Below are 576,716 nucleotides of genomic sequence, written 5' to 3' on the forward strand. Positions count from 1 at the left end.
CCTGTGTGGCAGGCCACTCGGCCCGGGATAGGGGCAGAATACGTTGGGTCCTACGCTGCAGGTACGCATCATCATAATCATGGGCGAAGCTACTGCGCATGTGCGAACGCTCTACTGCGCATGCGGACAGCTGCCGGCACTCTTTTAGACGCAGGGCCCTAGCTCCGCCCTCCAATGGACTCGCCACACCACGCCAAGCCCAGGAAGAGTCAGCAGAGGGACCAGAATCCCAGGACGTCTTTTTGGTGCCGTTTGAATCGTAGGAAGTCGGTGCATCTCACGTGAGTGCGCCAAAAAAATGGGTGTGCCAAATTTGGGAGCTATGTTTCTATGACAGGTGACTAACATGGTGGATAGGAAAATGCAGGGGGATGTGGTGTACATGCATTGTCAGAACATCTTTGACAAGGTACAACACAGGAGACTATTGGAGAGATGAAGGGATATGGAATTGGAGTGATGGTTCTCAATTAGATTGAAAACTGGTTGGAAGGGAGAAAACAGGAGTTCGTCAGTGGTTGTCAGTGGCAACCACTCCATCTAGCCCTATATTAATGTACAATGAACAGATGCAGTTTCAGTACAGGGTTCTAATTTGGGACCATTTCTGTTCACTCCATATATCAATAGTTTGCATATAGACCTAGGAGATTGCATCGGAATTTACAGATATTACTAAAATAAGAGGCAAAGTTAATAATGCTGAGGACCAATGAAGGCATCAAGAGGGTCTAATTACGATGGTGGAATGGGCAAAAAATTACTTTATCATTTCATTGCTTTTTGTGCGATCATTCTATGTGCAAAGTGGCTGTTATTTGCCCGTATAGCACCAGTGCCTACACTTTAAAAGTATTTCATAGCACTTTGGGAATCTGAGAGACATGGGACATGGGTGTTACTAAAATGAAAGCTAATTTCCTTAAGCATGACGTTCTTCCCTAATGACCTTACTCATCAAAATATTTCAAAAAGTAAAGACAAGGGTATCAGAAGGACAAAATCTTGAAGCAGTTGGGGCTAATTAGCCAATATCTGATTTATAATTACACATAAATATAACATTCCATAATTACAATTTTACAACTTCACAAACGGTAGCCAACACAACTCTATTCCCTGCTGTTACTTGAAGACAGGATGTCGGTTTTACATGGCACAATGTGTGGTCTGGAAGTGAAAGGATACCTTCAGGAATCATCATTGGTACTGCACATCACGTCCACAGGAAGTAAACTGAATCTCTCACATACTGACAAGCGCTGCATCATTACCAGCTCAGCCTCGCATCTAAATGCTTTGAGAAATCGCACAGTAATTTGCAGTTATTATACATTGAATGCAAAAATTTACCTATTTCTCAGTGCGTATAATTTATCTCCAACAGATTACTTTTTATGTTTTTTTTCATTGTTAATTAAAAGGATTCAACTTGCAGCAATTTATTTCAAAGACAAGTCACCAATTTAATGATTTTATTTTCTTCCCCAAGAATCCAAGTCTCATGTCACCTTCAGTAGAGTTGTGAGAGGCCTGTACTTTAATAATGGGACACAAGTGAGCCCTGAATGGAATACATTTCTGCTGTTAATCTCCTAAAGTTATGTTGAAGCTTATTAATTGTTCATCATTATGGCAGAGAAACATAAATCTTTTAATAATTTGCCCATTGTTTCCAAGTGTATCGTAATGTTACTCATAATTAGCAAATCCTATAAGGGATTCTCGACACAAAATGGAGACCCAAAGCTTCACATGTTCTTTCAATTAATTTATTTAAGAAAAGGCACTTAGAAAACTCTCCTTTCTGCTGTGGTAAATATCCCCACATTATTTGAGCAGGATTTTAAATGTTTGAATTAGTAATGTCAGAGAGAGAATGACACCATTGCAAGCAAGATAGTGGCAGCAATATCTGTCAATATGAATTCTGCTTTGATAAATGTCAATTGGTACAAAAGCAAAACACGGTGGATGCTGGAATCTGAAATAAAAACAGAAAATGCTGGAAATGCTCAGCAGGTCAGGCAGCATTTGTGGAGAGAGAAACAGAGTTAACGTTTCAGGTCAATAACCCTTCGTCAGAACTGGAAAAAGTTAGAGATGGAACAGGTTTTTAAGCAAGTGTAGGATAGGGAAAGATTGAGGGGAGGAAAAAACAAAAGGGAAGATCTGTGATAGGGTGGAAGGCAGAATAGATTAAGAGACAAAAGGGATGATGGTGCAAGCCAAAAGGAGATGGTAATGGGACAAGTTAAGAAACAAAAGATGAGTCTAGATAGGGTGTAAATGGAGATGGCAAAATCTGCCATGGGAAAGAGAAAAAAATAAGAAAAAAAAGGGGAGAGATTATGGTTTGAAATTGTTGAACTCGAAGTTGAGTCCAGAAGGCTGTAAAGTGCCTAAACGAAAGAGGAGGTGCTGTTTCTCGAGCTGAATCGGTGCTTGAGCAATGTATTAAAAGAAGAAAAACCTTGCCTTCATATAGCACTTTTTTGATCTTGGGTTGTACAAAAGTACTTTTGAAGTATAGTCACTATAGGAAACGCAGCAGCCAAATTGCACACAGCGAACTCCCACAAACAGCAATAAGACAATTCACCAGATAATCTGTTTTTGGGGATGTTGGTGGAAGAAATCCACATTGACCAGAGAAACTCCCCTTATCTTCTTTAAATCCTCTTATATCTGCAGCTAAGAATGATATGTGTCACAAGCTAACTGTGTATATAGCTGTGTCAGCTGTGGCTCAGTGGGTAGCACAATTGCCTCTGAGTCAGAAGGTTGTGGGTTTGGACACCCACTCCAGGGACTTGAGCACATGAAAAAATCTGCGCTGACACTCCACTGCAGTGCTGAGGGAGTGCTGCTCTGTCGGAGGTGCCGTCTTTCAGATGAGATGTTAAACCGAGGCCCCCTCTGCTCTCTCAGGTGGACGTAAAAGATCCCATAGCACTATTTTGAAGAAGAGCAGGGGAGGTATCCCCGGTGTTCTGACCAATATTTATCCCTCAATCAACATAACAAAAAAAGCAGATTATCTGATCGTTATCACATTTGCTGTGTGTGGGAGCTTGCTTGTGTGCAAGTTGGCTGCTGCGTTTCCAACATTACAACAGTGAATACACTCCAAAAGTACTGAATTGGCTGTAAAGTGCTTTGAGACGTCCGGTGGTCATGAAAGGCACTATCTAAATGCAAGTCTTCCTTTCTTTCTTTTTAATGGCCCACATTTTCCCGTCAAAATACCAGTTAGGCTAATGCCACTTGCCGTTATTCATGCACAAGTGTTACAGCAACCTCAGGTGAGGGGCTCACCATTGAAATGCATTGAATGGCATGAAGTTGCTCTATTTGGGCGGTAGATATGAGCTAAACGAACTAACAACCTTCTGCCTCAGAGGTGACACTGCTACCACTGAGCCAAGTATTGCACCATTGAGCTTATAAAACAAACTGTGCAAAAGTTTTAATGCTTAATCTGAATAAACTAGTTCTAGTTGTTTCCAGTAGCAAGCCAAAGCAATGTAAACTTTCAGTGATTTGACTGTAGTTTGACACTGCAGTATAATTTGATATTACTCACAGATTCACTCTGTAGCAATGTTCCTTCCAGCAACATTAATCTATTGCCTGTTTTATGTTCTAGCTGTCAAACCTTGTATTTCTATACTTAACCCACTCCAATCTCCCCACCACAAGTTACCTGAGGTAACAGTAAAAGAAAACAGATTGAATCATTTCAACAAAATATCAATTTCTAATATTTCTACCATGGCCGCTCGAGCCGGAGCAAATGAGATTGTATAGTATTGTTAAAATGGATGGGAGTGAATGGGCAGCTTATTTATGACACATGGATTACACATCCATTTATCTGAGTTAACAGTAATAGACAAATGCAGCGCATCGAAGAAAGCTTAAGATGTTCCACTTGACTGAAGAATCTCTCTTTTTTTCTGTGTGCTGGAGTCTGCACATTTTGAGTGAACCAATTTCAGTGCCTAGACCTGAGCCAGCACAGAAACCGAGGCAGCAAGTGGTCCTTTCCATGGTTTATTTCACAAATGTATTCTTCATTTAGCAGAGACGAGGAAGTGTAGGCTGTAAATGACTTGGTGTGACATGAGTATCTGAGTGAAATATTATTTGTCCGGATCTTGCTGGAGTGGCCCATCTCACGGTGTACATTGTTCGTTTGACTTTTTCCTGCAACCTTCAGCTCAAAAAAAATGTTTGCACCGTAACTTGCTGGAGGTGTGAGCTGATAATGGTGGAATGAGGGCACCTAGTGAATGAATGGGCCAACAGTGTATCTCCTTAACCAATGAGATTTAAGGATTGAGAAATAAACAGAGTAGTGAATGAGAAGGAATTAGAATAGATTAGAGTCAAGTAAGATGCAGAAGGAGAGGAAAAGAAAGAAGAGAGAAAAAAAGAGAAAGGAAAAAACATTGCAATGAGACTCCAGAGTTTCAATCGTTCCCCTTATGGACCAAAGAGGTTGATTGTCATAAACAATTATCATGTTGTGCTATTAATTACTAGACTTAACTTTCTGTGGTGCGTTTCATAGGCAAGTAATGTGCAAATCCAGCAAGTTCTTAAAGATAACAGAGAGGCTAAGGGCCCGATGCCATTTGTGCAAAGTTAACGGCAAAGTGACATAATTCGACCATCAAGCTCACCTTAATCCCCTGAACTTGTTGACCAATTTGCACATTAATATCGGCATGCATCATCAAGACGCCATTAATTGTCCAGCAAGATATGGCCCATTATACATTTGCAGGCTCGAGTATTTGAACAGTTACATGAATGCAAGACCAATGCCATGAACTACAGAAATCCTGGAGCAGGAAGTTAAACTGCCAGGAGTGCACTAGCATATCAACACATTGGCAAGAAATGTGTTGTTCTTGCATATACGACAACAGTTAATATTTATCCAATGCAGTGGGTATTGTAGTGCAGTGGCTATGGCACTGGGATAGTAACCCAGACGTTTTGCATTTAAATCCTATGATTTCAAGTAAATTCAAACTGGATATTTTTGTGTACTGGCTCCAACAAAAAATGACCATGTGAGATGCTTAATTACTGTAAAACCCAACTGCTGTCCTCAAAGGAAAGGAATATGCCTATCTACCGACCCCTTCACCCCACCCAGTCTGATCTATACAACACTCCAGTACAAATTAGGTTGTTGATTCTTGCATCAAGATATTTGACATGGCCAGCCTGGCACCAATCCTGCGAACTAGTCAAAATAAAACACACTTTTGCTTTACATTTGAAAGTGACCACCTTCACATCTTCGAATGAATAATTTCTTCATTAATAACTAACTTCCTGTAAGCATTAATATTTTAAATATTTGTTCATGGGATGTGAGCGTCACTGGCAAGGCCAGCATTTATTGCCCATCTCTAATTGCTTTGAGCCGCCTTCTTGAACTGCTGCCGTCCATATGGTGAAGGTACTTCCACAGTGCTGTTAGGGAGGGAGTTCCAGAGTTCTGACCCAGCGACAATGAAGGAATGGCGATATATTTCCCAGAGTGAATGGTGTTTGACTTGGAGGAGAACTTTCAGGTGGTGCTAGTCTCATGCGCCTGTTGCCCTTGTCCTTCTAGGCGGTAGAGGTTGCGAGTTTTGGAGGTGCTGCTGAAGAAGCCTTGGCGAGTTGCTGCAGAACATCTTGTAGATGGTACACACTGCAGCCACGGTATGCCGGTGGTGGAGCAAGTGAATGTTTAAGGTGGTGGATGGGTGCCAATCAAGCAGGCAGCTTTGTCCTGGATGGTGTCGAGCTTTTTGAGTGTTGTTGGAGCTGCACTCATCCAGATAAGTGAAAAGTATTCCATCACGCTCCTGACCAATTTTCTTGCATTAATTTTTTAAAAATTTGTTCATGGGATGTGGGTGTCGCTGGCAACGCCAGCATTTATTGCCCATCCCTAATCGCCCTTGAGAAGATGGTGATGAGCCACCTTCTTGAACCACTGCAGTACGCGTGGTGAAGGTTCTGCCACAGTGCTATTAGGGAGGGACTTCCAGGAGTTTGTCCCAGCGACGATGAAGGAATGGCGATATAGATAGTGGAACAGCTTTAGGGAATCAAGAGGTGAGAGATTCGCTGCAGAATACACAGCCTCTGGCCTACCCTATGGCTGGTACAGTTAAATGGGTTCGAAGTACTAGTTCTGCGATCCTGAGCTTCCAGTGGGGAAGCAATGCTTGTTGAGAGCATGGGTCAGAGATCAGGCTGGAAACCTATAGGCCTGATTCTCCAACTTACACTCCTTGCGAGTGTGCCTTCCCACATGAAGAGAGCAGAATGAAGCCTTCAATATTCTACAATATCTTATGATCAGTGTATTGTTGCAGGGCCTCTGGGCACCTCAGCATCAGACAGCAACTTACAGTAACCGCACATGCACAATTAAACAGGGAAATCAGGAAGCTGCTGTCCGAGTTGCCCTGCTCCTCCAGGCTAGATGCTGTTCTCTCCAAATGGATATGAAAACAAATGATATAAATGCGTGAAAAAAAGAACAGCATGTCAAGTCATGATTTGAAAGAGAAAGACAGACTAACATTCCAGGTTGGATCCTTCATCAATACTTCATGGAGGAGTTACAGCCCAAACTGTAACCTATCTCATCCTTCCAGAGACTGCCTGTGTGTTCCTGCGCTTCCTTTTCCTATCAGATGTTTCCAGTATTCACCAGTTTTGATGTGTCGCTAGCTGATACTGACATATTTACTTGTAAAAGATCCACTTACACAGAATTGAAGATTTCAATAGGATAGTTACCAACCGTTCCTTTTCTTTGAAAGGATATTGCCAGATCTGCACCACTACATTCAAGGGAGTAGACTCTCTTAACAGAATAAATGTTGTCTTTCATGATTTGTGAAGATTTGACAGTTGACATCAGATTTATGATTTATGACTGTAATGAATTAGACCTCATTTTACCTTGAGGTTTCCTGTTTGCTTGCTGGTGTGCCTCACTGTAATTTCGCCCTGCTGTACACTATGTGACTTGAATTACAAGTACAGTTAATGAAATCCATTATGGCATGTGCAGACGTTTCAGCTTCAGCATCTCGGCTTGCTTCGAGTGCGTTCAGCTATTACGGCATTGGAAGGAGCTCATTCAGCTTTCAACATGGCCCTTACCAGTTTGTACACAACACTATAAACTGGTTCAGGTGAGCAGATCAAAGATTTGATAAATGTCAACCTTTTCTGGAAAAAAAGATGCACAGTTGTGCACGCTTTTGTTGATAGATAGTTGTTGTAACTAATAGATACCATTAACAATCTGCTGCAATATGCAATTCTTCTTGTAATCTTTTTCACACTACAGCAAACAACTAAAATGCAAAACCATTCTATGTGACTACTGCTGCGCAAAGTCGAGAAGCAGTGCAGACTGGGGCTATGTGTGGACCTGTATCATCGAGCTGGCTTCATTTTGAATGAAGCCGCAGGACTTTACTCCTTGACTGCCCCAATGCTGAGATATCCTAATGGCCTGGATTTTGCGATAAAAATAACAGCCGGGCTGTCAGCGCTCGCCGTTATTACAGAGTAAATTGGACGGCATCTTACGGTATCCGCACACACGCAGTTAAACGGAGAAATTAAGGGGAGGAGGCACTGCCGCTGCCGCCATGCATTTTTTTGGGCCGACTGCCATGTCGGACTGACAATTATGCCCCCGGGTTCTGCCGGGCCACCAACAGGCAGCCTGGCACCCCCTCTTTGTGCCAGGCCACTGGCCCGGCTAAAACCCTCCCTGGTGGCCCAGTGGACCAAACTTTAAAAATCGCGCAGGCTCTCCCCTTCAAGTGAAGGGAAGAGCCGTGGTGATGTGGCGCCATGATGACATCATCAGTGCCAGCAGTGGCCACTCCACACTGCCCCCAACTTCTGCCCCTCAAGTGGGCTCACCGCCGCATATCCACCCCCATTATGAGCGATAAAAAACAAAGAGCGGAATTTCGCTCACGAGGCCACCTCATCCACCGCAGCGGCGAAAACATTGGAAATGTGGTGCATGCGCCCGTTTCCAGCGGTGGGCAATTTTGGCCCGTCTGTCTCTTTTATCTCTCTCTCTCTCTTAATCCCACCTTTCTTTCCTTCTCTTTATTTTGCTTTTTTCACATGATATGGCATTGAATTAACTATTCTAACCTATTCTTTCTGGTTCAGACTTTGTGTGCCTCACTAATGATTCTTCAATTTAATTGGTTAAGAAGGTACACCAGGCCATGATCTGCAGCTCTCAATGATTAGTGCGATATCTGGACACTTACAGATCTTCCCTCCAGCAGCAATGCCTGGATATGATTTGTTTACAAATTTCTCCAGTCGTGCCAGTAATGACTAGTCATTTAATTATTTTATTTTTGATGGATTTCCAGTGCAGGGAAATAGAATTTTCTACCTTTTCACACCTAGTATCATCATTAAATATTCCCACTTCAAACACATCATAGGTTAGATTTGAAGATAAACTGTTTAGTTTTCCCTCACAATCTGTCTTCAGCCTACTCCCAGAAGATTGCACCAGTGCGACATTTTTATCTCCCACATCACTCATCTATGTATTCTCTGAGTCAAATTAACAGTTCAGTACCAATTGTGGCCACTTTTATGCTGTGGGCTCAAACCAATTGTAAATATAGATTCAATTTGCCCAAACTAATTTATTTAGGACCCTTAAAATGCCCTAAAGAGGGGGGATAGCAAGGCGATCAGCCCAAGTTAGATTTAAACCGAGGTCCCAGAGGGGAAAGGATTATGTGTTCAGTGATTATAGCAGCAAATTTTCTTTTTTCTCCATCTCAAAATGTTTTATTTTTAACTCCAAGAGCCATTATTAATATAAGTTGATACAATGAGTTAAACATTAAAGCAGAGCGGATGCCAAAATAGCAATACAATAGCTTCTAGTCAATAACAGAAATTGGAGAAATAAAATGCACACTTTAAAAATAATTATGAGTGAAAGTGTTTCAGGTATCAGTACAGTCCTATTGCTCGAAAATGATTGAACTAATTCAGTGAAATCTGTGACCAGTTATTTGAGATGCCTAGCAATGTTAAAGAAAGCATTCAGACGGTTTTAGAAACCACTTTATTAGAATAAAACATTGTATAGTTCCTTTTGTTTAACGACTTAACTGATATCTGTGTCATAACCAACAATTTTGCAATCATCACTATTTTTGGCACATTTATGGGGTCAAGACCTGTTCTTATCCCAATCTCCTTAGTATCGACATATTCCCCACACTGCCAGCCATTCAGTGTGTTCACACTTTGCTAAACACTCTATTGATTTTCCAGGGCGAGATTTTACTGCCCTTGGTTGACATCCAGTTAAGAGCATGTCCTGGAAATATATAAACAATTCATTCCACTGCAGCAGGGCCATCTGCTTTCCATGCTTCGAAACATTTATATCTGTTAAAGTGACTTCACAGGGATCAACGCCCCATTTGCACTCATACCCTTATTAACAAACCTGCTGGAGTGGGTGAGATGGATTAAGGGATTGTGCCTCACAAACTGCAGCCAGCTCATAAACAACTTGAGACGCACACGTCCTCCAAAACTCCTGGAACATGTGCAGCTATGCACGCCTGTTGCAAGGTCAGAATAACTTTGCCACATAGCTGTTACTTAAAATGAGAGAGAACTTACAACAACAAAACTGGCCATTTGGCCCAACTAGTCTCTGCTGGAGTTTATGCTCCACACGAGCCTCCTCCCACCCTACTTCATCCAACCTCATCTAATCAGTGTTACCAACTGGCACAGCATTTAATGACTGAGCAGGTCAATTCTAAACTGGAGATGGGTGTAGAGTGGCTCAATAGAATCATGGCACCATAAGCTGCTTTAGATTCTTGGGCATTCCATCAACAGACGGACAATTGTGTAGGGTGTGAGCCATACTTGCTGACCTCAGCAACCAAATTCCTGATAGATAGCCCTGGTCTGCAAAGCTCTGCCCTTTCACCATTATATTATAACATTTACATTTACTTATATCAAAATCTTCCATCTCACTGAGACCCTCACATTCCAAGCATATTAAAATGTGAGAGATTGGGAAATGTTGATATTCAGCGGGACCTGGGTGCCCTTGTACACACATCACAAAAAATTAACGTACAGGTACAGCAAACAATTAGGAAAGCAAATGGTATCTTAGCCTTTATTTTAATGGGATTGGAGTATAACAGTAAAGAAGTCTTGCTGCAATTATATAGGGCCTTGGTGAGGCCACACCAGGAGTACTATGTACAGTTTTGGACTCCTTACCTAAGGAAGTATATACTTGCCTCCAAGGGAGTGCAACAAAGGTTCGCTGGACTGATTCTTGGGATTGGGGGATTGTCCTATGAGGAAAGATTGAGTAGACTAGGCCTAAAGTACCTAGGGCTGGAAATTCACCAACCTTGCGCCCGTTTTTTCAGTGATTATTCACCGTTTTTGGTGAAAAACGATGATCCACTAGTTTCACCAAAATCTCGCGCCAGCGATTTTGAAATACCGCTGAAAAGCGGACCGCCGGCGTGCAAGACTGGAAATATCGCTATTGCCGTAGTTTGGACTTTTGACGCACTCGTATTCTGGGCAAAACAAACTGCCCGAGAATAATCTGCGTTGTAGCCCCAAAAACAGCGGTAGGTATGAAGACCTGCAAAAGTAAGTTAAAGTTTTTATTTTAAATTTTTTTTGCAGCGATTACTTAGTTAAGGATCTTGTAAATGTTTTGTGACTTTTTATTTTCTGTTTTTTGCTACTTTTTTTGTGTTTTCCTCCCTCCCAGGGACAGTTTTTTAGTGGGTAATCGGCCTTGGACTAAAGTTGGCTTGGACCACAGTTTCCACCGCGAATCCTCGTGCAACACCGATTTTTGCCGCTGGGTGCATTTTTTAATAAAACTTAGGCCTTTAAAAAATGGTGGTGTGATTAGTGGTATTTTTGGCAATAAATGCCGAAAAAATACCACTATGGCCAAAAGACGAATTTCTAGCCCAATTAGGGTTTAGAAGAATGAGAGGTGATCTTATTGAAACATAAAATTCTCAAGGGGATTGACAGGGTAGATGCTGGGAAGATATTTCCCCTGGCTGGGTAGTCTAGAACCAGTGGTCACAGTCTCAGAATAAGTGATAGCCATTTAGGACTGAGATGAGAAGAAATTTCTTCACTCAAAGGGTCATGAATCTTTGGAATTCTCTACCCCAAAGAGCTGTGGAGGCTCAGTTGTTGAGTATATTCGAGACAGAGATTGATAGGTTTTTGGATAATGTGGGAATCAAGAGATATGTGGCTTGGGCGGGTAAGTGTTGAGCTGGAAGATCAGCGATGATCTTATTGCATGGCAAAGCAGTTCAGAAGGGCCAAATGGCCTACTTCTGCTCCTATTTCTTATGTCCTTATGTTTTAGATATCACACTTTGTTAGAGAGAGAAAACAATATAAATAAAAATTAATCACTGGCCTGGGGCCTAAAATTTACAACAGTTACATAAATCCTCTATTTGATCCCAGGAATAAGTTTGCAAGTGGCTACAATTAACTAGAATTGCTTATTTGGACCACTTCCTCATAGCAGTTTACCATCAGTGTTTGTAAAGGAACAGATTATCTCGGGACCGAAACCTCATAACTGTGATTCAGACACTAAAATACGTGTGGTTTACGCCATATAAAATCTGCACATCGAGGTATAAAGAGGGTGGGATCAATTTTTAACTTGCCACATTATGAATTGGCCACCCGATACAGAAACTGCCTGATTTTAATTTCCATTGATTTCAGTAGAAGTGAAAATTAGGTGGTTTATTTGGCGGCTGGTTTGCAATATCAGTTGTATACCCGGGCAACAAGTTGAAAATTTACCCCAGTATATAAATCCCACAAAACATGAGCTGATCCCAGTGAAACTTCCTTCTCCCTTTCTATGCTGCATCTTTTTTTAAATTGTAGAGATGCTAGATTTTGCAGAGACACCTCGGATTTACCTTACTCCATGCCATTTTGCTTCACCAGTTATCACACTGTATTCCTCAAAATGACATCCAGCTCAACCATTTTGATGTTGACCTTTTTCTCAGCCATGTGACTCTACCAGCATCAGCTGTGGCTCAGTGGGTAGCACTCTCTCGGTGGGAGGGGCTAGGAGTGAGCAGGTGCTGCTGATTACTGCAGGAGTTAGAGGGAGTTTGTAAAAAGTTGTTGTTTTTTTTTCAAATTTTAGGGCCTTTTTGGCCCATAAACATCAGCCAGATGGCTGCTGAGGGGCCTGAAGTGCCGAGCCCCTCAGAGGACAATGCTCCCAGAATTAATTTAACCAGGGAGAGAATGTCTTGACAAAAAAAACCATTATGAACAACAAACAGCAACAACAACATCAACAACAGTATAAACAACACTAAAAACACCTCTGCACCCTCCGACAATTCTGCCTGCAGCCATCTTTCCCAATGTCTTTCCTCCCCAATCCCTCCCCGACCCTTGGCCCTGACCCTCTCCTCCTCCTCCCGCTATCAATACCCCTGGCCCAGCCCACGTCGGGAAAAGTACGTCATGCACCAGCCCGGGACCTTGTGCGTGTGTGCTGAGGGAGCGACAATGGCAGCGCTATGTGTGGGGGCTTTGGAGAAGATGGAGGTGCAGAGGACCCATCTTCAAAGTCAGAAGAAACTGGTTCCTCCCAACAATCAGGTGCTGTCACCATTGGTGGTATGGCATCTTGGGGTGCAGTGCCATATCCCACGACCATCGACTGCCACATAGCATTAGCATTGGCGGTCTGGGTGTTCTCCCTCACCACGACAATCAGCTTCGTCATGTCCTCCAATTGACGGGCTGCTAAAGCCGTGATGTTTTCGGAAAACCCAGCATTGGCCTGGAGGAGCTCTCAAATCAAGTCGATGCTCATCCTGGACAGTCGCGCCATATCCAGGCTTGCATCTGCCTGTTGCGCAGCATTCCCACTTTGGCAGATCAGCCGCCGCGGATTCACCATGGGAGTCAGTGTGTGTCGTTGCCTTCCGCTTGATCCCACTTCCTCGGGCCGGAAGTTTAACTCCAACGGTGGCCGCCGGTAGAAAGGACCCTTCAAGTCCCACCACCCCTCCATCCTCCTGTACCACCACTGTTACAACGCTTTGAGGAGTGTTCTCCTCCTGCTCCTGCAGCACCATCTCCTCCATCTCCTTCCCGACCAGCTCTTCATTTGGTCTTCCATACAATGACTCCTCTCTGGGAGGGGCAGGCGGCCCCACCTGTGCAACTGTAAAAACATAACATTAATGTTGGCGGGAGGGGAGGGGTCAGAGGTAACATCAGAGCAATTCACTTTGCACAGGCTTATGTGGAGAATAAACATTTATTACCGAGAATCATTATATGAAACTATCATACACAAAGTATAGAGAAAGTACATGACATAACAAAACTTGAGTCTCAAACAGTTTGCTTTCCAAGAGGCCGAGTGTGATCAACCAATAAATCATGTCACAACTAACAACATGTCTTGCTCCCAGCATTACATTACATTCTACATTATATTGCCATAAGATTGATTTACATGACCGCAGTACAGTCCAGGGATTATGCAGACTTACCCTCCGGGAGAACTGGTTCAGCATCAACACACGTAGCGGTGCAATCATATGCTCCCGTCAGTGCTGCAGCGCGTTCCTCCAGGTCCATCAGAGGAATAGTCTTCGACCGACCACCGCCTGTTTTGCAGAGCTCCGCCCTATTGCCAGCTAATTTTTTCTGCAAAGGTGACAAAAAATGTGTGTGAACTAATTTGACAGCTATTAATACAGAACACACACATACATACATACATACATACACAATATACAGGTACACATCCCCAATTTACCATCCCCTAGTATTTTTGTCAACGAGTGCATGATTTAAGTTTTGTTAGCACGCAAATGTTGCATGATGAACACATGAAAATACAGAGGACTAACACAGTGAGATCGATGATGGGAAATAAAAATGACACCAAGCTTTACAACATCATAAAAAATGTTAAGTTCTGAGGTGATGGAGATTTATTATAAAAAAGTCCTTTAGGGGTATGGATTTTAAACAATCATTACCTGAAAGAAATTGCTTTTAAAGAAGGGATTTTAAATATAATAAAGAATGCTCAGAAGGAACCTTTATTCCTGAAAGTAAAAAGTGTTTGGTGGGACAATTTCAAATATGAGGTCAACGTTTTTTCAGTACGTTGTGGGAAAGAAAGAGCAACAGATAACCGGCGTCAAAGAAGAGAATATAAACAGAAGGTTTACAGATACCTGTAAAGCAGTTGTCGGAGGGAATATGGGAGCAGAGCCTAAATGGAACGTTTTAAAGGAAGAGTGGGAATTATTGCAAGCTGAAAAATGCAATGGGGCAATTCTCCACGCAAAAGCTAAATTGGAGGGAGAAAGATGCACTAGATATTTTCTCGAGCAAGAGAAGTTGCGACAACGGTTATCATTAATTGGAAATTGAAGATTGGGGAAAAGATCATTAATGAAAGTGGGGAGATTATGGAGGCAGCTAGTAGCTTTTATCAAGAGTTATATACAAAAAGAAGACATTTCTAAATTGGCAATGGAGAAGGTTAATGCTTTTATTGAAGAGGGTTTAAAGGAGGATGAAAGAAGCATGTGTGACAAAGAAGTAGGATTGGCGGAAATAAAAGTAGCAATAAGTGGAATGAAGGGGGGGAAGTCCAGGTGCTGATGGACTAAGTGCAAAATTTTTTAAAGAATTTTCAGAGATTTTGGGGCCAAGTTTCCTCAGGAGTTGCTCCTATTTTTTGGAGGCAATTATTTTTTTTTGGAGTGTCTTAAAAATTGCAATTCTCCACATTTAGTTTGCTCAAGTTTCAGTGAGTTAGTTCAGTTTCTTTTTAGTTCAGTTTTTTTTTTCAAAAGGGGGCCTTACCAGCCTTTTAGGCCTATTTTGGCCATTTAAGCAAGTTTAGACAGCCAATAGTTACTCCAAACTAATTTATGCCAGTGTATGTGTCCACTTTTGTACGCTCAGAAAAACCTTGCGGACACTTTAGAAATCAGGCGCAGGTAGCCAGAGATGGAGGGGGGAAGGGAAGTTAGAGGATTTTCCAAAGCACTAAACACCTTCACAACAACATTAAAGAAGCATAAGTACATTTAAAGCACTAAGCACTAAACAAAACACAAAAATAAGCATTCAATAACAAATACAAAATACAAGGAAAGCACCAAGACTGACAAAGCACTAAACAAAGCACAAAAAGTAATAAGCAATTAATTAACAAATAAAAAAATAGAAGGAACCCTGCACCTAAAGCACCAAGACCAAAGTAATAAGCAATCAATCAATCAATAAAATAGAAGCCCTACCTTTATGTGAAGGGAAGGCAGCGAGCCGTCGATGAGGGAGAGGGGAGGAGGGGAGAGGGGAGGAGGAGGGGGGGCGAGGCAGAAGGAGGGGAGGAGGGGGCAGAGGAGGGGGGAGAGAGGAGGGGGAAAGAGGAGGGGGAGAGAGGAGGGGGGAGAATTGATGGGGAAGAGGAGGGGGAGAGAGGAGGGGGAAGAGACGAAGGGGGGAGGAGGAGGAGGGGGGAGAGAGGTGAGGGGAGGAGGAGGGGGGAGATGGGGGAGGAGAGGAGGGGAGGGAGAGGGGGAAGAAGGGGGAGAGAGGAGGATGGAGAGAGGAGGGGGGAGAGAGGAGGGGGAAAGAGGAGGGGGAAAGAGGAGGGGGAGAGAGGAGGGGGGAGAATGGATGGGGAAGAGGAGGGGGAGAGAGGAGGGGGAAGAGACGAAGGGGGGAGGAGGAGGAGGGGGGAGAGAGGTGAGGGGAGGAGGAGGGGGGAGATGGGGGAGGAGAGGAGGGGAGGGAGAGGGGGGAGAAGGGGAAGAGAGGAGGATGGAGAGAGGAGGATGGAGAGAGGAGGGGGGAGAGAGGAGGGGGGGAGGGTGGGGGACAACATTAAACATACGAGCCTGTCCAGGTCCCATTCTACTCACGTCTTGCCCCCAATCCCTTTGCTTTTCTGCCACCCCCACCCCGCCGAACATCTCTGAGACAGTCCCAAGGAACACTCGATGGTCTCAGTCATCTTCCTTCTTGATGGTCACTTTTGCCAGCTCCTTCTCCCTTTCTTGTTTGGCTTTCTGTTCCCGGGATCTCCTGTCTCCGATGACGGACATTGCCATCTGTTCCCTCGCAGGTCGCGGTGGGGAGCACATTCGGCCAGGGCGAGGGGCAGCGTGCACACAGAATCGTGTGGCGAGGAGCTACTGCACATGCGTTCACACTCTAGCGCACATGTGCATAGGTCCCGGCACTGTTCTGGTTCTGCTGGTTCTGCTGTGCTCCGCCGAGTACGAAGGAAGCCTAATGAGCGTGGAGAATACCCTGGTAAGGATTAGGTGTGCTTTTTGTTCCAGAAAGTCGGCGGACCTCATGTAGGTGTGCCGTTCTAAGGGTCGGTGGAAACTTGGCCCCTTTAAATCCATTGGTCTTAGAGGTTTTTAAGGAGATTTAAGCTGAGGAAAGCCTGGCCACATCTATGAGGAGAGGTATCGTAAGCTTAGCTTATAAAAATAAAAGGGATAGAAGGGATCTGAAAAATTGGAGGCCCATCACGTTATTAAATGTAGATTATAAGATTTTGACGAGGGTTATAGCAAATCGTATGAAGGAGGTGATGCCACAGATAATTTCACCCTCTCAGTCCTATGGAATCATAGGCTGGGACATCGCTGACTGTATTCTCAATCCAAGATGCAATAGAACTCATGGAAGCAAATGGGAGGGAAGCTTAGGTGCTAAAGATGGATCAAGAGAAAGCTTTTGATAGAGTCTCTCATGAGTTTTTATTGATGGTTTTGGAAGCATTTGGTTTGGCGGAAAATGTCATTGAGTGGATAAGGATTTTTTATTCAAAATCATTTAGCTGTGTTAAATGTAATGGTTTTTTTATCCAAGTATTTTCCAATACAGAGATTAGTGAGAAAGGGTTGTCCTATGTCCCCATTGTTGTACAGATTGGTAGCAGAACCATTAGGTTACATGATGTGAAAAGATCAAGACATAGTCGGGATTGCGGTTCCCAGTTCCGGGCAGCTGTCGGTGATACACCAATATGCAGATGACATGACCTTAATGTTGAGAGATGGGGAGTCAGTGAGGAAAGCTATGGGAGTAGTGGAGGGGTATTGTAGAGCTTCAGGAGCCAGAGTAAATTACTAAGTCCCAATGTCTGGTTGTGGGAAGGAGTAGGGGAGAGTGGTTGGGGGAAAGCCCTTTTAAGGTGGTGGAGGTTTTAGAAGTTCTGGGGGTGTGCATATGAGGTGCAAGAAGGATAGGGATGAGTTGGATCAATTAAATTGGGAACCGAAGGTTATGAAAATTAAAAAGATTTTGAGAAGATGGGAAAGAAGGTGGTTGACAGTGCAAGGAAGAGTGTCAGTGGTGGCAGCTCCCCTGCCATCTAAACTATGATAGTTATTGACGGTGGAGGATATTCCTGAGTGGGTAGAAAAGTTTATCCGAGATGCTTGTGTAAAATTATTATGGGCAGGGAAACCGGCCTTGGTTGCTTACACCATCATTGGACAGTGAAATCAGGGAGGACTCAAATTCCCAGATATTGATTTGAAGAAAAAATCCTTTGGAATTAAATAGGTGAAAAGATTTCTTCAGAAGTGAAATACAAGTTTTTGGAAGAGTTGCTTCCAGCATTTTTTTAAATAAAGTGGGATAGGAGGACAGGGAATATTTTACATGGAATACAACAATATGTTTTTGAAATCAATTAAACCTCTCCCTAGGTTTTATAAGGGGGTTGTAGACACTTGGGCCCAGTTTTTTAAAATTGTGCAGTTTATGCCCAAAGGTGCTGAGGAATTTTGAAGAGGTGGATCAACATTGAAGGATAGTTATTATTTAATCAAGCTTTATAAAAGCTGGTATTATGGGCCCAAGTTTCGGGCCGCGCTTAGAACGGCGCAGCCCCGACCTGGATGCCCATTTTTGGCGCCACAAAGTACGCCTAAAAAAAACTTACAGATTCTCCAGCTCCCTGCTGGTCCTCTGGAGCTGGGCGCGGTGCAGCACGAGCTGTAGGGGGTGGAGCCAGGTCCCTGCGCTGAAAACAATGCTGGGACCTCTGCACATGCACGCTATTGTGAGCGTGCATGTGCTGTAGCTCCAGGCGCCCAAAACTGTGTGGGAGGGGCCCGAAGCACGCAGCCCCTAGCCCTGGCCGAATGGCCTCACTGGGGCTGTGTGCATAAGGCTGCCTCCCACGCCCAGCTCCTACTTCCTCCCGACCCGACTCGACTCCCGCTTCCGCCCCCCCACCCGCCCCCGGACTGGACCCGACCCCGACACCGACCCGACTCCCCCTTCCCCCCGCCCCCCCCGCCCCAGGAGCAGACCGGACCCGCGCTTCCCCCCCACCCCCCGACCCGAACCGAACCGACCCGACCCGCGCTCCCTCCCTCCCCGAACCAACCCGACCTCCCTCCTCCCCCCCCGACCCAACCCGACCTCCCTCCGCCCCCCCTACCCTGACCCGCGCTCCCGACCCTGACCCGCGCTCCCCCCAAACCGACCCGCGCTCCCGACCCCGGACCCTGGACCCGACCCGACCCAACGCCACCTACCTGTAAATCTGGTGCTGGGGACGGGCCCTGCCCGAAGTCTTGGGCCCAGCCGGGTCCGGCCCGTTCAGCCTCCCTCCCCCTTCTCCTTTACCCCCTGCCTTCTCTCTCCCCCCTTCTCCTCCTTTCCCCCCTCTTCTCCTTTCCCCCTTCTCCTTTCTCCCCCACCTTCTCCTTTACTTTCCCCCCCTTCTCCTTCCCCTTCTCCCCCCTTCTCTTTCCCCTTCTCCTCCCCCCCTTTCCCCTTCTCCTCTCCCCCCCCTTTCCCCTTCTCCCCTCCCCTTTCCCCTTCTCCTCCCCCCTTCCCCTTCTCCTCATGCCCTTCCCCTTCTCCTCCCCTCTTCCCCTTCTCCTCCTCCCCCCCCTTTCCTCTACCCCCCCTCCTCCCCCTCCCCTCGCTGTCAGAAACACAGACACTGACAGACAGAGAGTGAGAGACACACACAGACAGACAGAGAGAGAGATAGAGACACTGACAGAGACACACTGGGGGGGGGGGGGGGGGGTATCCCAGCATGCTGTTGGAGGGCTCCCGGTGCTGCAGTCGGTAAGTAGAAAATGTTTTATTTATTGATTTTTAAAAAAATTATTTCTTATTCATTTTTTTGATTGATTTATTGGTTGATTTATTGATGTTTTTATCATTTATTATTGATGATGGCTCTTTATTTGTAAAACTGAAGTGTTTAATGTTTGTAAACTTCCCTTTAAACCCCCCCATCCTCCTATTCCCGATGCCTGATTTGTAACCTATGCCTGATTTTCTAAAGTGTAGACAAGGTTTTTTCGAGCCTACAAAAATCTTCACTTACTCCATTCTAATTTAGTTTGGAGTAAGCTTTCACTGCCGAAACTTTGAAAACAGGCGTAAGTGGCCGGACACACACCCTTTTGAAAAAGAAATACTGATCCAAAGTGAAACTGTTCTAACTGACAAGAACTGGAGCAAACTAAATGCCGAGAATTTGAATTTCTAAGATACTCCGTTCTACACCAGTTGCTCCAAAAAATCAGGAGCAACTGAGGCCGAAACTTGGGCCCGACATATGTGAAAGATGCATTATATGAGGTAATTCTAGGTTAGTTGCTGGAAGCAGTAGTGAGGGACATGGTTTGAGAGGAGGATCAGGAGGTAGAGGAAAAGGCAATCATGTATGAGAAGATTGTGAGGGCAATGCCATAGGATTGTATGGAAGAAATTTTTACGCAAATCTCCAAAGGAGGTATAATGCGTCCTGCTTTTCCAAGCTTTCTGCTGGAGAGAAGGGAGGAGTTGGTCCAATTTGACAACATTAATACTCGAGATTTCTATCGGGTATTTAGAGAAGGAGATTTAAGACACTGCTGGTCAGGAGTTTTGGCAGAATATATACCCAGAGCAGGACTTCAATAGGATTTGGAAGGAAGTGTGGGCGAATGTTAGATGTCCAGAGTGGATTTCAAATTGGCTCATAACCGTATTTTTACCATGATAGTCGTATGTAAGATTGGGCGAGTAGAGGTGGCAACTTGCCCAGTGTGTGGGACGTGGGATGAGACTCTGTCCCATTTGCTGGTGTTATGTCCGCAGTTAAAGGGTTCTAAGTACTATGTTCAACAGTTGTTTGAGGTTTTCTTGCTGGGTGAGGACCGAAGAGCAAGAATGGGAATCCCATGGGACTCAGTTTTGGGATGGGGATTGCAAAAGAGTCTGCCCAAGTCTAGCAGAGCGGCAATTAATTTAATGTTCAGTTTGGCTAGATTTGTGATTGTGCAAAGAAGGAATGCTCTATTTTTTAATGGGAGGAGAATAAACCTAAAAGAGTATTTTAAATATAAACTAAAAGATCATTATAAGGCTCTGAGGATGTTTTATTCAGAAAATAATTTAAAGATAGTATTTTATGATCAATTTGTAAAGTACAATAAATTATTATATGTTGCAGGAGTCAAATTAAACTTCAGGTTTTGATGTTAATATGTGTTGGAGGAACGGCTGTGCAGACGGGCGGAATGGATTTGTATGATACAATAGAATGATCATGATGTTGTAAATGTTCTTAATGTTCAATAAATATATTTTTTTAAGTGGGTAGCACTGTCGCCTCTGAGCCAGAAGGTTGTGGGTTCAAGTCCCACTCCAGAGGCTTGAGCACAAACATCTAGGCTGCCACTCCAGTGCAGTGCTGAGGGAGGGCTGCACTGTCGGAGGTGTTGTCTTTTAGATGACTGCTCTCTCAGGTGGACATAAAAGATCCCACAGCAATATTTTGAAGAGGAGGGGAGTTATCCTCGGTGTCCTGGCCAATATTTATCTCTCAATCAACATAACGAAAACAACTGGTCATTATCACATTGCTGTTTGTGGGAGCTTGCTGTGTGCAAATTGGCTGCCGTGTTTTCTACATTACAACAGAGACTGCGCTCCAAAAATTACTTCATTGGCTCTAAAGCGCTTTGGGACATCCAGTGGTCATGAAAAGTGCTATATAAATGCAAATCTTTCTGTCTTTATTTCTCTCTTTCTTTCTCTCTTTCTTTCCTTTTTTCTTTCTTCCCTTCCTTCCTTCCTTCCTTTAAAATTCACAACCGATATCAAAAAAAGTCAGAAATCAGAATCCACATATATGTGCCACAAAGTTTTTATCTTTCATTATTCAATTTCCCTTCTATTAAATTCTCGTCATCTTTTCTTGCAAGGTTGTTTTAGCAATGGAGGGCAATAAATATATTGATATAAAATATGGATCTTCGCATTGGGTTTCATACCACATTCTCACCAGTCTTAATGCTCCAGATCTGTGAAGCCAATATTACATTCTCACCAGTCTAGTGTTGCCATAGTAATGGAGATATTGCTGATAACAAAAGCTGTTTTCATTGATGGCCACACATCACCATTCAGAGTTATCCTGTTGCGACTATAGTGCAAATAAATTTCCAACCAGTTAATAATTATGACTCAAGTACTGAACCTGGATCAGGATCAGATCTTCATTTCCTTTTAGATTGCACAATGTTTCCTGTAATTTACCACGTTAAGCCTACAAGAGTAGAAATGCTCCAACAGAATATTTTTCTTCAATTTTTGGAAACAACAACTTGCATTTAATGGTGCCTTTAATGTAGAAAAATATCCCAAGGCATTTCACAGATGCATAAGGAAAGAGAGGATGCCAAGCCAAAGAAGAAGCTATTAAGAGCAGTGAGCAAAGCTCGATCAAAGAGGTAGATTTAATGAAGGTTGCTTAAAGGGCAAGAGTTCGGGGGAGAAACCAAAGCATTTAGGGAGGAAATTGCAAAATGTAGGGCCGAGTCAGCTGAAGGTATGGCTGCCAATGGTCGGGTGAAAGGAAGTCAGTAAGTACAAAAGGCCAAAAGACAGAAGAATTGAGAGTTCAGCAGGTCTCAGTGGAGATAACGAGGGGCAAGGCTATGAGGAACATTAAACATATGGATGAGAATTTTAAATATAAGGTTTTGTGGGACTAGGAAACACTGTATGTCAGGGAGGACAGAGGTGATGGGCAAGCAGGACTTAGTGTGGTATAGGATACATGCAACATAGTTTTGGGTGAGCTTATGTTTTCATAGAAACATAGAAAATAGGTGAAGGAGCAGGCCATTCGGCCCTTCGAGCCTGCACCACTATTCAATACGATCATGGCTGATCATGCAACTTCAGTACCCCATTCCTGCTTTATCTCCATACCCCTTGATTCCTTTAGCCATAAGGGCCACAAAAACTCCCTTTTGAATATATCTAACAAACTGGTATCAACAACTTTCTGTGGCAGAGAATTCCACAGGTTCACAATTCTCTGAGTGAAGAAGTTTCTCCTCATCTCAGTCCTAAATGGCTAACCCCTTATCTTTCGACTGTGACCCCTGGTTCTGGACTTCCCCATCTAACCTGCCCAATCCCGTCAGAATTTTATATGTTTCTATGAGATCCCCTCTCATTCTTCTAAATTCCAGTGAACATAAGCCTAGTCGATCCTTTCTTCATATGTCAGTCCTGCTATCCTGGGAGTCAGCCTGGTGAACCTTTGCTGCACTTCCTCAATAGCAAGAATATCCTTCCTCAGATGAGGAGACCAAAATTGTACACAATATTCAAGGTGTGGCCTCACCAAGGCCCTGTACAATTACAGTAAGACTGCCCTGCTCCTATACTCAAATCCTCTCACTATGAAGGCCAACGTGCCATTTGCTTTCTTCACCGCCTGCTGTACCTGCATGCCAACTTTACAGAGGTTGCAGGATAGGAGCCTGGCTAGGATAATATTATGGGAGTCGAGTCTGGAGGTGACAAAAGGTATGGATAAGGGTTTCAGCTGCATGTGGGCTAAAATAGGGTGAAGACAGGCAATGTTACAGAGGTGGGAGTTTCTGGTCTATGTTATGGAGAGAATATGGGAACAGAAGCTCAGTTTAGGATTCAATTGGTTGGTGAAGTTGCAAACAGTCTCTTTTGGTCTGTGTCTGGAACCAGGGAAGGAAATGGAATTGATGGTTGAAGTTCGGAATTCTGGTGGAGTCTGAAGATGTTGGCGTTGATTACACCAATGTCTAGCCGGAGGAAATTGCAGTTCATTCATGATTGACTGTTGGACTGGAGATTGGGCAGGTTAGAGGCAGTGGAAGGGTCAAGAAAGATGGTGGCAAGGCAGAGCTGAGTGTCATGGGGTTCATGTGGAATGTGATCTCATGTTGGCAAATAATGTCACCAAATGGAAGAAGCTGGATGAGAGATCAGGCATAGATCACTGGGGGAACTCCTGAGGTAATGGTGCAGGGATGGATAGAGAAGCCACTGGTAAAGAGGCTCTGGCTATGATTGAATAGTTAAGAAAAGAACTAAATGAGGGCAGTCCCACTGAGTTGGACAACAGAGGAAAGGAATTAGAGGAGGATGGTGTAGTTGACCAAGTGAAAGCCTGCAGACAGTTAAGGAGGATGAGGATAGATGATGTACCACTATCACAGTCATAGAAAATGGGAAACCCACATGAAGGATGGACTCATAGTCCATGAAAGCACCAAGGTTGTAAATAATAGGGAAAAAAAATAAATGGTGCTTTTCTGAAAACTTGGACGGGTACAGGGAACACATTGTTATGAGCGTATTGACACACTTAGTGCATGCAAGGTTAATTTGAGGGGATAGGGACAATTAAAGAAGTGTCATAAAAGCGGGATTATGATTCGGAAGCCATTGGAGAGCTTTTCCAAACTTTAAGGGCAGTAAATTAAGAAATTTCAGGCAAATATATGTGAAAAAATATCCTCAACTATTTTAATATAAATGTTATTGTCAACAGCACGATGTAATTCTTTGAGTTGTGCATCATCTTCAAATGTGAAGACTGATGCAAAGTACTCAGTCAGTATCTTTGTTATATCCTGACAGTCATCTCTAACCTGTTCTTGAACATCTTTCAATGGCTCTACACAGTCTTTGATGACCTTCTGGCTATTAATATAGCTGAAAAATCTTTTGCCACTGCAATCGGAGTTGTCCATGAATCACATTTTCATTAACTTTTTAGCTCTGCAAATAGCAGCCTTCATTATTGTTTAAATGTTCTCAGGTTAGGGTTAGAGTTAGGGTTTGTTTTGTTGTGTGCTTTTTAATTGATGAAAACATTTTGCTTACATCTTACTTGTCTTTGTACATGACCAGACAGCCATCTTGGCTTTTTCTTACCACGGGCCCTTCTTTTAACCTTCTTTTAACATGGCTTCCAGCTGTTTAATTTTGTTCTCAAAAGATTGCCATTTATATTCTGCATCGGTATCATCCTCACTCAGTAAGATTGACCAATGAACCTGCTTCAAATCCTCTGCTGTTTCAGTAAAGTTAGCCCTTCTGAAATCGGAATTAATTGCAGATTTTCGGTCCCTTTGTTTCTACCAGCCAATTGAAACCTTATAATGTTGTGGTCACTCTTTCCCAGGTGTTTTCCCACATTGGCAGCCCGTGTCCTAACGCACACCAATTGCCGCTCACCCATCACCCCTGTGCTCGCTGACCGACATTGGCTCCCGGTTAAGCAACACCTTGATTTCAAAATTCTTATTCATGTTTTCAAATCCCTCCATGGCCTCGCCCCTCCCTATCTCTGTAATCACCTCCAGTCCCATAATCCCCCGAGATGTCTGCACTCCTCTAATTCTGCCCTCTTGATCATCCCTGATTATAATCACTCAACCATTGGTGACCGTGCCTTCTGTTGCCTCGGCCCCAAGCTCTGGAACTCTCTGCCTAAACCTCTACGCCTCTCTACCTCTCTTTCCTCCTTCAAGACGCAGCTTAAGACCTACCTCTTTGACCATGCTTTTTGTCACCTGCCCTAATTTTTCCTTGTCCATCTTTCGGATGAGACGATAAACCGAGGCCTCGTCTGCTCTATCAGGTGGATGTAGAAGATCCCATGGCACTATTTTGAAGAACAGCAGGGGAGTTATCCCCGGTGTCCTGGCCAATATTTATCTCTCAATCAACATAACAAAAAACAGATTATCTGGTCATTATCACATTGTTGTTTGTGGGAATTTGCTGTGCACAAGTTGGCTGTCGCGTTACCCACATTACAAGAGTGACTACACTCCAAAGACACTTAATTGATTGTAAAGCGCATTGAGACATCCGGTGGTCGTGAATGGCGCTATATAAATGCAAGTCTTTTTTTATGAGGCTCGGTGTCAAATATTTTATTCTCAATACTCCAATGAAGCACCTTGGTCCTTCACCACATTAAAGGCTCTATATAAATACAAGTTGTTGTTACTGAGATCTGATACCAGGTTAGGCTGATGACTAAATTTGATCCAATTTAAGATTATCCCTCGTTTCCTCTCTGACATGCTGAGTCAGGAAAGACTGTTGTATAATTTCAAGAAATCTTTCCGACACTAAAATTGGTCCCAGTAACTCAAGAAGTAGCTGACACCAGGCTTCGTGAAGGTCTTTTTTTCATATGTTTGCTAATGCACGGTAACAATTGCACATGACTGAGGCTGGCATAGCTAATTAACCTGCAAGTGCCATTTCTGTAATGTGCCCCAAGCATTATAAATTCATCATCATAGGCAGTCCCTCGAATCGAGGATGACTTGCTTCCATGTCAAAAGCTCACAGATGTTTCAATGAAGGATCTAAAATTCCAGGTCCCGAACTAAATCTTGAAGGGTGGAAGATGCCTGTGCGTGGATTTTTTTTTAAGGTGTGGTGACCGTTGCACACCAGCCACCACATTATAAATTATTGGTTTGGTGATGCTCCGTTACACCCTCCTGCATCGCACGCTTATCTTGTCTATTTCAGGCATCAAACAATATCCTAGTTTTAAACTAACTCCAACCGGCTAACAGGATAATTTTTCTTTCTTTAAGCAGGCAATGGAATGGTGGTCAAGCACTCCCACATTCTTGATTACTTCCCAAAGCAATCATACTTCAATGTATGTCTCTCTCGCACCCACTCTTTCCTTGAGACACGCAGGGTTAGATCTGAAGTTCGGACGGGCTTCGGGCAGGGTGTGGGATGAGTACAAAATCCACCGCTATCTGACCCGCAGCCTCATCAACATTTCAATTGTGGGTTTGTCTCCTGATCACACTGGGAACAGAAAGCCTGTCCACTTTCCTGGCACAATTTGCAGTGGGCCTGTAGAGGCCAGTTTAAAATAGGAATGCACGTCTTAAAAAGGAGGCTGCAATAACTTCTGGAAGGCTGCTGCAAGAAGTTTATTTTTGGAGACATGAGTCAGAAGCAAGCTACCAAACTCCTGGAGACACTGGTCATAGAGGTAAAGGCAAGAAGGGATGTTCCGTTTCTCATGAGTTGAAGACAGATTCTGAAGTCTGACGTCCACCAAACCTGGAGTGAGCTGGCTGGGACTGTGAGCTCCAGGAGCATCACTCCTGAAAACCTGGATCCAGTGCAGGAAATGGTTCTATGATGTCACAAGAGTAGCGAGGGTTCTTCATTTCCCTCAATGTCACCTGGCAACAGTCCTTCCCAACTCCTCCCCCAGCTCTGTGAACAATTCCGTCTGCTGCAGTACATTCTTTACCGTTTATCACAAGGGCACACGAAAACCACATCTCGTTCTCAATCACACACACCCACCCTCCCTTGCTCCCTTCACGGCAGCCACTAGCAACATTCACTTCTTACTAAGTAGCCTTTGCAGAATCAGCAGCCCACTCTCGTTTCACACTCCAGCCATTCAAGTCGCTCAACCGCCTTTTATCTAGCTTCTTCTCACTCGACCAGCATAAGCCCCAAGCATGTGCACTCATCTTTTCAGTGGACATTCACTAACTCTCGTCATCTCCGAGCTGGAGTGGCATGCTCTGGAGATCACTGGCTTCTCCAGAGCTGTGCGAATTGGACATTTGAAGACTGGAACCTTATCTGAACAGGGTCTCTGACTATTACTTGTACACCTTCAGGTACCTCAGAAGATCGTTCATTCCGCCAGCTTGACAACATTGTGAGGCCTGTCGTTTGCTGCAGTCCAGCCTGTCACAGCTATGCTAACTCTTGTTGTTTTTCTCTTTCCTCTAGGTCTTTCTTAGTAGCAATCCCTGAAGAGAAAGACACCTCATAGGAGGACAATCCTCCTGAGGATACATCATTACGCAGCCCATCCCTCCCAAACATCAGCATAGAGATTATCGAGTGGGATAGAGAGTTAGTTACAAAGCTCGGCATATGGTCAAGTGCATAACATGAAGGAGCAGGAGTAGGTGTAATGTATGCGCCGGTGAGTATGCTCACAGGTTTGTACAGCTGTTGAGTTGGGAGTGGCTTAGTCAGTCATGTGATGTTCACAAGACTGAATAAAACCCCAGCCAGTTGGATTCAGGAGATCCACGATGAGGCAGGTGGTTGTGAGCCTGATGGATGAACTAGTAATGTGTAGTGTGATTGTTAAACCTTTGCTAATAAGCCAACTATTTCTTACTAGCAATGTGTTGCTATGATTTCTTAAGCAAAGAACCCATGAAGGAAATATATTACAGTAGGTACATACCAGGAGATTGCCTCCCTATGCTGCTGAAGAGAACAGAGATGCAAACATCTGGGGTTCCCGCTTGAAAAGAAAAATGGAAACCTCACACAAGCAGTGAAATAATGTGCTAAAAGGCCTGCCAAGGAGTTTCAGCAACATGACTGAAAGTATGGAGGAATCCTCTTCAAGCTTGTGACATCATCTTGCACGACATCACCACACTGCAGACTACCTTGGGGTGCGTGGCCTCCTTCAGGGATGCTGCAGCCAGTTCCTCCCAGCAGGAGCTTTGCTTAGAACCCAAACCCTGGGCTCCACCTTGGAGAGGCTGGTGGACCAAATAGATAACATAAGAACATAAGAAATAGGAGCAGGAGTAGGCCATTTGGCCTCTCGAGACTGCTCCGCCATTCAATAAGATCATGGCTGATCTGATCTTGGCCTCAGCTCTCTGAGGCAGCGAATTCCATAGATTTACAACCCTCTGAGAGAAGAAATTCCTCCTCATCTCAGTTTTAAATGGGCGGCTCCTTATTCTGAAACTATGTCCTCTAGTTTTAATTTCCCCTATGAGTGGAAAAATCCTCTCTGCATCCACCTTATTATCTTATAAGTTTCAATAAGATCACCTCTCATTCTTCTGAACTCCAATGTGTATAGGACCAACCTACTCAACCTATCTTCATAAGTCAACCCCCTCATCTCCGGAACCTTCTCTGAACAGCCTACAATGCAAGTATATCCTTTCTTAAATACGGAGACCAAAACTGTCTGCAGCACTCCAGGTGTGGCCTCACCAATACCCTGTACAGTTGTAGCAGGACTTCTCTGCTTTTATATTCTATCGCCCTTGCAATAAAGGCCAACATTTGCCTTCCTGATTACTTGCTGTACCTACATACTAACTTTTTGTGTTTTATGCAGAAGGGCCCCCAGGTCTCTCTGTACTGCAGCACTTTGCTTTTTTTCTCCATTTAAATTATAATTTGCTTTTCTATTATTTCTGCCAAAGTAGATAACCTCACATTTTCCCACAATTTACTCCATCTGCCAAATTTTTGCCCACTCACTTAGCCTGTCTATATCCCTTTGCAGATTATTGTGTCTTCCACACAATTTGCTTTCCCACCCATCTTTGTATCAGCAGCAAACTTAGCTACATTACATCCAAGTCATTACTAAAGATTGTAAATAGTTGAGTACACAACACCGATCCCTGCGGCAACCCACTAGTCACTGTTTGCCAACTGGAAAATGATCCATTTACCCCGACTCTCTGTTTTCTGTTAGTTAGCCAATCCTCTATCCATGCTAATATATTATCCCAACCCCGTGAGCTCTTATCTTGCGCAGTAACCTCTTATGTGGCACCTTAGCGAATGCCTTCTGGATAGGAACATTCAAGGCCTTGCTGCAGTCTGCTCTCCCACAAGAGTTACAAGCCATTGCCTCATGGAAGCAGCACATGCTTCCCTGTCTCGGGATTTCAGCAGTTCTGCTGTCCCCACCACCCCCTCAACCAATAGCAGTCCTGGTGTCAAAAAGCCAGCTGCACTAGACTGCCCTGGCAGCTGCCAAGCAGCAGTCTGCAGTCAAGCCCTTATAGGCTCGAGCAACCAGAAGTTACAGGCCAGGAGCACCTCAAGGATTCTAATATGAGCATCAGTTGAATCCACTGTATGAGTACTTCATAGCAGCAGTCGAGTCAGTAAAACCACCCCCCACTGGCCTCACCCCCACCCGATCTAATTTTTTTTTCTCTCTGTTTCCCATGGCTGGTAATTATTCCTTCATTCACACCTATCGAGACTCATCTTTTTCTAACTTCTGCCATTACCATCTCAAGTTGGCCCATTATCCCTTTTGTCTCTCAAATCTCTCCTGCCTTCCACCCTTTCACAAACTTTCCCTCCTGTTCTTTCCTCCCCTCCCCTTTTCAGTGCTCCTTAAAAATCTGTTAATTTTGAGCTTTTGCTAGTTCTGACGAAGGGTCATCGACCTGAACTGTTAACTCTGTTTCTCTCCACAGCTGCTGCCTGACCCGCTAAGATTTCCAGCATTTTCTGTTTTTATTTCAGATTCCAGCATTCGCAGGATTTTGCTTTTGAGTGAGTAACTCTTCTTCTGAGAAAATCACCGCGGGTTGTGCAGAGAGCAAAATTCACCAGAACCCTCTCTGTGTTTCAGCTCATTCGAAAGGAAATTTAATTTGGGACTATCTACTGAAAAGTTTGAAACTCTAAAGTGCTTATGGAAGAAACTACGAACTTAAATAGAATTATGAACTTTTACAAGACAAATTCAAGCCTGTGGGCAGACCTCGGGAACAAAAGAAGCCCACTTGATTATTGTAACTGTTTGGGTGTGAGGACCGAGTTAAACTGTCTGGAAGAATGAGTATTTGGAAATCTTCCTCCACAAGAGACATTACCATCACAAAATCACCTAGAGATGGCTCCCCATCAACATGGGTCTGGACAAACCATTTCAGCATATGCATCACAAAGAGGCCCAATCCAACCTGTATGCGAAAGACTAAGCACAAAAGGACATTGCAATTACCAAACTAATATTTCCATCAGGAAACAGTTTTCAAACATCAACCCACCCAAGACATATCAACTTTAATGAGCACGACAAAATATTACAAAGAAGAACCAAGCCCGCCAAAATTATACAAAGGATTGTGAACAGATTGGGCGGCAAGATTAGAACACTGAAATCGTATAACTGGCCACTGTTTTCAACAGAGGTTAGAGAGAGGAGAGAGTGAGAGAAGAGAGAGAGGAGAGAGAGAGAGGAGCGAGGGAGAGAAGAGAGAGAGGTGAGAGAGAGAGAGAGAAAGAGAGGGGAGAGAGGTGGTTGTTACTACCTCATCAAGACAAGGAGAGAAACCAACGGGACAGTTGCAAACTAACTTCTCTAGCCTCGAAGTCATAAAGCCCTGAAGGAAGGAAGAACATCACCATCTACCATTAATTATCAAAAGGATTGGTAAGCATAAGTCCCTGCCTGCCCTGGAGTCTAACTGAGCTAGAATTATGTATTGGAAGGTGGGAGGTATAATTTTACTGCAACCCCCTTTGAATGTGTAGTGTATGGTACTTTATTAGAGTGATTTTAAGTTTGACCTTGTACCTTTCCTTGTATTGTTCTTTATTAGAGTGATTGTAAATTTGGCCGTGTATTTTCTGACTAGAGTAATAAGCCTGTATTACCTTGACTAATAAAACCAAAGTTCTTTGCATCAAACCAGCATCCTCTGCACTTTTGACAGCCTCCCCAAATAAATCCAGAGTACAGAACCCAAGGGAGGGGGAGCGATTCGAAACCGCTCAAGTTGGTCAGAAGGGAACCTGACCCCCTCATAGAGACCTACACATCCCCACCCCCAGCCCCCGCCGCCTTACAAAATGGCGACCATGGCACGACTCTGGTACACTGGGTGTGATGTAGAGATTGCTGGTTTGGGGCAAAGAACCAAAATGGAAGAGAGGATTTCCTCCTATGTGTATAAGAAAGTGAATGTAACGAAGGAATGGGTGCTTAGTCTATTGCGCACTGAGCATCCGGCTGACGCTGCAGCCCAGCGGACAGCAAGTAAAGATCACAAAGAAGCAGTAGAGAAAGCAATTTGGTTGGTCTGTCTACAGTGACAGGTCCAATTGCTAGGCAGAATGAATGAAACATTACAGGCAGAGATATGGGAATGCGCAGAGAACTATAGGAAAGGGTTATGTCAGAAGAAAGATTATCAGGAGAACTCCGTAAGCTAAAACAGGAAAGGACCCAAATAATGGAAAGGTTTAAAAACAGTCAGGACTATTTTCAATGTCAGGTTACCGAGGCCAAAAGTAATGAAAAGTCACTGAGGGAGGAAAGCACTCACCTCACCCTACAAGTAAAAGAGCTCCAGGAAAAATTAAAAAATGTGCAAACAGCGTATAAAGTAGCGAGCACTAATGGGTTTGAATTGGGAGACCACGGTCCCTGCCAGGATTAAAACATGAAACCTTGCTCTGTCCAAGGAAAAAGGCATGGTATGCCTAATAAGCCCGGGTACGCCCCAGCTAAACCTGGAAGAGAAGGAAGAAACTACCTGGCCACTACCTGTGGCACCGGTGACTACATCGGTTTAGTCCTGTCCACCCCAGCAAATCAGTTGCGGGGCGGACAGGACTAGTGAACCACCACCACCTGCAGCACCGAGTTTCAGCTCGGCTTGGCCGCAGGGAGGAGAGGGAGTCGAGCCAGAACAGGGAGAGCCAGAACCAGGGCCAATGTGCCTGGTCCGGCAACAGAAGTTTGGCATGCCCACCCTTAACGGGTCTCCAGGACCCCTGGAAAGTCAGTTTCTGATCCCCCACACTCCCCACCAGCTTAGGGCTACGATAAGCCACCTGGGAAAGCTAACTCCAAAGGGAGACCCCTCGGTTCACTTTGTGGAGATGGAACAGGCAACAGATATTAATGGGTGCGATGATGCAGAAATGGCAAAGATGCTTCTCCTATCTCTAGACAGAAAACTGTACCAGTCCCTCTCTACTGAGAGCAAAAGAGGACAGAAAACACTTGCTGTCGTCCAAAAGGACATTTTAGAAGCTATGGGCTGCAATGACAGGAGTCCCTTCTCTTGAGTATAGAAAACGGTGCAGCTTACAGGAGAAACCTCACAGGCTTTCGCAGACCGACTGTGGCCGGTGTACAAAAGCGCCTGTAGTGGGGACATAGACAGGGATCACTTAAACCCGGACGAATTAGCGCACTGGCTCCGAAGCCTAGTAGCTAACAGTTTACCCAGAATAAGAACTAAGGCTGAGGCCTGGTTCGACCCCAGAGATCCCCAAGCCACAGAACAGGGAGTGCTTCGGCAACTGACCCTAGCTTACAGAAATGGCAGAGGGACAGAAGAGCACTCACAAAAGGGAAGGGTTCACGAAATCCGACCTAGCTAAGATAAGAGGGAATGGCACCACGAGGGGGGTAACCCCTCCGATACAAAATGTACCAGCTTTGTGTATGGAAAGAGTGGGCACTGGAGAAGGGATTGTAAAAATCTTTGGAAGAATAGCACAGGAAAGACTTCTCCAGCCCCTGCACAAAAGACCAAGACAGATAAGCCAGTCCCTCCCTGTCATGTATGTAACCACAATGTAACACCACTGTATTACTGTATACACTCAACCTATATGCACATCTTGACCACAAGGGGTGAACTTGTGTGAGACACTCCATACCTGATCACACAGGTATAAAAAGGGAGGTCCCATGCAGGGTCATCGTCTTTGGAGTCCTGTGAATGAAGAGTTAAGGTCACAGAGTGACCTTGTCCCCAGAATGTGCCTCATGTGGTTTCATACTGTAGGGTAAGGACTTTACATTGGCGACGAGAAACGGGAATTCACGACCCATGAGAATGGCTACCGGTAGCACCGAGGAACGGTACTGTGTTGGGGAAGACTGGGACGATTTTGTCGAGAGGCTTCAGCAAAGCTTCGTTATGAAAGAATGGCTGGGGATGCAGCAGCCGACAAGCGAAGGGCTCATCTTTTGATCAGCTGCGGACCAAAGACTTACGCGCTCATGAAGGACTTACTAGCACCCGAAAAGCCGGCGGACAAAACCTTTGAAGAACTTAGCAAATTGATCGGGGAGCACCTCAAACCGGCGAGTAGCATACATATGGCCCAACACAGATTCTACATCCACCGACATCGTGAAGGACAGAGCATACCGGACTTCGTAGCGGACCTCCGACGTTTGGCCAGCCTCTGTAAGTTCACAGACGCCTGCAGGGGGGAGATGCTAAGGGACTTCTTTATCGAGGGCATCGGTCATGCGGAAATTTTCCGCAAATTAATTGAGACCAAGGATTTGACCGTGGGAGCAGCGGCGTTGATAGCTCAAACTTTCATGGCGGGGGAGAAAGAGACGAAAATAATATATGCGCGCAATTCTGCCTCTAACGCGGCGATGGATCAGGGAGTCAACGTCATTAATGCGACTCAGAGCCCCGCAGGCAGGCAGGGGCAGTCCGACACTCCCCAGGCAGCAATAGACCCCAGAGTAGGACTTCAACAGAGACAATGGCAGGCTGAACGGACATTCACGCCATCACAGTGGACTATGCGGCCCGGGATGGGGCCATTGACACCCACTAATAGGGTACTTAAGAGCAGTCAAAGGGACAGTCAGTGCGGAATGCCTGGCCATAGTCCCTTTGTTCCCAACAATGGAAACTTTAACTCATGCTGGAGGTGTGGGGAAAAACACTCAGCTAGATCTTGCAGATTTCAACAGTTTGTCTGCAGGATCTGCAATCTCAGTGGCCACTTAGCTCAAATGTGCAGGAAGTCTGCAACCAGACTAATATATGAGGCGGATGGACCAGAAGAGGGTTCTTTGAGGCAGGATGACTTTTGGGGCAAATCGATGGACGCTGAGGTTCAGCGGGTCCATGTGGCGAATATTCACAGTTCATACACCAAAACGCCACCAATGATGATGAGGGTTTTATCAAACGGTATCCCAGTACGCATGGAACTGGACACTGGGGCCAGCAATGGGCGTTCAGCAATTTGAGAAGCTATGGCTACTTAAAGCCAGTGGACCCAAATTGCACGTATTGAGACACAATTACGGAATTACACTCAAGAAATCATTCCGGTGCTAGGCAGTGCAATGTTGGCTGTCACACACAATGGGTTAGTGAATTGGCTACCGCTCTGGATTGTCCCGGGCAATGGTCCCGCACTGTTGGGGAGGAGCTGGTTAGCTGAGATGAACTGGAAATGGGGGGATGTTCACACAATGTCATCTGTGGAGCGAAGTTCGTGCTCACAAGTCCTACAACAATTCGATTCACTATTCCAACCTGGCATCGGGACTTTCAAAGGCACTAAAGTAGTGATACACATCACCCCGGACGCCAGGCCAGTGCACCACAAAGCCAGAGCAGTGCCGTATGTGATGCGGGAAAAGATCGAGAGTGAATTGGACCGGCTGTTGAGAGAGGGCACCATCTCGCCTGTTGAATTCAGCGACTGGGCGAGCCCCATCGTTCCCGTCCGAAAAGCGGATGGCTCTGTCAGGATCTGTGGCGACTACAAGGCCACCATCAATTGGGTGTCCCTACAAGATCAATACCCGCTCCTGAGAGCAAAGGACCTCTTTGCTATGCTGGCAGGCGGCAAGCTGTTCACCAAGTTGGACCTCACTTCAGCCTATATGACCCAGGAACTGGCCGACGAATCTAAACTACTGACCACCATCACCACGCACAAGGGACTGTTCATTTATAAAAAGGTGCCCATTTGGTATTCGATCAGCAGCCGCGATTTTTCAATGAAACATGGAAAGCTTGCTTAAATCCATTCCTGGAACGATCGTATTCCAGGACGACATCCTTATCACGGGTCGAGACACCGAGGAACACCTCCACAACCTGGAGGAGGTGCTATGCCGACTGGACCGGGTAGGCCTGCGACTCAAGAAGTCTAAATGTGTGTTCTTAGCTCCTGAGGTTGAGTTTCTGGGCAGAATGGTTGCTGCAGATGGGATTCGGCCCACCGACTCCAAAACAGAGGCAATTCGACGAGCACCCAGGCCCTGCAACACATCGGAGTTGCGTTCATTCCTGGGACTGTTGAAGTATTTCGGGAACTTTCTGCCGAACTTGAGCACGTTGTTGGAGCCGCTACACGTGCTCCTGCGTAAGGGTTGCGATTGGTTTTGGGGGGACTGTCAGGAACGGGCTTTTGATCGGGCGCGAAACCTACTTTGTTCAAACAAGTTGTTGACCCTGTATGACCCCTGTAAAAAATTGGTTCTGACATGTGATGCATCGTCCTATGGGGTTGGTTTCGTGTTGCAGCAGGGCAATGCTGAGGATTAACTACAACCTATGGCTTATGCCTCCAGGTCGCTCTCTGACGCAGAACGGGGATATGGATGGTCGAGAAGGAAGCGCTTGAAAGTGTCTATGGTGTAAAAAAAATGCATCAGTATCTTTTTGGTAGGTAGTTTGAATTAGAGATGGACCACAAGCCATTAACATCCCTGTTGTCAGGCAGCAAGGCTATCAATGCCAAAGCATCAGCTCGTATACAGCGATGGGCTCTCATGCTGGCTGCTTATGACTACTCCATCTGGCACCGGCCCGGCACTGTAAATTGCGCTGACGCGCTCAGCAGACTTTCACTGGCCACCACTGAGGGGGCAGTGGAGCAAAGCGCCGAGATGGTCATGGCTGCCGATGCCTTTGACAGCACAGGCTCCCCCATCACAGCCCGCCAGATCAAAATCTGGACAAATGAGATACTCTCCTACCCCTGATTAAGAAATGTGTCCTGACTGGGGATTGGGCGCCTGCACACGGAGCATGCCCTGAGGAGGTCAGATCATTCCACATATGGATGGATGAGCTCTCCATCCAAGCCGACTGCCTACTATGGGGCAGCTGGGTAGTTATGCCCCAGAAGGGCAGGGAGGCATTCATCAGGGAACTCCACAGCTAGCACTCAGGCATTGTGCTGATGAAAGCCATTGCCCGGTCACACGTTTGATGGCCTGGAATTGATTCAGACCTGGAACATTGTGTTCGCAGGTGCATGACGTGTGCCCAGCTGGGTAATGCCTCCAGGGAGGCCCCGCTCAGCCCCTAGCCCTGGCCCACCAGGCCATGGTCATGCATTCATGTTGACTACACGGGCCCATTCATGGGAAAGATGTTCCTTATTGTGGTAGATGCGTACTCAAAATGGATCGAGTGCATCGTTCTGAATTCATGCACGTCATCCACCACCGTGGATAGCCTACGTGCGATCTTTGCAACCCATGGCTTGCCGGACATCCTGGTTAGTGATAATGGCCCATGTTTCACAAGCTACGAATTCCGAGAGTTTATGTCGGGCAATGGCATCAACCACGTCAGGACTGCGCTGTTCAAGCCGGCCTCCAATGGCCAGGTGGAACGTGCGGTCCAAATCATTAAGCAAGGTTTCAAGGACCCTCCCTACAATGCCTCCTATCGCGTCTCCTGCTGGCCTATAGATCCTGACTGCACTCACTCACGGCGGTCCCGCCCGCAGAGTTACTAATGAAACCGACACTCAAAACTCGGTTGTCCCTCATTCACCCAGTCCTGACCGACACAGTTGAGGGCAAACGCAAGTCACAAAACGAGTACCATGACCATAATTCAAGGGGGAGATGTATAGAAATAAATGATCCTCTATTCGTCCTCAATCACCATAGGGCCCAAATGGAGGGCACTGTAATTGACAAAAAGGGGAATAGGGTCATCGTGGTAACACTCAACAATGGTCAGATATGCCATAAGCATCTGGTCCAAGTGAAAAAAGGTTCAGCATCGACACAGAGGAACCTGAAGAAGACATGAGATGGAGCTCACAACACTGCCAGTGAACGAGCAACAGGAGCAATCAGAAGAATGCACAGTTCCTGCGGTCAGCCCAGACAAGCCGGAATCACCACAGGTGACAGACACTCACGTCAGTGTCCAACAACCAGAGCCCCAACTGCGGCACTCCACGAGGGAGCATAGACCACCTGAAAGACTAAACCTATGATCCCAATAAGACTTTGGGGGGAGGGGAGGTGATGTCATGTATGTAACTACAATGTAACACCACTGTATTACTGGCACATTCAACCAAGATGCACACCTTGACCACAAGGGGTGAACTTGTGAGAGACACTCCTTACCTGATCACACAGATATAACAAGGGAGGTCCCACGCAGGGTCATCGTCTTTGGAGTCCTGTGAATAAAGAGTTAAGGTCACAGAGTGACCTTGTCCCCAGAATGTGCCTTGTGTGGTTTCATACTGTAGGGTAAGAACTTTACACTCCCCACTTATTTGAGACCTTTTTAACTGCGCTCCGAGCCATGTTAGATGGCCCAGGGAGGGTAGCCACCACCACCGGTACCGAGATCCCATCTGTCCCCTCCCAACCAAAATTGTGACGAGGACAGGCACAGCCTGTCCACCTGTGTGTCCTCGAGTATGATGCGTGGGGGACACTGACCGTACAGATGGAAGTGGAAAAGGTGAAAGGGACTTACCTGCTGGACCGGTGCCTCAAGCACCCTTGCCTATGCAGCAAACCCCGCCACCTCACCTTTGTCTAACGGGGTCCCCTACAGCTTGGTGGCTTGCACAGGCACTGAACAGACTGGCTCATTCTCCGTTCCGCTCTCCGTTCATTTAGGTATACTCTACACGAAGTGGACTTGTGTCCTGATGAAGTGGGAGCAGGAAGGGAGAGGGATCCTGGGGGCTGACTTCATCCTAGGCCATGGGATCCTAGTGGATTTAAGAAACCACCGTCTTTGGGGGTCAGTCTGTACCGGGACAGGAGAGTGAGGTGATGGTTATCCTGGGAAAACAGGGAAAAGGGACGGTGTGCACCATGAAACCAAAGGAGGGTTATGACCTTGAATCACTGGTCAGTAACATTCCAATAGAATACCAAGAATATGTGAAGAAAAACCTTGCAGCTTTTGCCACTCACAAACACGACTGTGGAAGAATAAGTGACGTCGAGGTTAGCATAGATGGGGACCCCATGACCCGACCACAGAAACAGTACAACTTCCCCAGGGAGGCGGAGGCAGACATGGAAACAGCCTTGGGTTCTTTAGTTAAACAGGGGGTATTGAGAACAATAACTACCCATGTGAACTCTCCATTGTGGCCGGTTAAGAAACCGGACAACTCCTGGAGAGCCACGGTGGACTACCGAGTACTCAGCCATAACACCCCCGCCTGTGCACCCACTGTTGCTGCTGTCGCCGACCTCATTGGAAGTATCCCAGCCTCCACCACCTTCACGGTGCTGGATATTTTCAAAGGGGTTCTGGTCCATACCTTTAAGAAGGGAAGATCAGTACAAGTTTGCTTTTACCTTTAAAGGACAGCAATATACTTGGAACTGTCTCCCTTAGGACTTCCACAATAGCCCCCAGTATTTTCCATTAGTGTATGGCCAACTGTTTAAAGAGTTTCAGCAGACCCCAGACCCCAGCAATTAGTACAGTATGTAGATGACCTGCTCCTGTTCACCGATGAGGAGGAGGAGCATGGCCCAATGCTGGCTGAGCTGCTGGAGCAGCTGAAAGAAGAGGGATTAAAGTAAACCCCAAGAAGGCACAGATCGGTCTGAAGGAAGTAAAATTCCTGGGACTGGCTGTGCGCGCTGGGGAGAGAGCCATTGACAAAGCTAGAAGGGAAGCAGTGCAGAAGTTATCCACCCTCAACACAGTAACAGGAGTAAGATCTTTTCTAGGCCTAACCGGGTACTGCAGAGATTTAATTGAGGATTATGCAGCCACTGCAGCCCCTCTGCTCCGACTCCTACACAAGGGAGTAGAGTGGGAATGGGACGAAGGTTACGAGGCAGCATTTATCCAACTCAAGAAAGACCTGCAGACTGCGCCAGCTCTGGGGGCCATAGATGGGGGTAAAGAGTTTTTCCTGAAGGTACCAGCGAGTAGGGACAGCCTGAGCGCAGTACTGCTCCAAGAGCGGCAGGGTCAGCTGAGACCAGTGGTCTACTCCTCCAGGATACTCATGGATGTGGAGAAGGGACATTCCAACTTTGAGCGGCACCTCCTAGCCACTCACTGATCTTCACAGGGGGGTCTCCGATCACACTCCTTACCCACCATAAGCCCACCCAAATGCTCCTGGACGGGAGAATTAAGGACGGGACAGTGAGCAGTGCCCGCATTGCTCTTCGGACCCTGCTCCTCTCCCAAATGGACCGAAGGGTAAAGGGTCTCTGCGAGCCAAGACTCGCAGCCAACATGATTTATCCAGGGACAGCCCACCAGTGTTTCGCAGAAGGGGTATGGGAAATTAACATAGGCTTTCGGGTTGGGTTACACCCCACAGGTCGAGAGATCTATGTGGACGGTTCAAGCACGGTATCTGTGGGTGAATGACTAACAGGCTGCGGAGTTTATGACCCCGAGGCAGGCATTGCCCTGGCGATTAAACTCCCCAGTACTATGAGCGCCCAGCACGCTGAACTGTCTGCGGTGTTGTATGTAGTCACACACCCTGAAGAATTCCCTACCCCATACACGATTTGCTCGGACAATATGTTCACATGCAATTTGTCATGTATTCAACCAGCATTGTAACCCATGTATAAACTGACCTAAATTGTACACCATGAGAACACTGACCACTAGGTGGGAGACACTCCTAACCTGGACCTTCAAGTATAAAAGGGGAAGCTCCACCCATCTTCATCACTTGAGTGCTAAGGAATAAAGGCCAGGTCACAGACTGACCTTCTCTCAAGCATGGGCCTCGTGTGCATTTATACTGTGTAGTAAGGATGTATCAATGGCGACGAGAAACTGGGATTTAAACCACGCGAGCATGGCCACTAGCAGAACAGACGAGAGGTACTGTGTTAAGGAATGGTTGGGACAGAGATTCAACATTGTTAAAGCAGCACACAGTTCTCCAGGCAGACAAGGGCAGTCAGGCATGCCCCAACATGTAGTCGAACCCAGAGGGGGAGTTCGACAGAGACAATGGCAAGCTGAACAGCGATTCACGCCATTGCAAGGGACAATGCGGCCAGTAATGGGGCCATCAACACCTGTTAATGGTGCACTCAAGGACAATAACAGGGGCAGTCAGGGACGATCGACTGGCAAGGGACCTTTTGTTTCAAACTGCTGGAGGCGTGGAGGCACACATTCAGCCAGAGTTTGCAGAGATGAGCAAAATACCTGCAGAAATTGCAGAAATGGACACTGGGGGAAATTGCTGGAAGCTGAAGTTCAGCGAGTTTATGTGGAGCACGTATACAGTTCATACACCAGGACGCCACCGATAATGATGAAAGTGCTCCTCAATGGCATCCCAGTGTCAATGGAGTTAGACCCGGGTGCCAGCCATTCCCTGATGGGTATCAAACAATTTGAAAAGTTGTGGGCATCCAAGGCCAGGAGGCCAAAATTATCGCCGATTGACGCACAGCTACGGACTTACACAAAGCAGATCATTCCGGTGCTAGGCAGCGCCACGGTAGTCGTGACCCACAAAGATTCGGAGAACAGGTTGCCACTCTGGATTGTCCCAGGGGACGGTCCCGCACTACTGGGGAGGAGTTGGCTTGCTGTCATGAACTGGAAATGGGGCGATGTCAATGCAATTTCCTCTGTGGAGCGAGTATCATGCTCACAGGTCCTGGACAAATTTGACTCATTATTTCAACCCGGCATTGGCACATTCATGGGGGCCAAGGTAGTCATTCACATAAACCCGGACGCCAGACCAATACACCACAAGGCCAGAGCGGTGCCGTTTGTGATGCGGGAAAAGATAAAAGGCGAATTGGACCGCCTGTTGAGGGAAGGCATCATCTCGCCAGTCGAATTCAGTGACTGGGCGAGCCCGATTGTGCTGGTGCTCAAGGCGGATGGGTCGGTCAGGATATGTGGCGATTACAAGGCCACCATCAATCGGGTGTCACTCCAAGACTAGTACCCGCTACCGAGAGCGGAGGACCTCTTTGCGACGCTATCCGGTGGCAAACTTTTTTCAAAATTGGACCTGACCTCAGCTTACATGACCCAGGAGCTGGCGAGTGAGTCGAAGAAGCTGACCACCATCACGACACACAAGGGGTTGCTTGAGTACAACAGATGTCCGTTCGGGATTCGCTCGGCCACCGCGATCTTCCAACGAAATATGGAAAGCCTCCTCAAGTCGATTCCAGGGACGGTGGTTTTTCAGGACGACATCCTCATTACGGGTTACGATACTGAAGAACACCTCCACAACCTGGAGGAGGTGCTACGCAGACTGGACCGGGTAGGTCTGCGACTGAAAAAGGCGAAGTGCGTCTTCCTAGCTCCAGAGGTAGAATTCCTGGGGATGAGGGTAGCAGCAGACGGGATCAGCCCTACTGCATCCAAGACGGAAGCGATCCAGAGAGCACCCAGACCCCGTAACACGACGGAGCTACGTTCGTTCCTGGGGCTCCTGAACTATTTTGGTAACTTTCTTCCCAAATTGAGCACGCTGCTAGAGCCGCTACAAATGCTCCTACGCAAAGGTCGTGAATGGGTCTGGGGGGACAGCCAGGAAAGGGCTTTTAATTTGTTATGTTCCAACAATCTGTTAACACTATATGACCCATGTAAGAAACTTGTGTTAACGTGCGATGCGTCGTCCTATGGTGTCGGGTGTGTGTTGCAGCATGTCAATACCAAGAGCCGGTAGCTTATGCCTCCAGGAGTCTGTCCGAAAGGGGCTACGGGATGGTAGAAAAGGAGGCGCTCGCATGTGCATATGCGGTAAAGAAAATGCACCAGTTCCTGTTTGGCAGGAAATTTGAGCTGGAGACAGATCACAAACCCCTAACGTCCCTTTTGGCCGACAACAAGGCCATAAATGCAAACGCATCGACCCGCATACAGAGGTGGGCACTCACGTTAGCTGCCTATGACTACACAATTCGACACAGACCGGGCACCGAAAACTGCACCGATGCACTCAGCAGGCTCCCACTAGTGACCACTGAGGGGGCTACCGAGCATGGTGCTGAGATGGTCATGGCTGTTGGAAGCTTTCGGAAGCGAAGGCTCACCCGTGACAGCCCGTCAGATTAAAGTCTGGACAAATAGAGACCCGCTATTGTCTCTAGTCAAGAAATGTGTCCTGAATGGGGACTGGGCAGCCACGTACAGGGCATGCCCTGAGAAATTTAAACCATTTCACAGGCGCAAGGATGAACTATCGATTCAGGCCGATTGCCTACTGTGGGGAAACTGCGTAGTCATGCCCCAGGTGGGCAGAGAGGTGTTCATCAGAGAACTCCACCATGGGCACCCGGGCATTGTCACGATGAAGGCAATTGCCAAGTCACACGTTTGGTGGCCAGGGATAGATGCAGATCTGGAACTTTGTGTTCGCAGGTGCAACACGTGTGCCCAGCTGGGCCATGCGCCCAGGGAAGCCCCCCTTAGCCCCTGGCCATGACCCGCCAAGCCTTGGACACACATCCATGTGGACTATGCAGGTCCTTTCATGGGGAAAATGTTTTTGGTTGTAGTAGACGCCTACTCCAAATGGATCGAGTGTGACATTTTAAATTCAAGCACATCCTCTGCCACGGTAGAAAGTCTACGGGCAATGTTCGCCGCCCACGGTCTACCGGACATCTTGGTCAGCGACAATGGCCCGTGCTTCACAAGCACTGAATTTCAGGACTTCATGGCAGGCAATGGAATTAACCATGTCAGAACGGCACCGTTCAAGCCAGCCTCAAATGGCCAGGCAGAACAAGCAGTGCAGATAATCAAACAGGGGATGCTGAGATTCCAAGGGGGTTCCCTACAAACCCGCTTATCACGCCTCCTGTTGGCCTATAGATCCCGACCACACTCACTCACAGGGGTTCCACCCGCAGAGCTACTAATGAAAAGGACGCTCAAAACCCGATTATCCCTTATACACCCCACCATGAAAGAAATTGTCGAGAACAGGCGCCAGTCACAATATCACTACCATGACAGGAATGCGAGGGCGCGATGTATTGATGTAAATGATCCTGTTTTTGTCCTCAACTACGCTGCAGGGCCCAAATGGCTCGCAGGCACTGTGGTTGCCAAAGAGGGAAATAGGATTCTGGTAGTTAAACTTACCAGTGGATAAATCTGCCGCAAACATGTGGATCACACAAAAAGGAGGTTCAGCAACCCCATAGAAGAAGCAGAGGAAGAACACGATATAGAGTTCACTCCACCACAGGTGACCGAACACCGGAACCAAAGGGAGGAGAGCCCAGTCACTGTGGGCAGTCTGAACAGGCCTGAGGCACTGCAAACAGCAGACACTCAGGCCAGCGCCCAACAACCGGAGCCCCAACTCAGGCGCTCTACAAGGGAGCGTAAACCACCAGAGAGACTCAACCTGTGATCCCAATAAGACTTTGGGAGGGGAGGTGATGTCATGTATTCAACCAGCATTGTAATCCATGTATAAACTGACCTAAGTTGTACACCGTGAGAACACTGACCACTAGGTGGGAGACATTCCTAACCTGGACCTTCAGGTATAAAAGGGGAAGCTCCACCCACCTTCATCACTTGAGTGCTAAGGAATAAAGGACAGGTCACAGACTGACCTTCTCTCAAGCATGGACCTCGTGTGCATTTATACTGTGTAGTAAGGACGTATCACAATTCGTGTACGGAGTACCTGGCTATCTAGTCCCGCCGCGGATACACATCTGCAGACGGGAGACCCCTGGCAATTAAGCCCCGACTGGAAAAGATCATGAAAGCCGTAGGGGAGGAAGGGAATATCTACATACATAAGGTGAAGGCACATTCCACCACTGAACCCCGTAGCGAGGGAAACCAGCAGGCTGACATGTTAGCCAAGCAGGGGGCCCGCACGGGCAAGCTCTGGGATCGGTACAACTCAGGACCCATAGCAGCAGTCAGGGGCAGGATGGGGACGGCAGGGAAGGCAGGGATAGCTTTGCCCCCAGACCTAAAAATGGTCCAGATCAAAGACCCCATCCTCAAAACTGTCCTGAACACGCCAGCTAAAGGGGAAAGGATAGACGGCCCGTACGGCACCGCAGCAATTGCCATTAAAGAAGGCATGCTGTTCAGGGGGGGAGCAACAACACTGGAGAGATTCCTCCAGCTGGCCCACGAGGGCCCAGGAGCAGGACACCCGGACCTGAGGCCACTTGGCAATGAGTGGAACAGGCAAGGTAGTGGCCAGGACTCAGGGAAGACATCTGCGAGTTCTATGCTAGCTGTCTGGTGTGCGCGGCCAACAACCCCGACCCCCAGAAAAGAAAGGTGGCTATGAGACATATCAAGAGGGTAGAGGGACCCTGGCAGTCGATCCAAATCGATTACATCGGGCCGCTACCCACTGTCCAGGGAGGTTACAAGTACTGCCTAGTATTAGTGGATGTATTCACCAAATGGGTGGAAGCATTCCGATGCTGAACAGCCACTGCCCTGGGAACAGTTAGGATCCTGGTCAGAGAAGTGTTCTCTCGATGGGGACTACCACAATACGTCGAGTCCGACCAAGGGAGTCACCTCACCGGGCAGGTGATGCAGCAGACCCTTAAGGTACTTGGCATCAAAGGAAAATGGCATGTCACCTAAAACCCGCAGTCATCCGGGCCTGTGGAGCATTTAAACCGTACCATCAAAGTAAGGCTGCGCAAAAGACAGGGGACTCATCCAAAGGGTGGTTAGAGGTCCTATAACTGGTCTTCTTGGGGATCCAGGCCAGCCAGTCAAAGAGCACAGGGTACTCCCCGTACGAGCTCATGACCGGCAGAGCCATTCGACCCCCCACCCTTGTGTTAGTCCCGGTACTCACGGGAGGTCAGCTTAGGGAAGTGAACTGGGACAGCTTTATCAGGAATCTGTTTGAACACCTTAAATGGATTCACTGGCAGGCTGCTAACAACATGGGAAAACAGCATCCGAACAACTGACTGTTGCTAGAGTCCCGCAAACACCACGAGTGGGAGATAGGGGACCAGGTTATGGTGGGAAACTACGCTAGAGTAGGGGTCTTTGAGGCACTGTACACGGGACCGTACCGCATTGTCGACAAGGCAAGCCCCATGGTCTATGCCATAAAATTGCCCCGCCGAACAAAGTGGTTCCACATAAATCAGTGCAAACTTTTCAATCCAGGGGCAGCAGCAAAACGTAAGGGACAGCCAAAAACTGTAAACCGTGCTAAAGACAGGGACCCCCAGCCAACAACCCCTGACTGTGGAAATCCCATAGGGGACGTGGCAGACCCACAGACTGTACCGAGAGGAGCGGTGGACTGTGTTACCGGAGGAGCCGCCGCCCCCCGCCCCCCCCGCAATCATTTGGGACTCGGACGCACCCCCAGCAGCTGGAGCCTTAAGGAGGACTCCCTGCACACCACGGCCAAAGAAACCGTGGTCACCAGCGTTCCAATTTGAATGGTTCAGACCCAGGAGTGGGACCAGCCGCAAAAGGACACCTAAGGTCAGAGACCAGCCCACGAGCAGGGACACCAAGCCGGTAGCCTCGGGCGACAAGGGACCCCCAGAAGAGACAGCGGTGGACCAGCCACCAAGTGGGAGTCCCTAGCCCGTAGCCCTCAGCCAGGCAGACCCCCCAGGGGAAGAGATGAACCAGGCAGCCATCCTCAGAGGAGTGGTGTGCTGCAGCACCGGAGGGGACGTTTCCCCGATAGTGTGGGACTCAAACCCACGTCCGGTCAGGGTACTTAGGATCCGGCAGTGCAGACCGACATGTTACCTACCTCACTGGACACCCAGCGGGAGAAGAAGAAAGAGAGAAGGCAGGAATTAAACTGGAGACGGGTGGCAGATGTACATATAGAGCGATGTGAATTTAAGGATGTTTAGCAATATGAATTTAAGTATGTTTCGTGAATAACTTTAGAATAGTGTAAGATTTATCTGTGTAATGATAAGTATATATGTATTAGTTAACTGGGGTAAGGAAAAGAAGCTACCTGTGCAGCTGTTAAAAGAAGCACAGCCCGGGTAACACCCGGGAGTAAGAAGAATCTACTGGTATGGTTATTAAGGTAAGATATCAAGCAGAATGACTGTGAGATAAAGTTAAAAGCAGGAATCAATCCACAAGGAACTGAATAAGACAGCCAGTCAATTAAAGACTATGAGCCCAACTTGGAACTCAGTCACCTTTGTCAAGCCAGAGAGCTTTCTCAGGGCTAGACAATCTGTTTTATGTGTCCCTACAGGAAAATGAGCACCATGAGAAGGATCCTGTTCCTGCTCGCCCTGATAAGGATGAGCAGCGGCGACCGAGGAGACGTGGAAGAATCCCTCATTTACGGGTGTTCACGAGGGAGAGCACCGATCGTAACCGCCGGTGGTGGCCTCCGAGACGTGGAAGAACTTGCCGTTTACGCCCACGAGGAAAGATGGCCAGGGTAGCTGGGATTTAATTCTACCCGCTACTCCAGCCAGGAAGGTTCTACCTACGGGGAGGCCTCACTTCCATGCCCTCTGATGCGGATCATCGCTGCCCGAGGCAGTGTTACAGAGGGAAAACGTGTATGTTTGACTTGCAAAGGGAACATTCCCCTGGGAAGATGGCGGTGGCTCAGAAAACTCAGCAAGGACGCATGGGACCAGGAATCGGACTGGGAAAGACTCGGTAATGATACGTACCGCACCATCACAGGGACAGGGGAGGAGTAAAAGTGAGTTGGAACAAATGGTGGGAATCCGAACAAGGAATTTATGTTTGCATGTAGGGATCAGAGAGTATTTGTCCCGCAGGCATATCAATCGCCTTCATCAGGCAATGGCAAGATGAAGGGGAAGGGATGGGGTGGGATTCTAGCCTACACGGGTGCGCGGTCCCACACTCCCCACTCCCAATTAATGCCACCGAACTAAGAGGACACATTAAGAAATTCCTGCCCACAACCCTGCCAATACGCACAGTAATAGAAAGGTGTCTTACCACCACCAAGGGACCTGGGAACGGATTAGTATTGGTACCGACCGAAAAGGGGTCATACCAGGGGATACATTCAATAGCTTCAGTAATATTAAACCTTACCGAGGTACACCTGCCTGCATGGTGTCCGAAGGAAACAGAGCTGCTATACCAGGCCCTACTCAGGGGCATGTTCAAGAAATGTTAAGAGTTAGATTTTGGAAATGTAGAAAAGCAGACCTATACACCCTAAACGCTAGGGACTCAGGGAGACCTAGAAGGGGAATCATAAACGACGTTTTCACTACCTACCATACAGCATCCTCTGCACTAAATAGCCTAGATAACATAGAGCTGCAAACACAGATAAACAGTTGAAAGACCCAATCGAGAAAAATCCTGAAACAGGAGAATACCATAGTCGGATCAGAACTACACAAGGACCAGGCTATGACTGTCCATTTAAAAGAAATAGTGGCTGAGCTGGAAAAACATGCACAGACAGTGAATGCACTTATACGGGAGGATAGAAACGCTTCTGACCAGGCTGCACAGAACGAGGTGTGCGTATTGTATGGGACATGGTTGTTGGGCGAGGACCGCAACAACCTGGAGGATTTAAGACAAGGTATAGTCCCCTCTTGGATCAGTAACAAGCACCTCGCAGCCCTCCACCTGTACAGCAATTCACTAAGCCCATGCCAGCTCCGCCTAGCCTCTGAAGCCTATCCTGTCCCAGTAGACTGTGGAAAATCTAACCACACTGTTATGGGGCTAGTATGAAGGATGCCGGTCATGGGTGGGACAGCCCGACCTACACGAGTATATTGGGTGGAAAACATTGGAGTTATTCAGGGAGGTGCACACATTCATTTCGCATCGGTCCCACCCTATTTCATAAAGTGGGAGCACGCTGTAACAGGTACTGACCTCTCCGGGTGCCGAAGCCGGGATGTACACGTGATACTGTGTTCCCAGTGCTTAAGTGCCAGTGTGGGTTTAAAGCTGCTGGTGCACAGCCTATTAACTGTACCATGGAAGTACTGGCACAAGACCATGTCCCTTCACAGGTAACATACATTGAGGGGTGGGACATATTGTGTCATCACCAGTGGGCCCCACTACCAACATGGACACTTCTGGTGTCCGGTAAGTGACAGCACTTTTTGCTTCAAACCTGAGGCATCAGTTCAAGTGACCCAGGAACGGATTGTCCCCATTCCTGAACCCTCCACTGTCCACCTCACTGTGAAGGAAAACATTACAAACCTGCAGGTTTATGTTGTACATGTCATGTATCTCACACTACTGTACATAACTGTATCTTACCATGCTATACATGACTGTAACCAGAGATGACCTGTAACCACAAGCTTATCTTACCATCAGGGGTGCACTTGCAGGAGACACTGGATACCTGTCCCACACAGGTATATAAGGACAAGTCTCAGGCAAGTGTGGCATTCGAGAGCTGTGTAATAAAGGTGCAGGTCCTGAGTGACCTTGACTTCAGTATGTGCCTCGTGTGAATCTGTACTGCAGGGACAGGACTTTACAGTGGCGACGGGATTACAGAATCCACAGACTGGCGACCAACAGCTCAGAAGAAAAATACAATGCTGGAGATAATTGGGATGGCTTTATAGAAAGGCTCCAGCAAAGCTTTGTAACCAAAGACTGGTTAGGCGACGACAAGGCAAACAAGAGAAGAGCCCATCTCTTGACCAGCTGTGGCTCGAAAACATACGCCTTAATGAAGGACCTGCTGGCACCTGAGAAACCAGCAAGCAAGTCGTTTGAAGAGTTGAGCACACTGGTAAGGGATCACCTGAAGCCAGCGAGCAGCCTACACATGGCCAGACACAGGTTCTACAACTACAGACGCTGTGTGGGCCAGAGCATACCTGACTTCGTGGGGAACTTCGGAGGTTATGTGAGCTATGTGAGTTCTCCGATGAACTAAGGAGAGAAGTACTAAGTGACTTTTTTATTGAAGGAATAGGCCACGCAGGCATATTCTGAAAGCTCACAGAGACCAAGAACCTGACCCTAGAGGCAGCAGCACTGGTTGCACATACATTCCTGGCAGGAGAAGAAGAGACGAGTTTGATCTACACTGCGGGTACGACAACTAACGAAACATCGGAACAAGGGGTTCACAGCGTGAAACAAGCCGCTACCCCGACACACAGACAAAGGCAGGAGAGCAGGTCCTCAACAGCAGGCAGTGGCGCTAGAAGCCATCAAGGGCCACATGGACGGCCGTTCACACCTCATCAACCCACAATGTGAGCAATCAACTACAAACTGAGAGAAGCTCAAGAGAGATTTTCCAGACGCAGCTCATCCTTTGGAACAATGGAAGCGGTCTGTGCTGGAGATGTGGGGGAAGGCACTCATCAAGGGGGTGTTGATTTCAGCATGCTGTTTGCAGAAACTGCGACTAGAAAGGGCATCTGGCCCGCATGTGCAGAAAAACGGCAGCCCGGCTGGTATACAAATCGGAAGGGTCGGAAAGCGGACCAGAAGACGGTGGGGACAGTACCCGGGACACCGATGTACAGCAGGTCAACACGATCAATGGCCACTGCTCCTACAACAAGATGCCTCCAATAATGATGAGGGTTCTACTCAACGGGATACCCGTCAATATGGAGCTGGATACAGGAGCGAGTCAATCTCTCATGAGCGCTCAACAATTTGAACAGCTGTGGCCACATAAAAGAGACAGACCAAAGCTTACAAGGGTCGACACCAGACTAAGGACCTATACCAAAGAAATCGTCCCAGTCCTCGGCAGCGCCATGCTCTCAGTCACACACAAAGGGACAGTGAACCGACTTCCCTGTGGATTGTCCCCAGAGATCTCCCAGCACTGCTGGGGAGAAGCTGGCTGGCAAAACTAAACTGGAAATGGGATGATGTTCACGCCATGTTGTCAGAGGAATGGGCCTCCTGCTCAACAGTTCTAACTCGATTTGAACATCTCTTTCAGCCAGGTGTGGGCACCTTCAAAGGAGCTAAAGTCAAAATCTACATCACAGAGGATGCTAGACCGGTCCATCACAAGGCTAGAGCTGTGCCCTATGTAATGAGGGAAAAGATTGAACATGAACTGGACAGGCTTCTGCGGGAAGGCATTATCTCATCCATGGAATTTAGCGACTGGGCAAGTCCCATCGTCCCAGTCATGAAGCCTGATGGATCCATACGAATCTGTGGGGACTACAAATCTACTATAAACAGAGTCTCCCTACAGGACCAATACCCGCTGCCCAGAGTGGAGAACTTATCTGCCACATTGGCTGGAGGAAAACTTTTCTCAAAACTAGACCTCACATCTGCGTATATGACGCAAGAATTAACCAACGAGTCTAAGCTACTCACCACCATCAACATACATCAAGGCCTTTTCATGTACAATCGATGCCCATTTGGCATCAGTTCGGCAGCTGCTATATTCCAGTGCAACATGGAAAGTCTGCTCAAGTCCATCCCGGAGACTGTTGTATTTCAAGATGACATACTTATCACGGGCATGGACACCGACTCCCACCTACGCAATTGGAGGAAGTACTAAAGCGGTTGGATCGAGGAGGCCGAAGATTTAGGAAATCCAAGTGCCTGTTTCTCGCGTCTAAGGTTGAATTTTTGGACAGAAGGATTGCCGCTGATGGAATCCACCCAACAGAGTCCAAAATCGACGCAATTCGCCTGGCACCCAGGCCCCGGAATGCCTCAGAACTGCGCGCCTTTCTTGAGTTACTCAATTACTTTGGGAACTTTATGCAGAACTTAAGCACGCTGCTGGAGCCTCTCCATGTGCTACTCAGAAAGGGGTGTGATTGGTTTTGGGGGGACACCCAGGAACGCGCCTTCAATAAGGCACGCAACCTTCTGTGTTCCAACAGTGTTTTGGCTTTCTTTGATCCAGGTAAAAAGCTAGTTCTTACATGTGAAGCGTGAGCATTCGGGATCGGGTGCATTTTACAACATGTCAATAGTGCGGGTAAATTACAACCTATAGCTTATGTCTCCAGGTCACTTTCGCGGGTGGAGCGTCGGTACGGAATGGTGGAGAAGGAGGCGCTCGGGTGCGTGTACGGTGTCAAAAAGATGCTCCAATACCTTTTCGTGGCCAAGTTCGCATTAGAAACCAACCACAAGCCCCTCAAGTCCCTACTATCCGAGAGCAAGGCAATAAACGCCAATGCCTCGGCGCGTATTCAATGGTGGGCACTCATGCTGGCGTCTTACGATTACATCATAAGGCACAGACCAGGCACAGACAACTGTGCCAACGTGCTTAGCAGGCTACCCCCGGCGACCACTGAAGGGTCTGACGAACAGGACTGTGAGCTAGTCATGGCAATCAATGCCTTTGAGTCCACAAGTTCGCCCATGATGGCTCGCCAAATCAGAGCCTGGACGAACAGCGACCCCACGTTATCCCTCGTAAAAAGATGTGTCTTAACTGGTGACTGGGCAGAGGCTTGCGATGCCTGCCCCAAGGAGATCAAACCTTTCCATTAGACTGCCTGATGTGGGGCAGCCGAGTACTTATGCCTCTGTGAGGCAGAGAGGCATTTGTCTGGGAGTACTACCGCGAGCACCCGGGGATCATTCTCATGAAGACCATAGCCAGATCCCACGTCTGGTGGCCTGGCATTGACGCGGACTTGGAGCTCTGTGTCCGATGGTGCACCATTTGTGCCCAACTCAGTAATGCCCCGAGGGAGGCCCCCCTGAGCCCCTGGCCCTGGCCCACCAAACCGTGGTCGCGGGTGCACGTAGACTATGTGGGCCCATTCATGGGCAAAATGTTCCTCGTAGTTGTAGATGCATTTTCTAAGTGGATCGAATGCACCATTTTAAACTCAAGAACCACCTCCACCACTGTGGAGAGCCTTGGAACCATGTTCGCAACGCACGGCATTCCTGACATATTGGTCAGTGATAATGGTCCGAGCTTCACCAGCGCAGAATTCCAAGATTTTATAAGTGACCACGGCATAAATCACGTTAAGACGGCTCCATTCAAGCCAGCCTCCAATGGCCAGGTGGAGCGAGCAGTGCAGATCATTAAACAAGGCATGCTCAAAATCCAAGGTCCCACGCTGCAGGGCCGCCTGTCGCATCTGCTGCTGGCATACAGATCTCGTCCGCATTCATTGACTGGAGTTCCCCCCACGCAACTATTGATGAAATGGACCTTAAAGACAAGGCTCTCATTAATCCTCCCAGACATGCATGAAATCGTTGAGGCAAAGCGCCGCAAGCTAACCGAGTACCATGACCGAAATTCGAGGGGGAGGTGGAATGAAATAGGGGACAAAGTGTTTGTGCTAAATATGGCAGGGGTCCCAAATGGCTTGCAGGGACAGTAACAGGCAAGGAAGGAAACAGGCTACTGGTGGTACAAATGGACAATGGCCAAACCTGCCGGAGGCATGTAGACCAAGTCAAAAGTAGATTTACCAACAACACTGCTGAACCAGAGGCAGACTACAATGTGGAACTCACACCACACCTGGTTGACAGATAGAGGGAACAACCTGAGGAAAGGGCAATCACAAAAGACAGCCCAGGCGAGACACCAACAATCATACTGAATGAAACAAACAGCCCAGGCGAGATACCAGCAATCACACCGAAAGAAAAACAGGCGCCAAGGCAAACAACTGAACCACAACTAAGACGCTCCACGCGAGAGCGTAGACCACCTGAGAGACTGAACCTAAAAGACAATAAGACCTTGGGGGAGGGTGATGTCATGTATCTCACACGACTGTACATAACTGTATCTTACCATGCTATGTATGACTGTAACCAGAGATGACCTGTAACCACAAGCTTACCTTACCACCAGGGGTGCACTTGCAGGAGACACTGGATACCTGTCCCAGACAGGTATATAAGGACAGGTCTCAGGCAAGTGTGGCATTCGAGAGCTGTGTAATAAAGGTGCAGGTCCTGAGTGACCTTGACTTCAGTATGTGCCTCGTGTGAATCTGTACTGCAGGGACAGAATGTTACAATACATTTTGGCTGTGCAATTCCCCCTCTACCCGAACATCTTACCGCTCTGCTAAAAGCTGTAATTATCTCACAAAAACACTTCTATACTTGAGAACAGAAAACTATTGAGATAGGGAAAAAATTCTCAAGATCACCATTCCGCCTTGGTGGGATCTTTTCAGAAATATAGAATTCCCAGTCTGGATCCGAATCGCTTCCCATACTTTAGTTTTTTGTCAACTCGCGATTATACTTTACTTATGGTGTCTCACTTGCCGAGTGAAACGCAGAGGCCGTCAGGTCAGGCACCAATGGGTGCTATACGCTCCTTGACCGAACTTGGGAATTGCGCAGGGAGGGGTGACACCATACTACCATGTTTAATTTATGTTTGATTTTGCCTACTGTAAACCGCAACATCGCGAGTGTTGTAAGAGTGTTACTTAAATGTGTGGACTATGTACCTTTATTTTACTGAACTTAAAACATGTTTGACTATGGACCTTTTATGCGATTTCAGAATGTGTTACTATGTGTTTTTATTTTACTTTACTTAAAGTTGTGTATGACTGTATACCGTCATTTTACTGTGAAAACCGAGTAAAACAGGGACATCATTCCCTCTCTATGCTATAACCAAATTGTAATGACTGCATTCGCCTGTATATTGCATTGCATTTCAACGGGGGATGCAGTATAATGTTTAGCTAGTATAAATGGAGGGAAGGTTGACTCCCGGGAGCAGGAATTTTGCTTACCGTGATTGACACTCAAAAGTGTAGAGTTTCAACAGGGGGGACTGCAGACAGCAAAATTCACCAGAACCACCCGGCCCCCCCCCTCCCCACCCCGTGTTTGGGCTCATTCGAAAGGAAATTTAATTTGGAACTATCTACCGAAAAGCTTGGAACTCTAAAGTGCTTATGGAAGAAACTACAATCTTTAATAGAATTATGAACTTTTACAAGACAAATTCAAGCCTGTGGGCGGACCTAGGGAACAAAAGACGCCCACTTGATTATTGCAACTGTCTGGGTGTGAGGACCGAGTTAACCTGTCTGGAAGAATGAGTATTTGGAAATCTTCCTCCACAAGAGACATTACCATCAAAAATCACCCAGAGGTGGCTCCCCATCAACATGGGTCTGGACAAACCATTTCAGCATATACATCACAAAGAGGCCCAATCCAGCCTGTATGCGAAAGACTAAGCACAAAAAGACATTGCAATTACCAAACTAATATTTCCATCAGGAAACAGTTTTTGAACATCAACCCACCCAAGACATATCAGCTTTAACGAGCCTGACAAAATATTACAAAGAAGAACCAAGCCCGTCAAAATTATATAAAGGATTGTGAACAGAATGGGCGGCAAGATTAGAACACTGAAATCGTATAACTGGCCACTGTTTTCAACAGAGGTTAGAGAGAAGAGACAGAAAGAAGAGAGAGAGGAGAGAGGGAGAGAAGAGAGAGAGAGAGAGGGGAGAGAGGTGGTTGTTACTACCTCATCAAGACAAGGATAGAAACCAACGGGTCAGTTGTAAACTAATTTCTCCAGCCTCGAAGTCTTGAAGTCCTGAAGGAAGGAAGAACATCACCATCCACCACTTAACTATCAAAAAAGCATTGGTAAGCATAAGTCCCTGCCTGCCCTGGAGTCTAACCGAGCTAGAATTAGGTGTTGGGAGGTGGGAGGTATAATTTTACTGCAACCCCCTTTGAATGTGTGGTGTATGGTACTTTATTAGAGTGATTATAAGTTTGACCTTGTACCTTTCCTTGTATTGTTCTTTATTTGAGTGATTGTAAATTTGGCCATGTATTTTCATACTAGAGTAATAAGCCTGTATTACCTTGACTAATAAAACCAAAGTTATTTGCATCAAACCAGTGTCCTCTGCACTTTTGACACCCCCCCCAAGTAAATCCAGAGGGAGGGGGAGCAATTCGAAACCGCTCAAGTTGGTCAGAAGGGAACCTGACAGCCTCATAGAGACCTACATATCCCCGCCCCCCCCCCCCCCCCCACCCTTACAATTGTCATTTGGATATGAACTGAATTCAAGTGAATTTTGCATTACATTAATCACCTTGGATTATGTTTGGCATGTTGGTCTGCAAAGCCTCTCCATTGCAGCATCTGAGCTTGCATTGTTAGATTGTGATTGATATTGAAGTTGGCTGAATGGAGGATTAAGGGAGTGGTGAAGGGGAAACAAGGACAGTTAGTCCAGAGGAGCTTTGTGTAACCTTTCAGTGAAGGGGAATGAGGAGGTCTCTGAAAGCAGTATTCAGTCAACTGATCCTTGCCCTCTCGGACGGCAATGTGTTGAGCTGATCATCTTACTTCTGCTTCTCCCTAACCTTCACTAATTGCTTCCTCATCGGATGATGATTCTTCTTGTTGCTCTCTCTTCCAACAGCAATCCTCTCTGTATTTCCAGTTTGTGCAACATACAAGGAAGGAGCCCGAGCTAAATACTTTAAGGCTGGTGGTGACATTGACAACCAATGGCTAAGTATGGGCATCTGGGCCAGCAGGCAGCAGGTCCTATTGATGGATGTAGCCTAGATTAGCAGCAGCCTCCTGAAGCAGTGCTCCTCAATGATATCTGGGAAAGTAACTCTTGGCCTATAGACCCTGTGGGCTGGGCAAGGCCTTCTTCGGGCAGCCCCCGGCACTTGCTGCTTCCCCACAGGCCCAAATACCACATGTTCTGGTTGGTGAGGCTGTCGCTGCTGTGGATCTTTGTCCAACTCTTCTTCCATCCAAAACAGTGAAGCAAAAATGGCACCCAGGATAAGCCATGCAAGGTTAATTAGGGTGAACTAGGCAACAACAAAAAAACCCAGAAGCAATCTCCAAGCTAAAAAAATCCTTGGAATTACATTGTGCACAACAGCACACAGATCCCAATGATCGGAATGTCCCTTTAAGATGCATTTACAGTCACTCAGTCAGTCAGTGTCTGAAGCCAATCCTGCAAGGTTTTACTCAACGGGTTGGAAGCCTGGCAAGATTTAGCCCAGTTAAAATAGCGTAGGTGTCCTAATGACATCACAGGACCTGGAGTAGCATGCATTTCTGCTTCAAGCAGCACATGGGGCACCAAAATGGAGTCAGGAGTTAAAATGGCAGCCAGCGCGATTACTGTAGAAAGGGAGGGATAGGTTGAAATGATTGATTTTTAACACCCTCAACCCATTCCTGTTGGGTGGGGTAGGTTAAATCAACCTTATCGAAGTTGATTTCTATACCCATATGTGCTTTCTCAGTTTCACATTCGCTGTCTCAGCCTGTCTGACCCGTTCTCTTTTTTTGTCTCTCTCGCTCTCTCTCACCCCTGTAGATTACCTTGCTGTGGATTTCTACCTGTATCTGAATCCAGATGGCTTCTCCTTTAAGGTACAAGAATGCCTTTAGCTGTAAGAGCAGTGCTGGTGTAAGTAATCCAGCCCGGCATTGTGTAAGATCATTCAAAAGTAAGCTGTATGAGCAGCTCACATTCTGCATTGTGACAATGTCTATTTAAAGGCAACCTATGCTGCCCCTGTTCACATGAATCTATTAAGAAATGGCAGAAATTTTCCGTCTTTCAGCTTCATCAGGGAGACGGGCGAAATTATTGTGAAAGCTGGAAACAGTTTAAAAGGCATTGTGAAATAAAAGCAGATTGAGAAAAGACCTCCTGTCTGTCAACTGTGAAATCATCATCATCATCATAGGCAGTCCCTCGGAATCGATGAAGACTTGCTTCCACTCTTGAAGTGAGTTCTTTGGTGGCTGAACAGTCCAATACGAGAGCCACAGACTCTGTCACAGGTGGGACAGATAGTCGTTGAGGGAAGGGGTGGGTGGGACTGGTTTGCCACACGCTCTTTCCGCTGCCTGCGCTTGATTTCTACATGTTCTCGGCATTGAGACTCGAGGTGCTCAGCGCCCTTTTGGATGCACTTCCTCCACTTAGGGCCGTCTTGGGCCAGGGACTCCCAGGTGTCAATGGGGATGTCGCACTTTATCAGGGAGGCTTTGAAGGTGTTCTTGTAGCATTTCCGCTGCCCACCTTTGGCTCATTTGCCGTGAAGGAGCTCCGAGTAGAGCGCTTGCTTTGGGAGTCTCGTGTCTGGCATGCGAACTATGTGGCCTGCCCAGTGGAGCTGATCGAGTGTGGTCAGTGCTTCAATGCTGGGGATGTTAGCCTGGATGAGGACGCTGATGTTGGTGTGCCTGTCCTCCCAGGGGATTTGAAGGATCTTGTGGAGACATCGTTGGTGATATTTCTTCAACAACCTGAGGTGTCTACGGGTACATGGTCCACATCTCTGAGTCATACAGGAGGGCAGGTATTACTACAGCCCTGTAGACCATGAGCTTGGTTGCAGTTTTGAAGGCCTGGTCTGCAAACACTCTTTTCCTCAGGCAGCCGAAGGCTGCACCGGCGCACTGGAAGCGGTGTTGGATCTTGTCGTCGATTTCTGCTCTTGTTTGTCATAGGCTCCCGAGGTATGGGAAATGGTCCAGGTTGTCCAGGGCCGCGCCGTGGATCTTGATGACAGGGGACAGTGCTATGTGGTGAGGACAGGCTGGTGGAGGACCGTTGGCTTACGGATGTTTAGCATAAGGCCCATGCTTTCGTATGCCTCAGTAAATACGTCGACTATGCCCTGGAGTTCAGCTTCTGTATGTGTGCAGACACAGGTACGTCCGCATACTATAGCTCGACGACAGAGGTTGGGTGGTCTTTGACTTGGCCTGGAGACGGCGCAGGTTCCCACTGGTTCCCTCTGGTTCTGTAGTTTAGTTCCACTCCAACGGGGAGCTTGTTGACTGTGAGGTGGAACATGGTGGCGAGAAAGATTGAGAAGAGGGTTGGGGCAATGACGCTGCCCTGTTTGAACCCGGTCCGGACATGGATTGGGTCTGTAGTGGATCTATTGGTAAGGATCACGGCCTGCATGGCGTCGTGGAGCAGGCGGAGAATGGTGGCGAACTTTTGGGGCCATCCGATGACTATTAACTGGAATATTGCAAAGACCAAATGCAGAGATTCAGGTGGAGTAACATTGTGCTTAAAATATTGAAGAAATTTATTTTTGCTGACTATGCACAGACTACACTATCCATCAGAGAAGGTTCAGATGTGATCTTCAGCTAAATGGAAAAGACTGAATCTGGCTGAAAGCTGTCAGGTAAGTGAAGCAGGCTGTAAATTATCATCGGAACCAGCAGAGATTACACATGCTTTTAGCCCTTCTGTGAAGTTGTTGTTCATAACAAAAGTCATGTTCTCCTTTGAGGTGTGACCTTATCCTGCATTAATACTGAATGATACTGCCATAATTCAGAGCATTTTGGCTCAGATATAGGGTGGGTTATCTCCTTAATTAGACACAGAAATGCTCAGACTTCGGTAAATTCCACATATAATTAATTGCACTCAAATATTGTTGCGAATTCCAAGTAATTATTCATGAATTGGAGCAACACCTCCATTAGCTTCAACTTTATAATTAAAGCAAACCTGTTCAGGCACATAAAACAAAGTGGACCCGAGAGAGACTGATCATGACTGTACTTTTTCTTATTTCTTCTCACTTCTTTCTGGCTTTGCAGTCCCAACTCTATCTTCATGCACAATTTATTTTCCAAATTTGGAATCTGTCTTGGTGCCAGATCACAAATCACCAGCATTGTCATGATCTCACCACATCATTTTTTGTGGCTTCTATATTCCAGTATTATTGTAGGTCAAGAAAAAAAGGCTTGCATTGCGATAGCACCTTTCAGGGCCTCAGGATGTCCTAAAGCACTTTATAGCCTATGAAATAAAAACATAAAATGCTGGAAATACTCAGCAGGTCAGGCAGCAACTGTGGAGAGAGAAACAGAGTTAACGTTTCAGGTTGATGACCCTTCGTCAGAACGTTCTGTAACGTTAACTCTGTTTCACTCTCCACAGTTGCTGCCTGACCCGCTGAGATTACCAGCATTTTCTGTTTTTAATTTGAGATTCCAGCATCTGCAACATTTTGCTTTTGTATTTGGTACAGCCTATGAAGTAGTTTTGAAGTGTAGTCACTATTGTAACATCAGTGACTGAGAAGCACTAAATCAATACAATAATTTAATTTGCACTCTCTACACTGAGCTAAATTTCAAAGTCCGACCTTTACTTTGAGCTCAAGTGATTTGAAAACATAGAGGTAATTCGAAAGTAAGCCGTTGTGAGCAGTTCCCATTTTGCATTGTGCCTAGCTCGATTTAAAGGCAACCTATGCTGCCCTAGCACACATGAACCTACTAAGAAATGTCCTGTCTTTTAGTTTCATCAGGGAGATTCTGTGATCATGTGCTCTCAATGAGGAGTGGTCCAGGGAGTGCGGGATGGTGGGATCACCATCATTGCATTCTGATGGAGATTAACCTCCCACTTCCTTCTTAGAAGCTGACCAACCCACTGTGTACTTTCGCGAATTTCTATTTTTATTTCAAATTATTATTGCAGAGACAATGACAGATGGATTATAATAAATGAATGACTAGTCTTTTCTGTTTACAACTTTGGCCAGAGCTATATGAGAACCTGTAATGTATTTGCTTCATGGGTTCTTTGCTTAAGAATTCATAGCAACACATTGCTATTAAGAACTAGTTGGTTTATTAACAAAGGTTTAACAATCACACTACACATTACCAGTTCATCCATTAGATGCACAACTGTATACCTCATCGTGGATGACCTAGACTCAACTGACTGGGGTTTTATTGAGTCTTGTGAACATCATGTGACCGGCTAAAACATTCACAATGCATAGGTTCTACAAACCTTTGAGCATACTCACAGGTGCATACATTACAGAACATATAAATATTTTAAGTTAGTATATCTCAGTGTGGTGCATTGACAAATCAAATGTGCCTTGCACCATTTTATCTGATACTGCTCCACCCCCGAAACCATGCAGTAACCCACTGAAGATTAATTATCTGCCTCTGGAGTCCATGTGGTACAAGTTAGCACCAATTGAGAATGTTGATAATAAGAACATTCTTAGAGGAATAGGAACAGGAGTAGGCCATACGGCCCCTCGAGCCTGCTCCGCCATTCAATAAGATCATGGCTGATCTGATCATGGACTCAGCTCCACTTCCCTGCCCGCTCCCCATAACCCCTTATCCCCTTATCGTTTAAGAAATTGTCTATTTCTGTCTTAAATTTATTCAATGTCCCAGCTTCCACAGCTCTCTGAGGCAGCGAATTCCACAGATTTACAATCCTCTGAGAGAAGAAATTTCTCCTCATCTCTGTTTTAAATGGGCAGACCCTTATTCTAAGATCATGCCCTCTAGATCTAGTCTCCCCCGTCAGTAGAAACATCCTCTCTGCATCGACCTTGTCAAGCCGTCATAATCTTATATGTTTCGATAAGATCACCTCTCATTCTTCTGAATTCCAATGAGTAGAGGCCCAACCTACTCAACCTTTACTCATAAGTCAATCCTCTCATCCCCGGAATCAACCTCGTGAACCTTCTCTGAACTACCTCCAAAGCAAGTATATCCTTTCGTAAATATGGAAATCAAAACTGCACGCAATATTCCAGGTGTGGCCTCACCAATACCTTATATAGCTGTAGCAAGGCTTCCCTACTTTTATACTCCATCCCCTTTGCAATAAAGGCCAAGATAACATTCGCCTTGCTGATCACTTGCTGTACCTGCATTCTATCCTTTTGTGTTTCATGCACAAGTACCCCCAGGTCCCACTGTACTGCGGCACTTTGCAATCTTTCTCCATTTAAATAATAACTTGCTCTTTGATTTTTTTCTGCCAAAGTGCATGACCTCACACTTTCCAACGTTATACTCAATCTGCCAAGTTTTTTCCCACTCACTTAGCCTGTTTATGTCCTTTTGCAGATTTTTTGTGTTCTCCTCACACATTGCTTTTCCTCCCATCTTTGTATCGTCGGCAAACTTGGCTACTTTACATTCAGTCCCTTCTTCGAAGTCGTTAATATAGATTGGAAATAGTTGGGGTCCCAACACTGATCCCTGCGGTACTCCACTAGTTACTGGTTGCCAACCAGAGAATGAACCATTTATCCTGACTCTCTATCCTCTGTTAATTAGTCAATCCTCTATCCATGCTAATATATTATCCCCAACCCTGTGAACTTTTATCTTGTGCAGTAACCTTTTTTGTGGCACATTGTCAAATGCCTTCTGGAAGTCCAAATACACCACATCCACTGGTTCCCCTTTATCCACCCTGTTCGTTACATCCTCAAAGAACGCCAGCAGATTTGTCAAACATGACTTCCTCTTTATAAATCCATGCTGACTCTGCCTGACTGAATTATGTTTTTCCAAATGTCCTGCTACTGCTTCTTTAATAATGGACTCTAACATTTTCCCAACCACAGATGTTAGGCTAACTGGTCTATAGTTTCCTACTTTTTGTCTGCCTCCTTTTTTAAATAAGGGCATTACATTTGCAGTTTTCCAATCTGCTGGGACCGCCCCAGAATCCAGGGAATTTTGGTAAATTACAACCAATGAATCCACAATCCCTGCCGTTACTTCTCTTAAGACCCTAGGATGCAAGCCATCAGGTCCAGGGGATTTATCTGCCTTTAGTCCCATTATTTTACTGAGTACTACCTCCTTAGTGATTGTGATTGTGTTAATTTCCTCCCCACTATAGCCCCGAGACTATCCACTGTCGGAATATTGTTAGTGTCCTCGACCGTAAAGACTGATACAAAATATTGATTTCCCAAATCACTGGAGTTCATCTGAAATGCCTCCTCCCAGCATTTCCAAGTTTAGGTCATTTTGTTAGGTCAAACATTCCCCAGTGCAGCACCAGTCCTGTCTGAGCCTTGCATCTGAAACCAAGAGAGGAAAGTCATCACCTTCATCTCTGACTATGTATGGTAAAAAAGCTTCTGAGAGATGAGTGTGAGAGCTGCCCAGAGTGGCACCCTTTATGACTTCAATCTTTTCTTTAAAATGAAGTACTTAGCTACCATCTGCCAGCTGCCTTTGTCAACACAGCTTAGATCAAGAACTGAGAGGCCGAATTTGATGGACTCACCGCCCACTGCCGCCCACTGCCGCCAACATTCCTCTTCGGGAGCGCCCAGTGCCACTTTCGATTTGGCCTGGAGCGGGCGGGAGAGGAGAACCACCGCTGACGTCAGCGGACGGCCGAGTGGTGTAAGTGGACTCCCGCCCACCAAGATGCCATATTGATGCGGGCGGGAGTCGGAGAGAGTCGGCGCCAGAATGTAGGTGGACCACTGCAAGGAGGCTGGTCAACCTCGACGGTAGGTCTGAAGAGCTGAAAAAAAGGTGAGTAAACATTTTTTAAATATTTTTTTCACAGCGACTTACCTGATTGGGGTCCCCTGAAAGTGTTCCGCTGGTGTTTTGGTTTTTTTCCGATAATTTTTCTTTGCAGGTCTTCGACCTTCTCTGGGCCCGACTCCATCCTCGGCGGCACTTGGCCGGCAAGCACCTTTGCCATTGAGAATGAGAGCTCGCACCAGCTGCCGCTTACATTGGCGGCGTAAGTCCCTCATTTGCCGCCCGCTGACCTTTGGGGGATCTTTTTGATGAAAACCCCGCCCAGAGTACCGTTAGGTACCTCGGCGGCCATTGGAGGTCCTTTGGGCAGCACTTGGGTGGGCGAAGGCCTTCAGCAAATTCGGGCCCTGAATGTGTGGTACAAGCCATGGTCAGCAAAGCACACTGATATATCACTCCATTTGGTCACCAGCCTGCCTTCTTTTATTACAAGGTTCTCATTATCTGCTCACCCATAAAGTGTTTGTTCCTGGTAATCCATTCAACAATGGCATTTCTTTACCACTCCCATTGAGTAGCATTGTTTGAGTGGAACAGTGATGTGTTACATCATCGGGACAGTGAGCTAGAACTTGAAGAAAAACGTACTTTTATATTGCACCTTTCACGACCACAAGATGTTCCAAAGTCCTTTACCACCAATGAAATGCTTAATGTAGTGTTATAACTGTTGTGATGCAGGAAACCCAGCAGACAATTTGCATGCAGTAAGCTCCCAGAAACAGCAATGTGAAAATGACCAGATAATCTGTTATAGTGATGTCAGTCTAGATTTTATGCACATGTCTCTCATGGGACTTGATCCCACAACCTTCTGACCGAGAGGCGCGATTGCTACAACTGAGCCATAGCTGATAACTTAACAGTTATATGGTCCCACACGTAAAGACAGTTGAATTGATTCATCCTGAAATGCCATTCTGTTTCTTTACATTGGAAAAAGACAAGTATGGTCCCAACAGAACCATCTGTTTTTCATGGAGTATATATATATAAAAAGGGACAAGGGTCCTTAATTTGTGGTCAGTACTCTCAGAGTACGCCGTCATACCGCCTTTGAAATTGACCGCAAGTTTTGGATTTCCGCTTGCATTTGTGCACGCGCTAAATCTCGAAATTACGATCTGTCAAGTTCAGCATAGACAGATGATCTGCTGAGACTTTCAAATCCTCATTGCTGGTGAAAGGTTGGACTAATTGCCCACCTACTGTGCATCAATGATGCTGGAAAATTTTACGGCTGGTGCAAACAGGCACAGGAGCATGTTTACACAGTGTAAGGGAGTTGGGGAGAGGGGGGGGCGGTGGAGGGGGGGGGAGCAATGCGAACAGTGTATAATAATTAAAACCAAATATGTAAAAGAACTTACCAGGCAGCTGTAACGGATTGGTTTGAGGGATGAGATCCTTTTGCGATAAGGGAATAAAGGGTTATGGGGAACGGGCAGAGAAGTGGAGCTGAGTCCATGATCAGATCAGCCACGATCTTATTAAATGACAGAGCAGGCTCGAGGGGTCAAGTGGCCTACTCCTGCTCCTATTTCTTATGTTCTTATGTTCTTATGTTTTAATTTTTTTTTAATCTTGTAAAGTCTTCTAGTAAATAACTGTACTTAACTTCAAATTATTCCCTGTGCTTTTTAAAGCAAGTAGTATATTGCCAAATAAATATCATTAGTTTCACACCGCTTAATTTACAGGTTCTTTGAAGTTGAGTTGAAATGTTTTTTAATTGGTTAGTGAAAGCAACACTGCCCCATGTGATCCCAGGAACACAAAATGGTGCACCCTGGGATCTGTGGGCTGCTACACTGCACACAACTCCGCAGCAAGTTTTCGCTTGGTGCCTTGCATGAAGTAATTGCGGATTACGTTCAGTGGTCGGTGGCGTACTCCTTAGCTACTCCATTGACCGCAATTTCAGTGCCAAAGTCTTTTGCATAAGCATTCTAAGAACAAGAAAAGACCAGCTGATCCAATGAAGCCTGCTCCTTTTGAATATATATCTGAACCTTTTCTACCTTCTCATCATATCCTTCTGTCCCTTCTCTCTGCAGGAACTCATTTAATTATCTCGATCCCATTCATAGTGACTACTTCAATGGTCTTCCTTTGTAATTTATTCTACAAATCTATTTACCTTTGGGTGAAAATATTTTGCCTGATTTCCCTTACTCTCAACTTTAAGCTTATGTCACCTGCTATCCCATTACTTCACCATGAACAATCTGCCCAAATCAACTTTCTCAGCCAAGTAAACCTTTTGTACAAATATGCTCTTACAAACCATTGAAGCACTTGAACTGCACTTTGTGATGTTATTGCACAAAAGGCCACCATCGGCAGAACCACTTCAACTGAGTGCTTCTGACTGTACAGAGACATTACTGGCCTCCGATTAGCTTAAGCTCCTTTCACTTACGACCCTGACTGGAAAAGCAGATTTTAGACCTGTTGGACCTGGTTGGCTTCAAGCTCAAGCCCCAAAAGTGACAGAATGTCTGAACCTACTCCAGACACTTCATCTAGGTTGACACCTCAGAACAATACTTGTCGAGAAAAAATGACTTTCCTATTTTTGACTTCCATCTGCTTACAGCCTGTTACTTGTTCCATCCGCTGAGGTGCAAACCCTAAGGCCCACTTCCTATGAATGAGTCTCTGTTGGGTGTCCACCAGTCAGAGACCAGGAAAATGATGGAATGGGGGCATCGCCCTTGACACATTTCTACATGATTTCAATGCTTGTATTGGCTAATATGCTGATGTCCTCTCCACTGCATGTTCACAGTGCAGCATAAAGGATGTGAAGACCCAGCATCATGGGTCTCCACCCCAATATCCCCTGCTTTCTGGCCAGGAAATAAGTATTCCTGATATGGATAGCAGACGAAAATTGGTGAAAGCCAATGCACGAATAAGTCATTTTCTTTTGTTACTATCCTCAATTTTTCCCTTCTTTCCCTGAAGATCCTGACTTAAGTTAATTTATGGTTTCATAAGTATCTGATATCTTGTCCACGAGGTTGTTCTTAATTCTATGTCAGCATGCCATTCCTTCACGGGGGTGGGGCGCGTGGGGGTGAGAGAGGGGACATCACAGTCAAGAACAATTTTGCTCTCCCTTAATGATCACATATGCAAATTGTCCATCAATGTTCACTGAGTAGCGATCAGGAGTTGGAAGTGTGGCTGAGTATTTCCCCCATAGCCAATTGGAGCATACTCTTTATCCTCCCAGCAAATCAATTATGTCAGCTCAGATTGGGGATAACAATTGGGAGCTTCCTGATCTGTACCACACTGCATTCATCAAACGAACCATTAGTAGGAATCTGATGATGCCGCCTTTCATAGGGGCACTTTATGGCATGTACTGCTTAATTGGTCAATTGATTATGTTTGTTCATCAATGTTATACCACACGCAACATTCCCCTTTGACAGGTGATCATTGGCACTTCAAATACAATATGTATACACATACATCTGAGCCTCCTACTGAAGTTTAGTAGGGTTACTGTGATCCTGAGACTGAATGTTGTGTACGGGCAAATTTCAGGCTCTTCCCAATATTTACATGAGAGCTTTGACTGGCTTTGTTTAACACCTACTTTGTATTCAAATTGTGGTATTCATTGATTCTGAAAGAGGTCATTCGATTGCACTGAAAAATAGTTTTAATCTTCCATTAGATATTCTGGTGACCAGTGTTTTGCTTTATCTGTCGGTCTGTTTTCAATTTCGAAACATAAATTACGTATAAATATTTAATGTTTGTTAAAAAAAATCATTGAGTTTGGCCTGTGACTGATTCTATATCTTCAGTCAGCTGTTGAAAGTCTATTTAACAATTGTAAATCATGTCCATGCTTTGTTTGCATGCCTGTTTGAAAAGCTAAATGTGATTTATATCTTGCATATATTTATCAGAGGCGCCACTGCGTATAAACTGTTGGCAGTTCTTCAGTGGCATTTTGGAGCAGAGAGAGTTGGTGAGTGGGGAGCAGGTTTCAGGTACTCTACCCTGACCTCCCCCCAACAACCGCCCTCCCCTCAACAACTGCTCTCCCCACACTGGTTATTTCTGAGACTGAGCCCAGTTTGATCCATAAAATAAATGAAAATACTGAAATTGGGTTGCATGACAGGAAACAATGGCGCACACACGTGATCACCTGGGCCTTGGTGTTTCCTCAATGTAGGGAAGAGTCAAGAGAAGGCTGTGCACTGAGCGGGTGTGGGGCAGGGGAGTATTAAAGGGAAAAGCAATACTCGCTGCTTTCCTGGAGCTCGATAGTGATCGGGACCCAGGCACTTGTCCTTGTTGGACGGAAGAAAGCGAGGCTCTCCACCAGAAGTATTCACTGAACAAGAACCCAGCTACAGCCACTGCAATGGTGGAGACCTTGAACTCGGCGAGACGTGAATGGTGGAGGAGCCTTATGGAGAAGTCTAACTTCACTCACTCCAGCAGGAAAGCATGGGCTTTGCTCCGTCAACTTGGCGGAGTAAACCCTGCCTATAAACACAGACGACCATCAGAGTGGACACCATTGCATCCCACTTGATAAAACATCAAAGGATCTGGTGGACCAAGAATTTTGACGTCAGGTGAAATGGCAGCTTTTGATAAACTTGATGGCGGCACCAATTATGTCTGATCCAATCACCTTGGGTGAACTAAACGGTGCCCTGTCAATAACCAAATCTGGAAAAGCTGCTGGTGCAGATGGAATTTACCCAGAATTCTTCAAAGCACTGGGACCTAAAGTGAAGAGATGGTTGACCTCTAATACTGCGGATGCTGGAATCTGAAATAAAAACAGAAAATGTTGGCAATCTCAACGGATCAGGCAGCACCTGTGGAGAGAAAAACAGAGTTAACGTTTTGGGTCGACGACCGTTCGTCAGAACTGGCAAATGTTCGAAAAGAACAGATTCTTAAGAAGTACTGAAGTGGGAGGGGAAGAAAGAACAAAAGAGAAGGCCTGTGATAGGGTGGAAGGCAGGAGAGATTAGAGAGACAAAAGGGATGATGGGCCGAATTGAAATGGTAATGGCCGGAGTGAGAAAAGGATTAGTTAGATCGGGTGTGAATGGCAGAATAATAACCAACTGCCTTTGGAGCCAAAGAGAGAAAAAATATAAACTCGAGGGGGTGGGAGGGTGGGAGGGGTAAGGGAGCCAAAGATGGGCAGAGGTTATGTTTTGAAATTGTTGAACTCGATGTTGAGTCCAGAAAGCTCATGTTTGACCTCCTTCAGCTCTGAGGTACTGACGACCGGTAAAATTCCATCTATTTTGGAGGGAGACTAAAATAATTGTCCTCCTGAAGCAGGGGAAGAATTCTTGTGAAGCCTTCAGCTACCACCTGATCTCCTTACTTTGCACTTGTTATAAAATGCTGCAGAGGCTACTACTCCACAGACTATCCACATCATTGAGCCAACCATCCCTAAGGACAAGCGGGCTTCCGTTGCGGCTATAATTGTTGCAACCAAGTAGTAGTTTAAACAACACACATTAAAGCAAGATTTCAGTGCCAGCTCAAGGCCGCCATAGCAGTCGTGGATCTGTCAGCAGCGTATAAAACAGAATGGAAGCATGGACTGTTTTTCAAGCTCTCCACCATTTTACCATGCAGAACAACGATCCACCTCCTCAACTCCATGCTTAGCAACCAATGCTTCCGAATGTACTCTGGCACCCAGAAGAGCAGATATAAGACATTGAACAATGGACTCCCACAGGGTTCTGATCTGGCACCCATATTATTCAATGTTTACAGCAGTGACTTGCCCGAAACAGAGTATCGCAAGTTCATATACACTGATAACATCACTGAGGAGACCCTGACCTCATGATTTACAAAGCATGACCTATGATTTACAGTCAATGTTGACTTTGGCCTAACCCACAAAAAACCGTCACCTCAACATTCCACCTCAATGCATATCAAGCAAACCAAGCTTTGTAAGTCTCCTTTTGCATCGCAGAGGTAAACCATGGCAGAAAAAGCAATCATTTCGGAATCACGGTCGATCGCACCCTGTCGTATAGATAGCGGGCCCGAAATTCAGTACCGCTGGAAAGCTGGTGCTCCCCCCACCTTTTTGTGGCCATTAGCACCAAAAGATTTGAGTGGCTGGGCCACGCCATATTCAGCTCCAAAAGTGAACAAATGGGTTCCAGCGCGAATGAACCCTTCCAAAGTGGATTTTTCAGTGGTGTGGCTGTCTTAATTTGAGCATTATCATCACTGAGAAATTCAGCATGCAGGTAAGGGTTTCTAATGAGCAAGCTGCTCCCTGGCCTTTTTTAAGACCAGAGATTGCAGCAAGGCCTTGAGAGGGGAAGGAGTTTGGAAGGAGACTGGTGTAAGAGGTGCAAGGAGAGCCAACAGGTTCACTGATATGGAGCTGGAGACACTGATGGACGGTGTGGAGGACAGAAGCAGAATACTGTTTCCTGACGTGGGGAGACCTGGCAGACAGACAGTACATAATGCATAAAGGGAGATTGCAGGGGAGGTGTCAGGCACCTCCATATATGTGAGGACGCACCCTCCCTGGTGGGTGCTGGCTAGTCTGCACCCGGCCCTTCCAGGGTGGTGATGGGTCGATGCCTCCTAGCTCTGGGGTGACGGGGATACTGCTCCTGTGCCTCCTTCTCCTCCTCAGGTGGTACTGCTGGCTCGACCTCCAGCGGCTGTCCCCTCATTATGGCCAGGTTGTGCAACATGCAGCAGGCCACGACGATGATGGAGACCTGTTGAGGAGAGTACCGCAAGGTGCCACCAGAGCGGTCCAGGCACCGGAATCTCTGCTTAAGGATGTCTATGCACTGCTCGATGATGCACTTGGTGGCACAATGAGCGTCATTGTATGCATGCTCTGCCGCTGTCCTGGGGTTCCGCAGAGAAGTGAGCAGCCAATTGGACAGGGGATATCCCTTATCCCCATGCAGCCAACCGCAATCCTGATTCGGGCCGGTGAAGACAGCGGGCACACTGGTCTGGCGCAAAATGAACGAATCATGGCCGCAGACTCCCTTGCCCGCTGCCTGTCTGCACGGTGCTGACGGCAATGCCTTCTCCGGCATGCCACCTTGTTTCTGACCAGGTGTACCAGGTATCACCCTCCCAATACTCCTCCCATCCTCAGGGTGAACCCTGACAAGCAGATCTCTGCAGCCCACAGGCCTCCACTAAAGAGTCAAACCTGAAAGTTATACAAAAGTACCGAGGTATGTGCAAACCTCTGAGCAGCACTCAACAGGTTTAATGGAGCCAAAACAATTAATAAAACTATATGAAAAGTTAAATACTGCGGATGCTGGAAAATGAAATAAAAACACTAATAAGTCATAAAACAATTTACCTACCAAAGGGCCCCAGCAGTGTCGCATTCAATCACCGCATCGAAAACCTTTCCTCGGTGAATTTCGCTGCCCTGGTGGCTTTTCAGCGGCCCACACGCTGCTTCCCTCGCCACTGGAAACTCACCTTTACCGTGGCTTCACCGTACAGTTTGTGGCAGAAGTGAACACCGCTCAAATCCTCCCCGAGCTGAATATGGCTCCAGGGAGGGGAAAAGTACCCGATTGCGGTGGCCGATCGATTTTTTCAAACATGTTTAAATATGTCAAACAAGACACCTTTAATTCCATGGCACAAAAATAAACAACTATCAATGGTCAAGGACCAAAAAACAATGGAATATACTAAACCCAGTGTAATTATTTAAGTGACTAAGAGGGTAACAGTATAACATGTTGATCCATTTCCGTCTTCATTCCCTTCCTCATGATCAATTTCTGTGCGACAAGTATCTCACCTTCAGTCTGTTTGAGTCGCATATTTGGAATACAAATGAAGCCCTCCCTCTCACCTCGATTAGTCTGTGTCAGTGACACTTGAATTGAATCAGAGGTCTACATGGGACAAAAGCTCAGTGGCCAGACAGTAGCACTTGAGCAAACTCAAAAGGGTCACAGAGGAAGCCCACAGCATTCACTGAGGATGAAGGCCCTGCCTACTTGGCCAATACAACATTTTGCCACGCTGACTATGGATGGAAGGCCAACTCCAGTCTTTAATTAGATGAGAATGTGATGACGACAAGGATAAACATAATAGGCCTGAAATTACGGCCACGTCGGGTGACCCGGCGATGCCCCGCAAAAGCCGGTTTTCGGCACACGATGCACATGCGCCTAAAATCGGCTTTTCCGATCTGTCAAGTTTTAGCTTGACAGATCCTCCACATCCCCGCAGCCAGAACATTCGCATGGGCAAGATTGTGCTGTTTTGCCCATCGAATGTCCTTAAAACTCTTGTACCTGGTAAAAGCAAGTGCATATCCTACTTTTGCCAGCGTAAGAGTTTTAAAAATATAAAAAACATATAAAAATAAAATTTTAAATCACATTTTTACGTTAAAAACCCTGTCCACTAAGGTAAGTTTATTTTAAACCCTAATTACAACACTTTAAAAAAACAGAAAAATATATTTTTTTACGAACACATTTCATTAACTTTAATTTAGATTAATATAAATATGAGGTGTTTTTTTTATTTTTTATTTGGGTTTGTGTGTTTGGGGAGGGGGTTTCTCATTCATAATAATGAGAGCTCCTACTTACGGAGTTCCCATTATTATGAATAAGAATAGTGTACCTTCATTGGCTGTCCAGTGCCACATGACACCAGCTTCTCTCTCCGCATCTCCAAGATTTGAACACAGGAAGAGGAGGCCTCCAACTGGGATCGCTGGAGCAAAAGGTAGGTACGGATCTTTTGCCTTATTTTCAGGCGAGCGCCCCCGGGAAGCCCAGAACCGGGATTTTAGGCCCATTATGAAATTGAGAAAGACTTGTAGAAATGGTATGGGGCATTACCAAGCATGTCAGAGCATCCCATAGCCATCAGTGTACTTCATTTGAATTATTTTTAATGGCAATGACAATGCATTAGCAGCTGAGTCTGAATGTTTACTATGATTATAGTACAGAGTAAAAACTCCCATCTGTTGCTGTTGTATAAGTACTTGGCTACCCAGCAGGAGATTCCTATCAGGCTGCTACACTATCAATGGCTGATGCCTTATCCCTGCAGTTTTCCACAGGGAAAAGGAACTCAAATACATGTGTTGGGGCGGAAATTTAACACCACCCATGGAGACCACATTCACATCAAGTCATTGTGAAGTCTTTGATGTAGGGTGCAGTATAAGGTGAAGGCCTCTTGTGAACAAAACTATGTCCAATGTATAAAAGTGTTTTTATTGCTTGGCTTCACTGTGTGTGTCAGTGCAAGCTTCACCAATTAATCCAAATATGTCAGGGAGTCGTGATTTCTTATCATGAGATGTAAGGTATCTGAGATTTCCTACCGTGACAGGTTAGGATTTTGTGATGATTTCTCTTAAAAAGAGCTGAAGACAGGGTCTGTGAATGTCTCTGAGAAGAAATAAGAAAGGCCCTTATTAAAAATAGCACAAGCACATCTTCAATCATCGAGTTCAATGCCATAGCATTATAGAATGATACAGCACAGCAGGGGGCCATTGGGCGCATCGTACCTGTGCCGGCTCTCAGAAAGAGCTATCTAATTTGTCATGCCCCTCTGCCACGGTGTTAACTATATATACATTTTGTGTGATATATTTTATGCGGTAGGTGATCAAAGTTTAACCGGATTACCAGATAGCACAGTTAAAGCCTGAGTACTGGAATCAAGTTGGGCATTGTCATGAGAAGGTAGTGGAATTGGTATTTGATGAAACGATTTTAACGGGCTATCATGTTTTTTAAGGGGACCAGAAACATTTTGCAATATATATGTATAAAATAGTGTTTTTAGTTAATGATATTTCTCTTTGAAAGTTATGTTTTAGAATTACAATAATTATATGTTAAAAATAAAATTTTTCCAATTGAAAAACAACTAACTTTGTATTCTCATTGATAAATAATGAAATGCTCAACTTGGTTCAGGGGATGGTTGTCTTTTCTCTCAATTAGAAGGTCATAGGTTCAAGCACCACTCCAGGACTTGAGCGCATTATCTAACCTAACATTCCAGTGAAGTACTGTGTTGTTGGTGGTGCTTGTTAAAATTCAGGTGCACTCCAGATACTCATGCCAATGTAAAAGCCTGCTACCAATTGAGCAGAAATGTGATTTTATTGACCCAGTAATGTGGGATTACGAGCCACAGGCAAGCAATAAATGCTTTCACCAGGCACACAATGGGAATATTAGGGGGTATCACTATACATTCCAGGTCTGCCCGACTGTCCGAAAATAACAGTGACAGATTTAGACTGAAGACCGAAGCAAATTTATTGATGAGAAAGATTAAAAATAGCTTAATTACAGCACTTAATTGAACTCAATGGAGGCGAAATTGGGTGCTGTAGAGCCCTTTGTTTGGGCACTTCAAGGCCTCTTAAACCACCAAAATGGCGGCCAGGACATACGTGTGAATTTCCAACGAGAAGTGCACTAGACGCTATCTTTGGAAAGGGGTTTGCGCGCGCACATCTAACAATCTCCAGCAGGATACAGAGCAGGCAGATCATGATGTGCATCAGCGAGTAACACTACCATTTTGGAGCTCCATGCTCCAGCCTCCACCCTCTATAAACACAGCTGAGCACAATGTTAAACAGCAGGAAGGACCCCCCACCAGTACTATTAAAGAGATCATGAACTAATTAGTTGTTGGATTACTTCTTCAGGTTCTTGCTGCAATTCTACACATTTTGGGTGCTTTTCTACACTTGTTAAAAGTTTCAGTTGTCTACAGGGAGTGGTTTGGCTGGTGCTGACGTACGAGTTTAGTGACTGAAATGCTGGTGCATAAACCAGTTCTTCCAAACCTGGGTTGCCTTGTGGGGCTTGCTCTTGGCATTGAACATGACTGCGAAAATGAGCAGAGGCCATGCAGAACGGGACAAGCTGCGAGAAGAGGGAAGAGGAGAATGGAAGAAGAGCTCTCAGCAGGTGGCCATATCCGCCGAAGTTCTTTAGGAAGCAATTCTTTTACCTGAACTTCAATGACGGACAATGCTTGAGATGGCTACGCTTCACAAAAGAGGTTGCAACTGAAATCTATCAACTGCAGCAGCCACAACTCCAAACTCAGAGCAGGGCAAGGACCACATTACCTGTGGCTGTCGAGGCAACTGTGGCTCTGAACTTTTATGCATCTGGCTCCTTCCAGGCTGCTGGAGATATAAGCACCACCTGTCGGGTTGCAGAGCACTGCTGCATAAGGGAGGTCACTGATGCTCTCTGGACACAGAGAGACAGCTTCATCTCACTCCCTCTTGCCAGAGACAAGGGTTTGCACAGATTGCAGGCTTCCCCATGGTGCAGGGTACCACTGACTGCACCACATTGCCTTGCGTGCGCCCCAGGTGAACTTGGCCATTTTCATGAACCAAAAAAGATAGCACTCCCTCAATGTGTAGCAGTGCATCATGCAGGCCAATACCTGGTATCCTGGTAACAGTCAGGTTTCATTCATTCTGCGGCAGTCCCTTGCGCCAGCTGTATTTCAACCACCATGGCAAACCAAAGGGTGGCTACTGGCTAACGAGGGTTTTTCACTCATGACATGGCTCATGTCTCCGGTGCGGATCCCATGCACACATGCACAACAGGCATACAATGAGAGCCATATTGCCACAATGAATCTGATAGAGCAGACCATTAGCACCCTGAGGCAGTAACTCCGCTGCCTGGACTGCTCTGGAGGGCTCCTGCAGTGCTCAGCTGAGCGGGTCTCAAGAATTATCGTGACATGCTGCATACTGCACAAACTCGCCATCATGAAGAAACAGCCCTTGCCACCATCTATCAAGTGAGAGTTTGAGGAGCAGGAGCACAGAGAGGAGTTGGAGGAGGAGGAAGTGGAGTTGGAAGAGGAGGAGGCAGGAGAGGGGAAGAGGAAAGGAGGATACAAACTAGACAGTCACTTTCAGCATGGATTGTATGTAAATTAATAATTAATGAGCGATACCAGTAACCTTAACTCCAATTCATCATTCGTCAGCAGTCCCACACTCCTTACCTTCCATCTGTCGCTGACCATCACATCATCCTCCTCCCCACAATGCAAAAATAAATGCCACCACACAATACACATTCCATCCAAATTTATAAATTAAATCAAAACATAATCCATTCAAAAATAAACTAATCAAAAATAAACTTGTGCATTCCTCTAGTGCCTCTTCCGTGTGTCTTTGCCTGTCCTAGTGTTCCTACGAGATGCATCCCCAAGCTACAGCTGGACTGATGGAAGGCTGCTGACCTTCAATTGTGGAAAGTGCAGGAAGCCTTGGAGAGTTACCTTGAGTTGTTCTGGGCCTAGAAGGCCTGGCTGCAGACTGCACCATCGCGGCCCGGGCTGCAGCAATCTGGGCTGGAGGGCTGACAGGCAACAGCAAAGGGCAACGGCGGAGTGGCAGGGATGGGAGCAGGAATATTGTCATGCAGAGAGCGGACAGCAGGTTTGTACTCCATGGAACCACTGCCGTTGTCCCAGGCCAGCGCCTCAGCAATCCCAGCACTCTGTTGGTGAGCAGATTGCTGGAGTGCTGTGATGCCCAAGAAGCTGCCTTGCACACCGGTGTCCAGAGCCATGATGGCAGCAGTCTGAGTTTCCATGTCAGCAAGCTGAGATTGTACGACAGCAGACTGAGCTTCCACTGCAGCATTCAGACTCTTGGGGAAGCTGCTTGTGCTGCAATGGAAGCTGAGACATCGGCCATCAGATGCTGCTGCACATGCTTGGTTCTACTGGTGTGTTGATGGAGGCGGGCACCCATTCTACTTTGCAAGGAAAGGGCTCCAAGCTCTATGCAAAACCCTGAGCCAAATTGGTTCTGGACTCCTCCATGCTCCTCGACATTGAACACAGGCTTTCTGGCAAACTTCCCAGGACACCAACCATTTGGGTGTGAACACCATCAGCCTTCTTCTGCAGCCTGGCCCATCGAGATCCTCATCTGAGTCCTGAGCAGCAAAACTAGTGTGCAACCTTGCCCTCCGGTGAGCTGGCACCTACACGATCCTTTGCCCCTGCCCTGATGCAGGGCATTTGTGCCCACTGTCTCACCACATGCAGATTCTGCCTCTATGCTAACCTCTAAATAATGTGCCATGTCAGTATCTGAGCTGTTGACTGCGACTGTGAAATCGAGTGACGGTGTCCCTTCATCTTCATTTCTTGCTCTTCCTCCACTGCCTGGGCAGCTTCCAGTTGTTGAGTAGCTGAAATGGCAAAAGTATTTCAGCTGACCCAGTTGAGGTTCGAAGATTATGAAGGAAATTGATTGGACTGAGCCTGGCAAATTGCTCATTGTGGGGAAGAGTGACCATAATATGGTGGAATTCTGCATTAGGATGGAGAATGAAACAGTTAATTCAGAGACCATGGTCCAGAACTTAAAGAAGGGTAACTTTGAAGGTATGAGGTGTGAATTGGCTAGGATAGATTGGCGAATGATACTTAAGGGGTTGACTGTGGATGGGCAATGGCAGACATTTAGAGACCGCATGGATGAATTACAACAATTGTACATTCCTGTCTGGCGTAAAAATAAAAAAGGGAAGGTGGCTCAACCGTGGCTATCTAGGGAAATCAGGGATAGTATTAAAGCCAAGGAAGTGGCATACAAATTGGTCAGAAATAGCAGCGAACCTGGGGACTGGGAGAAATTTAGAACTCAGCAGAGGAGGACAAAGGGTTTGATTAGGGCAGGGAAAATGGAGTACGAGAAGAAGCTTGCAGGGAACATTAAGGCGGATTGCAAAAGTTTCTATAGGTAAAGAGAAAAAGGTTAGTAAAGACAAACGTAGGTCCCCTGCAGTCAGAATCAGGAGAAGTCATAACGGGGAACAAAGAAATGGCAGACCAATTGAACAAGTACTTTGGTTCGGTATTCACTAAGGAGGACACAAACAACCTTTCGGATATAAAAGGGGTCAGAGGGTGGAGTAAGGAGAGGAACTGAGGGAAATCTTTATTAGTCGGGAAATTGTGTTGGGGAAATTGATGGGATTGAAGGCCGATAAATCCCCAGGGCCTAATGGACTGCATCCCAGAGTACTTAAGGAGGTGGCCTTGGAAATAGCGGATGCATTGACAGTCATTTTCCAACATTCCATTGACTCTGGATCAGTTCCTATCGAGTGGAGGGTAGCCAATGTAACCCCACTTTTTAAAAAAGGAGGGAGAGAGAAAACAGGGAATTATAGACCGGTCAGCCTGACCTCAGTAATGGGTAAAATGATGGAATCAATTATTAAGGATGTCATAGCAGTGCATTTGGAAAATGGTGACATGATAGGTCCAAGTCAGCATGGATTTGTGAAAGGGAAATCATGCTTGACAAATCTTCTGGAATTTTTTGAGGATGTTTCCAGTAAAGTGACAAAGGAGAACCAGTTGATGTGGTATATTTGGACTTCCAGAAGGCTTTCGACAAGGTCCCACACAAGAGATTAATGTGCAAAGTTAAAGCACATGGGATTGGGGGGAGTGTGCTGACGTGGATTGAGAACTGGTGGTCAGACAGGAAGCAAAGAGTAGGAGTAAATGGGTACTTTTCAGAATGGCAGGCAGTGACTAGTTGGGTACCGCAAGGTTCTGTGCTGGGGCCCCAGCTGTTTACATTGTACATTAATGATTTAGACGAGGGGATTAAATGTAGTATCTCCAAATTTGCGGATGACACTAAGTTGGGTGGCAGTGTGAGCTGCGAGGAGGATGCTATGAGGCTGCAGAGTGACTTGGATAGGTTAGGTGAGTGGGCAAATGCATGGCAGATGAAGTATAATGTGGATAAATGTGAGGTTATCCACTTTGGTGGTAAAAACAGAGAGACAGACTATTATCTGAATGGTGACAGATTAGGAAAAGGGAAGGTGCAACGAGATCTGGGTGTCATGGTACATCAGTCATTGAAGGTTGGCATGCAGGTACAGCAGGAATGGGGTACTGAAGTTTCATGTTCAGCCATGAACTCATTGAATGGCGGTGCAGGCTAGAAGGGCTGAATGGCCTACTCCTGCACCTATTTTCTATGTTTCTATGTTTTCCAGTGCCAGTGGCACAAGTTAAAAATGCACAATTTGGGAGTAAAAAGAGACATCGGGAGGAATCTTTTCAATTAGTAGATTTTTGATGTAGATTTTTTGGGCCTAGATTTGATGCTATAGAGGCACAGCATGCCCAAAACATGAGGCCTGAGGAGTACCAGGAATTGGTCCTTGGCCCTCATCTACATATTCATGATGAGCGGCCAGCATCCAAAATAACTGCCCATTGAGTCAGATACTTCCTCAGATAAGATGATACTGTCCCTGATTGTCAGCTTTCAGTGCAGATAGTAATGTAATGTCCAAATGGACAAAGTTCACACACAAAAAGAGGGAGTATTATTCATCTATGATAGCAATGGTCAAAGATATCCCAAATGTCAATGATAGGCTATTACTTGTCAGCAATAAAGCATACTAACATAGAAACATAGAAACATAGAAAATAGGTGCAGGATTAGGCCATTCAGCCCTTCGAGCCTGCACAGCCATTCAATGAGTTCATGGCTGAACATGCAACTTCAGTACCCCATTCCTGCTTTCTCGCCATATCCTTTGATCCCCCTAGTAGTAAGGACTATATCTAACTCTTTTTTGAATATATTTAGTGAATTGGCCTCAACAACTTTCTGTTGTAGAGAATTCCACAGGCTCACCACTCTCTGGGTGAAGAAGTTTCTCCTCATCTCAGTCCTCAATGGCTTACCCCTTATCCTTAGACTGTGACCCCTGGTTCTGGACTTCCCCAACATTGGGAACATTCTTCCTGCATCTAACCTGTCTAAACCCGTCAGAATTTTAAACGTTTCTATGAGATCCCCTCTCATTCTTCTGAACTCCAGTGAATACAAGCCCAGTTGATCCAGTCTTTCTTGATATGTCAGTCCCGCCATCCCGGGAATCAGTCTGGTGAACCTTCGCTGCACTCCCTCAATAGCAAGAATGTCCTTGCTCAAGTTAGGAGATCAAAACTGTACACAATACTCCAGGTGTGGCCTCACCAAGGCCCCGTACAACTGTAGCAATACCTCCCTGCCCCTGTACTCAAAGCCTGTACGAACATAATCAATTACTAGCCTGGCTCGCAGGCAATGGTTGTAGGTTAAAGTGCAAAGCTTTGCTGCCATATAAGCTTGGGAGCATGAACATTTACTTTATTCAGCTCGGAGGTGATCTAATGGACGAGAACACTGTTGGAGTTCATAAGGATCATAAAGCACTTGAGATCTGCTTTTGAAGTTAATAGTGGCATCTAACTTGCTCTAAACTGCTGTCAAATCTGCTGTAAAGTTAGCACCTCAGTATTATTAATAAGGTATTATTGTACTGTTGACATTTCGCTTAATTCTGCCTGTTGAAATTGAGAGACTTTTAGTGTTAAGCATGCAATTAAGATTCAGCACAGCTCCAGAGGTGGAAGAAAAAAATGTGGTTGGTAAAAGCTGCTGGAAGAGATCGAAGTGCTCAAACTCGGTGACTCTGAATAGCACCACATGGCTGCAAAATGAAATGGAAGATTGCAATTCAGAACACATTCTTCCAACAATCAGCAAAATGAAATCCAGCATTTTTGCTTCTCATATCAGATGAGTCGAACGTTTCCCCCAGTCTGGTATGGCACCCGACCATCCAGAACAGCCAAAGGCTCTACATTATCATCATCTTAGGCAGTCCCTCGAAATCGAGGAAGACTTGCTTCCACTCTAAGAGTGAGTTCTCAGGTGACTGTACAGTCCAATACGGGAATTACAGTCTGTCATGTATCTCACACTACTGTACATAACTGTATCTTAGCATGCTATACATGACTGTAACTAGAGATGACCTGTAACCACAAGCTTACCTTACCACCAGGGGTGCACTTGCAGGAGACACTGGATACCTGGCCCAGACAGGTATATAAGGACAGGCCTCAGGCAAGTGTGGCATTCGAGAGCTGCGTAATAAAGGTGCAGGTCCTGAGTGATCTTGACTTCAGTATGTGCCTCGTGTGATTCTGTACTGCAGGGACAAGACTTTGCAGTGGCGACGAGTTATCGGATTACAGAATCCACAGAATGGCGAACAACGGCTCAGATGAAAAATACAATGCTGGAGATAATTGGAACGACTTTATAGAAAGGCTCCAGCAAAGCTTTGTAACCAAAGACTGGTTAGGCGACGACAAGGCAGACAAGAGAAGAGCCCATCTCTTGACCTTCTGTAGCTCGAAAACATACGCCTTAATAAAGGACCGGCTGGCACCTGAGAAACCAGCAAGCAAGTCGTTTGAAGAGTTGAGCACACTGGTAAGAGACCACCTGATGCCAGCGAGCAACCTATACATGGCCACACACAGGTTCTACAACTACAGACGCTGTGTGGGCCAGAGCATACCCGACTTCGTGGCGGAACTTCGGAGGTTGGCTAGCTTATGTGAGTTCTCCAATGAACTAAGGAGAGAAGTACTGAGAGACATTTTTTATTGAAGGAATAAGCCACGCAGGCATATTCCGAAAGCTCATCGAAACCAAGAACTTGACCCTAGAGACAGCAGCACTGGTTGCAAAGACATTCTTGGCAGGAGAAGAAGAAACAAGGTTGATCTTCACTGCGGATACGACAACTAACGAAACATCGGAACAAGGGGTTCACAGAGTGAAACAAGCTGCTACCCCGACACACAGACAAAGGCAGGAGAGCAGGCCCCCAACAGCAGGCAGTGGCACCAGAAGCCATCAAGGGCCACATGAACGGCCGTTCACACCTCATCAACCCACAATGCGAGCAATCAACTACAAACTGGGAAAGCTCAAGAGAGATCAGCCAGACGCAGCTCATTCTTTGGAAAAAATGGAAGCGGTCTGTGCTGGAGATGTAGGGGAAGTCTCTCATCAAGGGGGAGTCGATTTCAGCATGCTGTTTCCAGAAACTGCGACAATACAGGGCATCTGGCCCGCTTGTGCAGAAAACGGCTGCTCGGCTGGTATACGAATCGGAAGGGTCGGAAAGCAGACCAGAAGACGGTGGGGACAATACCCGGGACACCGATGTACAGCGGGTCAACGCGATCAATGGCCACTGCTCCTACAACAAGATGCCTCCAATAATGATGAGGGTCCTACTCAACGGGATACCCGTCAACATGGAACTGGATACAGGAGCGAGTCAATCTCTCATGAGTGCTCAACAATTTGAACAGCTGTGGCCGCACAAAAGAGACAGACCAAAAATCACAAGGGTCGACACCAAACTAAGGACCTATACCAAAGAAATCGTCCCAGTCCTCGGCAGCGCCATGCTCTCTGTCACACACAAAGGGACAGTGAACCGACTTCCCTGTGGATTGTCCCCAGAGATCTCCCAGCACTGCTGGGGAGAAGCTGGCTGGCAAAACTAAACTGGAAATGGGATGATGTTCATGCCATGTCGTCAGAGGAATGGACCTCCTGCTCAACAGTTCTAACTCGATTTGAACATCTCTTTCAGCCAGGTGTGGGCACCTTCAAAGGAGCTAAAGTCAAAATCTACATCACACAGGATGCCAGACCGGTCCATCACAAGGCTAGAGCTGTGCCCTATGTAATGAAGGAAAAGATTGAACATGAACTGGACAGGCTTCTGCGGGAAGGCATTATCTCATCCGTGGAATTTAGCGACTGGGCAAGTCCCATCGTCCCAGTCATGAAGCCTGATGGATCCATACGAATCTGTGGGGACTACAAATCTACCATAAACAGAGTCTCCCTACAGGACCAATACCCGCTGCCCAGAGCGGAGAACTTATCTGCCACATTGGCTGGAGGAAAACTTTTCTCAAAACTAGACCTCACATCTGCGTATATGACGCAAGAATTTACCAACGAGTCCAAGCTACTCACCACCATCAACACACATCGAGGCCTTTTCATGTACAATCGATGCCCATTTGGCATCAGTTCGGCAGCTGCTATATTCCAGTGCAACATGGAAAGTCTGCTCAAGTCCATCCCGGAGACGGTTGAATTTCAAGATGACATACTTATCACGGGCATGGACACCGACTCCCACCTACGCAATTGGAGGAAGTACTAAATCGGTTGGATCGAGGAGGCCTAAGATTTAGGAAATCCAAGTGCCTGTTTCTCGCGTCTAAGGTTGAATTTTTGGACAGAAGGATTGCCGCTGATGGAATCCACCCAACAGAGACCAAAATCGACGCAATTCGCCTGGCACCCAGGCCCCGGAATGTCTCAGAACTGCGCGCCTTTCTTGAGTTACTCAATTACTTTGGGAACTTTATGCAGAACTTAAGCACGCTGCTGGGGCCTCTCCACATGCTACTCAGAAAGGGGTGCAATTGGTTTTGGGCGGACATACAGGAACGTGCCTTCAATAAGGCACGCAACCTTCTGTGTTCCAACAGTGTTTTGGCTTTCTTTGATCCAGGTAAAAAGCTAGTTCTTACATGTAATGCGTGAGCGTACGGGGTCGGGTGCGTTTTACAATATGTCAATAGTGCGGGTAAATTACAACCATAGCTTATGCCTCCAGGTCACTTTCGCGGGCGGAGCGCGGGTACAGAATGGTGGAGAAGAAGGCACTCGCGTGCATGTACGGTGTCAAAAAAATGCACCAATACCTATATGTGGCCAAGTTCGCGTTAGAAACCGACCACAAGCCCCTCACGTCCCTACTGTCCGAAAGCAAGACAATAAGTGGTAACGCCTCGGCGCGCATTCAACGGTGGGCACTCATGCTGTTGTCTTACGATTACACCATAAGGCACAGACCAGGCACAGACAACTGTGCCGACGCACTTAGCAGCCTACCCCTGGCGACCACGGAAGGGTCTGATGAACAGGACTGTGAGATAATCATGGCAATCAATGACTTTGAGTCCACATGTTCGTCCATGACGGCTCGCCAAATCAGAGCCTGGATGACCAGCGACCCCACGTTATCCCTAGTAAAAAGATGTGTCCTAACCGGTGACTGGGCAGAGGCTCGCGATGCCTGCCCCGAGGAGATCAAACCTTTCCATAGGCGCATGCAAGAGCTGTCACGACAAAAAAACTGCCTGATGTGGGGCAGCCGAGTAGTTATGCCTCGGCAAGGCAGAGAGGCATTTGTCCGGGAGCTCCACTGCGAGCATCTGGGGATCATTCTCATGAAGGCCATAGCCAGATCCCACGTCTGGTGGCCTGCATTGACGCGGACTTAGAGCTCTGCGTCTGATGGTGCACCATTTGTGCCCAGCTCAGTAATGCCCCCAGGGAGGCCCCCCTGTGCCCCTGGCCCTGGCCCACCAAACCGTGGTCGCGGGTGCACGTAGACTATGCAGGCCCATTCATGGGAAAAATGTTCCTCGTAGTTGTAAATGCATTTTCTAAGTGGATCGAGTGCACCATTTTAAACTCAAGCACCACCTCCACCACTGTGGAGATTTGGAACCATATTCGCAATGCACGGCATTCCTGACATATTGGTCAGTGATAATGGTCCGTGCTTCACCATCGCAGAATTCCAAGATTTTATAAGTGACCACGGCATAAATCACGTTAAGACGGCTCCATTCAAGCCAGCCTTCAACAGCCAGGTGGAGCGAGCAGTGCAGATCATTAAACAAGGCATGCTCAAAATCCAAGGTCCCACGCTGCAGGGCCACCTGTCGCGACTGCTGCTGGCATACAGATCTCGTCCGCATTCATTGACTGGAGTTCCCCCCGCGCAACTATTAATGAAACGGACCTTAAAGACAAGGCTCTCATTAATCCTCCCACACATGCATGAAATCGTTGAGGCAAAGCGCCGTCAGCTAACCGAGTACCATGACCGAAATTTGAGGGGGAGGTGAAATGAGATAGGGGAAAAAGTGTTTGTGCTAAACTATGGCAGGGGTTCCAAATGGCTTGCAGGGATAGTAACAGGCCAAGAAGGAAACAGGCTACTGGTGGTACAAATGGACAATGGCCAAACCTGCTGGAGGCATGTAGACCAAGTCAAGAGTAGATTTACCAACAACACTGCTGAACCAGAGGCAGACTACAATGTGGAACTCACACCACACCTGGTGGACAGACAGAGGGAACAACCTGAGGAAAGGGCAACCCCAACAGACAGCCCAGGCGAGACACCAACAATCATACTGAACGAAACAGACAGCCCAGGTGAGATACCAGCAATCACACCGAAAGAACAACAGGCACCAAGGCAAACAACTGCACCACAACTAAGACGCTCCACACGAGAGCGTTGACCACCTGAGAGACTGAACCTATAAAGACAATAAGACCTTGGGGGAGGGTAATGTCATGTATCTCACACTACTGTCCATAACTGTATCTTACCATGTTATACATGACTGTAACTCGAGATGACCTGTAACCACAAACTTATCTTACCACCAGGGGTGCACTTGCAGGAGACACTGGATGCCTGTCCCAGACAGGTATATAAGGACAGGTCTCAGGCAAGTGTGGCATTCGAGAGCTGTGTAATAAAGGTGCAAGTCCTGAGTGACCTTGACTTCAGTATGTGCCTCGTGTGAATCTGTACTGTCAAAGGTGGGACAGACAGTCATTGAAGGAAAGGGGTCAGGTTTGCCGCACGCTCTTTCCGCTGCTTGCGCTTGATTTCTGCATGCTCTCGCCGACGAGACTGGAGATGCTCAGCACCCTCCCGGACGCTCTTAGAAACATAGAAACATAGAAAATAGGTGCAGGAGTAGGCATTTCGAGCCTGCACCACCATTCAATAAGATCATTGCTGATCATTCATCTCAGTACCTCTTTCCTGCTTTCTCTCCATACCCTTTGATCTCTTTAGCCGTAAGGGCCATATCCAACTCCCTCTTGAATATATCTAACGAATTGGCATCAACAACTCTCTGCGAAAGGGAATTCCACAGGTTAACAACTCTCTGAGTGAAGAAGTTTCTCCTCAATCCCGGTCGTAAATGGCTTACCCCTTATCCTTAGACTGTGACTCCTCGTTCTGGACTCCCCAACATCAGGAACATTCTTCCTGCATCTAACCTGTCTAGTCCCGTCAGAATTTTATATGTTTCTATGAGATCCACTCTCATTATTCTAAACTTCAGTGAATATAGGCCCAGTCGATCCAATCCCTCCTCATATGTCAGTCCTGCCATCCCGGGAATCAGTCTGGTGAACCTTCGCTGCACTCCCTCAATAGCAAGAATGTCCTTCCTCAGATTAGGAGACGAAAACTGAACACAATATTCCAGGTGAGGCCTCACCATGGCCCTGTACAGCTGTAGCAAGACCTCCCTGCTCCTATACTCAAATCCCCGAGCTATGAAGGCCAACATGTAATTTGCCTTCTTCACCGTCTGCTGCACCCGCATGCCAACCTTCAATGACTGATGTACCATGACACCCTGGTCTCGTTGCACCTCCCCTTTTCCTAATCTGCCGCCATTCAGATAATAGTCTGCCTTCCTGTTTTTGCCACCAAAGTGGATAACCTCACATTTATTCACATTATACTGCATCTGCCATGCATTTGCCCACTCACCTAACCTGTCCAAGTCACCCTGCAGCCTCTTAGCATCCTCCTCACAGCTCACAGCACCACCCAGCTGAGTGTCATCTGCAAACTTGGAGATATTACTCTCAATTCCTTCATCTAAATCATTGATGTATATTGTTAATAGTTGGGGTCAGGCACTGAGCCCTGCGGCACCCCACTAGTCACTGCGTGCCATTTTGAAAATAACCCATTTATCCAGACTCTCTGCTTCCTGTCTGCCAACCAGTTCTCTATCCACCTCAATACATTAATCCCAATACCATGTGCTTTAATTTTGCACACCAATCTCTTGTGTAGGACCTTGTCAAAAGCCTTTTGAAAATCCAAATATACCACATCCACTGGTTCTCCCTTGTCCACTCTACTAGTTACATCCTCAAAAAATTCTAGAAGATTTGTCAAGCATGATTTCCCTTTCATAAATCTATGCTGACTTGGACTGATCCTGTCACTGCTTTCCAAATGTGCTGCTATTTCATCTTTAATAATTGATTCCAACATTTTCCCCACTACTGATATCAGGCTATAATTCCCTGTTTTCTCTCTCCCTCCTTTTTTAAAAAGTGGTGTTCCATTAGCTACCCTCCAGTCCATAGGAACTGATCCAGAGTCAATAAACGGTTGGAAAATGACTACCAATGCATCCACTATTTCTAGGGCCACTTCCTTAAGTACTCTGGGATGCAGATTATCTGACCCTGGGGATTTATCAGCCTTCAATCCCATCAATTTCCCTAACACAATTTCCTGACTAATAAGGATTACCTTCAGTTCCTCCTTCTTGCTAGACCCTCGGTCCTCGAGTATTTCCGGAACGTTACTTGTGTCTTCCTTGATGAAAACAAAACCAAAGTATTTATTCAATTGGTCTGCCATTTCTTTGTTCCCCATTATAAATTCACCTGATTCTGACTGCAAGAGACCTATGTTTGTCTTCACTTATCTTTTTCTCTTCACATATCTAAAGAAGCTTTTGCAGTCAGTTTTTATGTTCCCAGCAAACTTCCTCTCATATTCTTCCTCCACTTAGGGCACTCTTTGGCCAAGGATTCCCAGGTGTTGGTGAGGATGTTGCACTTTATCAAAGAGGCTTTGAGGGTGTCCTTGAACTGTTTCCTCTGCCCACCTGGGGATCGCCTGCCATGTAGGAGTTCCAAGTAGAGCGTTTGCTTTGGGAATCATGTGTCGGGCATGCAGACAATGTGGCCCACCCAATGAAACTGGTCGAGTGTGATCAGTGCTTCGATGCTGGGGATGCTGACCTGATTGAGAACATTGACATTGGTGTGTCCATCCTCCCAGGGGATTTGCAGGATCTTGCAGAGACATCGTAGGTGGTATTACTCCAGTGATTTGAGGTGTCTACCGTATATGGTTCACGTCTCTGAGTCATACATGAGGGCTGGTATCACTGCAGCCCTGTAGACCATAAGCTTGGTGCCAGATTTGAGGGCCTGATTTTCGAATACTCTCAGGCGACCGAAGGCTGCACTGGCGCACTGGAAGCGGTGTTGGACTTGGTCGTCGATGTCTGCCCTTGCTGATAGTCGGCTCCCGAGGTATGGAAAATAGTCCACATTGTCCAAGGCCGTGACGTGGATTTTGAAGACCTTATATGGATAGTGTGGTAACATATCTCAGGGTTGTGATTATCTTTACAAAGCCTTGACCTTTACTCTCAATGTTTATGCCACTTCAGCACATGCGTGTATTGCAGCCATGTATCATGTCATGTCATAGGCAGTCCCTCGGAATCGAGGAAGACTTGCTTCCACTCCTGAAGTGAGTTCTTTGGTGGCTGAACAGTCCAATGAAAGAACCACAGACTCTGTCACAGGTGGAACAGACAGCCGTTGAGGGAAGGGGTGGGTGGGACTGGTTTGCCGCTGCTTGCGCTTGAGCTCTGCATGCTCTTGGCGTCAAGACTCAAAGTGCTCAACATCCTCCCGGATGCACTTTGCACTTTCTCCACTTAGGGCGGTCTTCGGCCAGGTACTCCCAGGTGTCAGTGGTGGTGTAGCATTTTATAAGGCAGGCTTTGAGGATATCCTTGTAACGTTTCCGCGGCCCACCTTTGGCTCGTTTGCCTTGAGGGAGCTCCGCGTAGGGCACTTGCTTTGGGAGTCTCGTGTCTGGCATGTGAACTATGTGGCCTGCCCAGCGAAACTGATTGAGTGTGGTCAGTGCTTCAATGCTGGGGATGTTAGCCTGGATGAGGACACTGATTTGGTGCACCTTTCCTCCCAAGGGATTTGCAGGATCTTGCGGAGACATTGTTGGTGATATATCTCCAGCGACTTGAGGTGTCTTCTGTACATCGTCCATTCCTCTGAGCCATACAGCAGGGCGCATATTACTGGAGCCCCATAGACAATGAGCTTGGTTGTAGATTTGAGGGCCTGGTCTTCGAACACTCTTTTCCTCAGGTGGCCGAATGCTGCACTGACGCACTGGAGGGCATGTATTGCAAATATATGGTATAAATTTTTAAAAATGGAATGTCTGCTGCAGGCTGCAACATAGCCTCAGGCAGCTATTAATCTAGATTTCTTCATTTGATGAAAGCCACTTGTCTTATTTTGTTCATTGTTTACTGTGGTGTATGTCGCATAGTAATGTAAGATATCAATCACGTCAGTAAGTATGCGTTGAGATGATTAACTGCTCGAAGAGTGTTCAGTGGTGGGTAAATGGTCCTATTGCCAGAACCATGCTCGTGCCAGCTTTGATTACAGGTTTAACTTTGGAGACCCTTTGAAGCCTAGCGCACTCACTGGATGGCTCACTGCAGGAATGCCACATCCCAGGAAGGCAAGAGGGCTGTCCACAGACACAAGAGAGCAGGCCTCAACTCAAGTTGAACTGCAGTCAATATGTAGAAGCAATCGAGATCTTTGTTCACAATTAAGAACGATTAACTCAATGACTGCACCTCACCTCAGGAAGGATACCTTGGGGTTAGAGAGGGTACAGCACAGATGTACCGAAATGATAAGGAGTACGAGTACAGATTGTATCAATGGTGGCTTACATTCCCTTAAGTTTACATGGTTAAGTGATTGTTATATGTACCTTGTTTAACCACCAGAGGGCTCATCCCCTGGAGTCCCAAGGGATCCCACAATCCCTTGGGAGCACCTGTACATATGGAGGCCTCACAGGCTTGGGAGGCACTCTGGAGACCTGTAATAAAGGACTACGGTCACACCTTACTTTGAGGTCACAGTATCTGGTCAGACTCTTTATTCAATACATAACAACGAGATACAGATGACGAACCCCATCTCAGCGATGCAGAAAACAGTGGACATCCTGGAGAAATTTTCATGGAGCGACTCGACCAATACTTCATGGCCAACGAGCTGGAAGGAGAAGCGAACGCTGCCAAACGAAGGGCAATCCTCCTCACCGTTTGCGGGGCACCAACGTATGATGAAAAATCTGCTCGCTCCAGCGAAACCCACAGAGAAATCATATAATGATTTGTGCACACTGGTCCGGGAGCATCTTAACCCGAAGGAAAGCGTTCTGATGGCGAGGTACCGATTCTACACGTACAAGAGGTCTGAAGGCCAGGAAGTGGCGAGCTATGTCGCCGAGCTCAGACCCCTTGCAGGACATAGCGAATTTGAAGGACATTTGGAGCACATGCTCAGGGACTTCTTTTTAATTGGCATTGGACATGAAGTAATACTTCGCAAACTTTTAACTGTAGAGACCCCAACCTTGAGTAAAGCCATTGCGATAGCCCAGGCGTTCAGCGCCACCAGTGACAATACCAAACAAATCTCTCAGCACACGAGTGCTGCTGCAAGTACTGTGAACAAAGTAATGTACAGGGCAGGCCTCACGTGCCTGCAGCTGCACATCTGCAGATGTCTCAGAGTCCACCATCAAGGGTGGTGAATGCAAGGCCATTAACACCCTGTTGGCGCTGCGGGGTTGATCATCATTTCCATTCATGCCGCTTCAAAGGATACGTTTGCAAGGGCTGTGGAAAAATGGGACACCTCCAACATATGTGCAGGCGAGCTGAAAACCCTGATAATCCTGCAAACCACCATGTTGCAGAGGAGGATAGTTCCACAGTGGATCACGACAAACCAGAGCCACAGACTGAGAAGGCAGAGGTATATGGGGTGCACACATTTACCACAAAGTGTCTCCCGATAATGCTGAAGGTTGAATTAAATGGACTCCCGGTGTCAATGGATCTGGACACTGGCGCGAGCCAGTCCATAATGAGCAAAATGACTTTCGAGAAATTGTGGTGCAGCAAGGCTTCAAGGCCAGGCCTGACTCCCATTCGTACTAAACTGAGAATGTACACAAAGGAACTGATTCCTGCAATCGGCAGTGCTACTGTAAAGATCTCCTACGATGGAGTGGTGCACAAGTTACCACTCTGTGTGATACCGGGCGATGGCCTCACACTGCTCGGCAGGAGCTGGTTGGGGAAGATACGCTGGAACTGGAACGACATCCGAGCGCTCTCGTCTGTCGATGACACTTCATGTGCCCAGGTCCTAAACAAGTTCCCCTCACTGTTCGAACCAGGATTCAGGAAGTTCCCAGGAGCAAAAGAGCAGATCCACCTGATTCCGGGGGCACGATCCATCCATCACAAGATGAGAGCAGTACCGTACAGGATGAGAGAGCTTGTGGAGATCGAGCTGGACCGACTGCAACAAGAGGGCATCATTTCGTTGACCGAATTCAACGAGTGGGCAGTTCGATTGTTCCAATCCTCAAGGGAGATGGCACCGTCAAAATCTGTGGTGATTACAAAGTAACTATTAATCGTTTCTCCCTGCAGGATCAATACCCACTACCAAAGGCAGACGACCTATTTGTGATGCTGGCAGGAGGAAAAACTTTCACGAAGCTGGACTTGACCTCAGCCTACATGACGCAAGAGCTGGAGGAATCATCAAAGGGCCTCACCTGCATCAACACGCACAAAGATCTTTTCATTTACAGCAGATGCCCATTTGGAATTCAATCAGCTGCGGCGATATTCCAGGGGAACATGGAAAGCTTACTGAAGTAGGTCCCACGCACGGTGGTCTTCCATCTTGGTTAGAGGTCGGGACACTGTCGAGCATCTGCAGAACTTGGAGGAGGCTCTTAATCGGTTTAATTACATGGGGCTCAGGTTAAAACGCTCGAAGTGCATTTTCCTGGCGCCTGAAGTGGAGTTGCTGGGGAGAAGAATCGCAGCGGACGGCATCAGGTCCACCGATTTGAAGACGGAGGCAATCGAGAATGCACCAAGACCACAGAATGTGATGGAGCTGTGGTTGTTTCTCGGACTCCTGAACTACTTTTGTAACTTCTTACCGGGTCTAAGCACACTGTTAGAACCACTGCACTCTTTACTGTGTAAAGGAGATGAATGGGTATGGGGTAAAAGCCAAGAAAATGCTCTTGTAAAAGCAAGCAAACTGTTATGCTCAAACAAATTGCTTGTGCTGTATGATCCATGTAAGCATTTGGTACTAGCATGCTTAGTCGTCATACGGTGTCGGGTGTGTATTGCAACAAGCTAATGAATCTGGGAAATTGCAACTAGTTGCTTATGCATCCAGAAGTCTGTCTAAGGCTGAAAGGGCCTACAGCATGATCAAAAAAGAAGCGTTAGTGTGTGTTTATGGGGTAAAGAAAATGCATCAATATCTGTTTGGGCTCAAATTTGAATTGGAAACCTACCATAAGCCACTATATCCCTCGTTTCTGAAAGTAAGGTGATAAATACGAATGTCCGCATCCAGAGATGGGCGCTCACATTGTCCGCATACAACTGCGCCATCCGCCACAGGCCAGTCACAGAAAACTGTGCCGATGCTCTCAGTAGGCTGCCATTGCCCACCACAGGGGTGGAGGTGGCACAGCCCGCAGATTTAGTTATGGTAATGGAAGCATTCAAGAGTGAGCAATCACCTGTTACCGTCCGACAGATTAGAACCTGGACAAGCCAGGACCCCTTACTGTCCCTAGTAAAAAACTACTGTCCTGTTAGAAATGCAGGAAGAAATAAAGCTGTACCAGCAGCGCAAAGATGAAATGTCTATACAGGCAGACTGCCTTCTATGGGGTAATCGGGTAGTGGTAACAAAAAAGGGCAGGGACATCTTTATTAGTGATCTCCACAGTATCCATCCAGTCATTATGATGATGAAAGCGATAGCTAGACCCCACGTGTGATGTCCCGGTATCGATGCAGACTTAGAGTCCTGCGTGCACAAATATAACACATGTTCACAGTTAAGCAATGCACCCAGGGAGGCGCCATTAAATTTATGGTCTTGGCCCTCCAAACCATGGTCGAGAGTCCATGTTGACTATGCAGGTCTGATCTTGGGAAAAATGTTCCTAGTGGTTGTAGATGCGTACTCCAAATGGATTGAATATGAGATAATGTCGGCAAGCACGTCCGCTGCCTCCATTGAAAGCCTGCGGGCCATGTTTGCCACGCACGACCTGCCTGACATCCTTGTGAGTGATAATGGGCCATGCTTCACCAGTGCCGTGTTCAAAGATTTCATGACCCGTAATGGGATCAAGCATGTCACATCTGCCCCATTTAAACCAGCGTCCAATGGTCAGGCAGAGAGAGAAGTGCAAACAATCAAGCAGAGCTTGAAGGGGGTAACCGAAGGCTCACTGCAGACTCGCTTATCCCGAGTCCTGCTTACTTACCGCACAAGACCCCACTCGCTCACTGGAGATCCCCCCGCTGAACTACTCATGAAAAGGGCACTTAAGACAAGGCTCTCGTTAGTCCACCCTGATCTACACGAACAGGTAGAGAGCAGGCGGCTTCAACAGAACACGTATCATGATCGCGCAAATGTGTCACGCGAAATCGAGATTAATGATCCTGTATTTGTGTTGAACTATGGACAAGGTCCAAAGTGGCTTCCCGGCACTGTCGTGGCCAAAGAGTGGAGTAGGGTGTTTCTGATCAAACTTTCAAAATTGTCTCACTTACAGGAAACACTTGGACCAAACCAAACTCAGATTCACGGACTATCCAGAGCAACCCATACTAGACTCTACCTTTTTTGACCCTCCAAGATACACACCAGTGGCAACCGACCCAGCGGTTGATTATGAAGCAGAACCCATCACCCGCAGCAGCCCAACAGGACTCCCAATGCCAGGCAGCCCAACAAGGCCAGCTGCACAGCAGCCCAGCGAGGGCCCAACAAACGACTCACCAAAACCAGCATTTGCACTGAGACGATCAACCAGAGAAAGGAAGGCCCCAGATCGACTCACATTGTAAATAGTTACACTATTGACTTTGGGGGGGGAGTGTTGTTATATATGTAAACCTGTAAATACCTTGTTTAACCACCAGAGGGCTCATGCCCTGGAGTCCCAAGGGATCCCACAATCCCTTGGCAGCAGCTGTACATAAGGAGTCTACACAGGCTGGAGAAGCACTCTGGAGACCTGTAATAAAGGACTACGGTCACACCTTACTTTGAGCTCACAGTATCTGGTCAGGCTCTTTATTCAGTACATAACAGTGGTGATCTAATTGAGATCTTTATAATGAGAATAGGTTTGGGGAAATAGATAGAGAGAGGCCGGAATTGCGCTGTTAGTGACTCCTGCTAGCTCCTCTGGCAGAAGCCATCAGGGAACCGGCAAAATGCGCAGCAGCTCTCCCCTTTAGGAGAAGGGGAGGGGCATTGAAACGTGACATTGCTACGCAGATCAGCCACGCAGTGCTGACCAACGCGCCCGAGTAGTGCCACAGAACCCACCCCAAGAGAAAGTGGAGCGTGCAAGATTACGCTCCACTTCCTGTGAGGGGTGGTAACTGCGATTTCGCGACCGGGGCGGGACTTCCGTGCCAGGCACAGGAATTCCCGGGCTCCAAGGGTTAAAGTTATGAGGAGAGATTACACAAGTTGGGTTTGTATTCCCTAGTTTTAGATGGTTTACCGCCCCAATCGGGGCGCTGGGGAATTTTGTCCCGAGAGAAGCGAATTGCTCTGTTTGGAGAATTCCAGAACAATGGTGCACAAGCTTAAAATAAGCACTTAGCCATTCAACGGTAAAGTCAGAAAGCAATTTTCCACCCGAAGGCTAATAATGCTGGAATGCCCTGGATGCTGGATCAATTGACATTTTTAAGACTGAGATTGCCAGATTTTTGCAAGCTAAAGGTATCAAGGGATAAGGAGCAAAGGCGGATAAATGGAGTTGAGTACAGACCAACCCTGAGCTAATTAAATGACACAAAAGGCTCAAGGCCTGAATGGTCTACTGCTGTACTTATGTTTCTATGAACTGATTTGATACTGTGCAATATTGAAATTCCTCGGTCTTTTATTTTAAGGAGACTGTTAACCCAGTTAAAATAAATAAGTTACTACCTCATTTAAAGTAGCAGACAAAGTATTACATACAAGTTTGTTGATGCCTTGATATGCTCATTGTACAGCACAACAATTTGGTGGCTGCTTGGAAAAAACAGAATCTTAATGAGGGATGGGGAGCGATCAGGAGAATGGGATGAGACTGGGTGATTCGTGGAGAAAACATCCGGCCAGACTTGATGGGCTCAACATAGGAACATAGGAACAGGAGTAGGCTATTTAGCCCCTCGAGCCTGTTCCGCCATTCAATGAGATCATGGCTGATCTGCGATCTAACTACATATACCTGCCTTTGTCCCATATCCCTTGATGCCTTTGGTTAACAAAAAGCTATCAATGTACGATTTAAAATTAAAAATTGATCTAGCATCAATTGCCATTTGCGAAAGAGAGTTCCAAACTTCTACCTCCATTTGTGTGTCGAAGTGTTTCCTAATTTCACTCCTGACAGGTCTGGCTCTAAATTTTAGACTGTGCTCCCTAGTCCTAGAATCCCCATCAAGCGGAAATAGTTGCTCTCTGTCCCTTAACATCCTGAAAACTTCAATCAGATCACCCCTTAAATTCTAGGGAATACAAACCCAATTTGTGTAATCTCTCCTCATAACTTAACCCTTGGAGTCTGAGTATCAAGACTTGGTTTTTGTCTTGTAACATTTTATGACCCTATGTGACTGCTTTACTATCTTCTGCTTGATGACATAAAGCTCTAGCATAGGCCAAAATAGTAACATGTGAAGGGATCCCTCTATTAACAAGAGAATCTGGGGAAGCATTTATCCTAAAGAGAGGGAAACAGCAGATCAATGTTGCCCACCCTTCCAGATCTCTTACAACCTGGACTGGGCCTGTATTCACTGGAGTTTAGAAGAATGAGCGGGGATCTCATAGAAACATATAAAATTCTGAAGGGACTGGACAGGTTAGATGCAGGAAGAATGTTCCCGATGTTGGGGAAGTCCAGAATCAGGGGTCACAGTCAAAGGAAAAGGGGTAAGCCATTTAGGACCGAGATGAGGAGAAACTTCTTCACTCAGAGAGTTGTTAACCTATGGAATTCCCTACCACAGAGAGCTATTGATCCAGTTCATTAGATATATTCAAGAGGGAGATAGATATGGCCCTTATGGCTCAAGGGATCAAAGGGTATGGAGGGAAAGCAGGAAAGGGGTACTGAGGTGAATGATCAGGCATGATCTTATTGAAAGGTGGTGCAGGCTCAAAGGGCCAAATGGCCTATTCCTGCACCTATTTTCTCTGTTTCTATGTTTCTATGGAATAACGACCTGGGCGAAGGTCCCATCTTATATGCTGCAGATAGATCCATAGCACAAGTGGGAGTGAGAGAGGTGGAGGAAAACATATTTAACGTCAAATAAAAATATAATTAAGAAGACATTTTTATCGAACATCATACTGTAATGCGAGCTATATTAAATCATTTTCAAATCACAATTTCTCATCGAGTTACAAGGTTATTCATTGTGTTTTGAAGAATTGTTATTCTTCAGCGAATAGCAGCAAAGATACAAAATCTGAACTAAGTACAGTTCACAGCGGAAGCCACTTATTCAGTCGGCAGACTCCTGCTATCCTGGAGTCTGCATTAATTATCTGCCGCTGTGATAATTAATCTGAACCCTGCAAATCTAATCATAAAGCCATATCATTGACACAATTAACTATCTAACCACTTCAAAAAGAAATCCAACATTTCTCGAAGCTGATAACTGGCTCTGATTATTTACTGTGATGTTGTAGCTTGTCATTCGGCAGGATTAGATGCAGTGCTATTATCAATTTACAATTAACTTCTTTCCTGCCGAATAAACAGAAAGGTTAAGTCGTTGCTTCAGTAAGTACAGCGGTCAGTGCACTATGAGTTAAAATAGCCATCAGTGGGAACATTTGATTTAATTTTTAACTCCCGCTAATTATTTCCTCTGGTAATTTACTGCAATGAAATTAAGCGTGATCATTCATGTCATTTGAATTATCAGTTAACAGCAACACATTCCAAACTGAACCATAAAATCAAATCAGCAAGCCTGTTAGCAATCTGCACAAAATACAGCAGGTGCCCTTGATAGCACAGCCTTATGGAGCCATGGAAAAGCACGCCATAAAGGGGTCGCTCATTATGGGTTTTCATTGAAGAGGCAAGTCAACGAATGTTCTATCAGAAGTTGTGCTATCTCGAAGAATCTTGAGCTTTCGTGCTGCTTTCAAAATGTGGGCACTGTTGAGATAATGCTGGGCTACCTTCTTGAACCACTGCAGTCCCAGGTCTCCAGTCGTCTTGGTTAATCCTTGCCACTGGACCAAGACCTAGCTCTTTCAAGCCCGTGGGGTGGCTGGTGTGCAACGGCCACCCCACGTTAAAAATATTCACGCACAGACATCTTCCACCCTTCAGCATGTAGTTCAGGACCTGGAATTTTAGTTCCTTCATTGGAACACCTGTGAACTTATCCTTTTTTGGCGTGGAAGCAAGTCATCCTCGTTTCGAGGGACTGCCTATGATGATGGGTGCTCCCATGATACTACTTCATTATCGTCTGTTGGAGGGAGGCTATCATGTATTCTATTAACAAAGTTTGTCATCAGGGAAAAGCATTGAAGCAGTGAGAATAAATGGGAGCAAGAGGAAATTATGGGTATTCTTGAAGTGAGACGCAATTGAGAGAAAAGACTTGAGATGAAAAAAAGGGCTTTGGAGCCGAAATTGCCCCTTTCATTAAGGCCTGTTACCACCGGAAATCGGTGGCCCCACTGCAGAGTGCAATGGCCGCTGATTTTTCGTGAAATGGTCGCCATTATTAAAATTCCACTCCTGCGGTATCCCAGCGATGACCTGCTCCCCCCCACCACAACGCTGTTGCCAATCCATTCCAGGTGCGTCATCAGAGCGCGCACTGCCGATGTTCCCCCCCCCATGACGAAATCCCGCTGAGAAAATCTTCCTCACGCCAGACGGTGCTAAAACTTGCTTTTTTGAGACAGTGCACCAGCCTGTGGCCCTCTAATGGTGGTGTGGCTCCCATTAAAGAGGAGTACGCACTGCCGCTGCCTCCATGTTTGTTTTAGTCTGCCGACTGCCATGTCGGGACAATAATTATGCCCCCGGCTTTTGGTCGGGCTGCCAACAGGCAGCCTCACACCTCCTCTTGGGTGCCAGGCTACTGGCCCAGCCGAAGCCCTCCCTGGTGGCCCAGTGGATCGAACTTTTCAAATCGCATAGTCCCCTCCCCTTTAAGTGATCGGGAGAGCCGTGGTGACGGGGCGCCATGATGACATCATCAGCGCTACGCTGATGACTGACAGCGGCGGAGAATACACACCCTCCAGAACTTTTGCCTCTCTATCATCCCCACTATTAGCAACTTCCAGTCTGCCTGAAAAAAAAAGGCAAAGAGTGGAATTTCGCTCAAGAGCCCACCTCATCCACCGTGGCAGTGAAAACAACAGAAATGGGGTGCATGTGCCCCGTTTCGAGCAGGGGGAAATTTCGTCCCCTTTGGCTGTTCCTGCAATCACTTTCTTCCTCCATTAACCAAAATTATCAAAAAACAGATTTTCTGAAGCAGTTGTATCCGATCTGTGGATGAAAACCATGGAGGTTTATAGTACAGGAGGGAAACTATTCAGTCCATGATGTCTTTGCCAGTTCTTTGCCGGAGCAATAAAAACTAAACCTCCGCACTCCCTCCGTATCATTGTATCTTCCTCTGCTTCAAGTATTAATTCAATTTCCCTTGAAAGAAATTCAATGGCCTTTGCCTCAACCGTTTTCCTGTGGCAAAGCATTCCATTCATGAAGACATTTCCACTCACTACCCTCGTCATTCTCTGAGTGACAATTTTAGATTAATAAGGCACAATATAAATGTAAGTTCTCCCTTTGAAATAACTTCAACCCATCAAACATCTCAGAGGTAAACCGTTGACATTGGCAAACTAAACCCAGTTGTTTAAATCTTAGGGGCGGATTTCCAATCTTTTGTGCTTCATTTTTTGCCCCAGAGGGGCGGCAATGGCGGCGGTGAGCTTTTCTGGGTGGGCGGTCAGCCTCCATCGCCCCGCGAGGGTTTTCAGAGGCGGTTTAGCGCTGGCGTGGAGCATTACCGCCCAGAAGAGTTGAGCCGGTGTGCAACGCCCCTGGTTGTGACACCAGCTCGCTTTTTGAGTCTCACCCGACCCGTACGCCCCACAGCATGCCCTGGGCGGTCCGACCTATACCGGCTGCAGTGAGGTAAGTAATGTCTACCTTAGGTAGGTGTGATCGTTTTTTCATTTTTTTCTATTTGCGATTTATGTTGTGGTGGCATGGGCTATGTATTGGGAATGTTTTTGTGGGTTTTTTCAGATTATTTATTTTCTCCTCAGGCCTCTCTCAAGGCGCTTTCGGGCCAGCTGTTTAGCTCGGGATTTCCGCTTGCTCAGCCGGCCTAGTGCCCGAAGTGAGGTGCACAACACCTCCCTTACCGCTCCCTCCCACAGTCAGGGCCCAGCTGCCCAATTTTGATGATTGAGGCGCAAACTGTTCCCGGGAGCAAACTTTACTGTCCCGCCGCCATTACCGCCCTGAAATCAGCGAAGCCGAAAATCCAGCCCCATATGATGTTTTGAACTGATTTATCGCAAATATCAAATGAGTTAACTAAAGCCCAGTTGCAGCCCTGTCTACATGATCGTTTTTTGGTGAAGCCTTGTTAATAGTCAGGCGAGGACTATCAGTGCTTAGGAATAGAACACATTTCATTGTTAACATCAATGATCAGGGAATGTATGGAAGAGTATAGCTTCCTTAACACAGCTCCAGCAATGGGATCCATATTCCTGTTACTTTCCACCAAAAATGGGCGAAAAGACAAGCCAACAATATCATCGTAATGTATTTTCTTGTAATGTACAATTCCTCAGAACATAATTTTGTCGGTGACAATGAAAAATAACACAATGCACCTGCAATGGTGATCCTTTAATAATTCTCGAACAAGTAATGATTCACTTAGCCTCTATAAATAATGCAACGTCCATTAATGCAAATGTGGAGTCCACAATGGTATTAGAAACTGTCTCGAAGCCAGCCAAACCAAATCACATTAGCAACCAGGCCCTTTACATCCTCCACAATAAAATAGCACAAGGGCATTTCTGGTGTAACAAGGTGGCCTTTACTCCTGCAAACCTCTCCACTCCTACATCCCGGCTTGTGGCCTTCAGTTTGCTCTGAGGTATCTGAGCTACTATGCATCGCTCCTGCCTCTCTGCTTCCCCATCGATGGCAGAGCTATCTTGGTCTTGCACTTTGGAATTCTTCTCCTTCGAACCTTCCTCTTCAAAGTTGGTTCCCTAACACTGCTGCTTTTGTGTTTGAGTTCCCCCACCCTGGCTGTGAAGCATTTTTCTATGTTAAAGGCACTCATCATTGCAACTTATTTTTCTGGCACCTTCATGAAAACACCAATGGGAGACATATGATCTGATCTGTTGCCATTGGCTGATCTTTAGCTCCACCTCTTGGTGTAAAATGTGGGCTACTGACTCATCTTACAGCCAGTTAGTATTTTAGATTCCCCTTATTTCATACATTAATGTGATTCTGTTCAACTGTCTCCATCCTTCTGATTTAAATTCTTCTCATCCATGCCTTTGCTACCTCTAGACTTGACTATTCTAACACACTCCTGGCTGGCCTCCCACATTCCACCCTATGTAAACTAGAGGTGATCCAAAACTCAGCTGCCCGTGCCACTCGTACCAAGTCCCGCTCACCCATCACCCATGTGCTCGCTGACCTACACTGGCTTCCAGTTAAGCAATGCCTCGATTTGAAAATTCTCATCCTTGTTTTCAAGTCTCTTCATGGCCTCGTCCCTCCCTAATCTCTGTAATCTCCTCCAGCCCCACAACCCCTCCGAGATGTCTGCACTCTTCTCAGTCTGCTCTCCTGAGCATCCCTGATTATAATTGCTGAACCATTGGTGGCCGTGCCTTCTGTTACCTAGGCCCCAAGCTCTGGAACTCCCTGGGTAAACCTCTATACCTCTCTTTCCTCCTTCAAGAAGCTCCTTAAAACATACCTCTTTGTCCAAGCTTTTGGTCACCTGCGCTAATTTCTACTTATGTTGCTCGGTGTCAAATTTTTATTGTGTAACACTCCTGTGAAGCGCCTTGGGACGTTTCACTATGTTAAAGGCGCTATATAAACACAAGTTTTGCTGTTAAATTCTTCTTGAGCACATCACTTCTCTGCAGAAAAACCTTCAGTAATGGCTGCTATTGCTGCCCTGCAAGGCAGCTTCCATGACCAGTTATTCAAGTTCTTCGATCAAAGGATGGATATTCCCGACAGGAATCCAGCCTGACTGAGCTGTAATCATCTCCAGTTTAAGTCATTGGGGTCATTTATGCAAGCAAAATAGTAGTTGGAAGATGGAAGCTTCTGGAAGAAAGAAGAAAGCCTGACATTTTATCATCAAGACAGAGCTGCAGTGATTACTGCTTTCAGCTATAATTAATCAAGGCCACGAGTTAAATTCTGGGTGATTAATTGCAACGCTGTAGCTCGGAGTGTAGCTCCATGTGCAGATACCTTGGCTTCAGAATTCTTTAATTATAGAGTGAGAATGTTTCCCCTCCACCTCCCCCATCTCCGAATAGTAATGAAGAATTTAGCAGCCTTGTGATTAGAGGTCACCCTTAGAAGAAAGAGGACCACAGTGCAGCTCCTTGACAATGGCTTTGATTAATTGGAAGGTTTTCTCTGTGTATCCTTATATTTTGGAGGGACACTATGGCCCTATGGTTTGTAGGAGGAGAAGTGTAACAGGACGAGAGCTTGAAGACAGATGGAAACGTTGTTTTGGATGTCAAATGATGGTCAAAATGAATCGGTGGAAGAAAAGGTGAATATTGCTTGCGAATAATAACTCGGACTTCTCACATTGTAATTGTTATGTATCTAACTATGTAATACCTGCCACCAGAGGCTGTTGGAGTTCTAATGGTCACCTGCACACACGTACAGGGCCAGTATAAAAGGTTGGCTGCCATGTTGTTTAGGCACCCTGGAGCTGTAATAAAGAAGACTAAGGTCACACTAAGTTTAGCTCACAGTACTCAGCCTCATGGAGTTCTTCTACACATAACAATTGGCGACGAGTAACAGAATATAAACCTTCACGCAACCATGGCTGCCATTGGAATATTAGAGATTCGTAGAGGGTGATGATTGGGAAGCCTTCGTCGAGCATCTCGACCAGTACTTCGTGGCCAACGAGCTGGAAGGAGTCACTAACGTGGTCAAGCGAGGAGCGATTCTCCTCACTGTGGGCCTAAAATATACGGCCTCATCAAGAATCTGCTCACACCAACAAAACCAATGGAGAAGGAGTTTACAGGGCCCAAGTTTCGGCCTCAGTTGCTCCTGATTTTTTGGAGCAACTGGTGTAGAACGGAGTATCTTAGAAATTCAAATTCTCGGCATTTAGTTTGCTCCAGTTCTAGTCAGTTGGAACAGTTTCACTTTGGAACAGAATTTTTTTTTCAAAAGGGGGCGTGTCCGGCAACTTACGCCTGTTTTCAAAGTTTCGGCAGTGAAAACTTACTCCAAACTAACTTAGAATGGAGTAAGTGAAGATTTTTGTACGCTCGAAAAAACCTTGTCTGCACTTTAGAAAATCAGGCGTAGGTTACAAATCAGGCGTAGGGAATGGGGGGGGGGGGGGGGGTTTAAAGGGAAGTTTACAAACATTAAACACTTCAGTTTTACAAATAAAGAGCCATCATCAATAATAAACATCAATAAATCAACCAAAAAAAATTTATAAGAAATAATGTTTTTTTTTAAATCAAGAAATAAAACATTTTCTACTTACTGACTGCAGCACCGGGAGACCTCCAACAGCGTGCTGGGATGCCCCCCCCCCCCCCCAATGTTTCTCTGTCAGTGTCTCTATCTCTCTGTCTGTCTGTCTGTGTGTGTCTCTCACTCTCTGTCTGTCAGTGTCTGTGTTTCTGACAGCGAGGGGAGGGGGGGCAGCGGGAGGGGAGGGAGGGAGGCAGAGGGGAAGGGAAGGGGGAGGGATGGGGGAGAAGGGGGAGAGAAGGGGGGAGGAGGAGAAGGGGAAGGGGGGGAGAGGAGGAGAAGGGGAAGGGGGGGAGAGGAGAAGGGGAAGGGGGGGAGGAGGAGAAGGGGAAGGGGGGGAGGAGGAGAAGGGGAAGGGGGAGGAGGAGAAGGGGAAGGGAGGGAGAGGAGAAGGGGAAAGAGAAGGGGGAGGAGAAGGGGAAGGAGAAGGGGGAGGAGAAGGGGAAGGGGAAGGGGGGGGAGAAGGGGAAGGAGAGGGGGGAAAGAAAAGGAGAAAGGGGGGAAAGGGGAAGGGGAAGGGGAAGGGGGGGGGAGAAGGGGAAGGAGAGGGGGGGAAAGAAAAGGAGAAAGGGGGGAAAGGAGAAGGGGGGAGAAAGGAGAAGGGGGGAAAGGAGAAGGGGGGGAAAGGAGAAGGGGGAAAGGAGAATGGGGGGAAAGGAGAAGGGGGTGGAGGGAAAGCAGAAGGGGGAAGGGAAAGGAGATGGGGGGAGGGAAAGGAGAAGGGGGGGGATGGAGAAGGGGGGGGAAAGGAGAAGAGGGAGGGAGGCTGAACGGGCCGGGCCCGGCCGGGCCCAAGACTTCGGGCAGGGCCCGTCCCCAGCACCAGATTTATAGGTAGGTGGCATTGGGTCAGGTCGGGTCCAGGGTCCTGAGTTTGGGGTCTGGAGCGCGGGTCAGGTCGAGGGGAGCGCGGGTCGGGTCGGGTCCGGTCCGGGGTGTGGGCGGGGGGCGGCGGCGGTCGGGAGCACGGGTTGGGTCGGTGGGGGGGGAGGAGGGAGGTCGGGTTGTTTCGGGTAGGGAGGGAGGGAGCGCAGGTCGGTTCGGTTCGGGTCGGGGGGGGGGGGGCAGAGGGAGGTCGGGTCGGGTCCGGTCCGGGTGGGGGGGCGGGGGTCGGGAGCGCAGGTCGGGTCCAGTCCGGGGGGTCGGGTCGGGTCCGGTCTGGGGGCGGGGGGGGGGGGGAAGCGGGAGTCGAGTCGGGTTGGGAGGAAGCAGGAGCTGGGCGTGGGAGGAGCCTTAAGCACGCAGCCCCAGTGCGGCCATTCAGCCAGGGCTAGGGGCTGCGTGCTTCGGGCCCCTCCCACACAGTTTTGGGCGCCTGGAGCTACTGCACATGCGGGCCCACTGTAGCTTGCATGTGCAGAGGTCCCGGCACTCTTTTCAGTGCAGGGACCTGGCTCCGCCCCCTACAGATCGTGCTGTGCCGCGCCCGACTCCAGAGGACCAGCAGGTAGCCGGAGAATCTGTAAGTTTCTTTTAGGCGCGAAAAATGGGCGTCCAGGTCAGGGTTGCGCTGTTCTAGCCGCGGCCCGAAACTTGGGTCCATCGAATTGTGCACGGTGGTTCGGGACCACCTCAAGCCGAAGGAGAGTATTCTAATGGCCTGGCATCGTTTTTACATGCACCATTGCTCTGGGGGCCAGAACATGGTGGATTATGTTGCCGACCTGAGATGCCTCGCGGGACCTTGCGATTTTGGAGCTGCGTTGGGGGAAATGCTGCGGGACTTTTTCGTGCTTGGCATCAGCCACGAGGTCATTCTTCGAAAGCTGCTGGCTGCCGAAACCCTAGACCTGGGCAGGGCCATCGCGATCGCCCAGGCATGCGTGGCCACGGATGATAACACCAAACAGATATCTTCTCAACATCGAAGTACTGTGCATAAAATGACATCGTTAGCAGGCCGAACTGCATAGGGCAGGGCCTATACGTCTGTGGCTGCAAGACCTGTGATGAATCTGCAATCGGGGATGAATGTGAATCCATTAGCACCATGTTGGCGCTGTGGGGGTAATCATCGGGCCCATCAATGTCGATTCAAGCACTACATGTGCAAAGGCTGCGCAACAATGGGGCACCTCCAGCGAATGTGCAAACGTGCTGCGACACACCACGTGGCAGAGGATGATTGCTCCAGCGTGGATCACGCAGCACAGGCAACTCAACCTGAGGAAGAAGAGCATGGGCGGATTCCCATGTAATGATCGAATTTGAGTAACACTGTTAGAGGAGCCGAGTCAGATTATGATCAGCTGTTCTGCTCTTATCCAATTGCCCGCTTCATCCTGGTTTCGAATTTAATCTAGAGAGGTTAAAACCCTTTCAATCTACTCCAAAAGTGGCATGTTCACTTGCTCACATGCTTCGTCCTGGGAATGCACCAGAGTCCAAGTCAAGAAGAGATGTTCACGTAATGTAATGAAACAGGACACACACATTTTAGTTTTGTTTTCTTTCCTCAATATGTTTCTCTACTCTTCTGAACACACCAATGCTTGTCTTCAGGGCACTAACTGAACCGAGTTTGGCAGAGTGTTTGATTACAAAGCACATCACTGCCATGGCAGATCCTGTCCTTGTTAAGGGGTAGATTTTCATAAAGCCCTATTCCATTGGGTGGGTGGCAGATGATGCAGGAAATGGAGATCTTGTGAGGCCTGACCAATTTCTATGGTTGGTTCGAATCTGAATAATTTCAGTGAGCTCCGGGAGCTGTACGAGCACTGACGGGCTGTTATTCAGTCAAGGGGTGGGAATGGGGGCGAGGGGGGGTCTGTGAAATCTGGCAGACCCTCCGCAGAACTGAGCCAGAAATTGCGACCTAAATGCATGGCCATCGCATCCCATGGGAGCACAGAGTATGCTGCAGCAGGTGGAGAATATTTTTCTGGGGCCGAGAGGGACATTCACGCTCCTGCTGGACACAAAACCTCAATTGTCACTGCAATTTTTCTGCGCTATTTCTGAGCTGCCTGCAGCCCTGAGCCCAGTGGTACAACAACATTGTTCCAGGTTCCTACAGATGGTGTAGGATCCTGATTTTCATATTTACAAACAAACGGAAAATGGCAGACAGGTACAGACCATCTGGTCTATCAAGCCTGCCCCACACAATTGCGATACCTTGTGTATCACAACATATACACTACACCCCACCCGAATCCATGTGATCTCCTGGGAGAGGCAAAAGAACAGATAAAAACCCAGGCCAATCTGGGGGAAACAAATCTGGAAAATTCCTCTCCGACCCATCTAGGTGATCAAAACTAATCGAGGAGATCAATCTGGCCATTAAATTCCCGACAGTACCAACCTTCTGTAAGAGGTGATCTCGGCTGCAGCCAGAAATAAATCCAGCTTTTGCTTGAAGGAATTCAGTGAGTCTGCATCCATCACATGAAACGGCAGCTTGTTACCTTCTGACATCTAACCTAGATCTAACCTTATAAGAATATAAAAACATAAGACATAGGAGCAGGTGTAGGCTATTTGGCCTCTTGAGCCTGCTCCGCCATTCAATAAGATCCTTGCTGATCTGATTATGGACTCAGCTCCACTTCCCTGCTCGCTTCCCACAATCCTTTATTCCCTTAACAATCAAAAATCTGTCGATCTCCACCTTAAATATATTCAATGACCCAGCCTCCACAGCTCTCTGGGGCAGAGAATTCCACAGATTTACAACCCTCAGAGAAAAAATTTCTCCTCATCTCAGTTTTAAATGAGTGGCTCCTTATTCTGAGACTATGCCCCCTAGTTTTAATTTCCCCTATAAAAGTGGAAATATCCTCTCTGTATCCACCTTTTAGCGCCCCCTCATTATCTTATACATTTCGATAAGATCACCTCTTATACTTCTTATTGTGTTCCTAACACAGATGAGACTGCACACAGGGAGGTTAAAGTAACAGTGACCTCAGTCTTTATTAAGACACTCCAGAGTGAGGAACAGGCCTTAGGGTCCGGCTTATATACAGTGCTCCTAAGGGATGCTGGGATCCCTTGGGACTTCAGAGGATGCACTCCGTGATGGCGGAACATGGCAGTGCATGCTTTACAGATACACAACATCACTCCCCCCCAAACTCAAAGTGAAAACTATTTACAAGGTGAGGCGGTCGGGAGCCTTTCTTTCCCTGGTGGGCCGCCTCGGTACAAATGTCTGTTCTGGTGTGTTGGCTGTGCCCTCGCTGGGCTGGTGTGTTGTTGGCCCTGCAGGGCTGCTGGGTGAGCATGGCCTTGCTGGGCTGTTGGGCGCAATGGGTTCAATTGCCTGGTCCGGGGTGGTGTCGTTGATCCTTTGGGTGTGTGTTGTGGGCTTGAAAAAGTTGGTGTCTGCTGTGGGTTATTCAGGGCAGTCTGTGAACCGCAGCCTCGTTTCATCCAGGTGCTTTCTGCAAATTTGTCCATTGTCTAATTTGACTACAAACACCCTACTCCCTTCTTTAGCTATCACCATGCCTGCGATCCACTTGGGACCATGTCCATAGTTTAGCACATACACAGGCCGTTCAGATCAATTTCCCGTGACACAGTAGCACGACCATCATTTACATTTTGTTGCTGCTGCCTGCTCTCTACCTGATCATGCAGATTGGGGTGAACCAGCGGGAGTCTGGTTTTAAGTGTTCTTTTCATGAGTAGCTCGGCCGGGGCACCCCTGTGAGCGAGTGGGGTCTCGTGCGGTAGCTGAGCAGTACTTGGGACAGGCGGGTTTGGAGTGAGCCTTCTGTGACTCATTTAAGGCTCTGTTTGATTGTTTGTACTGCCCGTTCTGCCTGCACATTGGAGGCTGGTTTAAACGGGGCCGAGGTGACATGTTTGATCCCATTGCGGTTCATGAATTTTTTTAATTCAGCACTGGTGAAACTTGGCCCGTTGTCACTGACCAGTATGTCAGGCAGGCTGTGGGTGGCAAACATGGCCCTCAGGCTTTCAATGGTGGCGGTGGCGGTGCTTCCCGACATTATTTCACATTCAATTCATTTTGAAAAAGCATCCACCACCACCAGGAACATTTTACCGAGAAATGGGCCTGCATAGTCAACATGGATCCTTGACCATGGTCTGGAGGGCCAGGATCACAAACTTAGCGGTGCCTCTCTGGGCGCGTTGCTCAACTGAACACACACGCTGCATTGCCATACACAGGACTCTAATCAGTGTCAATACCGGCCACCACACGTGGGATCTGGCTATCGCTTTCATCATTACTATACCCGGGTGTGTGCTGTGGAGGTCTGAGATGAACGTCTCCCTGCCCCTTTTTGGGTAGCACTATGCGGTTACCCCACAACAGGCAGTCTGCCTGAATGGACAGCTCGTCCTTTCGCCGCTGGAATGGCTTGATTAGCTCTTGCATTTCAACAGGGATACTGGCCCAGCTCCAATGCAGTACACAGTTTTTTACTCGGGACAGCAGAGGATCTTGGCTGGTCCAAGTCCTAATCTGGCGGGCCATGACAGGTGATTTATCATTTTCAAATGCTTTCATGACCATCAACAAGTCTGCGGGCTGTGCCACCACCAACAAGTTTGGCCATTTCCACCCCTGTGGTGGGCAATGGTAGCTGACTGAGAGCTTCCGCACAGTTCTCAGTGCCTGGCCTGTGGCGGATGTTATAGTTATACGCTGATAGCGCGAGTGCCCACCATTGTGTGCGGGCTGAGGCATTATCCCCTTGTTTTCAGCGAACTGGGATATGAGGGGCTTATGATCGGTTTCCAGCTCAAGTTTGAGGCCAAACAGATACTGATGCATTTTCTTTACACCGAACACACACGCTAATGCCTCTTTCTCAATCATGCTGTAGGCCCTTTCAGCCTTAGACAAGCTCCTGGAGGCATAGGCGAAAGGTTGAAACTTCACCACAACTTTAGCTTGTTATAATACAGACCCGACTCGGTACGACGATGCATCACAAGTCTGTTACAGGGGTTATACAATACAAGCAGCTTGTTGGACCATAAAATGTTTCTGGCTTTCTCAAAAGCAATTACTTGGTTTTTTCCCCATACCCAGTTCTCATCTTTACGCAATAAAACATGAAGAGGGTGCTTAACCCTGGTAGGAAGTTACCAAAATAGTTGAGGAGTCCCAGGAACGACCGCAGCTCTATGATGTTCTGTGGCCTGCGTACGTTCCAGATAGCCTTTGTCTTGGCGTCTGTGGGCCGAATGCTGTCCGCCGCGATCTTTCTCCCAAAAACTCCACTTCTGTTGCCATGAAGACGCATTTTGACCTCTTCAGCTGCAGCCTATGCGATCCAGTCGCTGGAGGACCTCCTCCAGGTATTGTAGGAGCTCAACGGTGTGCCGACCAGTGACCAAAATGTTGTCCTGAAAAACCACCGTGCGTGGTACCGACTTGAGCAGGCTTTCCATGTTTCTCTGGAAGATCGCTGCAGCCGACCGAATTCCAAACGGGCATCTGTTGTAGATGAACAGTCCCTTGTGCATATTGATCCAGGTGAGGCCCTTCGAAGACTCCTCCAGCTCCTGCGTCATGTAGGCTAAAGTCAAGTCGAGCTTGGTGAATGTCTTGCCTCCGCCAGCGTCGCAAATAGGTCGTCTGCCTTAGGTAGCGGGTGTTGGTCCTGTAGCGAGAAACGATTAATAGTTACTTTATAATCGCTGAAAATCCTGACCGTGCCATCACTTTTGAGTACCGGAACAATTGGGCTGTCCCACCCGTTGAATTCCACTGGGGAGATGATGCCCTCGCGTTGCAGCCTGTCCAACTCGATTTCCACTCTCTCCCTTATCATGTGAGGTACCACTCGCACCTTGTGGTGAATGGGTCGTGCCTCTGGGACCAAGTGGATCTGCACCTTTGCCCCGGAAAAGTTTCCAATACCTGGCTCAAAAAGGGAAGGAAATTTGTTGAGAGCCTGGGTACATGAGGCCTCATCGACCTGTGATAGCCCTCGGATGTCATCCCAGTTCCAACGGATTTTGCCCAGCCAGCTCCTTCCAAGCAGTGTGGGGCCATCGCCTGGGACAATCCAGAGTGGAAGTTCGTGCACCGTGCCCTCGTAGGTGACCTTGACCATGGTGCTGCCCAGGACAGCGATAATCACTTTGGTGTACGTTCTCAGTTTCGTGTGGATGGGGCTCAGGGCTGGTCTGAGTGCCTTGTTGCACCACAGTCTCTCTAACATATTTTTACTCATGGTGGATTGGCTAGCGCCAGTGTCCAATTCCATGTCTATGGGTAAGCCATTCAATTTTACATTTAGCATTATAGGTGGACATTTAGTCAAAAATGTGTGCACCCCGTGTACTTCAGCATCTGCCTTCTCTCTCTGAGGCGTGAAATTTCTTTGATCCACCATGGACCGATCTTCCTCTGCCACGTGGTGCTTAGCAGGTTTTGCAGAGCTTGCAGCTCGTCTGAGGTGCCCCATTTTTCCACAGGTCTTGCAAACATAACCTTTGAAGCAGCATGAATAGGCTGAATGGAATCCTCCACAATGCCAACAAGGTGTGAATTGCCTTGCATTCATCCTTTGTTGCGGACTCTGAATCATCTGGGTCACCTGAAGCCTGCTGGCAGTTACAGACTCGTGGTTTCTGCCCTGTACCTTTCTGCTCGCAGACACAGTTCCAGTTAATTTATGAACTTGTGTGCTGAGAGATTTATTGGTGTTATCACTGGTGGACATAAACGAATGTGCTATTGCAATGGCTTTTCTGAGGGTCGGTATCTCTACAGTCAAAAGTTTTTGTAGGATGGTCTCGTGGCCAATGCCCAATACAAAAAAGTCTCTGAGCATTTGCTCTAGGTAGCCATCAAACTCAAATTGTCCTGCAAGTCGCCTTAGCTCGGCGACGTAGTTCGCCACTTCCTGATCTTCAGATCGCTGGCACGTGTAGAACTGTTACCTCGCCATCAGCACGCTTCCCCTCGGGTTAAGATGCTCCCGAACCAGTGTACACAGCTTCTCATACGACTTACCTGTGCGTTTCACCGGAGCCAGAAGATTCTTCATGAGGCTGTAGGTCGGTGCCCCGCAGACCGTGAGGAGGACCGCTCTCCTTTTTGCAGCGCTTCCTTCTCTGTCCAGCTCATTGGCTACAAAGTACTGGTCTAGCCATTCGACATAGGCTTCCCAGTCCTCACTCTCCAAGAACTTCTCCAGGATGCCCACAGTTTGTTGCATCTTTGCGTTGGATTCGTATACTCGTCGCCAGTTATTGTGTTCCTAACACAGATGAGACTGCACACAGGGAAATTAAAGTAACAGTGACCTCAGTCTTTATTAAGACACTCCAGAGTGAGGAACAGGCCTTAGGGGCCGGCTTATATAGATTGCTCCAAAGGGATGCTGAGATCCCTTGGGACTTCAGGGGATGCACTCCCTGGTGGCGGAACATGGGAGTGCATGCTTTATAGATACACAACACTTCTGAACTCCAATGAGTATAGGCCCAACCTACTCAACCTATCTTCATAAGTCAATCCCTTCATCTCCGGAATCAACCGAGTGAACCTTCTCTGAACAGCCTTTAATGCATGTTAATCCTTCCTTAAATACGGAGACCAAAACTGCACACAGTATTCCAGGTGTGGCCTCACCAATACCTTGTACAATTGTAGCAGGACTTCTCTGTTTTTCTACAACTTAAATTTGTGCCCCCTGGTCCTGCCTAACCTATTTAATTGAAATAAACTGTCAGCTGGAACATTGTCTATTCATTATCGTATAAACCTCAATCATATCCCCCCTAAGTCTACACTGCTCTAAGGTAAAGAATCCCAACTCTTTTAACCTATCTTGATAACTAAGATGCTTTAGACTTGGAATTAGTCGCTTGGCCCTTTCCAGAGCCTTAAATATCACCCACCATGTGAGGAGACCAAAATTGGACACACTATTCCAAGTGCGGCCTGACTAAGATCTTGTACAAGGACAAGACAGTACGTCTCGTCTTATAGTCAGCTAAGTCGGCTTCCACCTGCTTTGTACACGAATGCCACTTGTCTGGCCATTCCAAAATCATGCAGGTCGGACGTCCTCGAGAAAAGGATGATAAGTGTTGCCTTCAGACCTATTACCATCTCGATCCCACCTGAATATGGGGACAAGACCAGCCTCCAGATGTCGACTTTCCATCTGTCATTGTGGCTGATAATTTTCTTTCTCTCGCCCAATGTTTGAGGTCAGTTGTAGCCTCCCACTTGCTACCCTGGCTGAGATAAAAACACTCAGATAAGAGCAGGCATGGAACCTGGGACCTTCCAGATCCTTACTGCTCCAAATCACTGTGATTGGTTCCGTCAATTAAGTCTTTTCTTTTCACCTCAAATTATTCTCTTCAGTGTTTTCTGGTCGGCAGAATAGGCACAATATTAAACTATTGTGAGTTAATTTTCTGAGTAATGTAGACATTAATTAATACCTATGTGACAGCTATGTGCTGTATGATGGCCATTGCCAGCACAACATAGATTTATAATTCCTTCTGCCTGGAATCTCTCGTTCCACTTGTCAAATTGCTTTGAAAAGTGAAGAACATTGACTGTTCTATGGAGGTGGATGCTTCCTATCATCTGCATTGCTGTGTTGACAGTGATTAGAAATTGGGAAAGGTGAAAGTATCAATTCGGCATGAAAAGGATTGGCTTCGATTCATTATTGAGATTTGATTCTTTAAGTCAAATTGTAAATTATGTTAGCTGCAGGGCAGATCGTACATTGCAAATTTAGATGATATTTGACACCGTTTCATGTCAAGGCTTCCTGCACACATGGATTTTTCGGTGCACTTAACCAGGGAAGGATGTAACGAACAGGGTGGATAAAGGGCAACCGATGGATCTGTTGTATTTGGACTTCCAGAAGGCATTTGACAAGGTGCCACACAAAAGGTTACTGCACAAGATAAAAGTTCACGGGGTTGGGGGTAATATATTAGCATGGATAGAAGATTGACAGACAAACAGAAAACAGAGAGTCGGGCTAAATGGTTCATTCTCTGGTTGTCGATCAGTAACGAGTAGGGTGCCGCAGGGATCAGTGCTGGGATCCCAACTATTTACAGTCTATATTAACGACTTGGAAGAGGGGACTGGGTGTAATGTAGCCAAGTTTGCTGACGATACAAAGATGGGAGGAAGGGCAATATGTGAGGAGGACATAAAAAGGCTGCAGGAGGACATAGACCAGCTAAGTGAGGGCAAGAATTTGGCAGATGGAGTATAATGTTGGAAAATGTGAAGTTATGCACTTTGGCAGAAAAAATTAAAGAGCAAGTTATTATTTAAATGGAGAAAAATTGCAAAGTGCTGCAGTACTGCGGGACCTGGGGGTACTTGTGCATGAAACACAAAAGGATAGTATGCAGGTACAGCAAGTGATCAGGAAGGCCAATGAAATCTTGGCCTTTATTGCAAAAGGGATGGAGTATAAAAGCAGGGAAGTCTTGTTACAGCTGTACAGGGTATTGGTGAGGCCACACCTGGAATACTGCGTGCAGTTTTGATTTCTATATTTACGAAAGGATATACTTGCTGTGGAGGCAGTTCAGAGAAGTTTCACTCGGTTGATCCCGGGGATAAGTGGGTTGATTTATGAGGAAAGGTTGAGTACTCATTAAAATTCAGAAGAATGAGAGGTGATCTGACAGAAACGTATAAGATTATGAGGGGGCTTGACAAGATGGATGCAGAGAGGATGTATCCACTCGTGGGGGAGACTAGAACTAGAGGGCATGATCTTAGGATAAGGGGCCGCCCATTTAGAACAGAGATGAGGAGAAATTTCTTCTGAGGGTTGTGAATCTGTGGAATTCGCTGCCTCAGAGAGCTGTGGAAGCTGGGACATTAAATAAATTCAAGACAGAAATAGACAGTTTCTTAAATGATAAGGGAATGAGGGGTTATGGGGAGCGGGCAGGGAAGTGGAGCGGAGTCCATGATCAGATCAGCCATGGTCTTATTGAATGGTGGAACAGGCTCGAGGGGCCTTATGGCCTACTCCTGTTCCTATTTCTTATGTTCTTATGTTCTTATGAATATTAGGGCCTTTTAAATCTTACTGAGGAAAGTCGTGGCATTTGTCTTTTTTTCTCTTGGCAATTTTCTTCCCTCAGCTTTAACTCCTTCTTAGGATATAATCTGCCTGCTATCTTCCAACACAACAAGTGGCCATTCTTCATGAGTCAGCTGAGACATTGAGGCCCCAAAATTGAGCTCTAATTTAGTGTCCATTTTTGTGACTGATTTTTGGTGCAATTGAGAACCGCAATGCCTGTCTTGTGCCTGTAGTGCGCTGCCCGAGTATGCAGGTACAGCAAGTGATCAGGAAGGCCAATGAAATCTTGGCCTTTATGTGACCTTCGAATTTCACATTCCCTGAAATCGGCTTTTCCAGTTTAGCTGTACAGTATTGTGATGAAGGTAAAATGATGCCACAGATCCCTGTCCTCACGAACCATTGCATGGTGGTTATTTTAATGAAATAGTAATCCAGAGCACTGGACTAATAATCTAACGAATGTGAGTTCAAATTCCGCCATCGCAATTGGTTAAATTGAATTCAGTTTAAAAACAAACACAAATAAATAAATCTGGAATAAAACTTGGTGTCAGTAAATGTGTCCATGATGTTTTCAGATTGTCATAAAAACCCAACTGGTTCACTAATGTCCTTTAGGGAAGGAAATCTACCGTCCTTATCCGTGATTTCTACATGTGATTCCAATCCCACACCAACGTGGTTGATGCTTAACTATCTGCTGAAATGCCTAGCAAGCCACTCAGTTGTATCAAACCACTGCATAAAATATAAGAAGAATAAAACAAGATGGACCACTTGACTACTACCTAGGCACGGATTTCAGAAACGAAAATGGCACACCCAGCCCAGTCGACCCGGCAAAGTCATCCTCACTAACATCTGCGAACTGGTGCCAAAGTTCATCGGCTGAGTGCTTGTTTTCCATGCCTTACCTGAGCAGCCTACCCAAATAGCCAGTGAATTTTTCCATTGCCTTGCTTTGGGAACTTCTGGACAGATTTCCAGCAGTTGTTCATGCTCTGAAAGCATTTCTTAAGAAGCTCGACCCCAGAGATTTAGATTTCCAGCATCAGCAGCATGGGCAAGTGGCAACCTCACCTGTCCTCGAGGACCCTTTCCTCTGGCTCCAGTATTATCTGTGCTCACTGTCATGTGCGTATGCTTGGGGTTACTAGCCACCAGGTGGCGCCACTGTCGGAGGTCATTGGCTGTACGCACATTTGTGCGTCCCAGGTATAAAAGGCAAGCCGTCATGTAATGTAATCACTTTGGGCCCTAATAAAGCAGAGCTAGGTTTGTACTTGTGTTAGTTTACAGTATTCAGTCTATCAAGTTATTACATACATAACACTCACTACATCACCCAGGATGCCCACCAATATTCTAACTAAATCTCACTGAATGGATGGCACCAAGGTAATGCCTGGCTGGGTAAGATGCAGTGACATTGTGCTTGATGAGATGTTGATGGGATCCTCTCAGAGTAGCCTTGATCCAGCTTCTGATGGAACACCGAAGGAAACAGAAAGAACTTGGGGCTGGATTTTCGGGTCTGCTCATTTTGGGCAGTAATGTCGGTGGGGAGGTAACGTTTGCACCCGGGAACAGTTTGCACCTCAGTCATCAAAATTCGTCTCGGCCCTGAGTGTGGGGCGGGACGGTAAGGGAGGCGTTAAACACCTCTTTTACGGCACAAGGCTGCTGAACAACTAAAAATCCTTGCCTAAAGAGTCTTGGAGTGCCCTAAGAGAGAATTATGTGGCAAAAAAAACAATATACACCTAAAAACAGAAAAAAAACCCACAATAAGCTACATCACAAAGATAAAATTTAAACTAAACAATCAAACTTACCTCATTCACCAATTCCATCACACACCGCTGCCAGGACAGCTCTGACTGCCTCATTTTCCAGTGCGGTCCCACCACGGCGCGCTACGGGGTGCTATAGGGTGAGCACACGACAAATTTCACTGCACAGTCGAAACCAGGGGCATTGCACACCGGCTTGACGATCCCGGGAGATGCTGCTCAGCACCCCCGCAAAACCGGTAACTAATTTCCCGGCAGGGCGCTGGGAGCTGGCCGCCTGCCTGGAAACCATCCCCACCGTCATTACCGCCCCTCCGGGGCGCAAACAGAGGCGGCAACATAGTGAAAATACAGCCCTTTGAAAGTGTTTCAGAAATGACCTCTCAGCTGATTACAGCCTTTGTCAAGCAGTTGGCCTGATAGGGCTGATGTATGGCAGCTTGGGTGCCTTGCTGTGGGGCTATGTAGGACAGAGCATTATAGAAGGACTACTGTGGTGCAAACCCCTGAGCTGGGACATGCCACCTTCTTCCCCACCTTCCTCAAAATCCCATCCCTGGATCTGCAGCTCACATTCTGTGTGACTGTTCCCCAGCAAGTAGCCCTCCACTCCCTTCTGTTGTTCTCAGCTTTCTCCTACACAGTAGTTGGAAATCTCTGCCTGGACTCCACCTATACCCTTGTGTAAAGGTGCACTCTATAGGATTAGCTGAAGATAGAAAGCGCAGCATTAAATTGCCAGTTGATTAGTACGTGGGTCTTGTGCAGGAGGAACTCAGGAGTAGACAAGGGAGACAGCGGCAAGAGCACAGTTGAGCTTCGTGGCAATGACTGAAAGGTGTGGAGAAAGGGAGCCAATGTACAAATTGGAGGTGCAAAAACAGTTCAGAAATAGTTGATGCACAAAGAGCAGGTGAAATTGCCTCTGCCTACTTTGGCCCTACTGGGCAGGAGATTTAATTTATTTATGGCACTGTGGCCAGGCCTTCTGAATTATACAGGAGCCATGCACCCTGTCAGCTACATTCTGCAAAGGTCATCATCCCACTGATTTTCCAACCCTGCAGCCATGGCAGGGGAGCAGAACATCTGTCCCACATTCTCCAGCAACTCCGAGGACCCGTGCTTCTTCCTCCTATGCTGCTCGCCATCCTTCTGATGAGATAGACTATGCCAGCTCCCGAGTTCAATCAATGGCAAGAATTCTGTTGCCACCTTTCTGCTAACAAAACAACCCCCAATTGGCCAGAGAGATTAAAGACCCCCAGAGAGGGAGCATCTTTCTTACCTTTCGGATGAAAAATTGAAAAAGGACGTCCAAACTCACCACTGTGGTGATGGGGCAGCTCAGGGTTTTCAGCGCGAGCGGAGATTTGTGATACATTTTGCTGTTAAACTTCACGATCGCCCTCAAAATTTTTCTTGGAACTGTAGTTACAAGCAAGCCCTTGGCAATTCGTGCTTTTGAGGCATTTAAAAGAAAAGTACAGGGTCAATGCAAAGAATGGCTTGTTTGAATCGAATCAGTGGGCAGGATTGAGTTGCTCTGCTGGGATGGAGTAAATAAAATTAATCAAACATAGTGTGCAAGCCTGCAAATTCCTCTTGCCAATATTGGAGGACGAACAGTGAACACGTTGAAATGGCGTTCTTCTGCTGACTATTGCAGCCGGGGTATGAACCGATTTGTTTTCAATGGGTTAACACCTGCATTAAAACAGTGTCCAGAGGAATGTTTTGCAACATTCATTCACTAATATCTGTAGCAGTCCTTTCAAGGCTGCAATTCTTTCACTGCATTTCGAAGTAGAAGATTTCTTCATTGTGATCAGTGAAGGACGTTAGTTCCTCAGCTGATATTTCATTGTGCACTCTCCTATCAGCTAGTGCTACACAGTTGGTTTGTTCTGCAGCGACTGATGTTGCAGTTGTTTGGACAGCTCGTCCACGGATCTGTTATGAAATCAATAATGTTCCAGTGCTATACGTTCCCATTATTAATCAGCAGTACTAGTCATCAGTATATTAATGTGCACATTAAAAGCACTGGGGCCGCATTATTTTGCGGTGTAAGGGGCGGTAATGATCTGGCAGATCAGTGCAAGACTAGCTGCTGCAGTGTGAAGTAATCATTGTAAGGCCAAGCTGACTCGAGAGGGACACTGAAGAATTAAGTAAGGGGTTAAAGGCTTGAACTTGAGCCGTGTTGTGGTGTCAGTTGGGAGGGAAAGCCCCCCCAACGACTCTATGGCCTGAGACCCAGGCCATTTTAACGAGCGACCCTCATTTTCATTTCTCTGCACTGTCTCCCTCCTGAATCCGGCAGGAATGACATAAGAGCCGACACTCTGGTGGGAGGCCGACTCCTCCTGGGAGTCTGGGGAACAGTCCGCAGTAAAGTAAGTGAGGAGGGTGGGGTGTTCGGGCAGAGTATGACTGGAGAAAGAGGACGGGAGGGAATGCCTAGGGAGAGGAGGCCCAAGGTTTCTTTGTTGGGCCAGGAGAAGCACTCCGGCTCCTCCTGGGCAAAAGCAACCTTCAGAGAAGTTTTAAAGAAAACAACTTACCTGGGCCGATGCTGTTTGCTGGCAGCTTTTGCTGTTGTGTTTGGAGCTGTGCGGACCTCCTGATCCCAGGAGTTAAAATGGTGCACGTGTCCCGATGACATCATCAGGACGTGACTCTACCAATTAAATTAGGCCCCCGCCCCTCTGGGCCAGGCGGCCTTCTTTCAGGTAAATTAAGATGGTGGAGGGGCAGGAACGCAATGGGAATGCAACACGAACACCCACTCTCCGCCATCTTAACCCTCCACCCTCGCCACTCCCAAAGGTTGTGGAGAGGGTTAAAATGCCCATTTAGTTTTATTCACATTCTCAAGTGAAGAAATTCTCTCCTCGGAATTACAGTAAAATAATTAAACAAAATAATAAAATGGAATGAAAAGAAGGAGGCCACTATTTGTCTCATCTTACTTGTTGGGTGGTTTCCAATGGGTGAGAGGGAGGACTCCTGCGCATTCATTACATTAACTTTATTGGTTCATATCCTGCCTCAAATAGATGACAGAATAATGTCGTATCAATGTGTTAATGGTTTGTCCAGTAAATCTAGTCGTTGAGATTTTCACTAAAATGAACATCATGTTATAATCAAGATAGTTATTTTTCCCCAACAAGTTCGCTATGGGGGGGGCTATATTAATATTGAAACTCTTAACTGTGTAATACGGACATTAATTGTTGCCTGTGTCTCACTAATGCACTTCAGGATAGCTGATGCCAGCAGAATAAAAAATCATTACTGCTTCATCATGAAATCTCTGTTGTGTTTTGAATTGGCTTCAGAATGGGTGAACAGTTGGCTGTTCTGTGGAACTGAACACCTTCCATCATCTTTATTTAGATTTACCCGCCAAGAAATAAGATCAGGAATTGTGGAAGGCTGATACATCAACTCAGGGTGAAGAACATATGTTTTAATTCTCTTCTGAGGCTAAGTTCTCTAGATTAAATTATATTCAGCTGTGAGTTGAATAGCACAATGCAAATGTGGACGATTCTTGACATCATTTCATGTCTACATCTCCTATATATATGCATTTCTAGTGCATTTCCATACATTACCGGGGCGAGAACACAAGGCAGTTTTCTGTGTCAGCTGTGGCTCAGTGTGCAGCATGCTTGCCTGTGAGATTGAAGGTTGTGGGTTCAAGTCCGACTCCAGGGACGTGAGTATGTAAATCTAGGTTGACACCCCAGTGCAGTGATGAGGGAGTGCTGCACTATTGGAGGAGCTATCTTTTGGATGAGATTTTAAACCGAGGCCCCGTCTGATCTCTCAGGTGGATGTAAATGTTCCCATGGCACTATTTCAAAGAGCAGGAGAGTTCTTCCAAGCGTCCTGGCTAATATTTATCCCTCAATCCACATAACAAAAACAGATTATCTGGTCATTATCACATTGCTGTTTGCAGGAGTACTTCATTGGCTGTAAAGCGCTTTGAGACGTCCGGTGGTCGTTAAAGAGGCAATGTAAATGCAAGTCTTTCTTTTTTATAATTGTTCTATGGAAAGTAGAGGCATTTGAAAATCAAAACCTACAGTTGATTTTTCCCCATCTTTACCTCAGAGATTCGGAGGTTAATTATACCACTCCCCGCTGCTAACCCTAAGTGAGATCAGCAATTCCTGCAACAGACAGGAATCAAGCCACGGGACTGTTCCTGATCTGTGTAACTCAGTGTGATGCCTTTTCTGTCTGAGGAGATCTGAAATTAAGCTCTCCATCAGTTCTGTTCATCACTGTGTGGGAAAATAGCTGGAATGGTCTTCAATTCGTGCACAGCTTATTGTTTCCCATTGCATTTTATATCATGTCATGTCAGCTCCTTTTGCTGCTGTGTGTCCCCAGCGCAATAAGTAGAGATTTGTAATGATTCATTAACTAGGAGCGATAATCCATTATTGCGAAATTTACATCGACTCTTCAGCAACCTCGCAATCTGATTGACTGAGAAATCTTATTAGCTTACAATTTGAACACTGCAGTGCCGTCCTGCTGTGGTGGGTGTGGGCAGTTAGGTTTTCAGAAATCATTTGTCTCTCTACACAGGTTGCATTTGGAAATGGAAAGCTGCACAGCATTGCTCTTATTGAAACAAACAAAACCTACCAGTGCAGAGCGGCCTCCACACCATGAATTTCTGAAGTATTTTCACTCCATCTGGCCAAGCCTTTCCATTCAACCAAATCCCTGCTTATGCTCATGGGCACCGTGTAATGCGTGTTCCTGTTACAATATGACTTTTCCTCATTAGTTAAATAGTGCACACAGCTGCAATTACCTGACTTCTGGATCATACAAACCACCAGGTTTAAATACTGTGGTATCTCCGATGTTCAAACTTTTTAAAATAAGGGACCACTGATTAATCTGAACTTTTAATAAACAAGTAACTTTAACGGCAGGACCTGATTACCATTTTTTAATCGCCATCTCCTGGACACGGCCTCCAATCTTCCCACCCCTGTTATGTATTAATGCTTGGGGGTCACCAGACACCAGAGGGCACCGCGGTCAGAGGTCATCGGGCTGTACATATGTGGCATGTGTGCTTGGTCACCTGTATATAAGCCGGGTGTCTTTGTCACGCAGGCACTCTTGGGCTGGAATAAAGGTGGATCATGTTATACCTGAGTGAGTTTATAGTAACCAGACTCTTGAGTCATTACAATTGGCAACGAGGTAATTTAAGAACCTTCGCATGCACAATGGGCACTGTTGGAATCCTGGAGAGATTCGTGGAGGGCGAGGATTGGACGGATTTTGTCGACTGCCTGGATCAGTATTTTGTGGCCAACAGCATGGAGGCAGAGGCCTACGCAGTTAAGCGCGGGGAAGTTCTCCTCACCAATTGTGGTCCGAAAATTTACGGCCTCATGAAGAATCTTCTCTCGCTTATACATCCGGTGGAAAAAGGGTAAGAGGAATTGTGTACGTTGGTGGGTAACCATCTGAAGCCAAAAGAGGGGATCATCATATCACGCTACGGTTTCTACACGCATGTTCGTGCTGAGGGCCAGATCGTGTCGGGATTTGTCGCTGACCTGCGACGTCTTGCTGAGCCGTGTAAGTTCGGGAACATGCTGGAAGATTAGGAAGGGGGAAGGTGCAGCGAGATCTGGGTGTCATGGTACATCAGTCATTGAAGGTTGGCATGCAGGTACAGCAGGCGGTTAAGAAAGCAAATGGCATGTTGGCCTTCATAGCGAGGGGATTTGAGTACAGGGGCAGGGAGGTGTTGCTACAGGTGTATAGGGCCTTGGTGAGGCCACACCTGGAGTATTGTGTACAGTTTTGGTCTCCTAACTTGAGGAAGGACGTTCTTGCTATTGAAGGAGTGCAGCGAAGATTCACCAGACTGATTCCCGGGATGGTGGGACTGACCTATCAAGAAAGACTGGATCAACTGGGCTTGTATTCACTGGAGTTCAGAAGAGTGAGAGGGGACCTCATAGAAACGTTTAAAATTCTGACGGGTTTGGACAGGTTGGATGCAGGAAGAATGTTGGGGAAGTCCAGAACCAGGGGTCACAGTCTAAGGATAAGGGGTAAGCCATTTAGGACCGAGATGAGGAGAAACTTCTTCACCCAGAGAGTGGTGAACCTGTGGAATTCTCTACCACAGAAAGTAGTTGAGGCCAATTCACTAAATATATTCAAAAGGGAGTTAGATGAAGTCCTTACTACTCGGGGGATCAAGGGGTATGGTGAGAAAGCAGGAAGGGGGTACTGAAGTTTCATGTTCAGCCATGAACTCATTGAATGGCGGTGCAGGCTAGAAGGGCTGAATGGCCTGCTCCTGCACCTATTTTCTATGTTTCTATGTTTCTATGCTGCGTGATGTCTTTGTGATAGGCATCAGCCATGATGCGATCCTTAGGAAGCTATTGGCTGCAGAGACGCTGGATTTGAAAAAGGCCATCATGATTGCCCGGGCATGCATGATGATGGGTGATAATTTGAGGCAGATATCATCGACGAGTCGGAGTTCCACGGCAAGTACTGCAAACAAGATGGTGTCATCTTTGGGCAGAGCTGCTTATGCGAAACCTGGCGCTGCTCAGAGCCTGCCAACTGGTTCGAACCAGATTTCACCCTGTTGGTGTTGTGGGGGCAATCTTCAGCCTTATCAGTGTCATTTTAGACAATACTCATACAATGGATGTTAAAAGTGGGGCATCTTCAAAGGATGTGTCCACAATGGAGCAAGCATGGTGCAACTCACCATGTGGTTGATGAGGACCAGTTCAGTGATGGCCCAGATACGCAACCCGAGGAGGAATTGAATGGACTGTATTCGTTCCTGAGCAAGAGCCAGCTGATAGTCATTAATGTGAAGCTGAATGGCGTGCCTGTATCAATGGAGCTGGACACAGGTGCGAGCCAGTTAATAATAAGCCAAAGGACATTCGACAAGCTATGGGACACTAAGGCTGCGAAACCGAAGCTGAGTCCAGTCAATGCCAGGTTGCGTACTTACACTAAGGAACTCACACCGGTGCTTGGCAGTGCAGCAATCAAGGTGTCATATGACAGTGTGGTTCACGAGCTATCATTATGGATTGTCCCAGATAATGGTCCAACACTGTTCAGCAGGACTTGGCTTGAGAAAATCAAGCTGAACTGGAATGATATCAAGATGTTGTCCTCGTTGGATGATACTTCGTGTGCTCAAGTATTGAAACAGTTTCCTTTTTTGTTTGAACCGGGCATTAGTAATTTTATGGGATCCAAGGTGCAGATTCACCTGGACTCCAATGCAAGACCTGTCTATCACAAAGCTCGGTCTGTTCCATACATGATGAGGGAGAAGGTTGAAATTGAGCTTGACAGACTGCAGCGTGAAGGGATCATATCAACAGTTGGGTTTAATGAGTGGGCTAGTCCCATTGTTCCTGTGTTGAACAGTGATGGCACTGTCAGGATTTGTGGAGACTACAAGGTTACGATTAACAGATTTTTGAAACAGGATCAGTATCTGTTACCGAGGACTGATGACCTGTTCACCATGCTAGCTGGTGGAAAGTCATTCACGAAACTGGATCTGACATTAACCTATATGACTCAGGAGCTTGTCAACACTTCTAAGAAACTCACCTGTATCAACACCCATAAAGGACTGTTCGTCTACAACAGGTGTCCTTTTGGGATTAGTTCAGCTGCAGCCATATTTCAGAGGAATATGGAGAGTTTACTGAAGTCTATTCCTAGGACTGTCGTGTTTCAAGATGACATTCTGATGCAGCAGAGTAGGTCTGCAGTCGTCTTGGTTAACCCTTTCCACTGGACCAAGACCTAGCTCTGTCAAGCCTGTGTGGTGGCTGGTGTACAATGGCCACCACACGTTAAAAAAAATCCATGCACAGGCATCTTCCACCCTTCAAGATTTAGTTCGGGACCTGGAATCTTAGGTCCTTCATTGAAACACCTGTGAACTTTTAGGCATGGAAGCAGGTCATCCTTGACTCGAGGGACTGCTTATGATGATGACAGGGAAGGGAAATCGGAGGGAAAGGCTCTGCAGGTCAGCTTTGAGAGCCAGCTCAAGAATGGGATTAGCAGAGAACAGAAGATGAGGAAGTAGGGTGGTGGGGGGGGGGGGGGTAAATTCAAAATGAATCTGCAGAATAAAATATTTCAGTGAGCAAGTGGTCAATCAATGCAACAGACTCTCTCGGGAGACAGTGGAAGCAGTCAGTTATTCAAATGCAAATTAGATAGATTTGTTTCAGAACATTTGAAATACAGTATATGAGTAATTTGAGACATGACATGTGGTAAGTGAAGCATGCTTGCGAAGAATAAGGTGACTTTGGCCCTAGGGTTCCCAAAGCTCTCCACCACTGGTGTTTTCCTTGCGTCAAGTCTAGGTCTGTCGTAGAATAGTTGATGGAGATGAATTGCTATGATTAGTCAACAGTTCCATTATTGTTATATCATGACAGAAGGTGAACTAAATGGACCTTGGTCTTTTTTCATCCAGCAATCCCTATGTTCCTATCACCAGATACAGCAATTGGCCAGCATACCATCCTTTCACCTCTATAACATGGAAGGACATACAACCAAGACTAAAGAGCTAATGGCATCCTTTCTCTCTCACCTACAAACAACTTATGTTAAATAAGTTTGGGCTGTCTCAAGTCAGAGGGTACAGAAGGGCCAAATGTTAGTATTAATTGACACTAAATTAACATCCTCACAAAGACCTGATGTGGCAAATAATGCTAATCTACACTTTTGTAAGTGGGCTTTTACTCTGAGATGTGGTAAAGGAGGTATTATTGGGGCAGATCAAAATGTGACCATGCTGAGCTAAGAGCTCTGGAAACTGACATGATATGTCAAAAGTGGAAGAACATTCAACTTCTCAATACTGATATTGTTCAGCTCAATAACAACACAAATTCACCAGAAAATATTCACTTCATTTTAAAAAAAAAAGAAAGTTGCAAGAGGCATTAATTGAGTCAGCTTGTGTGGTTACATAATTGCACAGGGGTCTGCAGCAAGAAAAAACACAATTCTGTCAATCCAAATTAATTAGATATCTTTGGAAAAGTTCAGATGAGTCCAAAAGTATTCTGCATTAAAATGATCTGTTAAATGCTGTGACACAATATGGATTCCTCTGCTAGAGAAGTAAAAGAAGTATATTACATGTTCAACCTGAACAGCATTAGTATAGATTACTTACTTCAACAGCCAGTGCTTTGCATGTTGAATTTAAAGGAGCAGTCTAATTATACCCTTGTGTAGATAGGTACCAATCTATGTCTAGTATCTCTGTTAAACTGAGGTACGAGACAGCCTGTGTCTACAAGCTAATCAACTGTGGGGTCATCGCAACTGAACCCGAAGCTCTTCGAAAAGAATGTACATTTTACCATCTAGAAGGTAATTAAAATATATCGGACAGGATCTTGCTGGAATGAGTTAGTTAGTTAGACTTGTTTTTGTACCTTTAGGCTTTAAATTTTTATGCGCCACAAATTGCTGGAAGTGCGAGCTGATAAAGGCGCAGCGAGGACATTTACTACATGCAGGAATGAGATTGAACATTTTAAATTGTTCTTTTTCTGGGCCAGAGAGGTTGATTGGCATTGAATTAACAATCATAATATGGTAAAAAAGGTACCTACACTTTTAATTACCAGATTACCAATGTTAATTTGAAAATCCAGCAAGTTTTTTAAAGTGGCTCAACCGTGGCTAACAAGGGAAATTAAGGATAGTGTTAGATCCAAGGAAGAGGCATATGAATTGGCCAGAAAAAGCAGCAAACCAGAGGACGAGGAGAAATTTAGAATTCAGCAGATTAGGAGGGGGAAAATAGAGTACAAGAGGAAGCTTGCCGGGAACATAAAAACTGACTGCAAAAGCTTCTATAGATATGTGAAGAGAAAAAGAGTAGTGAAGACAAAGGTAGGTCCCTTGCAGTTGGACTCGGGTGAATTTATAATGGGGTACAAAGGAGTGGCAGACCAATTGAACAAATACTTTGGTTCTGTCTTCACGAAGGAAGACACAAATAACCTTCCGGATGTACTAGCGGACCGAGGGTCTAGTGAGAAGGAGGAATTGAAGGATATCCTAATTAGGCAGGAAATTGTGTTGGGGAAATTGATGGGATTGAAGGCCGATAAATCCCCGGGGCCTGATTGTCTGCATCCCAGAGTACTTAAGGAATTGGCCCTAGAAATAGTGGATGCATTGGTGATCATTTTCCAATAGTCTATTGACTCTGGATCAGTTCCTATGGACTGAAGGGTAGCTAATGTAACACCACTTTTTAAAAAAGGAGGGAGAGAGAAAATGGGTAATTAGCCTGACATCAGTAGTGGGGAAAATGTTGGAATCAATTATTAAGGATGAAATAGCAGCGCATTTGGAAAGCAGTGACAGGATCGGCCCAAGTCAGCATGGATTTATGAAAGGGAAATCCTGCTTGACACATCTTCTGGAATTTTTTGAGGATGTAACTAGTGGAGTGGACAAGGGAGAACCAGTGGATGTGGTGTATTTGGACTTTCAAAAGGCCTTTGACAAGGTCCCACATAAGAGATTGGTGTGCAAAATCAAAGCATATGGTATTGGGGGTAATGTACTGGCGTGGATAGAAAATTGGTTGGCAGACAGGAAGCAGAGAGTCGGGATAAATGTGTCCTTTTCGGAATAGGAGGCAGTGACTAGTGGAGTGTCGCAGGGCTCAGTGCTGGGACCCCAGCTCTTTACAATATACATCAATGATTTGGATGAAGGAATTGATTGTAATATCTCCAAGTTTGCAGATGACACTAAACTGGATGCTGGTGTGAGCTGTGAGGAGGATGCTAAGAGGCTGCAGGGTGATTTTGACAGGTTAGATGAGTGGGCAAATGCATGGCAGATTCAGTATAATGTGGATAAATGTGAGGTTATCCACTTTGGTGACAAAAACACAAAGGCAGAATATTATCTGAATGGCGGCAGATTAGGAAAAGGGGAGGTGCAACGAGACCTGGGTGTCATGGTTCATCAGTCGTTGAAAGTTGGCATGCAGGTACAGCAGGTGGTGAAGAAGGCAAATGGCATGTTGGCCTTCATAGCTAGAGGATTTGAGTATAGGAGCAGGGAGGTCTTACTGCAATTGTACAGGGCCTTTGTGAGGCCTCACCTGGAATATTGTGTTCAATTTTGGTCTCCTAATCTGAGGAAGGTCATTCTTGCTATTGAGGGAGTGCAGCGAAGGTTCACCAGACTGATTCCCGGGACGGCTGGACTGACATATGAGGAGAGACTGGATCAACAGAACCTTTATACACTGGAGTTTAGAAAGATGAGAGGGGATCTCGTAGAAACGTATAAGATTCTGACGGGATGGGACAGGTTAGATGCGGGAAGAATGTTCCCGATGTTGGGGAAGTCCAGAACCAGGGGACACAGTCTTCGGATAAGGGGTAGGCCATTTAGGACTGAGATGAGGAGAAACTTCTTCACTCAGAGAGTTGTTAACCTGTGGAATTCCCTGCCGCAGAGAGTTGTTGATGCCAGTTCATTGGATGTATTCAAGAGGGAGTTAGATATGGCCCTTATGGCTAAAGGGATCAAGGGGTGTGAAGAGAAAGCGGGAAAGGGATACTAAGGTGAAGGATCAGCATGATCTTATTGAATGGTGGTGCAGGCTCGAAGGGCCAAATGGCCTACTCCTGCACCTATTTTCTATGTTTCTATGTAACGGGGAGGCTATGTGCGAGATGTCGTTTGTGCAAAGCAAAGAGCAGACCAGCGTAAACCAACCATCAAGTTATGGAGATTTGTTACCTACAGCGTGTGTCTTAATCCCCTGAACTTGCTATACAGTTATACCAGCATGTGTCGTTAACATGCCACTACTTTTCCAGCAAGATTCGACCTATTAAGAGTTACTCTACTGCATCACTGATCTGCCGATTCCATTTTCCTTCTGATCGCTGGCCAGCGGACATGATAGTGAGCTCAATATGTCTGCCATTGCTCTACATAAAAAAGACTGCATCCCTGAGGAATGGCAGATGGAATCTAATCTAGAGATGTGTGAAGTTATCCACTTTGGTAAGTGATATGTCCTTACTATAGAGTACAAATGCACACGAGGCCCATACTTGAAAGAAGGTCTCTCTGTGACCAGTTGCCTTTATTACCAAGATCTCAAGAGGCAGACGGTGGGTGGAGATTCCCCTTTTATACCGAAAAGTCCAGGTGAGGAGTGGCTCCCACAAGTTCGTCCCCTGTGGTGTGTGTTCTCAGGGTGTACAACTTAGGTCGGCTAACACATGGGTTACAATGACAGTTGAATACATGACATCACCGCCCCCCCAAAGTCTTATTGGGATCACAGATTAAGTCTCTCTGGTGGTTTATGCTCCCTTGTAGAAACATAGAAACATAGAAACATAGAAAATAAGTGCAGGAGTAGGCCATTCGGCCCTTCTAGCCTGCACCGCCATTCAATGAGTTCATGGCTGAACATTCAACTTCAGTACCCCATTCCTGCTTTATCGCCATACCCCTTGATCCCCCTAGTAGTAAGGACCTCATCTAACTCCTTTTTGAATATATTTAGTGAATTGGCCTCAACAACTTTCTGTGGTAGAGAATTCCACAGGTTCACCACTCTCTGGGTGAAGAAGTTCCTCCGCATCTCGGTCCTAAATGGCTTACCCCTTATCCTTAGACTGTGACCTCTGGTTCTGGACTTCCCCAACATTGGGAACATTCTTCCTGCATCTAACCTGTCTAACCCCGTCAGAATTTTAAATGTTTCTATGAGGTCCCCTCTCATTCTTCTGAACTCCAGTGAATACAAGCCCAGTTGATCCAGTCTTTCTTGATAGATCAGTCCCGCCATCCCGGGAATCAGTCTGGTGAACCTTCGCTGCACTCCCTCAATAGCAAGAATGTCCTTCCTCAGGTTAGGAGACCAAAACTGTACACAATACTCCAGGTGTGGCCTCACCAATGCCCTGTACAACTGTAGCAACACCTCCCTGCCCCTGTACTCAAATCCCCTCGCTATGAAGGCCAACATGCCATTTGCTTTCTTAACCGCCTGCTGCACCTGCATGCCAACCTTCAATGACTGATGTACCATGACACCCAGGTCTCTTTGCACCTCCCCTTTTCCTAATCTGTCACCATTCAGATAATAGTCTGTCTCTCTGTTTTTACCACCAAAGTGGATAACCTCACATTTATCCACATTATACTTCATCTGCCATGCATTTGCCCACTCACCTAACCTATCCAAGTCGCTCTGCAGCCTCACAGCATCCTCCTCGCAGCTCACACTGCCACCCAACTTAGTGTCATCCGCAAATTTGGAGATACTACATTTAATCCCCTCATCTAAATCATTAATGTACAGTGTAAACAGCTGGGGCCCCAGCACAGAACCTTGCGGTACCCCACTAGTCACTGCCTGCCATTCTGAAAAGTACCCATTTACTCCTACTCTTTGCTTCCTGTCTGACAACCAGTTCTCAATCCATGTCAGTACACTACCCCCAATCCCATGTGCTCTAACTTTGCACATCAATCTCTTGTATGGGACCTTGTCGAACGCCTTCCGAAAGTCCAAATATACCACATCAACTGGTTCTCCCTTATCCACTCTACTGGAAACATCCTCAAAAAATTCCAGAAGATTTGTCAAGCATGATTTCCCTTTCACAAATCCATGCTGACTTGGACCTATCATGTCACCTCTTTCCAAATGCACTGCTATGACATCCTTAATAATTGATTCCATCATTTTACCCACTACCGATGTCAGGCTGACCGGTCTATAATTCCCTGTTTTCTCTCTCCCTCCTTTTTTAAAAAGTGGGGTTACATTGGCTACCCTCCACTCCATAGGAACTGATCCAGAGTCAATGGAATGTTGGAAAATGACTGTCAACGCATCCACTATTTCCAAGGCCACCTCCTTAAGTACTCTGGGATGCAGTCCATCAGGCCCTGGGGATTTATCGGCCTTCAATCCCATCAATTTCCCCAACACAATTTCCCGGCTAATAAGGATTTCCCTCAGTTCCTCCTCTTTACTAGACCCCCCGACCCCTTTTATAACCGGAAGGTTGTTCGTGTCCTCCTTCGTGAATACCGAACCAAAGTACTTGTTCAATTGGTCCGCCATTTCTTTGTTCCCCGTTATGACTTCCCCTGATTCTGACTGCAGGGGACCTACGTTTGTCTTTACTAACCTTTTTATCTTTACATATCTATAGAAACTTTTGCAATCCATCTTAATGTTCCCGGCAAGCTTCTTCTCATACTCCATTTTCCCTGCCCTAATCAAACCCTTTGTCCTCTTCTGCTGAGTTCTAAATTTCTCCCAGTCCCCAGGTTCGCTGCTATTTCTGGCCAATTTGTATGCCACTTCCTTGGCTTTAATACTATCCCTGATTTCCCTTGATAGCCAAGGTTGAGCCACCTTCCCTTTTTTATTTCTATGCCAGACAGGAATGTACAATTGTTGTAGTTCATCCATGCGGTCTCTAAATGTCTGCCATTGCCCATCCACAGTCAACCCCTTAAGTATCATTCGCCAATCCATCCCAGCCAATTCGTGCCTCATACCTTCAAAGTTAGCCTTCTTTAAGTTCTGGACCATGGCCTCTGAATTAACTGTTTCATTCTCCATCCCAATGCAGAATTCCACCATATTATGCCTGAGTTGGGGCTCCGATTGGTGGGCGCTGGCCTGAGTGTCTGCTGTTTGCGGTGCCTCAGGTCTGTCCGGACTGCCCACAGTGACTGGGCTCTCCTCCACTTGGTTCCGGTGTTCGGTCACCTGTGGTGGAGTAAACTCTCCATCGTGTTCATCCTCTGCTTCTTCTATGGGGTTGCTGAACCTCCTTTTAGTTTGATCCACGTGTTTGCGGCAGATTTGTCCATTGGTAAGTTTAACTACCAAAACCCTGTTCCCCTCTTCAGCAATCACAGTGCCTGCAAGCCATTTAGGCCCTGCAGCGTAATTAAGGACAGAAAGGGTCATTGATATCAATACATCGCGCCCTCACATTCCTGTCATGGTAGTCACATTGTGATTGATGCCTGCTCTCAACAATTTCTTTCATAGTAGGGTGTATCAGTGATAACCTGGTTTTGAGCATCCTTTTCATTTCTGCGGGTGGAACCCCTGTGAGCGAGTGTGGTCGGGATCTATTGGCCAACAGAGGTGTGATAAGCGGCTTTGTAGGGAACCCCCTTGGATTCTGAGCATCCCCTGTTTGATTATCTGCACTGCTCGTTCCGCCTGGCCGTTTGAGGCCGGCTTGAACGGTGCCTTTATGACATGGTTGATTCCATTCCTGCCATGAAGTCCTGGAATTCAGTGCTTGTGAAGCACGGGCCATTGTCGCTGACCAAGACGTCCGGGAGACCATGGGCAGCAAACATTGCCCGTAGACTTTCTACCGTGGCAGAGGATGTGCTTGAATTTAAAATGGCACACTCAATCCATTTGGAGTAGGCATCTACTACAACCAAAAACATTTTTCCTATGAAAGGACCTGCGTAGTCCACATGGATGCGTGGCTATGGCTTGGCGGGCCAGGACCAGGGCTAAGGGAAGCTTCCCTGGGTGCGTTGCCCAACTGAGCACACATGTTGCATCTGTGAACACAAAGTTCCAGGTCTGCATCTATCCCTGGCCTCCAAACGTGTGACCTGGCAATTGCCATCATCATGACAATGCCCAGGTGCTCATTGTGAAGTTATCTGATAAACATCTCTCTGCCCTTCTGGGGCATGACTACTCGGTTTCCCCACAGTAGGCAATCAGCCTGAATCGAGAGTTCATCCTTGCGCCTATGAAATGGTTTAAACTCCTCAGGGCATGCCCCATACGTGGCTGCCCAGTCCCCATTCAGGACACATTTCTTAACTAAAGACAGTAGCGGGTCTTTATTTGCCCAGACTTTAATCTGACGGGCTGTCAAAGGTGAGCCTTCGCTTTCGAAAGCTTCAACAGCCATGACCATCTCAGCATCATGCTCAGCTGCCCCCTCAGTGGTGGCTAGTTTTCAGTGCCCAGTCTGTGCCGAATTGTGTAGTCATAGGTGGCTAACGTAAATGCCCACCTCTGTATGTGGATCGATGCATTCGCATTTATAGCCTTGTTGTCGGGCAAAAGGGACGTTAGGAGTTTGTGATCCGTCTCCAGCTCAAATTTTCTGCCAAACAAGTACTGGTGCATTTTTTTTACTGCATATACACATGCTAGCGCTTCCTTTGCTATCATCCCGTAGCACCTTTCTGCCTGGGACAGACTTTTGGAGGCATAAGCTACCAGCTGTAACTGACCATTGGCATTCACCTGCTGCAACACACACCCGACACATCGCACGTTAAAAGTAGTTTCTTACACGGGTCATATAAAATTAACAGTTTGTTGGAGCAAAACAAATTGCATGCTCTATCAAAAGCCCTTTCCTGGCTGTCCCCCAGACCCAATCGCGACCTTTGCGTAGGAGCAGGTGTAGCAGCTCTAACAGTGTGCTCAATTTGGGAAGAAAGTTTTCAAAATAGTTCAGGAGCCCCAGGAATGAACACAGCTCCGTTGTGTTATGGGGTCTGGGTGCTCTCTGGATCACTTCCGTTTTGGACACAGTAGGTCTGATCCCGTCTGCTGCTACCCTCCTCCCCAGGAATTCTACATCTGGAGCTAAGAAGACGCACTTCGCCTTTTTCAGTCGCAGCCCTACCCGGTCCAGTCTGCGTAGCACCTCCTCCAGGTTGTGGAGGTGTTCTTCAGTATCGTAATCCATGATGAGGATGTCGTCTTGAAAAACCACCGTCCTTGGAATCGACTTGAGGCGGCTTTCCATATTTCGCTGAAAGATCGCGGCGGCCGAACGAATCCTGAATGGACATCTGTTATACTCAAACAACCCCTTGTGTGTCATGATGGTGGTCAGCTTCTTCGACTCACTCGTCAGCTCCTGGGTCATGTAAGCTCCTGAGGTCAGGTCCAATTTTGAAAAAGGTTTGCCACCGGATAGTTTCACAAAGAGGTCCTCCGCTCTCGGCAGCGGGTACTGGTCTTGGAGTGACACCCGATTGATGGTGGCCTTGTAATCACCACATATCCTGACTGACCCATCCGCCTTGAGCACCGGCACGATCGGACTCGCCCAGTCACTGAATTCGACTGGCGAGACGATGCCTTCCCTCAGCAGGCGGTCCAATTCACATTCTATCTTTTCCCGCATCATGTACGGCACTGCTCTGGCCTTATTGTGCACTGGCCTGGCGTCCAGGTTTCTGTTAATTACTACCTTGGTCCCCAAAAAAGTGCCGATGCTGGGTTGAAATAATGAGTCAAATTTGTCCTGGACCTGTGAGCATGATACTCGCTCCACAGAAGAAATTGCATTGACATCGCCCCATTTCTAGTTCATGACAGCAAGCCAACTCTTCCCCAGTAGTGCGGGACCATCCCTCGGGACAATCCAAAGTGGCAACCTGTTCTCCGAATCTTTGTGGGTCACGACTACCGTGGCGCTGCCTAGCACCGGAATGATCTCCTTTGTATATGTCCGTAGCAGTGCGTCAATCGGCAATAATTTTGCATCCTGGCCTTGGACACCCACAACCTTTTGAACTGTTTGATTCTCTTCAGGTACTGGCTGGCCCCCGTGTTCAGCTCCATTAATAATGGGATGCCATTGAGGAGCACTTTCATCATTATCAGTGTCGTTCTGGTATATGAACTGTATATGTGCTCCACATGAACTCGCTGAACTTCAGCTTCCAGTGATTTCCCCCAGTATTCATTTGGCCTCGTAGGGCTTACATCGGGCCCGTCCTCCTCGTACATAAACCTGGTTGCAGGCTTTCTGCACAGATGCGCCAAGTGACTGCTGACGTTGCAGTTTCTGCAGGTATAATGCTGATACCTACAAGCTCTGGCTGGGTGTTTGCCTCCACACCTCCAGCATGAGCTGGAGGCCCCGTTGTTGGAAACAAAAGGTCCATTACAGTCGATTGTCTCTGATTGCCTCTGTAACTGTCCTTAAGCGCACCATTAACAGGTGTTGATGGCCCCATTACTGGCCGCATTTCCATTGCGATGGCATGAATCGCCATTCAGCTAGCCATTATGCTAGGGCATGTCCAATTGCCCTTGTCTGCCAAGAGAACTGTGTGCCGCGTTAACAATGTTGACTCCCTGGTCGTTTGTGGCATTTGAGCCAAGATTTTTGCCATAAATCATTCTGGTCTCTTCCTCCCCTGAGATAATTGTCTGGGCTATCAGAGCCGCCGCTTCCAAGTTCAAGTCTTTGGCCTCAATCAATTTCCTGAAAACCCCAGCGTGCCCGATCCCCTCAATAAAAAAAGTCTCACAGCATCTCCGCTCTGCATGCATCTGGGAACTTACATAGGCTCGCCAGTCGCCGGAGATCTGCCATGAAGTCTGGAATGCTTTCACCTTCTCGCCGCCGGTGCGTGTAAAACCGCTGTCTCGCCATGTGCATGCTGCTCGCCGCTTTAAATTGTTCCCCGATCAACTTACTGAGCTCTTCGAACGTCTTGTCTTATCCATCGGCTTCTCTGGTGCTCGAAGATCCTTCATCGGGGAATACGTTCTGGATCCACAAACCGTCAGGAGATGAGGCCTGCATTTGTTGGCCGAATCCTGTTCCAGCCATTCCTTAGTGATAAAACTTTGCTGTAGTCTCTCAATAAAGTCGTCCCAATCATCACCAACACGTACCTCTCTTCTGTGCTGCTAGTGGCCATGCTTGCGTGGTTTGAATCTCAGTTTCTCGTCGCCAATGATATGTCCTTACTATACAGTACAAATGCGCACGAGGCCCATACTTGAGAGAAGGTCTCTCTGTGACCAGTTACCTTTATTACCAAGATCTCAAGAGACAGACGGTGGTTGGAACTTCCCCTTTTATACCGGAAAGTCCAGGTTAGGAGTGTCTCCCACAAGTTCGCCCCCTGTGGTTAGCGTTCTCAAGATGTACAACTGATGTCAGTTTATACATGGGTTACAATGACAGTTGAATACATGAAAGTAAGAAAAATAAAAAAGCAGCATATTTTGTTTTAAGTGGTGAGAGATTGGGAAATGTTGGCATTCAGAGGGACCTGGGTGTCCTTGTACACACATCACTCAAAGTTGACATGCAAGTACAGCAAGCAATTGGGAAAGCAAATGTTACGTTAGCCCTTATTACAAATGGATTAGAGTATATGTCTTGCTACAATTATATAGGGTCTTTGTGAGATCACAAAGTACTTGAGTACTGTGTACAGTTTTGTTCTCCTTACCTAAGGAAGGAAATACCTGCCTTAGAAAGAGTGTAACGTAGATTTACTAGACTGATTCCAGGGATGAGGGGATTGTTCTGTGAGGAGAGTTTGAGTAGACTAGGCCTATATTCTCTAGAGTTTAGAAGAATGTGAGGTGATCTCATTGAAACATTAAAAATTCTTAAGGGGCTTTGCAAGGTAGATGTTGTGAGGATATTTCCCCTGGCTGGGGAGTCTAGAACTACAGATTACAGTCTCAGAAGAAGGGGTTGGTCCTTTAGGACTGAGATGAGGAGAAATGTCTTCACTCAAAAGGTTGTGAATCTTTGGAATTCTCTATCCCAGCGAGCTGTGGATGCTTAGTCATTGAGTATATTCAAGATAGAGAAATATAGATTTTTAGATATTAGGGAAATCAAAGGATATGGAAAAGTTTGGGGAAGGTGGAGTTGAGAGAGATCAGCCGTAATCTTATTGAATGGCGGAGCAGGCTTGAAGGGCAGTATGCCTGCTCTTTTTCCTTCTGTTCTTATGAATAGATTGTGTGGTAACTTACTGAACCAGATAGGTTCAGGGAGGGCCCTGAGCTTCAAACCACTGAGTTAGCAGATCTCCACCAGGGCAGTAGAATGCTTCAGTATGCCTGGGACAAAGAGAGCAACGAACTAGCCAGGATCCCCATCTCTATCCATGAGCCCCTGCCGCAAAGTCAAGATGTGAACATCAGGTGAAGACAGGACTGGGCTTGTTTGTGATGGGGGTCACAGTTGAACAGCTTGGCAAAAATCATTTGCTCTTATGAAGGGTGATAAACTGGAGGTCCCCAGACAATTGTACTTGGGTGTGAATCATCACCTACTGAAAATGGGACAGGGGAAGGGATCAGGGTGCCACTGAATGGGACACAGCAGATTCAGCCCATTCACTTTAAAAATGATGACCCTGCATGAGGAAGAAGGGAATAGAGTGATACAGAGATAAGAGGTCAGTAGAATGGGAGCAAGCTTGTGTGTATTTTAAGCACTAGCATAGACCAGTTGGGCTGAATGACCTGTTTCTCTGCAAAAGATTCTATGTAATTCTTTGTAACCAATTTAGTTTAAAATTGAAACTTCCTCTTCCTTGCCCCTCCATTCACTATTATATCTTTGCTGCTGTGGACATACTTAATTGTTCCCTTGTTCCTTCCTATTCGCTCACCCTCTCATATCCCTGTACTCTACTTCAATACAGTTCCCAACTTCAAACCCTCAAGTCAGAAGGCCACTCTCTTTGGTCAACACTGTCTTCTCCTCGAGACTCATCCTGAAGGACCAAGATAGCCTAAAGCTCCATTTCTCCACAGTGCATCTTCAAACTCATGTTCCTTGCATCCTCCATCTTCACCTCCATCGCCGAATGCAAAGACCTCATGGATTCCATCTTCTCCACCCATGAAGCTGTTCCTACCACAAACTCTCCTTTCTCTTTCACCCCACTGTAGCTGTAATTCTTTTGTCACAATGCAGTACCTCTTGAATCCCCCCAAACTCTCTGCTCACTCATTTCCTCCTTGATTCTCTCACTCGCAACTTCTGATCACTCAGCTTGCCTTCCTGGGTCCTGTAATGTCAGACATTCTTAATGATTAAGTTTCCTTAGATACTATCCCTCTCCCTTTCAAAACTGCTGTATCGCCCCTCTTCAAAAATCTACTCTTGACCCATCTGACATCTTTAATGACTGCCCCAGCTGTAACCTCTTTTTCCTCTTTAAGATTCCTGATTGCATTGTCTTCTCTCACCTTGTGTCCATTGCTCTCAAGATTTGCCAGTAGTATCCCTCCATTCTGTTTTGTTCTCTGCTCATAGCAACAAAGGTGGTCCTGGCCAAAGTCACAAACAATATCCTGTGTTTCTGTGACCATAGTGCACTATCACTCCTTCTCCTTCTCAATGTTTTGAGCATTTGATGCGGTAGACTATGCGATCCTCATCATCAATCTCTGTTGTCCAACTTCACAGGACTGCAGTTGCGTGATTCCAATTCTAACTACCTGAAGACAGCTAGTGCATCTCAACAATATATTCTCCTTCTGCCTCAACACTTCCAGCTCCAGATTCCTCCAAGGAGCTGTCCTCACCCAACATCTTCCTCATCTACATTTTGCCCTCATTACCATCATCTACAGGCCTAAGGTCAGCTAGTGTGTATATACTAATGACACTCATCTCTACTCTCCATGACCTCTCGACCCAATGACCACCAATGACCATAGTGATAGGGGATTCAATTGTGAGGGGAATAGATAGGCGTTTCTGCGGCCGCAACCGAGACTCCAGGATGGTATGTTGCCTCCCTGGTGCAAGGGTCAAGGATGTCTCGGAGCGGGTGCAGGACATTCTGAAATGGGAGGGAGAACAGCCAGTTGTCGTGGTGCACATTGGTACCAACGACATAGGCAAAAAAAGGGATGAGGTCCTACGAAACGAATTTAAGGAGCTAGGAGCTAAATTAAAAAGTAGGACCTCAAAAGTAGTAATCTCGGGATTGCTACCAGTGCCACGTGATAGTCAGAGTAGGAATCGCAGGATAGCGCAGATGAATACGTGGCTTGAGCAGTGGTGCAGCAGGGAGGGATTCAAATTCCTGGGGCATTGGGACCGGTTCTGGGGGAGGTGGGACCAGTACAAACCGGACGGTCTGCACCTGGGCGGGACTGGAACCAATGTCCCAGGGGGAGTGTTTGCTAGTGCTGTTGGGGAGGATTTAAACTAATATGGCAGGGGGATGGGAACCAATGCAGGGAGACAGAGGGAAACAAAAAGGAGACAAAAGCAAAAGACAGAAAGGAGATGAGGAAAAGTGGAGGGCAGAGAAACCCAAGGCAAAAAACAAAAAGGGCCACTGTACAGCAAAATTCTAAAAGGACAAAGGGTGTTAATAAAACAAGCCTGAAGGCTTTGTGTCTTAATGCAAGGAGTATCCGCAATAAGGTGGATGAATTAATTGTGCAAATAGATGTTAACAAATATGATGTGATTGGGATTACGGAGACGTGGCTCCAGGATGATCAGGGCTGGGAACTCAACATTCAGGGGTATTCAACATTCAGGAAGGATAGAATAAAAGGAAAAGGAGGTGGGGTAGCATTGCTGGTTAAAGAGGAGATTAATGCAATAGTTAGGAAAGACATTAGCTTGGATGATGTGGAATCTATATGGGTAGAGCTGCAGAACACCAAAGGGCAAAAAACGTTAGTAGGAGTTGTGTACAGACCTCCAAACAGTAATAGGGATGTTGGGGAGGGCATCAAACAGGAAATTAGGGGTGCATGCAATAAAGGTGTAGCAGTTATAATGGGTGACTTTAATATGCACATAGATTGGGCTAGCCAAACTGGAAGCAATACGGTGGAGGAGGATTTCCTGGAGTGCATAAGGGATGGTTTTCTAGACCAATATGTTGAGGAACCAACTAGGGGGGAGGCCATCTTAGACTGGGTGTTGTGTAATGAGAGAGGATTAATTAGCAATCTCATTGTGCGAGGCCCCTTGGGGAAGAGTGACCATAATATGGTGGAATTCTGCATTAGGATGGAGAATGAAACAGTAATTTCAGAGACCATGGTCCAGAACTTAAAGAAGGGTAACTTTGAAGGTATGAGGCGTGAATTGGCTAGGATAGATTGGCGAATGATACTTAGGGGGTTGACTGTGGATGGGCAATGGCAGACATTTAGAGACCGCATGGATGAAGTACAACAATTGTACATTCCTGTCTGGCGTAAAAATAAAAAGGGGAAGGTGGCTCAACCGTGGCTATCTAGGGAAATCAGGGATAGTATTAAAGCCAAGGAAGTGGCATACAAATTGGCCAGAAATAGCAGCGAACCTGGGGACTGGGAGAAATTTAGAACTCAGCAGAGGAGGACAAAGGGTTTGATTAGGACAGGGAAAATGGAGTACGAGAAGAAGCTTGCAGGGAACATTAAGGCGGATTGCAAAAGTTTCTATAGGTATGTAAAGAGAAAAAGGTTGGTGAAGACAAACGTAGGTCCCCTGCAGTCAGAATCAGGGGAAGTCATAACGGGGAACAAAGAAATGGCGGACCAATTGAACAAGTACTTTGGTTCGGTATTCACTAAGGAGGATACAAACAACCTTCCGGATATAAAAGGGGTCAGAGGGTCTAGTAAGGAGGGGGAACTGAGGGAAATCTTTATTAGTCGGGAAATTGTGTTGGGGAAATTGATGGGATTGAAGGCCGATAAATCCCCAGGGCCTGATGGACTGCATCCTAGAGTACTTAAGGAGGTGGCCTTGGAAATAGCGGATGCATTGACAGTTATTTTCCAACATTCCATTGACTCTGGATCAGTTCCTATGGAGTGGAGGGTAGCCAATGTAACCCCACTTTTTAAAAAAGGAGGGAGAGAGAAAACAGGGAATTATAGACCGGTCAGCCTGACCTCAGTAGTGGGTAAAATGATGGAATCAATTATTAAGGATGTCATAGCAGTGCATCTGGAAAATGGTGACATGATAGGTCCAAGTCAGCATGGATTTGTGAAAGGGAAATCATGCTTGACAAATCTTCTGGAATTTTTTGAGGATGTTTCCAGTAAAGTGGACAAAGGAGAACCAGTTGATGTGGTATATTTGGACTTTCAGAAGGCTTTCGACAAGGTCCCACACAAGAGATTAATGTGCAAAGTTAAAGCACATGGGATTGGGGGTAGTGTGCTGACGTGGATTGAGAACTGGTTGTCAGACAGGAAGCAAAGAGTAGGAGTAAACGGGTACTTTTCAGAATGGCAGGCAGTGACTAGTGGAGTGCCGCAAGGTTCTGTGCTGGGGCCCCAGCTGTTTACATTGTACATTAATGATTTAGACGAGGGGATTAAATGCAGTATCTCCAAATTTGCGGATGATACTAAGTTGGGTGGCAGTGTGAGCTGCGAGGAGGATGCTATTAGGCTGCAGAGTGACTTGGATAGGTTAGGTGAGTGGGCAAATGCATGGCAGATGAAGTATAATGTGGATAAATGTGAGGTTATCCACTTTGGTGGTAAAAACAGAGAGACAGACTATTATCTGAATGGTGACAGATTAGGAAAAGGGAAGGTGCAACGAGACCTGGGTGTCATGGTACATCAGTCATTGAAGGTTGGCATGCAGGTACAGCAGGCGGTTAAGAAAGCAAATGGCATGTTGGCCTTCATAGTGAGGGGATTTGAATACAGGGGCAGGGAGGTGTTGCTACAGTTGTACAGGGCCTTGGTGAGGCCACACCTGGAGTATTGTGTACAGTTTTGGTCTCCTAACTTGAGGAAGGACATTCTTGCTATTGAGGGAGTGCAGCGAAGGTTCACCAGACTGATTCCCGGGATGGCGGGACTGACCTATCAAGAAAGATTGGATCAACTGGGCTTGTATTCACTGGAGTTCAGAAGAATGAGAGGGGACCTCATAGAAACGTTTAAAATTCTGACGGGTTTAGACAGGTTAGATGCAGAAAGAATGTTCCCAATGTTGGGGAAGTCCAGAACCAGGGGTCACAGTCTGAGGATAAGGGGTAAGCCATTTAGGACCGAGATGAGGAGAAACTTCTTCACCCAGAGAGTGGTGAACCTGTGGAATTCTCTACCACAGAAAGTAGTTGAGGCCAATTCACTAAATATATTCAAAAGGGAGTTAGATGAAGTCCTTACTACTCGGGGGATCAAGGGTTATGGCGAGAAAGCAGGAAGGGGGTACTGAAGTTTCATGTTCAGCCATGAACTCATTGAATGGCGGTGCAGGCTAGAAGGGCTGAATGGCCTGCTCCTGCACCTATTTTCTATGTTTCTATGTTTCTATGTTTCCATGCTGTCACACTACTTGTCTGACATTATGTCAAGGATGAGTCACACCTTCCTCCAACTCAGGAAGACTAAGCCACCATTTCTTGCCTCTGCAATAAATTGCGTTCTCTTGCCTTTAATTCCATGACCCTCCCATCTCTGTGCTCAAGCTGAATCAGACCATGAGAACTTTGATGCATCAGACATTTTGACATCAGCCCCACATCACCAAATGTTGATGATGCCAGAATGACACCAACGTGCCTCCTGCATCATTAGCATTTAGTTAAATGCTCACAGCCACCGCTGGTGTTAACCCTGTTAACACATGTGAAGCACAAAAGGGAATGGGACCTGGTATAATGGGTCTCCAGCCTCTTTATACTGTGTGGTGCACTCCAGATTTAGGCACTCTCCGGGCGATAAGTACAAAAAAATCAACTCCATAGACCCCGTCTCGGAATGCGACAAGCCTTAGAAACATAGAAACATAGAAATTTCCAGCGCAGAAGGAGGCCATTTCGGCCCATCGTGTCTACGCCGGCTGACAAAGAGCTGCACGGCCCTTGATCAGCAGCCCTAAAGGTTACATATAAACCTATGAACAATGATGGAAAGGCAAACCAGCTTAACCAGTCCGCCTCACACAACTGCGACACACCTTATACTGAAACATTCTACACTCCACCCCAACCAGAGCCACGTGATCTCCTGGGAGAGGCAAAAACCAGATAAAAACCCAGGCCAATTTTGGGAGAAAAAATCTGGGAAAATTCCTCTCCGATCCATCCAGGCGATCGATGTGTAAGTGCGTGTTTGTGTATATGTGAATGTACGCACACGTGTTTACTTTTTAAATGACAATGTATTTTCGGTATATCTCAGAGTTAGTACTTGCCTTCCCCTGCAATAATTCCTGGAGGTAACCTTGCATTTTGACGATATCTTGATAGCTATCTTGCTGTCCACAACAATATGTCCATTTCTCCTGCAAAAAAAAGATGCACATCAGCCAGTCAAAGAAGATACTGCTGATTTTAGCAAAATGCAGTGCAGAAATAAATCAGCTTTCTTTGAACAATTGCTTCATATCAGTGTGATGTAAGTATTGAGAGAGTCAGCAAAACACGACTCTGTCAGGCATACATGCAATCATGGAAGAGGCTTACGAGTGAGAGAGACAAGAGTGCCTTGAATGTTTTATTGATTATCAAATTAGTGATGCATTGACTTAAATAATCTCAGCTCCAGTGGTTATTCCATTTTTCTTTGCTAGATGATTTAGTTCCCTAATACTCCTTTTTCTTTTGCAATTTTTGGAATCTTTGGATCATGGGGGCGCTCCTGGATTGAAATGTGAAGAGCCCTGGTGAACTCTACTGATGCGCAAGGACACTTCATCTGTGGATGACATTATGGTTCTCTCTCGCAAATTGTCAAGAGTCTGCCTAGCATCTGTTAAGATTAGTGGAGGGAATTGATAGACTTCAGATCAATTGAATTAAATCAGAAGACATGACATTACTAACAAATTGTTTACCGTCAGTGCTTTAAGCTTTCTCTTTATGCTGGACCGAGCACACAATAAATTGATGAGCAACTGTTGCTTTGTAAATGTTAAAGATGCCATTGTTATTCAAAATATATTTCCTCCTATCTCGGAAAGTGCAGTTTGACCTTCAGAGATTCCCAGTTCTAGGATTCTCCCTTTGGGACATAAGATAGACACTTCAAATTGTTATGGCTTAAAAAAAATCAATGATGATTCAATGATGATCAGTAATTTCCCTTCAAAATCTAATTTCAAATTCAAATATAACTGGTGGATCTCCCTGGCGTTCCTTGTGAATAATCCGAGACCTGGCGTGCATTTCGCATTGCCTTCTGTGATCCTGCAGCAGACTACATGTGACAGCAGTTTGTCCATTGCTGTAATACAGCAAATTTACTGAAGCAGTGTATTGCATGACTGACCCAAGGTAAAATATTACACACATCCCTGACTCTGAAAGTTACAGGGCTCGCAGAAATAATATTTGCATAGCTATTTACCTCCCGCTTTGTGAAAGTTGCTTAACATACAAGTAGCTTTCCTTCCAGCTCCAAAAGCTCTCATTCTCAGCTATTCACATCATGGATTATAAAAAGAAAGAAAAACTTGCATTTATATAGCGCCTTTCACGACCACCAGACTTCTCAAAGGTGCTGTCTTTTGGATGAGACGCTAAACCAAGGCCCATGGGATCTTTTACATCCACCTGAGAGAGCAGACAGGACCTTGGTTTAACATCTCATCTGAAAGACAGCACTTTTTTGTAGTGTAGTCACTGTTGTAATGTGGGAAGTGTGACAGCCAATTTGCACACAAGCAAACAGCAATGTGATAATGACCAGATAATCTGTTTTTTTGTTATGTTGATTGAGGGATAAATATTGGCCAGGATACCAGGGATAACTCCCCTGCTCTTCTTCGAAATAGTGCCATGGCATCTTTTACACCCACCTGAGAGCAGACAGGGCCTTGGTTTAACGTCTCATCCGAAAGATGGCACCTCCGACAGTTTGTCACTCCTTCAGCACTGCACTGGAGCGTCAGCCTAGATTTATTCTCAAGTCCCTGGAGTGGGACTTGAACCCACAACCTTCAGACTTAGAGGCGAGTGTGCTGCCCACTGAGCCACAGCTGACACATGAAGGAAACTTGACAGTGTTTTTGTGCTCCTGGTGCAGTGTTTCCGGTGACGAGGACGTATCTCAGGAGATCGGGCCTGGAACTTGCACCGCTGGATTTGTGGCCTCACAGTTTTTTGATGGACAAACAAAATCATGTTGACTCTGGGGGCAAGGTTAACCTTCGCCATGTGAGTAGTAAACTGGAAGAGTGTGGGCAGTGAGTCCTTTTCACTCGGAAATCTTTGGGTCCTGAGTTCTGCGCATGCGCATACTGCTGCATACTATGCCGAGAGACACAGACCAGAATCGACAGAGGCTGCTGGCCCGAGAGCGCTATGTAGGTGTATGGCGGGTTGGGGGGCGTGGTGGCAGGGGCGGTCGCTTCTTGTTGGGGGGGAGCTTGCTTCTTGGGGGGAAGATTGCTATTTGTGGGGGAGATTGCTACTTGGGGGTAGATCACTATTTGGGTTGACATCACTACTTGAGGGGGGGGGGGAGATGGCTGTGGGTGGGGAACATATCGCTGTGGGTGGGGAACAGATCGCTGTGGCGGGTGAAGAGACTGGGGTCTGGGAGAGACTGGGGTGGGGGGGTGACAGGTAAAAAAATGTTCACAGGTGAAGATGCATATCACCGACTGAAGATCGACTTAAAACCATCTTTTCCAGCGTGGACTGCAGAGTTGCCGGTATGTCGGTGGTAAGTCATCAATTTGGCAATTTTGGGCGGTATGTCAGTGGTGTGCAGGGGCGGATGGTACGCATACCACCCGGCGGTATGTCGCTGATGAATTTCCTGCCAGGCGGTCTGTTGGTATGTTTCGATCAATTTTGCGATTTTGGGCGGTATGTCGGTGGTCCCGGGCCTTATGTCCTCCAAATTCGGGCCCATTGAGTTGAAGAAAGAACTGTTGTAAAGCCACCTAGTGGAATACTGGTGTAATAACAATAAAGCTGGGCAGGTGTATGAAACCCTGAAAAATGTGCTTGTTCCCAACAAGCCGAAGGACATGCCACTGAATGAGATTGCACTACAGTCCTGAGCCCCTGGAAATTGCTGAAATTGTTTTGGAACACACAATCAATTAAATGATGAGGATATCAGTGAGTACAATGTAGCTTTAAAAAAGCTATCCATTCATTTTAATTTGGGAAACTTTTAGGACTGAGCTTTACGTGACCGCTTTGTTTGTGGGTTGAAAAATGAATGAATCAGAAGTAAATTGCTGACAACCCCAAACTTTTGATTTTGTTTGTCAGACAGCTATGTCAATGGATATTGCTGGCCAATACTCCCAAGAATGTTGTGCCATTTACAGTCATCAGACAACCAAGGTGAATCGGCTGCAGGCTTAAAGTAAAAGGCAGTTGGGCACCAAGGCCTTAGCAACTGGCCAAGGTAACAGTGCATTGAAGTCGTGCTATCGGTATCTGGGACAACACTTCGCTCAAAGCTGTCCATATGTGAAAACAGAGTGTTTCTACTGCAAGAAAACTGGACATCTTGCGAAGGCGTGCTGACAGAAGAGTAAACTGACTGGCAATGCTAGAAGTAGAAATCAGCAGACACCACATAGCATTGAAGAGAAGCAGCAGGACGAGGAATTTGTGAAGATTAACGTGATCAGGAGCAGGAAGGTTTCTAACAGAGAATTGCAAAGTATTGTTAACCAAGTAAATATCGCAGGAACCAGGCAACCCATGGAAATCGACACTGGTGCATCCGTGAGCGTAGTACCAGAATCGTTATGTTGCGACAAGTTATATGATTTTCGACTAGAGAAATTGAAGATAGAGCTGCGAGGCTACTCAGGAAAGTAAATCCCTGCAGTAGGAACTGTCACCATACCAGTGAAATACAAGCATCAATATCAAAGCTTGCCACTCATAGTATGGGCAGGAGACAAGCCTGCATTGATAGGTAGAATTTGGTTGGGATCACTGAAGCTGGATTGGAATGAGATTTTTTTGTGTGGAAGCGAAATTTGCATCGAAGGTGTTCAGTGAAACAGGCAGTCCGTGTGCAATGTCAGTGTGCAGAAGGACGCAAGACCAGTTAACTGCAAGACATGCTCCATACCATATGCACTTAAGGAGAAAGTTGAGCAAGAACTGAAATGACTAGAAACTGAGAACTTTATCTCTCAGGTAGATCTGAGTAATTTGGCTGCACCCATTGTTGTTGTACCTCAATCAAATGGTAAGGTAAGGTTGTATCATCATTATAGGCAGTCCCTCAGAGTCGAGGATGACTTGCTTCCACACTAAATATGAGTTCTCAGGTGACTGAAGAGTCCAATGCGGGACCTACAGTCTCTGTCACAGGTGGGGCAGACAGTTGTTGAAGGAACAGGTGGGTGGGGGGTCTGTGTTGCCGCGCCCTCCTTCCGCTGTCTACGCTTGGCTTCAGCTTGCTCTCGGCGAAGAGACTCAAGGTGTTCAGTGCCTTCCCGGATGCCTCTCCTCCACTTTGGGCAGTCTTGGGCCAGTGATTCCCAGGTGTTGGTGGAGATGTTGCATTTTTTCAAGGAGGCTTTGAGGGTGTCCTTGAAGTGTTTCATCTGCCCACCTGGGACTCACTTGCTGCGTCAGAGCTCCGCGTTGAGTGCTTGTTTTGGGAGTCTCGTGTCAGGCATCGAGCGTGGTCAATGCTTCAATGCTGGGGATGTTGGTGTGAGCGAGAACACTGACGTTCGTGCGCCTATCTTGCCTTTGCAGGATCTTGCAGAGGCAACGTTGGTCGTACTTCTCCAGTGTTTTGAGATGCCTGCTGTACATAGTCCATGTCTCTGAGCCATATAGGAAGGCGGGTATCACCACTGCTCTGTGGACCAAGAGCTTGGTGCCGGGTTTGAAGTCCTGGTCTTCAAACACTTTCTTCCTCAGGCGACCGAAGGCTGCACTGGCACACTGAAGGCGGTGTTGGACCTCGTCGTCAATGTCTGCTCTTGTTGACAGTAGGCTCCCGAGGTATGGAAAATGGTCCACGTTGTCCAAGGCCTCATCATAGATTTTGATAACCGGGGTCAGTGCTGTGTGGCGAGGGAAGGTTGGTAGAGGACCTTTGTCTTACGGATGTTTAGTGTAAGGCCCATGCTCTCGTATGCCTCGGTGAAGATGTTGACGATGGCTTGGAGTTCGGTCTCCGAGTGTGCGCAGAAGCCTGCGTCATCTGCTTAATGTAATTCGATGATGGAAGATGGGACGACCTTGGATCTGGCCTGGAAGTGGCGGAGGTTGAACAGATTCCCGTGTGTCCTGTAAGGTTGTTTGGGTGATTATAAGGTAAACGTTAACCAGATGCTCCAGTGTAATCTACCCAATACTCTGTCAAATGTGTAAGATTTGTTCAGAACGCTGACAGGTGGCTAGATCTTTTCAAAGTTAGATCTAACAAATGTCTACCTACAACTTGAGTTAGATGAAGTGTCCAAGTCATGCTTGACTATTAATACTCACCTAGACCTATATCGGTTCAATAAGCTACCATTTGGAGTGTCTCCCACCCACGACATATTCCAGGGGGTGATGAAGCAAATTTTGCAAGGATTAACTGGATAGTATGTTATTTCGATGACATACTCATTTCAATACCAAACAGGTAAATCCATGGTAAGGTATTGAATGAAGTGCGCAAACGGCTAGAGAAGCACAGAGTACGAGTGATTGCTCACAAGTGTGAGTTATTTCAAAAATCAGTGGAGTACTTAGGGCACAGAGTAGACAGAGACGGATTACATCCAAACAAGGGAAAGCTGGATGCGATCAGAAATGCACCCACTCCCAAGAATGTCTCTGAACTTCAATCATTTTTGGGTCTTCTGAATTATTATGGAAAGTTCCTCCCAAATTTGGCTACAATATTACATTCACTGAATGAGTTGTTGAGAAAACAGGTCCCTTGGAAGTGGTCAAAATAATGTGACACAGCATTCAAAGAGTCTTAAATCCAGTTAGTAGAGAGTACCATGTTAGTTCGCTATGACGTATCTAAGGAGATCAAGCTAGCGTGTGATGCCTATCTGTGCCAAGCTGGCGCAGTGATCTCTCAAGTACTAGATAGTGGGGAGGAGAGACCAATTGCTTTTGCTTCACGCACTCTCAGTGCCAGTGAGCGGAATTATGCACCGATCGAAAGGGAAGCTTTGGCATTGATTTTTGGGGTCAAGAATTTTCACAAATACTTATGTGGTCGTAAGTTTACCATAGTTACTGACCATAAGCCTCTGACATCAATCCTCCATCCAAAGTCCTCAGTTCTAACCTTAGCTGCAGCCTGAATGCAGAGATGGGATTTGATTTTGTCAGCATATACGTATGACATTGACTAAGGACGATCAGCTGGTCACAGTTATGCTGATGCTATGTCCAGATTGCCATTCCCAAGACAAGTTACACCCAATAGGGAAGAAGTGTTCCATTTCTCATACATTGATGAGCTGCCAGTCACAGCTGAAAACATTGGTAGGGCAACAAAGTGTGACCTAGTTATGTCAAAGGTGTATGAATACATAGCAAATGGCTGGCCAAACCAGATATCCAAGGAAGATATTCATACTTTGTTCATAGGAATAAATTGTCAGTGGATAAAGATTGTATCATGTGGGGAGCAAGAGTGGTTATCCCAAATAGGTTCAGGGCTAAACTGTTTGGAGATTTTCATGACCAGCGCTAAGAGATTTGCATAGTTACTTGGATAAAGGTTTAGATAAAAAGATAAAGTACATTGTTAGTCAGTGTACAACATGTCAATCATTGAGCAAGAAACTGCCATCATTACCATTACAGCCATGAAAATGGCCTCCCAGGGTGTGGCAAAGGTTACATGTAGATTTTGCTAAGCTAGAAGGGCAGCAGTTGTTCATAGTGATTTAAAATCATTCAAAGTGGGTAGAAACGTTTTCGTTGCAGATAATAACAAAAAACAAAATACTAGACAATTTGTAAAGATTGTTTTCTTCATATGGCCTCCCAGAAGAAATTGTGTCTGATAATGGGCCGTAATTTTGTTCAGAAAGTTCTCACAGTTCATGAGCAGAAATGGTGTGAAACATACCAAAGTTCCACCATACACTTCAAATCGTGCAGCAGAGCGCACAGTACAAATTGTCAAATGAGTACCCTCATCAAGCAAATGTTGCATTTAAATCCAAAGAAATATAGGTTGTTGTGGGACCACAAACTGGCAAATTTTCTGATTACTTATCGGAATATCCCTCATTCACTATTGATAGAAAACCAGTAGAGTTGTTTTTCAAACGACAGCCACAAACCAGGTTCTCGTTGTTAAAGCCAAACTTGGCACAGTCAGTGGTACAGAAACAATCAAAGCAGAGGGTCACGATAAAGAGAGAGAAGTGTGAAGTTGAATCCGAAGGTTAAAGTGAAGAATCATCGCCATAAATTATTAAAGTGGTTACCAGGAAGAGTAGTGAAGATATGTGGCCCTCGCACATATTTGGTCAAGATGTTTGATCATGGAAACGTTAGGTTTGTTCACATTGATCATATTGTACCTACAGATGGGGAAGGAGTTAAAAGTTGGGATGATTCAATTTATTCTGATGAGTCAGATAGTTGTGTTGCCAGTAGCAAATCTTACAGCAGATGTACCAGAAACAAGTCCAACAAAGCTAACATTTTAATCTGAGTCCGAGTCAGGCAAACAAACAGTCTGAAAGTGTATAGAGTCGAACTGTAAATCAAGGTCAGCCCTTGGAGAAAAACTCTCCTCAGGCTCAGCCCAGAATGAGTCAAACCCCTACAACAAAATCAGAAAGTTCTGTTCAAGAAACAGAAAACTAGTGGTTAAGTTTAATCTTAAATATGGAAAATAAATTAAGATTTTTTATTTGTGTTATAGAATTCCATAGTAGAATTTGGAAACATAAAATAGTTCCATTTGAGAAATGTATACCAAAAGTTGTGTATACCATGCAAGTTATGTACAATGATTATTTGTTATGATTAACTTCTTCTTAAATAAGGAGAGAGAAGTGTGTTACCTACTGGATTTCTGATGTAATAACAATAAAGCCATGTGCTGCCTCAGTTCTACCCTGGAGCCATGTTGTGAAGTTCTCTGTGTTTACTGTGTCTCAAGATATCACAAGAATTTGCATTTATTTAACACCATGACATCCCAGGATGTCCCAAAGTGCCTCATAGTCAATGACTTACATTTGTAATGCAGTTACTCTTGAATCATAGGTAAATGCAGCAGTCAATTTGCATACAGCAAAGTTCCACAGATGGCAATAAGTTAAATGACCAGTTGATCTGCTCTTGGTGGTGTTGATTGACGATAAGTATTGGCCTGGGCACTGGGAGATCTCTCCTCCTCTTCTTTGAATAGTGCCATGTGTAAGTAAAGGGTTAATCAGATTGTCTTGAACGTTGCTCCTGTTAATCATAACACATACTTGCTTTATTTTATATACATGTATGTTATATATAGATGCAATGACCACTGACCTTAAAGCAATGGTTAGTTTACACAATAACGCTAATTAAAATATATTATATGTAGAGAACTTTAATTAGTTGATAGCAAGCTTTGCAGAAGCGACAATATACAGGTAGAAAAGCTTTGTTCATTCATAAGGAGGGAGACCACGAGACCTTGAAGATAAAGATCTCCCTGAGAAAGACCATAAGGACTGCAACCAAGCAGGGGCGTTGTATCAGTGTACGGAAAAATAACCTATGAAAACTAGTTATTGATAAGTGACAAGCTCATTAAAATTCATCTTATATGGAATTGTATTAGGTCATGTCACATAGATGGGTTGGCAAAAAGGTATAAAACATAGGTGATGGAATATATATTTTGGAATTCGATTAAGGTACATCGAGCTCGTAACTGTAAAGCGTTTGGTTTCCCCATCTAAAACTTGCAATGTTTTGTTGTAAGTGTCATATATGTAACCACAATGTAACACCACTGTATTACTGTATACACTCAACCTAGATGCAGACCTTGACCACAAACGGTGAACTTGTGGGAGACACTCCTTACCTGATCACACAGGTATAAAAAGGGAGGTCCCAAGCAGGGTATTCGTCTTTGGAGTCCTGTGAATAAAGAGTTAAGATCACAGAGTGGCCTTGTCCCTAGAATATGCCTCGTATGGTTTCATACTGTAGAGTAAGGACTTTACAGTAAGTATTGCTGTTAATTGTATAGGAGGCGTGAGTTCGGGGCCCAGGGCCAGCACGGGCCAGCCCACACTGCGATGTGTGTGTGCACTCAGTCCATGCAGCAGAGCAGGTTTCCAGTTGTCTTGGTTAATCCTTGTCGCTGAACCAAGATTTAGCTCTGTCAAGCCCGTGTGGTGGCTGGTGTGCAACGGCCACCACACGTAAAAAAAAATCCATGCACAGGCATCTTCCACCCTTCGGAATGTAGTTCGGGTTTTTCATTCGAACTCATCCTTTTTTGGCGTGGAAACAAGTCATCCTTGTTTCAAGGGACTGCCTATGATGATGATGATGATGGTGATTTCATTATTGTATGCTTAATAAATTCTGTGAACCCCTAATGCTGTGAGCGCTATTATTTTGAGAAGTACATTAAAATTAAGAATACCCCTCCTCCATGAGATTTTTTATGTCCATCTGCTAACGTCCACCTGAGCCGAAGGTTTAACAACGCATCTGAAATGCAGCACCTTCAAAAATGCAGCACTCATTTGGTGTGGCACTGAGTCGTTAGTATACGTTCATGTGTTCAATTCCCTGCAATGGGGCTTAAATCCACAATTAAAAAAAAATGCAAAATACTGCAGATGCTGGAATGATTCAGCAGGGCAGGCAGTATCTGTGGAGAGTGGAAGGTTGTGTTAAAGTTTCAAGTCAATGTTCCATCGTCAGAACAAGATGAACAGCTTATCAGGAGGAGCAGAGCCAGGGTAAAGGGAATTGGGAGAAAAAGGAAGGAAGGAAGAAAGGAAGATTAGGTGGAGGACCAGAATTATTAAATGATAGAGGTGATAATTGTCTTGTATGTAACCTTCATGTAACTGTAAGCTTCATGTAACAACACTGCATTCTGTACACACCAAAGGAATGCACACCTTGACCACAGGGGGTGAACTTGTGGGAGGCACTCCTCACCTGGTCATCCAGGTATATAAAGGGAGGTCCCACGCAGGGTCAGCTCTTCTTGGTCCTGTGAATAAAGGTTCAGGTCACAGAGTGACCTTGTCTGCAGAATGTGCCTCGTGTTGATTTGCTGTAGTGTGTAAGGACATTACATTTGGCGACGAGAAACGGGAATCAATGACTCACGAGAATGGCCACCGGTAGCACAGAGGAACGGTACTGTGTTGGTGAGGACTGGGACGATTTTGTTGAGAGGCTCCAGCAGAGCTTTGTCACGAAGGACTGGCTGGGAGATGCAGCGGCTGGCAAGCGAAGGGTGCATCTACTGACCAGCTGTGGACCTAAGACATACGCGCTGATGAAAGACCTGCTCGTACCTGAGAAGCCGGCGGGCAAAACTTTGAAGAGCTCAACAAACTGATCGGTGAGCACCTCAAACCGGTGAGCAGTATACACATGGCCCGACACCGATTCTATAAACACCGACATCGGGAAGGACAGAGCATACCGGACTTCTTTGCGGACCTTGGGCGCTTGGCCAGCTTCTGTAAGTTCACAGACGCCTGCAGGGGGGAGATGTTAAGGGATTTCTTTATTGAGAGCATTGGTCATGCTAGTATTTTCAGAAAGCTAATTGAGATCAAGTACTTGACCTTGGAAGCAGCGGCATTGATGGTCCAGGCCTTCATGGCGGGAGAGGAGGAAACCAAGATAATATACGTGTGCAACTCTGCTTCCAATGTGGCGATGAATCAGGGAGTTAACATTGTAAACGCAACTCAGAACCCCGCAGGCAGGCAAGGGCAATTCGACACCACCCAGGCAGCAACAGACTCTAGAATGGGTCCTCAACAGAAACAATGGCAGGTTGAACGGACATTTACAACATCACAGTGGACAATGCGTCCCGGGATGGGGCCATTGACACCCACTAACAGAGTGCTCAATATTAATCAAAGAGACAATCAGAGAGGAATGCCAAGTAACAGCTCTTTTGTTCACAACAATCTCAGCTCATGCTGGAGGTGCGGGGGCAGACATGCTGCAAAAACCTGTAGGTTTCAACAATTTATCTGTAGAAATTGTAACTTCAGTGGACATTTAGCCAGAATGTGCAGGAAGCCCGCAGCGAGGCTAATTTACGAGGCAGATGAACCAGAAGAGGGTTCTGCAAGGCAGGGTGATGCTTGGGACAAAGCAAAGGACGCTGAAGTTCAGCGGGTTCATGTGGCAAACATCCACAGCTCATATACCAAAACGCCACCTATGATGATGAAAGTCCTATTAAACAGCGTCCCAGTACGCATGGAGCTGGACACAGGGGCCAGCCAGTCACTTATGAGTGTCCAACAATTCGAGAAACTATGGCCACTCAGAGCTAGCAGACCCAAACTAGAACGCATTGACATGCAATTATGGACGTACCCCAAGAGATCATCCCAGTGCTTGGCAGTGCAATGTTGGTGGTCACACATAATGGATCAGAGAACCAGCTGCCGCTCTGGATTGTCCCGGGAAATTGCCCCGCGCTTTTGGGGAGGAGCTGGCTAGCCGAGATGAACTGGAAATGGGGGGATGTGCATGCCATTTCATCTGTGGAGCGAAGTTCATGCTCACAGGTCCAACAGAAATTTGAGTCACTATTTCAACCTTGTGTCAGGACTTTCAAAGGTACCAAAGTAGTGATACGCATCACCCCGGACGCCAGGCCAGTGCAGCACAAAGCAAGAGCTGTGCCGTATGTGATGCGGGAGAAAATTGAAAGTGAGTTGGACAGGTTGCTAAGAGAGGGCATCATTTCGCCCATTGAATTCAGCGACTGGGCAAGCCCCATCATCCCTGTCCTAAAAACAGATGGCTCGGTCAGGATCTGTGGTGACTACAAGGCCACTATCAACCGAGTGTCACTACAAGACCAATACCCGCTTCCGAGAGCGGAGGATCTTTTTGCCATGATGGCAGGCGGCAAGCTGTTCACCAAGTTGGACCTCACTTCAGCCTACATGACCCAGGAACTAGCCGAAGAATCCAAGCTACTGACCACCATCACCACGCACAAGGGGCTATTTGTCTACGACAGGTGTCCATTTGGCATTCGATCAGTGGCAGCGATCTTTCAAAGGAACATGGAAAGCCTGCTCAATCCATCCCTGGAAAAATCGTATTTCAGGATGACATCCTTATCACGGGTCGAGACACCGAGGAAAAACTCCACAACCTGGAGGAGGTGCTACGCCAACTGGACCGGGTAGGCCTGCGACTAAAGAAGTCCAAATGTGTGTTTTTGCCCCCAGAGATCGAGTTTTTGGTCAGGAGGGTTGCCGCAGACGGTATCCGGCCTACCGAATCCAAAACAGAGGAGATTCGTCGTACGCCCAGACCTGGCAACACGTCGGAGTTGCGTTCATTTCTGGGACTCTTGACCTATTTCGGGAACTATCCATTGAACTTAAGCACATTGTTGGAGCCGCTACACGTGCTCCTGCGTAAGGGTTGCGATTGGTTTTGGGGCGACTGTCAGGAATGGGCTTTCAATCGGGCATGGAACCTGCTTTGTTCTAATAAGCTATTGACCCTGTACAACCCCTGTAAGAAATTGGTTTTGACATGTGATGCATCATCCTATGGGATTGGGTGCGTGTTGCAGCAGAGTAATGATGAGGGCCAACTCCAACCTGTGGTTTATGCCTCCAGGTCGCTCTCCTAAGCAGAATGGGGATATGGGATGGTTGAAAAGGAAGCACTCGCATGGGGTGAATAAGATGCACCAGTAACTTTTTGCCGTAAAGTTCGAGTTAGAAACGGACCACTGTTGTCAGACAGCAAAGCTGTCAATGCCAGTGTGTCAGCTCGCATACAGCGATGAGCTCTCACACTGGCTGCGTATGACTACATCATACAGCACCGGCCAGGCACCGAAAATTGCGCTGATGCGCTCAGCAGGCTTCCACTGGCCACCACCGAGGAGGCAGCAGAGCAAAGCGCTGAGATGGTCATGGCCGTTGATGCCTTTGACAACGCAGGCTCCCCCATCACAGCCGCCAGATGAAAATCTGGACCAACAGAGATTCCCTCCTATCCTTGATTGAGAAATGTGTACTGACTGGGGATTGGGCGCCCGCTCACGGAGCATGCCCCGAGGAGGTCAGACCGTTTCACAGACGGATGGATGAGCTCTCCATCCAAGCCGACTGCCTACTATGAGGCAGCCGGGTAGTCATGCCCCAGAAGGGAAGGGAAGCATTCATCAGGGAACTCAACAGCGAGCACCCAGGCATTGTGCTAATGAAGGCCATTGCCCGGTCACATGTATGGTGGCCGGGAATTGACTCAGACCTGGAACACTTCACAGGTGCACAACATATGCCCCCAGGGAGGCCCCACTCAGCCCGTGGCCCTGGCCTACCAGGCCATGGTCACGTATTCACGTAGACTACGCGGGCCCGTTCATGGGAAAAATATTCCTCGTTGTTGTTGATGCGTACTCGAATGGATCGGGTGCATCATATGGAATTCGTGCACGACATCCACCACTGTAGGGAGTCTGCGTGCGGTCTTTGTGACCCACGGCTTGCCGGACATCCTGGTTAGCGACAACGGCCCGTGTTTCACTAGCTATGAATTCCGGGAGTTCATGTCGGGTAATGGCATCAAACATGTTAGGACAGCACCGTTCAAGCTGGCTTCCAATGGCCAGGAGGAACATGCGGTCCAAATCATAAAACAGGGCATGCTCCGGATTCATGGACCCACCCTTCAATGCCGCCTCCTGCTGGCCTATAGGTCCCGACCGCATTCGCTCACGGGAGTCCCGCCCGTGGAATCTACTCATGAAACGTACACTTAAAACTTGGCTGTCCCTCATTCATTCAGTCCTGTCAGACATTGTTGAGGGCAAGCGCCAGTCCCAAAATGTGTGCCATGACCGTAACTCAAAGGGGAGATGTATAGAAATCGATGACCCTGTATTTGTTCTTAATCACACTTTGGGACCCAAGTGGCTTGAGGATACTGTAATTGGCAAAGAGGGGAATAGGGTCATAGTGGTCAGACTAAACAATGAACAGATTTGCTGCAAGCATCTGGACCAAGTAAAAAAAAAGGTTCCGCATGGACACTGAGGAACCTGAGGAAGATCATGAGATGCTGCCCACACCACTGTCAGTGAACGAGCAACAAGAACTTTCAGCAGCATGCACAGTCCCTGCGGCCAGCCCAGACAAGCCGGAATCACCACAGGTGACAGAGACGCATGCCAAGGCTCAACAACCAGAGCCCCAACTGCGGCGCTACACGAGAGAGCGTCGACCACCTGAAAGACCTAATCTTTGACCCCATAAGACGTTGGGGGGGGGAGGTGATATCATGCATGTAACCTTCATGTAACTGTAACCTTCATGTAACAACACTGCATACTGTATACATCTAAGAAATGCACACCTTGATCACAGGGTGTGAACTTGTGGGAGATACTCCTGGTCATCCAGGTATATAAAGGGAGGTCCCACGCAGGGTCAGCACTTCTTGGTCCTGGGAATAAAGGTTCGGGTCACAGGGTGACCTTGTCTGCAGAATGTGCCTCATGTGAATTTATAGTAGTGTGTAAGGACATTACAATTATGGTGCAAGACAAAAGGAGATTATTTCTCTTTACAGATACTGACAGACTTACAACGCATTTGTAGCATTTTGAATTCAGATTTCCAGTATAGGTAGTTTATTTTTTCTTTCAAGTTCGACTGAAGAATTTCCTGTTTCCATCATTATTGCAAGTCACCCTACTCTCAAATATCAGCTGTTCTAACTTCCCCCATCAATGCGCTGAGATATATGTGAGCGGCACAGTTTTAGGAATGAACAAATCAGCAGATTTGACTCTGTATGACAAAATTAGCTGACGTAATCTCCCTTTATATTTTAATCTGGTGTCGATGCATTGCAGGCAGAAAATAGTGCACATCTTCCCCATTATCTTCTATTATTCAATTCAGGTTTTAATTATAAAATGAAGATTTGTTAAAATGCAATCAACTGAGCACTTCGTTTTATTTGATTTGCAGATAAATGTATCAGTAAGCTAGGGGAGCTGAGTTTAATTTTCCGAAAATATTGCTTTACAGGTATAATTTTGCACTTGTCTCACGAGAGGTTGGTGGACTATGCCTTGATTCAGTGAATGAACAGAATCTCCTGATGTGTGGTGCATGTGTGTATCATCTCCTGCCAGCACAGAGGGCTGGGGAGGTGGTGGAGACGAACAATTGTCCTGAGTTATTAGCTCACTATACAGGCTGGTGGAGGACCTTTGTCTTACGATGTTTAGCATAAGGCCCATGCTTTCATATGCCTCAGTAAATATATCGACTATGTCCTGGAGTTCAGCCTCTGTATGTGCACAGACGCTGGTTTCGTAGACATACTGTAGCTCGACGACAGAGGTTGGAGTGGTCTTGGACCTGGCCTGGAGACGGTGAAGATGGAACAGCTTGCCACTGTGGCTGTAGTTTAGTTCCACTCCAGCGGGGAGCTTGTCAACTGTGAGGTGGAGCATGGCAGTGAGAAAGATTGAGAAAAGGGTTGGGGCGATGACGCAGCCCTGCTTGACCCCGGTCCGGATGTGGATTGGGTCTGTGATGGATCCATTGGTAAGGATCACGGCCTGCATGTCATTGTGGAGCAGGCGGAGGATGGTGACTTCGTTTGGGGGCATCCGAAACAGAGGAGGGCACTCCATAGACCCTCGCGGTTGACAGTGTCAAAGGCCTTTGTAAGGTCGAAGAAGGCCATGAAGAAGGTTGTTTCCTGCATTTTACCTGCAGCTGTCGCACTGCAAAAATCATGTCCAATGTGTCCCGGAGGGAACAAAATCCGCACTGCGACTCCTGGAGGAGATCCTCGGCCACGGGGAGAAGACGGTTAAGGAGGACTCTAGCAACGACTTTCCCAGTGGCTGATAGCAGGAAGATTCCTCTGTCGTTGCCTCAGTCGGACTTGTCCCCTTTTTTAAAGATGGTCACGATCACTGCATCTCTAAGATCTCCCAACATGCTCTCCTCCCTCCAGATGAGAGAGATGAGGTCATGTATTCATGCCAGTAGTGCTTCTCCGCTATACTTCAGTGCCTCAGCAGGGATTCCATCCGCTCCCGTAGCCTTGTTGTTTTTTAACTGAACATCGGTAAGACAAAGGTCCTCCACCAGCCTGTCCTCACCGCACAGCACTGCCGCCCAGACATCAAGATCCACTGTGTGGCCCCTGGACAACGTGAACCACTTCCTTTATCTCGGGAGCCTCCTATCAACAAGAGCAGGCATTGACAACGAGATCCAACATCGCCTTCAGTGCGCCAATGCAGCCTTCGGCCGCCTGAGGAAAAGAGTGTTTGAAGACCAGGCCGTCAAAACTATCACCAAGCTCATGATCTACAGGGCCGTAGTAATACTTGCCCTCCTGTATGGCTCAGAGACATGGACCATGTACAGTAGACACCTCAAGTCGCTGGAGAAATACCACCAACTCCTCCACAACGATGTCTCCGCAAGATCCTACAAATCCCCTGGGAGGACAGACGCACTAACATTAGCGTCCTCATCCAGGCCAACATCCCCAGCATTGAAGCACTGACCACACTTGATCAGCTCCACTGGGCAGGCTACATAGTTCGCATGCCAGACACGACCCTCCCAAAGCAAGCGCTCTACTCGGAACTTGTCCATGGCAAACGAGCCAAAGGTGGGCAGAGGAAACATTACAAGGACACCCTCAAAGCCTCCCTGATAAAGTGCGACATCCCCACTGACACCTGGGAGTCCCTGGCCAAAGACTGCCCTAAGTAGAGGAAGTGCATCCGAGAGGGTGCTGAGCTCCTCGAGTCTCATCGCCGAGAGCATGCAGAAATCTAGCGCAGGCAGAGGAAGGAGTGTGCGGCAAACCAGACTCCCCGCCACCCTTTCCTTCAACCACTGTCTGTCCCACCTGTGACAGAGACTGTGGTTCTCATATTGGACTGTACAGCCACCTAAGGACTCATGCTAAGAGTGGAAGCAAGTCTTCCTCGATTCCGAGGGACTGCTTATGATAATGATATACTGATCAGACACCAGTTAAATACCAATTGCATTTTTTTCATAGCTCGGCTGCAGTATTCAGTCTATATACCTCGCATTGTGTTTGAGGCCTGTTTTGTAAGTTATTTTCTTATTACCATGCAGGAAATCAGCTAAAAAAATGTTAATTGGAGTTCCAACATGCTTTCCTGAATGTAATCAGACATACTTTTGCCTGAATATTTAATGGCAAGGCATTGCTGCTGCTCTAGCATAGCAACGATTTACGATGCAAACGGGCTATGTGCTGAAGTGTTCAGCTTCATGCTCGAGCTCACTATAGTATGATCCCATTTCAGAGGCCAAGGCTGGTACAGTGATGTATGCAATTAGATTTCTATCTCCAGTTGATCTGGAGGGAGGCAGGACAATGTGGGTCGGCGCTGTACAAGATTAACTTTAACATATATATATATATATATTCATCTGGATTTTGCAGTAACAATAACGGTTAGGGTGAGGCTAACAGCGCTCATCATTATTATTGAGTGAATCAGAAGCAACTTCCGGAGTCTGTATTGGTACAGTTAAACACAGAAATCCCGAAGCTTTGCTTCGAGTTGCCCTGCTCCTCCACAAGCTGTGCTGCATCAGTACCTCACCAATAGACTCGGCATTGAAATCCGTGTAAGGGCAGGGAGTTGCTATACTTACCCACTAGTTACACACTAAACATGCCAGAAAAGGGTAGGGCAGGTGCATTCAGGGGTAAGTGGATTTTTAATGCTGTGATAAGTCTTAATTACTGCCAAATAACCTCTCTGGCACTGAAAATCTAATTTTACAATTGTGGAGTCTCATTTATTCAGAATTTAATTATTGTTGGAGATTTAAAAACAAGTAAAATATTTTTCTCTCCATCTCTTTTATCTCTCTATTTTAGTACCATCTTTCTTTCCGTTTCTTTATTTCATTTTCTGTATATGATTTTACAATGAATTAAACATTCTAACTTACACTTCCTGGTTTGGACTCTGTAACAGGGCTGGATTTCCGGTTCTCTATAGCCTCAGTTAGCGGCAAACGGCTGCTTTAATGCAAGCTTTAGAGCTTAGCGACCGGGTGTGCAGCTTTTAGAGCTCTGACGCAAAATTCATTAGGGGCTCACCCGGGGCGCAAACCATTAGTGCCTGGCTGCTGACGATTATTCTGATCATGACGTAATCCTGGTGCAATGCGTCGCTTGCACCCTGGTTGCTAAATTTGGTGCATGCACCTCATTGAGTGCCTGCTGTGATGTATTTGCTTCATGGGTTCTTTGCTTAAAAATTCATAGTAACACATTGCTATTAAGAACGAGTTGATTTATTAGCAAAATGTTAAACAATCATACTACACCAGGCTGACAACCACCTGCCTCATCGTGGATCCCAACTGGCTGGGGTTTTATTGAGTCTTGTGAATATCATATGACTGGCTAAGCCACTCTCAACTCAGCATTTCAGCAAACTGGTGAGCATCCTCACGGGGGCACACATTACACCCACCAATAACAAAGTTTGGAAAAACAGTGGGTTCAGGCTTGCAGAGTCGTTAACTGGTGGCTATTTAAAAGGATGAGGAAGTGCTTCCCTCGGAGATCATAACCAGTGCAACGTTTACACAGAGCACGGTGCGTGAGCCTCCGAGTTTGCAGCAGCAGGCACACATCAGAGTTCAGCATTACAAAAGTAATTTGCTAGACTTTGATGGGTGAATATGTCGCCAGTGTCACATTGTACATGCTCTAGCAAGGTGGCGACAACAGAGAAGGATTGTTGGCCTTGTCGGCGGCCGAAGGAGGACAGTCCCTAAACGTCGGGGCAAGAATCCATATCACCCATGGCTTCACCAGCAGCAGCCCTCATACCTGGACCTCTCTGAGGAGCAGTGTGTCAGAAGGCTGCGCTTACAAAAGGAGGTAGTTACAGAGATATGCCAACTCCTGCAGTCAGACCTGCAGCCTCACATTGGCACCAGCACTGCGCTGCCCGTCGCCATGAAGATCACGGTGGCAAACACCTTCTATGCCTCCGGCTCCTTCCAAGCTGCATCAGGGGACATATACAGCATCTGACAATTCGCAGCACATCTCTCCATCCGCGACATCACACAGGCACTTTACATATGCAGAATGGACTTCAATATTTTCCAGAGGACCAGAGAGAAAGAATGGCCCCAAGTTTCCGGTCGTGCCGAAAACGGCACAGCCCCGAGCTGCACGCCTGTTCTTCGCGCCTTAAAGTGCGCATAAAAAAAACTGCGAGATTCTCCGGCTCCTCGGAGCTCGATCTCTGCTTGGCACGGCGCGCACTTCACAGTGGGGGGCGGAGCCAAACACTCGCGCCGATTCTGTAAGCAGTAGGGGGGCGGGTCTAATTTAAATGAGCCAACGTCGTGCCGGCAACCCTGCGCGTGTGTGTTGGAGCGTGCGCACACCAGCAGTGTCAAACAAACATTGCCACTCGGCCATTTTTAAAGGGACCGGAGAAAAAGTGAAGATTTGTCTCTTGGACCCCTGGAAAGGCTTGTAATTTAATTTTTGTGTGTGAGGGGGTGCTTTTAGCAGCACTGCTGAATAAATCACCTACTGAAATCAGTGAGTTCAGCTTTTCACTGCTAAACTTGCAGAACCGGTGTTGCATTGGTGCATGCAAAGTAAGAATGATGTGTTTTGAGAAATAAGAGTGTCAATTCAACTTTGCAATGGATCAACGTCCACCAAGAACAAAGAATTTCTTGCATGAGGAAGTAGAGATATTAGTCAATGTAATTGAGCAGAGATGGCAGGAGCTAGATACCAGCAACAGAGGTCGCATAAAAGTGCCACCAAAAGAAATGAAGAAACGCTGGAACCAAGTTGCAGAAGATTACTGCGCAGTGGTGCATACCATGAGATCTGGAAGTAAAAAGAAATGGCTCGACCTTGGTCAAGTAGTTAGTGTAAGTAATATTTCCCATTTTTAATTTAATCATAATTGTAACCTGGCTATCTGTATGTCCCACCTTGCAAACTGACGCACTCTGTAAAAAGTTATATTTTACTCTTTGCAGAAGAAATTGGCCCACAATAAAAGGGAGGAGGCATGCCCAATCTGCATCCACTGACACCCTTGGAACAGAGGGTAGCTTCTATGATGAGTCGTACATGGAGAAAAGCAATCAGTACAGCACAAGCTGGGCCCGCACGCGAGGAAGAGGGTAAGTCCTGAAAATGCATCGTGGCCCTTTAAATCAAATTGTTGCCTAACCTGCTATGTGTGAGAGTACTCATGCCACCCATCTGGCCCCCTCCCTTGCTGTTAAACATTTGACTGTTCTGATGTATTTTGCAGAACATAATGATGATGACGATGACGATGCTGCTGCTGCCAACCCTGAGGATCCTGAGGGTACAGAACAAGGACCAGTACAACCAGCTGTGGACGAACCAGACTGGATGATGGCAGCGATGACTGAAATTTCTGCAGGAGAGAGCTTCCAAATTAATGTTTATGAGCCCCCATCAAGGGGCATCAGAGTTTCAACCCCTAGCATAGGTCTTGGTTCCACCTTCCATGCTTTCGCTTCCGATGTTGCGGGTCCCAGTGGTGCTGCTGGTATAATGCAGCATTCTACAGTCAGTGCACTACCGTCCCAGCCTGCGCCTCCCACTCGCATAGGTTCTGGTTCCACCTACTGTGGTTTTGATTCCAATGCTGTGGGTCCCAGTGCTGCTGCTGATATCATGGAACAGTTAACACCCATTTGTCCAACATCCCAGCCCACGGCTCGCACTCGAGTGCTGTCGTCTGGGACACCGAGCGCCCCACCATCCCAGCCCGAGCCTCTCTCTCTAGTACTGCCGTCTGCAACACCGAGCGTCCTACCGTTCCAGCCCGAGCCTCTCCCTCTAGTTCTGCCATCTGCAACACAGAGCATCCCACCGTTCCAGCCCGAACCTCTCCCTCCAGTTCTGCTGTCTGGAACACAGAGTGTCCAACAGTCCCAGCCCGCGCCTCCCTGTGTAGTGGTGACGCTTGCAACACCGAGCGTCCCACCGTCCGTGCCCGCGGCTCCCAGTGTAGTGGTGCCACGAGGCAGACCCAGGCAGAGGAAAAGGAGATTGGAGACACGCTCTCCTGAGATGCAGCGTGCAACAGATGCGACTCAGGTTGTGGCATTGGGTATGGAGACCAATGAGCTTACCCGATCACTCATCGGTGGCGTCAGTGCAGTGGGTGAAGAGGTGACGGTCCTGACGGGAGAAATAGCAGTAATGACACGGGAACTTAGGGAGGGAATGTCCGAGGGAGTGCAAATGACGGCACAGGCCGTCAGGGAGGGCCTGGTTGAGGTAGTTGCTGCAATAAGGGCACACAGCCCAGCCAATCAAATGACACCCCCATGAGGAAGTGAACATTCACTGAGATATGGATGAGACATGGTTGCGGCCTTTCTTTGCTGCTTTTGTCTTGTTCTTGATGAAGCTGTAGTAGCGTTTTTCAAATTGAAATTGTTTTGTAAGTTTTGTAACTTTACAACTTATAAGGGATCTTATGGTTTTTAAGTGATCTTATAGTGAAAATGCTCTCACATTTTTTTGTATCTTATTTAATTTTGCACCTAAAAAGTGATCCTGAAGTTTAAGTGTTCTTCAGAGTTGTAAGAGAAATTTGGCATTAGGGGTACCAGCGGGACAAGGGTTAAAGTGCTGGTTCCTGCACCGACTCATAAGGAGGTAAAAGGCCTCTCTTCGGCCTTGTACCAAGGCTCCAGAAGTTATCAATTCAATAATATTCCGACAGGATATGATGTGAGAACCTAAACAGACATTGATAAGACCTTGCGAAGAGACTCGAGGCGAACTCACGGGCACCAAGGAGAATCAACAAGTTCTGACCTAATGAAGTCATTCTAGTCACGGCCTAAAGTGGTCACGAGGGTCTTGGCCTGTCAATCCAAAGCACTCATAAGGTAGTCCAATTAGAGAAGTAGCACTGGTAAGGTAGTTCAATTAGAAATCTAGGGAGGTCTTGTCCGGGAACAGAGGGGTTTTGAAATGTATAAGAGTTGTATGATTGTGCTGTTCGGTGAGCATCTCCACTCACAGGCGACTGTGATAAGAGGTGTTCCCGGACGTTCGTAATAAAGATCGTTATCCTTTGCCATCCGTCTCTGTCTGCTAACTTCGAGAATTACTACGTGGGCTGGGGCGAGCGTCGACCCTCTATATCAGTGGGCCCACTCGTGGGAGAGGAAGCCTTCCCATCTCCCCCTTACATTTGGCGCTGCGAGCAGGGTACGGACTTCCCGAACAGAACAATGACCCAGCTGTTGGGGTGAGTATGTTTTAATTTACCACCTTCAAGTTAGAACTGTGGCATTTCAAATCGCAAGGGAAGGACATCCGTACAAAAGAACCATCTGTAGTGAGTCCCGGAGGGACGGAGACGGAGGACAAGGACGATCTAGGGGTGAAAGGGGGTCAAAAGGTGCATCCTAAAACGCGCGCATGGAGGTAGCACGGCAGTGCGATCAGGGTACGACACAAGGGAAGATATAGAGGGAGAGGGAGGTCTATTGACCCGAAGCGGTACGAGCGCACGGTACTGGGATGAGAGAACGGCAGTGCGATCAGGGTATGACGCAAGGGAAGATATAGAGGGAGAGGAAGGTCTATTGATCCGAAGCGGTATGAGCGCACGGTGCTGAGACGAGAGAGAGAGGGAATAGAGACAATGTCCCTGAGCAGTGACGGGATATATTGACCCAAAACGTGCAGTGGTACGACTGCACGGCGCCAAGGAAAGACATATAAATAGCGTCCTGCATACCTGACACGAATTTAAGGGAGTACCCAAGACCCTCATAGCCCGAAGAAGATGGGTAACACGGCTAGTAAAAAGGCGAATAAAACCAATCATTAATGTAACTTGCATAATTACATAATGCCATAAAAAAGCTGATAATGACTATCTTAAGTGACATATGGATCCAAAAATAGAGCCGGCCAACCAATTAATAAGCTTTGTTGAATGAAGAGAGATTGTTGTGAATGTCTGTCGTTGAGTGAGAGTCCCTGTGTGATTTTTTGACTGCGGAATGAATTGTTCATGTTTCTGAAAGCCTGTTTGGAAAAATAGTGCAGCTCCACCCACTTTTCCAAACAGAGTGAAAGTTTTTTAACCCTTTGTAGTGTTGTCCTGTATGTGGGAAGTTTTAAGACATTTTAAGTTAGAAACGCAGGTGTGGATTTATTCGGTAAGTTACGGAGCTAGGAAATGCACAAAGGATCGGTTTGTTGAGCAGAAAACAGCAAAATACATGGTCCCGGTGGTTAAAAAAAAAAGAGAATCTATTTGACACGCTCACTTAATTGTCGAAAGAAAACACGCAATAATTGATTACATTGGGTTGAAAGACATAAATTTAGTCGAGGAATGAGATAAAGAATGCCTTTTAAAATGCTCCCATTTTCCTTTGTGTAAAACCTTGACACGAAAGCTTCTAGCTCAGTAAAAAAAAAGAGTTTTAAATAAAGATTGAAATTACAAAATTTGAATTGGGATTTTGAGATATTAAGAGAAGGCACAGCAAAATACTGAAGTGCATTCAAACAAAAAAAATTATTAAATTAAATCTGATCCCTTAAAGAAAAAAGGAGATATAAAACTAAAAGGTTTGGAAACAATCTAGAAATACCTTCACGGATCAGTTCAAACTCCTGGGCGAGTGGCACGCTATCTGCGAAGGTGTAAAAGGGACTTTTGAAAAATGTTAAAACAGCAAGCTTTAGCAGTTTAGAAGAGACATTGTAACGACCTTGAAACTGGAATTTAAGATAATGAAAAGCAGCCCTCAAAGCCTACGTGCTGGACTCCATTCTAGTTATGGAGAAAAGAAAAAGATAAAGACGCCACTTTGAAAGTAAACAAATTGAACGAATTTGGAAGAAAAAATGTCTTCGATTGTCTGATGATTTTAAATTAACAAATTTATGGAGTCACGAGCCCTCCGTGTAAAATACAAAACCTAATTTGAAGAAAGGAGACCTGAAAAAAAAGACGTAACGTACTAAATAGGTGCTGACAAAAAAAAGGGGTGTTTGCGATGGAAAAAGACATACTAGTTGATATCGGCTGTGAAAAAGATATTGGTTTAATTGGGAAAAAAAAGAATTTGAAGAGGTAAAAGACACTCTCCATTGATAATGATTTTAAATTATGAGAAAGTTTCACTGCAGTTTGAAAGATTTCCAAAATGTACGTTGTTTATCAAGAAAAGTCCCGAACAGTCGAAACAAGCAGGAATGTTTTGAAAATAACGAGGAGAAAAGATCTAAGCTATGCGAACTCAGCACAGAAAGAAAAAACTGGGAATTAGAGAATCTTACAGAATTTTTAAATTCTTATAGAAAATGGAACTGGCACAGATGTTTAGATTTTGTGCTGAGAGAGAAAAAAAACACAAGATTTGCCCAGTGAACGGGACCGTAAAATAAAACGAAATGTTGGAATGTATACAGCTTGTGTGAAAATTGGATTTCAGTGAACAAAATAGCTATTAAAAATGTGTGGTCTCGTTTTAAATCAAAAAAAAATCTTTGGCAAGTACTTGAATTAGAAGTTAAAAAAAAATTTGGAGTTTAATCTAAAATGCCGTCTTTCCTGATGAGAAGACTGTTATTATGACGGCTTTACTAATGATTTTTGCTGTTTTAACGGATTCCTAATTTCTAAGCAAGTTTTGAAGGCACAAAGATTTAAAAGAGAATTTTTCGGATGATTATGCGAAGTCACATAATGACATCAGGCTTTCTTACAAACCTGTAAAGGAGTTAACCCTTTCCATTGACAGCTGTTTTATACTGGACATTATTAATTTGGATTTCTAAATAGAATAAAAGAGACTCACCTGACAGATAGAGGAAATGGTGGGATAGTCAGAATAAAAATAAAAACAGAACTAGCCTATGTAATAATACTCGCCTGACACAAATAAAAGAAAGATACTCAAACAAAACAAATTCAAGAGTTAAAAGCTAAGATAAATAAGCTGGAAGAGATTTTTTTTTAAATGGGACCAGACGGATAGTGCAGTGCGCAGCCATAGCACCATCACCTATGGCAATAGAGCCCACGGTGGGTAAGTGTAGTCCACAAACCCAACCTAACCCTTACCTCCGATTTCACAGAGTGACCTCAACATGCATGGATAAAAGATGAGTAGACCAGCACCCAACAGCTGGTGACGACCAGGCTATCTGTTTAAAATTTGCAGATAAAACACTCACCGAGATGGGACCGCAGCGGCTACTTCGACTCTGGAGACTCAGGATACTGGGGACCTTAAGGCCCACGCAAGAAATGGATAATACAGATGGACTACGAGAGATATAGCACACGCAGGAAAGACACAACTACATGAACTAGCTTTGTTTAATTTAACTGCCGAAATATGCATCCCAGCAGCCAAGGACTGGAGAAAGGACAGAACTTATTTTAACGCATGGCTATGTATAGTGTATTAAGTAAGGTTGTAATGCAGCAGGTTGCCGATGCCATGGGCACCAGTATGGGGAAGGGCGCAGAAATCCAACTGGATGGAATTTCAGTTCTAGAAGCTCATGTCTGGGCGGACGAAGCTGCAAAACAAGCCGCCAAATCCACCCCGCAAGAGAAACAGAAGGGTGGGAACAGAACGGAACAAAAAGTCGGGTGGGATCCCAGGATGTTTAGGAAAACTGGCCAGTGGGATAAAATGAAGACCAAGGGAGGTCGCTGGAATATAAGGTGTATGTCCCGGAGCGTGACACGGTAACAACACCGAGAAACCGGTATTGATCATGCGCAGCGCAAACACGAAGGAATACAACCTAAAAAGGGGGGCGGATGGAGTGTGGAGCCCTACCTCTGCCCCAACAACCATCCTAGGGACAACTACTCTTCCCAGCACAACCACGCAAGTCCCCCCATAAGCCCGTCCATAAAGACTGGAGCCAAAGGGGGGCTAATAATAAAAGAATCTAAAGAAAGGATATAATTTGGGGTGCGTCACCTAAATCTAACAGCTATCATTTTTCCTAGCTTCTGTGGGAATGAAACTATAACTTCTATACCAGAACCTAGCACATTGGATCCTCGAAGGCCCAGAATCCACTACCCTGAGGTGCGGCAGGGGTTACGACGATGAATTCCATAGACCTGTATGCAATATCTGACTGGACTAACAACTTAATGGCGTAGTCTTGAGGGGTTTACTAGGGAGGGACTTGGATAACCAAGCTCTACATGCGCGGTGGGGAGATGGCGCGGAAGGGGAACTGTTACAGGTGGCCCATACATTACAGAAACATGCCAAGACAATAAATTTGATCCACGCAATGGGGAACGACATAAGTAAACGATTACGAGCTGAGGTAGTTTGCTCCGGGTATGAAGTACAACATAATTTGAAGCAACTCCAGAATGGGGACATACCAGATTGGATCCCAAACAGCATACTTAACAATTGGACTCTATAAAAAAAAATGAATAACACATGGGTGCCAAATTTCAGATGTATTACTGGGTGGGTGAATATGATCAGATTTGTGTTGTCCAGACCCCTTATACCAGATCGATAATATCGGTGAAGTAAGAAATCAAACTCGGTTGCGTTACCATCAGCCTGCCAGACGGGTGATTAAAGTTAACAATAGTACCAGAGGCATTGCCATAACCGACTGTTATAAAAATAACCAAGTGGTTTTATGTCGAGGTACGCCACGAATGACGAATGATGATTGCGGATTCCACCAGATAAACGGATGTATGCTGAGTATCACTCCTCTTGAACACGATCTGGAGACCATCGCTGCCCCGCAAGGGAACGGAGAGTGGTGCGTGAGCAAGGGGGCAGCCAACTTAACCATATACATCCCGAGACAACGGAAATCATCCACGGAACAATTACGGATACCCTCCGAGAGGGGTATGAAGAGGCGGTATGGGAACCGCAAGACAAACAGATACCGGAATTAAATGAGGAACAATTACGTCTGGTGCAAGGAATCCAGAATCAAAGAGGACAGTATATCCGGCTGATGGAAGAAATAGACAACTTACAGAGAGACACTAACGCAATGCTGGCTGATCAACTCTGGTACTCAAAGCTGTGGGACATTGGACTTGATATTCAAATTCACCCATGGATAAAAATAATATCACATGTACTTGTAGTAATACAGGGCCTGGTTCTGATGGTCATGATGGGATTAACATGTGCACGAATTAAACAGGTCAAATGATACATCACTATGATTAAGGCCATAAGGGATGAATATTTAAGCAGTCCTACAGGAAGGACTTACCTTATATAACTCTGTGGGAAGGTTTCAGGAGGTCCCGAAGCTTGGGAGGTGGCCAGCCAGGTGAACGAACCTATCTGGAACTCGCCTAGAAGGAGATAGTTATCGGGAAATATGGCCAGCTTGGTGTATAGCCAAGGGCCAAAAGGGGGGAATTGTAAGAGAAATTTGGCATTAGGGGTACCAGCGGGACAAGGGTTAAAGTGCTGGTTACTGCACCGACCCATAAGGAGGTACAAGGCCTCTCTTCGGCCTTGTACCAAGGCTCCAGAAGTTATCAATTCAATAATATTCCGACAGGATACGATGTGAGAACCTAAACAGACATTGATAAGACCTTGCGAAGAGGCTCAAGGCGACTCACGGGCACCAAGGAGAATCAACAAATTCTGACCTAATGAAGTCATTCTAGTCACGGCCTAAGGTGGTCACGAGGATCTTGGCCTGTCAATCCAAAGTAGCACTAATAAGGTAGTCCAATTAGAGAAATAGCACTGATAAGGTAGTTCAATTAGAAATCTAGGGAGGTCTTGTCCGGGAACAGAGGGGTTTTGAAATGTATAAGAGTTGTATGATTGTGCTGTTCGGGGAGCATCTCCACTCACAGGTGACTGTGATAAGAGATGTTCCCGGACGTTCGTAATAAAGATCGTTATACTTTGCCATCCGTCTCTGTCTGCTAACTTCAAGAATTGCTACGTGGGCTGGGGCGAGCGTCAACCCTCTATATCAGTGGGCCCGCTCGTGGGAGAGGAAGCCTTCCCATCTCCCCCTTACAAAAGTGTAGAATTTTTCACATTGAAACTGTTTTGTAAGTTTTGTAACTTTACAACATATAAGTGATCTCAGGGTTTTCAAGTGATCTTATATTGTAAATGCTCTCACATTCTGTAACTTATTTAATTTTGCATCTAAAAAGTGATCTTGAAGTTTAAGTGATCTTCGAGTGTAAAATATTTCACATAGAAATTGTTTTGTAACTTTTGTAACTTTACAAGTTTATAAGTGATCTTCAAGAGTCATATTAAAAAGTATAGTTTGATACAACAAATATTTTATTACAGTGACGTTACCTTTTCAATAAAATATTTTTTCATTAAAACTGTTTCATGTTCCATTAACACAACACAACCTAGGAACAACTACAAAGAATAAATATGTCCATGCGCAAAAGTGGTCGCAGAGCCCTCAGGCATCAGTAGTTGAAGTGTTCACGGATAAGCTGCTGACGCAAGGTTCGAGCAATCGTTAAAGGAGCACGATGGACGGCCCTCCTCCGACCTCGTGCTCCGGCATCAGGCACTTGCATGCTTTCCTGATCGTCGTCATCATCCACATCCTGCTCTTCCGTAATACTATCATCATGCACTGGACCCTCACGTAGGTCTTCTGGTTCCACTATCAGCTCCTGCTGCCTCATGATGGCTAAGTTATGAAGCATGCAGCACACAACAGTGAAGTGACCGACAATCTGAGGAGAGTATAGCAACTGTCCTCCGGAATGGTCCAGGCATCAGAATCGCTATTTCAATATGCCAATGGTCCTCTCAATGATGCTGTGCGTCGCAATGTGCGCCATGTTGTATTGACGGTCAGTTTCTGTCCGTGTCACGCGTAGGGGCGTCATGAGCCAGGCGGTCAGGCCGTACTCTTTGTCTCCCAGTAGCCAGCTCTGCCCTTCTGGCTGCTGCTCAAACATGTCAGATAGAAATCTGTCGCGTAGGATGAACGCATCGTGGGTGCTGCCAGGGTATCTCGCATCGACTGACATGATGCACTGCTTGTCGTCACACACGAGCTGCACATTGATAGAGTGGAAACCTTTCCTATTTCGGTACTGCTCAGAATCCTCCACAGGTGCTCGCAAGGCTATGTGGGTACAATCAATGCAGCCCTGTACCTTTGGGAAGCCGGAAATCCTGAAGAAACCCACAGCCCTCTCATGGATCACTTATGCGGTCATTGCGAAATTGATGAAGTCATTCCTTCGCGCATACAGTGCAGCCATGACCTGGTAAATGCAGCCATGTATTGCACATTGAGAGATGGCACACATCTCCAATTGTAGCGTGAAACGATCCCGAGGCATAGAAAGAAAGTGCAGCTGTTACCTTCACTGCAACAAACAGGGCAGTTGGCGTTCTGCTTCTGGGCTGCAAATCTGCTCTCACCATATCACAGATCTCAGTGACAACTTCTCTGCGAAAATGCAGCATTTTCACACAATCAGCCTCGCTCATGTCCAGGTACGAGCGCCTGGTTCGATATTGTCGACGTGGGTAAGGTCTCCTGCCCATCAACCTATGGGCTACGACGTTCCTGGTGCGGTGAGCTCTAATCAATTCTCTCCTATGCAGTGAATTGATGGCGAACCATTGCATAATACGTGGTGTTGACAATGCAGCCCCCATTCTGCAAATTTAAGTATAATACTGTCTATGCGGTTGCCTCTCCCTGTCCAAATGGCCTCAGTCCCCCTCACAGCTCGATGGCTGCTACTGTATCTTCGGCTGCCGTCGAGCCACTGACGCCGCCCCTTAAGCGTGGCAGAATGGCCTCGAACACCTAAAGCTGCGTGCGTCCGGTGTTGATTCTTTGGCTGCCGGCCAGCCACTGACGCCGCTGCTATCCCATGGCTGAATGGCCTCACGTCCGTCCGGTGTTGATTCTTCGGCTGCCGGCCAGCCACTAACAGAATGAAGGCCTACCTGAAGCACAGCAGCTCAGCTCGAAGGCTGCTTGCTGCTGCTGTTGGGGCTGCCGTCGAGACACTGACACCACACCGCTGCCTGTCTCCAACATGAAAGGCCTGCCTGAAGCACAGCAGCTCGAAGGCTGCTGCTGTTTCACACAGGTAGGAACATGGTTTATTTAATCTTTTCTTTGCTTATAAATTTTTATTCAGATTTGATTTATTTGTATAATATTTGTATAAGTATAACTAAGGATTGATTGTAGAATTTAATGACTTCCCTTCCCCCCCTCCCCCCCCCCACCTCGTTCCCTACGCCTTTATTTGTAACCCATACCTGACTTTCTAAAGTGTAGACAAAGTTTTTCGAACGTACAAAAACCTGCACTTACTCCATTCTAAGTTAGTTTGGAGTAAGTTTTCACTGCCTAAACTTTCAAAACAGGCGTAAGTGGCCAGACACGCCCCCTTTTGAAAAGAAAATTCTGTTCCAAAGTGAAACTATTCTAACTGACTAGAACTGGAGCAAACTAAATGCTGAGAATTCACATTTCTAAGATATTCCGTTCTAAACCAGTTGCTCCAAAAAAACAGGAGCAACTCAGGCCGAAACTTGGCCCCAATATGGGTTTGTTTGCCAGGCGAGCAGGCTTCCCAAGGGTGCAAGGAGCAATTGACTGCACGCACATGGCCTTGCGAGCACCATTCCAGCATGCAGAGGTATTCAGAAACAGAAAGGGATGCCACTCCCTAAATGTGCAACTGGTGTGCGACCACATGCAGCGCAATCCTCGCAGTCAATGCTCGCTATCCTGGAAGGGCAAATGATGACTTTACCCTGTGGGAGAGCACTGTGCCTCGACTATTTCAGCCACCACGGCAAGTCCAAGGCTGGCTGCTCAGGTACAAGGGATACAGCCTGGACACCTGGCTAATAACACCCCTCCTCTACACCACCACAGAGCCGGAGGAGGGCTACAATGAGAGCCATGCTGCCACTTGCAACATCATCAAGCAGACAATAGGGGTGCTGAAGCTGTGATTCCAATGCCTGGACCACTCTGGAGGCAGCCTTCAATACTCCCCTCAACAGGTTTCACTATTCATTTTGGAGCTTGCCCTCGTGAGGGCCCAGGCCTTGCCAGTGGTGATCGCAGGCCCACCTCAGGAGGAGGAGGTGGAAGGGGAGGAGGAAGAGGAATAGGAACCTGGCAATGCCCCGAATCTTGAGAGACACGACGAGGATCGGCAGCAGTCACGGAGGAGACAGCCTGCCAATGTTGGTGTCGCCATGGCTATCGGCGGCAACTCATAAGGGAGCGCTTCGCTTAAATGGAGGTAGCTGAGGGACGCAGCTAATAATGACCACGCATTGTACCACAATAATGCCACATCTCCCATCACAATTGAAAAATCAGACACCACAGGCTGAAGGGAACGATTATACGAACATTTTATTTGGCAAACGTGCTTCAAACAACCCCAAAAACCCCACACCCTCCAATAAAACAAAATGGAGTACTCTCCCTTCAAAAAACACAACAGATGATGAAAGTTACCAACATCTATACATAGGTCCCATGCGGACATATTTATTCAGTGTGTCTTCCGCTGACATTTCCCACCCCTCTGCCTCACCCCCACTCCCTCCTCAATGGGTCCTCAGTGTCTGCAGCAAGGCTGCTTGAGGGCTGCTGTGTGTCTGAAGAAGATAGGGCGGATGGCATAGCACAATGCCGTGGACTAGCTCTGGGCCTGGAAGGCCCGGCTGCTGACAGCAAAGAGAATGGGTGGCACTAGTCTTAGATGGCTGGGGTGCAGACCGTGGCGGTTACAAAGGCGGAATGGCAGTGGTGGGAGCCAGAATGATGCCCTCCTGAGAGAGGACATCAGGTTCCATCTCGACAGATTGGCTGCCACTTCCCTGGGGCAGAGCTTCAGCATCCGGAGCAATCTGTTGGAGCACAGATTGCTGGCCTACTTCGGCACCATTACCTCTCCGTTGGACTGATGGGGATGATGACATGGTGGCAGCAGTCAGTGATTGCGTGACATAAATTTGACTCGACATCAGAGCACACAACGCATTGATGCCACCACGCATTGACAACATGGCAGAATGCAAATGTTGTATGGTCTCGGCCTGCCGTTCAATGGCTACTGCCACATCAGCCATGGTCCGCGCCATCATGTCTGGGACCCCATGGTCACCTCTGGCTTCCATCATCCGTTGGTATCTGCCAAGGATGGGCTCGATGGGCTCCTGAGATGCAAATACAAACGTTGAGGCAGCCACCATACTCAAAGCAAGTGCATCCATGCTCGGTGGGATCCACGTCAATGCACCTATTAGCTCGCGGTGCATCTGCATTGACTCCCCGGAGATAGCCTCCAAGTCCAGGTGCTCATCTGCCTGTCTTTGAGCAGGACTCATGGGCCGAGCTACACTCCGAAGAGCTGGCCCTCATGCTTCCCCTTGCACTGGGCATTGCTGCAGGCCACTGGGGCCAGGAGCCTCAGCTTCATGCAACCGCGGGAAGACGGCCTCTTCCACCGAGGTGGTCTCCCCACTCGTTCCCAATGAGGACGTGTCGCGCTGTGCCGGCACACTGCCCTCCACCTCCTCCTCCTCATCTTCCCAGTCGTCTGAAGACGTCCACTCACTGGCAGGCTGCAGTGGATGTGTGAACGGTGGGTCTGGAGCACAAGCAATTACCAGTAAATATGGGGCTTAGGTCTGTGACCGCATATGAAGAGTTGAAAGGTGCTGCTCGGTGGGCTCAGGCTGAGTAAGGAGCTGGAAGGTGAGAGATGCTTGGATGGGCAGGGCATGTCTGGTGAGGCAATAGAGAGGGATCAAGTTGGTTTCAGCAAGGAGGAGCATGGCCTGGTCGACATCGAGAAGGGGTAGGCACTGCAAAGTACATTGTGTGAGACAGTGAGGTTCATATGTAGGCATTGGAAGTTGAATGGAAAGGGTACTCCCCCGACGATCCTAGTAAGGTCGTTGAATTTATTGCGACATTCCGTCGCTGTTGTGGCCACTGTGTTCCGGGCTGTAATGTGCTCAGCCACCTCCCTGCACAGCCTCGACAAGACCCTAGGCAGTGGCCTTCGTCCCCCTCCAGGCTGGAGGACATTCCAGCGACTCTCCACTGCCTCCAGCAAGGCATCAAGGGCAGTGGGAGAGAAGTGGGGAGATGGCTGGCATCCTCCTTTCTCCACCGTTTTGTGCTCTGTGGAGCTGGAGCTGCTCATGCGCTACCTTACCTTGAAGACTCGGATTTTCCGAGATCTGAATTGGAGTTCGGCGCATGCGCAATGGTCCGGACAATTTACCGACCAAACTTTTGTTATCGTCCCCCCAACTCCCCCTTGCAGCTCTGGTGTGCAATGGCAGATTTAGCACACCTATCAGCTCCTCGACCGATTCTGAAAAATTTCTAGGGGGGAGGTGCAAAATGTTTCAAGGCGCTAAAAGTACCGCTCTGCCTGGATTATCGTCGCAACAGAGGCGCGACCGAATTTCTCCCCCTGTGTGCCTAAACGAGGATCTTATCATTTGAAGAAACAAGCTGTTGCTTTCCCTACTCACACAAGCTAAAGATCCCTGGTAGAGCGCGCCACACTGGATGAGACAGCCCAATGACTGCCTGTGAAAGTCTGGCGGCATCTGTAAGCATAGTGAATGGCAAGCCCCGTTCCTTCACTGCTGACCGCAAAATCCAGGCCATTGTTTTAGCTCTTCAATGGCTCAGTTTGATATTGGTAAAAGCAGTGTATCGCTCAGCTCTGTAGCCTGCTTGATTGGCACCCCACCACCACCACCTTCAACATTCACTCTCTCTACCACCATCGCACCGTGGCTGCAGTTTGTACCATCTACAAGATGCAATGCAGCAACTCACCAAGGCTTCTGCGGCAGCACCTCCCAAACCCGCGACCTCTACCAGCTAGAAGGACAAGGGCAGCAGACGCATGTGACCACCATCACCTGCAAGTTCCCCTCAAGTTATACGCCATCCTGACGTGGAATTATATCGCCGTTCCTTCATCATCACTGGGTCAAATTCTTGGAAATCCCTCTCTAACAGCACTGTGGGAGTACCTTCACCACACGGACTGCGGTGGTTCAAGAAGGTGGCTCACCAACAAGGACAATAAGGGATGGACCAAAGTTGGATAAATACGCTCAAAGTGGTCTGACCAGCGACCTGTACAATGTCAAAATTGTGTCCTTCGGTTTATACTGAATGGTTCTATTAATACAACCCAATACCTTGTTAGCTTTAACTAGAGTTTCTCTACATTGGTCAATGCAGAGAAACCATGTGAGTTGTACACAAGAACTCCTGCAGAATTAAAGAGGATTTACTGTGATTGAAAGGCTACATTAGAGGGAGCAGCGTGTGGCGGTGTGGTCCCGGCCTGCAAGACCATCAGCAGGCCGGGGCCATCAGAGGGAGCAGCGTGCGGCGGCATACCACTGCAGGAGGGTGACAGCTGCGAAGCCAGGCCGCTGATTGCAGTGCGGGCAGGCACAGCAGGAGGGGCGAAGGAGCGGCAAGAGTTTGTAGATGGAAGTAACCAGGGCCCAGGAGAGGCGTGAGTTCGGGGCCCAGAAGGGGCGAGGGCCCAGGGGCAGCACAGGCCAGCCCACACTGCAATATGTGTGCGCGCTTGGTCCGTGCAGCAGAGCTGGTCTCCAGTCGTCTTGGTTAATCCTTGCCACTGGACCAAGACCTAGCTCTGTCAAGCCCGTGTGGTGGCTGGTGTGCAATGGCTACCACACGTTAAAAAAATCCAACCACAGGCATCTTCCACCCTCCAAAATGTAGTTCGGGATCTTTAATATTAGGTCCTTCATTGAAACACCTGTGAACTCATCCTTTTTGGCGTGAAAGCAAGTCATCCTCGCTTCGAGGGACTGCCTATGATGATGACACCAACGTATTTTTCTCTCTCAACCTCTTTCAGTATGGTTAGCTGCAAATGATACATGTATTCTGTATTGGCCCGACCAACATACATGTCACTACATTTATCTGGATTAAGTGCCATTTCCCATGTGTAGACCAATCCTCGAGCACATCTAAATCTTTTTGGATTTGATTGCACTCCTCTACCATCTTAACCCTTGCACAGATTTTGGTGTCATCTGTAAACTTGCTCGCCATACTCCCATGACCCTGTCCAGATCATTAATAAAGACCGTGAAGAAGTGTCCGTCCACTTGAGAACAAGCCCCTTGCCATCCATGAGCTGATTGTGAATCATTGCATCGACATCATGGCCTTGAGGAAACGTAGCTGAGGGCTGTTGACACCATTCCCCTTAATGAAGCTTCCTAGTCTGGCTATAGCTTCCACCACTTGCTCCGCCCAATTGCTACAGTGCTGGTGTAGTCCGCTTCACCAAATCACACGGTAATCAATCTCCCTACTCCTCCAGCACCTTCTGCTCCTTTGTGCATCCCACCTTGTTCCTCCCCTCTCACCCTCTTTATAATCCTTGTTCCCTACCACCCACCCAAATACCAAGCCAAGTTTCTCACCGAGATACCTTCAGTGCTTTCCTCCCTCAGCCTCTGCACTGGGTGAGGAGCTTATGAACTTCTTTAAGATTGGGACCACCTGTTCAGCTGTCTCTCCCTTCCCCACGTCCACTGGACCAAACTTCCCCGAAGGTCCCCCCCCTGTTCTCGCATCATTCTCTTGTTTCTCTCCGAGCACATCCTGTCCATAAGACCTACCTCCCGCTCCCTCGATCCTATTCACACATAACTGCCCTACTGGTCAACCCAACTTCCCTTCCTGGCCCCCATGTTAGCTGATATTGTTAATAGTTCCCTCTCTCAGGTACTGTCCCTTTCCCCTGCAAATCTGCCGGCATCACCCTTCTCCTTAAAAAAAGATCCTTGAACTTCTATCTCTGTAAACTACTGGCCCAGCTCCAACCTCCCTTCCCTCTCCAAAGTCCTTGAACGTGTTGACGCCTCCAAAATCCATGCCCACTTTTCTTGTAACTCCATGTTTTAAACCCTCCAATCAGCTTTCCGCTCTGTCACATTATTTGAAAAAAACAGGATAAATCTTCATTTAGAAAGACAGTCAAGGACAGTCAGCACGGATTTGTTAAGGTAAGGTCGTGTCTGACTAACTTGATTGAATTTTTTGAGATAGTAACAAGGAGGGTCGATGAGGGAAGTTCACATGATGTAGTATATATGGATTTTAGTAAGGCTTTTGATAAGGTCCCACATGGCAGACTGGTCACGAAAGTAAAAGCCCATGGAATCAGGGCAAAGTGGTAAGTTGGATCCAAAATTGGCTCAAAGGCAGGAAGCAAAGGGTAATGATTGATGGGTGTTTTTGTGACTGGAAGATTGTTTCCAGTGGGGTTCCACAGGGCTCAGTACTAGGTCTCTTGCATTTTTTGTGGTATACATCAATGATTTAGACTTGAATATAGGGGGTATGATTAAGAAGTTTGCAGATGATACTAAAATCGGCTGTGTGGTTGATAATGAAGAAGAAAGCTATAGACTGCAGAAAGTTATCAATCAACTGGTCAGGTGGGCAGAATAGTGGCAAATGGAATTTAATCCAGCGAAGTGTGAGGTCGTGCATTTGGGGAGGGCTAACAAGGAAAGGGAATGGTAGGGCACTGAGAAGTGTCGTGGAACAAAAGGACCTTGGAGTGCATGTCCACAGATCCCTGACGATAGCAGGCCAGGTAGAAAGGGTGGGGAAGAAGGCATACAGAATGCTTGCCTTTATTAGCCGAGGCATAGAATACAAGAGCAGGAGGAGTTATGCTTGAACTGCATAAAACATTAGTTAGGCCACAGCTGCAGGACTGCGTGCAGTTCTGCTCACCGCATTACAGGAAGGTTGTGATTGCACTGGAGAGAGTACAGAGGAGATTTACAAGTATGTTGTTGTGAGTAGAGAATCTTAGCTATGAGGACAGATTGGATAGGCTGGGTTTGTTTTTCTTGGAACAGAGGAGGCTGAGGGGAGACCTTATTGAGGTGTATAAAACTATGAGGAGCCTAGATATAGTTGATAGAAAAGGGCCTGTTTCCCTTAGCAGGGTGGTCAACAACCAGGGTCATAAATTTAAAGTATTTGGTACAAGGTTTAGTGGGGATCTGAGGGGAAATTTCTTCACCGAGAGGGTTGTGGGGGTCTGGGACTCACTGCCTGAAAGGGTAGTAGAGGAAGAAACCCTTACCACATTTAAAAAGTACTTGGATGTGCATTTCAAGTGCTGTAACCTGCAGGATTACGGACCTAGAGCTGGAAAGTGGAATTACGCTGGATAGCCTCTTGTTGGCCGGCATGGACATGATGGGCCAAAATGGCCTCCTTCCGTGCTGTAAATTTCTATGATTCTTTCTATGAGTACCAAAACAGCTTTTATCAAAGTCACAAATGACATCCTATGTGACTGTAACTGTGGTAAACTATCCCACCTCATCCTTCTCGATCTGTGTGCAGATTTGACACACCATCCTCCTCTAACACCTCTCCTCTGTCATCCAGCTGGATGGGACTACACTCATCTAGTTCCATTGCTATCTGTCTAGTCATAGCCAGAGAATCACCTGCAATGGTTTCTCTTCTGGCTCCCACACCGTTACCCTTGGTGTCACCCAAGGATCTATCCATAGCTCCCTCCTGTTTCTCATCTACATGCTGCCCCTTGGTGATATCATCTGAAAACACAATGTGAGGTTCCACATGTATGCTGATGACACCCAGCTCTACCTCACCACCACCTCTCTCGATCCCTCCACTCTCTCTGATTTGTCGCATTGCTTATCCGACATCCAATGCTGGATAAACAGAAATTTCCTCCAGTTAAATATTGGGAAGACTGAAGCTATTGTCTTCAGTTCCTGCCTCAAACACTGTTCCCTTTCGATTGGCTCCATGCCTCTCCCTGGTAACCGTCTGATGCTGAACCAGACCATTCAGACCATTGGTGTTGTATTTGATACTAAAATAAGTTTTCCACCCCATCATCCAAGACTCCGTAATATCGCCCGTCTCTGCCCCTGCCTCAGCTCATCTGCTGCTAGAACCTTCATCCATGCCTTTGTTACCTCTAGATTTGACTATTCAAAGACTCTCCTGGCCAGCCTCCGTAAACTTCAGATCATCCAAAACTCTGCAGCCCGTGTTCAACCTTGCACAAAGTTCCGTTCACCTATCACCCCTGTGCTCGCTGACCTCCATTGGCTTCCAGTCTGGCAACACCTCCATTTTAAAATTCTCATCCTTGTTTACAAATCCCTCCATGGCCTCACCACTCCCTATCTCTAGTAATCTCCTCCTGTCCCACAACCTCCCCGAGATATCTATGGTTCTCTAATTCTGGTCTCTTGTGCTTCCCCGATTTTAATTGCTCAACGATTGGTGGCTGTGCTCTCAGCTGCCTCGGCCTAAGCTCTGGAATTTCCTCCCTATACCTCTCCACCTCTCTCTCCTCCTTTAAGACACTCCTTAAAATCTACTTCTTTGTCCGATCTTTTTGTCATCTGTCCTAATATCTCCTTAAGTGGCTCGGTGTCAAATGTTGTTTGATAACACTCCTGCAAAGTGCCTTGGTACATTTTACTACATTAACGTGGCTATATAAATGCAAGTTGTTGCTGTTATCGAAATTCAAATCCTTGGAAAATCGCCAATGTCCGAGGTTGAGCAGATGCAGCTCACACATTTTATCATGTGCAGCATGAGGCTATGAAATAAAAGAACATGGGCTTGTTTTCCCAATTACACATACTTGAAGTTCTTAATTGCATTTGTGCTATCGGTGAAGTACCAGGAGGATGTAAGGCTGTTCACAAAAGAGTGCGATAATCATCGGGTGAATCACCCTTGGTTGCTCTTGCACACCTCCTCCTGGTTGATTACAGTACGACGCTGACAGAAAGCATATAGCAGGAGTGATCAATTAGTTTGCTCAAAAGTTCATTTGCTAAAAATGTCAAGGAGCCTCGAGGCACAGCGCCCCCATTTAAAATGAGTTGAAATGTCACTGAGCAATATTAGCTCACCTGTGGTTTGTATGAAGTACCTCTGTTTGCTATTTTTGCAAATGCATCAATCCCCAACTGAGGAACTCTTATATAAACACATCCATTCTGAAAGGATTATCACAACTTCAGCTATAAATGCAATTCAGGTACATTCAGCTTTCTGGTTATTTGAATAATGTAAAACTGAAGCAAGATATTAACTTTTGCAATGTTTGAACTAATCTGCTAATTAAATCCGTTAGTTTGCACTTGGTTTCCTGATGCAACTGCTCACATTTTTCCTCACAGTTCATCTTCCCATTTTGATATATTCTGTGACTCAATCCTTTATTAATTCATAAAGCAGCAACGAATATCAAATGTTCAAAGCCAAGCAATGCCAATGTTTTACAAGCAACAGGAGATTGAAAGCCATAAATAAAGTAGTTCTGTTTTAATAAGTTACGAGGTCATTCAAAATCCTAACTAGCATGAAATGCAAAAGCCTGTTCCTATTTTCTCTTACTGCCTGGCTATTTTCACGCTCTCTCAGGTGGGTGGAAGAGCAACTAAGTTATCCCTTGTTTCCTGGCCAATATTTATCCCTCAACCAAAATCCCTGAAACAGTCATTATCTCATTGCTATTTGTAGGACCTTGCTGTGTGCAAATTGGCTGCTACGTTTCCTACTTGATGACAGCGATTACACTTCTAAAAGTACTTCATTGGCTGTAAAGTGCTTTGGAACCTCCTCATGAAAAGCGCTATATAAATGCAAGTCCTTCATTCTTTTGTTCTATAGGTGCTTATCATACTGTAAACAGACATGCCGAACACAGTCAATTGCAGTGTACAATCTAGACACAATGGCTGCCATGTTGGTTAGCTTCAGGTCTAGATTGGGTTTGCCATTTGAGTAGTCTCAGCGAAAATTGCCCGGTCAATCACTTGACCAGGAATGGGTATGAGAAAACTTGGCGGAGGGTGGGGGGGGGAAGTTATTCTGTTGCTGTGCATGACCATGCCTGCCTCCATGAGAGCATTTTGTGTATGTGGCTAGATGCACGCACAGAGCACCACTTTATTGACTGTTATGAGAATGCAGGTGGGAGAAACCACACTTATTGCATTGCAACACAACTCTGCTTCCATCACCTCCCCATCTCCCCTCCCTCTCAGCACTTATCAAACCCACCTTGATGCTGCACTGGTGCATTTTCAAGCCCCAGTGCCAATAGCTGGCCTCTCCAAGGGGCTCCCACAACACTGCCCTCCAGAGGCAGATCAGGCCCTGACTCTGAATTTATACTGTCACTTGAGCCATTGCTGCGTGATATAAACAACTTCAAAGCAATGCAGAAACTGCTAGTATAACTCCACTCTGAGCGTGACACACTTGTACTAAATACTGTAATGTGATGAAAGAACAAACATCCCAAAGCACTTTACAACCAATGAATTACTTAGTTTGATGAACAGTCGCTTTGGGGAAAGGGATATACAGACTTCATCTGAATGGAGTTTCTGAGATTATTTGGAATCATATCTAAATTAAAATATTAACATCAATCTAAACATCAATCCCTATCTCGCATGATTTCAAATTAGACCCCACTTGATCCAATCTTGATTTGGTTCACCTTCACCCATCCTCCACAGCATGGCCATTTCCTTTCATTTTTGGTCAGCTTTGCAGTAAATGGTGGTGAAGTAAAGGGAATTGAAGGGCAGTCACCGATCTCTTGCCCTGCTGCTGACTTCTTATACCCTTGTGGCCAGTGTTTAATCAGTGCCACAGGGTCTGTATCCAAACAGAAGTCAAAGTCATGGAAGCATTGCAGTGCTATTCCATTAACTTCAGGCACAATATTTGCCCGCCGCATGGTGTATTTGCTTTTTTCCTCTTCTCCTGAGTCCCATGCCTCAGATCAGGTAGCGGCTGTTGCAACGGTCCGTTGTGTTTCCGCCGAAGCGCTTAATAAAAGTCAAGGTTTCACATAGATGCACAGCCCAGAGCCAGGGGTCCTGTTTGGCACCACAGATGCCAACTTTTAAGTGAGCCACACTGGTACTGCAGCTTCAGCTAATTACAGTATGTTAGCTCTCCTGTTTCTGCAATCTGTGCCAACCATGCCAGCTGTTCCTCAATTATTCGTGGGTCAAACTCTTTTGCAGTAATCCTTTGTACCTGGAAGATGTAATAATCAGCTGGCTATTTGGAGCTGGTCACACTAAGGCAAATTCTGAATGGCACAATCACCCATCAAGCATGCACCAGGGGCCAGAGCTCATTCAACCATGATAAGTCTATCTGTGTTATACTCCTCTCGTGGGTATATCAAGTGGGGATTTCAGCCTACCCTTCAGAACTGCCAACAGGGCATTGAGAGATCCACACCGACAGGGATGGAGGTTTAATCTTATCTCTGCACTCAGTACATACACAAATATCTACTCTCAAATCAATCAGGTTCAGTTGAAATAAGCATTCTTGGTGCGTGATTGACAAGTATCTAACCCTCTTTTAGTCGCAGGTCTGAGAATTTTGTTCAACCTGTTTCTGATGCTCTCAGTAACCTCAGCTGTCTACCTTACCCACATGCTGTTCAGCTTGCCCGTACATGCTCTGCTTTCCTAATGCAGCCTCGTCTCCAAAGTGCCTCGTCTGTGGGCGGGTGATATGAGACAGGTACACAGACACCAAGAGAAGATATCTCTTCTGCACAAAATGTTATCAACGTGAAAATAGCGATCAAAAATCAACTTTTAATCAGTGTAAAATGGGTTCAAATTCAGAAAGCTTCGAGGGTTCTGAGCTTTGTGCCTATTCAAAATGCACTTGTGGCATTTTCAAAACCCATCTCGGGTGCATTTTGAGCAAGGCATGATGATCAATATGAATGACACAGTACCTACAGGGAAGCTGTACAGCAAAAAAAAAATACATCACAGTCAACAATAAGGGCTATATTTTCCTCTGGGTGTAAACCTTACTGACAAATTCATCTGAGTAAACAGAGGAACAAGTCTGGTAGAAAGTGGTAACAGACTAATCTCCCATTTCCACTATTTTGCTTCAGTTGTATAAAGGTCTCGGTGAAAAATAGCCGAACAAAATGTGCTTATTAAAGAACAGTGTGAGAAATTCAGACATTCAGACCTGGGAGTTACCGACAGAAAAGGTAATTAAAAAAAAATTAACCTCAGCAGTAACAGCAGTAAATAATACCGCATCGCGGCATAAATGATTATGATGGGATGTGTCTGATGGGCCTTGCAACGCTCCAACCCCAGAAACCTCAATATCTGTCAGATGCTGCCTCCACATTGATTGTCACATTCATTCTTTGTGTGTCGATAAAAGCTTCTGCTGCACCTTTTCCCCTCCTGTTCCTCTGCTGGTCTGGTGTTTAAATATAAAAAGCACATAAATAGGATGATTTCAGGAAAGTGAATTCTGTCCAATGGTGTATGTATTCATCATCATCATCATCATAGGCAGTCCCTCGAACGAGGATGACTTGCTTCCACGAATTCACAGGTGTTTCGATGAAGGACCCGATGTTCCAGTCCTGAACTCCATTTGAGGGGGTGGTATTTATTCACCTCACTGCTTGATGCCACGTGGATTACATAAGAACATAAGTACGTAAGAAAATAAGAAATAGGAACAGGAGTAGGCCATATGGCCACTTAAGCCTGCTCCTCCATTCAATAAGATCATGGCTGATCGGATCATGGACTCAGCTCCACTTCCCCGCCCGCTCCGCATATCCCCTTATCCCCTTATCATTTAAGAAACTGTCTATTTCTCTCTTAAATTTATTCAATGTCCCAGCTTCCACATCTCTCTGAGGCAGCGAATTCCACAGATTTAAAACCCTCTAAGAGAAGAAATCTCTCCTCACCTCTGTTTTAAATGGGCAGCTCCTTATTCTAAGATCATACCCTCCAGTTCTAGTCTCCCCCATCAGTGGAAACATTCTCTCTGAATCCACCTTGTCAAACCCCCTCATAACCTTATACGTTTCGATAAGATTACCTCTCATTCTTCTGAATTCCAATGAGTAGATGCCAACCTACTCAATATTTCCTCACAAGTCAACCCCCTCATCCCCGGAATCAACCTCGTGAACCTTCTCTGAACTGCCTCCAAAGCAAGTATATCCTTTCATATTAGGGATGGTTTTCTGCACCAATATGTCGAGGAGCCAACTAGAGAGCTGACCATCCTAGATTGGGTGATGTATAATGAGAAAGGACTAATTGGAAATCTTGTTGTGAGTGGCCCCTTGGGGAAGAGTGACCATAATATGGTAGAATTCTTTATTAAGATGGAGAGTGACACAGTTAATTCAGAGACTAGGGTCCTGAACTTAAGGAAAGGTAACTTCGATGGTATGAGACGTGAATTGGTTAGAATAGACTGGAAAATGATACTTAGAGGGTTGGTGGTGGATAGGCAATGGCAAACATTTAAAGATCACATGGATGAAATTCAACAATTGTACATCCCTGTCTGGAGTAAAAATAAAATGGGGAAGGTGGCTCAACCGTAGCTAACAAGGGAAATTAAGGATGGTGTTAAATCCAAGGAAGAGGCATATAAATTGGCCAGAAAAAGCGGCAAACCTGAGGACTGGGAGAAATTTAGAATTCAGCAGAGGAGGACAATGGGTTTAATTAGGAGGGGGAAAATAGAGTATGAGAGGATGCTTGCCGGGAACATAAAAACTGACTGCAAAAACTTCTATAGATATGTGAAGAGAAAAAGATTAGTGAAGACTAATTAGTAGGTCCCTTGCAGTCAGATTCAGGTGAATTTATAATGGGGAACAAAGAAATGGCAGACCAGTTGAACAAACACTTTGGTTCTGTCTTCGCAAAGGAAGACACAAATAACCTTCCGGAAGTACTAGGGGAGCGAGGGTCTAGTGAGAAGGAGGAACAGAAGGATATCCTTATTAGGCGGGAGATTGTGTTAGGAAAATTGATGGGATAGAAAGCTGATAAATTCCCGGGGCCTGATAGTCTGCATCCCAGAATACTTAAGGAAGTGGCCCAAGAAATAGTGGATTCTTGGTGATCATTTTCCCACAGTCTATCGAATCTGGATCAGTTCCTATGGACTGGAGGGTAGCTAAAGTAACACCACTTTTTAAAAAAGGAGGGAGAGAGAAAACGGGTAATTATAGGCTGGTTAGCCTGACATCAGTAGTGGGGAAAATGTTGGAATCAATTATTAAAGATGAAGTAACAGTGCATTTGGAAAGCAGTGACCTTGGTGAGGCCACACCTGAAGTATTGTGTACAGTTTTGGTCTCCTAACTTGAGGAAGGACATTCTTGCTATTGAGGGAGTGCAGCGAAGGTTCACCAGACTGATTCCCGGGATGGCGGGACTGACATATCAAGAAAGACTGGATCAACTGGGCTTGTATTCACTGGAGTTCAGAAGAATGAGAGGGGATCTCATAGAAACGTTTAAAATTCTGACGGGTTTAGGCAGGTTAGATGCAGGAACATTGTTCCCAATGTTGGGGAAGTCCAGAACCAGGGGTCACAGTCTAAGGATAAGGGGTAAGCCATTTAGGACCGAGATGAGGAGAAACTTCTTCACCCAGAGAGTGGTGAACCTGTGGAATTCTCTACCACAGAAAGTTGTTGAGGTCAATTCACCAAATATATTCAAAAAGGAGTTAGATGTAGTCCTTACTACTAGAGGGACCAAGGGGTATGGCGAGAAAGCAGGAATGGGGTACTGAAGTTGCATGTTCAGCCATGAACTCATTGAATGGCGGTGCAGGCTCGAAGGGCCGAACAGCCTACTACTGCACCTATTTCCTATGTTTTTATCTATGTTAATAGTCTGTCTCTCTGATTTTACAACCAAAGTGGATAACCTCACATTTATCCACATTATACTTCATCTGCCATGCATTTGCCCACTCATCTAACCTATCCAAGTCACTCTGCAGCCTCATAGCATCCTCCTCGCAGCTCACACTGCCACCCAACTTAGTGTCATCCACAAATTTGGAGATACTACATTTAATCCCCTCATCTAAATCATTAATGTACAGTGTAAACAGCTGGGGTCCCAGCACAGAACCTTGCGGTACCCCACTAGTCACTGCCTGCCATTCCGAAAACTACTCATTTACTCCTACTCTTTGCTTCCTGTCTGACAACCAGTTCTCAATCCACATCAGCACACTACCCCCAATCCCATGTGCCTTAACTTTGCACATTAATCTCTTGTGTGGGACCTTGTCGAAAGCCTTCTGAAAGTCCAAATGCACCACATCAACTGGTTCTCCCTTGTCCCCTCAAAAAATTCCAGAAGACTTGTCAAGCATGATTTCCCTTTCACAAATCCATGCTGACTTGGACCTATCATGTCACCTCTTTCCAAATGCGCTGCTATGACATCCTTAATAATTGATTCCATCATCTTACCCACTACCGATGTCAGGCTGACCGGTCTATAATTCCCTGTTTTCTCTCTCCCTCCTTTTTTAAAAAGTGGGGTTACATTGGCTACCCTCCACTCCATAGGAACTGATCCAGAGTCTATGGAATGTTGAAAAATGACTGTCAATACATCCGCTATTTCCAAGGCCACCTCCTTAAGTACTCTGGGATGCAGTCCATCAGGCCCTGGGGATTTATCGGCCTTCAATCCCATCCATTTCCCCAACACAATTTCCCGACTAATAAGGATTCCCCTCAGTTCCTCCCTCTTACTCGACCCTTTGACCCCTTTTATATCCGGAATGTTGTTTGTGCCCTCCTTAGTGAATACCGAATCAAAGTACTTGTTCAATTGATCTGCCATTCCTTTGTTCACAGTTATGACTTCCCCTGATTCTGACTGCAGTGGACCTACATTTGTCTTTACTAACCTTTTTCTCTTTACATATCTTTAGAAGCTTTTGCAGTCCATTTTAATGTTCCCTGCAAGCTTCCTCTCGTACTCTATTTTCCCTGCCCTAATCAAATGCTTTATCTCCTCTACTGAGTTCTAAATTTCTCCCAGTCCCCTGGTTCGCTGCTATTTCTGGCCAATTTATATGCCGCTTCCTTGGCTTTAATATTATCCCTAATTTCCCTTGCTAGCCATGGTTGAGCCACCTTCCCTTTTTTATTTTTACGCCAGACAGGGATGTACAATTGTTGTAGTTCATCCATGCGGTCTCTAAATGTCTGCCATTGCCCATCCACTGTCCACCCCTTAAGTATCATTCGCCAATCAATCCTAGCCAATTCACGCCTCATACCTTCAAAGTTACCCTTCTTTAACTTATGGACCATGGTCTCTGAATTAACTGTTTCCTTCTCCATCCTAATGTTGAATTCCACCATATTATGGTCACTCTTCCCCAAGGGGCCTCGCACAATGAGATTACTAATTAATCCTCTCTCATTACACAACACTCAGTCTAAGATGGCCTTCCCCCGAGTTGGTTCCTCAACATATTGGTCTAGAAAACCATCCCTTATGCAATCCAGGAAATCCTCCTCCACCGTATTGTTTCCAGTTTGGTTAGCCCAATCTATATGCATATTAAAGTCACCCATGATAACTGCTGCACCTTTATTGCATGCACCCCTAATTTCCTGTTTGATGCCCTCCCCAACATCACTACTACTGTTTGGAGGTCTGTACACAACTCCCACTAGCGTTTTCTGCCCTTTGGTATTCCGTAGCTCCACCTATACCGATTCCACATCATCCAAGCTAATGTCCTTCCTTACAATTGCATTAATTTCCTCTTTAACCAGCAACGCCACCCCACCTCCTTTTCCTTTCTGTCGATCTTTCCGAAATGTTGAATACCCTTAGATGTTGAGTTCCCAGTCTTGGTCACCCTGGAGCCATGTCTCCGTGATGCCAACCACATCGTACCCGTTAACTGCTATCTGCACATTTAATTCGTCCACCTTATTCTGAATACTCCTCGCATTGAGGCACAGAGCCTTCAGGCTTGCCTTTTTAATACATTTTGACCCTTTAGAATTTTGCTGTAAAGTGGCCCTTTTTGTTTTTTGCCTTGAGTTTCTCTGCCTTCCACTTATACTCATCTCCTATCTGTCTTTTGCTTCTGTCTCCATTTTGTTTCCCTCTGTCTCCCTGCATTGGTTCCCATCCCCCTGCCATATTAGTTTAACTCCTCCCCAACAGTACTAGCAAACACTCCCCCTAAGATATTGGTTCCGGTCCTGTCTAGGTGCAGACCATCCAATTTGTATGGTCCCACCTCCCCCAGAACCGGTTCCAATGCCCTAGGAATTTGAATCCCTCCCTGCTGCACCACTGCTCAAGCCACATATTCATCTGAGCTAGCCTGCGTTTCCTACTCTGACTAGTACGTGGCACTGGTAGAAATCCTGAGATTACTACTTTGAGGTCCTACTTTTTAATTTAGCTCCTAGCTCCTTAAATTCGTCTCGTCGGACCTCATCCCGTTTTTTACCTATATCGTTGGTACCAATGTGCACCACGACAACTGGCTGTTCACCCTCCCTTTTCAGAATGTCCTGCACCTGCTCCGAAATATCCTTGACCCTTGCAGCAGGGATGCAACATACCATCCTGGAGCCTCGCTTGCGGCCGCAGAAACGCCTATCTATTTCCCTTACAATTGAATCCCCTATCACTATCACTCTCCCACCCTTTTTCCTGCCCTCCTGTGCAGCAGAGCCAGCCACAGTGCCTTGAACTTGGCTGCTGCTGCCATCCCCTGGTAAGTCATCCCCCTCAACAGTACTCAAAGTGGTGTATCTGTTTTGCAGGGGGATGACCGCAGGGGACCCTTGCACTACCTTCCTTGCACTGCTCTTCCATTCCCTATCTGGCTGTGGCCCCTTGACCTGTGGTTAGACCAACTTGCTACACGTGCTACTCACGTCATTCTCAGCATCGTGGATGCTCCAGAGTGAATCCACCCTCAGCTCCAATTCCACAACGCGGTCCGTCAGGAGCTGGAGGCGGATACACTTCCCACACACATAGTCGTCAGGGACACCGGAAGTGAGGAGGACTCTAAGAGGATGCAGGGTGAATTGGACAGATTTGGTGAGTAGGCAAATGCATGGCAGATGCAGTATAATGTGGATAAATGTGAGGTTACCCACTTTGGGGGCAAAAACACGAAGGCAGAATATTATTTGAATGGCAGCAAATTAGGAAAAGGGGAGATGCAACGAGACCTGGGTGTCATGGTACATCAGTTATTGAAAGTTGGCATGCAGGTACAACAGGCGGTGTAGAAGGCAAATGGTATGTTGGGTTTTGAGTATAGGAGTAGGGAGGTCTTACTGCAGGTGTACAGGGTCTTGGTGAGGCCTCACCTGGAATATTGTGTTCAGTTTTGGTCTCCTGATGTGAGGAAGGACGTTCTTGCTGTTGAGGAAGTGCAGCGAAGGTTCACCAGACTGATTCCCGGGATGGTTGGACTGACATATGAGGAAAAACCATTTTATGCAATGGGTGATCAGGTGTAGGCTCGAAGGGCTCAATGGCCTACTCCTGCACTTATTTTCTATGTTTCTATTTTTCTTTGGCTGGACTGACGTATGAGGAGAGACTGGATCGACTGGGCCTTTATTCACTGGAGTTTAGAAAGATGAGAGGGGATCTCATAGAAACATATAAAATTCTGACGGGACTGAACAGGTTAGATGCAGGAAGAATGTTCCCGATGTTGGGGAAGTCCAGAACCAGGGGATACAGTCTAAGGATAAGGTGTAAGCCATTTAGGACTGAGATGAGGAGAAATGTCTTCACTCAGAGAGTTGTTAACGTGTTGTTGATGCCAGTTCGTTGGATATATTCAAGAGGGAGTTAGATATGGCCCTTAGGGCTAAAGGGATCAAGGGGTATGGAGAGAAAGCAGGAAAGGGGTACTGAGATGAATGATCAGCCATGATTTTATTGAATAGTGGTGCAGGCTCGAAGGACCGAATAGCCTACTCCTGCACTTATTTTCTATGTTTCTATGTTTCTATAAAAATGGAAACCAAAACTTCACGCCGTATTCCAGGTGTGGCCTCACCAATACCTTATAGAGCTGTAGCAAGACTTCCCTGCTTTTATACTCCATCCCCTTTGCAATAAAGGCCAAGATACCATTGGCCTTCCTGATCACTTGCTGGACGTGCATAGTATCCTTTTGTGTTTCATGCATAAGTACCCCCAGGTCCCGCTGTACTGCGACAATTTGCAATCTTTCTGCATTGAAATAATAACTTGCTCTTTGATTTTTTTCTGCTAAAGTGCATGATCTCACACTTTCCAACATTATAATCCACTTGCTAAATTTTTGCCCACTCACTTAGCCTGTCTATGTCCTTTTGCAGATTTTTTGTGTCCTCCTCACACATTGCTTTTCCTCCCATCTTTGTATTCTTCTGCTTTCACTTGTCACTCCTTCCTTTGCTAACCTCCTTTTAATATTTCTCCCCCTGACTACAGTGTTTCTTGTGATGCCATTTCCACTTCTCAGTTCATCACCTTTATATATTCTTTATCTCCATAATACGACAGGGTGATTCGGCAGTGGGAAATTCATTCATATCTCTTTGTGATTACTGTGGTTTCATATTGATGTCTTTCACAACTCAGACTTAAAGAGCAGGTTATGCTTGACTAATTTAATCGAATTTTTCAAGCAAACGGAATAGTGAATAGACTGAAAGGAATGCAGTAGACAATATACATTTGGACTTTCAGAAAGACTTTGCTGAGGCACAACCGAAGAGACTTACTGGAAAACTTCAGGACCTTGGTAATAAAAGTAAAATTGAATTATGAATAAAAGGACGTCTGTCGAATGGAAAGCAGTGGTCATCTTGGATGCTTCGAAGATTGGCAAGATGTTGCTGGTGTGCTCAAAGATTTGTGTTGGGATGTCCTTTGTTCTCCATACATGTAACTGATTTGGACAATGGTGTAGAGAGAATTCCAAACCAGGGGTGTGGTAAACTGTAGGAAAGTACAAGTGGACATTTAAAGATTCGTGGAATGGGTAGATTCTAGATTTAGGTAAGTCCGACTCAGATTCTAGATTTAGGTGAGGCAGACTTCCATGTGATGAGACAGACACTGTCCACAATAAACTGGGCAAATCTGTTAATGGGTAAAATGACAGAAGACAAGTAGGAGATTTCAAAAAAATAATTTAAGGTGTTATAGAATCAGTTTGTACCCCTGAGGGGCAAGAAACAGCCATGGGCGACTAAAGAGGTAAGAGACAGCATAAAACGAAAAGAAAAAGCACCCATAAGTGCAATAAATAGCATAGATCCTGGCAAATGGGAAAGATACAAAGAACAGCAAATGGTCACAAAACAGATAGTACAAGCTACAAAAAGAGATTATGAGAAGAAACTTGCAAAGGATATCAAAATCAACACAATTTTTTTTTAGTTATATTAGGGTGGTCAGGAGCAACGTTGGTCCCTGAGGGTGATATTGTCAATGGTAATAAGGAAATGGCCGATATGTTGAATAATTACTTTGCATCAGTATTTACAGTAGAGGAAGAGGGCAGTATGCCATAAGTCCCAAGGAAACTGATATTGAATCAGAGACAGGGACTCACCAAAATGAAAGTAAGTTAAATTGCAGTAATGAAAAAAATAATGACACTAAAGAGTAACAAATCCTCAGGACCAGATGGTTTTCCATCCCAAGATTTTAAAGGAAGTCGGTGAGCACATTGCAGATGCCCTAACTATAATCTTCCTGCGGCAGGCGGGGATAAAAGCAGGAGCCCTAAGGACCCAGCGCGGCACCCACCCGACCTGCGAGAGAACAGCGTCAGCTGGCCATCGCAGGGGGCGGTGCTAGCGATCCAAGGAGGGCGGCAGAATCAAGGAGGGTCACGTCATTGGAGTGCAATAGCTGATTGGAACATGGACGAGACCAGCAACGTAGTCAGGACCCAGTTGCAGGAGGAGCGGCGAGACCTGGAGGTTGAGACTGGCGGGGAGCTGCAATCGGAGGTGGCGTGGAGCGGAGGTCGGGAGTGGTGGTGATAGGAGGTGGCATAGTGCGGAGGTCGGGACTGGTGGCGATAGGAAGTGGCAAGGAGTGGAGGTCGGGTTCGGCGGTGATCGGAAGCAGTTTGGAGCATAAGTCAGAACTGGCGGCGATAGGAGGTGGCATGGAGCGGAGATCGGGATCGGAAGGGAGCAGAGATTGGAAGCGGCGAGTAGTGGAGGAACGACCAGGTCGGGGCCCAGGAGCAGCGAAGTCGGGGCCCAGGAGCGGCGAGGTTGGGGCCCAGGAGCAGCAGGGTTGAGGCCCAGGAGCAAGGTCAGGGCCCAGGAGCGGCACAGCATGTACCAGCAATGGGATCGGGGCCCAGCGAAAGTGCAGCACAGGCCAACAGTGAGCTGCGAGGCCCACCCTGTGTCCTATGAATCCCAGGGACAGTAGGAGTGAGTGTATGTACTATGCTCATGCAGCGGAGCCTGGTCTCCAGTCGTCTTGAATCTCCTTGTCACTGGACCAAAACCTTACCATGTCTAGCCCGTGTGGTGGCTGGTGTGCACCGGCTACCCCATGTTAAAAGAATTCACACACAGGCACCTTCCACCCTTCAAAATGAAGTTCGGGACCTGGAATGTCAGGTCCCTCATGAAAACACCTGAGAACTCATTTTTTTGTGTAAAGCAGATCATCCTCGACCCAAGGAACTGCTTAATACTACTACAAATCTTACAAAATTCTCTCAATTCAGGAATCATTCCTTTAAATTGTAAAATTATGCATGTCACTTCGGATTTAAGAATGGCAAGAGAGGGATACCAGGGAATTATAGACAAGTTACTCGAGTCTATAATTAATGATAGGGTGACTGAACAACTCGAACATTTAAGCTGATCAGAGAGAGCCAACTTGAATTTGTAAATGGTAGGTCATGCCTCACAAACCTGATTAAATTTGTTTGAGGAAGTGACTAAAGTAATGGACAGGGGAATGTCTATGGATGTTATTTATATGGACTTCCAGAAGCCATTTGATATCGGCCTTCATAAGAGACTTTTAGCTAAGGTAAAAGCCTATGGAGTTGAAGGCAAATTATTCACCTGGTTAGGAAATTGGCTGAGTGGCAGGAAATAGAGAGTAGGGATATTGGGCAGGTACTCTAATTGGCAGGAGGCAGGTGCCTCAGCTATTCACAATATTTATTAACAACTTAGATGATGGGATAGAAAGCCACATATCCAAATTTTCTGATGACACAAAGATAGAACATAAGAACATAAGAACATAAGAATTAGGAACAGGAGTAGGCCATCTAGCCCCTCGAGCCTGCTCCGCCATTCAATAAGATCATGGCTGATCTGGTCGTGGACTCAGCTCCACTTACCCGCCCTCTCCCCGTAACCCTTAATTCCCTTATTGCTTAAAAATCTATCTATCTTTGACTTGAAAACATTCAATGAGCCAGCCTCAACTGCTTCCTTGGGCAGAGAATTCCACAGATTCACAACCCTCTGGGAGAAGAAATTCCTTCTCAACTCGGTTTTAAATTGGCTCCTCCATATTTTGAGGCTGTGCCCCCGAGTTCTAGTCTCCCCCACCAATGGAAACAACCTCTCTGCCTCTATCTTGTCTATCCCTTTCATGATTTTAAATGTTTCTATAAGATCACCCCTCATCCTTCTGAACACCAACGAGTAAAGACCCAGTCTACTCAATCTATCATCATAAGGTAACCCCCTCATTTCTGGAATCAGCCTAGTGAATCGTCTCTGTACCCCTTCCAAAGCTAGTATATCCTTCCTTAAGTAAGGTGACCAAAACTGCACGCAGCACTCCAGGTGCGGCCTTACCAATATCTTATACAGTTGCAGCAAGACCTCCCTGCTTTTGTACTCCATCCCTCTCGCAATGAAGGCCAACATTCCATTCGCCTTCCTGATTACCTGTTGCACCTGCAAACTAACCTTTTGGGATTCATGCACAAGGACCCCCAGGTCCCTCTGCACCACAGCATGTTGTAATTTCTCCCCATTCAAATAATATTCGCTTTTACTGTTTTTTTCCCCAAGGTGGATGACCTCACACTTTCTGACATTCTATTCCATCTGCCAAACCTTAGCCCATTCGCTTAACCGATCCAAATCTCCTTGCAGCCTCTCTGAGTCCTCTACACAACCCGCTTTCCCACTAATCTTAGTGTCATCTGCAAATTTTGTTGCACTACACTCTGTCCCCTCCTCTAGGTCATCTATGTATATTGTAAACAGTTGTGGTCCCAGCACTGATCCCTGTGACACACCACTAACCACTGATTTCCAACCGGAAAAGGACCCATTTATCCCAACTCTCTGCTTTCTGTTTGCCAGCCAATTCTCTATCCATGCTAATAGATTTCCTCTGACTCCGCGTACCTATATCTTCTGCAGTAACCTTTTGAGTGGCACCTTATCGAATGCCTTTTGGAAATCTAAATACACCACATCCATCAGTACACCTCTATCCACCATGCTCGTTATATCCTCAAAGAATTCCAGTAAGTTAGTTAAACATGATTTCTCTTTCATGAATGCATGCTGCGTCTGCTTGATTGCACTATTCCTATCCAGATGTCCCGCTATTTCTTCCTTAATGATAGTTTCAAGCATTTTCCCCACTACCGATGTTAAACTAACCAGCCCATAGTTACCTGCCTTTTGCCTGCCCCCTTTTTTAAACAGAGGTGTTACATTAGCTGCTTTCCAATCCGCTGGTACCTCCCCAGAGTCCAGAGAATTTTGGTAGATTACAACAAATGCATCTGCTATAACTTCCGCCATCTCTTTTAATACCCTGGGATGCATTTCATCAGGACCAGAGGACTTGTCTACCTTCAGTCCCATTAGTCTGTCCAGCACTACCTCCCTAGTGATAGTGATCATCTCAAGGTCCTCCCTTCCCACATTCCTATGACGAGCAATTTGTGGCATGGTTTTTGTGTCTTCCACTGTGAAGACGGAAGCAAAATAATTATTTAAGGTCTCAGCCATTTCCACATTTCCCATTATTAAATCCCCCTTTTCATCTTCTAAGGGACCAACATTTACTTTAGTCACTCTTTTCCGTTTTATATATCTGTAAAAGCTTTTACTATCTGTTTTTATGTTTTGCGCAAGTTTACCTTCGTAATCTATCTTCCCTTTCTTTATTGCTTTTTTAGTCATTCTTTGCTGTTGCTTAAAATCTTCCTAATCCTCTAGTTTCCCACGAACCTTGGCCACCTTTTACGCATTGGTCTTTGATTTGATACTTTCCTTTATTTCCTTGGTTATCCACGGCTGGTTATCTCTTCGGCATTGTAGGCCGTGTAGGTGAAAACTTAAAATTACAAAGGGATATTGACAGATTAAGTGAATGGCCAAAACTTTGGCAAATTGATTTCAATGGATTCCTGAGGTGAGGTAAGAGTGGCTTCCTTTGACATCAAGGCAGCATTTAACCAAGTGTGGTATCAAGGAGCCTGATCAAAATTGAAACCAATTGGAATCAGAGGGAAAACTCTCCACTGAACAGAGCCATACCTAGCACAAAGTGTCATGTATCTCACACTACTGTACATAACTGTATCTTACCATGCTATACATGACTGGAACTAGAGATGACCTGTAACCACAAGCTTACCTTACCACCAGGGGTGCACTTGCAGGAGACACTGGATACCTGTCCCAGATAGGTATATAAACACAGGTCTCAGGCAAGTGTGGCATTTGAGAGCGGTGTAATAAAGGTGCAGGTCCTGAGTGACCTGGACATCAGCATGTGCCTCATGTGAGTCTGTTCTGCAGGGACAGGACTTTACAGTGGCGACGAGTTACGGGATTACAGAATCCACAGAATGGCAACCAACAGCTCAGATGAAAAATATAATGCTGGAGATAATTGGGAGGACTTTATAGAAAGGCTCCAGCAAAGCTTTGTAACCAAAGATTGGTTAGGCAACGATAAGGCAGACAAGAGAAGAGCCCATCTCTGGACCAGCTGTGGCTCAAAAACATACGCCTTAATGAAGGACTTGCTGGCACCCGAGAAACCAGCAAGCAAGTTGTTTGAAGAGTTGAGCAACCACTGGTAAGAGACCACCTGAAGCCAGCGAGCAGCCTACACATGGCCACACACAGGTTCTACAACTACTGACGATGTGTGGGCCAGAGCATACCCGACTTCGTGGTGGAACTTCGGAGGTTGGCTTGCTTATGTGAGTTCTCCGGTGAACTAAGGAGAGAAGTACTGAGAGATTTTTTTATTGAAGGAATAGGCCACACAGGCATATTCCGAAAGCTCATAGAAACCAAGAACTTGACCCTCGAGGCAGCAGCACTGGTTGCACAGACATTCTTGGCAGGAGAAGAAGAAACGAGGTTGATCTACACTGCGGGTACGACAACAAACTAAACATCGGAACAAGGGGTTCACAGCGTGAAACAAGCTGCTACCCCCACACACAGACAAAGGCAGGAGAGCAGGCCCTCAACAGCAGGCAGTGGCGCCAGGAGCCATCAAGGGCCACACGAACGACCGTTCACACCTCATCAACCCACAATGCGAGCAATCAACTACAAACTGAGAGAAGCTCAACGGAGATCAGCCAGACGCAGCTCATCCTTTGGAAACAATGGAAGCGGTCTGTACTGGAGATGTGGGGGAAGGCACTCATCAAGGGCATGTCGATTTCAGCATACTGTTTGCAGAAACTGCGACTATACAGGGCATCTGGCCCGCATGTGCAGAAAAACGGCAGCTCGGCTGGTATATGAATCGGAAGGGTGTGCAGCCATAATCTTGTTGAATGGCGGAGCAGGCTCGAGGGGCTAGATGGCCTACTCCTGTTCCTAATTCTTATGTTCTGATGAAAGCAGACCAGAAGACGGTGGGGACTGTACCCGGGACACCGAGGTACAGCGGGTCAACCCAATCAATGGCCACTGCTCTTACAACAAGATGCTTCCAATAATGATGAGGGTCGTACTCAACGGGATACCCATCAACATGAAGCTGGACACAGGAGCAAGTCAATCTCTCATGAGCGCTCAACAATTTGAACAGCTGTGGCCACACAAAAGAGACAGACCAAAACTCACAAGGGTCGACACCAAACTAAGGACCAATACCAAAGAAATCGTCCCAGTCCTTGGCAGCGCCATGCTCTCAGTCACACACAAAGGGACAGTGAACTGACTTCCCCTGTGGATTGTCCCCGGAGATCTCCCAGCACTGCCGGAGAAGCTGGCTGGCAAAACTAAACTGGAAATGGGATGATGTTCATGCCATGTCTCCGAGGAACGGAACTCCTGCTTAACAGTTCTAAGTCGATTTGAACCTCTCTTTCAGCCAGATGTGGGCACCTTCAAAGGGGCTAAAGTCAAAATCTACATCACACAGGATGCTAGACCGGTCCATCACAAGGCTAGAGCTGTGCCCTATGTGATGAGGGAAAAGATTGAACATGAACTGGACAGGCTTCTGTGGGAAGGCATTATCTAACCTGTGGAACTTAACGACTGGGCAAGTTCCATTGTCCCAGTCATGAAGCCTGATGGATCCGTACGAATCTGTGGGGATTACAAATCCACCATAAACAGAGTCTCCCTACAGGACCAATACCCGCTGCCCAGAGCGGAGGACCTATTTGCCACATTGGCTGGAGGAAAACTTTTCTCAAAACTAGATCTCACATCTGTGTATATAACGCAAGAACTGACCGAAGAGTCTAAGCTACTCACCATCATCAACACACATCGAGGCTTCTTCATGTACAATCGATGCCCATTCGGCATCAGGTCGGTAGCTGCTATATTCCAGTGCAGCATGGAGAGTCTGCTCAAGTCCATCCCGAGTACGGTTGTATTTCAAGACGACATACTTATCACGGGCAGGGACACTGACTCCCATCTCCGCAATTTGGAGGCAGTACTAAAGCGGTTGGATCGGGTAGGCCTAAGAGCTAAGAAATCCAAGTGCCTGATTCTCGCACCCGAGGTTGAATTTTTGGGCAGAAGGATTGCCACTGATGGAATCCGCCCAACAGAGTCCAAAACCTAAGCAATTCGCCTGGCACTCAAGCCCCGGAATGTCTCGGAACTGTGCGCCTTTCTTGGGCTACTCAATTACTTTGGGAACTTTATGCGGAACTTAAACATGCTGCTGGAGCCTCTCCACGTACTGCTCATAAAGGGGTGCGATTGTTTTGGGGGGACGCCCAGGAACGTGCCTTCAATAAGGCACGCAACCTTCTATGTTCCAAGTGTTTTGGCTTTCTTTGATCCAGGAAAAAAGCTAGTTCTTACATGTGATGCGTCAGCGTACGGGGTCGGGTGCATTTTACAACATGTCAATGGTGCGGGTAAATTACAAACCACAGCTTATGCCTCCAGGTCACTTTCGCGGGCGGAGCGCGGGTACGGTATGGTGGAGAAGGAGGCGCTCGAGTGCGTGTACGGTGTCAAAAAGATGCACCAATACCTTTTCGGGGCCAAGTTCGTGTTAGAAACTGATCACAAGCCCCTCACGTCCCTACTATCAAAGAGCAAGGCAATAAAGACCAACTACTCAGCGCGAATTCAACGGTGGGCACTCATGCTGGTGTCTTACGACTACACCATAAGGCACAGACCAGGCAGAGACAACTGTGCCAACGCGCTTAGCAGGCTAGCCCTGGCAACCATGGAAGTGTCTGATGAACAGGACTGTGAGATAGTCATGGCAATCAATGCCTTTGAGTCCACAGGTTCGCCTATGACGGCTCGCCAAATCAGAGCCTGGACGACCAGTGACCCCACGTTATCCCTCGTAAAAAGATGTGTCTTAACTGGTGGCTGGGCAGAGGCTCGCGATGCCTGCCTCGAGGAGATCAAACCTTTCCATAGGCGCATGCATGAGCTGTCGCTACAAGCAGACTGCCTGATGTGGGGCAGCCGAGTAGTTATGCCTCTGCGAGGCAGAGAGGCATTTGTCCGGGAGCTCCACCGCGAGCACCCGGGGATCATTCTCATGAAGGCCACAGCCAGATCCCACGTCTGGTGGCCTGGCATTGACGCGGACTTGGAGCTCTGCGTCCGACAGTGTACCATTTGTGCCCAACTCAGTAATGCCCCCAGGGAGACCACCTGAGCCCCTGGCCCTGGCCCACCAAACCGTGGTCACGGTGCACGTAGACTATGGGGGTCCATTCATGGGCAAAATGTTCCTCGCAGTTGTAGATGCATTTTCAAAGTGGATCGAATGCACCATTTTAAACTCGAACACAACCTCCACGACTGTGGAGAGCCTTGGAATTATGTTTGCAACGCATGGAATTCCTGACATATTGGTCAGTGATAATGGTCCGTGCTTCATCAGCGCAGAATTCCAAGATTTTATAAATGACCACAGCATAAATCACGTCAAGACGGCCAGGCGGAGCGATCATTGCAAATCATTAAACAAGACATGCTCAAAATCCAAGGTCTCACGCTGCAGTGCCGCCTGTCGCGACTGCTGCTGGCATACAGATCTCGTCCGCATTCATTGACTGGAGTTCCCCCCACGCAACTATTGATGAAACGGTCCTTAAAGACAAGGCTCTCATTAATCCTCCCAGACATGCATGAAATCGTTGAGGCCAAGCGGCGTAAGCTAACTGAGTACCATGACCAAAATTCGAGGGGGAGATGGAATGAGATAGGGGACAAAGTGTTTGTGCTAAACTATGGCAGGGGTCCCAAATGGCTTGCAGGGACAGTAACAGGCAAGGAAGGAAACAGGCTACTGTGGTACAAATGGACAATGGCCAAACCTGCCGGAGGCATGTCGACCAAGTCAAAAGTAGATTTACCAACAACACTGCTGAACCAGAGGCAGACTACAATGTGGAACTCACACCACACCTGGTGGTCAGACAGATGGAACAACCTGAGGAAAGGGCAATCCCAACAGACAGCCCAGGCGAGACACCAACAATCATACTGAACGAAACAGACAGCCCAGGCGAGATACCAGCAATCACACCGAAAGAAAAACAGGCACCAAGGCAAACAACTGAATCACAACCAAGACACTCCACGCGAGAGCATAGACCACCTGAGAGACTGAACCTATAAAGACAATAAGACCTTGGGGGAGGGTGATATCATGTATCTCACACTACTGTACACATCTGTATCTTACCATGCTATACATGACTGCAACTAGAGATTACCTGTAACTGCAAGCTTACTTTACCACCAGGGGTGCACTTGCAGGAGACACTGGATACCTGTCTCAGATAGGTATATAAACACAGGTCTCAGGCAAGTGTGGCATTCGAGAGCTGTGTATAAAGATGCAGGTCCTGAGTGACCTTGACTTCAGCATGAGCCTCGTGTGAGTCTGTACTGCAGGGACAGAACTTTACACAAAGGAAGATGGTTGTGGTTGTTGGAGGCCAATCATCCCAGCACCAGGATATCACTGCAGGAGTTCCTCAAGGCAGTGTTCTAGGCCCAGTCATCTTTCATTGCTTCATCAAAGAACTCCTCTCCGTCATAAGTTCAGAAGTGGGGATGTTCGCTGATGATTGCACAGTGTTCAGTTCCATTCGCAACTCCTCAAAAAATGAAGCAGACCATGCCCGCATGCAGCAAGACCTGGACGACATTCAGGCTTGGGCTGATAAGTGGCAAGTAACATTTGTGCCACACAAATGCCAGGCAATGTCCATCTCCAACAAACGAGAGTCTAACCACCTCCCCCGGATATTCAACAGCATTACCATCGCTGAATCCCCCCCATCAACATCCTGAGGCGGTCATGTCACCATTGACCAGAAACTTAACTGGACCAGCCACATCAATAATTGGCAACAAGAGCATGTCAGAGGCTGGGTATTCTGCGGCAAGTTTCTCATCTCCTGACTCCCCGAAGGCTTACCACCATCTACAAGGCACAAGTCAGGAGTGTGATGGAATACTCTCCACTTGCCTGGATGAGTGCAGCTCCAACAACACTCAAGAAGCTCGACACCATCCTAGACAAAACTACTGCTTGATTGGCACCACATACACCATCTTTAACATTCACTCCCTCCACCATCGGAGTACCAGTGCTGCAGTGTATACCATCTACAAGATGCACTGCAGCAACTCGCCACACCTTCTTCGGCAGCACCTCCCAAACCCACAACATCTACTACTTAGGACAAGGGCAGTAGGTGCATGGGGGCATCATCACCTGCAAGTTCCCTTCCAAGTCACACACCATCCTGATTTGGAAATAAATCACCGTTCTTTCATCGTCGCTGGGTCAAAATCCTATACTCCCACCTTAGCAGCACTGTCGGGGTTCCTTCACGATAAGGACTGAAGTGGTTCAATAAGACGGCTCACCACATATTCTCAAGGGCAGTTACGGATGGGCAATAAATGCTGACCTTGCCAGCGATGCCCACATGCTAGAACGAATAAAGAAAGAAATGTAGGCAAATGTGAGGTGATCCACTTTGGACCGAAAACTATAGAACGGGGCACTTTCTAAATGGTGAAAAGCTAAAAATAGTGGAGGTCCAAAGAAACATGGGGGTCCAGGTACATGAATCATTAAAATATCATGAACAGGTACAGAAAATAATCAAAAAGACGAAAGGACTAGAATACAAGGGGGTAGAAGTTATGCTACAGATATACAAAGCCCTGGTTACACTGCTGCATAAGGGAAGTCACCGAAGCTCTCTATATACAGAGAGACAGCTACATCTCATTCCCCCTTACCAGAGAACAAAAACATAAGAACATAAGAAATAGGAGCAGGAGTAGGCCATATGGCCCCTTGAGCCTACTCCGCCATTCAATACAATCATGGCTGATCCGATCATGGACTCAGCTCCACTTCCCTGCCCGCTTCCCATAACCCCTTAATCCCTTAACGGTTAAGAAGCTGTTTATTTCTGTCTTAAATTTATTCAGTGTCCCAGCTTCCACAGCTCTCTGAGGCAATGAATTCCACAGATTTACAAACCTCTGAGAGAAGAAATTCCTCCTCATCTCAGTTTTAAATGGGCATCCCCTTATTCTAAGATTATGCCCTCTAGTTCTAGTCTCCCCTATCAGTGGAAACATCCTCTCTGCATCCACCTTGTCAAGCCCCCTCATAATCTTATACATTTCGATAAAAGATAAGTAGACGGAGGGAGCACAAGGTTTTGCATGGATTGTATGGTTCCCCATGGTGCAGCACATTGCCTTGCGACTTGCCTATTTTCGTGAACCGAAAGGGATCCCACTCCCCTTAATGTGCATCTGGTGTGTGACACAGGCAGTGCACCATTCAGGTGAATGACTGTTATCCTGGCAATCATCACGATTCCTTCACTCTGCCGCAGTGCTCTGTGCCACCTGTATTTGACCCACTCTGGCAAGTCAACTACTGGCTACTGGGTGACAAGGGTCATTCACTCATGACATGGCTCACGATACTGGTCTAGAACCCATGCACACGTGCACAAGGGTTTGCAATAAGGCCTACAATAAGACCCATGCTGCCACAAGGAACATTTTACAGCACACCATTGGCGTCCACAAACAACGTTTCCACTGCCTGTACCTTTCTGGAGAGCCCTGCAGTACTCAGCTGAGCATGTATCAAGACACGCGGTAGTGTGCATGCCGGTCAAACTGGCCATTATGAGAGGACAGCCTTGGCCGCCACCTATCAGGCCAGAAGCTGAGGAGCAGGAGCACAAGGAAGAGGAGGAGGTGAAGAAAGAGGAAGTGGAAGAAATGGAACAGGAGCAAGTGTAACAGGAAGGGGAGGAACACAAAGAGAAAATGATGCTACAAACTAGACAACCCCTTTCTGCCCGGACTCTACGTGATCAAATAATTCATGAGTGATACCAGTAACCACAACTCCCCATTCACCAAAAGTCCCACACTCCTCTCCTTTCCTTTATCACTAACAATCACATAATTCCCTTTCTGACAACACAAAAATAAAACCTACAAGACAACTCATATACTAATCCAATTTTATAATTTCAATCATGGCAGAATGCATACAAAAATAAGTGAATCACTCTGTGCATTCCCTTAGTGTCTGTCTTCCATGTGCTTTTGACTCTACTGTGCTTCTACAAGGTGATTGCCCAGTGGCGGCAGCATGGGTGGTGGAAGGCTGCTGATCTTCAGTTGAGGAGACTGCAGATGGACTTGGATGGCATCATTGAGCAACTATGGGCCTAGAAGGCCCTGCTTCAGATGACACCATCTTGGTCAGCGCTGCAGCAGTTTGGGTTGTCTGGTTGACAGACAACAGCAAGATCACTGGCACAGTGGCAGGGGCGGGAGCAGAAATGCTGTCATCCTGAGAGGAGGAGAGCAGGTTTGTGTTTCATGGAGCCAATGCCACGTTCCTGAGCCTGCTCTGTTGCAATCCTACTGATCTGTTGGAGAACAGATTGATGGACTACTGCGATGCCCTGAAGCCCCTTTGAACAGTATCCTTCATCATAGGCAGGCCATCGAAACGAGGATGACTTGCTTCCACGCCAAAAAAAAAGGATGAGTTCACAGGTGTTTCGAATGAGGAACCTGAACTACACCCTGAAGGGTGGAAGATGGCTGTGCGTGGATTTTTTTAAAGTGTGGTGGCCGTTGCACACCAGCCACCACACGGGCTTGACAGAGCTAGGTCTTTGTCCAGTGACAAGGATTAACCAAGACGACTGGAGACCAGCTCTGCTGCACAGACCTAGTGCGGACACATATCGCAGTGTGGGCTGGCCCATGCTGCCCCTGGGTCCCTGGCCCTGAACTCACGCCTCCCCTGCACCCCGATCACATCACTCCATAGTCTCTCGCCACTCCTGCTGCATCTGCCCATGCTCCAATCACCGACTTGGACCTTGCTGACATCACTCTTCGCTGCCATCCATGTGTCCAGACCCATAATGGCAGCAGTCTGAGCTTTCAGTACAGCACTCAGACCTTTAATGGAAGCTGCTTGTGCAGCAATAAAAGCTGTGACATCGGCCATCACACATGCATCGGCCATCACACATGCATGATAGAAACATAGAAACATAGAAAATAGGTGCAGGAGTAGGCCATTCGGTCCTTCGAGCCTGCACCACCATTCAATAAGATCATGGCTGATCATTCATCTCAGTACCCCTTTCCTGCTTTCTCTCCATACCCCTTGATCCCTTTAGCTGTAAGGGCCATCTCCAACTCCCTCTTGCATATATCCAACGAACTGGCATCAACAACTCTCTGTGATAGGGAAATCCAGAGGTTAACAACTCTCTGAGTGAAGAAGTTTCTCCTCATCTCAGTCCTAAATGGCTTACCCCTTATCCTTAGACAATGTCCCCTGGTTCTGGACTTCCCTAACATCGGGAACATTCTTCCTGCATCTAACCTGTCCAGTCCCGTCAGAATTTTATATGTTTCTATGAGATCTCCTCTCAACCTTCTAAACTCCAGTGAATACAAGCGCAGTCGATCCAGTCTCTCCTCATATGGCAGTCCTGCCATCCCAGGAATCGGTCTGGTGAACCTTCGCTGCACTCCCTCAATAGCAAGAACGTCCTTCCTCAGATTAGGAGACAAAAACTGAACACAATATTCCAGGTGAGGCCTCACTAAGGCCCTGTACAACTGCAGTAAGACCTCCCTGCTCCTATACTCAAATCGCCTAGCTATGAAGGCCAACATACCATTTGCCTTCTTCACCTCCTGCTGTATCTGTATGCCAACTTTCAATGACTGATGTACCATAACACCCAGGTCTCGTTGGACCTCCCCTTTTCCTAATCTGCCACCATTCAGATAATATTCTGCCTTTGTGTTTTATGCCACCAAAGTGGATAACCTCACATTTATGCACATTATACTGCGTCTGCCACTCGTTTACCCACTCACCTAACCTGTCCAAGTCATCCTGCAGCCTTTCAGCATCCTCCTCACAGCTCACACTGCCACCCAGCTTAGTGTCATCTACAAACTAGGAGATATTACATTTAATTCCCTCATACCAATCATTAATATATATTGTAAATAGCTGGGGTCCCAGCACTGAGCCCTGCGGCACCCCACTAGTCACTGCCTGCCATTCTGAAAAGGATCCATTTAGCCCGACACTCTGCTTCCTGTCTGCCAACCAGTTCTCTATCCACGTCAGTACATTACCCCCAGTACCATGTGCTTTAATTTTGCACACCAATCTCTTGTGTGGGACCTTGTCAAAAGCCTTTTGAAAGTCCAAATACACCACATCCACCAGTTCTCCCTTGTCCACTCTACCAGTTACATCCTCAAAAAATTCTAGAAGATTTGTCAAGCAGGATTTCCCTTTCATAAATCCATGCTGACTTGGACCGATCACGTCACATTTCCAAATGTGCTGCTATTTCATCTTTATTAATTGATTCCAACATTTTCCCCACTACTGATGTCAGGCTAACTGGTCTATAATTACCCGCCTTCTCTCTCCTCCATTCTTAAAAAATGGTGTTACATTAGCTACCCAAAGTCCATAGGAACGGATTCAGAGTCGATAGACTGTTGGAAATTGATCACCAATGCATCCACTATTTCTAGGGCTACTTCCTTAAGTACTCTGGGATGCAGATTATCATCCGGGGATTTATCGGCCTTCAATCCCATTAATTTCCCGAACACAATTTCCTGCCTAATAAGGATTGCCTTCAGTTCCTCCTTCTCACTAGACCCTCGATCCCTTAGTATTTCCGGAAGGTTATTTGTGTCTTCCTTCGCGAAGACAGAACCAAAGTATTTGTTTAACTAGTCCGCCATTTCTTTGTTCCCCATTATAAATTCACCTGAATCTGACTGCAAGGGACCTATGTTTGTCTTCACTAATCTTTTTCTCTTCACATATCCATAGGAGCTTTTGCAGTCAGTTTTTATGTTCCCAGCAAGCTTCCTCTCATATTCTATTTTCCCCCTCCTAATTAAACTCTTTGTCCTCCTCTGCTGTATTACAAAATTCTCCCAGTCCTCAGGTTTGCTGCTTTTTCTGGCCAATTTATATGCCTCTTCCTTCGATTTAACACTATCCTTAATTTCTCTTGTTAGCCACGGTTGAGCCACCTTCCCCGTTTTATTTTTACTCCAGACAGGGATGTACAATTGTTGAAGTTCATCCATGTGATCTTTAAATGTTTGCCATTGCCTATCCACCGTCAGCCCTTTATGTATCACTCGCCAATCTATTCTAGCCAATTCACGTCTCATACCAACGAAGTTACCTTTCCTTAAGTTCAGGACCCTAGTCTCTGAATTAACTGTGTCACTCTCCATCTCAATAAAGAATTCTACCATATTATGGTCACTCTTTCCCAAGGGGCCTCGCACAACAAGATTGCTAATTAGTCCTTTCTCATTACACATCACCCAGTCTAGGATAGCCAGCTCTCTAGTTGGCTCCTTGACATAGTGGCCTAGAAAACCATCGCTAATATACTCCAGGAAATCCTCCTCCACCGCATTGCTGCTAGTTTGGTTAGCCCAGTCAATATGTAGATTAAAGTGGCCCATGATAACTGCTGTACCTTTATTGCACATATCCCTAATTTCTTGTTTGATGCTGTCCCCAACCTCACTATTACTGTTTGGTGGTCTGTACACAACTCCCACTAGCGTTTTCTGTCCCTTGGTATTCCGCAGTTCCACCCATACCGATTCCACATCATCCAGGCTAATATCCGTCCTTACTATTGCATTAATTTCCTCTTTAACCAGCAATGCCATCTTACCTCCTTTTCCTTTCTGTCTATCTTTCCTAAATGTTGAATACCCCTGGATGTTGCGTTCCCAGCCATGTCTCCGTGATGCCAATTACATCATATCCGTTAACTGCTATCTCCGCAGTTAATTCGTCCAACTTATTCCGAATACTCCTCGCATTGAGGCACAGAGCCTTCAGGCTTGTCTTTTTAACCCCATTTGCCCCTTTGGAATTTTTCTGTAATGTGGCCCTTTTTGCTTTTGCCTTCCACTTTTACTTTTCTTTTTTCTATCTTTTGCTTCTGCCCCCATTCTACTTTCCTCTGTCTCACTGCATAGGTTCCCATCCCCCTGCCATATTAGTTTAACCCCTCCCCAACAGCACTAGCAAACACTCCCCCTGTCCAGTTGTAGATCGTCCGGTTTGTACTGATCCCACCTCCCCCAGAACCGACTCCAATGTCCCATGAATTTGAATCCTTCCCTTCTGCACCACTCCTCAAGCCATGTATTCATCTGAGCTATCCTGCGATTCCTACTCTGACTAGCACGTGACACTGGTAGCAATCCTGAGATTACTACTTTTGAAGTCATACTTTTTAATTTAGCTCCTAGCTCGCTAAATTCGTCTTGTAGGAACTCATCCCATTTTTTACCTATGTCATTGGTACTATGTGCACCACGACAACTGGCTGTTTACCCTCCCCCTTCAAAATGTCCTGCACCCGCTCCAAGACATCATGGTGGGTTCCCAGGTTTACTGATGGAGATGAACATCCGTTCCATTTTGTAAAGGATGGGCTCCAAGTTCTGCACAAAGCCTTGAGCCAAGTTAGTGCTGAACTCCTCCATGCTCCTTGACATTGAGCGCAGACTTGCATGCAGGCATTCCAGTGCACCGAGCATTTTGTTGTCAACATCCATCAGCTTTTTTCTGTAGCCCGGCCCATCAAAGTACTTATCTGAGTCCTCTGAGACATAGTCTTCGATCTTGCCCTCCAATGAGCTGGCACCTGCACTATCCTTTCCCCTGTCCTGACTCCTGTGCACTTGTGCCTGACGTCTTACAATATGCAGATGCCTCGTCTATCCTAGCCTCTAAAATATGCGCTGGTGGGTGCAAGTATAAGTTTGAGTGATGGTATTGCTTCATCTTTATTGCCTTCTTCCTCTTACTCCACTCACTGGGAAGGTTCCAATGCTTGGGTATCTGAAATGAAAACGGGACAACGAGTGTGTTTGGGTTGAGGTGAGAGAAGAGGCGAAAGTAAATGTTAACACCATCAACAGTTTGTGATTCAGAAGAGATTATGCAATGAGGGAGAAGTGAATGAGAGAAGAGGATTAGGTATGCAGAGACCCTCAACATCTACAGACAACATTATCGTCCTTGTCCAGGCCAACATCCCCAGCATTGAAGCACTGACCACACTTGATCAGCTCCGCTGGGCAGGTCACATAGTTCGCATGCCAGACACGCTACTACTCGGAACTCATCCATGGCAAACAAGTCAGTGGGCAGAGGAAACATTACAAGGACACCCTCAAAGCCTCCCTGATAAAGTGCGACATCCCCACTGACACCTGGGAGTCCCTGGCCAAAGACAGCCCGAAGTGGAGGAAGTGCATCCGGGAGGGCGCTGAGCTCCTCGAGTATCGTCGCCGAGCGCATGCAGAAATCAAGTACAGGCAGCGGAAGGAGCATGCGGCAAACCAGGCTCCCCGCCTACCATTCCCTTCAACCATTGTCTGTCCCACCTGTGACAGCACTGTGGTTCTCGTATTGGACTGTGCAGCCACCTAAGAACTCATGCTAAGAGTGGAAGCAAGTCTTCCTCGATTCCGAGGGACTGCCTATGATGACTGCTTCAGCCCTGTCAGTGGCCACGACCTTAGTGATACCTCTTCCCATGAAGGCCAGCACTGTCTCCTCCATGGGAATTAAACATGCATGCATGCTTGTTCTCCTTCAATTCTTTCCTGCTAACTGTTATGCTCCTGTAAGAAAGAGAGAAGTGTGTCCATGAGTGTCGTGCAATATGTTTGGGTGATGTGGCTGTCATGGTTGAATAGCTGCCAGTGTGTGCAACCTCAAGTTGTGGGGGCATGGTTTTCAATAGTGCTAAATCTGTGAGGGTGAGGTAAATTGTATGAATTTTAGAGTTGAGTACGGAATGATAGAGATTATTGGTCATTGGGTGATGGGGTGCAGAGAATTGAGCAGTGGACGAGGCTAATGGTGCAGTTGGTAGGATGTGCCATTTGAAGATGAACTCACTCACCTTGATAACTTGTATGAGGTTGATAAACGTCTCCCTGCACTACATGCATGTTCTTGGAGCAACACTCTTGGCATTGACCTCCACCACTATCTCTTGCCACTGCCTCCTGAACATACGTCTGGAGGACCTTCTCCTTTCCATCTCTTCCATGAAGACCACAAGATCTGTCTGAAAACCTTGGTGCACGCTTTCACACATATTCAACCATGGCTCAAAGAATCACAACACTGATTGACTTTTGAAAAAACTCCCACTACTTCTTGCAGCCACAATGCACCTCCCATTTTGGAGTTGCAGGCTGCCTTTAAGTAGCGCTAGACACTAGAAATATTGGGATCCCTGCTGATGTGTGTTGCTAGTGAACAGCGCAGGGATGCTGACTGTATGCAGCAATTATTTAAAAGAACGGGCAGAACAATTTAATGTGCTGCCTGGCATGTAAGGAACGGGCATGGGTTAATCGCGTACCGCGATCCCCTTGCTTGTTTTTGGTGGTAAGCCAATTTCTCCCCTTCACCTCTTAATTGGCAAACAAAATGCTGCAATTTTGAGATTTGTGAAAAATATTACTGTTTAAATAAAAAAATGGTAACTTTATTACAGCTGGCTTTTCTTCATGATGAAAATGATCCTTCGCTGTATAGTTTCATCCTTTTTCGATGATCTGATAGCAATAGTCTAACCAGGAGATGAGGTGGCTCAGGATGCAGATTTCTACATTCCGGTTTGGTGTACTTTTTGCAACTATAAGTGGGACAAGTAAGACAATGGGGCCGATTTTCAGCAAGGCCTCTGCCCGCACAAGTGCCGCCCAAAGTGCCGCCGATGGCCACCGAGGTACCGGGTGGTACATTGGGCGGGATATTCATGAACAAGGTCCCTCGAAGGTCAGCGGGCGGCAAATGAAAGACATATGCCACCAATCTGGGTGCTAGCAGGCGGGAGGTCGCATTCTCGGCGGCAGAGGCGCTTGCCGCCCAAGTGCCGTCGAGATGGACCCACAGAGGGTCGAAAACCTGAAAATAAAAATCAGAAATAAAAAATACCAAAACTATCCGAAGACCTTCATGGACCCTCATGCAGGTACGTCGTTGTTGAATTTAAAAAAAAATTTCACTTACCTTTTTTTCAGGTTCTTCAGACTTACCGTCGGGGACAGGCCAGCCAGTGGTCCACCCTGGTTCTGGCGCCGACTCCCACCCACAGGAATCTGGGAGCTCGGCGGGAGCTCAGTTACGCCACTCGGCCATCCGCTGATGTCAGCGGGTGGTACCTGGCGGCTCTACCCTCCCGTCCGCTCCAGGCCACCGCCAAAGTGGCACTGGCCGGATCTGCAGGAGGAATGTCGCGGGAGTGGGTGGCAGTCGGCGGCAACAGGCGGTGGGCTGCTGAAAATCGGCACCAATATTTGCTTTCTTTATCATACTGTGTCTCAGTGTGTCGCACTCTCGCCTCTGAGTCAGAAGGTTGTGGGTTCATGACCCACTCCAGAGACATGAGCACAGAAGTCTAGGCTGACACTCCAGTGCAATGCTGAGGGAGTGCTGCACTGTCAGAGGTGCCGTCTTTTAGATGAGATGTTAAATGGAGGTCCCGTCTGCTCTCTTAGATGGAAGTAAAAGACCCATGGCCATATTCCGAAAAAGAGCAGGGGAGTTAACCCCGGTGTCCTGGCCAATATTTATCCCTCAATCAAAATTACTTAAAAAACAGATTATCTCGTCATTATCACATTGCTGTTTGTGGGAGCTTGCTGTGTGCAACTTGCCTGCCACATTTCTCACATTACAACAGTGACTACACTACAATACTTAATTGGCTGTAAAGCGCTTTGGGACATGAGGCGGTCTTGAAAGACACTATATAAATGCAAGTCCTTCTTTCTTTCTTACTCGCAGCAATTAGTTTACCCTTGTATACTGATGGAGAACTTGTAATTGTTCATGTCTAACTGCTGTGATATTTGGAACTTTCTTTCTCTTTGGTTTAAGTTAAAAACAAGTTGCTCACAGATGATTTGATCCATTGATGAAACTGAATGTGGATGGGGATGGATGTGGAACTCGCTACCACATGGAGTAGCTGAGGCAAATAGCATAGATACCTTTAAGCGGAAGCTGGGTAAGTACATGACGAGGAAAGGAATAGAAGGGAATGCAGATAGGGCTCAATGAAGTAGAGTGGGAGGAGGCTCTTGTGGCGCATAAACACTGGCACAGCATGCAATATAGCTCCCCCTAGTGGATTACTGCTCCACCTAGTGGACAAACAATGTAATGCAACTACTGATGTAAATACAATAAAAAGGGTCATGTGAAAAAGTCACATGATGACAGTTCGGAGTTATCTTGCAGAGTATGTTTTCTAGTGATGTCGTAACAATATATCACACACAGCAGTTGGGCTGAATGGCCTGTTTCTTTACTGTAAATTGTACGTAGTTCGATGTAAATTAAAATGTAACTGAAAGCAACCTGATTATGGAAGATCATGATCTTAGTACTCTGACAATGTTCAGTTCCATGATTATTTTTAAAACAGTTAATCAGTGGAAACAAACTAGAATCTGTTGTGCTTCAAATTCACTTTAAGGAAATCCTTCAATTAGTTTGGTCATATTCATTCGGTTTGGGGTGAAGTCCAGTTTTGCACCAAATGCATGTTTATTGCATGAGTTCACATACAAAGTTAAATACAGGCTAATAGCTGGAAACGAGTACACAGTTATACACAATAACAGATGGCTGCCAGAATATACAAGGGAGCAATTCAGCTGGGGTTATTCAGGCATAAAGCATGAAATAGAAGATTCAATTACTGTCTCAGACATCCTGCCAAACCTTTTACTATTTGTTATGTTGTAAAGTCTAATGTTCAAGGGATTGGAGCTACTACCAATGAGTTTTTTTTCAACAGTGCAAAGTTCCTGGCAACAGTTATAAACACTCTTGTTGGGATGTTCCTTACCTCGGCAGCTCCAGTCCAGGCGATGTCGTAGGCAGGTCACGGCTCCGCTGCTGGCTCCACCCCACTGCCTGGAATGAATTTACATTAGTAGGGCTTGTTAAGCCCACCCAGCGCATTTCCCCGTTCAATTAGAGACAGCAGGTCTGGTAACATCATTCATGACACTTCATCAGCCGGTTCCTTAAATGGACCATGGCCAACTTTCTTTTGACATTTGTGCTGTCAGTGTTCTACAGCATTTAAGTGCTGCAAACACTGACAATCACTGCATGGAACATAAGGACATAAGAACATAAGAATTAGGAACAGGAGTAGGCCATCAAGCCCCTCGAGCCTGCTCCGCCATTCAAAAATATCATGGCTGATCTGGCCGTGGACTCAGCTCCACTTACCCGCCCGCTCCCCGTAACCCTTAATTCCCTTATTGGTTAAAAATCTATCTATCTGTGATTTGAATACATTCAATGAGCTAGCCTCAACTTGGGCAGAGAATTCCACAGATTCACAACCCTCTGGGAGAAGAAATTCCTTCTCAATTCGGTTTTAAATTGACTCCCCCATATTTTGAGGCTGTGCCCCCTATTTCTAGTCACCCCGACCAGTGGAAACAACCTCTCTGCCTCTATTTTGTCTATCCCTTTCATTATTTTAAATGTTTCTATAAGATCACCCCTCATCCTTCTGAACTCCAACGAGTAAAGACCCAGTCTACTCAATCTATCATCATAAGGTAAACCCCTCATCACCGGAATCAGCCTAGTGAATCATCTCTGTACCCCCTCCAAGGCTAGTATATCCTTCCTTAAGTAAGGTGACCAAAACTGCACACAGTACTCCAGGTGCGGCCTCACCAATACCCTGTACAGTTGCAGCAGGACCTCCCTTCTTTTGTACTCCATCCCTCTCGCAATGAAGGCCAACATTCCATTCGCCTTCCTGATTACCTGCTGCACCTGCAAACTAACTTTTTGGGATTCATTGACAAGGAGCCCCCAGGTCCCTCTGCACTGCAGCATGTTGTAATTTCTCCCCATTCAAGTAATATTCCCTTTTACTGTTTTTTTTTCCAAGGTGGATGACCTCACATTTTCCGACATTGTATTCCATCTGCCAAATGTTAGCCCATTCGCTTAACCTATCCAAATCTCTTTGCAGCCTCTCTGTGTCCTCTACACAACCCGCTTTCCCACTAATCTTTGTGCCATCTGCAAATTTTGTTACACTACACTCTGTCCCCTCTTCCAGCTCATCTATGTATATTGTAAACAGTTGTGGTCCCAGCACCGATCCCTGTGGCACACCACTAACCACCGATTTCCAACCCGAAAAGGACCCATTTATCCCAACTCTCTGCTTTCTGTTAGCCAGCCAATTCTCGATCCATGGTAATACATTTCCTCTGACTCCACATACCTTTATCTTCTGTAGTAACCTTTTGTGTGGCACCTTATCGAATGCCTTTTGGAAATCTAAATACACCACATCCATCGGTACACCTCTATCCACCATGCTCGTTATATCCTCAAAGAATTCCAGTAAATTAGTCAAACATGATTTCCCCTTCATGAATCCATGTTGCATCTGCTTGATTGCACTGTTCCTATCTAGATGTCCCGCTATTTCTTCCTTAATGATAGCTGCAAGCATTTTCCCCACTACAGATGTTAAACTAACCGGCCTATAGTTACCTGCCTTTTGTCTGCCCCCTTTTTTAAACAGAGGCATTACATTAGCTGCTTTCCAATCCGCTGGTACCTCCCCAGAGTCCAGAGAATGTTGTTAGATTATAACGAATGCATCTGCTATAACTTCCTCCATCTCTTTTAATACCCTGGGATGCATTTCATCAGGACCAGGGGACTTGTCCACCTTGAGTCCCATTAGCCTGTCCAGTACTACCTCCCTAGTGACAGTGATTGTCTCAAGGTCCTCCCTTCCCACATTCCCGTGACCAGCAATTTTTGGCATGGTTTTTGTGTCTTCCACTATGAAGACAGAAGCAAAATAATTGTTTAAGGTCTCAGCCATTTCCGCATTTACCATTATTAAATCCTCCTTCTCATCTTCTAAGGGACCAACATTTACTTTAGTCACTCTCTTCCGTTTTATATATCGGTAAAAGCATTTACTATCTGTTTTTATGTTTTGCGCAAGTTTACTTTCATAATCTATCTTTCCTGTCTTTATTGTTTCTTAGTCATTCTTTGCTGTCGTTTAAAATTTTCCCAATCTTCTAGTTTCCCACTAACCTTGGCCACCTTATATACATTGGTTTTTAATTTGATACTCTCCTTAATTTCCTTGGTTATCCACGGCTGGTTATCCCTTCTCTTACCCCCCTTCTTTTTCACTGGAATATATTTTTGTTGAGCACTATGAAAGAGCTCCTTAAAAGTCCTCCACTGTTCCTCAATTGTGCCACCGTTTAGTCTGTATTCCCTGTCTGCTTTAGCTCACTCTGCCCTCATCCCACTGTAGTCCCCTTTGTTTAAGCATAGTACACTCATTTGAGACACTACTTCCTCAGCCTCAATCTGTCTTACAAATTCAACCGTACTGTGATCACTCATTATGAGAGGATCTTTTACGAGGGGATCGTTTATTATTCCTGTCTCATTACACAGGACCAGATCTAAGATAGCTTGCTCCCTTGTAGGTTCTGTAACATACTGTTCTAAGAAACAATCCTATATGCATTCTATGAATTACTCCTCCAGGCTACCCCGTGCGATTTGATTTGACCAATCGATATGTAGGTTAAAATCCCCCATGATTACTGCCGTTCCTTTTTTTCCTTTATTTCCTTGATTATTGTCCGCCCCACCGTGAAGTTATTATTTGGGGGCCTATAAACTACGCACACCAGTGACTTTTTCCCCTTACTATCTCTAATCTCCACCCACAATGATTCAACAGTTTGTTCATTGGGGCCAATATCGTCTCTCACAACTGCCCTGATATCATCCTTTATTAACAGAGCTACCCCACCTCCTTTCCTTTCTTGTCTATCCTTCCGAATTGTCAAATAACCCTGTATGTTTAATTCCCAGTCTTGGCCACCATGCAACCATCACTCATTTACTTTATTTCGAATGCTGCATGTGTTTAGGTATAGTGTTTTAATACTAGTTTTTATACCATGATTTTTAGTTTTGACCCCTCCTGCAGCCCCTTTATATTCATACATATTGTCCCTTCCTATCACCTTGTGGTTTACACTTACCCCAGTGCTACTCTGCTCTGTTGCCTCCTGCCTTTTGCATTCTTTCTTGGGGTCCTGTTCATCTGCGCTCTCACCCACTCTAACTAGCTCAGAGCCCTCTCCTGGGTTCCGAATACTCCTCGCATTGAGGTACCGAGCTTTCAGGCTTGCCTTTTTATGACACTTTGACCCTTTAGAATTTTGCTGTACATTGGCCCTTTTTGTTTTTTGCCTTGGGTTCTCTGCCCTCCACTTTTACTCATCTCCTTTCTGTCTTTTGCTTCTGTCTCCATTTTGTTTCCCTCTGTCTCCCTGCATTGGTTCCCATCACCCTGCCATATTAGTTTAACTCCTCCCCAACAGCACTAGCAAACACTCCTCCGAGGACATTGGTTCCGGTCCTGCCCAGGTGCAGACCGTCCGGTTTGTACTGGTCCCACCTCCCCCAGAACCAGTTCCAATGCCCCAGGAATTTGAATCCCTCCCTGCTGCACCACTGCTCAAGCCACGTATTTATCTGCGCTATCCTGCGATTCCTACTCTGACTAGCACGTGGCACTGGTAGCAATCCTGAGATTACTACTTTTGAGATCCTACTTTTTAATTTAGCTCCTAGCTCCTTAAATGGAGGTGAAGGGCTGCATCTAGGCTCTCCCATGACTCCCTCCACATGCTTTTGGAGAAAGTCAGTGTACGCACGGAGGTGCTCTTCCCTTCCCATGGGTGGACGAGACCTCCCCAGGAGACCAACACAACCTGGTTGTGCATTACACAGGAGAGCACTAGCAAGGATGTCATCAGGAGGACCTGGGAGCAGTGGCGCAAACCTTTCAATTATCTCATTCGATCAGGAAACATTAGTACAAACCACACTCATATTCATCCTTCCGTGCCTCTCATCACATCCCATCACTCTGCCTTCCCTACCCTACTCCTGCACATCCTTACTCACACCAACTTACCTTGCACCTCCACCCATCCCTCTCTCACAATCTATATTATCATATCCCCATCCTACTAACCACCCCTCACACTCACCCCCATCCTTGTGCAATCATATCAACTAACAATACACAATAGTAGCCACTTTGGTGTTTTATCAAATGTTCATTTAAAGTTTCTGTTAATGTGCTATCAACATTGAATCCTTTATTCTCAACACTTTCCGTTATTGGATAGATATTTGTGCACCTTTGGAAGTGGCTTAGTGAGTTGCAGTGAATGATGAGACATTACGGTACCCTCCACAATGGTGGTGGGTGTGAAAGGACTGGCTTGCACATTGTAGGGATGCTTTATGGTGTTTGTGTAGGGTGGTGCCAACCTGGCGCATCAAGTGACAGCCAGGGTATACAGCGTAAAGTGAAGTAAATCTGGCCATGGTGAGGCCATCGCTGGCCTCCTGGGCAGCAATGTGCTCAAGTGCTGATGCCCTCTGTCCTGTGCAGTATCAGAGGATTGCGGAGAAGTTTGGTATTGCTGTTGGTGCTGCTGATGTGCCTGGTGTTGCTGGTGTTGGGGATGATCATGGTTGGATTCTGAGGATCAAGGTGAGACAGTATCAATGGCCCCCATGTTGATGGAATAGATGGTAGGTGAGGTAGAGATGACAGAAGCAATCTTTCAATGGTGAGCGAGATCTTCCAATGAAGTAAGAGTGGAAAGTGGAAATTCTGCAGAATGTGTGCTGGGATCATCTGTCAGGTGGATGTTTTTACTGTACATTTGAAGCTGTCAAGTAATCAGCTGGAGCAATGGCCATTAAACTCCCACCTCAGGTTCACAGACGTGGTCCCCGAGCAGCATGGATCCCACGGACGAGCAACTAAAGTCAAAAGGTAAGGTTAAATGCATTATTAAGAGTCTGTCAACAACCCAATAATTGCTTTAATTGGGTCACCCACCTCTGCGGGTCAGGTCGGATCGGAGATCCCGATCACACACACGCCTGTGGGAAAGGCGGCTGTGGCGGGTTGACAGTGGCATCCTAACCTGCTGTCAAAAAAATAGCATTTCCCAACCGACCCGCCACTGATCCCACCTGCTGACTCCCGGAAAATTCTGGCCTATGTGGCACATCTAGGATTATAGAAAATTTCATCTGATCCTTTTCTGACCTTTAGAGGATGATTTTTGTCTGCATTATATTTTAAAATGGGAGCAGATAGGATGTGTTAAATCAGGCAGAATTCAAGCCTGATTTTCGGATGATTCTGGTTACGGGTTGGGTTTTGGGTGGGCGACAGTAGCCCTCATCCAAAGCAGGCATCCAAAGAAAAGGAAGGGCAGAATTCCCTTACATGATTTGCTGGACACCAAGTCAACAGATGTCCATGAAACCAGGTGTCCAGGGTTGTTAAAGGTAAACCTTTCATTGGGAGACCATTTAAAAGGCACATTTTTGTTACTTTATTTGTATGTGTGTTCCTGCTAGCATTTTGGCTCATGCATTATTGTGCCAATTGTCTTTAATGATGTTTTTTCTTACCTCAGCATCATGCCTAGCACCAATGGATTTCCAGCAGGAACCCTCTGAGCTGAAATGTAGAGGAGGAAGACCTACAAGAGGATGTCAGGCAAGCCCACAAAGTGCCCCATACCCTCTCGCTGATACCTGCGCACTAGCAACTGTAGGGAGAGGTGCAATGATCTCGATTTGGCCAATGGGCAATAAATGCTAGCCTTGCCAGGGACGCCTACATCCCATCAATGAATAAAAAAAGGAAACTCCACCAAAAGACAGTCTATCAAATTGAGCTCCTTTCACCTCTCTCCCCAAAAGGTCGCTGTGACAATCGAGACCTGATGGTATTCTCCGATAATTGTTTGACTGACATACTGGATGGTTCATTAGAAGCATCATCATCATAGGCAGTCCCTCGGAATCGAGGAAGACTTGCTTCCACTCCTGAAGTGAGTTCTTTGGTGGCTGAACAGTCCAATACGAGAGCCACAGACTCTGTCACAGGTGGGACAAATAGTCGTTGAGGGAAGGGGTGGGTGGGACTGGTTTGCCACACGCTCTTTCCGCTGTCTGCGCTTGAGTTCTGCATGCTCTTGGCATTGAGACTCGAGGTGCTCACGCCCTCTCGTATGCACTTCCTTCACTTAGGGCAGTCTTAGGCCAGGGACTCCCAGGTGTCCTCAAGTCAGATGTAGAAGTTAGATGTCAAGTTAGAAGCACTCAAATCAATGTAGGTCATGCTTTAAGTGGTAATGTGTGAAAGAAGGCATGCAGGGTGATCAACGCCAGGGCATTGCCCGACTTGCTGCACATGCCAAGATGTCACAAACTAATTTTTTACGCACTGGCATGATCACAGGGACCAATCTAACAGAGTTAGCAGAGGGGCAAAAGCAGAGCTGAACCATCTGCACCACGGATCCTTGCAGCTGCCGTGAAGTATGGGGCTGCCTTAGGCAAGAACAGTAGCAGTCAGCTGTGCACCTGAAACTTAACTACAACTCCTGGTAGGCATGCTGCAGTGCTGACCTATGGGGAATGTACTACCATCGAGTGGCACACAGAGTAACCCTTCTCACACTCACCTCACCCAGAACCACCTCTCCTTCAGCTTAGCATCCAACAGGAGGATGCTGCTCCACCCATTCTCTGCGGACGCATCCAGGTTTCCTTTCCCCTTCATTTCTGCCTGCCACTTCTTAACTTCCTGCCCTCTAGCCTTGTAAAAGTCAAGGTTTGCAATCCCTTGTCGAGGTTCTCCAAAGGCTTTCAGTACTTTAACCCCAATATTTTTCTTTAATTGGTCCTATTCCTTGGACATTTTGCATACAAGCAGCACTAGTGTCCTCCTTAGCGCTATCTGAGTAAGCATCTGGTGGTGAGACAATGGGGTTGAAATTGTGGACGGAGGCTTCCCGCGGGCAATTGCCTCCGTCCTGCAACTTTTCTAAGAATTTACCTGGTGGTCCGGGAAGAGCGTGGGATTCCGGTAGGGAGGCCTTCTCTTCCCACGCTGCAAAGCGCCCTCCCATCCTCCTGGTTCCCACGCAGAAGGTGCAGTCACTTGTGACTGCTCAGCCAATCAGGTACTGTATTCCATAGCTTTCTCATTAATAGCAATGAGAACTCCGTATCTACGAGTTTTCATTGCTATTAATGAGAGAAAAAAACAAACACACTAAACACATGTAATAAAAAATAAAAAAACACACCTCACATAATTAAAATTAATTGAAATTAAAGTATTCTTTGCACTTGGCCTTTCCAGCATGGTTTTCACCGCTTCTGACTATTTAGAACTGGCTTTGACCTGTCGATGCAAACCTGCGACCGAGTTAGTCTCAAAACACTCTCATACCATTACAAACATTCTCATCTCTCTATTTTGTCAACACCACTAAAGTCATGGTCCTCTGACCTTTCTCGCCCTTGTTCCCTGTAAACGCCTCATATGCCAGTGTACACAGGCTTCCTTCTTGCTGCATCCTTTCAGCTTTGAAACCAAACTCATCACATTGCCTCTTTTTTAACTGTGATCATCGAACCGTAGAAATCCTTTCTTAACTCATAAAGTACTCTTAATCTACAAAGGATAATGATGCTCTTAATCTACAGCTTTTTAAAACCCAAGTTTGGCACCACATAATTACTATTACTCCGAATTTTTCCAGCATGTGAGCCTTAGTTTTTCAATATTTATTTTTAATGCTATATGATATACAACTATTGTCAGAATCAGGAGTTTCTGGTCCTTTCCTTCTTCAACATTATTCTTGCAGTTTCTCTGAATTCCCAGATTGTAGTGCAGCGTTGTGTGCACACAATCGAAGCTGAATGTTATTACAGTATTCATAAAATATGCATTTTGCTTTCCCTGGGAACATTGAAATGTAAATCAAGCTCCTCGCAAATCCCTAAGGTCAGCATCTGTTAATGACATCACCTGATGAGAATGACAATAGGCCACTCTTTATCATCATAGTCTCCCTGATGAGATGGCATGTTGTGAGGCTTATTCAGTATATTACCAGTAAATTGCATTGTATATTATTGTTATTATGATGATGATATTGACAAGAAAATAGCAAACTTATTGGGAACTCTGAGAAAGCAGGCAAAATTTACACATGGGGCAATATGTATTTGAATCACTTCATTCTGTATCTGATTGTGGGGAGTTTAAACCCAAGGTCATGAAAATTGTCATTATAAAACCTCTTCGCTCTCAATGTAGCATCTTGGCCTCTTACTCTCTCCCCAGCATTGCTGCCTGTTGATGCTCTCTGGAATTCCTGTTACTTTTATAAGAACATAAGAAATAGGAGCAGGAGCAGGCCATCTGGCCCCTCGAGCCTGATCCACCATTCAATAAGATCATGGCTGATCTGATCTTGGACTCAACTTCCCTGCCCACTCCCCATAGCCCTTGACTCCTTTATCGTTCAAAAATCTGTCTATCTCAACCATAAATATATTCAATGACCCAGCCTCCATAGCTCTCTGGGGTAGAGAATTTCAAAGACTCACGACCCTCTGAGAGAAGAAATTCCTCCCCATTTCCGTTTTAAATGGGCGACCCCTTATTCTGAAACTATGCCCCCTAGTTCTAGATTCCCCCTTGAGGGGAAACATCCTCTCTGCCTCAACCCTGACCAGTCCTCTCAGAATCTTATATATTTCAATACGATCACCTCTCCGTCTTCAAAACTCCAATGGGCCCGACTTTGGTGGTCTGCCCAATTCTCGGCGGTCTCGCGGTGGTCGGTCAATCTTTACCACCCGGTACCACTGGGGCGGAGTGCTGGCAACGTTGGTCCGGGCGGTCCTGAGCGGTGCATCAGCAGAGTGTGACGGACGGTCTGCTCCAGTGGTGCAGGGTAAGTTGTCTAGGACTCATGACTCTTCAGGTCCCGAGTTGTGCGCAGGCACGTTCTTCCATCGACCACTGTTCACACCCCCACCCCCCCGCCCCACCGTCCCCCACGACGAGAAGAGCAGCCCAGAGGCCAGAGACTGCCGACCTCAGATCGCAGGTAAATGTCTCCAGGTAAGTTTAGATTTTTAATCATTTTTGATTTATTTATAATACTTATATTGTTATTTACTTATTTATTTATTTTCACATTTTTCTGAGGGGCGGTATAGATCTCGGGGGGGATTAGATCTCTCTGGGGGATTAGATCTCCGGTGGGGATTAGATCTCTCAGGGGGGAAATTAGATCTCTGGGGGGAGAGGACTAGATTGCTGGGGGATTAGATCTTTCTGGGGGGGATTACATCTCTGGAGGGATTAGATCTCTCTGGGGGGAGGACTATATTGCTGGGGTTGGGGGGGTTGGGCAGGGGTGGTGGCAGGAACATTATAGTTTACATACCACCGACATACCATTGGCATAAAACCACCTTTTTTCAGACAGTGTGCAGCTCCGGTGGTATGCTGGCGGTTTGCTATCAATGTCGGACTTTAGGGCGGTCTGTAGGGTGCTCCATGTGGGTGGACGGTATGCATACTGCCCGGCTGTATGTCGCGGATGAATTTCCTGCCGGGCGGTATGTGGGCGGTATGTAGATATTTTTTGATCAATTTTGCGATTTTGGGCGGTATGTCAGCGGTCCGCGGGCAGTATGCGGCGGTATGTCCACCAATTACGGCCCCCAAGAGTATAGGCCAAACCTGCCCAATCTTTCTTTACTGTCAGTTAGAAAATCAATGAGAAATCATATTTATTCAAGTATTTGCTATCTGACCAGTATCACTATGAAATCATATGGGTTTAAATACTTGAAAGTGTGTGTGTATTAGGATTAGCACTTGCCCTCACTTTGGCTTGAATGGTACAGTGAACAGCAATTTAACACGTAGATACACGTGCATGCCATAATGCCTGTCTACAATGGCGCAGGTGCAGTTACTTCCAATTGCAGTGCTATTGCTAATGTTGGTTCACAGACAGGAGTTACTCAAAGGTTATGGCATCAAAATCTTTGTTCGGTCAACTGAGTATAAACCTTAATCTTAGGTCAGAAGTTTAATCACTTTAATACAAGTAATTGCAATTTGCAAATTTTGAGAGAACCAAGATTCAATTTGCATTTTATTAATAACGGAATTCATGGCAACTAATGGATTTGCTGTGTGATTTACTTCAAATGGAAATCTCTCATTTGTATGATCATTTGGTGTCTGTTGGGTAAAGGTTAATCAAAACGAGCAACCGGAATTTTTTGTTCCAAGGGACTTTCCTGCTGTTCGCTCTTAACAAGGGAACCAGACTGTGCTTTAAATAGAACACCCAGCTTACGCTACATGAGGAGCACCTCAGTTTAATTTTCCTTCCGTTCAGAGCTTGGCACAAGGGGCATGCTCAGACAACTGCTTGAAACACCATCCTTTCACTAGTATGACTGAGGTTTGAATTCAGTCTGAACTAAATGGATGAAACCTCCTCTGCGTTTTTGAGAGCACTGCTCCACACACACCAGTGCTGATAACTGAACACTAATGGGCACGAATCGAACAGCCTCGATCAGCAAGGGCATAAGAACGGTTTGTTTGCATGGTGTAATGTCTGTAAGCTTGTAATGTTTGTAGCTCCACACTGTGGATGTGGACATATTGTGCACTGCAACTGCAGGGTTAATAATAAACAGAACCAGGCAGATTCCGGAGGCTTCCGAGAGAGAGCTGCCTGCCATGTTGGAAGCTGTATGTGCTTGTGCTCTGTGAATATATCACATTTGGCGGCGAGATGGGATTTTTCGGATGATTTAAAGCTTAAATTTTATTGGTGAAGGATTCAGCCAGCCGACAGAGAGACTTTGGAAGTTTCTGTCTTTGAAAAAAGCAAAAAAATCTGACGTAAAATACAGCACACGGTGTGAGCAGCTAGAGATTAAAATGGCAGGTGTAATCGGACATTTGGGGGAACATTTTAAAGTGTATGTGGATCGGCTAGAAATGTATTTCACTGCAATAAACATAATCGAAGTTCCAGACAATGCAGTCCAGAACCGGGCTGTGTTGGAATGTAAGAAAGCGATCTTCTTATTGGAGGCGGGTCCAGCATTATACGAAACCCTTGTAAATCTGCTTGTGCCTGACGTGCCAAAGGGCAAAATGCTTAAAGAGATTTTAATGAAGCTGGAGCAGCACTATAACCCCAAATCATTAGAAATTGCTGAAAGCTATCGTTTTGGAATTTGGAATCAAAAGGCTGATGAAAGTATCAGTGATTACATCATAGCATTAAAAAAGCTGTCGATGCATTGGAATTTTGGAAACTTTCAAAGCTGAGCTTTACGGGATCGTTTTGTTTGTGGGGTGAAAAATGATGCAATCAGAAGGAAGTTATTGATGACGGATGACTTGACTTTTGAGATTGCTTGTCAGACAGCAAGGTCGATGGGCATGGTCAAACAATATTCCCGAGAATTAAATAATGATTACGGTCGTCACTCAACCGAGGTAAATCACCTGCAGGTTAAAAGTAAAAACGGTGGGGACCCAAAGTCTCAGAAACTGGAAATTCTAACAGAGCATTGAAGTCATGCTATAGGTGCCTGGGACAACACATTGTTCAAAGTTGTCTATACGTGAAGGCAGAGTGTTTCTTCTGCAGAAAGACTGGGCATCTTGCGAAGGCATGCCGACTGAAGGGTAAACCAATTTTTAAAGCTATGAATCCAGTGTTCAAAGCTATGAGTAGAAATCCCAAGAGACTACATAGCATGGAAGAACAACAACAGGACGAGGAGATATTAGAGTTACACGTCATCAGGAGCACAAGGTTAATGGACAGCGATTCGGAAAGCATCAAAATCCACATAGATGTTGCGGGATACAAGATACCAATGGAAATTGACACGGGTGCATCCGTGAGTGTAGTACCGGAGTCGCTGTACATCGACAAATTGCGTGATTTCCAACTGGAGAAATCCAAGATAGAGCTGCGAGGCTACTCGGGAGAGAAAATTCCTGTGATAGGTCGTATCACTGTACCGGTGAAATATAAAGATCAATTCAGAACTTGCCTCTAATAGTAGTGAAAGGAGACAAGTCTGCCTTACACGGAAGAAATTGGTTGAGCTCACTGAAGCTGGATTGGAGTAAGATTTTCTGTGTGGAAGCGAGATTTTCATCAACGGATGAGGTTATCAAGAAGTATCCGAAGGTGTTCTGCGAAACAGGCAGTCCTATCCAAGGCTTCAAGACGAGTGTCAGGGTACAGATGGATACTAGATCGGTTTACTACAAGCCACGTCCCGTACCATATGCACTCAAGAAGAAATTTGAGCAAGAACTCAAAAGACTAGAGACTGAGAACATTATTTGTAAGATAGATCGATGTAATTGGGCTACACCCATTGTGTTGTACCCAAGTCCAATGGTAAGGTAAGATTGTGTGGTGATTATAAAGTAACCGTAAACCCGGTACTAGAGGATAATGTCCCCAATACATTGTCGAATATAGAAGATTTGTTCACAACACTGACAGGTGGTCAGATCTTCTCAAAACTGGATCTTACAAATGCCTACTTACAGCTTGAACTAGATGAGGAATCCAAGTCATGTTTGACTATAAATACTCATCTAGGCCTATATCAATTTAATAGGCTACTGTTTGGAGGGTCTTCACCCCTGCCATATTCCAAGAGGCGATGAACCAGATTTTGCAAGGTATTGAAGGGGTAGGATGTTATTTGGATGACATACTAATTTCAGCACCAAATTTGCAAATTCATAATAACATGTTGAATGAAGTCCTCAAACGGCTAGAGAAGCACAGAGTACGAGTGTCTGCTCGTAAGTGTGAGTTATTTAAAAACTCAGTGGAGTACTTAGGATACATAGTAGACAAAGATGGTTTACATCCAACCATGGAAAAATTGGATGCAATTAGAAGTGCACCCACTCCCAGGAATGTCACTGAACTTTGTTCATTCTTGGGTCTTTTGAAATATTATGGGAAGTACCTACCAAATTTGGCTACAGTATTACATCCACTGAATGAACTATTGAAAAAACAGGTCCATTGAAAGTGGTCAAAAGAATGCGATACAGCATTCAAGGAGTGTAAAAGCAAATTGGCAGAGAGCACCATGTTAGTTCGCTATGACATATATAAGGGAGATTAAGCTAGCATGTGATGCCTCTCCATATGGAGTTGGGGCAGTGATCTCTCATGTATCACGTAGTGGAGAGGAGAGACCAATTGCTTTTGCTTCACGCACTCTCAGTGCCAGAGTAATTATGCGCAAATTGAAAGGGAAGCTTTGGCATTAATTTTTGGGGTCAAGAAGTTTCACAAATACTTGTATGGTCGTAATTTTACCATCGTTACGGATCATAAGCCCCTAACAGCGATCCAGCATCCAAAGTCCCCAGTTCCACATTAGCTGCAGCCCGAATGCAGAGATGGGCTTTGATTTTGTCAGCATATACATATGATATTGAATACAGACGATCAGCTGATCACAGTAACGCTGATGCAATGTCTAGATTTCCTTCCCATCACAAGTTACACCCGATAGGGAAGAAGTGTTTTATTTTTCATACATTGATGAAATGCCAGTCACAGCTGAAGAGATTGGTAGAGCAATCAAACGTGACCCAGTGATGTCAAAGGTGTATGAGTATATTGCAAAAGGATGGCCAAACCAGGTAACAGATAAAGATACACACCCATTCTTCATTCATAGGAATGAATTATCAGTCGATAAAGAATGTATCATGTCGGGTGCAAGAGTGGTTATACCAAATAAATTCAGGTCCAAATTATTAGGAGATCTCCATGACCAGCAACCTGAGCTTGACCAAGAGTTATGCACGCAGTTATTTATGGTGGCCAGGTCTAGATAAAGATATAGAGTACATCGTGAGTAAGTGTATGACATGTCAATCGGTAAGCAAGCAACCACCACCAGTACCATTACAGCCATGGAAATGGCTTCCCAGGTTGTGGCAAAGGCTACATATTGATTTTGCTGAGTTAGAAGGACAACAATTATTCTTTGTGATTGATAGCCATTTGAAGTGGGTTGAGGTGTTTCCAATGTGGAAAATAACAACAAGTAAAACATTGGGCATTTTGCAAAAATTATTTTCTTCATTTGGCCTCCCTGAAGAAATTGTTTCGGATAATGGACCACAATTTTGTTGAGAAGAATTTGCACAATTCACAAGCAAAAATGGTGTGAAACATACCAAGGTTCCACCATACCATCCTGCTTCGAATGGTGCAGCAGAGCGCACTGTACAAATTGTAAAACGTGCCCTCATAAAACAAATGTTTGATCCAAATCCAAGGAAACGACAGTTGTCATTGGATCACAAATGGGCTAATTTTTTGATTACATATCGAAATACTCCTCATACAACTACAGGTAGAACACCAGCAGACTTGTTTCTCAAACGACAGCCAAGAACCAGATTCTTGTTGTTAAAGCCAAATTTGCACAGTCCGTAGAAGAGACACAATTAAGACAGAAAGAGAATCATGATAGAGGTAGAGTAAAAGAGAGAAGTTTGAAATTAAACCAGAGGGTGAGAGTGAAGAACCATCACCATAAATGGTTAAAGTGGTTACCAGGAAGAGTGGTGAAGATATGTGGTCCTCGCACATATTTGGTAAAGATGTTTGATAATGGACAGGTAGGTTTGTTCACATTGATCATATTTTACCTACAGACATGGAAGGAGTTGAAGGTGGGAATGATTCAATTATTTCTGACTCATCAGATAGTTTTGATACACCAGTAGCAAATCCAAAATCGAATATGCTGGAAACAAAACCAGGAGAGAATCAGAATGAAAGTCTGAGTCTGAGTCAGGAAAACAAAGAGCCTGAAGTTAGAATGAGTTCAAATGAAAATCAAGGAAATTCCATGGAGGAAAACGTTCCTCAGGATGAGTCTCGAATAAGTTTAGATTCAACACCATGCTTGGAAGGTTCTGCTCAAGAGCGAAGGTATCCTCTTCGAAACAGAAAACAAGTAGTAAAGTTAAATTTGTAAATATGGAAAAAAAGATAAGTTTATATCCTGTGTTATATATAAACATGAAAGTCATTTATGATGTTTGTTATAATAACTTCTTCATTAACGAGGGAGAAGTGTAATGTCTGTAAGTTTGTAATGTTTGTAGCTCCACACTGTGGATGTGGAAGTATTGTGTACTGCAACTGCAGGGTTAATAATAAACAGAACCAGGCAGATTCCGGAGATTTCCGAGAGAGAGCTGCCTGCCATGTTGAAAGCCGTGTGTGCTTGTGCTCTGTGAATATATCACACATGGTAAACAAAACTGTCATGTTGTTGCAGTAGAAGGTGCTCGTTTGAAACTGAGGTTAAAGTGTTTGGGTGCGACAGAACTTGGTGCTGACAACTGATGCAAACTGCTTGCCCTACATCCCTGAACTAACCAATTGCACATTGCGGAACATTTTTCAGTAAATGCAATGTCATTCTTTTCATGCATTTATTATTTGAGCGTTGTTGGACTTTTCCTATTTTGGGTTGGTTTGGCCTGCCCCTTTAAATAATGGTGACATCATGGTCATGCACGTGCAAGGGTACAAAACCCTGCTCTATCCAAGCTGGCACTTTGCTTATTAAGCCACACAATTCTCTGGTACGAGGTAGTGGATGGGTTTCTGAAAGGAACTGCATTGACAATGGTAGATGCTTTGAAAAACAATACATTTTTTGAACTGCCAACTGTTGCCTTGTACTGATAGCAGATCCGTGGCAACCTAACTTGTGCCAATCCTTTATGATGATCTGGTGAGGACCAGTCTCTGGTAGCTTCGAGGTTTGTGCACATTCGCTTCCCCAGAGATATGACAGGATGATTTGTCCAAATTCTCCATTAGCCCAGGAATGAAGCCCAGATCTTCAGACTCTGCACTGCAGTACTGAGGGAGTACTGCACTATCCTGAATCCAAGTCATTTCAAATGGAGCCATATTTCAGGATTGGTTGTCAAGATACCAGAGATATCCCTTTTAGCCTTGATCACAAGGATGATAATTTAAATTTGAGGTGTTGGGTGACCGGAAATAGGTCAGCAGAGACAGGAGTGATGGGCGAGCAGAACTTGCTGCAGGATAGGATGTGACCAGTAAAACCTTTGATGAGCTGAAGTTGATGGAGGATGGAAGGCCATCTAAGAGAGCATTGAAATAGTCAAAATTGAAGGTGAGAAAGGCATTGGTGAGGGTTTACGCAGCAGAGGGCATAAGGTTGGTGCCCCAGAGGGGGTTTGTAGTTGAGGGAGTAAGTGGTCTCTGTGATGGAGAGGATATCGGGTAGGCTACACAACTCAGGTCGAATAGGATGCTGAGGTTGCAAAGAGTTTTGTTCAGCCCAGTACACTGGCTGTAGCCCTGGGGGGACTTTGTGACCAGCGTACAGAGTTTGTGAAGTTGTGGAGAGGCCTGATGACGATAGCTATGGTTTTTTTTCCAATGTTTAACTGGAGGAAATTGTGTCGGACAAGCTGTCTGGCAGTGCAGAGACAATGGAGGAATGGTGGAGAAGTCGAGCTGTCTGGAGGCTGGCCAAATATCTGCAGATGATGTTGGCAATGGTCAGCATATAGAGGAGGAAGATGAAGGGTCAAGGTAAGATCCTTGGGGGACTCCAAAGGTAATGGTAAGAGGAGAGGGAAAAAAGAGTATTGCTGGAGAAGCTCTGTGGAGTCAAGCGAAGGCAGTTCCACTGAGCTAGACAACCTGAAATATTTTTCAATTATCTCCATGTGATTAATAGTCTTGATCCACTCAAATATCATAAATACATTTAAGGAGAGTTTTAATGACAAAAATAGGCTAATTTTTGATCTTACCAACGATTAAAATACAGAGTACAGTCAGGAGGATGTGTGACTGCTGAAGCAAATACTTTTTGTTTCTTTGTCGTAGTACCAGGCTAATTAGGGTCGCCAACTCTGGTTGGACGTATTCTGGGAGGAATCCTCACATGATCTCCCGCCTCCAGCCGCCCCACCCAGTCAAATAGCTTTTTACCCATTGGCAAATTTTTTATAACTAATAAACACAAGTGTTTTAATGTCGCAATGATTTTTCTCCTGGGTTGCTTGCAGTAGTGGCCCCGATATTGGTGGCTTTACCGCCTGCTGCCGCCAATTGCCGCCGAGTTTTGCTGCCGTTTTTATCTCTTTGCCATTTTCCACTTGGGCTGGAGCGGGCGGGAGGGGAGCACTGCCGGAAACCGCCCACTGACGTCCTCTGGTGGCCAAGTAGCGTAAGTGGACTCCCGCCGGCCAAGCTGCCAGATTGTTGCGAGCGAGAGTCGGTGGGAGTCGGCACCAGCAGGGGGAAGGACCACTGCGTGGAGGCTGTTCTAACCCCAATGGTAGATATGAAGAACAGAAAAAAAAGGTTAATGACCATATTTAAAACTTTTTTTTTTACAGTGACTTACCCGGACGGGGTCCTCTGAAGGTGTTCCGGTGGATTTTTTGTTTGCAATGATTTTTATTTGCAGGTCTTCCACCCTCCTGGGCCTGACTCCATCCTTGGCGGCACTTGGGCAGCAAGAGCCTTTGCCGCCGAGATTGAGAGCTCCCGCCCGCTGCCACCCAGATTGAAGGCACAAGCTGTTGTTTGGCTGCCGGGATGTATTGCCTCCTCTTTTAGAGGGATCTTCCTGGCAAAATACCGCCTGGTCTCTCAGTGGCCATCGATGGTCCTTTGGGTGGCCCTTGGGTGGGCCTTCATCAATTTTGGCCCCTGGGAGATTAACCTTTAATTCCTGGAGACTCCAGGACAAACCTGGAGGATTGGCAACTCTAAGGCTAATACAGCATTGTTTGTTTATTTGCTTCCTTTTCACATCTTCATGAATAACTTGTCTTGCATTTTCAAAGGTAAATTTCGAGACCACGGGCCCAAAATTGTCCAGGAGATGCTCCGTTTTTTTTGGAGCAAATTGATTTTTCTAGAGTATCTCAAAAATACCCATTTTGCACATTTAATTTGCACCAGTGTAAGTGAGTTAGTTAGGATTTTTTAATTTTAGTTTAGCTTTATTCAAAAGGGGGCATTACCAGCCACCTACGCCTGTTTGGCTATTTAAGCCAGTTTGGACAGCTAATAGTTGCTCCAAACTAACTTAGGCCAGCGTATGTGGTCACTTGTGGCCGCACAGAAAACCCTTGCGGAGAGTTAAGAAATCAGCGCAGGTAGGTACTTAATGACTTGACTAAAGAATGTGAATAGGATCAAACAGCTATACAGGACTCACAAACTTCGCAAAGTTAATTTATTATAGAACAGAAGCATTCATGGAAACTTAAACTACAAAAATAAAAAAAGTTAAGAGACAAAACATATTTACATAATTTTTTCAAAATGTCCAAATAAAAAATAGAAGTACCTCCTGCTCGTAGGAAAGTATTTTCATCAACAGGGTTAAGGAAAATATTGATTAAGTTCATTAAAATTACTGGCTACACAGTTATCACACCCTCCCCCCCCGCCGCCCCCCCGCTCCCCCATTAAATCTCCCCTCTCTTCGCTCCCACCCCCCCGCCCCCCGGATCAAAAGTCTCCCCGCAACAACCTGTTTCTTGTAACCCTCAGCGCGGGAAGGCAGCAGTTGGCTTGTGCAGCAGGCCATTCGACCCGGGATAGGGGCGGGACGTTGGGTCCCTCGCTGCAGCAGGCATCATCATCATCATGGGAGGAGCGACTGCGCATGCGCGAACGCTCTACTGCGCATGCGGACAGCTGCCGGCACTCTTTTAGGCGCAGGGCCCTAGCTCCGCCCCCCCCCCCCCCCCCGCAATGGACTCGCCACACTGCGCCAAGCCCCAGGAGAGTCGACAGAGGGGCCAGAACCCGGGGACATCTTTTTGGCGCCGTTTTGATTCTAGGATTTCGAGATGCGCCGAAAAAACGGGTGGGCCAAATTTGGGCCCCACAACTGGATGAAAGCATCATGTTCAATTTGAGCAGGGCCCACCTTTTAAAAACACAAAAATATAACCTTTTTCTATATAAGGCTTTCTTCAGCTTATGATATGTTCACAATCTCCTCCCAATATATTTTAGATGTCCATTTTAAGATATATTTCCAAGTACATTGACTCTTTGGAATTATTTGGTGGTTCATTATCTGTACAATAGTTTCTCAAAGACACATCTTCCTTCTGATTTCCCTTAACTGCATCCTAAGATCATTCTGCATATCAATAACACATTAACAAACTGAAAAAGGACCCAAGATTTTTCAATCTGTTCAGAATATTATGTAACTTTAAGCACAAATACTAGTTATTAGTCATAGTTTGCCCCCAGGGTTAGAACGACACATCTCCCTATGGTGCGTCGACTTTTTAGAACAGAAACGGCGCCTATTATTTACCCTGGTATTCTCCCCTCTGTCTGGTTGATCCAGGCCCTTGGCGCAATGCAGCAGAAAGTGTGGGGGGCGGAGCCAGGTCCCGCCGCTGAAAACAGGGACCTCTGCACATGCAGGGGGGGGAAGGGAGGGAGAGGGAGGGTTGGAGGGGGGGTGAGGGGGAGGGGAAGGAGGGAAGGAGGGAGAGAGGCGGAGGAAGGGAGAGGTAGAGGAGGGGGAGGGAGGGGGATGGAGGGTGAGGAGAAGGAGGGTGAGGAGAAGGAGGGTGAGGAGGAGGGGGGAGAAGGAGGGGGAGAGGAGTGGGGCAGGGGGAGGTGGGAGGGAGGGAGAGAGGGCGAGAGGGAGGGGGATAGGATGGGGGAGAGAGAGGGAGGAAGAGGAGGGGGAGGGAGGGAGAGAGGGGGAGGGAGAGGTGGGGGCGAGGAAGATGGCGGGGAGGGAGGGAGGGAGAGAGGGAGGAGGGAGTGGGGGGCCTCCCCTAGCCCTGGCCGAATGGGCTGCCAGGGCGAAGATCGGACTTGGGCCTCCTTCCCTCCCCACCCCCGTTTAGCTCCTGCTCACCCCACCCCCCCTCCCTCCCCCCCTATTTGGCTCCAACTCCCACCCCTCCCTCCCTCCACCCCCGTTTAGCTCCCACCCCACCCCCATTTAGCTCCCGCTCCCCCCGCCCCGTTGGCTCCCGCTCCCCCCCTCCCTCCCTCCTCTTTAGCTCCCCCTCCTCCTCTACCCCACCCCACCCCCCCCCACATCATCATCGGTGAGGCCCACCCACCCGCCCAGCATCTTGCGGGGGGCGTGCCCCGCCCGAAATCTTCAGCGGCCCGGCCTAGCTGCTACGTCCTTGGCAGGGCCCGCCCGCCCCGCACCGCCCGAAATCGTCGCCGCAGCCCATTCAGCCTCTCTCTCCCCCCCTCTCCTCTTCCTCTCATCTGCCTCCCCCTCCTCTCCCTCCCCCTCCTCTCCCTCTCTCTCCTCCCTCCTCTCCCCCCTCCTCTACCCCCTGCCCCTCCTCTCACCCCTCCCCACTCTCTCCCTTTGGCCATCTCCCCTCTCTCCCTCCCCCCTCTCTCCCTCTTTCCCCCCTCTCTCCCTCCCTTCCCCATCCTCTTCCTCCCTCTCTCTCCCCCTCCTCTCCCCTCCCTCTCTCCCTCCCTCCATCTCTCCCTCCCTCTCTCCCTCCCTCCTCCTCTCCCTCCCCTCCCCCTCCTCCTCTCTCCATCCTCCTCTCCCCCTCCTCCTGCCCCTCCTCCTCTCCCCATTCTCCTCCTCCTCCCTCCCTCACCCTCCTCTCCCCCTCCCTCCCCTCCCCTCCTCTCTCCCTCCCCATAATCTTCTGACTTAGGCAAGTGTGTACCACTGAGCCACAGCTAAGACCTAATGTCCGCTTGCATCTCAGCTTAACCAGAAGGACACAACTCTAACAATGTGATAATCAATGCACTCTAGCATTAGTATGAGGTTCAATCCCATAACCTACCATCCCAGGAGAATGTGCACTCTAGAGAGCTAAGACTATTTTCCCAATGTCATAGAAAAGGAGGAGGTAGTAGAGAATTTAAATAGGATAAAAATAAAGAGGAGATATTTAAACATTTTGCAGCATTCAAAATAGAAAAGTCACCTGGCCCAGAGGAAATGTATCCTCGGTTGTAAAGGAAGTAAGGTTGGAAATTGCAGAGGCATAGGCAGCAATCTTCCAATCCTCCTTAGATATAGGAGAATTGCAAATGTTATACCCATGTTCAAAAAAAGGGGAGAGGTGTAATTTCAGCAACTATAGGCCAGTTAGCTAGTGGTGGGCAAACATTTAGAGACAATAATCCGGGACAAAATTAAGAGGCACTTGGAAAAATATGGGTTAGTAAATGAAAGCCAGCAAGCATTTGTTAAAAGAAAAATCATGTTCGTCTAACTTGATTGGTTCTTTGATGAAGTAAGTGTGGTTGATGTGTATATGGACTTTGAAAAATCGTTTAACAAAGTACCACATAATAGACTTATTAGCAACATTGAAGCCCATGGGATTAAAGGGGGAGTGGCTGCAAGGATACAAAATTGGCTAAGGGATAGATAACAGAGAGTAGTGGTGAACAGGTGTTTTTCAGACTGAAGGGAAGTTTGTAGTAGCATTCTCCAGAGGTCAGTATTGACCACTGCTCTTATTGACACAGGTTGAACCTTCTTTATCCAGAACTCCCTTATTCAGAACCAACCCTCGTCCAGAACCATTCTCGGCCACCGGGTGGCGCATGCGCAGAACTCCGACATGAACAAATTGAACAGAATGAAGTCCTTCCTCGTTGTCGACTCCTATCGCTGGCCTAAACCAGCGATCCACCGCCCCCCTCACCCCCCCCATGATCTCTCTGCCGCACTCCCAGCCCGAAGCCAGTCAGCTCCGATATCCCCTTGCTCAGTACCTGTACCATCCAATTTAACGTGACCACCCCTCGCCCAGAAAAATCCTTTATCCAGAACAGGCCAGGTCCCGAGGGTTCCAGGTAAGGGAGGTTCAACCTGTATATGTTAATGAGCTGGACTTGAGTATACAGGGTATAATTTGAAAGTTTTCAGATAAAATAAAACTCGGAAATGTTGTAAACAGTGAGGAAGATAGTAGCACACCTCAAGAGGACATAGACAGACTGTTAAAATGAGCAAAGATATGCCTGATGAAATTTAACGCAGAGAGGTGTGAAGTGATTCCTTTTGGTAGAAAGAATGAGGAGAGGCAATGGAAACTAAATGGCAGATGATGCAAGACCCAGAGGCGAGATAAGGAGAATCTTTTGTAAGCAGTTATTCTTCTAATCTAGAATGCATTGCTTAAAAGGGTAGTGGAAGCAGATTCAATAGTAACTTTCAATAGGGATATATACTTGAAAAGGAAACATTTGTGGGGCTAATTTTATAGTGCTTTCAAAGAGCCGGCACAGACATGATGTGATAAATGACCTGCTTCTGTTCTGTATCATTCTATGATTCTATGATATATTCAAGGCCTTAGAGAACGAAAAACCTTTGATGTACTGGTCAGTGTTGCTAGCTGTTAGCAATTCCAGTGCAAATGAAAAGAAAAAAGATATGGCTCACCGGGAAATGTATTTGGTGACATTAGCCTAAGCTCCCATCTTCCTGTACAGAAGGATGTAAAATACGTCGTGATATTATTTGAATTAGAGCAGAGGTTTTGACCAATACTAATCCCTCAATATACACCTCTTAAAATTGATTAATTGATCATTTATCTCATTACAATTTGTGGGACCTTGCTGTGTACACATTTGCCTGTATAACAATATTGACCACATTACAAAAGTAATTCATTAACTTTGAAGTGGTTTGTGACATCCTGTGGACATGAGAGGTGCTACATAAATGTAATTCCTCCCTACCTATCTATTTACTTACCTATCAGCTTCGCGAGTCAATCCATATTCTGTGCTGTGATCTGATATTCACTCTGTTAAAAAATTTCTCCTTAACTCCCCTCTGGTTCTTGCGTCCTCTGCCATTTAGTTTATATTGCCTCTCCTCATTCTTCCTACCAAAAGGAATCACATCTCTCTGTGTTAAATTTCATCAGCCATGTGTCTGCTCATTTTACCAGTCTGTCTATGTCCTCTTAAAGTGTGCTACTATCCTCCTCACTGTGTTTACTACATTTCTGAGTGCAACCAACTGATTCCAATTATCCTAGTCTACGAAGGGAAAAAAAGAATCAGACCGGGTCATATCTGTAGATCACTACTCAATGAACCCGGCTGGAAAATATGTGTATATAAGGTCAGTTGTGATGCTTCCCACAACAGTATAACCAACTATAATACATCATCATAGGTGGTCCCTCGTATCGAGGATGTCTTGCTTCCACGCCAAAAAAGGATGAGTTCACAGGTGTTTCAATGAAGGACCCAATATTCCAGGTCCTGAACTCCAATTGAGGGGGTGGAAGATGCCTGTGCGTGGATTTTTTTAACGTGTGGTGGCCGTTGCACACCAGCCACCACACGGGCTTGACAGAGCTAGGTCTTGGTCCAGTGGCAAGGGTTAACCAGGATGACTCGAGACCTGCTCTGCTGCATGGACCTAGTGCGCACACATATCGCAGTGTGGGCTGGCCTGTGCTGCCCCTGGGCCCTTGCCCCTTCTGGGCCCTGAAATCTTGCCTCTCCTGGGCCCCGATCACATCCCTCTACGAACTCTTGCCGCTCCTTCGCCCCGACCTCACCGCTCCTGCTGTACCTGCCCGCACGCTGCTCTCTCTAAAGGCCTCGGCCTGCTGATGGACTTGCAGGCCGGGACCGTGCCGATTTCTGGGCCGGGCCGCCGCACGCTGCTCCCTCTAATCCAAAATATTAACAAGTTCAATCACAGAGCCACTTAACTAGCCGCTTTAAAGGTTAAATCATATCTCCCCTGCATATAACGTATTAGATATACATTGAGAAATTTGTAATAGAAACAGACAATGCTGGAAATCTCAGCTGGTCAGGCAGCATCCGTGGAGAGAAACAGAGTCAACATCCCGGGTCTGTGACCCTTCATCAGAACCGACCTGAGACGTTAACTCTGCCTCTCTCCACAGACTCCACCCGACCCGCTGAGAGTTGCAGCATCATCGGCCTTCATTTCAGATTCCAGCATCCGAAGTATTTTGCTTTTGTATCAGAGAAATGTGTATTTTTGCTATACAACATGTAAATACTTTGCTAAATTCACTCTGATCTGAGAATGTTTTGGCATTTTATATATATTATATCTTTAAAACGTCTTTGGCAAATCGCATTTAATTCTCGTCTGCAGAGCGGGTGTCAACTGTGGCTCAGTGGGCAGCACTTTCACAGTGGGATCATTAGGTTGTGGGCTCAAGTCTCACTTCAGATTCTTAAGCGCAAAATCTAGGCTGACACTCCCAGTGCAGAGCCGAGGGAGCGCCGCACCGCTGGAGGTGCCGTCCCTCAGCTGAGACATCAAACTGAGGCCCTGTCTGCTCTCTCAAGCGGATGTAAAAGATCCCATGGCACTATTTCGAAGAAGAGCAGGGGAGATATCCCCGGTGTCCTGGCCAATATTCACCCTCAATCAACATAACAAAAACAGATTATCTGGTCGTCATCACATTCCTGTCTGTGGGAGCCTGTTGTGCACAAGCTGGCTGCTGCACCTCCCACACCACAACAGTGACTACACTCCAAATGTACTTCTCTGGTTGTAAAGCGCCCCGAGATGCCCGGTGGTCATGAAAGGCGCTATACAAATGCAAGTGTTTCCTTTTTTTCTCAACCAACTATCACTAAACCAGATGATCTGGGTCATTATCACAATGCTGTCTGTGGGAGCTTGCTGTGCCCAAATTGGCTTCCGTGTTTCCCACGTTACAACAGTGACTACACTCCAAAAGTGCTTCAGTGACTGTGAAGTGCCATGTGGGTCCCTGATGGTATTGCAACAGTGTCTGTGTTCAGTCATAAAAAAAGAAAGAAAGATTTGGATTTATATAGTGCCTTTCACAACCACCGGACAATGAAGTACTTTTGGAGTGTAGTCACTATTGTTGTGTTCATACTATATTTATTTGTTACAGCTCACTGGATGGGCATTAAGACCCTGCAGGAGCTATTCACAGTTGCTTCATTCTGGTTCATGCTGGTTTGGGACACCATTTTGGGTTGTATAAAAGCACAGTTAAGTTAAGTTACATTTCTCCTGGCTCAGTTTGTCAGTTATTTAAGCATACACAACATAATTTGGTGATGAGGATGGGACCAAATTAACCTCCCTACCCCCTCACCTTTCCTCGCCATACCCGGGGACCCTCCAATTCCATGGCCGAGATGGATAAAAAGTTTTCTATATACATCACGGCGAGTGGGTTAAACAGTGATAACATAACACCAGCTCGGTGCTGTGCAATAGTTATCCACTGCCTCGGCACCGAAGGCTAATGCATCTTTGGCCACATCGAAGACATGGAGTCCTACGACAAAACGGTAAGTGCCCTAGAGAACTATTTTGGGTCAAAGAAAAGAATTCTGATGGAGAGATACCAATTTTATAAAAGGGAGCAAGAGAATGGTGAACCAATCAAACAGTATATCAATTCATTAACAATCCTCAAAGCAACAGAGGTGTTGAGCATTTTAACCGCATCATCAAAGAGAGTTTGAAAGCTTGCCTCACAGCAAACCAATTCGACAAAGCGGTTCAGACCATTCTCCACACTTACCGTTCAACAAAGCATTCATTAACGGGGAAGACACCCGCTGAGCTCATGATTGGGCGGAATCTTCGCTGTCTACTGGACGTTCTCAAACCCCCAGCCAAACCTAGCACGAAGATAACCACACTCGCATCCCAGATTTTGGAACGGCAATGAAAAGCGAAGTCATACACTGACACAAAACAACGTGTTCAAAAGCCCCAACTGAAGAATGGAGATTGAATCAGAATTAAACGGCCAAACCGTAGTCATGAGCTTGCATCTTCACTTTCATCACCGAAACAGATCGGGCGAAAGTTCAGCCCTCACACCTACGAACTCAATGGAATGCTCATAGACTGATCCCAACTCACAGGCCAACAGACCAGCAGGATGGAACAGAGGCACCGTTCTGTTTCCCAACCGAAAACCTCAATCGAACACCACAAGCTCCACGCCGATCTCAGCATGTCAGAACACGGCCTGGCTATATCAAGGACTTTGTCTGTACATATTCTGTGGTTTTAAAAAGGGGGGAAATATGTTGTATTCATACTCGAGTTATTTGTTACAGCTTACTGGATAGGTATTAGGACCCTACGGGAGCTATTCGCAGTTGCTGTATTCATTCTGGTTCATGCCATTTTGGGACACCATTTTGGGTTGTTTAAAAGCAAAGTTAAGTTAAGTTACATTTCTCCTGGCTCAGTTTGTCAGTTATTTACACATAGAAATACTGGGGCCAAGTTTCGGCCTGAGTTGCTCCTGATTTTTTGGAGCAACTGGTTTAGAATGGAGTATCTTAGAAATTTGAATTCTCGGCATTTAGTTTGCTCCAGTTCTAGTCAGTTAGAACAGTTTCACTTTGGAACAGAATTTTTTTTTCAAAAGGGGGCATGTCCGGCCACTTACGCCTGTTTTCAAAGTTTAGGCAGTGAAAACTTACTCCAAACTAACTTAGAATGGAGTAAGTGAAGATTTTTGTACGTTCGAAAAAACCTTGTCTACACTTTAGAAAATCAGGCATAGATTACAAATTAGGCGTCGGGAAAGGGGGGGGTGCCTAGGGTTTAAAGGGAAGTTCACAAACATTAAACATTTCAGTTTTACAAATAAAGAGCCATCATCAATAATAAATGATAAATACATCAATAAATCAACCAATAAATCAATCAAAAAAAATTTATAAAAAATAAAAAAAATTTGAAAAAAATCAATAAATACTTACCGACTGCAGCACGTGGAGTCCTCCAACAGCATGCTGGGACGGCCCCCCCAGTGTGTCTCTGTCAGTGTCTCTATCTCTCTGTCTGTCTGTGTGTGTGTCTCTCACTCTCTGTCTGTCAGTGTCTGTGTTTCTGACAGCGAGGGGAGAGGGAGATGTGGGGTGGGAGGGGGAGAAGGGGGGTGGGGGGGAGGGGGGAGGGGGAGAGGAGGAGAATGGGGGGAGAAAGAGGTGTTGGGAGAGAGAGGAGGGAGGAGAGGGGAATAGGGGGAGGGAGGGAGAGCGGGAGAAGGGGGGAGAGGGGCAGAAGGGGGGGAGAGGGGGAGAAGGGAGAGAGGATGAAGGGAGGGAGGGAAGGAAGGGAGAGAAGGATGCTGAACGGCCGGGCCCAAGACTTCAGGCTGGATTTACAGGTAGGTGGCATCGGGTCTCGGGGGGGGTCGCGGAGGTCCGGGGGGGGGGAGTGAAGAGTAGCGGAGGTCCGGGGGGGGTGGAAGAGTCGCGGAGGTGCGGGTGGGGGGAAGAGTCGCGGAGGTTGGGGGGGGTGGGAGAGTCGCGGGGGGGGTGGGGGGGAAGAGAGAGAGACCCGGGGGGGGCGTGGAGGTCGGGTCGGGTCGGGGGCGGGGTGGGGGAGCAGAGGTCGGGTCGCCGGGGGTGGGGGGCGGGGGGAAGCAGAGGTCGAGTCGGGTCCGGTCAGGTGGGAGGAGCCTTATCCACGCAGCCCCAGTGAGGCCATTCGGCCAGGGCTAGGGGCTGCGTGCTTCGGGCTCCTCCCACAGTTTTGGGCGCCTGGAGCTACTGCACATGCGTGCCCACTGTAGTGCGCATGTGCAGAGGTCCCGGCACTGTTTTCAGCGCAGGGACCTGGCTCCGCCCCCTACAGCTCGTGCTGCGCCGCGCCCAGCTCCAGAGAACCTGCAGGGAGCCGGAGAATAGGTAAGTGTTTTTAGGCGCACTTTGTGGTGCGAAAAACGGGCGTCCAGGTCCGGGCTGCGCCGTTTTAGGCGCGGCCCGAAACTTGGGCCCATAGAAACATCGGAAATAGGTGCAGAAGTAGGCCGTTCAAGCCTGCACCGCCATTCAATGAGTTCATGGCTGAACATGCAACTTCAGTACCCCATTCCTGCTTTTTCGCCATACCCCTTGATCCCCCTAGTAGTAAGGACTTCATCTAACTCCTTTTTGAATATATTTAGTGAATTGGCCTCAACAACTTTCTGTGGTAGAGAATTCCACAGGTTCACCACTCTCTGGGTGAAGAAGTTTCTCCTCATTTCGGTCCTAAATGGCTTACCCCTAGACTGTGACCCCTGGTTCTGGACTTCCCCAACATTGGGAACATTCTTCCTGCATCTAACCTGTCTAAACCCGTCAGAATTTTAAATGTTTCCATGAGATCCCCTCTCATTCTTCTGAACTCCAGTGAATATAAGCCCAGTTGATCCAGTCTTTCTTGATATGTCAGTCCCGCCATCCCGGGAATCAGTCTGGTGAACCTTCGCTGCACTCCCTCAATAGCAAGAATATCCTTCCTCAAGTTAGGAGACCAAAGCTGTACACAATACTCCAGGTGTGGCCTCACCAAGGCCCTGTACAACTGTAGTAACACCTCCCTGTCCCTGTACTCAAATCCCCTCGCTATGAAGACCAACATGCCATTTGCTTTCTTAACCGCCTTACCCGTACACAACAACATTTGTAACTTGAGTGAGGTACCTGAGAGTTTGCGGGGCTCAATAAACAAAACTCAGAGTAAGGTATGACTTTGAAGAGAGAAGGGAGCAAGGAATGTAAAATTAGGAAAGAGAAGAATAAAGGTGAAAAAAGATAACCTTGCCTTGTCCGGGTGGAAGAAATTAAATAGAATGCGATTCAATTTAAACATTCCAAGACAGTCCCTGTGCTTCCTTAGATTTAAATATTCCTTTTTCAATGGAAACAATGCACGTTGCTGGCCTTATTCAGGCATTACTTACTAATAAACTTGCTGAAAACATTGCAGTCAGATTATTGTTGGGGCTACAATTCATATTTTTGAAATTATTATTTTTCCTAATCTTGTCTGTGTCCTTGGCAGTTGAGGTTATCTGTCACTGTGGCAAATTGTGTTGGAGCAAAACTTCGAAATCCTATTACCCATAGTGTGTTTAACTCAGCTGGAGTGTTTGAATACTTCTCTTGTTTACGTGTAACAATGAATTCCATTTGCAGGAATGTTGCTGTAATATTTTACTGTGTCTGCTGCTTTTGTCCTTGTTTCCTGTTGTCACATTATTTGTCCTTCATGTGCACCATTTGCCCAAATGATCGTGCCTTGCAGCAAAGTTAACTTGGTTTCTTACGGGAAGTTATTTTTTGAAATTGTGCACAAAATGCCTCCATGAACCTGTTCACCATCTGCATTTCACTGAATTACTGACATCCTAAAATTAATTAATATTGAAAGAGAGAAAGAGAGAACTTGCATGCTTTCATCACCTATCGAGACCTCAGGACATCCCAAAGTACTTTAAAGCCAATTAAGGGTTTTTGAAGTATATAGTATTCATTTCTTTCAGGGAATGTTGAGAAAGCCTTTTGTAATTATCCTTGCTGCAAAACAAATCAGTTAACACCTTTTTAAATTCGAGGGCAGTGGACCATCATATGAACCTGTTAAATGTATCAAATAATTCAGAACTAATATATATGTTAGATTGTCAATATAACCAACAAATCATCAGAAAGTAACAATTTAGATTCTATAAGTTCTTCTATTTCTCATTTGAATCTAATTTAGAATATTATCGCTTCAAGCCCCACCCCAGGAGCACCCAATCTGTGAAGGTGCTATCTTTCAGATGAGACTTCAAACAGAGACCCTGAGCACCTGTAAGGATGCTTACAGGTTGGAAGAGCTGTTGAGTTGGGAGTGGCTTAGCCAGTCACGTGATGTTCACAAGACTCAATAAAACCCCAGCCAGTTGGGTTCTGGGGATCCACAATGAGGTATGCAGTTGTGGGCCTGGTGGATGAACTGTAATGTGTAGTGTGATTGTTAAACCTTTGCTCATAAACCAACTAGTTCTTAATAGCAATGTGTTGCTATGAATTCTTAAGCAAAGAACCCCTGAAGCAAATACATTATAGACATAAACTATTCCATGGTACTATTCGAAGAATTACAGGAAAGTGCTTTTGGTGTTCTGATCAATATTTTTTTCTCAACCAACATCATAAAACCAGATTATCTGGTCAGTTGTCTCTTGCTATTTGTGGGCCCTTGTTATTACATTTCCCTACATTACAATAGTGACTACTCTTCAAAAGTTCTTAATTGGATCAGGACGGTTTGGGACGTCCTGAGGACATGAAAGGCAATATATGAAGGCAAGCTCTTTCTTCCTTCTTGATAAACAGCATAGTCTAGAAATTACAGACCACCCTGAGCACTTTTAAAAATCTGACATGGCACCACTACAGGGTCATGCTCAGGCAGTCTGAGGCAACCTTCCTGAGGGACATCTCAAGTGCTCCACTTAAGTGACACCAATATAAAAGTGGCACGAGGGCTGCCTCTTATGTGAGCGCGTAGGCGTATATGTCCGAAGTTGACCAAAAGTTTACCGATTTCTGATATTAGCCCCAAGTAGAGGCAGTTGTCCCAGCAACACCGAATTAAAAATGAGAGAGCCTGTGGTCGAGTTTGCTGATGAAGAGTGCAATGCATGTTAATTAAACAGCTGGTGAAATTAATAAGATGTATCTGATGTTACTCAGATCTGTATATCTTAAATCTAGAATGGACTGGGGCCACTGTTTTCCTGGAAGTGGGAATTTAACAATATTATCTTGGAACTGGAGGACTGACAGTTTATCTAAGCTCAGCATTGGCATTTATGACAGGCAAGATGCAATATTTGACCTCTATTCTTGAATAAATCAGATAACGGCTTTAGGCACCAATAGTGTGGCCAGAAGGGACCTTCCATTATAAGATAAGGCAAGTGAAACAACCAATAAACTAATACATTTACACTTCATCATATTAAAAAAGTGATGTATTGAGAACTGACTGGCCTGGAAGCATGCCCAAAATAGAAGGTATTTTTTCACAGATCATGTAGCTGTCTAGAATGCTAATCCACATTGTAATTCAAACTTCTTAAAACTGTGCAATTTTAATCAGGATATCCCAATGGTCAATGAGGCTGAGAAAATCAGCCGTGGAGCACAACACATTCAAGCTTTTCAGTATCAGCTGACCTGCCAATTTTACAGAATGCCTCATTCTCACATCAAGCACTGACCCAAATTCTATATCTATGGCCTGCCAATCTCTTGCTTGAAGAGCGATATGTGTATGAAAGTCCCAAAATAAACATAGCCATACAGTTTTTGGTCATTAAGTTTAGAATACCACTGATTACATTTGTGTCCACATAATGAGATACCCAAAGGTAGGTATACTGGAAGCAAGTTTCCCCTATTCAAATGTTTATGGTAAAAATTTGTTGAAGTAATACCAGCTTTTGCTCATTGTTACATTAGAGTGCTAGTCCAATGTGTATTATACATTACTACAAATGTTTCACTGAAATGGCAATTTGTAATATGAACTCACAAACAGGAGGGTATACTGGTGATAAAGTATCACCACTTTTCTTCCTTGTGAGCAAAAAAAGAGAATCATTAGCGCAATGTTATCAGTCTGATATTCTATTGATTTAATGGGAAGATCGGAAAACATTTTTGAATGTCAGGCAGAGAATTCAAGCAATATTTTACTTGCACATTGTTTTAATTCACTGTACTATGAATTATGTTGAAAGCAGCAAAAAAATGAAGTTGAGAATAATAAATGGCTGGGAGGTGTTGTTGAACCTTGAAAACACAGCCACTTTTTTGTTCTTTGTAATATATAGAATCCCCTTTGTGTCTCTACTAGCTAGCTTTTCTATTTAGTTTAAAGCTCACATTTGTAATTGTTGTGGGTACAGCCAATTCTGTAGACTAATAGCTGCGATCATATGATTCCTATGCATCTTCACATCACAAAGCAAGATAATAAGAGGGTAAAATTTGACTTTGTGCAATCGGGATAGTGAATCTGCAGCCTATTTTACATCTCTTCCATTGAAGTCAGTGGGAATAAAAATCAGGAGAGATGCAAAATGAGAGATGCCAATTTGCTATCGCCCGTTTTACACTATCTCATAAAGTCACGATCTACTCCAAGGAGTTTATAAAATGATGGTACTGTGGTATAATGATGAGCTGACTACAGTGCCCTTCACTGAATGACATTGCGATTTACTGCTTTCTCCCTCTCCTCCTCTGCTGAAAGCACTGATTCATACTCTGGTGCAGTTTCAAGGGTGCTGGTTGGTCTCTTGTAATCAAGACTATTCTTTCATGTGTAAAGCCTTGATAATAAGAGTTGGCCAGCAATGCCATAGCAATCAGGAGTGCGAAATCTAGCTGATTTTTTTATTTTCCCTACACCAGGGTGAGATACAGATAGCTATATTACCGCCAACACAAAACACTTCATCCCCTCTTCTTTCAGCATTCTGAAGGGACCGTTCCCTCCGCAACACCCTAGTCCACTTTTCAATCACCCCCAACACTCCCTCCCATTCCCACAGCACCTTCCTGTGCAAGTGCAGGATGTACAACACCTATCCTTTTACCTCCTGCCTTCCCACTGTCCAGGGCCCCAAACACTCCTTCCAGGTGAAACAATGATTTACTTGTACTTCTTTCAATTTAGTATACTGTATTCGCTGCTCACGGTGTGGTCTCGATTCAATGATCGCATTGTGGAACACCCCGATCAGTCCGCAAGCATGACCCTGAGATTTTAATTATCCTCCCCACTTCCAGTCTGACATCTCTGTCCTTGGCCTCCTACAATAAAAATGGTGGGGAGGTGTCAGGTGAGGAGAAATTTAGAAATCTAGGGCGCAATTTTGGCCAAACATTTTTTTTTTGGTGCACTGACCCTTTATGTGCCGACTTTGTGCGCTGGAAAGGGCGCAAAAAGATTTCTTAGTATCCTGGCCCCTCTGCCGCGTGTCCCGGGTCCTGGCGCGGCGTCCATGGTGGAGTGGGGGCGGAGCTGCAGCCCTGCGCTGAAAACACTGCCGGCAGCTGTCGCATGCGCAGTGGAGTCTGCGCGCATGCTTCTCACCCTCCCAGTGTGTCCTGCAAGCTGTCAGCAGGACCTGATGTTCGCCGCCCCTAGCCGTGGCCGAATGGTCACCCGCGTCTGAGTGCAGCCCAGGCTGTCAGAACCCTACCCGAGATGCCATCGAGCCCTGCCTTTCCTCTCCCTCCCTCCCGATGCCGTCGAACCCAGCCTTTCCTCTCCCTCCCTCCTGATGCCATCGAACCCAGCCTTTCCTCTCTCTCCCTCCCGATGCCGTCAGCCCAGCCTTTCTCTCCCTCCCTTCTGCATCCCTCCCCCCAGCCTCCCAATGCGTCTTTGCCGGCCGCCCCTATCCCACACTGAATGGCCTCCCGTACAGGCCGGCCCGCTGCCTTCCCCAGTCCAAGATAGGATTTACTTAAAATATTTAATTGTTAATTAATTGTTTACCTGAGTTCTTTATTTTTATTTCATTATTTTAACTTTTATTTGGAATGTTTGGTGCTTGGGTGCAGGTCCTTGCTTACCTGTGCCGATTTCTTAACTGCCCGCAAGGTTTTTCAGAGCTGGCCATATACGCTGACCTAAGTCGATTTGGTTTAAGTGTTAGCTGGCCAAAGTGGCATAAATGGCCAAAACTGGCGTAAGTCTCTGGGAACGCCCTCCTTTGGAAAAAAAACTGAACTAAAAAAATCGTACCTAACTAAGTTACGCTGGAGCAAGTTTATTGGAGAAAATTGAGTTTTTTAACTTACGTCAGAAAAAACAACTTACTCCAAAAAAATTGATGCAAGTCATGGCCAAAATTGGGCCGCTAAAGAGGAAGTTCAATGCAATAGAGCAGTGTAGTGATTTGGGTAAAAATAAGCAGAGTGTGACAGGAAGGAACAGAAAGTTTAATGGTAGCAGTCCAGCAGGGAATAAGGACAAAGCAGGAAATAATGGTAAAACAATTAAATTAAATGCTCTTTATCTGAATGCTTGATGCATTCGTAACAAAATAGATAAAATAATGGCACAAATAGAGATAAATGGGTTTGATCTAATAGTCATTACAGAGACGTGGTTGCAAGGTGACCAATGTTGGGACCTAAATGTTCCAGGACACTTGATGATTCAAAAGGACAGGCAGAATGGAAAAGGGGGGAGGGATAGCCCTGATAATAAAGGATGACATAAGGACAATAGAGAGAAAGGATCTCAACTCGGAAGGTCAGGAGGTAGAATCAGTATGGGTGGAGATAAGGAATAACAAGGGGCAGAAAACATTGGTGGGGGTAGGGTAGTATATAGGCCCCCTAAAAGTAGCTATACCATTGGACAGAACATTAATCAAGAAATAATATGAGCTTGTAACAAAGGTAATGCAATAGTCGAGGGGGACGTTATTCTTCATATAGACTGGACAAGTCAAATTGGCAAAGATAGCCTGGAGGACGAGTTCATGGAATGCATTCAGGACAGTTTCCTCGAACAATACATCATGGAACCAACCAGGGAACAGGCTATTTTAGATCTTTTTTTGTGTAATGAGACAGGGTCATAACAATCTAATAATAAGGGATCCTCTGGGCAGAATGAACATAATATGATAGAATTTCACATTACATTTGAGAATGACTTGCCTAAGTCCAAAGCTAGAGTCTTAAACTTAAATAAAGCCAATTACTTCGGTATGAGGGGTGAATGGGCTTAGGTAGATAGGAAAAATAGATTAGAATGTATGGCAGTAGATAAGCAGTGGCTAGCATTTAAAGAAATATTTCATAATTGTCAACAAAATACATTCCATTGAGAAACAAACACCCACGTGAAAAGTGATCCATCCGAGGCTAACTAAAGAAGTTAAAGATAGCATTAGATTGAAAGAAGAAGCTTATAATGTTGCGAAGATTAGTAGTAAGCCTGGGGATTGGGAGAGTTTCAGAAACCAGCAAAGGATGGCCAAATAATTGATAAAAAGGGAATAAATAGAATATGAGAGAAAATAACAAGAAATATAAAAACAACACTTCTACAAGTATGTAAAAAGGAAGAGAGTAGCAAAAGTAAACATTGGTCCCTTAGAGGCTGAGGCAGGAGAAATTATTATGGGGAATAAGGAAATGGCAGAAACGTTAAACAAATATTTTGTATTTGTCTTCATAGTAGAAATTGCAAAAAGCATACCTAAAATGGTGGGAAATCAAGGGTCTAATGAGGATGAGGAACTTAATAAGAACATAAGAACATAAGAATTAGGAGCAGGAGTAGGCTATTCGCCCTGTCAAGCATCCTCCACCAGTCACTGAGATCATGGCTGATCTTCTACCTCAACTCCACTTTCCTGCACTATCCCCATATCCCTTGATTCCCTTAATATCCAAAAATCTATTGTTCGCTGATTTGAATATACTCAAAGACTGAGGGCCTGAAATTGATGAAGGCCAAGGTCCACCAAATGCTTGCCCAAAGGACCGCCGATGGACGTCGAATGACCGGGCAGTACTTTGCCAGGAAGATTCCACTAAAAGTGGTGGCAGTACCAGCCGGTGGCAAAATAATGGCTTATGCCAGCAAAGGCACTTGCCGCGCAAGTACTGCCGAGGATGGCGTCAGATCCAGGGGGGGCGGGGGGGGTGGGGGAAGATCTGAAAATAAAAATTATTGCAAAAAAAAACACCGGAACACTTTCAGGGGTCCCCATCCAAGTAAGTCTCTGTAAAAAATGTTTTAAATATGTACATTAACCTTCTTTTGCATGTCTTCGTACTTACCGTCGGAGTTAGATCTGTCTCCATGCAGCGGTCCTTCCCCTGCTGGCGCCGACTCCCACCGACTCCCGCCCACACCAATCTGGCAGCTGGGTGGGAGGGAGGCCACTTGCACTACTTGGTCACCAGCAGCCATCAGCAGGCGATTCCCGGCGGTGCTCCCCTCCCGCCCGCTCCAGCCCAAGTGGAAACTGGCACAGAGTGGCGACCGGAGGCAAAACTCGGCGGCAGTGGGCGGCATTGGGTGGTAAGGCCACCAATATCGAGGCCTGAGCCTCCACAGGCCTCTGTGGTAGAGAATTCCAAAGATTCACCTGAGTGAAGAAGATCTTCTTATCTCAGTCCTAAATGGCTGACCCCTTATTATGAGACTGTGATCCCTGACTCTAGACTCCTCAGCCAGAGGGAAACATCCTCCCTGCATCTACTCTGTCAAGCCCTGTAAGAATTGTGTATATTTCAATGAGATCACCTCTCATTCTTTTAAACGCTAGAGAATATAGGCCCAGTCTACTCAATCTCCCCTCATAGGACAATACCCGCTATTCCAGGAATCTGGTGAACCTTTGTTGCACTCTCTCTATGTCAAGTATATCCTTCCTTAGGTAAGGAGACCAAAACAGTTCACAATACTCCAGGTGCACTCTCACTAGGGCCCTTTTTAATTGCAGTAAGACCTCTTTACTCTTATATTCAAATCCTCTTGTAATGAAGGCTAACATTCAATTTTCTTTCTTAATTACTTGCTATAACTGCATGTTAACTTTCAGTGATTCGTGTACAAGGACAACCAAATCCCTCTGAACAATAACATTTCCAAATCTCTCACCATTTAAAAAGTACTCTGCTTTTCTATTTTTCCTACCAAAGTGGATAACTTCACATTTCTCCACATATTCATTTTGCCATGTTCTTGCCCATTCATTTAGCCTGTCTATATCCCCTTGACGTCTCTTTGGATCCTCCTCACAACTTATATTCCCACCTTGCTTTGTATCATCAGCAAACTTGGATACATTACATTTGGTCCCCTCATCCAAATTATTGACATAGATTATGAATAGTTGAGGCCCCAGCACTGATCCTTGCAGCACCCCACTAGATACAGTCTGCCAACCCAAAAATGACCCGTTTATTCCTACTCTCTGTTTTCTATCCATTAACCAATCCTCAATCCATGCTGGTATATTACCTCCTATCCCGTGACCCCACTTTTGTTCAATAACCTGTTGTGTGGCAATTTATCGAATGTCTTCTGAAAATCCAAATACACCATATCCACTGGTTCCCCCCGTATCTATTCTACTTGTTACAACCTCAAGAAACAGATTTGTCAAACATGATTTCCCTTTCATAAATCCATGAAGACTCTGCCCAATCCTATTATTCTTTTTTAAATGCCCTGCTACCACGTCCTTAATAATAGATTCTAGTATTTTCCCTACTATTGATATCAGGCTAACTGGTCTGTAGTTCCCCATTTTCTCTCTCCCTCCTTTCTTAAATAGCAGGGTTACATTAGCTACCATCCAATCTGCGGGAACTGTTCTAGAACCTATAGATTTTTGCAAGATGACAACCAATGCATCCCCTATCTCTATAGTCACCTCTTTTAAAACCCTAGGATGCAGGTCATTAGGTCCAGTGGATTTATCGGCTTTCAGTCCCATTAATTTCTCCAGTACTATTTTTTTATGAATACTAAATTTTTTCAGCTCCTCATTCCTTGGTACTATTTCCGGGAATTTTTTTGTGTCTTCTTCTGTGATGACAGACACAAAGTATTTGTTATATTTCTCTGCCATTTCCTTATTTTCCTTATTCCCCATTATAATTAATCCTGTCTCAGCCTGTAAGGGACCCACATTTACTTTGCCTAATCTTTTCATTTTTACATACATTTAGAAGCTTTTACAGTCTGTTTTTATGTCTCTCGCTAGTTAGAAATATAGAAACATGGAAAATAGATGCAGGAGTAGGCCATTCGGCCCTTCGAGCCTGCCCCACCATTCAATAAGATCATGGCTGATCATTCACCTCAGTACCCCTTTCCTGCTTTCTCTCCATATCCCTTGACCCTTGATCCCTTTAGCCGTAAGTGCCATATCTAACTCCCTCTTGAATATATCCAACGAACTGGCATCAACAACTCTCTGCGGTAGCAAATTCCACAGGTTAACAACTCTCTGAGTGAAGATGTTTCTCCTCATCTCAGTCCTAAATGGCTTACCCCTTATCCTTAGACTGTGTCCCCTGGTTCTGGACTTCCCCAACATCGGGAACATTCTTCCTGCATCTAACCTGTCCAGTCCCGTCAGAATTTTATATGTTTCTATGAGTTTACTCTATTCTAATTTCCCTTTCTTTATCAATTTCTTGGTCCTCCTTTGCTGAATTCTAAAATCCTCCCAATTCTCAGGCTTACTACTCTTTTTGGCAACATTATAAGCCTCTTCCTATGATCTAATACTAGCTATAACTTCTCTTATTAGCCACAGTTGGACCACTTTTCGTGTGGGGGTTTTGTACCTTAAAGGAATATATGTTTGTTGTAACTTCTTTAAATGCTAGCCATTGCTTGTCTACCATCCAACCTTTTAATGTAGTTTCCAAATCTACCTTAGCCAACTCTCCCTTCACAAATATGTTGTTTGCTTTATTTAGATTTACAGCCCTAGTTTCGGATTTAACTAATTCACTTTCAAACTTAATGTAAAATTCTATCTATGGTCACTCTTCCCTAAGGGTCTATTTACAACAAGATTATTAATTAACCCTTTCTCATTGCACAATACCAATGAAATATATTCATGAAATTAATACAAGTAGAGAAAAGTACGAGAGAAACGAACGGGACTAAAAGCCGACAAATCACCTGGACCTGACAGCCGAAATCCTAGGGTTCTAAAAGAGGTGGCTGCAGGGATAGTGGATGTATTGGTTTTGATCTCCTAATATTCCCTAGATTCTAGAACAGTTGCAGCAGATTGGAAGGTAGAAAATATAACACCTCTATTCAAGGAAGGAAGGAGAGAGAAAACAGGGAACTGCAGACCAGTTAGCCTAACATCAGTTGTTGGGAAAATATTGGAATCCATTTTTAAGGAAAGTCGTACCAAGGCACTTTGAAAATCATAACATAATTAGGCAGAGTCAACATGGTTTAATTGTGTTTGACAAATTTATTGGAGTTTTTTGAGGATGTAATTAGCAGGGTAGATAAAGGCGAACCAGTGGATGTAGTATATTTGGATTTCCAAAAGGCATTCGATAAGGTGCCACATAAAAGGTTATTTATTACACAAGATAAGGGCTCATGGGATTGGAGGTAATGTATTAGTTTGTGTAGAGGATTGGTTAACGGACAGAAAACAGAGAGTGGAGATAAATAGTTCTTTTTCATGTTGGCAGGCTGTAACTAGTAGGGTGCTGGGGCCTATCTAGTGAACTAGATGAAGGGACTGAGTGTAATGTATCCAAGTTTGCTGACAATCCAAAGCTAGGTGGGACAGTAAACTATGAGAAGAATGCAAAAAGTCTGTAAAGCACTATAGATAGACCAAGTGAGTGGGCAGTATAATGTAGAGAAATGTGAGGTTATTTACTTTGGTAGGAAGAACAGAAAAACAGAATATTTTTTAAATGGTGAGAAACTTTTAAATGTTGGTTTTCAGAGATTTGGATGTCTTCATGCAAGAAACACAAAAAGTTAGCATGCAGGTTCAGCAAGCAATAAGGAAGGCAAATGGCATGTCCTTTATTGCAAGGGGGGTTGGAATGTTAGAGTAAGGAAGTCATGGTACAATTGTAAAGGGCCTTGGTGAGACCACACCTGAAGTACTGTGCAAGTTTTGGTTTCCTTATCTAAGGAAGGATATATTTGCCTTGGAGACGGTGCAACGAAGGTTCACTAGATTGATTCCTGGGATGAGAGGGCTGTCTTATGATGGGAGATTGAGTAGAATAGGCCTATACTCTCTGGAGTTTAGAAGAATGAGAGGTGATCTCATTGTAACATACAAGATTCTGAAGGGGATTAACAGGGCAGATGCTGAGAGGTTGTTTCCACTGGCTGGAGTGTCTTGAATAAGGGGACACAGTTTCAAGATAATGGGTAAGTCATTTAAAACAGCGATGAGGAGGAATTTCTTCACTCAGAGGGTTGTGAATCTTTGGAATTCTCTGCCCCAGAGGGTTGTGGATGCTGAGTCTCTGAGTATATTCAAGGTTGAGATAGATAGTCCAAGGGAAACAAGGGATATGGAGATCAGGCAGGAAAGTGGAATAGAGGTTGATGATCAGCCATGATCTTATTGAATGGCGGAGCAGGCTCAAGGGGCCGTATGGTCTACTCCTGCTCCTATTTCTTACATTCTTAACTTTTTACCCTGATCTAATGAAACTCAACAGAAGCTTTTGGAACATCTTTCGATTAGGCACTTTACATAACATTCATCTGTGTATAACATTGAGTTCAACAATTTCAGCTCATAACCACCTCTCCCATTTTTCCCAGAGAGAAACTGCTGGTAATGATTCTGTTGTTGTCTTTTACACCTCTTCTAGGCCGAACTTTTGGTTCTTTACTTGTCCCACTACCATCCCCTTTTGACTTGCACCATCACTTCTTTTATTATGTAATCACTCCTCTATTCCATCCTATCACAGACCTTCCCTTTTGTTATTTCCTCCCCTCCCCTCTGTCCCTACCTTTGTACATGCTGAAGAACCTGTTAGAACTCTAACTTTTTCCAGTTTTAATGAAAGGTCATTGACCTGAAACGTTAATTCAGTTTCTCTCTCCACAGATGTTGCCTGATCTGCTGAGCATTTCCAGTATTTTCAGTTTTTACTTCAGATTTCCAGCATCCGCAGTATTTCGTAGATAGTTAGATAGTTTGTTTCACTATTCTACTTTTGAATTTAGCAGCAGAATTTAAAGATGGGCTGGAATCTAATTAAATGCCAAGTTGTGTCATGGTATTCCAGTCATTCAGCTGTCGTTGACTTGCCTTTCCTCATTTATTGCGCTTCCGGTAAATGTAAAAGAGTTTAACGTAAATTACTCTGACAGTATGATACCATTTGGTTGCCTAGATCTTAAGCTCTGGAATTCCCTCCCTGAACCTCTCCGCCTCTCTACCTCTCTCGCCTCCTTTAAGTCACTCTTTAAAACCTACCTCTTTGACCAAGCTTTTGGTCACCTGTCCTAATGTCTCTTTATGTGGCTCAGTGTCAATTTATTGCAAGAAAACGTTTCTGCGAAGCACCTTGGGGTGTTTATACTAGGGTTAGGATTAGGGTTAGGGTTAAAGATGCAAATTTTTGGTGTTACTAATCAGTCCACTGTAACTGAAAGGTACAGCATCCAAAAAGGCAGCAAAACAAGCTCCTACCATTTAGCAAGAAACGAGAATGGGGAGGTTTTAGGACAAAAGGTTTTGTCTAAGTATTGCATTGATGTCCTATTTAGGGCTGCATTGATTTTATAACATGTTCTCTAGAGTTTTTAAATCTCACTGATATCTGACTGTATAGATATCATAAAATGTTTAGGTTATCAGAATCCCTTTCATATTTTTCACAGTACATTGTGAAAGGCAATCACAAATATGTTGCATGCAGCAACTACTAAATACATAGAAAATAGGTGCAGGAGTAGGCCATTCGGCCCTTCTAGCCTGCACCGCCATTCAATGAGTTCATGGCTGAACATTCAACTTCAGTACCCCATTTCTGCTTTCTCGCCATACCCCATAGAAACATAGAAATCTTCCCTTAAATGATCTGCGTTCTTTTTATTGATGTTTTACACTCAATAACTGACATTAAACATTGCCCGTGTTACACTGTAACATTTTACAAAGAAGGGAATCTCTCTTCGCTTTTCCTTCAAAAACACAACCATTCTAAAATTAATTATATTCACAAGCTTGGTTGTATACTCGTTAAGATGTTTGCAAATCATGATCTCCAGTCATCCAGTCACTGTATCCAGAATACTGAAATCATACTTGCGATGAGTTCAATCCATCACTGGTTTGTTGGCTGAAAGTATATATGGCTTTATACAATAAAGAAGCAATTGCTTCTGGTAAATGTCATTATATATTGACCAGGCTGGCAGCTGAAAATCGCTGTGCTGGTGGTACATTTCATTTTGTAGAGAAATGTGACATATTGCATCTTCCTCTACTCCAACTGGATCTTCAGATAGCTGAATACAGACTTGGTGTCGAAGATACTAAAAGAAGGAAAGAAAGACTTGCATTTATATAGCACCATTCATGACCACAGGACATCTCAAAGCACCTTACAGCCAATGAAGTACTTTTTTTGAAGTGCAGTCATTGTTGTAATGTGGGAAAGAACTCTGAAGTACTAAGAACTCATGCTCACTCACACACATTACAAGTGAAGGTCGGGTACACCGGGTTAAAAAGTGGCGAAAATATCAATTTTAGTAAAGCTAGCTACCATTATTCTCAAGCACAGGATAAAGTAAAAGAGGGGAGTAAGCAGCAGCTGAAATGAAAAGGTTCACTTCCATTAAACTGATCTGTGCTCATTAAATCTGAACCTCACCATTACAACCATTTTTTTTTTACAGGGAATTCCTTGAAATGCTTATATTCTGGTTTGATTCATTATCCAAATCATAGGTTATACATTGTTGTATCATCCTTGAGAAAAGCAACCAAAACCAGATTAGCAGATATTTAACGCATTGCTGTTCAGGGGATCTTGCGTCATTGGACTTCAGAGTAAAGTGAAGCCCTTTTAAAGATGTAACAAGGCATTACGTGAATGCAAGTCTTTCTTTCTTGTTCATCGAATGTTAGTTCTGGAATCTCAAACTATTATTTTTCCTTCATCAATATTTTTATTACTTTCCTTTACTGACCTCTCCTAAAGACAGATTGTGCTGGAATAGAGTTCTGAAGGGAATGATTGACCTTTGCTCTTCATGGGCGAGTAGTGACAGTGAGAACGTGGGGTATTTGCAGCCAAGGCTATATATCTCCATCAGCACGATACACATACAACTGCTTTCTATTGGCACTGTTTTAATTCAGATTCTGGCAGACCACCAGCCATGAAATGGCTCCCATTATTTACACTACTAAATCCAGCTCCCTTAATCTTCAGGACTGGTCTCTATTGAGCCCAGAGTCTACCAATGAGATAAGTGAGCAATGTATATGCCGGGATCCAAAATAAAATGGGATGAATGAGGTGCACCTCCATGAACCAAAACTTCAAATCACACTTATGATAAGTTCAATGCTTCACTGATTCACTGAACTCATATAGGATTAAATAATGTTTGGGAAACCGTTTAGTGTGTTGAATTTTGTTGATTATTTACCTGGCTGGGAGTTGGGAATAATTGTGCTCGTGGAACATTTCATAGTACAGGTTCCAAATGTATCTCGAGGAAAGAGCACTGAAGTGTAAATCATCCCTTGCCAAGAGCCTGAATGTTTGATTCTTGAGACCCTACCAGCTTCCTATCTAGATTGGCTAGCCTAGCTCGGACAGAGATCACATGTGGAACTGTTCTGATCTCATGGTCCAGTGTTGCAATGCACTATACATTTACCCACTGAGCTATTGGGAGCTCTCATCTCCTGGATCTCTCTAGAATGCCAGGAGCAAAGCCTTCCACAAGTTAAAGATGATGATTGTTACTGATGCTTTCACCCCAGCAGTTCGCAGATGACCCATGCTGAATTGATTGTGTCAAGGAATTATCTGGCTGCAGGCATTTCTTGAAGCATGGCAAGCCAAGCTAGCGATATAAATGCCACAGTTGGCATCAACATTCCTAGCTTGGGGAGTTGAACCATGTGCCAAAGTAACCAGTGTCTCCTGCTGGAAAGTGCACATTGGTGCACGGTGGATACTTATGCTCAGAGTTGACTACAATGCCAAAGTCAGCTGATTAGGCTGCTACATCATGCATGGACTTTTAGTTGAGGTACTGATGTTCTTACTCCACCAGTGGAACGACAGCCCATCATGAGTCAGCATCTTCAGGAAAAAACAGAAGCAAAGTGTGGTGAATCGAAAGGGGGAGTGTGAAGCTTATGTGCAATCTTGATCGATTGGGCAACATTTCCTCAAAAACATTTGGCACAGATAATCCCACATTGGGGAATTGAGGAAGATATATCTCTAAACTCCGATTGTGTATTGAAGGCATTTACTACTGGGACACATCAACTGAGGGAGGTTGGGTTGTAGCTCATCTCTTGAGTGCCTCCATAAAATGAGCCCAGAAGATTGTCCAGATCCTTGGCTGCAGTCCAATAACAATATGTCAGGTCATTAACTCTATTTATTGAGTTCCTTTGGTATGTTGTGTGTACTATTAAAAATGTCAAGATTTGCTCTCTTGGTTTATGACATGATGATAATAACTTGACTAAATTGTTGCTTTGAGACTCACTGCCAGCCATCTGTTACTTTACAATTAACTATGTATTATCAGATTTATTACTCCCCAATCCAAGGTGGATTATATATTCTGCCAACATTCTCTCAAAGTGACTATGAAATTTAACCTTAAAAAGGCTTCTGAACAAGCTTGGAAAACCTAGGATATACACCTTGGAGGACATGCAGTGCAGATTCACAAGAATGATACCCGGGACTAAAATGATAAGGAAAGTTGCAGAGATTCTAGGCATGTATTCCCTTGAATATAAAACATTAAGGGGTAATTTAATTGAGATGTTTAAGATGATTAAAGGAGTTGATAGAGTGCATAGAGAGAAGCTATTTTTTTCTGGCGAAGGAGTCCTGATCAAGGGGGCATAACCGTAAAATTAGAGCTAGGCCATTCAAAAAGTGTTATGTATGTAAACCTGTAAATACCTTGTTTACCCACCAGAGGGCTCATCCCCTGGGAGCACAGGTACTTAAGGAGGCCTCACAGGCTGGAGAGGCACTCTGGAGACCTGCAATAAAAGGCTAAGGTCACACTTTACTTTGAGCTCACAGTATCTGGTCAGACTCTTTATTCATACACCACAACTGGCGACGAGATACAGATAACGAACCCCACTGCAACAATACAGAGAGCAGTGGGCAGCTTGGAGAAATTTTCGGAGAGAGATGATTGGGAAACCTTCATGGAGCGACTCAACCAATAATTCGTGGCCAACGAGCTGGAAGGCGAAGCGAACGCTGCCAAACAAAAGGCGATCCTCCTCACCGTTTGCGTGGCACCAACGTATGCCCTCATGAAACATCTGCTTGCTCCAGCGAAACTCACAGAGAAATCATATGATGATCTGTGCACACTGGTCCGGGAGCATCTTAACCCGAAGGAAAGTGTTTTGATGGCAAGGTACCGGTTCTACATGTGCAAGAGGTCTGAAGGCCAGGAAGTGGCGAGCTATGTCGCCGAGATAAGACGCCTTGCAGGACATTGAAAATTTGAAGTATATTTGGAGCACATGCTCAGGGACTGCTTTGTACTTCGCATTGGTCATGAAGTAATACTTCGTAAACTTTTGACTTTAGAGACCCCAGCCTTGAGTAAAGCCATAGTGATAGCCCAGGCTTTCATCGCCACCAGTGACAATACCAAGCAAATCTCTCAGCACACGAGTGCTGCTACAAGTACTGTGAACAAAGTAATGTTGTTTTCGAATCGTAACGGACTCACATACCTGCAGGTGCACATCCGCAGATGTCTCAGAGTCCACAATCAAGGATGATGAATGCGAGGCCATTAACACCTTGTTGGCGTTGCGGGACTGATCACCGTTTGCATTCATGCCACTTCAAAGAATGCATTTGCAAGGGCTGTGGAACAATGGGACATCTCCAACATATGTGCAAGCAAGCTGCAAACCCTGCTAATCCTGCAAACCACCATGTTGCAGAGGAGGACAGATCCACGGCGGATCACGATGAATCAGAGCCTTAGACCGAGGAGGCAGAGGTATATGAGGTGCACACATTTACCACAAAGTGTCCCCCGATAATGCTGAAGGTTGAATTAAATGGACTCCCAGTGTCAATTGAGCTGGACACGGGCGCGAGCCAGCCCATTATGAGCAAAAAGACTTTCGATCAATTGTGGTGCAGCAAGGCCTCAAGGCCAGTCCTGACTCCCATTCGCACTAAACTGAGAACTTACACGAAGGGACTGATTCCTGTAATCAGCAGTGCTACTGTAAAGGTCTCCTACGATGGAGTGGTGCTCAAGTTACCACTCTGGGTGGTACCGGGCGATGGCCCATGCTGCTCAGCAGGAGCTGGCTGAGGAAGATACACTGGAACTGGGACGACGTCCGAGCGCTCGTGAGCCCAGGTCCTAAACAAGTTCTCCTTGCTGTTCGAACCAAGGAAGTTCCAAGGAGCAAAAGTGCAGATCCACCTCATTCCGGGGGCGCGACCCATCCATCACAAGGCGAGAGCAGTACAGTACATGATGAGAGAGAGGGTGGAGATCAAGCTGGACTAGCTGCAATGAGAGGGCATCATTTCGCCAATCAAATTCAACGAGAGGGCCAGTCTGATTGTTCCAGTCCTCAACGGAGACGGCACCATCAGAATCTGTGGTGATTACAAAGTAACTATCAATCGTTTCTCCCTGCAGGATCAATACCCACTACCAAAGGCAGACAACCTATTTGCGACGCTGGCGGGAGGAAAGATGTTCACGAAGCTGGACTTGACCTCAGCCTACATGATGCAGGAGCTGGAGGAATCACTGAAGGGCCTCACCTGCATCAACATGCACAAAGGTCTCTTCATTTACATTAGATGCCCGTTAGGAATTCGATCAGCCTCGGCGATATTCCAGAGAAACATGGAAAGTTTATTGAAGTTGGTCCCGCACACCGTGGTCTTCCAGGACAACGTCTTGGTTACAGGCCGGAACACAGTCGAGAACCTGCAGAACCTGGAGGAGGTTCTTAGTCAGCTTAATCGCATGAGGCTCAGGTTAAAATGTTCCAAGTGCGATTTCCTGGTGCCTAAAGTGGAGTTCCTGGGGATAACAATCGCGGCAGATGGCATCAGGTCCACCGATTCTAAGACGAAGGCAATCGAGGCCACAGAACGTGATGGAGCTGCGGTCGTTTTGAGGACTCCTGAACTACTTTGGTAACTTCTTACCGGGTCTCAGCACACTGTTAGAACCATAGCACGCTTTACTGCGTAAAGGAGACAAATGGGTATGGGTTAAAAGCCAAGAAAATGCTTTTGTAAAAGCTAGAAAACTGTTATGTTCAAACAAATTCCTTGTGTTGTATGATCCATGTAAGCGTTTGGTACTAGCATGTGGTGCGTCCTCATATGGTGTCTGCTGTGTATTGCAACAAGCTAATGAATCTGGGAAATTGCAACCGGTTGCTTATGCATCCAGAAATCTGTCTAAGGCTGAGAGAGTCTACAGCATGATTGAAAAAGAAGCGTTAGTGTGTGTTTATGGGGTAAAGAAAATGCATCAATATCTGTTTGGGCTCAAATTTGAATTGGAAACTGCCAAAAGCCACTGATATCCCTCTTTGCTGAAAGTAAGGGGATAAATCCGAATGTATCGGCCCGCATTCAGAGTTGGGCGCTCACGTTGTCCACATACAACTACGCCATCCGCCATCGGCCAGGCACAGAAGACTGTGCCGATGCTCTCAGTAGGCTGCCATTGCCCTCCACGGGGGTGGAAATGGCACAGCCCGCAGATTTAGTTATGGTAATGGAAGCATTCGAGAGTGAGCAATCATCTGTTACCGCCTGACAGATTAGAACCTGGACAAGCCAGGACCCCTTAATGTCCTTAGTAAAAAAAACTGTGTGCTTCACAGGAGCTGGTCCAGTATACCATTAGAAATGGAGGAAGAAATAAAGCCGTACCAGCGGCGCAAAGATGAAATGTCTATACAGGCAGACTGCCTTCTGTGGGGCAATCGGGTAGTGGTACCAAAAAAGAGCAGGGACACTTTCATTAGTGAACTCCACAGTACCCACCCAGGCATTGTAATGATAAAAGCGATAGCCATGTGTGGTGGCCCGTATCGATACAGACTTAAAGTCCTGTGTACACAAATGTAATACATTTTCACAGTTAAGCAATGCACCCAGGGAGTCGCCACTAAGTTTATGGCCTTGGCCCTCCAAACTGTGGCTTAGGGTCCATGTCAATGATGCAGGCCCGTTCTTGGGAAAAATATTCCTCGTGGTTGTAGATGAGTACTCCAAATGGATTGACTGTGCGATAATGTCAACAAGCACGTCCGCTGCCACCACTGAAAGCCTGCGGGCCCTGTTTGCCACGCACGGCCTGCCTGATGTCCTTGTGAGTGACAACGGGCCGTGTTTTACCAGTGCTGAGTTCACAGAATTCATGTGATCAAACATGTCACATCTGCCCCACTCAAACCAACATCCAATGGTCAGGCAGAGAGAGCAGTGCAAATAATCAAGCAGAGCTTGAAGAGTGCAAATAATCAAGCAGAGCTTGAAGACTCACTGCAGACTTGCCTATCCCGAGTCCTGCTTAGGTACCGCACAAGACCCCGCTCGTTCACTGGGATTCCACCCGCTGAACTGCTCATGAAAAGGGCACTTAAAACAAGGCCACCCTGATCTACATGAATAGGTAGAGAGCAGGCGGCTTCAACAAAGGACATATCATGATAGCGCAAATGTCTCATGCGAAATTGAGGTTAATGATCCTGTATTTGTGTTGAACTGTGGACAAGGTCTCAAGTAGTTTTCTGGCACTGTCGTGGCCAAAGAGGGGAGTTGGGTGTTTCGGGTCAAATTTTCAAATGGACTCATCTACAGGAAACACTTGGACCAAACCAAACTCAGATTCACAGACTATCCAGAGCAACCCAGATTAGACCCTACCTTTTTTGACCCCCCAACACACACACACCGGTGGCAACCGACACCGCGGTTGACCACGAAGCAGAACGTATCACCCGCAGCAGCCCAGCAGGACTCACCACACCAGGCAGCCCAGCAAGACCAGCTGCACAGCAGCCCAGCGAATACCCAACAAATGACTCATCAAAACCAGCATTTGCACCAAGACGATCAACCAGGGAAAGAAAGGCCCCAGATCGACTCACCTTGTAAATAGTTACACTATTGACTTTGGGGGGGGGGGGGGGAAGTGTTGTTATATATGTAAACCTGTAAACACCTTGTTTAACCACCAGAGGGCTCATCCACTGGAGTCCAAATGGATCCCACAATCCCTTCGGAGCACCTATACTTATGGAGGCCTCACAGGCTGGAGAGGTACTCTGGAGACCTGCAATAAAAGACCACACTTTACTTTGAGCTCACAGTATCTTGTCAGACTCTTTGTTGATATACTAAAAAAGGACTTCTTCACACAATGGGTAGTGAAAATATGAAACGTGCTCTCCCCCAAAAAGCTGTTGAGGCCTACCTTCCCACGCCAATTGGAAAGTGAATCTTTGTTACCTGATTGGATGATTCTTAAGTGTCAGTCAAATAGCCTTTTATCCAATCACCAATATTTTTTTATAACTAATAAACAGAAGTTTTCAAACAGAATATAAGAAATAAAACACAATTTTTTTAATGCCCATATGCTTTTCGTCCTGGGTTGTTTGCATCAGTGACCCGGAGATGAATCTTTAATTCCTGGAGGCTCCTGGACAATCCTGGAGAGTTGGAAACCCGACATGCAGAAGACTCTGAGGCCAGTCGCTGTGCCCCGGATTCCAACTCCAGTTCTTGGTGCAAGTCGGCGATAGCGGTTGGGCCAGTGCTAAGGGCGTTAGCGGACCCCACGAATGGTGTATTGCACCAGATTCGGAAACATTTGGAATGCGCGTCAATCTTCTGTATCTAGGCAAGGGGAGAGATGTGGGAATATTAGGATGGTCTTTTAGAGAGCAAATATTTTTGTGCTGCGTGAGTACGTGCTTTTTATCCCCGCACATAATTGGGATCTCTACCTATCATCAGGAGATGCACGTATCCAGAAACAAAACAACTAGAACCCAGCACAAATTAAGAAACTCTAGTACCAGTACAAATGTGAAAGACTATCAGTGAACACGAAATGGAAGCACTCATTAAGAGACACAAAGGCTGAAATTTTCTCGCGTCTGTGCGGGCAGGATTGGAGGCAGGTCGGGAATGAAAGTTGAAATAACTCGGAAGGGGTCGGGAACCTGCGTCATCCCACTTTTCACTCAGGCATATTTGACAGCGCAGCAGTGACTGGAACGACAGAGGCAGCCGAGCTAATTTACATCATTATTAGGTTCTTGTCAGACCCTCAAGCTTCTTTTTAACCCTACCTTTCAAATTTCCCTGGATGACCACGGGAATCACACAAATCAGGAACCATGTCTGTGAACCCGAGGCGGAAGTTCAGTGGTATTTGATGGAACCCATTAGTGCACAGCATGGAAAGCACAATAAATACTCACACCTAACACCTGCTTACTTTCCTAAGGTCGAAGCTGTTGCTGACTGCATTGTCACCACAGATTTAGCTTTCTAGAGGCTGCAAGTGTTTTCAGCAAAGTCACCATCCAATCTCACCTCATTGGTATAAAGCTATCACACCAGTGACAGATTGCTTCTCTTATTTTTACTTGATCTGCCATCTATTGCAGCAGCATGGGTGCCGTTTATACTGTCTCACTTTGGACCTCAGAATCGGACCACGATGAGCCCCAACACCAGCAGCACCTGCAGCAGCAACAACACCACCACCAACTTTCTCCTCAACCACCTGATGCTGCACAGGACAGAGGGCACCAGCACAGGGCTGCACCGCACCAAAGAGGCGATATCCCCAACACAGGGTATTCAGGCTGAAGATGAGCTTCCTCAACATGACTAAGCAGCAGTGCCAAAGATGGGTCAGGCTATCGTGCCAGGTCGTCGCAGACATTTGCAGGAGCGGGTGAACATGCCTTACCATTGGCTGTCAAAGTCACCACTACTCTCCACTTCTTTGCCTCAGGCTCTTTCCAGGGATCTGCAGTAGACAGTATCTCGCAGTTGGCCACCCTGTTTGACAAGTCAGCCAATGACATCAATCTTGCCACTGATGATGCCAATGTTATTGAGCGGCGGCTGAGCTTTGCGAGTCTGGCTAGCTTCCCAAGGGTGCAGGGCTTCATTGACTGCACACATGTGGGAAACAGGGCACCCCATCATCAACCAGGAGTCTTTGTCAACCACAAGGGCTTCCATTCCCTCAATGTGCAGTTCGTCTGCAACCACAGGAAGATCACCATGCATGAGTGCGCCAAATTCGTTAGCAGCTGCCATAACTCCTTCGGCCTGCGCCAGTCCACTCTCCCTCAGCTTTTCGCAACGGCAAACAATCTTTTCAGCTGGCTCCTTGGAGACAAGGGCTATCCACACAAAATGTGGCTCTTGACAGCCTTGAGGAGGCAAAGTACTGAGGCCAAGGAGGGATATAATTAAAGCCACATTTCCACCAGATATGTCATAGAGCAGACAATAGGTGTTGTGTTCAGAATAACTCCACAAGACTGTATTGTAAGCTCAAACTGTTGTGACCTTAGTCTCTTTATTCAGACTCCAGAGTGAGGAAGCAGCATGGTGGATCATCTTTTAAACCTGCTTGCCCCAGGGTGCACAGGTGACCCTTGGGTCTCCCACAGGTGTGCCCCCTAGTGGCAAGTCTTACATATTGGTGAGGTTTACAGACATACATAACATCACTCCCCGCCAAAATCTTATGTACAAGTTGAGGCGATCTGGCGCCCTGCGTTCCCGGGTCGATCACCTGAGTTGAAGTCCTGGCATGGGTGAGTTAGTCTGATCATTGCTGCATGGTCCCGCGGCTGGTCTGATCAGACTGTCGGGCATGGTGGGGTAATCCTCGTAGTTGACAGCGAGGTCGCTTGTGTTAGTGGGTCACTGGGGGCCAGGTCCTTTCACAGTGGTTCCTGGTTATCTGTAGTTCGCAGTTTGGTCTGGTCCAAATGCTCTGTGTGTTTGCCCATTACATGGTTTCACAGCAAACGTTCCATTTTCATCACAAACACTCCATTCCCCTCTTTGGCTAATACAATGCTAGCAGCCCATCTGGGGCCCTGAATGTGGTCCACATAATTTATTCTGATGTTTTGTGGAGAAGCCTTGCGATTATGGTGCATTCTCTGCTGATAGCAAACGGAAGGCTCGGTTCTGTCCGGTGACTGCGTAGCACCCGGGATAGCCGGGTCTGTAGGGAGTCTACCGTGACGCGTGTGGTGCTTGGCTTTATGATTTGGACTGCCCGCTACCAACTATTGTCACTGACTCTATGGTCTGGCAAACCAAGGATAGCCAATATGGCCTTGAGACTTTCAGTGGTGGTGGGAGGCAGCATTGTCCCCGTGGATCCTAGGCCATGGTATGGAGGCCCCGGACCACCGACTGTGTGTAGCCTCCGTGCCTTTCTTTGCAACGTAGCAGGGTTACCCCATAGGGGCCAATCTGATGGGATGAGCAATTCGTCTTTGTGACGGATAAGCTGCAACATCCCGTCTAGCGGTTCATCGTTAACAGGCGGTATCGGGGGATCCTAGCTAGTCCAGGTCCTGAACTGGGGAGCCGTTACGGTTGGCCCCTCGCTTTCTAGCACTTCCATGACTATGAGCAGGTCTGCAGGCTGCGCCGTTTCCACCCCGGTAGTGGCGACGGTAGCCAACTGAGGGCATTAGCACCGTGCTCAGTACCTGGCCCGTGGCGGATCATGTTACAGTGCACAGACGGTGTTAGACATATTCAAAACAAAGCATTGATAATGGTGCCTCTGCTCTCCCAGAACTGTGAGATAGTCAGCTTCTTTGACTCAAGCAAATATTTGGGCATCTTTCGTACATCTCTTTTGTCCCGTGAACACCGGCTACTGCCTTGGTTAATTTATTGGATACATGTATAACCGGTTGGGGCTCGCCCGCTACTTTGACTTGCTGCACAACATGCCCGATCCCATGTGATAACACATCACTTGCTACAAATACTTTGTTTGATGCATATACAACTGGTTGGGGTTCGCCTACTACTTTAACTTGCTGTACAACATGCCCGACCCCATGTGATAACACATCACTTGCTACAAGTACCTTATCAGATACATATACGACCGGTTGGTGTTCGCCCGCTGTTTTGGCTTGTTGTAAGGTGTCCCCGACCTCATATGATAATACATCATTGGCTGCGAAAGAGCGCCCACATGGGTTACATAATGCAAACAACTTATTGGAACGTGGTGGGTTCCTGGCCTTCACAACAGCTGCCCCTTTACCTTTGCCCCAAACCCAGTCGCCTTCCTTGCTGGGCAACACATGCCTCTGTTTTGTTGCGGTGACATCCCGTGGTCTGGACGGTCTCTCGTCCCGTGGTCTGGATGCTCTTTCGTTCCACGATTTGGACGCACTCTCATCCGTGTCCGTGATGTCGACTGCCACGATCTTCCTCCCTAGGGATTTTGACTCTGGCATCAGGAAGATGCATTCGGATCGTTTCAGCCGGAGTCCCACTATGCTTGGTTGACCTGTAGTCTCTTCCATCATCGTGAAGAGGTCATTGGCTTTAGGTGGTGGGTACCGCGCCTGTACCGCTGCTCGGTTGAACTTTACCTCCTCCTGTTCGTGATGAGCGGCCTGTGACTCGGGGATCTGAACTTCGATGCCTGGTTCAGCTGAAGGTGGGTGCTTGCTCAGCCTTTGAGCAAGGGAGACGTTGTTCACCAGAGAAGGTACACAGAGGTCTTCCCAGTTCCATCAAATCTTCCCCATCCACCTTTTGCCAAGCAGCGTTGGCCCATCACCTGAAACAATCCACAGTGGTAAATCGTGCACCACTCCCTCATGGGACACTCTTATGGCCGCACTTCCAATAACTGGTATCAATTCCTTGGTGTAGGTGCGCAGCTTTGCCTGAATCTTGATCAGCTTGGGTCGTTGTGCTCTGTCACCCCACAGACTCTCGAATGCCTTCTGGCTCATTACAAATTGACTCGCCCCCATGTCCAGTTCCATGGAGACTGTAGTGCCGTTGAGTTTAACTTTTAACATTTTGGTGGTGAAGGTGTGTATCTCATATACTTCCTCTTCATCCTCAGGTTGAGTTGCTTCTCCTGCTCATTCAGCGTGATCCTCGCTGGATCGGTCGTCCTCTCCTGACTCTGTCACGTGGTGAGTCACAGGTCATTTGCACATTCGCTAGATGTGCCCCATTGTTCTACAGCCCTTGCACACATAGTGCTTGAATCGTCATTGATGGGCTCTATGACTGCCCCCGCAGCGCCAACATGGTGTTAATGGATACGCATTCACGCCCCACGGCGGACTCTGAGTCACTCTCGGCCTAGGTCTGGCCTCTGCAGTCATGTGGGCCCTGCCCTGTACAGTTCTACCTGCTGAAAACATTATTTTATGCACAGTACTTGCCAGTGAGCCTCGTTTCTGTGAAGATATCTGTGAAGATATCTATTTGTCGCTCGTAGATATGAAAGCCGGGGCTAGCGTGATGGCCTTGCTCAGATCTAGGGATTTGGCAGATAGCAGTTTGCGAAGAATGATCTCGTGGCTGATTCCAAGCATGAAAAAGTCTCGCAACATTTCCCCCAAAGATCCTGCAAATTCGCACTGTCCCGCAAGACGTCTTAGGTCGGCGACAAAGCTCGCCATATTCTGGCCCTCGGAGCGATGGTGCATGTAAAAGCGATACCTGGCCATTAAGATGCTCTCCTTCGCTTGAGGTGTTCCTGAACCAGCGTGCATAGCTCTGTGTAAGTCTTGTCTGTTGGTTTGTCCGGTGCCAGCAGATTTTTGAGGAGGCCATATATCGAAGACCCACATATGGTGAGGAGAATTGCCCTGCGCTTGACCGCCGTTTCAGCCTTGTCCAGTTTGTTGGCCATGAAGTACTGGTCAAGACGCTCAATGAAGGCTTCCCAATCATCATCTTCAACAAATCTCTCAAGAATACCAACGGCAGCCATTACCACATGAAAGTTCGTGATCCGTTACTCGTCGCCAATTTGTTATGTTCAGAATAACTCCACAAGACTGTATTGTAAGCTCAAACTTGGTCTCCAAAGTGAGGAGGCAGCATGGTGGATCACCTTTTATAGCTGCTTGCCCAGGTTACACAGGTGACCCTTAGGTCTCCCACAGGTGTGCCACCTAGTGGCAAGTCTTAACTATTGGTGAGGTTTACATACATACATAACAATAGGCATATTGAAAATGTGCTTCAGATGCCCTGACAGATCTGGAGGAGCCTTTCAGTACACACCAACCAGGGTCTCCAGAATTGTCACGTTCTACTGCACCCTGCACAACATAGCGCAGCATGAGGATCAAGGCTCTGAGTGCATATCCTCTTCAGAGGAAGAGGAGGAGGAGCAGGAGGAAACTGTGGTCCAGATCCAACCAACACCTGAGCACATTGCTGCCTGGGAGGCAAGGGATGGCCTCATCATGACCAGATTTATTTAACTTCCTGCACTATACCCATATGGCTGCCACATGCTGTGTCATCCACCCACAGAAACAACATCAGCTAGAACCTCCACTTTTGTGGTTATCGCCCAAATGGGCAATATTTCTGGTGTGGGCGGTAAAAAAGGGTGGTCAGATCGGCGACTTCTCGACCGTTCTCAAACCACCTAGTCTCCACTTTTGAAAATGGCCATTACCGCGAGCGATATAAAATGGGTGGTAGCATTAACATTTTTTGACCTTCTGCCGTAAAGTGTGGCCGTCCTTAGCAACAGCATTGCAACGCTCGATTCCCGCGATTTTGGAGGTCAAGGGTCACCATGACATGCGCACAAAAGGAGACAGAGAGAGAGGGAGCTCAGAGAGACTGAAGGCATGGCTGGGTGTGGGGTGGCTGCTTTGGGAGGAAGGAGGGAGACTTTAGAGCTTCACAGCAAGTAGGCAAACAAAAAGTAGGTGTTACCAGCCGCATATTTGACCGAATTTGGCCTATAATGGAGAGAGAGGAGGAAGCATCACAGCATGCTGTGGAGACTGACGCTGGAGAGAGCAGTGAGCTGGGAGAGGAGCACATTGGAGGGCACAAGAGAGCCAGGAGGTTCTGGGACGAGGCAAATGCCTCCCTCCTGCAGGAGGTCGAGTTACGTTGAGGTGATTTGACACAGGGAGGGTGTGGGAAGTCCACCCCAAAAGCATACCAGAATATATGGACCGAGATAGCAGAGATGGTCTCTTCAGCGAGTAACGAGATGCGTGAGGGCAACCAATGCCATAAAAGATGGAACGACCTTGTGGGATCTGCAAGAGTAAGTATTATCTTGATTTGCATGTACTTACATATTTATATCATTTGATTTGCAACAGTCATGAGTGACTATCATCAGATGTGAGGCCTTTCACTTTTACCGGGAATATTTTACTCAAAGCCTGCAGTCAAGGTGTACGTCTTTAGTTAAAGAATGATAATTATCATAATAATCATGATTACATCTGTCAGTTATGTATTGTACCAGTCTCTGTGACAGTACCTAGCAATGATATCAAGCAATGATCTCATGCCATTTCATCCTGTCACCTTTACAGAAGAAGCTATCGACGATGAGGTCTGTGCAGAGGTGAATGGGTGGGGGGTCCACCAGTCCCCAACGACATCACTGACATGGAGGAGCGTGTGCTCGTGGGGAAGCCCCCCCGGACATTCACGAAAGCATCTGCAGACCCTGAAGTGATGCTCTGTGAATAAAGCTTACACCATTCCGTCATGTAAAGTCTATAGATGCCACACCCACTTATATCCGAACAATCATATATGATAGATGATTTCTAAAATTGTCAAAGAAATAATGCTGGCCTAATGAAAACCATTGCAATGCACAATGTGTTGATGGTCATGAAATGTGATATCTGTGATGATTTTGAGAGTGGTGGTGCTTTTGTCATGCAAATGCTGTATGTAGCGCTGGACTCACCTTGTTACCCTAGACGCCCTTCTACTCTAATAACCCCATTTGTGTTTTGCAGCTCAGCCAGCAGCATGGCCCCAGGCAAGACAACAGAGGCCAGAAGGTGGGGGCCCGGGGCAGGAGTCGGTAGCTGATCCTACATCTGGTGCTGAGGAGCTCCGATTCTCGCCCGTCAATCCGCTGGGGTCTGTTCTCCATGGATGAGAGTGTGAACTTCGAAGAACCTGCATCGCCACGTTCCAGAAGCCATTCCACCCGAAGCCCATCTAGTGGTTCTCCGGTCATTCTCGCCTCCACTCTGAAGATACCGGCTCCAAGCACCTCACCACAGGGCATCCCATTTGTCCCCAGAACGGCGCCGACCCCGCGGAGGCCTCGTGGACGTGACAGGTCTGTTCCTCGAGCGCAACATGAGAGCAGAGAGATGGTACAGTTGTCCAAGAGGACTGTAGACATTGGTGACCAGCTCATCGAAACATTGGGGTGCATATCCCGACATCTGGCCACGATGACCGAGTACATTCTGTGGATAGCAGAGGCCCTGGATGCGATAGCCAGGAACACTGCTGGCACAGGCCTCCCAGTGGTCTCCGAGCGTGGCACTCCACCTCTAAGTTCCGCACCACCACTGCAAATGACAGATGAGAGAAAGGACCAAGATCCTGCTTCTGCATCAGAGAATGTTGCCCCCTCGGCACCCCTCCACTACTGTACCCATGCAATGACCGCATCTGTCTTCATCCCCCCCAATGCGGCACTGGCTGAGGAGCTCCTCACCATGGAGCGAGGAGGGGAAGGGATAGAGGTGGGGAGAAGAAGGAGAGGGGGGAAGGAAAGTGAGGTGCATGTCCGCAGGTGATGGATATGTTATTTCTCCATCTGGGTGTGTTCAAGTTGTTGCAATGTGTGGGGGCTGGGGACCACACTCCTGCTTTGCCTTTGTATTCTGTGTTGCTGGACATGTTGATCATGTGAGTTATCTCAATGGTGGAAAAAGTGGGGTGTGGCCAGGGGGTTGGGTGTTATTGGCTGTGATACATATGATTTCAGACCAATTTTGATATTAAATTTTTGTTATTGAACATAACCTGGTTGCGCATTGTCTCAGATAGCTGGACCTACTGGTGATTCCTTACCATGAAAGGGTTAAATAAAACTTAACATCAATCAACGTAAACTTTAATTGGCACCAAGGTGATGAGCACCATTGATGTCTGAGCTGCACACACAGAGCAGTGTGTCAGCATTGTCAATCGCATCAATGCTCTTTCTGGCAAATCTTTCCAATATCAGCTCCTCAAGTAAGAGTGGGATTTAACAAATGCCAGCCACACCGCTGGTGTTCGTTCCGGTTAGTTCCACTTTTTGTGGGCGGTTTTTTGGGCGAGTGATATTGTTGGCAATATGTGTGCGAGGTGGTGAAATTGACGCTGGGTGATCTAATGGCTGCTAGTTTGGGTAAAGATGCTCTTTACGACAAAAAACATTGGGCGGGCGTTAATATTGAATCTCGGCGTTAATTCCATGCCGAAAGTAATGCTGGGCGATATTATAGGCGTCGATTTTGTCCATTCTGCTGATTCTGCCCCCAAAAAGTGGGCGGGCGGTAATATTTTTTCCAGGCATTAAGCACATGGGGAAAGTAACTCTCTGCAATAAGTTTCCTAAAAATTCCCGTCAGTTTCCATTTTGTGGCTAAAAGGGCGATAAATGGGCATTATACGTCATTTCAGCGGTAAAATGGGCATTAAGCATGCAAAAAAAGTGGAGATTCTAGCCCCATAAAGCATCCCTACAATGACCAAGTCATTCCTTTCACATGAGCACCTTGCTGGAGATAAGGTTATGTCTCACTATTCAGTCAACACACTAAGCCACTTTCAAAGTTGGAGACAAAATTGGCTGTAACCAGGAAGTGGTGAAAATTAATGACTTAGAAATCCAAGCCTCCCCGGGTCCGTACGGAGTTTCTACAGACCCGGGAAGGTATTGAAAAATTCAGTTTTCAGTAGACAATGCGCATGCACTGAAAACCGGCTTTACCGATCTGTCATGTTTCTGGCTTGATAGATCTCGCACATATCGGGAGCGAGGACATTTGCAAGGGCAAGATTGCGTGATTTACCCATCTCTTGCCCAGCAAATGTCCTCAAAACTCTTGCACCTGATAAAAGTAGGCATAAAACACACAAAAATAATTGTAAAGTGTTAGCGTGAATGTTTTCTTAGAAGAATCACAACACTCAGTCGGTTCCAACGCCAATGCGGCCTTTATTAACGCCAGCGGGGAGGAAGCCTCAGGACTGGATCCAGGCACTTCACTCCGCAGAACAAAGGGTTTCATGGATCTTTATATGTTTTACAACAGTTTACTACAGTTACATACAACAGTTTACTACAGTTACATTAGACAAATAGATAGAGTTAGTCTCTAAACGTAAAGTGGCTCATGTGTTGCCAAGAGATGTGTTGCTAAGGGGTGTGTTGCTAGGAATGACTCATATGTCTTGTAACATGGCCTGGGCCTCCCTTATCTTACTGTCCTTGGATGCTGTCTTTGGTAGCCTCCTTATTAGAGTTACATATTTGGTTCTTGTCAGCTCGGGCTGATTCATGCCCTCGTTATGTGATGTAGGCCCCCCTTATGGTTTGTTATAGTTATCTTGTATCCAAGGCATTCCTGGCAGTGGGCCTCACAGCATTATTGCTCGGTCAGCCTCAGTCAATAGTTCACAGCTTGACTACCTGATTTCCCATCATGCCTGGGCAGCCATTTTATGTGTGGCCACTTTAAACTTATATGAGTTTAGATATATTCAGCAGGTGCCTAATGCCTACAACATAAAGTAACATTTTTAAAACACGTTATTGTTAAAAACCCTCCCCACTTTGGTAAGTTTATTTTAAACCATATTTAAAATATCTTCTTAAAGAATCGGAAAAAATATATATTTTTAAATACATAAATACCTTTCATTTAAATTAATAATTGTGCATTTTTTCGATATTTTATTGTTGGTTATTTGTATTTAGGGGTGGGGGGGTTCTCATTCATAATAATGGGAACTCCAACTTACGGAGTTCCATTATTATGAATGAAAATATACTACACCTGATTGGCTGCCCAGAGCCATGTGACTCCAACTCCGGGCCTGCGCATGTCCAGACATGCACACATTGTGACGTGCAGTCAGGAGAGGCCTTAGGACCGGGATCTCGCATGGCCGCAGCAGCTTCAGTTAGGTGGGCATCATTTTTCTAAAATCTATTCGAACGTCTGTGGGAAGGAGAAACCAGGATTTCTGGGCCAGTATTTTTATCTGTGACATCAGAGTAATAAAAACATTACACAAATAGTTATTAAAACATCCAAGCGCTTACCCTTATGCATCGACTTGGGTTTCATCTTTCTGTTATGCGTGCTTCTATAAGGTGCTACCCCTGTGGCTTCAGCAGAGGTAAAGGCTGCCTGCCGACTTCCCTGCTGTGACGGCATAAACATTTTTGGCGGATATCCTCTCTGTGGCCCCACCAAAGTCTTTTTCGCCGGCAACTGTGCAGGGGCAGATGCAGCCATCCGCAATGCCAGGAGGCATGTGGGGCTCTGACTAAGAGGAATGTGATGGACGAGAAGTATGAGCACTTTCAGAGGAACCTCCACTTCCGTGCCTCCTCTCACCCACCATCCTCCCTTACATGGGCCACCCTCACAAACCCTGCTTAAAACGAGCTGGGGAGCAACTTGCTGCACAGTAGTGGGGCCATGAGCACCCAATTTAACGTTAACCTCCTTCCTGGAGAGGAGGTCTATGAATGTCTGCCATCTATTCTTCATAGATACCATCTGAGTGGCGCATTAGCTGCTCCATGCAGGTGGCCATCCTTTCCATGGAGGAGCATATGGTCGCCATCATCTGTGACACGGTGGTGCTCATGTTGGAGATGGACTCCTGCATTCTCTGCACATTTGCAGACATCGTGGTCGCAAGATCTGTCAAATCCTCCTGGGCCTCCAGGATCGTCCCCTTTCTGGATGGTCCCCGAGGCTCAGCGGCTGAGCAGAGCTGGGAGAGTCCCGTGCCCTCTGACGAGGACTCTCCACCATCTCTTCTTGCTCACTTGTGACTTGTGACACAACAGGCAACAACAACAACAACTATGTCGTGTCGGATCCACCAAGGTGTGCGTATCTCCGCTGGTACTGGCTGCGTTTATATCTGGTGACGGTGCACCCTCAGAGGCTGGAGGCTCCTCTGAGGAGTCGGCTTCCTCTTCCTCCTGGACAGTGGGGGGCTCTTGATGGACCCACAGGAAAGTAAAGAAATGAGTTAGAAATGTCATATCAAGAATGGGCATATATACCATTATGCACAAGATGAACATTCACTGACTGCTGACTAGGCCCCACAAGTGTGACTGCTGCATACCATATGGCTGCATGAGATGTAATTCTGTCACCAGGTTGCTGAGTTGTCCCCCTCTCTCTGTCTCCCACCTCCAGCTGTTCTGCAACTCCTGATACTTCCAGGTGACCTCCTCTGCTGGAGTTAATGTGGCCAATGATGGAGGGCCACCTTTGGTTCTCTCCCTCTCCCTTTTATTGTGGGAAGGAAAGATGATATGTTTGAGTGAGAGGGATGGAACGAGTGTAAGGAATGGATGGGTTACATCTTGAGTGGGTGACTATGATGGAGTGGGGTTCCAGTGAAAAATAGCCACCTTGTGTGCTGTTGGTTGGTATGATTGCATTAGGATAGGGGAGAGTATGAGGGGTGGCTAGTGAGATGGGGATGTGATAATGTAGACAGAGAGAGGGATGGGTGGGCGTGCAAGGTCTGTTGGTGTGAGTAATGATGTGCAGGAGTAAGCTTGATGAGGATATGGTGAGAGGCTTGGCAGGATGAAGCTGAGTATGGCTTTGCACTCACCTTTCCTGATCTAATGAGATAATTAACGTGTTTTCCAGCACTGCACCCAGGTCCTCCTCACAGCACCCCTGCTGTTCAAATGCAATGTGGCCATGGCTCCTTTAAATATCCCAGCTAAAAACACATCATTGATGATGTCATCAGATCCTCACCATTCAATAGGCACCTTAGGGATTGCGCGCATCCCGAACAAAAAATTAGGGATGCGTGCAATAAAGGTACAGCAGTTATCATGGGTGACTTTAATCTACGTTTAAATTGGGCTAACCAAGCTGGTTGCAGTGCGGTGGAGGAGGATTTCCTGGAGCATATTAGGTATGACTTTCTAGACCAATATGTCGAGGAACCACCAAAACAGCTGGCCATCCTAGACTGGGTATTGGTAATGAGAGAGGAATAATTAGCAATCTTGTTGTACGGGGCCTCCTGGGGAAGAGTGACCATAATATGGTAGAATTCTTTATTAAGATGGAGAGTGAGAGTGTTAATTCAAAGACGAAGGTCCTGAACTTAAGGAAAGGTAACTTCTATGTGAATTGGCTCGGATAGACTGGCAATTGATACTTAAAGGGTTGACAGTGGATAGGCAATGGCAGACATTGACAGATTACATGGATGAACTTCAACAATTGTACATCCCTGTCTGGAGTAAAAATAAAATGTGGAAGGTAGCTCAACCATGGTTAACAAGGGCATTTAGGGATTGTGTTAAATACAAGGAAGAGGCATATAAATTGGCCAGAAAAAGGAGCAAACCTGAAGACTGGGAGAAATTTAGAATTCAGCAGAGGAGGGCAAATGGTCTAATTAGGAGGGGCAAAATAAAGTATGAGAGGAAGCTTGTAGGGAAAATAAAAACTGACTGCAAAAGCTTTTATAGATATCTGAAGAAAAAAAGGTTAGTGAAGACCAACGTAGGTCCTTTGCAGTCAAAATCAGGTGAATTTATAATGGGGAACAAAGAAATGGCAGACCAATTGAACAAATACTTTGGATCTGTCTTCACTAAGGAAGACACAAATAACCTTCTGGAAATACTAGGGGTTCGAGGTTCTAGCGAAAAGGAGGAACTGAAGGAAATCCTTATTAGTCAGGAAATTGTGTTAGGGAAATTGATGGGATTGAAGGCCGATAATACCCCAAGGCCTGATCGGCTGCATCCCAGAATATTTAAGGAAGTGACTCTAAAAATAGTGGATGCATTGGTGATCATTTTCCAACATTCTATTGACTCTGGATCAGTTCCTATGGACTGGAGGGTAGCTAATATAACACCACTTTTCAAAAAAGGAGGGAAGAGAGAAAACAGGGAATTATAGACCGGTTCGCCTGATATTGGTGGTGGGGAAAATGTTGGGAATCAATTATTAAAGATGAAATAGCAACGCATTTGGAAAGCAGTGACAGGATCAGTCCAAGTCAGCATGGATGTATGAAAGGGAAATCATGCTTGATAAATCTTCTAGAATTTTTTGAGGATGTAACTAGTAGAGTGGACAAGGGAGAACCAGTGGATGTGGTGTATTTGGACTTTCAAAAGGCTTTGACAAGGTTCCACACAAGAGATTAGTGTGCAAAATTAAAGCACATGGTATTGGGGGTAATGTATTGACATGGATAGAGAACAGGTTGGCAGACAAGAAGCAGAGAGTCGGAATAAACGGGTCCTTTTCAGAATGGCAGGCAGTGACCAGTGGGGTGCCGCAGGGTTCACTGCTGGGACCCCAGCTATTTACAATATACATCAATGATTTAGATGAAGGAATTGAATGTAATATCTCCAAGTTTGCAGATGACACTAAGCTGGATGGTGGTGTGAGCTGTGAGGAGGATGTTAAGAGGCTGTAGGGTGACTTGGACAGGTTAGGTGACTGGGCAAATGCATGGCAGATACAGTGTAATGTGGATAAATGTGAGGTTATCCACTTTGGTGGCAAAAACACGAAGACAGAATATTATCTGAATGGTGACAGATTAGGAAAAGGGAGGTGCAATGAGACCTGGTGTCATGGTACATCAGTCATTGAAGTTTGACATGCAGGTACAGCAGGCGGTGAAGAAGGCAAATGGCATGTTGGCCTTCATAGCTAGAGGATTTGAGTATAGGAGCAGGGAGGTCTTACTGCAGTAGTACAGGGCCTTGGTGAGGACTCAGCTGGAATATTGTGTTCAGTTTTGGTCTCCTATTCTGAGGAAGGATGTTCTTGCTATTGAGGGAGTACAGCGAAGGTTCACCAGATTGATTCACGGGATGGCAGGACTGACATATGGGGAGAGACTGGATCAACTGGGCTTGTATCCAATGGAGTTTAGAAGAATGAGAGGGGACCTCATAGAAACATATAAAATTCTGACGGGATTGGACAGGTTAGAGGCAGGAAGAATGTTCCCGTTGCTGGGGAGTTCCAAAACCAGTGGTCACAGTTTAAGAATAAGGGATAAGCCATTTCGGACCGAGATGAGGAGAAACTTCTTCACTCAGAGAATGGTTAACCTGTGGAATTCTCCGCCACAGAAAGTTGATGAGGCCAGTTCGCTAGATATATTCAAAAGGGAGTTAGCTATGGTCCTTACGGCCAAAGGGATCAAGGGGTATGGAGAAAAAGCAGCAAAGGGGTACTGAGGTTGAATGATCAGCCATGATCTTATTGAATGGTGGTGCAGGCTCGATGGGCTGAATGGCCTGCTCCTGCACCTAATTTTTATGTTTCTATGTTTCTTTAACGGAAAGCCGATCTCAGGAGCGGAATGGAATGAGGAACAGGGTCGCGACCCGTTATGGCGACCACCCGCACTCAACCCACCCAGGTACAGAAAATTCCAGCTGAACATTAGAATTCACCATTGAAAAAAGGGTCGGTTTTTGTTAATTTAAAGCAGTTTTATGCTTCAAAAAAATTAATTATGCAGGAGTATAATATCAATTTTAGCAGAACTGTATTTTTTGCAGTAATTTAACTTTCAATTCAACTATATCAAGTTAAAATTCAAACTAAGCAACTTGGAATGAAGAAGAGGAGGATACATCAGCAACCACATCACACAAAGTGGCAGAGATTAAAGAGGTCCAAGCCCCAGCTGCTGAGACGATATTGAAGTTTTCACTGTGGAAATGAAGACATCTTTGTGAGGTTGGGCTCTGTGACTGATTTGAATGCAGGGCAGTAGTCCTGCCCTCAGAATGCAGGGGCAGTGGTATGAATGCACAAACTGGGTCTGGCCATTGAGGACACTGTATTTTCATGAAGCTTGAGGCAAGGGAGACATCTATATCAAATCACTCTCCGTGGCACCCACTGATACATTCAAAACAAAAATTTTCTTGAAATAATTGTGCAGCTGAAGCATTAAATTGGATAAAAATTCAGTTCAAGTGATTGCAGAGGGAGAAATTGCTTTAATTGAAAAATATTCCTCAGTCAAATTGATCATTTTTACCATAGAAAGTTGTTTACCTTAGGTGAATTAACATGTGAAAAATTGTATTTTTTCTAAGGGTTCAGAGAGGCTTAATATTGACTTTCGATAGAAAGTTAATTAGATTGGAGTTTAAAACTCTGTCTGGATTGCATACTACTTTGCAACAAATAGTGGAAATAATAACACTGATTTACTGGATTTAAATGACAATGAGTTATTTCCATTTAATCTGTCACATTTTACTGATTACACAATTGTCTGAGGGAAGATTTCCCTCGTGAACATGTGTTGCAGAATCGTAAACACATTTTTACAAAATGTTTTGTTGTGCATAGTGCACAGAGGAACATAAGAAATAGGATCAGGAATAGGCCATACAGCCCCTCGAGCCTGCTCTGCCATTCAATAAGATTATGGCTGATCTGCAATCTCAACTCCACCTTCATGCACTACCCCCATATCACTTGGTTTCTTTAGTATCCAAAAATCTATCGATCTCTGTCTTGAATATACTCAATGACTGAGCATCCACAACCTTTGGGGAAGAGAATTCCAAAGATTCACAATTCTTTGAGTGAAGACATTTCTCCTCATCTCAGTCCTTAAATGGCCAACTCCAAGTCTGAGATTGTGACCTCTAGTTCTAGACCCCCCAGTCAGGGAAAACATCCTCCCAACTTCTACCCTTTCAATGCCCTTAAGAATTGCATACATTGCAATGAGATCATCTTTCATTCTTCTAAATTCGAGGAAAAATAGACCTATTCTACTCCATCTCTCCTCGTAGGACAATCCCCCCATTCCAGGAATGCATTCCTTCTAAGGAAAGTATATCCTTCTCAGGTAAGGCCAAAACTGTACGTAGCACTCCAGATGTGGTCTCACCAAGGCTGGTCGACCGCCTCAGAAATTCCCCCTGCAGGATTAACGAACGGCTCATGACTCTCTGATTCACCCGATCCTGGAACTGCCCAGAGGAGCTGATTGAGCATGGTCATTGCTTCAATGCTGGGGATGTTGGCCTGGTTGAGGACGCTAACGTGCGTCTGTCCTCCCAGGGGATTTGCAGGATCTTGCGGAGACATCGTTAGTGGTATTTCTCCAGCGACTTGAAGTGTCTACTGTACATGGTCCATGTCTCTGAGCCATACAGGAGGGCGGGTATTACTACAGCCCTGTAGACCATGAGCTTGGTGGCAGATTTGAGGGCCCGGTCCTTGAACACGCAGCCGAAGGCATAGAAGGCGGTGTTGAATCTCGTCGTCAATGTCTGCCCTTGTTGATAAGAGGCTCCCGAGGTATGGGAAATACCTCTTGTATGGCACCTTATCGAATGCTTTTTGAAAATCCAAATACACTACATCTACTGCTTCCCCCTGCTCGTTACATCCTCAAAAAGCTCTAACAAATTTGTTAAACATGATTTCTCTTTGATAAGGGAAACAATCTCCAAGTAAAGGATCCTCTAGGAATGAGTGAAAATAACATGGTTGAATTTCAAATTCAGTTGGAGGGTGAGAAAGTTGGATCTCAAATCAGTGTCCTAAGTTTAAATAAAGGAGACTACAGAGGTATGAAGGCAGAGTTGGCTAAAGTGGACTGGGAAAATAGATTAGACGGTTGATGAGCAGTGGCAGATATTTAAGGAGATATTTCATAACTCTCAACAAAAGTATATTCTATAAACTGTAAGAGAAGGGATAGCCATCCGTGGCTAACTAAGGAAATAAGTTATGATATCAAATTAAAAACAAGGCCAAGAATAGTGGGAGGCCAGAGGATTCGGTAACTTAAAAAGCCAGCAAAGAACGGCTGAAAAAAAATTAAAAGAGGTAAGATAGATTATGAAAATAAACTATCACGAAATATAAAAACAGGTAGTAAGACTTTCTACAGGTACATAAAAAGGAAAAGAGTGGCTAAAATAAATGTTGGTCCCCTAGAGAATGAGACTGGGGAATTAATAATGGGGAACAGGGAAATGGCAGAGACTTTGAATCAATATTTTGCATCCATCTTCAAGGTGGAAGACACTAAAAACATCCCAATAGTGGATAATCAAGGTGTTATAGGGAGGGAGGAACTTAATACAATCACTATCACTAACGAAGTAGTATGCAGGAAAATAATGGGATTAAAGGCAGACAAGTCCTCCCTGGACCTGATGGCTTACATCCTAGGGTCCTAAAAGAAGTGGCTGCAGATATACTGGATGCATTGGATGAAATCTACCAAAATTCCTTGGATTCTGGGGACATGCTAGTGGATTGGAAAACGGCAAATGTAATGCCCCTATTTTAAAAAGGAGGTTGAAAGAAAGCAGGAAACTATGAGAGGTGATCTTATCGAAATATATAAAATAATAAGGGGGCTCGACAAGATGGATGCAGAGAGGATTTTTCCACTCATAGGGGAAACTATATAACATCAGAACATAAGAAATAGGAGGAGTAGAACATACGGCCCTTCGAGCCTGCTCCGCCATTTAATATGATCATGGCTGATCCAATCATTGACTCAGGTCCACTTCCCATAACCCCTTATTCCCTTATCGGTTAAGAAACTGTCTATCTCTGCCTCTAAATTTATTCAATGAATCAGCTTCCACAGCTCTCCAAGGCAGCGAATTCAACAGATTTACAACCCTCAGTTTTAAATGGGCGGCCCCTTATTCTAAGATTCTGCCCCCTAGTTGTAGGCTCCCCTATCAGTGGAAACATCCTTTCTGCATCCACCTTGTCAAGCCCCCTCATAATCTTATACATTTCGATAATATCACCTCTCATTCTTCTGAATTCCAATGAGTAGAGGTCCAACCTACTCAACCTTTCCTCATAAGTCATCCCCCTCATCTCCGAAATCAACCTCGTGTACCTTCTCTGAACTGCCTCCAAAGCAATATATCCTTTAGAAACATAGAAAATAGGTGCAGGAGTAGGCCATTCGGCCCTTTGAGCCTGCACCGCCATTCAATAAGATCATGGCTGATCATTCCCTCAGTTCCCCTTTCCTGCTTTCTCTCCATACCCCTTGATCCCCTTAGCCATAAGGGCCATATCTAACTCCCTCTTGAATATATCCAATGAACTGGCATCATCAACTCTCTGCGGCAGGGAATGCCACAGGTTAACAACTCTCTGAGTGAAGAAGTTTCTCCGCATCTCAGTCCTAAATGGCCTACCTCTTATCCTAAGACAATGTCCCCTGCTTCTGGACTTCCCCAACATCGGGAACATTCTTCCGTCATCTAACCTGTTCAGTCCCGTCAGAATCTTCTACGTTTCTATGAGATTTCCTCCCATCCTTCTAAACTCCAGTGAATAAAGGCTCAGTTGATCCAGTCTCTCCTCATATGACAGTCCAGCCATCCCTGGAATCAGTCTGGTGAACCTTCGCTGCACTCCCTCAATAGCAAGAACGTCCTTCCTCAGATTAGGAGACCAAAACTGAACACAATATTCCAGGTGAGGCCTCACTAAGGCCCTGTACAACTGCAGTAAGACCTCCCTGCTCCAATATTCAAATCTCCTAGCTATGAAGGCCAACATACTATTTGCCTTCTTCACCACCTCTGTACCTGCAAGCCAACTTTCAATGACTGATGAACCATGACACCCAGGTCTCGTTGCACCTCCCCTTTTCCTAATCTGCCATCATTCAGATAATATTCTGCCTTCCTGTTTTTGCCCCCAAAATGGATAATCTCACATTTATCCACATTATACTGCATCTGCCATGCATTTGCCCACTCACCTAACCTGTCCAAGTCACCCTGCAACCTCTTAACATCCTCCTCACAGCTCACACCACCACCCAGTTTAGTGTCATCTGCAAACTTGGAGATATTACACTCAATTCCTTCATCTAAATCGTTAATGTATATTGTAAAAAGCTGGGGTCCCAGCACTGAGTCCTGCGGCACTCCACTAGTCACTGCCTGCCATTCTGAAAAGGACCCGTTTATCCCAACTCTCTGCTTCCTGTCTGCCAACCAGTTCTCTATTCACGTCAGTATATTACCCCCAATACCATGCGCTTTGATTTTGCACACTAATCTCCCAATCTCTTGTGCGGGATCTTGTCAAAAGCCTTTTGAAAGTCCAAATACACCACATCCACTGCTTCTCCCTTGTCCACTCTGCTAGTTACATCCTCAAAAAATTCCAGAAGATTCGGCAAGCATGATTTCCCTTTCATAAATCCATGCTGACTTGGACCGATCCTGTCACTGCTTTCCAAATGCGCTGCTATTTCATCCTTAATGATTGATTCCAATATTTTCCCCACTACTGATGTCAGGCTAACCGCTCTATAATTACCCGTTTTCTCTCTCCCTCCCTTTTTAAAAAGTGGTGCTACATTAGCTACCCTCCAGTCCATAGGAACTGATCCAGAGTCGATAGTCTGTTGGAAAATGATCACCAATTCATCCACTATTTCTAGGGCCACTTCCTTAAGTACTCTGGGATGCAGACTATCAGGCCCTAGGGATTTATCGGCCTTCAATCTCTGACACAATTTTCCGCCTAATAAGGATATCCTTCAGTTCCTCCTTCTCACTAGACCCACTGTCCCCGAGTACATTCGGAAGTTTATTTGTGTCTTCCTTCGTGAAGACAGAACCAAAGTATTTGTTCGATTGGTCTGCCATTTCTTTGTTCCCCATTATAAATTCACCTGAATCCGACTGCAAGGGACCTACGTTTGTCTTCACTAACCTTTTTCTCTTCACATATTTCTAGAAGCTTTTGCAGTCAGTTTTTATGTTCCCTGCAGCTTCCTCTTGTCCTCTATTTTCCCCCTCTGAATTAAACCCTTAGTCCTCCTCTGTTGAATTCTAAATTTCTCCCTCAGGTTTGTTGCATTTCCTAGCCAAGTTATATGCCTCTTCCTTGGTTTTAACACTATCCTTAATTTCCCTTGTTAGCCACGGTTGAGCCACCTTCCCAGTTTTATTTTTACTCCAGACAGGGATGTATAATTGCTGAAGTTCATCCATGTGATCTTTAAATGTTTACCATTGCTTATAGACCATCAAACCTTTAAGTGTCACTTGCCAGTTTATTCTAGCCAATTCACACCTCATACCGTCGAAGTTACCTTTCCTTAAGTTCAGGACCCTAGTTTCCGAATTAACTGTGTCGCTCACCATCTTAATAAAGAATTCTACCATATTATGGTCACTCTTCCCCAAGGGGCTTCGCACAACATGCTTGCTAATTAATCACTTCTTATTACACATCACCCAGTCTAGGATGGCCAGCTCTCTAGTTGGTTCCTCGACATATTGGTCTCGAAAACCATGCCGAATACACTCCAGGAAATCCTCCTCCACCGCATTGCTACCAATTTGGTTAGCCCAATCAATATGTAGATTAAGTCGCCCATGATAACTGCTGTACCTTTATTGCACACATCCCTTATTTCTTGATTGATGCTGTCCCCAACCTCACTACTACTAATTGGTGGTCTGTACACAACTACCACTAGCGTTTTCTGCCCTTTGGTATTCCGCAGCTCCACCCATACCGATTCTATATCGTCCAGGCTAATGTCCCTCCTTACCATTGCATTAATTTCCTCTTTAATCAGCAACGCCACCCCGCCTCCTTCTCCTCTCTGCCTATCCTTCCTAAATGTTGAATACCCCTAGATGTTGAGTTCCCAGCCTTGGTCACCGTGGAGCCATGTCTCTATGATGCCAATTACATCATACCCATTAACTGCTGTCTGCGTAGTTAATTCGTCCACCTTATTCCGAATACTCCTCTCATTGAGGCAGAGAGCATTCAGGCTTGTCTTTCGAACACACTTTGCCCCTTTAGAATTTTGCTGTAATGTGGCCCTTTTTGGTTTTTGCCTTAAGTTTCTCTGCCCTCCACTTTTACTTTTCTTCTTTCTATCTTTTGCTTCTGCCCCCATTCTACTCCCCTCTGTCTCCCTGCATAGGTTCCCATTCCCCAGCCATATTAGTTTAACTCCTCCTCAACAGCACTAGCAAACACTCCCCCGAGACATTGGTTTTTGTCCTGCCCAGGTGCAGACCGTTCGCTTTGTACTGGTCCCACTTCCCCCACAACCGGTTCTAATGTCCCAGGAATTTGAATCCCTCCCCTCTGCACCACTCCTCAAGCCACGAATTTATCTGAGCTATCCTGTGATTCCTACTCTGACTAGCACGTGGCACTCGTAACAATCCTGAGATTACTACTTTTGACGTCAACTTTTTAAGTTAGCCTCCTAGCTCCCTAAATTCATCTTGTGAGACCTCATCCCATTTTTTACCTATATCGTTGGTACCTATATGCACCACGACAACTGGCTGTTCACTCTCCCTTTTCAGAATGCCCTGCACCCGCTCCGAGACATCCTTGACCCTTGCTCCAGGGAGGCAACATACCATCCTGGAGTCTCGGTTGCAGCCGCAGAAACGTCTGTCTATTCCCCTTAAAATTGAATCCCCTATCACGATAACTCTCCCAATCTTTTTCCTGTTCTCCTGTGCAGCAGAGCTACCCATGGTGCCATGAACTTGGCTGCGGCTGACCTCCCCTGATGAGTCATCCCCCCAACAGTGCCCAAAGCGGTGTATCTGTTTTGCAGGGGGATGACCGCAGGGGACCCCTGCACTACCTTCCTTGCACTGCTCTTCTTGTTGGTCATCCACTCCCTATCTGGCTATGTACCCTTTACCTGCAGTAAGACCAACTCACTAAACGTGCTATTCGCGTCATTCTCAGCATCGTGGATGCTCCAGAGTAAATCCACCCGCAGCTCCAGTGACGCAATGTGGTCCGTCAGGAGCTGCAGGTGGATACACTTCTCCCACACCTAGTCGTCAGGGATACTGGAAGCGTCCCTGACTTCCCACATAGTACAGGAGGAGCATAACATGTGTCCGAGCTCTCCTACCATGATTTAACCCCTAGATAAACTTAATTTGGCAACAGCAATGCTACAGGTTACTTACTGATAAAGAAAAGAAAAAGAAAAACTACTTACCAATCACCAGCCAATCACTTCTCCCCTTGGCTGTGACGTCACCTTTCGATTTCTTTCTACTTTTTTTGCCTCCCTGCTGCAGCTGCACTGGTTGGGCCTCTTGTAGGCCTCCCGGCTCGACGCTGCACCTCCTCCTCGCTCTCCCGCTTCCCAACTGCTGCTGATGGGCCTCTCCTCTGAACTGCTCCTCCTCCTCACGCTCCCGCTTCTTAAATATGGAAACCAAAACTGCATGCAGTATTCTAGGTGTGGCGTCACAATACCCTGTATAACTGTAGCAGGACTTCCCTGCTTTTATACTCCATCCCCTTTGCAATAAAGGCCAAGATTCTATTGGCCTTCCTGATCACTTGCTGCACCTGCATACTACCCTTTTGGGTTTCATGCACCAGGATCCACAGGTCCCACTGTACTGCAGCACTTTGCAATCTTTCTCCATTTAAATAATATCTTGCTCCGATATTTTCTGCCAAATTACATAACCTCACACTTTCCAACATTATACTCCATCTGCTAAATTTTTGCCCACTCACTTAGCCTCTCTGTGTACTTTTGCAGGTTTTTTGTGTCCTCCTCACACATTGCTTTTCCTCTCATCTTTGTACCATCAGCAAACCTGACTATGTTATACTTGGTCCCTTCATCCAAGTCATTAATATAGATTGTAAACAGTTGGGGTCCCAGCACTGATCCCTGTGGCACCCCACTAGTTAATGACTGCCAACCCGAGAATGAACCATTTATCCTGAATCGCTGTTTTCTGTTAGTTAGCCAATCCTCTATCCATGCGAATATATTACCCCAAGCCCATGAACTTTTAGCTTGTGCAGTAACCTTTTAGGTGGCACCTTGTCAAATGCCTTCTAGAAGTCCAAATACACCGCATCCACTGGTTTTCCTTTATCCACCCCGTTCATTACACCCTCAAAGAATTCCAGCAAATTTATAAACATGACTTCCCCTTCATAAGTCCATGCTGACTCTGCCTGACTGAATTATGCTTTTCCACATGTCCTGCTACTGCTTCTTTAATAATGGACTCCAACACTTTCCCAACCACAGGTGTTAGGCTAACTGGTCTATTGTTTACTGCTTTTTGTCTGCCTCCTTTTTTAAATAGGAGCATTACATTTGCAGTTTTCCAATCTGCTGGGACCTCCCCAGAATCCAGGGAATTTTAATAAATTATAACCGATGCATCCACTATCCCTGCCGTTACTTCTCTTAAGACCCTAGGATGCAAGCCATCAAGTCCTGGGGATTTATCCGCCTTAAATTCCATTAACTTACAGAGTACCACCTCTTTATTGATTGTGATTGTCATGTATTTCACCATCTTGCAATGACTATAAGTATGTAACTGTAACTCATGCATACGGTACCTGTACCCTTGTAATGCACACCCTGACCACAGGGAGTGGGCTCCTCACCTGGGCTTCCAGGTATAAAAGGGGAGGTCTCACCCAGGATCATCACTCTTTAGTCCTGGGTATAAAGTGAAGGTCACAGAGTGACCGTGTCTGATATATCCATGACTTGTGTGAGTTTGTAACAAGATGCAGAGACACAAAAGTGATTATGTTAAGTTCTTCCCCCAAACCCCTCCCCCGCGCCCTCCACCCCCACCCGACCACCGCTATAGCCCCTTGACTATCCACTGTTGGGATACTTTTAGTGTCCTCTACCATAAAGACTGATACAAAATATTTATTCAAAGTTTCTTTCATCTCCATGTTCCCCATTACTAATTCCCCGGTCTCGTCCTCTAAGGGACCAACATTTACTTTAGCCGCTCTTTTCCTTTTTATATACCTATAGAAACTCTTACTATCTGTTTTTATATTTCATGCGAGTTTACTTTCATAATCTATCTTTCTTTTCTTAATCATTTTTTTAGTCATTCTTTGCTGGCTTTTAAAAGCTTCCCAATCTTCTGTCCTTCCACTAGTTTTGGCCACTTTGTATGTCCTTGTTTTAATTGGATACCATCCTTTATTTCTTTGGCTATCTTTTCTTTTGCACTGTTTCGTCTTCACTGGAATATATTTTATGAGAATTATGAAATATCTCTTCAAATGTACATCACTGCTCATCAGCCATCCTACACTTTAATTTATTTTCCCAGTCCACTTTAACCAACTCTGCCCTCATATCTTTGTTTATTTAAGTTTAGTACGCTGGTTTGAGATCCAACTTTCTCGCCCCCCATCTGATTTTGAAATTCAACCATGCTATGGTCACTCGTTCCAAGGGAATCCTTTACCAGAAGATTGTTTATTCATCCTATTTCATTTCACAGGACCAGATCTAAGATCTACTGCCCCCTGGTTGGTTCCGTTACATACTGCTCAAGAACCCGTCCCTTATGCTCTCTATGAACTCATCCTCAAGACTGCCCTGACCAATTTGATTTGTCCAATTAATATGGAGGTTAAATCACCCATGATTATTATTGTTCCCTTTTTACAAGCCCCACTATTTCATGGTTTATACTCCAAGCGACAGAGTTGCTACTGTTATGGGGTCTATAGACTATGCCCACCAGTGACTTTTTCCCCTTATTATTCTTTATCCCCACCCAAACTGTTTCAAAATCCTGATCATTTGAGCCAATATCATTTCTCACTATTGCAGTGATTCCATCCTTTATCAACAGACCTACCACACCTCATTTTCCTTTCTATCTGTCATTCCGAATTATTAAGTACCCCTGAATGTTTAGTTCCTAGTCTTGGTTACCTTGCAACCACGTCTCTGTTATGGCTATCAGACCACACCCATTTGAAATTGTGCCTAAAGCTCATCTAATTTGTTAGGAATGCTATGTACATTCAGATAAAGAGATTTTAAATGTATTTTCCTACCTGCTTTGGCCCAGTTTCTAAGACACACTTATGATTATAGCTTCTGTCCCTTCCTGTCATGCTCTGGTTTTCGTTTCCCCCAGTGCTACCCTGCTCTATTGCCTTCACCTTGTTCTTTGAGCTTTTAAGTTTCTGTTCACCCGAACCCTCCGCCCTACTAATTAGTTTAAAGCTCTCTCTGCAGCCCTAAATCTAGTGGACATAGTCTCAGAATAAGGGTCCTTCCATTTAAAACTGAGATGAGAGAAATTTCTTCTCTCGGTGGGTTGTAAATCTGTGGAATTCTCTGCCTCAGAGAGCTGTGGAGGCTGGGTCATTGAATCTTGCTAGTTTACTCCCCTACTCTCTTTTCTATCTCTTTATCAATTTCTTGGTCTTCCTTTGCTGAATTCTAAAATCCTCCCAATCCTCAGGCTTACTATTCTTTTTGGCAATATTATAAGCCTCTTCCTTTAATCTAATATGACCTTTAACTTCTATTGTTAGACATGGTTGGACCAATTTTCCCATGGGGTTTAATTCCTTAAGGAAATGTATATGCTTTGCATATTATGAATTGTTTCTTTAAATGTTTGCCATTGCTTATGCACCATCATATCTTTTAATCCAATTTCCCAATCTAACTTAGCCAACTCAACCTTCATATTGACGTAATTTGCTTTCTTCATGATTTAAGACCCTAGTTTTTGACTTAAACAAATCACTCTCAAACTCAATATAAAATTCCATCATATTTTGATCACACCCCATAAGCTCCTTTAATACAAGGTTATTAATTAACCCAATTTCATTGCAAATACTAGATTTAAAATAACCTGTTCTGCAGTTGGTTCCCCAACATATTGAATTCATCTTCTGCAGAATGACTGCAATTTTGTTTTGCCCAGTGTATATGAAAATTAATGTCCCCCATGATTAATATATTACCCTTGTTACATGTAACTCTAATTTCCTGATGTATACAGTGCCCCACACTACAACGATTGTTAGGGGGTCGATAAACAACTCCCACCGGTGTTTTCTGCCCCTTGTTGTTTCTCAGCTCCAGTTAAATTGACATCTTGAGTTTCCAAACTAACATCCTTTCACGTCACAGCATGGCCACCAATTTGCGGTGGTAGCAGGCCTTAAGGAAAGGAGCAATTTCGGCCCCTCTATGTACCTGGGCATGAGGTCACACTTATGTGTAATATGTAATCATAAAGAAAAAGAAAATGTTAGATTTGGGAAAAAGTAAAAATAAAAATATACACTTGCATTATCCTTTGATTCGGATTGATTCTCCATTGAAAATTGGTGCTCTATACGTGTGGAATATCACAATGTACAGTTATATTAATTCGCACTTTGTGCTTTAAGAAGAATTGTTAATCAGTCTGTTTTTGGAAGGTGGGTGTATCCAGGAGTAGTCCACTTATCCACTTTGCAGAACACAAGGCTATTGGAAACTAAAAGAGAAAATGCTGGAAACATTTAGCCGGCTCGGCAGCATCCGTGGTGAGAGGAGAAGTAAACCTGCCTGGCCTGCTGTGTATTTCCAGTATTTTCTGTTTCGGATTCCAGCTTCCACAGTATTTTGCGGTTGAACAAGCCAATCGGAACTCTGTTGCACATTCTCTTATCATTCTCTTGACAAATGAAGTTTCTGTACACCCTAATCTTGTTTCGCCTCATTGCACAGATTGTGCGAAACATTTTGGTTGAAGCAAATGACTGTCACCTTGTGAACTTTTACTGCCCAAACCAAATATTCCTGAACATAGTATCTGAGCATTAATTGGCTGCTAGGGATCTTGTACAGGGAAGATCTCCTGAATGCGATGGCCTGATGTGGCAGAACTTGCACTTGATATTGTTTCTATATATCATCGTATTTTGCTAACTTAAAGTTTCACTTCACCGAGAAAATTTGTCAATGAATCCAACAGTATTAATCTACTTTAAAAGCTCCAGCAAAAACCTTCTGAAAATCTTAAGTTCACTGTGTTATCTGCTCATTTACACTACTATGCTAGAAATGAGGCATGAAGTTCACACATTTCACTGTAAATTTAGCACCAAGCTAATGAATGACGGTGTAATGTATTTGCTTCATGGGTTCTTTGCTTAAGAATTCATAGCAACGCATTGCTATTAAGAACTATTTGGTTTATTAACAAAGGTTTAACAATCACACTACATATTACCAGTTCATCCACTAGGCTCACAACAGCATACCTCATCGTGGATGACCTAGACGCAACTGACTGGGGTTTTATTGCATCTTGTGAGCATCACATGACTGGCTAAGCCACTCACAATGCAACAGCTCTACAACTCTTTTGATTGGAAGAGAGAATAAACAGTTAAATCAAGTGCCCTCCAACAGCTCTACAACTATTTTGGGGGGGGGGGTACAAAATAAACATTAGATCGAGTTCCCTCCGATCTGGGGGACACTCCAGACACTTATAACTGCCCTCTTTTTTTAATGTTTTTTTTTCTTTTGTGATTTTTTTTTGGGCCAACAGCTCTACAAACCTGTGAGCATACTCACAGGTGTATACATTACAGGTGATAACTCTACTAGAATAGCGAAAGCCCACATAGAAACCTAGAACTGTTGCCTTTCAGCTATTCAGATGGTAGACTGATGCAATGAAGTAGATTTCAATGATGTGCAGGCAGCTGCAACCTTTTTTATTCATGGAGCTTCTAAACAAATAATTAACCAGATCGTCACCCAAGTCTTTGTTAATTTTGTTGAGGATTCAAAGATTTATTCCATTTGGTCTGGGTGCCACTAGTCTTATTTTTTAATTTATTGAGTTCCTTTGTGACCTGTTTACTGCTCTTGTCATATGTAATAGGTTTGAATGCTAAGGTAAGTGGATCTGCAATTTGTAGTCTTAACTTCCAAAGACTAATGCAGAACCTATTTAACTCACCCATCATAGTCCTATTTCCCATTTTAATTATACTCTACCTATCTCCATCCAATCTGCACAAACACACCATCTAAATGTTTAAAAAGACCTTTGTGTCCCTCCTAAAATCCATCTTGCTACTGTCCTGTTACCTTTTCGAATAGTTATTTTAATAATCTTAAAGGATTTTCATCTATCTGATTTTCCATTTCAATGTCCTGCCATCAAACTGTGCAATTTTATAGGAGGCCAATAAGTCAATTGTGCTTGTGTTGGCTCTTGGTATTTAACTGTCATTGTAACCCATGTATAAGCTGACCTAAGTTGTAGACCTTGAGAACACTGACCACAGGGGGCAAACTTATGGGAGACACTAATAACCTGGACTTTCCGGTATAAAATGGGAAGCTCCACCCAGTCTGCCTCTTGAATTCTTGGTAATAAAGGTAACTGGTCACAGAGTGACCTTCTCTCAAGTATGGGCCTCGTGTGCATTTATACTGTACAGTAAGGACATATCACATACTCCCCTGTCTTTTTAAATATTTCTTTTTCCAATACTTATCCACTTTGCATAACCCCTCCCTTCATTCTTTGATCTGATCTTAAATTTATATCCTCTGGTTACCAATTCACCAAGCAATGGAAATATTTTTCCTATTTACCTCATCGAAATCCCACTTAATTTTGAAAACCTTGATGAGATCTCCTTCTGTTCGCCTCTCTCCCCTAAAGCCTCGCATCCCTGTTATCTTATCTCAGTAAATCTCTGCTATACTTCTCCATCATCCTGCTAAGCTTCATATAGCAGGTTTCTAAAAGTAGACACAATATTTGAACTGCACATAAACAATGATTTATGGAGGATTACCGTACCTTTTTTATTTCTGTACTTGATCATCCTATTTATAAAGCCTGACGGCTGTATTTTCAGTTCTGCTCATTTCAGGGCGGTAATGGCGGCGGGGGCATTAATGTGAGTGCCCGGGAAATGTTTGCATCTCAGTCAGCAAAATTCATCAGCTGGGCCTTGAGTGTGGGGCAGAACACTAAGGGCGGTGTTACACCCCTCTTTTAGGGCTAGGACGGCTGAGCAAGCGAAAATCCCGGCCTTGGAGCGCTCTAACAGAGGCTGGGGCAGGGGGGGTGAAATTCCTGAAAAAAACCACCAAAAACATTCCCAATAAATAACTCATGCCATCCCAACATAAATCACAAAAAAAAAACAATCACACTTACCTGAGGTCGACATTACTTAACTTACCGCGGCTGCTACAGCTCGGACCACCCGCTTTCACAAGCGTTCGCACCAGGGCACTTTACAGAGCGCTATGGATCAGGCGGCGGCCACAAATTGAGCTGTTGTCATAACCAGGGGCGTTGCACACCAGCTCGCCTCTTCCGGGCGGTACTGCTTCGCACCCCGTTGAAACCAGCACTGAAAATCCCGGCGGGCGCTGGAAACTGGCCGCCCGCCCGGACGTGCTTACCACCGCCCCTCCAGGGCACTAACTGGCAGCAGAAAACCGAAAATCCAGCCCAAAGATCCCACATGCATTTTTTAGCTGCTTCATCAACTTGTCTATCTGAATCCCTAAGACTCTCTCATGGAAAATGTTGGAAATACACAGCAGGCCAATCGGAGCAATGGTCCGAACACTAACCCTCGGGAAATATTGTTTACATCCCCCGCATCGAAAAAACTTTCATTAATTGCTACTCACTCTTCTCTGTCCTTCAGTCAACATTCCACATTCCCGAAACACCATACACATTACATTTCTAGATAAGTCTTTTGTGCAGCATCTTTTCAAATGCCTTTTGCAAATCTTCTGTAAAATTCTTATATTATTTTTTGTCCTTCATTGGCTCATCAGCCCAGGTCCACATTCTTAACTCTTGCCCCTAAAACAGCCTGCAACCTTATTAACACAATCAAACCTGTATACTCTATCCATGCCTCACTTTTGGGTCTCTTTTTCGATTGCTTATCTCCCCATGTCCTGCCTTTTTATTAGCTGTACCTGTTTATTACTTTGTTCTCCCCATTTATGGTATCCGTCATCATGCTTTATCCTCACCCATTCAGGAATCCAAAGCTTTACGCCTTCATTATTGCCTCTGTAATTTATAAAAAGTTCCGCCCTTAAAACCTTAAGCAACTTATGTGAGCGTTTCCTTTAATCATTGTGATTTAAGACAGTCTTTTGACCTATGGAAATTCCTTCCTGTAGTACCATCTCTTCATCATGATGGCACGTATAACATGATTTGCACAAAACTGCTGTTTTTAAGGTCCCCTTGTTTCCCCATTGCACAAATGGCTAATATCTCCATGTGCTGGCCAGTGAAATGGGCTTCACAAACTTACTGCCGAGTCATTTCTCACCAGTTTTGTGCCCTCCACAGATGGATTAATCAACTTTTCAGCATTTATTCTGATAAAGTATCTTGTTAGTTGCTTGAGAGGTGATAAAGGGTAATTATTATAGGTGCATCGCGATTGGCTTACTGTCATTCTCACTAATTGAATCATGTTTCATGAATTCATTTGTGGCAAAATTGTATGTGCCTGCCATTTTAATTATAGGTCCTGAGACTCGATCAAAATAAGCATCTAACTGCCTGTTTTGAAAAAGGTAAAATATGGTTCTTAATACTGAATCATACAAATATCTTAAATATCTTTCTTGGTTTTACAAAAAACTGACTTGTGCTTTGGTACAATTTATGTCTGAGTTTGGACAATGGGACTCAAGCCCCATAATCAAGCTCATAACTGGACCTGACACTCTTGTGCAGTACTGAAGGAGTGCTACATTGTCAGAGGTGGTGACTTTTAAATGAACCTTTTCTTTGGCACTATTCAAAGAAGAGCAAGGTGTTAAAAAAAGAAAAAGTTGCATTTATATAGCGTTTCCGATGTCCCACAACACTTTACAGCCAATAGAGTATTTTTGAAGTGTAGTCATTGTTATAATGTAGGAACGCAGCAGTCAATTTGCACACAGCAAGCTCCCACAAACAGCAATGAGATAATGATCAGATAATCTGTTTTTAGGTGTTAGTTCAGGGATAAATATTGGCCAGTACACCAGGGTGAACTCGCTTTCCTGCTCTTCTTCAAAATGGTACCATTAGATATTTTACGTTCACCTGAGAGGGTGGACAAGGTCACTGAAAGACAGCACTTCCGACAGTGCAGCTTTTTCTCAGTACTGCATTATGTGCTCAAGTCTCTGGAGTATGACATGAATCCCCAACCTCTGAATCAGAGGTGAGCTTGCTACCACTGAGCCAGAACTAACACAGCCTGTTGGACAAACATTCCTCCCTCAACCTACACCACCCAAATATCATCATCATAAGCAGTCCCTCGAAATCGAGGAAGACTTGCTTCCACTCTAAAAGTGAGTTCTTAGGGGACTGAACAGTCCAATATGGGAATTATAGTCTCTGTCACATTTGGGACAGACGGTCGTTGAGGGAAAGGGAGGGTGGGACTGGTTTGCCGCACGCTCCTTCCGCTGCCTGAGCCTGTTTTCTGCATGCTCTCGGCGACGAGACCTGAGGTGCTCAGTGCCCTCCCGGATGCACCTCCTCCACCTGGGGCGGTCTTTGACCAGGGACTCCCAGGTGACGTTGGGGATGTTGCATTTTATCAAGGAGGCTTTGAAGATGTCCTTGAAATGTTTCCCCTGCCCACCTGGGGCTCACTTGCCGTGTCGGAGTTCTAAGTAGAGCTCTTGCTTTGGGAGTCTTGTGTCAGGCATGCAAACAACAGTATAACTGATGACTGTTGTGCGTCAAATGTCTGCTTCTTGTCTACATAACACTCACCTCACTTCATAATTCATTAATTGTCTGGCAAGCATTTGAAGATGCTTCAATGTATTGAGTCACTGCATAAATGCAAGTATTTAATTGAAATGATTTGCCAGTCCTTTGGAGACAGAACAGGATGCATGGGAAGTAGAAATGTCACACCAATGCCACAAGGGAAAATCTTCTACATCTGCGGGGGCTTGACGTACATTGCTAAGCAGTCGTTCCATCTGACCTTGCTGTAATAGTGGACTATTTTCCACCACTACTATATCTCCCCTTGATAACCATGTACACACACACAAATTAACACAGCATTGTACATTTTATGTGACACTGCCTTCGATTTTCAATGTGAAAAGACAGTGTTGAAACAACTGCTAAGAGTATGTGTCAAGCAGCAAAATCAGTTTCATCACTTCAGACTAAAATAAGTCCCCAGCCCATTATCATAATGTGTACTTCTACAATTAATCACAGTAATTGTGCACCTAAGAGCTGGAGGCAGGAAGTTAACTATTGGCTGCTGCAGAAACAAACAGCATTGAGAAACTGGAGTGTAGCCAGGTTGCTCGGAATCTAACTGCAAAGACAGGGCCTAACAATAGTTACTCAATATTCTCATCACATTCATTGAAGCAAACACTGCTGAATAAACAGCAGTGATAACTTATAAATCAGGCGGATTATCTTTACCTTATGCTTTCAACAACTTATCGTGTTCTCCAAAGGCAGAAAGACTGGAAATACTTCAGAAGGACAAAACGGTAGACAACAATTGTGGGGGGGTCGGAGGGGAGAGGGTAAAGGGGAGAGAGAAGGGAACGATAAGGCAGGGAGAAGATAAGAGTTTTGAGAAGATTTACATTAGCAAGGCAGAGAGAACCAGAGAGCAGGTGCATATTCTGAAAAAGTGGCTACTCGTGGTGGAAGGAAGGGGGCAGGGGATGGGGAGCAAAACAGTATTCGAGGAGTGAAAGGTGCATGCAGGACTTTAAGGCAAGTAGAATGAGGTCATGGAGGGACATGAAGGCAAGGACAAGAATTTTGCAGTCAACACACTGAGGCATTTTTTGAAATAATATGAACCAATTTTGAAATTCACCAGGGGTGCAGTAATGTTGCAGCCTGAAATGCTGCAGATTTGAACTAAATGTCGTCATCATTCTCCATGGTGAAGGGAGAGGGACACTCGAACAAAATGATAAACACCCTTTACAAAAGAGCTGGTGTGTGATTTTGTTACAACATAAAAAATCTCCCCCATGTTAAGCTCATCCTCACCTTTAACTCAACTTTACAGCTGAAAAAATTAGTGGGGACTTTAATGCTGTTCGTTAGGCTAGGTTTTGAACCCAAATATGAGACTTACAAAGTTAGTTATAACTCAGTCCTTCGACACTGGAAACATTTAAGTACACATATTGATGAAGGAAAGTTTTTTTTTCTCACAGATGATTAAACATAATTTTCAAGACTGCTGCCGAAAGAGAAATCAGATAACACAATGTAATGTGTGACATTGCTGTCCTATGGTTTATCAGAGAATTAAATACAACTGCATCAATATATTGGTGTGTCGGCTAGCTAATGAAACAATGACATGAAATGTAAGAAAATGGAGTGGAAAGAAGCCCATTAAATGTAAATCCATTATAAGGACCTATTGCACAGAGTAAGGACATGGTCAGCAGCTATTTTTCAGTCTGAACACATTGCAAAGTCTGGTACAGCAAAAGGAATATATTATTGTGTCTTCACATTGCAGAGGGGAAAAGATACATTCAAACAAGGTTCATGATGTTGATGCCAAGCACTGGGATGTTTTTATGACGATCTATTTTAGGTGAAGTGTATCTTCTTTGCAAGTAGTTACTGGGACTGGTAGTATAGTGGTTATGTTACTAGACTAGTAATCCAAAGACCGAGGTTAATGATCCAGAGTTCAAATCCTACCACGGCAGCTGGCGAATTTAAGTTCAGTTAATTAAATAATTCTGGAATAAAAAAAACTAATATCAGTTGTAAAAACCCATCTGGTTCACAAATATCTTTTAGGGAAGGAAATCTGCTGTCCTTACCTGTTCTGGCCTACATGTGACACCAGACCCACAGCAATGTGGTTGACTCTTAACTGCCTTCCGAAATGGCCGAGCAAACCACCCAGTTGTACCAAATTTGCGGGAGGTTGGAGGACAGCAAGAGGTCGCATGACAGCAGCATGGTCGTGGTCCAGGAGCGGCGCAGCGGGGTAGTGATGCAACAGGGTCGTGGCACAGCACGCGCGAGTTTGTGAGGCCGCCATTGCGTCCGATGAAACACGGGCATAGAGGCCCTGTGGGAAGGAGGAAGATGTAGGAGTGTGCATGTGTGTATGAACTAGGCCTATACAGCACAGCCTGGTCTCCAATCATCTTAGATCCCCTTGCCACTGGACCACTGTCAAGCCCGTGTGATGGCTGGTGGGCAACGGCCACCCCACGCTAAAAGAATTCATGCACAGGCATCTTCCACACTTTAAGATGAAGTTCGGTACCTTGAACGTTAGGACCCTCATGGACAACCCCAACAGTGACAATCTGGAACGCCGCACCGTTATCGTTGCCCGGGAACTCAGGTGCTTCGACACTGACATCACCACCCTAAGCGAGATCCAGTGGGCAGGGGAAAGTCAGCTCAAGCAACAAGGTGGTGGCGATACCTTCTTCTGGAAAGGCAAACCAGAAGTAGAACGCTGCCTCCATGGGGTTGGCTTCGCTGTTAAAAAAATAAATAAATAAACTAGTGGCCCGACTCAGAAACTTCCCCTGCGGGATAAATAAATGCCTCATGATTTTTCGGCTCACCCAAGACCGGAACCAGTGCGCTACGGTCTTCAGCGCATACGCCGCAACACTGGAAGCTGCAGACGAGACCAAAGAGAAATTCTACTCCAGCCTCGAACAATCCCTGTCCTGAGTCCCAATGATCCTCCTTGGCGACTTTAATGCCAGAGTCGGAAAAGACACTGACCTCTGCGGAAGATAGATCGGCAGAAAGGGAGTAGAGAAAGCCAACTCCAGCGGCACCCTCCTCCTGACGAAATGCTTAAAACACGGCTTTGTCATAACTAATACCCTGTTCCATCAGAAGGACAAATATAAAGCTTCATAGCAACACTGGCATCTGCTAGACTACGTCATTGTCCGAGCGAGGGACCGCAAAGATGTGCGTATTGTCATGTATCTTACATTATTATATATAACTATATCCTAACATGCTATACATGACTGTAATAAGATATGACCTGTAACCACCAGCATACCTTACCACCAGGGGTGCACTTGCAAGAGACAGGTATATAAGGACAGGTCTCAGGCAAGTGCAGCACTCCAGAGCTGTGAAATAAAGGTGCAGGTCCAGAGTGACCTTGACTTCACTACATGCCTCGTGTGAATCTGTACTGAGGGGACAGGACTTTACACGTATCACCCACGCCATGACAGGCGCCGACATCTGCTGGACGAACCTCCGCCTAATTCATTCTGTCATCACCATCAACAGAAACAATACCGCAGGAAAATCAACGCCGATGCACTCAAAGATCCTGCTCAGAAAGTTCGCCTCACTACCAAGCTGACAACACCCAGAGACTCAGTATGTCCACACGGCCTGGTCAACCCTCAAGGCTTCCATAATCAGCACCTGCGAAGAGATGCTTGGTCTCTTGACAAGGAAACACCAAGACTGGTTCGACGAGAACGACCAGGATGTCCAGGTGCTAATATGCTGCAAGCGCAAGGCATTCTTGGATTGGAAACAGCAACAAGAAAGTAGCTCTACAGAAGTCTGAAGGCCGCGGTCCAATAGAAAACCCGAGAACTAAAGAACAAACGGTGGGTGGAGAAAGCTCAAGAAATCCAGCAGCTAGCCGATAACCACGACGTGCGAGGATTCTTCAGTGAAATCAAGATGACCTATGAACCAAGCACTCAAGGCCCGACCCCAATACTGGCCAAGAACAGAGAGGTGCTCATCAAGGACAGAGAGGCAGTCAGTGCCCGCTGGAAGGAACACTTCGAGGATCTCTTCAACCGAGATTCTGTCTTCGATTCCATCCCACAGCATGCCATCTGCCACCATCTCAGCACAACCCCAGCCCAGCAAGAGGTTGGAAAGGCTAGCTGACAACTGAAGAACAACAAGTCATAAAGAGCAGATGGAATTCCCGCTGAAGCACTAAAACATGACGGAGAAGTACTACCGGTGTGGATCCATGATCTCATTTCTCTTATCTGGAAGGAGGAGATCATGCCAGGAGATCTCAGAGATGCTGCAATTGCGACCATATTCAAGAAAGGTGACAAGTCTGACTGTGGTAGCTACAGAAGAATCTCCATGCTATCGACCATGAAAAAGAGTGGGAGAGCAATAGTGATAGGGGATTCAATCATAAGGGGAATAGATAGGCGTTTCTGCGGCCGCAACCGAGACTCCAAGATGGTATGTTGCCTCCCTGATGCAAGCGTCAAGGATGTCTCCGAGCGAGTGCAGGACATTCTAAAAAGGGAGGGAGAACAGCCAGTTGTTGTGGTGCACATTGGTACCAACGACATAGGTAAAAAAAGGGATGAGGTCCTACGAGACGAATTTAAGGAGCTAGGAGCTAAATTAAAAAGTAGAACCTCAAAAGTAGTAATCTCGGGATTGCTACCAGTGCCACGTGCTAGTCAGAGTAGGAATCGCAGGATAGCACAGATGAATACGTGGCTTGAGCAGTGGTGCAGCAGGGAGGGATTCAAATTCTTGGGGCATTGGAACAGGTTCTGGGGGAGGTGGAACCAGTACAAACTGGATGGTCTGCACTTGGGCAGGACTGGAACCAATGTCCTCGGGGGAGTGTTTGCTAGTGCTGTTGGGGAGGAGTTAAACTAATATGGCAGGGGGATGGGAACCAATACAGGGAGACAGAGGGAAACAAAAAGGAGACAAAAACAAAAGACAGAAAAGGGATGAGTAAAAGTGGAGAGCAGAGAAACCAAAGGCAAGAAACAAAAAGGGCCACTGAATATAAAAGGGCTGCAGGAGGGGTCAAAACTAAAAATCATGGTTTAAAAACGCGGATGAAAACACTCTACCTAAACACACGCAGCATTCGAAATAAAGTAAATGAGTTGACGACACAAATCATTACAAATGGGTATGATTTGGTGGCCATTACAGAAACATGGTTGCAGGGTGGCCAAGACTGGGAATTAAACATACAGGGGTATCTGACGATTCAGAAAGATAGACAAAAAGGGAAAGGAGGTGGGGTAGCTCTGTTAATAAAGGATGATATCAGGGCAGTTGTGAGAGACGATATTGGCTCTAATGAACAAAATGTTGAATCATTGTGGGTGGAGATTAGAGATAGTAAGGGGAAAAAGTCACTGGTCGGTGTAGTTTATAGGCCCCCAAGTAATAACTTCACAGTGGGGCGGGCAATAATCAAGGGAATAATGGAAGCATGTGAAAAAGGAATGGCAGTAGTCATGGGGGATTTTAACCTACATATCGATTGATCAAATCAAATCGCACGGGGTAGCCTGGAGGAGGAATTCATAGAATGCATACGGGATTGTTTCTTAGAATAGTATGTTACAGAATCTACAAGGGAGCAAGCTATCTTAGATCTGGTCCTGTGTAATGAGACAGGAAAAATAAACAATCTCCTTGTAAAAGATCCTCTTGGAATGAGTGATCACAGTATGGTTGAATTTGTAATACAGATTGAGGATGAGGAAGTTGTGTCAGAAACGAGCGTACAATGCTTAAACAAAGGGGACTACAGTGGGATGATGGCAGAGTTGGCTAAAGTAGACTGGGAACAAAGACTAAACGGTGGCACAATTGAGGAACAGTGGAGGACTTTTAAGGAGCTCTTTCATAGTGCGCAACAGAAATATATTCCAGTGAAAAAGAAGGGCGGCAAGAGAAGGGATAACCAGCCGTGGATAACCAAGGAAATAAAGGAAAGTATCAAATCAAAGAGCAATGCATATAAGGTGGCCAAGGTTAGTGGGAAACTAGAGGATTGGGAAAATTTTAAGCAACAGCAAAGAATGACTAAAAAAGCAATAAAGAAAGGGAAGATAGATTACGAAGGTAAACTTGCGCAAATCATAAAAACAGATAGTAAAAGCTTTTACAGATATATATAAAACGGAAAAGAGTGACTAAAGTAAATGTTGGTCCCTTAGAAGATGAAAAGGGGGATTTAATAATGGGAAATGTGGAAATGGCTGAGACCTTAAACAATTATTTTGCTTCCGTCTTCACAGTGGAAGACACAAAAACCATGCCAAAATTTGCAGGCCACAGGAATGTGGGAAGGGAGGACCTTGAGACAATCACTATCACTAGCGGAGTAGTGCTGGATAGGCTAATGGGACTGAAGGTAGACAAGTCCCCTGGTCCTGATGAAATGCATCCCAGGGAATTAAAAGAGATGGCGGAAGTTATAGCAGATGCATTTGTTATAATCTACCAAAATTCTCTGGACTCTGGGGAGGTACCAGCGGATTGGAAAGCAGCTAATGTAACGCCTCGGTTTAAAAAAGGGGGCAGGCAAAAGGCAGGTAACTATAGGCCGGTTAGTTTAATATCTGTAGTGGGGAAAATGCTTGAAACTATCATTAAGGAAGAAATAGCGGGACATCTAGATAGGAATAGTGCAATCAAGCAGACGCAGCATGGATTCATGAAAGGGAAATCATGTTTAACTAACTTACTGGAATTCTTTGAGGATATAACGAGCATGGTGGATAGAGGTGTACCGATGGATGTGGTGTATTTAGATTTCCAAAAGGCATTCGATAAGGTGCCACACAAAAGGTTACTGCAGAAGATAAAGGTACGCGGAGTCAGAGGAAATGTATTAGCATGGATAGAGAATTGTCTGGCGAACAGAAAGCAAAGAGTCGGGATAAATGGGTCCTTTTCTGGTTCGAAATCAGTGGTTAGTGGTGTGCCACAGGGATCAGTGCTGGGACCACAACTGTTTACAATATACATAGATGACCTAGAAGAGGGGACAGAGTGTAGTGCAACAAAATTTGCAGATGACACTAAGATTAGTGGGAAAGCGGGTTGTGTGGAGGACTCAGAAAGACTGCAAGGAGATTTGGATAGGTTAAGCGAATGGGCTAAGGTTTGGCAGATGGAATACAATGTCGGAAAGTGTGAGGTCATCCACCTTGGGAAAAAAAACAGTAAAAGGGAATATTATTTGAATGGGGAGAAATTACAGCATGCTGTGGTGCAGAGGGACCTGGGGGTCATTGTGCATGAATCCCAAAAGGTTAGTTTGCAGGTGCAGCAGGTAATCAGGAAGGCGAATGGAATGTTGGCCTTCATTGCGAGAGGGATGGAGTACAAAAGCAGGGAGGTCTTGCTGCAACTGTATAAGGTATTGGTAAGGCCGCACCTGGAGTACTGCGTGCAGTTTTGGTCACCTTACTTAAGGAAGGACATACTAGCTTTGGAAGGGGTACAGAGACGATTCACTAGGCTGATTCCAGAAATGAGGGGGTTACCTTATGATGATAGATTGAGTAGACTGGGTCTTTACTCGTTGGAGTTCAGAAGGATGAGGGGTGATCTTATAGAAACATTTAAAATCATGAAAGGGATAAACAAGATAGAGGCAGAGAGGTTGCTTCCACTGGTAAGGGAGACTAGAACTAGGGGGCACAGCCTCAAAATACAGAGGAGCCAATTTAAAACCGAGTTGAGAAAAAATTTCTTCTCCCAGAGGGTTGTGAATCTGTGGAATTCTCTGCCCAAGGAAGCAGTTGAGGCTAGCTCATTGAATGTTTTCAAGTCAAAGATAGATAGATTTTTAACCAATAAGGGAATTAAGGGTTACGATGAGAGGGCGGGTAAGTGGAGCTGAGTCCATGACCAGATCAGCCATGATCTTATTGAATGGCGGTGCAGGCTCGAGGGGCTAGATGGCCTACTCCTGTTCCTAATTCTTATGTTCTTGTGTTCTTATGACCACCGGGAAAGTCATCGCAAGAATCCAGTAATCGGCAGAATGGACATGATCTTCACCGTGCGGCAGAAACAAGAGAAATGCAGGTAACAGTACCAACCCTTATACATGGCCTTCTTTGACCTCACAAAAGCCTTTGACACTGTCAACCGTGAGGGATTATGGAGCGTCTTCCTCAGATTCGGCTGCCCTGAAATGTTTGTCGCCATCCTCCGCCTGTTCCACGATGACATGCAAGCTGTGATCCTGACCAACAGATCCACCACAGACCCATTCCACGATTGGACCAAGGTCAAGCAAGGCTGTGTCATCGCACCAGCGCTCTTCTCAATCTTCCTTGCTGCAATGCTCCATCTCACCCCCCTCAGCAAGCTCTCCGCTGGAGTGGAGTTAAATTACAGGACAAACGGGAATCTGTTCAAGATCCAGGCCAGATCCACGAACTACAGTACGCAGACAAGGCCTACATCTACATCTGCATACACTTGGAGGCCGAACTCCAAGCCATCATCAACACCTTCACCGACGTATACGAGAGCATGGGCCTTACACTAAATATCCGTGAGACAAAGGTCCTCTACCAACCTGCCCCCGACACATAGCACTGCCCCCCCTGTTATCAAAATCCACGATGAGGCCTTAGACAATGTGAACCATTTTCCATATCTTGGGAGCCTACTGTCAGCAAGGGCAGACATCGATGACTAAGTTCAACACCGCCGCCTTCAGTGTGCCAGCCTTCAGTCGCCTGAGGAGGAGAGTGTTCGAAGACCAGGACCTCAAACCCAGCATCAAGCTCATGGTCTACAGAGCAGTGGTGATAACCGCCCTCCTATATGGCTCAGAGACATGGACTATAACCCATAATTATAACAAATCTGGAAAAGAGCAGAGAAAGATCTATGGTCTTCTGTGATTAAAAATGATAATATCTGTTATTGCCAAATCATGGTTAAGACCAATGATCAGGCATGCTAGCAATGGAAAGGCACCCTCTATGGAATGCATTAACATTCTTTTCGTAGTAGCTGATAGTGAATGCCAAAATGATGAAACACTGGGTTGGGGAAAAGATCAGGATTGGATTTGGATGGGGCATTTCAAATGGATAGTGAGAGTAGTAGATGAGAGATGGGGCCTATAAAAGATGTAGTCATGGATGGCCCAGCTCCGTTGGGCAGGCCACATTGTTCGCATGCCTAACACAAAGACTTCCAAAGCAAGCGCTCTACTCGGAACTCCTACATGGCAAGCGAGCCCAAGGTGGGCAGAGGAAACATTTCAAGGATGCCCTCAAATCCTCCTTGATAAAATGCAACATCCCCACCGACAGTTGGGAGTCCCTGGTCAAAGACCACCTTAAGTGGAGGAAGTGCATCCAGGAGGGCGCTGAGCACCTCGAGTCTCGTCGCTGAGAGCATGCAGAAACCAGGTGCAGGCAGCGGAAGGAGCGTGCGGCAAACCAGACTCCCCACCCACCCTTTCCTTCAACCACTGTCTGTCCCACCTGTGACAGAGACGTAATTCCCGTATTGGACTGTTCAGTCACCTAAGAACACTTTTAGAGTGGAAACAAGTCATCCTCGATTTTGAGGGACTGCCTATGATGATGATGAGGATACAGGGAGTGCTTCTTTTCTCAGAGGTTGTCCCTTTTGGGAACAGGTTGCCATTAAATGCAGTGTGTATGGGTATGCATCATTTCTTTAAGAAAAGACATGACAAGTTTTTGAGGGAGAACATTATGAAATATTTGGGGTGCGTGGGTTAGTTAAATTTGGTCAATGATGACCTCCTGGAGGTTGTCAGAAAGGAAGATTTTCTCAGTGCTTTTCCTGAAACTAGCTACAGTTGTTTTCCTTAACTCCCACAGAAGGTAGCATTATTAATCATTAGCGTGGGCAGTAAATGAGACTACACCATCTAATTGATAGGCTAAACATTGATGGGATCTCTCACCTTTCTTTTTGTTCGTTTTTGTTCAGTTGAGTGTCCAGATGAAAGAATCAGGCTGTGTCAGATTAATATTACTCAGATTCAAAAGCAGATCTGTGGAATGGCAGTCTTTCTCAAGGTGGTGGAGTGTACTGTAGAGGAATGTAAACATAGGACAAGGTGGACTTGAATGTAGTTCCTCTGAATAAGAGGAAATTGAAGGATTAATGGTTTCATTTTAATCATTAAAATGAAGTTAAGGTCTCTCCTTCACTCGCACAACGGAAGAGGTTAAAATCAGCCTGATTACTTCATGTGTAACGAAAAATAATTAGCTTGAAGGTTAAAACTGCTGTGAAATAAATGTATCTTATGTACACAAATCTAGAAGAGAGGCTTCAGTGTGGCTTGGCTGGATTTGTCTGGTCACTATCTGATTCTCCCTTGCTTTCAGTATAACTGATGTACAGCAAGTTGGAACCACTGAAATGGTTGAAAAGTGGATGGGAAAAAAATCAGATGACTAAGTTTAACTTTAAACAGTGCAAAAGCAAAACTCCATCATTTTCTTCTCCTCAAGATTTCTTTCCTTACATCTTCTCTTCTGAAGGCAGTGGCTTACACTGAGCTATGATTCACAAAAAGCAGCAGCAATTGGTGTCATGTCTAACTGTTCTGTTTATGCATGAGCCAGAACAATGGGTGTATGTTGATTATTTGGGGCTAGCTTTAGTCCTGTCTCCCATCCAACTCACACTTTCCTGACTTGGACATATATCGAAATTCCTTCATCATCGCTGCATCAAAATGCACAAACTCCCTCCCTAACAGCATTGTGGCAGCACCTTCATCATGCGGATTGTAGCGGTTCAAGAAGGTGGCTCACCACCACCTTCTCAGCTAGGGTTGGGCAATAAATGCTGGCTTAGCCAGCGACTCCCGACAATTCATTGTTTTAAGAAAAATCTGCACGCATACAGTTCCAGTGATTCCTCGTTTAGCGATCTCGAGGCCAATTGTAATATTCTTGCAATTGACTGAAGTTAAATAGCTTGGCATAGTACAGTGATCAAACGTGGGTGTCTCCTGGTCTGTATGGCTCATATAGGTTTTGGAGACAGTGTAAAATTGGGGCATATCAAAAATAAGATTTAGGGGCTAGACTTTCACCTTCATTTTCGGCACTTTTCTCGGCGGTACAGCTATTTTTTGATGAAAAACTACCCGGCAAAAATTTCCTCTTTATTTTTTGAAGAGTTCCATCCACATTTTGAAAAGACCGCCGGGGAGCAAACCGCCCACGTGCACCGCCGAGAAAACCGCCAGGATCAAAGTTTTGCCTCATCGGGGACCCATACACACCTCCGAGGAAACTGCCCACGAAAAGTTGCCGGAATAGGGCGGTCAGTGAGTACCCTGCAAAGAACGGTAAGTTAAAGGTTTTTTAAAATTATTTTTAACATTCTAAAATGGTGATTACATTAAAAAGTGTCTTGAGAATGTTTTATAACTTTTTATTTTTTGTTTAAGTGAAAAAATATTTTTTGAGTTTTCCCCCCCTCCCGAGGCCCCACCGCAGCCTTGGGCTAAATTTTAAGTACTTACCGTCCATTCAGGTAAGACCACCCGTTTCACCGAGTTTCAGCTTTAACCGCTGAGAAACCGCCGAGAATATTGGTGCAAGATCTATTTTTTACCTTCATTATGGAAAGTTTCGCCAGCATTAGTTGAAGAATGTTAACGGTGTTTCTGGGCGGCATCGGGCGATGAGGGACTTTAGGGAAAGTCTAGTCCTTAATATTTAAACCTTCAATTGAATTCTGTTCATCACTGACAGAACTCAAAACCAGAACAGGAATGGGAACATCAGATGGCCTTTACAAACATAAGTATCATGATTAGCTTGGTCATTTTTTAAAATTTCTCTTGATTTCTCAAAAATGTTTATGTTAAAAACCATTAAATCATCCAGAGAAGCACAGTGGAAGTCCTGCCAAATGGAAATGAAACAGAGATGAATTAACACACGTTTCAAGTGAGATAATTGCAGAACTACAATTAGAGCTCTTGAACAGCTGACACAGGTGCAGTGGGCCAAATGACCTCCTTCTTTTCTGTCATTTCCGTGACAACTGTGATTGCTTATTTTTTATGTTAAGAATAAGCTCTGATGAACAAACTTATTTTATTTTAAGAATACTCTCAAACCCTTAGAGCGTCCATTGTGAATCCTCCCTCTGGAAAGGGACACAGGTTCTCAATTGAAGTGTTAATGCAAGTATTGATTTGAGAGCATTACCTGCTTTTTGAGCAATATGAGCCCATAATCATGAGTTATACTGCTGGCTCAGCATTGGTTTGCGACTATTTAAAGTGTTTAACCTTTCGCCCGACTTTTAACAGACGGATTTGAGGACTTTCTAAAATTGACCTCACATCGGTTGCTGTTATCCTGAAGCCCATGTGAAGTTGAAGCAGGTTACATCCTCCAGGAGTCTCATACTGATTGCCACAGTTCAGTGTGCTGTCACATTGTTGCCTTCAGTCTCCAGTTGTATGCGCCAATTACACTGCAGCTTTTGTGCCGGTACAACATACAGATCGTGTCACATCTGCAGAAAAGATGCATTATAATTGGGTCATCAGGACAAAACCAAGCAGCAAGGTTAATTTGTTGGGTATTTTTATTCAGAGTTCGAAATATAGCAAATATATGGTCACATTGCAACATTTAGTTACAGTAACTGAGAGCCTAGCTTCAATTAAAGGTTTAAATATTAAATCTGATTTTTGATGCGCTCCAATTTCACACTGTCTCCAAAACCTACATGCACATATGAAGGTCTCTCACTAACTCTGCTCCATTGCACTCCCAAGTATCAGACATCATTATGCATGTCTAAGTCTCTTGAAAGAAGAGAAAGATAGCAGGTGATTTAAAATTGCATTCTTTCAACACAGAGACTGAAATTTACAAGCTGCTACTTTACCCTCCAAGTGACCTTAGGAATTTACAAGCCATTATAATTGCCTGATTTTCACCATTAAGACAATTCTCCACAGAGAGTACGTGAAAATTGTCCTTAAAGGGATAGGTCAGGTTAATTACAGCTCCATCTTCCCACTAAACATCACAACCACATCCAGACCACAGACGAGCAATGAGCAATGCGACCAGAAGTCTGCTAGTAAATCAAATGGTTTGTTTGTGGTGGGGGATATATTGTGGCAAGTGGCTATTATGTTGAAATGAATGGTAGCGCTCTCAATGGACAAAATATAGGTAGGAGATTTTGCAGGGAAAATTGCGTTTGGATGCTTCCTTCGGACGTATGCCTCCAACCCCCAAAAAATCTTCGCAAATAACTGATGGTCCCGGAGGAATGTAGGATTCCGGTTGGAGGCTTCATTCACTATGCAGTGCATGGGACGATGTCCTCCAGATAGGAATGCGTATCCTGAAATCACATGGACCTGGACGACCAATCACTGTCTAGTATTCTTATTGAAAATAATCGGAGCACTGTTTTTTCGAGCTCCCATTATTATCAATGAGAATACCTCCAAAAAACAGGAAACACAACACAATAAGTAAAACAAAAAACTCACATATTTAAAAATAATTGAAATTGAATATAATTAAATGTTTTAGAAAAAGTATATTTTTTGGAAATGATTTTAATGTGCTTTAATAGGTTTAAAAATAAATTTATCTTAATGGATAGAGTTGTTAATATAAAAATGAGTAATTAAGTTTAATTTTCTATGTTTTAAAGTTTGCTATATGCCTGTTTTTAACCAGGCGTTCAAGTTTAAAGGACATTCACTGGGCAAGAATTAGGCAAATAGCCCAATCTCTGCCTCACAGATGTCTTTTCTATGGGAAAGCGTGTGATCTGTTAAAAGAAATTTGGACAGATCGCAAAAGCCGGTTCTCTGCACATGCACACGTGCACCGAGAATCGACTTTTGCGAGGTCTCGCCGGATGTGTACGCACTTCGTATGCACGCAGGTCGCAATTTTCAGCACAGTGAGTGGTGAGTTGTATATCTGAGTTGCACGGCTAAATGCTACATTTGGCCCATTAGCTGCAGGGACAGCAATAATACACTCTTCACCTTTCCATTTTATGGTCGTTTAGTCCTGTCTGCTCTATTATTTCCTCTGTCTTGGGTGCAATTTTAACCCTACTCGCTCAGTAGAAATCTGGCGGGTAGCAGTTAAAATCGCTCTGTTTTTTACCTGTCCGAAACCCACCATGATTGCACCATCTGCAATTTTAACCTACTCTCCTGAATAGGCAGCAAGGATGGGCACCCAGAGCCAACAGGGTCCTTCTTTACATATGCATGTTGTAGCCTGATGACATCATTAAGATCTGACTGTAATTTTAACTCAGGCCTGAGAGGGGAATTCACCTCAAGTTAAAATCGGCGCCATTCTTCCTAACTCATCTAGCTCTGTGATTGCAAATGTGAGTGTGTTTCTTTTAATCCCTCTGGCTTTCTCCTGTTTTCCCAGTGAGAATGAAAGTAAAATAATTGTTAGGAATTAGCAGAGCATCGAATTCACATAGGGAATCAAGTTTGTTGTGCAGGAGATTGTGTAGTGTAGGGGAAGTCTGGTAGATTGAATTTCCACTGATTCTCAAGTGTAGGCCTAATGTCAACATGACGTGAGGTAGACTGTTTTAACAATGCTCACATATTTCCCCTTTGAGAGTATCACATCACCATTCTAAACTTGCTCATTGTACACTGGGATCTAAGCACTGAAGCAGGTATTCTGTGGGCTCCACATTTTACATTCAAGACTAATTGTTCTGGAAAGTATTGGGCTGGGCTTTCAGCTCATTTGCGCTTCGGTTAACACCCCGGTTAAATGCTGTTTTTAGGCGTTATGCCGGGTGTCCAAGATTCACCGTCCGGTTGGAAGATTCAACTATTGGTTTGCACCGCTGCAAAAACTTACCGCCACGCCCTCTGTTTTTAGAGTGATGATGAGGTCAATCATCGTGCAATGCTGCGCTAGCGCCCCGGATGGAACATTCGGCCTTAACGTCTCATTTAACGCCCACCCCAGGAAACGCCTGAAAAAACTAGACAGTCCCAGAGTGCGGCAGGCGGTATTGGCAGCATTTTTAAATGGAGGGATGAGGATCCTACTGATCATATTGACTACAACGGTTGCGCACATAATGCTGAGTGAAGCTCCAACTTGCAAACTTCACTTTTATCTGCCTTTACAGTGCCCTTACAACTTCAGTGAGAGAAGAGCAAATCATGCTCCATGCTATTGCCACGGGGTGTCATGCTAGAGGAAGGGATCTTGGCCATGTCCGCCCACGAATGATGAGAGGTCGAAGATGTCCAGGGAGGAAGGCTTACCCCTCACAGGTTTACAGGCACCAACACTCAGACCTCCAGCTCCCTGAGGAGCAGTGTGTGAGAATGCTGTGCTTCTGAAAGGAATTGTTGACAGAGATATGCGATCTCCTGCAGGCAGACCGATGCCTGCATCGCTCTGGAGGCAGTCTTCAATACTCCCCTCAACAGGTTTCCAAATTCATTGTGGTGTGCTGCATGTTGCACAGCTTGGCCATCATGTGGGGCCAGGTATTACCAGTGGGGATTATCTCAAGGGGAGGAGAATGATGAAGAGGAGCCTGGCGAGGCTCCCATTGGATAGCCTCCCATCCATGGGGGAGGCAGCATGGAGATGCTGCTGGATCAACACTCGCATGTCGCCAGCTCGTAATGGACCAGTGCCTAAATGGAGGAAGCTGAGTGATGGAACTAATACTGGAGATGCTATGTGCCCCCATAAAGCCACAACTCCGGTGAACATTGAAATGATGTACAAGATACCAATGGCAAACGATGAGTCATAAATTTTACTGCAACAAAGTCACAAAAACATTCCCCACCAAAATAAAACCATACGATATACAGTGGTGTGTTGTAGGGCAGTAAACAACAATGAAACTTCTTTACCGCTGCAAGTTCCGGCTCGGGCACACGAAGTCCATTGTGTAACGCCTGACTTAACGCCAACACTCCTCCAACTTACATTTTCATCGAAACTTGCTGGCGAAGGCGCAAACTATTTTCAGGTGCTAACTTTAACACCCCGCCACGATTAACGCCCCAAAATCCAAAAAGCCCCAAATCCAAACCATTTTTTAAAAAGCTATCAAAACCTCAAAGGTAACATAACACAATTTTAAACCATTATGATTTATATAGCCAGAAACAATGTCAGGAAGTATGGGATAAAATTATATTCTTTCAAATGAAATGGAAAATACTATATTGTGCACTTTGCATACCACCTCATTCATCTTGTGAATACATATTTCATCTTAATAACAATGAAAATCTCCACATGGAAATAAGAACCATTTTTCACTTTTAGAAATGTGGCCACTTAAAACAAAAATATCTTCTTTTGAATGAAAAATAATATGTTATGAATTACCTGCAATATAGACATACTTAAGAGAATATGTACAAAATAATATAATAAGAAAGAAGGAAAGAGAGAAAGAGAGAGGGAGAAAGAAAGAAATACTTGCATTTTTTAGAGTGCTTTCCACAACCTCAGGATGTCCCAGAGCACTTTACATTAAGTGAAGTACTTTTGAAATGTAGCCAATGTTGTAATGCAGAAACTGCAGCAGCCAATTTGCACACAGCAGTGTGATAACCAAGTAATCTGTTTTATTTTAGTAATGTTGGTTGAGGGATAAATAGTGGCCAGGACATCAGGGAGAAGTGCCCTACTCTTCTTCAAAATAGTGCCATGGGATCTTTTACGTCCACCTGAGACGGGACAGACGGGGCCTTGGTCTAACGTCTCATCCAAAAGACAGCACCTTCTACAATGCAGCACTCCCTCAGCACTGTACTGGCGTGTCAGCCTATATTTTTGCGCTCAAACCCACAACCTTTTGACCCAGAGGCGCGAGAGTTACCTATTGAGAACATAAGAACTTAAGAATTAGGAACAGGAGTAGGCCATCTAGCCCCTCGAGCCTGCTCCGCGATTCAAAAAGATCATGGCTGATCTGGTCGTGGACTCAGCTCCACTTACCTCATGAGCCATGAGTGCTAATTCTCACAATAGCTTCCCTGGATCAGCGAGAAGGAAACTGGTGCAGTGAGTTAGCGACTGGCCATTCATTCCTGGAATTGGAGTTCAAATGCAACCAAGGCTGATAGGATGAAAGTCTGTATGAACCCTGTTTGGAATGAATTTGATCAGTCTCAGTCCTGTTCCTAATGGATAAAGCAGCTCCTTATTTGGCACAAAATTGGCAATCTCACTAAGAGAGGACTAGCTCAGGTGGGAAATGGCAGAACACAGCACTGTTTTAAGTGCCCTGCAAAGGCTGAAGTGCATTGTTGGAGCAAAGTAGAATGAGCTTTACTCTTTATCTAACCTACTATACATGTTCTGTGAGTTCCTGATGCTGACAAAGGTGCCTAAAAGGGAAATTTTCGAGCACTATCATTCCTCATCTCTATAAGCAAAAATCCCACAAGAGTGGGATTTAAAATCTGTTCGGCAAATTTCTGGTTTGGTGTGGTGGTGAGTTTGCAGCTGAGTCCTCAGATCCACGTCTGTCCCAAGAGCTGAGCCCACCCTTCCGAATTAAAATAATGCATTTATGTGAGCATGAACTGTACGTTGGCACTTCTTAACTGCACAAACTGCTGGGCCTTGATTGAATGTTTCATCTGAAAGATAGCATCTTCACACTGTAGCAAGTGCTCATTATCACACTGAACTATCATCTGCGGAAGTCCCGTAGTGAAAGAAAGAAAGAATTTGCATTTAGATAGTATCTTTCACATCCTTAGGTCATCCCAAAGTGCTCCATAGCCATTGAATTACCGTTGAAGTGTAGTTTCTGCTGTAATTTAGACAAACGCGGCAGCCAATTAGCACGCAGCAGTCCCACAAACAGCAAAGAGATGAATGACTAGATTATCTCTTTTGGTTATCCAGTCATTCATCTCTTAGTTGAAGAATAAAATACTGGACTCTTCCCCAGTTCCTTTTCCAAAACGGTCAAGGAACTTTTTTACATCACCCTTCCTTTATTTAACTTCTCATCTGAAAGATACCTCCTCCAATAATAGCATACTGCACTGAAATTCCAGCCTAGGTTATGTGCTCACATAGAAACATAGAACCATAGAACCATATGCTGAAGTGGGACGTGATCCGATGACCTGCTGACTCAGAGGTGAGAATGCTCCCACAGAGCCAAGGCTGACACTAATGTTTCATCCTAGAAGGCAGAATATGCGTTCAAAATCGTAAAAGAACAACTGCGGAATCATCCCACACTTTCAATGGGAAGCGCTGCTCAGAGGAAGCGAAAGTCAGAGTATTGGTTCGCTCTTTGAAGTCAGGGCTACAACCACACAATCTAGTTAAGTTGGTTACTTTGGGTCTCCCAATTATTCACTGCACTGTAGTTATGAGGGAAATGTTTGTTGTTTCTCTAACACATATACAAATCGAAGGAAGCCGTCAGTTCCAACAATATTATTCCGTTAATCAAGGTTCTTATCGCATGGATTGGACAATGCAGGCCACATTGTATAAAATGAATGAAAAATGCTGCAATTTTGCATAGTATTGTAAACCTAGCTCATTAACAATGAGTATTCCTTGTTCAATCCAGCAATTGTCAACAATGTTGGGCAATAATGAATGAGATTATCTGTACTTTGGGTGTTTAAAATGCCAGGGACTGTTGCACACAAAGAGTAAAGCTCTACTGTACACAAACTTGTAATTCATTATTGTCAGATCATTACATTGCATTGCTTAATTTGTCAAATAAATAAGTGCTCTCACTTTCCATGTGCTTGATAACATGCAGGTCAGAGTTTGTCATGAGACATCACATCTGTGAGATGATCTTGTAAACTGCGAGTTTTTCACATTTTATCACTGCAGAAGACAATATAATGCACATTGTGCTTCATAAAATACATATAAGTTGAGTTAATGGAGGGGAAAATATTATTTAATTCTTCTAAGCAGGTCTTTTTTATAATTTTTTTGACAGGAACTATAGTGAACTTAGCAGGCAGCAGAACCCGTAATTGAACTGTGGGAACTGAACTGAAGTGATGATAATTTGAAGTGTAGTTGCTTCATCCTTCCCAAATGGCTCCACTTTTTGAATGCATTCTTGATATGGGCATTGTAATATCTTCTTTACGACATCATAAACACACAGACTACAAGATGGCTCTACAGAAAGCTTGTCAGGTGACCTGGTCACATGGCCCTTTTATTATTATTATACATCAGCAGTTGCATTACCACAGTAGTCCACTAGGTGGAGCTATATTACACTTCTCCCTCCTTAATGAAGAAATAATCATAACCAAATAATCATCATACATAACTTGCATGGTTATACACAACAAAAGATACGGACTTATTTTGCCATATTTACAAATCAAACTTAACCATTGGTTTTCTGCTTTGAAGAGGATACCTTCGCTCCCGAACAGAACTTTCCAAACTTGGTGTCAAACTTAGACACATTCTAGGCTGATCCTGAGGAGAGTTTTTCTCCAAGGGCAACCCTTGATTTACATTTGGACTCTACAACTTCAGACTGTTTGTCTGGTCGATTCGGACTCAGACTTAAATTCTGATTTTCTCTTGGACTTGTTTCTAGTACATCTAATGTAAGATTTGTCACTGGTACTCTACTTGTAACACAACTATCTGACTCATCAGAAATAATCGAAACATTCCAACTTTTAACTCCTTCCATATCTGTAGGTAAAGCATGATCAATGTGAACAAACCTAACCATGATCAAACATTTTGACCAAATATGTGCGAGGGCCACATATCTTCACTACTCTTCCTGGTAACCACTTTAACCATTTATGGTGATTGTTCTTCACTCTCACCTTCTGATTCAATTTCACATTTCTCTCTTATTTTACCTCATACAGCTTTGACATAACTGGGTCATGTTTGGTTGCTCTGCCAATCTCTTCAGCTGTGACTGACAGTTCATCAATGTCTGAGAAAGAGACACTTCTTCCCTATTGGGTGTAACTTGTGATGGGGATAGCAACCTGGGCATAGCATCAGCATTACTGTGATCAGCTAATCATCTGTACTCAATGTCTAAATATATGCACACAAATTCAAAGCCCATCTCTGTGTTCGGGCTGCAGCTAAGTTTGGAACTGGGGACTTTGGATGGAGGATTGCGGTCAGGGGCTTATGGTCCGTAATGATGGTAAACTTACGACAAGACAGGTAGTTGTGGAACTTCTTGACCCCAAAAATTAATGCCAAAGCTGCCCTTTCGATTTGCACATAATTAAGCTCACTGGCACCGAGAGTGCGTGAAGCAAAAGCAATTGGTCTCTCCTCCCCACCAGCTAGTACATGTGAGATCGTTGCTCCAACTCCATATGGGGAGGGATCACATGCTAGCCTGATAACCTTCGGTACATCATTGTGAACTAACATTGTGCTCTCTACCAACTGGCTTTTACACTCTATGAATGCTGTGTTGCATTCTTGTGACCACTTCCAATGGACCTGTTTTTTTCAACAGTTCATTCAGTGGATATAAGGTAGGAACTTCCCATAATATTTCAAAAGACCTCAAAATGATCGAAGTTCAGTGACATTCTTGGGAGTGCATTTCTGATTGCATCCAGCTTTCTCTTGTTTGGATGTAAGCTATGATTGTCTATTATGTGCCCTAAGTACTCCACTGAGTTTTGAAATAATTCACACTTGTAAGCAGTCACTCGGACTTCTCTAGCAATTTGAACACTTCATTCAATATTTTATTATGGATTTGCCTGTTTGATGTTGAAATGAGTGTGTCATCTAAATAACATGCTACCCCTTCATTGTCTTACAAAATCTGGTTCATCACCCCATGGAATATGGCAGGGGCGGAAGACACTCCAAATGGTAGCCTATAAATTGATTTGGCCTGGATGAGTATTTATAGTCAAGCATGACTTGGACTCCTCATCTAGCTCAAGTTGTAAGTAGGCATTTGAGAGATTTAACTTTGAGAAGATCCGGCCACCTGTTAGCATTGTGAACAAATCTTCTACATTTGGCAATTTAGTGGAAAGATTACCATTAAGAACTTGGTTTACGGTTATTTTATAATCACCACACAACCTTACCTTACCATCTGATTAAGGTACAACAACAATGGGTGTAGCTCAATTACATAGATCTATCTTAGAGATAATGTGCTCAGTCTCTAGTCTTCTGAGTTTTTGCTCAACTTTCTCCAAGAGTGCATATGGTACAGAACGTGGCTTGCAGTAAACTAGTCGAGCGTCTTTCTGTACCCAGACACTCACCCTTGAAGCCTTGGATCGGACTGCCTGTTTCACGGAACACCTTTGGATACTGCTTGTATTGTGTTCCTAACACAGGTGAGACTGCACACAGGGAGATTAAAGTAACAGTGACCTCAGTCTTTATTAAGACACTCCAGAGTGAGGAACAGGCCTTAGGGGCCGGCTTATATACAGTGCTCCCAAGGGATGCTGAGATCCCTTGGGACTTCAGAGGATGAGCTCCCTGGTGGCGGAACATGGGAGTGCATGCTTTACAGATACACTAAATCACTCCCCACCAAAGTCAAAGTGAAAACTATTTACAAGGTGAGGCGGTCGGGAGTCTTTCTTTCCCTGGTGGACCGTCTTGGTACAAATGTCTGTTCTGGTGTGTTGGCTGTGCCCTCGCTGGGCTGGCATGTTGTTGGCCCTGCAGGGCTGTTGGGTGAGCCTGGCCTTGCCGGGCTGTTGGGCATGATGGATTCGATTTCCTGGTCCGGGGTGGTGTCGTTGATCCTTTGGGTGTGTTATGGGCTCGAAAAAAGTGGTGTCTGCTGTGGGTTGTTCAGGGTAGTCTGTGAACCGCAGCCTCGTTTGGTCCAGGTGCTTTCTGGAAATTTGTCCATTGTCTAGTTTGACTACAAACACCCTACTCCCTTCTTTAGCTATCACCTTGCCCGTGATCCATTTGGGATCATCTCCATAGGTTAGCACATACACAGGGTCATTCAGATCAATTTCCCATGACACAGTGGCACGACCATTGTTTACATTTTGTTGCTGCCGCCTGCTCTCTACCTGATCATGCAGGTTGGGGTGAACCAGCGAGAGTCTGGTTTTAAGTATCCTTTTCATGAGTAACTCAGCCGGGGGCACCCCTGTGAGCGAGTGGGGTCTTGTGCGGTAGCTGAGCAGTACTCGGGACAGGCGGGTTTGGAGTGAGCCTTCTGTGACTCGTTTAAGGCTCTGTTTGATTGTTTGTACTGCCAGCTCTGCCTGCCCATTGGAGGCTGGTTTAAACGGGGCAGAGGTGACATGTTTGATCCCTTTGAGGGTCGTGAATTCTTTAAATTCGGCACTGGTGAAACATGGCCCGTTGTCACTGACCAGTATGTCACGCAGGCCTTGGGTGGCAAACATGGCCCTCAGGCTTTCAATGGTGGCGGTGGCGGTGCTTCCCGACATTATTTCACATTCAATCCATTTTGAAAAAGCATCCACCACCACCAGGAACATTTTACCGAGAAACGGGCCCTCAGAGTCGACATGGATCCTCGACCATGGTCTGAAGGGCCAGGACCACAAACTTAGTGGTGCCTCTCTGGGCACGTTGCTCAACTGAGCACACACGCTGCATTGCCATACACAGGACTTTAAGTCAGAGTCGATACCGGGCCACCACACGTGGGATCTGGCTATCGCTTTCATCATTACTATACCCGGGTGTGTGCTGTGAAGATCCAAGATGAACGTCTCCCTACCCTTTTTGGGTAGCACTACGTGGTTACCCCACAACAGGCAGTCTGCCTGAATTGACAGCTCGTCTTTTCGCCGCTGGAACGGCTTGATTAGTTCTTGCATTTCAACGGGGATGCTGGCCCAGCTCCCATGCAGTACACAGTTTTTTACTAGGGACCGCAGAGGATCTTGACTGGTCCAAGTCCTAATCTGGCGGGCCGTGACAGGTGATTTATCATTTTCAAACGCTTCCATGACCATCAACAAGTCTGCGGGCTACGCCACCATCAACAAGTTTGCAGGCTGCGCCATATCCAACCCCATGGTGGGCAATGGTAGCCGACAGAGCATCCACACAGTTCTCAGTGCCTGGCCTGTGGAGGATGGTATAGTTATACGCTGATAGCGCGAGTGCCCACCTTTGAATGCGGGCTGAGGCATCAGTATTTATCCCCTTGTTTTCAGCGAACAGGGATATGATGGGCTTGTGATTGGTTTCCAGCTCAAATTTGAGGCCGAACAGGTACTGATGCTTTTTCTTTACCACGAACACACACGCTAATGCCTACTTATCAATCATGCTGTCGGCCCTCTTGGCCTTAGACAAGCTCCTGGAGGCATAGGTGACAGGTTGCAACTTCCCCGCAATGTTAGCTTGTTGTAATACACACCCGACTCCGTACGACGACGCATCACATGCTAGCACAAGTCTTTTACACGAGTTATACAATACAAGCAGCTTGTTGGAGCATAAAATATTTCTGGCTTTCTCAAAAGTAATTACTTTTTTTTTTTCCCCATACCCAGTTCTCAGCTTTACGCAATAACACATGTAAGGGCTCTAAGGCTCTAAGGGGGTGCTTAACCCCAATAGGAAGTTACCAAAATAGTTGAGGAGTCCTAGGAATGACCGCAGCTCCGTGACGTTCTGTTGCCTGGACGTGTTCCTGATAGCCTCTGTCTTGGCGTCTGTGGGCCGAATGCCGTCTGCAGCGATCTTTCTCCCCAAAAACTCCACTTCTGTTGCCATGAAGACACATTTCAACCTCTTCAGCTGCAGCCCGACGCGATCCAGTCGCTGGAGGACCTCTCCAGGTTTTGTAGGTGCTCGACGGTGTCCTCACCCGTGACCAATATGTCGTCCTGAAAAACCACCGTGCATCGTACCAACTTGAGTAGGCTCTCCATGTTTCTCTGGAAGATCGCTGCATCCGCTCGAATTCCAAACGGGCATCTGTTGTCGATGAACAGTCCCTTGTGCGTGTTGATGCAGTTGAGGCCCTTGGAAGACTCCTCCAGCTCCTGTGTCATGTAGGCCGAAGTCAGGTCGAGCTTGGTGAACATCTTGCCTCCTGCCGGCGTCGCAAATAGGTCGTCTATCTTCGGTAGCGGGTATTGGTCCTGAAGCGGGAAACGATTAATAGTTACTTTATAATCGCCGCAAATCCTGACTGTGCCATCACTTTTGAGTACTGGAACAATCGGGCTGGCCCACTCGCTGAATTCCATTGGGGAGATGATGCACTCGCGTTGCAGCCTGTCCAGCTCGATTTCCACTCTCTCCCTCATCATGTGAGGTACCGCTCGCGCCTTGTGGTGAATGGGTCATGCCTCTGGGACCAAGTGGATCCGCACCTTCGCTCCGGAAAAGTTTCCAATGCCTGGCTCAAAAAGGGAAGGAAATTTGTGAAGAACCTGGGTACATGAGGCCTCATCAACATGTGATCGCGCTCGGATATCATCCCAGTTCCAGCGGATTTTGCCCAGCCAGCTCCTTCCAAGCAGTGTGGGACCATCACCAGGGACAATCCAGAGTGGCAATTCGTGCACCATGCCCTTGTAGATGATCTTGACCATGGCACTGCCCAGGACCGTGATGAGCTCTTTGGTGTATGTTCTCAGTTTCATGTGGCTGGGGCTCAGGGCTGGTCTGAGTGCCTTGTTGCACCACAGTCTCTTAAACATCTTTTTACTCATGATGGATTGGCTCGCGCCAATGTTCAGTTCCATGGCTACAGGTAAGCCAATCAATTTTACGTTTCGCATTATAGGTGGACATTTCATCGAAAATGTGAGCATCTGCCTCCTCTCTCTGAGGCTCGAAATTGTTTTGATCCACCATGGACCGATCTTCCTCTGCCACGTGGTGGTTCGCAGGTTTTGCAGAGCTTGCAGCTCGTCTGCAAGCTCGTTGGTGCTCCATTGTTCCACAGCTCTTGCAAACACATCCTTTGATGTGGCATGAATAGGCTGAATGGGAGCCTCCACAACACCAACAAGGTGTGAATTGCCTTGCATTCATCCTTTTTTGCGGACTCTGAGTCATCTGGGTCACCTGAGGCCTGCTGGCAGTTGCAGACTCGTGGTTTCTGCCCTGTACATTTCTGCTCGCAAACACAGTTCCAGTTAATTTATTAACATTGCTAGCACTTGTGTGCTGAGAGATTTGTTTGGTGTTAACACTGGTGGACATAAAAGCCTGTGCTATCGTAATGGCCTTACTGAGGGTCGGTGTCTCTACAGTCAAAAGTTTTCATAGGATGGTCACGTGGCCAATGCCCAGTACAAAAAAGTTTCTGAGCATTTGCTCCAGGTAGCCATCAAACTCACATTGTCCTGTAAGTCACCTTAGCTCGGCGATGTAGCTCGCCACTTCCTGACCTTCAGAACACTGGCACGTGTAAAACCGATACCTCGCCAACAGCACACTCTCCCTCGGGTTAAGATGCTCCCGAGCCAGTATACACAGCTCCTCATATGACTAATCTGTGGGTTTCACCGGGACCATAAAATTCTTCATGAGGCTGTACGTCGGTGCCCTGCAGACCGTGAGGAGGACCGCTCTCCTTTTTGCAGCACTTCCTTCTCTTTCCAGCTTTTTGGCTGCAAAGTACTGGTCTAGCCATTCGACATAGGCTTCCCATTCCTCACCCTCCGAGAACTTCTCCAGGATGCCCACAGTTTGCTGCATCTTTGTCTTGGATTCGTATTCTCGTTGCCAGTTATTGTGTTCCTAACACAGGTGAGACTGCACACAGGGAGGTTAAAGTAACAGTGACCTCAGTCTTTCTTAAGACACTCCAGAGTGAGGAACAGGCCTTATATACAGTGCTCCCAAGGGTTGCTGGGATCCCTTGAGACTTCTGGGGATGCACTCGCTGGTGGCGGAATTTGGGAGCGCATGCTTTACATATACACAACAGTTTGATGACATCATCTTTTGATGTAAATCTCATTTCAACACCCAAAATCTCATTCCAATCCAGCTTCAGTGATCCCAACCAATTTCTACCAAGTAAGGCAGGCTTGTCTCCTGCCACTACTAAGAGAGGCACACTCATAAACTGGATGTGGTGTATTTGGACTTTCAAAAGGCTTTTGAAAAGGTCCCACACAAGAGATTATTGTGCAAAATTAAAGGACATGGGATTGGGGGTAATGTATAGACACAGTGACTAGTGGGGTACCACAAGGTTCATTGCTGGGTCCCCAGCTGTTTACAATATATACTAATGAATTAGACGAAGAAATTGAATGTGATATCTCCAAGTTGCAGATGACACTAAGCTGGGTGGCAGTGTGAGCTGTGAGGAGAATGCTAAGAAGCTGCAGGGTGACTTGGACAGGTTAGGTGAGTGGCCAAATGCATGGTAGATACAGTATAATGTGGATAAATGTGAGTTTATCCACTTTGGTGGCAAAAATAGGAAGGCAGAATATTATCTGAATGGTGACAAATTAGGGGAGGTCCAACGAGACCAGGGTGTCATGGTACATCAGTCATTGAAAGTAGGCATGCAGATACAGCAGGCAGTAAAGAAAGCAAATGGCATGATGTCCTTCATAGCGAGAGGATTTGAGTATAGAGAGGGAGGCCTTGCTGCAGTTGTACAGGGCCTTGGTGAGACCACATCTTGAGTATTGTGTGCATTTTTGGTCTCCTAATCTGAGGAAGGACATTCTTGCTATTGAGGGAGTGCAGCGAAGGTTCACCAGACTGATTCCCGGGATGGCAGGACTGACATATAAAGAAAGACTGGATCGACTAGGCTTATATTCACTGGAATTTAGAAGATTGAGAGGGAATCTCACAGAAGCATATAACATTCTGACAGGATTGAACAGGTTAGATGCAGGAAGAATGTTCCCGATGTTGGGGAAGTCCAGAACCAAGGGTTACAGTCTAAGGATAAGGGGTAAGCCATCTAGGATTGAGATGAGGAGAAACATTTTCACCCAGAGAATTGTGAACTTAAGAATTCTCTACCATATAAAGTTGTTGAGTCCAGTTCGTTGGATATATTCAAAAGGGAGTTGGATGTGCCCTTACGGCTAAAGGGATCAGTGGGTATGGAGAGAAAGCAGGAGTTGGGTACTGATGTTGCATGATCAGCCATGATCATATTGAATGGTGATACAGGCTCGAAGGGCCAAATGGCCTGCTCCTGCACCTATTTTCTAAGTTTCTATGTTTCTATGATGCTTGTATTTCACCGGTGTGGTGTTACGTCCTTCCACAGGTATTTGCTCTCATGAGTAGCCTAGCAGCTCTATCTTCGACTTCTCCAGTGGAAAATCACTCAATTTGTTGAGATATAGCGATTCCTGTACTCCGCTCATGGATGCACCAGTGTCGTTTTCTATGGGTATCCTGGTTCCTGCAACACCTACTTAGATGACGATACTTCGCGACTCGTTGATAGATACCCTTGTGCTGCTGATGACGTGTATCTCCAGAACCTCCTCATCCTGTTGCTTCTCTTCAATGCTATGCAGTGTCTGATTTCTACTTCTAACATTGAACATTGGTTGATTTTTCAGTTGGCATGCCTTTGCAGGATGTCCAGTTTTCTTGCAGAATAAACACTCTGCCTTCACGCAGCTTTGAGCAATGTGTTGTCCTAGGCACCAATAGCATGACTTTAATGCACTGTTACCGTCTGCTGCTGAGGCCTTGGGGCCCAACTATCTTTTACTTTTAGACAGCAGGCGATTCACCTCGGTTGTTTGATGACTGGAAGTGGTGTGAAATTCTTGGGAGTATTGGTCGGTCATATCCATCGACATAGCTGTCTGACAAGCTAAATCAAAAATCACGTTCGGGGTTGTCAACAACTTTCTTCTGATTTCTTCATTTTACATCCCACAAATAATGCTTGGTCCAGAAAGTTTCCGTAATCGCAATGATTGGATAGCTTTTTTGAAGCTACAGTGAACTCACTGATGCCCTCGTCAATGAATTGATCTCATTTTCCAAAACGATAACTTTCAACAATTTCCAGGGGCTCAGGACTGTAGTGCTGTTTTAACTTGGTTACAATGTCCGTCAGTGGCATGTCCTTTGGCTTGACGGGAACAAATACATTTTTCAGGGTTTCATACACCTCGGGGAATGCTTCAGTCAGGAAAATAGCCCGTTTTCTTTCTAAAACCACCCAGTTACGGTTTTCATTTTTGGGGAATTCGCCGATTCAATTCGCGGTAAAAAAACATTTCTAGCCGCTCCACAAAGTCTCTCGGTCATGATGGAACTCACCCAAGTGCCCTATTATTCCCATAGGCGAGGCCATCTGGACTCTGGCTGTTCAGCCAAGTGTGCTTCTAATTTTCCTTGGATTTTTAGCTGTTCTTCAAAATAAAGAACCTCTCCAAGTTATTCTTTTGGTTGACTGGATCATCCAGCAACAATAATTTCAGCCTGGGAATCCGATTATCCAATCCTATGTCGCTAATGTAATATCTTCTTTACAAGATCATAAACACACAGACTACAAGATGGCACTTCTGAAACCTTGTCAGGTGACCTGGTCACATGGCCCTTTTGTTAATCTGCATCATAGTTGCATTACCACAGTCGTCTACTGGGTCGAGCAGTAGTCACTAGGTGGAGCGATATTACAGGCATGGCTAACAAAGCAGGCATTTATTGTTCATCCTTGGTTGCCCTGATATAACTGAATGGCTTGCTCGACCATTCCACAGGGCAGGTAAAAGTCAACTCATCAAGTGGTCACAAATATAGGCTAGACCAGTTAATGGAGGTAGGTTTCCTATGCTGAAGGACATTAGTAAACCAGTTAGGTTTTTACAAAAGTCCGACAGCTTTAAGATCACTTTTACGGATACCTTTTTATTTCCAGTCTTTTTTTAATAATTCAAATTCTCAAACTACCATGGTGGGATTTGACATAATATCCATATTATCAACCCAAGCCTCTGGATTACTAGTCCAGCAACATAACCGCTATTGTCTCTTCATCTCTTCTGCCTTCCACCCTATCACAGACCTTCCCTTTTGTTCTTTCCTCCCCTCCCCTTGCTTAAAAACCTGTTCCACCTCTAACTTTTTCGAGTTCTAACAAAGGGTCTGTTTCTCTCTCCACAGATGCTGTCTGACCTGCTGAGTATTTTCAGTATTTTCAGATTTTATTTCAGATTTTGGGCATCCACAGTATTTTGTCTTTGTAGCGCAACCACTATACCTACGTACCTTTGTACGTTCTGTATAGCTCAGGTACAAGCGACTGGACGATCCCAGAAATGAGTTTGGGTCTATTCCAAGTCAGTTAGTCTCAGTCGAAGTAACAGTTGGCATCAGCTCTTCTAGGCTTGGAAGGAGTAAACCATCCATATTTCGTACTCTTGGTCACTATCCAATGACCCCTGCTGTACACTCTGCATGTATGTTGGCAGTCTGACCGGCAGCAATGTTGGCATCTCAGCAAGTTGTCAGGGAGCTCCTTGAACTTGTTACAACAGAGAAGCTGAGATAGTTAATTAAGAAAACTTTTGTTCAAAATATTTTCCTTTATCTGCAATTATCAAAAGCAAATTGGAATGAAAGTAAATGAATCATGACTCAAAATTACTTATTTTTAAAGAGAAAAAAATAAAATGTAAAGGGATACTTTTTTCCTCAGATTTGCTGAGAACTTTGGGATAGAAATTCAGCCACGCCCGATTTGAGCCTGTCAAAAATTCAACCTTATCTAAATAATCTGTGTGAGCTTTTCCAGCATTTGAGGTGCCTCCACAGGCAGCTCGCCCTTCTGCAGCAAAAACTTCCAGACAAGTGCTGGAAAAAGAAAGACTTACATTTATATAGCACCTTTCATGGCTACTGGATGTTTCAAATCACTTTACAGCCAATGAAGTACATCTGGAGCGTAGTCAATGTTGTAATTTGGGAAACGCGACAGCCAATTTGCACAGAGCAAGCTCCCACAAGCAGCTATGTGATAATCGCTAGATCATTTGTTTTTGTTATGTTGATTGAGAGATAAATATAGGCCAGAACACCAGGGATAACTCCCCTGCTCATTTTTGAAATAGTGCCATGGGATATTTTACGCCCACTTGAGGGAGCAGACAGGGCCACGGTTTAACGCCTCATCCGAAAGATGGCACAGCACTCCCTCAGCACTGCACCGGAGTGTCAGCCTAGATTTACGTGCTCAAGTTCCTGGAGTGGGAGTTGAACCCACAACCTTCTGACTCAGTGGCGAGTGTATTACCCAGTTTTAAAAAAAATATTAAGATTTATTGAACATTAAGAACATTTACAACATCGTGATCATTCCATTGTATCATACAAATCCATTTAGTCTCTCTGCACAGCCGTTCCTTCAACACATATTAACATCAAAACCTGAAGTTTAATTTGTCTCCTGTAACATGTAATAATCTATTGTACTTTACAAATTGATCATAAAATACCATCTTTAAATTATTTTCTGAATAAAACATCCACAGAGCCTTATAATGATCTTTTAGCTTATATTTAAAATATACTTTTCAGTTTATTCTCCTCCCCTTAAAAAACAGAGCATCCCTTCTTTGGGGATATTTATTTCTTCCATACAATCCTGTGGCATTGCCCTCACAATCTTCTCACACATGATCTTAATTGTTTTTTTTCTCTACCTCCTGATCTACCCAAACTGAACATTAAATTAATAGACACTCCGCTAGACTCGGGCAGACTCTCCTGCAATCCCCATCTCAAAATTGAGTTCCACGGGATTCCCATTCTTGCTCTTCAGTCCTCATCCAGCAAGAAAACTTCACACAACTGTTGAACATAGTACTTAAAATCCTTTAACTGCGGACATAACACTAGCAAATGGGACAGAGCCTCATCCCGCGTCCCACACACTGGCCACGTTGCCACCTCGACTCGCCCAATCTTACATAAGACTATCATGGTAAAAATCCGGTTATGAGCCAAGTTGAAACCCAGTTTAATCCACTCTGGACGTTTAACATTCGCCCACACTCCCTTCCAAATCCTATTGAAGTCCAGCTGTGGGTATGTATTCTGCCAAAACTCCTGACCAGCAGGTGTCTTAAATTTCCATTCTCTAAATACTCGATAGATATCTCGAGTATTACATTTGTCAACTTGGACCAACTCCTCCCCTTTTTCCAGCAGAAAGCTTGGAAAAGCGGGATGCATTATACCGCCTTTGGAGATTTGCATATTAATTTCTTCCATACAATCCTGTGGCATTGCCCTCACAATCTTTTCATACATGATCTTAATTGCTTTTTCCTCTACTTCCTGATCCTCCTCCCAAACCATATCCCTCACTACCACTTCTGGCAACCAACCTGGAATTACCTCATATAATGCATCTTTCACCTATATAATACCAGCTTTTATAAAAGCTTGATAAAATAATAACTCTCTTTCAATGTTAGCCAACTGTTTAAAAATAAGGGCTGTTCTAAAAATTCCTCAGCTCCTTTGGGCATAAACTGCACAATATTTAAAAATAGGGCCTAAGTGTCTACAACCTCCTTATAAAACCTAGGGAGAGATTTAATCGATTTCAAAAACATATTGTTGTATTCCATATAAAATATTCCCTGTCCTCCTATCCCATTTAATTAAAAAAAATGCTGGAAACAACTCTTCCAAAAACTTGTATTTGACTTCTGAAGAAATCTCCACCCATTAAATACTGAAGGATTTTTATTCAAATCAATATCTGGGAAATTGAGTCCTCCCTGATTTTTATTCAAATCAATATCTGGGAAATTGAGTCCTCCCTGATTTCGCTGTCCAATGATGGTATTGTTAGCAACCAAGGCTGGTTTCCTTTCCCATAAAAACTTTACACAAGTCTCTCGGATGCCCACTCAGGAATATCCTCCTCTGTCAATAAGTGTCATAGTTTAGATAGCAGGAGAGCTGCCACCACTGTCGCTCTTCCTTGCACTTTCAACCACCTTCTTTCCCATCTTCCCAAAATCTTTTTAATTTTCATAACCTTCGGTTCCAATTTAATCGATCCACATCATCCCTATCCTTCTTGCACCCCATATGCACCCACAGAACTTCTAAAACCTCCTCCACCTTAAAAGGGCTTTCCTCCAACCACTCCCCCCTACTCCTTCCAGGCATTGGGACTTAGTAATTTACTCTGGCTCCTGAAGCTCTACAATACTCCTCCACTACACCCATAGCTTTCCTCACTGACTCCCCATCTCTCAACATTAAGGTCGTGTCATCTGCATATTGGTGTATCACCGACAGCTGCCCGGAACTTGGAACCGTAATCCCGACTATGCCTTGCTCCTTTCGCATCATGTAACCTAATGGTTCTGCTACCAATGTGTACAATAATGGGGATAGGGGACAACCCTGTCTCACTGATCTCTGTATTGGGAAATACATGAAGAAAAAAACAATTACATTTAACACAGCTAAATGTGTTTGAATAAAAAATCCTTATCCACTCAATGACATTTTTCCCAAAACCAAATGATTTCAAAACCATCAATAAAAACTCATGAGAGACTCTATCAAAGGCTTTCTCTTGATCCATCTTTAGTACCTAAGCTTCCCTCCCACTCTCTTCCTTGAGTTCTATCGCATCTTGGATTGAGACCACAGAGTTAGCGATGTCCCGGCCTTTGACTCCATAGGACTGAGAGGGCGAAACTATCTGCGACATCACCTCCTTCATAGGATTTTCCAAAACCCTCGCCAAGATCTTATAATCCACGTTTAATCATGTGATGGACCTCCAATACTTCAGATTCCTTCTATCCCCTTTATTTTTATAAGCTAAGCTTATGATACCTCTCCTCATAGATGGAGCCAGGCTTCCCTCAGTTTTAATCTCCTTAAAAACCTCTAAGACAAATGGACTAAAAATCTCCAAAAATTATTTATAAACTTCTGCGCAGTCCATCAGATGCTGGGCTTCCCCCCCCCACCCCCACCTTTGATTCCACTTATTGCTACTTTTATTTCCACTAATCCTACTTCTTTGTCACACATGTTTCTCTCATCCTGCTTTAAACCTTCTTCAATAAAAGCACTAACCTTCTCCATTGCCAATTTGGAAATATCTTCTTTTGTATATAACTCTTGATAAAAGCTATTAGCCGCCTCCATAATATCTCCACTTTCATTAATGATCTTTTCCCCAATCTTCAACTCTCCAATTAATGATAACCTTTGTCACAACTTCTCTTGCTCTAGAAAATATCTAGTGCATCTTTCTCCCTCCAATGCACCTTTAGCCTTTGCGTGGAGAATTGCCTATTACAATTTTCAGCTTGCAATAATTCCCACTCTTCCTTTAAAACCTGCCACTTAGTCTCTGCTCCCATATCCCCTCCGTCAACTGCTTTACAGATATCTGTAAGCCTTCTGTTTATATTCTCTTCTTGATGCCGGTTATTTGTTGCTCTTTCTTTCTCATAACATACCAAAAAAACTTTTACCTCGTATTTCAGAATTGTCCCACCAAACTCTTTTTTCTTTCAGAATAAAGGTTCCTTCCGAGCATTCTTTATTATATTTAAAATCCCTTCTTTAAAAGCAATTTCTTTCAGGTACTGGTTGTTTAAAATCCATACCCCTGGACCAATCGTAATTCTGCTGTTCCTAATTGTAAGAACCAAGGCCGAGTGGTCACTAAAAAATACTTTTTTATAATAAATCTCCATCACTTCAGAACTTAACCCTTCCCGCATTAACATAAAATCTATTCGGCTCTGTTTTAAAACATCACTCACACAACCTCTTCTGGAGAACTCCCTTTTTATGGGGTTCCGATCCTTCCATAAATGTGCCATCATTTTTACAATCATCTCTGGAGTTATCATCCTTAAAGGTCATCTGGGCTGAAATATCCATCCGAGATAAAAGTACATTCAAATCCTCCACTATACAAGGGTTTTCTGCCCCTACCAATTCTGTGAATAACCACCGAGAAAACTCACGACACTTGCAATGGTCATTCGGCACATAGATATTAAAGAGATCACAATTCAATTCATCCATTTATACCTTTAGCTGAAAAAATCTCCCCTCAGTGTCCTTGTCCACCCATGCAACATTCGCTTTTATGGAGGAACTCACTAAAACAGCCACCCCTCTACAGTTATTATTTGCGCAACTTGCAAACACGTCTCCCTTCCAAACCTTCTGAACTCTTTCTAGGATATCCTCATCCCGAAAGGTTTCTTGCAGACACAACAGGTCAGTGCTTTTAAAACACTGCAACAACTGCTGCAATTTCTTCTCCCCCCTCAGTCCGTTCACATTAACCGAGACCAATGTAATCATTGCTCCTAATAAAAGAAGTGTGCCTGATAATCCCCCCATCATCATTTAATCTCTGGCCCTTCCCTCCTCCCATGCTCCTTCCCAACCTTTTGGCAGATGTTGCTTTCTCCTGCAGCCTCTGGCTCTTTTTCACCTCCTGTTTGAACCTTCCCTGCAGTTTCAGCCTCTTCTTTACATTAAATTTAAGCCACAGAACTGCCCCTCCTCCCTTCTTCTACCCCTCACTAACCTTTCCCTTTCCACATAATGTCTTCCCACTCCCCAATTCAATGTCTCCATCCTTCTCTGACTCCACACTCTCGAGCTCTTCTGTAATCTCCCATCCCTGTTCCCCTTCAGATACAAATCTCCCTTAGAGAGTCCTCCTGCTAACATGGTTTCTCCAACAGTGCCACTCCCTTCGGCCTCACCTCAATCGCTGACCCTTGCTCCCCATTTCTTCTCTCTCTGGGACAATGGTGCATCTCCACCCATCTTACTCACTTTTGGCGTCTTTGTCTCCCTGCTCCCGTCCTGCTGCCCCTTTAAGGCTCCCACCTCTTGCACCCTCTCCTTATCTTGCTCCCTCCTGCTCTCCATGATGTACAACTCCCCGTCTCTCTTTGGAGTACTTACTCTTACCCCACACCCCGCACCCGCCTCTGCTTCCCCCACGGACACTTGAAGGCGAGCCATATTATGGCTCGACTCTGTCCCTGACCCGTGATTTCCTCCGCTGACTTTGTCCTTTTCCACCATACTTGGTGTGTTTTTCACCATCTCCATCCTGTTTTCTGCTCCACAATTTTCTGCCTCTTCTTGCGCTCTTTCCTCATTTCATTTGGCGGCTGTGTCCTCCGCCTGCTCCACTGTTCTGGCCACTCCACTCACACCTCCTGCTCCTTCTCCCATCTCCTCGTCACTCAAGGAGCTTCCTTCTGCCTCACACTCACAGCTGGTGGGGCCTTTGTGACAAACTGCGCAGCTCTCTGCCTTGCAGTTCCGAGCGATGTGTCCAGACTTGCCACAGTTATAACAGTACAGGTCTGGACAGCTTCTTATTAAATGGGTGTGTCCAAGACTGTAATAGCAAACCTTCACCTGGTTATCATGCAGAACCCGGAAGTACTGCACTCCTTCCATTATCTCGAATTTCATGCGACTGGGTAATGACTTCACCCCCTCTGTGAACTGCACTTTTACATAATGGGTTCCATCGGCTATCCACAGTCCAGAATAGTATCTCCTCTTTATTACTGAGCAAAGTTTAATGTCCCACAAGTCCAACTTTTTTATCAGCACAGAGTCCTCAACATAAACGGGCAGATTTAAGAAATGAAACCCACCACCTCTTCGGAATACAGCAAAGATACATCCAAGTGCTTCTCACCAACCTTCAGGCTCAGAAAAAGTCTTTCCACCTCCTCTCGGCCACTGACCGTCACTTCGAATCTAACATTCGGCTTTGGTCGGCAAGCAACGTAACTTCCCTCACCGCAGTCCTCGTGTCCTGCCTGGATGATATCCCAAGCTCGCACCTTATCCTGACAGTGAACCACCACTGTGTTTTCTTTTCCAAACCTCCTGGTTTGGAATCTTTGGGCCTTTTATTCTCCATTCTCAAGACATTCTTTCCTCTGATTAAATTCACTCTTAACATTGTCCTCTGTGCGGCCTGGCATTACAGCCAGCAGGTATCTGGCTGATGTTTATGGGCCAAAAAGGACCTAAAATTTGAAAATAAACAACCCAAAAAAACCCCACCAACTCTTTACAAACTCCCTCTAACTCCTGCAGTAATTAGCAGCACCTGTTCGCTCCTAGCCCCTCCCACCGAGAGATGTTATCCACTGAGCCACAGAGACCTTCGGGGGAACTATAATGTAGCACCATTTTGCAAGTTATGAGTTTGGACTTGATAAAAATGTGTAAGTGTCAGCAATCTATTTTCTCACATTACAACAATAACTACGACCCAAAAATACTTAATTGGCTACAAAGTGCTTTGAGATGTTCAGTGATCGTGAAAGGTGTGAAATAAATGCAAGTCTTTCTTTTTTTCATTGGTTTTTCAGTTACTGAATAAGTCAAATTCCATTCTTACTGCATGAGACTCTGGGTTTTTTAAACTAGTGATAGAACTCTGACTATTTTCCTTAAAAATCACAGGCCTGTGACCTTGATGAAATTGTGGCGGGAGAAGAACCGTGAGATGCAACTACTTCAGACATTGTGCTTTCTTTCATCACTTGAATCCAGCCCGGGATGCTTGAGGGCTGAAGGTCTCTGTCCTGCTGGCTGTAAAGGTTCGAATTGAAATGAGCTTGGCCTATCTCCAATGTGGCTCTTGGCAACACATAACTCCCGATCATGATCCGAACCAGAATGCACCGCGGGAAGTAACGACAATGGAGCCCTCTGTGAGAAGATGTGCCTCATCACCGGTTCCTTTCTCGAAAACACAGCAACACATTCTCCAGACCTTTACACAGAGGATTTAATCACTATCTAAATTTAGAATTCCCTTCTAATAGATGAAACAAAAGCAGTATAGTAAATTAATTGTATAAACGTATCCATTCATTAACTTCTAAGCGTCACAAACCAGCAGTGCCTATTCAAGCATTAGAAAATAATAGCTATTTGGCTTTTTACTGGCCCAATAAAAATACAAATTGCATTCCATTCACCTCTTTCATTATAGAATCCTTGTTTTCTGAATCAACATTGAGAGAGTTTTGAACGCCATAACCGCATTTGCATAAGATTCCACTGTATATTCTACCCCGATCTATTTTAATTGCCCCAACGCAGAGATTGGGATAATTAAATAGGATATTATGCTGTTATGCAGCTTTTCTATTTTTGGACAGGCTGTGTCATTATGTGCAAAATAAAATGCTTCAGTCATTGGGCCCAAGTTTGCCTCTCCCCCGCCCCACCCCCCAACCCCACTGAGAACGGTGCACCTCTGTGAGGTGCGGCGACTTTGTAGAAGAAAAATTGTGCCTAAAACTTACCTCGGTGTTCTCCCCACTGCTGGAACGTTGCAGGCCCTTGGCTTGGCGGAGCACAAGCAGTGGGGGGGGGGGCGGAGCCAGGTCCCAGCAGTGAAAACAGTACTGGGACCTCTGCACATGTGCGCTAGAATCTTTGCAGGCTGTGTGGGAGGGGCCCGAAGCACGCCGTCCCAAGCCCTGGCCAAATGGGCTCCCTCATCGGTGGCCCACTGCCTTATCTAGCCACACACACGTTGACCTAGGAAACCTGGCTGCTGAAGGGAGATGAGATCGGCTGGATGAAACAGGTTAAGTGTCTTTCCAGCACTGCTTGTGAGTCAGGAGGAGCAGGAGTGCTACCCACAGCCCACCAAGCTTACCTGTAAACCACCCATGATCAGACCCCCGTAATCAACCGACTCCCTCCCACGATCGGACATGCCTCCCCCCGACCCTTCCTGATATCAGCTCCCCTCCCGATGGCGGACATCAGCTGTGGCCTGGAGCTGCAGGCCTACCCACCCGACAGCCAGGGGAGGTGCGTCGGAGACCAAAATCGGTCAAAAAACCCGGCATGGCCAGGGAGGACCTGCCCCGCTCACTCACAGGCCTTCCTGCCTCCCCATCCAATTGGTAGCTTCCCCCCCACCCCCAGGTCTCCCAATCAACGACATCCCCCCAGCCTTTCTAATCGCCGACCAGGGCTGATGCTCCCTTCCCAGTACTGGGAACCAAACTCAACTGGACCAAACCCTAGGGTCTTAGACTGCAGTCTCCTGCCATTGGTGGTCCTTCCCACCCACCAGTTGCACTGTCTATTTGGCCGGCAGCTGGGCAGGAGACGGTATAGACTCTGTGCAACAGTACCCAGCTGCTAGTGTTTTTCTGCCGTAAAGCTTTGCTGAAGGTAGGACTTCTATTTTTTATTTGTTTATTTAATTATTTATTGATTGATTATGTGGTCCTAAATTCTTGTTTGATTTACATTCAAGTTTACTCTTCATCTGCTTTCAAAAGGAATTCTGTGAAATAGTTTAGCTGAAAATCTTATTTATAGGACTAGCTATAATGTATTTGCTAGTTTATCAATCCATTTTTAATCTAATTGTTTAGTGCTTTTTAAGTCTAGGTCCTCTCAGCTTCATTGTATTTTTTATTTGTTTTTGGTGCTTTAAATGTACTTGCCTGCGCTGATTTCTTAATTCACCACAAGGTTTTTCTGTGCAGCCACAACGCTGGCCTGTTAGTTTGGAGTAACCTTTAGCTGTCTAAACTTGCTTAAATGACCAAAACATGCGCTCGTGGCTGGTAGCGTTGCCTTTTGGAAAAAAAAACTAAACTAAAAAAAAAACCTAACTAACTCATTTACACTGGAGCAAATTAAATGGGCAGAATTGTGATTTTTAAGATACTCCAAAAAAAATCTAGCTGCTCCAAAAAAAAAAGGAGCAACTCCTGGGCAAATTTGGGCCCATTATCTCAAAGCTTGTAATGCTAAAAACTATTCACAGAGAAACTCTTTAATATTTATTAGGGCTGTGAACCATTCATATCATTAATTTTAGTCTTTGATCTAAACCAAGCAAATGGACACTATTCTGATAACTTTGAGCTGCTATTAAATGAGTCTACAGGCAATCAGTTTACCCCAGTATCAAGTCGGAAAGAAGTGCGTAATGACGGTGCAAATCATCCGATGTGAATGTCCCATCTCCAGATGGCGACCTTGTTTTTACTGTCTTACTAATAAAATGCTATTTCCACCTTTTCACGTGATAATGTTCTGCCAATAGAAAGTTAAGTCATCCAATGGAATGTAACAATGTAATAATGCAAATTAAATTGCTTCACAACTGGAGATGAATGACTTGACCTTTTCTAATGACTGTGACTTATCTTGCATTGACAGTACCAGAAGGAAAGGGCTAAACAAACCCCATGGAGATGTAAGCCATATTTCAGGCAGTAGGAGCTTCATCGTTTACTGAAACAACTCATTATGAAGAAAAAGGTGATAATGAGCTAAAGAAAAACCAGTTACAGTAAATGGGATCCAAACTGACTGCACTACAATCTGAAAACTTAAGTTTGGAGCAGTGAAAAGAGCAGAGGTTTTAGATGCTGGTAGTTATTTTTTAAATCACTTTTCATTTGATTCAACCTTGGCCTACAAAAAGTGACAAAACACTTGGACCTCCCTAAGAATTTGGTGCCATTCAAAGAAATCGTAGTCAGGTTATCTCCCACATGAGACGTTAAACCGAGGCCCAGTCCGCTCTCTCAGGTGGACGTAAAAGATCCCATGGCACTACGTCGAATAAGAACAGGTGAGTTCTCCCCGATGTCCTGACCAATATTTATCCCGCAACCAACATCAATAAAAACAGATTATCTGGTCATTATCACATTGCTGTTTGTGGGAGCTTGCTGTGTACATTCCAGTGCAGCACCATCTTTCAGAAAAATGAAGTACCGTCTGCTCTCAAGTGAACATAAAAGATCCCATGACACTATTTTGAAAAAGAGCAAAAAAGTTATCCCCGGTACTCTGGCCAATGTTTATCCCTCAATCAACAGCGCAATAAAAAACAGATTATCTGGTCAATATCACATTGCTGTTTATAGGACCTTTGCTGTGCTGTATTTCCTACACTACAAAAATTCTTCAGTGAGATTAAAGTGCTTTGGGATGTCCTGAAGTCATGAAAGATGCTTTATAATGCAAATCTTTCTTTACACGGATCCTGTTTTCTGCCACGCTATTATGTCAGGTAGTCTGGCTTTAATAGTGTAATCTAACTTAGCTGTAGAGACAACTTAAATATTGGTCTTTTATTAGTGCCCTGTAAACTGAATACATAATCAGATCTATCACAGGCTATTTCTACATTAATTCAATAAATGCTTCCACGCCCATTGCTACTGTAGTAAAAAAAAAGTAGCCTTGCAGTTATCTAGCACCTTTCACAATCTCAAAAAGGGTATAAGGATAAACACAGCAACTACAGGCCAGTCAGTTTAACCTCGTTAGTGAGGAAGCTATTACAAATGATAATCCGGGACAAAGTTTAACAGTCACTTGGACAAGTGTGGATGAATTAAGGAAAGCCAGCACGGATTTGTGAAAGGCAAATCGTGTTTAACCAACTTGATCGAGTTTTTTGATGAGGTAACAGATGCCGTTGATGTGGTGTACCTACACTTCCAAAAAGCGTTTGATAAAGTGCCACAGTTCAAAGTTGAAACCCATGGAATAAAAGGAACTTTGGCAGAATGGATACAAAAATTAGCTAAGTGACAGGAAACAAAGAGTAGTGGTGAATAGTTGTTTTTTGGACTGGAGAATTGCTTAGTGATACATTTTGGTCGGAAGAATGAGGAGAGGCAATATAAACTAAAGGGTATATTTTTAAAAGGGATACAGGAATAGAGAGGCCTGGGGGTATATGTGCCCAAATCATTGAAGGTGGCAGGTCAGGTTCAGAAAGTGGTTAAAATGCATTTGGGATCCTCGGCTTCATAATTAGAGTATAAAAACAATGAAGTTATGATGAACCTTTATAAAACACTGGTCCGACCTCAGCTAGAGTATTGTGTCCAATTCTGGGCACCGCACTTTAGGAAGGATGTGAAGGCCATAGAGAGGGTGCAGAAAAGATTTACAGGAATGGTTCGAGGGATGAGGGACTTCAGTTACTTGGTTGGATTGGAGAAGCTGGGGTTGTTCTCCTTAGAGCAGGGAAGATTGTGAGGAGATTTGATAGAAGTGCTCAAAATCATGAGGGGTCGAGACAGAGTAGAGAGAAACTGTTCCCATTGGCGGAAGGGTCGAGAACCAGAGGACACAGATTTAAGGTGATTGGCAGAAGAACCAAAGGCGACATGAGGCAACATCTTTTACGCAACAAGTGGTTACGATCTGGAATGCACTGCCTGAGAGTTTGTGGAGGTAGATTCAATCATGGCTTTCAAAAGGGAATTGGTAAGTACCTGAGGGTAAAAATAATCAGGTCTACAGGGAAAAGGGGGGTAGTGGGATTAGCTGAAGTGCTCTTGCAGAGAGCTGGCACAGGTGTGATGGGCTGAATAGCCTCCTTCTGTGCTGTAACCGTTCTATGATTCTAAGTAACTTAATAAATCAACTAGATTTGCAAAAATAGTATCCACTCAAATGATTCCATAATACAAAAATTAGAATTCATCCATATAATGCATGTCTGCTGTGTCGCATCTCATAAAGGCATCTCACCTGAAATCATGGCCCCAAGGCTTCACATCTCCAAGGCCTTACAACTCCAGGGTATCAACCTCTCCAGATCCTCAACACCTCCATGGCTTAACACCTCCAGGCTTCACACCTCCATCTCCTTTTGCTTTGTAAACCATCCCTTTTGTCATTTAAACACTCCTGCCTTCCACCCTATCACAAACCTTGCCTTTTGTTCTTTCCTCCCCTCCCCCCTTTTCCCTGCCCCTACCCTTGCTTAAAATCTGTTACAACTCTAACCTTTTCCAGTTCTGATGAAGGGTCATCGACCTGAAACATTAACTCTATTCCTCTTTCCACAGATGCTGCCTGACCTGAGGAGTATTACCAATAATTCCTGGTTTTATTTCACATTTCCAGGGGCTCACATCCCCAGGGTTGCACAGCTCCAGGACATCAACAATTTTGAGTACAATTTGCGTCCTGATCGCCCATTGGACCCAAAGGAGAAACGTTTGGCTCATATCTGATGAAAACTTTCCAGAAATCCACAGTCAATCAGTGGATCTTTATTAATTTCATATAAACATCTCCATGGCAATAATCTATAAAATCAAATGAACTATGTCAATTACAGGAAACATTGAATAGATTCTGAAAATTGCAATACTTGCCCCTGCTGCACAGTTCAGCTTATTCTGGCATTGAAAAATTCAGGCCTTCACAGTTCTTCAGTTCAATACTTTTTCTTACCTGTGTCATGGTTGTGAATCAGCCATTGTCCCTTCATTATGCTTGTTGACTGGAAATGTTCCTACACTCAACTGTAACTATTTTATTTTTAATACGTTTTGTACTTTCATCTTAGCATTTTCAATCAGGCAGGCAAATGTTGCAGTACCAATCTCCTGTTCTTTCAATCTAATGTCAGTAAAGCATAAATGAATTGCATTGTGTTCTCTTCCAATGAGAGGTTTGAAACTACTCATTTCTCAGTTTGTCAACGAGAAGATGTGCAATCAAGTAATCCAAGTTGTTCCATATCGTGCGTTGTACCTGGATAGAGCTGGCACATCTGTTGCAGTCCCTCTAATTACCTCTGGTTTCAGCAAAGTCATTCTTGGTGTTGTTTTCTAAATAAAAAATGGGTTATTTTTCCCAGTCCAGGTTTCCAACTCGTGATTGTGTGTTGTAAAGTTAAAACCTACAGATTCAATGTGCTTCTCAGGCACAATGTCTATTGACACCTGTGATTTCATTTTAGGCTGAAACTTAAATTGGTTTTATATTAAGTCAGAAATGTGTTTCTTATAAAGTTCAATCAGGGCAGCAATTGGAACACATCCTTTTGCCAGCATTTATTGTAAAAGATGGTGATTCATTCGATCAAGTGCTTTCTGTAAATCAAAGGCCATGTACAGTTTCCCTTTCTTTCCAATTACATTACAGACATAAGTCACAGATAACAGTTCTCAAATAGTTCTTGCAAAAGTTGACATCCTCTGGTCCTCTGTCCAGGCCACTTGCTCAGTAGATAAAGGTGCCAGTGTGAGCCTTGATCAGCTGATAAGAACATGAGAACACAATGCCTTCTGAACAGATGCATGGCATCATTGACCTGTAGAATTGAGCATGGATTCATAGTTACACTTTGTGTAGCAACTCCAGGAATCCATAATGGGGTAAGTCTTAGACTATGCCACTAAGAGTAATGAGGCGAGAAAGAAAGAAAGAAAGAAAGAAAGAAAGAAGGAAAGAAAGAAAGAAAGAGAGAGAGACAGACATACAAGAAAGAAAGGAAGGAAGGAAAGAATGACATGCATTTAACACTGGATGTCCCAAAGTGCTTTACACCCAATGAAGTATGTTTTAGAAGTGTAGTGACTGTTGAAATGTGGGAAACACGGCTTGCAATTTGCGCACAGCAAGCTCCCACAAACAACAATGTGATAATGACTAGATAATCTGGTTTATGTTTTGGCTGTGAGATAAATATTGGCCAGCACACTGGAGAGGGCTACCCTGCTCTTGATCAAATACTGCCTTGGAATCTTTTATATCTACCTGTGGGTGCAGATATATATAAAACTCACTGACAAGCAGCTCAAACAGCAATGTGTATATAGAACTCACTGAGCGAGATCATCCTTGGATCAGCACTACCCCAGTTTGTTTATCCTGTTATCTTATTTTTAGTCCTCTGATCTCTTTTCTATTGCCTGTGGAAACAGAATGACTTCATTGGAAATTAGTGGTCCATTTCAGTTAGCCTGGTATAAAAGAAAACTAAAAGAGCGAAATGAAATCGGCTGAAGATATTGAAACCTTCAAGACACAATGTTCGAGAGTTTCAACTATATGCATTGATACTCCAAGTACATTCATGTTTTCTTTCCCTACCATTATTATTTCTGTCAGTTTGGCCAATTGGTAGGATTTTGAGTCTACGTTCCATTTGAACGAGGCTAACAGTTCTGCTAATCTAGCACAAATGTAAGAGTTAAGATAAGAGGTTCCATATGATTGAGCAGCAGCACACAATGTAGTGGGACATCCAGTCACAGCAAAGTCTGCTTCTTCTCTGTGATCAGCCATTCAAAGGTCTACAGAGTTCATCTGTGTTCACTCAAGTGTCAAATTAAAACCTCAGGCATTCCCTGGATGTGGTGGGATGGAGAAGAGAAAAGGTATCCCTGAACTTTGTCTATTTGATCAGTCAACCCTTAAAATATATAGACATCATCTGTGGAGGGAAATTAAACAGAAGAGGGAGACTGACTAATACTGACATTTTCTCCAGTGGCTGGGTTACTGTTCACACAATACATCGAAAAACATTCAAAGGGACGAAAGCAAAAACATATAGGGGCTAAAGTTCCGGCCTCGCCGGGTCCGTACGGAATACGTACAGACCCGGCAAGGCCCCGCAAAAGCCGGTTTTCGGGGCGCAATGCGCATGCGCCGAAAACTAGCTTTTCCGATCTGTCAAGATATTTCTTGACAGATCCTCCGCATCCCCGGAGGAAGGATGTTCGCGTGTGCGAGATTGCGCTATTTGCCCAACTCTTGCCCAGCGGGTGTCTTTAAAACTCTTGCACCTGGTAAAAGTAGGCACATAGCCTACTTTAACCAGCGTAAGAATTTTAAAACATATAAAAATAAAATTTTAAAACACATTTTTATTTTTAAAAACCCTGTCCACTAAGGTAAGTTTATTTCAAACCCTATTAAAACACATCAAAAAAAATCCCCAAAACATTTTTTTTTCCAAAACATTTAATTAACTTTAATTTCAATTAATTTTAATTATGTGAGGTGTGTTTTTTATTTTTTATGTTGTGTTTAATGTGTTTGAGCTTTTTTTCTCATTGATAGCAATGAGAACTCATAGATTCGGTGTTCTCATTACTCATAATGAGAATACTATACCTGATTGGTTGTGCAGTTAAATATGAATTCACTTTCTGTGTCCGAACCTCAAGGACAGGGGTGCGCTGCGAAGCGTGAGAAGAGAAGGCCTCACACAAGAATCGCAGGCGCCTCTGAGACTACCAGCTAATTTCGTAAAAAATTCTCGGGTCAGAGGCGTTCGTCCGAAGGAAGCCTCCAACCGGAATTTCAGGCCCAAATTATAAGGGAAAGCTATAATAAAGAAAAGGAGTGACTGCCAGTTGCTGGTTTGGAGGGTACAAAAATCATGTGCACTGCATCCAGCAAAAGCTGACTTTGATAGAGGGTAAGGGTAAGGGAGTTACCGAGGGCACTGGTGGGGGGGAGGAGGGTGGGGTATATTTTTCCAACTTCACAGTGGAATTAAATTTTGATGTGTGAAGACTCTCTGTTGAGAGGTTTGTGCAGTGGATAGTCATGGGTAACGTGGCCTCCAGTCGTCTTGGTTAATCCTTGCCACTGGACCAAGACCGAGCTCTGCCAAGCCCGTGTGGTGGCTGGTGTGCAATGGTCACCACACGTTAAAAAAATCCACGCACAGGCATCTTCCACCCTTCAACATGTAGTTCGGGACCTGGAATTTTAGGTTCTTCATTGAAACACCTGTGAACTTTTTGACGTGGAAGCAAGCCATCCTCGATTCGAGGGACTGCTTATGACGATGATGATGGGCTAATTTTTCAAAATAATGAAATAGTAAAAGACAAAAGAGAAGTCTAGCCAGATAGACTTTCAAGTGTTCAAAGAGACCAAGAGTTCTAATACAAAAGCAAAATACTGCAGATGTTGGAATTTGAAATAAAAACATAGAATGCTGGAAATCGCAGCGGGTCAGTTCGCATCTCAACTTCCAGACACTTTCCCCGTGCAACTGAAGCAATGCAACCATGTGGTTAACAGTGAGGAGGAAAGCTGTAGAATGCAGGAAGCTATCGATGGACTGGTCAGTTAGGCAAAAAGTGGCAAATGGAATTCAATCCGGAGAAGTGTGAGGGAATGCATTTGGGGAGGTGCAACAAGGCATGGGAATACACAATAAATGGGATGATACTGAGAGGTGTGGAGGAACAGAGGGACCTTGGAATGTATGTCCTTAAAGGTAGCAGGACAGGTCGATAAAGTAGTTAAAAAGGCACACAGAATGCTTTCCTTTATTAGCCGAGGCATAGCATAGAAGAACAGATAAGTTATGCTAGAACTGTATACAACACTAGTTAAGCCACAGGGTGGTCGGGGTCTGGAACTCACTACCTGAAAGGCAGAAACCCTCATCACATTTAAAAAGTACTTGGATGTGGTGCTTAAACAGCCGTGACCTACAGGCTACAGAGTGGAATTAGGCTGGGTAGCTCTTTTTCGACCGGCACAGATACGATGGGCCAAATGGTGTCCTTCTTTATCCTAATTTTTCTATGATTCTATTCTATGATTCTATAAACTTGTTATGGTTAGTTTGCTGAGTAACCTTATTCAAAAGAAACACTTGTAAAAGGATCTTCTAAACAATCATTGAGAAATGATTGTGCGACAGTACCACAACCCACATTGATAATCCGAGGAATTACATAAAATGACATACGCTGCGAGTTTGCATACCTCAGCGGGTCCGGTCGGGCCGGGGTCGGTAACCGGTCTAGACTTCGCTGCTGGCTCTAGCCCACTCTGTGAAATGATTTTCTGTTGGTTGGGCTTGTTAAGCCCGCCCAGCGCACTTGCCGCCCTGTTAAAGGAAGCGGGGCTGGTGATGTCATTTGATGACACGTCACCAGCTGGTTTCCTTAAAGGGAGCATGTCCGAATTAATTTTGACATTTGTATGTCTGAAGTGCTGCAAACACCGACAAATACTGCACAGAGGTGCACGGCTGCACCCAGACTCTCCCATGACACCCTCCATATGCTTATGGAGGGAGTTACAACCGGCAGGGAGGTCCTCTTCCCTTCCAGGACACCGATACACCCTGGTTGCACATTGCACAGGAGGACACAAGCAGAGATGTCGTCAGGAGGAGCTGCAGTGGCGCAAACCTTTCAATGATCTCAGTGGATCATGAAGTATTACTGCAAAGCCACACTTAACCTCATTCTGCTGTGCCACTCATCACATCCCCATCACTCTGCCTTCCCTACTCTACTCCTGCACCTTTACTTACACATAACTTACGTTGCACCTCCACCTATCTGTCTCTATCTACATTATCATTTCCCCATCTCACTAGCTACTTCTTACACTCATCCTTATCCTAGTGCAAACATACCAACTAACAACTCACAAGAGTATGCACTTGGGTGTTTTAGCCAATGTTCATGTAAATTTTCTGTTCTTTCTGTCAAACATTGAAATCTTTATTTTCACCACTTTGCTTTCTTGGACAGATTTGTGTGCAACTTTGGAAGTGGCTTAGTGAGTTGCAGTGAATGGTGAGACATAACAGTAATCCTCGCAATGGCGATGAAAGGAATTGCTTGGGCATTGTCAGGAGCTGGTGTGGGGTGGTACCAACCTGGCTCATCATGTGGCAGCCAGGGTGTACAGCATCAAGTAAAATAAATCTGGCCATGGTGAGGCCATCCCTGGCCTCCCAGGCAGCAATGTGGTCGAGTACTGATGCCCTGTGTCCTGTGCAGCATCTGTTGATTGCGGAGAAGGCTGGTGTTGTTGTTGGTGCTACTGGTGTGCGCAGTGCTGCTGGTGTTGGGGCTGATCGTGGTGGGATTATGAGGACCAAGGTGAGATAGTTTCAAGGGCACTGATGCTAATGTAATAGATGGCAGGTGAACTTGAGATGTCAGACGCGATCTGTCAGTGGTGAGAGTGGTTGTTCCAATGAGGTGACACTGGATAGAGAGATTGCTCCAAACATTTACAACCGGCATAAGGCTCAATGTGCCTTCTAAATGCAGTAAGCAAGAGCTTTTGATCTTGGAAAGTGAACAGTTGTGAGATGAGAGCTTCTATAGCACATTTGCAGCCATCAGGCAAAGAAATGAATTCATGGTCACACAACTCCCGATGTCCTTATCTGATATGATCATCGAGCAGAGAGACTCTTGTGGAAAACCTGGTAAAATGCTAAGTATAGCTCAAAATTGTCTTTAATAGCCACTTACCAAGGTCTTAATCACCGAAGTTGGCTCCCCCACCGCTGCATGCCGGGTCTGCTCAGCATTGACAGACCCAACAGCTGGGAAAGTAGCATGCGGCAGGGTGACAGCAGGGTACCGACCTGCTGCCAATAATTTTAAATCTAACAGTTGACCCGTCACCGATCCATTCTCTGAGCACTGGTAAAATGCTGGCCTATATAGAGTGTACAGCACAGAAACAGACCATTCAGTCTAACTGGTCTATGCCGGTGTTTATACTCCACACCAGCCACTTCCCACCCGACTTCATCTAACCCTATTAGTATATCCTTCTATTCCTTTCTCCATCATGTATTCATCGAGCATCCCCTTAAATACAATTACGCTATTCGCCTTGACCACTCCATGTGGTAGCGAGCTCCACATTATAACTGTTCTCAGGCATCTTGGTTAATCCTTGCCACTGGACCAAGACCTAGCTCTGTCAAGCCCGTGTGGTGGCTGGTGTGCAACGGCCACCTCACATTAAAAAAAAAATCCACGCAGAGTCATCTTCCACCCTTCAGGATGTAGATCAGGACCTGGAACTTTAGGTCCTTCATTGGAACACCTGTGAACCTATCCTTTCTTGGTGTGGAAGCAAGTCATCCTCGTTTCAAGGGACTGCCTATGATGATGATGGTAACCGTTCTCTGGGTAAAGAAGTTTCTCCTGAATTCCTTATTAGATTTATTAGTAACCTTCAAACGGGAATTGGTTAAATACTTCAAACGGAAACATTTGCAGCGCTATAAACTATTTCCCCATGTTTGGACTGCATATAAGTATTGAACTACAGGTTTCCACATGAGGTGATCAGCACCATGTTGAGTTGCAACATATTGTCATTACAACACTCAAATTTAAACTATGAGCTCACAGTTGGACAGCTCAGAAAATGTGCCAGATACACACCTTGTTTCTACATCTCAAGAAAGCCTACCTGAAGGACCAAAGCCCACAACATAGGACACCACAAAGACTAAAAAGACTAGTGGGGTTAAACTGGAAAACCCCAGAAAACGGGTGCAGGGATCACGATGCACAATTAACCCGTGCCCATTCATTACACTACAGGAAGGATGCCAACTTTGTGCTGCCTGCTCATTTCCATGATTTCAGCATGCAGCCATTGCTACCTGCACTGTACATTGTCTACACGCACCAGCAGGGGGGGCAATATTGTTAGTGCTGAGCACTACTTTAATCTAGCCTGCACCTCTTAAAGGGGAGGTGCATTGTGGCTGCTGGTAGTGCTAGGATAATTTTGAATATTGTGCTGTGGACTGGGTGACCATGGGAAAGAATGTGCACCAAGGTTTTCGGAGGCCTTGGTGGAGGAGGTGGCAAGAAGGAGAGACATGCAGTATCCTCAGGGTGGCCAGAGGCACTCCAGCTACATAGTCAGAAGGCAGTGGCAAGGGATAGCGATAGAGGTCAAAGCCAAGAGTGTAGCCCCAGGGCCTGGATGCAGTGCAGGAAGAAGGTTAATGATCTCACACCAGTTGTCAAGGTGAGTGAGTGCATCTTCAAATGCCATATCCTACCAACTTCAGCACCAGCCTTATCCATTGCTCAATTTACTGTGTTATGTATGCAAACCTTTCCAATGTGTAAGACTTGCCACCAGGGGGCACACCTGTGGGAGACCTAAGGGTCATCTGTGCACCTTGGGCAAGCAGGTAAAAAAGGCAATCCACCATGCTGCTTCCTCACTTTGGAGTTACAATAAAGAGACCAAGTTCACAATGGTTTGGGCTTACAACACAGTCTTGTGGAGCTATTCTGAACTTAACAATTGGCGACGAGTTACAGATTAGAACTTTCACGAGATAATGTCTGCCGTTGGTATTCTTGAGAAATTTGTTGAGGGTGATGATTGGGAAGCCTTCATTGAGCGTCTCGACCAGTACTTCGTGGCCAATGAGCTGGATACGGCTGAGACGGCGGTCAAGCGCAGGGCAATTCTCCTCACCATATGTGGGTCTTTGAATTATGGCCTCCTCAAAAATCTGCTGGCACCGGACAAACCAATGGATAAGACTTACACAGATCTGTGCACGCTGGTTCGAGAACACCTCAAGCCGAAGGAGAGCATCCTAATGGCCAGGTATCACTTTTACATGCACCATCGCTCCGAGGGCCAGAATGTGGCGAGCTTTGTCGCCAACCTAAGACGCCTTGCGGGACAGTACAAATTTGCCAGATCTTTGGGGGAAATGTTGCGGGACTTTTTCATGCTTTGAATCGGCCACGAGGTCATTCTTCGCAAACTGCTGTCTGCCGAATCCTTAGATCTGTGCAAGGCCATCTCGATAGCCCAGGCTTTCATGTCCACGAGCAACAACACGAAACAGATATCTTCACAGCATCGAAGCTGTGCAAGTACTGTGCATAAAATAATGCCTTCAGCAAGCTGAACTGTACATGGCAGGGCCTACACGACTGCAGAGGCCAGGCCTAGGGTGACTCAGAGGCCGCTGTGGGGTGTGAATGCATATCCATTAACACCATGTTGGCGCTGCGGGGGCTGTCATAGAGCCCATCAATGTCGATTGAAGCACTATGTGTGCAAGGGTTGTGGAACAATGGGGCACTTCCAACGAATGTGCAAATGACCTCTGACTCACCACGTGGCAGAGTCAGCAGAGGACGACTGATCCAGGGCAGATCACACTGAACGAGCAGGAGAGGCAACTCAACCTGAGGATGAAGAGGAGTACACACTTCACCACCAAAAGCCCTCCGATAATGTTAAAAGTTAAACTTAACAGCATTCCAGTCTCCGTGGAATTGGACAGGGGGGGTGAGTCAATCAATCATGAGCCAGAAGGCTTTTGAGAAACTGTGGGGCAACAAGTCACAGAGGCCAAAACTGAGCCCGATTCACAGAACGCTGCACAATTACACCAAAGAACTCATACCTGTTATCGACAGTGCGGCAGTAAAAGTATAGTATGATGGAATGGTGCATGATTTACCACTATGGATTGTGCCCAATGCTGTTTGGCAGAAGCTGGCTAGGAAAGATCTGATGGAACTGGGACAACATCAAAGCACTGTCTTCGGTGGATAACGCCTCGTGCGCCCAGGTGCACAAATTCCCGGCGTTATTTGAGTCAGGCATCGGCAACTTCACAGGCACCAAGGTGCAGATCCATCTTGTTCCTGGGGCACAGCCCATTCATCACAAGGCCTGAGCAGTCCCATATATGATGCGAGAGAAAGTCAAGATCGAGCTGGACAGACTTCAACGAGAGGGAATCATATCGCCAGTCGAGTTCAACGAGTGGGCCAGTCCAATCGTGTCAGTGCTAAAGAGTGATGGGACGGTCAGAATCTGCGGGGACGACAAGGTAACGATCAACCGAGTCTTGTTACAGGACCAGTACCCACTACTTAAAGCGGAGGACCTATTTGCAACGCTAGCAGGGGGAAAGTCATTCACCAAGCTAGATCTAACCTCTGCTTACATGACACAGGAGCTGGCCGAACCGTCAAAGAACTTGACGTGCATCAACACGCACAAACGACTGTTCATGTACCACAGATGCCCTTTGGGATTTGCTCGGCTGTGGCCATCTTCCAGAGGAACATGGAGAGTCTGCTGAAATCGGTTCCGTGCAACCTGATGTTCCAAGACGACATCTTGATCACTGGTCGCAACACCACCGAACACTTTCACAACCTGGAAGAGGTTCTAAAGCGACTGGACAGAGTGGGACTCAGGCTGAAACGCTCCAAATGTGTTTTCCTGGCGCCAGAGGTCGAATTTCTGGGGAGAAAGATTGCAGCAGACGGCATCAGACCCACGGACTCCAAGACGGAGGCCATCAAGAATGCACCCAGACCACAGAATGTGACGGAGTTGCGTTCGTTCCTGGGACTCCTCAACTATTTTGGCAACTTTCTACTGGGGTTGAGCACTTTGCTGGAACCCTTGCATTTATTGCTACGCAAGGGTGATGACTGGGTTCGGGGTAAGTCTCAAGAGACAGCCTTTAATAAGGCCAGAAACCTGCTATGCTCTAACAAGTTACTTGTATTGTATGACCCATGTAAACGTTTAGTACGAGCTTGTAATGCGTCGTCGTACGGGGTCGGTTGTGTGTTACAGCAAGCAAATGTGTCAGGCAAACTGCAACCGGTTGCATTTGCGTCCAGAGGTTTATCCAAGGCTGAAAGAGCCGACATTATAATTGAGAAAGAAGTATTAGCATGTGTATACGGGGTTAAGAGAATGCACCAGTCCATATTTGGTCTCCGGTTCGAGCTCGAAATTGACCACAAACCGCTTACTTCACCGCTTCTCAGAAAACAACGGCATCAATACCAATGCTTCATCCCGCATCCAAAGATGGGCACTAAAATTGTCTGCGTATGACTATGTAATCCGCCACAGACCAGGCACTGAGAACTGCGCTGACGCCCTCAGTCAGCTACCATTGCCCACCACCGGGATGGAAATTGCACAACCCGCACTTATTTCTGGTCATGGATGTTTTTGAGAGCGACGAGTCATCAGTCATGGCTCGCCAGATCAGGACCTGGACTAACCAAGACCCTGTGCTATCACTAGTAAAAAGCTGCATACTTAAAGGGAACTAGTCAGCGGTTCCCGGGGAAATGCAAGATGAAATTAAGCCTATGGGGTAATCCCGTGGTTTTGCCAAAAAAAGGCAGGAAAACATTTATACGTGACCTACACAGTACCCACCCAGGCATAGTCATGATGAAGGCTATCGCCAGGTCGCACGTTTGGTGGCCCGGCATTGACTCCGAATTGGAGTCATGTGCACACCAATGCAACACTTGCTCACAGTTGAGCAACGCCTCCAGGGAGGCCTCACTGAGCCTGTGGTCATGGCCCTCCAAACCGTGATCCAGGGTCCACGTAGACTTTGCTGGCCATTTTCGAGGAAAGATGTTTCAAGTAGCAGTGGACGCTTACTCTAAATGGATTGAATGTATAATAATATCATCATGTACATCCACTGCCACCATTGAAAGCCTCCAGGCCATATTCGCCACCCATGGTTTGCCCAAAGTCCTTGTTAGTGACAATGGATCGTGTTTCACACGCTTGGAATTCAACAAGTTCATGATCCGCAATAGAAACATAGAAACATAGAAAATAGGTGCAAGAGTAGGTCATTCGGCCCTTCGAGCCTGCACCACCATTCAATGAGTTCATGGCTGAACATGCAACTTCAGTACCCCATTCCTGCTTTCTTGCCATAACTCTTGATTCCCCCTAGTAGTAAGGACTACATCTAACTCCTTTTTGAATATATTTAGTGAATTGGCCTCAACAATTTTCTGTGATAGAGAATTCCACAGGTTCACCACTCTCTGGGTGAAGAAGTTTCTCCTCATCTCGGTCCTAAATGGCTTACCCCTTATCCTTAGACTGTGACCCCTGGTTCTGGACTTCCCCAACATTGGGAACATTCTTCCTGCATCTAACCTGTCTAAACCCGTCAGAATTTTAAACATTTCTATGAGATCCTCTCTCATTCTTCTGAACTCCAGTGAATACAAGCCCAGTTGATCAAGTCTTTCTTGATATGTCAGTCCCGCCATCCTGGGAATCAATCTGGTGAACCTTCGCTGCACTCCCTCAATAGCAAGAACGTCCTTCCTCAAGTTAGGAGACCAAACCTGTACACAATACTCCAGATGTGGCCTCACCAAGACCCTGTACAACTGTCCCTGTACTCAAATTCCCTCGCTATGAAGGTCAACATGCCATTTGCTTTCTTAACCGCTTGCTGTATCTATATGCCAACCTTCAATGACTGATGTACCATGACACCCAGGTCTCGTTGCACCTCCCCTTTTCCTAATCTGTCACCATTCAGATAATAGTCTGTCTCTCTGTTTTTACCACCAAAGTGGATAACCTCACATTTATCCACATTATACTTCATCTGCCATGCATTTGCCCACTCACCTAACCTATCCAAGTCACTCTGCAGCCTCATAGCATCCTCCTCGCAGCTCACACTGCCACCTAACTTAGTGTCATCCGCAAATTTGTAGATACTACATTTAATCCCCTCGTCTAAATCATTAATGTACAATGTAAACAGCTGGGGTCCCAGCACAGAACCTTGCGGTACCCACTAGTCACTGCCTGCCATTCTGAAAAGTACCCATTTACTCCTACTCTTTGCTTCCTGTCAGCACACTACCCACAATCCCATGTGCTTTAACTTTGCACATTAATCTCTTGTGTAGGACCTTGTCGAAAGCCTTCTGAAAGTCCAAATATAACACATCAACTGGTTCTCCCTTGTCCACTCTACTGGAAACATCCTCAAAAAATTCCAGAAGATTTGTCAAGCATGATTTCTCTTTCACAAATGCATGCTGACTTGGACCTATCATGACACCTCTTTTCAAATGCGCTGCTATGACATCCTTACTAATTGATTCCATCATTTTACCCACTACCGATGTCAGGCTGACCGGTCTATAATTCCCTGTTTTCTCTCTCCCTCCTTTTTTAAAAAGTGGGGTTACATTGGCTACCCTCCACTCCATAGGAACTGATCCAGAGTCTATGGAATTTTGGAAAATGACTGTCAATGCACCCACTATTTCCAAGGCCACCTCCTTAATGCAGACCATCAGGCCCTGGGGATTTATCGGCCTTCAATCCCATCAATTTCCCCAACACAATTTCCCGACTAATAAGGATTTCCTTCAGTTCCTCCTTCTTACTAGACCCTCTGACCCTTTTTATATCCGGAAGGTTGTTTGTGTCCTCCTTAGTGAATACCGAACCAAAGTACTGGTCCATGTCTGCTCCATTTAAGCCCGCATCCAATGGTCAAGCGGAACGGGCAGTCCAAACCATCAAGCAGAGCTTGAAATGCGTAGCGGACGGCTCATTGCAGACTCAGTTATCTCGGGTCCTGCTCAGCTACTGGACGCGCCCCCACTCGCTCACCGGTGTTCCCCCTGCATAGAAACATAGAAACATAGAAAATAGGTGCAGGAGTAGGCCATTCGGCCCTCCGAACCTGCACCGCCATTCAATAAGATCATGGCTGATCATTCCCTCAGTACCCCTTTCCTGCTTTATCTCCATACCCCTTGATCCCTTTAGCCGTAAGGGCCATATCGAATCCCCTCTTGAATATATTCTATGAACTGGCATCAACAACTCTCTGCAGCAGGGAATTCCATAGGTTAACAACTCTCTGAGTAAAGAAGTTTCTCCTCATCTCAGTCCTAAATGGCCTACCCCTTATCCGAAGACTATGTCCCCTGGTTCTGGATTTCCCCAACATCGGGAACATTCTTCCCGCATCTAACCTGTCCAGTCCCGTCAGAATCTTATACGTTTCTATGTGATCCCCTCTCATCCTTCTAAACTCTAGTGAATAAAGACCCAGTTGATCCAGTCTCTCCTCATAAGACAGTCCAGCCATCCCTGGAATCAGTCTGGTGAACCTCGCTGCACTCCCTCAATAGCAGGAACGTCCTTCCTCAGATTAGGAGACCAAAACGGAACACAATATTCCAGGTGAGGCCTGTACAACTGCAGTAAGACCTCCCTGCTCCTATACTCAAATCACCTAACTATGAAGGCCAACATACCATTTGCCTTCTTCACCGCCTGCTGTACCTGCATGCCAACTTTCAATGACTAATGAACCATGTCACCGAGGTCTCGTTGACCTCCCCATTTCCTAATCTGCTGCCATTCAGATAATATTCTGCCTTCGTATTTTTGCCCCCAAAATGGATAACCTCACATTTATCCACATTATATTGCATCTGCCATGAATTTGCCCACTCACCTAACCTGTCCAAGTCACCCTGCAGCCTCTTGGCATCCTCCTCACAGCTCACACTGCCACCCAGTTTAGTGTCATCTGCAAACTTGGAGATATTACACGCAATTCCTTCATCTAAATTGTTTATGTATATTGTAAAGAGCTGGGGTCCCTTCAGAATTGTTAATGAAGAGAGCACTCAAAACCAGGCACTCCTTAGTCCACCTGGATCTCAATGATCACGTAGAAACCCGGCAGCACCGGTATAACGCGTGCCATGATCGTGCGGCTGTATCGCGTGATATTGAGGTTAATGATCCTATGTTTGTTCACAATTACAGTCGTGGTCCCAAATGGATTATTGGCATTGTTTTAGCCAAGGAGGTGAATCGAATGTTTGTTGTTAAACTGTTGAATGGGCAAATGTACAGAAAGCACTTGGATCAGACCAAACTGCGATTCACTGACAACCAAGAACAGTTTGAAGACGACTTTACCATCAATGATCCACCAACACACACCCAAACAGCAATCGACCTGGCTGTCAACCATGAGGATGAACCCACCATGCCCGACAATCTGATCAGACCAGCCGCGCTGCTGTACAGCAATGATCCGACCAACTCACCCATGCCAGGACTTCAACTCAGGCGATCGACCTGAGAACGCAGAGCGCCAGATCACCTCAACCTGTAAATAACTTGGATATAAGACTTTGGGGGGGAGTGATGTTGTGTATGCAAACCTCACCAATGTGTAAGACTTGCCACCAGGGAGCACACCTATGGGAGACCTAAGGGTCACCTGTACACCCTGGGCAAACAGGTATAAAAGGCAATCCACCATGCTGCTTCCTCATTTTGGAGTTACATTAAAGAGACCAAGATCGCAATGGTTTTGAGCTTACAACACAGTCTTGAGATAGACAAATTTTTGAGTGATAAGTGAATAAAGGGTTATGGGGAGCGGGCAGGGAAGTGGAGCTGAGCCCAATATCAGATCAGCCATGACCTTATTAAAGGGCGGAGCAGGCTCGAGTGGCCAAATGGCCTCCTCCTGCTTCTATTTCTTATGTTCTTATGTTCTGATGTAAAATGAGAGACGGTGCTTATATCTCCTGCAGCAGCCTGGAATGAGTCAAATGCATGGAGCCATGGTCAGAGCTACAGTCATCTTCACAGCTACAGGCGATGTGGTCCTTGCCCTGCTCTGAGGTTGGTGTTGTGGCTGCAGCAATTGCCAGATTTCAGTCCCGACCTCTTTTGTGAAGCGCAGACATTTCAAGCATTGGTCGTCACTGAAATTCAGGTAAGAGAATTGCTGCCTAAATATTCTGGGTGGATCTGGCCTCCTGTGAGAGCCCATCTCCTTTTCCTCCTGCGCTTCATCCCTTTTCTAGCAGTTTCTCCTACTTTTCCTGGCCTCAGCTCTTGCTCCCAGTCATGCTCAATGCCAAGAGAAAGCTCGACTAGGTCACCCTTGTCTGGAAGCAGCTGATTTGAGCACAAGCATTTAAGTTACCAAAAAAGTACTTCAGTATCAGCAGACCACTGTTACTTTTAACAAGTAAGGAAAAGTACAAAAAAGCGTAGAATTATAGCAACAGCCAGAAGAAGTAATCCAGCAACTAACCTGTACATAGTTCATGATCCCTTTAAATAGCACTGGTGTGAGGGGTCCTTCAGGCTATTAACATCATGTTCAGCTGTGCGAGGTTCATGCTGCTGCTGGCGATCGTTGGTACACGCAAACCCCTTTACCAGTATGGCATCCAGTGCACTTCCCAAGGGAAGTGTGCGTGCGCATCATGAACGCCATTTTGGTAGATTAAGAGGCCTCGTAGCACCCAAACAAACGGCCACTACAGAGCTCAATTTTGTGTTCTTGGAGAGAAAACAGCATAAATCAGGAAATACCAAGCTCTGTTTCATAAATGTTTGAATGCTTGAAGATTATATGGACTAATTTTATTGTGTTGTTACTAAACCAGAAATTCCGCACTTATAACCTTCGCGCCTGAATTTCTCGGTCTCCTTCACCAGTGAAGACTACTGTCTGTAAAAGTGAAATGTTCCTGTACCACTGTAATTACAGAAAACAACTTGCATTGAAATTGCAATCCCGATGTGGAAGAACATTGCAAGCACTTCACGACAACAGTTTGCATTTATATTGTATCTTTAATATAGAAAAACCTTCCAAAAGTGCTTCACAGAGTCGCAAGGAAAAAATAAATGCCGAGCCAAAGAAGGAGATATCAGGAGGGATGATCAAAACTTGGCCAAAGGATTGAGTTTTAAGGACGATCTGAAATGAAAGGAAGGAGATGGAGAGGCAGCGGGATTTAGGAAGGGAATTCCAGAGCATGGCACCACGGCAGCTGAAAGCAGTAGTGAGGTGACGAAATGGGGAATGCACAAAAGGCCAGACTTGGAGGAATAGTGAGATTGAGGAGTATCTGCGGGGCTGAAGGAGGTTACAGAGAGCAGGCCATGAAGGGATTAGTATTTTAAATATGAGGCATTGCATGACCAGGAGCCTATGTAGGTCATCACCATCATAGGCAGTTCCTCGAAATCGAGGAAGACTTGCTTCCACTTCAAAGGTGAGTTCTCAGGTGACTCAACAGTCCAATACAGGAGTTACAGTCTCTGTCACAGGTGGGGCAGGCAATCGTTGGAGGAAAGGGTAGGTGGGGAGTCAGGTTTGCCGCACGCTCCTTCCACTGCTTGCGCTTGTTTTCTGCATGCTCTCGGCAACGAGACTCGAGGTGCTCAGCGCCTTCCCAGATGCTTTTCCTCCACTTAGGGTGATCTTTGGCCAGGGACTCCCAGGTGTCAGTGGGGATGTTGCACTTTATCAAGGAGGCTTTGAGGGTGTCCTTGAAACATTTCCTCTGCCCACCTGGGGCTCACTTGCCGTGTAGGAGTTCCGGGTAGAGCGCTTGCTTTGGGAGTCTTGTGTCGGGTATGCGAACAATGTGGCCCGCCCAATGGAGCTGGTCAAGTGTGGTCAATGCTTCGATGCTGGGGATGTTGACCTGATCAAGAATACTGACGTTGGTGCGTCTGTCCTCCCAGGGGATTTGCAGGATCTTGCGGAGACATCACTTGTGGTATTTCTCCAGCGATTTGAGGTGTCTACTGTTTCTGGTCCACACAGAGGATGGGTATCACTACAGCCCTGTAGACCATAGGCTTGGTGCCAGATCTCTATTGGGATTTCCAATGTTCCGCCCCCAACGATGTGCCCCAAAGAAGATTGCTCTATCTTCCTCAGAATTTGCACTGGCTTTGCTTGAATAAGACCATTTATTTTCGCTCTTCACTGAATTCTGCAATGTTCTCAGATATGTTTGTTGAGAGGCATTTGTGGTTACATTGTGTATTGTGAATATTATTATAGTTTGTGAATACTATACAGCCATTTTTTATAAACGATGAGCTCTCCTGAAGGTATTTTGCTTCTGCTTTGGTTTTGTTCCATTGGTGCCAGGAGCTATCTGGATACTCACCCAACACAGCTGAGCCCAGTCGGGTCCTTGTCTTAAATCTACTCACCTGCACTTCCAGCAATCGGCCATAGATAGCAATTGGGAACGCGAAGCCTGACTGAATTCTACCCGACCTATTGCCAGAGAGCAAAGGCAGCATTTAGCAGCCCGAGCACTGCCCTTGCTGTGCTTAACTATCTCAGCAGAGCTCTGGAATCAAAACCTGGGACCTTCCCGATCGATATGCCTCAGCTACTCATCATTATCATCATAGGCAGTCCCCCGGAATCGAGGAAGACTTGCTTCCACTCGTAAAGTGAGTTCTTAGGTGGCTGAACAGTCCAACATGAGAGCCACAGACCCTGTCACAGGTGGAACAGATACTCAATAGATAAATTCACTGACATTGAGAGAGGATCATGATTTTTAATGGCCATATTGCGTGCACATGACTGCTAGCAGTCCTAAAGGGGAATTCCCCTTCGGAGTTTGAAATTTTTAATTTCCCAAAGCTCAAGAACATTAAAAAAACTGAGCCGCATCTCAAAATGTTGAACAAAAGCAAATAAAAATCCACGATGGTTGTAGCTTTTGAGGACCCACATTTGGGAAAACCTGAGAGCTTATGTTGCTTTGAAAATGTGTGAACATAAGAGCATAAGAACATTAGAATTAGGAACAGGAGTAGGCCATCTAGCCCCTCGAGCCTGCTCCGTCATTCAATAAGATCATGGCTGACCTGGCCGTGGACTCAGCTCCACTTACCCGCCCGCTCCCCGTAACCCTTAATTCCCTTATTGGTTAAAAATCTATCTATCTGTGACTTGAATACATTCAATGAGCTAGCCTCAACTGCTTCCTTGGGCAGAGAATTCCACAGATTCACAACCCTCTGGGAGAAGAAATTCCTTCTCAACTCGGTTTTAAATTGGCTCCCCCGTATTTTGAGGCTGTGCCCCCTAGTTCTAGTCTCCCCGACCAGTGGAAACAACCTCTCCGCCTCTATCTTGTCTATCCTTTCATTATTTTAAATGTTTCGATAAGATCACCCCTCATCCTTCTGAACTCCAACGAGTAAAGACCCAGTCTACTCAATCTATCATCATAAGGTAACCCCCTCATCTCCGGAATCAGCCCAGTGAATCGTCTCTGTACCCCCTCCAAAGCCAGTATATCCCTCCTTAAGTAAGGTGACCAAAACTGCACGCAGTACTCCAGGTGCGGCCTTACCAATACCCTATACAGTTGCAGCAGGACCTCCCTGCTTTTGTACTCCATCCCTCTCGCAATGAAGGCCAACATTCCATTCGCCTTCCTGATTACCTGCTGCACCTGCAAACTAACTTTTTGGGATTCATGCACAAGGACCCCCAGGTCCCTCTGCACCTCAGCATGTTGTAATTTCTCCCCATTCAAATAATATTCCCTTTTACTGTTTTTTTCCCAAGGTGGATGACCTCACACTTTCCGACATTGTATTCCATCTGCCAAACCTTCGCCCATTCGCTTAACCTATCCAAAACTCTTTGCAGCCTCTTTGTATCCTCTACACAACCCGCTTTCCCACTAATCTTAGTGTCATCTGCAAATTTTGTTACACTACACTCTGTCCCCTCTTCCAGGTCATCTATGTATATTGTAAACGGTTGTGGTCCCAGCACCGATCCCTGTGGCACACCACTAACCACCGATTTCCAACCCGAAAAGGACCCATTTATCCCGACTCACTGCTTTCTGTGCTTCAGCCAATTCTCTATCCGTGCTAATCCGTGTACCTCTATCTTCTGCAGTAACCTTTTGTGTGGTACCTTATCGAATGCCTTTTGGAAATCTAAATACACCACATCCATCGGTACACCTCTATCCACCATGCTCGTTATATCCTCAAAGAATTCCAGTAAATTAGTTAAACATGATTTCCCCTTCATGAACCAATGCTGCGTCTGCTTGATTGCACTATTCCTATCTAGATGTCCCGCTATTTCTTCCTTAATGATAGTTTCAAGCATTTTCCCCATACAGATGCTAAACTAACCAGCCTTTAGTTACGTGCCTTTTGTCTGACCCCATTTTTAAACAGAGGCGTTACATTAGCTGCTTTCCAATCCGCTGGTACTTCCCCAGAGTCCAGAGAATTTTGGTAGATTATAACGAATGCATCTGCTATAACTTCTGCCATCTCTTTTAATACCCTGGGATGCATTTCATCAGGACCAGGGGACTTGTCTACCTTCAGTCCCATTAGCCTGTCCAGCACTACCCCCCTAGTGATAGTGATTGTCTCAAGGTCCTCCCTTCCCACATTCCTGTGACCAGCAATTTTTGGCATGGTTTTTGTGTCTTCCACTGTGAAGACCGAAGCAAAATAATTGTTTAAGGGCTCAGCCATTTCCACATTTCCCATTATTAAATCCCTCTTTTCATCTTCTAAGGGACCGACATTTACTTTAGTCACTCTTTTCCGTTTTATATATCTGTAAAATTTTACTATCTGTTTTTATGTTTTGCGCATGTTTACCTTCGTAATCTATCTTTCCTTTCTTTATTGCTTTTTTAGTCATTCTTTGCTGTTGTTTAAAATGTTCCCAATCTTCTAGTTTCCCACTAACCTTGGCCACCTTATACGCATTGGTCTTTGATTTGATACTCTCCTTTATTTCCTTGGTTATCCACGGCTGGTTATCCCTTCTCTTACCACCCTTCTTTTTCACTGGAATATATTTTTGTTGCGCACTGTGAAAGAGCTCCTTAAAAGTCCTCCACTGTTCCTCAATTGTGCCACCGTTTAGTCTGTGTTTCCAGTCAACTTTGGCTAACTTTGCCCTCATCCCACTGTAGTCCCCTTTGTTTAAGCATAGTACGCTCGTTTCTGACACAACTTCCTCACCCTCAATCTGTATTACAAATTCAACCATACTGTGATCACTCATTCCGAGAGGATCTTTTCCAAGGAGATCGTTTATTTTTCCTGTCTCATTACACAGGACCAGATCTAAGATAGCTTGCTCCCTTGTAGGTTCTGTAACATACTGTTCTAAGAAACAATCCCGTATGCATTCTATGAATTCCTCCTCCAGGCTACCCTGTGCAATTTGAGTTGACCATTCGATATGTAGGTTAAAATCCCCCATGACTACTGCCATTCCTTTTTCACATGCCTCCATTATTCCCTTGATTATTGCCCGCCCCACCGTGAAGTTATTATTTGGGGGCCTATAAACTATGCCCATCAGTGACTTTTTCCCCTTACTATCTCTAATCTCCACCCACAATGATTCAACATTTTGTTCATTAGAGCCAATATCGTCTCTCACAACTGCCCTGATATCATCCTTTATTAACAGAGCTACCCCACCTCGTTTCCCTTCTTATCTATCTTTCCGAATCGTCAGATACCCCTGTATGTTTAATTCCAGTCTTGGCCACCCTGCAACCATATTTCTGTAATGGCCACCAAATCATACCCATTTGTAATGATTTGTGCCGTCAACTCATTTACTTTATTTCGAATGCTGCGTGCGTTTAGGTAGAGTGTTTTAATCCTAGTTTTTAAACCATGATTTCTAGTTTTGACCCCTCCTGCAGCCGCTTTATATTCAGTGGCCCTTTTTCGTTTTTGCCTTGGATTTCTCTGCCCTCCACTTTTACTCATCTCCTTTCTGTCTTTTGCTTTTATCTCCTTTTTGTTTCCCTCTGTCTCCCTGCAATGGTTCCCATCCCCCTGCCAAATTAGTTTAACTCCTCCCCAACAGCACTAGCAAACACTCCCCCTAGGACATTGGTTCCGGTCCTGCCTAGGTGCAGACCGTCTGGTTTGTACTGATCCCACCTCCCCCAGAACCAGTTCCAATGCCCCAGGAATTTGAATCCCTCCCTGCTGCACCACTGCTCAAGCCACGTATTCATCTGCGCTATCCTGCGATTCCTACTCTGACTAGCACATGACACTGGTAGCAATCCCGAGATTACGACTTTTGAGGTCCTACTTTTTAATTTAGCTCCTAGCTCCTGAAATTCGTATCGTAGTACCTCATCCCTTTTTTTACCTATGTCGTTGGTACCAATGTGCACCACGACGACTGGCTGTTCTCCCTCCCTTTTTCAAATGTCCTGCACCCGCTCCGAGACATCCTTGACCCTTGCACCAGAGAGGCAACATACCATCCTGGAGTCTCGGTTGCGGCCGGAGAAATGCCTATCTATTTCCCTTACAATTGAATCCCCAATCACTATCGCTCTCCCACTCTTTTTCCTGCCCTCCTGTGCAACAGAGCCAGCCACGGTGCCATGAACTTGGCTGCTGCTGCCCTCCCCTGATGAGTCATCCCCCCCAACAGTACTCAAAGCAGTGTATCTGTTTTGCAGGGGGATGACCGCAGGGGACCCCTGCACTACCATCCTTGCACTACTATTCCTGCTGGTCTTCCATTCCCTGGCTGGCTGTGTGACTCTAGCCCAGCAGCTGTGTAAATGAGAATTAAGAAATATTGATGCTTCTCCAATTTGTTATCTTCTTTGCCTGATAGGATGTTGTCATACAAGGTCACATAATAACACATTACTCACAGGGCTGCAGGAATATCAAGTATCTGTGCATTCAGCTACCATTGGCAAAGGGCACAGTGATGGTAGCTGCAATCAGACAAGCATAGCGGTGACTCCAAGTGACTGCAAAGATATCTTAAGCTGTAGTTGTAGGTAATTCGCTCTCGGAGAGCGTCCAATCAAATCACCGTTCCCCTCACACCAGGTTCTGATCTCTTTATGAAGGAACTTTAAAGAAAGCTAACCAAAATCTCTGGATTTCTGAAAATATGTTTTCTAATGCTGCGGTCATTTTGGAATCTTTTCTATTCAGTAATAACATTTAATGTTCAGCATAGGTGTCTTCACAGATTCTCAGCAAGCATTGATCATTGAAGGCTGTCATGTTTCTAACCTCACATAACTGTAACCTTTATGTAACAACACTGTACACTGTATACACCTGAGAAATGCACATCTTGATCACAGGGGGTGAATTTGTGGGAGACACTCCTCATCTGGTCATCCAGGTATATAAAGGGAGGTCCCACGCAATGTCAGCACTTCTTGGTCCTGTGAATAAAGGTACAGGTCACAGAGTGACATTATCTCCAATATGTGCCTCGGGTTGATTTGCTGTCGTGTATAAGGACACAACATTTGGCGACGAGAAACGGGAATCAACGACGTAAGAGAATGGCCACCGGTAGCACGGAGGAACGGTACTGTGTTGGTGAGGACTGGGATGATTTCGTTGAGAGGCTCCAGCAGAGATTTGTCACGAAGGACAGGCTGGGAGCGGCAGTGGCTGACAAGCGAAGGGTGTATCTACTGGCCAGCTGTGGACCTAAGACATACGCGCTGATAAAAGACCTGCTCGCAGCCGAGAAGCCGGCAGACAAGACCTTCGAGGAGCTCAGTAAACTGATCGGTGAGCACCTCAAACCGGCGAGTAGTATATACATGGCCCGACACCGATTCTATACGCACCGACGTCAGGAAGAGAAGAGCACACCGGACTTCGTTGCGGACCTTCGGCACTTGGCCAGCCTCTGTAAGTTCACAGACACCTGCAGGAGGGAGATGTTATGGGATTTCTTCATTGAGGGCATTGGTCATGCCGGGATTTTTAGCAGGGTAATTGAGACGAAGAACTTGACCTTGGAAGCAGCGGCATTGATGGCTCAAACCTTCATGGCGGGGGAGGAGGAAACCAAGATCATATACGCGCGCAACTCTGCTCCCAATGTGGCGATGGAGCAGGTTGTTTACATGGTAAATGCGACTCAGAACCCCGCAGGCAGGCAAAGGCAATTCGACACCAACCAGGCGGTAACAGACTCTAGGGTGGGCCCGCAACTGATAAAATGGCAGGTTGAACGGACATTTACACCATCACAAGGGACAATACGTCCCGGGATGGGACCATTGACACTCACAAACAGAGTGCTCAAGAATAATCAAAGAGACAATCAGAGAGGAATGCCTGGGAACAGCTCTTTTGTTCACAACAATCTCAGCTCATGCTGGAGGTGTGGGGGCAAACATGCTGCGAAGACCTGCCAGTTTCAACAATTCATCTGCAGAAATTGTAATTTAGTGGACATTTAGCCAGGATGTGCAGGAAGCCCGCAGCAAGGCTGGTTTACGAAGTGAATGAACCACAAGAGGGGTCTGCAAGGCAGGGGTATGCCTGGGACACAGCAATGGACGCTGAAGTTCAGCTGGTCCAGATGGCAAACATCCACAACTCATACACAAAAACGGTACCTATGATGATGAGAGTACTGTTAAAAGGCATCCCGGTATGCATGGAGCTGGACACAGGAGCCAGCCAGTCACTTATGAGTGTCCAACAATTTGAGAAACTGTGGCCACTCAGAGCTAGCAGACCCAAACTTGAATGCATTGACACGCAATTACGGACGTACGCCAAAATGATCATCCCTGTGCTAGGCAGTGCAATGTTGGTGGTCACACATAATGGATCTCAGAACCGGCTGCCACTCTGGATTGTCCCGGGAAATGGTCCCGCGCTTTTGGGGAGGAGCTGGCTAGCCGAGATGAACTGGAAATGGGGGGATGTGCATGCCATTTCATCTGTGGAGCGAAGTTCATGCTCACAGGTCCTACTAAAGTTCGAGCCATTATTTCAACCTGATGTCGGGACATTCAAAGGCACCAAAGTAAGGATATGCATCTCCCCGGACGCCACACCAGTGCACCACAAAGCCAGAGCTGTGCCATATGTGATGCGGGAGAAAATTGAGAGTGAGTTGGACAGGTTGCTAAGAGAAGGCATAATTTCGCCCGTTGAATTCAGTGACTGGGCAAGCCCCATCGTCCCTGTTCTAAAAATGGATGGCTCGGTCAGGATCTGTGGCGACTACAAGGCCACCATCAACCGAGTGTCCCTTCAGGACCAATACCCGCTTCCGAGAGTGGAGGATCTTTTTGCCAAGCTGGCAGGCGGCAAGCTGTTCACCAAGTTGGACCTCACTTCGGCCTACATGTCCCAGGAATTGGCCAAAGACTCCAAGCTACTGACCACCATCACCACGCTCAAGGGGCTGTTTGTCTACAACAGGTGTCCATTTGGCATTCGTTCAGCAGCTGCTATCTTTCAGAGGAACATGGAAAGCCTGCTCAAATCCATCCCCGGAACAATCATATTTCAGGACGACATCCTTATCATGGGTCGAGATACCGAGGAACACCTCCACAGCCTGGAGGAATTGCTACGCCGAATGGACTGGGTAGGCCTGCGACTAATAAGTCCAAGTGTGTGTTTTTAGCCCCAGAGGTCAAGTTTTTGGGCAGGAGGATTGTGGCAGACGGGATCCGGCCCACCGAATCCAAAACAGAGGCGATCCATCGCGCGCCCAGGCCCGGCAACATATTAGAGTTGCGTTCATTCCTGGGACTATTGAACTATTTCGGGAACTTTCTACTGAACTTAAGTACATTGCTGGAGCCACTACACGTGCTCCTGCGTAAGGGTTGCGATTGGTTTTGGGAGGACTGTCAGGAACGGGCTTTCAATCGGGCGCGGAACCTGCTTTGTTCTAATAAGTTATTGACCCTGTACGACCCCTGTAAGAAATTGCTTTTGACATGCGATGCATCATCCTATGGGGTTGGGTGCGTGTTGCAGCAGAGTAATGATGAGGACCAACTCCAACCTGTGGCTTATGCCTCCAGGTCGCTCTCCCAAGCAGAAAGCGGGTATGGGATGGTTGAAAAGGAGGCACTCGCATGTGTCTATGGGGTGAAAAAGACGCACCAGTACCTTTTTGGCAGAAGGTTCGAGTTAGAAACAGACCACAAACCGTTAACATCTCTATTGTCTGACAGCAAAGCTGTCAATGCCAATGCGTCAGCTCGCATACAGCGATGGGCTCTCACGCTGGCTGTGTATGACCACACCATACGGCACCGGCCAGGCACCGAAAATTGCGCTAATGTGCTCAGCAGGCTTCCACTGGCCACCACTGAGGGGGCAGCAGAGCAAAGCGCCGAGGTGGTCATGGCTGTCGATGCTTTAACAGCGCATGCTCCCCCATCACATCCCACCAGATCAAAACCTGGACAAACAGAGATCCCCTCCTATCTCTGATTAAGAAATGTGTCCTGACTGGGGATTGGGCGCCCGCACACGGAGCATGCCCTGAAGCGGTCAGACCGTTTCACAGACGGATGGATGAACTCTCCATCCAAGCCGACTGCCTACTATGGGGCAGCCGGGTAGTCATGCCCCAGAGGGGTAGGGAAGCATTCATCAGGGAACTCCACAGCGAGCACCCAGGCATCATGCTTATGAAGGCCATTGCCCGGTCACATGTATGGTGGCCGGGAATTGAAACAGACCTGGAACACTGTGTTCGCAGGTGCACAACGTGTTCCCAGCTGGGCAATGCCTCCAGGGAGGCCCCACTCAGCCTGTGGCCCTGGCCCACCAAGCCATGGTCACGTATTCACGTAGACTACGCGGGCCCGTTCATGGGAAAATTGTTCCTCATTATTGTGGATGCGTACTCGAAATGGATCGAGTGCATCATATTGAATTCGTGCATGACATCCACACAGTGGAGAGTCTGCGTGCGGTCTTTGCGACCCACAACTTGCCGGACATTCTAGTTAGCGACAACGGCCCGTGTTTCACTAGCTATGAATTCTGGGAGTTCATGTCGGGTAATGGCATCAAACATGTCAGGACAGCGCCGTTCAAGCCGGCTTCCAATGGCCAGGTGGAACGTGCGGTCCAAATCATAAAGCAAGGCATGCTCCGGATTCAAGGACCCTCCCTTCAATACCGTCTATCGCGCCTCCTGCTGGCCTATAGGTCCAGACCGCACTCGCTCACGGAGTCCCGCGAGCGGAACTACTCATGAAACGTACATTAAAAACTCGGCTGTCCCTCATTCATCCAGTCTTGTCAAACATTGTTGAGGGCAAGCACCAGTCCCAAAATGAGTGCCACGACTGTAACTCAAATGGAAGATGGATAGAAATCGATGACCCTGTATTTGTTCTTAATCAAGCTGTGGCGCCAAAGTGGCTTGAGGTTTGTGTAATTGGTAAAGAGGGAAATAGGGTCATAGTGGTCAGACTCAACAATGAGTCGATATGCCGCAAGCATCTGGACCAAGTAAAGGAAAGGTTCAGCATGGACACTGATGAACCTGAGGGAAATCATGAGATGCTGCCCACACCACACCAGTGAACGAGCAACAAGAACCATCAGCAGCATACACAGTCCCTGCGGTTAGCCCAGATGAGCCGGAATCACCACAGGTGACAAAGACTCATGCCAAGGCTCAACAACCAGAGCCTCAACTGCGGCGCTCCACGAGAGAGCATCGACCGCCTGAAAGACTCAATCTTTGACCCAAAGACGTTGGGGGGAGGTGCTGTCATGTTTGTAACCTCACATAACTATAACCTTTATGTAACAACACTGTACACTGTATACACCTGAGAAATGCAAACCTTGACCACAGGGGGTGAACTTGTGGGAGACACTCCTCACCTGGTCATCCAGGTATATAATGGGAGGTCCCACGCAGGGTCATTACTTCTTGGTCCTGTGAATAAAGGTACAGGTCACAGAGTGACCTTGTCTCCAGTATGTGCCTCATGTTGATTTGCTGTAGAGTGTAAGGACATAACAAAGGCATTTTCCTCTTCAGAGTAAATTGCCCCTGAAGGTTCTCACAATGAACTGCGCTTGTTTTGTGATATTGAGCCTGAGGTTGCGCCTGATGATGCAAACTGGATGAATTCAGTTTGATTTAATATCACTCTCCCAGAGAGCCAGTTTCCTACAACCGTAGATTAAAGTACCTTGATATATTTTTCAGGAGAAGTCTGTCACCTGATGAATACTTGCCCGGGTGGCAGCCCAACTGACATTACAGCGATTGACACATGGCTTCCTGAAAAGACCCGCTATTAGAAATGTTGAACATTAGAAATATTCACAGCAACACACAGAGCTTGCGGGGAGATAATCATGGCTGCAGGCCTTCCTGCAAAAGATAGTACTCCATTGGTGCAAAGTGCACTCTTCTAATCCACATCTCCACACCAAAGGTCTTCACAGGGGCTATATTCTCTTTAAGTTCCTTAGGTAATATCTTATGGGGTGCATCCTCCTTAAATGCTGTCTCACTCTATTTTCCTCCATCATCCTCCTTCTCCATTGTAATGGGGTGTGCACATAGAGAATGACACACCTTCTCATGAGAGGCTCTCATGGCTCAATGGAGTAAGGGAATTACGTTTCTTCGTGGGCTTACTGTGCATGTAAATAAACAGACTAACTGAAACAGGAGTAGTGTAACTAATTGTATCCTTTCTAGCAACTCTCTAAAATGGTGTCCAAAACCATTTTACATCAGGTGTGAATAGCCCCCACAGGGTCCTAATGTCTGCCTAGTGAGGGTTCATGGAAGCAACAAATAGAGTATGAACACAACATATATCCCCGCTTTGATAAAACACAGTCTATGAACAGACAAAGTCCTTGAGATAGCCAGGCCATGTTCTGATATGCTGAGACCGTGGAGCTTGCGATGTTTGATCGAGGTTTTCAGTTACGAAACAGAATGGTGCCTCTGTTCCATCCTGCTGGACTGTTGGCCTGTGAGTTGGGATCAGTCTACGAGCATTCCATCGAGTTCCATCACTGAGCTCACAGGTGTGAGGGCTGAACTTTCGCCCGATCTGTTTTGGAGGTGAAAGTGAAGATGCGAGCTTATGACTACAGTTTGGGCGTTTAACTCAGACCCAATCTTCGTTTTTCAGTTGGGGCTTTTGAGCGCGTCCTTTTATGTCAGTGTACAACTTCGCTTTTTGTTGCCGTTCTGAAATCTGGGATTCAGCAGGTGTCTTCCCCGTTAGCGAGTGCTTTGTTGAACGGTATGTGCAGAGAATGGTTTGAACCGCTTTGTCGAATGTTTGGCCTGCTGCGAGGTTGGCTTTCAAACCCTCTTTGATGATGCAGTTAAATCGCTCAACACCTCCGTTGCTTTGAGGATTGTACCGAGCAGTAAGGTGATGCTTAATAGCAAGACGAGTGAGAAAATCTGCGAACTGGTCAGACATAAACTGTGGTCCAGTGTCAGTGATTATGATCTCTGGACAGCAAGGAAATGCTGGTGCTGTGGAGCTGCTTCAACTGGACCGAAGATATCCAACTGAAATTGTTGCCATGGTCTTTGTGGCCATGGAATGGGCTTCATTGGCGCTGGTCAGATTTTTGTGGCCTTTTCGCTCAGACTGCATGCTTCGCAGTGTGAGACAAACGCCTCGATGCGAGTGTCAATCCCAGGCCTCCATACTGAATCATGATATCTCTGCTTCATGCAGACAATGCCAAGGTGTCCATCGTGTGCCAATGAGAGAACGTGCTGTGGAAGCGACTTGGGAATTACTGCTCGATCACCACTAGGCAGCCATCATTCCAAATCAAAAATTCATCATGAAGTCTGTGGAAGGTTTTCAGCTCTTCCGGAATTTGCTTCGGCCACTCAGTCTGGAGGAAGTGACACACGTGCTGGAGGGTAGCATTGCGCTGTGATTCGGTTTTGAGTTCGTCGCAGGAGACAAGGTTTCTGATGGATTGAGTGACGATCGACATGACATATGTGTTGTCATCTGTGAACAAGTCAGCACCAGAGTCCAAAGCAGGTGTCGAGCAGCTGAGCATGTCAGCTATGTGGTTGTGACTGCCAGCGATGTACTGTACATCAAAGTTATACAGATGAAGGTGATCTGACCATCGGCTGATTCCTAGCGGTCTGTGCCCAGATCCAGTTGTAGCGAGTAGCATAGTTAGCGCTTGAGCCTGAGCCTGGGAATTTATCCATTCCCAAGGGATGTCCTTGCGCAGCAACTTGTGAAGTGGTTCAGCAATGTGCGCGTAGTGCGGGACGAACTTCAGACAGAAATTGCAAGTGCCGAATGATGAAAGTTCTTTGATGTTGGTAGCCTCCTGCATTCACTGGATCATGTCAATGTTGTCAAGCAGATTGAGGCCTCTCTCTCTATACCCGCTTGCATAGTAGTGACAATCTTCTGAAATGCACTTGTTGTAGAAGATAGTCCGTAGGGCATGCGCCAATACTGATACAGACCATCATGCATTGTGAATGCTGTGAGCGGTTTGCTGTCCTCCACTAGGAGTATTTGCACATAACTGCGGCACATGTCGAGTTTCATAAAAATTATTGAGCGGTGGAATTCTGAAGATAGTTCATCGATGGTAGGATGTGTATTGTCGGGGATGATGGTCTTGATGACCTCTTTCAGGTTGATGCAAAGGTGGATCTTCCCATTTTTACGCCAACCAATGACTAAGTTTGAGATCCAGTGTGATGAGGCGATGCTCTCAGTGATTCCCTGAGATTCGAGTCACGTTAATTCTGCGGATACTTGGTCGTGAGCCGCGAATGGGAGACGGCGAAGTCGCTGCGTAACCAGTTTGACGGAAAGGTCAACGCGGGGACGGTGGCAGAATTTTGTTGTCACTCCAAACCCCGTGAGGATTGAGGGATACTGCTTGTCAAAGTCCACCGTGTACACAGGTGTGCCAGTTGGGTCGTACACTGTGAACCCAAGCTTGTCAAAAAGATCAACTACCATGAGACTTCATCCCTTCACGACATGAAAGAAAAAGTTCTCCAATGTTATATTCTTGTAATATATTGGGACAGATATGATCCCAAGTACCTCAATTTTGGAGTCAGAATACGCATGTAGAATGGAAATTGCGGGCTGCAGTTAACAGTGCGTGATGGGGTTTTGTACACTGCCTCGCTCAATATGGAATCTTTGGCTCTAACGTCAATGAGGAGGCAGATGGGAGTGCCATCAATGTTTACCTCACAATCCTTGAATTTGCCCGAACCATTGTGCAAAATGTCATTAACGGTGTAAACCATATTGGATTCATCACTATCAGGGTTGTCCACATGTCGAATATGCTGCGATGAGCAACAGACACTTGCAAAATGGTTCATTTTACCACATGCAGAGCATTTCTTCCCACATGCAGGGCAGTTAGGACTCTTTGCTGAATGTGATTTGTCCCCACAGTTAAAGCAGTGGAAGTTAGGCCCGCAATCCATAGTGGGTAGCTTATTACTAGCCCTGGGTTTCTGCTGTGATTTCCGCTTTGGACAAACGCCTTGCACATGGGCTGTAGCTGAATTCTGCTGCACAGGGGGAGCAGGGGATCTGATCGCTTTTGAATCGGAAAGTGCTGATTCGATTTGGATGGCCAAGTTAGTTGCTTTGTCCAATGTCAATTTATCATTCTCCATTAGCAAGCTTTCCCGAATGCAGGGGATCATTGTTTTCTCAATAATTTGATCCCTGATCATTTCCTCTGTGACTGCTCCAAAGTTACATGTAGCGGCCAGTTTAAGTCAATGAAATGATGTTTGATTGGTTCACCGTTCCCTTGTCCCCTTTGACGAAATTTGTATCTCTCCATCATGATACTTTTCTTTGCCCCAAAATATTTCTTTAGGGCGCTTACCGCTTTGCCGTAGACTCCGTGTCTTCGATTTGGCCAAAGATGCGTTGACCTTCAGTGCTGAGGCAGTGGATAAGTATTGTACGATGGTGAGCTGGTATTTTGTTGTCACCGTCTAACCCACTCGCCGCGATGTACATAGAAAAGCTTTTTATCCATCTCGGCCACGGGATTGGAGGGGCCCCGGGTTTGGAGAGGAAAGGCGGAGGGGTAGGGAGGTTAATTTGATTCATCCTCGTCGCCAAATTATATTGTGTACTTAAATAAACAGACTAACTGAATCAGGAGTAGTGTAACTAACTGTGTCCTTTATAGCAACTCTCCAAAATGGTGTCCATAACCAGCATGTTTACAGCAGGCATGAATAGCCTCCTGCAGATCCTAATGGCTGTCTAGTGAGGGATCGTGTAACCAACAAAAAGAGTATGAACACAACACTGACACTCCTACACTTGCAGTCAGTAGAAAGTCTAAAGCTGTCTATGTTCAAATGCGAAAGGAACTGGTCCAAAAAAATCATTCTCGGCAGGAGTAATCCCTACTCAAACTTCAGACACAAAACACCTCACTTCTATCAGTCTCAGTTGATCCGTGCAGCAGCTGTGCTTCACATCTCCATTTTTACCTCACCACGAGTGCATTTTGAGCCTCAATCCAGGAAATTGGGGGCTGCAGATGCACTGCTCCTCATGCATCTATATTTATATCAGCTGCTCAGAGACTCGGTGAGCAGATCAAGGGATTGGTCGCATCATGTTTGGAAATTTGAGGACATCATTTCTGAGATCTAAAACTGCCATGAATGATGTTTACCCAATTTGCCACAATGTTCGGCCCCAGAAACACCAGATTTGCTAGAAATATCAGTCAATAGATGATTCTATTTATTTGTTTGTTTCCTTTTTTTTAATTCTTTTTACCCTTTCTCCCTGGAACTCCTTCCTCCAACTGTTGTCAGAATGCAGCCAATCTGTGCCCAGGCATTATCAAAGCCATGCATTGTTGTGCCCTCAAGGAGATACCTTTGAACTGTCTGGGAAAGGTCGCGTGCTTGGCTAGTTGTTGTTCTCAAATGTCCAGCATAGGAAAACCTAATGCCAAGTTGACAACATCAGTCAAGATTAGGATTTGAACTGTCCTTTGGGGAGAGGGAGGACGGCAGGTTGGGAAAAGAAAGAAAAGACCAACATTGGAGGAACATGTGACAGAGAACGAGCATATACATATTCCGATAATGATGTTGTGGATAATACTTTAGGTTGTAGCATTATACCTCTCTCGTTATTGTGATTTGACGTGGAAGCCATGCAAGTAATCTTTGCCAATAGATACAGCTCGGAAAAACTGCACAATGCTGACGTTGCATATTATTAAATTGATGTCACCTTTAATTTCCCTGTTAATAAAGTAGAAGTCAAAGTCAGCATTTTATTTTTGTATGTATTCCCATCTATCACTTCTCTGCAATCTTGTACTAACTCGTGCTCACAGTACATGAATACACACATGAATAGCAGAGTCACTGTCGTGTGAATGACAATGATAAACAAATGTGAGGGAATAATTGTAGGACTTGCTCGGAAATAGGGGTCACCCACTACAGCTGCAGAGTGCACTGGGAATTGTGCATGTTGACAATTGAACTGCAGTTCTGAAATTTAAGATACCGAAAGAAATAGACAAAGGACATGGACTGATTTCTTGCCAAATTGGAATCGGATTGGCAGCAGATGAGGCTGATACAGGGACCTTATTTGCCATTTCCTTATTTGATAAAACTGTGATTGGTCAGAACCTACTACATTTTATCTCTGCAGAACAAAGCAAACTGTGGTCAACATTTAGGACAGACCATACTATTTTATCATTTAATAGCATTTGGAAAACTGATCTGATATGAGCAGCTATGAAGAGGATTTCTCCAAAGGTCAGGATCAGTAAGTACAGTTTTAGCCGTTATAGTGATGTGATGTTACTTGTGGAATGACCTGAAGTCCAGATTTCCACATCTTAGAAGATGTTGCAATGTTGCCATTAAGCTGTGCGGCTGTGTAGCAGTCTGGAGGTCCCTCGCAGGTCACTGGCTTTTGAATGTAAAACCGTGAAAATTGGAATGAGCCATGCAGCCTGTTAAAGGCTGTACCCCCAAAAAATTAGAGGGTAAATATGGTTTGCAAGGTAATAGCATACAACTCCACAGCGCAGAGAATCTTCACTCAAAAGAAAGTATTTCTCATTCAATAGCTAGAGTGATACAATGAAGATCTGCAGCAAGCGGTGACTAATGCAGGGCTGAGTTTGTGGGAATGGAGGAGCAAAGATATTTCCGAAGGGGTGAATCAGCATCATTATGAATAGAAGGGAATGGTAGCATAGTGGCTATGGGCCCAAGTTTCGGCCTCAGTTGCTCTTGATTTTTTTGAGAAACTGGTGTAGAACGGAGTATCTTAGAAATTCAAATTCTCGGCATTTAGTTTGCTCCAATTCTAGTCAGTTAGAACAGTTTCACTTTGGAACAGAATTTTTTTTTCAAAAGGGGGCGTGTCCGGCCACTTACGCCTGTTTTCAAAGTTTCGGCAGTGAAAACTTACTCCAAACTAACTTAGAATGGAGTAAGTGAAGATTTTTGTATGTTCGAAAAAACCTTGTCTACACTTTAGAAAATCAGGCGTAGGTTACAAATCAGGCGTAGGGAATGGGGGGGTCTAGGGTTTAAAGGGAAGTTTATAAACATTAAACACTTCAGTTTTACAAATAAAGAGCCATCATCAATATTAATTGATAAATACATCAATAAATCAACCAATAAATCAATCAAAAAAAATTAATAAAAAATAAAAATGTTTTAAAAAATCAATAAATAAAACATTTTCTACTTACCGACTGCAACACCGGGACTCCTCCAACAGCGTGCTGGGACGGGCCCCCCAGTGTGTCTCTGTCAGTGTCTCTATCTGCCTGTCTGTCTGTGTGTGTGTCTCTCACTCTCTGCCTGTCAGTGTCTGTGTTTCTGACAGCGAGGGGAGGGGGAGAAGGGTGGGGGGGAGGGGGAGAAGGGGGAGAGGGGGGGAAGGGGAGAAGGGGGGGAGAGAGGGAGGGGGAGAAGGGGGTGGGAGGGGGAGGGGGAGAAGGGAGGTGTGGGGGAGAAGGGAGGTGGGGGAGAGAAGGGAGGTGGGAGGGAGGGGGAAGAAGGGAGGTGGGGGGGAGGAAGTGGGGGAAGGGGCTGAGAGGGGGGGAAGGGGGGGGGAATGGGGGAGAGGTGGGGAGAGGGGGAGAAGGAGAGAAGATGTAGGGAGGGAGAGAAGGAGAGAGGATGTAGGGAGGGAGGGAAGGAGAGAGGAGCGAGGGAGGGAAGGAGAGAGGAGGGAAGGAGGGAGGGAAGGAGAGAGAGAGGGAAGGAGAGAGGATGGGGAGGAGGGAGAGAAGGAGGCTGAACGGCCGGGCCCAAGACCTCGGGCTAGATTTACAGGTAGGTGGCGTCGGGTCTCGGGGTGGGGGGGGTCGCGGAGGTCCGGGGGGGTGAGAGAGAGTCGCGGAGGTCTGGGGGGGGGAGAGAGAGTCGCGGAGGTCCAGGGGGGGGACGGGGGAGAGAGTCGCAGAGGTCCGGGGGGGGGGGGTGGGAGAGAGTCTCAGAGGTCCGGGGGGGGAGAGAGTCGCGGAGGTCCTGGGGGGGTGGGGGACGGGGAGCGGGGGTCGAGTCGGGTCGAGAGGAAGCAGGAGCTGGGCGTGGGAGGAGCCTTATCCATGCAGCCCCAGTGAGGCCATTCGGCCAGGGCTAGGGGCTGCGTGCTTCGGGCCCCTCCCACACAGTTTTGGGCGCCTGGAGCTACTGCACAAGCGCGCCCACTGTAGCGCGCATGTGCAGAGGTCCCGGCACTGTTTTCAACGCAGGAACCTGGCTCCGCCCCCAACAGCTCGTGCTACGCTGCGCCTGGCTGCAGAAGACCTGCAGGGAGCCGGAGAATAGGGAAGGTTTTTTTAGGCGCACTTTCTGGCGCGAAAAGCGGGCGTCCAGGTCCGGGCTGCGCCGTTTTAGGCGCGTCCCGAAACTCGGGCCCATAGTTACTAGACTAGAAATATAGAAATATAGAAACATAGAAAATAAATGCAGGAGCAGACCATTCGACCCTTCGAGTCTGCTGATCATGCAACTTCAGTACCCTACTCCTGCCTTTTCTCCAGACACCCCTGATCCTTTTAGCCGTACGGGTGACATCTAACTCCCTTTTGAATAGCTCCAACGATCTGGACTCAACAATTTTTTGTGGTCGAGAATTCCATAGGTTCACAATTCTCTGGGTGAAAAAGTTTCTCCTCATCTCGGTCCTAAATGGCTTACCCATTATCCTTAGTCTGTGACCCCTGGTTCTGGACTTCCCCAACATCGGGAACATTCTTCCTGCATCTAACCTGTCCAATCCTGTCAGAATTTTATATGCTTCTATGAGATCCCCTCTCATTCTTCTAAATTCCAGTGAATATAAGCCTAGTCGATCCACCCTTTCTTCATATGTCAGTCCTGCCATCCCGGGAATCAGTCTGGTGAACCTTCGCTGCACTCCCTCAATAGCAAGAATGTCCTTCCTCAGATTAAGAGACCAAAACTGCACACAATACTCAAGCTGTGGTCTCACCACGACCCTGTACAACTGCAGTAAGACCTCCCTGCTCCTCTACTCAAATCCTCTCGCTATGAAGGCCAACATGCCATTTGCTTTCTTAACCGCCTGCTGTACCTGCATGCCTACTTTCAATGACTGATGTATCATGACACCCAAGTCTCGTTGCACCTTTCCTTTTATTAATCTGTCACCATTCAGATAATAATCTGCCTTCTTGTTTTTGCCACCAAACTGGATAACCTCATACTTATCCACATTATATTGCATCTACCATGCATTTGCCCTCTCACCTAACATGTTCAAGTCACCCTGCAGCCGCTTAGCACCCTCCTCACAGCTCACACTGCCACCCAGCTTAGTGTCATCTGCAAATTTGGAGATATTACATTCAATTCCTTTGTCTAAATCATTAATATATATTGTAAATAGCTGGAATCCCAGCACTGAACCTTGCGGTACCCCACTAGTCACTGCCTGCCATTCTGAAAAGGACTTGTTTATTCCCACTCTTTGCTTCCTGTCTGCCAACCAGTTCTCTATCCATGTCAATACATCATCCCCAATCCCACGTGTCTTAATTTTGCACAGTAATCTCTGGTGTGGGACCTTGTCAATAGCTTTTTGAAAGTCCAAAAACACCACATCCACTGGTTCTCCCTTATCCACTCTACTAGTTACATCCTCAAAAAATTCTAGAAGATTTGACAAGCATGATTTCCCTTTCATGAATCCATGCTGATTTGTACCGATCCTGTCACTGCTTTCCAAATGCTCTGCTATTACATCTTTAATAATTGATTCCAGCATTTTTCCCACTGCCAATATCAGGCCAACCGGTCTACAATTCCCAGTTTTCTCTCTCCCTCCTTTTTTAAAAAGTGGGGTTACATTAACTACCCTCCAATCCATAGAAACTGATCCAGAGTCCATGGAATGTTGGAAAATGACCACCAATTCATCTACTATTTCTAGGGCCATTTCCTTAAGTACTCTGGGATGCAGACTATCAGGCCCTGGGGATATATCAGCCTTCAATCCCATCAATTTTCCTAACACCATTTCCTGTCTAATAAGGATTTCCCTCAGTTCCCTCAGTTCCTCTTTCTCGCTAGACCCTCGGTCCCCTCGTATTTTCGGGAGGTTATTTGTGTCTTCCTTAGTGAAGATGGAACCAAAGTATTTGTTCAATTGGTCTGCCATTTCCTTGTTTCCAATTATGAATTTACCTGATTCTGACTGCAAGGGACCTACATTAGTCTTCACTAATCTTTTTCTCTTCACATATTTATAAAAGCTTTTGCTGTCAGTTTTTATGTTCCCTGCAAGCTTACTCTCATACTCTATTATCCCCCTCCTAATTAAACCCTTTGTCCTCCTCTGCTGAATTCTAAATTACTCCCAGTCCTCAGGTTTGCTGCTTTTTCTGGACAATTTATATGCCTCTTCCTTGATTTTAACACTATCCCTAATTTCCCTTGTTCGGTACGATTGAGCCACCTTCCCCGTTTTATTTTTACGCCAGACAGGGATGTACAATTGTTGCAGTTCATCCATGTGATCTTTAAATGTCTGCCATTGCCTACCTACTTTCAACCTTTAAGTATCATTCGTCAGTCTATCCTAGCCAATTCGCGTCTCGTACAATCGAAGTTACCTTTCTTTAAGTTCAGGACCCTAGTCTCTGAATTAACTGTGTCACTCTCCATCTTAATAAAGAATTCTACCACTCTTCCCCAAGTGGCCTCGCATGACAAGATTGCTAATTAATCTTCTCTCATTATACAAGACCCAGTCTAGGATGGTCTACTCTCTAGTTGGTTCCTCGACATATTGTTCTCGAAACCCATCGCTTATACACTCCAGGAAATCTTCCTCCACGGTATTGCGACCAGTTTGGTTAGTGAATTTATATGTAGATCAAAGTCACCCATGATAACTGCTGTATCTTTATTGCACGCATCCCTAATTTATTGTTTGATGCCATCCCCAACATCACTATTACTGTTTGGTGATCTGTACACAATTCCCATTAATCCACGGGTCCCGGCAAATGATCTGGGGCTTGTGAGTTCAAATCCCACCATGGCAGCTGGGGAATTTAAATTCAGTTAATTAAACAAATCTGGAATAAAAAGCTAGTATCAGTAATGGTGACCATGGTGCTTGTCGTAAAAACTCAGCTAGTTCATTAATGCCCTTTAGGGAAGGAAATCTGCTGACCTTACCCGGCCTGGCCTATATGTGACTCCAGACACACAGCAATGTGATTGACTCTTAACTGCCTCTGAAATGGCCAAGCAAGCCACACAGGTAAGGGCAATTCGGGATGAATGCTGGCCTTGCCAGTGCAGCCCACATCCTGTGAATGAATAAGAAAAAAGAAAGCAAAATGCTGTAGGATGTTGCCAATCTGTAAACACTCATTGGGACAGGTGATACCTGTGGAAAAATAGAAGTCAGTCATACAGTCGCTTTCAGGTCCAAGTTCCTGTATCAGGACCGCAGGAAAGGTCACAACTTTCCTTGTGAGGCTCAGAGGAGCATTCCTGCTCCTCCTGACCCCAGAATTACAGTCTGGACCTGCTTCAAGCCAGAGTTAAAGAGTACTCGGGATTCTTCTAACATTATAGGACCCTGGTTTGCATAAATACGTAAGGCCCCCCACCTGCATTAGCTAGGAACCTCATCCACATTACAGATTAAAATGGAAATGTCAGGAAAGGGCCGTGTTTCGAGCAAGGAATGAACGTACTTGTTTTTAGCTGCCCACCCGCCCAGTTTCCACCAAGGTGGTAGAGCTAAAATTGGCGCTGTGAGTTTTCAAAGTCTTTAATCGCATCAGTGGCATTTGTTGAAGCCCCCTGTGGCACACATGATGCATTGGACTCTGTAACCAGTTCACTTTACCAAAGACTGAATCTGCCTTTGATACTATCTTCAGATGCAAGGTTCGAGTGCAAATTGCTTATTTCCATTCAGTGTCTGGGGTAGGGTGAAATTCTCAGAAGTTCAAAGCCCTCTGTATTGTGTGCCAACCTTTTAGTTCCAAAATGTGAACAGTTCAATCCATCTTAATTTTAGTTGGAAAGTTCAAATATTGGTTGACAGGCAATGTGACATCTCTCATCTCAAAGGAAAATTTGCATTTATTATACACCTTCCCTGAGGGTCAACATTGCAATTGAGGAGATGAGACTAATACTTTATCTGAATGATCATCTGGTAGGCCTAACCTTTTAGGGGGAAACTTTGTTGCTTTAACTTAAATCTAGACATGTCAATTCTCAGCTGCTCCAGCGAGCCACTGTTTTGAATATAAGGAATGCACTGTTCTTGTGTGTGGCATCAACAACTGAAAATTCAGCTCTCCTTATTTCAATGGATTTGCGTTAGGCATTGCTATTTTTAGAAGATTTTGTTATTTAAAGTTCTGACCTTGACAGCAGTGCAAACAAACATCCACTTTTCTCCAATAAGATAACACAGCCATTTTGAGTTTTTCCTAAAATCACCATGGCAACGTGCTATACCAATAGGGGATGAAAATCCAGCCTTTTGGTAGATGCTTCTGCTTGTGATTCTTTGCCATGTTTTGCTTCTTAAACAGTGATTAATGAGGCTGTTAAGGGACATGAATTGACTTTCAAATATTGCAAGCCAAGGTACTAACTACTACTCATTCAAGGAGGTTGCCTTCCTCGGTCAACTTATCAGCATCATAGGCCATCCCTCGAAATTGAGGAAGACTTGCTTCCACTCTAAAAGTGAGTTCTCAGGTGACTGCACAGTCCAATATGGGAATTACAGTCTCTGTCACAGGTGGGACAGACAGTCATTGAAGGAAAGGGTGGGTGGGGAGTCTGGTTTGCCGCACGCTCCTTCCACTGCCTGCGCTTGATTTCTGCATGCTCTCGGCGACGAGACTCGAGGTGCTCAGTGCCCTCCCGGATGCTCTTCCTCCACTTAAGCAGTCTTGGGCCAGGGACTCCCAGGTGCCGGTGGGGATGTTGGATCAACTACCTATGCAGGAACAAGTTGTGAAAACTCTTGAACAAAGATGTTGACTTTTTTTTTATTCCTGTTAAAAGCCATAAAGTCAATTTGATATGAAGTGCACCTAATTAATTAATTCACTTGATCTATAAATTTTTGAGTTTTTTTACTTTCCAACGTAAACTGGAAGTGACATGATAACTAAAACACAATCCTGAATGAATACTCTGCCAGTCGAACATTAGTGAGATCACAAGATCAATACAGATGAGGATTGTAATTTGGTGCCTCCCAGCACATCGATCCAGAGAAATCCCCACATTATCTAACTATTTCTTAATGATTCTGGTGTTGTACCTCCACTGCTCTAACAAGAAGTCCATTCCAAGTTTAGTTCACTCTGCGAAGAACTTCTTAATATCAGATCTAACTTTGCCTTTTGACAACTTACATGTATGCCTCCCTGTCTGAATGGTATAGCTTACTTCGAAGTAATGTTCCAGACTCCCTATACCTATACTGCTGGCTATTTTGTGTATCTCTAGACTAGAACCATAGAATGATACAGGACAGAAGGAGGCCATTTGTCCCATCGTGCCTGTGTCGGCTTTTTGAAAGAGCTATCCAATTAGTCCCACACCCCTGCACTTCCCCCCTTACCCTGTACATTTTTCCCCTTCGCGTACTTATCCAATTCCCTGTTGAAAGTTATTGTTGAATCTATAAAGCTAATACCGCCTTTCAGACTGGAAAGCTTAGGATTAGTCTTGTGGCGCTCCTCTGTATTAGCTCTTTGATACCAAGAGTCATACAAAAGTCAATCATTACCATTGTGAATCGTTCAGGACATCACAAGCAGCATAACACACACTACAGCATAAAAATGAGTTAATCAGAAGCCTTTGTGTTCAACAGTTTATTTGTTAATTTAATGTCCTCCCTTCCTTTCCTTCCACCTGCAATTTTATGATGGATGAAGCAAACAGGTACAAGTCTTCCATAACTGACCACTAGGTGGCCCATGAGACCAGTCACGTGTGCTTCTTGGTGATGCCCACTAGATGGCATGCATGAGTGGACTCGGGTATCATGATGGCATGGCCACAAAGTTCACACCAGAGTGGGCCTGGGACCCCAATTCTCTTTAATTTTATTCGTCCTGAATGAAGGACTCCATATCGTGCTGTTTGTAATGACACAACCATGAATGGCAGCGATACTGTGTCCCATCACGTGTGACACAGCATGTTGGTGCAACAAACCTCTTAGGAACATAAGAACATTAGAAATAGCAGTGGGCCATTCAGCCCATCGAGACTGCACCACTATTCATCTAGATTGTGGCTGATCTGCATCTCAACTCCATTTACCCGCCTATGCTCCTTATATCTGTAATGTATAAGGTGCAGAAACACTATCATCATTCTGGTATAAAAGAGGCTTTCAGAAGGGTGATCAGGTCAGAGTACTCAGTCTGTCGACAAGGGCAGGTCTACACAAATGGGACATTGGTACAATTATTCGGGTATGTGGCACCAAGTAATACCTGTCAAAATTGGTGAATACATCAGAAAGGTTCATGTGGATCAAATGTTTCTAGCGAGTGATGCATCTTCGGTACGACGAGTAGATGAATATGAGTCTGACTTAGACGATGATCAGAGTGAGTTGGAAGGGTCCAATACTTCAATGGACACAATGGTCACAATGTCCATATCCCCACCAACTCAGATGCAACCAACTGAAGATGGTTCTGTTGGTATGGGCCAATCTCGCAGAGACTTGGATCCTCTGAGTGGGGAGGTGGATTTGGGGTTCAGTTGAGAAAATCAATGAGAAAATACAAACCAACTAGACAGTAGATTGATAACTGGGAATATCAATACCTTAGGAAGAAAGCTAACACTAGGACTGATGTGAGGGTTCCACGGAAACTCAAGAGGACACAGGAAGATAGAGGTCAAGAATCTTGGGCCACACACCCTGAAAACAGAAATTCCCCAAGACAAATAAATTCCTGAGTCAAATAAGAATATAGAAACGGGCATAGCCAGCCAATTGCAAAGAAATGCAGGTTGGAGCAGGAGAAAGCTAAAAGCTTACAACTAGATACTCAGGCTTAGCAGTCAAATTTGTAAAATTGTAATTATGACAAGTAATCTTTTTGAAATATTGTATCAATACATTGCGTCCTAAAAAAAAGGGGAAGCAGTGTATTGTATGCACCTGTGAGCAGGTTTGTGGTGGTGCACAGGGCAGTCCAGTGCAATAAGATTTTAAGTCGGTTCACTGACTCCCAGACCACCTGCAATTTCTGAAGTCTGGAGGAGTCCGTGTTCCATGTCTATGTACATTGTGTGAGGTTGCAGCCCCTCTTCCGCTATTTGAAGAGGCTGCTCCTCGATTTTTGGTTGCACTTCAGTCCCACGCTCCTGATCTTTGGGCACCCTGTGCGGAAGGGAGGGGGCAGGTTGGAAGCCTCCTCGTAGGACTGCTCCTGGGCATGGCCAAGGTGGCCATTAACCGATCCAGACAGCGGGCGGTCAAGGGGGTGGTTTAGCCCAACTGCCTGCCTCTCTTCTGCAGGTATATTCGAGCCAGGGTGTCCTGGAGATGGAGCACGCGGTGTCCATTGGTACGTTCGCGACCTTATGCGAGAGGTGAGCACCGGAGGGACTGGAGTGCATTATCATCCCTGGCAAACAAATTTTAATTTGATCCAATAAGGTAAAAAGTTTAATTGATTTAATTTGTCTGTTTTAGTGTCCCTTTTAAGGGGGGGCACTTGATTTATAGTTTTCACTAAAATAGTGTAGAGTTGCATTGTGAGTGGCTTAGCCAATCACGTGATGTTCACAAGATTCAATAAAACCCAAGTCAATTGGGTCTCGGTCATCCACGATGAGGTATGCACTTGTGAGCCTAGTGGATGAAATGGTAATGTGTAGTGTGATTGTTAAACCTTTGTTATTAAACCAATTAGCAATGTGTTGCTATGAATTCTTAAGCAAAGAACCCAAGAAGCAAATATATTACAATACCCATAACCAACCAAAATCTATCGATCTCAGTCTTGAAAGTTTCAATTGTTCCCCAGCTTCCAAAACCTTTTGGGGCTGAGAGCACTGGGCAAGTCGGTGTTCTGTACTGATGGTGATAATCAGAAATAAGTCATTCGCAACAGCACTATGTCCCTGAAACTGCATTACTGTTTGCAGCGCAATAGAAGACGGCACAATTAAGGCGAATATTATCATCATAGGGAGTCCCTTGAAGCGAGGATGACTTGCTTCCACGTCAAAAAGGGACGAGTTCACAGGTGTTTCAATGAAGGATCTAACATTCCAAGTCACGACCTACATTCTGAAGGGTGGAAGATGCCTGTGTGTGGATTTTTTTTAACGTGTGGTGACCTTGCCTTCCAGCCAGTCTTGACAGAGCTAGGTCTTGGTCCAGTGGCAAGGATTACCCAAGATGACTGGAGACCAGCTCTGCGAATGTACCAACAATATCAACATTTCCTGGGAAGTATCCCCTCCGAGTAAAGAAACATACTTTTGCATACTTGCATTTTTTCCTTGCAATTTACGTGATGGAACATTGGGTTTCCTGCAGCTCAATTTACAGACCCATGTCCTGCTCCACCCCATAATGACCTGTTATCACAGGTCAAAGGCAACGCCGTTAGGTTTCAGTTTTCTGAGGAAGGAAATGGATTTGTGGCCCACAAAATACTGTTAAAATCCGATACAATAAAAATGAAATTGAAGTCACTGAGTCGCCATCAAGGATTGCAGCTGGTAATAGGCTTACATTCTGTTTTTTTGAGTTGGCGATTATATTTTGGGCATGTCAACATTTTTAAGCTGTTGGTCAGCTAAGCTGACATGGACGGTATTAGTTTCATAAACTCCCGAGGTATGGAAAATGGGCCACTTTGTCCAAGGCCGCACCATGGATTTTGATGACTGGGGGGCAGTGCTGTGTGGCAGGGTCAGGTTGGTGGAGGACCTTTGTCTTACGGATGTTTTGTCTAAGGCCCATGCTTTCGTACGCCATGATGAAGAATTTGACGATGGCTTGGGGTTCTGCCTCTGAATGTTCACAGATGCAAGCGTCATCTGTGTACTGTAGGTCGATGACAGAGGATGGGACGACCTTAGATCTAGTCTGGAGGCGACGAAGGTTGAACAGGTTCCCATTGGTTCTATAGTTTATTTCCACTCCAACAGGGAGCTTGTTGAAAATGAGATGGAGTATTGCAGAACGGAAAATCAAGAAGAACATTGGTGCAATGACGCTGCCCTGCTTGACCCAGGTCCAGACGTGAATTAGGTCTTTGATGGACCCGTTTGTCAGGACCACGGCTTGCATGTCGTCATGGACCAGGCGGATGATGGTGAAAAACTTTTGGGGGCAGCCGAAACAGAGGAGGACGCTCCATAGTCCCTCACGGTTGACAGCGTCAAAGGCTTTTGTGAGGTCAAAGGCGGCCATGTACAAAGATTGGTGCTGTTCCCTGCATTTCTCTTGTAGTTGTCACTCGGAGAAGATCATATCCATTGTACCACTTAGTGGACGGAATCTGCATTGTGATTCTGGGAGGAGCTCTTCAGCCAAAGGGAGAAGATGGCTGAGAAGAATTCTTGCAATGATTTTCCCAGTGGCTGATGTCATGTATTTAACTGTCATTGTAACCCATGTATAAACTGACCTAAGTTGTACACTGTGAGAACATTGACCACTAGGTGGTGAACTTGTGGGAGACACTCCTAACCTGGACTTTCAGGTCTAAAAGGGGAAGCTCCACCTACCTTCATCACTTCAGTGCTGGCTAGAATAAAGGTTACTGGTCACAGAGTGATCTTCTCTCAAGTATGGGCCTCGTGTCAATTTATACTGTATAGTAAGGACATATCAGCCCAACAGCAGGGAGATTCCTCTGCAGTCGCCGTAGTCTGACTTGTACCCTTTTTTGATAAATTGCAACATCCCACCGGCACCTGGGAATCCAAGACCGCCCAAAGTGGAGGAAGAGCATCCGGGAGGGCGCTGAGCACCTCATGTCTCGTCGCCGAGAGCATGCAGAAACCAAGCGCAAACCAGACTCCCCACCCACCCTTTCCTTCAACCACTGTCTGCCCCACCTGTGACAGAGATTGTTATTCCCGTATTGACTGTGCAGTCACCTGAGAACTCACTTTTAGAGTGGAAGCAAGTCTTCCTCGATTTCGAGGGACTGGCTATAACGATCTGATCTAGCTTCAGAACTTGAATGTCTCCCTTGTGTCTCAGTAACTAGAATGCGACAATATTCAAGGTGGGACATGATCAGAGCATTGTATAATTAAGCACAATTTCCTCCAACTTAAACTCTACCATTTTAGCTACATGATATAGCAATCCATTTGCTTTAATTTCTTCTCTGCAGTGATTGAACATGTTGCGAGTAAGATCTGTGTTCCAGCATAATGTACTTGAGGCAAAGTCTTGTATGAGGCAATGAAAATGTTCTCATTTATATTTTTCTTTTTTTATGGTGAATAAAGCTGGATCAGTTCCTATCGAGTGGAGGGTAGCCAATGTAACCCCACTTTTTAAAAAAGGAGGGAGAGAGAAAACAGGGAATTATAGACCGGTTAGCCTGACCTCAGTAGTGGGTAAAATGATGGAATTAATTATTAAGGATGTCATAGCAGCGCATTTGGAAAATGGTGACATGATAGGTCCAAGTCAGCATGGATTTGTGAAAGGGAAATCATGCTTGACAAATCTTCTGGAATTTTTTGAGGATGTTTCCAGTAAAGTGGACAAAGGAGAACCAGTTGATGTGGTATATTTGGACTTTCAGAAGGCTTTCGACAAGGTCCCACACAAGAGATTAATGTGCAAAGTTAAAGCACATGGGATTGGGGGTAGTGTGCTGACGTAGATTGAGAACTGGTTGTCAGACAGGAAGCAAAGAGTAGGAGTAAACGGGTACTTTTCAGAATGGCAGGCAGTGACTAGTGGGGTGCCGCAAGGTTCTGTGCTGGTGCCCCAGCTGTTTACATTGTACATTAATGATTTAGATGAGGGGATTAAATGCAGTATCTCCAAATTTGCGGATGACACTAAGTTGGGTGGCACTGTGAGCTGCGAGGAGGATGCTATTAGGCTGCAGAGTGACTTGAATAGGTTAGGTGAGTGGGCAAATGCATTGCAGTTGAAGTATAATGTGGATAAGTGTGAGGTTATCCACTTTGGTGGTAAAAACAGAGAGACAGACTATTATCTGAATGGTAATTCAGGAAAAGGGAAGGTGCAACGAGACCTGGGTGTCATGGTACATCAGTCATTGAAGGTTGGCATGCAGGTACAGCAGGCGGTTAAGAAAGCAAATGGCATGTTGGCCTTCATAGCAAGGGGATTTGAGTACAGGGGCAGGGAGGTGTTGCTACAGTTGTACAGGACCTTGGTGAGGCCATACCTGGAGTATTGTGTACAGTTTTGGTCTCCTAACTTGAGGAAGGACATTCTTGCTATTGAGGGAGTGCAGCGAAGATTCACCAGACTGATTCCCGGGATGGTGGGACTGACCTATCAAGAAAGACTGGAACAACTGGGCTTGTATTCACTGGAGTTCAGAAGAATGAGAGGGGACCTCATAGAAACGTTTAAAATTCTGACGGGTTTAGACAGGTTAGATGCAGGAAGAATGTTCCCAATGTTGGGGAAGTCCAGAACCAGGGGTCACATTCTGAGGATAAGGGGTAAGCCATTTAGGACCGAGATGAGGAGAAACTTCTTCACCCAGAGAGTGGTGAACCTGTGGAATTCTCTACCACAGAAAGTAGTTGAGGCCAATTCACTAAATATATTCAAAAGGGAGTTAGATGAAGTCCTTACTACTCGGGGATCAAGGGTTATGGCGAGAAAGCAGGAAGGGGGTACTGAAGTTTCATGTTCAGCCATGAACTCATTGAATGGCGGTGCAGGCTAGAAAGGCTGAATGGCCTGCTCCTGCACCTATTTTCTATGTTTCTATGTTTCTATGTAACGTTTCTTCTGTTGACAGTATTTAACATCCCTAAGTTATTACAATATTTATGTGTTTGACCAAGATTTGGGCACTCTTAATTCTGCACCAATTTCACTGGCCTATGGTAGGGGGAGGGCTCCATTATGGTGGATAGTCCAGGTTGCACTGCTGATGTATTTTTGGTCAACTTTTGCCTCAGTTCCAAGTATTTTCCTCCCTTCCCCAAGCCACCCGAAGATATACAACTTTCCCAGGTGGAAAGGACAGGCAGCCAAGTTCTTCCTAAACCATTGCCAATTAAGATCTTAGGCAGCAGAAAAGTACAGAAGGGTTAGCAACCATTGCCTGTGGGGAAACACCTAACTACACTCCCAAAGTGGCATGGCTGAAACTGCTAATTTGGCATCTGTGAAATGATGAGTATGTACTTGTGCCACCACTCCATGGGACAACATTCGAATATTAATATACTGAACGACTATACTATCATAAATTGTGTCTGCTGTGGCTCTGTGAGTAGCACTCTCGCCTCTGATCAGAAGGTCGTGGGCTGAAGCCCCATTGCGGGGACTTGAGCACGTAAATCTAGGCTGACACTCCAGTGCAGTGCTGAGGGAGTGCTGCACTGTCGGGGGTGCCATCTTTCGAATGAGACGTTAAACCGAGGTCCCGTCTGCCCTCTCAGGTGGACATAAAAGATTCAGGGCACTATTTTGAAAAAGAGCTGGGGAGTTATGCCCGGTGACCTGGCCAATATTTATCCCTTAATCAACAAAACCAGAACAGATTATCTGGTCATCATTACATTGCTGCCTGTAGGGGCTTATTGTGTGCATAGTGGCTGCCGCACTTCCTACCTTACAACAGTGACTACACTCCATAAGTACTTCATTGGCTGTAAAGTGCTTTGAGATGTTCTTCTTCTTCTTAGACGGTCCCTCGGTCGAGGATGACCCGCTTCCGTGCCAAAAAGGAATGAGTTTACAAATATTTCAATGAAGGACCTAATATTCCAGGTTCAGAACTGCATATTGAAGGGTGGAAGATGCCTGTGCATGGAACTTTTTAACATATGGTGGCTGTTGCACAACAGCCACCACACAGGCTTGACAGAGCTTGGTCTTGATCCAGTGGCATGGGTTAACCAAGACGACTAGAGACCAGCTCTGCTGCACGGACCTAGGGCACACACATATCGCAGTGTGGGCTGGCCCGTGCTGCCCCTGGGGCCACGCCTCTTCTGGGCCCCGAAGTCACGCCTCTCCTGGGCCCCGATCACGTCGCTCTGCAATCTATCGCCACTCCTTCGCCCCGACCTCGCCCCTCCTGCTGTACCTGCGCACGCTCCAATCACCGGCCTGGGTTATGGTGCTGTCCATTCCAGTCACCCTCGTCACAGGCCGTCGCCCTCCTGCACCAGCTCGCGCTGTACCCTGTAGTGGTATGCTCATTTCATGGCCCCGACCTGCCACTGGTGATTCCTCGCAGGTCGGGGCCGCCATGCTGCTTCCAGGCCGCTGCTTGCCGCTCCTTTTATGGCCCTGACCTGGCGTTGATGTTCCCACGCAAGTCGGGGCCGCCACACTGCAGATGTGCAGTGGTCATGAAAGGCGCTATATAAATGCAAGTCTTTCTTTCTTCTTTCTTTAAATAGTGAGATTCATAATAAGAGCTTCTTCAAATCTATTAGCAGTCGATATTTTTAAGCCTATGACGGAGCAGTTAAATTCTTTTTTATCAGTTTTCGGAGGTAACCTTTACAGTAATATTCTTGATCCTGCAATCAAGTTGCTAGAGCTTTTGTCAGAGTACAAAATGGAGGGAGGGATCATCAAGGAAATTGTTATTGAAATTAGACAGCAACTGAATTTTAATTTAATGTATCTTATTCAGGAACCCAAGAAGAGGTGAAGGCGGAAACAAGTGTATATGTTGGTCAAAATCATTAGAAACAGAAGGGTCACCAGAAGACAAGAAATTAGCAAATGTGGTTCAATTATACAATAGATTAGAGGCCAGTAAAGCTTAGCGTCAATACTGGGGTAAAATTGGAAGAGATACATTTCAGGCCATTCAGCGAACTGATGTTAAAAATCTGACGTTAGCTTGTTTGCTCTGTGCTGAGGATATTACCACCTGTTTCTCTCATGCCCAAGCAGCACTCCTGTAAGTGAGCCTTCATTCCCTATACACCGAAGGGCGACCTTACGTGCACAACATCTGATAATGCAGCTTTACTCAGAGGTCGAATGGAAACGCTTGTTGCTGTATTCGTACTGGAAGCTGTCAGCTGTGGCTCAGTGGGTAGCTCATTCACCTCTGAGTCAGAAGGTTGTGGATTTAAGTCGCACTCCATGGACTTGAGCACATAAAACTAAGCTGACATTCCAGAGCAGTGCTGAGGGAGCGCTGCACTGTCGGAGGTGCCGTCTTTCGGATGAGGCGTTAAAAATCTCAGGTGCACGTAAAAGATCCCATGACACTATTTCGAAGACGAGTAGGGGAATAACCCCCGGTGTCCTGGTCAATATTTATCCCTCAACATAACAAAAACAGTTTATCAGGTCATTATCACATTGCTGTTTGTGGGAGCTTGCTGTGCACAAATTGGCTGCCGCGTTTCCCACATTACAACATTGACTACACTTCAAAAGTACTTCATTGGCTGTAAAGCACTATGAGATGTCCGCTGGTCATCAAAGGCGCTACATAAATACAAGTCTTATTTTTCTTTATATGACACAAACTCTATTGTTATCTCCGAAAATTTAGATAGTGAAACATAAGCATTATAAGACTATAGATGGGCTGCAAACTGTGGAAAATATATATTGAAAGTAACTGATAGGCAGCAGCAAGAGAATGTACAGCAGTGGCACTATTGTTACAGAAGTTTTAACTCAGGCTCTCCCTCCAGTATGAAAATAAGAAAAGTCACAGCTGGTCACTGCCTACTTATACAGTTCCCACCACTTATCTCCTTCGGGCAGAGAAGGTTAAGGGGAGATTTAATGGAGGCGTTTAAATTATGAGGAGTTGTCACAGAGTAGATCGGGAGAAACTCTTTCCACTGGCAGGACGGTCAATGAACAGAGTACACAGAATTACGATAATTGCCAAAAATTCCAGGGAGGAGATGAGGAGAATTTTTTTTGCACAGCGAGTTGTCACATTCTGGAATGCAACTGCCTGAAAGTGTGGTGGAAGCAGCTTCAATAGAAACTTTCAAAAGGATAGTGGGTACATACTTGAAAAGGAAAATGTGCAAGGCTATGGGGAAAGAGCAGGGAGTGGGACTAATTTGATAGGTCTTTCACAAAGCCGGCACAGACACGATGGGCTGAATCACCTCCTGTGCTGCAAGATTCTATGGGGCTGATTTTCAGCACCTTACCGCCCGCTACCGCCTACTGCCGTTCGCTGCCGCTGACATTCCTCCTGCAGATCCGCCCAGTGCCACGTTCGGGATGGCCTGGAGCGGCGGGAGGGGAGAGCCACCGGGAACCTCCTGCTGATGTCAGCGGGCGGCCGAGTGGCGCAACTGACCTCCCGCCCGCCGAGCTCCCAGATTCCTGTGGACGAGAGTCGCGGGACTCGGAGGCAGAACGGGGGTGGACTGCTGGCTGGAGGTTGGTCTGTCCTTGACGGCGAGTATGAAGAACCTGAAAAAAAGGTAAGTGAAATTATTTTTTAAATTTTCAACAGCAACTTACCTGCATGGTGGGGGGGGGGGGGGGGGGTGGGGGGGGTGGGGGGGGGCGGTCCCCTGAAGGTCTTTGGATAGTTTTTGTATTTTTTACGTGCGATTTTTATTTTCAGGTCTTCGATCCCCTGTGGGCCCAACTACATCGTCAGCGGCACTTGGGAGGCAAGCGCCCCTCCCGCTGAGAATGCGACCGCCCGCCCACTGCCGCCCAGATTGGCGGTGTACGTCTTCCATTTGCCGCCTGCTGACCTTCGAGGGACCTTCTTCATGAATATCCCTCCCAAAGTACCGTCTGGTACCTCGGTGGCCATCGGCAGCACTTTGGATTGCACTTGGGCAGGCGGAGGCCTTGCTGAAAATCGGCCCCTATGACTTTATGACAGCCGCCTTTATCGGGTAAATGGGACTAACCATTTGTCATCACCAGCGGTGTCAATTTGTGCAGCTCAGTACTTACCGATTTAAATGCTCTATTGATTTCAGGCAAAGTCAGACCCCAAGCAGTGTCAAACTTCTTTTCTTTAGCTATGAGGGAAGATTGGATAGGCTGGGGTTGTTTTCTTTGGAATAGAGGAGGTTGAGGGGAGATTTAATTGAGGTACATAAAATTATGAGGAGCCAATTAGAGTGGATAGGAAGGTCCTATTTCCCTTAGTAGAGAGGTCAATAACCAGGGGGTACAGATTTAAAGTAATTGGTAGAAGGATTACAGGGGAGTTGAGGAGAATTTTTTTCACAGAGGGTGGTGGGGATCTAGCAATCATTGCCCGAAAGGGTGGTAGAGGCAGAATCCCTCACCTTGGAGTGTCTTAAGCTGAAAGGCTATGGACCAAGAGCTGGAAAATGGGATTAGGCTGGGCAGTTCCTTTTCGGTCCAGTGCATGCAAGATGGGTCGGATGGCCACCTCCTGTAAGGTAACTTTCTATGATTCGATGATGAACAGCTGATTAAAGCTGCTTGAAGTCTCCATCAGCTGTTCATCATCGAATCATAGAAAGTTACCTTATGGGAGGCAGTTGCAAAGTGGAGACTACAAGCCAGTTCAGGAGTTATTTCATTACCACAACTCATGGTCTTACCATCCACTATATATAGCAGACAAATCGTGTGAGCACAAACGCGCCCGTTATATGCAGTGGGGTCTGTACTACAAAGCTGGACCAGTACTGCAACTCTTATTCATGAAGAAGTCATAATGGCCCATGGAGCTCTATGAGACCACCTCCTCATGCGCTGTCATGCAATGATACAAGAAGATCTGGCAAGCCTAAGTGCCATCTTTGCCTGGGTATAGACATGTCAATCAGCCCCCTTGCCTCAGTGACATCCTGTGGGATGCTCCCCCAACAACGCCCCCTCCCACCCCCGCCCCCGCATCTTCTATTACTGGATTACTTGAGTTTAAGTCTTGCATTAGTTCGCAGGACTAACGGAATTAAAAATGATGTTTATACAAATAAACGGTTGTCACTGACAGCAGTACTCAAATCATAGAACCTTCTCCCTCCATCTTGCTGGCAATCAAACAAAATGACAAGCTATCAAACTTCCAGAGGCATCTCTGATAGCGATCCAGACGGTGATCAGAAAGTGCTTCGAGTGAGCTTAATGCTGAAGCTGGTGCACTTAAATTGACTTAACACGTTAAGACCCCTTGCCTCCACCTGTGCATATGTTAATTCTTGGAATGCCATTTCAATGACACATTAAGGAGGTGGGTTATATCCAATGGAACAATTGGTCTGCATTAAAACAGATTAGACCTGACAAACCTCTCAAAGGTACAAATATAGATTTTCTTACGATTAAAAATGTGGCAAAACTACATATTTGTCGCATGTTTATGAGAGGATTTATGCCATTTAAATTTGATGGAATTTTTGACGGTCTATGTGTGGACAAGCAGAATGTAAATGGATACTACGGAGCAGCAATTCTTACCTTCACTAATTAAAATAACAATGGCCTAGAAATTGGGGTCATTTGCGCCTTCCTTTAAAGGGAAGCAAATTATTTTTCGCCTGGGCTTGGCGCCGCTAATGGCGCCCATTAAATTAGGCAGGAGTTTAGCGGCAGTGGTGACCCGTAGCGTCCTACTCTGCTGTGCTGGCAGCGATGACATCATCGCCATGTGCAGCACCCCGTTTTCACTCCGGAACAAAATTTGGGGAACACCCGCTAACGCTGCGCTGGGCGATGCCAATGGTAGCTTCAGGGTCCTCGAACCGGTGGCAGGCCACCCACGGTGTGTTTCTTAAAGGGAAGGTGGTGGCCATTTCCTAAAGAAATGTGCTAAATTTCTTCCACGCCCTGTTGGTGCTTTGATCTCAGGGTTCGTGCCACGATCGGTCAGCCCGGCACTCGGCTTGAACGCTGGGCCGTTGCCACAGAATTCCCACTGCCCGGTGGCCCAGGGAGGCCCGTGTCCTCACTGCAGAGTTTGCAGCCTTGGCCCATCCCTTTAATGAAGGAAAGAGCCCCTCCTACGCGGCGGTGCTTCCCGGTCCAGTGCGTAGCGCTGCACCCCGCTCCCAACCCGTCCGCCTCAATACCACCCTAGAGGGAAATGGAATGCATTATTTTTTACACTCCAATTCCTTTTAGGGGCGGTAACCCAAATTTTGCGAGCCTGGTGTGAAATGTCCCACTGCCCTTAAACGGGGTGCAACGGAATTTCAACCCCAATATATTTTTGTGTTGGTCAGTGAGATATCTGAGAATGGAGCTTCAGCGGTTACTAAGCCCTGAATGTACAAATGCATGGTATCATACCTGACCGCTACATAATTCCTTTCAGCAACAGTCATCCTAAGTCTTACAGATTCTTCCTTAGCTATTAGATGAATATTTGCCTTTAGCATGATGGACCAACCTATGTTGGACAACCACTTAGATGTTCCAGATGTCCAAGTCCAGTGCTGTGTACTAACTTCACTGGCCCAAAAACTAGGGCTTCCAGGACCTGATTTATCACATTCATCTGAATAATCCTGTTCATAAGAACATAAGAACATAAGAAATAGGAGCAGAAGTAGGCCATATGGCCCCTTGAGCCTGCTCCACCATTTAATACAATCATGGCTGATCCGATCATGGACTCAGGGCCACTTACCTGCCTGCTCCCCATAACCCCTTAATCCCTTATCGGTTAAGAAATTGTCTATCTCTAACTTAAATTTATTCAATGCCCTGGCATCCACAGCACTCTGAGGCAGTGAATTCCACAGATTTACAACCCTCTGAGAGAAGAAATTCCTCCTCATCTCAGTTTTAAATGGGCGGCCCCTTATTCTAAGTTTATGCCCCCTAGTTCTAGTATCCACGATCAGTAGAAACATCCTCTCTGCATCCACCTTGTCAAGCCCCCTCATAATCTTATACGTTTCGATAAAATTACCTCTCATGCTTCTGAATTCCAATGAGTAGAGGCCCAACCTCCTCAACGTTTCTTCATAAGTCAATCCCCCTCATCTGCGGAATCAATCTAGTGAACCTTCTCTGAACTGCCTCCAAAGCAAGTATATCCTTTCTTAAATATGGAAACCAAAACTGTACATAGTATTCCAGGTGTGGCCTCACCAATACCCTGTATAACCGCAGCAAAGACTTCTTTGCTTTTATACTCCATCCCCTTTCCATTGGCCTTCCTGATCACTTGCTGTACCTGCATACTAACTGTTTGTGTTTCATGCACAAGTACCTCCAGGTCCCGCTGTACTGCAGTACTTTGCAATTTTTCTCCATTTAAATCATAACTTGCTCTTTGATTTTTTTTCTGCCAAAGAGCATGACCTCACACTTTCCAACATTATACTCCATCTGCCAAAATTTTGCCCACTCACTTAACCTGTCGATGTCTTTTTGCAAATTTTGTGTGCCCTCCTCACACATTGCTTTTCCTCCCATCTTTGTATCATCAGCAAACTTGGCTATGTTACATTCGGTCCTTTCTTCCAAGTCGTTAATATAGATTGTAAATAGTTGGGGTCCCAACACTGATCCCTGCGGCACCCCACTAGTTCCTGATTGCCAACCAGAAAATGAACCATTTATCCTGACTATCTGTTTTCTGTTAGATAGCCAATCCTTTATCCATGCTAATATATTACCCTAACTCTGTGAACTTTTATCTTGTGCAGTAACCTTTTATGTGGCATCTTGTCAAATGCCTTCTGGAATTCCAAATTCACCACACCCTGTTCATTACATCCTCAAAGAATTCCAGCAAATTTGTCAAACATGACTTCCCCTTCATAAATCCATGCTGACTCTGCCTGACTGAATTATGCTTTTCCAAATGTCCTGCTACTGCTTCTTTAATAACAGACTCCAACATTTTCCTAACCACAGATGTTAGGCTAACTGGTCTATAGTTTCCTGTTTTTGTCTCCCTCCTTTTTTAAATAGGGACATTACATTGCAGTTTTCCAATCTGCTGGGACCTCCCCAGAATCCAGGGAATTTTGGTAAATTACAACCAATGCATCTACTATCCCTGCCGTTACTTCTCTTAAGACCCTAGGATGCAAGCTATCAGGTCCAGGGGATCTTTCCGCCTTTAGTTCCATTATCTTACTGAGTACCACCTCCTTAGTGATTGTGATTGTATTAAGTTCCTCACCCCCTATAGCCCCTTGACTATCCACTGTTGGGATATTGTTTGTGTCCTCTACTGTAAAAACTGATAGAAAATATTTGTTCAGAGTTTCTGCCATCTCCATGTTCCCCATCACTAATTCCCCGGTCTCGTCCCCTAAGGGACCAACATTTACTTTAGCCACTCTTTTCCTTTTTATGTACCTATAGAAACTCTTGCTATCTGTTTTTATATTTCGTGCTAGTTTACTTTCATAGTCTATCTTCCGTTTCTTAATCATTTTTTTAGTCATTCTTTTCTGGCTTTTAAAAGTTTCCCAATCTTTTTGTCCTCCCACTAGTTTTGGCCACTTTGTATGCCCTTGTTTTTAATTGGATACCGTCCTTTATTTCTTTAGTTAGCCACGGAGGGCTATCTTTTCTCTTACACCCTTTTCTCCTCACTGGAATATATTTTTCTTGAGAGTTGTGAAATAACTCCTTAAATGTATGCCACTGTTGATCAACCATCCTACACTTTAATTTATTTTCCCAGTCCACTTTAGCCAACTCTGCCCTCATATCTTCATAGTCTCCTTTATTTAAGCTTAGTACGCTGTTTTGAGAACCAACTTTCTCACCCTCTATTTGAATTTGAAATTCAATCATTCCAAGGGGATCCTTTACTAGGATATTTTTTATTAATCTTGTCTGATTGCACAGGACCAGATCCAAGATAGCCTGTCCCCTGGTTGGTTCCGTTACATACTGCTCAAGTAACCCATCCCTTATGTACTCCATGAACTCTTCCTCAAGGCTACCCTGACCAATTTGATTTGCCCAATCAATATGGAGGTTAAAATCACCCATGATTATTGCTATTCCCTTTTTACAAGCCCCCACTATATCCTGGTTTATACTCTGACCAACAGAGTTGCTACTGTTCGGAGACATATAGTCTACGCCCACCAGTGACATTTTCCCCTTATTATTTCTTATCTCCACCCAAACTGTATCAACATCCTGATCATATGAGCCAATATCGTTTCTCACTATTGCAGTGATTCCATCCTTTATCAATGGAGCTACCCCACCTCCTTTTCCTTTCTGTCTGTCTTTCCGGATTGTCAAATACCCCTGAATATTTAGTTCTCAGTCCTGGTCACCTTGCAACCTTGTCTTTGTAATGGCTATCAGATCATACCCATTTGTTTCTATTTATGCCATCAACTCATCTATTTTGTTATGAATGCTGCATGCATTTGGACAAAGTGTCTTTAAATTTGTTTTTTTACACTTTTTTCCTGCTTGTTTCCTTTCTCCTTCAAACTCACTTTCTTTATTTTTGCTTTCTAATTCCAGCTTTACTCCCCTCCCTGCTGAATCTATTTTCAGGTTCCCATCCCCCTGCCAAGCTAGTTTAAACCCTCCCCAACAGCACTAGCAAAACCCCCGCCCCCATGAGGATATTGGTCCCAGCTCTGTTGAGGTGCAACCCGTCCAGCTTGTACAGGTCCCACCTCCCCCAGAAGCGGTCCCAATGCCTCAGGGAACTAAGGCCCTCCCGCCTGCACCATCTCTCCAGCCACGTATTCATCTGCTCTATCCTCCTATTTCTGTACTCACTAGCTCGTGGCACTGGGAGTAATCCGGAGATTACTACCTTTGAGGTCCTGCTTTTTAATCTCTCTCTTAGCTCCCTAAACTCTGCCTGCAGGACCTCATCCCTCTTTCTACCCATGTCATTGGTCCCGATATGGACCATGACCTCTGGCTGTTTACCCTCTCCCCCAGAATGCCCTGCAGCCATTCAGTGACATCCTTTACCCTGGCACCAGGGAGACAACATATCATCCTGGAGTCACATCTGTGGCCGCAGAAACGCCTGTCTGCTACCCTGACTATTGGAATCCCCTATCACTATAGCTCTTCCATTCTTCTTCCTCCCCCACTGTGCAGCTGAGCCACCCGTGGTGCCATGGATTTGGCTCTGGCTGCACTCCCAAGAGGCACCATCGCCCCACCGGTACTCAGAACAGAGTACGGTTGGAGAGTGAAATGGACTCAGGGGACTCCTGCACTACCTGCCTAATCTTCCTCTTCTGTCCGGCAGTCGCCCACTCCCTCTCTGCCTGCACACTCTTAAACTGCGGGGTGACCACCTCTAGAAACATGCTATCCACGTAGCTCTCAGTCTCACGGATGCACTGCAGTGACTCCAACCGCCGCTCAAGCTCCAAAACATGGAGCTCGAGTTGGTGCAGCTGGAGACACCTCCTGCACACATGGTCGTCTCGGCTGCGCGAAGCATCCAGGATTTCCCACCTGTCACAGGATGTGCAATCCATGGGACTGAGCTACCCTGCCATCCCTCTAGTTACACTCGGAATTATGAAGTAGAACTAAACTCTAAACCTTAGCAAAACACACCCAGCGACTACTCAGCAATCAGCTGATTTAACTAACCTTTATTTAAAGACCCTTATGTGAAGAGGCTTGGCACAGAGGATAACCTACCATTAGCCTGACCCCTCCTAGGCAATCATGTAAAAATAGAAGGATTCTTATTGTGATAGCCATATTCACATTGCAAAATAGTACTTTCAGCTTGCTTCAGTCAAAGTAACAGCAGCAGTCGTGACTGACCTCCAAGGTACTAAAGAGATTGATATTCAAGCAAGGGAACACTGACCTTCAATAGTAGCCCAAAAATGTCCCCCTCAATATGATACATTTTAAAAAGAACTGGCATTTCAATATAATGTAACTGTGGTTAATTTGAATTGCGTTATCTGGATGGGAAATTGGGCCCAGGCAATTATTTACACCCAAGAATAAAGAAAATATTTCATAGGATCTCATTGAAACATATAAATAAAAAACATTTTAATTTGAGCAGAAATTTTGAAATTTAAGCTGCAGATTGATTTGCATAATATAATGCTTCTCCCACTTTCCATTTATAAAGTGACAATCTCCCATAATAGTGGCTTCACTACAATTATTCATAGGGGTGGCTCACACCACTTTGTATTTGCAGATTTGCAACCTGGAATAAATAATCTGCTACAGCTGTGATTTTATTAGGTCAAATTGTGAATGGCCATGTTAATTACGGATGATCAATTAAAGATGGTCCTTTACAGGACAAACCAGAAGAGTCTGCTATCACATTGTCATCTTAGTAACAATGAATGACATATTCTGACATTGTTAAATTAACTGAGCTCTCTGTAAATGCATCTGCTTGCCCGACTTGTAAAGCCTGGGCAAAGTATGTCTCCTATAGGTTCAAGCTTATGTTGATGGACATGGCTTGCTTTGAAAGGTATAAATTCTTACTTATCTATTCCACATATCTTGGCTTCAAGCGTCTTAGTGCTCAAAATGCCACATGAGGCACAACCATATGTTGTGGGCCAATGTACATAAGAACATAAGAATATAAAATCATAAGAAATAGCAGCAGGAGTAGGCAATACGGCCCCTCGAGCCTGCTCCACCATTTAATATAATCATGGCTGATCCGATCATGAACTCAGGTCCACTTCCCTGCTCGCTCCCCATAACCCCTTATTCCCTTATCGGTTAAGAAACTGGCTATCTCTGTCTTAAATTTATTCAATGACCCAGCTTGCACAGCTCTCTGAAGCAGCAAATTCCACAGATTTACAACCCTCTGAGAGAAGAAATTCCTCCTCATCTCAGTTTTAAATGGGCAGCCCCTTATTCTAAGATTATGCCCCTAGTTCTAGTCTCCCCTTTCAGAAACATCCTCTCTGCATCCATCTTGTCAAGTCCCCTCATAATCTTACACGTTTTGATAAGATCACCTCTCATTTTTCTGAATTCCAATGAGTAGAGGCCCAACGTCCTCAACCTTTCCTCATAAGTCAACCCCCTCATCTCCGGAATCAACTGAATGAACCTTCTCTGAACTGCCTCCAAAGCAAAGACACAGAACTGTGGATTGCGACTGTGCACTCCTTTCTCTTAAGTCTCTCCATAGCTGTCGAAGAGGGGCGGATATTTCTGTGGAAGTCCCGTGCAGGCTGACCTCAAACCTCGGCTCCCCCAAAGTATGTGGCAATATTTGAGACCACCTTTTGCCGCACAAACTCCACGTCACCTTGCTGCACATGAGTTAAATGGTGCTTGTTTATCGCTTTAGTCTCGCGTAGACATTTTGTTCTGGTTGAGGCTGCAGCTGTGTAGCTGCCAGCTCTTGTTTCTCAGGGACTCTGTTGTTATAAAAGTCTATACTACTGAGAAACATACTGAATTGACATGTTTTGTTGCCAGTTACTGTGGAAACCTCACAAAGTCAGCCTAAATTACTGTTGATTGCTCATCTGTAACAAATTCATCAGCACTGACTTAGTCTGGATTCAAGACAGCAATCATCTTTTAGTCTTAAAGGATTAATAGATCAAAATTGCACTTCTGCTGGTCATAATTACTTTTTTTTATTTCCTGTTGGGTTGACGTTCCTGATGTGTAACTGTGTTTGTATCTTTTACTTTTTTATCCTGCTGACTTCTAAAGGAACCATGTGATTAAAACAATAAAGGGTGATGGGTTTGTTATTTTGACATTTACTTGCTCTTAAAGTATATTTGATTCACAGCATACTAAAACATAAAGAGTTGTTGCCAGAGCCTTAATGCTTTGAGACTTGGCTTACTTGAATTTTCAAGTCAAATAGAGGTGTTATATTAAAATATCTAGGCTAGAAAATAGGAGCCGTTCAAGTCCATTTGGAAGACAAAATGGAGGTTGCCTCTCTTCAACCCACTTCCGGTGTGGAATGTAATGGCCGCCATTTTGGGCAGGTCGGCAGCGCTGCCGTTACCTGCGCTCACTTCCCATATTTAAATGATCCAGATTGTGATGCCAATCAGCGTGCAACGTCTGAATTGATGCACAATCTGGGATTTTGGACATCGCCGCTCTTAATAACACTGTCTCCAAACCACACATGGAGGAACGTGCGTGCAGCAGTACAACAAAGCCATTGCCAGCGCTTCTTAAAGAGACACACACAACTTTCAGTTAAATTTAGATTTTTGCTTTTGGACTGTTTTTTGTTACATTTTATTGAAGCAGTGGCTTTGTGTAATATATTTTTAAAGTTGTCAAAGTTTACAGGTCGTGCAGGGAGTGCTGCTGGACATTTGCAAGGCATTGGCTCTGAAAGGAAGGCCTCTGCAAACACACTTGCTCCAAATCCTGGTGGATCTAAATGCAGTCCCCTTTGGGCTGCAGCAGCACATGGAGATGGATCAGGAGAAGCAAAGGGGACAAGCTGTTCACAGACAGAAGAGGAGGGGGAGAAAGCAGAAGGAAGGAGGCAACCTAGATTTTTGGATAGATTTTTGGAGTCTAGGGGAATCAAAGGTTATGGAGGTCGGGCGGGAAAGTGGAGTTGAGGTTGATAATCAACCATGATCTTATTGAATTGCGGAGCAGGCTTGATGGGCCATAGAGCCTATTCCTGCTCCTATTTCTTATGTTCGTCCGTTCTTATGTAGACAACCTTTTTCTGGCCAGCTTATCTGCGATCAAATCATCTGCCTGCCGTACCAGTGAACGCAACACCAATTCTCCTTTTAACGTTTGTCCCACACCATACCTTCCCTCTGTTACTGATCATCACAGCATCCTCTTGGCCACAATGCTGAACTAAAAGCCGCCACAAAGTTGACTTTCCAATCCAACTTTATCCATATATGCATCTAATATTACATCAAAAACTCATTACCCTTTTGCAATCCCTTAGTGACTGTCTTGCATGTGGCTTTCCCTGTCCTAGTGCTGTTATGCAGTGCTACCCCAGTGACTGCAGCATGGCTGATGGAAAGCTGCTGACTTTCAGTGGGGGTCACGGTAGATGGCCTTGCAGGACGACTTTGAGGAGCTGGTGGCTGGGAGTGTGAAATCAAGTAACGGTGTTTATTCTTCTTCTTCTTCACTCTCCTCTCCCTTCTTCATGGTCAATCAGTGGCTGGGCAGACTGCATTTCTTGGGTGTATGAAATGAGGAAGGGACAAGTGTAGGGTTGTGGTTAAGGGAGGGGGGTAAAGCTTGTGCAGCTTGTAATTCAGAAGAGTTTGTGGAATGAGGAGGAGGTGGGATGGGAGAAGAAGGATAACATATGAGGATGCCGGCATTTTGTATTCTTTCAGCCCCGCCACTGGCCAAGGGCGCAGCCGTGCCCCTGCCAAGAATGGCCTGCACTGTTTCCTCCAAGAGGGTGAGGTGAAGCTAGGAATGTAAGGTGTGCCTCGTGTTTGGTCGAGATTGTTGATCGGTTAATGATTGAGTTGGGGGGGTTAGTCATGCAATGAGAAGTGTGTGAGGCTAGTGGTGCAGATGGTAAGAGATGGCTATTGAGGATGCATTCACTGACCTTGACTACTCATCTCAGGTCATGAAACCTCTTTGGTCAATGGAGCCAGGTCCTAGGGGCAACACTGCTGGCAGTGACCGCCACTGCAGTCTGGTCGTACATCCTTCTTTCTGGAGGGCCTCTATATGATTAGAGAACCTCTATTCCAGTGTTGACCCCCTGCACAAAGCTCTAGTGCTGTATCCGAGCCCCTGGGTGCTCTTTCTCTGGCTTGTTGAGCAATTTGTGTTGATGCTGAAGGACATTTAGCAATTTTTTTAATGTGCAGTTTGAGGTGCAACGAGACCTCGGTGTCATGGTACATCAGTCATTGAAAGTTGGCATGCAGGTACAGCAGGCGTTGAAGAAGGCAAATGGCATGTCGGCTTTCATAGCGAGAGGAATTGAGTATAGGAGCAGTTGTACAGGGCCTTGGTGAGGCCACACCTTGAATATTGTGTACCATTTTGGTCTCCTAATCTGAGGAAGGACATTCTTGCTATTGAGGGAGTGCAGCGGAGGTTCACCAGACTGATTCCCGGGATGGCAGGACTGACATATGAAGAAAGACTGGATCGACTAGGCTTATATTCACTGGAATTTAGAAGAATGAGAGGAGATTTCATAGAAATATATAAAATTCTGACAGGATTGGACAGATTAGATGCAGGAAGAATGTTCCCAATGTTGGGGAAGTCCAGAACCAGGGGTCACAGTCTAAGGATAAGGGGTAAGCCATTTAGGACGAGATGAGGAAAAACCTCTTCACTCAGAATTGTGAACCTGTGGAATTTTCTACTACAGAAAGTTGTTGAGGCCAGTTCATTAGATATATTCAAAAGAGGGTTAGATGTGGCCCTTACGGCTAAAGGGATCAAGGGGTATGGAGAGAAATCAGGAATGGGGTACTGAAGTTATATGATCAGCCATGATCATATTGAATGGCGGTGCAGGCTTGAAGGGTCGAATGGCCTACTCCTGCACCTATTTTCTATGTTTCTATGTTTAAGAGCTGCAGAATGCCTACTGCTGAAGGGTTTTTAATTTTCTTGGGTATGCACAAGGCAGTTTAGCTTTAAGAGCTGCACACTGCCTTGAAAAGGATTAGGCTAGCTTTATGTAAAGCTAGCCTCACTCCCGCGATGCATCCTTCGGCCCCCTGCTGAGGGCACAGCCTACCAACAGTGCGTGAGTCGCTCGGCTCTGCGCTCCTATCATGTTACTTAGCAAGCAGCACCAAATTGATGTGCTGTCTCCACTTTCTGAACGGGCGAGGGCATCTCTCACATCGTGGTGCCCACGCCCTTTTTCGGGCCTGATTAAATTTCGCTCCCATAGTTTTGAGTTGCTTTCTTTCTGTTTGCATCTGCCGGAGAAACAGTAAAATTACAGAACAAATGTTCAATCATAATTATGCCTGAAAATCCAATGAAATTACACCAGCAGCTCAGTGGTTAAGACAAAGAGAATTTCACAAGGACACATTCCAATTTAGGGCACTTAATTGTCAGCCTTATCTAGGTGACAGATGGGGTCATAAAATTCGAGGACAAATAGACATGATGCCAATAGTATCTGATACAGCACTAATTGACAATTAGGACCAGATCATACAAACGGAATTACGGCTAAGAAGTATTGCTTAAACTTTTGCCTTTCTCCCAGAATAAAGGGTTTTATTGAACCCAAGTAACTATTTTAAGATGACGCTAAGGAGGGCGATTTATTTCTTAAGCGCAAATGAAATGAATGTTCTCACAAACATCACAAATGTGGATGACTGGATAGCCTTTATCTCAATATTTATTACTCTGGCAAAGGTAAGGGAATTGGATGTACAGAACCATAGTGAGCACCATCACCTGAGGAATTCAAGAGACATGTGAAGGCAGTTTGAAAATCTGTCTCTGAACAGTATCTTGAAGGGAGATCTGAAGTTCTGTCTTGAAGCGACAGTTGAACCTGTACTCTTGAGACATTGAAGGAATATCAAAACAGCCCCAGTGAAATGCAGAGATATTTTTCAGAAGAAAAGCTACATGTTTATCAGCTATCTGGGACAATCTGTGATAATGCCAGACATTTTAAAAAATTGAGTGGATTAATCAGTTTTGTTGACAAAATTGGCGTCATGACTTTTAATTTATCAAACAAAAAGATTGTCTCTCCTGTTAGCCAGGAGGATAAACTCATTGAGGTTAAATTAGGCCACTTACCGCCCATTTTCAAGTATTATGCAGCCTCCGAAGGCACCAATATGGGGGGCAGAAGGCTTGCACATATGTCTGACTGGAAGTGCACCCACCTCGCCATATTGGGTAAGGACAAACTAGAGCTCTCCTTTACCTATGCTGAGGCAGGCGCTAGGCCCTTTGCTTTTTTAAATGTCTGGCAGTATCACACATTGTCCCAGATAGCTGATAGACTTGTAACTTTTGCCTACTGAAAAATGTCTCTGCATTCCACATGACACTGCTTCAGGTCTTTCTGCAACATTGCTTTGCCCGAATCAGCCAGTGCCCAGTTAGAGCACTTACCTCCTCCCGCAGTACCACCTTCCTTACCAATAGGTCCGAGTCCCAATATCTGCGGCTCCTCGGGCTTCACCATTTGTGTGAGGTGGACTAACGCTGCGCCCGGGGGCGGAGGGCACCCAAAGATGGGAGTTCCTGAATTTAACCCAAAGTGCTGGATGTTATGAACCTCGGCAGATTTGTGATGGGCGACATCAGTGGGGGGTGGGGGGGGTCCCGACCCCGCTGCTGTCTCCATCGCGATCTCTGAAATGAATTTCCCCTGATTGGGCTTGCTAAGCCCGCCCAGCACATTTCCCGGCCAATTAGAGGAAGCAGATCTGATGATGTCATTAATGACGCGTCAACGGCCGGTTTCCTTAAAGGGACCCAGGCCAAATTTATTTTGACATTTGTGCTGTCAGTGTTCAACAGCATTGAGATGCTGCAAACACTGACAAACAAAGGTGCAGGGCTGCACCCTGGCTCTCCCATGACTTCCTCCATATGCTTATGGAGGGAGTCACGGCATGCAAGGAGGTCCTCTTCCCTTCCAATGGGTGGAAGAGACCTCCCTAGGGGATCAACAAAACTGGTTGCACATTGCAAAGAAGGGCCCAAGCAGGGATGTCATCAGGAGTACATCAATCTGTCTTCCATACCCTACACCTACACATCCTTACTCACATCAACTTACCATGCAATTTCTCCCATCCCTCTCGATCTATATTATCACTTCCCCATTTCACTAGCCATCCCTCACACCCACTCTTATCCTAGTGCAATCATACCAACTAACAACTTGGATGATTTTGCCAATGTTCATGTAAAGTCTCTGTTAATGTGGTGTCAAACAATGAAACCTTTATTTTCAACACTTTCTATTCTTGGATAGATTTGTTTGCACATTTGGAAGTGGCTTAGTGAGTTGCAGTGATTGGTGAGACAAAACGGTGCATCCCGTAATGGTGATGAGTGTGAAAGGAATGGCTTGGGCATGGTAGGGTGTTGGTATGGGGTGGTGTCAACCTGTTGCATTATGTGACAGCCAGGGTGTACAGTGTCAAGTGAAGTAAATCTGGCCACGGTGAGGCCATCACTGGCCTCCCGGGCAGCAATGTGCTCTGGCGCTGATGTTCAGTGTCCATTGCAGCATCAGTTAATTGCGGAGAAGGTTGGTGTTATTGCTGGTGCTGCTGGTGTGCCTGGAACTGCTAGTTTTGGGGATGATCATGGTGGCATGCTGAGGACCAGCGTGAGAGAGTTTCAAGAGCACTTATGCTGATGGAATAGATGGCAGGTGAAGTAGAAATGATAGAAACGATCCGTCAATGATAGGAGAGGTAATAAAGAAAGAAACAAGAAAGACTTGGATTTATATAGCGCCTTTCATGACCACTGGATGTCTCAAAGCACTGTAAAGCAAATTAAGTATTGTTGAAGTGTAGTCATTGTTGTAATGTAGGAAACATGGCTGCCAATTTGATAATGGCCAGATAATCTGTTTTCTTGTTATTTTGATTAAGGGACACCAGTGATAACTTCCTTGCTTTTCTTCAAAATCGTGCCACAGGATTTTTTACGTCCACTTGGTAGAACAGACAAAGCCTCAGTTTAACGTCTCATCTGAAAGACGCCACCTCCAACAGTTCAGTGCTCTCTCAGCACTGCACTGGAGTGTCAGCCTAGATTTTTTGGGGTTAAGTTCATGGAGTGGGACTTGAACCCACAACCTTCTGACTCAGAGGTCAGAGTGCTGCCCACTGAGCCACAGCTGATGAGGTCAGACAGGATGGAGACTTGTGTAAAGACTTGCAGCATTCTGAATCTGTAGTGGAAGTGCAGTTTAGAGAAGCTCATCATCATCATTGGCCGTCCCTCGAAACGAGGAAGACTTGCTTCCACGCCAAAAAAGGATGAGTTTGCAGGTGTTGCAATGAAGGACCTAATACTCCAGGTGCTCAACTAGATCCTGCATGGGTTTTTTTAACATGTGGCGACCGTTGCACACCGACCACCACACGGGCTTGGCAGAGCTAGGTCTTGGTCCAGTGGCAAGAGTTATCCAAGACGACTGAAGACCTGCTCTGCTGCTCGGACCTAGTGCGCACAAATATCGCAGTGTGGGCTGGCCCATGCTACCCCTGTGTCCCTGGCCCCGAACTCACACCTCCCCTGGACCCGATCACATCCCTCCACAGTCTCTCGTCATTCCTGCTGTATCTGCCCACGCTCCAATCACTGACCTGGACTTTGATGACGTCACTCTTCGCTGCCATCGCAGCTCGTGCTGCTCCCTGAGGTGGCATGCCTTCACGTCGCTCCCAGGCGCCGCACCACCGCTCCTTTTATGACCCCGACCTGCCGCTGGTGTTCTCACATAGGTCAGGGCCTCCATGCTGCTACGGGAAGCTAGTGGTGAAGAGAACATACCTCAATCAGTTGGGAGCTTTGACTTTACTTAAGGAATGGAGAAAAAGGTAGGAAATATGAGGAGGACGAAGAGTGGAAAGTGTTATGTATGCAACACCTTGTAACCAGCATTCTGCTGTCACCAGAGGGCGCATCTGTTGGAGTCCCAAGGAATCCCAGCATCCCTTGGGAGCACTGAATATAAGCAGGCCTCCCATGCTGTGCCAGCACTCTGGTGTCAAAATAAAGAGACCAAGGTCACACTTACTCAAGTCTACAGTACTCAATCACATTGCTTTATTTGAGACATAACAGAAAGACAGGGACATTTATACAATGCAAAACACCGCATGTTATTTTACTGCTAAAATGTAGGTTTGTGTCATTTATAAGGCTGTAAAATCTAATTGCTATTAAGTAAGGATTGAATGATTTGTTGCTCAGGTCAATTAAGAGGCTGTACACATTGTAGTTGTGGCACATTGTATTCTTGAAGAGTTTATGTACCAGCCAAATTAACTCTATCTTTCCTTTTATTCAAGTGTGACAGAAATATACATAGGACAATATATAACATCCATACATTCTTTAAAAATATTATACATCGTTGTAAACAACCAAAGCCTCTCTGACATTGTTCCTGGTGAGTCAGTGGTTACACTATTGCATCCGCGGGTGCTGGGATGTGGAAGTGGAGAAATGATGCAGATATCCAGAGAAAGAATTTGAAAAGACGTTTGCAAGTTAGTTGCTCAGAAGCAGTACAGTAAGTGCTTTCTGATAGGTTGTTAGAAAATAAATAAGTAGTGCGTTCCTTATTGTAGTTACATAGGCCTCAAATTTGGCCTAGCCCATTTTTCGGCACACTTACCGGAGTTGCACCACTTTTCTCAATTCAGAAGTGCGCCGAAAAATGTCCTTCCCACTTCGGCCGCTGTCCGGCCTCTTCCCTGTAGATACGCAGCGTGGCTAGTCAAGTCGGGGGTGGAGCCTGCGTCCAGCGCCAAAAACTGTGCCAGGACATCTGACATGCGCAGTGGAGTGTCCGTGAAAGCGCAGTAGCTCCTCGCCTGCAGCCTCTCAGTGTGCTTGCTGCAGTCGCTCTGTGGGACCCGATGCCGGCCACTGGAATTGCTGCTCACCCCAGCCTCTCCGCGTGCTTGCTGCAGCCCTTGGAATCGCTCCCACCCTTAGCCCAGGCCGAGTGGCCTCCTGATGTGATTTCTAAGAGATCGATCGCACCGGGAGGCCACTTGGCCAGGGCTAGGGGCGGGCTGGAGAACTGATAGTGCTCCTGCCTGGGTGATTTCTATCAGTTCTCCCGCCCGCCCACCCCTAGCCCTGGCCAAGTGGCCTCCCGCATCTGACGGCCCACTGCCTTCCCGGGCTGAGTTTGAAGCCGAAGGTCGGACTTACTTTAATTTTTTATTTCTTATTGAATTCTTATTACTTTTTGTTTGCAAGGTTTGGTGGTTTGTAAGGCTTGGTGTTTTAGGTACAGGTCCTCAACGCTTCCCTTCCTGCCCCTAGCCCAGGCGGAATGGCCTCCAATGTACCGCCGATTTCTTTAACTCTCCACAAGGGTTTTCTGAAGTGGCCACATATGCTGGCCTAAGTAGATTTGGAGTAACTATTAGCTGGCCAAATTTACCTAAATGGGCAGAACTGATATAGGTGGCTGTTAACGCCCCCTTTTGAGAAAAAACAAAACTAAAAAAATCGTAACCATCTCAGTTACACTGGTGCAATTTGATTGGGAAAAATGAGGATTTTTAAGTTACGCCAGAAAAGCCAAGTTACTTCAAATAAAACCGGAGCAACTCATGACCAAAATTGAGCCCTATATAAACCTCACATTAACAATAAATAAATCTCTGTACGTTACCAAATGTGGAATTTTTCATCATTTTACTGCCCATCTGTTTAGGATACAGATTTTTATAGCCAAGGCCAGGAAATACCTAAAACTTTAGAAAATATTGAACTAATTTCCACCCTCTGTTTGCCTAATTTTCCCCATTTTCTTGCATGTTTAGATACATTTAAGGGGAAGCGAGATAAGTATATGACCAACAACAAAAGCAACTTGTATGTATATAGCATCTTTAACATAGTAAAACGCCCTAAGGCACTTCACAGGAGTGTTATAAGACAAAGAATTTGAAACTGAGCCACATAAGGAGAAATTAGAGCAGATGACCAAAAGTTTGGTTAAAGAGATAAGTTTTAAGGAGCATCTGAAAGGAGAAAAGAGAGGTAGAGAGGCAGAGAGGTTTAGATAGGGAATTCCAGAGCTTGGGGCCTAGATAGCTGAAGGCACAGCCGCCAATGGTTGAGCGATTATAATCAGGGATGCTCAAGAGGGCAGAACTAGAGGAGCACAGACATCTCGGAGGGTTATGGGGCTAGTGGAGATTACAGAGATAGGGAGAGTGCGAGGCCATGGAGGGACTTGAAAACAAGGATGAGAATTTTTGAATCGAGGTGTTGCTTAACTGGGAGCCAACGTAGGTCAGTGAGCACAAGGATGATGGCTGAACGGGACTTGGTGTGAGTTAGGACATGGCAGCCAAGTTTTGGATGACCTCAAGTTTATATCGGGTAGAACGTGGGAGGCCAGCCAGGAGTGCATTCGAATAGTCAAGTCCAGAGGTAACAAAGGCATGGATGAGGGTTTCAGCAGCAGAAGAGCAGAGGCAGAGACGAAGGTGGAAATCGGTGGTCTAAAAGGTCAAATATGACACCAAGGTTGCGAACATTCTGGTTCAGCCTCAGACAGATACTAGAGATAAAGAAATAAGAGGATATGCTGATGGGGTGTGATGAAGTAAGGTGGAAGGAGGCTCGTGTGCAATATAAACACCGACATAGACCAGTTGGACTGAATGGCCTATTTCTGTGCTGTTAATTCAATGCAACATAATTCTTTGTTTAACTTGCCTCCAATCCAGTTTTTTTTGTGTATATTTACCATACCTTGTCACAGTCATATTCAGCTATACTCTGCATCCTGTTCTTTTAAACCCTTTTCATTTTGACTTCTACCTATTGTTCCCCCCCACCACCTCCCCGTTTAGTTTATCCCTGTTAAGGATCTCTCTGACCTTTCAGTTTCAAGTTCTGATGAAGGGTCCACATCTGAGAGTTTATCTGTCTGTCCACTTTACAAATATTGATGGGCATGCTGTATATTCCCAGCAGTTTTAGTTTGGATTTCAGATTAACTATATTACATTTTTTTAATTCAACCCTTGTGTTGCATATGGCTTGGTTCGTTATTGGGAGTTCTCGTTATCCCATATAGCATTGGGGATGCCCTAACATAATATTGTTGATGCAATTCTTTTTAAAAACACTTTAAAAGTCATATCCCTGAATTACGTAGGATTCCATTGTGCAACATTGATTCTCATTCATTCCTATTAGAGAGCCTTCCACTGTGCCAAATAATTTCCTATTAAATCCCATCACAGTATTCCATTGCTCCATGCTACTTCTCATTCAAATAGTAGTCGTGATATTCAGTCCTGTTAAATAACATTCAAATGGATGCAATTGTTTCCCATCCAATCTCATCACACAGAATAACTGATTTGAAGCATAACCATTAGATATGCAATTCTGATCCATTTGTAAAGAGAAAAGACAGGTAAATGTCTGAGAATTATTCATGTTTTCTATGCTATTCCATTGACACCAAAGGCTGTCAATCAATTGCTTTATTTAACTTAATCCAACTGTGTTTCACACCAGCCATTCTAAAATTGAAAACTTTCAAAATAAGTTTTTAAAACACTTGTCAGAAATGTTATATCTTCCATTTTGTTTGCATTTACATCAAGTTTAAGTCTATATGGATAAAATGGATTGGAAATCTATCAGCGAAGGCTATAAGAATTCCAAAAATGTACTCTATCTTATTTGCAAATTACTTGGATGTAATAAGTCTGATCAATAAAAATGATTGATGTCCAGAATCAAGCTGTAACTCTGCTTAACAGGTCCAAGTTATTAAAATAATTTATTTGTATCATTTTAACTGTCTGACGACTGACTGAACAAACACTTTGTAGTTCGCCTTTGTTGCATTGCAAGGAAACACTGGCAGATCGCCTGTGGCATTGCTCATGGTGAGCCAAAGGTTTTTGTAAGAACAGGGAAGTCAAGTTAAGTAGGATTATTAGGGACACTGACGTATTAGAACTGGGAGTGGCCCTGGAGTACTGGCGAGGAAGGTTTAATCACACTAGGGCATGTTCTTAGATTTATCATCAGAGCGAGAGGGGTCCTGGGAGCTTTAGAAATGCAGTTTATTAGTGTTTGGCAAAATTTGGGGTGGTTCTGGTATGAGGTAGCACTCGGAATATGGTTAAGGATTTGTGAGCATGAAGGCTGGGTCCTGGCACCTGGGATCGAGAGGGGAAAATTAGGTAAGGAGTGTTGAGGTTTGGCAGGAGGGAGGGGTTTCAGAGAATTGAAGGACCAGAGTTTGACAGCATTTGGAGGCGGAACATAAATTCCTATGTTCCTATGTTCTGGGAGAGGGAGACGCAAGAGAATGGGATGAAAACTGCTTTCAGCTCCCTTTGAATCATAAGCCCAACTCTCGACAACATTCATCCCCGTGAATCATCTTCCGTGACCCATCCACAACTCCTTTTACCTCCTTCCCACCACTTTCCCCACTGCTAGCTGATCCTTGTCTTTATGGTCCAGTGTAAAATATTTATGACTAGATTTTCTGTTTCAAATGAGTGGATGGAACATCATGCAGCTGGCAGGATCATACATGCAGAAAATCTATACTTTAGTGAGTTTGATGATTCCCACAGTCTTTTGTACACACCGGGGGAGAAATTCTGTTGCATCCTGTTTGTGGTGTTAAATTTTGAAGTTTTGAAAATTTAGCTGCAGGCACTAATGATTCTGAACTTCTACTAAATTGGGCTTTTGCACCCCAGGAAGGTAGTGGGGTGTTAAATCAAGTGCCATGATCTCAGTGGGGCGCTACAGGGGCGCTACCACCAGAGCACTAATGAATGTCAGGTGCAATGCATTCAGCAATAATCCTTCCATCCTTTACACTGGCTAAATCCAGCTTTTAAAGGGGAGGTTGTATGGATGTGCAGTGCTCATTTTCAGCATTGCTGGATCTGAAGGCGAGCTGCAAGGAAGTGAATTCCCTGATGGCAATGGCTGATCCCAATCCCAATCCCAATCCCAATCCCAGGGAGAGAGCTCGTCACTTCACAGACGTGGCATTGTAGGCACTGGTGACTGCAGTGGAGCAAAGGAGGGAAGCACTGGTTCTGGGCAGTGGAAGGAGGCTACTGCCCCAGGTCTTCAGGGCACTGTTGAGGAAAGTGGCACAGGAGGTCTCGGCCAGTAGTGTGGTGCAACGCAGCCTGACACAGTGTTGGAAAAAATTCAATGACCTCAGTCGTGTGGTCAAGGTGAGTACATGCTTCAACAGGTCCCATATACCAGCATCTGAGCTGCCATCTGTGCACACTGCACAAAGCACAACACCCCCACCACTCACCCACCAAACAATTGCACCTACTCAAACTCACATCCACATCTCATGCCTTGCCTACAATCACAGCTATTCAATGATGGCAGTCATTTCTGCCAGAAACATAGCTGGACTCTGACTCACATACATTTGTTCATTTTGCAGCCCAAGATTGCCCACAATAGTTGGGAGCAAGAGAGAACAGGCGGGGGTGACGCTGAGTTCCAGCAGCAATCAGACCTGAAGGATCAAGTGCTGTGATTCATTGGACAGCAGATGGTGGGCGCCGAAACCATTGGCGATGTCGACTCCATTGGGGGCAACAAGGGTATCTTCATCCCCTCTCATTTTCTTATCCTACTTCCCCTCACACCACAAGCCTTTATCACTTTCCAGCTCCTGATACTGTCTGCATTCCTTGCTCCATTCCTGCTCCCCTGGCCTCACCTTAACGCAAGTCTTGTGCCTTTACACTTTCAGAGAATCAGCAATGAGACCAACAGCCTATCCCTGAGCCTCTCACTGATAGTGAGGAAGGAGAAGAGGAGGAAGAGCAAAGCACCGTGTCACTGCATCTCTCACACACAGGCACAACCTCAGAGATTGGCACTGGGTGATGGATCGGGGATGAGCAGGCTGCAGCAAGGCCAAGGGGAAAGGGTGCCTCGGGAACCAGCTCCCCGGCGAGCAAGATTGCGCATGAGTTCTGCTGCTCAGGAGTCGATGGGGAGGTGTACACAAGAAGGGTGATGGTCATGCATTCCGAGATGATAGGTGCAATGGCAAGGGTGCCCAAAAGCCTCTCAAAAAAGGTAGGAAGCTTGGAGGAGTCTGCCTCCAACTTTGCACAGAGCTCTGCTCATCATTTCCAGTTTGCAGATGATGGCGGACTCCCAGAGAGACGGTGGGGACACAGACCTCATGACGCCCGTCATGGGTGATGTGGTAACTTTCATTGCAGAACAAGTGGAAATAACGCAACATTTTCGTGCTGTAATGCAGACAATGGTTGTTGGCATCGAAGCTCAGACTGCTCTCATGGAGTTTCAACTGGATGCCACGCAAGATCTGACTGCCGCCATTGTCGTTGGTTCCACTATAGTCCACCGGGGATCTCACAGTGTCACAGCAGGCCTTCGATCTGTGCTCTAGCTGCAAAAGGTAGCTATTCACAGAAGATGGGTAGTGGTGTTCCACAAGCATCATTGCTGGGACCACTATTGTTCACAATTTATATTAACGACTTAGACATTGGAATCAAAAACACAATTTCTAAATTTGTGGGTGACACCAAATTGGGGGTGATAGTCAATACTGAGGAGGTCGACAACAAATTACAGGAGGACATTAATAAACTTGCAGAATGGGCATATAATTGGCAAATGAAGTTCAGCAAAGATAAATGTGAGGTATTATATTTTGGTAGGAAGAATAGGGAGGTCACTTATTACTTGGAGGGTGTGAGTCTGGGTGGGGTAGAGAAGCAAAGGGATTTCAGACTACAAAAACACAAAACGCTAAAAAAGGCCGTTTTAAAAAAAAAAGCAAACCAAGCACTCGGGTTTATTTATAGATGTATAGAACTGAAAAGCAGGAAAGTCATGTGAAATCTGTATTGAAGCTTGCTTTAACCACACTTAGGGGCCGAAATTCCCTTGAAAACACCGCCCGTTAACGCCGGCGATGGGCGGCTAACGGGCGGCAAAGGCCTACCGTTGGCGGTGAGTGGTTTTCACGCCTCCCTGCAAATTGAATTAGTCATTGGTGGAGGCACCAACAGATAATGCTGCGCCCTCTAACATTACCACGTGGTGACGTCATCCAGCATACAACGCCCCCGCTACTCCCGCAATATTTGGTTTGTACAGAGGCCTAACGGCCAGGCCTCCGTACAGCCAGGAAAAAGTGTTGTCAACATGGCGGATCTCAGGCGGAATCGCCCAGAGATCAAGGTAAGTTTTTTTTCTTTCTTTATTTCAGCTTTTATTTACTAGATGTATCAGTGGGGAAGTGTGTGGGTGGGTTGGAGAAGTTTTTGTGTTTTTTTTTCCCTCCTCATTTTTCCAGCTCTTAAGCCGGCAACTTCCCGTTGCAAAATTGAGTCGGCCTCCTGAGCTCCCGCTCCGTTGGCGCCCGAGGATGAGTGTGCAATGCCACTTTTAGCGCTGCTCTCTATTTTTGGGTGTAGAAACTGAATTTTGCAGTTTGAGGCTCCACCGAATGCCTGACGTTAGAATCAGCACTCAAGCAGTGACAACGCCTTAAAAACCACCGTAACCAATTTTGACCCCTCAGAGTACTGCGTGCAGTTCTGGTCACCATATTATAAAAAGGATATAGAGGCACTGGAGAGGGCGCAGAGAAGATTTACAAGGATGATACCAGAAATGCGAGGGTATACATATCAGGAAAGGATGCTGGATCTGAAGGCGAGCTGCAAGGAAGTGAATTCCCTGATGGCAATGGCTGATCCCAATCCCAATCCCAGGGAGAGAGCTCGTCACTTCACAGACGTGGCATTGTAGGCACTGGTGGCTGCAGTGGAGCAAAGGAGGGAAGCACTGGTTCTGGGCAGTGGAAGGAGGCTACTGCCCCAGGTCTTCAGGGCACTGTTGAGGAAAGTGGCACAGGAGGTCTCGGCCAGTAGTGTGGTGCAACGCTGGGTCTCTTTCACTTGAAAAACGAAGGCTGAGAGTTGACCTAATAGAGGTCTTTAAAATTATGAAAGGTTTTGATAGAGTGGATACAGAGAGAATGTAGTATAGATGCATTTAAGGGGAGGCTAGACAAGCATATGAGGGGGAAAGGAATAGAGGGTTATGCTGATAGAGTTAGATGAGGAAAGATGGGAGGAGGTTCGAGTGGAGCATAAACTTAGAAACACAGAAAATAGGTGCAGGAGTAGCCCATTCGGCCCTTCGAGCCTGCACCACCATTCAATAAGATCATGGCTGATCATTCCCTCAGTACCCGTTTCCTGCTTGCTCGGGGGTCGCGTAACTATAAACATCAGCTTGGACTGGTTGGGCCGATTGGCTGTTTCTGTATCATATATCCTCTGTAATCAGATGTTACCCTACTTCTCCTCCTCCTCCTGAGGTGGTGGAGTTGTGCCGGGTGGCAACGGCTGCACCCTCGTGATGGCGAGGTTGTGCAGCATGCAGCAGATGACGATGAAAAAGAACACCTGCTCAGCTGAGTACGGAGGACTCCTCCCAAGCAGTCAAGGCAGCGGAACCGTTGCTTAAGCACTCCGGTGGTCTGCTCAATGATGTTCTTGGTGGCGGCATCGCTATCATTATATGATTGCTGGGCACAAGTGTTGGGGTTGCAGAGGGGAGTCAAAAGCCAGGTGGAGAGCGAATAGCCATTGTGTCCGGGCAGACTGCCGCGAGCTTGATGTGATGGCTTGAAGAGAGCTGGCACTCCAGTCAGGCGCAGGATGAATGCATCATGGCTACTGCCAGGATAGCGGGCATTGACGGTGAGAATTCAGCAAGTGAGGTCGCACACCAACTGTACATTCAGTGAGTGGTAGCCTTTGTGGTTGCAGAATACCTCAGGACTGTTATGCAGTGTCCAAAAGATTACGTGGGTGCAGTCAATGGCACCCTGCACCACGGGGAAGTCTGCTATCTTGGCAAAGCCACATACACTCTCGTCCTGCTTCACTCTGGTGATGGGGAATGAAATGTAGTCCCTTCTCCTTCTGTACAGAGCATCTGTGACCTCGCGGATGCAGCAATGGACGGCAAACTGGGAGATGTTGGAAATGTCTCCTGTTGCACACTGGAAGGTTCCACTGGCATAGAAATTGAGCATGATGGTGACCGTGACTGCCACTGAGAGAGCCGTCCTCACCCTGGTCTGAGGCTGGAGGTGTGGCTGCAGGCGATGGCAGAGCTCTGTGACCACGTCCTTGCTGAAGTACAGCCTTCAAACACACTGTTCCTCAGTGAAATTGATGTCGGAGAACTGCTGCCGGAATACCCTGGGAAGGTAAGGCCTCCTGCTGAGAGCCCTGTTGCATGTTCAGCCATGAACTCATTGAATGGCGGTGCAGGCTAGAAGGGCCGAATGGCCTACTCCTGCACCTATTTTCTATGTTTCTATGTTTCTATGTTGGCCCTCCTACCTCTAGCCACATTTTGCACTCTTTCTCTGTGCTTGAGTTGCCTCTGACGGTGATGCTAGAGGGTGAGATCCAATGCCAGCACAATTCCCATGAAAGGATCAAAATGTTGGACTTTCAAATCTGCCCTCAATGAAACACGAATCTTTATGAGCCAGAACACTCCTTCAACAACAAATTGTTCATATCGGTCAAAAAGCCATCTGTCTTTGTGAAACTAACAAGGAAGCATTATAGGCCGACTGATCTCAGCCCACCCGGTCACAAACCCATTTGCCAGAGGCGCTAACCGCAAGCACAGAGGAGCCCAATTTTGGCCCCATAGATTTCCACAAATAAAGAAAATTACTTCAGAAAATACTCAAATGTTCATCATTTCTGAAATTTCTAAGTTGTTGTATATGCTGGAAGTCTCAAAAATGGTTCCAATTAGAATTTTTTTAAATTTGAATATACTACCAAAATATGATTCAAAAGATGTCCATTCTCAATAATTAATCTCTTTTTTCCTTTTTAACCATCAACAACTAACCACACCTGCTGTAATCATAGTTATTATATGAGCAGATCAAAATGGAAGACTGTTTTTTTAGCAATTGTCATCTATTGCCTAAAATAAAGTTTTAAGAATTTAATTTCTAATTTCTTTCAAAAATTTTCCAGAAAAAATTCTCAGTAAATCTCAAATCCTCAAACATTGCCATCAACAACATGGCCTGTTCTCATCTTCCCAAGGCTTTGTTAAGATAAAATGTTGACATGAGAAGTTATACATTGGGATGTAGGAACTGCACAGCAAATTCAAGATTTTTAAGAAATGTATAGCTAATTTCCATGCAATCTTAAAAGATCTTGTCATCCTTCGCACTGTGGCAGACCCACATGTATCTCACTTCCTGCTGATATTAAGGGGAACAGATAGGGTAGATAGAGAGAAACTATTTACACTAGTTTTCATTCCAAAAAAATGATGATCTTCTTGAATATATGTGAGCGAAATGCAGCGTACCAGACAATGGAAAATATATTCTCTTAAATCCTGTGACCGTAAGCTAGAATGTCTCCATAATTAATGACTTGAGATTAATTATATTGATATATTCTGATAAAATATTTGAGTTTTATGATAATCCACTGTGTTCTGCTGGATTGCTTTTTTTGGTAACGTTTCCTGTGATTGATCTCCCTCTGTCAGTTACTGTATTAAAGGTGAAAGGACAGGCAGACAACCTGAACTCTGCCAGAATGTCCTTTGTTGAGCTAGATTCTGAAAGTGTGTAGGAGAGTCCGGAGATGAATTTATTGTGTTCCTTATGGGAAGGTGTATGGTCTCTGCTCCTGCTTGCCATTTAGTATAGCCCCAAGGTATAGAAAATAATCATAAGGCCAATGTAATGCTGGCCTTTAGATCCAGAGCACTAGAGTACAAGGGGGTAGAAGTAATGCTGCAGCTGTACAAAACCCTGGTTAGACTACACCTGTGGTACTGTGAGCAGTTCTGGGTACCACACCTTAGAAAGGATATATTGGCCTTGGAGAGAGTGCAGCGTAGGTTTACTGGAATGATATCAGGACATCAAGGGTTAAGATACGACGAGTCATTACACAAATGAGGGGTGTATTCACTAACCTTTAAAAAGTTAAGGGGTGATCGGATCGAAGTTTTCAGGATATTAAGGGGAACAGGTAGGGTAGATAGAGAGAAACTATTTACACTAGTTACGGATTCTAGGATTAGGGGCACAGTCTAAAAATTAGAGGCAGACTTTTCAGGAGTGAAATTAGGAAACACTTCTACACACAATGGGTGGTAGAAGTTTGGAATTCTCTTCCACAAACGGCAATTGGTGCTCGATCAATTGTTAATTTTAAATCGGAGATTGATAGATTTTTGTTAACCAAAGGTGTTAAGGGATATGGGCCAAAGGCGGGCACATAGAGTTAGGTCACAGATCAGCCATGATCGTATTGAATGGCGGAACAGGCTCAAGGGGCTAAATGGCTGACTCCTGTTCCTATGTTCTTAGCCGAAATTGGTAATCAGTCTTGGCAAAATCACAAGGAAGAAGCTTAGACCTACTTTTGTGTGCCACAGCACTTTGGTGCTCCAAATGCCTTTGTGCTGCTGGCCATTATTTCTTAGGTATCCTATTAATATTTTCAAATGACCAGAAAAAATAATCAAAATTGTAACATTTTGTCAGTGTTTGAAGTGGCAACATTTCATATGTTGTACGTTCAAAGCCGATTGAGGGCAGAGACCCAAGTGAGTATAGCTTTGAGCGACCTCTAGTAATGACATAATCTCAGAAAATCACTCTCCTCAATATCGAAGTCAGTAGTTTTGTTCTGCTGTGTGGGGACTCCCTGCGAGTGTTGGCACACTGCCAGAGACTCTCTCTAAGTATTCACACAGTCCTGCGGAGCCCCCTGTACGAACAATGGCCGACATGAAAAGACCCTCTGGTCCATCCAGCCTGCCCCACACAATTTGTGATACCTTGTGCATTACAATAAATACACTACCTACTCCACCAGAAAACTATGTGATCTCCTGTATGTAAATGTAAACATACTTCACATTGTAATTTCTGAAAGATAGGCGCCGCTTTATCCTCAGGACTGCTATCATGGCAAAAAACATTTTTCATCAGTAAACTGCAACAGAAATAACAGGCCAGTAAGTAAACAGAGCATGAAGAGTTAGAATGCACTACGCTTGCAGTATGACTGGCTCCAGATTGGCATAAAATTGGTAATCTTGCGAGAGTCCACAGACCCCAGTAAAAAAATCTCTGGTTAAAGTCGCAGTGGAAATTGTCCCAAAGCACTTCTTTTTTAAGCCTGAAGAGCAAATTATGAAAGCTGCAGAGGATTAAATATATACGGTTGAAGTTGTGCTGGAATTGTAATAACAGAGAACTGAGGATAACCAACTGATTGAAGGTCTGATACTGTGATTCTGTCCTTCGAATTGAACTGCCTATCCTAGACTCCGCAATATAGTACAGGCAGCCATTCGTTATTTCTTAAATGACTCGGGATTTGTATACATCATCGCCAACACGAGTTGTGGTACTTTAATGTAAATTGAGAGTCTAAGTTCATCTCATAACCAGCTCTCGGGATTTAAAGATGGAAAATAGGATATGCTGTATCATCCATTTTTGTTGTCACAATATTGGCAAGTATTTTATTCTTTTCCGGGTATTATCACATTTGAAGGCTGTTTTACTTTGACACCTCGTTTGCCATGAAAACTGGTTTGAGAGTGACTGAACTCATTTAATTTAGAGGTTTTGAGCCAATATGGAGAGAAGACTTGTCTACTGTCTGTCTCAGTTGGATGTTAGCTGAAATTCACAATAAGAAAAGACCTTCAGCTAAAAAACAGTCCCAGTTCCCAACAGCATCAATGTTCTCTTACTGCTTACTCATTAACTGAAAGATCGCTGTGAAGTAATACACACTCGTCTGATTTTGAAAGGCCTTGTTTTCCCTTCAATTTAAAAAGTATTTTGATGTTGCTATTCTGTACGTCTGTGCCTATTCAAGCAAAACATTCAAATGTTGGATGGTTAAAGAGGTTTCTCTTTGCATTAGGCTAGCAAGGTCTTAAGCGAAACCGGTTTCAAACTGATTTCAAGCCTGAATGCTGAAGTGTTGTTTTGAATTTACGGGGACGATGTGGTTCATGGGACAGCGGAGAGTTAGACATGAGGTAGCAGTAAAATCTGTTGCTTCAGAAACCATTTATAAATCATTAGCTAAGTACCTATCAATTGCAGGACCAATTGATACATATCGTCAGATACAGAGTGACACAATGGCGAAGAGACTCTCCCAATGTGATAGAAATTTTTCAAAATTATAAAAATATTTATAAAGACCAGGTGAATGACATAGAAGCGGAGGAAATCTGTGCCTGATATCTGGCGACATTTTACTATGTTAAAGACACTACAGGACTGAATTTGCAGCCCATAGGGGCCCCTAAGATCGGGGTTTCGGCATGTGCTGAAACCCGGACCTTCCGATCTCTCAAAAATCCTCTTGATAGATCATACGAATCTGAAAGAAAAAGGCATTCACTGGTGGAGAGTTGGGCTATTATTAACACAACTTTTTGAACTAAAGAAGAATCATTTCCATTATTTGTTCCATAAACACAACACAACATTATGGAACAGGACCAACAGTAAACATGGTCCATTTGGAATAATTGCCACTGAGCCTTCAGGCAGCATTAAGGGTTAGTATGCAGGTACAACAAGTGATCAGGAAGGTCAATGGAATCTTGGCCTTTATTGCAAGGGGGATGGAATATAAAAGTAAGGAAGTCTTGTTACAGTTATACAGGGTATTGGTGATGCCACACCTGGAATACTGTGTGCAGTTTTGGTTTCCATATTTATGAAAGGATATACTTGCTTTGGAGGCAGTTCAGAGAAGGTTCACTAGGTTGATTCCGGGGATGAGGAGGTTGACTTATGAGGAAAGGTTGAGGAGGTTGGGCCTCTACTCATTGGAATTCGGAAGAATGAGAGGTGATCTTATTGAAACATATAAGATTATGAGGGGGTTTGACAAGGTGGATGCAGAGAGGATGTTTCCACTGATAGGGGAGACTAGAATCAGGGGGCATAATCTTAGAATAAGGGGCCGCCCACTTAAAACTGAGATGAGGAGGAATTTCAGTGGGTTGTGAATCTGTGGAATTCACTGCCTCAGAGCTGTGGAAACTGGATCATTGAGTAGATTTAAAACAGAGATAGATGGTTTCTTAACCAATAAGGGAATAAGGGGTTATGGGGAGCGGGCAGAGAAGTGGACCTGAGTCCATGATCGGATCAGCCATGATCGTATTAAATGGTGGAGCAGGCTCGAGGGGTCATATGGCCTACACCTTTTCCTATTTCTTATGTACAGCATTCATGGATGAGCTGCTTGTGCAAGGCTCGAGCAATCGGTAAAGGGGCACTACTCTGCCGTCGTGCTCCAGGTTCAGGTAGTTGCATGGCTTCCTCATCCTCCTCCTCCTCATCATCAGCCACTCTCACCTTAGGTGGGCCTTTTACTACCAGCTGCTGCTGCCTCATGATGGCTAAGTTGTGCAGCATACAGCACAAAACAGTGAACTGACCGACAATCTCAGGGGAGTATTGCAAGTAGTCTCCGGAATGGTCCAGGCACCGAAACGCTGTTGCACGAGGTATGGCATTGTCAATATTGCCCCATAATTTAATTGGAGCATTGCAAGAAGCTCAAAACAGCAGGACAAAACACTCACACCTTCTTTCTTCTCTCTCCCCCAAGGTCGACCCCCGAGTATGGACCACATCCTGGTCTACGCATGCGCAATAGGCTTGCTTAGAACGGGAAGCTAGGCATTCAATGAAGAAACAAAGTCGAATGCAATTCTTCAATATTTTATTTTTTTCAAAGTACCACACCACCATCGAATATCTCCTCACCAGGCTTGAAGGTCAGCCGGAGGAATTGCTCGCTCACCCGGACACAGGAGCTCGGCGTCCACCCCACTCCATCCCCGGGTTTCTTTTGAGGGATTGGCTCTGCTGGCCGACACTTCGACCCCTGAGCCCACTGAGGAGACGTTCAGTGGTGGCATGGTACTTTGAAAAAAATCAAACTTAAAGAATTGCAAGAGACTTCCATTTTCTCTTTCCGGCTTTGAAAAAATTAAGCTTTGTGATGCATTATCTTTTCCTCCCTCCAAAACTTTGCATAAAAACATTGGGGTCTTTCTGCACCGATTTTTTAATGTGCGCTGGTTTTTCTTTAGTGCCCAGAAGTTTTTTTGGGAGTGTTCACATCCGTCATCCTAGGAAAAATGGAAATTGGCAATATTGCTTAAATCTGAAAAACTGGCACAGACATCAAGTTACGCAAAAAAATCCTAATCTAAAAAAATCGTAACTAACTGAGTTACGCTGGCGCAGAAACTTTGGGGAAATTTGGAGATTTTAATTTACTCCAAAAAAGTGGTGCGCACCAAAAAAAGGGCGCAGATAACTGGGGAAATTTGAGCCCCATGAATGGGGGTTCCTTTCTTTCATTGGTTGGGCAAACCGTCTGCACCCCTGGGATATGTAGGCCTTTACCCGCGTGTACCTGGAGAGGCCCAAGACCGCGAAGCTCCGTACCTCCCGGACCACCAGGTAAATTCCTTGAGTTTTTGCAGCTCGGAGGCATCTGCCTCCGACCTCAATTTCTAACCCAATATAAATGCAATTTGTTGTCGTTTCTACTACTGTTTGATAAGAGCATAACAACAGGAATCAGCAATTCAGCCCAGTGAACCTGCTCCATCACTTTGGTAGCTGTGGCTGCTGTTTATAATTTTAACCCCGATTCCTATAACTATAAACAAACAATATTTAAATTTGAATCTCTAAAATAGTTTTTTTTTAGTTCTTATCAAATCTTTTACTAAAGAAACTGGGCAGGAGTGGATTAAAACCGTGACAAGAAAGGGTTAACAATAAAAAAACACAATTAATTGGTTGATAAACTGTTGATCTACTTTGGGATAAATGTTCTTTGCATAGATGCAGTGCACCCTCTCACGCTGTTGCTCAGGAAAGGAATGACTCGGCTGGTGCATGTCTGTCCTTTTCACATGCAAATGCCTGAGCTCGCAGTCTTACTCTGAGAAGTAATCATTTCTCGCACACAAATATTGCAGGATGGCATTGCACCCAGATTTACCTCGGCTCGTATTATGATCCCTAATTTGCCTCGGGGGGGCCGTCCCACAACCTGGCTCAATTTCTTTTTAATTCGCTCTCAGGAAGTGGGCATCGCTGGCAAGGACGGCATTTATTGCCCGTCCCCAGCTGCCTTTGATAGCCCATATCTGGTTACCATGGTGTTCATTCCCTTGGGGAAATTGCGCGATCTGGCACTTGGAAGGCAGGTGATTCCATGTAAACAAAATGTTTTAAAGTTTCAGCCAGTGCTTGAGTTTGGGTAAGCAATGAAGTATGCACAACATACTATTTAAGTCTCTGCTCAGCTTAAATATACCAAGGACTGTACAGGGCACATCTTGGTGTATTGACAGCAACTATTTTATTTTGCTACTTCTATTCGCAAATAAAGATAACGTGATTATCAACATAATCATCACAAACAATCCAATAATGTTGTTCATAATCACAATCGCACAGCGTTCGCTGGGTTAACTTGATACAAGATAGTGAAGTTTCGTAGTGCAGCATTACAGTCTTAGCTCGAATCAATTTAACTTAATATAACTCAATTTCAGAATTACAGTGTCACAGCCTTAGATAGGATCTGTTTAATGTAGCATAACAGTGGTATTCAATTTCAAGGACCACAGTATACGGGCTCGTCAAATGTGACCTCTTGTACTTTATACAATAATATAACAGCTAGTTTCAGTCTGCTACTTATTTAGCCAGTGATTTTAAAGACGCACAAGCCTACATTTTCTGATGTCATGTGCAGTTTACCTTAGAATCGTTTGAAATAGGTGCTGTGATGACCCAAAGAGAAGAGAAGTCAATGCATAAAAACAATAACAATGTATAAGAACCAAGGCAGGATGATGTCAAGTTGCAGATGCCATGATCTCATTGAATGGTGGAATAGGCCCGAGGGACTGAATGCCCAACTCCTGTTCCAACGTTCCTATGTTCCTATGAGGTGTAAAACAAGCTGCTGATTCGCTATCACCTGATTTTTGCCCCAATGTGTGCCATTTGCCCTCAGATAACCATGGCCATATCATTATCATAATTTGGCAAAGCTTCAGGTGCAGATTTGGATGCTTGTAGTGAGCTCACTGGTGTGGAAAATGATTTTAAAAAATATGTTTCGGGATGTAGGCATCACTGACAAGGCCAGCATTTATTGCCCGTCCCTAAATGCCCTTGAGAAGGTTGTGGTGAGCTGCTTTCTTGAACTGCAGCAGACCTTGTGGTGAACATACTCTCACAGTGCTGTTAGGGAGGGAGTTCCAGGATTTTGACCCAGCAGCGATGAATGAATTGCAAGTCAGGATGGAGTGTAACTTGGAGGGGAACTTGCAGGTGGTGGTGTTCCCATGCATCTGCTGCCCTTGTCCTTCTAGGTGGTAGAGGTCGCGGATTTGGGAGGTGCTTCTGAAGGAGCCGTGGTGAGTTGCTGCAATGCATCTGATAACTGGTATACCCTGCAGCCACGGGAGTGAATGCTGAAGGTGGTGGATGGGGTGCGGGCTGCTTTGTCCTAGACGGTGTCGAGCTTCTTGAGTGTTGTTGGAGCTGCACTCATCCAAGCAAGTGGAGAGTGTTCCATCACATTCCTGACTTGTGCCTTGCAGATGCATGTAATTGCATCTCGGCAAAATTGTAAGGGATGTAGACAATTAAAGACAAGAGCCAAAATAGTGTGACAAAAAAATATGAAAGCTCAGGTGGTATTTTTCATTGGCAGCCTTTGCTAAGGCTGTGGGAGAGGGCACTAAAAACTAACAGGCAAATGTGAAAGGAAGGAAGCCAATAATGCAGCTGTAATTATGCAAGGAAGTGACAGAGCCACCCAGCACCCTACCCTCTGTTTGATGGCCCCTCAAGTGGTGGTGATGCTGCATGAAGTGCTGATGAGGAAGGTTACTCTCTGAGCCACGACACAATACCATGCCCACTACTCAGCATTAGAGCTTACCAACAAGAAGGTGGAGGCAATTTTATAGGCTCAAACTGACCATTACTGTCGCTGTATGTGCCAGCCCTATGCTGCATCATAGTTGCAAGCATCCTTACAACAGGTGGCATAGCTCTGCATTATGGCTCTTTACGAACCCAGGCCCTGTGAAGGCATTTTTCCAGAGTCATAAGCTGGCTGTTGTTCATCTAGGCTTTCCTTCTTTCACACAGTGCTACTGAAAGCAGGGCATGCTGCGACTGGTGTGATTCCAAGGAAGCAACCAACATTACAGTTAATGAAGCATTCTCATAACTTAGTGGTGCCATCAGGTTTGCCGTCCCAACTTTCTTTGCCAATACGAGTTTCTGTGCATGCTAATCTTGTGCCAAAGTGAGTTTTTTTCATCCATGGCTGTAGATATAGGTGTGGAAGTATCAGTTCATAGGCGCAGAGAACCTCTGGTGCAGGCTGATCTGCTTCAATGGTCCTGTTCTTCTCAGATAGCGGAAACCTACTGGTGCCAGTCATGGCACTGAGGGTAAAAAAAAACAAATTAGACAATTGATACAAATGCTCATGAGAACCTAAGTGCCAGCAAAAAATGTATCCGCCCTGAATTCGACCCATTCCCACCAGCCAAGTTAGATTAACATCATGGTTTGTTTGTTTTGTGTTCATAAAGGTGAGGGGTGAATGGAACTGTTCCAATTGTTGTTGTAAAAGTGCCACTTTGTAGATTAACTCACACTGCACCCGCTTCCAATCTCTCTTTTCCTTTTTTAATGCCATAATGTTATGCGGGGGGATGATTCCAGAGTACTGGGTATTGGGAGAGCGACTGAATAAGTGAGGCACCACAGCAGGCCGAAATCCAGTCTTCCTCTGAGGTGCAAACATTCGCATTTCCAGCAGGGGTAACTAGATAATGTCTCTGAATAGGAATTGGAGCTACTTTTGTCCCCTACCTCTTCTTAGCCCCATTGCCAGAAAGCTGTGCCCAGTTGTAGTACAGACAAACATACTTTACGCGTCTTTAACTAATACTGGCTAATTGTTCATTTACAGCTGCCACGTAAAGAGGTTGTCGAAAGCAGAACAATCTTGCTGTCACGTAGGGATAAAGAATTAAAATTAATCTTCTTCTTCTGACGGAACAAATTAAAAATTGGCACTGACTATTGTATGGTTTTGCAGTTATAATGAATTATATTAAGTATTATTTGAGTCCTGATGAAATTATAAGATTTCACAGTGATCACATATTGCAAAAATGTCATTTGAGGATTTTAAACCTTGAATAATTGCTTTTATAGAAGAATTAATGGCCCTGCTCTGGCATTGCTCATGGATAATAAAACAATTTAAACAAAATAAACACTTCAGTAAGTACCAATGATCCTAGCAACCACATGTAAATAATTAAATCATTTGTTGCCCTCATGTACGATAATTACATAAATACATCTGTATGTAACATGCTACAGACCATCATCCTGTCCTCACCGCACAGCACTGCCCCCCAGTCATCAAGACGCAGCCCTGGACACCGTGGATCACTTCCCCTATTTCGGGAGCCTCCTATCAACAAGAGCAGGCATCGACGACGAGATCCAACACCGCCTCCAGTGCGCCAGTGCAGCTTTCAGCCGCCTGAGGAAAAGAGTGTTTGAAGATCAGGCCCTCAAAACTGTCACCAAGCTCAGTAATACCTGCCCTCCTGTATGGCTCAGAGACATGCCCTCCTGTATGGCAGACACCACAAGTCGCTGGAGAAATACCACAATGTCTCCGTAAGATCTTACAAATCCACTGGGAGGACAGGCGCACCAACATTAATGTCCTCGTCCAGGCCAACATCCCCAGCATTGAAGCACTGACCACACTCGATCAGCTCCGCTGGGCAGACCACATAGTTCGCATGCCAGACATGAGACTCCCAAAGCAAGTGCCCTACTCGGAGCTCCTTCACGGCAAATGAGCCAAAGGTGGGCAGCGGAAATGCTATAAGGACACCTTCAAAGCCTCCCTGCAAAAGTGCGACATCCCCACTGACGCCTGGGAGTCCCTGGCCTAAGACCACCCTAAGTGGAGGAAGTGCATCCGAGAGGGCGCTGAGCTATTCGAATCTCAATGCCGAAAGCATGCAGAGACCAAGCACAGGCAGCGGAAAGAGCGTACAGCAACTTCCCTCAACGACTATCTGCCCCACCTGTGACAGAGTCTGGTTCTCGTATTGGACTGTTCAGCCACCAAAGAACTCACTTCAGGAGTGGAAGCAAGACTTCCTCGATTCCGAGGGACTGCCTATGATGATGATGATGAAGATAGCTGCTACAAGATGGCCGCCGGGGTGACAGTTCCCTGGGGAGATCCCCTGCCGAATCAACTTTACCCTGCCTTCCGACAACTATCCACCCTCAACCTCCCCGCTCCTACTGGCTAAACTCCCCCGAGCCCTAACAAACCCTAATATGGGGTGCATAAATCCCTTCCTTAAACCCTAACCCTGCGAATCCCAAAATCCAGGCCTACCTCAAGCTTCGCTCCAAACCACCCATCGGCGATGACTTGGACGTCCGTGCCTCCTGCAGCATTGACCTGGACCTTTCTCCCTGTCCCTCGACGACCTCCTCCTTCGACGTCGACGTCATTCCAGCTGCTCCGCCCAATCCCCGACCCTCAATGGCGCCCGGCGAGCTAGACGTCAGGCGACTCGACGCAACTTGAGCCTCCCGGCTGGGCCTCCTACGGCGACTGGGCGGCTGGACCACCTGGCTGGGCCTCCTGCTGGACGACTTGATGCGGCTGGGCCTCCAGCAGTGACTGGGCGGCTGAGCCTGGCTATCGGGCCTCCACCCCAGCCTCCAGCGGCGATCGGAACACCTTCAGCGGCGGCCAATGGGCCACTCCTACACGATGGAGTCTGGGCCTCCTCGGCGAGTGCTGGACCTCCTGCGCTGACAGGCAACCTGGGTTGGTAGGGCTTCCCCCTTCCTTCAGCGACGACTGGACCTCTCCTTTTCCACTGATTACCTGGCCTCCTCTCCTCCTCCAGCACATGGTGAGTACCATGGCTGTGACCCACCTGCCCTTCCATTCTGAACCCCAGTGGGCAACTGACCCTCCCAATGCCTGCCCCCAACTAAGCCTTGGACCACCTACCATCTAGGGCGTTACTCAGCAGCTAGCCTGCGGCCAACATCTCACCATAGGCAACTCGGCCCATACAGCAGTGCCTGGCCTCCAATGGACCCGCTTGCCACTGTACCCAGATCTTGCTCAGCTAAGCCCGTGTGGTAGCCGGTGTGCACCGACCACCCTACGTTAAAAGAACTCACGCACAGGCATCTTCCACTCCTCTCACAGGATGTTCGGGACCTGGAGCGTCAGGATCCTCATGGTGAACCCACAGCGACAGACCGGAACGCCACACCGCCATAGTTGCCTGGGAACTTAGACGCTTTGATATCGACATCGCCGCCCTAAGCGAGACTCGACGGGCAGGGGAAGGCCAACTCAAGGGACAAGGTGGAAGTTACTCCTTTTTTTGGAAAGGGAAACCAGAGGAAGAACGCCACCTCCACGGAATCGGCTTCGCCATCAAAAACGAGCTGATCGACCGCCTCAGAGACTCCCCCTGCGGGGCTAACGAATGCCTCATGACTCTTCGACTCACCCTATCCCGGAACCAACGCGCCACAGTCATCAGTGCGTACGCTCCGACACTCGATGCAACAGATGAGGCCAAAGAGAGTTTTTACTCCAACCTCGAAAAATCCCTGTCCCACGTCCCAGTGGGCGACAAACTGATCCTCCTCGGTGACTTCAACGCCAGGGTCAGCAAGGACACAGACCTCTGGGGAGGCATGATTGGCAGAGAGGGGGTAGGGAAATCCAACTCCAGCGGAACCGTACTCGTGACAAAATGTCTAGAGCATGAACTTATCATCACCAACACCTTGTTCCGCAAGAGGAACAAATAAATGCATCGTGGCAACACCCTCACTCCAAACACTGGCACCTGCTCGACAATGTTATTGTCGGAGCCAGGGATTGCAAGGATGTGCGCATCACCAGTGCCATGATAGGAGCTGATGACTGCTGGATGGACCACCGCCTAATCCAAACCATCATCGACATTAACATAGCCCCAAAGCGGAGGGGGCAGCAGAAAAAAGTCAATGCCGGGGCACTTAAGGACCCAGCTAAGAGAGCTCTATACAGTCAGCGCCTCACAGCTAACCTGGCATGCCGAGACACAGAATGCACACGGCGCTTGGTCTGCCCTCCAGGCCACCATAACTAGTGCCTGCAAAGAGACGCTCGGTCACACAACCAGGAAACACCAGGACTGGTTCAATGAGAATGATCAGGAGATTCAAGAGCTAATAGATCGCAAATGCAGGGCATTTCTGAGCCTCAAACAACAACCCAACTCGGGAGCAGCAAAGCAGCATTACAGACAGCTCAAGGCTGAGGTCCAACAAAAAACCCAGGACCTAAAGAACAGGTGATGGATGGAAAAAGCACAGGAGATACAGCAGCTTGCCGACAACCATAATGAGTGAGGATTCTTCATTGCAATCAAGGCCACCTCCAGTCCAAACACCCACTGCCCCATCCCGCTGCTGGCCAAGAACGGGGAAACATTCATCAAGGACACCAAGGCAGTCAGGGCCCGTGGAAGGAGCACTTTGAAGATCTCCTCAATCGAGACTCTGCCTTTGACTCAAGTGTTCTCGACTCCATCTGCAGCATGCTACCCGCCACCACCTCAGTGAGACCCCAACACTGCACGAGGTAGAAAAAGCCATAACACAGCTAAAAAACAACAAGGCTACGGGAGCGGATGGAATCCCTGCTGAGGCACTGAAGTATGGCGGAGAGGCACAGCTGGCGCGAATACATGACCTCATATCTCTCATCTGGAGGGAGGAGAGCTTGCCGGGAGATCTTAGAGATGCAGTGATCGTGACCATCTTTAAAAAAGGGGACAAGTCCGACTGAGGCAATTACAGAGGAATCTCCCTGATATCAGCCACTGGGAAAGTCGTCGCTAGAGTCCTCAACTATCTTCTCCCTGTGGCCGAGGAGCTCCTCCTGGAGTCACAGTGCAGATTTCGTCCATTACAGGGCACAACGGACATGATTTTTGTAGCGCAACAGCTGCAGGAAAAATGCAGGGAACAACACTGCCCTTATGCAGGGCCTTCTTCGACCTTACAAAGGCCTTTGGCACTGTCAACCGCGAGGGTCTATGGAGCGCCCTCCTCTCTTTTGGATGCCCTCAAAAGTATGTCACCATCCTCCGCCTGCTCCACAATGTCATGCAGGCTGTGATCCTTACCAACGGATCCATCACAGACCCAATCCACATCCGGACCTGGGTCAAGCAGGGCTGCGTCATCGCCCCAACCCTCTTCTCAATCTTCCTCGCTGCCATGCTCCACCTCACAGTCGACAAGCTCCCCGCTGGAGTGGATCTAAACTACAGAAACAGTGGCAAGCTGTTCAACCTTTGCCATCTCCAGGCCAGATCCAAGACCACCCCAACCTCTGTCATCGAGCTATAGTATGCAGACAACGCCTGCGTCTGTGCACACACAGCGGCTGAACTCCAGGACATAGTTGACATATTTACTGAAGCGTACGAAAGCATGGGTCTTACGCTAAACATCAGTAAGACAAAGGTCCTCCACCAGCCAGTCTTCGCTGCACAGCACTGCCCCCCAGTCATCAAGATCCACAGCATGGCCCTGGACAATGTAGACCACTTTCTTTATCTCGGGAGCCTCCTATCAACAAGAGCAGGCATTGGTGACGAGATCCAACACCGCCTCCAGTGCGCCAGTGCAGTCTTCGTCCACCTGAGGAAAAGAGTGTTTGAAGACCAGGTCTTCAAAACTGTCACCAAGCTCATGGTCTACAGGGCTGTAGTAATACCCGCCCCCCTGTATGACTCAGAAACATGAACCATGTACAGCGGACACCTCAAGTCGCTGGAGAAATACCATCAACGATGGCTCCACAAGATCCTACAAATCCCCTGGGAGGTCACACCAGGTAGCATCCTTGACCAGGCCAACATCCCCAGCATTGAAGCACTGACCACACTTGATCAGCTCCGCTGGGCAGACCACAAAGTTTGCATGCCAGACACAAGACTCCCAAAGCAAGCGCTTTACTCAGAACTCCTTCACCGCAAACAAGCCAAAGGTGGGCAGCGGAAACGTTACAAAGACACTCTCAAAGTCTCCCTGATAAAGTGCAACATTCCCACTGACATCTTGGAGTCCCTGGCCAAAGACCGCCCTAAATGGAGGAAGTGCATCCGGGAGGGCACTGAGCGCCTCGAGTCTTGTCGTCATGAGCATACAGAAATCAAGCGCAGGCAGCGGAAGGAGCATGCGGCCAACCAGTCCCACCCACCCCTTCCCTCAACGACTATCTGCCCTACCTGTGACAGAGACTGTGGTTCTCGTATTAGACTGTACAGCCACCTAAGAACTCATGTTAAGAGTGGAAGCAAGTCTTCCTCGATTCCGAGGGACTGCCTATGATGATGATGATGATAGTTACACAAATAAACATATATTGCAGTTTAATTGTTCAAATAAAAAAGAGCTGCAAAAATCCAGTGAACACAGGATGTAATCTAAGTAAATCCTGATGACAATAACATAACAGTTCAGGATTGGCTGCAGTGCAATATTTACACAGGTCAGATTCTGTAATCCAGCACATACACACAGATTAACATTGCACTGTTGGTGGATGAGATGTGGAGAGGAATACTGACTGCAGCACTATCCTCTTTAAAAGTAATTTTATACAAGATTCTTCCATAGAATTGATAGAGTGGGAGTCAATTTGGGGTTTAGAAATACTGCACACTGAATAGAATTGTTTTCTGTTGAAGAAAATGATAAAACAGCAAATCATAAAAGCCTGGAAATTTCAGCAGGTCAGGCAGCATCTGTGGAATGAAAAACAGAGTTAACATTTCAGGTCCATGACCCTTCATCAGAACTGCTGAATGTTCGAAAGAACACATTCTTAAGAAGCACTGAAAGGGGGCAGGGAAGAAAGAACAAAAGGGAAGGTCTGTGATAGGGTGGAAGGCAGGAGAGATTAGAGAGACAAAAGGGATGATGGGTGGAATTGAAATGGTAATGGCAGGAGTTAGAAAAAGTTTCGTGTGGATAGGGTGTGAATGATGGAATAATGACCAGCTGCCATTGAAAACAATTTAGGGCGGTCTTTGGCCAGGGACTCCCAGATGTCAGTGGGAATGTTGCACTTTATCAGGGGGGGGGGGGTGGGAAAAGGGAGACAAAGATGGGCAGAGGTTACGCTCTGAGGTCTCCTCTACATTGGGGAGACCAAGCACAGATTGGATGACTGCATTTTAAACACCTCTGTTTAAAGAAAAGGGGCAGACAAAAGACAGGTAACTATAGGCCGGTTAGTTTAACATCTGTAGTGGGGAAAATGCTTGAAGCTATCATTAAGGAAGAAATAGTGGGACATCGAGATAGGAAGAGTGCAATCAAGCAGACGCAACATGGATTCATGAAGGGGAAATCATGTTTAACTAATTTACTGGAATTCTTTGAGGATATAACGAGCATGGTGGATAGAGGTGTACCAATGGATGTGGTGTATTTAGATTTCCAAAAGGCATTCGATAAGGTGCCACACAAAAAGTTACTGCAGAAGATAAAGGTACGCGGAGTCAGAGGAAATGTATTAGCATGGATCGAGAATTGGCTGGCTAACAGAAAGCAGAGAGTCGGGATAAATGGATCCTTTTCGGGTTGGAAATCAGTGGTTAGTGGTGTGCCACAGGGATCGGTGCTGGGACCACAACTGTTTACAATATACATAGATGACCTGGAAGAGGGGACAGAGTGTAGTGTAACAAAATTTGCAGATGACACAAAGATTAGTGGGAAAGCGGGTTGTGTAGAGGACACAGAGAGGCTGCAAAGAGATTCAGATAGGTTAAGCGAATGGGCTAAGGTTTGGCAGATGGGATACAATGTTGGAAAATGTGAGGTCATCCACCTTGGAAAAAAAAACAGTAAAAGGGAATATTATTTGAATGGGGAGAAATTACAACATGCTGCAGTGCAGAGGGACCTGGGGTCCTTGTTCATGAATCCCAAAAAGTTAGTTTGCAGGTGCAGCAGGTAATCAGGAGGCGAATGGAATGTTGGCCTTCATTGAGAGAGGGATGGAGTACAAAAGCAGGGAGGTCCTGCTGCAACTGTACAGGGTATTGGTGAGGCCACACCTGGAGTACTGCATGCAGTTTTTGTCACCTTACTTAAGGAAGGATATACTAGCTTTGGAGTGGGTACAGAAATGATTCACTAGGCTTATTCCAGAGATGAGGGGGTTACCTTGTCTTTACTCGTTGGAGTTCAGAAGGATGAGGGGTGATCTTATTGAAACATTTAAAATAATGAAAGGGACAGACAAGATAGAGGCAGAGAAGTTGTTTCCGCTGGTCGGGGAGAAGAGAACTAGGGGGCACAGCCTCAAAATATGGGGGAGCCAATTTAAAACCGAGTTGAGAAGGAATTTATTCTCCCAGAGGGTTGTGAATCTATGGAATTCTTTGCCCAAGGAAGCAGTTGAGGCTAGCTCATTGAATGTATTCAAATCACAAATAGATAGATTTTTAACCAATAAGGGAATTAAGGGTTACGGGGAGAGGGCGGGTAAGTGGAGCTGAGTCCACGGCCAGATCAGCCATGATCTTGTTGAATGGCGGAGCAGGCTCGAGGGGCTAGATGGCCTACTCCTGTTCCTAATTCTTATGTTCTTATGTTCTTATTGCGGTACACCTCTGTTCAGTCCTTAAGTGTGACCCTGAGCTTCTGGTCATCTGTCACTTTAATTCTCCACTCCACTCCCACTCTGACCTCTCCGTCCTCGACTCCCATATTATTCCAATGAAGCTCAACGCAAGCTCGAGGAACAGCATCTCATCTTCTATTTAGTCACTTTACAGCCTTCTGGACTCAACATCAAGTTGAACAATTTCAGAACAGAACCTCTGCCCATCTTTAGCTCCCTCCCCCTCCCAACCACCACCCCCCCCCCACCCCCCCATCTTATGTTTTTTTTTAATCTTTGTTTCCAATAGCAGCTGGTCATTATTCTGCCATTCACACCGTATCTAGACTACCATTTTTCTAACTCCTTCCATTACCATCGCAATTTGGCCCATCATCCCTTTTGTCTTTCGAATCTCTCCTGTTTCCACCCTATCACAGACCTTCCCTTTTGTTCTTTCTTCCCCTCTCCCTTTCAGTGCTTCTTAAGAATGTGTTCTTTTCGAACATTTGCCAGTTCTGAGGAGGGGTCATCGACCTGAAACATTAACTCCCTTTTTCTCTCCACAGATGCTGCCTGACCTGCTGAGATTTCCAGCATTTTCTGTTTTTATTTCAGATTCCAGCATCCGCAGTCTTTTGCTTTTGAATCATAAAAGCCTGTTGTCCTGCAATTCAGAGTTTATAAAGGCAAGCAAAAAGGTGAATTAAATCAAGAAATAATAATTACAGAACTTGTTGTGTACTTCAGCAAAATATTTGTAGATTTGGTTCTGTTCGTCTATGTGTGTATTGTGTGTGGGCACAATAGTGGGATTGCTCTCCTTTGATTCCATTCTTTCCTATCCGATCATACCCACAGTGTCTTCAATAATAGTTTTTTCTCTCATCTCCACACCATTACCCCAGGAATCCTCCAAGGATCTATCAGTATTCCCTTCCTCTTCCTTGCCTGCATACTGCTCTTTGTCGGTATTCATCTGCAAACATGGGAGTTAGCTTCCACATGCACGCTGACGACACCCAGCTCGACCTCTCCACCAACTCTCTCAATCCCTGTGTTGCCTGTGTTTTGTCAGACTGCTTGCCTGATATCCAGTTGTGGATGAGCCATAATTTCCTCCAGTTAATCATTGGGAAGACTGAAGCCAGCATCACAAAATGTCTCACCTCGCCACCGATTACGAGGCAAGCCAGAAAATCCCTGAATACTACAAGCAGTTCCCTGCTATTTTCCACTGGGTTTCCACCAGGTTCCTGTCAGAGTGAAGGCAGGTGACCAGAAGAAGCCCTGCTGATCGTCTGGCTGCCGTGCCAGAAATTTGAAAAGCGACTGTGAGTATTCATTCTAAACATGAACATGTTTGGCTTAGAGTTTATTCCTGAAACCGAATCTTTACCTTTTCAGTTCTAGCCAACAAAATCCTTTTTCTGTTGAAGCCCTGAATGTAAGATTTCTTTTACATGGGAGATGCACAGTCCTGCACATGTGCATTATGTTTGTTTGTTTTTTATTCAATGGCAAGGCCAGCGTTTATTGCCCATCCCTAATTGACCTTGTGAAAGGTGTTGGTGAGCCACCTTTTTGAACCACTGCAAACGTAGGTCCCTTGCAGTCGGATTCGGGTGAATTTATAATGGTGAACAAAGAAATGGCAGACCAATTGAACAAATACTTTGGTTCTGTCTTCACAAAGGAAGACACAAATAATCTTCCGGATGGACTAGGGGACCGAGGATCTAGTGAGAAGGAGGAACTGAAGGATATCCTTATTAGGCGGGAAATTGTGTTCGGGAAATTGATGGGATTGAAGGCCGATAAATCCTCGGGACCTGATAGTCTACATCCCAGAGTACTTAAGGAAATGGTCCTACAAATAGTGGATGCATTGGTGATCATTTTCCAACAGTCTATCGACTCTGGATCAGTTCTGATGGACTGGAGGGTAGCTAATGTAACACCACTTTTTAAAAAAGGAGGGAGAGAGAAAACGGGTAATTATAGACTGGTTAGCCTGACATCAGTTGTGGGGAAAATGTTGGAATCAATCATTAAGGATGAAACATCAGTGCATTTGGAAAGCAGTGACAGGATTGGTCCAAGTCAGCATATATTTATGAAAGGGAAATCATGCTTGACAAATCTTCTGGAATTTTTTGAGGATGTAACTAATAGTGTGGAGAAGGGAGAACCAGTGGATGTGGTGTATTTGGACTTTCAAAAGGCTTTTGACAAGGTTCCACACAAGAGATTGGTGTGCAAAATCAAAGCACATGGTATTGGGGGTAATGTACTGATGTGGATAGAGAACTGGTTGGCAGACAGGAAGCAGAGAGTCGGGATTAACAGGTCCTTTTCAGAATGGCAGGCAGTGACTAGTGGAGTGCCGCAGGGCTCAGTGCTGGGACCCCAGCTCTTTACAATATACATTAATGATTCAAGTTTGCAGATGACACTAAACTGGGTGGCGGTGTGAGTGGTGAGGAGGACGCTAAGAGGCTGCAGGGTGACTTGGACAGGTTAGGCGAGTGGGCAAATACATGGCAGATGCAGTATAATGTGGATAAACGTGAGATTATGCACTTTGGGGGCAAAGACATGAAGGCAGAATATTATCTGAATGATGGCAGATTAGGAAAAGGGGAGGTGCAGCGAGATCTGGGTGTCATGGTTCATCAGTCATTGAAAGTTTGCATGCAGGTACAGCAGGTGGTGAAGAAGGCAAATGGTATGTTAGCCTTCATAGCTTGGGGATTTGCATATAGGAGCAGTTGTACAGGGCGTTGGTGAGGCCTCATCTGGAATATTGTGTTCAGTTTTGGTCTCCTAATCTGAGGGAGGACATTCTTGCTATTGAGGGAGTGCAGCGAAGGTTCACCAGACTGATTCCAGGGATAGCTGGACTGTCATATGAGGAGAGAGTGGATCAACTGGACCTTTATACACTGGAGTTTCGAAGGACGAGAGAGGATCTCATAGAAACATATAAGATTCTGATGGAACTGGACAGGTTAGATACGGGAAGAATGTTCCCGATGTTGGGGAAGTCCAGAACCAGGGGACACAGTCTTAGGATAAGGGGCAGGCCATTTAGGACTGAGATGAGGAGAAACTTCTTCACTCAGAGAGTTGTTAACCTGTGGAATTCCCTGCCGCAGAGAGTTGTTGATGCCAGTTCATTGGATATATTCAAGAGGGAGTTAGATATGGCCCTTACGGCCAAAGGGATCAAGGGGTATGGAGGGAAAGCAGGAAAGGGGTAATGAAGGAATGATCAGCCATGATCTCATTGAATGGTGGTGCAGGCTCGAAGCGCCAAATGGCCTACTCCTGCACCTATTTTCTATGTTTCTATGTTTCCATGTTTCTATGTGTAGTTAAGGTACTCCCACGGTGCTCTTAGGGAGGCTGTTTCAGGATATTAACCCAGCGACGATGGAGGAATGGCGATATATTTTTGAGTCAGGATCGTGTGTGACTTGGAAGGAAACTTGAAGATGATGGTGCTCCCATGCGCTAGCTGCCCTTGTCCTTCTAGGTGGTAGAGTTCGTGGGTTTGGGAGGTGCTGTCATTTACATTTGGGCCAAGGATTTGGGCATTTAGCTGATTGGAAAAGGATTTTAAAGTATGAGGAGGGAGGTTGCACTTGGAGTCCAGGTTATTTAGCAGCCCTGAAGGATGCACGATATGTTTGTGGAAGAGGGAGAAGGATGGGGAGAGCTGTTCGAACCAAACATATGGATAAATCTGGCAATTTTTATGCAAAAATGTTTTTTTTCAGATTATATCACTGAGTCAATTAGAAACTATCATAGCAGCCAAATTTAAGAAAAGGAGACTAATCATTTAGAAGGGGGAACTTAGTGATTTAAATGCTTAACCAATGAGGAGGAAGAAAACTGATTGGCTTCACAGTCGCAGAATATACTGCAGATAAAATTATTAAGATTGTGAACTGTAAATTATTTCCTCACTTTGAACAAATTGCAATGAACATTGTTTTTTTCTATATATTTCAAATGCAGAAAAATATTTTTTAAAAGCAAACCAAAATAATGTATTTTTAAAACACATGATGAAGATATTGGGTAATTTCCCTCTTTTTTTACACCGTGTCTTCACTCACCTGCCCTGAATCCTGCTGTCAAAAGGCCAGCCTCACAGCAGGCCACAAGATAAGCATGAAGCAGGGATTCTGTCCTGCTGAGAATTATCTTTACAAACAGTGGCAAGAAAACGCTTCTGAAAGGAAGAATTGGAATCAGAATCAAATTCGTGTGTGTATCAGGATAATTTCAGAGCTGTGACAGCCCTTCTAATCTTTGCCAATCGAAACAGCAGTCTTTGTTGAAGCATGCCTTAGTCTTAGTACTATCCAGCTCCTACTTCACCAATAATCTGAGTTCAAAATTGCCATCTGAATCTTTCAGTTTAATTACTGTTGATAGTTGGTTGCATTATTATAACCTCGATGTAATACAAAGGTTTATGTGATCTGAAAATACCTGTAGGCCATTGTTCTGAGCTGGAGTGCAAAATAAAGCCAAGGGCTGTTTGCTTGGGCCTTAAAGGCACCCTTCTGTTCCTTGCCAATAGAAACAGCAGTCTTTATTAAAATAATTGTTGGAGCATGCCTTATTATCCTGTTCCTCGACTCTTGGAAGAGTTTAATGATTTGTGTGTTTTTAACTTGTGAAGGGCACATTGTAAACCTTGTCTTGAGAAGCAGTCTGTGTCCATAGTGGAAGTTTGTAACCTTGTAAAACAAAGAAAACCTGCAGCCCCCGTAGCTTTGAGATTGGAGATATCTTAAAAAACTCAAATATATATTCATAATATCGTAAACGTGTTTTTTGTTTTGCATTGTAAGAAATAATAAAGTGGCAAAGCAACTTGGTTTTACTGTATCTGGATGACTCAGTGCAAAGGAATAATCAGACTTGTATTTTTCCTTTTCTCCAAAATCATTTGTAGTTATGTGGGACTTGTGTGGGTCTTAAATTCACTGTGAGTGAATTGGTGGTGCTGGCCTCATTTGCCCTGGTGTTTCTGGTACAAAGAGTCTCTCCTGATTTTCCAGAATCCCCTTATTTACCTACTGCTAGTACACTCTTGAAAACAGGGAGCTAGATCAGGAAGCACCTTATAATTCACAGAACAGGAGAAAAGAGGAGCTGGAGTCGGTGTCAGCAGAAGAGCAGAAAGAAGTAGACTGCAGAACTCCAATCAACCCTAACAGGAGTGTCATCTCCAGGAGCATCTGCAGTAACTATATTTAACAGATTGTGGGTTCTCTAGGAGCACTATAAGTGATGCTTTGGAAACCGTGGGCTGTGAATCCATTCCATGGGATTCTCCAAGCTGGATAGGATCTAGACGCACGGCTTCCATGACCTCATAGCAGCTGTGATCTATCTCCAGAAAATAGCTAAGCATGCTAAGGGAATGCCCAACAGCAAAGAATGTGGCAGGAGGAGGCACAGATGAAGGTGGTGTCTCTCAGGCCAACTGTTTATCTCTGCCATCCAGTAAGCCCACTCATGCAGAACCACAAGACATGCAGACGCAAGCCACAGCAGTATCACAAGCAGTTTCAGGGGTGTCTGGCCTTTTCGAAGGAAATAACCAGCCACCCACATTCCAGGAAACCCACAGGGAAAGCCAGCAGCCCAACATCTCACTTCCTTCCCCTGCTCGGGGAACATTTAGAGGAACTAGGATAATCAGCAATAGAGACTCGCCATCTGTTGCCACCAAGGGGAAACACATGGGAAGACACACTACATGACATGAGAAGGACACTTCTTTCATCAATAAATGTCACATATTTGAGCTTGAACTTGGGGTTGGCTTTCTTTTATACTGTTAGACCTTACTTCTAGAGCTTTTGTCTCGAGCATTCATGATGGTGAGGCATAGTATAGGGTCATGATGTTGTGTTGGGGTGGTCTGAAAGTTCATGAGAACAATAACAACTTATATTTATATGGCGCCTTTAACATAAATAAATGTCCCAAAGCGCTTCACAGTAGCGTTAACAAAAAATAAATTGACACAGAGCCATAAAAGGAGATATTAGGGCAGATTAGCAAAAGCTTGGTCAATGAAGTAGGTTTTAAGGAGAGTCTTAAAGGAGGAAAGAGAAGTGGAAAGGCGAAGAGATTTAGGGAGGGAGTTCCACACTTAGGACCTAGGCAGCTGAAGGCACGACCACAAATGGTGGAGCATTTAAAATCGGGGATGTTCAAAAGGCCAAAATAGGCAAAGCACAGAGATATAGGGAGGATTATAGGGCTGGAGGAGATTACAATGATAAGAAGGAGTGAGGCCAGGAGGGGTTTGAAAACAAGGATGAGAATTTTAAAATCGAGGTGTTGCATAATTGGAAGCCAATGCAGGTCATCAAACACAGGGATGATGGGTTAGCGGGATTTGGTGTGAGTTAGGACATGGGCAGCAGCGTTTTGGATGACCTCAAGTTTATGGAGGGTAGAACTAGGGAAGCCGGCCAGGAGAGCGTTGGAATAGTCAAGTCTAGAGGTGATAAAGGCATGGATGAGGATTTCAGCAGCAGATAAGTTGAGGTAAGGGTGGAGATGGGTAATATTACAAAGGTGGAAATGGATGGCCTTAGTGATAGAATGAATATGAGGTAGAGAGCTCAATTCATGATCAAACATGACACTGAGATTGAGAACAGACTTGATCAGCCTTAGACAGTTGCCGAGGAGAGAGAGCGTATCAGTAGAAAGGGAACAGAGTTTGTGGCGTGAATCCAAGACAAACGAAGAGAACCCAATTTTAGGAATTTTTTTTGGATGAGGTTAGGTGGGTTTGTAATCACAGATGAATTTCCTGGACATATTGCTGCTTAAGGGATTGGGCAACTCTGCGAGCTCTCCCTTGTTGTTTCTATCCTCTTTTGCCCCTTCCTGATCCTTCTCCGGCCTCTGCTGCATGATGATTCCTCTCCAGACAGCCAAAGTACAACTATAGGCACATATTTTGGGGCTGTATAGTAGCAACCGTCGGACTGATCCAGGCAGCAGAATCATTGCTTGAGCAGTCCAGTAGTGTGTTCTGTTTATCTGCTCACAGATACATGTGCCTCATGTATTTTCTTCCAGCTGTTGATCTGGGATTCAACATTGGTATCATCTGAGAAAACACCAGAAAGTATTCCTGGCATCCCGGATCCATCCATTTAGACCAGAAATAAGAATGTATCTGTAGACTGGCGTAGGTTCAATGGTAGCTTCCAGAGTACCTGCATGATGCAGCTCTGACCATCACATACAACCTGTTAGCTCATAGAATGGAATAATTCCTATTCATAAATGTGGTGATATTGGTGATAAGAGCCTGTTTAGCCACATGAGCGGCATCAGTAAGGCATTGCCCTCTATAATAATGGAGGTCTTAAACTAAATGAGTTCTTGCATCTGTGAAAATAGTAGTTAAGGTAATTCCATTTGTATCATTGCATTTGGATTACTTTTTTAAATTATTGTTTCAATCTTTTTTAATGATGTGGTTCAATTATGGGTCTACACTGGAAAAGGTACAAAGAATGAGCAAGTAGTTACAGGAAAATACAGGAACTAACTACACATTTAGTCTAATTGCTTGGTATGCTGGAAGTGTCAGCTTGGCTCAGTTGGTAGCACTCTCGGCTCAGAATCAGAAAGTTTTGGGTTAAAATCCCACTGCGGACTGGAGCACATAAACAAGGCTGATAGTTTGGTGCGATGCTGAAAGAGTTCTGTATTGTTGGTTGGAGCAGGCAGTTTTCCTAGTTTCCAGACCAGCGTTCTTCTACGATCAGCACTACCAAAAGCAATTATCTGGGCATTGATTTTCTGTTTGAGGGACCATGCTGTGCGTAAACTGGCTGTTGTATCTGCTTGCAGAACAACAGTGACTTCCCTTCAAAAGTAATTAATAGGTTGTAAAGTGCTGTGGGATGTGCTGAGGATCTGATCAACTGCTATGTATAGGCAAGCGCTTCCTTTCTATGCAAAGAAGTCATGGGCTGGGAGGATTATAAAGAAGATTCTTCCCTCCCCAAACCTGTCCACGAAATAAGTATTAAATTATCTGTAGTGTAATGTATGCACCCGTGAAGATGCTTACAAGTTTGTAGAGCTGTTGCATTGTGAGTGGCTTAGCCAGTCAAGCGGTGTTCACAAGACTCAATAAAATGGTAGAAGGCACTAAAAACATCCCAATAGTGGATAATCAAGGGGCTTTAGGGAGGGAGCAACTTAATACAATCACTATGAAGAATGACGTAGTACTCGGTAAAATAATGGGACTAAAGGCGGACATGTCCCTGGACCTGATGGCTTACATCCTAGGGTCTTAAAAGAAATGGCTACAGAAATAGTGGATGCATTGGTTGTAATCTACCAAAATTCACTGGATTCTGGGGCGGTCCCAGCGGATTGGAAAGCCGCAAATGTAACGCCCCTATTTAAAAAAGGAGGCAGACAAAAAGCAGGAAACTATTGACCAATTAGCCTAACATCTGTCGTTGGGAAAATGCTGGAGTCTATTATTAAGGAAGCAGCAGTGGGATATTTGAAAAATCATAATTCAATCAAGCAGAGTCAGCATGGTTTTATGAAAGGTAAATCATGTTTGACAAATTTGCGGGAGTTCTTTGAGGATGTAACGATCAGGGTGGATAAAGGGGAACAGTGAATATGGAGTATTTGGATTTCCAGAAGGCATTCAATAAGGTGCCACATAAAAGGTTACTGCACAAGCTAAAAGTTCACGAGGTTGGGGGTAATATATTAACATGGATAGAGGATTGGCTAACTAACAGAAAACAGAGAGTCGGGATAAATGGGTGATTTTCGGGTTGGCAAACATTAACTAGTGGGGTGCCGCAAGAATCGATGCTGGGTCCTCAACTATTTGCAATCTATATAAGTGACTTCAATAAAGGGACCGCGTATATTGTAGCCAAGTTTGCTGAAGATACAAAGATGGGTGGGAAAGCAAATTGTGAGGAGGACACAAAAAATCTGCAAAGGGATATGGACAGGCTATGTGAGTGGGCAAACATTTGGCAGATGGAGTATAATGTGGGAAAATGTGAGGTTATCCACTTCGGCAGAAATAATAGAAAAGCAAATTATAATTTAAATGGAGAAAAACTGTGAAGTGCTGCAGAATAGAAGGACCTGGGGGTCCTTGTGCATGAAACACAAAAAGTTAGTATGCAGGTACAGCAAGTAATCAGGAAGGCAAATGGAATGTTGGTCTTTATTGCAAGGGGGATAGAGTATAAAAGCAGAGAAGTTCTGCTATAACTGGACAGATTATTGTTGAGGTCACAACTAGAGTACGGATTACAGTTTTGGTCTCCATATTTAAGGAAGGATATATTTGCATTGGAGGCTGTTCAAAAAAGGTTTACTAGGTTGATTCCAGAGATGAGGGGATTGACTTATGAAGATAGATTGAGTAGGTTGCGCCTATACACATTGGAGTTCAGAAGAATGAGAGGTGATCTTATCAAAAAACATAAGATAATGAGAGGGCTTGACAAGGTGGATGCAGAGAGGATATTTCCACTCATAAGGGAAACTGAAACTAGTGGACATAGTCTCAGAATAAGGGGACACCCATTTAAAACTGAGCTGAGGTGGAATTTGTTCTCTCGGAGGGTTGTAAATCTAAGGAATTCTCTGCCTCAGAGAACTGTGAAGGCTGGGTCATTGAATATCTTTCAGGCGGAGATAGACAGATTTTTGAGTGATAAGGGAATAAAGGGTTATGGGGAGCGGGCAGGGAAGTGGAGCTGAGTCCATGATCATATCAGTCATGATCTTATTAAATGGCGGAGCAGGCTCGAGGGGCCAGGTGACCTACTCCTGCTCCTATTTCTTATGTTTTTAACCCCAGTCAGTTAGGTCTAGGTCATCCACGATGAGGTATACAGTTGTGAGCCGAGTGGATGAACTAGTAATTTGTAGTATGATTGTTAAACCTTTGTTAATAAACCAACTATTTCTCAATAGCAATCTGTTGCTATGAATTCTTAAGCAAGAACCTGTGAAGAAAATACATTACATGTAGCGTAGGACCTGCTCCAAGTTGACATATATTTTCTGTTAATGGACTGGGCTGCACCACTCTGTGAATGTTGTACTGTCTCGCCAACCTTCAGAATAGCTCCAAATGAGTTTAAAAGCAAACTAGTACAGACACTAATTATCCAATGCTCCTGCAAGCAGTTTCTCGACAACAATCATCAGTCCAACTTTTAAAAAGGTCATTTTAGCTTTGATGCCATAACATTAAACTCCATGCGTGGGCATGACACTATGGACTGACAGTGAGAAGTCAGAGTTCAGGCATTGAGCAGTCTTATTCTCTCAGTCGTATTGTGGATTATCAACTTGTCTGGTCACACAATTAACTGAGAACATTGAGTTGTCATAGACATCATGTCTTTCTTTTCAAACAACAAACCAATTGAAGATGTGAATCTATGACATCATCCGTCCGAACATTCCAAATGTTTCACGGCTCATGAACAACTATTGAAGTGTAGTTACTGTTGTTGTGTCAGCAAACATGGCAGCTAATTTACGCTCAGCAAGGCTCCACAAGCAGCAATGAATAGTCCTGTCCTTGCAGTTTGCACACATGACCAATATTAGCCTGAAGTTGCACTATGGAATGCATACAGAAGCTTACCATGTGTGTGTCAAGTGACTGGGGCTGAAATTCAGTGTCCCTGAAGGGATCGTTATTGCGGGGTTTGGGCGGCCGATCGTAAAAATTGATCGCCCGTCAGTGTCGAGTGATTTTTCCTCCATGAGCCATATTCAGCTCGAATATGGGGGGAGATTCCTGCGGTGCACACTTCTGCCAGAATCGGCAGGCTGAAGCTGCGGTAAAGGCATTTGTGCCGCAGTTACCTCATCAGTGGGCGGGCCACTGAAAAACGGCCACGCCATCCATATTCACCCATAAAAAAGGAGAATTTTTCCGGCAGTGCCCCATGCGAGGTTTTTCAGTCGGTCCACAAATGCCACATCACTAGAGTATTGCCGTGATCGGGTCCATTTTATCATTAAGATAGGATTTTGTTTTTTTTTCCTCCATTGACGCTGCTGAGTGCTGCTCCAAGATTTTGAGAGACTTTTGGAGGACTTTCAGGTCTGACTCTTTAGTGGAGGCCTGTAGATCTCATTCTGTGCACCAGAGACCTGCTTGGCAGGTGCACCCTGAAGATGTGATCAGTGTTGGGAGGGCCTAGTCAGAGGGCCTAGGTATATCTAGTCAGATGCAGGAGAAGGCAGTGCCGTCAGCAGCATCTAGAGGGACAGCGGGCAAGGGAAGCAACAGTCATGGCTGCCCAACAGAAAGAAGGGCATGCAGATGTGCGCAGACCTGCAGCTAGAGAGGGTGGCCAGGAGGGAGATGGCATCAGGAGGAGGGTGAGGGATGCTGCCCCCCCTCCAAATATTAGGAGAGGAGCCTTTCTAGCAAGAGCCTCCAGAGGAGCCTGCAAATTAGGAGGACCTGGGAGATGGCCAGCAGCCAGCTACCAGGGGAGGTGGCCAACGCAGATATGGGGGAAGGAGGCCATACCATCAAAGGTTCTACAGATCTCAGTTCGCCTTCCTCCAGTCCAGTGATGAGCAATTCGGAAAGAAGTACTGAGGGAGCTCTGCACTGTCCTGCAAGAAGATCTGCAGCCTCAAACAAAGCCCAGGACTGCCCTCACTGTGGAGAACAAGGTCACCATCGCCTTAAATTTTTATGCCACGGGGTCTTTCCAGTCTGCCACTACAGACATTGCCACTACAGACATCTCCCAATTCTCGATACATCGGTGTATCCGGCAGGTCACAGACGCACTGTACAGGTCAAGGGTACAGTACATCTCCTTCCCAATGACAAGGGAGAAACAGGTGGAGTGGCAGGCTGGATTTGCCGAAATTGCAGGCTTCCCGACGGTGCAGGTTGCCATTGACTGCACACACGTTGGGCTAAAGGCGCCACATCATCACCCTGAGATCTTTGTGAACCGCAAAGGCTTCCACTCGCTGAATGTGCAGCTCATGTGTGACCACCAGCGTCGGATCCTGGAGTTGATGCGAGGTACCCAGGAAGCAGCCATGATTCCTTCATTCTCCGCCAGACCAGTGTGCTCGCTGTCTTAACCGGCCTGAATCAGGATTGTGGTTGGCTGCTTGGGGACAAGGGACATCCGATGTCCACTTGGCTGTTCACTCCACTGCGGAACCCCAGGACAGCTCCAGAGCATGCCTACAATGACGCTCATTCTGCTATCAGGTGCATCAACGAGCATTGCATTGGCATCCTTAAGCAGAGGTTCCATTGGCTGGACCATTCTGGTGGCGCCTTGCAGTACTCTCCTCAACAGGTCTCCATATTCGACGTGGTCTGCTGCATGCGTGGCCATCATGAGGGGACAGCTGCTGGAGGTCGAGCCAGCAGTACCACCTGAGGAGGAGGAGGAGGCAGCGGGGGAGGAGTTCCGTCACCCCAGAGCTAGGAGGCATCGTACCCATTGCAACCCTGCAAAGGAGGTGCAGCTGCGTCTCATAGTTGCTCGCTTCAGATAATACCATCCACACATGACCCTTCAGCTCCCACTTTCAATGGCCATCGCAATGCGTGCCTTCACACAGAATTGCCCACTCCCAAATGAAACACCTGGCCAGCTGAGAGAGCACACCATCACGATTCTGTTCCGAGGAGCCTGCGTCACTCCCTGGGGGCAGCACATGATGACTACCAGTAAGCTGAGGGAGGCCAGGTCGGTGCAGTGGCGCAAGACCGGGGGGGGAGGGGGGAAGGGGAGGTCCCCCGTGGCCCCTGTTGGACCCAGCCATGAATGCAACACTGAGGTGTCTAGTGGCATTGAGTTGAGACTACATGAGAGCAGCCAGAGTCTCAAATCCACTACTAATGGCAGTGGTTTGACGCTGCATGGCAGCACTAAGATGCTCCGTGGCCTGTTGCCCAGAGAGCATAAGAGCATTCTGTGCTTCCAGTGCCGTGGCAATCCTCTCTAATGCAGCACTGATGCGATTGTTCGATCACACCTGTGCCAACATGGCAACTGCCATATCACCTGCAGGTTGCGGCATCACAGGTGGATCCACACGGACACTCTGGGAGTCCACCATCGCCTGCACACTGCAATGATGGGCTCCATGGTGTGTGCAGAGCTGTCATGTATTTGGGAGGCGGACTCCTCCATACTTCTGATCACTTCCTGCAGGCTCTCTGGCACCCTTGTCAGTGTCCCCAACATCTCCGAATGCATGGCCTCCGCCCATCTCTCATAAGCCGCAACATCAATGGGCTCGCCTGAGTCCTTCTCAGCAGAACACCAGAGAAATAGTACCTGAGGTTGCCTAGACCACTCACCAAGCTGCAGCCCACTAGGCCCCGGTGCAATATCCAATGCCCGTCCATCTACCATGTCAACAATATCAGACCACGCACTCCCACCAGTTTCTGAGCTGGCGCGTGTGGGTGGAAGCAGTGACACGCTTGTGCTATCCGTCTCTTCCTCATCCTCCTCTTCCTCATTATCTCTTGGCATGAGCCGTAGAGTGCTGAATATCGTTCCTTCATCACTGGAGACCTCAGTGTCCTCATCACTGCTTGGGGAGACATCAGGCAGCCTACGCTTCAGGCCTGTATGTGGTCTCACAGGCATCTGTCTTGCTGGTGTTTCATCTGTAAGCATAAATGGGAGAAGGACTGCTGTGAGGGGGAGGTGGGGGATTGAAGCATAGCGCCTGCAACTAGCACACTCACATTCAATGATGGCCTCACTCACCAATGCTGCCCTCATCACTGCCCCCATTTCCACTGTCCTTTGGGGGACCTGACATCTGCAAGCATAAATGGGAGAAGGGCTGCCGTGATGGGGAAGTGGGGGATGAAGGCATGGAGGATGCAACTCACAGACTTCCATGAAGGTAAGGAACAGTGGGCGCTGGCACACTGAAGGACAGTCATTCAAGGACTTCACTTGCCCACTACCGTCGGCCACAGGGAATGCAGCATGGCCACTGACCAATGCTGAAGCCCTCTGCTCTACAGGTGTGAGCACCTGTGTCTCCGCTTCTCCACCCCCGGTCATCATTTGCCCGGCTCTATTGTGAGCCACTTTGAACTACAAAAGAAAGCATGGTTGGTGAGTACCACTGTGATGACGCATGAGAAATGAGTGCACAAATGTCTGTATATGACATGCAGCTTTAAGTGTGAGAAGAAAGGGAGTCTCTATTACGAGAACACACACATATATGTATAGAGGCGTGAACAATGAGATGTAGCTTGAATAAGTAAAGAATGAGGGCCCGAACTTGGTGGAAGCCAAGGCCCGTCCAAATGTTGCCCAAACGATCGCTGATGGCCGCCAAGAGACCGGGCAGTACTTTGCCAGGAAGATCCCTCTCAAAGAGATGGCAGTACTGCCCAGCGGCAAAATGACAGCTCACCCTGTCAATCTGGGAGACAGTGGGTAGGAGCTCTTAATCTCGGCAGCAGATGCAATCCTCGCCAAAGTACCACTGAGGATTGAGTCGGGCCCAGGGAGGGTAGACACTGAGAAATAAAAATCTTCACAAAAAAAACCACCGGAACTCCTTCAGGGGACCCCATACAGGTAAAATGCTGATAGAAAAAAGTTAAAACATGTTCACTAACCTTTTTTTGGCAGTCGTCGTACTTACCGTTGGGATTAGACCAGCCTCCATGCAGCAGTCCTTCCCCCTGCAGCCGTTGACTCCCGCCCACACCAATATGGCAGCTCGGTGGGCGGGAGGTCACTTTCGCGACTTGCCCACCAGCAGCAGATGATTCCCAGTGGTACTCCCCTCCCGCTGGCGTCAGACCAAGAGGAATCTGTCACCGAGGAGAGCGTGGCGAAAAAACCCGGCGACAGTCGGTGGCAGCCGGCGGCAGTGGCGGGTAAGGCCACCAATTTCAGGCCCTATTAATGGGAAATAAGAGCATGTTGAAGGAGAGTCTCGCAGATGCAGGGTCAGCAGTTGGTGGAAGAGGCACTCACTTTCTCAAGCCGGATGATGTCACTGAACCTCTTCCTGCCTGACACCTCCCTGCAATCTCCCACCATGCAGTATGTACAGACTGTCTGCCAGATCTCCCCACATCAGGAAACAGTATTCTTCTGTCCTCCACACTGTCCATCAGTATCTCCAGCTCCATATTAGTGAACCTGTTGGCTCTCCTTGCACCTCTTCCACACCATCCTTCCAAATTCCTTCCCCCCCTCAGGGCCTTGCTGCAAACCCTGGTCTTTAAAAAGGTCAAGGAGCAGTTGGCTCATTAGAAAACCTTACCTGCATGCTGAATTTCTCAGTGGTGATAATGCTCAAATTAAGACAGCCACACCACTGAAAAATCCACTTTGGAAGGGTTCCTTTGCACTGGAACCCTTTTTTCACTTTTGGAGCAAAATATGGGGTGGCCCAGCCCTGAAAAGTTTTTACTGCTAATGGCCCCAAAAAATCAGGGGAGCACCAATGTGATATATTCACAGAGCACAACACACACACAGCTTTCTAACATGGCAGGCAGCTCTCGGAAGTCTCCGGAACCTGCTGCTTCTGATTAATTATAAACTCTGTAGTTAAGTACACTATACGTCCACATCCACAGTGTGGAGCTACAAACCTTACAAGCTTACAGACATTACACTTCTCCCTCCTTAATGAAGAAGTTATTATAACAACATCATACATAACTTGCATATTTATACATAACACAGGATATAGACTTATTTTTTCCATATTTACAAATTTAACTTCACCACTTGTTTTCTGTTTCGAAGAGGATACCTTCGCTCTCGAACAGAACCTTCCAAACATGGTGTTGAATCTAAATTCATTCGAGGCTCATCCTGAGGAACATTTTCCTCCACGGAATTTCCTTGATTTTCATTTGAACTCACTCTAACTTCAGACTGTTTGTTTCCCTGACTCGGACTCAGACTTACATGCTGATTTTCTCTTGGATTTGTTTCCAGTACATTAGATGTAGAATATGCTACTGGTATATCGAAACTATCTGATGAGTCAGAAATAATTGAATCATTCCCACCTTCAACTCCTTCCATGTCTGTAGGTAAAATATGATCAATGTGAACAAACCTAACCTGTCCATGATCAAACACCTTGACCAAATATGTGCGAGGACCACATATCTTCACCACTCTTCCTAGCAACCACTTTAACCATTTATGGTGATGGTTCTTCACTCTCACCTTCTGGTTTAATTTCTAACTTCTCTCTTTTACTCTACCTCTATCATGATTCTCTTTCTGTCTTAATTGTGTCTCTTCTACGGACTGTGCCAAATTTGATTTTAACAACGAGAATCTGGTTCATGGCTGTCATTTGAGAAACAACTCTGCTGGTGTTCTACCAGTAGTTGTGTGAGAAGTATTACAATATGTAATCAGAAAATTAGCCAATTTGTAATCCAATGACAACTTTCGTTTCTTTGGATTTGGATCGAACATTTGTTTTATGAGGGCACGTTTTATAATTTGTACAGTGCGCTCTGCTGCACCATTCGAAGCAGGGTGGTATGGTGGAACCTTGGTATGTTTCACACCATTTTTGCTCGTGAACTGTGCAAATTCTTCTGAATGAAATTGTGGTCCATTATCTGAAACAATTTCTTCTGGGAGGCCAAATGAAGAAAATAAACCGCAAAATGTCCAATGTTTTACTTGTTGTTATTTTCCACATTGGAAGCACCTCGACCCACTTTGAATGGCTATCAATCACAATGAACAATTGTTGTCCTTCGAGCTCAGCAAAATCACTATGTAGCCTTTGCCACACCCTGCGATGCAATTTCCATGGCTGTAATGGTACTGATGGTGGTTGCTTGCTTACCGATTGACATGTCATACACTGACTCACGATGTACTCTATATCTTTTCAAGACCTGGCCACCATAAGTAACTGCGTGCAAAACTCTTGGTCAATTCAAGCACATTCCCAAGTGCTGGTCATGGAGGTCTCCTAATAATTTGGACTTGAATTTATTTGGTATAACCACTCTTGCACCCCATCTTTATCGACTGATAATTTATTCCTACGAATGAAGAATGTATGAATATCTTTGTCTGTTACCTGGTTTTGCCATCCGTTTGCAATATAATCATACACCTTTGACATCACTGGATCATGTTTGATTGCTCTACCAATCTCTTCAGCTGTGACTGGCAGTTCATTAACGTATGAAAAATAAAAAACTTCTTCCCTATCGGGTGTAACTTGTGATGGGGAAGGCAATCTAAACATTGCATCAGCATTACTGTGATCAACTGATCGTCTGTATTCAATATCATGTGTATATGCTGACAAAATCAAAGCCCATCTCTGCATTTGGGCTGCAGCTAATGTTGGAACTGGGGACTTTGGATGGAGAATTGCTGTTAGGGGTTATGGTCCGTAACGATGGTAAACTTACAACCACACAAGTATTTGTGGAACTTCTTGACCCCAAAAATTAAAGCCAAAGCTTCCCTTTCAATTTGCATATAATTACTCTCACTGGCACTGAGATTGCATGCAGCAAAAGCAATTGGTCTCTCGTCCCCACTACATGATACATGAGAGATCACTGCTCCAACTCCATACGGATAAGCATCACATGCTAGCTTAACCTCCTTAGATACGTCATAGTGAACTAACATGGTGCTCTCTACCAATTTGCTTTTACACTCTTTGAATGCTGTATCGCATTCTTTTGACCACTTCCAAAGACCTGTTTTTTCAATAGTTCATTCAGTGGATGTAATACTGTAGCCAAATTTGGTAGGAACTTCCCATAGTAGTTCAAAAGACCCAAGAATGAACGACGTTTATTGACATTCCTGGGAGTGGATGCATTTCTGATTGCATCCAGCTTTCCCATGGTTGGATGTAAACCATCTTTGTCTACTCTGTACCCGAAGTACTCCACTGAGTTTTTAAATACTCATACTTGCGAGCAGACACTCGTACTCTGTGCTTCTCTAGCCATTTGAGAACTTCATTCAATAGGTTATTATAAATTTGCCTATTTGACGTTGAAATTAGTATGTCATCAAAATAACATACTACCCCTTCAATACCTTGCAAAATCTGGTTCATCACCCTTTGGAATATGGCAGGGGCGGACGACACTCCAAACTGTAGCCTATTAATTTGATATAGGCCTAGATGAGTATTTATAGTCAAACATAACATGGACTCCTCATCTAGTTCATGCTATAAGTAGGCATTCGTAAGATGTAGTTTTGAGAAGATCTAACCACCTGTCAGTGTTCTGAACAAATCTTCTATATTTGGCAATGTATTGGGGACATTACTCTCTAGAACCTGGTTTACGGTTACTTTATAATCACCACACAATCTTACCTTACCATCGGACTTAGATACAACAACAATGGGTGTAGCCCAATTACATCGATCTATCTTAGAAATAATGTTCTCAGTCTCTAGTCTTTTGAGTTCTTGCTCAACTTTCTCCTTGTGTACATATGGTATAGAATGTGGCTTGCAGTAAACCGATCGAGACACTCGCCTTGAAGCCTTGGATCGGACTGCCCATTTCACAGAACATCTTCGGAAACTTCTTGATACATCATCTGTTGATGCAAATCTCGCTTCCACATGGAAAATCTCACACCACTCCAGCTTTAGTGATCTTAACCAATTTCTTCACAGTAAGGCAGGTTTGTCTCCTTTCACTACTATTAGAGGCAAGTTCTGAAATTGATCCTTATATTTCACTGGTACGGTGATACGGCCTACCACAGGAATTTTCTCTCCTGAGTAGCCTCGCAGCTCCATCTTGTATTTCTCCAATGGGAAATCACGCAATTTGTTGAGGTATAGCGACTCCGGTACTATACTCACGGATGCACCCATGTCGATTTTGGTATCTTGAATCCCGCAAAATCTATGTGGATTTTGATACTTCCCGAATCGCTGTCCGTTAACCTCATGCTCCTGATGATGTGTAACTCTAACATCTCCACGTCCTGTTGCTGTTCTTCCATGCTATGTAGTCTCTGGGGATTTCTACTCATAGCTTTGAACGCTGGACTCATAGCTTTGAAAGCTGATTTATCCTTCAGTCGGCATGCCTTTGCGAGATGCCCAGTCGTTCTGCAGAAGAAACACTCTGCCTTCACAAATGGACAACTTTGAGCATGTGTTGTCCCAGGCATCTATAGCACAACTTTGACGCTCTGTTAGAATTTCCAGTTTCTGAGACTTTGGGACCCCGCCGCCTTTTACTTTGAATCTGCAGGTGATTTACCTCGCTTGACTGACGACCGTAATTATTATGAAATTCTTGGGAATATTGATCGGCCATGCCCATCGACCTCGCTGTCTGACAAGCAATCTCAAAAATCAAGTCATCCGTCGTGCATAACTTTCTTCTGATTGCATAATTTTTCACCTCACAAACAAAAAGATCCCGCAATGCTCGGTTTTGAAAGTTTCCAAAATTACAGTGAATAGATAGCTTTTTAATGCTACAATATAATCACTGATACTTTCATCAGTCTTTTGATTTCATGTACCGAAACAATAGCTTTCAGCAATTTCTAACAATTTGGGGTTATAGTGCTGTTCCAGCTTCATTAAAATCTCTTTAAGCGTGGTGTTCTTTGGCTCGTCAGGCACAAGCAGATTTACCAGAGTTTCATACAATGCCGGACCAGCTTCCGATAAGAAGATCGCTCTTCCGTTCTAACACAGCCAGTATCTGATCTGCATTCCCTGGAACTTCGATTAAGTTATTTGCACTGAAATACATTTCTAGCCGATCCACATATGCTTTAAAATGTTCCCGGTCATGTCTATATTCATCCAAATGTCCCATTACTGCTATGGATGCTGCCATTTTAAACTCTACAGTTCAGACAGTGTGTTTGTTTTTTACCTCAGATTTTGTAGCTTTTTCCACAGACAGAGAAGCTTCCAAAGTCTCTCTGTTGGCTGGCTGAATCCTTCACCAACAAAATTTCAGCTTTAAATCATTCGAAAAATCCCATCTCGCCGCCAAATGTGATATATTCACAGAGCACAAGCATACACAGATTTCTAACATGGCAGGCAGTTCTCAGAAGTATCCGGAACCTGCTGCTTCTGTTTAATATCGAACTCTGTAGTTGCAGTACACACTACGTCCACATGCAAAGTGTGGAGCTACAAACATTACAAGCTTACAGACATTACAACCAGCTTTCCAGCGATGCTGAATTTCGGGCTCCCCTCTCTCTGCTATTTCAAAAAGAGTGGTAAACTGACCATTCAGAATCTTCAGTAAAAGGAACTTAAGCGTTCTTACAGTAATTTCACAAAGGCTATTTAGTTACAATTTTGAAATTAATGAGTTATCTAAAATGATTGGTGTGTTATATTTTTATGCTACAAAGTTGAACATTGGGTTTTAAAGCCAATGTTATTTTTGGTGCCAATCTAGGTAAGTGTGTTAGCATCATTAAATTCAAAGATATTAAAAGCAATTGTTTGCCAAATGCACTCATGGGAGCTAAACGTTCTGACATTAAACATAGAGTAATTTTTATTAAACTATTTTTTAGAACTTCACAAGGAGCTAAATCAGAAATCAGATGGCATCAGATTCAAATAAAAATAACATTTGTGACAATAAGCATTTTTAAAGGCTGATCAATAGGGTGAGCTCTGTATAGCAAGTTGAAGGGCACTCACAAGCTATACACCGAGCCCTGAGTTGCCTGATCGTTACCTTTGCTTACTACACTTGAGTGAGTTTCATTAGTTCATGGTTAGACTAGAGCATTAGACTGAACTGATTTAATATAAGAAGGTAAAAGAATTAACAGTCTCCATGTCACTGTGTAAATTATACCAGGGTGATGAGAAAACCAGCATGCTTCATGATTATGAAGAATTCCAAAGCCCCAACTGTGCTCACCTCCCAGCTGGAGGAAAACATGTAGCACAAAGAGCAATGAAATGGGAGAACAAGTAAGTAAAGGTCAAACGCATTGGAGAAAGAAAACTGTTAAGAATATCTATGCAACCGTGACTTACATTCATATAGTGCCTTCAACGTAAAGAAATGATCCAAGGAGTTTCACAAAAAATCAAAATGGAGGAAATAGACACGAGCCAGGAAGAGAAAGGTTAAACGGTCGTAGAGACTTTTTGAGAAAATGTTGAAGATCGACAAAGAGCTGCAGATGTGGAAGGATTGAGGACAGGGCTAGCACAGCTCAGGACTCCTACATCAACAGAGGAGTGAAGGGAGGAAGGATTCACAAAAGGCCACTATCGCAATAGTGGAGTACTCAGGAGGGGATCATGGGTGGGAGATGTTATGTATGATCCGGGAGCACCTAAATCCAAAGGAGAGCGTTCTGATGGCAAGGTATTGATTTTATACATGTCAACGATCTGAAGGCCAGGAAGTGGCGAGCTACGTCGCCGAACTAAGGCATCTTGCAGGACATTGCGAATTCGATGGATTCCTGGAGCAAATGCTAAAAGACTTTTTTGTGCTTGGCATTGGCCATGAGGTTATCCTTCGCAAACTATTGACTGTTGAAACACCGAACCTGAGCAAAGCCACAACGATAGCCCAGGCATTCATGTACACCAGCGATAACACCAAATGAATTTCACAGCATAAAGATGCATCGGCAACTACTGTACACAAAGTAATGTCGTTTTCAGGCAGGAATGCATATGGCAGAATGCATACATCTGCAGCAGCACAACCTCAGATGACCCAGAGTCTGCCATCAAGCTTGAATGCGAGACAATTAACACCTTTTGGCGCTGCAGAAGTGATCATCAAGCCCATCAATGCTGCTTCAAACACTATGCGTGCAAAGGCTGTGGAACAATGGGATACCTCCAGCGAATGTGCAGATGAGCTGCAAAGCCTGCAAACCACCACATTGCAGAGGAAGACCGATCCATGGCAGATCAAACTGAACTAGAGACTCGAACCGAGGAGGCAGAAGTGTACGGGATATACACCTTCACCACGAAATGTCCACCGATCATGCTAAAAGTTGAACTGAACGGAATTCCAGTCTCCATGGAATTGAACATGGGTGCAATTCAGTCTATCATGAGCAAAAAGACCTTCGAGAGGCTATGGTGCAACAAGGCACACAGGCCCAAGCTGAGTCCTATTCATACCAAGCTGAGAACTTACACTAAAGAGCTGATCCCTGTAATTGGCAGTGCAGGAGTAAAAGTCTCCTATGATGGAGCGGTGCACGAACTCCCACTATGGATTGTACCTGGAGATGGCCCCACACTGTTCGGCAGAATCTGGCTGGGAAAAATCCGCTGGAACTGGGATGACATCCAAGCACTTTCGTCCGTCACCGACGTCTCATATTCCCAGGTGTTGAGCAAGTTCCCGTCGTTATTTGAGCCAGGCATCGGAAATTTCTCTGTGGCGACGATGCAGATCCACTTGGTTCCCGGTACACAACTCATCCACCATAATGCACGTGCGGTGCCATACATGATGCAAGAGAAAGTGGAGATCGAGCTGGACAGGCTGCAACAAGAGAACATCATCACGCTGGTTGAGTTCAACGAGTGGGCCAGTCTGATTGTTCCAGTTCTCAAGGGCGATGGCATAGTCAGAATTTGTAGGGACTATAAAGTAATGTTAACCGTTTTTCGCTGCAGGACCAGTACCTGCTACTCAAGGCAGACGACCTATTTGCGACACTGGCAGGAGGGAAGACATTCACCAAGTTGGACATGACCTCAGCCTACATGACACAGGAGCTGACGGAATCTTTGAAAGGCCTCACCTGCATCAACACGCACAAAGGTCTGTTCATCTACAATAGATGCCCATTTGGGATTTGATCGGGCGTGGCTATTTTTCAAAGGAACATGGAGAGTCTGCTAAAGTCGGTTCTTGCACCGTGGTTTTTCAGGACGATATATTGATCACAGGTCAGGACACCATCGAACACCTGCAAAACCTTGAAGAGGTTCTAAGTCGGCTAGGTCGTGTGGGACTCAGGTTGAAACGCTCGAAGTATGTATTCCTGGCACCAGAGGTCGAGTTCTGAGGGAGAAGAATCATGGCAGACTTCATCAGACCCAACAATGCCAAGACGTAAGGCCATCAAGAACGCGCTGAGACTATAGAACATGATGGAGCTGTGGTCGTTCCTGGGACTCCTCAATTATTTTGGTAATTCCTACCCGGGTTAAGCACCTTGCTAGAACCCTTACATATGTTGCTCTGCAAGGGAGATGACTGGGTATGGGGGAATTCACAAGAGACTGCTTTTGAGAAAGCTTAAAATCTGTTATGTTCCAACAAACTGCTTGTTCTGTATGACCCATGAAAACATTTAGTGCTAGCTTGCGATGCATCTTCGTACGGGGTCGGATGTGTTTTACAACAAGCAAACGAATCGGGAACATTGCAACTGGTCACTTATGCGTCCAGGAGTTTGGCCAAGGCCTAAAGGGCCTTCAGCATGATTGAAAAAGAAGCTCTGGCATGTATTTTCTGAGTGAAAAAAACTCACCAGTATCTGTTTGGGCTTAAGTTCGAGTTAGAAACTGACCATAAGCCACGCATATCGTTATTCTCAGAGAGCAAAGTTATCAATACCAAAGCCTTGGTCACATCCAAACATGGGCGCTCACGATGTCTGCATATAACTATGCAATTCGCCACAGGCCAGGCAAAGAGAACTGCGCTGATGCTTTCAGTCGGCAACCATTGCCCACCACCGGGATGGAAATGACACAGCCTGCAGACTTGCTCTTGGTGATGGATGCATTTGAAAACGAAAAGTCACCCATTATGGCCCAGCAGATCAGGACCTGGACCAGCCAGGACCCCTTACTGTCCCTTGTAAAAAACTGTGTCCTCCATGGGAGCTGGTCCAGTGTCCCAGCGGAGATGCATGAAGAGATCAAGTCGTTGCAGCGGCGCAAAGTCGAAACATCCAGACAGGCAGACTGTCTTTTTTGGGGTAATCGCGTGGTTTTGCCTAAGAAAGGCAGGGAAACGTTCATACGCGACCTACACAGTACCCATCCAGGCATAGTAATGATGAAAGCTGTAGCCAGATCCCATGTATGGTGGCCCGGCATTGACTCAGATTTGGAGTCTTGCATGCGCTAATGCAATACTTGCTCTCAACTGAGCAATGCACCCAGGGAGGCACCACTAAGTTTGTGGTCATGGCCCTCCAAACCGTGGTCTAGGATCCACTTCGCTGGCCTGTTTCTAGGCAAAATATTTTTGGTTATTGCGGATGCTTATTCAAAATGATTGAGTGTGCAATAATGTCTGTAAGCACGTCCACTGCCACCATTGAAAGCCTACGAGCCATGTTTGCCATGCATGGCCTGCCTGATGTCCTTGTCAGCGATAATGGACAGTGCTTCACCAGCGCTGAATTCAAGGAATTCATGACCCGTAATGGGATCAAGCGCATCACATCTGCCCCGTTCAAGCCCGCATCTAACGGCAAGGCAGAACGGGCAGTTCAGACCATCAAGCAAAGCTTGAAATGCATGTCGGAAAGCTCCCTGCAGACCCGCTCAGCTACTGCACAAGACCCCACTTGCTCACCGGGGATCCCCCTGCTGAACTGCTCATGAAAAGGGCACTCAAAACAAGACTCTCTCTAGTCCACCATGATCTCCATGATCATGTTGAGGTAGGCGGCATCAACAAAACATGTACCATGATTGCGCAAATTAGTCACGCGATATTGAAGTCAATGACCCTGTATTTGTACTCAACTATGGACATAGTCCCAAATGGCTTGCTGGCACTGTCTTAGCCAAAGAAGGGAGTAGGGTGTTTGAGGTCAAATTTGCAAATGGACTAACTCGTAGAAAGCATTTGGACCAAACCAAACTGTGATTCATAGACAGCCACGAGCAACCTGAAAAGGACACCACCAACTTCGACCCTCCGATACACACACAAGTGGCAACCTACATCACGGTTGACCACGAAGCTGCACTCATCATCCCCAGCAGCCCAGCAAGGCCAGCTGCGCAGCAGCCCAGTGAAGGCCCAACCAACTCACCTGCACCTGTGTTTGTACAGAGACGATCGACTAGGGAACGGAAAGCCCCAGATCATCTCACCATGTAAATAAGTGTACTATTGACTTTGCGGGGGGGTGAGTGATGTTATATATGTAATACCTTGTAACCAGCATTCTACCGCCATCAGAGGATGCATCTGCTGGAGTCCCAAGGGATCCCAGCATCCCTTGGGAGCACTGTATATAAGCAGGCCTCCCATGCTGTGCAGGCACTCTGTAGTCAGAATAAAGAGACTAAGGTCACTCTTACTCAAGTCTTCAGTACTCAGTCACGTTGCTTTATTTAAGATATAACAGGGGATTTGTTGGTGAAGATGGCAATTTTAATTTACATGCGTTGGGGAATAGGGAGCCAGGGACAGAACTTAGGACTAGCTGAAGTTGATGGAAAATGCAGCATTAGAGGTCAACATGTAATACTTAAGCCAGCAGCTGCCAAAGGGATATTTTGAGGGTTTCAGTCGTGAAGTGGCAAGGTTGGGACAAAGGCAGGCAACATTGCAGAGTTGGAAGTAGGCAATCTAGGTGATGGATAAAATGCAGGGTTTAAATCGAACAGGATGATGAGGTCACAAATGCTTTGATTCTGTCTGAGCTCATGACAGACAGAAATGGGATCAATGGTAAGAGAGGGGAGTTTGTGGTGGGCAGAAGATGATGGCTTTGGCTTTCCTGATGTTGAGCTGGTGACGGTTCGACTTCATCCATGATCAGATGTTGGACGAGCTGTCTAAAAACACAGAGGCTGTTGAGGGGTGAAGAAAAGTTGTAGAGAGGTAAAGATAGTTGTCATCAATGATGTTATGTATCCAACATGGCTACTGTTGGTACTATCACAAGGTGTGTCACCAGAGGGCACAGCAGTGGGAGACTTTTAGGTTACCTGTACAGGTGTGCCTGGCCTAGTATAAAAGGAAGCCACCAGGTGTGATCCTCACTCTGGAGTTAGCAAATAAAGGACTACGGTCACTACAGTTCAAGTACAACAAATTGCCTCGTGGAGTCATTATTAGAGCATCCAAGGACACAACAATTGGCGACGAGATTACGAACTTTCACGCGAAAATGGCTACCCTTGGTACGTTGCAGCAGTTTGCCAATGGTGATGATTGGGATGCCTTTGTGGAGAGGTTCGACCATTGCTTCACAGCAAACAACCTGGCAGGAGACGACCCGGCCACACTGGCTGAGAAGCGCAGAGCTATCTTGTTAACCAGTTGTGGGCTCACCATCTATGGCCTCGTCAGGGACTTGCGGGCACCAGCAAAGACAACAACCAAGACGTACAAGGAGCTTGTAACCCTGATCCATGAGCAACCCAAGCCCAAGGAGAGCATCCTCACAGCCAGTCACCAGTTCTACACCCACAGACGGCCTGATGGCCAGGAAATCGAAATACGCCGCAGACCTCAGGAGACTGGCAGCACCATCGAGTAGTGGAGGGAATCACAGGGCTCACCAGTGCCGCTTTAAAAACTATGTATGCAAAGGCTGCAGCACAAAGGGCCACCTCCAGCAAATGTGTAAGAGAAATATGACTCACTGTGTTGATGAAGAGTCTGCAGATGGCCATGAATCCAGCGCGGATTATGAAACGATAGGCAGAGAGGCAGCTCAGCCCCACGATGAGGTATATAGCATGTTTACCTGCACCACCGAGTGTTCCCCGCTGAAGATGGAAGTTGAGATAGATGGCGTTCCAGTCATCATGGAAATAGAAACGGGGGCGAGCCAGTCAGTAATGAATCAAGAAGCTTTTGAGAGGCTATGGGACAATCAAGCTGAACGACCCAAGTTGGTCCCAGTTCAGGCAAAGCTGCGCATCTACACCGATGAAATTATCCCAGTCGTTGGTAATGCGAATGTAAAGGTACTCCATGATGGCACGGTGTACAAGTTACCCATGTGGATTGTTGCAGGTGATGGACCAACGCTGCTCGGCAGAAGGTGGATGGAGAAGATCCATTGGAAGTGGGAAGACTTCAACCTTCCAGCGATCAACGTCCTCCGTGTTCGGAGGCACAGCAAGACCTCACTTGAGGGTGGACCCGGTACCAGAGAGCAGACCAGCCCAGCACCCGAGGCAAAGACCGCTCAGCACAACTGCGTTGAAATGATCCAGCTGAGACGACCCGAACGCACCTTCCAGGCTCCAGTGGCAGGACTCCGGAAGAAGAAAATCAGATCCAGAGGCGACTTCCCAGCTTTCTTGGCAGAACCCGGGGAGAAGAGGATCACTGCAGTCAACATCGTGGATGGAGGTAAGATGGCACCCAAACCACAAGGTGAGTCGCTGAAGAAAAAGATGGCTGCAGCCAGACCACGAGGTGCAGCGCTGATGGAGCAACACCTGGCACCAAACGGCGAAAAGGATTGGGGTAAAGCAAGCAAGGCTCTCTTAAAGGAGGCCTGCAACCCACTACAATTAAAGGGACAGTTCCACACACTCACGCAATGTAATAGCAACTGTAAGTTAGAGACAAAATGTGTCACTGACAATCAGAGTTGTGTTCATGCAATAAGCAAGGAAAAGTTGCGCGATCGTGATCAGAACTCCATAGTATCCATAATAAGTAATGAAAAGTTGTGCGATGTAGAATTTCCACTGCACATAGCCAATGCAGCGGGCAGACACCCATCGGGAGCACACAGGCCCAGCAAGTTACCCAATGTTGTAGTCTGCATCCCGGGGACCAGAGTTATGCACCATGGAGTGTGGCCACAAGCAGCCAACACACACGAGCTGCAGAGCAAGCGACCTCAGCAGGGCAATGGCAACGGTGGTGATACCCTGCCCCTGATCGGCTCCACCTCTCAGGCACCCAATGGCACCAACCGCCACGAGCCTGAAAGAGCAGACTGTGCTAAGGCGCAGTCCCTAGACCCCATTGCCACCAAGGCTATACCCGTAAATGAAGTGTCATCCACTACAGACCCCCAAAGGGGACCGGGACTAGCCAAGATTCCAAACCCAACAACGCTCAGGCCAGCGAGTCAGCAGTTCCCTGTGCATTGCTAGACGACAGCTCCTCAGGGAGCAGCAATGACCCAGGGCACAAAGAAAGGACAGGAAGGTCACAGGCATCTGTGAACCTGCTCGACGCTAGGAACCACGCAACAGCCCCAAGAGTAGGCAACTTGAGCCAACCGGATTCCCACTGCCAATACTGGGCACCGCGCTGCCACCAGACTGCAGGGATACCATCCAGCACTTCTGGAACTAGTTTATCCTTACGCACCGATCACCGCATCGATAATGCATCTCACCAGTCTAACTTGTACCACAATGGAACCACAAATGTAATGCAACCTTGTTTTTCTGAACTTGAATGTTTTTGAATGCAATGAGCCTCCGGCATAATCTATTTGTGGGGGCGGGGGGAGAATGGAGTGGTCAGGGACAGCAATCACCAGCTCTCTACTGCACCAACCACTCACCCAAGATTGAAACGATCTGCCAAGGGCCAAATAGATAGAGCTAAGCCCAGAGCACAATCAATGCAGAGGCGATTTGCACTAAAGGCTTAGCGGAGAGTGATGTTATGTATCCTACATGGCTACTGTTTGTACTATCAAAAGGTGTGCCACCAGAGGGCACAGCAGTGGGAGACTTGTAGGTTACCTGTACAGGTGTGCTTGGCCTAGTATAAAAGGCAGGCCACCAGGTGTGATTCTCACTCTGGAGTTAGAAAATAAAGGACTAAGGTCACTACAGTTCAAGTACAACACATTGCCTTGTAGAGTCATTATTAGAGTATCTAAAGACACAACAAATATATATTTCCATCTATCAACATCCTTTGGCCTATAGAGCTTTGTTGATGCTGCAACCAGTTTACAGGCATAATCTGGGCATCTATGGCAGGTGGTATGAATGCCAACATTCAGCACTTGAAATGCACTGCCTGTCATTTTGGTAAAAGCCGAAGCATAAGAGTCGAGTGGCTGCGCTTGAAACAGATATTATCTTAGTTACCCTCTCAGGAAAATCCAGTAGTTTTGTAGAGAATTATCTATTATGTCTGCAACCATGATGGTCTCACCTTATAATAGCTTTATCCTTTAATTGGAACGTTATTGCATCCCATAAAATGTCCGAAAGCATTTTCCCACTATGGATTTTGATTGAATTAGCTTGCAACTACCTGCTTTGCCATTTTTTAAAAAAATTATTCTTGGGAAAGGCGGATCACTAGCAAGGCCAGCATTTATTTCCCAAGCCTAATTACCCTTGAGAACCTGGTGATGAAACGTTTCTTGAATAGCAGTCCGTGTGGTGAAGGTACTCCCGCAGTGCTGTTAGATAGGGAATTCGAGGATTTTGACCAAGTGACCATGAAGGAATATATGTTCAAGACAGGATAGTGTGTGATTTGGAGGGGAACTTGGGGGAGGTGGTGCTCCCATGCGCCTGCTGCCCTTGTTGTTCTAGGTGGTTAAGGTTGCGGGTTTGGGAAGAAGCCTTGGTGAGTTGCTGCAGTGCATCTTGTAGATAGTACACATGGCAGACACAATGTGCTAGTTTTGGAGTGATTGAATGTTTAAGGTAATAGATAGGCTGCTTTGTACTGGATGGTGTTGTGCTTCTTGAGTGTTGTTGGAGCTGCATTCATCCAGGCATGTGGAAAGTATTCCATCGCACTCCTGACTTGTGGCTTTTAGATGCTGGAAAGGCTTTGGAGAGTCAGGTGAGACACTCGTCACTGAATACCCCAGCCTCTACCTGCTCTAATAGGCACAAGTATTTATGTGGCTGGTTCAGTTAAGTTCTGCTCAATGGTGACCTCCAGGATGTTGATATTGGGGGATTCGGCGATGGTAATGCCATTGAGTGGCTTACTCCTCTATGTAGGGAAAGTCAGGTAACTGGGGCAGAGGTGGAAAGATCACCTGGTTATCAAAGATAACACATCCAATGGGATATGAGCTGTCACTAAGAGTGATATTAGACACAAATCAATGAAAAAAAAATCAAAGGATGTGAACGGACATATGACAGATCAGACTCGGATGATGCTTAATTTAGTTTTACATCAGACACAAAGGTGAGACTTTTCTTAATCTTGTGTGTAGATACTGTGCTAAGAAGCCCCCATAGCCATGGAGTCTGCAAATGTCCACCTTGAATATGTCAGTAATCATGTCACATGGCACATTAAGCATGTATTGCATTTTAACAAAATTCCTTAAAAACATCACACTGTGTGACAGGAAAACTCAACAAAGTCAGGATATGTTGGCTTCTGTTCCACAAGGAAATCACACAACCTCTAATTGAAAGACAAAACATGCACAGCAGTGAGTCAAAATATTCAGGAATAATCTCAACCGTTGATGGAAGATGGGAATAAGACAAAAAACATATGTGGTTGTCTACAATCCTTAATGTACCACGAAACTGCCTTTCAGTATTACAACTTTTGCATTATAAACTCTAATCTGTATAGTGCTTTAGATTGGTTTGCAGTTGTTCATTAATATTTTAGCTTGTTTGAAGATTTCCATTGGGCATTGAAAAACTCATTTAATTTTCCAAATGCACACTATTTTTTGTTGATCTGGCATCTACAAAAATATATTTCGGGAGATGTGCAAAGATATCTGCTATAAAATGAAATTCGTGGATTAGGGAACCGATCACCAGTTCAGAATTGCATGGTTTTCGAAGGAACTCAAATCATGTAATTGTGCATTTCTGTTTAAAATTTGCCTTCAGTCATTTCCTAACTTCTCCCCATCTTCCTGCTTAGATCCCCCGTGAACCCCTGGAAAGGACTTTGTGACAATTTGGGTCTTGGAAGGCGCAAGTTGTTGTTGAAGATGAAGGGGGTGGGCCTGTTTAAGCTGGTGTTTTCCCAGTCATCAACATTTTAGTGTTATGTTCTGGAAAACTCAGTGAAATTTTTATAATTTCGTGCACTGGGGAAGGATTGAGCTCACAGCAGATGTTATACCTCCACTGAGTAAATTCTTTACAATGCCTTTTTATTTCTGCTAGTTGTCAGTGTCTGCAGGAGGTGCTGATGCAATCGGCGATGCAATGATGACATTGTGTCACCTGCTCCTACTTTCTGCACTGTGTAAGTGACCTGTGAGGCACTCTGCCAGATGCTCCTTCAAGCAGATTATTTGTGTGAACCACCCCCATTGTTATATCTGCAAATGTTAATCTATGTTAATCAGATGAATTATTAATTAGCCACTAGGGACTAATACGCCCAGAATGCCTTTAACTGCTGTGGATTCTGTTTGGCGAGGACTTGAAGATTACTGGAAGATTTTAATTCCTATAGCTTTAATCATTAACAAGCTTTATTAGAAACGGTTAATAGGAATTATGATTGGTGCTGAATTGTGAGCAACTTGACTGATTTTTTTTTTGGGTTGAAAAAACAGTGACCACTGAGGTAATTAGGCAAATTAGCTGGACTGAGTTACTGGGCCTTCCAGAGTAACAGGCTAATTAACATACACAGTTGACATCAAATGATCACTGACACCCCATTTAGTAATCCAAACGGACATCGGATTTGCCGGGATGTTTTGCTAAATTGGTCATTCATTTGCAACAATAAAACAACTCAAATTGAACTGCACCAATTTGGTTCAAGATGCACCTCAGCCCATGGCCTGGGACACCATCTTACTCAGATCCGATCACTCAGCAGGGCTGTGGGGCTCTGTTAAGAAACATGTGGGGCACCTCTCCGGCCACTGTCAGCACTAGTAGCAGTTTTCCACTGGCCGTTACACAGGCACTGACTGAAGTAACGCTCACTTGATTTAAAAGAACTATAAAAAAGCTGGGAAAGAATAATTGTTCAGGTACCCAGCTCAAGACACTTATGGGTTTTTTTTAACTATCTTTTACCTCTTTGTTGAATTATGTTTTATTTTTGGCTTTGGCTAGTCTGCCTGCGGTGAGGGTAAAACTTCGGTCGGGAGGTGGGGTGCAGTAATTCTCCGCCTGATTCCTGTAATGTAGGTGTAGTTAGAAAGATGCCGTCCAGATTTTTCCGCCACGCAGTGACTCAGTAAACAGTACCAGACGAAACCAGGTCAATGCTCGAGGCAGTGAGGAAAACGGACATTTATCCTGAATGCCAATTCTGCCATATCCAGTGTCTGCTCGAAATATTAAATGGAGAATCAAGCTGGTGATTCAGTTCGCTCCTTCGAGCAGCCTGAACATCTGCTCCCAGCCTCTGCCACTTGATGGTTATCAGGGCTCAACTGTGCAAAATATTCCAAAACAAAAAAAAAACTAAGAGAAATGCAAAGAAAAATCAGAGATGTTAATGCTGATCTTAGCTATTCCCAACTGTTCGATTTTCTTTTTCAAAGTTATACTGATGGTAAGCTTGCTTCTTTAAACTCCTTCCAGTGTGACTGTGCTTTAACTGTAAGCTGCCTTTTCCACCATATTTCCCATAAGCGTGCTGTGTCTCGTCACTGTAATCTAAAGCTTCATCAGCAATCATCCAGTGACAACTTGGCCGCATCGCCTAAACTCAACATCTGCTGCTCGGGATAAAAACAGAGACGAGGAATAGATTTCAGTCGCAAGCAAATGCCGGCCCATGAAAGGACTGTTTTACAAGAATAATGATGCATAAGAAGCAGTGATTCCACTGATTAATGTGTGTGATGCTGTTTAATGTCCACACTGTTGACAGCATGCTATTAAATGCGCTACTGAAAGATGTGCTCACTCTGGACAGAAATTTGGGGATGAATTTAATTCGAACCATCTGGCCGAAGGCGCACAGGTTACATACCTGCCCCGGAGCGGCCATGAGTTGGCTGTTCCCAATTTTAACCTTTACTGAACAGGTAGCAAGGAAACCTTGGCCAAAGCCAACAGGGTCCTTTCATCAAATGCATTTTGGATCGCTATGATGTCATGAGGACCGGACTCCAATGTCAACAGGACAGCCAGAGCCGGAGACCACAATGGCTTTTCCGCCAGGATAAGACGGCTGGGAAGAGGCTCAGAGCCAGAAGAGACCCAAATTAGGTCAATTTTATTTACTTGCTTGTTGGGACCAGGAGGAGGAAAAGTGTTTCTTCAAGCCCCACGAGGAAAGTCCCCCGCCCCCGCTGCAGACTCGCCCTCCACTGCACTTCCCGATTGGGAGATCCCTCCTGAAATGACGCAGGCAGCCGATCCTGCCACCTTCCTGGTCAATCAATCATCATCATCATCATCATAGGCAGTCCCTCGGAATCGAGGAAGACTTGCTTCCACTTTTAAAATGAGTTCTTAGGTGGCTGAACAGTCCAATACAAGTACCACAATTGCTGTCACAGGTGGGACAGATAGTCGTTGAGTGAAAAGGAGGGTGGGACAGGTTTGCCGCACGCTCTTTCCGCTGCCTGCGTTTGTTTTCTGCATGCTCTCGGTGATGAGACTCGAGGTGCTCAGCGCCCTCCCGGATGCACTTCCTCCACTTTGGGCAGTCTTTGGCCAGGGACTCCCAGGTGTCAGTAGGGATGTTGCACTTTTTCATGGAGACTTTCAGAGTGCCCTTGTAGCGTTTCCCGTGAAGGAGTTCCGAGTAGAGCGCTTGCTTTGGGAATCTCGTGTCCAGCATGCGATGTCAGCGGACTGTTTCCGGGTTGTGTGATTTACCACTGCCTCCCACTGATTTCACTGCTGGAACAAGTGGGAAGTCGGACGGTGGGACTGAAATGAGGCCCAGATGGTTAAAATCACTAGGTCTCATTCTGCGTCGGGCGGGCAGAAAATCAACTCGCCGGTCCGGGTTCCCACCAGAAACGCGCTGGTGGATAAAATCCAGGTCTTTATTGTGTAAGTGTTAGAGCCCAATATGCAGGTAGTTGCAGTACAAGAATAGAACATAAGAACATAAGAAATAGGAACAGGAGTAGACCATACGGCCCCTTGAGCCTGTTCCGCCATTCACTAAGATCATGGCTGATCTGATCATGTACTTAGCTCCACTTCCCCGCCCGCTCCTCATAACCCCTTATCCCCTTATCATCTAAGAAACTATTTCTGTCTGAAATTTATTCAATGTCCCAGCTTCCACAGCTCTCTAAGGCAGTGAATTCCATAGATTTACAACCCTCTGAGAGAATAAATTTCTCCTCATCTCTGTTTTAAATGGGCAGTCCCTTATTTTAAGATCATGCCCTCTAGTTCTAGTCTCCCCCATCAGTGGAAATTTCCTCTCTGCATCCACCTTGTCAAGCCCCCTCATAATCGTATACGTTTCGATAAGATCACCTCTCATTCTTCTGAAGTCCAATGAGTAGAGGCCCAACCTACTCAATCTTTCCTCATAAGTCAACCCCCTCATCTCCGGAATTAACCTAGTGAAGCTTCTCTGAACTGCCTTCAACGCAAATATATCCTTTCTTAAATATGGAAACCAAAACTGCACGCAGTATTCCAGGTGTGGCCTCACCAATACCCTGTATAACTGCAGCAAGACTTCTCTGCTTTTATATTCCATCCCCTTTGCAATAAAGGCCAAGATTCCATTGGCCTTCCTGATCACTTGCTGTACCTGCATAATATCCTTTTGTGTTTCATGTACAAATACCCCCAGGTCCCGCTGTACTGAGGCACTTTGCAATCTTTCTCCATTTAAATAATAACTTGCTCGTTGATTTTTTATGCCAAAGTGCATGACCTCACACTTTCCAACATTATACTCCATTTGCCAAATGTTTGGCCACTCACTTAACCTGTCTATGTCCTTTTGCAGATTTTTTGTGTCCTCCTGTTCATGTTTAAATCAAGCAAGATCTTACCACCTGTGGCAATATTGAATGTTATCTATAATGCAGTGTATGTTATTGTGCGATGAAGGGGGACCTCATGTGGAATTGTTCAGTGTGAGTGGAGCAATGCATTGCTTTGCTACATGAGCCCCCTAAGCCCTGTCAGCACATGATGTATTCTGCTCCAGGTACAGCCAAAAATACCCGCACTCTTGTGACAGGAGTTCTCTCTTGCCCCCATCCAGCTGAACATTATCTCTCCATCTCTACTGACGACAGTTACGGGAACTTCCATGAAAGAATTACGTTCCTTCCAGCAGTCGCCAGCCCATCGCCTTCATTGGGTCACATATCTGCCAATTGTCCCTTCGCCCATGAAGGCCAGCATGTATCGAGTTAGCACGTGGCAGTGGCAGACTGCGAGCACACCAACCATTATGTGGCATGAGCAGCTGCTGCTGAGAGCCTCTGACTGAAGATTAATACATTAAAAGGTGGTGTAATGTATGCACTTGTGAGCATGCTCACAGGTTGTTGCTGCTCCTGATGTTTGGGCACCCGGTGCCGAGGGGAGCGGGCAGGTCGGAAGGCCTCCTCTTAGGACTGTCCTAGGCATGGCCAAGGTGGCCATTAAACGGGTGAGGCAGCAGGCGGTCGAGGGGATCGTTAAGCCTGACTGCCTGCCTCTCTTCCGCGGTTACGTTCAGGCCAGGGTGGCCCTGGAGATGGAGCACGCAGTGACCACCGGTACGCTCGTGGCCTTCCGCGAGAGGTAGTCGCCGGAGGGACTGGAGTGCATCATCACCCCTGGCAACCAAATTTTAATTTGATTTTATATGTTTTTAAAGTTTAATTTGTTTCATTGTTGGGTTCAGTGTTCCCCTCCCATTTTTGCCAGGGGGCACTTGTATAATTTGTGTTTTTAGTGCCCCAAAAAACCCCACAAAATAACCCCCCCAAAAAAACAAAAGAAAACACAAAAAAGGGCACTTGTAAACTGTTTGGAGTGTTTCACCCCCCCCCTCCCCCCTTTAAGAAGGGGGTACTTGATTTAATGCTTATTTTTGTTTTGCAACAAAAGAATTGTAGAGATGTTGGTGCTCCTGATCTTTGGGCACCCGGTGCCAAGGGGAGCGGGCAAGTCGGGAGGCCTCCTCTTAGGACTGCTCCTGGGCATGGCCAAGGTGGCTATTAAACGGGCGAGGCAGCAGGCGGTCGAGGGGATCGTTAAGCACGACTGCCTGCCTCTCTTCCGCGGTTATATTCAGGCCAGGGTAGCCCTGGAGATGGAGCACGCGGTGACCACCGGTACACTCGCGGCCTTCCACAAGAGGTGGGCGCCGGAGGGATTGGAGTGCACCATCACCCCCGGCAACCACATTTTAACTTGAGCGGTTAAAGTTCCAAAAGCTCTATTTGTTAATTTGTTGGTCCCAGTGCCCCTAGAGCTGATGCATTGTGAGTGGCTCACAAGACTCAATAAAATCCCAGTCAGTTGGGTGTAGGTCATCCACAATGAGGTATGCAGTTGTGAGTCTGGTGGATGAACTGGTAATGTGTAGTGTGATTGTTAAACCTTTGTTAATAAACCAACTCATTCTTAATAGCAATGTGTTGCTTTGAATTCTTAAGTAAAGAACCCATGAAGGGTACAAGCATAAAAAATGGAAGTTTACTTTAAAAGAAAATGCCTCCATGTATTGGAGGAGCAAAAGGATCGAGGGATGCAGAGAAATAAATCCTTAAACAAGCAAACCAAAATGACAGGTCGAAGATAATTAGAAAAATTTGCTTTATATGGAAAGGGATTTCATACAAAAGCAGTCATGGTGACTCTCTATTAAATCGTGGTTAGACTATGTGTAGTTTTATGGCATATAACAGCCCTGGAGAGAGAGCAATGCAGTTTTAGAAGGATGATAGCCGAGATGAGGATTACAGGATGGACTTTTTTTAATTTGTTCTTCGGATGTTCTATAACACTGTCACACTGCTAGCAGCTGCCTGAAAAAGTGCCTCCTGATTTTCCTCATAAATGACCTTGCTCTAATTTTAAGATTATAAGGCTGAAATTTGCCTCTTGTGTGCTTCCGGGAGGTGCTAACAGGACGCAAAAGGATTTCCATCCGGGCGCGGTGAGGACAGTCCCCCTCCCCCCCACGGAATTGGGAAGGGGTTTTGCCTCATTCCTGCCCGAAGCCCCCCACTTGGCTGTGCCTACCGATGATGATGTCATCGCCGTGCGCAGCGCCCCATTAGCATCCCGGAAGTGATATTCATCTGTGCATCCCCACATACCGCCTGGTGACAACGATGGCTTCAGCTATGGAGTTGAAGTTGGAGTTGGCTCGAGGAGCACTATTTAAAGGCGCCATCTTGAAAAAAAATGTTGCTGGCCATTACTCTTTGCAGCTTGTGAACAGATAGGCAGAGTGGCTGGTGGACAGATCACAGCAATTTTGACTTCAATGACTGTTCTGCCTCATAACTATTCCCTTGGATCATTGAGGGCAGATTTGAAATCACAACATCCATCTCGTTTCATGGGGGCTCTGTTGGCACTCGGCATTCTGCACTGATGTCGCCATCAGAGGCGGCTTAGGTGAAGACAAAGTGGAGACAAATGCAGAGAGAAAGGAAAGACATAGGGAGAAGCAGAGGGAGAGAGGGGCATGGGGAGAGGGGCACGGGGAGAGAGGGGTACAGGGGAAGAGGGAGGCACGGGGAGAGAGGCAGAGGGGGAGAGGCAGAGGGGGAGAGGCAGAGGGGGAGTAGCATTTGGAGAATTACAGGCAGAAAGGCAACAAAATGTGGCCAGATGGAGAAGACCCAACAGGGTTGGCAACTGGTGATCTTGCCCATCGAGAGTATTCCGATAGCAGTTCTCCCTCATCCATTTCACTGAAGAACAGTGTGTTCAAAGGCTCTGTTTCAGCAAGGACATTGTCATAGAGCTCTGCCACCTGCTGCAACCAGACCTCGAGCCTCAGACCAGGACGAGGACAGCTCTTTCAGTGGCAGTCAAGGTCATCATCGCACCCAATTTCTACACCAATAGATTCTTCCAGGGAGTAAAAGGAGACATCTCCAACATCTCCCAGTTTGCCTTCCATTGTACCATCCGTGAGGTCACAGATGCTCTGTATAGAAGGAGGAGGAACTACATCTCCTTCCCCATGAGCAGAGAGAAGCACCGTGAGCGTGCATGTGGCTTTGCCAAGGTAGCGGCCTTACCCATGGTGCAGGGTGCCATTGACTTCACGCACGTCGCTTTGCAGGTGCCGCATCACAATCCTGAGATCTTCCATGACCGCAAAGGCTACCACTCACTGAATGTGCAGCTGGTGTGTGACTACACATGCAGAATCCTCACTGTGAATGCCCACTATCCTGGCAGCAGCCATGATGACTTCATCCTGCGCCAGACCGGTGTGCCAGCTCTGCTCCAGCCACAACATCAAGCTCGCAGCTGGCTGCACGAGACAATGGCCATCCTCTCTCCACCTAGTTCATCACTCCCCTCCGCAACCCCAACACACCTGCCCAGCACTCATCCAATGAGAGAACATCATTGAGCAGACCATTGGAGTGCTGAAGCAACGGTTCTGCTGCCTTGACCGCTCAGGAGAAGTGCTTCAGTGGGTGTCCCTATTCGTCGTCGTCTGCTGCATGCTACACAACTTCGCCATTATGAGGGCACAGCCTCATGGCCACCAGGCATAGCCACACCATCTGAGGCAGAGGAGGAGGAGCAAGAGGAGGACTAGCAAGAGGAGGAGGACAAGGAGCAGTCGCACCAACAGCAGCGACGGAGGAGGCAGCGAGCCCATCGCGATTGTGCAAGGGAGGTCTGCGACTGTCTCATCAGAGTTCAGTTCCAATGAATTCCATCCCACTTCCCAGTTCCTCTGGACATCCTCATCACCACATCCATTTTCCCCTCCATACCAAAGCCCCAAAACTGAAATGAGAGACAACACCAAAGATTAAACATTCCAATCCAAATTTCTATCACACCAATACGCACTTTCATAAAGTATTTACTAATCGCCCTTGTGCATTTCCTTATATCCCCTCTTTGCTTTAACTAATCTAGTGCTCCTCTGCAGTGTGTCCCCTGTGGCTGTAACACAGCTGGTGGAAGGCTGCTGAGTGTCGGTGCCAGAGAGTACAGATGGCCTTTCAAGAAGCTCTCGACCAGCTCTGGGCCTGGAAGGCCCGGCTGTAGACTGCAACACGTCAGGCTGGACGGTGGAAAGTGCATTGGTGGAGTGGCAGTAGTGGGCTCAGAAATGCTGTCAACCTGAGAGATGACAGCAGGTTTCTTCTTCACTGACCCAGTGCCATTCCACCAGGGCAGCACCTCAGCAGCGCACCAATCTGCTGGAGCAGTTCGGTGGTCTGCTGCGACACCGTGTGATCCCCGATGGACTGTGGTGGACACAGCAGCAATGGTAGCAGTCAGAGCATGCATGGCATCCGGCTGAGCCTGCATGAGAGCAGTCTGACACTCAATGCCAGCACTCACTGACTGCATGACAGCACCAAGACGTTGTGTGGCGTCAAGTTGAGACTGCATGAGAGCAGTCTGAGCTTCCATGCCACCAACCATTGTCTGCATCACAGCACTAAGACATTGAGTTGCTTCTGCCTGTGCTGCATTGTGCCCATAACCAGCATCATGATGTCTGAATCCGCATGGTCTCTCTGGGAGTCCACCCCCATCTTCTGCAGACTGGCAATGATGGCCCCATGGTGTGCGCAGAGCTCTGTGCAACGCTGGAGGCGGCCTCCACCACGCTCCTTATCACTGCCGCGAAGCTCTTGAGCACCCTTGCCATTGCACCTATGATGTCAGAGTGCATGGCCATCACCCTTTGTGTGAATGCCTCCCCATCGAGGTCCTGTGGAGCAGAACTCACGCGTGAACTCACCCTCTGGGGAGATGGCTCCCGAGGTTTTCTTTCCTCCTGGCCTTGCTGCAGCCCGTTAGGTCCTGGTGCATCACCCAGTGCAGACCCCTCTACTAGCCAAACCTCTAAGGAGCACGTAGTGCCAGTCTCTGAGCTGGTGCCTGTGGATGAGAGAAGGAATGACGCAGTTCTTGGTTCCTCCTTCTCCTGCTATTTCTCTGCTTCCTCTCCCTCTAGACTGTCTTGAGCCGGGAGCCAGGGAGGGGGGGTGGGGTGGGGGCGGCCTAAGGTGCAGGTTCCACAGTTTCTGTCTGGTTATCTGAAAGCATAAATGGCTCAAGACTCGCATTAAAGTGAGGGCAGTGGGGCAGGAATGGAGCAAGGAATGCAGACAGTATCAGAAAGTGGAAAATTATAAAGCCTTCTGGTGTGAGGGGAAGTGGTATGAGAGAAGGAGAGGGGATTGGAAAGTAATAAGACCTTCTAGTGTGGGGGGGGATGTGGTATAAGAGGAGAGGGGATAAAGATACCGTTGTTGCCGCTAGCGGGGTTGACGTCTCTGCCGCCTTTGGTGCCCACCACCTGCGGGCAAATGAGCCCCAGCACTCTCTCCTCAAGGTCAGAGAGCAGTCGCAGTTCAGGTTCCCATCCTCCAGTCCTCTGGAGCTCATGTCCATTATGTGCCATCTTTGTCTGCAAGAAAAAAAGGAACTAGTGTGAGTAAGGATCCAGCTATGTATGTGGAAGATATGCCTGCTATGGTTGAATAACTGTGAATGTAGACAAGGTGTGAGATGAGGATGCGATTGAGTATCTGCAGATGCTCGGTGGCTGGATGGTGTGGAAGTGGTGGTTTGCACAGTGTGCACAGACAGAGATTAAGAGGCTGATATGGAGGAGGTGTGGAAGCTTGTACTCACCTTCACCATCCGACATAGGTCATTGAATTTTTTGCCGCACTGGGTGAGGTTTCTCGGCATCTCAGTGCTGGCCGACATCTCCCGGGCCAGCTCTTGCCACATGGCCTGGAAAACCTGCGGTGATGGCCTCCTTCTCGAGGCAGAGAACAGGGAGTCCCTCCTGGTCTCTACCGGCCCCACCAATGCCCCCAGAGCCACATCGTTGAATCTTGTAGCCCTCTCCCTTGAAGGGGGATTAGCAGCAGCCATTTCGCAATCTTCCTCAGGTCCAGAGATCACTGACAAGGAGCAACAGTTTCAAATGGCCACCCCTTTCAGAGCCAAATCGAGCTGGAGTCAAGGATTGAAGGCTAACTGCTGAATATAACTCAGCTGAAATTGGATAAGTGGCTGTGAAACTCTTTTAGAGTCTACCTGCAAAAACATAAAACATTAAATCGTGCCACCCGACCTGAATAGTGCCCCTGCAGTGCCCAGCTGAGGTCATTAGCACCTCATTTACTGCCCCCCTTCACTCCTGGGGCGAAAATGCCCAATTTCATACAATTTGGCAAGGCATCTTGCCGGGCGCTAAATTTTCTAAAAATAAAAGCTTACTGCGCCTAACAGGGTGCTACCGAATTTCACTTTCTATGTCCCCTCGTCCTTGATTCCCCATCCAGAAAAATAGTTCTCTATCTCACCTATCGAATCATTTACTCTTACCACTGTACATCCCTACATAAGGAAACGACAGCAAACACAAAAACATAAAATCACACCTTTGTCCATAAACTTGGTATGAACAGCATGACATACTCCCCGGAGTTCCGTACTCACTTCTGGGTAAAACTCTTCTTCTGAGCTGGCTCCACATACTCCAAGGCCTTCCAATATCAAGCCCCAGGTCTGACCCACAGAACGCTCTATTGGGCCCCCGCTCGTGTCTTCAGAAACTGTCAGGCTCCCTTTGCCTGACAAACCCTCGGTCCTCCAGCTTCTCCAATGGGTTTTCCTCATGCTGCTGGCTTTAGGACACATGCACTGCCTTAAACTTCACTCGAGTGATGTTCTGGAGCATCACAAAATACATCTGATGCATGCCTGGAGTACTCAAATCAGTCGAGACTAGACAGGAAGATTGAGCCCTGAGGTGTTGTTTCATGCACATCTCACTCCTGGTGTATTGCATTCACATTGCTCCCTGTCAGCACTGGGTAAGGAAAAAAACAGTGCATTTATATAGCACCTTCCATGACCTCTCAACATCAGGATGTCCCAAATGCTTCGCAGACAATTACATTACTTTTGAAGTGTAGTCACTAAGGTAATGTTGGGAATCACAGCAGCCAATTTGCACACAGCAATGTCCCACGAACAGCAAGGAAAGAAGTCACCAGATAATCTATGCTAGTGATAAAGTTGAGGGATAAAAGTTGGCCAGAAAAACTCCCCTCCTCTTCAAAGAATGCTATGGGTTATTTTGCATCCACTGCAATGCCAGCTAGGGCCTCAGTTTAACATTTACTCCAAAAGACAACATTTCCAATTGAATTTTTTGAGGAAGTAACGATAGTTGACAGGAGAATGTCCATGGATATAGTTTACATGGACTTCCAGAAGGCATTCAATAAGGTTCCACATAAAAGACGGTCAGCAAAAATTAAAGCTCATGGAATTATAAGCAAATTCTTGACCTGGTTAGGAGATGGGTTAGGCGGTAGAAAACAGAAAGTAGGGATAATGGGTATGTATTCGAATTGGAAGGAAGGGACTGGTGGTATCACATAAGGCTCTATATTTCGGCCTGATCTATTCACTATATTTGTTCATGACTTGGATATATGGCTCTCTCTCACATTATCTAAGTTTCCCGGTGACATGAAGATTGGTGGCATGAGAGCATAAAATTATAAAGACAAATTGAAAAAGTGAGTGGGCTAAACTCTGGCAGATGGTAAGTGTTAGATCATCCATTTAAAGGACAGATCAGAGTATTATTTAAATTGTGAAAACAGAGAAACACTGCAGGTCAAAAACAATTAGGAGTCTCTGTGCAAAGATCAATGGTCAGGTACAAAAATTAATGCAAATGCTAAAGGAATATTAGCCATCATAACTAGACAGCTAGAATATAAAGGGGAGGAAGTTTTGCTACAGCTGTACAAACCACTGGTGAGACCACATCTAGAGTACTGTGTTCAATTCTGGTCACCACACCTTCGAAAGGATATATTATCCTGAGAAGGAGTCCAACACAGATTCACCAGAATGTTACCAGGGTTCCAAGAATTGATTATGAAAAGAGATTACACAAACTAGGCTTTATTCCCTGGAATATAGAAGGTTAAGGGTACAAGTTGATTGAGGCTTCCACCTGACTGGCATGTGTCACTACAATGGGGGTATGGCACCTTGGGGTGCATGCCTTATTCCGGGACCATTGGCCGCCCTCTGGCATCCGTAATCCCGGCTATTCTTTCCAGTGCCACTGCCAACCGCGTCATCTTCCCTGCGACGATTGTGGACCGAGTGGCAACCTGGCTAGATAATCCACCCATTGCTTGGAGGTGCACCCGACCAATGTCGATGCTCGTCTTGGACAAGTTCACCATGTCCACGCTCAGATTTACCGCTCTCGGAGCAGTCCGACTGCGCCGAACCAACCTCCGCGGGGTCGGCGCCGGCATGGAACCACTTGGGGTGCCCTGTTGCAAACGGCTTGGCCGCGCTACCTCCTCGGTTGAAGAGGACATGGCCGCAGGAACACTTGTGGAAAGGAATGCAGGATCCTCCTCCACCTCTTCACTATCCTCAGTGGGGAGGAGGACCTGTAGCAAGACGGGCGACACTCTTGCCTCCTCGCCTCCAGAAACAACAACAACAGGATCCTGGGGCTTGTGGGGTACCTGGAAGGCCTACGCCTGTACCATCTGGTGAGCTAGAAAACATAAATGAGGTAAGTAGCAGAGAAAGGGGTGCCAGGGTCACATGAGAATGCTAACGCTACACTGGCATATGCACGAGGAGCAACACTACTGCTATAAATATACTGGCAGACATCACATATAATTAACATCATGATTGTAATGCAATGCAGATTCTGTACTATGATATTTCATGATCCCATCATTACTTATATAATATTACATCAATCATATATTATACGGAAATGAATGGCATTAAATGACTTTAAATCACCCAATGGTTTATGCATTACTCACGTGGCATGAGAATAGGTTCAGCACCTGCACGGGTGGCCAACCAATTATGTAGTCCTACCAATGCCAACACCCGCTCTTCCAAATCAGTGAGGGCGCTAATGTCAGGTTGGCCACTCGTGCGCCGCTGCTCGGCCCTATTCTTCGAAAGCTTCTTCTGTAAAGGTGATAAGAGCATGGCATGGCATAAGATCATTGCTAGGTACTTTTACAAATAAAACAGACAGCAGATTACGAACAGATATCTTATTATTACTATTACACAATGCAACACAACACACAGACAATCCATAATTAATCATCCCATGCTAATCATAGTCACCGTTAATGTTGTATGCTATTACACTTCGCATTCATGGTTATAGAAACATAGAAAATAGGTGCAGGAGTAGGCCATTCGGCCCTTCAAGCCTGCACCACCATTCAATAAGATCATGGCTGATCATTCCTTCAGTACCCCTTTCCTGCTTTCTCTCCATACCCCTTGATTCCCTTAACTGTAAGGGCCATATCTAACTCCCTCTTGAATATATCCAATGAACTGGCATCAACGACTCTCTGCGGCAGGGAATTCCACAGGTCAACAACTCTGAGTGAAGAAGTTTCTCCTCATCTCAGTCCTAAATGGCCTACCACTTATCCTAAGACTGTGTCCCCTGGTTCTGGACTTTCCCAACAATCTTATATGTTTATGAGATCCCCTCTCATCCTTCTAAACTCCAGTGTATAAAGGCCCAGTTGATCCAGTCTCTCCTCATATGACAGTCCAGCCATCCCTGGAATCAGTCTGGTGAACCTTCGCTGCACTCCCTCAATAGCAAGAACGTCCTTCCTCAGACTAGGAGACCAAAACTGAACACAATATTCCAGGTGAGGCCTCACTAAGGCCCTGTAAAACTGCAGTAAGATCTCCCTGCTCCTATATTCAAATGCCCCTAGCTATGAAGGCCAACATACCAATTGCCTTCTTTACCGCCTGCTGTACCTGCATGCCCACTTTGTGACTGATGAACCACGACACCCAGGTCTCATTGCACCTCTCCTTTTTCTAGTCTGTCACCATTCAGATAATGTTCTGCCTTCGTGTTTTTGCCCACAAAATGGATAACCTCACATTTATCCACATTATGCTGCATCTGCCATGTATTTGCCCACTCACCTAATCTGTCCAAGTCACCCTGCGGCCTCTTAGCGTCCTCCTCACAGCTCACACCGCCACCCAGTTTAGTGTCATCCGCAAACTTGGAGATATTACACTCAATTCCTTCATCCAAATCGTTAATGTATATTATAAAGAGCTGGGGTCCCAGCACTGAGCCCTGCGGCACCCCACTAGTCACTGCCTGCCATTCTGAAAAGGACCCGTTTATCCCAATTCTCTGCTTCCTGGCTGCCAACCAGTTCTCTATCCACATCAGTACATTACCCCCAACACCATGCGCTTTGATTTTGTACACCAATCTCTTGTGCGGGACCTTGTCAAAAGCCTTTACCAAAGTCCAAATACACCACATCCACTGGTTCTCCCTTGTCCACTCTGCTCGTTACATCCTCAAAAGATTCTAGAAGATTCGTCAAGCATGATTTCCCTTTCATAAATCCATGCTGACTCGGTCCGATCCTGTCACTGCTTTCCAAATGGGCTGCTATTTCATCCTTAATGATTGATTCCAACATTTTCCCCACTGCTGATATCAGGCTAACCGGTCTATAATTACCCGCTTTCTCTCTCCCACCTTTTTTTAAAAAGTGGTGTTACATTAGCTACCCTCCAGTCCATAGGAACTGATCTAGAGTTGATAGATTGTTGGAAAATGATCACCAATGCATCCACTATTTCAAGGGCCACTTCCTTAAGTACTCTGGGATGCAGACTATCAGGACCTGGGGATTTATTGGCCTTCAATCCCATCAATTTCCCGCCTAATAAGGATATCTTTCAGTTCCTCATTCTCACTCGACCCACTGTCTCTAGTGCATTCGGAAGGTTATTTGTATCTTCCTTTGTGAAGACAGAACCGAAGTATTGGTTAAATCGGTCTGCCATTTCTTTGTTCCCAGTTATAAATTCACCTGAATCCGACTGCAAGGGACCTATGTTTGTCTTTACTAATCTTCTTCTCTTCACATATTTATAGAAACTTTTGCAGTCAGTGTTTATGTTCCCTTCAAGCTTCCTCTTGTACTCTATTTTCCCATTCTTAATTAAACCCTTAGTCCACCTCTGTTGAATTCTAAATTTCTCCCAGTCCTTAGGTTTGTTGCTTTTTCTAGCCAATTTATATGCCTCTTCCTTGGTTTTAACACTATCCTTAATTTCCCTTGTTAGCCATGGTTGAGCCGCCTTCCCAGTTTTAATTTTACTCCAGACAGGGAAGTACAATTGCTGAAGTTCATCCATGTGATCTTTAAATGTTTGCCATTGCTTATCCACTGTCAGCCCTTTAAGTATCCTCTGCCAGTCTATTCTAGCCAATTCACCCCTCATACCATTGAAGTTACCTTTCCTTAAGTTCAGGACCCTAGTTTCCAAATTAACTTTGTCACTCTCCATCTTAATAAGGAATTCTACCATATTATGGTCACTTTTCCCCAAAGGGTCTCACACAAGATTGCTAATTAGTCCCTTCTCATTACACATCACCCAGTCTAGGATGGCCAGCTCCCTGGTTGGTTCCTCGACATAGTGGTCTCGAAAACCATCCCTAATACACTCCAGGAAATCCTCCTCCACCGCATTGCTACCAGTTAGGTTAGCCCAATCTATATGTAGATTAAAGTTGCCCATGATTACTGCTGTACCGTTATTGCACACATCCCTTATTTCTTGTTTGATGCTGTCCCCAACCTCACTACTAGTATTTGGTGGTCTATACACAACTCCCACTAGCGTTTTCTGCCCTTTGGAATTCTGCAGCTCCACCCATACCGATTCCACATCATCCAGGCTAATGTCCTTCCTTACAATTGCATTGATTTCCTCTTTAACCAGCAACACCATCCCGCCTCCTTTTCCTTTCTGTCTATCCTTCCGTTATATCTACCGTCTGAGAATAACTTGAATATGATCGAGGTTTGGATTAAACAATTACCAGTCTAACTACAATACATCAGATCTGTATTGAAATGAATCATTGCATCATTATAATTTATTATATAAATACATTTAATAATCACTCTGCCTGAACCAACCAGACATTCCAGCGCTTGCGGCACTGGTTGGGCTCCTTCACGTCATCATGCGTGCTCGCAGATATAACCTGGGCTATCTCCTCCAAAATCCTTTCATAAACCCGGGGGGGTGATTTCCCACGCCCACCCCAGGTCAATTGTGCCCACCTATTTTCGACCTCTGCAGGATTGGCCTCCTCACTAAAGCGCTTTGCGTGCCTACGTCCTCCCATCTCATCTGCTTCTGCCACTTCCTCCTCCTCCTCCTCGCTCATCCTTATTTTACTTGCAACCATATTTTTTTTATCCACAAATCTTACAAAGAACAAATCCACGATACCAGCACTGCACCACTACAATCCTTCACCAGCTTTCTCCACTATCTCTCTCCTCTTTCACTTTCACTCTCTTCTGCGCATGTGCAGATGATCCTTAACCTCCTGAAACACGGGAAAAGACCGTTGCTATGGACACCGGCCTTGCACGACTGAATAAATCTCTAACGACGCCCATTTCACATCGCTATGGCTAACGCCCAAATTAAAAAGTGGAAACTAGCGGGTTTGAAAATGGGCGATATTCCAGCAATCACAAAAAAATATATAATTGCTAACGCCGGAAATACCGTCCAATTTTGGGCGTTCTGGAGACTAATGCAAAGTCTAGCCCACAGAGCCCTCAGCAGTTTCTGGCATTGCAACCTCATCGAGAAGCTGATCACTTCTGGTATATCTGCTGAGCTGTTAAAATGAATACGTGACTTCTCCTGTTTCTTGTCTTCATCAATGACTTGATGGACTCAACCCAGCTGAAAGAAAGGCAATTACTGAATTACTGCAGATATACAGAATTGGACAATGGCAAACAAATGATGTGTTATCTCTAGTGCCGAGTCAACAGATTCAATAATTATATTAAGAAAGATTGCCTTTCTGCTACTCATCCAATTTTATGCAGTAAGGGCATCAGAATGTATTCAGTTACAGACATTCAATGTGTTCCATTCAATCACGTCAGATCTATGTTGGAGTAAACAAGTGATAAAGACGCTGAAAATCTGATAAGATGAGAGCCCTCAAGAAAGTACTGCTCTGCTTGCCATTAGCAGCAGCTTCAGTGCTCTTTACAACTTATATCTAACCACTGACAACACCAACTTGCATTTATATAGCACCTTTAAAGTAGTGAAATGTCCCAAGGCGTTTCACAGGAGAATAATCAAACATAAATTGGCACGGAGCCAAAGAAGGAGATATTATGAGCGATGACTAAAAGTTTGTTCACAGAGGTAAGTTGTAAGGAGGAGATAGAGGTGGAAAGGACGAGAGGTTTAGGGATGGAATTGCAGACCTTAAGGCCTAGACAGCTAAAGGCATGGCCATCAATGGTTGGGCCTCCATTAAACCTGGAGGTGGGTTGCAGTCAGGTTGAGATTTTGAAAGTTTTAACATCTCACCCAACCCCAACCCACCCATTTTGAGGCAGAGGTGAGGGAGTAATTCTTCAGATCAGCAGCTGCAGAAGTATCAAGGTCAATGGTTGGCAACAGTCTAGAAAGTTGGGGGTTTTGAAGTGATATTGTAAGTACCTTGGAAGAAAGATTTTTCTAGGGATGAACACAGAAGGAGATGGGTTGGGGATATGAAAGACGGAATATAGTAACCTTCTCAAGCAATCTATTGAGAATACCCTTCTTTTCCTGGGCTAGCTGCCATCGTCACGCTATCAATCAAATCTATGCTTTATATGAACTGAATCAAATGACTCCTGTGAAGTGTCCTCTCTCCCTCTCTTTTGAATGGTATGCAATTGGAATGACAACTGTCCATTCGATACTTGGATGTATAGTTAGTGATGACAGTAATTGACAACACAAGAGCTATACATTCAGATCAATGCCACTTTTGCATTCAGCTCGATTGTTAGCAGGCATTTCTGAAGTGGTCTTGTTTGAAAACAATCCATAGCTTTATTTGAACAATTCAATGAAACTTGGCTTAATTTTCCATTTGCTTACGTGGAATTGAGCTGAGTACTTAATTCGCCCATCTGGAATGGGTCAACAGGAAGCCAACTGATGGAGTTTGGCCTTTTATGTTTCACCAGTATATTTTTAGTTTGGCTCTCTGTGCATTTTTGAGCAATTCCATGGCCGTTTGTTTTTTTTAAACTCATTACAATTTATTGTGAAACCTAAACCATCTGAATATTGTTTGCTAATTCACCACACAGCTAAATGTAATTGGAGCAGTCACAAGACTTTAGCACAACAGGAAGAGCGAAAAAATGGAGGTCCATAAAAAAAGAATCTCTTACAATATTAAGTTGTACAGGGGCTGAGGTAGCTGCCAGATATCTATGAAAAGAGGCCCTCGTGGTCAGCAAGTCATGTTTAAATGAGTGATGGAGGTTGCCTTTGAAGTTACAAGACTGCAGTAGTTCATGTTTCAAGCGGTTCAAGATAAATGAAGGCACACTGTGGAGATTAGCAGGTACCGAAATTAGCCTGCCAACATTCCCCGTCTCATTATGACACCACAATATCTGCAGGTACACCTGGCAATGCCCAAAAACTACTGTCTCTGCTGTCTCTCGATCAGCATGGAGCCAGTAGCATTTGTATGGCATCGATTGTAACATGTAGCCAACCTGCACCATTTGGATAGAACTGTCAGTGACAGTCAAGGCCACTTTGTAAACATATTAGGATATAAAACATAAGAGAATATTTATCAAATGCATCAGATGAGTCCTTAACCCTTCACCTTAACTCCTCATCAAGGAGCCATGTGGGTTTACCATCAAGTTTAGATGTGAATGATGCTCAAATTTGACCCAGAGAACTGCCTTACACCAACTAGTTTGGATTACATTAGCATTTACATTACCAATCTCCTTCAGGATCCGTACAAGCTACCGAGGGAATGATTGCACTGGTATTCTTCGGTGCAATTCAGCCAAAATCGGCATAACCGGCGTAAAAGCTCACGGAATTTTAAGTGCAATTTGCATTCAGCACAACCCAAGTTTCTGCGATCTTTTGTGCTAGTTTTAAAAAACATCGCGCTGGAAGTAGGCTCCACCCACAAAATTAGCCATGTCCACAGGGTGAATCAATTACCATTGGAAGTTTCGGCTAACTGCATTCATTTGCGGGCCTTCAGGGAGGCTTCAAAAATTAAAGCTGGTTCTTTTGGGCGCAAGAATACTTCAAGGTATGTTTTAAAAAGATTATGGGCCCGAAATTCATCAAAATGTAAGGTCCGCCCACTTGTGTGGTTTAAAAAACCGCCGGAGTACCGCCGAGACCAAAGTCCGCTAGTTTAATTAAAATGTTTTCGCTGGTATGCAAGCGGTATGCGAGCGGTATCCAGCATTATAGTCAATCAAGATCGACTTTCTTCTCCATGGATGGTGCGGCGCGGCACTGCACATGAGCAAATTTTTTTTTTGCCTTTTTAAAAAACAGATTCTTTACCCCGCGATTTCGGGGGTCAGAGGTCACCTGCGCATACGCAGAGAGTTGGAGTCGAGGGAAAGAGTGTGAGAAGGAGCAGCAAAGTATTCGAGGGTTGGTTGTTTGCATCAGAAATTCCATAGTCAAATAATATTAACAAATAACAATACAATATCAATAATAATACATATTTTATTAATAAAAAAATCATATTATAAATATAATGGAAATGCTTAAAAAGAAGTCCAAGCGCAGGAATATCGAGGAGGACGGGCGGTTGAGGGCACCCGCCTTTGACGAAACGGAGCTGCCTGCCCTGCTGGCGAACATCACGGAGAGATACTCTGACATTTTTTACATTTTTACATAAACACTTCAATTAAGCACTCTTGTACAGTGTCAAACTTTTGGGGAAACAGTCCTAAGGGTTCCACACACTGCATGAAAAAATGAAACGCAGCTCTCCACATTCAAGCAAAGCGTTCATTTATGAGTTGCCGATGTAGCAATTTTGCAGTGGCATTCGCTCCATGAGCCCTCCGCTGTGGTGTTGGGGGATGGGGGGGGGGGGGAGGGGGTGGTGCCATGGGTTCATCACGAAGCTCCTCCACATCCTCCTCCCCCTCATTTTCCTCTTCTTCCTCCTCCGTCTCCTGCACTCTCTCTTCCGGTGGTCCCGCAGTCCCCTGTGGCAATTCCTGTCCTCCCATGATGGCTAAATTACGCAACATGCAGCACACCACTGAACTGAGCAGCCTGCCTCCCGAGTGGTCCAAGCATTGAAAGCACTGCTTCAGCACTCCAATTGTCTTTTCAATAATATTACATGTGGCTCTATGGCTCTTATTATATCGTTGCTCGGCTTCTGTCTATGGGTTCTGCAGGGGTGTCAAGAGCCAAGTGGCGAGTCCTGTTTTTAGACAAAAGTGGGCGCTAAGCCGATGAACTTCGGGCCCTTTAAGTGCGGTTTTCGTTTGAATTTACTAAAAAAAAACTGACTCATGTATCCCATATAACTAGAAAATAGTTTTATATATTTTTTAAACATGTATTTCAGTCATTTAAAATCGGGTTACTCATACATGGTGGATTGACAATGTGAATGAAAATGCTTATTTTTTGTGATAAACCTATTTTCAGCTATTCTAATCAAAGTTCAGCAAGTTGCTCTGGAATTAGCATTTGCTCACAAAACAGAAAGTCCACCCTAGTGTCTGTAAACCTCTCTCTCTCAGTTAGTGATGGAGTTCCAAATTTTACAGAAACCTTATACATATGCCAAACAAATTTATATTAAAAGAGCCATGAACTAAAGATTGATGACTAACTTAAGTGTCAGAAACACTGTGGGCTCAATTTTCCCCAATGCCATTTTTTGGCGTATTGCAAGAGTTACACTCATTTTTTCTGCCCTGACTACTTCAAAAAAATAATTAGCAAGTTTCCCCGTTTTATTTTTTGAAATTGGTGCCACGCAGCCTGTCCTTTAACTTCGGAGGGTAGAGCCTAATGTTTGCAGTGAAAAAACGATGTTTTCCCCCCCTCTTCTGCGCATGCGCGAAAAAAAAAGGATATTTTTGACGTGACTGCTATGGGCATGGTATTAAAAATATAACACTCAACACAAAGGTCCATATATAGAGAAAAGAATTGTTTGTTAAAACCTGATTAATCAAGGGAGAACCGGTTGCATCATTACCCCTACTCGATGCTCTAATCGCCGGTCTCATTGGATAGGCTGCGTAGTTGCATTTTACACAGTCGAAATACAGTCAAAATTGTGAAACTACGTGGGCAAATGGTCCATTTGTTCTTTGCCACCAGTTCCCGCCCACCTGCTACTAATACATTGGTACATTCAGTTATGGCCACTGTTGCTGGGGAAAACCCCCTATCGGCTATGTGTTACTTTTCTGTAAACATGTTCCCAGGCTAACTCTCAGACTGTGTCCTTGACAGATACATCTGGCTATCCTCATTTCAAAAGGGGCCTTGTTTCTGCTACCTCATGTGACTCAAAAGTGGCTGTCTCAGCTTATTAGTTCTGCTAGCTGTCTACATTTGTCTTGTTTGCGCTCTCGGGAGTGTTATCTTTTCAGAGAATTTCTCTGACCTTAGTCCTAGCCCTTGAGACCCATTCTGTGTTACAGCCTAATTGCTGGAATGTGGGACTCAGCTATTCTTCCATGAACACATTAAACCATTCTCTCAGCCTTTCTTGCTATCGGTTTTAATTTTTACCGAATTACTTTTTCCCTGGTTAAGGTTTTCGCTACTACAATCCCCCATTTGATCAGGTGGTTACCACAAATACCCACCATGAACAACAACTTTCCTTTCCCTGTCTTTCCTTGCCTTGATTCATATGTCTCTGCCCTGGTTTCGTTAATCAGGCGATAGGATTGCGACACTTATGACTCATATCAGGTACTCGTGCTGTCTTTGTGTTTGATTACCCTTTTTTGGATCTAGCAAAGGCTTTCTGCCTTCTTAGTTAAGGGCCTTGGCCAACGTCTTCGCTCTACATCTCTTGTATCTGCCTGCACATTCTCCCAGGAGTATCAGCACCACTATCAGCTGCACTAGGACGAATACATGGGATATAATTCTGATCCAAGGATGTATGTTTAGATTCAGTCCGAAATGGTAAAGTCACAAATACCACGGCGGGTCAGTCAGTTCTTTATCAGTGTCCTTTTGTCATTTGTCAATTTGATCCTTTAAGACAACGTATTTCCTTCGTTGGTCAAACACACTCCTTTCCATTGCCGTCTGCTCTTCGCTCAGCTGAGAGATCGATTGTCCTTGTGGTTCTCCAACATCTTTATACCCCGCTTTAATCGTATCTCCCAACGTTCCATCGATGGTCTCTTCCTTCAACTCCGGATATATTGTATATCCTTCTACGTTGATCTTGTGTTTAGGCTTTATACAGAAGTCAGGGCATTTGATGGGACATGTTATCACTCCTCCCACAGTCAGGTTAGCGACTGTTGTGCTGACGCACCACTGTCTATTTCCTTGTGATGCCGCTATAGTTGCATAATCCAATGCCCATGGGGTGATGCTAAGGATGCATCCCTCTTTTTGACCGTATCCACAGTCATCTTTTCCCTCCTGAAACGACTCTCGACATAACACAACTTGGATATTCTTACAACAATCTGTTATTGATACACCCTTGGTCTTATTCCCATTTTTAATAACATACTGATGCAGCTTGTGACACCTCACTCGTGTTTGGTTTCTTACTTCCCCAATGTTTGTAACCTTGTATAGACTTTGTTCTTCAGTAAGTTTATACTGGGGAACCCTATTATATTCTGGTGGCCAGTGACGCATCTATTCTCAGGGACCCATGCGTGGCTATTCCTCCGAATCTGACAGGCTTGATTAGGATTTTTATCCAACATCCAAGTTTTAAAAACATTGTTGGTTATCCAGTCCGGGACCTCCCCGTTCTGTAACTGTTCCAAATTATGTTCCACTGAGGCCAGCATCCATGCTCCATACCCCGTACACACACCGGCCGCACTTGCCTTAGCGGTTCGGTTGTTCAGCAGGTTAATGGTCATTGCATGGTCTTTTAAAGTGTGGGCCACTTGCAGTATTTCTCTTTCAGTCCCATTCCCTTATTTGGCCTGTAGCTGGTTGTTATCATCTCCTCTTTCTGACAGCCCCTTTAAGATACGGATTAAAATACTGACTTGCTCATTTATGACCTGAAGGTTTACCGTATTAACTGTCGCGACCCCGGCCGCATAGCCTACGCCTACCATTTCCAATATGGTGTTGGACTCTGGCTCCTCTAAGGCACGTAATGTCAGATTCTTATATAATGCAACCGTTCTGGGCTCGCAGAAACTGGGGATAGTTATATCCGTCAGGTTTAAAAATACTGTAAGCTCGCTGTCGCACCCCAAAGTGGATTCTGTCTTTTGTTTATTTTATTACCAGCCCTCCTGGAGCCCCCCTAGTCACATTTGGGTATTCCAGGGAATTCCAATGGGGGGGGCAGTGGTAACACGGGCTGTGGTAGTTGGTGGATCAGTGATGGTGGGTATACCTTGGGGAACAACCTCCCAGCACCACTCACCACTGTTCCCATCCTAATTTCTGCTTCCCTTTTGTAATATTTGTATTTATTTTTGGATTAAAAAATGGCAAATATGGTAATACTGTTTTTTTTTTAACTATTGGAATTCTCAATTATGCTTATAGTTTCGAGTTGATTCACAGATCACAGAATGCAAAGTACTTATTTTATAATTATGTGCCTAACTTCTGTTTTAGAAGCTGAACATCAAAAACTCCAGTCCAAGTAGGAATAACAGAAGTAGTAAATCTTTTGCTCTGCAACTTCAAGATACTTTGTGATACAATACCTCATAAATTACATCTTTTTAAGCTTCAGCTTCTGACGCAGTAGTTGCGTTAGAGTTACATAAATGTGTACTTTTATTAAAAAGGTTTTCAGACCCAAGATTTTCCAATATAACCAAAATGTTTATCAAGGAGAATAACCTGAAATATCTCAAAATCCCAATTCAAATATTGTACTGCCAATCTTTTATTTAAAACTCTTTTTACTGAGCTAGAAGCTTTCACGTCATTTAATGTAAGATTTTACACAAAGGAAAATGGGGGCATAACTTCCCCAGCCCACAGCCTCGAGAGACCCATGCAGGCGTTTGTAAAGGCATTACAATTCCCCTTCTCTCTGTTCTTTATCTCATTCCTAGACTAAAATTTATTGTCTTTCAACCCAATGTAATCAATGATTATGTGTTTTCTTTTGATAAGTGAGCATGTCGGAAAATGTTTTTATAAACAAACGGAACCACGCATTTTTTATCTTTTGTTAAACAAATCTATCCTTTATGCATTTCCTAGCTCCGTAACTTAGCAAAATAAATCCGGACCTGCGTTTCTAACTTAAAATGTAATTCAATTCTACGTTCAGACTTTCTTAAAACTTTCACATCTGGGACAACACTACAAAGGGTTAAAAACTTTCGACTGTCTGTCTGAAAAAGTGGGTGGAGCTAAAACAAACAGATAGCTACCCGATTTTTTAAACGGCTTTCAGAAAAATGAAAAATTCATTAAGCATTTTTCATTTAAAGACAGCCATTCACACTAGTTCTTCATTCAACAAAGCTTATTAATTCTATTGTTTGGCCAGCTCTATTTTGGGTCCCATACATCACTTAATATAGTTACTATCAGTTTTTTATGGTCATCTGAAAAATATCTACCCGGCCCCTCATAAGAGAGCAGTGTCCAACATATCTTAACACGCCATACTCAGTTTTGGTACATCTACTCCTATATCAGTTTCACTGTATTCTCAGACATTGACCGTCTCCCTACTGGGTTTCACTTCTTCTATGGTCTTACTGACTTCTTATCGATTTAAACTGTATTCTAAGATACTGATTGTCCCTCTACCCGGTTCCCCTTGAACTTAGAGGCAACACTGACATCGATACAGTATGATAGTATCTAGCGTGACTTCCTAATTCCCCCAAATCTTTTACACCATAACAGACTTTCACAGATTCAATTACCCCGGGCAACAGACACGTCTCGTAACATCTCACATCGGATTATGAGTGGTAGTTTAAATATGCTCACTCATTGCTGCCCATTGTATCCTGCCGACTACGCCTAAATGTTGGAGTATTAAAAATATAACACTCGACACAAAGGTCTGTATATAGAGAAAAGAATTGTTTATTAAAACCTGATTAATCAAGGGAGAACAGGTTGCATCAGTACCCTACTGGATGCTTTAATCGGCGGTCTCGTGGGACAGACTGCACAGTTACATTTTATACAGTCGAAATAAAGTCAAAAAGGTGAAGCAATGCGGGGAAGTTGTCCATTTGTTATTTGCCACCAGTTCCCGCCCACCTGCTACTAATACATTGGTTAATACAGTTACAGCAATATCATTGATTACTACAGTTACATTAATTTCATTAGAAATTACTGTAACCAATGATTTCATTGGTACATTCAGTTATGGTCACTGTTGCTGGGGCAAGCCCCTGCTAGGTTATGTGTTACATTTCTGTGAACGTGTTCACAGGCTAACTCTCAGACTGTGTCCTTGATAGATACATCTGGCTGTCCTCATCAAAAGGGGCCTTGTTTCTGCTATCTCATAAGAACATAAGAACATAAGAATTAGGAACAGGAGTAGGCCATCTAGCCCCTCGAGCCTGCTCCACCATTCAATAAGATCATGGCTGATCTGGTCGTGGACTCAGCTCCACTTACCCGCCCTCTCCCCGTAACCCTTAATTCCTTATTGGTTGAAAATCTATCCATCTTTGACTTGAATACATTCAATGAGCTAGCCTCAACTGCTTCCTTGGGCAGAGGATTCCACAGATTCACAACCCTCTGGGAGAAGAAATTCTTTCTCAACTCGGGTTTTAATTTGACTCCTCCGTATTTTGAGGCTGTGCCCCCTAGTTCTAGTCTCCCCCACCAATGGAAACAACCTCTCTGTCTCTATCTTGTCTATCCCTTTCATGATTTTAAATGTTTCTAAGATCATCTCTCATCCTTCTGAACTCCAAGGAGTAAAGACCCAGTCTACTCAATCTATCATCATAAGGTAACCCCCTCATTTCTCGAATCAGCCTAGTGAATCGTCTCTGTACCCCTTCCAAAGCTAGTATATCCTTCCTTAAGTAAGGTGACCAAAACTGCACGCAGTACTCCAGGTGCGGCCTTACCAATACCTTATACAGTTGCAGAAAGACCTCCCTGCTTTTGTACTCCATCCCTCTCGCAATGAAGGCCAACATTCCATTTGCCTTCCTGATTACCTGCTGCACCTGCAAATTAACCTTTTGGGATTCATGCACAAGGACCCCAGGTCCCTCTGCACCACAGCATGTTGTAATTTCTCCCCATTCAAATAATATTCCCTTTTACTGTTTTTTTTTCCCCAAGGTGGATGACCTCACACTTTCCGACATTGTATTCCATCTGCCAAACCTTAGCCCATTCGCTTAACCTATCCAAATCTCCTTGCAGCCTCTCTGAGTCCTCCACACAACCCGCTTTCCCACTAATCTTAGTGTCATCTGCAAATTTTGTTGCACTACACTCTGTCCCCTCTTCTAGGTCATCTATGTATACTGTAAACAGTTGTGGTCCCAGCACTGATCCCTGTGGCACACCACTAACCACTGATTTCCACCCGGAAAAGGACCCATTTATCCCAACTCTCTGCTTTCTGTTCGCCAGCCAATTCTCTATCCATGCGAATACATTTCCTCTGACTCCGCGTACCTTTATCTTCTGCAGTAACCTTTTGTGTGGCACCTTATCGAATGCCTTTTGGAAATCTAAATACACCACATCCATCGGTAAAATCTCGTGTGACTCAAAAGTGTCTGTCTCAGCTTATTAGTCCTGCTAGCTGTCTACATTTATGTTGTTTATCTCAGGAATGTTATCTTTTCAGAGAATTTCTCTGACCTTAGTCCGAGCCCTTATGGAGCCGTTGTTCTGTTACAGCCTAATTGCTGGAATGTGGGACTCAGCTATTCTTCCATGAACACATTAAACCTTTCTCTCAGCCTTTCTTGCTTTAGGTTTTAATTTTACCAACTTACTTTTCCCCTGATTAAGGTTTTTGCTACTACACATGCACAGTACAGCTCCCGGTCTGTATTCGGCCATTTTTAAAGAGCCAGTTGTGAGAATTTTAATTCTCAATGGAAAAATCGGAGCTGCAATACAATATGCAATGGGACTCAAGGACCAAGAATTTCTTACAGGATGAAGTGGAAGCACTAGTTACTGTAACTGAGGCCAGATGGCACAAGCTGGATACCAGTAGAGGTCACATAAAAGTTTCACCAAAAGAAAAGAAGAAACGCTGGAACCAACTTGCAGAAGATTACTGTACAATGGTGAACACCTAGCGGTTCAGAGGCCAGTGCAAAATGAAGTGACAGGAGCTTGGTCAAGTAGTTAGTGTAAGTAATATTTTAATTTATTCAATGGAATAGCAATTGTAAATGTGACCATCTGTATATGTCCTACCCAGCAGAAAGACATCCTCTCTAAAAAGTTATAGTTTCATCTTTGTAGAGGAAGATGGCACACAACAATAGGGAAAGAACTCGAACAGGAGGAAGCCCAGCATATCTGCACCCAGTGGCACCCTTGGAAGACAGGGTCGCTGCTTTGATGGGTCCTGCCTGGAGAAAAGCAACCACCACTACACAAGCTGGGCCCACACTCGAGGGAGAGGGTAAGTCCTGCAAATTCCACAGTCTGGCTTTCCTAAATGAAAAGTATTGCGCGGGCTAGCCATGCTTCGGTTCATGGGGATGATTGTCAGCTACGCTTCGGTTGATGCAATGTGCTATCATTCATCGTGATCCTTCAAATGAGCCTGTTGCCTGTGCTGTGAGAGCCTTCTCATGCCACCCTGCCCCCTCCTCTGCTGCTAACTATTTGTCTGTTCTGTTATATTTTGCAGAACTTGAGGCCAACTCTGACGAGGCTGAAACCGATGCAAAACATGATTCGGCGGGGGGGGGAGGGGGAGATGATGGATGAAGTCCACACTGTTGTACTCACTCTGGAGGAGGTGCAGGTGCTGCCCAATGAGGTGCCAGGCCCTTTCCTGAGTGGTACGAGTGTTGGGACATTCCATGGTTTCTCAGTCCGAAGCTAGGATACCAGTGGGATGCACCCAGGGCCCCACTGTCCGAGGCTGCAGGTCCCCATGGGATGCAATGAGCCACACCCAGGGTAAGGAGGGAAGGAGAGCTCGATAGCACTCTCCTGAGGTGCAGGATGTAACAGATGTGGTTGAGATGATGGCAATGAGTGCGGAGATCATTGACCTTACCCGATCACTCCTGGACACCATCAGTGGAGTGAGTGATGAGGTATCGGGACTGTCGGGAGAAGTAACAACACTCTCATAAGAAATGGGAACACTGTCCGGGAACATGAGGGAGCAAATGTCACAGGCAGCTGATGCGCTGTCAGTGAACATGAGGGAGGGAAGCTGCAGGTAGTTGACAGACTGTCGGCGAACATGAAGGAGGGAATGTTGGAGGTAGTTGAGATACTGTCAGGGCACATGAGGGAAGGAATGTCAGAGTTAGCTGCTGCAATAAGGGAACACGCCCAGACCCCACGCCCATTGACAGAATCAACTGCCACTCCCACTCCATTCCACAGACCAGCCTCTAAAGAGGCCCAAGCCGGACCTTCCACATAACTGCCTGCACCAGCACACCCCCCCTACCCCCACCCTCAAAAAGTGCACATTACCAGAGATGTTCAAAATAATAAGTGTGGTATCAACCCGAGAAATGCTGCGCCATCGCCTGCAGGCAGAGGTGGAGTCACCAAGACCAAGCGCAGCGGCAGTCTTAGAATCAGGTAGAGGAGAGATGGGTGCAGCCTTTCTTTGCTTCTGCTGTTGTGGTTCTTATTATTGTTGTTACTGTTCTCAAATTAAAAGTTTTTTGTAAGTTATGTAAATTTACAAGTTTAATAGTTTGTAGTGATCTTAGAGTCTGTAAGTTATCTTAACTGAAAACTTTAAAGTTTGATTGAAGAATATTATTATTAAAATTAAATTAAGTACAAACAAGTGTTTGTTAAACTTTTGAATGAAATATATTTTAAATTATCACTGAATAATTTCCATTATTTGTTCCATTATTAACAACTTTTTGAAGTAAAGAAGAATCATTTCCATTATTTGTTCCATTAACACAACACAACATTATGGAACAGATCCAAACAGTAAGCATGGTTCATTTGGAATAGTTGCCGCTGAGCCTTCAAACAGCAAAGCGTTTACGGATGAGCTGCTGGCGCAAGGCTCGAGCAATCGTTAAAGGGGCCGACGGCCCGCCCTCCTCCACCGTCGTGTTCTGGGTTCAGGTAGTTGCATGGCTTCCTCATCCTCCTCCACCTCCTCGTCATCTGCATCTTCCTCCTCATCAGTCACTCTCACCTCAGGTGGGCAGCTGCCTCATGATGGCTAAGTTATGCAGCATGCAGCACACAACAGTGAACTGACCGACAATCTCAGGGGAGTATTGCAAGTAGCCTCCGGAATGGTCCAGGCATCGGAAACACTTTCAAGATGCCAATGGTCCTTTCTATTATGCTGCGCGTCACAATGTGCGACATGTTGTTTTCCCGGTCAGCTTCCGTCTGGGTTACCATAATGGTGGCATGAGCCAGTTGGCGAGGCCATACCCTTTGTCTCCCAGCAGCCAGCTCTGCCCTTCTGGCTGTAGCTGAAACATGGCAGATATAGTGCTCTCTCCTAGGATGAATGCATCATGGGTGCTCCCAGGTTATCCCGCATCAACTAACATGATGCGATGCATGTCGTCATACACGAGCTGCACATTAACGGAGTGGAAGCCTTTTCTGTTCCTGCACGTCTCGGAATCTTCAAAAGGTGCTTGCAAGGCGATGTGGGTACAATCAATGCAGCCCTGCACCTTTGGGAAGTCAGCAATCCTAGAGAAGCCCACAGCCCTTTCATGCATTGCCTGGGCAGTCATGGGGAACTTTATGTATTCAATTCCTCCAGGCATAAAGTGCAGCAATCACCAGCTGAATGCAGATATATGTTGCATGTTGAGAAATGGCGCACACATCCCCAGTTGTGGCCTGCAGTGATCCAGATGCATAGAATGAAAGTGTAGCTGTAACCTTCACTTCAACTGACAAAGCAGTCCGCCTGACACTTCGAGGTTGCTGGTCTGCATTTACTAACTCACAGATCTCAGTTACAACTTCTTTGTGGAAACACAGCCTTCTCTAACAGTCTGCATCAATCAGGTGCAGGTACGAACGTCTGTCTCGATATACCTGACATGGGTACGGCCTCCTGCCCATCAGCCTACGTGCTCTGAGGTTCCTCATGCGATGACATTGAAGCAATCATCTCATCCGCAGCACCATCATGCAGAAGGCTTGCATGCGGTATGGCATTGTCAGTATTACCCTCCATGATTAAATTATACCTTTGCAAGAAGCTCAAAACAGTAGGACAAGCTTCTTTCCCCAAGGTCGATGCCCTAGTATGGATCACACTCAGGTCTGCGCATGCGCAATAGGCTTGCTTAGAACAGGAAGCTAGGCATTCAAATGTGGATATTTGGGGCAACGAAGTCTAATGCATTTCTTTAATTTTAGATTTTTTTCAAAGTACCATCCCACCACCGATCAAATGTCTCCTCACCGGGCTTGACGGTCGGCCAGCAGAATTGCTCGCTCGCTGGACACAGGAGCATGGCAAACATCGCTTCTTTTTGCGTCTTTTGATGCTGCTGCATAGTGTAAGGGTTCTCATCCCTTCTGTTCGGCTGCCACACCCCCACACCCCCCTCAACCCCCCGGGCTTCATTTTGAAGCTGAGCCCCGATCCCCAAGCCCATGTCCGGGGGAGGGATCGATTCTGCCGGCCGACGCTCCGACCCTTGGAGACATTGGCTGGTGGCGTGACACTTTGAAAAAAATCCAAAATTAAAGAATTACATTCGACTTCCATTTTAAATTTGAAAAAATTCAGCTTCATCAATGTGTTCTTGACTCCCTCCAAAACTTCGCTTAAAAACAATGGCGTCTTTCTGCACTGATTTTTTAATGTGCACTGCTTTTTCTTAAGCACCCAGCAGGTTTTTTGAGAGTGGTCACATACGCCGTCTTAGGAAAAATGTAAGTTGGTCAAATTTGCATAAATGTGAAAAGCTGGCGCAGACATCAGGTTACAACCTATATGACGCAAAATAAATATCGAAAAAAATCATAACTAACTGAGTTATGCTAGCACACAATCTTTGGGGAAGCTTGGATATTTTAATTTAGGCCAATAAAAAGCGACACGCGCCAAAAAAAAGGGCGCAGATAATTGGGGAAAATTCCAAAGAAACTTCTCTAAATCTCTGGAGTATTCTGAACAACACATGTGTTGGAATAGTTCAGTGCTTTTGGTGTTAATGATCTCGCACAGCCCTGTTGGCACCTTTGATGAACTCCAGATCATTGAAGCTGACACCTAGACATTTCATATCATATGTTTACTCCCGAACTTCAGGTCCTTGCTAACAATGGACCTCACAGATTCACACTGAGAAGGGTATATTTCGGTCCCCTTAATAAGCCATTTCCTGGCCTCTGGTCTTGAAGGCTTGTTTTTTGTCTCAGGGAAGCAGAATAAAAGTTCAGATCGTGCACGCATGGCGGATTTTGGACAGGTAAGAACCAGGGTGATTTTAACTGCCCGCCCACCAAGCGTCTGCTGAGCGAGTGGGGTTAAAATCACCATCGTTAATGCTGTTTCTCTCTCCATAGTTGCTGTCTGGCCTGCTGAGTATTTCCAGCATTTTCTGTTTAAATTTCAGATTTCAAGCATCCACAGTATTTTCCTTTGTAACAGATTTAACACATTGGTTGCTTTAGATTTGGAGAATGTCCTTTCAGCATATTCATTCAGTAGTGTGGCCTTGACATATAGCAATGCTGAAAATAGTAGTAGGATATAATTCATTTGCAAGACTTTTGCTAAATAAATAGAAACCAATATTTAGGGAGTGGAAGCGTGATCTTTATATAGATTATGGTGATAATGAAGACACAGGGCATGATTTTATTGGCATCTTGTAGCCAGTGCAATCAGAGGAGTTTAGTAACTGTAATTAACTATTGTCCGTGCTTATAAATCACAATGCAGCTCCTAGTTAGTAGCTCTCTCTCTCTCTCTCGCTCTTAAGGACAAACAACTTGCTTTATTGCAGCACTGGACAGTTCAGTTCTATCGCTCGTGTCATTTGAGTCCAGCTGAACAGCATTAAAGAAAACAATAGACTTATTACAGTGTTTGTTTCTGTAATGTAAGCACCTGTGAGTATGCTCACTGGTTTATGGAGTTGTGGCACTGTAAGTGGCTTAGCCAGTTATGTGATGATCACAAGACTCAATAAAACCCCAGTTCATTGAGTTCAGGTTCTCCACGATGAGGCGTGCAGTTGTGAGCCTGGTGGATGAACTGGTTGGGTTCAGTTTGATTGTTAAACCTTTGCTAATAAACCAGCTAGTTCCTAACAGCAAATGAGAATTCTTAAGCAAAGAACCCATGATGCAAAAACACTACAGTTTCTTTTGGAGAATGTGGCCATGGTGACCATTTTTTCAAGGACAGACTCTTCATAATAAAAAGTATTATTTATTGAGTTTATATATTGCTCCTTGGGACAGCACTTCAAGCAGAGAAAGAAAAGAATTGGAAGAGGAGTGGTCAGCTGCATTTCCACCTTTTGGATGCATGTTTCCCTCCAGCTCCACCTGATGGTATATAATAACCCCTTGCTATGCTGCTATAAGAGACCTCAGTGAAATTAGTCCAGGCTGTTTCAATCACCATTTTCTAGTAGCTGTGAGCCCAGAAGACAATGTCCATAATTTGAAAGAAAAAAAATGTATATTTATGTAGAAGCTTAATGTGTCATCAGAATATGCCCAACGCATTTAACAACCAAATGACATGTGCCTACATCATGCAGTAAATAACATGATTTTTTTTGGTGCTTGTGGGAGGAATGTTGTTCAAGGCAGGAGAACTCCCAGCTCTTCATGGAATAGTACTATGAGATCATTTACATCCACTGAACCAGCAGACAAGGTCTCAAGTTGAAATCTCATCTGGAAAACAGGTCTCCCTGACAAGGCAGCACTCCCTCAGCACTGCGTGGTTATGTCCAGTTGGTTCTGTGCTCAATTCCTGGAGTGGGGCTTGACCTTACTGTCTTTTGACCCACACATAAGAAGTGTACCAACTGAGCCAAGTTGATACATCATTTGACACAAATTAGCTATCCACCTTCCTCAGAGAGGCTGCAAGAATTGGCAGTGCGATAATCAGAAGCATAGATGTTGGCTGTTATGTTGCCGCTCTTTAGCCCAGGGTTAAGCCTATTGGAATGCTTCATTTCCACCGCACCCGAGAGCAGCGTACTTGGCACAGACAAGTGATCTACCCAGGGATAGTGCTGGATTGTATGGCTCTGTACCACAGCATCGTATTATATTTACCTCCTGTGGAGCCCGACAGCACTGTTCCTATCTGAGAATCGTGAAATTCAATTTATCTTTTTGTATGTCTACAATTACAGGACTGGTGTGATTGGCTGTTTCTTTTATCACAAATTAAACCAATTTTCAGAATTTGTAGGACTCTAAACTGTGCATTCCAATGAATTTATTACTGACTCTCGAATCTCAAATGATAAATCCTGTTTTATTCAGAGGAAAATATGGCCTCACCCGATAGCAGCATATGGCTTGGCAATGAAGTTTGCGGCTGTCTGTCTCGAAAGACGATGGTTTAAGCGCCAAAGTTGTTTGGCATTCTATAACATCTTGAGTGGCTGAGGAGGCAAATTCTCGAGTGACAGTGCAAGTCACAGATGGTACAGGCATAAATCACAGTGCCAGATGATGAAGTCCGCACATTATTAACTCTTGAAGCCTGATGTGCTTTCCACTTTACTCTTCTCTTTCCTCTGTCTCTATCAGCCATCTTTCTTCAGCCTCTTTGGCTCCTCAATGTAATAGAGCCTCCAATGTGATCTGTTGTTAGTCATATCTTGCCAGCTTGTGGTATCGATGTTGAAGTTTTCAAGTCCCTCTTGCAAAAATCTTCGAACCTGATGCTAGATCGGCTCAGCAGTTTTGAAGCATCTGCAACCTCTTCATGTAAAAGATCCTTTGATTTATAACCATCTTCCATCCTATAAAAATGATCAAGACATGCGAGGCGTTTGTGTTTGAGAATAGTTATCAAACTTGGCTCCTTCAAGTATTTCATTATCAGGAACTTGGGGAGAGAAATGCGTTACCGCCTCGTTTTGGGGCAGTATCTTTTGAAATCCAGGAAACTTAGTGCCAGGCGCTAATGTTTTCCTGCTCTCACAAAATTGGCTTCAGCATTCCAGAAAGGAAGTGGAGCACTAAATCAAGCACTCCACTTTCTTCTTGGAGCAATAAAGGACACAGGGCGAAGACCTCAGCAAAGCTGCACACTGAGCCATGCAGCACCTCCGCGTTCAAAGAGCCCTTCCCTTCCTTAAAGGGATGGGCCATCGCTGCAGGCTCTGCAATTTAAAACTGACCTGCCTGGACCACCAAGGGAATGGTGAATCCGTGCGATCAGCTCGGCACTAAAGCAGAGCGCCAGGCTGAATGATCACAGGCAGTAACCCGTGAAGAAAACAACATCAACAAAGGTAAGTTTTTGTTCCACTTACCTCAGCCACCTAGCCTTTAATCATCGCCCCGTTAGAGACCAGCCACCCGATCCATGCCTCCTGCGGCTGCCGGTGTTTTTGCCTGCGTTGCTGCAGGGGCCAAAAGTGAATTTCGGTTCCAGGCGCTAACAGGATAATGTGCGCGGCAATGGCGTCATGATCTCCGGGCGTAGGAGATTGGGGTGCAATGCCATAGCACTACCGCTAAACTCCTGTCCAATATTGCGAGAGTTGAGGTTAGCACTGCGTCCAGCCGCAAATGCATTTGCGCCTCGTTAGCACCCGCCAGAGATGGTAACGGGCGCAAATATACCCAATTTCTAGCCCAAATCTTCCTGCTTGTTATTTAGAATGCAGCGATTGTGGAAAGAGTTCATTCTTCTCTGTCGGAGAGCCTTAGTACTGATGACTCACATGATTAAATAAGATACGCACCGTCAAAGCACACGCCAATGGAGAATGGTCACTTGCGTGAGGTAGCAGAGGCTACTGGCCCCTGTGGATCAGTATCCCAACAAACATCAATGCCTTCAGGAAAAAATGGCAGAAAGCTAGCAAAGGAACAAAATCAAGTCAACACAACTATTCATGCTTGAAGATCAGTGAAGGCATCGCTACAATCCTTCCAAAGGGAAGGTTTTGAGGACTTAAATTGCTGAAGTATTATCTATTGATAAATTACATATGGACATAAGAAATAGAAGCAGGAGTAGGCTAGACAGTCCTTCGAGCCTGCTCCGCCATTCAATAAGATCATGATTAATCTATCTCAACTCCACACTCCTTGATTCCCTCAGTATCCAAAAATCTATCAATAGTAAGTAGGGAACTCAGGGCGGGATTTTCAGTTTTGCTGTTTTCGGGGCAAAAACAGAGGCGGGGCGGGAAAGTTACTGCCCAGGGAACGTCTGCGCTCTGGGGAGAGTTTTTTACCATCTGGGCAATGTGAGCATGCAGGGAGGTGTTGTACAACTTTTGCGGCGCAAAAATGGGAACCTCGCCACCTGAAGTGCAGGCTCCGAGAGCGCTCCAAGGGAGGCCTTGGGAGGGGAAAAAGAAATTTTAAAAAACATTCCAAAAACATTGTCCACGCCACCACAACACAAATCGCTAAAACAAATTTAAAGAATTGTAATGTCTGCAAGCTTGTAATGTTTGTAGCGCCACACTTTGGATGTGGACGTATTGTGTACTGCAAGTGCAGGGTTAATAATAAACAGAACCGACAGATTTCCGGAGACTTCCAAGAGGGCTGCCTGCCATGATAGGAAGCAGTGTGTGCTGTGCTCTGTGAATATATCACATTTGGTGACGGAAGATGGGATTTTTCGGATGATTTAAAGCTTAATTTTTGTTGAAGGATTCAGCCAGCCGACAGAGAGACTTTGGAAGTTTCTGTCTTTGGAAAAAGCTACAAAAATCCGAGCACACGGTGTGAACAGCTAGAGATTAAAATGGCAGTGTATTGGGATATTTGGGTGAATATAGACACGACCTGGAACGTTTTAAAAGGAGTATGTGTATCGGCTAGAAATGTATTTCACTGCAAATAACATAATCGAAGTTCCAGACAATGCAGTCCAGAACCGGGCTGTGTTGGAACGTAAGAAAGCGATCTTCTTATCGGAGGCAGGTCCGGCATTATATGACACTCTTGTAAATCTGCTTGTGCCCGACGACCCAAAGGACACAATGCTAAGAGATTTTAACGAAGCTGGAGCAGCACTATAACACCAAACCGTTAGAAATTGTTCAAAGCTATTGTTTCGGGATTCGGAATGAAAAGGCTGGTGAGGTTATCAGTGATTACATCGTAGCGTTAAAAAAGCTGTCAATGCACTGTAATTTTGGAAACATTCAAAACCGGGCATTACCGGATCGTTTTGTTTGTGGGGTGAAAAATGATGCGAACAGAAGGAAGTTATTGACGACGGATGACTTGACTTTTGAGATTGCTTGTCAGACAGTGAGGTCGATGGGCATGGTCGAACAATATTCCCGAGATTTAAATAATAATTACGGTCGTCAGTCAACTGAGATAAATCACCTGCAGGTTCAAGGTAAAAGACGGGCATGGCCGAAAGTCTCAGAAACTGGAAATTCTAACAGAGCGTCGAAGTCATGCTATAGGTGCTTGGGACAACACGTTGCTCAAAGATGTCCACACGTGAAGGCAGAGTGTTTCTTCTGCAGAAAAACTAGCCATCTTGCGAAGGCATGCCGACTGAAGGGTAAATCAGTTTTTAAAACTATGAGTCCAGCGTTCAAAGCTATGAGTAGAAATCCCAAGGGACTACATAGCATGGAAGAACAACAACAGGACGAGGAGATGTTAGAGTTACACGTCATCAGGAGCATGAGGTTAAAGGACAGTGATTCAGAAAGCATCAAAATCCACATAGATGTTGCGGGATTCAAGCTACCAATGGAAATTGACACGGGCGCATCCATGAGTGTAATACCGGAGTCGCTGTACCTCGACAAATTGCATGATTTCCAACTGGAGAAATCCAAGATAGAGCTGCGAGGCTACTCAGGAGAGAAAATTCCTGTGGTCGGTCGTATCACCGTACCGGTGAAATATAAAGATCAATTTCAGAACTTGCCTCTAATAGTAGTGAAAGGAGACAAACCTGCCTTACTGGAAAGAAATTGATTGAGCTCACTGAAGCTGGATTGGAGTAAGATTTTCTGTGTGGAAGTGAGACTTTCATCAACGGATGAGGTTATCAAGCAGTATCTGAAGGTGTTCTGCGAAACGGGCAGTCCGATCCAAGGCTTCAAAGCGAGTGTCAGGGTACAGAAGGACGCTAGATCGGTTTACTATAAGCCACGTTCTGTACCATATGCACTCAAGGAGAAAGTTGAGCAAGAACTCAAAAGACTAGAGACTGAACATTATTTGTAAGATAGATAGATGTAATTTTGCTACATCCATTGTTGTTGTACCTAAGTCTGATAGTAAGGCAAGATTGTGCAGTGATTATAAAGTAACCATAAACCAGGTTCCAGAGGGTAATGTCCCCAATACATTGGCGAAAATAGAAGACTTGTTCACAACACTGACAGATGGTCAGATCTTCTCAAAACTTGATCTTACAAATGCCTACTTACAGCTTGAACTAGATGAGGAGTCCAAGTCATGTTTTACTATAAATACTTATCGAGGCCTATATCAATTTAATCGGCTACCATTTGGAGTGTCTTCCACCACTGCCATATTCCAAGGGGTGATGAACCAGATTTTGCAAGGTATTGAAGGGGTAGTATGTTATTTGGATGACATTCTAATTTCAGCACCAAATAGGCAAATTCATAATAACATTGAATGAAGTCCTCAAATGGCTAGAGAAGCACAGAATACGAGTGTCTGCTCGTAAGTGTGAGTTATTTAAAAACTCAGTGGAGTACTTAGGATACAGAGTAGACAAAGATGGTTGATATCCAACCATGGAAAAATTGGATGCAATTAGAAATGCACCCACTCCCAGGAATGTCACTGAACTTCATTCATTCTTAGGAACTTCCCATAATAGTTCAAAAGACCCATCAAATTTGGCTACAGTATTACATCCACTGAATGAACTTTTGAAAAAAACAGGTCCATTGGAAGTGGTCAACAGAATGCGAAACAAGGGGTGAAAAAGCAAATTGGCAGAGAGCACCATGTTAGTTCACTATGACATAACTAAGGAGATTAAGCTATCATGTGATGCCTCTCCGTTCAGAGTTGGGGCAGTAATCTCTCATGTATTAAGTAGTGGGGAGGAGAGACCAATTGCTTTTGCTTCACGCACTCTCAGTGCCAGTGAGAGCAATTATGCGCAAATTGAAAGGGAAGCTTTGGCATTAATTTTTGGGGTCAAGGAGTTTCACAAATACTTGTACGGTCGTAAGTTTACCATCGTTACGGACCATAAGTCCCCAACAGCAATCCTCCACCCAAAGTCCCCAGTTCCAACATTAGCTGCGGCCCGAATGCCGAGATGGGCTTTGATTTTGTCAGCATATACATATGATATTGAATACAGATGATCAGCTGATCACAGTAATGCTGATGCAATGTCTAGATTGCCTTCCCCATCACAAATTACACCGGATAGGGAAGAAGTGTTTCATTTTTCATACTTTAATGAACTGCCAGTCACAGCTGAAGAGATTGGTAGAGCAACCAAACATGACCCAGTGATGTCAAAGGTGAATGGTTATATTGCAAATGGATGGCCAAACCAGGTAACAGACAAAGATACACATCCATTCTTCATTCGTAGGAATGAATTATCAGTCGATAAAGATTGTATCATGTGGCGTGCAAGAGTGGTTATACCAAATAAATTCAGGTCCAAATTATTAGGAGACCTCCATGACCAGCACCTGGGAATGTGCTTGACCAAGAGTTTTGCACGTAGTTATTTATGCTGGCCAGGTCTTGATAAAGATATGAGTACATCGTGAGTCAGTGTACGACATGTCAATCGGTAAGCAAGCAACCACCACCAGTACCATTACAGCCATGGAAATGGCCTCCCATGTTGTGGCAAAGGCTACATATTGATTTTGCTGAGTTAGAAGGACAACAATTATTTATTGTGATTGATAGCCATTCAAAGTGGGTCGAGGTGTTTCCAATGTGGAAAATAACAACAAGTAAAACATTGGACATTTTACAAACATTATTTTCTTCATTTGGCCTCCCTGAAGAAATTGTTTCGGATAATGGACCACAATTTCGTTCAGAAGAATTTGCACAATTCACGAGCAAAAATGGTGTGACACATACCAAGGTTCCACCATACCATCCTGCTTCGAATGGTGCAGCAGAGCGCACAGTACAAATTGTAAAACGTGCCCTCATAAAACAAATGTTAGATCCAAATCCAAGAAAATGACAGTTATCATTGGATTACAAATTGGCTAATTTTTTGATTACATATCGAAATACTCCTCATACAACTACTGGTAGAACACCAGCAGAGTTGTTTCTCTATCGACAGCCACGAACCAGATTCTCGTTGCTAGCCAAATTTGGCACAGTCCGTAGAAGAGACACAATTAAGTCAGAAAGAGAATCATGATAAAGGTAGAGTAAAAGAGAGAAGTGTGAAATTAAACCAGAAGGTGAGAGTGAAGAACCATCACCATAAATGGTTAAAGTGGTTACCAGGAAGTGTGGTGAAGATATGTTGTCCTCGCACATATTTGGTAAAGATGTTTGATCATGGACAGGTTAGGTTTGTTCATATTGATCATATTTTACCGACAGACATGGAAGGAGTTGAAGCTGGGAATGATTCAATTATTTTTGACTCATCAGATAGTTTTGATACACCAGTAGCAAATCCTAAATCCAATGTACTGGAAACAAATCCACGAGAGAATCAGAATGAAAGTCTGAGTCCGAGTCAGGAAAATAAAGAGCCTGAAGTTCGAGTGATTTCAAATGAAAATCAAGGAAATTCCGTGGAGGAAAACATTCCTCAGGATGAGCCGCGAATGAGTTTAGATTCGAGACCATTTTGGAAGGATCTGTTCGAGAGTGAAGGTATCCTCTTCGAAACAGAAAACAAGTGGTGAAGTTAAATTTGTAAATAAGGAAAAAAAATAAGTTTACGTATAAACATGAAAGTTATGTATGACGTTTGTTATGATGGCTTCTTCATTAAGGAGGGAGAAGTGTAATGTCTGCAAGCTTGTAATGTTTGTAGCTCCACACTGTGGATGTGGATGTATTGTGTACTGCAAGTGCAGGGTTAATAATAAACAGAACCGGCAGATTTCCGGAGACTTCCGAGAGGGCTGCCTGCCATGTTAGGAAGCTGTGTGTGCTGTCTGTGAATATATCACAAGAATAAACACTCAAACTTATTTTTTCTGCACTTTATCTACTTCACTACTGCCAGCATGGCTGGACCGCTCCGTTTTACCTGGTGGTCATTGCGGGACGCGCTTCGGATGCGAGTCGAAATTCACGTTGGTGACGCAACGAGAGGCGTTGCACATCCAATGCGACTCTTCCTGGCGGTGCTTCTAAGTGCCACCGCAAAACCCGACCCAAAGTTCCTGACCGGATGCAACAGACCTTGCTGCCCATTTCTCGTCGCTCCGGGCTGAGACCCGGAACGCAAAGGATCCAAATACCCAGCCCACAGTGGACCTGGGGGTAATTGTACATGAAACACAAAAGAACAGTATGCAGGTACAGCAAGTGATCAGGATGGCCAATGGTATCTTGGTCTTTATTTCAAAGGGGATGGAGTATAAAAGCAGGGAAGTCTTACTACAGCTATATAAAAGGTACTGGTGAGGCCACACCTGGAATACTGCGTGCAGTTTTTGTTTCCATATCTACAAAAGGATACACTTGCTTTGGAGGCAGTTCAGAGAAGGTTCACTCGGTTGATTCCGGGGATGAGGGGGTTGACTTTTGAGGAAAGGTTGAGTAGGTTGGGCCTCTACTCATTAGAATTCAGAAGAATGAGAGGTGATCTTATCGAAACGTATAAGATTATGAGGGGGCTTGACAAGATGGATGCAGAGAGGATGTTTCCACTGATGGGGGAAACTAGATCTAGAGGGCATGATCTTAGAATAAGGGGTCGTCCATTTAAAACAGAGATGAGGAGAAATTTCTTCTCTCAGAGGGTTGTAAATCTGTGAAATTCGCTGTCTCAGAGAGCTGTGGAAGCTGGGACATTGAGTAAATTTAAAACAGAAATAGAGAGTTTCTTCAACGATAAGGGGATAAGGGGTTATGGGAAGTGGACAGGGAAGTGGAGCTGAGTCCATGATCAGATCAGCCATGATCTTATTGAATGGCAGAGCAGGTTCGAGGGGCCGTATGGCCTACTCCTGCTCCTATTTCTTATGTTCTTCTGTTCTTATGTAAAAGTTGATAACATAATATATACATTTTACCAACTTGAATATTTTGGATGATTTGATTCTCAGTAAAGTAAGTTTTCAATTTAATTTTATTTAAGTCACAATTTACTTTTGGAGTTCTTTCACCCTGACTGCAGTAGAATGTGGGCTGACACTGTTGTACAAGGCAATGCAGGATAGCCTGAGTTACTCTGGAGCCTGAACTGTTAAATTATTTGAACTGAACCTACGTCCCCAGAACACTTGCATTTAAAATCCTGCAGTTATCCAAATCCTTGGTCTCTGGTGATCACTCATATGTTGTTGCACTGTTCAGAAGCCTAATTAAACAGTATAATGAATGATTCATCCCTCATAATTATGCCATTACAAATTTTACTTCGTGAAATACAAGAACAAGTTGTCACTGCATTTAAAGTCCATGGGGGGAATTTTAACTCCCAAGGATGGATAGGTGGGGGGGCAGGTGGGAAAGTCAGAAATTTTTAAATCTCATATCTGACCCTCATCATAGGCAGTGTCTCAAAATCAAGGAAGACTTGCTTCCACTCTAAAAGTGAGTTCTCAGGTGACTGAACAGTCCAATATGAGAATTACAGTCTCTGTCACAGGTGGGACAGACAGTTGTTAAAGGAAAGGGGGAAAGGGTGGGTGGGAGTTCGGTTTGCCGCACACTCCTTCCGCTGCCAATGCTTGTTTTCGGCATGCTCTCGAAAACAAGACTTGAGGTGTTCAGTGCCCTCCCGGATACTCTTCCTCCACTTAGGGCGGTCTTTGGCCACGGACTCCCAGGTGTCAGTGGGGCTGTTGCATTTTATCAAGGAGACTTTGAGGGTGACTTGAAACGTTTCCTCTGCCCACCTGGGGCTTGCTTGCCATGTAGGAGTTCTGAGTAGACTGCTTGCTTTGGGAGTCTTGTGTCAGGCATGCTAACAATGTGGCCCGCTCAACGGAGTGGTTCGAGTGTGGTCAGTGCTTCGATGCTGGGGATGTTGGCTTGAAGATCTGCCTCCAACCTGCCCACTTCCGGTGGAGGTCGGTCAGAGCGGGGGAGGGTGACCAACACACTCTCAGGAGGCGTGTCTGTCTCTGAAACCTTTTAACGGAGGCTGTGTGGCTCCATTTTAATATCATTTTTATTTTTAACTCATTCCTACCGGTTTTGAACATCAAGACTTCTATGAACACTGAGATTTTCCAATACACTGGACCTTATTAAAAAGATTAAAAATGACTATAAGTTCCCAGTTCAACACTACTGCACACAGATTTACAATTCACAACATCTATGCCCCAATTCCCTCAGTTACATACAATTAAAACAACCTTAAACTTTGCAATGTATATGCTGCTACCATAACTGGTTATGCACAATTCCTCCCACAATGTATATCCAACTGTTTACAGTTATCCTATTCCCCCAGTTACATACAATTAAAATGCTCCTACATTAACTGGTTATACACAATTCCTCTTGCAATGTATATATCCAAACGTTTACAGTCCCCAATTTCCCCAGTTACATACAATTACTCCTATGTTAACTGATCATGCCTCTCAACAGTAACTATGCTCAAACTGGCTCAGTATAATTCAATGGGGTGATCAGTCCAACCGAATATACCTGTCACATGTTCAACGGCTGTCTTCCAACACCTCCTTCCGGTGTCCTGTTCCAAGCTCTAGAGAAAGAAAATTCCTGAGTCTCCTCTGTTTATAGCTCAGAAAAACTGGAACAGCCAGATGTTCAGTTCTGTTTGGTTAGCAATAACGTGACCCTTTCGCTGATTGGCCAACTCAAATGTCACTCAATGTCCCTTCCTATTTGAATTCGAACTGCTTGCCCTATCCCCCGAGACTACTTTCAAACAGCTGACAGATGATTTTCTTCTCCCACAAGCCTTCAGAGGGCAGGATTCCTGGGGCTCAGGAATTCCGTCAGGTAAAATGGAGTGTAAAGAGCCAGATCTCTGAGGTAAGTGCCTTTATTGGACTGTTTGTGGTCCAGGAGGAGAAGGAGTATTTCCTCCAGGCCCAACAAGCTTACCTGCACACGATTGGGCAGCGAGTTTGGCTGAGCCCTCACACCAATGTCCAGCTCCCACCTACCCTCCCCCCGACATTAGACTTACCTGATATCCACTCAGTGGCTACTTTCCAGCCTGATAGGCAACCAGCCGATCAATCTGTCTGTCTGTCAGTGGGAAACCTGTTGAAAAATGTAAAAAGTGTCCTGTGGTTAATTTCTGCAGAACAACTAGGTGATCCTATCCAATATGCTCAGGTGCAGAAACAGGAAAGATGTTCTGTTGTGGTCAACTGCTCAGGCCGTCACACTGGCTCAGAAAGTCCCACACTACTTGAATAAATAATCTAAGCCAACAGTTGCAGTCCTGAGGGGTGACTACATTTTGGTCCAACTAATGAGGCCAAAGTACCGTCTGGTATTACAGATGGGTGTTAAGAAGGTGTTACACCATTCAAAAAAAGAGCAGGGAGTTCTTACTTTGTCTTGGCCAACATTCCACCCTCAACTAACAAAACCAAAAACAAATCAACTGCTCATCTGATTGTTATTAGTGGGATATTGGTTTGTGTCAAATCATCGCTATGTTTGTCTACAGAACTGTCAATCCACTTCGAAGCAATTCACTATGAGCAATCTCAAATAACTCAAGGAGATGATATTGCAATAGCAGCCTTCTTTAAATATACACCTGTGTGGTATGAATCCCTCTTCTCTGCAACTCAAGAATAGACACCATCTGACCAGCAGGTTTTAGCTGCTGTACGACACCATCAAATACTCCTCATCACTCATATTCTGTGATTCATCCAGTAATTTCTCCTCAAACTGATTGTTTTGGATTTTGCGGTTGGTATGGCGGTGTACTCTCAGAGTACGCTGCCATACCTCCTTAGAAATCCATCGCAAGTTCGGAAACTCCGCCTGCGCTTGCGCACACGTGAAATCTGGAACTTACGGATTGTCAACGTACACGTTGATGGACCATCTGCGCGGGCCATGAAAAACTAATCGCTGATGCAGCGTTGACCTATTTGCCCAGCAACTGGCCATCAATTGCATATGGAAATGTTATGGTTGATGCAAACAGGCACAGAGCTGTAAGGGGATACCTTATGCATTATTTAAACATTTTCAGATCGTAAATTATACTTATATTGTTTCAAATGAGCTTCTGCAAATATTGGTCCAAATTACAGTTTTAATGATGTCTACAATTATTAACAAAAAAATAATTTTTTAGTGAGGTTGGTGGAATGAAGGTAATTACGAATAAGATTTCAATGCGGTAAATTGTAATTAGATCTGATTTCGGGATTCCATTAAAGCTCATTGCGGGATTTCCTTTGGAAATGAAATTCTGCTTTGTACTCGGAGGACCACATGATCCCAGGTATGTCTCCGCGCTGCCTGCGTCCATGGGATCCATGGGCATTATGTTGCCCTGCACCTCACAGCCTCAGACTGCAAGTTTTCACAACCTCGTCACCAGCAGGTAGATTTGTAATTCTTCCGCGGGTTGGAGGCATACTCTGGGGGGTACATCTCCGACCGCAATGTTGGTCCATTCTCTATATCTCCCAGGTGGGTGTCCTGTGCTGGTCTTTGTAACAGCAGTCAGCTTCTTCCGTTTCTCTGGGAGCTCAGGTAACTTTTTGTGGGAGGGCTATGAGGAACATAGTTTAGCTGCAAGGCAACCCTCCCAACATTGCTTATGTATGCACAGTATGTGCTGATGTTGTGTTTGGTCGAAGAGCTATATGTGATGAAGGAGTAGGGGAGAAGAAATTATAGTACTAGCACTTGGCTGAAGGAAGGCCTCCTCCCATTCTAGCCTCTTGCACATCCTTTACGCAACCATTGCTAGCCATGCCTTTAGCTGCCTAGTCCATTAGCTCTGGAATTCCCTCCTTAAAACTCTCCACCTCACTACCACTCCTCTTTTAAATCGCTCTATATAGCCTGCCGCTTTGACCAAGCCACTGGTCACTGGTCCAAATATCTCTTTATGTGGCTCGGTGTCAAATTTTACATGGAAACATAGAAACATAGAAAATAGGTGAAGGAGTAGGCCATTCAGCCCTTCGAGCCTGTACCACCATTCAACAAGATCATGGCTGATCATTCCCTCAGTACCCCTTTCCTGCTTTATTTCCATACCCCTTGATCCCTTTAGCCATAAGGGCCATATCTAACTCCCTCTTGAATATATCCAATGAACTGGCATCAACAACTCTCTGCGGCAGGGAATTCCACAGGTTAACAACTCTCTGAGTGAAGAAGTTTCTCCTCATCTCAGTCCTAAATGGCCTACCCCTTATCCTAAGACTGTGTCCCCTGGTTCTGGACTTGCCCAACATCGGGAACATTCTTCCTGTATCTAACCTGTCCAGTCCCGTCAGAATCTTATACGTTTCTATGAGATTCCCTCTCATCCTTCTAAACTCCAATGTATAAAGGCCCAGTTGATCCAGTCTCTCCTCATATGTCAGTCCAGCCATCCCTGGAATCAGTCTGGAGAACTTTCGCTGCACTCCCTCAATAGCAAGAATGTCCTTCCTCAGATTAGGAGACCAAAACGGAACACAATATTCCAGGTGAGGTCTCACCAAGGCCCTGTACAACTGCAGTAAGACCTCCCTGCTCCTATATTCAAATGTCCTAGCTATGAAGGCCAACATACCATTTGCCTTCTTCACCACCTGTTTCATAACGTACCTAAAAGTGCTATATAAATGCAAGTTGTTGTTGATTCGCCCTTCATTGTTCTTTGAATGCCAGTTCTATCTCAAGTGATCTCCTTAAAAATTGCCACAAGATTTTATTTATTTTGTAACCTGTTAGTCTTTATGCAGAAATAAATTCCCACTTGTTAAGTCAATGGGAATCAGGGGGGAAACTCTACACTGGCTAGAGTCACACCTAGCACAAAGGCTAGAGTCACACCTAGCACAAAGAAAGATGGTTGTGGTGGTTGGAGGTCAATCATCACAGCCCCCGGACATCGTTGCAGGTGTTCCTCAGGGCAATGTCCTCGGCCCAACCATCTTCAGCTGCTTCAGAAATGATGTTCCCTCTATCATATAGTCTGAAGTGGGGATGTTCGCTGATGATTGTCCAGTATTCAGGCATTAACAACTCCTCAGATAATGAAGCAGTCCATGCCCGCATGCAGCAAGATCTGGACGACATCCAGGCTTGGGCTGAAAAGTGGCAAGTAACATTCGCGCCACACAAGTTCCAGGCAATGACTATCTCCAATAAGCGAGAGAATCTAACCACCCCAGCCTTGATGTGCAACGGCATTACGATTGCCGAATCCTCCATCATCAACATCCCATTGACCAGAAACGTAACTGGACTGGTCATATAAATACAAGAATAACGAATGTCTCACCTCCTAACTCCCCAAAGCCTTTCCACCATCTATAAGGCACAAGTCAGGAGTGTGATGGAATACTCTCCACTTGCCTGGATGAGTGCAGCTCCAACAACACTCAAGAAGCTCGGCACCATCCAGGACACAGCAGCCTGGAATGGGTAGATTGGAACTCCATCTACCACCTTAAACATTCACTGGCCCCACCACCGGCGCACCATGGCTGCAGTGTGTATCATTTACAAGATGCACTGCAGTTACTCGCCAAGGCTTCTTCAGCTGCACCTCCCAAACCCTTGACCTCTACCACCTGGAAGAACAAGGGCAGCTGGCACATGGGAACAACATCAGCTGCAAGTTCCCCCCCAAGTTACTCACCATCCTGACTTGGAAGTATATCGCCATTCCTTCATTGTCGCTGGGTCAAAATCCTGGAACTCCCTCCCTAACAGCACTACGGGAGTACCTTCACCACCCGGACTGCAGCGGTTCAAGAAGGCGGCTCACCACCAATTTCTCAAAGGCGATTAGGGATGGGCAATAAATGCTGGCCTTGCCAGCGATGCCCACATCCCTTGAATGAATAAGAAAAAATAAAAGTCATTAAGTTCTGCCACGTCGCTTATGGGTGCCTGGACAATTTCATTGTATAAACATTGAGGATTGCAGTAGCATGCATTATCACTGGTAACATGTGGTAAATGGTTAACTATTGGTACAGGTTAATGTAAACCAGATGATACACTTAAGTCACTGCCTATCCAGTGGATCTGTACCACCCAACGTAAATGAGTGCTCATTCAAATCTCTGCTGCCCATATCTTGACTCCCTCCAAGTTTTGTTCACCTATCACCCCTGTGCTTGCTGACCTACATTGGCTTCCGGTCCGACAACGCCTCAATTTTAAAATCCTCATCCTTGTTTTCAAATCGCTCCATGGCCTCACCCCTCCCTATCTCTGTAACCTCCTCCAGTTGTACAAGCCTTCGAGATCTCCAATTCTGGTCTCTTGCGTATCCCCGATTTTATTTGTTCCACAATTGGTGGCCATGCTTGAAGCAATCTTGGCCGTAAGCTCTGGAATTCCGTCCCTAAGTCTCTCCACCTCTCTGCCTCTCTGTCCTCCTTTAAGGTGCTCCTTAAAGCGACCTATTTGACCAAGCTTTTGGTCACCTGCCCTGATTCTCCTTCTGTGGCTCGATGTCAAAAATGTTTTTAATTGATAACGCTCTTGTTAAGCGCCTTGTGACATTTTGCTACGTTAAAGGCACTACATAAATACAAGTTGTTGTTGTTGTACCACAGCCAGTAAACAGACCCTGCATGGCCTGGAATAGTGTCGACTGAGAATCGTGCACCTCTGAAAGCACTCCACATGTCCTCCTTTCTACTCCCTTCTCCATTGTGATATACCCATAGATGCACACTGCACTCTTACTGTCAGACAAAAACCCTCTCTGTACAATTCACTCAGTCTCTGAGGTTGGTACCAGACATTGAGCTTTCCATTGGCATTTTCTCTCGTCATGACACCGCTATGGCTTTGCTTAAATGAATGGAGAAGAATGTCAGAATCGAAGTGACTTGTCACACCGCTGTATTAAACAGAAATACGCAGTGACCTCGGAGTCAAGGGCATAAGAATGGACACAGTTTAAAGCTACATTGTAAAAGTATTGATATGAAAACCTCTAAAGAGGTCCGATTTGGCATGTTGGAATTGATCGAGGATTTATGATTTCCCATTATGTGACCTTCTGCTAAGCACATATTGTTCCATTGGATTGTCTGTTTAATATTTAACAAAAGGGAGGATTGTATACCCAAAAACTGACTTCCCAGCTCTCCGTTGCCTTTGATTGTACATTTTCACAGTGATGCTATTTTTGCACCACAGCGCTGGACTTGCAAGGCTGATACAGGTCCTTTCAGTACAACACAGATTGGATAGATTGGCAGATCACAAAGGATTCAATTTTGTGAAGAGTTGTCAACGGAAAAAGCAGCTTACTGAATTTCATTTTTAAAGAGTAATGAGAAAACTGCTCAAGAAAGCCATTGTAAAAGCTCTTATTATCTTTCAACCTTCAACGTAGAAAATTAAACGTCCAACTCTTCACAGTCACTGGGGGTCATTCTAACCAAGAACGGGTGGGTTTGGGCCAGATGAGAAGTTAAAATTTGAAAAATTTCACACACCACTCCAATCCGTCTGCAACCCCGTCCACGACCGGTTTTAATGGAGCCGGCGGGGCGGGCAGTGGGGACGACCAATCCGCTCGCAGGAGGCAGGTCGGTTGGTAAAAGCTTTTAAAGAGGCAGTGTGCCTCCACTTTTACAGGCTTTTTATTGGTAACCCATGTAGGCTGGGTGAGACCCGACAGGTTAAAGGAGATGAGAAGGGTAAAATTCATTAGATTAACGCCTTTACAGCACTGTATTATGTATGTAAACATTGTAACTGTGTAAGACTTGCCACCAGAGGGCGCAACTGTTGGAAGCCCAAGGGTCACCTGCACACCTTGTGCAAGGGAGTATAAAAGGTTGTCTGCCATACTGCTTAGACACTCTGGAATTGTATTAAAGAGACTAAGGTCACATCAGTTTTAGCTCACAGTACTCAGTCTTGTGGAGTTCTTCCCTACCTTTCACATTGCTTGTGGGCCAGGAGGAGCAAGAGTATTTTTCCTTGGTTCAACAAGCTAACCTACTTCCTGCTCCACCATCACTGACTCGCTCCAATCTACCCCCCACCTCCACATTCTTCCCCCCACCCCGCCGACCACGATATCTCCCCCGACCAGGAGACCCTCCTGACCACAATCTCTCCCACCCTCCCTACTTCCCACCTGAGGCCTTGTGCCACAGGCTTTACCACCCACCAGGCAGCCAACCTGCAGAAAAAAATGTAAAAGACATTCCGCAGTTAATATCTGCAGGACGTCCAGGAAATTTGTACTTCCGGTTTTCCCGTTCAGAACATCTCCCCCCCACCTCCACCCCGGGCAGCTTCCCCACCCGCCCCCCCCACTCGGCTCCCTCCGCATAAATATTGGGGTCAATATATTGCATATATCACTCAGTCATCAAAAGTGAAATTTTTTTTACTGAAAACCTCAGTCTTGCTTTCATGGCTCTATCCTGATATTAGGCACTCCACCTCTGTGCACACTGCACTACAGCTGGGTGACAAGCCGTGAAAAGGCAATTTTAACCTAAGGCACCCGTCGGAAATCTGACAGGATCGGGTGCAACGTCCGATCTTACATTGAATGAAATGGACAGTAACATTGGACAGGTTGTAAAACCAGCGTTCCACCAGCTCTCGTGGGCATGCCATCAGGCATGTCAGTTTAAAATGACCCCCCATAATTCACTCAATTGGAGAAAGAAAACTTCATTTCCATTAGCAGTAGGAATTTGAACTCCAACTGTCCTGGACCAACACTCTTACTGCTGAGGCAGCTGGCTCTCTTTTCTGGATACATGACTCAAAAAAATCCCTTTCTGGGCCTCATGAGACAGGTTTCTTCCGGATAATCTTCAGGTGGGGACAATACCTTTAAAAAGTGCTTTGTAGATGTATCAATTGAGACCTAACTCTAACGAGTGTTGCAGAAATTTAGGAACTCAGTGTTTGAAGAACAGCAATTGTAAAGCAGTACCGCTCGATTGTATGGGACAACTTAAACCCGCAACATTCTGACTCGGAGATGGGAGTGCAAGTAACTGAGCTAAGATGGCATGTAAAAATAAATTCGTAACATGAGGTTATTCAAGAATGGCCTTCAAGGCCAAAATTAAAACATTAGTTTGAGGTTTTAATGATAGCGTTAGGTGAGATGTTAGTCCTGGCTCAATGGTAGTACCCTTGTCTCTGAGTCAGAAGGTTATGTGTTCAAGGCCCGCTCCAGGGACTTGAGCACAAAATCTAGGCTGACACTCCAGTGCAGTACCGAGGGAGCACTGCATTGTTGGAGTTGCTGTCTTTCACGTGAAATATCTTTCAGATGTCGTTGACAGTGTTCACCAATAATCTGCTCACTGATGCACAATTTTGGTACCGCCAGACCCACTCGGCTCCAGACCTTATTACAGCCTTGGTCCTAATATGGCCAAAAAAGGTGAATTCCAGAGGTGAGGTGAGAGTGACTGCCCTTGACATCAAGGCAGCATTTGACTGAGTGTCGCATCTAGCACAAAGGAAGTCGATTGTGGTTGTTGGAGGTCAATCATCGCAGCCCCAGGCCATCACTGCAGGAGTGCCTCAGAGCAGTGTCCTTGGCCAATCTTCAACTACTTCATCTATACCCTGTTCAGCTCCATTCGCAACTCCTCAGAAAATAAAGCAGTCCATGCCTGCATGCAGCAAGACCTGGAAGTCATTCAGGCTTGGGCTGATAAATGGCAAGTAACATTTGCGCCAAACAAGTGCCAGGCAATGACCATCTCCAACAAGCAAGAGTCTAACCACCTCCCCTTAATATTGAATGGCATTACCATTGCCGAATCTCCCACCATCCACATCCGGGAGATCACCATTGATGAGAAACGTAACTGGACCAGCCACATAAATACTGTGACACAAGCAGGTCAGAGGCTGGGTATTTTCAGTGAGTGACTCACCTCCTAACTCCCAAGTCTTCCCACCATCTACAAGGCACAAGTCAGGAGTGAGATGGAATACTCTCCACTTGCCTGGATGAGTGCAGCTTCAACAATACTCAAGAAGCTCGACACCATCCAGGACACAGCATCACTGCTTGATTGGCACCTCTTCCAACACCTTAAACATTCACTCCCTTCAACACCGATGCACCGTGACTGCAGTGTGTACCATCTACAAGAGGCACTGCAGCAACTCGCCAAGGCTTCTTCGGCAGAACCTCCCAAATCTGTGACCTCTACCAGCTAGAAAGATAAGGGCAGCAGGGGCATGGGAGCATCATCACCTGCAAGTTCCCTTCCAAGTTACATACCATCCTGAATTGGAAATATATCGCCGTTCCTTCATCGTCGCTGGGTCAAAATCCTGGAACTGCCTCCCTAGCAGCACTGCGGGAGCACCTTCACCACACGGACTGCAGCAGTTCAAGAAGGCGGCTCACCACCACCTTCTCAAGGGCAAATAGGGATAAACAATACATGCTGGCCTTGCCAGTGATGCCCACATCCCGAAACAAAATTAAGAAAAAGTATTAAAGCCAGGCCTCAACTGCTCTCTCGGGTGTGTGTAAAAGATCCCATGGCATTCTTTAAGGAAGAGCAGGGAAGTTCAGCCAATGTCCCTTATCCCTCAACCAATATTATTATAACAGACCATTTATCGTTGCGATTTGTGGGATCTTTCTGTGCACAAATTAACTGCCCTACATTACAACAATGACTACATTTCAAAAATTAATTCATTGGCTGTGAAGCACTTTGGGATGTCCTGAGTGCTACATAAATATAAGTTCTTAATTTGTAAATCTATAGCATATATAATAGCTGGCAATATATTTTAATAAAGTCTCTTTGGCTGCTGTAATTATCTTTGATTGTAAGCGATACAAACTCTAATTGCCATGTAGCTGCAAGGAGCTGTGTATTATTTGCTTATAAATTGTGCGGCAGTGATTAACCTGGGAATTATGGGTTATGTTTACAAAGAGGCAGCAGTGCTGCAAATCCGTGGGAGATTTTAATATGAGCAACAATGTGGGAGTATCAGCATGAGTAAAAAGATCATAACAAAATGAAATTAGTGTTGCAGCCTGGGCCATTTTCAATTAATCAGTCATCATCGATGATCAGGGAATGGTTTGTGTAGGCAATGGTGCATTACTTTTATATGCCACAAGGTTTCTTGTGTGAAATTACAAGCATCAACCAGTAGAAAGAAAGGGTCATCAGGTAAATGCCAGCATCAATTATTGCAGGAAGACATTGACCTTCTACAGGTACTAAACAGTGAGAAAAAAAACGGAGCTACCACAATCTCACAGAAGCAGCTTAAATTTTGTGGAGTTGCAGAGACGAAACCCGAATAGGTAGTCGAGCAGTTTTACATTAGTTTTCACACTGATGAAGGGTCGGTGGCAACCAATGATGCAAGCGAGAGTTGTGGAGCTCAAGAGGACATGATGGTTTCATTGTAGTGATTTTAAATGTCAACATTTATCACATTAAGTGAGGTAACTCACCACTAGAGTGGTGCGTTTTGTATTTTTCCTCAAAATTGAAAGTAGCTATCGTGGAGCGTCACCTGCTAAAATAATTACCGTCTGCACAAAAAATATGATCCAGTCAATGAAAACAACAGTTATTCTATTTGTGTAAAATGTCTGTGTTGCCACTGAAAGAACAGTGTTAATAATTACTGAGCGAGTAAATATATCCTCCCAGGTTTATCACGCCTGAGAGTAAATGAGGAAAAAGTCAAACAGCATCAGAAAAATGGAAAGATAAGTGCAGGAATCTATACATATATGCATATTCTTCTTTTATACAAGGTATGGGCTGAATGTAAATGTTGATCTGCCGTATGCTCAATAGGATAAGCTGCAAAGAATGGACCTTTTTTTCCAGCACTCCTTTATTCAATGCAAGATGCGCAACAAATATGCAGTGGGGTGAAGGTAGGCAATAAAACATGCACAGGGAACTTCACACCCCATCTCACACAAGAGTGTTGGCAGGAAACTGTCATGCAAGCTAATGTTAACAGGACACAGGGGTGCTCTGCTTACAAGCCAAGAATGCTCACGACCATCATGGTGAGCTATCAGTGCTGAATCAGCTATCTGACTTTGAGGAGAAGATCCTCGGTCTCTTTCACTGAATCTGTGATGGATGTTGGTGAGGTATAACAGATTATTGACCAGTATATATCCTCCATTTATGGGCACAGCGGAGGCTCAGGGAATGCTCTCTGCGCTTGAATTATGAGGCTCGAGGTACACCCAATATTGGATCGTGGGCATCATTACCCTCAGGCCGGCGAGCTGCATCCAGAAACAGGCTGCTCGCTGGCAACGTGGCTTTGAAGATTGGACCACTATCACACCAGCAAAGGCCCTCAGGTAAGTGATAAAGGGCGGTAGTGTAGGCTAGGTGACCAGTAAGGTTGGGAAAAAAGATCTGACCAGAGTGTGAAGTAACGGTAGCTCTGGGGGCGGGTAGTGTCAGCGATCATGAGGGTGTTGGGCAAATGAGATGTTAAACCAAGGCCCTGTTTCTTCTGTCAGGTGGACTCCAAAGCTCCTATCGCATTATTCAAAGGGAACATCGCCCAGCGTTGCTCAATCTACATCACTAAGCAGATTATCTGGTTATTTATCTCATTGCTGTTTTTGGGAGCTTGCTGTGGGCACTTGGCTGTCTCGTTCCCGACACTATAATAGTGACTACACTTCAGAAGGACTTCATTGGCTGTAAAGCACTTTGGGATATCTTCAGATCATGAAAGTTGCTAAATAAATAAAAGTCTTTCTTTTCTTTACTCATTTTCGACAAATATAGAGATATCACAGTTACAAAAATAAATATCAGCTTGTAATTTGAGGAGCAGCTCTTTACAGCCCAATTCTTTAGGGCATGGGTTTTTACTGTGAACATTACGAAATCTTAAAAGATTAAACTAATTTGCATCTTTCTTTTCAAAATAGCTGTGGCAGAAGACTGATGAAACAGTTTTGCAGGCTTTTATTCAAAACTTGAATGATGGAAAAGTTGTTTTAGAATTTTTGATGTCTAGATATAAAACATTTTTAATTTGCTGATTGTAGTTCTGACACAAACATAAATACAGCTGGTGTAAGCTTTGCATTACAAAATAAACAGCACCAAAATTCACAGTGGAAAGTTTTAAATGTAACAAGTATAATTTGGTATAAACAATCCCTTCAATTCAGCAACATTGTTATTTTTCCATGAAAATCACCTCATGCTTTATCTGGTTTTGACATTTTCTTTGTTATCTTGAGAACCTGAGTTTTTCCTGAATGTGTTTTAACTTATCTCAAACTGCCTGCTTCTTGTTCCATACTTCTTCTTTCCTATAGTAGTAGCAAAGCAAATCAAATGTCAATATCTAAGTTGGATATCCAGGCCAAAGCTTCCGGTGTAACAGTGTGGATATCTTGTAGGCTGCCTGTGAATTCCCTCTGAGGGCAGTGCTTGATGATGTGCTCCAGGGTCTGATTAGGAGCTCCACAGTCACATGATGGGGAGGCTTTAATCTTCCACCTATGGAGAAGGTGGCAGCATCGACCGTGACCGGTTCTGAGGTGGTTGATGGTTGTCCACTGTTTGCGAGGAAGATTTGATGTTTCAGGTTGTATTGTGGGGTCCTATATAAGGAATCCATTCCGTACGTCACAGTCTTCTAAACATTTTGCCATCGGCCATCAAGGCTGAGGGGAGATCACTGAAGGGCTTCGGCGACGGTCCAAAATGGCTTTCTAGATTTGAGACAGGTTGGTGGTAGGTTGTTCAAGTCGGCCTGGACCAGCATATTTTTGCTGGTGCCATGGTTGTATTCTCTGGAGACTGCGTATTCCATACTAAGTCCTCATCACATCTTACCCTGTCTTCGCTATTATACATGAACTCCCACCTGCAAATGCATCAAGTATAAATCCTTGTCCTCCTTTACAAGTACCTTCATTACCTCATGGCGCCCTACCTCTGCAACTTATTTCAGGCCTATGTCACTGCTGTCTTCCAATTCTAGCCTCCTGTGCCAACCTCCTCCTCACATTCTTCACGATGTTCACGAAACTCTCAGCTATCTCATTGCTACATTCTGAGAATCATTTTGCTACTTCCTTCACCATCTTTGAAAGGCTACATTTGGTCAACCTGCTACCGATTGGTCTAGCCTCTCCTATGTGAAGTATTTTGGAAAAGGCTCATTGTGTTAAAGGATCTGTACGCACACAACTTGCTGATTTGCACAAAAACTAATTCAGAGCTGCTGAAATGGTCAGCATGGGCATGAGCCCGGTAAATGATTCACGGTCGCTGGAAAAGGAATTGGAGAGGGGTGGGTGTTATGTTCATACTCAATTTGTTTGTTTCAGCTCACAGGACGGGCATTAGGACCCTGCGGGAGCTATTCACAGTTGCTTTACTCATGCCAGTTTGAAACTCCATTTTGGGTTGTATAAAAGCACAGTTAAGTTAAATTAAATTACTCCTGGCTCAGTTTGTCAGTTATTTACGCGTACACAACAATGGACTCCATACTGCAAGTCCTGGTATACTGTATGAATAACCAGTCTTGCCATCGTTAATAGTGTCTAGTTATCAGCTCAGATACATGCTGGGAACTGTAGGTGATTATCATGTTTACTTTCTTCACCTAACAATGATACAGCTTGAACTTGCAGCTCAAACTTCTGACATAGGCACAGTCTTTCAACTAGAAAACACTGTTCGATGCATTTCTCACACATGAAGGATTACTTTTTAGGTAACTCCAACTTGTAAATTCTGCAATTTTTTTTATGATCGATTGAATTATGAAACTTCTTTTCAGTTGGAAATGCTCATTTTGCTGAAGAAAGATAGTAGCAGAATGGATTCCTAAATAGGCAGGAATTTCCCCCACTGCAGAGAAGGCTGCTGCTGCTGTTGGCGTGGCTTGTGTTATTGGTGGTGGGGCTCATCTTGGTCCGATTCTGAAGACCAAAGTGAGACAGTATATACGGCACCCATGCTGATGTCGTAGATGGCAGGTCAAGTAGCGATCAGAGTCAATCTCTCAATGTTATGATCGTGACTAACAATGTGGTGAGAGTGGCTTCCGAGGTTGCAGAAATGACCTGCAAACTACAGAAACCTGTGCACAAAAAGGAGTCAGCAACAGCCTTTCCCTTAGGCAACTAATGAGGTGAAAGATGTCTGGTATTCCCCTCAATTAATGCCCTTACACAATGGCCACTGGACTTCCTCCTTCCCTTCATAGGCTAGGTTCCTGAACTGCTTGTTTCCCTTGCTCATGCCACTAAATTCAGAAGCTGCAGTTAAAAACCCTGTTAAGGGTCTGATAACAAACATTTAATGAGTTTAATTAGGTCGCCTGCCTCTCCCAATCGAGCCTGTGGCGCGCTGGAAAACGCGCCTGGGTTAAAGGTGCGAGGAGGCAGAATGACAGCAGGTTCCTGATGCACTGCCTATTTCTGCAATTTTTACAGTCGACCTGCTTCCAAGCCCGTACACCCCGCAACAGGAAAATTCAGGCCATATTTTGAGCAATGTTATGTGAAATTGACTTTTGTTTACATAGATTTATGTTGTCTATTCACCACACCACAAGGAGATCTCTGTATCTCTCTTATTCTATCCTCTGACCGGCTGACACTTTTTCTCTTGCATCACTTTCTCTATCCATGATCTCAGTCTCTTTCTGCACCCAAGCTCTTTCTATTTTTCATCTGTCTGCATGATCTTTCCCTCGCTGATACTGCATTTGCTCACTTCTCTTTTTCTTCACTCCATTCTCTTTCTGCCCTCCATCTCTGTGACTTCCCAATTGTCTCCACAATCTGTTGTACCCATCAGCTTCTCTCAGTCTTGCCCATGTCACTGATGTTGCTATCCATCACTCTTTCTCTCTGTATCTCTTTGCCCCTATTGTCTCTGCTACACCTGACTCTCTGCATCTCTCTGTGTGATCTTTCCAATCTCTCACATCCATGATCGTTTATGGTTATGTACTCTCGATCTCTCTGCTCCCATATCCTCTTCTATTTATCTCTCCTGCTGTCTCCATGTTTCACAAAGATATAAAGACATTAAAGATAGAAAGGAGGAGATAATTAATAAACTAATCAAATTAAAAAAGGATAAAACCCTTGGTCAGGTTGGATTGCATCTGCACATATTAATTAAATTAGGGAAGAGAAAGCAAAGGCAATATAATAGACATATGAAAATTCATTAGAAAAGGGAATAGTACCAGAGGACTAGTGGATAGCTAATGTTAGACTTAGATTTAAAAAGAAAGATAGAACAAGTTCATGGAACTATAGATCAGTTAGCTTAACATTGGTGGTAGGAACAATAATGGCATCTTTACTGAAAATTGTAATAGAAAAACATCTGGCAACTGAAAATATAACAAAGAATAGTCAGTATGGATATCAAAAGGAGCCATGCTTGGCCAACCTTTTTGAATTCTTTGAAGCAGTAGCAGGAAAAGTAGGGTAATGTAGTAGATGTAATATATTTGGATTTTCAAAAGGCCTTCGATAAGATACTGCATAGTAGACACATGACTACGGTCAGAGCATGTGGAGTCAGGGGACAGGTAGCAGAGTGGATAGCAAGCTTGCTACAAAACAGGAAACACAGTGTATGTGTTAAGTGTAGCCACTCAGACTGACATAAGGTGGGAAGTGGTGTTCCACAGGGATTGGTGTTGTTCACACTTTACATTAAACAATTTCAACTTGGGAATTGGAAGTACAATTTCAAAATTTGCAGACGACACTAAATTGGGAGATGTAGTTAAGATCAGATAAAATACAAGAGCACATTAATAAACAAAGTAAGATCAGATAAAATACAAGAGCACATTAATAAACTTGCAGAATGGGTGTTTAATTGACAATTGAATTTCAATATAGATATGTGTGAAGTGGTGTATTTTGGTAGGAAGAATAAAGAGGCCACAAAATGCTTGAATAATAAGAGTCTAAATGGAGTAGAGAAGCAAAGTGATCTGGGGGTACACATTCATAAATCACTAAAAGTAGCAATTAGGAAAGGGGGAGATGCAATGAGACATGGGTGTCATGGTTCATCAGTCATTGTAAGTTGGCATGCAGGTACAGCAGGTGGTGAAGAAGGCAAATGGTATGTTGGCCTTCATAGCTAGGAGATTTGAGTATAGGAACAGCGAGGTCTTACTGCAGTTGTACAGGGCCTTGGTGACGCCTCACCTGGAATATTGTGTTCAGTTTTGGTCTCCTAATCTGAGGAAGGACGTTCTTGCTATTGAGGGAGTGCAGCGAAGGTTCACCAGACTGATTCCCAAGATGGCGGGACTGACATATCAGGAGAGACTGGATCAACTGGATCTTTATACACTGGAGTTTAGTAGGATGAGAGGGGATCTCATAGAAACTTAGAAGATTCTGACGGTTCTGAACAGGTTAGATGCGGGAAAAATGTTCCCAATGATGGGGAAGTCCAGAACCAGGGGACACAGTCTTAGGATAATGGGTACGCCATTTAGGACTGAGATGAGGAGAAACTTCTTCACTCAGAGAGTTGTTAACCTGTGGAATTCCCTGCTGCAGAGAGTTGTTTATGCCAGTTCATTGGATATATTCAAGAGGGAGTGAGATATGGCCCTTACGGCTAAAGAGATCAAGGGGTATGGAGAAAAAGCAGGAAAGGGGTACTGAAGGAATGATCAGCCATGATCTTATTGAATGGTGGTGCAGGCTCGAAGGGCCGAATGGCCTACTCCTGCACCTATTTTCTATGTTTCTATGTAACACAGGTTAATAAGAACATAAATAAACACTGGGGTTCATTTCTAAAGAGATAGAATTGAAAATCATTTAGGTTTTGTTAAACTTGTAGCAAATTTAACACAATAAGGGGCTGAAATTGATGGCCTTACTGCCCACTGCCACCGAGATCCACCGACATTCCTCCTCAGGTTCCGCCCTGTGCGAGTTTCCATTTGGTCTGGAGCGGGCGGGAGGGGAGAACCACCGGGAACCACCTGCTGACATCAGCGGGACGTCCAAGTGGCGCAAGAAACCTCACCCCCGCCGAGATGCCAAATTGGTGTGGGCGGGAGTCAGCACCAGGACGGGGAAGGACCGCTGCGAGGAGGCTGGTGTATCCCCGACGGTAGGTATGAAGACCTGCAAGAAAAGGTTAGTTGGCATTTCTTTTTCTTTTTCTTTACAGCGATTTACCTGGATGGGGTCCCCTGAAGGTGTTCCGATGTTTTTTTTGATGATTTTTATTTCCAGCTCTTCGACCTTCCGTGGGCCCGACTCCATCCTCGGTGGCACTTGGGTGGCAAGTGCCTTTGCCGCTGAGAATGAAAGCTCCCGCCCGCTGCTGCCCAGATTGACAGCGTAAGTCCCTCTTTTGCCACCGGGCGCCCTGTCAAAGGACTTTTTGCCGAAACTTCCGCCCAAAGTATCGTCAGGTATCTCAGCGGCCATCGGCGGTCCTTTGGGCAGCCCTTGGCCTTCACTAATTCGGCCCCAAAGAGTACTATTATAAAAAGATATAGAGACACTGGAGAAGCTGCCTAAAAAAATTCACAAGGATGATACCAGAAATGAAAAGATATATTTATCAGGATAGGCTGAAGAGATTGGGGCTTTTTTTTGTCGATTCTCAATTCCAAGGGATGGATAAAAAGAATTTGTAACCTTTGTATGCCTTCATGGCTCATGTTTTGAAAATTGGAAATAAATGAGAAACTGACATTTATTTCTGATGTCAGTTGTATCAGGGCCTTTGTGCAATTTTTAAAAGCACAAATGGGGAGAAATATGGTTGTTTAGCACCACAATTAGCGCCGAGAGGGGAGCTAGTGGGCCGCTAAACACCACTGTAAGATGAGGATCACAAAGGGTCTTAGGATTTGTAAGCTATGTTATTAAAGAGCTACAGTTTTAAAGCATAATCAGATACTACACACGGTTAAGATAGGTATAGACATGCAACCTGTGACAGTTGTGGCCGGTCTACGAGGAGTGAAACGACCGGACAGATGCACGGACCGACAGATGCACAGTGAGGCAGAGCGGTGGTCTCGGATTGGTGGATCCCTGCAGACTGTGGCAGCGGTTACCTCTGCTGTATTGTTCCTCGAGCTGAAGGAGGTGTTCAGCCATTAGCCACTATTGATCCACCTCAGAGGTTAAGACTTAACCAAGGTGTTAGGCTATTCAGCCAGCATTAACCCACCCTGAGAAAGCCTTCGCCCATGACTGCCTGCTTGCCCCTCTCGGTCACCCATCGTTATACCTTATTTCGATGGGCTGGTAGATACCTGGTATCAATCATTAGCAGGGAGATGGTATCACTGACAGTCCCTTCCCATCTAGCTGACAGCGGTTTCTTTCTTATATCTGTGCTGAATTATTCATTGGCCCAGAAATTCCGCCCTCCTGGATCTGTATGGAGTGTGTACAGACCCGGGATGGCATCGCAAAAGCCGTTTTTTAGCATGCAATCCACATGCTAACCGACTTTTCCGATCGAGATCTTCCGTATCTCGTGAGCCAGGACATTTGCATGGGCAAGATTGCGGTATTTACCCATATCTTGCCCAGCAAATGTCCTGAAAATTCTTGTGCCTGATAAAAGCAGCGCATAGCCTACTTTTACAGGTGTAAGAGTTATAAAATACACAAAAACATTTTCAAGTAAAATTATAAATACACGTTATTGTTAAAAATGCTCCCCACTACGATAAGTTTATTTTAAACCATAATTAAAAAAACGTTTTAAAAAATCGGAATATATATACTTTTTATCATACATAAGTAACTTTAATTTAAATTAATAAAAATATGTGGGTTTTTTTCTATTTTTTATTAGTGTTTTGTGTGTTTGGGGGTGGGGGGGTTCTCTTTCATAGTAATGTGAATTCCAACTTACGGAGTTCCCATTATTATGAATGAGAACATTCTTTACCTGATTGGCTGCCCAGAGCTATGTGACTGCAGCTCCAGCCCTGCGCAGTCAGTGGTTGCCTCAGGACTGGGAACTCATGCGGCGCGCATCTTTTTAAAGTTTTTCTCTCGATCGCCCGCAGGAAGCAGCCGACCGGGATTTCTGGATGATTATATTTCTCCATTTATATGGCCCCATGTCGTCTGACTTTGGATCTCCCGAGGCGTACTTTGTTTATTCTACTGCTCTGTCCTGACCCCTTATCAATTTAATGTTTGGGAAGGTTTGGTCCTTGCATTAGCCATCCTTGTGTTCGCCGTTTGCTCTCTGTGCCTTTATCTAATAGCCATCTCCCAGCTGCTGGGCTGTGAAACCTTTTTCTTTAGATTTATTATCGGTTTTTGGAATTTGTAAGTTCTTTGGATTTCTTACATTCCCTACCTTGAGAAGAAATGTCCTTATTGACTGCTCACAACCTATTTTTGACTACTCCTAGCTAATTCCAAGTTATCTGCTTTTTGCTTACTCCATTTGGTCGTTAGTTCATAGAGAGACTCAGAAATGAAGGTTTCTCCCTTTCTTACATTCCATTCCTTTGAGAGGGAGGAGGAACCTCCGACCCACCGACCCCTTACTCAAATTCAATTGTTCAAGTGTTCCAATTCTGCCCCACCTGGGGTATCTTATATCTTTCCTGATCTTACCCCACCTGGAATCTCCTCTACGTTGCTTCAGATCTCCTCTTTAATGCTGGTTAGTCATACACATTGGCTTATGCATCAAAGTCTTGCTACACGGGAAACATATATAAAATACACTATCATTACAAGTTGGAGAACTGCCAGACTATGCAAAATCATATGAACCTAAGGGTGTGCTGATATATTGTGCCCACTGTCCCACCAGTGTGAATGTTGTACAAAGGTGCAGCTTATACTTAAGTATAGGTTTTGAGACCGGTCCTGTTAAACCCATAAAGCATGGTAGTGGCACCACTAAAATTACTTTATACTGGATTCGTACTGGCTTTTCCCACGCCCTGTTACCTACAAAATACAATTACAATTAAAGTTATAATTCAGTTGCACAATCACGAGCACGTCAACTAAGTACATACAGTTTGAGTAACAATGATGCAGGCAAAGAAAACAGACATTGTAAAGAAAGCTGAGGTTTAACATCTAACCAACAAGTCATGGATCTAAAAGAGTCTCCAGGTCTCTTTTACTCGTATCCATCCATTATGGATAATTCTTACTAAATTTATTTCTCCTTAGCCTTCAATTAATTAGATAGTTTCCCAATCAAGTACATGTCAATGCTTTAAAAATGATCTCACTTCCTGATTCACAATCACCATTTCATGTCTTGCGGTTGTCAAGTAACTGAGCATGTTTGAGACCTGTGCCTCAGTGCAAATTCACCATTTCATTGCTGAATGGTAATCACATTTGTACACTCATAACAGTATCTCAAACCACATGTGTCATCCGATACAAGCCATTCTCGGGCTTTCAGGTTATCTTATCAAAAGATTGTAGTCATCTGGAGATCTTTGCTCTATACCCACTGTGTGGTCCCAATGTCATGGGTAGTGGCCAGGCTATCAATGCAGTTTTCATAAAAGGTACATAGGCACGGACACAAATGTCTCCAAGAGAAAGCTATCGATTCTTAACTACGCTTTTCTGACTTTCACAAGAATCTTAGGAAAATTCCCACTTGATGGTGTACTTTTCCTGTTTCTATCTTGCATCTTAAGTCAGGCATTCTATTAATAACTATTCATATTCATGAGCTCTGGAGGAATGTTACTGTGCAATACAATATTAAAGATAGAAAACATCGATCAAACGTTCCCACTTGGTCCAAGTTATCAACTCATTTTTTTAAAATTCTTTATAACCAGCTATGTTGAGCCTGAATCCATTTCATTATTTGACACTTATCACAAATCCAAGCAGCAGTATTGTTGCACTGACAGGTTTTGTCAATGTTCAATTTTATTTCCCCACAAACTTTTCTCTTGATACACAGCAATTATCCGTTTAAACTTCAGTTAGATTTTCCTTTCTCAAGTGTTTGAATTGTAGCTCTGTTTCAGAGCCCAAGGAGTTAATTTGTCAAATCATAATTTTCCCTTCTGGCACATGGGAAAATATTCACTTAAAATTAAGAAAATTAAATTAATAATGTCCAATATCTTGAAAAACAGCTGTCAGCAGAAAGGGTTAACTCCTTTGAAGGTTTGCAAGAAGGCCGAGCAAATATTGTCAGACGCACATAATTGTAACACTTTATCATAAAAAATGTTTTAAAACCTTTCCCGATAGAAACTTTTTCTTCCTAGTCTTTGTACCTTCAAAACTTCCTCTCTCCATTTTACACTTCAATTTCAATTTCAAGTGATTGCCAAGCTTAATAGTTTACATGGTGTCTTAAGATTAGAGACACAGGAGCTTGCAATTCATTTACAAGGTAACTTCCATATCTTATCTCGACTCCATCTTATCTCATCAGAGAAAACAGCATTTTAGATTGTTTTAAACTGTATAGTATTAAAATAACCAGAATTTCACTGCGGTCACAATGACAGTCGGGTTTTTCACAATTTAATAGGTTAGTTAAGTTCAATGTTATTAACTCAACACAATGCAGAGCAGATAAAATTTAAACAATCAAATCAAACTGCTTTGGAAACTGCTATAGTAACCACAACTCCAAAGTTAAATCTAAGGCTGAAATGTAATCTCTTGTTGTATAATTATTTTGTTTTCTTTAGTTTTTTTACCAACTTAACTCAAATATTTTCACACATTCTTAAAATGCCCAATACCAAGATAAGATTACAAAGGGTTAAATGGATTTAAGCTTTGTACAGAGAAGTGAGAGGAACTAAAATAAACATAACAAACAATTTTTTTAAAAGACAGGCTTTCAGACCAAAGGAATACTGCAGCTTTTTAAACATTCATACAGAGTTTGTAAAAAGGTATTGGCCCAGAAATCGTGGCTTCCCCGAGTCCGTACGAAGTTTCTACGGACCTGGGAAGGCATCGGAAAAGCCGGTTTTCAGAACGCAATGCGCATGCGCTGAAAACTGGCTTTTCCAATCTGTCAAGTTTCTGGCTTGACAGATCCTCCGTATCTCGGGAGCGAGGACATTTGCCAGGGCAAGATTGCGGGATTTACCCATACCTTGCCCAGCAAATGTCCTCAAAACTCTTGCACCTGATAAAAGCAGGCACATAGCCTACTTTTACAGGTGTAAGACTTTAAAAAACATACAAAAATATAATTAAATTAAATTTAAAAAACACATTTTATTTTTAAAAACCCTGCCCACTACGTTACAATTGTTTTTAACCATAATTAAAACTTTTCTAAAATATCGGCAAATTTATCTTCTTTTAAAAACATTTCTACCAACTTTAATTTCTATAGTGCATTCATGTGAGCTGTTTTTTTTTAATGTTTTATGTAGTGTTTGGGTGTTTGGGGGTGTTTCTCATTCATAGTAATAGGAGTTTCGGATTTACGAAACTCCTATTACTATGAATGAGAAAATACTTCACCGTGATTGGATGTCCAGGCCCACGTGACTCCTGCAGACGTCCCAACGTGAACGCGCTCCATTGGATCTCTGGCGGGCATTTGACCAAAGGGTAAGTGCGCATCTTTTCTCTTACTTTTAGTCAAACGCCCGTGGGAAGAAGGACCTTGAATTTCTGGGCCTTTATCATGCACATGGGAAACATAATAAAACCTGTATAACATCAGAAAAGAGACATGATCGTCCCTCTTCTCCTTTATTTCATCATATCTATTCTATCCTTTCTCCCAGTGTAGCTGGTTGCAAAGGTCAGAAATGTTTTCCTGCCAGCCGTCATTTTGTGTTTGCAGTTGGTCTATCTGTTGCTTTGACTTTTTAACTTTCTCATTTAACTGTACAGCACACAAGTGTGCTCTGTAGGCTAACTTATTCCAGCCTTTTTTGATCTTAACTTTGTTTTTCTGGACATCCTCAAAGTCTGTCAAGAACAAAATCATAATTCCCATTACTATATCCTAGGACTTTTAGGATGTCTGTTACTACAGACACACCAACCTTTTCTGTCAGGCTGTCTATAAACAGTTCCCGGTGAAATGCCTTTGTATTACTGGTATTATTTTTTAACACGTTCCTTCCCGCTCCCTTTTTCAGAGAGAAAGCTACTCAGTCTAAGCGACGATCAAGCACGTTTGACTAAGCCTCCCGGTGCACCACTAACCGGAACCGCTGCCACAGTCTGCAGAGATCCACCAATCCGAGACCACTGCTCTGCCTTACTGTGCATCTGTCTGTCCGTGCATCTGTCCAGTCGTTTCACTCCACGTAAACCGCCCGCAACTGTCACAAATCCCAACACTGTGTATCCCACTTTTCACACCATTGTAAGATTAGGATCACTGGTCACACACAGATACCCAAAAGGTCTTAGGATTTGTAAGGTATTTTATGAAAGAGTTACAGTTTTAAAGCATAATCAGGTACTACACACGGTTAAGATAGGTATAGACATACAACCTGTGACAGTTGCTGGCGGTTTACGTGGAGTGAAACGACCGGACAGATGCACGGACAGACAGATGCACAGTGAGGCAGAGCGGTGGTCTCGGATTGGTGGATCTCTGCAGACTGTGGCAGCGGTCACCAATGTTGTATTGTTCCTCGAGTTGTAGGAGGTGTTAGGCCGTTAGCCACCATTGATCCACCTCAGAGGTTAAGACTTAACCAAGGTGCTAGGCTATTCAGCCAGCATTAACCCAGCATTAACCCACCCTGAGAAAGCCTTTGCCCGACTGCCTGCTTTCCCCTCTCGATCATCCATCTTTATACTTTATTTCGATGGATGGGTAGATACCTGGTATCAATCATTACCAGGGAGATGGTATCACTGACAGTCCCTTCCCATCTAGTTGACAGCGGTTTCTTTCTTAGCTCTGTGCTGAATGCCTCGTTATATTTCTTAAGAACACTTTATTGATTCACTGGCCCCTTGCTGACTGACTTTGGGTCTCCTGAGGAGTATTTAGTTTATTCTACCACTGAGTGCTGACCCCCTTATCAATTTAGCCATCCTTGCGTCAGCCGTTTGTTCTTTGTGCCCTTATCTAATAGGCATCTCCCAGCTGCTGGGCTGCGAAACCTTTTTATTTAAGTTTATTATCCATTTTTGTAATTTGCAATTCCTTTGCACTTAAACCACTACTTTTAAATTTAACTATTTCTTACCCAAGTGCCGTGCTGTCGGCTCCTGCTGCGAACTTCAGTGAAGGTTTAGCGGCCACGATTACAGTTTGAACTGTGCTTGCTAGCGCTGCCCCCTCGGTGACATCACCGTGTGTGCAACAACCCCGCAGTCCCATGTTTGCAGAATTTAATTTCCTGCCTGGTGCCTGGTGCTGACACTGGGAGAGGAAAGCAGTCGGTCCAGCAATGATCCGAGGGTGATATCGTCCGGAGTGCAAGTTAAGTGCTGAAAATTCAATTTTTAAACTTCTATTTATTTGCTGGGGAAGTGTGGGTGAAGTTTCTTGAAATTTTGACAAGTATTTTTTTTTTCATCTTTAGGCACTAAGATGCTGGCATCCTAGCGCCACAAAATGGAGTATGCCTCCTGAACTATCGCTCCGTTAGGGCCCTAAGAGGAGTGTGGAACACTTCTCTTTGTGCTCCACTCCTCTCTTGGGGCAATACAACTGAATATCGCACTTTGAGGCAGTAGACATCGCCCGGCGCTAATGGTAGCGTGCCGGCGCCATCACCGCCTCAAAGCGAGCCATACCGAATTTCTCGCCCAAAGACTTTGTAAAAGCAAAGCAGAGTTTGGTTCTTTTTCATTTCGCAAAGTATTTTAAGTTTACTTGAAATCTGCGAGAAGCTGTGTAACACATGATGACACTGATTTATGAAGTCTGGGTTTGTTTTCTTTGGAAATGCAAAGAAGTTAACTCTTTCCACAAGCAACTTTATGTTTTGATTTTATTTTTGAGTATCAGATTGACTCTGCTTCTAATGCACTAGGCAACAACTTTGGCACTGCTGAATGTAAATACATTTTGGGCATTATTAAGTAAATTTGAGTGGATATTTCCCCACAGTGACAAATGAACCCATTGGGCTTTCAAGGAAAGCCTCAATGGATTTTTGGGGTTTTTTCTTTTCAACGTGGGGCCACAGCTTTGGGATCATATGTGTTGATGGTGCAGGATTAACACGAGTGGTATCTTTGGTCTAAAATGACAGAGTTATGAAGCAACCTTTGCTGGGAAAGTGGTAATGTGAGTGGAGCTTCAGTGGTGTTGGCAATTTAAGTTATTATCTGCAGACATTGATGAATCTCAAATGTTGCAGCGTGGTGACAAAATTGAACTTGAGATTTTGCCTTAAAAGGCTTGGATTTAACCTATTCAAAGTCATTTGCTATCTTTTCCGACAGATTGCTCAAGGGGAGAGGAGACTTGCATTCAAACATAATTGAAGCACTTCTGTCTCTAAATCAAAACCACCAAGCTGGGTTGTTGTGAAATTGAAATTGATTAGATAAATTGATATGAGTTGCTATTCAAGTACTTGAGAAGAGAAATGTATCGAAGTTTAAGAGGATAATCAAACTTTATTTTGAAAAAGAGTTAAGGCTAAGTGGTTCCTGCCCAATGCTGTGTACCTCAGAAGAATGTTTTTTGGGAGCAATGTAATTGAACATTGACAAGTCCTGTTAGTCCAGGATATTTTTAAAAAGTGATCCAATAAGTGTTTAAGTAGAATGATCAAAAATATGTTAATAACTTGGATTAATTTGGGAATTGTATTAAGTGATAATGATTATATTGTATTGGATGGTAAAGTTCCTCCAGGGCTCATGAATTAAATGAAATGGTAATATAATTGGATGTACAAAATTGAATCAGAGGATTGCGGGTATAAGAGAGAAACAGTGAAAATAACACCACCAGCTGGGAATTTATTTTTAAAAATCCTCGGTGATTATCGGTGAATTTCAGGAACCCAAACAGGGGTTAGGAAAAGATGTATGAGTGCACCCATGAGTAACCTAAATCACCTCAGGATGATTCTCAACAAGACATTCTATTGAAAGTCAGGAAAGTGTAGGTGAAAATCATTAACTGATAGCTTTCTCTTTGAGATGATTTTGTCTTTGCCTATACTGAACAATGGGAACAATGTATTTGATAGCCTGACCATTACCCGAGACATCAAGACTATGCAGGGGGAGGTAAGCAATGATCTCCAACCTTTTGATAAGATCAATTAAAAGCCTAGGAATTGCCTATATGGTATGATCTTAAGACTATTATGATTTTCTTTGTCTGTATCATGCTGTGTAATATTAAGCAAGTGAAACTTACACTAGACACACAAATAGATTGAGATAATTATGTGATGCTAAACAAGATTAAAATCTTCGAAAAGCTCATGAGGGGAAACAAGAGTCTGTTGACGATGATGATTGAGAAGTAGCAACAGTAACAATTTTCTTGAGTACTTTTGCAGTTTAAACACCAGGGGCTGGATTTTCTGCTCATTTCAGGGCTTGGCCGGCTGAGCAACTGAAAATGCCAAACTAAACAGCCAGCCTCGGAGCGCTCTAAGAGAGGCCTGCAGGGAAAAAAACCTGAAAAAAACCCACCAAAAACATTCCCAATAAATAACGCACACCCCCACAACATAAACCGCAAAATAATAAAAATAAAAAGCAATCACGCTTACCTGAGATCAATATTACTTACTTCACTATGGCCACAACAGCTCAGACCACCCGCTTTCACAGACGATCAGAACAGGGTGCTCTATTGAGTGCTTACGGCAGCCAAAAATCGAGCCGGTGTCGCAACCAGGGGTGTTGCACACCAGTTCGCTTCTTCGAGACGGTGATGCTCCGCGCTCCATTGAAACCGGCAATGAATGTCCCGTTGGGGTGAAGGAAGCTGGCTGCCCACCTGGAAGTGCTTACCACTTCCATTGCCGCCCCTCCTGAGTGCAAACAGGGATGGCAGAAGACTGAAAATCCAGCCCCCTAACATTAAATGACTGACATGTATGTGAAATGACGAAATGCTGACATTGAAAAGGGGACATCCATCTTTGGAAATCATGAAAGGTGGGAGACTTTTTAAAACATAGTTCAGCACCTATGGAATAGAATTATACTGTGCACACAGTCAACCTCACTATATGAGCATCCATTAGAAGACATAATATATGGTGGATATGTTGGACATTCTGGAGAATTGTGTGTTGGATATCTTGGGGGAGCTAAGGGTTGATAATCAAACTTACTTGTAACTTAGAGCAAGAGACTTTCCAACATAAACAGGATGGCTTTGAAGTGTCATGAAAAGAAAGTATAGCTTGTCTTCTGCATCTAGTGTCTGAGTGTTAACTACAAGAAAAGCTTGTGCAAGGAAATAAGGGGCAGTAGTGGCATCAGCCATCAATGATTAAAGCGTAACGTTGATAGCTAGTGCAATAAACATAGGTAGAGGAATCTCTGAACTATATTGCAGAAAGATAAATGTTAATAATGCCTACTCTTTCAAGGATTCCAGAACAGTTAAGTTGGGAAGACTTGTTTGAGAAAAGTATCTTTGAAGTAAACAACTACAACCGTTTACATGAACAGACTGTTTTCAAAGGATTCAGGAACAGACACATCATGAGACCTTATCTATGACATGTAACTTTGATGTAGGAAAAATATAGTGTATAAAAGAGCATGGTTTTCATCCGTTTCTTTGGCCGGCTCAGAAGATAGAACTAGAAATTAAAAGCCACTCTCTTTGTGTATAGTTAGGTCGATCACATACATTGTATATGAATAATGTCTGTTCCGTATACTCCACCATTTAGTGACTCGCACTTACTCAAAGTTTGAACCATAGAAGGAACATAAGAACATAAGAAATAGAAACAAGAGTAGGCCATACGGCCCCTCGAGCCTGCTCCGCTATTCCATAAGATCATGGCTGATCTGATCATGGGCTTAGCTCCACTTCCCCGCCTGCTCCCCATAACCCCTTATCCCCTTATCGTTTAAGAAACTGACTATTTCTGCCTTAAATTTATTCAATGTCCCAGCTTCCACAGCTCTCTGAGGCAGCAAATTCCAAAGATTTAAAACCCTCTGAGAGAAGAAATTTCTCCTTATCTCTGTTTTAAATGGACGGCCACTTATTTTAAGATCGTGCCCTCTAGTTCTAGTCTTCCCCCATCAGTGGAAACATCCTCTCTGCATCCAACTTGTCAAGCCCTTGCATAATCTTATACGTTTCGATAAGATCACCTTTCATTCTTCTGAATTCCAATGAGTAGAGGCCCAACCTACTCAACCTTTCCTCATACGTCAACCTCCTCATCCCCGGAATCAACCTAGTGAACCTTCTCTGAACTGCCTCCAAAGCAAGTATATCCTTTCGTAAATATGGAAACCAAAACTGCACACAGTATTCCAGGTGTGGCCTTACCAATACCTTATATAGCTGTAGTAAGAGTTCTCTGCTTTTATACTCCATCCCCTTTGCAATAAAGGCCAAGATACCATTGGCCTTCCTGATCACTTGCTGTACCTGCATACTATCTTTTTGTGTTTCATGCACAAGTATCCCCAGGTCCTGCTGTAATGCAGAACATTACAATCTTTCTCCATTTAAATAATAACTTGCTCTTTGATTTTTTTCTGCCAAATTTTTGCCCACTCACTTAGCCGATGTCCTTTTGCAGATTTATTGTGTCCTCCTCACACGTTTCTTTTCCTCCCATCTTTGTATCGTCAGCAAACTTGGCTACGTTACACTCAGTCCCTTCTTCCAAGTTGTTAATATAGATTGTAAATAGTTGGGGTCCCAGCACGATCCCTGCGGCACCCCACTCGTTGCCAATCAGAGAATGAACCATTTATCCCGACTGTCTGTTCTGTGTTAGTTAGCCAATCCTCTATCCATATTACCCCCAACCCTGTGAACTTTTGTCTTGTGCAGTAACCTTTTATATGGCACCTTGTCAAATGCCTTCTGGAAGTACAAATACACCACATCTACTGGTTCCCCTTTATCCAGAAGGCAGACTAACTGTTAGATGTTAACAATACATTCCTGGAATTTGGCACCACTGATTTACTGGTGGATAGTTGGGGTCTGTTAGCATTGGGAGTGGAAGGGCAAAAGTCTGACAGCAGAAAGAGTAGGTCCAGTAATTTTTCTCAGTAACTGAAATTTCTAGTGACCAAAATAAGATTTTAAACAAGATTTTAAAAAATCAAGAAATAAATATTTCACATTAACATGATTGATTTAACGAATTGAAAATTGAACTAATTATTCACAATGATACGGGGGTGGGGGAGGGGGGAAATGTGACAAAAAGACTGCTACTTTTGATGCAGAAAGATTGAATGCCTGTTGCAGGGGATTCACTAAAGAAGATGCACATGATGGTATTTGGGGTTGAAGGCTACCCCTGAGTAAAAGCAGTGGCAAGTTGCATGGAGAGAAGTCGCTAACTGAGTCAATGGAGTCTTCCAATTACATCATACCTGACTCCAAATGGGGAAATGTTTTGCTGGTATCAGGAGGAAGGTAACAGTAACTACTGTTCAATTTATCTCACACTTCTGGTGGAGCCCGTCAAGCATAGCACCAATCCATGTCGATATCTGCGATACCTCAGAGAAGTACAATTTGAGATATTGTACCAACCATTCTCTGTGCCAAAGTTGCACAGAACACTTCTCTTGTAGATGGAGCAGCCAACTGATACTGTCACTTCCAGACCAAGGCTCTTCACTGCTGTTAAGGGGTTATTCACTGGAATCAGCAATTATGGTTTCAAAGGTTATTCCTTCTCTCTTAGCCATGTTCTTAATGAGTCTGCAAATAATGCCGGTTTCCTGGATACCATTCATTGACATGCACGATGATGTTTTTATAGTCATAAACTTCTTGAAAAGTAATAGATTGAGTGGACTTTATGTTCATGTAGACTAGAAGGTTAAAGTAAGGGGCAGTTAAGTCCTTGTGTACTATCTTTGACACCTTGCATTCCGTGTAAGCTCTGTGCAGCATCCAGCTGATTCTTTCCACAGGGAAAGGATGAATCTGTTGCAAATGTAGCATCTGTCTCTTGCTTTATACATATGTGAACTACATACTGTAGTTTGGAAGGATCCAGGAACTCAAGAGCTTCATCCTGTGGAAACGTCATTTCTCCAGGAAGAGCTATCCCTGCTCCAGATGTTGTTTGCAGATGGTACAATTCTGAATAAAAGGTATTGACGATGGGCTCCTTTTTATATAACCAGGTGTATGTGGTCTATAAATGATACATGAATAATTTGTAATCTTGATTGTGCAACACATTCAGAAGCCTCAAAGTAATCACCCTCTTTGCCTCTTTATATGACATGATCTAAATATCATCAACATCCAAACATAATTAAAGAATGTTTGGATAGAGGAGATAAAATGTATAAATGGAGTAGCCTCATCCACAATAGAAAGATTCAGCCTGGGACCCTAGAAATGTAGTTTAAAAGTTTAGATGAAGCCTGCCTATGCCAGCAGCGTAGTCTCATTATTTCTCCAGAACACCAGGCCCCCTGTGAATCAATCACACAACTGAACTTCCGCCACAGCAAGAGCTCACACCACGGGTGGAGCTTCACAAAAGCAGCGCTATTGTATTTGTAGAAATATGATATCAGATCTCCTCAAGTGTTGCCTATGGAAAACATTTTTTTTTAAATTGTGCGACTATTCCTGGAACTGTCTCTCTCCTTTCCCGCTCCATAATCTTTCTCACTTTCTTTCTCTCCCTTTCTGTTTGTCTTTTTCTCTTTCCTCCATGTCCCACATACTTTCCGGGGAATGTTCTGATTATATGTGCAATTTAGTCTTGAATGGCGAGGTCTCTTTAATCTCCTGCGTCAGGAGATCATGACATCATCCCCATGCCCACCGCCCCACTCACGCCCCAGACCCAAACTTTGGTTCTGCCCCCGCAACATCGCCGGGCAACAACATCACCAGCTGCAGGAGGCGTTGTTTGTGAGGTAGATTTTAGGACCTGGTTTTCGAACACTCTTTTCCTCAGGCGGCTGGAGGCTGCACTGGTGCACTGGAGGCGGTGATGAATCTCCTCATCAATATCTGCTTTTGTTGATAAGAGGCTCCCGAGGTATGGGAAATGGTCCACGTTGACGAGGGCCGCGCAAAGGTTCTGCGCCAGATGTGTGTGTGTGTGGGAATGTGTGTGGGGCGCATCAGCAAAGGGGCTAAAGGCTGCAACGTTTCTTTGTGCAGAAGAAAATTACATCCAAGGTAGCAAGCCTGTGTGCCACGGGAGGGGCCCAGCAGAGGTCATAGAATTGAGCAGCCTGGAGGAGCATGCGTTGGCATTGGTAGGTGACTGCCACCGTGCAACCACAAAGGGTGATGCAGATCCAGTGCTGCAGGATGGTAAGATTATACTAATCTCCGGTGTGAGCAACGCTCATGGCATGAAAGTTCATGCAATGGTAAAGCAACCATTGTCAGCCATTATTGGTGTGCCCATGTAGAGATGGACCTCCCAGTTGGCACAATGTGAGATGGCATGGCTCACATATCAGCTTGCCCAGCACCACCTCCGCCCCCCGCCCGTACAGACTGAAATGTTGTCCTCTACTTGCAGACGATGAGTCGGACAACATGGATCAAGGCACACCATCCATCTCTGGCATTCAAAGGAGCCGTCGGACCCCAACGTCTCCCACCCCACTATTGTCCCCAGCCCAAGACAGCGGCTCCTTCCTCCACCCTCCGCCCCACCTCAGATCACCCATATCCACCGCTCACAACTCCACCACCCAGAGGCACAAAGAAGAGGAGAGAGAGAAGGGAGGAGGGTCCATGTTTGAGCTCGAGGTGCTGGAAGAGGATGACACCAGCCTCCTGCCATGTGTGACAACTGTCTAGAAAACCTCGGCATCGGGTTCCGAGTTCATGGGGTTTGAAATAGATTCCACATGAGAAAGCGCTTCCAAACGCAGAGGTCGAGGTGGTAAGGCAACCAAGACGCATGAACCCACCAGGACTGAGCAATCAGTTGAGGGTGCAGTTTGGCTCTCTGCTATTTAGGAGATGGTCCAGCTATCGAGGACGAGCGTGGACATAGGTCGCGATATGCTCCAGACCATAGCTGGGATAGCTGCCAGCTTCACGACCTTCACTCAGCCCCATGATGATAGGATGGCTCATTAGTGTGTTGGAGCGCACAATGAGGCAATGAGGCAAGCGATGGCTTCTGGGCACATCGTGCAAGTCCCTGAGCCCACACCCTCAAGATAGACAGATCCGGAGGAACAGGAGATCCCGGCACCTTCGTTCACAGCCCCTACTTTCTCGCCAAGGTGCACACATTTACAGAGATCAGGCTGCCCTCCAACACAACCTCATCAAGCAGAGGCAGTGAGGGGCAGCGGAGTGGGACGCTGTGGTGAAGGCGGGACGAAGAAGAAGTGCTTCAAGGGGGGGAAGAGAGGTGGTGGCCGGTAGAGTGGTGGGTGTTGGTAGTGGAAGTGTTCCTAAATGTTATAATGCTATGTCACCTTTGTAATTCTGCACGTAAATACACTCACATTGTTCACCCTCTCCTGGTCAGTGTCATTGTTCACCCTCTCCTGGTCAGTGTCTCATTTTGATGTCATGTGTGGAGTCTTGTTAGAAACACAAACCTGTCCCTCAGGTAAGCTGGTTTATCAGGAATATCTTGCTATCTATAACTGACTGCACTGTATAATGGGTCCTGTCATCAGGCCATCGCAACACGACAAGGAAGGGTCATCAATGCAGGAAGGCTGCCATTCAATGACACTCACTTGAACTATTTGTAGGGCAGACCTTAAGGCTTGCACTTCAACCCACTTTTACCGAGGCCAAACATGGCAGAGTGCCACCCCTGAGACGACATGTTAATCAGTTCCATTGCCATCCATTACATGTATTTTCCTGTCTTCCATACCTCATGTAAAGCTCTTCTGTCTATCAGTTGCAGCGATGTGCCATATCTTTACATCCTCTAACTATCGCTTATTCACCCTGACATAATCCCATACCATCTGCGCAGTCACTGTATGTCCTGAAATAAGTCCCACATTAATGGTCTCAAAACTCTAGAAGGGCATCTCCATTGAGCCTTTACCACCTTTCGCTACGCATTGCCGCTTCCTCTACCTCACCTTCCCTTCAACTGAGTCATATGGAGTAACATATATGAACTTTTTCTGTGCGGGTTAAGGTCCATCACATTAATCTTTACGTGCTATGAGGTTTATTCGATCTGTTAGATTTATTACATCTCTCAGAAAAGACTATGTCCATGACCACAACAAAGCACGCTGGGTACAGGTATTTTGTGATTAAGCAGAACAGATTTTATTAAGTAGTTTCATTGCAGCACAAAAAAATACTTAACAAGGCTATAGTGACAGTCTCTTCATTGAAACCTCAACAGTAGGCCACTGAGTCACCATGGCACTTGTCTCTTTCTGTGCTCTGGTGACCATAGTTCTTCTTCAGTTTCCTCTGTATTAGCGCTGCCCCCAAAGTCGAATAGCTGTAACTTTATACCCTTTCCTTCCCATATAAATGCTATGAGGGTCTGCAGCTGTATCAGGCTTACAATAGATCATTCGAAGTCTGTGCCTCTGACCTTCTATGTTATCTCGAGTTCTTCTCTGAGAACTTTTACAAGGACTGTGTCACAGAATTAATTAATGAGCTTGGCTTTATAAAATGTGACATGCTGCATACTTTTCTGTTATCGATTATTATTTGGCCTTGACCATTGTGGTTGTAAATGAAGGTGTTTCAGCAAGGTTAAAAGAAAATGGTTACCATAAGCTTATACACATTTTAGTTGCTTTTACCAGATACCAGTTAAACAAAAGCATTATCAATAAAATAAAACAGCATCCAGCAAAGTTTTTTCGAACAGTGCTACAGATAATGCTGCAGCATTTTGCATGATACCCGGGATGTACAGCGCTGCAGCAATTTGAGCCATTCTCCCTGTCGCCCGACTCCCAGCCAGCTCACACCTGCTTTTTGCCAGTGGTCCTTCTGGAGGGTGGCAAGTCGATCTGAGTCCATCATCCCTGAGGAAAATGCTGGATTTCCAACCTCCGGCATGGGCGGGCGGCAGGACGTGATGCCGGTGAAACCTCCGCAATCAATCTCCTGCCGGCGGAACGTGGACGGCAGACGGGGGGTTCCGGAGGAAACGGCCGAAAAAACTACTTTTCTGGCGAAACCTCGGCGGCTGTGGGCGCAACTTCCACCAAGTTTGGCCCCGTGTTGTTCAGAGGGACCTGCCTGTTCTTGTACACGAATCACTGAAAGTTAACATGAAGGTGGAGCAAGCAATTAAGAAAGCATCTTCATCATAGGCAATCCCTCAGAGTCGAGGATGACTTTCTTCCACACTAAAAATGAGTCCTCAGGTGAATGTAGAGTCCAATGCAGGACCTACAGTCTCTGTCACAGGTGGTTGAAGGAACGGGTTGGTGGGAGGCCTGGGTTGCCGCACGCTCCTTCCGCTGTCGATGCTTGCCTTCAGCTTGCTCTCAACGAAGAGACTCGAGATGTTCAGCGCCTTCCCTGATGCTTTTCCTCCACTTTGGATGGTCTTAGGCCAGGGATTCCCAGGTGTCGGTGGGGATGTTACATTTATTCAAGGAGGCTTTGAGGGTGTCCTTGAAGCATTTCCTCTGCCCACCTGGGGCTCGTTTGCCGTGTCGGAGCTCCGAGTAGAGCGCTTGTTTTGGGAGTCTCGTGTCAGACATGCGGACAATGTGGCCCGCCCAACGGAGCTGGTCGAGCGTGGTCAGTGCTTCGATGCTGGGGATGTTGGCCTGAGCGAGGACGCTGACATTGGTACGCCTATCCTGCCAGTGGATTTGCAGGATCTTGCAGATGCAGCATTGGTGGTACTTCTCCAATGTTTTGAAATGCCTGCTGAAAACAGTCCATGTCTCTGAGCCATACAGAAGGGCAGGTATCACCACTGCTCTGTAAATCATGAGCTTGGTGCCAGGTTTGAGCCTTCAAACACTCTCTTCCTCAGGCGACCAAAGGCTATATTGGCAAACTGAAGGCAGTGTTGGACCTCGTCATCGATGTCTGCCCTTGTTGACAGTAGACTCCCGAGGTATGGAAAATGGTCCACGTTGTCCAAGGCCTCATTGTGGATTTTGATAACTGGGGGGCAGTGCTGTATGGCGGGGGCAGGTTGGTAGAGGATCATTGTCTTACGGATGTTTAGTGTAAGGCCCATGCTCTCGTATGCCTCTGTGAAGGTGTTGACGATGGCTTGGAGTTCGGCCTCCGAGTGTGTGCAAACGCAAGCATCATCTGCATACTGTAATTCGATGACATTGGATCTGGCCTGGAAGTGGCAGAGGTTGAACAGATTCCCGTTTGTCCTGTAATTTAGCTCCACCCCAGCAGAGAGCTTGCTGAGGGAGAGATGAAGCATTGCAGCAAGGAAGATCGAGAAGAGCGTTGGTGCAATGACACAGCCTTGCTTGACCCCGGAAGGAGGAGATCATGCCAGGAGATCGTAGAGAAGTTGTAACTGTGACCACCTTCAAGAATGGTCCGACTGCGGTAACTACAGAGGAATCTCCCTGCTGTCGACCACCGGGAAAGTCATTGCAAGAATCCTCATGAATCGCCTTCTCCCTGTGGCTGAAGAGCTCCTCCCAGAGTCGCAATGTGGATTCCATCTACTAAGGGGCACAATGGACACGATCTTCACCGCATGGCAGTTACAAAAGAAATGCAGGGAACAGCACCAACCCTTGTACATGGTCTTCTTTGACCTCACAAAAGCCTTTGACATTGTCAACCATGAGGGATTATGCAGTGTCCTCCTCAGATTCGGCTGCCCTCAAAAGTTTGTCACCATCCTCCACCTGCTCCACGATGACATGCAAGACGTGATCCTGACCAACGGATCCACCACAGACCCATTCCACATTCGGACCGAGGTCAAGGAAGGTTGTGTCATCGCATCAAGAATGCAAATGGTATGTTGGCCTTTTTTACAGGAGAATTTTAGTATAAGAGTAAAGATGTCTTACTGAAATTATATAGGGCCCTGGTGAGACCGCACCTGGAGTATTGTGTACAGTTTGGTCACCTTACCGAAAGGAAGATGTACTTGCCGTTGAGGGAGTGCAATGAAGGTTCACCAGACTGATTCCTGGGATGGGGGGATTGTCCTATGATGAGAGATTGAGTGGACTAGGCCTATATTCTCTAGAGTTTAGAAGAATGAGAGGTGATATTGTAACATACAAAACTCTTACAGGGCTTGACAGTGTAGATGCAGGGAGGATGTTTCCCCTGGCTGGGGAGTCTAGAGCCAGTGGTCACAGTCTCAGAATAAGGGGTCGGTTATTTAGGACTGAGCTGAGGAGAAACGTCTTCACTCAGAGAGTTGTGAATCTTTGGAAATTTCTACGGCAGAGGGCTGTGGATGCTCAGACGTTGAATATATTCAAGACAGAGATCGATAGATTTTTGAATATTAAGGGAACCAAGGAATATGGGGATAGTGCAGGGAAGTGAAGTTGAGGTTGAAAATCAGCCATGATCTTATTAAATGGCGGAGCAGGCTCGAATCGCTGAATGTTCTACTCCTGCACCTAATTCTTATGTTTTTAAAACCGGAAGGAATGAGACCACACGTTAATAGTTCATTTTAAGTGCCAGAGATTGACTGGCAGTAATTAACACTGATCATGTCATTGAAAGGCTTGTAATGATAATACTTGACTGTCTGTGATGAGTTTAATTCGTATCTACCGTGCACCTTCATGCCATTCAATGCATTTCAATGATGAGGTAGACAGCAAGATGCTATTTTTGCAAAGCTCACAGTGGAGCAATGCTACTCAGACAGCAACTTTAGAATATTGGTGTTTAAACCTGCATCTGCTTCTCACCTAAAGTCACTGTAACTTTTGCACATTAATAATTGTAAACACCATTAGCCTCATCATCATTTTGAGAGGATCTGGCCCATTCTTTGACCACGATTAAATGCAGTGTCAATGGCCGAGCTTTTCCTTACCCAGCCGGGTCCTTGGTGGGCGACATTGGTGGAGGGTTGTTGCCCCACTGCTGCCTCCATTCCACTAAAATGAATTTACATTGATAGGGCTTGTTACGTCTGCCCAGCGCATTTCCCGGTCCAATTAGAGGAAGCGGGAATGGTGATGTAATTCATGACGTGTCATCAGCCCAGGAGAACAAAACAGCCTGGTTACACATTGCACAAGAGGGTATAAATAGGGATGTGGTCAGGAGGACCTGAGTGCAGTGCCGCAAATGTTTGAAATATTTCATCACCTCGTCCTGCTGTGCTTCTCATCACATCCCCACCACTCTGCCTTTGCTGTCCTACCCCTGCACATCCTTACTTGCACCACCCCCAATCCCTCTCTATCTACATTATCACATCCCCACCTCAATAGCCATCCCTCATACTCACCCTCATCCTAGTGCAATCATACCAACTAACAACATACAAAGGTAGCTGCTTGGGTATTTTATCCAATGTTTATGTAAAGTTTCTATTAATGTGCTGTCAAACATTGAAGTCTTTATTTTCAACATTTTATGATCTTGAACAAATTTGTGTGCATCTTTGGAAGTGGCTTAGTGAGTGGCAGTGAATGGTAAAACATAACGGTACTTCCCACAATGGTGATGAGTGCGAAAGGAATGGCTTGGTCATTGTAGGGATGCTTTATGTGGTGGTGCCAACCTGGCACATCATGTGCCAGCCAAGGTGTACAGGGTAAAGTTAATAAATCTGGCCATGGTGTGGACATGGCAATGTGCTCGGGTGCTGATGCTCTCTGTCCTGTGCAGCATCAGATGGTTGCGGAGAAGGTTGGTGTTGTTGTCAGTGCTGCTGGAGTGCCGGTGCTGCTAGTATTGGAAATCATCATGGTCCAATTCTGAGGACCAAAGTGATACAGTATAAATGTCACCTATGCTGATGGAATAGATGACAGATGAAGTAGAGATGGCAGAAGCGATCTGTCAATGGTGAGAGAGGTAATGAGGTAAGACTAAATAGAGACGTATGGAAAGACTTTCAGTATGCTGAATTTGTTGTGGAAATGCAGTGAGGGACAGCTTGTAGCTGAGGAATGTGATCTCCATCAGGCTTTTACTGTACATTTGAAGCTGTCAAGTAATCAACTGGAGCAATAGCCACTGAACTCCCACCTCAGGTTGACAGACATGGTCATCGAATAGCGTGGTTCCTGTGACCAGGACGTTATACTTAAAAAGTAAGGTAAAAAAGCCTCCAGTTAGTACACTATAATTAGTTCAATTGGGTCCCCCACCGCTGCCTGTCGGGTCTGCTCAGCACTGACAGACCCGACATTAGGAAAGGCGCATAGCGGCGACAGCCGGTTCCCGACCTGCTGTCAAAAAAAAACCACTTTCCTACCCGACCCGCCAATGATGCCGCCCATTGAATTCCAGTAAATTCCGACCAATGTTTCAATTAAGCAACAGGTTTGATTCAAATTGAAGGAGACAGTCAGTCTGCAAGATAGAGGTTGAAAACAAAGGTTGAGCTGCTGAATATTACTTTAAACGATTATAATAACTCCAGTTATTGTTCATTTGTTGATTTACTATTACGAACCCGAATAGCAATGAGAACAAAACAACAGTGAGAGCGGAAATGAAAATCTCAATGTGAGGAGAGAGAAGATGATACTCAGGTGATGCACAATGGTGCGGTAGACTATTTATGCTCAGTATACAGATACTGATTTGTGGTTTACTCTGTTCATGCACTATGTTTGAAATTTTTCTTTAAGAATTTAAATATGCACTGATTAATTATGCAAAATGTTGTTACATGAACACGTTGATCAAATGATGAAGTCTCCACTTATCTCTCAGTCATTACAGACTGTGTTTGAGTTCTTCATCCTCACTCTGGTGCCATTTATCTGATGTATACTTCGCAGGGGAACAGTTCATGGGTCTCAGTTATTTTAAGAGTGTTTTGCTTAGATTGTGTGTTTCACTGTGTTTATCCATCAAATTATGTTTTATTAAAACACTGTGTTTGGACCACAGCACAATTTCTAGAGTAAAATACATTATTTTTTTTGAAGTGTGCTCAGAAAACATAATGGGTCAGATCCTGCTGGAATTTGGCATTTTGCGGCATGCGCTGTTGGAGTTTTTCCTGCACCCTTCAGCTCAAAAATTTGTTGTGCCTTAACTTGTTGGAAGTGCGATCTGATAATGCCGCAGTATAGAAAATGGAGTATCTGAGACCTTCGTTAACAGCGAGACCAACACTCTACCATTGATATTTAATAATTGAGAAACAAACAGAGGAACGACAGTAGAGAAGGAAGGTGAATTAGAATGGGTGAATTAGAGTCAAATAAGCTTCAGAAAGAGAGGGAAAGAAAATAAGAAATCAAATAAAAAATGGTAAATTTGATCATTTTTAAAATCTCCAACAATAATTTACTGCATGCAGGAATGAGACTCAACAGTATAAATTGTTCAATATCTGGCTTGGAGCGGTTGATTGGAATTACAGTAACAATTATCACATCATTAAAAGGGTACAAATGCTATTAATTATCAGCCCTGATGTTCTGCGGCAAATTTAATGGGCAATTAATGTGCAAATTCAACATGTTCTTAAAAATAACAGGGAGGTTAAGGGCAAGGTGCCGTTTGTGCGAAGCAGCATAAAGCGGCATAAATCGACCAGCAAGTTTGGAAGAATTGCAACTCACAGCGTCTCTCTTCATCCCTTGAGCCTGCTGGCCGATTTGTGTATTAGTAACACCTTCATCGTTAATTCCCTGTTATTTTTCCAGATATATTTGGCCCAATCTGTAATCAGATATTTTTATGCTGCACTGCACATCCTGAATTCATCTTTCTTTTCAGACTGGGATTTCAACATTTACGAAAAATCAGTTTGCAAACATATGCATAATTTGAAAACCATAAGGATTGCAGTAATCAAAACTGTTAAAGCCACACTGTTTCTATTCCAGTAGCACCTATGTCAATTTCACTTCAATTTTATATATTCAAAATCAGTTACAGCCACCAGCAAGCTAAGTGCACTCAAGCCGGCTGACTGTGGAACAGATCATGCAGTGCAATAAAGCATTACTATTCATGTAGGATATACTCTTCCCCATAACATTTAGTGAAATAAAATGTACTTCAATTCAAATCATATGCTAATTGTGTGTCTACGCAGACCTGTTTTCAATGGACCTTGCGATTCAGCAGATTGTCAAGTTGCATATTGAAAGTGTCATGTTTATTCTTGTCTGCTATGACATTCACACCAGTGCAATATAAAAAACTTTTCCAGTATAACCTCTCCCAATCTCATGAATGACAACTTTACATAGTATGCCACAATAAGAAAGCTTGGAGGATGTAGTACAATAGAGTTCAAATCACACTGGAAAACTTGTCAAAATTCATGCTCAGTGTTTATAATGCTTCTCAACATTTGAAGAACAGAAAAACAGAAGAAATAGTAGCAGGGGTAGGCCATTCGGCCCTTTGAGCCTGCTCTGTCATCAATAAGACATAAGAACATAAGAACATAAGAAATAGGATCAGGAGTAGGCCATACGGCCCCTCGAGCCTGCTCCGCCATTTAATACGATCATGGCTGATCCGATCATGGACTCAGGCCCACTTCCCTGCCCGCTCCGCATAAGCCCTTATTTCCTTAGCGGTTAAGAAACTGTCTATCTCTGTCTTAAATTTATTCAATGTCCCAGCCTCCACAGCTCTCTGAGGCAGCGAATTTCACAGATTCCACAGTGAAGACCTTGGCTGATCTTCTACCTCAACATCTTCTACTATGTGCCTTAGGAACACATCTTGTTGTGTTACCCTGTGTGTTATCCTCCATGTAAAATGCACCACACTATGGGGCCAAGTTTCGGCCTGAGTTGCTCCTGTTTTTTTGGAGCAACTGGTTTAGAATGGAGTATCTTAGAAATTGCAATTCTCGGCATTTCATTTGCTCCAGTTCTAGTCAGTTAGAACAGTTTCAGTTTGGAACAGATTTTTTTATTCAAAAGGGGGGGTGTCCGGCCACTTACACTCATTTTGAAAGTTTAGGCAGTGAAAACTTACTCTAAACTAACTTAGAATGGAGTAAGTGTAGATTTTTAGAAAGGAGAGGGAGGGAGGGGGAAAGGAGAGGGAGGGAGGGGGAAAGGAGAGGGAGGGAGGGGGAGAGGAGAGAGAGGGAGGGAGAGAGAGGGAGGGAGGGAGGGGGAGAGGAGAGGGAGGGAGGGGGAGAGGAGAGGAGAGGGAGGGAGGGGGAGAGGAGAGGGAGGGAGGGGGAGAGGAGAGGGAGGGAGGGGGAGAGGAGAGGGAGGGAGGGGGAGAGGAGAGGGAGGGAGGGGAGAGGAGAGAGAGGGAGGGAGAGAGAGGGAGGGAGGGAGAGAGAGGGAGGGGGAGGGAGGGGGAGGGAGAGGGAGAGAGAGGGAGGGAGGGGGAGGGAGGGGAGAGAGAGGGAGGGAGGGGGAGAGAGAGGGAGGGAGGGGGAGAGAGAGGGAGGGAGGGGGAGAGAGAGGGAGGGAGGGGGAGGGAGAGAGAGGGGGGGAGGGAGAGGGAGGGAGAGAGAGGGGAGGGGGAGGGAGAGAGAGGGAGGGAGGGGGAGGGAGAGGGAGGGGGAGGGAGGGGGAGGGAGGGGGAAAGGAGAGGGAGGGAGGGGGAAAGGAGAGGGAGGGAGGGGGAAGGAGAGGGAGAGATGGAGCGAGAGAGGGAGGAGGAGAGGAGAGGGAGGGTGGGGGAGGGAGGGGGAGAGGAGAGGGAGGGTGGGGGGGAGAGGAGAGGGAGGGTGGGGGGAGAGAGGGAGAGGGGGAGAGGGAGGGAGAGGGGGAGAGGGAGGGAGGGAGGGAGAGGGAGATGAGAGGGAGGGAGGGGGAGATGAGAGGGAGGGAGGGGGAGATGAGAGGGAGGGAGGGGGAGATGAGAGGGAGGGAGGGGGAGTGGGGAGGGAGGGGGAGAGGGAGGGAGGGGGAGAGGGGGGAGAGGGAGGGAGGGGGGGAGGGGGAAAGGAGAGGGAGGGAGGGGGAAAGGAGAGGGAGGGAGGGGGAAAGGAGAGGGAGAGAGGGAGGGAGAGAGGAGAGGGAGAGAGGGAGGAGGAGAGGGAGGGTGGGGGAGGAGAGGGAGGGTGGGAGAGGAGAGGGAGGGTGGGGGAGGAGAGGGAGGGTGGGGGAGGAGAGGAGAGGGAGGGTGGGGGGGGAGAGGAGAGGGAGGGTGGGGGGAGAGAGGGAGAGGGGAGAGGGGGAGAGGGAGGGAGGAGAGGGGGAGAGGGAGATGAGAGGGAGGGAGAGGGAGATGAGAGGGAGGGAGGGGGAGATGAGAGGGAGGGAGGGGGAGATGAGAGGGAGGGAGGGGGGAGATGAGAGGGAGGGAGGGGGGGAGATGAGAGGGAGGGAGGGGGAGAGGAGAGGGAGGGGGGGATGGGGAGAGGAGAGGGTGAAGGCTGAATGGGCCCTGCCAATGTGAAGAAGCCGGGCCCAAGACTTCGGGTGGGGCCCGCCCCCAGCAAGATGCCAGGCAGGCAGGCCCCACCGAAGGAAGAGGGAGCGGACCGGAGTTAAAGGTAGGTGGCCAGGGGAAGCCGGAGCTGGGGAGGGGGAGCGGAGCGGGAGCTGACGGGGGAAGCAGAGCGGGAGTTGGGGGGGTAGTCGGAGCAGGAGCTAGGGAGAGGTCGGAGCGTGAGCTGGGGGGGAGCGGAGCGGGAGCTCGGGAGAGGTCGGAGCGCGAGCTGGGGGGGAGCGGAGCGGGAGCTGGGGGGGGGATGGGAGCGGGCAGCGGAGCGGGAGCTGGGAGGGGGAGAGGGGGTGGGGGTTTGAGAGAGCCAGCTGAACAGGGGAGGAAGCTGGAGCCAGAGCAGGAGCTGGCCGAGGGAGGTGCAGCCTAATCTTCACCGCCCCAGTGAGCCCATTCGGCCAGGGCTAGGGGCAGCGTGCTTAGGGCCCCTCCCACACAGTTTCGGGCGCCTGGAGCTACTGCACATGCGCGCCCACTAGCGCGCCTGTGCAGAGGTCCTGGTACTGATTTCAGCGCAGGGACCTGGCTCCGACCCCCACAGTTCGTGCTGCGCTGCGCCAAGCTCCAAAGGACCTGCAGGGAGCCGGAGAATCTGAAGGTATTTTTTTGACGCACTTTCGGGCGCGAAATACAGGCGTTCGGCGCGGCCCGAAACTTGGGCCCTATGTGTTACTCTGTATGTATACCTACCTTATAAAGAAATTGTTGTATCTACTTTCTTCAGGACTATTCAGATGAGAGGATGAAAAAGCAGCTAATTTGCTCGTGAGCCTGTACCAATACTGCTCTGTAACAAACACTAGTGGTTACATGGAAGGCCAGTAATGACTTGCTGACTTTTCTTCCCCGAGAGCACATTAGCTCCATACAGCACTCCTTCCAATTAGCACAATGAAGATCTGGAATTTTATAAAGTATCACGAAGTATTTACAGCACAGAAACAGACCATTCGGCACAAAAACTCTCTGCCAGTGTTTATGCTCCACAGGAACTCTTCCCACCCACCTTATCTAAGCCAATCAACATATCCTTTTATTCCTTTCACCTTCATGTGCTTATCAAGGTTCCCGAGTTCCACATTTGTCATAAGTGGAATTATCATTGCGGGTAAATATATATATATATTAACTTGCTCCTGTAGAACAATATAGGAGATTTCTGTATTTTATCTCATATGATTTGGGATGGATTATGGAAATCTAATTGAAAGTTACTTTCAGCCAACTGCATCTTTGGTGAAAGTAATTAATGAAATTCAGCAATTTTGTAAATGGGTTTTTGGAGCTATTTCACCTTTTTTGTCAAAAGCCCGATCGGCGGAAAATTCTGAGACTTTTGCGGCGGCGATTTTCAAATATCGCTGGAGAGAGGAGCGTCGCTGTGCAAGACTCGAGATATCGCTTTCATCAAAAAATTGGCTCACAGCGCACCCCCATTTAGGGCGAAAAAGACCGCCAGGGAAAAAGCTGCGTTGCAGCCCTTGGAGCAGCGGTAAGTATGGAAACCTGCAAAAAGATAAGTAAAGTTTTTATTTTATAATTATTTTGCAGCGCTTTGCTTGAAAAGTGTCTTGTAAATGGTTTTTTTAAGTTTTATCTAATTTATTTTTCGGTGCTTTTTCTCCCCTCCCTAGGCCCAACTCACAGCTGTATCGGCCTCAGACTAAAGTTGGCGAGGATCACGGTTTGCGTCGCGAATCCTTGTGCAATTTAGATTTTTTTCAGCTGCACAAATTAAACCTTGAATTTACGGCATCATAGCGATAACGTTGCGATTAAGTATTTTTGGTGAAAAAATACAGTTGTCGCCGAGAACGTAATTTCTAGCCCAATATTGTTTCTGTGGCAGCGATGGCTAATACATGGCTAGACCAGCCGATTTGAAATGTAACGCATGTCAGTTGACAGACCATGGAACAGTGGAATGTAATCTCTCTTACTATGTGACCATTAAGGGAATGGTTAGAATGTGGTTCTATCCAAATATAGACGGCCCAGAATTTGTGGGCGGGATGGTGGCGAACTGGCAGCGTTCGCCTTCATTCCACCTTTGAAACTGACCGCAACTTCGGGATTTGACGCATGCGGAAATACAGAAGATGCGGTCACTCATTGACAGCTCCTCAACCTGCGCTGTGCCTACAGTCCTCCACCCACCACAGAGCCGGCAATCAGTGTAATCATCCAAATCATTGAAACTGACAAAAACTTTGGCTTTTCCGCAGTAAGTTAAACCCAAAGAGATTACGTGCAATTGGGTTTTTAATAGCGTTATTACTGCTAAACAAATATTAAGGGCCTGGAGAACTCATTTTAATTTTGTGCAGTGTGAAATTTGTTCATTTTAATAAAAATTAATATTTTTCAGAACATTTCAAAAATGTCAGGTTTATTTCAGGTTTGTCTTTTTCCCGTGTGAAAGCTCCGATCTTCCTTTTGCTCTCTATAACTATTTTTAAAAGTTAGAATTTTAAGAGCTTACTCACTTCCTTGTGCGCTGGCTGTGAGAATTCTGCCTTTTGATTGTCTGCCCAGACAGCTTGTTGACGTCACAGCAGTTCGAACAAGAGAATCCCCACTGCAGTGTGGATCATTGATTTGAATTGAATGTCGTAAAAAAAATAGAGTTCTCGACACAGGGATTGTGAGATTCTTGTGCGGAGCGGATTCGAGGTCAGCATTGAACGCCTTCGCTTTAGCTGCTGACCGCAAGTTCCGGGCCAGAACCTCACCTCAAAGTATCAGATTTGCCAATTTGTTTGTTTGTTTATTTTCGGGAGATTACAATTTGAAAGCTATACCATGGTAGAAATCACATTCCAAGTTACTTAGTTGTAGTTTTGGCTGGAGATCCAAACACACTGGGTGTTCTGGAAGTTATATTATCTTCATACAATATTTCATTGTGAAAAGCTTACAAAAGTCCCTTTCATCCAAAGGTCCTTTTGTTGGTCAAACTGTATCGGAAACAGGTTCTAAAAAGCACGACTGATTCTATTGCTTGTTGTTTTTGTGGTGAAATAGTTTTGTACTTTTAACATCTCGCTGTGTCGCATTGCTTCCACATACAGTATTCAACCTGTCAATCAATCTGACTATTAGTTCACAGTTTACACTGTTCTGATACCACGATATTTTCTGTCATTCAAATGAGTTAGGAGAACGTGGTGGATATGCCACGAAATTTCCAGTGGGGTATATCTTAATTAAAGGGTAATTGTTCAAAGGCATGCTGCTTCATGGATGACATTCATATTCATTATTGAAAACTTGAGGTCGAAATTGTCCCGCACCCTGATTGGGGGCAGTACCCTTCTGGAGCTGGGACTTTTAGCGCCCGGCGCACAAGTCCCGTCCCCGCCGAAAAATTGGGCGTACCGCCCCAGAAAAGAAGTGGAGTGCAATCTTCCCCATGCCACTTCCTTTAGAGGTGGATCCCGGGGCGCTACTGGGTCAAAACTTTCAGCGCTACGTTGACGCTCCGCGTAATGTGGACGTACTTCAATGCCCCTCCCCTTCGATTAAACCCGAGAGCTGGCCGACAAAAAAAGATGGCCCGGGGTGCTGGCACCCTCCCCTTTAATCACCGCCCCGAGAGCGTATGTTGGCCAGCCTCACGACTCACGGGGCAATTTCCCCTGCGGGGCGGTAGGGGGTCGGCACGGGGTGGTGAGGAGTTGCTGCACATAGTGATGATGTCATCGTTGGCTGCGCAGTGGCCCAGGAAGCCAACCGTGGAGCGTGGCACGGCACTGCCATGGTAGCACCTCCGCAAAGTCCCGGGCAATTTCCCCGGAGACGGTAGCGTGCCCCTTCCCCAGACAAAAACCGTCTTGTGCTCCATTAGCTTCCCCCAGAGGCGCTAATGGGGCTATAAATAAGGGCAATTTAGCCCCCATGATCTGCTTATTTTTTTTCCCAAAAATATACTTTATTCATATAAAATTTTCACAATACATTGGAAAATAGCTCAGTACCTTGCGGTCAGCAATTCCATACAATTCGTTTGGATGCTGACAGCAGTTCTAGGTTGCATTTCATTTCAAGGTACAGTTTAGTACATTCCATAAATCATGTTACATGTAGTACTATGCAAGTGAGGGTATTACATGGAGCAGATGAGAACAGGTTTACATTAAATTCCAGGATACATTTCAATACGAATCATGTTACATGTAGCACTATGCAGATGAATGCAGTACAAGGACCGGATAGGGATACATTTACATTTCTTTACAAGTTACTAAACAGTGCAGAGGCTTTCATTATACATGGCACAACACAGGTGTTTTTTAGTACATGGTGCTCTATGTATACAAGCAGATTAACAAGTACAGCCCGAAGAGGGTCTGTATCCATCCCCTGGATTTACCGTGGCGGAAGGGCCTTAAACTGTGGCTCTTCCCCATCGTGCCTTTGCGGCAACTGCACCAATCTTTAGTCCGTCTCTCACCACGTACTCCTGTACCTTGGATTGCGCCAGTCTGCAACACTCGGCTGTGGATATCTACTTGCTCTGGTAGACCAGCAAGTTTCGGGAAGACCAAAGTGCGTCTTTCACCGAGTTGATGGCTCTCCAGCAGCAGATGATGTGTGTCTCGGTGTGCATCCCTGGGAACAGTCCACAGAGCACAGAGTCCTATGTTACAGAGCTGCATGGTCTGCTTATAGAAAACACCCTTTGACTGTGAATACTAGAGAGACATGGGAATAAAGCCTCAAATTGTAGCACCCCATAAAAAAGTCTACATCTTCAATTGAGCAAGGGAGAGGAGAAAAGTTGCAAAGGATGAAAGTATGTGGACTTTAGTCATTACAATTTCTTTTCACTTTTCTTCCCTTCCATTCCTGCAGTTCCTCTGATGGCGCACCCAAACCATTTTCTGTGTCGAAGCTTCGAGAGGTAGCATCAGCTGCCAATTTGAATGGATGTATCATAACTGTAAAACCTGCTCACGTGCTCACCTCATGTACATGTGCACTCACTTTAGAGCAGGGATCTTTGATTTGTTACCACAGGATGAGGGGTCGGGGTCGTTTTAACCCGAACTGCTCAGAGAAAACCGAGAAGGTAAGCAATTGAAATCCACTGAGTGATGTACCCACCAGTGTCCCACTCAGATTCCGCCGTGCCAATTGTTATGGGTATTTCTGGATAGGTGGCTAAGTCGCCCACCCAAAGCCAGTAGGTTCCTTCTTTACATATGCAGATTAGGGTTTGATGGGCTGAACAGGGAAGCTGCTGTGGCTTTCTTGCCAGGCGAAGGCCTGTCAGAAGAGGATCAGATGCAGAAGATGCCAGTCAAGGTAATTCTTCTCCGTTCTTTTGTGGGGTCAGGAGGAGCAGGAGTGCTTCTCCGGGGCCCACAAGGAAAATTTAGGCCTTCTCTGTCCCGGAACACCCATTCCCAAACTTAGCCTTTGTGACGGTGAGCGATCAAGGATTTCATCGCAAGTCAGCAGCCGCTTCCCGCCCACTCCCCACCTGTAACGGGCAGGAAGTTGGCCAAAAGTTAGTGAGACCTGACAGTTAAAATCGCAGTGGTATCATTCTTCCGCAGGGAGGTAGAAAATGAACGGATTCTTGTGGTTTCCTATCAGAAACCAGCTGGGAGTTAAAATCGACTCCCATGACCAGGAAATCTGGCTACTATTTGTAACGTACAAATGATGGAAACATTGACCTCGCCGAAATCAGCTTAGTCAGCAGAGAACAGGGATAAAATCTGGGATCTTCCTGATTATTACTAGACCATGCCATGCTTTTATCCAGTTAGCCAAGAAAGCAAAGGAGGGAGAGAGTAGAAAACGGTGGGGAAAGATGGAAAACCAATGAAAAAAATCAGAAGTTATATGGAAAACTGTGTTATACCTGAATTTCTGCTAGTCCACGTTATCACTGTATTCTAAACTAGGTAGAAACTATTTCTGTACAATCTGCAAGTTAAACAATTACTGAGGGATTTATTCAGTCTAATTGCACAATGGTTCACCACAACTAATGGCTTCCACGTCATGAAATTATATCTACTCAGAGCAGCTTTAAAACCACACTGCTCGCAAAAATATATTACATTCATAATTTAATATATTGTAGAACATTTTTCCCATTACAGATACTTATATCAGTGAAGCAATGAGTCACATATAGCTTGCTGAGTTCTAAAATAAACCATGTCAGTACCCATGACATCAATATATTACATAAATATATTGCTTTTTGCAAACTAGAGATGTATAGTTTCAAATTAATATACATGCATTTAGGAACTGGTGAATCAAAACCACATGCTAATATTTAAATGGTAGCAAGACTTTCAAGCTAAATGTTTCCAGGGCATTTTTTATAATGAAATGTGAAAGAAAAATAGACAAAGCCCATAAAAATGATTGATACATTACTTTTTTTGCAAACAATAAAGAGTTCCATGGTCAGTAGAAAAAATTACTTGACTGCAAACATCAGGAAGCCTAAATAACGGTATGATATTTTAAAAGATACAGAGAAAAAAAATCACAAAAACATTGTACTGGATATTCTGCCCATTGACTATAAATGGATAATAATCCGTGGCAATTATTCTAAGTGGAATAAACCAGTGCAGCATTCAAGTTGAAAATATGCAACTTTAAATATCACTGTGTAGCAGAAACTGAGTGATGACACCTGATAACGCAGTGAAAGTCAGATTGCAATAAAGCGAGATACAATTTTGTATAGTAGTTTTACATATCACTATTTGAGGAACATCATAGGAAGATAGGAACAGGGGTAGGCTATTCAGCCCCTCAAGCTTGCTCCACCGTTCAATTAAATCATGGCTGATCCATACTGTAATGTATTTGCTTCATGGGTTCTTTACTTAATAGCAAGGTGTTGCTATGAATTTTTAAGAACGAGTTGGTTTATTATCAAAGGTTTAACAATCACACTACACATTACCAGTTCATCCATCATCATAGGCGGTCCCTCGAAATGAGGATGACTTGCTTCCACGCCAAAAAAGGATGAGTTCACAGGTGTTTCAATGAAGGACCCGATCTACACCCTGAAGGGTGGAAGATGCCTGTGCGTGGATTTTTTTAACGTGTGGTGGCCGTTGCACACCAGCCACCATACGGGCTTGACAAAGCTAGGTCTTGGTCCAGTGGCAAGGATTAACCAAGATGACTGGAGACCAGCTCTGATCCACTAGCCTCACAATTGCATACCTCATCGTGGATGACCTAGACCCAAATGACCTCGAGCTTATTCACACGTGCGTACATTACATATACCTCAACTGCATTTACCATCATAGGATATACATTGTTATTCTTACCAGCCAAAATCTATCTATCTCAGTCTTGAAATCTTCAATGGTCTCAGCAGCCACAGCGCTTTAGGGCAGAGAATCCCAGATTTCTACTACTCTTTGTGTGAAAAAGTGCTTCTTGATTTCCCAACTAAATGGACCAGCTCTAATTTTAAGATGATGTTCCCTAATTCTTGATTCCCCCATCAGAAATAAAGACTTGCATTTATATAGCGCTTTTCATAAGCTCGGAACATCCCAAAATGTTTTACAGCCAATGAACTACTTTTTGAAGTGCAGTCATTATTGTAATGTAGAAAACATGGCAGCCAATTGCGCACAGCAAGCTCCCACAAACAGCAATGTGATAATGACCAGATAATCTGTTTTTGTTATGTTGATTGAGGAACAAATATTGGCCGGGACACCGGGGATAACTCTCCTGTTCTTTTTCGACACAGTGCCATGGGACCTTTTAGGTCCACCTGAGAGAGCAGACGGGGCCTCAGTTTAACATTTCATCTAAAAGGCGGCACCTCAGACAGTGCTGTACTCCATAGAAACATAGAAACATAGAAAATAGGTGCAGGAGTAGGCCATTCGGCCCTTTGAGCCTGCACCGCCATTCAATAAGATCATGGCTGATCATTCCCTCAGTACCCCTTTCCTGCTTTCTCTCCATACCCCTTGATCCCCTTAGCCGTAAGTGCCATATCTAACTCCCTCGTGAATATATCCAATGAGCTGGCATCAACAATTCTCTGCGGCAGGGAATTCCATAGGTTAACAACTCTCTGAGTGAAGAAGTTTCTCCTCATCTCAGTCCTAAATGGCCTACCCCTTATCCGAAGACTATGTCCCCTGCTTCTGGACTTCTCCAATATCGGGAACATTCTTCCCGCATCTAACCTGTCCAGTCCCGTCAGAATCTTATACGTTTCTATGAGATCCCCTCTCATCCTTCTAAACTCCAGTGAATAAAGGCCCAGTTGATCCAGTCTCTCCTCATATGACAGTCCAGCCATCCCTGGAATCAGTCTGGTGAACCTTCGCTGCACTCCCTCAATCGCAAGAACGTCCTTCCTCAGATTAGGAGACCAAAACTGAATACAATATTCTAGGTGATGCCTCACTAAGGCCCTGTACAACTGCAGTAAAACCTCCCTGCTCCTATACTCAAATCTCCTAGCTACGAAGGCCAACATACCATTTGCCTTCTTCACCGCCTGCTGTACCTGCATGCCCACTTTCAGTGACTGATGAACTATGACACCAAGGTCTTGTTGCACCTCCCCTTTTCCTAATCTGCCGCCATCCAGGTAATATTCTGCCTTCGTGTTCTTGCCCCCAAAATGGATAACCTCACATTTATCCACATTATACTGCATCTGCCATGCATTTACTCACTCACCTAACCTATCCAAATCACCCTGCAGCCTCTTAGTATCCTCCTCACAGCTCACACCACCACCATCTAAATCGTTAATGTATATTGTAAAGAGCTAGGGTCCCAGCACTGAGCCCTGCGGCACTCCACTAGTCACTGCCTGCCATTCTGAAAAGGACCTGTTTATCCCGACTCTCTGCTTCCTGTCTGCCAACCAGTTCTCTATCCACGTCAGTACATTACCCCCAATACCATGCGCTTTGATTTTGCGCACCAATCTCTTGTGCGGGACCTTATCAAAAGCCTTTTGAAAGTCCAAATACACCACATCCACTGGTTCTCCCTTGTCCACTCTGCTAGTTACATCCTCAAAGAATTCCAGAAGATTCGTCAAGCATGATTTCCCCTTCATAAATCCATGCTGACTTGGTCCGATCCTGTCACTGCTTTCCAAATGCGCTGCTATTTCATCCTTAATGATTGATTCTAACATTTTCCTCATTGCTGATGTCAGGCTAACCGGTCTACAATTAATCATTTTCTCTCTCCCTCCTTTTTTAAGAAGTGGTGTTACATTAGCTACCCTCCAGTCCATAGGAACTGATCCAGTTGATAGACTGTTGGAAAATGATCACCAATGCATCCACTATTTCTAGGGCCACTTCCTTAAGTACTCTGGAATGCAGACTATCAGGCCCCGGGGATTTATCGGCCTTCAACCCCATCAATTTCCCTAACACAATTTCCCGCCGAATAAGGATATCCTTCAGTTCCTCCTTCTCACTAGATCCACTGTCTCCTAGTACATTCGGAAAGTTATTTGTGTCTTCCTTCGTGAAGACAGAATCGAAGTATTTGTTCAATTGTTCTGCCATTTCCTTGTTCCCCATTATAAATTCACCTGAATCCGACTGCAAGGGACCTACGTTTGTCTTCACTAATCTTTTTCTCTTCACATATTTATAGAAGCTTTTGCAGTCAGTTTTTATGTTCCCTGCAAGCTTCCACTCATACTCTATTTTCCCCCTCTTAATTAAAACCTTAGTCCTCCTCTGTTGAATTCTAAATTTCTCCCAGTCCTCAGGTTTGTTGCTTTTTCTAGCCAAATTATATGCCTCTTCCTTGGTTTTAACAATATCCTTAATTTCCCTTGTTAGCCATGGTTGAGCCCCCTTTCCCGTTTTATTTTTACTCCAGACAGGGATGTACAATTGCTGAAGTTCATCCATGTGATCTTTAAATGTTTGCCATTGCTTATCCACCATCAACCCTTTAACTATCCTTTGCCAGTCTATTCTAACCAATTCACGCCATATCGATTCCACATCATCCAGGCTAATGCCCTCATTACAATTGCATTAATTTCCTCTTTAACCAGCAACATCACCCCGCCTACTTTTCCTCTCTGCCTTTCCTTCCTGAATGTTGAATACCCATGGATGTTGAGTTCCCAGCCTTGGTCAACTTGGAGCCATGTCTCCGTGATGCCAATTACATCATACCCGTTAACTGCTATATGCGCAGTTAATTCGTCCACCTTATTCCGAATACTCCTCGCATTGAGGCACAGAGCTTTCAGGCTTGTCTTTTTAACACACTTTGTTCCTTTAGAATTTTTCTGTCATGTGGCCCTTTTTGTTTTTTGCCTTGTGTTTCTCCCACCTCCACTTTTACTATTCTCCTTTCTTTCTTTTGCTTCTGCCTCCATTTTATTTCCCTCTGTCTCCCTGCATAGGTTTCCATTTCCCTGCCATGTTAGTTTAACTCCTCCCCAACAGCACTAGCAAACAGTCCCCCTTGGACATTGGTTCCGGTCCTGCCCAGGTGCAGACCGTCCGGTTTGTACTGGTCCCACCTCCCCCAGAAATGGTTCCAATGTCCCAGGAATTTACATCCCTCCCTTTTGCACCACTCCCCGAGCCACATATTCATCTGAGCTATCCTGCGATTTCTCCACTGGAATATCAACTTAGATTTTGTGTTCAAGCCTCTGGAGTGGGATTTGAATCCACAACCTTCCAACTCAGAGGAAATAGTTTCTCCAAATCTACCCTACTGAATCCTTTTCACATTTTAAACACCTCAGTCACATCATCCCTCAATCTTCTGCACTCAAGGGAGCACAAGCCAAGTTTATGCAACCTTCCCTCAAAATTTAATCTTCTAAGCCCTTACCCTTTGAACGATTCCTTCGTTGAGATACCCTTGGCAAAATCATCCCCAGGAGCAGCACATCAACCAGAATGTCACAACATTCTGCTCAAAATGCACTTCAACAGACAGTCGATTGTTGAGTGAAAAATAGCTTCTCATCCCCCTCTAGACTTTTGACAATGATTTTTTTCCCCTCGTGTATTGGAATTTTATCATTCAGATCTCTGGTTGATGTGCTGTTCCTGAGGATGAGTTTGTTGGACAGGTACTTGAGGATGAGGAACTTACAGGGTTACGGACAAAAGACGGGGATGTGGGACTATGCACAACTGCCTCGTTCAACGAGCCAGCACAGTCATGACGGGCCGAATGACCTCCTTCTGTGCTGTAGTTTCCTATGATTCTATGATTTCTATGGAACTGGTAGATTCTCACCAATGGGTGAGATCTCAAGCATCACATTAACTATAGACACCAGCCTCAATAACATTACAATGTTTTTCAGCATATTTGTGTCAACACATAGTAAGCTTAATTGGGCCAAACTTCTGACATAGGGAGCCATTTTCATCCTGCTGCAAGTTAATTTCTATGTGTAAGGAACATTGATGCAGATGATTTAATGGAGAATACTGGACATATATTTTTTGAAAACCTTTGAAAAAAATGAAACCAAAATTACCTTTCCACCTCAAACTTGGGTACTATCCCAAGTTTGTTACAGATCATCCCAAAATGTCATTACTTGCGAGTTTTCAATTAGCTTCTATTTATAAAACTAGGAATGAACCACTGACTGAGAGATTATAGGAAGTAATAAACTTGTTTGTCAGAAAGATGAATGGAAAAGCCATCTGTACACAAGATCTAATTGCTTTCACAGATGATGTCCTTCCTTATTAGCATATTGTGATATTCTCAGCCATGTGCTAGAGATTACTGCACCAAGTTATGACTAGTCACAATATTTATTTACTGTGTTCTCTCATTCTCCTTTCAACAAAAGATTAATGTAACATTTAATAATGTGATAGCAGAACATAGGAAAGTGTGGAAAAATATATAAAATAAGAAGGATTACTATTAATAAAGGATAAACACTATCACCACTGCTTACCTAATTGAAGAATATTTGGTATATATATTAAAATTGAATATACCAATTATTTTTTTCCCAATGTCAGCTGTAGCTCAGTGGATACACTCGCCTCTGAGCCAGAAGGTTGTGGCATCACTCTTATTGATATTTTATTGGATGTTGCTGCAAAGTGAATACAATGTTGTGGCAAACAGATTATTTCCTTAACGGGAACTGACAGGAGCTTGCAGCCAGTGTTTAAGAAATGTGTGTTGAATTAGCCTTTGTTGCTTATTTACTTGTTGGGGAATTAGAATTTAGCAGTAGTGTCATTTAATATATATGTTATCATTAAATATGTAACATTAATAAAAGATTAGTTAGAAGACAACATAAACAGATGAACTTGTTCACCTTCATCGCTTTGTGTTTCCCGTCTCATGTTGGATTAGGTATCTACCAAAACTCGCTTTTACAACCACATCTCTATCCTCAGCAACTGTCTCTGGCTCCAACTTATTCCATGTGGATTCCAACTGAAATTCCACCCTTCATGTTTCAGATGCACCCAAAAAATGGATGGATCTCCAAGATATTCAGCGTTCCTCGAACCACTGCTCTCGCCGCTTCCTGGGATCCACACTCAACACCATGCACCGCCACAGCCACGCTCTCGATCTCTCCTCTTCAGCAGCGCCGACTCCATCTCAAAACAGTTCTGGTCCGCAGTTCCATTTCATCCTTCGCCTCATCCGGCGCTTCAACAAAAAAATATTTTTTTCCTCCTTTCAGGTATCAAGGATCACAAGCTTTATCAACTCTTGTGTAGCAACGCCCCTCTGGAACCCTCTTCCCCTTCACTTTCCTCAGACCCCGTCCCTCCTTCCAATCTTACCCCTGGCCGAGTTTTCACTATCCTCTCTGATCTTCCCCTCTTTGACCCTGAATGATCAGTCCTCAGCAAAGGCCTCAGCTTCATCTCCTTACACCTGCACCTCAATGAATTTTGAGCTCGGCATGATACTGAGCTCTTCTTCACCTCCGTTCCCACTTCTTTGCCTCGGAGTCTACCCTCTGCACAGCAGACCCTTTCTTCCACCTTCAGAATTCTGGTTCCACATGGACCCTCCCTCTGGCCTCTGACCCTCTCTCGATCTTTTTACTGGGGACTGCCGGCATGACATCGGCCATCTCAATATTTGTACTCTGCTCAGTCATTCTAACCTACCTTCCTCTGAACTTGCAGCACTCTCTGCGCTTTCAGTTCCAACCCTAACATTGTCATTAAATCTGCTGACAAGGTGGCACTGTTGTTCTTTGGCGAACCAACTTCTACCTTGCAGAGGCTGAATGACAACGGTCTGATACTTCCTCCTACCTCCAATGAGCCAAACACTAAGCCATCTTCTCCCAGACTGTCACTGATCTCATCTCCTCTGGAGATCTTCCCTCCACGGCCACCAAACTTGTGAACATAAGAATATAAGAAATAGGAGCAGGAGTAGGCCATATGGCCCCTTGAGCCTGCTCCACTATTTACTATTATTATGGCTGATCCAATCATGAACTCAGGTCCACTTCCCTGCCTGCTCCCCATAACCCCTTATCCCCTTATTTGTTAAGAAACTGTCTATTTCTGTCTTAAATTTATTCAATGTCCCAACTTCCACAGCTCTCTGAGGCAGCGAATTCCACAGATTTGCAACTGAGAGAGAAGAAATTCCTCCTCATCTCAGTTTTAAATGGGCGGCCCCTTATTCTGAGATCATGCCCCTAGTTCTAGTCTCCCCATCAGTGGAAACATCCTCTCTGCATCCACCTTGTCAAGCCCCCCCATAATCTTATATGTTTCGATACGATCGCCTCTCATTCTTCTGAATTCCAATGAGTAGAGGCCCAACCTACTCAACTTTTCCTCATAAGTCGACCCCCTCATCTCCAGAATCAACCTAGTGAACCTCCTCTAAAGCAGGTATATCCTTTCATAAATATGGAAACCAAAACTGTACGCAGTATTCCAAGAGTGGCCTCACCAATACCCTGTATAACTGTAGCAAATCTTCCCTGCTTTTATACTCCATCCCTTTCGTGGTTCCCCAACCCCGCACAACTCGCTTCTAACTTCTTCCCAAGATCCACAAACAGGACTGCCCTGGTAGACCCATAATTTCAGCCTGCCCCAAGGAACTGATTTCTTCCTATCGACTTTATTTTTCTCCCCTTGTCCAGTCGCTTCCCACCTACATCCGTGACTCTTCTGACACTCTCCACTTCTTCAACAGTTTCCAGTTTCTTGGCCCTAATCATCTCCTTTTCATTATGGATGTCCATACCTCTACACCTCCACCCTCCACCAGAACAGCCTGAGGGTGCACCGCTTCTTATTTGAACAGAAACCCAACCAGTCCCCATCCACCACCACTCTCCTCCACCTGGCTGAACTTGTTCTCACATTGAACAACTTCTCCTTTGACTCCACTCACTTCCTCCAAATTAAAGATATTGCTATGGGAACCCATTTGAGGTTTGAGCTATGCCTGCCTTTTCGTGGGATATGTGGAGCATTCCTTATTCCGATCCTACTCGGGTCCTTTCTTCTCGCCCAAAACTGGAAAATGTCATCAATTTTGCTTCCAATTTCCATTCTTCCTTCACCTTCACATGGTCCAGCTCCGACTCTTCCCTTCCCTTCCTCGACTTCTCTGATCCATTTCTGAGGATAGGCTGTTGACTAATATCTATTATAAGCCAGCCGACTTCCATCGCTATTTTTACTACACTTCCTCCCACCCCATTTCCTGTAAGGACTCTATTCCATTCTCCCAGTTTCTCCATCTCTGTTGCATCAGTTCTGATGATGCCACCTTCCATACCAGTGCTTCCGATATGTCTTCCTTTTTCCCCAAGCGAGGATTCCCTTCCAACGTGGTTGACTTGGTCCTAGACTTTGTCCATCCCATTTCCTGCACTTCTGCTCTCGCCCCTTCCCCTCCCTCCCAGATCCATGATAGGGTTTCCCTTGTGTTCATTTTCCACCCCACCAGCCTCCACATTCAACGGATCATCCCCCACAATTTCTGCCGCCTCCAGTGTGATCCCACCACTAAACACATTTTCCCCTTCCCTTTCAGCATTCCAAAAGGACCATTCCCTCTGTGACACCCTGGTCCGCATTTCAATCACTCCTCCCCTTCCCACGGCACCTTCCCGTGCAAGTGCAATAGATGCAACACCTGCCCTTTCACTTCCTGCCTTCCCACCTTCTAAGGCCCCAAACACTCCTTCCAGGTGAAACAGCGATTTGCTTGTACATCTTTCAATTCGCTGCTCACGATGCGGTCGCTTCTACACTGGGGAGACCAAATGCAGATTGGGTGACTGCTTTGCTTAACATCCCCATCCAATCCACAAGCATGACCCTGAACTTCCTGTCATTTGAATTCTCCGCCCCATTCCTGATCTGACCTCTCTGTCCTTGTCCTCCTACACTGTTATAATGAAGCTAATGGAAGCTGGAGGGTCAGCACCTCATCTTTCAATTAGGCATTTTTCAAACTTCCAGACAAGTTCAACAATTTCAGATCATAACCACCGCTCCCATGTTTTCAGACAGCAGCTGTTGCCGATGATTCTGCCATTCCTATTTCCACCTCCTCTGCACCCATCTTTTGTTTCTTTACTTATCCCATTACCAACTTTTGCCTTGCACCATCGCCCCTGTACAAAAGTAAAATACTGCGGATGCTGGAGTCTGAAATAAAAACAGTAGATGCTGGAAATCTCGCCAGAGTTAACCTTCCCTTTTGTTCTCTTCTCCCCTCCCCCTTTCTCTGCCCCTGAACTTCTTTAAGAATCTGTTACATCTCAAACTTTTCCAGTTCTGACGAAGGGTCACAGGCCTGAAACGTTAACTCTGTTTCTCTCCACAGATGCTGCTGGACCTGCTGAGATTTCCAGCATTTTCTGTTTTTGTACTATCATCCCTTTTGTCATTTAATCTCTCCTGCCTTCCACCCTATCACAGACCTTCCCTTTTGTTCTTTCCTCCCCACCACCTGGTCCCTGCCTCGGCACTTGCTTAAAATCTGTTCGAGCTCGAAAATTTTCCAGTTCTGATGAAAGGTCAGCTAACTGAAATGTTAACTGTGTTTCTCTCTCTGCAGGTGCTGCCTGACTTGATGAGTATTTCCAGCAGATATTTTTATTATCCATTGTTGAATATTGACGTGTTCCTTCCAGATAAACAACTCTGCCTGGACAAAACCAACTGGAATTTTTTTCAAGTACATTATATCCATGTTTTCCTGAAAGGAAAGGAAAGCTGTTAAACCCATCAAGTTCCATTGTTGGGATACTTTGGAATTGATAAGATCTGGTAACTTACTGTACCATTTCTGTTGGTTGTGTAACTGAAGATGTGTTGTTTGCAAGTTCATAAAGTAAAGAAATTAACTTCCAGAAAATCACTGCAAAAATTCCATTGTCAAGGGAAAGATGGTGAAAAGGAATTAATAAGGTTGTCCAAGACATAAATTGGATCTGATGCAAAGAATGCATTGGATCATTTACAACAGAAAAATCATGTTACCATGCAGCAGACCCAGATGTATTACAATGCAGAATTTTCTCCAAGTAACTATCTCTGATGGAGATTGAAAACATCTAGATTTGGCAAACATTTCAGGAGATATAGAAAACAGAATTGGCACATAATTTGATACAAACTATGACTGGGTCTGCTCATTATGAACAAGCAGCGCTCGTCTGTGAGCAGAACTGGCATGCGGAAATTCCTCAGTTGTGCAGAATAATCTTCTGAGTTTTCAGAATATACATGAAGTTTTTCTACTGTTTACATATCAGCAGGACAGTGTTTAAAATCAGAAGCAGGAACTTCAGAGTGAATTCTAGTTCTAGTTCTGATTCTAATTATTCTCGTTCCAATCAAAGGCAGGATCCTGGAAAAATGTCACATAAATATGTGGCATCTCTAGCAGAAATAACAGCATCACTTGTTAATTCCTACTGACAAAACCAAAAGCGAAAGTGAAAAGAAATAGCAAGAGAGCAGGGGAACTTGATAATGGGTCCTTCTAATTACCTACACTGTAAATCATCCCAAAGAATGTAAATTGAAAATAAACTCCTTTATGTGGTACAATGGACAGTTCCTGTGCAACACTATGTAGCCTGGTAACCTCTTCGTAATTGTAAGGATACAGCGAGGGATTTTGAAAATAAATAAGCATACTGAATACCAGTTACATTTTTTGAGGAGGCTCGAAAAGTACTAACAGATCTTCCTTGGAGGGGTAGAGGAATCAATTCGCATCTGGTCAGAGGTTAGTAATCTTGGAAAAGAGTACTTGTGTCTTTGAACAGAGCAAATCACTGAAGCAGGACAAGAACTTGGTGTTGCAGTGAGCTAGAGACTGGTCTTTCACAACTAGGTTCACCCAGTTTTGAAATTATGTTTCTTGCACAATCCACCAAAGACTTATGTGTTGAAGTTCTCCTCTATCTGTAAAGGTTTTATGTAAATTGAGTTCTGAGTAAGTTACCATTGTAACTCTTAGAGTGAATGGGCCCTCACCAAATTGTCACTAAATTGTCAATCTAGGATAACTCATCTTGTAAATGGAAATAGTATAATGATGCAGTAGAGGGCATTGTTATGAGACTGGGATGAAGGTGCATTGTTGGAGAAGATTATACCTTTTTTTCTAATCATGCTGCTTCATTTTGTCATTTTGGGACCATTTTATGGAGTTTCATAATCTTAAGGAAGTCAAAAATTGACAATCATTGCTGAAAATTTATATTAATATTTATATTAAAATGATGTGTGAAATTTGTCTCACGAGGGTTTAAGGTCCCTATAAAAACAAAAAAACATGGAAAATAGGAGCAGCAGTAGGTCATTTGGCCCTTTGAGCCTGCACCAGCATTCAATACCATGGCTGATCCTCTATCTCAACACCATATTCCTGCTTTTTCCCGATACCCCTTGATGCCTTTTGTTGAGTATGGAGAAAGAGTCAGATTGAATACTGTGAGCTCAAAGTAAAGTGTGACCGTAATCTTTTATTGCAGGTCTCCAGAGTGCCTCACCAACCTGTGAAGCCTCCTTAAATACCTGTGCTCCCAAGGGATTATGGAATCTCTTGGGACTCCAGGGGAAGAGCCCTCTGGTGGCTGTACAGAGTAAATTCAAGTCCACATATATAACAACAGCCCCACCTCCCCGCCCAAAGTCAATAGTGTAACTATTTACAATGTGAGTCGATCTGGGGCTCTTCTTTCCCTGGTTGATCGTCTCGATGTGCAAGCTGGTGTTGTTGAATCATTTGTTGGGCCCTCACTGGGCTGCTGTGCAGCTGGCCTTGCTGGACTGCCTGGTGTGTTGGGCCCTGCTGGGATATTGTGGATGATGGGTTCTGCTTCGTGGTCAACCGTGGTGCCGATTGCCACTGGCGTGTATGTTGGGGATCAAAAAAGGTAGGATCCAAGGTGGGTTGCTCAGGATAGACCGTGAATCTGAGTTTGATTTGGTCCAAGTGTTTCCGGTGAATGAGTCCATTTGAAAGTTTGACCCGAAACACCCTGCTCCCTTCTTTGGCCATAAGTGTGCCGAGAAGCCACTTGGGACCTTGTCCATAATTTAATACAAATACAGGATCATTGATTTCAATCTCGCATGACACATTTGCGCTATCATGGTATGCACTTTGTTGAAGCTGCCTGCTCTCTACCTGTTCATGTAGATCAGGGTGAACTAACGAGAGCCTTGTCTTGAGTGCTCTTTTCATGAGCAGTTCAGCAGGTGGAATCCCAGTGAGTGATTGGGGTCTTGTGCGGCAGCTAAGCAGGACTCAGGATAGGCGAGTCTGAAGTGAACCTTCAGTTACGCTCTTCAAGCCTTGCTTGATGGTTTGCACCGCTCTCTCTGCCTGACCATTGGATGCTGGTTTAAACGGGGCAGATGTGACATGTTTGCTCCCGTTACGGGTCATCAATTCTTTGAACTCAGCACTGGTAAAACATGGCCCGTTGTCGCTCACTAGGACATAGGGTAAGCCATGAGTGGCAAACATGGCCCGCAGGCTTTCAGTAGTGGCAGCAGACGTGCTAGCTGACATTATCTCACATTCAATCCACTTGGAGTACGCGTCTACAACCACAAGGAACATTTTACCAAGAATGGACCTGCATAGTCGACGTGTACCCTAGACCAGGTTTGGAGGGCCAAGTTCATACACTTAGCGGCACCTCCCTGGGTACATTGCTTAACCGCGAGCATGTATTACATCTGTGAACGCAGGACTCTAAGTCCGCATCGATACCGGGCCATCACACATGGGATCTGGCTATCGCTTTCATCATTACGATGCCTGGGTGGGTACTGTGGAGGTCATTGATAAAGATCTCTCTGCCCTTCTTGGGGCCACTACTTGATTGCTGCACAGAAGGCAGTCTCCTTGTATAGACATTTCATCTTTGCGCCACTGGAACAACTTTATCTCTTTCTGCATTTCCACTGGGACACTAGACCAACTCCCGTGAAGCACACAGCTTTTGAATAGAGATAATAAGGGGTCCTGGCTTGTCCAGGTTTTGATCTGCCGGGCAGTAACGGGTGATTGCTCACTCTCAAATGCTTCCATAACCATGGCTAGATCTGCGGGCTGCACCATTTCCACCCCCGTGGTGGGCAATGGCAGCCTACTGAGAGCATCGGTGCAGTTTTCTGTGCCTGGCATGTGGCGGATGGCATAGTAGTATGCGGACAACGTGAGTGCCCATCTCTGGATGTGGGCCGATGCGTTGGTATTTATCTCTTTACTCTCGAAAAATGGGGATATAAGTGGTTTATGGTCAGTTTCCAATTCGAATTTTAGCCCAAACAGATATTGATGCATTTTCTTTATCCCATAGACATATGCTAACGCTTCTTTTTCAATCATGCTGTCGGCTCTCTCAGCCTTAGACAGACTCCTGGATGCATAAGCAACTGGTTGCAGTTTCCCGAAATCATTAGCTTGTTGCAATACACACCCGATGCCATATGACGACGCATCACATGCTAGTACCAAACACTTACATGGATCATATAACACAAGCAATTTGTTTGAGCATAACAATTTTCCCACTTTTACAAAGGCATTTTCTTGGCTTTTGCCCCAAACCCATTCACCCTCTTTTCGTAGTAAGACATGTAGTTGTTCTCGCAGTGTGCTGAGATCTGGTAGGAAGTTACCAAGTAGTTCAAGAGTCACAGAAACGACCGCAGCTCCATCACGTTCTGTGGTCTCGGTGTGTTCTCAATTGCCTCTGTCTTTGCGTTGATGGGCCTGATGCCGTTCACCGCAATCCTCCTTCCCAAGAACTCTACTTCAGGCACCAGGAAAACGCACTTCGAGCATTTTTACCTGAGTCCCACATGGTTGAGTCGACTGAGAACCTCCTCCAGGTTCTGCAGGTGCTCGACTCTGTTCCGACTTGTGACCAAGATGTCGTCCTGGAAGACCACGGTTTGCGGGACCGACTTCAGTAAACTTTCCATGTTTCTCTGGAACATCGCCGCCACAGATCGGATTCCAAATGGGCATCTGTTATAAACAAAAAGACCTTTGTGCGTATTGATGCAGGTGAGGGCCTTCGATGATTCCTCCAGTTCCTGCATCACGTAGGCTGAAGTCAGATCCAACTTCATGAACGTCTTTCCTCCCGCCAGCGTTGCAAAGAGGTCGTCGGCCTTTGGTAGTGGGTATTGGTCCTGCAGGGAGAAACGATTGATAGTTACTTTGTAATCGATACAGATTCTGATGGTGCCGTCTCCCTTGAGGACTGGGACAATAGGACTGGCCCACTCGCTGAACTCGATCGGTGAAATGATCCCCTCTCTTTGCAGCCGGTCTAGCTTGATAAATACCCTTTCTCTCATTATGTACGGTACTGCTCTCGCCTTGTGATGGATGGGTCACACTACCCGGAATTAGGTGGCTCTGCAGTTTTGCTCTTTGGAATTTCCCGATGCCTGGTTCGAACAGCGAAGGAAATTTGTTTAAGACCTGGGCACACGAAGTATCGTCAGCGGGCGATAGCGCTCGGACGTCATCCCAGTTCCAGCGTATCTTTCCCAGCCAGAGATTTGTTTCATATTGTCACTGCTGGCAATGAATGCCTGGGCTATCACTATGGCCTTACTCAAGGTTGTGGTCTCTATAATCAAAGTTTGCGAAGTATGGTTTCATGGCCAATGCCAAGTACGAAAAATTCTCTGAGCATGTGCTCCAAATGTCCTTCAAATTCGCAAACGTGCAAGGCATCTTAGCTCGGCGACATAACACGCCACTTCCTAACCTTCAGATCTTTTGTAGGTGTAGAACCGGTACCTCAGAACGCTTTCCTTCGGGTTCAAATGCTCTCGGACCAGTGTGCACAAATCATCGTACGATTTCTCCATGGGTTTCGCTGGAGTGAGCAGATTCTTCATGAGGCCATAGGTTGGTGCCCCACAGATGGTGAGGAGGATTGCCCTTCATTTGGCAGCGCTCTCTTCCCCATCTAGCTCGTTGGTTGAGTCGCTCCACAAAAGTTTCCCAATCATCTCCCTCCAAAAATTTCTCCAGGATGCCCACTGTTCTCTGCATCTCTGGCTTCGCTATCTGTATCTCATTGCCAGTTGTTGAGTATGGAGAAACAGTCAGACTGAACACTGTGAGCTCAAAGTAAAGTGTGACCTTAGTCTTTTATTGCAGGTCTCCAGAGTGCCTCTCCAACCTGTGAAGCCTTCTTAAATACCTGTGCTCCCAAGGGATTATGGGATCCCTTGGGACTCCAGGGGAAGAGCCCTCTGCTGACTGTACAGAGTAAATACAAGTCCACATATACAACACCTTTTGTGTCTAGAAATCTATCTACATCCTTCTTAAATACATTCAGTGACTTGGCCTCCACAGCTTTCTGTGGTTGAGAATTCCACAGGTTCACCATCCTCTGAGTGAAAAAAGTTCTCCTCATCTCGGTCCTAAATTTCCTACTCCATATCCTATAGCACACATGGGTGGAGGAAGAGGGGAGTGGTTGTTGATTATATCTAGATGGACCAGTTTTTAAATTATGTTTCTTGCGTACCATTTCAACAGGAGACAATGGGAATTAATTCAGACATTCCAGTGCCTTCACCCATTACCCATTATGGCAGGATGGTATTTCATGCATACCACATCACATTGAGACGTTAACACAGCTCAGATATGAGACTGTTATGGCTGCTTTCCTGCAAGTTTAGCGGAGGGGTTTGCAGGAGCATCTTCTACCTAGAGCAGTAAGTTGGTAAACTGTCAGCCCTACTAGCCAAGCCCCAGACAGGGAGACTGGGAGAGGGTCAGAGGCAAAGCTGCTGGTCCCTTGATCAGCAAAGGAACAAAGAATGTTCATTGTGTAAGATATAGGAAGGGAAAAAAAGAAGAAGACAGCATTTCTTCCTTAAAATAGTTAATCAGGAGTGCAGAAACTATTGACTGGAAACATTATATTTCGCTTGCTAACAGGGAATTGTGGCATATTTGTTATTTTTCTATATTATGAGGACTGTTGCTGAATTAAAGAAAGGTGACTTTTACTGCTTGATTGTAAAATAAACTAATTCATAGAATCATAGAATCTCACAGCACAGACATGGCCATTCAGTCTGTTATATCACTACCAGCTATTTTAAAGAGCTGTCCAGTTTTGTCCTAAACATGAGAACTTAAGAACATAAGAAATAGGAGCAGAAGTAGGCCATTTGGCCCCTCGAGCCTGCTCCGCCATTCAATAAGATCCTGGCTGATCTGATCTAGGCCTCAACTCTTCTTCCCTGCCCGCTCCTCATAACCCTTGACTCCCTCCCTTGAAACTCCAGCTTTTTCCCCATAACACTGCAAATTAGACCTCTTCATTACATGTCCAATTGCCTTTTGAAAGTTCCCATGTGTGAAACAATTATCCTAATGTGCTCTTAAGTTCTTTGGCCATTATTTAAAATCTATAACCTTTGGTTACTGACCCACTTGGCAGAGGAAACAGTTTCTGCCTACATGCTCTATCAAAACCACTCAAAACCACTCCATTAGGTTTCCCCTTAACCTTCTCTACTCGAATGAGAATAATCCCAGCTTCTCCAATCTCTCCTCATAAATGAAGTCCCTTATTCCTGGTATTATCCTGGTAAACCTTCTCTGTACTTTCTCCAAAGCTTTGACATCCTTCCTGACGTGTGATGCCCCGAGTTGTACGAGCTGAGGCCTAAGTTCCAGTACAGCAACAACACTGGCATCTATCCGACAAGGTGGAAAACTGCCCAGGTATGTCCTGTCCACAAAAAGCAGGACAAATCCTATCCGACCAATTACCACCCCATTAGTCTACTCTTAATCATCAGCAAAGTGATGGAAGGTGTCATCGACAGTGTTATCAAGTGGCACTTACTCAGCAATAACCTGCTCCCTGATGCTCAGTTTGGGTTCCACCAGGAACACTCGGCTCCAGACCTCATTACAGTCTTGGTCCAAACATGGACAAAAGAGCTGAATTCCAGACCTTTTTAAAAATTCATTCATGGAATGTGGGCGTTGCTGGCAAGGCCAGCATTTATTGCTGATCCCTAACTGCTCTTGAGAGGGTGGTGGTGAGCTGCCTACTTGAAATGCAGTTAAGAGTCCACCACATTGCTGTGGGTTTGGAGTCACATGTCGGCCAGATCGGGTAAGGATGGCAGATTTCCTTCCTGAAAGGACATAAGTGAACTAGATGGGTTTTTACAACAATCCGGTAGTTTCATGGTCACCATTACTGTTACTAACTTTTTATTCCAGATTTATTTAATTAACTGAATTTAAATTCCCGCAGCTGCTGTGAGGGGATATGAACTCATGTATCTAGAATCATTATTCCAAATCTCTGGATTACTGGTCCAGTAACATAACCACTATGCTATCGTGAGGTAAGAGTGAGTGCCCTTGACATCAAGGCAGCATTTGACTGAGTGTGGCACCAAGGAGCCCTGGTAAAATTGAAGTCAATGGGAATCAGAAGAAAACCTCTTCACTGGCTGAAGTCATACCTAGCACAAAGGAAGACCATTGTGGTTATTGGAGGCCAATCATCTCAGCCCAGGATATCGCTGCAGGAGTTCGTCAGGGCAGTAACCTTGGCCCAACCATCTTCAGCTGCTTCATCAATGATCTTCCCTCCATAAGGTCAGAAGTGGGGATGTTCGCTGATGATTGCACAGTGTTCAGTTCCATTCGCAACTCCTCGGATAATAAAGCAGTCTATGCCCACATGCAGCAAGACCTGGAAGACATTCAGGCTTGGGCTGATGAGTGGCAAGTAACATTCATGCCACACAAGTGGCAGGCAATGACTATCTCCAACAAGAGAGTGTCTAACCACTGCCCCTTGACTTTCAACAATATTACCATTGTCGAATCCCCCAACATCAACATCCTGGGGGCCACCATTGACCAGAAAATTAACTGGACCAGCCACATAAATACTGTGGCAACAAGAGCAGATCAGAGGCTGGGTATTCTGTGATGAATGTCTCACCTTCTGACTCCCCAAAGTCTTTCCACCATCTATTCGGCACAAGTCAGGATTATGATGGAAACATCTCCACTTTTCTGGATGAATGCAGCTACAACAATACTCAAGAAGCTCAACACCATCCAGGACAAAGCAGCCCGCTTGACTAACACTCCACCCACCACCTTAAACATTCACTCCTCCACCACCCAGTGCACCATGGCTGCAGTGTGTACCATCGACAAGATGCACTGCAGCAACTCGCCAAGGCTTCTTCGACAGCACTTTGCAAACCCACAACCTCTACTACCTAGAAGGACAAGGGCAGCAGGTACATGGGAACACCATTATTTCCAATTTCCCATCCAAGCCACACACCATCCTGGCTTGGAAATATATCACTGTTCCTTCATTGTCCTTGTTTCAAATTCCTGGTACTCCCTACTCAAGAGCAATAAGGGATGGGCAGTAAATGTTGGCTTTGCCAGTGACTCCCACATCCCAGGAACGAATAACGAAAAACCAGTGATTTGTAAACATTTTGTGTGATTTCCTTGTTTTTGTACTCAATGCCCCTATTAACAAAGCCAAGTATCTCATCTTCTTTCTTAACCACCTGATCAACTTGCCCTGCCACCTTCAAAATTTTGTGAACATGCACCCCCATTTCCATCTAGTCTTTATTGAATGCTATTTGGTCTCATCTAACTAAAGTGTTAATCAATTCACCTTATAGAAGATTGGAACAGTGTACATAATGGTATGTGTGTGTTTACAGTATTCAGTTCATGTAACAATGATAGTGTGACCCAGGGAACGAGCTGCAAATAACATGATGGCTATTGAGCTGCCTTGTGAAAATAAAAGAAAATAAAAGATGTTTGCATCTCATATGTATAATACATTTACTTATCAACATTGCCACTGTTTGGATCCCAAGCACGGTGCTCCAACAATGTTTGGCCCACTTTCCATCTGCTAAAACTCACACATTATGGTGCGCTATCCTCCAGAAAAGTCCACATCTATATTTCGCACCATTATAACTCTCACAGTTAAATTTGCATTTCACAAAGATCATCTTTCTTGGTGAACTGTTGGGCTCATCAAGATATGGAGGGTCTGGAATTGGGGGTGCGGGGGGTGGGGGTGCACGGTCTCGGGATGGGGAGTCTGCCATTTGGGACTGGGATGGGGAGAGGTTTCTTCACTCAGAGGGTTGTGCATCTTTGGAATTCTATGCCCCAGAGGGCTGTGGATGCTGAATCTCTGAATATATTCGGGGCTGAGATAGATCGATTTTTGGAGTCTTGCGGAATCAAGGGATTGGGTGGGAAAGTGGTTAGCCATGGTCTTGCTGGGTGGCTAATTGCGATACAAGGACTAAATGGGAGAGAGGTTAGAACTTAGAAAGTCATGCTATGGCAGATGAAACTTTCATCCCATCAGGTTTCCAACTCGGATCTCAGAGTTTTAATAAAATCAATGCACACGGCCATTGAGGCACCCTACTGAACTCACCCTGTGGAAATGTTTCTGCCTAAATATCAACTGGTTAAATATATCTGGGTGAGATTGTAATGAAGCTCGGAGACAGTGCCTCTTTAAATGTGTGCACCTAGCACTGCAGATCTGCCGCTCAGTGGAGCAAGCCCCTTGTGGTCCTGCCTGTGGTGGAATGAGCCAATGAAGGGAGAGCAGTGCGTGGGGACGCGCCTGACTGTCGGGGACGGACCCTGTGAGCGGAGCGGGAGCGCGCTGGAGCAGCGGGAACGCGCGTGTGCATGCCAGCCTGCCTGAGCAGGGTTGTGTAGTGTGCGTGTGTCTGCTCTGGCCGCTGATTCTTCCTCACTCGCCCTCCACTTTGCTCGCTCAATCTGCGCTGGATTTGGTTTTAAACCGCTCCGAGGTCATCGAACAAGCAAGCTAAGGAAAAGGCCAAATAAATAAAAGCAAGAAGAGGGAAAACATGCACATTTCAGTCTGTGGCATCGTCCTGATGGGAATGGCTCTCCTCCTGCTTTCTCAAGGTACTGGCACTGTCAAAACGGATGCGTTTTATCCCCCTCAGCAATGTTGGCTTGGGAGCCGGATGGTTCGCCCAGTGTACTGGAATGTACCTCATAGTTGTAAACTTTTGCATTGCCTCCACAAGCACTGTGATTTAAGTGCATGTTTCAGACACTTGTTTATTTTAAAATCTTGCTTTGCTTGCCAGTTGAAACATTACTTCCAGGCGTTCTGCCGGACAGGCGGTGTTGGTATTACATTTCAGAGCTGTCGCCTGTTAAAATTGCAACTCAGGTTAAAGTCATTTATTAATAAAAAGTGGAGCGTTGGTTGCTTTAAGGTTATCAGCTTGTGAGAGATTTGGTTTGCAAACTGCAAGTGTCCAGTGATAGATTGCTCAGTCAACACGCACTCTCGTTTTGTTGAACTCCCAGCCACGTTGTCCACCACTCGAAATATCATTTATTTAGATAGTGGCACTTTTTATCAGCAAAAGTAGACGAACCTTTTTGTGACGGTTACATTGTTGGTAGTGGTGCGTCAGCTAAATGCGCAGTGTTTGGTTGGACACTGTGTCTGGTTTTAAGAAGCTGTGTAAATCCAAGGAATACTGTAATAGTCTAACAATATCCGTGCTTGCACAAAACAAAAGATTTGAATATATTCGAAAAGTTTGCATGCATATTTCGAACGTTCCGCCGTGTTTACGCTGCCGCTGTCAACTTGCTGGACTGTGTATTTAAATATTAAATGGAGGTTTCAGCGCCAACTTCAGATGGTGTGCAGCATTTAAAGGGACAGCTGCCCTCTTTCGTTTGCCTACCGTTAAAACAATAGGCTGCGGCTCGTCCACCCCAGAGTGCCCGTTTAATGTGCCCGCGGATAAGTTTCTCTGTTTGAATGCTTTAACTTAATACATTCTCGCAGCGTAGTGGCGGCATAATGTAATTCTTTGGTATTTCTGTGCGTTCATTGCGTTGGATGGTGTCATTCCTTGACTGTCAACCACGAGATGATCGACCTGACTTGATTCTCACAGAAGCAAAGAATCTCAAACAGTTCTGCGAGTCCAGAGTGTTTACCCATGGATTTGGAGAGGAGGAGGGGAGGAGGAGGAGGGAGGGGGGAGGCTGTGTGGGGATAATGACTAGTTTCTCCAGTCAATGTGTGGGTTTTAAATGCAGCTTGGCGATGCTCTGGCGTGCTCCTCGCCGCAGTTGGCTCGCTATTTGGGGAGCGTGTCTTTTGGGACGGCCCTGGTAGCTGGCTGTTTCAGCGCATTAGGTGTTGAGTGGGACGTTTGAGAATGAATTAGCGCTGATGAGCAGGTAACTGATCAGTGAAATTGCCCTGGGCGGCGCGGCAATGAGTTGGCACGATGTGGCCAAGGGCTGATTCGGTGATCTGGCTGCGACTGATCTGCCGCATCCAAAGGAGCTGTTCTTTCAGCACCCACCTACTGAGTGAATTGGACTCCTCGGGCTCGCTATGTTCAGTGAACTTATGGTGCATATTTACATCCTTTACTTTCCAGTCGGAAGGTTTTTTTTTCCAATGACGGGTTTTTCCCCCTCCTTTTTACATTAAAGTAAACATTTTAACATCCAGTGCCTTTCAACTGCTTGGTGGTTGATACTGCCTTCCTCCAGAGTGACTCACTGACTTACTCGAGTTTGTTTCTGGAAAAGGTGGCTTGATGTAGCTTAGATCTAGTTGCCTTTTGATTACCTTTGGGTTCCATATCTCTCTACGTGTCATGTTGAAGTTATCATTGGCGATCGAGCGACCGCCTCCACAATATACCCACTGCATTCCTGTCAATATCTCGTTGTGACCCAGTGCCACTGAAGTTGGACTAAATATCTGCATGCGATTAGCTGTTCCAAACAGTGGGATACCTTTCCGGATCTTGAGAGCCGATGCCTTTGCGTTGATTTCTGAATCAGTTTGTACCATTTGCGATATCGACCATATTAAAAGCCACCAGAGTTTAAGGGACCATTTGTAACTGGCCTGCGTGTTCCACGTTTTGCATCGGTAGCTTCCGAAATCCATCTTTCTTCAACTCCTATTTAAAGCGGGATTTCTTTTTTTCTAAATATGTATTTTTCAAAATAGTGAATTTGTATTGTTAAAAAGCTATCACACTCAAAACATGTCACTTAACCAACCGCCCGCCCCCCCCCCCCCCCTCGCTTGCTGTCCTCTTCGCCTCCCCACACACACACACCACTGAATTACTCCAGCCGGTAGATTTGCTGCAGTGTAAATCAGGCCACATTATTTAACATGCATAGAATTTACAGAAGACCTGTATTGTAAACCTTTCATGATACCTGTATCTTGGTTTCTATTCTAAGCTGCAATGACATTACATCCAGGACTTAAACCCTTAGAGGCAGAAAGAATCATGATCGCCTCTAAACTTGAAATAATTAGGTCCGACTATGCCAGCAAGTCAATCTACATTGGCTACCATTCAAAACTGGTATCAGATCCTGTCCCAATCCAGTTTTATGTCTGCATCCAACTGTATTTTGGACTGACACTGAATAGTCTCGCCGATAATCTGTAACCCACGATTCACTGTTCTATTACTGTGATTACACATCGTGCAGCCCATATCCATGCTCTACAGCTGGAAACTGGTATGCAATAGACAGTTAAAAAGCTGCATTTTATTCTGGAAGAAATAACTAAACAGAGAGTTAAATATTTACCCTCAAGACTTGAAAATAAATGATTACATTTTGATGGGTTGTTCAATGAAGCATTTCCGATTGTAAGTGTGTTACTAATTTTAGGGTTGTCACATGACAAACTTCTAAAGGTTCTTTGGGAATATCCAATTTTGAAAATGACTCAAGTGTTATGGGACATAGTTCAATTCAAAGGATTGTGATTTTCACTTGCATTTTGAAAAGTTTATGGTGCTTTTAAATAAGGCCCAGATGCACAGGTCCAGGATGAGTGTGACATATGGGGAGGCACACTCTGGCTGCTCGCCTCTACACTGTGGTCGGGTCCGTACCAAGCTGGCCTTTGAGAGGGTGTATCATCATCATCACCATCATAGGCAGTCCCTCGGAGTCGAGGATGACTTGCTTCCATTCTAAAAGTGAGTTCTCAGGTGACTGATGAGTCCAATGCGGACCTAGTCTCTGTCACAGGTGGGACAGACAGTGGTTGAAGGAAAGGGTGGTTGGGGAGCCTAGGTTGATGCACGCTCCTTCTGCTTACATTTGGTTCCTGCTTGTTCTCAGCGATGGAACTCGAGGTGCTCAGCATCCTCCCGGATGCTCTTCCTCCACTTTGGGTGGTCTTGGGCCAGGGATTCCCAGGAGTTGGTGGGGGTGTTGCACTTTGTCAAGGAGGCTTTGAGAGTGTCCTTGAAGCATTTCTCTGCCCACCTGGGGCTCGCTTGCTGTGTTGAAGCTCCTCATAGAGCACTTGCTTTGGCATGTGGACAATGTGGCCCACCCAATGGAGCTGATCGAGCATGGCCAGTGCTTCGATGCTGGGAATGTTGGCCTGAGCACTACCAATACACTCATGGCCTCCCACAACTGGTGGGCATTGCAGGGTATAGAGGGTCTAACTTACACAAACAATAATGTTATGGTTTAGAATTATAGTTTTCTTTAGTTAATTAGCTATGTTTATATTATATTAGTGGTTCCTCCTTCAGAGGCACTTGTGGAGCTGCCTTTCTATTGGCAACACTTGGGCAACTCAATGTCACCTTTATTGGTGTATTAAAGTGCACATAACCTAGTAATGGCCCTGATTTTAATGGAGGTAGAGGGGTGGGCAGGGGGGGAAATGATGTGCATGAACCCCGAAGTGAGTGGCACAACGAGAAACAATGTAAGCATTGAGGCCAGGCCGATTTTAACGGGTGAGCTTCAGTTCAATAAATTTTCTCAGAATGCCATCTGCACCTGACCCCATCTGCTATCCGGCAAGTGGACAGGAATGGGAATTTGGACTTCAGGAGACTCACTGGAACAGCCCCTGCGAATTGGGTAAGTGATGAGAGGGAGGGTGTTCATGATTGGGAGAGGGAGTGCCAGATCAGGACAAGGGAGGCCCAAGATTTCATTGTGCGTACTGGAGGAGCCACTCCCATTCCTTCTGGCACACAAGGAAACCTATATATTTTAAATGTACCTGCTTGGACCCCTCCTGGCTCACGATCCAGCTCTTGGCAGGTTTGGGCCTGGTGGAAATGCTCTCACTGCTGTCCTGCTCAGACCTCTGACTATAATTGCAGTTGGATGCCAATGACCTCATGGATTCATGTTTAAAGATAAACATTACTGCCTTCCTCTGGATGCCCTCCTCGTCTGCCCTAAAGAGCAGGATAATATTGGGATTAAGCAAACAGGCACTGGGATCAGAGAGGGTCAGTTGCTGTCCTTATTTTAACTTTTCCCTCCCTCCTGGTTTCCACCAGGCAGGGGCAATGAAAATCAAGACCACTGGTTTTACCTTTGCTCTGTCCTCCTGTGATTCATGCTCCTGTGGGCAAAAAAGTTTGGGTTGTTATCAACATAAAATAGTCAGCCCTACTCTGCCACCAACCATAAAAGACTGAGCAAAATATTAAATGTTTAGCTTTTTTTCTGCTTTTATGATAGTCTCCCAAGTCTATTATCTGAATCGAGTGCCATCTTGAATTCTGTCCATAAACTGACAAGACTTAAAGAGGCAGATTTAAGTTGGAAGCAACAGTGAAATTTGAACTTTTAGCCTATGATTTGGTCACCAATTAGATTATCCAACAAGAATAACATGCTGAATAAAGGCTTATTGTCTGTTTTTATTGATACAGCTGACTTGGCTGCTAAAGTGAGTCAACACACAATACTTAAAAAAAAAGTTACATTTATTTTAGGTAGGCAAACTTTCTAAAATGAACAATTCAAGGGAGGAAATTGGTTCAAGTGTCACCTTTTTGCTGGTGTAAAGTTTTTCAAAGTGCCTTGAGCCCATTATTGAGCTGTAACACAACTGTTTTTTGCACATTTTCAGTGCTACTGTGATAGCGTCACTGACCAAACAGTTGGTCATATATATAAAAGTGGCAATGTAGGAAATGTTACTATTCTAACTGATTATGACCAACATTTAACTATTTTGGAAATTGGAGCAAATTTATTAAGGTGCCAT

This window comes from Pristiophorus japonicus, chromosome 11 (genome assembly GCF_044704955.1).
Source record: "Pristiophorus japonicus isolate sPriJap1 chromosome 11, sPriJap1.hap1, whole genome shotgun sequence".
NCBI lineage: Eukaryota > Metazoa > Chordata > Chondrichthyes > Pristiophoridae > Pristiophorus > Pristiophorus japonicus.